This window comes from Macaca thibetana, chromosome 20, assembly GCF_024542745.1.
Source record: "Macaca thibetana thibetana isolate TM-01 chromosome 20, ASM2454274v1, whole genome shotgun sequence".
NCBI lineage: Eukaryota > Metazoa > Chordata > Mammalia > Primates > Cercopithecidae > Macaca > Macaca thibetana.
In genome coordinates, this window is record NC_065597.1 from 43,442,107 (window position 1) to 44,018,822 (window position 576,716).

At 44.1% G+C, this 576,716-nt stretch overlaps 5 protein-coding genes, 1 long non-coding RNA gene, 1 other non-coding gene and 4 pseudogenes across 21 annotated transcripts; 7 read left to right on the forward strand and 4 right to left on the reverse strand.

Moving 5' to 3' along the window:
- The first annotated feature begins 6,622 nt into the window (after positions 1-6,622).
- N4BP1 (NEDD4 binding protein 1) lies at positions 6,623-81,193 on the forward strand. Of its 2 annotated transcripts, none has more exons than XM_050774813.1 (7): positions 6,623-7,060; positions 57,547-59,237; positions 66,245-66,375; positions 68,435-68,531; positions 71,805-71,912; positions 73,671-73,778; positions 76,669-81,193. In XM_050774813.1, the coding sequence occupies exons 1-7, from the start codon at positions 6,863-6,865 to the stop codon at positions 77,024-77,026; spliced, it is 2,691 nt and encodes an 896-aa protein (XP_050630770.1). In that variant the 5' UTR covers positions 6,623-6,862; the 3' UTR covers positions 77,027-81,193. The 2 variants fall into 2 exon arrangements, 1 of the variants encoding a protein (XP_050630770.1); XR_007722226.1 differs by having other exon boundaries at positions 6,848-7,060; positions 73,671-75,794; positions 76,669-76,739.
- Positions 16,367-16,854, reverse strand: LOC126944931 (probable ribosome biogenesis protein RLP24; annotated as a pseudogene).
- On the forward strand, positions 37,399-40,953 carry LOC126944932 (40S ribosomal protein S2-like; annotated as a pseudogene).
- Positions 81,194-120,505: 39,312 nt separating the features above from the next.
- Positions 120,506-122,402, reverse strand: LOC126944923 (molybdenum cofactor biosynthesis protein 1-like; annotated as a pseudogene).
- A 4,447-nt stretch (positions 122,403-126,849) lies between these two features.
- On the forward strand, positions 126,850-126,953 carry LOC126945147 (small nucleolar RNA U13). The gene has a single exon (XR_007722319.1). It is a non-coding gene; the product is annotated as a small nucleolar RNA U13 (small nucleolar RNA).
- A 62,088-nt stretch (positions 126,954-189,041) lies between these two features.
- SIAH1 (siah E3 ubiquitin protein ligase 1) lies at positions 189,042-264,077 on the forward strand. Of its 7 annotated transcripts, none has more exons than XM_050774825.1 (2): positions 189,042-189,255; positions 262,158-264,077. In XM_050774825.1, exon 2 carries the CDS (start codon positions 262,160-262,162, stop codon positions 263,006-263,008), a length of 849 nt encoding a protein of 282 aa, XP_050630782.1. In that variant the 5' UTR covers positions 189,042-189,255; positions 262,158-262,159; the 3' UTR covers positions 263,009-264,077. The 7 variants fall into 7 exon arrangements, with proteins under 7 accessions (XP_050630782.1, XP_050630781.1, XP_050630783.1 ...); XM_050774824.1 differs by lacking the exon at positions 189,042-189,255 and adding an exon at positions 239,539-239,748; XM_050774826.1 differs by lacking the exon at positions 189,042-189,255 and adding an exon at positions 240,155-240,176.
- LONP2 (lon peptidase 2, peroxisomal) lies at positions 262,992-382,061 on the reverse strand. Of its 3 annotated transcripts, XM_050774816.1 has the most exons (17): positions 381,607-382,061; positions 372,472-372,706; positions 368,129-368,260; positions 366,474-366,596; positions 363,633-363,796; positions 362,319-362,413; positions 356,005-356,263; positions 348,842-348,983; positions 331,940-332,090; positions 328,329-328,455; positions 324,834-324,967; positions 290,144-290,286; positions 277,034-277,241; positions 276,458-276,648; positions 272,859-273,076; positions 268,006-268,051; positions 262,992-263,111 (listed from the first exon to the last, which is right to left on the reverse strand). In XM_050774816.1, exons 1-17 carry the CDS (start codon positions 381,837-381,839, stop codon positions 262,992-262,994), a joined length of 2,721 nt encoding a protein of 906 aa, XP_050630773.1. In that variant the 5' UTR covers positions 381,840-382,061. The 3 variants fall into 3 exon arrangements, with proteins under 3 accessions (XP_050630773.1, XP_050630771.1, XP_050630772.1); XM_050774814.1 differs by lacking the exon at positions 262,992-263,111 and having other exon boundaries at positions 268,042-273,076; XM_050774815.1 differs by lacking the exons at positions 262,992-263,111; positions 368,129-368,260 and having other exon boundaries at positions 268,042-273,076; positions 381,607-381,959.
- Positions 289,636-290,023, forward strand: LOC126944937 (ubiquitin-like; annotated as a pseudogene).
- ABCC11 (ATP binding cassette subfamily C member 11) lies at positions 378,854-457,799 on the forward strand. Of its 4 annotated transcripts, none has more exons than XM_050774805.1 (30): positions 378,854-378,934; positions 394,223-394,339; positions 395,591-395,727; positions 398,912-399,070; positions 402,464-402,611; positions 404,066-404,299; positions 410,788-410,961; positions 411,731-411,878; positions 412,048-412,196; positions 413,529-413,636; positions 415,900-416,151; positions 418,603-418,674; positions 421,266-421,390; positions 423,461-423,533; positions 426,428-426,631; positions 428,664-428,798; positions 428,872-428,968; positions 430,634-430,723; positions 433,024-433,127; positions 434,289-434,486; positions 439,182-439,408; positions 439,519-439,656; positions 441,992-442,178; positions 446,053-446,142; positions 447,568-447,757; positions 449,295-449,454; positions 453,715-453,793; positions 454,466-454,579; positions 457,054-457,218; positions 457,348-457,799. In XM_050774805.1, exons 2-30 carry the CDS (start codon positions 394,241-394,243, stop codon positions 457,438-457,440), a joined length of 4,149 nt encoding a protein of 1,382 aa, XP_050630762.1. In that variant the 5' UTR covers positions 378,854-378,934; positions 394,223-394,240; the 3' UTR covers positions 457,441-457,799. The 4 variants fall into 4 exon arrangements, with proteins under 4 accessions (XP_050630762.1, XP_050630763.1, XP_050630765.1 ...); XM_050774806.1 differs by lacking the exon at positions 378,854-378,934 and adding an exon at positions 391,002-391,047; XM_050774808.1 differs by lacking the exons at positions 378,854-378,934; positions 454,466-454,579 and adding an exon at positions 391,002-391,047.
- On the reverse strand, positions 451,127-454,558 carry LOC126944941 (uncharacterized). The gene is made up of 3 exons (XR_007722239.1): positions 454,419-454,558; positions 452,573-452,633; positions 451,127-452,236 (listed from the first exon to the last, which is right to left on the reverse strand). It is a non-coding gene; the product is annotated as an uncharacterized LOC126944941 (long non-coding RNA).
- Positions 457,800-468,889: 11,090 nt separating the features above from the next.
- ABCC12 (ATP binding cassette subfamily C member 12) lies at positions 468,890-540,791 on the forward strand. Of its 3 annotated transcripts, XM_050773185.1 has the most exons (30): positions 468,890-469,073; positions 478,434-478,602; positions 480,875-481,030; positions 483,609-483,756; positions 484,042-484,275; positions 485,629-485,802; positions 486,581-486,728; positions 490,743-490,891; positions 493,681-493,788; positions 495,840-496,118; positions 500,280-500,351; positions 502,735-502,859; positions 506,932-507,004; positions 508,648-508,851; positions 512,403-512,537; positions 512,651-512,726; positions 512,806-512,877; positions 515,798-515,887; positions 516,830-516,933; positions 518,920-519,117; positions 519,887-520,113; positions 523,116-523,253; positions 527,175-527,361; positions 532,894-532,983; positions 535,383-535,572; positions 536,032-536,191; positions 537,305-537,383; positions 538,421-538,534; positions 540,054-540,218; positions 540,326-540,791. In XM_050773185.1, the coding sequence occupies exons 2-30, from the start codon at positions 478,484-478,486 to the stop codon at positions 540,410-540,412; spliced, it is 4,101 nt and encodes a 1,366-aa protein (XP_050629142.1). In that variant the 5' UTR covers positions 468,890-469,073; positions 478,434-478,483; the 3' UTR covers positions 540,413-540,791. The 3 variants fall into 3 exon arrangements, 2 of the variants coding, with proteins under 2 accessions (XP_050629142.1, XP_050629143.1); XR_007721912.1 differs by lacking the exons at positions 540,054-540,218; positions 540,326-540,791 and having other exon boundaries at positions 468,916-469,073; positions 536,032-536,177; positions 538,421-538,500; XM_050773186.1 differs by lacking the exons at positions 540,054-540,218; positions 540,326-540,791 and having other exon boundaries at positions 468,916-469,073; positions 536,032-536,181; positions 538,421-538,500.
- The last annotated feature ends 35,925 nt before the right edge of the window (positions 540,792-576,716 follow it).

Here is a 576,716-nt window from a genome sequence, read left to right on the forward strand (position 1 = left end):
TAACAGGCCCACCACATACATTCTGGAGAGTCTGGTCTCATCCTGTCTCTGCGTGTTTCTGGAGGGGTGCATCCTGCCCTGTCCTCTGTTCCTGGAATACGTCAAGCTCAGTTCAGCCTCAGATCACTGCCCCCATAGAGTTGACAGTCTGATGGTGGAGGTGGACCTGAGTCAATCCCATCACTCAAGCACACATAAAACTGGCCCTAGTGCCACGAGTGACAGGGCCACAGTGCCAGGAGCCTGCAGCAGGAGACTTGGCTCATCAGAGAGACCAGTGAATGAATTCTTGACAAGATAACTCTTCAATGGAGCTTTGGAGGGTGAGGAGTTAACTAAATGAAAATAGGGCTCGGTCAGGCACGGTGGCTCATGCCTGTAATCCCAGCTACTTGGGAGGCTGAGGCAGGAGAATTGTTGAATCCAGGAGGCAGAGGTAGTGAGCCAAGATCACACCACTGCACTCCAGCCTGGGTGACAGAGCAAGACTCTGTCTCAGAAAAAAAAAAAAAAAAAAAAAAGAAAATAGGAGGAAGTGGTCGGGTGCAGTGGCTCACACCTGTAATTCCAGCACTTTGGGAGGCCGAGGCAGGTGGATCTCCTGCAGTCAGGAGGTTGAGACCAGCCTGGCCAACATGGTGAAACCCCATTTCTACTAAAAATTAGCTGGGAGTGGTGGCGCACGCCTGTGCTCCCACCTACTCAGGAGGTTGAGACCCAAGAACTGCTTGAAGCCAAGAGGCAGAGGTTAGAGTGAGCCAAGATCACACCACTGCACTTCAGCCTTGGGGGACAGAATGAGACTCCATTTCAATAAATAAATAAATAAATAAAACAGGAGGAAGGGACAGTGAGTGCAAATGCCCTGCCATGGTGTGAGCTGGGCCCAGTGCAGAGAGGAGCAGAGGTAGGGCAGGCAGGAGGCAGGTCTGGCAAGGGCTGTCACTCAAGGCAAGGGCTTTGGATTTTATTCTGACCCTGAGGGAAAGCTCTTGGACCCTTACCCTAAGTAAGGGTCTGACAGATGAGATTTGCAATTTGAGGCCGGGCGTGGTGGCTCAAGCCTGTAATCCCAGCACTTTGGGAGGCCGAGACGGGCAGATCACGAGGTCAGGAGATCGAGACCAACCTGGCTAACATGGTGAAACCCTGTCTCTACTAAAAAATACAAAAAATTAGCCGGGCGTGGTGGCGGGCACCTGTAGTCCCAGTCACTTAGGAGGCTGAGGCAGGAGAATGGTGTAAACCCGGGAGGCAGAGGTTGCAGTGAGCTGAGATCCGGCCATTGCACTCCAGCCCGGGCGACAGAGCAAGACTCCGTCTCAAAAAAAAAAAAAAGGCCGGGCGCGGTGGCTCAAGCCTGTAATCCCAGCACTTTGGGAGGCCGAGACGGGCAGATCACGAGGTCAGGAGATCGAGACCATCCTGGCTAACATGGTGAAACCCCGTCTCTACTAAAAATACAAAAAAATTAGCCGGGCGAGGTGGCGGGCGCCTGTAGTCCCAGCTACTCGGGAGGCTGAGACAGGAGAATGGCGTAAACCCGGGAGGCGGAGCTTGCAGTGAGCCGAGATAGCGCCACTGCACTCCAGCCTGGGCGACAGAGCGAGACTCCGTCTCAAAAAAAAAAAAAAAAAAAAAAAAAGAGATTTGCAATTTGAGAAGATCACTCTGGCTGCAGCATCAATATTTGTAAATAATTTATCTGAATCTCATACTTGTTGTAGCTCTTGACATTTACAGAGAGGCCAAAAAGACTATGGGGAGACCTCATGGTTGTCAGAGAGATGATGGTGGCTTGGACTGTTGACAGGGGATGAGAGAGGTTGAACAGTTTGCAAATTTATTAAAACCTTGTGTGTGTAGTTGAAGAATGATCATATTACCGTTTCTTGCTCAAAGGCCCTACATGTGACTGTACCAAAAACACAGAACGCAGGAAGACACACCAACGTAGACACTGCTAGCCAGGAAGCATCTTCGTCTGCTGATCTGATTGGTTGGGCGTGCCGAGCAACATTCCCTGTGCAGGTCTGTTTGGTTTTGACAGCATCCCACGGTAAGGAGGGTCCAAGACTAAGGGGTTGGTCATGAGACCATGTGATCTCCTCTTGCTTACCTTTGCATGAGGGCAGAAGAAGGGGCTGGCTGCATATCCAAGCTTGCTGCTCCTGTCATTATGGCATAGCACATAAGGTCACTCAGCAGACTCATGTAACCAGCAAAGGGTCTACTCACCACTGGTACAAAAATGCCAGAATAACAAGAGCAAAGTGTGATAAGGAGATTTTATCATCCATGCTAATAAGAGAAGGAGTGGGCAAGATTCTTTCCAAAAATTTCCACCCTTCAATTTATGGAGGGAATGCAGGGGTTTTTAAAGAGAGAGGGGTTTGGAATGGAGAGGAAGGGGGCTAGGAGGGGTCAGTGGTGCGATCCACTCCAACAGCTTATCTTGAATTATTGTTCCCTTTGGTGAAGGGGCCAGTGCCATCCTGGGCCTGACCAGGTTGCAAATGAACTGCAGCCAGTCTTGCAGTTAATTTCTAGTGCGTGAGCATGAGTAAACGTGAGTGAGTGTAGCCAGGAGTAAATTTCAGCCTTGACTGGGGAGAGAATTCTGGAGGTATAAGGTCCATGTCAAGATCCAGCCCCTGGATGGGCACAATGGCTCACGCCTGTAATCCCAGCACTTTGAGAGGCCGAGGTGGGCAGATCGCTTAAGGTCAGGAGTTTGAGACCAGACTGGCCAATATGGCGAAACCCCATCTATACTAAAAATACAAAAATTAGCTGGGTGTGGTGGTGTGCGCCTGTAATCCCAGCTACTCGGGAGGTTGAGATAGGAGAATTGCTTGAACCCAGGAGGCAGAGGTTGCAATGAGCCAAGATCACGCCACTGCACTCCAGCCTGGGAGACAGAGCAAGACTCCATCACACACACACACAAAAGATCCAGCCCCGAAGCTTCTAAGGAAATTCATGACCAGATAAGTGAGCATGGTGTGTGCTTGACAAGTGTTTGGGTAAATAAATGTGCATACGGCATGGGAGCATGGAATGGGGAAGAATAGGGAGTGGAGGTTCACAGTCCATTCTGAGGCTGTATGTCAACATGACAGGAAACACATATACAGCTTGTCTCAAAGTTGTATCTTGAGACTAGGGAGAAAGAAGGAAAGAAAACAAGGTTTTAAAATGCATTTTGAAGCCAAGCTGCTTGGATACAGTCAGATTGCCTGGATTCAAATGGCTATTTCTACCACTTCACTGACTAGCTCTGTGGAACATTCCAGAACTTCTCTATCCTTCTGTTTCCTCTTTTTTTCCCCTTAATTTACATTTTTTGTGGGGGGGCCAGGTAAGAGACAGGATATCCCTATGTTGCCTAGGCACACCCTGAACTCCCAGGCTTAAACAATCCTCCCACCCCAGCCTTCCAAGTAACTGAGACTATAGGCACCTGCCACCACCCCCGGCTGGTTTCCTCATCTTTGAAACAGGAAGAAAAACAATAGCAACCACTGTTGGAGTTTTAGGAGACCAATAAACACTCTTTCTGCCCCTTCTGAGTTCAGAACTAAGGAAGAAAAGCAGATGTCAGCCAGGTAGAGATCAAAATGTCATCTTCATTGCTGACAACAGCCAGACTGGAGGATGTGGTTGAGGTGAAAATACTTTACCCCCAGTCACTAACACAGCAACTGCAGACAGCCCATTACCAGGGCATAGGATGGTCCAACCCAGCACCGCACCTTCTCAGAAAGTTACCAGTCAGAGAAATCCTCCTCCTGCTTTGGGGAAAAGGGGGATGAAAGCTAGATAGACATGTTCCTCCACACCTGGCCCCACTGGGAAATAGAATAGGAATCTCCTCCTGTCCTTGAAAATATGAGAAGCAAGAATAAGTGATTCTCTCCACACCATTTTATGGGCTCATGAGGTTGTTATGAGATTGTTAAGGAAAAACAAAGCTAAAGTATCTAGAATACAGAATCCATAAGGTTTCATCTCTGGCATCAACTATCCTGGCTGGTCAGGCCAGCCAGATAGGCAAGGCTGGTTAACCGAGGGAAGTTGTGGTTGAGTGAGAAACAGCATGAAGTAAGGGAGTTATTGAAAGGGGATTTCTCTCTCTCTCTTTCTCCTTGTTCCTTACACTCAGGAAACCTTGAGAGTTCCCTAAAGGGAAATGCTGACCAAATATGAACTGGCAAGTCTTTTTTTTTTTTTTTTTTTTTTTTTTTTTCTGAGATGGAGTCTTGCTCTGTCACCCAGGCTGGAGTACAGTGGTGTTATCTCAGCTCACTGCAAACTCTGCCTCCTGGGTCCAAGCAATTCTCCTGCCTCAGCCTCCCAAGTAGCTAGGATTACAGGCATGTGCCACCACACCCGGCTAACTTTTTATATTTTGAATAGGGACAGAGTTTCACCATGTTGGCCAGGCTGGTCTCAAACTCCTGGGCTCAAGTGATACACCCCTCCTTGGCCTCCCAAAGTGCTGGGATTATGGGTGTGAGCCATCACACCTAGCCTGGCAAGTCTTAAATTAAAACTGGGGGAAATCCTCCCAAAACTATGTATCTTCAATTATACACCAACCCAGTGACTTATGAGCACAGCTTCATGGCCCAGCATTTTTTAAGGGTGTGTGTTTGCACTGCTTCTGTTGTTTTTGGGTAGGATTTTTTTGGAGGGAAGTGGGGAGAGGAAGGCACTGTGGTGTGTTTTTCAAGGCAGCCTCCCTCCTCACCTCTTACAATTAAGCAATTAAGAATCGCAAGCAGGGAAGTCACTGGGAGCAAACAGGAACCAGCCCTAGGGAAAGCCCTGTCCAATCACTGAACAATAGCAATTCCGTTTAAGGTGAGTGCAATAAGGCAGGAAATAACATGCTGTGTTGACAACATGCCTTACTGATAGATTGCGGTTCTGCAAGCAATACATCAGCAATGCCACACTTGCCACCTGACCTGCCTCAGCCAATCCCAGTTCATCTACCTGATGGAGCAAGGCTGCCGGTTGTGTGGACATCAAGGGAAAAGCCCAGGGGAGCAGGAAGCTGTTGATCTGTGAGCCTAGTGGTTCTCTTCCCTGTGCTGAATCACCTCTTGGTGGGGCACTGGGAGACCACACCTGAGTTTCTGAGACATATGGAAACCCCCATCAGGCTGGATCTCTCACAGGTTTTACCTTGGGTAAATCCTGCTACAGAGACCATTCCCCCTTGGTATTTCCAACTAAGGCATCGTTAGCTCCTCCTCCTTCTCCTCTAGTGGGGATGTACACAGATGGCACAGGCTCCTGGGCCCACAAGTTCACTGTGGTTGCATAATCCACAAAAAGATTTTTCCTGAAAATTGAGCCGTAAATATATTGCTAAGTTAGCAATAATAATAATGTTCAGTGAGCACTTACAGTGTTGGGTACTATATTAATATTCACCATAGGAAGTACTATTGCTATCTACATTTTATAGATGAAGAATTAAAAAGTAGAGAGGTAATATTCCCAGAGCCCCTATCTGCTATAGCCACAATATTTAGCTGAAGGAAAGGAATTCAACACTTTATCTTCCACAATCTGTTTTCATGGATTCAAGAGAATATAAAACCTGGAAAAGGCCTTAGAAATAATTGAGTGTAGCCTTTTATTTTACAGATCAGAAAACAGACCTGGAGAGGGGTTAGGGTTTATTTGCCCCAGTCCCAGGTAAGATCATGAGTGAGCCCCCAAACTCCCACTTTTGGGGCTACTCCCATAACATATCCCCTTTCTTCCCTCACAGAAATCACTCTCCTGAATTTATCTTTTTTTTTTTTTTTGAGACGGAATTTCGCTCTCGTCGCCCAGGCTGGAGTGCAATGGCGCGATCTTTGCTCACCACACGCAACCTCTGCCTCCAGGGTTCAAGTGATTCTCCTGCCTCAGCCTCCCTAGTAGCTGGGATACCATGCCTTGCTAATTTTTTTTTTTTTTTAAGCAGAGACAGGGTTTCTCCATCTTGGTCAGGCTGGTCTTGAACTCCCGACCTCAGGTGATCCGCCCGCCTCTGCCCCCCAAAGTGCTGGGATTACAGGTGTAAGCCACCACTCCCGGCCTTCTTGAATGTATCTTAATCATTTTTTTGCTTTTCAATTCTCCGTAAGTATGCCCATTTTCTTCTCTTCTTGCTACCATTTTTACTGAAAGAGGGAAAGAGAAAAAAGTGAGAAGGGCAGCTAAGAAGGTAACAGCGTAGGGAGGAAGGGAAGAAACAGAGAGAAAGGTCCCATCTGCTTGTGGATTAATGTGAAACTGAATAACTCAACTGCTAGAATCCTGGTTTGAGCGTCAAGATGTCTAAGGTCAAGTCCAATCCCTGTGTGACACTCTCAGTCTCGCCTCCTGGCAATTAAGTTTCCCCAGCTATAAACCCATACATTTACATCCACCAGATTCCCCGAAAGCACTTTGCCCTCATCAAAGAAGTCCGCCCAGGCCTCCAGAACCATCCCTTTACTCTCAACCAACATGGCGACTGTGGGTGACGTCAACTTCCGTCGCCCACACCCACCTCCCTTCCCCTAGGGGGCGGCGAACCTCAATGACGGCTTCGACTGGGGCGCATGCGCGGCGGTGGGGCTCGGCCCGCGGCGGCGGCGGCAAAGGGGCGGAGGGGTTCTCTGCCAGCAGTTGCCAAGCTGCTGCGGTCGTGGCGGGATGGTATAGCTGGGCCTGAGGGCGGGCGGCGGGGTGCGGGCGGGGGCGAGGCGGCCGGGAACGGCCGACGCCGCCTGACTGGCTTGGGAGCAGCGGTAGCAAGCTGAGGGGGCGTCGCCGCCGCCGGCCCCCGGCGCCGCCGCGGGAGGCCGCGCCCGCCATGGCGGCCCGGGCGGTACTGGACGAGTTCACGGCGCCAGCCGAGAAGGCGGAGCTGCTGGAGCAGAGCCGCGGCCGTATCGAGGGCCTATTCGGCGTAAACCTGGCCGTGCTCGGCGCGCTAGGGGCTGAGGAGCCGCTGCCCGCGCGCATCTGGCTGCAGCTCTGCGGGGCGCAGGAGGCGGTGCACAGCGCCAAGGTGAGTCTGGCCGCCGCCCCCGCGCGCCCGCGGCCTGGATCGGTCTGGGTCTCCGGGCGCCCGCTCCTCCCCGCCCCCGTCGTCCGCGGCGATGCGCCGGGGTTGGGAACGCAGTCTCGGGAGTCCGCGAACCTGCCTTCTCGGCTCGCGAGCCATGTGACCTTGGATAGCGGCTTGATCCCCGGAGCCTTAGTTTCCCCATTTGTAAAGTGGCGCTGACGAAAGTACCTACCTCAGAGGGCTGTTGCAAGGATGAAAGTGGGGGATGTGCATGAAGCGCGGGCATAGCTTGTGGCAACGGACCGGGCGCGCTGCGCATGTCGCCTGTTATCTGTTCCCCGGCCACCAGGATGGTACGCAAGGCCTGGTGCTGGGCCCGCAGCCTCGTTATCCACCACCTAAGCCTTTATCCCCCAGCCCCGGGCCTCCACTACTGCAGTTCTGAGCCTTTTTGGGATCTCAGTTCCCCTTGAGAATCGGCAAAAAAACATTAATAGTAATAAAACGCTCGGAGAATGTCAGAAAGAAAGGATGTATGTTTATTTACCTATTTTTTTCTATTTGAGACAGGGTCTCACTCTGTCACCCACACTGGAGTGCAGTGTGGCGCGATCTCAGTTCACTGCAGCCTCGACTTTCCGGGCTCAAGTGATCCTCCCACCTGAGCCTCCCGAGGAGCTAAGACCGCAGGAGCGCGCCACCACGCCCAGCTCATTTTTGTTGTTGTTGTTTGTTTGTTTGTTTGTTTTGTAGTGACGAGATTTCACTATGTTGCCCGGGCAGGTCTCAAACTCCTGGACTCAAGTCATCCTCCCACCTCGGTCGCCCAAAGTGCTGGGACTACACGCGGGAGCCACCGCGCCTGGCCTGATATTTAATATGTAAAAAAACAGCATTATTCCTTGTGTCGATATTACGTACAACTAACATTTACATAACGCTTATAGAACATCAGAGGTTACTTCAGAAGGAATTTGCAGCCCTTAATGGCTTCTAATAAGGTAGATTTTATCCTCCCCACCACCACCCCGCTGTCTTTTTTTTTTTTTTTAATTAACAGCTGGGGAAACTGAAACTCAAAGGGGTGACTCACCTTCTGCCTAAATCAGCATTTCAGACCTCTTCAGCACCTCTATCTACTTCCCTCCCTTTGCAAACCAAAAAGCAACACAGTATGTTCCTCCTCCTAGGTAACCAAGTTTTTCTAGGTTTTTCCATCTCCTAAGTAGGGCAGCAGGATTCAGACCTAAGGAGTTTGTTTCCAGAGCCTTCGTTCTCGATACTTGCCTTTCATACGATGAGCCCTGTCTGCGGGGTGGGCAGGAAGGGCCCTCTTTTTGCATCCTACTTGACAAATGTCAGTGTCCTTGAATCTGAGTAGTCGTATCTCCTGATGTTCTTAGATTTAACAAAAAATCGTGAGTGTTTGCTTTAAACATGCTTAGAGGAGACAGGGCATTCAGCTGTATAGTTCTTCACAGCTTAACTTAAAACATTTTAGGCTGGGCGCGGTAGTTTACGCCTGTAATCCTAGCACTTTGGGAGGCCGAGGCGGGTGGATCAGGAGATCGAGACCGTCCTGGGTAACACGGTAAAAACCGTGTTCCTCTTGAGATTCGGAAAAAAACCATTAATAGTAATAAAACACTTGGAGAATGTCAGAAAGAAAGGATGTATGTTTACCTGTTTTTTTCTATTTGAGACAGGGTCTCACTCTGTCATCAACACTGGAGTGCAGTGGCGTCTCTACTAAAAATACAAAAAATTAGCCTGGCATGGTGGCACGCGCCTGTAGTCCCAGCTACTCAGGAGGCTGAGACAGGAGAATCGCTTGAACCCGGAAGGCAGAGGTTGCTGTGAGCCGAGATCGCGCCACTGCACTCCAGTCTGGGCGACAGCGCCAGACTCCCTCTCAAAACAAAACAAAACAAAAAGCCAACATTGTAGATGTAGAACCAAGTTTGCTTTCCTGGGCTTAACTTTTTTTTTTTTTTTTTTTTTTTTTTTTTTGAGACGGAGTCTCACTCTGTAGCCCAGGCTGGAGTGCAGTGGCCAGATCTCAGCTCACTGCAAGCTCCGCCTCCCGGGTTCACGCCATTCTCCGGCCTCAGCCTCCCAAGTAGCTGGGACTACAGGCGCCTGCCACCTTGCCCGGCTAGTTTTTTGTATTTCTTAGTAGAGACGGGGTTTCACCGTGTTAGCCAGGATGGTCTCGATCTCCTGACTTCGTGATCCGCCCGTCTCGGCCTCCCAAAGTGCTGGGATTACAGGCTTGAGCCACCGCGCCCGGCCGGGCTTAACTTTTTTAGTCAGTTGGATTGCAGACAGCTGGTCTAAGGCGCATTCCCCTTTGTCCATTCTTCCCAGGTATCCAATCTTCTGCACTTCTCAGGGCTTAAACGCTTGACATGATTAAGTCCTGCTTTTTCTTCTGAAAATCTCTTACTTGCATTCGTTCCTTTCCTTTCTATTGCGTTTGCTGCAGTTAAGACTTTCATTACTGTGTGTCCCTTCCCTTGCTCCATTGCCTTTATTCATTCATTGCTCCCTCCCTCCCTGGTTCAACTTGTATTAGAGTAATCCTCATGCAAAAAGTCATTCTCCTGCCCTGGAACCTACTAGAGCCTCCTGTCACCTGTCTCATTCAGCCTAAACTCCTCCTCTGACTTACAGAACGATTAATCCAACCCCACTTTATTTTTCCAATGTTCTGGTTTAGCACCTTTCAGCTTAAACCTCCACTGTAGTAGTCTCTGCCTTTGCTGTGCATTCTGCCTGCTCTGGGTTCTGCTTTTGCTCAAGATTCATCGCAAGCACGGAGAATGACTCCTTTGCTCTACAGAAGAGCCCTGCTGGTCCTGCCAGACCTTCCCAGTGCCAGTTTTCTTGGCTGTCCTTGCCACACAGTTCAGCCAAGCTGTCTGGGAAAGGTGTGTCTTACAGTTTCTTGCTAGTATGTGCTCCTGCTTGTTGATCTTTGTGATATGTATTACTCATAAGTCAACCCTCCCACTTGTAAGAAATTTTTTTTTTCTCCCCTTGAGACTCATGGGTAAGAGTTGAACGCCACAATCAGGGCTTTTTTGTTCTGAATTTGTTTTGGAGTTTGTTTTACTTTCTTGAAGGAAGAGAAAACCATTATCTTGATTTTAAAAACTAAGAACAGGAAAGCAAATTTAATTCAATGTCTGTAATATTTTAAGTTAGGCTATGGAAGAGCAGCAGATTTAGAGGAAGGAAGATTTAGTGTAAAAAAGAGTTTTTCAATTATAGTGTCTCTGCTCAAAATAAGATGAGGTGAAGTGTCTTGTGTCCCACCACGTGGTTTACTTGTGTTTTGCCTTTAAAATGTTAATTCACTGCTTTTTGCAAATGATAGAGTAGTGCAGAATGTAGAGCTTAGTTAGGTGGGCCGCCATTGACTGCAGAGGGATGAAATGGAAACTGCTAGTTGACAGTGATAGTGCCCATGCAGGTTGAAAAACAGGCACTGACTCTGTACCAGTGGCCACTTTTGTTAAAGGGAAGATTTGTTGTAGGAAGCAGTACTTCAGCTGGCCTTTGAAGAGCCAGATATTCCCAGGTGCCTGAACTTCCAGAGGTGGTTGTGGAGCAAAGGCCCAGAAAACATGGAGTGTCATGGTAAACGGTATCCAGGTGCTCCTGTGAAAGATGAAGCCTGAGGTACCAAAATGTCAGGCTAAGGTCATTGGACCTTATTTAATAGAGAATTGGTGAGGATTTTGAGAAGCATGGAATCTTCCTGAAACAGAAGACCAACAGTGGAAGGAACATTGTTGCAAGTTAGCCTTGGGCATAAGGGGGGCAGGGGTGGCAAGGTTTTCACAGGGACAGGGCAGCTGTGTGGATGTGGGGATTTAGGGGTTGGTTTTAAGCCAGGTGGCAGGAGGGATGGTTAAGTTGTTTGACCTGTTGACTGGTGGGGCTACCAGCTTGTCAACATTTAAGGAAAACTCTGGTGCCAGGGAGTGTACTGACGGTTACCCCTTGACCTCAAGGATCCCGTTGCCTCTTAGGGGAGACAGACATGGGGAAGATACAGTAAAGTGTGATACATATAACAACTGCAATGTGTGCAAGGTGTTTCTGTAACACAGGAATGGAAGGGTTGCTCTGCCAGCTGGTTTCCTAGGGAGCAGGGAGCTCCTGGCAGAGGGAAGAAGCTGTGTGCAATCACAGGGGCATGAAAGAGGGCAGTTGCGTCACACATCAAAGTGCTTGGGGCCTGCTGCAGAACATGGATTTTACCCTGCAGGTAGTCAGTGAAGAGTCATGGAAGAGTTAGGAGGACATGAGAGATTTACATTTCCACAAATGTCTCAGTGTTTACACCTCTGGCCTGGGGCTGCTCAGTGTGGTCTGTTGCTGGTTTTCAATAGTATGAGTACAGAAATTGAGAATAAGGGTTGAGCAACTTTTGTGCAATTTGGCATTAATACAGGGGCTAGAGAGGCAATGTCTAAGAGTGAGAAGAAGTCCTTATAAGAGGGCAGTGTCCATAGGGGGCCCAAAGAGAGGGGACTGATGTCAGTGCTGGAAGACATCTTGGAAACAAAGGAGTGTGAGGATTGAATTTCAGAGACGAAAGGGAGGTACTAGCCAGCTGTTGCCTCATTGGCAAATAGAGATTAAAGTGAAGAAACAGAGGTGGGACCCTCCCTGTGAAGCAGTGGTGGAAAGGGATGAGGTTGAGGAGACGAGTTAGAATTCTCCTTTTAGGCCGGGCGCAGTGGCTCATGCCTGTAATCCCAGCACTCTGGGAGGCTGAGGTGGTCTGATCACCTGAGGTCGGGAGTTCAAGACCAGCCTGACCAACATGGAGAAACCCTGTCTCTACTAACATTATAAAATTAGCTGGGTGGGGTGGCGCATGCCTGTAATCCCAGCTACTCAGGAGGCTGAGGCAGGAGAATTGCTTGAACCAGGGAGGTGGAGGTTGCGGTGAGCCAAGATCGCGCCATTGTACACCAGCCTGGGTAACAAGAGCAAACCATCTCAAGAGAAAAAAAAGAACCCTTCTTTTAGATCAAAGAGCCACAAACTCAGAGTGCTTCCTGAGAACCAGGCAGGGAACCTGTGTAGGGAAGTGAGATGGTTGGGAGGAGGGACTGTGATGAACGAAGGCACAGGGCCCTGTTGGAGAGGGCGGATTCCCATGTGTATCGCATTAGTCAGTTACACAGTGGGGCTCAGTGATGTCCAGTGTTCTGATTAAGAGAAGCAAGGAGTCCGGATTTAATTATATATAACATTGTATTTCTTTAAGTGGCCACTAATTTACATTTTTAAAATCATACACATCGAATTATATGAGTAAAATATTTTTAAACTACATATTCGAAAAAACAGTTATATATGCCAAACAAAACATGTCAGGGAACCTGAGCTTTGTTTTTATTTGTTTGTTTATTTATTTTTTTGACCTGAGCTTTGGACTGCCTTTTTGAGACAGGGTCTCCAGGCTAGAGTGCAGTGGTGTGATCTCAGCTCACTGAAACCTCTGCCTCCCAGGCTCAAGCGATCCTCTTAGCCTCCTGAGCAGCTGGGACTACAGGCATGTGCCACCATGCCCATGGTGTATTTTTGTATTTTTGGTAGAGATGGCATCTCACTACGCTGCCCTGGCTAATCTTGAATTCCCGGGCTCAAATGATCCTCCCACCTCAGGATCCCAAAGTGCTAGGATTACAGGCATGAGCCACCATGCCTAGCCCATATGTTTCTAATACTTGAAGAGGGCAGTTGAAGGCTCCAGTGGCGTACAGTACAGTCTCAGTGCTAGTTCATCCCCAGAGAGGGAGCGCAAGAGCTCCGAAACAGTGGGATGTGTTAGGTGCAGTGGAACTGCTGCAGACTGAAAACATAAAAAGGACTGGGATGAAGTAAAGACCAAGGAAGGTTAGATAGTATGAACTTACAGTATCACTTGAGCCAGAAACTCTCAAGTAGGTAATTTTTTCCCCGACTCAAGAGGTTTGTGATGCCAGTACACAAGGATTGGAGGTAAGGGGGTCTGAAGTACAATAGAGCAAGGCACACTGGGGCCCAGGAAATATTTTTGAAGAGGTCAGTCTTGTTCAAGCTAGGACAGGGAAACAGATGAAAGCAGAAAGGGCGGAATGAGCCGCGAGGATTAAGGGAGGGACAAGACCTTTGACCCTGTGTCCTCTGAAACCCAGAGGGTCATGCACACAGGGAAATTAAGTATTGGAGAATTCTGGAGGTTGTAATCAGTAATTTCAGAGCTTGGAATCTTGGATGTAAAGGAATTCTGAGGATGACTCTGAGGGCCAGGGGGTGCCTCGGTAGTTGTGGGTGAGCTGCAAGTGTTCCATACATCTTAGAGAAGTGAGAAAATAGAGGAGATGGCAATGTGAAGTATCTGGAGCTAGTGCTATGCTGGGGTCACCGAAGTCCATAGCAAGAAACTGGGTGCTAACAGTCAGTGAAGCCTGGCTGGTTAACAGATAAAAGAAGTAATTGGAAGTAAATGGCACAGCTACTTGTTTGGGGTCTCCATGAACTTTTAAGGTGTGGAGTTTGCTGACCACAGCTGCCCATCAGTTGATGCTTAGCTTCAGGCATTACTTGATGGCAGTGAGTAGCCACCCAGAGGCCTAGCCAGTGCCCTAAACAGTACGAGCCTGGAGGACTTCAAGCAGAGTCCTGGGGAGGACTACTCAGTCTTAAAACGTTGAAGTTACAGTACACCCGTGAAACTCAGGCAGGCTACCACCCAGTCCATTTTTAATTTGTGAGAAAAAGAGAGGGTGTTTAAGAACAGCTAGTAATTGACCTTTTCCCAGTTTTACTTACGTTTTTATGGAGTAAGGTAAGAATGAAAAAAAAAAAGTAATTAAAGTAGAAGTGGCCTAATGCAGTACTGACTTCAGAAGGTTCAAGTTGACCAGGTACTGTTTTACTACCCTTTCGGTTAGAAGAGCCTGGTACCTGGTTTCATCTGTGCGTGTGTGAGATAGGATTTGGTTCTGTCACCCGGCTGGAGAGCAATGGTGTAATTTCAGCTCCCTGCAGCCTTGCCCTCCCAGGCTCAAGTGATCCTCCCACATCAGCCTTCTGAGTAGCTGGGACTGTAGGCACGTGCCACCATGCTGGGCTTTTTTTTTTTTTTTTTTTTTTTTTTTTTTAAAGAGATGGGGTTTCCTCATGTTGCCCAGGTGGGTTTCATGAATTCTTGAGCAGTTGATTTGTTCATGAAGGAAATAATTCATAGATGTAATACAAGGTAGTGACATGGAGTTTCTGTTTTGATTTTACTAGGAAGAAGGTTGGTGGCCTTTTTGCACTTCCCAGAATACTTTTTACTCACCGTGGTTGTGAAGATCATCTTCTTAAGAAAGAGTGGTTTGTTCAGTCTCTTCTTAGGGCTAACATTTTGGGGTTATACCAGAATGTCGAAATAAGGGATACTGGTATTGCTTATGCTCGGGTCAGAAGTGATTGTAGCTTCCTCTTTCTTGTCCATTTCCCAGCCAGTATTGTAGGATTGTAATTAAATCAAGGACCACATCTTGTTCTGTGTTGGCTTTTTATGAAATTGATGTAATCATAGAAGGCTGGCAGTCTTGAGTTTCAAGAACAAAATTGTAGGGGGGATATCCTTACAGTAATTAATTTAAAAACTTTTTGTAAAATCAGTTTTTTGTTGTTGTGTTATTTTTGTTGTTGTAGTTGTTTGTTTTTTGTTTTTTGAGACAGGGTCTCACTCTGTCGCCCAGGCTGGAGTGCAGTGGCATGATCTCGGCTCACTGCAACCTCTGCCTTTTGGGTTCCAGTGATTCTCCCACCTCAGCCTCCTGGTTAGCTGGGAGTTCAGGCGTGCGCCACCATGCCCAGCTAATTTTTGTGTTTTTTGTTAGAGACAGGGTTTCACTATGTTGGCCAGGCTGATCTTGAACTTCTGACCTCAAGTGATCTGCTTGCCTTGGCCTCCCAGAGTGGTAGGATTACAGGCATGAGCCACTGCACCTGGCCAAAAATCAGTTTTTCATATGAAAACAACATAAAGGAATTTTTTTGGCTTAAAGAAACTGAATTTAGCTGGGCTGGTGGCATGTGCTTATAGTCCTAGCTACTTAGGAGGCTGAGGCAGTAGGATTGCTTGAGTCCAGTAGTTCCAAGTCTGTAGTGAGCCATGATTGTACCATTGTACTCCAGCCTGGGTAACAGCAAGATCTTGTCTCTTAAAGACAAAAAAAAAACACAAAACAACAACTACAAAAAAACACCTTTTTTTAGAAAGATTCCGGTTTCGTTCGGTCTTAGTGCTGACAGAATTAGTAATTTACATTACTTGATGAATAAGAGCTGTAGGAATAAATTCACGTCTGAAAGTATGAAAGTAATTTGTGATTATAGCATCTTTTGATTGAATTACCTACCAGTCTTCTGGGATCTTTATCCATTCTTGAATCAGCACTTTTTTTTTTTTTTAACTTTTTAAATGGTATTATTTTATGTGCAAATAATGAACAGATGTTGTACCCGTAAATTCTACTTTCCAAAAACAGGGGCGTTTAAAAGGAAAACTACATAATAACTTTTAAAAGGCACTGGGATTCCTCTGCTTCTAGATCATTGCTAGGCTAGAAAAATAAAGTTTGTTCTACCAGGAATAACAAGTTAGAACTGAGTATTCTCCAAAGTGGAAATTGAAGCATGTGGTGCCATTCCAGCCAAAGATTATTCAGTTCTAATTCCCAGCATCCACAACTACCTATCAGAACGGTTAAACCAGGTCAGAACAGTCCAGCATAATTCAGCTTCATCAAACAATGCCATTATGCTCTTCTAAGATGCAAATAAACCAAAACAGGAAATACTAAAATCAAAATAATATTTGACACTGTCATACAAACTGTTAGTTCCTTGTTGTATCTGCCTTTCCATAGGATGAATAAAGGGAATATTTGGCTGCAAATAATATTTTATTTTATATATCTCTAGCCATGATTTTTTTCATTAGTTATTATACAAATGCTGCCTAGTGCCATTATCCAATTGGCATAACCATTTATGTCCACAATTCACTTCTGTAGTTATAAGTAGAATTTTCATGATTTACATATCTATCAGTGAAGATTTAACGCTGAGATGCAAGCTAACATCTGTAATATCTGATGTTTTGTAGATGGCAGTGTAGGAAAGATATATTTTAATCACTTCTCATTTAAGTGACCTTATGTAAAAAATAAATAATTTAGCAGTTCCAAGTATCCAAAGGGCATTTTCAAATGTACATAAAAGAAATGATTACAGAGATTTTTAAGAAGCATCTTTGATATCCGCATCCTCTTGTAACTGCTGTACTGTTTTCTCTTCCAACTGCTTCCCTTTGCCTGCAAGAGGGGCTCGGATAAGATGTATGTTTTGCTTGACTTCTTTGATATCCTGAACTTTCTGTAGCTCTTTGTTTTTCTTCAATCTGTTCATTATAAATTTAGCTTGGCGTTTCTGTTTGATCTCTTCAACTCTCTTCATTGCTTCAATAGTTTTATTCCATAGCTTTCACTGGTATTTGATGGTTTCATTTCTATGTTTTTCATATCCAAATTAATTATCCGCTGTAAGCTCTTCGCCACCTGCTTTCCGGAATGCTTTGGTCCATCTAACTTTGCGAGGATTGTGCTTTTTAAAGTTTTTATGAGATTTAGATTTACAGAATCCGAACACCTTGCAATTGTTGCAGATGAACATCATGCCATGGCCAGGGTAGATGGGCCTGAACAGAAATAACACTTCTCGATACACATGTTGGACCTGCATGGGTCCCCACCAACTAAATGCCAAGCTTGAGAAGAATCAGCATATTTAATTCACAGTATGTTTCATTCTTGACCCTGATATTTTTTAAATTAAGAAAATGAAATTGTTACTTTGTTATAATAGGTAGGTTAATGAAAATCGATATATCTCTATTAGGTAATGAATTTGCCTGCAATAATAGAAACCTATACAAAATAAGGGTTTTCTTTCATTTAAAAAGTCTAAAGCAGCAGTCCAAGAGTGAGTAATGATTACAAACTTTACCCTTATGGTCACAAAATGACCGCTGCAGCTCCAGCCATCAGGTCTCTCAAGAAGGAAGGATGGAAGAGGAGGTAACAGTTTTCTAGAAAACCCTAGCGGGTTTCTGCTTACTTCTAGTTGGCTGGAACTATATCATGTGACCACTAGTAGTAAAGCAAGCTATGAAATGTTCAGTTTTACCTAGGCACATCGCTACCCTGAACAAAATATGATTACATTATTTTCCATGTGTTTTAAAAATTTTAATTCCTAAAAAGTGAGCATACGCCTGTAATCCTAACACTTTGGGAGGCTGAGGTGGGCGGATCATGAGGTCAGGAGATCAAGACCATCGTGGTTAACACAGTGAAATCCCATCTCTACTAAAAATACCAAAAAAAAAAAAAAAAAAAAAGTGAGCATATAGCAAGCATTCATTTAACTCATTTGTGAAGGAACCAGCTGGATTTGAAAACTGGTTCAAGGAGCATTAGAGGAAATGAGTATAGGTGCTGAAAAAACGGTATTAGAATAAGATTGCTAGATTTGGGTGCAAAACTGGTGAATGTCCTTGTGAGAATGTAGGAATAACTGACTCAGTTTCTCCTGCTCACGCAGACTCTAACATGCTTCTGACACGAGATGTGTGGGAGTTTTCCTCTTAGCCTCTATTTTGCCAAAATTTGTGAAGAAACAACCATACCCCCATTAGCTCCTTAGGAATTCTGACATAGGTTTTAGAAACAGTTGCAGTTACTTGCTTAGGAGTCATCCCTGCTTAGTGCAACTGTAGTTGCAGCCCTGGTCCTGTGACCCCGGTATCAGATGGGGATGAGGGGTGGGGGCAGTGGGAATTGAAGTGATATTAGAAAGAAAGAAAAAATTATAGTTGTTAATCCAGTATGCCACTCAGATATACCAGTTCTCCAAGCTTGTACCCTAATTCCATCAACTTTACTTTCCTAACTTTAGCCTCTATTAGGACTTCATGAACAGGTTTTGGTTTTACAATACTAAGTAGGGGAAGTGTTTCCCCACCAGACGTAACATCCGTTTCCATAAAGCATTCAAGTAAAGGAGATACAACTTTTTAACTTAAAGCCTGTTTATTACCATTCCAGTTTATATAATCCTGTCAACGCTTACCTTTTCATATTCTCCCAATCTAGTATCCCTAGTTGGGGCTTTCTTCGCCATTGGATCATAGGACTCCTTATATCAAGGAGTTTCAGGGATTTATCTTCACCACCCCCGAAGGTTTTAACCACTTGTGTGCAGAGGCTCTGAGTCCCCGGCCAGAGGGTAAGCAAAGGGACCCTTGTGCTTTATCAATTTTGCCTTGATTAATCTCCCTAGGCAATTTCAGGTCAGATTTCTCATTGTAATCTTTGCCTTCTGACTTTAAATTTCTCCAACGTGGGACAAATTGAGGGACCAAGAGGGGCTCCCTTAGACCTACCTTATTTTTCAGTAATGTTGTATTAAATCTTTTAGTCTCATTAATTTCATTTTATTCATGCCATTTCTTAATAACCACCCTGCTGAGAGGAGTCCTGTGACTCTCCACCTTCTTTTCCTTTTTTGTATCACCCCTATCAATGATTTTTTACTCACCTTGTTAATGATCCCGTAAAAATTTTCCTGGAAGGAGTCTTTTGACTCTCCTCCCTGCCTTTTGCCATTCTTTTGTTAATTAATGTTTTTATTCATGTCTGTAAGACCTAATGAAGCTAAGGAAGCAACCTGATATGGCTTCCTCAATTTTCTGGTTTTGCAGCAGTAAGGTTATGTGAGTGGTTCCACCCTAAAGGACACCCTTAAGCACAGCACTTACCAATTTCCTGAGAAAAACATCTTAAGCAATTCTTAAAAGACCTGGGAAGCAGGCATATTTGCTGAACGAGTGTCCCAGTCACTTTAAAGCCAGTCCCATAAGGCATGCACATCAGTTGCTTTGTCTGGGATGTTCCACTTGGCATTTATAGAGGGAGTTGGGTAGTCCCCCTTCTCAGGGGGAGCCTTTTATCTAGTCCACCAGCCTGGCTGTTTGCTCAGGAATAACCATGTTTGTCTGGATCATGTATAGCCATGTAATTGTTCCATTGTGAGCCATGCATTCTGCATCCACCAAAACTTTTCTCCACTTTGCAGCGTTATACAGAAGCTTATGCATGCATAGATTTGTTGCCTCATGTCCACAGCAAGTCAATATGCACAGACACTGGGTTGCAGTAGAAAAAGAGGTTTATTTGTAGGGCCACTAAATGACGAGACATGAGGAAACCTCAACTCTGACTCCCTAAGGAGTTTGGGGCGTTAGGGTGTTTTAAAGGTTTTGAAGTGGGCCAAAGTGGAGAGATCATTCATTGGTTAGAGTGCAGGGTGAAGTCATGGGACAGGTTGAAGAAGAAGCTGTATTCTCATGCTGATTCTATTCCTCTCTGGGGATGGTCAAACCAGTTAGCATTAGCTGTTCTGCTGGAATTTGACATCTGAAAAACATCCTAAGCAATTCTTAAAAGCCTTATGATTCTAAGGTCAGAAATTTTATCTATAGGAAAATAGGGATGCAAATTTTCAGTGTCTACTGCTACATGACTTTCGGTTACAAGGAAGTAGGTCTGAGTTCAGCTTCATTAACGCTTAATTATAACTATCTTTCTGCCCAGAATTCTTGTTAATCCTGTGAGGACAGCTTCATATACCCTAAATTCAGAATCTGTCTTAGTAATGGCTTTTCAGGAGGTTGATACCAATGTATCTGCCCAGCGGGTTCACCTTGCCCTCTGCCTAAACAGAGCTGGTTTATCAAGATGGGAATTGCAATGGAGAAAGAGTAATTCACGCAGAGCTGGAGACTGGAGTTCTATTACTACTCAAATCAGTTTCTCCACATTTGGGGATCAGAGTTTTTAAAGATAATTTGGCGGGTAGGGGCTTGGGAAGTGGGGAGTGCTGATTGGTCAGGCTGAAGATGGGGTTGAGTCAGATTGTGGGACTGGGTGGTGTCAGCTGATCCATTGATAGCAGAGTCTGCAAAATATCTCAACCACTGATCTTAGTAATGTTGTCCCCAGGAGCAATTTGGTGAAGGTCAGACTCTTGGAGCCAGAAGCTGTATGACCCCTAAACCATCATTTCTAATCTTGTAGCTAATTTGTTAGTCCTGCAAAGGCAGACTGGTCCCCAGACAAGAAGGGGGTCTTTTCGGGAAAGGGCTATTACCAGTTTTGTTTCAGAGTCAAACCATAAACTGAATTCCTTGCCAAGGTTAGTTCCAGCCTACGTCCAGGAGTGAGCAAGGACAGCTCAAATGTTAGAAGCAAGATGGAGTCGGTCAAGTCTGATCTCTTTCACTGTCATAATTTCCTCAGTTACAGTTTTTGCAAAGGCGGTTTCAATCCTTCCCTTTGGGTTTAACAGCACCTTATTCTTAAGGTGTGGGCTATGAAGTTGGGAAAGGGCCGTCAGTCACTCTGCCTTCTTTCTCCTAACCGGGAGTAGTGGGGGAAGGTGTTGACCCCAAAGTGAGAGGAGTGGAACTGCTTTGCATCTGTCTTGAGTGTACTCACACAGGCCAGGCTGAGATTCCAAGGCTTCATGACAAAGGTGTTAGTATTCTCATCTATGGTTTTAGTACAGCATTTAAGCGGACAGTGTACTGTAAATACTGAGTTCTAGGGTAAAGAGTGCAAATTCCAGTTTTAAAAGTAAAGATTTGAAAGCATTAGCTTGGGGCATTGTGGCTCACCAAAATCTAAATTGCAAAGGAAAAAAAGTAAAATAAAAACTCAAAAACAATAACAGGCATACTATAGTTTTTGAAACACAATTTTTCTCTCCCAGTCCTTATTTTTATTAGCAACAAATCATGATAGGACTGATTTGTTTGCAAAATAAACTTTAGTTATTATACTTGGCCTGATTTATTCCATAGAACACAGCAAGAATAATTATTTCTCACATAGGCCTTTTAATTGGCTTTGATGGAATTCAGTTCCATAAGGAACCTCAGTTAAGACTTTTTTAAAGCCAAGCCCATCCATGGGTTTATACCCTCAGATAGCTATGAGTTGGGTAAATTCCTCTCCTCTTGAGGTCCCAAGATAACTTGGGGCTCCTGGGCCTGTCAGAAAGTGACATTCTTTACTTACCACAGGTCAGAAACCCCGTACAGGTACTGTGTCAACAAGGTGTGAGGTCAGTTTTCCCAAGTGACCTCAGTGGGGCTTTTATTGGCTCTACAAGTCAAGTTTGATTCCTTAAAGGAAAGCACGCCATTCCAGTCAAAGCCTTGGTAAAATAACCAGTTTCTCCAATTGTGTCCTGTTAGAAAAGAAAACATTCTTATTGCACTTATGTAAGTAACTGTATCGCCATAAGTTAAAAATACAAATAGTTTCCAAATTCTGGAGAAACTTTTGAGACAGAGTCTCACTGTGTTGCCCAGGCTGGAGTGCAGCGGCACGATCTCGACTCACTACAACCTCTGCCCCCTGGGTTCAAGAAATTCTCCTGCCTCCCTAATAGCTGGAATTATAGTCCTGCACTACAATGCCTGGCTAATTTTTGTACCTTTAGTAGAGATGGGGTTTTTGCCATGTTGGCCAGGCTGGTCTCGAACTCCTGGCCTTAAGTGATCTGCCCGCCTCAGCCTCCCAAAGTGCTGGGATTACAGGCGTGAGCCACCACGCTTGGCTCTGAAAAAACAAAAAGGATCAACTTTTTAAGCAAAAAAAGTGAAGAAAAAGATTACTTCAGTTTTCTGTTCGGTCCATTCAGTTAACTCCTGTTCTGCTTGATATTCATGAATATTTTAGCTATCCCTGAGAGTCCTGAAAGTTTTTTTTAATTTTAATGTCACAGTCTCCAGCATTATTAGAAACTTGCATTCAAGGGCACCTGTCGAAGTTTTATAGCTAATTATAAAACCGTTTTCTAAAGAGGATCAAAACAAGACAATTGTCTGTGGATGAAAAAACATTTTAGGGCAGCCACAGTCAACGACACAATTGACAAGGAAATTTGTTACCTCTGTGGCACACAATAATTAACATAACAATTGTAATATTATTGATAACATATAGTGAGGCATATCAGAATTATAGGAATCTCATACAGTTTTACAACACATATTAATAACATATTTATATGAATATAACCCAAAGAGAATTAAATACCATTTTATATTTGACAGTGTTTCCTTTGTTGAAAACACTGGATATCAGAAGGGCACAGTGGCTCATACTTACAATCCCAGCACTTTGGGAGGTCGAGGCGGGCAGTTCACTTGAGGCCAGGAGTTGGAGACCAGACTGGCCAACATGGTGAAACCCCGTCTGTACCAAAAAATACAAAAATTAGCTGAGTGTGGTGGTGTACGCCTATAATCCCAACTACTTGGGAAGCTGAGGCATGAGAATTGCTTGAACCCAGGAGGCAGAGGTTGCAGTGAGCCAAGATTGTGCCACTGCACTCCAGCCTGGGCAACAGAGCAAGACCTTGTCTCAAAAAAACAGCACTGGATATTCACAAAGTAGAATCCCAGGTCACCATAAGTCATTCGTTTAACCAAAATGATAACTCACAAATTTTAAAACAGGAAAAACCTTTACTCTGGTAGAGAGGAGACTCAGCTTTCCAAATAATAAGATCCAGTGAAGATGGCATGATGCCAACTGAATTTGTCTTTTCTCTCTACACTGCCCCCTGCCTTTTTTGTAGTTTACTTAAAAGGCAAACAAAAACCTTTTGTTATCTTTTAATGTTACATAAAAATTCTTTTCAAAAGAGAAAACCAGATTTAATGTTTGCATTAGTGCATCTTTAAAATGCTAACGCTAGGTGATTTTGTTGTTGTTTGTTTGTTTGTTTGTTTTTTTGAGACAGAGTCTTGCTCTGTTGCCTAGGCTGGAGGGCAGTGGCACAATCTCAGCTCACTGCAACCTCCGCCTACCGGGTTCAAGCAACTCTTTTGTCTCAGCCTCCTGAATAGCTGGCACTACAGGTGCTGCCACCACACCCGGCTAATTTTTAGTAGAGATGGTGTTTCACCATATTGGTCAGGCTAGTCTCAAACTCCTGACCTCAGGTGCTATCTGCCTGCCACAGCCTCCCAAAGTGCTGGGATTACAGGCGTGAGCCACCATGCCTAGCCTAAATTTAGTTTAATAGCATTTTACAAATCTATTCAGTTTTAATTAGTTTGACCATAAGGTAAGATTCTTATAAACCTTTTATAACCCTTTACAATATTTTTTTTGTTAAAGAGCAGAACAGTGTTTTAGGAAAACTCCGTTGCACTTTTATTCCAATGTTCAATTTATGGAAAAACAGAGTAACACCTCTTTAGCCAATATGTTTACACACATTAATTTTTTATAAACCTTTCACAACTCGTTTAAACCTTTAGATTTTTCCTTCCTCACTTAACACAATCCTTTAACCCTCTAAACTTAGGCAAGAAATTCATATGCCCATGCCTTCTTAATATCTTTTACCAGAAGTACATTCTACTTTCCTTACACACCTTGTACGTGGAACTGTTTCTTCAGTAGTCTCAAATACATGTTATGCTGTTAACTGTTAGCAACTTTTACTTTCAGTGAAAAACGTGGTTAGTAAACAATTGTAATTATGTACCAGGTGTGGAGCCTAGGACAGACACCAGTCAGAAGTGCAGATAAGATCTGACTTTCCAGCATAGCCAGGGGACTTGGCTAACTCCACATGTCCCCAGACATTACCTAGCTGTAAAGTAGGCAGGTTGTAAAGTCATAGTGGCAGTTCATGAAGTATTTAGGAGACCTAATAACCTTTAAATTGTACAACATTTCTTGCATAAATTCCCTTTCATGAATCCTTTCATGACTTAGACCATCTATGACATACTTGGACTTTCTGACTTGTCCTAACCATCCCATCTTTAAACAACCAGTCTTTTAACTTTAGGACAAAAATTTACCATACAGGATTCTTTTATATAAAATACTTTCTTTATGGGGGCTACTTTCACATGTCCCCAGGCCTTACCTAGAATGTAATGGCTCCGAGGTAGGTATATTGAACAATTTTCAAAAGTTAAAGAAGCAGTTTATGACCTTAGAGCATTTAGCAAACCTAATATTTGATCTAATTTAGACGAAACGTCCAAATTTGGAAGATACTTTTATTTACCAGTAATCTTTAAAACTGTTTATTACCAAAAGATTACTAAAGTTATATGAACTAAAGGGCATTAGTTTTAGTTTTTCTGACAAAATGTCTGATTTAAGTGCTTATTTTTCTCTAAGCTAGTTAATGAGAGCTCTTTTATATAAACATCACATACAACACATACACAGACAGAATATCCAGTAGTTGTAACATTTTTCATTTGCCAGTTTCTTAAGTTGGATTACTGGCTTCAGGGCAGAACCCTTCAAGAAACAAGGCTAGGAAAGCATGCAGTTCCTAGGGCCTAAAAAGCAGGCACAGCTGGAAAGCAAAAACATTCTCAAAATTAAGGGTCCCATTTTTATATTGCATCCTGGATTTTCAAAAGGGAAATGCTGTTGGAGAAGATGGTGCAATGTTTTTACCATGCATTTAATTGCCTGACAACCCAAACCCAGTCAGCCCATTTTATTTTGTTTTTGTTTTTATTTTTGTTTTTTTGTGATGGAATCTTGCCCTGTCACCCAGGCTAGAGTGCAGTGGTGTGACCTTGGCTCATTGCAACCTTCACCTCCCGGCAATCAGCCCATTTTGTAATTAGACCATGCCCCATGGGAGTCTCATCTCTCATTAGAGGGTGGGGATTTTTCCTCCTTACCTTCCATGTGGCCAAGAGCATGCTTTTTTGATTAAAGCATACAGTGAGCCAAGTATCCCTCCATAACTGTTATTAGCCATCCCTTAAAGTATATTTTGTACCTAGTTATTACACACCAAGACTAAAACCTCTCTCATAATGCAGAGTAATTTCTGATACCCCCAAAACTTGGGGAAAAAAAAAAAAGAATGTCAGGTAACATAATGTAAAGCTGAACAGAGCCTTAGATTTTGAGAGCAATCTATCCATTTTCAATTCATGGGGTTCCGTGAGGAAAACAGATTTTGTTTTTTTTTTTTCCAAAATGGAAGCTGTTAGAAATTATAGAAATTATCTTAAGTTCTCTCATGTGGGTATCAGGAGGGCAAAGTAGAGAAATAATTCAGTTGACTGAGAAGAAAAAAACTTTTTCTCAAAAACAACCAATATCCAAGAAGAAAAGAAAAAATCAAGGCATTTTAAAATATATATAGCTTGGATATCCATTTTTAATTAAGTTGATTTTAACCATAGAGCTCTTTTTAAAATTTTTTTTAAAAAATCTCTTATTGTCAGACTCTAGCCAGGACAGTCAATATTTCTGGCTTTTGAACTTTGCCACAGCTAACTTCCCATGTGAAATTAATAAATTTTAGCTAAGGTTATAACTTAACCATGGACCCATAAGGTGTTTCAAAGAGATGGTAAGCAGCTTCCTTTTACAAGATTTAGAATCTTCCCAAGGGTAGCTTGGAGAAAGAAAAATTTAAGATAGGAAATCAGAAGCTAGCCATTGGAGTGGGGGTAGGACCCTCAAAAAGTGGCAAAGTTACTGCAAATAACCAGAAAGGAATCATTTCCGAAGCCAAGAATTCAACCGGGGCTGCCCCTGTCAAAAGACAAAAGCCTTGTCTACTGAGTTACAACATTCAGTAGATTCTATTGCTCTTCCCAGAAGGTGCCTAGAGGAGCCGATTTCAAGCTCACAAAGGCTTTTAACTGCTCAAGATAAGTTTTGACTTCTGTCAGTAGTTCCTTCAGAGATCGCCACCATATACAGAAACATACACAAAGACAAAACAAACAGAAGGGCTTCCAAATCAAGATCCCTAACCAAGAATTCCAGAGTACCCCTTCCAAACTATCCTCCTATTCTCTGTCTGAGAAATCTCCCCTAAATCTTCTGGATTGAGGAGAAGTCTCCCTAACTAAGACTCTTCCTACTAATTAGGGAGAGCCAACTGAGACCCCAAAGGAGCCGAACCAAGACAGACACTCCATGGTGGAGCTGCAGACACATACCACACCATGGGGCTACAGAACCATTTGGGAGAAGGAAGGAACTGTGGCAGCACCTAGGATACTCACTGAACCAGACACCCCATAATGGGGCTACAGACAGGCAGTCTGTGATAGGGCTACAGTTGTTGGACATCTCCCCAGGATTGTTTATCCATTGCGATTAAATTCATGCACATTGGGTTGGCAGTGCCCCGTCAGTAGAGATGGTGTCAGAGTCAGCTGCCAGTCTGAAAGAACTAGGCAGCCACTTGGGCTGGCCTCTGGATCCATTGCCAGAGGGGTGCTACCAAACCACAGGCAGGTAGCCACAAGAGCAATCCCGGACAAGCCTCCAAATTCGTAACCGCCTAACAGGTTCACCTTGCCCTCTGCCCAGACAGAGCCAATGTATCAAGACGGTAATTGCAGTGGAGAAAGAGTAATTTACACACAGCTGGCTGTGTGAAAGACTGGAGTTTTATTATTACTCAAATCCCTCTCCCCCAGCATTCAGGGATCGGTTTTTAAAGATAATTTGGCAGATAAGGGCTTCGGAAGTGGGGAGTGCTGATTGGTCAGGTTGGAGATGGAATCATGGGGGTAAAAGTGAGGTTTTCTTGCTGTCTTCTGTTCCTGGGTGGTATGGCAGAATTGGTTGAGCCAGATTATGGGTTTGGGTGGTATCAGCTGATCCATTGAGTGCAGAGTCTGCGAAATATCTCAATCACTGATCTTAGGTTTTACAATAGTGATGTTATCCCCAGGAGCAATTTGGGGAGGTTCAGACTCTTGGAGCCGGAAGCTATATGGCTCCTAAACCGTCATATCTAATCTTGTAGCTAATTTGTTAGTCCTGCAAAGGCAGACAGGTCCCCAGGCAAGAAGGGGATCTTTCCAAGAAAGGGCTGCTATCAGTTTTGTTTCACAGTCAAACCGTAAACTGAATTCCTTCCCAAGGTTATTTCGACCTACACCCAGGAATGAACAAGGACAGCTCAAAGGTTAGAATCAAGATGGAGTCGATTAGGTCTGATCTCTTTCACTGTCATAATTTCCTCAGTTATAATTTTTGCAAAAGTGGTTTCACCAGTCTACAAAGCAAATTCCTTTGGCAGGTTCTATACCCTTGTAGGGATCGAGGGAAGAGTTCCCCAGGTTGTTTTGTGATTATGACTGATGGGCTATAAATCGATTTTCTCACAACTCACTCCATGGGTTTTATTAATTAGCTAAGCAGCTCAAAGAACCCCAGGGAAGACATTTACTGGTTAATTGTAATTAACAAAGGTTACAGATGAAGCGATGCATAGGGGAAGGTATGAGGGAAAGGGCTTAGAGCTTCCATACCCTCTCCAGGAATGGCACCCTCCAGGATAGGTATTAGCTATCCTGAAACTCTCCAAAGCCAGTCCATTTGGGTTTTTAATGGAAACCTCATTACATAGGCGTGATTGATTAAATCGTTGGCACTGATGATCAAACTAACCTTCAGCCCCTCTCCCCTCCTGGGAGGTTGGAAGTAGAGCAGAAATCTCAACCCTGTCATCCTACTTTGGACTCTCTGCCGACCAACCCCATCCTGAAGCTACCTGTGGATGCCAGTCATAGTTGAACTCATTAGCATATAAAAAAACTATCACTTTGAAATTCTAAGAATTTTAAAAGTTGTATGCCAGGAAATATATATTTCACAGTATCACAGTCTTACAAGATAATGAAACCATGATATTTGGGATTGTCTTTTATGCCAGACAGAAATCATCTGTATCTATACTGGACAAAAATCTACAAGTTATAATGTAATTTCACAGATTCTGGATATTATTTAATATAAATATGTCAAGCAAAAAAATACATTCTCCTAGGATGTACATTGGCAAACTTTTTCTGTGAAGAGCCAAATGATAAATATAGACTTTGTGGACCTCAAAGTCTTTGTTTTATATTCTTTTTTGTTTTGTTTTTTACAGCCCTTTAAAAATGTAAAAACTATTTTGACCTCAGGGGTTGTATATACAAAATAGTCCAAGAGCTGGATTTGCACAAACCAGTATGGTAGCCACTACCCCATGTGGCTGTCTAAATTACTTCAGTGAAATTAAATACTCAGTTCCTTGGTTGCATTTCAAGTGCTAGTGGTCCCATGTAACTAGTGGCCACCAATTTGGATTGTACAGCTATAGGACATTTCCATCATTGCAGAAGTTATTTTGGACAGTGCTGCCCTAAAGTATGAAGTAATCCTTGATTGGGCCTGCTAGAGAATAGTGTGATATTGAAGCTGGGCACGGTGGCTAACACCTGTAATCCCACCACTTTGGGAGGTCGAGGCAGTTGGATCACTTGAGGTCAGGAGTTCGAGACCAGCCTGGCCAATATGGTGAAAGCACGTCTCTACTAAAAATACAAAAATTAGCCAGGCATGGTGGCGGGTGCCTGTAATCCCAGCCACTTGGGAGGCTGAGGCAGGAGAATTGCTTGAACCCGAGAGGCGGAGGTTGCTGTGAGCCAAGATCCTGCCATTGCACTCCAGCCTGGGTGACAAGAACGAAACTTCATCTCCAAAAAAAAGAAAAAGAAAACATAGTATGACATTGAAAGAACATGCTGCCATTTTTTTTTTTACCTTATTTTCAGGGTTTCAGGGTTTTTGTAATTTTTGTTTATTGCTTCCCCTTCTATATAGTATCTGGAGATTATTCTTGATATCACACACACACAGTAATCTCTTTGTATTTGGGTGATGGTAAGATGTATTAGTAGCTAGTCTAGAAGGTAGAGAATAGTCCTCAGGAAATTTCATAGGAAATCTTACATTGCATTTTAAATAGCCAGATGAGATTTTTGTTTATTTTTTGTTTTTATCTGTTCTTATTGACTCTTCTAAAACTAGGAAAGCAACCTAAAAAAAAATCAAGAAAATTATCTCTACATATTTCACCTGTAGTATCTGTACATCTAGATGAAATCCTCTCTCTTCAGAATTCCCAAAATCTGCCAAAATTTCTGGCTTTCCAGAAACTGACCTTAATACAGAACAGAAGGCTGAGATCCTGCACCATAGCATAGGCACCAGGCCAGTTTCCTGAGCGTGAGTTCAACACATGAACTACAGTTCTTATTCTTTAATAGTGACTATTCTATACCTTATTAAATAAAATTCTTATGTAATTCCAGATATGGCCTGGGTTGCACAATCAGTTTGTCTGATTCTGGTAAAAAGGGGGCCAGATTCTTAATGATCTTATGCAAGCAGCTGCATATCATGAAAAGTGAAGAGAGCCAGTGAAAGTATTTTTAATTCCTGAATTTTGAGAATCAGGGAAAACAAGATAACATTTTGAAAGTGTTTTCTTTCCATTTGTAAAAGCATAGCTTGCTAAGTGGAGGGTTAAAAATTAATGAAAAGGGGCTTCTTCATATACCTGAGAGAAAATAGAACATTATAAAAAAATCAACTATATTTCATACAACTAGAGTTAGATTTCTTTCATTAATTCGTTCAGTCATTACATTGTGTTCCACTAGATCTTGGGTTGTCTGCTTCATAGAGGGTCCCAGAAATCTCAGCTGAGTCCGTTGGTGTAGTCCATTCCAGCCCGTTGCTTAAGCGATGTCGCTTATACTCCAAACTTTGTATCCATGAGTCAGTTTCTTGAAGTATCAGTGGTCAAGAGTGTCTGGCATAGTCTCTTCTGCAAGACTCCGGGACTGTCATCCTTTGTCGTAGACCCACTTTCTATGCTGTAGTCAGTAGCAGAGGTGTATCACAAGGAAGAGAGGAAAGAAGAAACCACTTGTTAATGATGAGACTGGATAACCATGGTATTTATACAGTAACCAACAACATCAGGATGGAGGAGAGTTTAAATCTATTGAGGTATAGTACATAACTGTTTCTTAAGATTGGAGCAGTACGGCCGGGCGCGGTGGCTCAAGCCTGTAATCCCAGCACTTTGGGAGGCCGAGACGAGTGGATCACGAGGTCAGGAGATCGAGACCATCCTGGCTAACATGGTGAAACCCCATCTCTACTAAAAAATACAAAAAACTAGCCGGGCGAGGTGGCGGGCGCCTGTAGTCCCAGCTACTCGGGAGGCTGAGGCAGGAGAATGGCGTAAACCCGGGAGGTGGAGCTTGCAGTGAGCTGAGATCCGGCCACTGCACCCCAGCCTGGGTGACAGAGCAAGACTCCGTCTCAAAAAAAAAAAAAAAAAAAAAGATTGGAGTAGTGTTTATCTGAAAGCTAAGAACATACTGTGGGCATTGCCAAGGCCCTAAGGCCTTCCAATCTGTCTTGTAAAGTGTGTAGTCTCTAAAAAAAAAAGTTAAAAGTTTTTTCTGTACAAAAGTATCTGGAGAAGACCATGCTTCCTCTTTGATTTGACAGAAACTAATCATGTTGAGCTATTTAAGAAATTTAGAATACTCCAAAGAAATTAGTTTTAACATCCTTCTTGTTATAAGGTGAAAAAAATAAATCTTTGTGATTTCCCAGGGACCTTTAGGAACCTCCAGAGATAGTTTAGATGTAAAAGAGTTGCATACTACTCAGCAATAGAAAAAGATAAATTACTGACTGATACATCCAACAATGTGGATTAATCTCAAAACTGTTATGCTGCATGGAAGAGCCTTACCAAAAGAGTATATATACTGTTGTAATTCTGCTCTTGTCACATTATAGACAAGGGTAAACTAATTGTGTAGTTATGGTGAAAAAAAAAATCAGAATGATTAGAACAAAACAACTGGAAAAAGACATTAAACCCAGACTGAGTATTAGATTAAGAGACTGTTTTGCTGGGTGCAGTAATGACATTGTGGTTATATTAAAAAGAGCATGTGTATGTATGTGGTAAAATTATATACTTGGTGGTTAAGCATGGTGGTGTGCACCTGAGGTGCCAGCTACTGGGAAGGCTGTGGTGGGAAGATGGTTTGAGGCCAGCATTTTGAGGCTGCAGTGCACTGTGTTCACACCTATGAATGCACACCACCTGGACAACATAGTGAGACCCGTCTCTAAACAAAAGTGAAAAATTCTTTATCTGTCTCACTTGGAAATTAATCACATATTCCAAAGAGTAACCATTAATTAATATCAGTTTAACTAAAGTCTTGAAGTTAATTAATGATCTTGGAAGTTGTGCTTATACTGACAACTGAGCAACTTCCAACTTCTGGTATCAAAAAGTTTGGCTGGGCGCAGTGGCTCACACCTGTAATCCCAGCACTTTGGGAGGCCGAGGTGGGTGGATCACTTGAGATCAGGAGTTCGACACCAGCCTGGCCAACATGGTGAAACCTCATTTCTACTAAAAATACAAAAATTAACCGGGCATGGTGGCATCTACCTGTAGTCCCAGCTACTCGGGAGGCTGAGTCAGGATAATTGCTTGAACCCAGGAGTTGGAGGTTGCAGTGAGCCAAGATCGTGCCACTGCACTCCAGCTTGGGCAACAGAGTGAGACTTTGTCTCAAAAAAAAAAAAAAAAAAAAAAAAAAAAAACAGGCATGGTGGCACATGCCTGTAATCCCAGCTACTTGGGATTAGAGAATCACTTGAACCCAGGACATGGAGGTTACAGTGAGTCGGGATCACGCCAGGGCACTCCAGCCTGGGCGACAGAGTGAGACTCCATTTCAAAAGAAAAAAAAAGTTTGTCAATATTATAATTTTATTTAGTTGAACATATAATTTTATATGATCTTTTTTTTTTTTTTTAAATAGAGACAGGGTCTCACCATGTTGCCCAGGCTGGTCTTGAACTCCTGAGCTCAAGCAATCCTTCTGCCTTAGCCTCCCAAAGTGCTGGGATTACAGATGTGAGCCACCACACTGGGCCAAATTTTATATTTTTCATAATCATAAATATATATGAGTAATATTAGCTTACCTCATCAGTAAGCCAGTAAAGCTTAGGAAGTTTAATCTGTGAGAAAAGCTGTGTAGGCCGAGTGACGTGACTCACACCTGTAATCCTAGCACTTTGGGAGGCCAACTGGGTGGATCATTTGAGGTCGGGAGTTCAAGACTAGCCTGACCAACATGGTGAAACCCCATCTCTACTGAAAGTACAAAAAATTAGGCATGGTGGCAGGTGCCTGTAATCTCAGCTACTTGGGAGGCTGACCAGGAGAATCACTTGAACCCAGGAGGCAGAGGTTGCAGTGAGCCGAGATCACGCTACTTCACTCTAGCCTAAGTGACAAAGCGAGACTCTATCTCAAAAAAAAAAAAAAAAAAAGTATAGATTTATTATATTCTACACTGGTAAAATCAGGGAAAGGACATCTATTTTTAAATTAGTATTAAAATAATCAAATAATACTGATTTGCCTAAGAATTATTTTGATTACACAAATTTGGATTCTTAAATAACAATGATTTTGACCTGTTGGTTTTTGTGAGTTTTGGAGTCTTTCTATTTGTTGTTGTTTTTTTAAGAGATGGTGATCTCTCAGTGTGTTGTTAGCTGGACTCAGAACTCCTGGGCTCAAATGATCCTCCTGCCTCACCCTCCCAAGTAGCTGGGAATACAGGCATGTATCACTACACCCAGCCTGGGTTTGGTTTTGTGTCCTTAAAAGGCTAACGTGTTTAAAGTATTAGATGTTTAGTTTCATTCTGTTTTAGGAATTCTAGAAATATAGAGTTAAGGAAGTTCTTGTAATTCTCTGTCAACCAACTAGAATAGAGATTGAGAAACTTTATAATCTAATGTATTAATAGCCCTAGAGATACTTCTTATTCATACCATGAAAAATAAGGCTTTTCTTATATCACAGATGCACAGAGAACTTTCAGCTTCAACAGTCTTAATCACAGGTAAAAATTGAGAAACACATAACTGGTCCACATTTCAAAAAGACAGTTCTTTCAATGGTCCTGAGACGTGATCTTGCACTAACAAAAACACAGATAAGACTAAAACCAGATTTTCTTGAGGTGTCTCGTCTGACAGAAAATAGATCCCTATTGTCTACCTGACAGATCACAATATGGTCAGACCATGAAATCAGATTCCTAGCCAAGATCAGTTATCAGCCATGCATAGAACAGATTCATGTATACAGAGGGTGCAGTTGAAACTGGCCTAGGGATTCGTATCCACTGGTCTCTGGGCCAATGTGGACAGGGACATGTGGCTAAGAATCATCAAACGAAAACACATTATCAGAAGAAAAGGAGACAACAGAGAAACAGCAGAAGTAAAATTCTCTGGCTGTTTCTTATTCTCTTGGTACTCTGGGAGCCAAAATGAGACATGCTTAGGTTTAAGGAGCTGATGAAGTGCCCTTCTGGGACGACTCAGTTTAGTAGCTCCAGCAGATGGGAGTCCCTTTGGGCATCTGAGTGGGTGCTACTCTACTGCCAAAGTGTAAACATTTTTTTGAAGTTATATAGGCATGGCTTTCAGACAGGTTAACTCATGAATGAGGGACTAGCAGGAAGGTAGAAGTAGTTCAGAGAGCACTTGAAGTTTTTAAATTTATTTTTTAAATTGACCGATGAAATTGTGTTTATTTTGTATCCATGATGTTTTGAAGTACATAAGCAATGTGGAATGGTTAAAGCTAGCTAATTAACATGCCTCACATAGATGTCATTTTTGTGGTGAGGACACATATCCTGTTGGCATTTTTCATGACTACAATATATTGTCATTAACTATAGTCACCATGCTGTACAATAGTTCTCTTGAATTTATTCCTACTATCTAACTGTAATCTTGTGTCCTTTGACCAGCATCTCCAGAATCCCTTCCCCAAACTGTGCTAGCCTTGGATAACCACCATTCTTCTCTTTTTTTCTAGGAGACCAGCTTTTTTAGATTCCACTTACATCATTTGTCTTTCCATGCCTGGCTTATTTCACTTAACCTCATGTTTTCAGGTTTATCCATGATGTTGCAAATACTAGGATTTCCTTTTTTTTTTTTTTTTTTTTTTTTAATGGCTGATAAGTATTCCATTGTTTATATTTACCGTATTTTGGTATTTGCAAGAGGGTCCTGGAATCAATCCCCCGTGGACACCAAAGGATGACTGTATATAACATTTTCTCTTTTATTATTTTATTTATCTATTTACTGAGACAGGGCCTCACTTTGTCGCCCAGGCTGGAGTACAGTGATGTGGTCACAGTTAACTGAAGCCTCAAATCCCTGGGCTCAAGCATTTCCCCCACCTCAGCTTCCTGAGTAGATGGGACCACAGGCGAGTTCACCATCATGCCCGCCTACTTTTTAAATTTGTTGTAGAGATGGGGTTTCCCTATGTTGCTCAGGCTGTTCTCAAACTCTTGAGCTCAAGTGATCCTCCCACCTTGGCCTCCCAAAGTGCTAGGATTACAGGCATGAGCCACTGCACCCAGCCAATAATTTTTTTCATGTACAGTGGTCCCCCTTATCCACTGGGGATATGTTCCAAGGCCCCCAGTAGATACCTAAAACCTTGGATGGTACTGAGTCCTATGTATACAATGGTTTTTTTTTTCTATACATAGATACCCATGATACCATAGATACCATTTTAAAGATTAAATTATACACTAGGCACAATAAAGGATTAACAACAATTACTAATAGGAAAATATAGCAATATACTCTAATAAAAGTTATTTTATTATTAAGTGGAGAACCTTCATCTCTGCATTTAAAGTAAGCAAGCAATTTATTGCTTCTCTTTGGCATGTCCAAATTGCCAACATTACTACTCTTGTATTTTGGGATCATTATTAAGTAAAATAAGGGCTACTTGAAGACAGCCACCTAGATACTGCTACAGTCGATCTGATAACCAAGGCAGCTACTATCTGTTGGGCAAGTAGTATATACTGCATGGATACACCAGACAGAGGAATGATTCCAATACTGGATGGCGGAAGATTTCACTGCACTGCTTAGAAGAGGGCACAATTTAGAATTTATGAATTGCTTATTTCTGGAGTTTTCTATTTAATATTTTCATAACATGCTTGACCAAGGGTAACTGAAACCACACATAATGGGTAACTGACTACTGTACCTGTTGGCCATTTGTATATGTTCTTTTAATAAATGTGTCTATTCAAATCTTTGCTCACTTTTTACTTGTTTTCTTGCTATTGTTGTTTTGAGTTCCTTTTATATTTTTGGATATTAACCTCTTATGTTTATAGTTTGCAAATACTTTCTCTCATTCTGTAGGTAATCTCTGTTCATTGGTTTCTTTCTTGTCCAGAAGCTTTTATTTGATGTAATTCTTTTAGTCTATTTTTGTTTTTGTAGCCTCTGCTTTTGAGGTTATATTTTAAAAAATCATTGTCCAGACCAATGTCACCAGGCTTTTCCTCTATATTTTCATCTAGTAGTTTTCATAGTTTGGGGTTTAATCCATCTTTAGTTGATTATTGTACATGATGTGAGATAAGGATCTAATATTCTTTTGCATGTGGTTGTGTACTTTTCCCAATATATTTATTGAAGAGATTGTCCTGAGATATCATTCCATTTATTTGTGTCTTCAGTTTGTTTTGTCAGTGTTTTCGTTTTCTGTGTAAAGATTTTTGAACTCCTTGGTTAAATTTATTCCTAAGTAGTTCACTGTTAGTATAGAAACACTACTGATTTTTGTGTTGATTTTGTATTCTGCCACTTTATTGAATTTATTAATTAGTTCTGTTTTTTTGGTGGACTCTTAGGGGTTTCCTATATAGTAAGATAATTTCATCTGGAAACAGTTTAACTTTTCTCTTTCTAGTATGGATGTCTTATATTTCTCTTGCCTAATTGCTCTAAAACTTTGAATACTATGTTGAAAGAGTGAGCTTCTTTGTCTTGTTCTAGATCTTACAGCAAGAGCCTTAAATATTTCCTCACTGAGTATGTTATGAGCTGCAGATTTGTCATATGTGGCATTTATTGTGTTGAAGTGTTGAGATTTTTTTTTTTTAATCATGAAAAGGCATGAGATTTTATCAAATGCTTTTTTGGCGTCCATTGAAATGATCATATGACTTTTGTTTTTCATTTGCATTTGTATCTGTTCAGCCATCCTTGCATTCCTTGGATGAATCCTACTTGATTTTAGTGAATAATCTTTTTAATGTGTTATTGAATCCTTTTTGCTATAACAGTAGTCTCTTGTCATTTGTGGGTGATCCGTTCCAGGATCTCTCACAGATACGAAAATCTGCAGCTGCTCAAGTCCCTGGTATAAAATGGTGTGGTATTTGCATATAATCTATGTATATTTTCCTATATACTTAAATCATCTTCTTGACCTACTTATAATGCCTTATACAATGTAAATGTGATGTGAATAGTTATATTCTTTAGGGGATAATGACAGGAGAAATGTATGTGTCCAGGACAAATGTAATTTTTTTCTGAGTATTTTCAATCTGTGGTTGATTGAATCCATGGATGCAGAAACCACAGATAGAGAAGGCCGACTATATTTTGTTGAGGGTTTTTGTATCTGTGTTCATCAGGGATATTGGCCTGTGTTTTCTTTTTTTGTTTTATCCTCATCTGGTTTTGGTACCAGGGTAATGCTGGCCTCAAAAATGAATTTGGAAGTATTTCCTCCTCTTCAGTTTTTTGGAAGAGTTTGAGAAGAATTCATATTAGTTCTTCTTTAAATGTTTGGTAGAATTCAGCAGTGAAGCAAGCCATCAGTTCCCGGGCTTTTCTTTGATAGGAGACTTCTTATTATTGATTTAGTGTCACTTATTATTAGTCTCTTCAGGTTTTCTAGTCATAATTCAATCTTGGTAGGTTGTATGTGTCAAGGAATTTATCCATTTCTTCTGAGTTATCCAATTTGTTCAAGTGTAATTGTTCATAATAGTTTTTTATGATCTTCTGTATATCTGCATTATCAGTTGTCATCTACTTTTTCATTTCTGATTTTGTCTCTTTTCTTAGTCTAGCTAAAGGGTTATGAATTCTTAAAACCTTTTAAAAAACAACTCTTCATTTTATTAATATTTTCTATTTTTATAGTCTCTTTCATTTATTTCTGCTCTAATCTTTCATTTATTTCTAATCTAATCTTAATTTCCATCTGAGTTTCACCATGTTGCCCAGGCTGGTCTTGAACTGAAAGTGGGGTGTTGATGTTCCCTACAATTACTGTATTATAGTCTGTCCCTTCAAATCTGTTAATATTTGCCTTACGTACTTGAGTGTGTGCATAAATATATATATATATATACACACACACATACACACACACACACACATATATGGTTGTTATACTGTCATGCTGAATTGACCCCTTCATTATTTCATAATGACTTTGTTTCTTCTAATAGTTTTTGACTTAGAGTTTATTTTATCTGATATAAGTGTAGCTTACGCCTGCTTTCTTTTGGTTTTCCATTCACATGAAATACCTTTTTCCATCCCTTCACCTTCAGTCTGTGTGTGACCCTATTGGTGAAATGAGCCTCTTGCAGGCAGCATATACTTGGATCTTTTTTTTTTTTCAGTCACTTTTCTGATCTATTTACATTCAAGGTTATTATTGGAATACAGTTGCTTGGTTAGATATAGATTGGCTAATATCTTACAGAGCAATGACATTGTAACCTTTTGGGTTATTTTTCTAGCAGACTGAGACAGTTGACATCTCTACTGGACAAAAATCTACATTTTAATGCATAACTTCACAGTCTAGACCCTAACCAATAATGAATAATGTGTTAGGAAAAGGTATATTTCCTAGAGAATTAAATAATCTTTGAGTAGGCCTAAGAGAGTACTCTCTTATGTTTGAAAGGCCATTCTTTCCCCTTATTTAGACGTATTTGATCATTTTATTTAACTTTATTCAAACTACTAAAATGAAGCTCCCTTTCCCCCTTTTTGGCCATTCTTTCCCTCTTAAACAATGTTAACCATATCATTGATAACTAGGCTGGATGTCAGCCTGTGTTCCTAAACCTCCTAATTCCTGTTCAGACATGTTCTTGTTAGACATTTATTGATTAGCTCAGGGTTTCTCAGCAGTGGCACTGTTGACATTTTGGGCAGATAGTTGTTGTGGGGGTTGTAGGATATTTAGTAGCTTTTCTGGCCTCTACCCTCTAGTTGCCAGGAGCATCCTCTTGGTTGTGACAACAATAATGTCTCTTGGCATTGTCAAATGCCCCCAGGAAGGGCAAAATCTCACCTAGTTGAGTACCGTAGTTAAATGACCAAACCCAGTTCCCACTCTTAATATAATACATTTACAATCTAATAGAGCTGTGATAAATGCTATAGTTTAAATAATAAGATACTGTTATGTATAGAAAGCAGAGATTAATACACTTTGGATTTCTTAGAAGGTACTTTTGGGTTAGAGTGGAAGGAAGAAAAGTTTAAACTAGGTTACAGAAATAAGCACGTTAAAGTCTAGACTACAGGGACTTTGAATATTGTTCTCAGAGTCTTGAACATTACTCCTACACATTGAAGAGCTTTAGAAAGTTTTTGAGCAAGGAAGTGAAATTGGTATGTTTTCAGAACTTTGGTACTGTAACAAAGGAGTGGAATGTGATAAGACTGAGTGGTAGGAAGAAGAGTTTAGAATTAGTTGCCGTGTTCACAAGACTCAGCACCTATGTCACTGAAAGGGAACTTGGGCTAAGGATTGAGTGGAAGAGAACTGTGAGCTCTGATTCAGAACTGTTAAGTTTGAGGCATGTGTGGGATAACCAGGAGGAAGTACTGAGGGGGTAGTCTTGCAGCCTAAAAAAATGTTAATGGTTGCTTCTTCTTTGAGAAAACATCAAATGACAGATGACGCCAGTGTAGCTAGGGCTGGTGAGGGGGTGGGGGTTGCAGTAGTGTGACCCAGAGCCCCTGGGGGTCCTGGGATAAGGAACTGCAGAGGCTTCAGCAGGGGCATCCAGGGCTAGGGCCCCAGCCAAGGACAAGAAGTGTATGCCCATTACCAAGCTGGGCCACCTGGTCAAGAACGTGAAGATCAAGTCCCTGGAAGAAATATGTCTCTTCTCCCTGCCCATCAAGGAGTCTGAGATCATTGACTTTTTCCTGGAGGCTCTCTCAAGGATGAGGTTTTGAAGATTATGCCAGTGCAGAAGCAGACCTGCACCGGCCAGAGCACCAGGTTCAAGGCATTTGTAGTCTTCAGGGACTAGAACGGCCAAGTCTAGTGTGGGTGTTAAGTGTTCCAAGGAGATGCCATCCGAGGGGCCATAATCCTGGCCAAGCTTTCCATTGTACCCATGCACAGAGGTTACTGGGGGAACAAGATCGGCAAGCCCCACACCATCCCTTGCAAGGTGACAGGCCACAGCAGTTCTGTGCTGGTGCGCCTCATCCCTGTGCCCAGGGGCACTGGTGTCACTTCAGCCCCGGTGCCCAAGAAGCTGCTGCTGATGGCCGGTATTGATGATTGCTACACCTCAGCCAGGAGCTACACGGCTACCTTGGGCAACTTTGCCAAGACCACCTTTGATGCCATCTCCAAGACCTACAGCTGCCTGACCCCCGACCTCTGGAAGAAGACTGTGTTCACCAAGTCTCCCTATCTTGACCACCTCGTCAAGACCCACACCAGAGTCTCCATGTAAAGGACCCAGGCTGCAGCTGTGGCTGCAACACAGGGGTTTCATACAAGAAAAATAAAGTGAATTATGCCTGTTAAGAAATGTTAGAGGTTAGAGGTGGAGATTTGGAGTTATCACCAGAACAGTCAAATTTACAATTACAGCTTGAAGAGTCTGTGAAAGTATAGTTGAGGGAGAGGACCGGGAGAGAATTTTGGGAAATTTAAGCAACAATAGACAAAGAAAGTAAAAAAACGGGGGACTAGTCAAAGGTAGGAAGTATCTCAGAAGAGTGGAGAGGAAAGAACTTGTCATGGGGAAGTTGGTCATGCTACATACAGCCCAAGCAGAATGAATACAAAGGAGGAGACTTTGGGCTTGGCATTAGGCATCATTGTTGGCATTCAAGAAAGTGGTTTTGGTTTGAATGGGAGTAGATCCAGAAGGCAAGAGATTGCCAGTGAAATGGGGCTTGGGCTACTTTTTTCAAAAAGCGTGAAGCCAGGCCTAGTGGCTTACACCTATAATCATAGCACTTTGGGAGGCTGAGGCAGGACGATTGCTTGAGGCCAGGAGTTTGAGGCTGCAGTGAGCTATGATCACACCTCTGCACTCTAACCCGGGCAGTAGAACAAAACCCTGTCTCTGAAATAAAAATGTGAAGATGAAAGGACAGAAATGGAGTAGTTCCGCATATCAGCAGTGGATTTGAAGGAAGCTTTCTGTAGGATGTGGGAAACCCAAGATGTTTATAGGCAGAGGGGCAGCAGTGAAGTAAACAGAGAAGTGATGAAGCAGTAAACAGAGAAGTGATGAAGCCTGAGATAAGGCAGAATGCAAAGACATGACTTTGAAAAAGCAGGAGGGAGAAGGAAGTCGTGAAAGGTAGAATTTTTAGATGAAATGGAGGAGAAGTCAAAGGGATTCACACATTGACTTCTGGGCTCTGATCAAATGCACTTTTTACTAAGAATGAGAAGAATGACAACAGAGATGAGATTTGGGAACTTGAAGAGGTTCTGTGGGTAAGAGTGAAGAAAAAATCAGGAGAGCTGAAAGTTTTTGAAGCTGTCAAATTATGGTGATTTGCAGATGTAGTGGGGATAGAGCCTAGAGTAGACACAGCTGGTCCTGTCTCTAAGAGTACACTCAGAGTGACCATGCAGGGAAGTCCTTTCCTATGGGGCAGATAAGCACCCTTCCAGGAATGAACTTCTTTTTTTTTTTTTTTTTTTTTTTTTTTTGAGACGGAGTCTCGCTCTGTCGCCCAGGCGGGAGTGCAGTGGCCGGATCTCAGCTCACTGCAAGCTCCGCCTCCCGGGTTTACGCCATTCTCCTGCCTCAGCCTCCCGAGTAGCTGGGACTACAGGCGCCCGCCACCTCGCCCGGCTAGTTTTTTGTATTTTTTAGTAGAGACGGGGTTTCACCGTGCTAGCCAGGATGGTCTCGATCTCCTGACCTCGTGATCCACCCGTCTCGGCCTCCCAAAGTGCTGGGATTACAGGCTTGAGCCACCGCGCCCGGCCAGGAATGAACTTCATAGACATTTTAGAGATGAGGTTAAAGAAAAAGATGGAACAGACAGCAAATGTTGAAATTATATTGGGGAAAAATGGCTAATAAAGGCATTATTAATTTGATAGCAATCTTACTAATATAGATGGCTAGATAGAGACCTAAAATGAACCTGTTACAGACTTACAGATGAATGATTAAAAGTCTTTTTTTCTGAGGCTTATGTGGTACTTCTAATTCATGTTTATGCTGTGGGACTCGTGTTAATGTCTGAAAGTTATATTCTCCTTTTCTCTTAGAGATAATATAGAACACTTCTTATGAAAGAGTCTCCGGAAAAAAAAAAAAAAAAAAAGCATACTAAAGTGTGCATCCTGTGTTGAGAACTACTGGTCTGAACCATTTTAGAAATCCCTCCTTAATATTTTAACAGCTTACTTGCCTGTGTAGTTTCTTTCTCCCCAGTGACTTGTGGTTGACTTGACCATCTTATATTGTGCCATGGTGGGGTGATGCTCCTCAGTAAGTATGTCATATCTACCCCCATGGTAGCTGGTCTTGGGCTGCTGTGGTTTTTAACCATTGTGTCTGCCTTGAGTTTGTTTTTTGCTCTGTTTGTTTATTGTCATTTGCTCTTGTATGCTCTTCAGGTAGCACCCAGTGCTACTCCTTCTACACTTACAGTCAGCTGCTTCTGAGAATATGCAGCCTGGGTGAAGCTGGCAGAGCCTCTTTAGTGTATGCCCATACTAAAAAGTAGAAGATGCTGAGTAGTGGTAGTGGTGTGAAGAAACATTTCCCCAGGTCAAACCTGCACACTCTTGAGCCCCTGCTTTGGTCGTTTCTGGTTTTAGCTGTGTTTTGAATGGTAGAAGTTGCTGGGAACTCCTCCTCTCTGGATTTGTGAAATGTTATGATAGAGTTGAGAAAAACTGAATTTATAAAAGGTAGAATAATACAAATTCTATGTACCACGTAAAAGAAAGTTACTTACATATCATGCCCCTCCCCCTTTTTTCTTGAAAGCCTGAGTAAAGTAAAACTGAATAAGAACATTGTAGGATGCGGGAGATATTTTTAACTAACACTAAAAATATGCAGATACCAAGTACAGCCAATTCAAATGATGGATATTTGGATTGCATTATCTTCCTTACGAGTGTAAGTAGTGACCAAACATCTCAAATTTAATAATGCTGTATACTTTATTGTTCACTTCTGAACTCGAATGTAATGATCAGTTGTTCAGAAGAATAATCAGTACTTCAGAAGAATAAGTTGTTAATGAAATCTGAATCTTAGGGGATAATTGTTTTGGGGGCACCAAAAAAAAATGGGGTTGAGCATGTGAAGCAGTCATAAGCATTTTGCACAGCTGTTTCCCAAAACTATGCAGTTCATCTTGTGATACTGGTTTTAGTTATATGAGGAATACTGTCAGACAGCTCTGTCTGTGCTGAGCATTTCTCTGCCGGTCTTGCCAGTGCTTCCTCACTTGCAGCACAGGAGACCCAGGAGCTCTCCTCTGGCCCTCTGTGATGCTTTCAGAGGATCTGACTCTTACTTAATTTTGTAACCCAAACAATGTCTGAACATATTCCCCTCTGAACATACCACTTTCTGTGAAAGGATTGTTGTATATGCTATGAAAAGTCAATGAATTTGTTGGTAAATAATACTTCAGATTGAGAATTTTATAGTACAAAATTTCTGTAAGTGCAAATATATAATATTGACTTAAGTGGATTAAAATGTTGGGAGTTTTGTGATTGTCATTTAAAAAATGACAAAAAATTAAGGTAGTTCACTGGTCTTTTTGCAGTTACTTCTCTGTCTCAACATCCAATTTAATTTTATGTTTTATTTTGATTGTATAGTATGGAGAACATTTGAAGTCATACAGTTAGTTATAGATTTAACGTTTTCAAGCAGCTATTCTTGCATAATAACATTCAATTAAACTAATCCAGAAAAGTAACAGAGAAGTAATAGAAAATGTTTGTTTCGTGGATGAATTACTCAATATTTCATAACTGCTGACATTCCTTATCTCAAATGTCAGATACGAAACAAGCAAAACTTAAAATTAGGGCCAAAACTATCAGTGACACATCATAGCATGTTATGCATCCACTTCAATAGCATGTTATGCATCCACTTCAACATTTTTTTTATTAAAAGTAGAAGGTGGGAAGTATACCAAAATAATACATACACATGGTTTAAAACAGAAAATCAAGTAGTACTAAAAGATTTATGTGTACAGCAGCAGTTCCTTGCTTCCAACCCTCCCTAACTTCCTAGAGGCAACTATTTTTTTTACTGTTTTTAGCTGTTTGTTCTGATGGTTACCTAAAGAATTATAAATAATAAGCAGTTGACCCTTGAACAAACAACGTGGGTTTGAACTGCACTGGTCTGCTTATATGCAGATTTTTTTCCACCTCAGAAATAGTGAGACCAATCCCCCTTTCTCCTCAACCTATTCAAAGTGAAGGTAAGGATGAAGGCCTTCATGTAGATCCACTTCCACTTAATGAATAGTAAACACATTTTCTCTTCCTTATGATTTTCTTAATGACATTTTCTTTTCTCTAGCTTACTTTATTATGAATACAGTATATAATACATTCAACATACAAAATTATATTAATTGACTGTTTCTGTTATTGGTAAGGCCTCTAATCAACAGTAGGCTATTCGTAGTTAATTTTGAGGGAGTCAAAAAGTTATACATGAATTTTCAATTGTGTTGGAGTGTCGGTACTCCTTATCTGTATTGTTCGGGGGTCAACTATACTACTGGTTTTGTTTGTTTGTTTGTTTGTTTTTTGTTTTGAGACAAAGTCTCACTCTGTCACCCCGGACTGGAGTTCAGTGGCATGATCTCAGCTCACTGCAACCTCCACCTCCCAGGTTCAAATGATTCTCCTGCCTCAGCCTCCAGAGTAGCTGGGACTACAGTGTGTGCCATCATGCCTGACTAATTTTTGTATTTTTAGTAGAGATAGGGTTTCACCATGTTGGCCAGGCTGGTCTTGAACTCCTGACCTCAAACAGCCTGCCTCGGCCTCCCAAAGTGCTGGGATTATAGGTGTGAGCCACTGCGCCCAGCCTATACTGCCATTTCTTACCAATTATGGGCATTATTCACTTTCTTTAAGATAAATGAGACAAAAACTATCTCAGTTTTTCCAATATAGTTATGTTTTTTAGTTACCCAGTGCAGAGCCAAGTACTGTACTACATTTATGGGGTTTTTTTGGAACAACTTTTAATTTTTTCCTGAATTTTTTTTCTTTTTTTGAGACAGGGTCTTGCTCTGTTGCCCAGGCTAGAGTGCAGCTCACTGCAGCCTCCACACGGGCTCAGGCAGTCCTCCCACCTCAGCTTCCTGAGTAGCTGCTACTACAGACATGCACCACAATGTTCAGCTAATTTTTTAACTTTTTGTATTGCCCAGGCTGGCCTCAAACTCCTGACCTCAAGGCCCAAGCCTTTCCTGGAATTTGTATCTGCCCTGTTTTCATCCACTTGTGAAATGTGTTTTATATATACCCTTACTACTTTATAAGTATTTATTTATATCTCTATTTTAGCATCCTTTTTGGGAGAACGCCTCTAAAATCCTCTTCCCTCCTCTAATCCACTGGTTCCTCAGTTTGTCTGCTGCATAGCTATGACGTTTGGACTTCTAGTTGCCACTCTTGGATTGTATAACTAATTATTTCATCTCCCTTATTTTGGTGAATTTCATTGTCAGATATCTGTTTGCTAAGAAAAGAATCCATAGAAGTAATTTTCTGGGTCTTTATTCTATATTGTATTCGATATGTAATGTGGATAGGTATAGAATTATAGATTGAAAATCATCTTCCCTTAGAACTTTGGATACATTACTGCCTGCCCGTTCCCCCTCCCCCGTCATCCAGAATTGCTTTTGAGAATTTGTGACATTCTTATTGTCATTCTTTTGTATGTCCTGTTCCCACCCTGCTCCCAGGATTTTTCTTACGGGACTTTTGAAAGTAATCATGCCTAGGTATTTTGTTTTTCCTTTCAAGATGTTTCTGGCCTTTAGTTCCAAGAAAGTTGTAATTGTTTCACTAATTATGCTTGGGTTCTTATGTATTTTATTTATTTTTTTATTTAGAGACAGGGTCTCACCCTGTCACCTTGGCTGGAGTGCAGTGGTGCAAACATGGCTCACTGCAGCCTCAACTTCCTGGGCTCAAGTGATCCACTCACCTCAGTCTCCCAGGTGGCTGGGACTACAGGCACATGCCACCATGCCTGGCTGATTTTTGTGTTTTTTTATAGAGATGGGGTTTCTCCATGTTGCCCAGGCTGGTCTCAAACTCCTGGCCTCAAATGATCCGCCCACCTCAGCATCCAAAAGTGTTGGGATTAGAGACTCATGACCTCACCCAGCCTTCTTGTGTATTCTAGTTCTGGGAAATGATTTTATGTTACTTTTGTATTAATTGCCATTCTCCCTTTTTGACATGCTAGTTATTTGGATTTGGGATATCCTAGGTGGACCTTTAAGGCCTCTTTTCTTATTTTTCCCATTTCTTTGTTTTCATACTTTTAGAAAGGTTTCTTCACCTTTGTCTTTCAGTTTTTCTATTGATTCTTATCTTGGCCATCATATTCTTAATTTGCCCACATTTCTATTCTGATTTCTTTCCTTTTCCTCTTCTTTTTCTTCCTTCCTTTCCCTTCTTTTAGCATCTTGATTCCTGTTCTGTGGGTTCAGTATCATCTTGTATCTGTTTGAAACCACTAATTAAAATTTCATGAAGATTTTCTTTTGTGCCCTGCATTACCTAGTTTCCTGCAGTTCTCCGTGTGATCTGTTTAATTGGTTTCCATCTTTTGTATTTAGGCCTTTGTTCCAGTATGGGTGTTTTTGATGTTTGACACTAGATCTGAAATGGAAGCTCTGTATCTGGGCAGAATCTGTCAATAGGTGGGCTTTACCTTGGGTCGGATACAGCAATAGCCCCTTTTGAGGGAGTATTTGTTTTGAGGGTCTTTCGTCTGGAGAGTAAATCTCTCCTCTTCAGCTTGGCTAGTTGTTGCTGGTGGCCCACTGAGGAGATATGATCAAATTTTCCGTATCCAAGTGGCTGCACAGTAATCTCAATAGTATTTGACCAATGTGAATTCATCTATTCACTTACTCATGTTGGATGGGCAGCATCACCTACATTAACAGGCAAGAAGTTTCCAGTTCTTGGTAAGATAGAGTAAGCTGGCCAGGCACAGTGGCTCACACCTTTAATCCTGCACTTTGAGAGGCCAAGGCAGAAGGATCCCTTGAAACCAGGAGTTCTAGACCAGCCTGGCCAGTATGGTGAAACCCTGTCTCTACTAAAAATACAAAAATTATCCAGGTGAGGTGGCACACGCCTGTAATCCCAGCTACTTGGGAGGCCAAGACAGGAGAAGCGCTTGAACCCAGTGCCACACTGTACTCCAGGCTGGGTGACAGAGCGAGACTCTGTCTCAAAAATAAAATAAAAATAAAAATAAAAAAAAGAGTAAGCACACTCCACCCTGTCAGTCCTACTGAATACAGCGATAAAACCTAGGCAGAATGCATATAGCAACTATTTGAGGACCCTGAAAAATAAATAATAGGCAGATTTAGAACAAAGACCAGAATTTAAAGTACCACCAGCTGGGCACAGTGGCTTATGCCTGTAGTGCCAGCACTTTGGGAGGCCAAAATGGGTGTATCAACTGAGCCCAGAAGTTCCAGACCACCCTGGGTAACATCTCTACTAAACCCCATCTCTACTAAAATACAAAAAAATTAGCTGGGCATGGTGGCATGTGCCTGTAGTCCCAGCTACTCGGGAGGCTGTGGCATGAGAATTGACTTGAGTCCCAGAGGCAAAGTTTGCAGTGAGCCAAGATCATGCCACTGCACTCCAGCTTGGGCTGCAGAGTGAGACTCCATCTCAAAAAAGAAAAGAAAAAGTATCACCAAACCAGCAGTGAGTTTACCATTTGTTCCCCCTCGTTAATCCTCCAGCATGAACATAACATAGTTCCACCTGGAAGTGGAAATGGGCACCAGGACACACCAGGAAAAGCCTTCTGGTTTCAGCCCAAGTGACAGAAAAGGAAACATCCAGAACTTAGAGTGAGCCCCCCCCCTTTTTTTCTTCTTTATTCTCATGTAACCCAGCCCCAAATAATCATGTAGTGGCAATCGAAGCTTGTAGAAGCCAAAATTCCAACATAGGAGAACCTTTCTCTCTAATTGTAGTTGTGGGCTCCATTGATTTTTCTCTCTGTGTGTCCTGGCTGGATCCAAGCACAGTTGCAGAGGTACAAGGCAGTGGGTTAATCAAAAGCCCCATCTTTCTGGGTGGAGGACCAAGGGGAGAGAGCCCCAGGAAACCAGAAAGCACCAGGTAGATGGCAGAGGGAAGAGTTCAGGAAAGTGAGCCATGAAGTTGTTCATAATCCCCTTGGCTGATCCCCAAGGTACATGTGCATGGATCTGTTCCTAATCAGCATAAGAAAGGCTTTTGAGAACTGAATTAACAAAAAGACCACCGTCCAAGTCCCAGAATGGCTACACAGTGGCATACATGTGGGATAGATACATAGCATTGCAGGCCAGGCATGGTGGCTCATGTCTATATTCCCGGCACTTTGGGAGGCCAAGGCAGGTGGATCGCTTGAGCCCAGGAGTGAGTTCAAGGCCAGCCTGGGCTACATGGAGAAACCCTGTCTCTACAAAAAATAGAAAAATTAGCCAGGCATGGTGGCATGCACCTGTGTTCTCAGCTACTTGGGAGGCTGAGGTGGGTGGATCACTTGAACCCAGGAGATTGAGGCTGCAGTGAGCTATGATGGCACCGCTGCACTCCAGCCTAGGTGACAGAGCAAGACCCTGTCTCAAAAATAAAAATTAAAAAATAGTATTGCAGGGCTTTGAAAACTGAACTGATATTGGAACCACAGCTCAGAAGACAGGTTGCAGCTTGCAGCCTGAATCTAATTACATCAACTATCTGCTAAAACAAAAGTTTCAGTATTTATAAGATTTAAACAAGATTGAAGGTTTTATAACATAATTTTGCATTGTTCAAAATGGATATAATTCAAAATTGGCATATAAAGGGGTAGGAAAATCTCAACTCATATAGGAAAAGACAGCAGTGCTGAGATGACACAGATGTTGCAGTTATTTGATGAAAGACTAAAATATTCAACCAGCAACTGAAAACACTCCACAGGCAATCTTAAATACTCTTAAAAACCATTAGAAAAAGTAAGTTTCAGCAAAGAAATAGAAGATAGAGGAACCAAATGGCAAAAGTATGTGATGCTGAAAAAGTATTTGAAGAAATAATTGCTGAAGACATTTCAAGTTTGGCAAAAGATATAAACATGATGGTTCAAGCAGTTCACGGAACACAACCAGAATAAACCCAAAGATTTCCATACCCAGAAACATCGAAAGCACACTGTTGAAAATTGAGGACGTAAAAATCATGAAAGCATCCAGGGAAAATCATACCACATGTGGGGGAACAAAAATTCAAATGACTGTGACTTATCAGAAACTGCAAAGGACAGAAGAAAGTGACACAATATTTTTTAAGTGATGAAAGACAAGAAATGTTAACCCATTTTCTTGTATTCTGTTTGCTGGGGAGAAAAAAATGTTAACCCAGAATTCTCTATCCAGTGAAATTATCCTTCAAGAATGAAAGTGAAATAAAGCATTCTCAGTTGAAGAAAAACTAAAGAGAAATTATTGCCCACAGTCTACACCAAAGAGTCTATTCCTTAGGAATTCTCCTAAGGAAAGTTCTTCAAATATAAATGGTAAATATCTGGGTAAATGTAATAGGTTACTTTCTCCTCTTGATTTCTTTAAAATGAGTTTCATACATTGAAAGCAAAAATTAAAATGTTGTCTGACGGGATTTCAAATGCATGTAAATACAATGTGTGAAATCACTGTAACCTAACATTGGGAGAGAGGAAAGGAACCAGGAATAAAGAAACCGGTATGCTGATGTCCTAAAATTTTTACCAATGGGATTTGAATTTATGGAGGTGACAACACAGGTCAGTGCCAGTGAAAGAATTTACTATTTACATTTGCTGAGAGAAGGGGACATGCCATGCCATGCAGGACCACAGGGAAGCATCAGGGTTTGGTCAGGAGGCAGAAGCAGGCCAGAGGAAAGCCTAAGCCAGAGACTTTACTGGGGCTTCTGTGAGAAAGGGAAGGTGGGGCGAGGTAAACAGTTTAGGATTAGATAGTTTGAATAATTCTCACAGGCTTTATAGGGACTGTCTCTGGTTGTCTGGTACCTGGCCTTAGGTTGATTTAGTGCAGGGGAAATATTGGCTTCGTATGTGAGACTCAAAGAGATGGGAGGGAGCATAGCACTGGGTCAGGCAGTCTGCACCTAAAAGGCATTCCCCAGACAAGCTGGGGACCACCCCTAGGAATTAGCTGGCTCTGGAAGGGGCAGCCTCTCTCATGGTCTGAAAGGTCCCCCAAGATGTCAAAACATCATATGATATAGAAAATAAGAAACATTTATATAAGTGGTATAGTTTTATGAAATGATAGAATAGTGATGATAAGTAGGCTGTGAAAAGAATATTGTAATCAGCATCACCACTTAAAAACTATATGAAGAGATACAGATAAAAATGCAGTAGGGGCCAGGCGTGGTGGCTCTCACCTGTAATCCCAGCACTTTGGGAGGCCGAGGTAGGTGGATCAGTTGAGCCCAGAAGTTCAAGACCAGCCTAGCAAACATAGCAAAACCCCGTCTCTACTAAAAATACAAAAAATTAGCCAGGCGTGGTGGTGTGCACCTGTAATCCCAGCTACTTGGGAGGCTGAGGTACAAGAATCGCTTGAACCTGAGAGATGGAGGTTGCAGTGAGCCGAGATCCATGCCACTGCACTGAAGCCTGGGCGACAGAGCAAGACTGTGTCTCACGAAGAAAAAAAAGTGTGATAGGTAAATTATTATACTAAGTGTTTGTATAATGCAAAAGAAGGCAAGATAGAACAGGAATCAAATATAGGAAGCAAGCAGAAAACAAGTGAAATGGTAGGCAGATTTGCCAATAGTTACATTAAATGTAAATCAACACTCCAATTAAAAGACAGGCACTGTCATAGTGGATTAAGAACATATAATCAAATTATCTGGTGTCTTCAAGAAGCTGAATTCAAGTATTACAGGTAAGTAAAAAGTGAAAGAAGGAAAGACATGTGCCATGCAAACATTTAAAAGAAAGGTGGAGTGTCAATATTACTATCAGTAGCCTTCAGAGCAAAGAAAGTTACCAGATATTAAGAGAGACACTACATAATAGTAAGAGGGTTAATTCAAGAAGACATTATGTAACAGTGCTAAATGTTTATATTCCTAACAATAGAGTTGCAAAATATGTGAACCAAAAACTGGCAGAACTGAAAGGAGAACTTGATAAATCCACAGTTATAGTTGGAGACCTCAACACTCTTCTCTCAATAGTTGATGGAACCATTAAACAGAAAATAAATGAGGATGTAGAAGAACTCAGCACCACCATCAACCAGCCAGGTTCTAATACACATCTATAAAACATCCCAGTCAGCAACAGCAGAATATACATTCTTTATGAGCACCCATAGAAATGTCAAGATAGACCTTATCCTGGGCTACAAAACAATTCTCAATAAATTTAAAATAATTGAAATCATACAGTGTTTTGACTACAAAGAGATCCAACTAAAAATCACCAACAGAAGGATAGCAGGAAATCTTCAAAAACTTGAAAACTAAATAACACTTCTAAATTTATGAGTCAAAGGGAAATTTTGAAAAATATATGAACGAAATGAAAATGCAGCATATCATAGTTTCAGGATGCCACTAAAGCCATGCTGAAAGGGAAACTTCTGCCACTTAAATGCTTACATTAGAAAAGAACAGGCCGGGCCCAGTGACTCACGCCTGAAATCCCAACACCCTGGGAGGCCAAGGTGGGAGGATTGCTGGAGCCCAAGAGTTTGAGACTAACCTTGACAACATAGCAAGACCTCTCCTGTATAATAATAATGAAAGAAAAGTCTTGATAATTTAAGGTTCAAGGAACTAGAAAAAGCAGAGCAAAATAAACCCAAAGCAAGCAGAAGGAAAATATAATAAAGAGCAGAAATTAATGAAGCTGAAAACACAATAGAGAAAATCAGTGAAATGAAAGCTTGTTCTTTGAAAAGATTAGTAAAATCGACAAGTCTCTTAGCAACACTAACAAAGATGAGAGAAGCTGCAAACTACTAATATCAGGAATGAAACCAAGGTGTCTTTGCAGACATCAGAAAGATAAGAAAACTACAAACAACTCTACATACATAAATTTGGTGACTTAGTTGAAATGGACCAGTTCCTCAAAAGGCACAAACTACCATGACTCACTTCATATGAAATAGCTATAAGGCTATTGAAAATTATCTATTAAGGAAATTGAATTGATAATTTTTGAACTCCTATGAAAGAAATCTCCAGGCCCAGGTTGTTTCACTGGAGGATTCTACAAAATGTCTAAAAAAGAATGAACATCAGTTCTATAGAATCTCTTCCAAGAACTGCAAGAGGAGAGAACACTTTCTAACTCATGTATAGCCTGTATTACCCTGATGGTAAACCCAGACAAAAACAGTACCAAAAAGGAAAAAGTCCTTATAGATTCTTAACAAAATATTTACAAATATAATTCAGCAATATGTAAAATAATTATACACCATAATCATGTAGGGGTTATTCCAGGGATGTAAGGCTGGTTCAGTATTCAGAAGTCAATGTAACCAACCATATTAACAGGCTGAGGAAGAAAAATAATCACAGGATTATATCAGTTGATGCAGTAAAGCATTTGACAAATTTCAACACCCATCCATATTCATGATCCTAGAGAATAGGTAACTTCCTCAATGTGATAAAGAGCATCATTAAAAACTTTCCAGGTTTCGTCATTCTTAATGGTGGGAAAGACTGAGTGCTTTTCTCTGTAGATCTTTAACAAGGCAAGCATATTTGCTCACACCACTGCTCCCCAACATAGTGCTGTACTTTCTAGCCACTGCAGTAAGGCAAGAAAATAAACGGCATATAAGTCAGAAAAGAAGAAATATTTGTAGATGACATAATTGTCTGTGTAGGAATTCCCCAGGAAACTACACATACACACAGATCCTTGAACTTCTAATAGGAATAAGTGAGTTCAGGAAGGTTTCATGATTAACATACAGAAATCAATTACATTTTTATATACTAACAATGGACACATAGAAACCAAAATTTTAAATACAACACCATACACAATCGCTCAGAAAAATAAAATTCTTAAAATATGAAATCTTAGAAAACGTACAGGATTTGTATTCTGAAACTCAAAAGGCTAATGAAAGAAAGCAAATGAGATATAAATAAATGTATAGAAATACCAGGTTCCTGGATCAGGAGACTCAGCAGATGTCAGTTATGCTCAGATTCATGTCTGTTGCTGACACGTAATTGTCAGCACAATTGCTGATAAAATTCCAGCAAGATATTTTGTAGACACAGACAAAATTATTCTAAAAGTATATATAGGAAGACAAAGGAACTGGAATAATTAAAGCAATTAAAAATTATAAAGAGTGAGCAAGTCATTACCCAATTTTAAGAAATTATACAGTTACAGTAATCAAAACGGTGTGGTCTTGATGAAGGGATAGACACATAGATTGGAACAGAATAGGGAACTCACAAGTAGCTCCACACAAGTATGGCCACGTGATTTTTTGACAAAAGTGCAATTCAGTGGTGAAAGAATAGCCTTTTCAAGAAATGATGCTACAGCAGTATTATACCTATAGGCAAAAACATGAAGCTCAAGGTAACCCTCACACCTTATTTTAAAATGTACTAAAAATGGATCATAGGTTTAAATGTAAAACTTAGAAGGTAACATTGGAGAGGTCTTCAGTACCTCAGGCTTGGTGAAGAATAAAATCGATAAACTGAACTTCCTTAAAATTAAAAACTTGCTGTCACAAAACACCCTGTTAAGAGGATGGGAAGACAAACTACAGACCAGGAGAAAATATCTACAAGCCACATATTTGACAAAAGACTCTTAGAATATATAAAGAGCTCTCAAAACTCAACAGTAATAAAACAACCCAGTTAGAAAATGGGCAGAAGGATACTACAGACTAGGAAGGAAAGGGAGAGATTTGTTAATAGATACAAAATTACAACTCCCTGGGGAGAATAAATTCTAGTGTTTCATATCACTGTAGAATGACTATAGTTAACAATAATACATAGTTTCAAATAGCTAGAAGGATGATGGAGGATATAGAGTGCTCACAACACAGAGAAATGCTAAATGTTTGAGATGGATATGCTGATTAACCTGTTCTGATCACTATACATTGTATGTATTAAGACTTCCCTTTGTGACCCATGAATATATACAATCAGCTGGGCACAGTGGCTCAGGCCAGCATCCCCTTGTTCTATTAGATCTGCATTTAATTTAACAGTCTGGTTTTCTTTAGAAAACAGACAAAAAATCATAGGATATAGACTGCTTCAATCAGTAGCAACTAATTGTAATCCCAGAATTTGGGAGGCGGAGGCTGAGGCAGAGGGATCACCTGAGGTCAGGAGTTCAAGACCAGCTTGGCCAATACGGTGAAACCCCATCTCTACTAAAAATACAAAATTAGCCAGGTGTGGTGGCACATGCCTGTAATCCCATCCACTTGGCAGGCTGAGGCAGGAGAATCGCTTGAACCCGGGAGATTGCACCATTCCACTCCAGCCTGGGTGACTAGAACAAAACTCCGTCTCAAAAAAAAATATATATATATAGATATACAATCATTTGTCAATTAAAAATTTTTAAAAAAATTCTAGAGACAGGGTCTCGCTCTTTTGCCCAGGCTGGAATGCAGTGACATGATCTCAGCTTACTGCAGCCTCAGTCTCCTGGACTGAAGCGATCCTCCCATCTCAGCCTCCCAAGTAGCTGGAACTACAGGCACACACCAACATTCCCGGCTTATTTTTGGTAGAAATGGGGTTTCACCATGTTGCCCAGGCTAAATTAAAAGAAAACCTTTTTTTTTTTTTAATTTTTTGTTTTGAGATGGAGTCTCGCTCTGTTGCTAGGCTGGAGTGCAGTAGTATGATCTTGGATCACTGCAACCTCCATCTCCCAGGTTCAAGTGCTCTTACCTCAGCCTCCCGAGTAGCTGGGACTGTAGGCGTGCGCCTCCATGTCCAGCTAATTTTTATATTTTTAGTAGAGACGGGGTTTCAGTATGTTTGCCATGATGGTCTCAATCTCTTGACCTCGTGATTGCCTTCCTCGGTCTCCCAAAGTGCTGGGATTACAGGCATGAACCACCGCACCTGGCCTAAAAGAAAACTCTTTCAAGGAAGAAAGTGGACAAAAGGATTAAGTATTTTACCAAAGAGAATATGTAGATGGTTATTAGCACATGGAAAGATATTTAACACCACTGTATTAGGGAGATGTAAACTAAGACCAAATACTACACTCCTATTAGAACAAGTAAAATAAAAAAGAGTGACTGGCAAATCTGGCAAAGTTGTGGAGAAACTGGATCTCTCAAACATGGGTGGGGAAATGTAAAATAGTATAACTATTCTGGAAAGTAGTTTGGCGGTCCCTTGTAAAACTAAACACACACATACCATATGACCCAACAGCAGTTGCCCTCCTGAGCATAGCCCAGAGAAATGAAACTTGAGTTCACATAAAAACTAGCACATGAGTGTTCATAGCAGCTTTATTTGTAGTAGTTCCAAATAGGAACAACTAAAATGTAGGGAGATGGATTAAAAAAACTGGTTCATCCATCCCATGGAATACAACTGAGCAGTAACAAGGAATGAACTCGATATATGCAGCAGCTTGAATGGATTTCAACAGCAGTATGTTGAATGAAAAAAGCGAACCCCAAAAGTCATATATAATTCTATTTTTATAGCATTCTTGAAGTCACAAAATTATAGACATGAAAAATTGCCGGGGGTTAGGGATGGAAGGTAGGAGTAGGTGGACATGACTGTAAAGGGGTAATGAGGGAAATCTTTGTGGTGATATAATAGTTCCATATCTTGACTGAGGTGGTGGTTTCAGGAAGCTGCACATATGATAAAATGACTGCACATATAATAGAACTATATAGACAGAAATGTGTCAGTGTAAATCTCCTGACTGTGAAATTGTACTGTAATTACATAAGATGCAGTGATTAGGGGAAACCGAAGAGTACACAGGACTTTATGTAGTACCTTTGGAACTTCTTGAGAACCTATAATTATTTCAAAATAAATTTTAAAACGTTAAAGCCACAACCTAAATACAGCATAATTTCAAACAAGTGATAGCTAAATGTTGCCTCTTTGGAGATCTTCAGGGATGCTGACTTCAGTCTTTAACACTGCTGCACATTCAGGAAAAGTGGATAGGTTATAGTACTTTATGTTTAACTCAGTTGACATGTTCACAGAAATAGCAAGCTGCCCCATTAAAAAGACAGAGCTTGGCCAGATGCAGTGGTTCACAGCTGTAACCCCAGCATTTCAGAGACCAAGGCAGGCAGATTGTTTGAGCTCATCAGGGGATTTGAGATCAGCCTGGGCCACATGATGCAATCTTATTTCTACAAAATATACAAAAATTAGCCAGGTGTGGCGGTGCATGCCCGTAGTCATAGCTACTCAGGAGGCTGATATGGGAGGATCGCTTGAGCCTGGGAGGTAGAGGTTGCAGTGAGCCGAGATCACACCACTGCACTCGAGCCTGGGCAACAGACCCTGTCTCTAAAAAAATAACAGAACTCCTCTATCCAGCACCAGTTACCTCCATGCTTTACCACCAAGACCACAAATACTTCAGGTGCTTTTAGAAGGAGGTAAGGGAGCTCATATATCTGCTGTTTCATCTACTTATAAAGATGTTGTAGTTCTAAATTTCAGATGCACAAGGAATATTTACACACGTTTGAATATTCTCACTGAAGTTGTGTAACTATCACAGCAAGTATATAGTAAGTACAGGCTTACCATGCCTCTTCTTGACTAGTGCTGCACAGGTTTAACTTTTTGGTAACACCATTCTAATTTTAGTTTAAAGTATAGATCAGATATCTCCAGACTCATTTCCTACAAATTTCTGTCCAGAATTTTGACTGATCATTTAAGTAACAGCGTTGTTACTACTTAGTAAGCACTTACTATGTGCAAGGCACTGTTGTCGAGACTTTACCTTCCATTATCTTTTTGAATTCCCTCAAAACCCCTGCGGTTACACTCCTTTTATAGTTGAGGAAACTGGGCTTAGAGGGATTAGGTAACTTGAGCAAGATAGTACCTGTCATATGGCTGGAATTTTAGACCAAGACACTGACCCCAGAGCCAAAGTTATTAACAGATATGTTCCTGTGTGTGTGTTTGCTTGTCTGCTTGATTCATACTTCTGACTCCAGTAGCAACTAATTGCTAAGAGAACTCAGTTCCCTTTCTTGCCTCATTTCAGCCTCCTTTCAATACCAGCATCTGAGAACAGCAATACTGTCCAGCATTCACTTGTTCTATTAGATCTGCATTTAATTTAACAGTCTGGTTTTCTTTAGAAAACAGACAAAAAATCATACAGGAGATAGATTGTTTCAAACAACTGGAAAAAAAAATTTTGTTAATGTTATTCTTGCTTCTTAATAAGCTTGCTTTTGCTTTGAAAAAAAAAAAATTAATGTGATTCTTTATACCTTCAAGAAATCTGGAAACCAAGGGTAATAGTATCAAAAGTCAAGATTTGTTCTCTAGTCAGTCACTTGATTTGATTATTTATCTCTTGATTATGTCATGGAAGTAATACATTACTGGTAGCAAGCAAAGATGTCTTTTCATTAGAGATGTAAATAAATCCATCCTTGGGATTATTCACTGTGTAGCTCAGCAAATCCATAAGATCACATTGCATAAAATGTTACAAAATACCCACCTTTTAGATTTGGATGAAAATTTTTCGGTTCCTCTAAAGATGATTTAAGCAAGTTATATCTGTTACTTTCAATGTTTTATTTAAAACATGACGTTTTGTTCAAAATTACAAACATGCTTGTGATTTTTATAAAATTGACCTGACATTTGTAGTTGCATGTGTAATTTATTATGTGCTATAAGGAACTTTTGTAAATTGACCTAATTTCTTATTTTCTCTTTACAGGAATATATTAAAGGAATCTGTGAACCTGAACTAGAAGAAAGAGAATGTTACCCCAAAGACATGCACTGCATTTTTGTTGGGGCAGAGAGCCTGTTTCTGAAAAGCTTGATTCAGGATACTTGTGCTGACCTCTGCATTCTGGACATTGGCCTTCTTGGCATCAGAGGAAGTGCTGAGGCCGTGGTCATGGCTAGGAGTCACATTCAACAGTTTGTAAAGCTCTTTGAAAATAAAGAGAACCTACCCAGTAGTCAGAAAGAATCAGAGGTGAAAAGGGAATTCAAACAATTTGTTGAAGCCCATGCAGACAATTATACAATGGATTTGTTGATTTTGCCCACTTCCTTGAAAAAAGAACTTTTGACACTCACACAAGGTGAGGAGAATCTCTTTGAAACAGGAGATAATGATGTTATTGAAATTAGAGATTCTCAACAAACAGAGTTTACACAGAATGCTGCCACAGGGCTGAATATTTCCAGAGATGAAAGTGTTTTGCAGGAAGAGGCAAGAAATAAAGCTGGGACTCCTGTTTCTGAGCTTACAAAACAAATGGACACAGTCCTTTCTAGCTCACCAGATGTGCTTTTTGATCCAATAAATGGTCTAACCCCAGATGAAGAGGCACTTTCCAATGAGAGAATTTGTCAGAAAAGGAGATTTTCTGATTCTGAAGACAGGCATACCAAGAAGCAGTTTTCTTTGGAAAATGTTCAGGAGGGGGAGATTTTACATGATGCTAAGACATTGGCTGGAAATGTAATAGCTGACCTATCTGATTCTTCTACTGATTCTGAAAATTTAAGTCCAGATATAAAAGAAACTACTGAGGAAATGGAATACAACATCCTCGTAAACTTTTTTAAAACCATGGGCTATTCCCAAGAAATTGTTGAAAAAGTCATTAAGGTGTATGGACCATCTACTGAACCATTATTGCTCTTAGAGGAAATTGAAAAAGAAAATAAAAGATTCCAAGAAGACAGAGAATTTTCAGCTGGTACAATGTATCCAGAGACCAACAAAACCAAAAATAAGGGTGTTTATAGCAGCACAAATGAGCTTACAACTGATTCCACTCCAAAGAAAACACAGACTCACGCACAGCAAAATATGGCAGAAAAATTTTCTCAGTTACCATTCAAAGTGGAAGCTAAACCATGTACCTCAAATTGCAGAATTAATACTTTCAGAACAGTGCCAATAGAACAGAAACATGAAGTCTGGGGTTCAAACCAGAACTATGTTTGTAACATAGACCCTGAAACTGATGGCCTTTCACCTTCTGTTGCCTCTTCAAGTCCCAAAGAAGTCAATTTTGTTTCAAGGGGAGCTTCAAGTCACCAGCCCAGAGTTCCAGTTTTTCCTGAAAATGGTTTACACCAGCAGCCAGAACCCTTGCTTCCAAATAATATGAAATCTGCCTGTGAAAAACGTTTAGGATGTTGTAGTTCTCCTCATTCTAAGCCAAATTGTTCAACCCTTTCTCCACCAATGCCACTGCCCCAGCTGTTACCTTCAGTTACTGATGCAAGGTCGGCAGGACCTTCTGATCATATTGATTCCTCAGTTACTGGAGTTCAAAGATTTCGAGATACTCTAAAAGTACCCTACAAGCTGGAATTAAAAAATGAACCAGGGAGAACAGATTTGAAGCACATTGTTATAGATGGGAGCAATGTTGCAATTACGTAAGTCCATTCTCTGCAGATTGTTTTATTTTAAATAGGGCTCTAAATGGTGTCTGAGAATCACATGTATATAGGAACTATACATACATGTTGTATATAGTTGATCTGTAGCCTTAGGGTCGGATGGTGGAGGGGAATGGGAACCAACTGGTTGGAAAGGTTTTGTCAGTCCATCTTCTGGATTCATGAACTTTACTTCACCCTGCTGAACTTAATTTCTAAGGGCAAGAGAGGACAGAATATTATCTTTTCATATTGCATTGCTCAGTGATAGATAGTATAGTGACTTTTAAGTCATTACATTCTTAATACTGTGAGTACCATTATGTTCTAATCTAAATAAGAAAACAAAGCTTAAAGCACAAGGATTTTTTTTATCTTATGTTAGAGTATGCCTGATCTCTAGCCTAGAGTATGCAGTGGTAATAGGTGTGGTGTACTTCTCTGGATAGAGCAATGGCAATTTCCTTTCAAAGGAAGTTAGTTTGAGCTTCATTGTGGGCCTCTGCTCTTATTAAAAGTTTATAATGTTTTTAATAAAAGACATCATTTAATGAACCTGTTGTTTCTAGTTAGCCTGTCTTGGAACTCCTCTTAGTTGAAAATCCTCTGATTTGAAACCCGTACACTTGGATTTCTTTTCTAAGGGGCAGTTTAAGATCGTGGCTAAGAAGTGTGTGAGGGTCAAGAGCCTCCCCGCACTGTGGACCAGCTGTTTGATTTGGGGCAGGTCACTTAACTGTTTGGAGTTTCAGTTGCTGCAATCTGTTGCCTTCTGACCTGTCCTTAAGGACATCTTTACCATATCATTTCAACAACTGTGTAAAGTCTGCCTTCTGTTTTCAAAACCAGTCACCCCATTGTTAAAAGAAAAACTTCGGGCAAATTAAATTTAGCAGAGTTGATCTGCACAAACAATGATTTATGAATCTGGCAGCACCCTAAACCAGGAGAGGTTCATAGAGCTTCACTCAGCAATGAGGGCCAGTGGTATTTATCGGCAGAAGAGGGAAGTGCCCTGCAGAAACAACTTGATTGCCTACAGGTTGGCATTTGCCTTATCCAGGCATCCTGTGATGAGGCATTTGCCTTATGTAGACGTGGTCTGAACAGTTGCCAGCCTGTGATTAGCTGAAGCTTAGCTGCTGTGATTGGCTGAGACTCAGCTTTTTTTTTTTTTCCCACAAGAATACTCTTAGGTTGCAATTTGTTCACATACTAAGGTTGCAGGTCACTATGTATGGAGGCAACTTTAGGCCAAATTTAATTTAACACCATTGATTTTTGAAGAAATATTCAAGGTCTGGCATTTTAAGTAGCTACAATTCAATAAACAGGGCACCTGGACATGGAATGAGGAAGAAGTTGCCAAATCTTAAAAATACTTTTCTGAGTTGCCAAATGTTTGTATAACTTCTTTTTTGGGAGTTCTGAGAGATCAGTTAATGCCCTGAGTTTTTAAGAATACCTATTAGGATTGAAAAATAAATGTTATTTTTGAAATATATGTTTATAGTATATTTGTAATTTTTGGTTTGCAAATTTTTTATTAGGATTTTCAGATACACAAGATAAAATAATGAATTCCCATGGGTTCCTCACCCACCTTCAATAATTACCAGCTCATGATCAGTCTTGTTTCATCCTAGCCCTTACCTCTTCCTTCCACCCCTATTATTTTGAAGGAAATCTCAGCTATATGTTCATAAATATTTTAATATGTATTTTTTAAAATATAAGGATTATTCTGGTTTTTATTATTTGAATGAATTATTGATGCTGTGTTTTGCTGTCAAAAAGAAAATGCCATCATTTCAGATGTTAAAATTTGAAGACAGGCAGCAAAAATATGCAGTATGTTTATCGTCATTTCCAAATCATGTTTATTGTCATTTCACTTTGGTTTTTTTGGCAGCCCTATTAGGGGAAACCCAGCAAATGACCCGCAGCTGCATAGCGATATCTAAGCAAAAATGTCAACTTCAGTCACCCACACCCCAAGCCCGGAACAAGTTCTTCATTGTTATGATTTCTTGAGCCAACTAGTGACACAAAATTTAGGTCACAGTTGTGAGCAGTTCTCATCCTCTTTCACTTTTCTGTATGTGGAAGGATTTTCCAAATAGGAAATGCAAGTTAACATAGAATGAGCAGTGATCCTGATGCTTTTTAAAAACCTTTTGGGGTAGTTAACAGGCATATTTCTCAGCAGGGTCACTGTTGGAATTTAGAGTGGTGTTACCTATCTGACAGGATGTTTTGCAAATCTAGTCCCTCCCACTTTGCTTATAATATCCTTCCCCAGTCATTGTGACACCCCAAACATACTCCCACATATTTCCTAATGCCCTGAGTACAGTATCATCTCTTTTGAAAACTACCAATTATTACACTAAGAGAAAGCTGCAAGCTTTCTTTTTTTTTTTTTTTTTTTTTTGGAAAACTGATTGTTTTGGGCGGATTTACATTTTCTTTGGATTCACAGATGTCTGTGTTTAAAGGCAATACTTTTACAAGTGAGTGTGTTACTTTAAGGAGACAGACTTGTACTTAATTTGATGTATTGTTCTGAAAATGTCAGTAATTAAGATTTACCCATATTCTAGGAAGAAACTGCATAATGGGTATAGAGTTTTATTTTGGAGTGACAAACATTTTGGAACTAGGTGGTTGCATGGCATTGTGAATGTAGTAAATGCCATTGAATTTTAGTCATGTGAATTTTACCTCAATTTTTTTTGGAAGTTGGAAAAAAAATCAGCCCTTATTTTAAATCAGTTGCTTCAATGTTAAGTGTGAATTAACTTTGACTAGATTCCATGAAGAAACTGATTTGTGTTTCTTCTGTTCAGTGAACTACCTCTAATACCCATAGTCCCTGACATATAGTAGGAACTCATTAAAAACTTGTTGATGAATTAAAGGCAAATTAGAATTTTTCTTTTTTTGAGAGGTGAAGTCTGACTATTTTGCCCAGGCTGGACTCGAACTCCTGGACTCGACCTATCTTTCCTAGTAGCTGAAGCTATAGGCATGCCTTACCATGCCCAGTTTAGGATTTTTTTTAGTGGCTTTCTACTACCCGTTCGTAACTTCATGGTTACTATTCCAGTGGCCAGTTGAGATTTTTAACTGAGACCATATATTTAATGCAACAAATATTTGGGATTTTAAAGCCGAAACACCCATTATTATGTGTCAGGCACTGTATTTTTAAAAATGCAGCCTTCACACCAATTGTGAGGCAAAAGTTATAATTTATACAACATGAAGTGGCTTAGAAATGTTTTCCAGGGTTACATAGATAGAGATTTGGACCCATAATGTCTTTCCCCAGAGCTGCCGTATACCGTCTCTCCTCCAGCAGAAGTTAAGGTTGGAATTTTCAGGCCAAGGCATCATTGGATACTTAAGTCTTGGGTTGCACAGCACTGTAACTAAAGCTTACGGATTTGACCCAAGTAGTTGGGGAAGTACTTATTTGATTCCTTAAGCAATAGGATCTGTTGGTGTGGGCCCCACCCTAAAGCAGCCTAGGCCAACCCTTCAATGTATTTTTGTAAAGCCTTTGTTCATTCATTTTCCTATCCAGAATGAGGTCTGCAGCCCATACCACCTGTGAAAACCTCCACAGTACCCTGTTTAATGCTGCCAATTTTGTATATCTTGTTCTTGCCCCCTCGTCACCATGAATGAGTCAAATGATGAGTAAGTGGAAATTGTTTTGTGATGTATGGCTAGACAGCACAGTAGTGGCCAAGAAACATTTGGGCTCTGTCAGCCTGAAACTTCAGCCTGAGAGCCCCTGACATATGGGGTGATAGTTTTCCATGTAGATGAGGTTTGCCCCTTCCCTTGCCAGAATTATGTATTTTAACCTTTTTTTCTCATACTAGTCTTTTCCATATTAGGGTTCCATAAAAAGAAATTTTTCCTGGGTAACTCAGAAAGGACTTTCCGCTGTCTCCACACTGCCCTGTCTGGTGCTATGGCTGCCATGAGTTTTTATCAGCTGTGTGTCACCCATCTCTCCTCTGCTTTGGACACTTTCTTTTAGTTGCCAGCATTCTATAATATGGCAAACAACCAGATAATATAATCTTTAACCAATTATATGGAAACAGGCATTTAAATCTCTTGAGGGCCTGCACACCTGTCCTCCCAGACTTAATAACTGTTCATTCTGTATTTGGAGCTGGGAGCCCCAGATCTTTGGCCTTTCCGTAAGTAGCAAGGTGTTATTATATATATACTTTGCCTCTGGGTCAAGATAGACCTTTGGTCTGGGTTTACCTGTCAACATGCTACTCTGGTTTGATTGCAGAAAGGCTAGGAGACAGTGATGAGTAAGCACATGCCTACTCAGGGTATAGGACTTGAAGTAGGAAGAACGGTCCTTAATGGACCCTCTGTATTATTTTGAGGACAATAATTTGGCTCCACTTAATTTTTTGTTATTGTAGTTTTATTTTTTGGGTAAATCTGTATGTTCTCCACCAGAATTTTGAACCTCTGTTTTAATTCCATTCCTGAGATTTTTTTAGAGTATCAAAAGTGATATGATCTTATCACTGAGAATAACATTTTGGAATTTAGTTGAGAGCTGATGTTTCTAGAAACTCCATTTGTTCCCCCTCTAGACTTGTAAGGAGTCCAGGGCAGCGGAATTCATCAGTCTGTATTTCCACCCTTGTTACGTAGTGACCCAGTGGAATTGAACTGGGTACTCCTCCTCTATCCAATTCCTCCTCTTGCCATCACCAGAAGCTGTTAAGGAAAAGAGGGAGAGTAGGTAGCACACATTTGTAGGTAGCACACATTTGTATCTGTCAAATAATCAGGGAGCCACCTTAAAAACCTTTTCAGTGCAGTTCTCTCAAGGATTATCCTTTTGCGGACTAAATATACATATTTCTTGGTTTTTCTAAGAACCAGCAGGTTGTTCTGTTGTGGATTTTCAAATTAGGACTGTGGTTGACATTAACTCTAGGTATGTCCCTGCTGTTAAGCAATTAGAGTGATGGATGATTTATTATTTTTGAAAGATTAAAAAAGGCCCCCTCTAAAGAACCACCCCCAGTCTTTTTTCTAGTTAAAAATGTCACTTTGCTACCTTCTTGTCATATTTGAATGCCTTTAGATAAACAAAGCACTCCTGAATTATCAAGATTGGGTTTGTTTATTTACATATAATTTCTGGGATAAGAGCCTCTGAAATATTTGTGGTTCACTGAAAAAGAAATAGCCTTTAAAAAGAGGAGTCTGTGAGTAGCTCTTCTGAATCTCACAGAGCATTAGATGTTCGTGAAGTGTCCAGCCTCTTCCTGCTCTCAAGGAACGCACATGCAGGTGGGGTCGTGGAAAGGGCAGGTGTGAGGAAGCCAGAGTCTAATCCAGCTCATCCCCCTGGCTGTGCAACCCAGGCAGGCTGCTCCTCCCCTAGTGACTCCTTTTTCTAACAGGCATCTAAATGCCATTCTATCTCTGTGATTCTGGTGCACCATACAGGATTGGAACTCAGAAGAGGGAGGAGGCTGAGAGAGGCCCTGTGTCTAGAAATAGCTTCATAGAAGAAGAGGGGCCAGAATTCAGCGCATTCAGTCCTGAGGGCATTTGAAGAAGGAGCAAGGAAAGGTGCAAGAGCATCGCACATATAGAAAGCAACACAAGGAAAGGCTCAGAGACCAGGAGGGGTGAGATGGCAAGACCTGGTCAAAACCAAGAGGGTTTTTGCATGGTAGTGGGAGGGTCACTTGGCCAGATCCTTTCTGACGAGTCAGACGAGGAGGGGTCCTGGAAGCCAGGCAGGATTAGTGTAGGACAGTGCCTTTGAAGGCCCTGAGCAGAATCAAAGGCCTCGGGCTGCATTTAAAAGTTAGTTTCACTGGAATTTTCAGGGTAGGTTGGAATTAGGAGAGCCAGGGTTTAACTCGGGACACATATGCCCATCATGGCAGGACTTGCAAGTGAAGTATTTCTACAAAGCAATTTTGGCATGCAGCATTAGACGTGGAGAGAAGACAGGACTGAAGATGCAAGGAGTATTGTCGCTGGAATCTAAGTGACCATTGAAGCAGTGAACATAGATTATGCTAATTTCATCAATTACAGCATCACTGTTTAAGATTTTAGTCTTTTTTTCTTTGTAATACCCATGAGTAGACACATTACCACCTGCAGAATTTTAAACTTTTAACTTTTTTATCTCCACTTTTAACTAACTGCTGGAGCGTAAATTTTAAGTACTTTCTTCCTTTCCGTTGAAATGTGTTATGGATGGAGGGGTTGGCATTTTTTAATCCTCTATACTAAGGATTGTAAACTATGGGCCAAATTAGGCCCGCCACCTGTTTTTGTAAATGTGGAACACAGCCACACACATTCATTTACAGCTGTCTGTGACTGTTTTCACACACAGAGTTGGGTGGTATGACAGAGACTGTGTGGCTCTTAACAGAAAAAGTGTTCTGACCTGTGTTCTCTACTGTTCATTGTTGTTTTTTATTTATTTATTTTTACCTTTTTTCCCTGTTTTCTGCTTTCTTAAAATAGCCTTTCACAGCCCCTCCATAAATTTCATTTGAGTCTTGCCCTCGACATGTTTCTCGTAAACTGTAAACTGAGTAAATATAGCCATTCCCTGAAAAGAGTGGGGCCCTCCTGGGACAGGACACAGCAGCATCTTTGGAGGTTGCAGGGGTTATGACTGTGTCACATCTTTGTCCCTTTCTTCTGTCACAGCGAACAAGTATTACCATGGAGCTCACTGCCTTCTATCACAACAACACACCCAGTTAGATTAACAAAATGTGAGAAAAATCCTAAGACACTATTAAGAGTTCTGTCCCTAAAGTTCCATCCTAACTTTATGAAATAAATGCTAAAAATGTAAGAGTATTAAAGGAAACTTTGTTATTGTTTGTTGTATGTGTATGTTAACTTTTCATGGTGAAACTGTGCTTTAAACAGAAATAAATTTTATTTATTTTCTTTACTCTTATTTCTAGCCATGGTCTGAAAAAGTTCTTTTCTTGTCGCGGAATTGCAATTGCGGTTGAATATTTTTGGAAGCTTGGCAACAGAAACATCACTGTATTTGTCCCTCAGTGGAGAACAAGGCGTGATCCTAATGTCACAGGTGAGGCAAACTGATTTTTTCAGATTTCTAGTGAAATGTTTAATGAGTCAGCTTATAATTGCAACACATGCTGTTTCGAATAGAGCTGTGTGCCATCGGCAGCAGCTTTAAAAATAAAATTGTAAATCTACCACACCTAGCAAAACATCAATTGAAGAGAGTGCCACAGCATCAGAAATACTAGGGGGTAGGATGGAAAGTTAACATAGTTATTTATACAGGAAGTTATGTTAAGAGTTCATTATATATCACATGTTTTCTTTTTACTTTCTAAAAAATGTCTTTTTATTAGGCTGGGTTTCTGACTGTTTAGATAGTATTTTTGAAGTCACTTCATAAATTTGGCCCCTTCAAGTTATGTCTTTTTAACAGTCTATTTAATGGCTTAATATAAATCATTTCTGTTAACCGTAAAGTACTCTGGCTGACCTGCAGGCCACACACGAAAGATTTGAACTTACTATGAATCGTGGAATGTTCCAGAGAAACTTCAGGTTGTTTGTGTCATAGGTCATGATAGGAAGATAGGTGAAAGGGCTGTGTCAGGCAACTTAACACATCAGGGTGCCTGGAAAAATAAAGTAGATTGTGGGGAGGGAGGGTGAGTGAGTACAGGACTTGCCCAGCACATTAAACAGGAAGTGAAATTTAGTCACTTAGTGGGGCAGAAATGGTCAAACCACACAGTTCCCAAGTATTCCCAACTTCCCCCATTTTGAAGAGTATATTCATCTTAACAGAGGGTACATAAGGAATGAAGCAGATCTACTCATTTTGTTATTTTTGCAATTGGGTCCCTGAAGGAGTCTCTCTTTTTTTTTTTTTTTTTTTTCCTGAGATGGAGTCTCGCTCTGTCACCTAGGCTGGAGTGCAGTGGCATGATCTCGGCTCACTGCAACCTGCACCTCTTGGGTTCAAGCGATTCTTCTGCTTCAGCCTCCCAAGTAGCTGGGACTACAGGCACGCACCACCACGCCCGGCTAATTTTTTTATTTTTAGTAGAGATGGGGTTTCATCATATTGGCCAGGCTGGTCTCGAACTGCTGACCTTGTGATCCACCCACCTCGGCCTCCCAAAGTGCTGGGATTACAGGCATGAGCCACCACACCCTGCCAAAGGAGTCTCTTAATGCTTACATGCTCTGCATTGCTTAAGTCAGTGGTGAGTACCATTGTAGGGAATGCAGGTGTGGGAACCTCAGACCTGAGTTTTTAGCTGCTTTCTGCCCATTACTGGTTTTCTGAAATGTAGCTTTGACCCTCCATTCTCCACTGTCACCACCCATCCCCCATGAAAACTGGCAAATATTTGTATGGACACCTTTGAGAAGTTGGATAGGAGGCCAGTAGGAGGAGGCTTCAACAGACTCTTGGCATAAGGATCTTTCTTGGGATTGGGGTAGAACCATTTGTCCCTCCTATCCCTAGATCTGCCCTAGTCCCACCCCTACCCTCTCTCAGGGTCTCTTATCATCCCTCTCTTTGTCCTCCATTTCTTGTAGTATAGCTCTGAAAGAGTTTCTGATGGTAGGCTTCATTAAATACCCAGGCTGGAGTGCAGCAGTGCAGTCTCAGCTCACTGCAACATCTGCCTCCCAGGTTCAAGCGATTCTCCTGCCTCAGCCCCCTGAGTAACTGGGATTACAGGCACGTGCCACCATGCCTGGCTAATTTTATATTTTTAGTAGAGATGGGGTTTCATCATGTTGGCCAGTCTGGTCTTGAACTCCTGAGCTCAAGTAATCCACCTGCCTCAGCCTCCCAAAGTGTTGGAATTACAGGCGTGAGCCACCGTGCCTGGCCTACTATTCTTAAGAAGCAAATGAGGTTAATCTTTTTATGTTTAAAAAATAACTGAAGTTCATATGTTGTTTTTGCCTTAGTATGGGTCTTGCTTGTTTTGTTTTTTTTTTCCCTCCTAGTGAGTTAGTAAAATTGAGTCAGTAGAAAAAAGGTTTTCTACAGCTCTCCAAGTGAAACATTTGAGTACTTTCATTTCTTGATACATTTGGGAAGATAGCCCTTTTCTGAATGTGTATTCAACTTATTCCACGAACAGAACAGCACTTCTTAACCCAGCTCCAGGAGCTCGGAATATTATCTTTAACTCCTGCCCGGATGGTCTTTGGAGAAAGAATTGCTTCTCATGATGACAGGTATGAAAGGCCATTCTCCTTCCTACGGTTGGAGTGGGGTGGTGAGGAGCCAGCCACCTGCTCTGCTGAACAGGTCCACACTTTCAGAGGACCTGCTTGATGCGGGGGGTTTAATATTTGTGGTCATTAAGGTGATATGCTCAATGATATTTGCTACATAGTTTTTAGAAACATCACAAAAGAAACTGTTTTTGTGTTTTAGTAAAACATGGCTGAAACTCTGTAAGTAAAAGCAGATATTGTAGTCTCTGGTTGGTAGGTGCTTAAAGTAATATTTGTCTTGTCTTAGTGTGGCAGGCTTGAAAATGGTTTCAAATAGTAACTCCTCCCAGTCTACTTTTGATCAGTGACTTAGCCTATTATCATAATGCCTGGGTCCTCAGGGTTTCTTCTACGTCATAGAAGTGTCTCAACTGACCCTACTGTGATAGGAGTAAGCTGCATTTTTTTTTTTTTTTTTTTTTTTTCTTGAGATGGAGTCTCACTCTGTCGTGCAGGCTGGAGTGCGGTGGCACAATCTCAGCTCACTGCAACCTCTGCCTCCTGGGTTCAAGCGATTCTCCTGCCTCAGCTTCCCAAGTAACTGGGATTACAGGCATGCACTACCATGCCCAGCTAATGTTTATATTTTTAGTTTAGCAGGTTGCAGTGAGACAGGGTTTTTCCATGTTGGCCAGGGTGGTCTTGAACTCCTGAACCTCAGGTGATCTGCCCACCTTGGCCTCCCAAAGTGCTGGGATCACAGGTGTGAGCCACCACACCCAGCCCATAAGCCTGCATTTCTTAGCTTGGCATATAACTCAGGCAGCAGGTACTAGTGCATCTGAGTCACCAAGTCACCAAGATTTCGTCTGTGCCTTTTAAATATTTTGTTTTGTTTTTGAGATAGAGTTTTACTGTGTCACCCAGGCTGGTGTGCAATGGCACAATCTCAGCTCATTGCAACCTCCACCTCCCAGGTTCAGGCCATTCTCCTGCCTCAGCCTCCAAGTAGCTGGGATTACAGGCATGCACCACCATGCCTGGCTAATTTTTGTATTTTTAGTAGAGATAGGGTTTCACTATGTTGGTAAGGCTGGTCTCAAACTCCTGACGTCAGATGATCCACCCATCTCGGCCTCCCAAAGTGCTGGGATTATAGGCATGAGCCACTGCGCCTGGCCCTTTTTAAATTTTTTCTAAAAACTTTATTGAGCACTAACCAAATCTGATACACTGAGGTAGGTTCTGGGGACATACATGATTCAGATGCACCTCCTGCCCTCAAGAATTTTGAGAAGACATGTGCATAAGTAACAGAAGGGAGTTTTGCTGTGGTTGAGTAAGAGAAGGTTCCAAACTTAACCAATGGAAATAGGACCAGTTTTTAAAATCCTCCTCATGGTATGAAATTAGTAGCATGTCTACTAGTATTTGGGAACCTAGTGGTAGCTGTTTATTCTTTTCTCTCCTGCATTTGCCCTGTTTATTTTCATCTGGCTTATAGCACTGACAGCACCCCTGGTGTTTTTGCCTGTGTTCCACCAAAACACCACTCTGTTGAAGATAGTGTTTAGCTTGTGACCCAAGCTAGTGAATGATAGTCAAATGGGTAAGAGATGAAAAGAGGGCCTGGGGAGAGGGATGAGGGGCTTGGGACCACAGCAGACATATATTCATTCACCAGAAGGGCCTTCTCATTGACAGTCCCTTGCCCTGCACCAGGCTGGTATGCAAGACCAGATCTGATGGGTGAGAATCAGGTGGCATGGAAGAGCCGAAAGAGGATACCATATGTGGGTGCCTGGGGGATAGGTGAGAAGTACTAGAAGGTGGAATGGAAGGACACTTCCTGCCCAGCCCTGTGACACAGGCAGGGACCCTGCAGGGCTCAGGTCCTCTAACACAGCAGCTTCATTCTCACACCAGCAGGGTTGGAACACACACACAAGTATGCAGACTAAGCTCTTGTTTGGCTGATATGGCTCTTTGGGTTTTCAGAGGACATGTATATATGTTCTCATTCATGAACTCAGAAGCCTTACTGCCTGTTTTTGTTAGTGGCAAACATTACCACTTACAACTCATGCCAGTTAGAAGTCATTTGTAAAATGTTATTTAATAAAGCCAAAGAACTAAATCATATTTAATTTCCAAGGTTTTCTAAGATCTCTGAAACTAATGAGGTTTTTAAAATCCCCGTTAAGTACTCATCACTGCTAGTAAAAGCAGTTGTCTGTACCTTTAATTCCAGTGAGTCCCTTAATTTATTTTTTATTATCTTGGTCTACATATCCTTAGACAAATGTGGTCACCCTAACTTATGAGATAAAATTCACATTATCCTCACAGATTTCTTATTAAGAGGGTCTGAGCATGAATAATCAGCAGTGAAATGGAAGTCTTCTTTACTGCTTCATCCTTTCCCTTTTTTATCACCAGGTATCCTGTCATATCTTCCATTTGAGTGAATCTATAACTTAGTCTAAACAAAATGGCAATTCTAGATACCTCTTTTTAAATCAGAGCAGTGTGAACCTGTGAATTTTTTTTTTTTTTTTTTGGAAACACTCTCGTTTTGTTGCCCAGGCTGGAGCATAGTGGCACGATCTTGGCTCACTGCAACCTCCACCTGCTTGGGCCCAGATGATCCTCCACCTCAGCCTCCTGAGTAGCTGGGACTACAGGGAACACCTGGCTAATTTTTTTGTATTTTTTTGTAGAGACGGGGTTTCACCATGTTGCCCAGACTGGTCTCAAACTCCTGGGCTTGAATGATCCGGCCACCTCAACCTCCCAAAGTGTTGGGATTATAAGCATGAGCCACCACACTCGGCTTGAACTTATGAATTTTTAAAAAGAAAAGAGAATTGTAAGGCTGATTGTACTAAGCAGCTAATCTTAGAACCAGAATACTGTTGCTCAGTAACTTAAATCTGAATAATGATTTCACAGGGTTGTCAGCTCTCATTCTCTGCTCTGGTCTTCATGTATTCTTATTAACACTGTTTACTGATTAATACAACTTTTGAATAAATTATAGTTTAGATCACTTAACAAAAGAAATTGTATGAAAGACAATCTATTTTATAATCACACTAATAATTTTAGAGATATTCACCATTCTGATTGATCTTCAGTTGATAGGGGCTAAACTTTTCTGTGGCCTAGCCTTGGTTAAATTCTTTGATGGTTTTCCTATGAAGAGGAACCCTTCTCTTATTTTCTTATAACATGGCTTCTCTGAGCCAAGGATGCCTGTTGCTCATTTTAAACTCTGTTATATTACCATAGGTTTCTACTACACTTAGCGGACAAAACTGGTGGTATAATTGTGACAAATGATAATTTCAGAGAATTTGTGAATGAGTCAGTCTCTTGGAGAGAAATTATTACAAAAAGGTAATATTTTCTTCTTTGTCTTTGGTCAGAAAAGTTTTGTTTTGTTTTGTTTTTAATTGTTTCTGTGTGCATTTTGTTTGTTTTGTTTTCTATATTCCTTGGCCCCACAGAAGGCAATATAAGGGACCAAAGTATCATAAGACTGTGCTGTACTCCCACTTCATAGGTGACTGGCCCCTCCAGGTAAGCAGGGGCCCGGCGCAGAGCAGCAGAGCTGGCAGTGATGAGTGTGGACATGCTCTGCTCTCACTACCGCCTTCTAGGGCATCAGAGTTTTCCTGCATGCAGCAGGAGGCACAGTTAAGTGTGATGGAGCACAAACGGCTTCCTAGTTTACTCAGCTGTGAAGTGAAAGGGTGAACTTCATGGCAGCTGGGATTCCAGCAAGAGGAAAGGCCCAAAAGCAATGTGTGCTGACTGGGCTTTCACTTCTTCATGGTCTGGAGAGAGTATTTCCACTTTTTAATATCTGATGCTTTTCTGGAGGTTTTTATGGTCAGTTTAATCATCTATATTGAAAACATCTTTAGATATCCAAAATAAAACAAAGTTACGTCAAGAGTTTAGCATTCACTGCTGTTTTTCATTTGTAATAAAACTATGAAGGTGTCCACTGCTGAAAAATGCCCTAAGATGAGTGGGCACTGGCTGCTAGGACTTTTTGTTAACAACTATCACCTGACCAGTTATTTAAAATAGAAAGCAAGGGGCTGTGATAGTGCCAGGGATAAGTCACATAGGCCAGAAATCTTAAAACATAAAGTGAACATACCTCACGCTAAGTATAACTAATATATAGTAAAACTCGCAATATAGCTAGGATAACTAGTATTTATCCCTGTTGGGGTTTCACACTTGTACCTTGCCTGGTATTTATATTTTCCTAAATTATTAGAAGATTTTAGAAAAAGAGTCTGTTACGAAAGCCTAGGTGAGAGTTAATTACTGTATGCATTTTGACACCTGTGCTGTTAAAAAGCTGTTGTTGATAGCTGAACCGAGAATGAGAATCAGTCTTTGACCTTCTGGGCACAGTTAATGAGCCACTAATCTTGTAGGGCATGTTTCTGTTGGACCTCTGCCTGGGCTCATTGTCAGTATTTACTGACACTCATCCATGTATGCATGGAGGGTTTAAATGCAGTCAAGACTGGTGTTCTCCAGCCAAGCTGTTGCTTTCAGCATTCACAAAAACAAGGCAGAAAGGAGACCTGGACAACAAGCACAGGCACTTGGACTTTTAAGATTATTTTATTTTCTGTTTTCTCCGATATGGTAAATAGTGATCTAAAGACCTCAGATTTCCTTTATTCATGTATGTTTTCCTTTTTAAAAATATTCTTTTCAGTGGGTTTGCTTATGGACACATTTATTACCAGTTTTATTAAAAAAATTAAACCTTCATTCAGCATTTGTGTCCTAAGCTGACAGTCTTTAAATCTTATTTTTCAAAGTTATATTGAAAGTTATATTAGAAGAAGAAGCGGCTTCCTAAGCCCAGTACAAATCTGCAAGTGTTGATGAGAAATTTGAGGGCCGACTGATAAAATGTTCTGACTCTATTGTATTTATGTCCAAAACAGACATTAAAAGGGTTTGACTTGGTTGTTTTCCCCGCTTTTAGGCAGTTGAGCAGTCTTAGGATTTGTAGGCTGACCTGACCGTTGCTTTGGCATCGGGTGGCTGCTTTGGGATCCTTATGTAGGCCCTGGGCAGTGAGGAGCCTGTTTCTCAGCCTCATGGTGTTCTGTGTTGTAGGCTGCTGCAGTACACGTTCGTGGGGGACATATTTATGGTTCCTGATGATCCTCTGGGAAGAAGTGGACCTCGATTAGAGGAGTTTCTTCAGAAGGAAGTCTGTCTTAGGTATTTCCTTTTTCAGATTGTCTTATATTAAAACGTCTGTTTCAACTCTTTGTGCTTTAGTGCAAGTGCTGTCTTTTATCAACTAAAAATGGCATTTAAAAATTATTATTATTATTATTTTGAGACAAGGCCTTGCTCTGTCACCCAGGCTGGAACGCAGTGGCATGATTTTGGCTCACTGCAACCTTTGCCCCGCCAGGCTTCAGCAATCCTCCCACCTTAGCCTCGCGAGTAGCTGGGACCACAGGCGCGTATCACCACGCCCAGCTCTTTTTTTGTATTTTTAGTAGAGACAGGGTCTTACCATGTTGTCCAGGCTGGTCTGAAACTCCTGAGCTCAAAGAATCCGCCTTCCTCAGCCTCTAAAAGTGTTGGGATTGTAGGCATGAGCCACCATACCTGGCCAAAAAAATTTTTTTAAGCCTTAAATTTAGTGCTGGTTTCATATATGTGGAAGCTAATGTAGCAAGCATCCCAGATTTTCAACTGTAGTCCTTTCAGTTTTCATCCTAGGAAAAGACAGAAGCCAAACTTTTTTTGTGGGTTTATTTTTATTGATTTTTTTTTTTTTTTTTTTTTTTTTTTTGAGATGGAATTTCACTGCTAGGCTGGAGTGCAATAGCGCAATCTTGGCTCATTGCAACCTCCGCCTCCCAGGTTCAAGTAATTCTGCCTCAGCCTCCCGAGTAGCTGAGATTACAGGTGCACACCACCACGCCTGGCTAATTTTTTGTATTTTTAGCAGAAACGGGGTTTCGCCATGTTAGCCAGGCTGGTCTCAAACTCCTGACCTCAGGTGATCCACTCACCTCAGCCTCCTAAAGTGATGGGATTACAGGCGTGAGCCACCTCGTCCAGCCTTTTTGTGGGTTTAAAAAGACAGCCGGGGCCGGGTGTTGTGGCTCATGCCTGTAATCCCATCACTTTGTGAGGCCAAGGGAGGTAGATCACTTCAGGTCAGGAGTTCAAGACCATCCTGGCCAATATGGTAAAACCATGGCTTTACTAAAAATGCAAAAACTAGCTGGGTGTGGTGGTGCGTGCCTGTAATCCCAGCTACTCGGGAGGCTGAGGCAGGAGAATCACTTGAACCCAGGAGGCGGAGGTTGCAGTGAGCCGAGATCACGCCACTATAGTCCAGCCTTGATTACAGAGCAAGACTCTATCTCAAAAACAAACAAACAAAAAACAAAGCTGTTTTTCCAAGCTGGTGGTCACTTACTGGCGAACACTACTTAGGTTCATCATGTATGTGTGAGAGCTCTCCCTCTGAACCATGAGTGCCTAATGGGCTCATTTTGTATGTGTGAGTGTCTTTTTACATTCATTTTCTAAAGTCATTTGCTTTGAACATGTTATGCTTATATTAATTACTTACTGCTCAGGAATCACTGCCTGGGGGAACTGACCATTACTTTCTACCTTTACTGAATGGAAAAGCCAGTATTCCATATTTATCTGAAAATGATTTGGTAGTTTAGGTTTTCTTTGTTGTAGTTTGGGTTTGTTTTGTTTTTAGGACACCTTATTAGTGGTTCTTTCTGTTTTCAGAATTCTTAGGTAACAGACATTAACCAAAGATGCCTGTGAACCTAACAGGCAGATCATAGGACCCCATGACTGATGTTTACTCTTTTTAAAAACTAAACCAGACTGCACTTCTGTGCATTCCCAGCTGGTATTTGCATGGGGGTGTGATGGGGGGGTCTAAGCTGAGAGGAAGACACACAGCTCTCTCAGCAATTTTAGGCAGTCACACTTTCCAGCCGATCTTTTCCATTTGTAACAGGAACCATTGGGAGTTGTAGGTTTGGATTCAGTGGTAGGTGGTGATGGGTTTTTTTTTTTACATGGTGGTCTGTTCTACCTAGGAGACCACTACAATTTCAGCTCCCTGGTCTTGTGAATCATTTCTCTTTTGAGCCTTTGGGTTTTATGACACAGATGAGGACTTAATTGCCAAACGCCACGCTTCTCTACCCACATGAAGAGAATGGCAGCCATTTTCCACACCTGGTACGCTCATCAGTCCATCTCGTTTTCCTTCCCCACATCTGAACTTTGGAAATCCCCTGCTGGGCTTCAGGCCCAAGGCCCGTGTGTGAGCATCAGTCACATCTGTGGGTCACAGTTACCAGAAGGAGAGTCCTCTGCTTCCTCCCACTCCCTGAGCAACCTGGTACGGGGTCTGTCCTGCCTGCCTTTTCACTCTCACCTGGTGGCTTTTTGTAGAGCTGCTCACAAATTGGTTAAGAAGTTGGGAATCACTTCCATCACAGAGGGGCTGTTGAAGTTGAGCTTTTGAAGTTGGGGAAACTTCAGCTAGCCTCATTTCTCACCTGCAGGTCGAGTCCAGTGGGAGGCTTTTGAGTGATACAGATGCCCTCCCTGTACACACATACTCGTACACACCCATGTGCATACAAGTGTGGGCACCCACCCACACCTCATCTAGACTGAGTCGGTGGGGACTGCCACTCTCCCCAAAAGGAGTCTCTTCTAATTTCTGTTAACCAGGGTCCTGCACAAAATCAAAATCTTGAGAAGAGTAAGACCCTGTTAAACCTTTTGAAAGCTCCCAGGGGCACCCTGGTTAGAGCCAAACAGCTGGATGGGGTCAGTCCTCACAGCAGAAGACCTGGGAGGGCAGTGCTCCCTCACAGAGTGCACTCATTCCCTGCCACACCTTGAGATGGCGTCAGTGGAATCCCCGCAGGCTCCTCTGTGGGCAGCTACTGTCACCACCTCCACCTCAGTCTTGCATCCTGCCTTTGGAAGCCAGGGAGTGGCATCCTGAGCCTCAAGGCCTGCCGCAGCTACCTTCTAAAATATCTCCGTGATTTTTTATTTACTTATAACCCAACTCACCAGGACTTGCTTCCATTCACAGAGATATGCAGCCCCTACTCAGTGCCCTGCCAAATGTGGGCATGTTTGACCCCAGCTTCAGAGTCCCTGGCACCCAGGCAGCCAGCACCAGCCACCAGCCTCCGACCCGGATTCAGGGAGCCCCTTCAAGTCACTGGCTCCCTCAGCAGCCCCACTTCCCACTGCTGCCAGCCCTCCCCAATCTCCAGCAGAACCTGCCCATGCCAGCTCAGCGATCTTCTGCAGAAACCAACGAGCTGAGGGAAGCCCTTCTGAAGATCTTCCCTGACTCAGAGCAAAGACTGAAAATAGACCAGATCTTGGTGGCCCACCCATACATGAAAGATCTAAACGCGCTCTCTGCCATGGTGTTGGATTGAAGATTGTGCTGAGAAGCTTGCGCTCAGGGCTGGCTGATCAAACTCAAGCTCACACCTGTACCTGATGGGAATGTGAAGAAACTTATTTCCCAGTGTAAACGCAGTTGTATAGAAAAAAAAAATGTTTTGTGTATAAATCTGGGTTTTCAAAACCAGCTTTTTTCTATATATAAATTATGCTGCTATTACAGATTTAACATTTTCTGTTAAAGGAAAGTCTACATTTTCTGCCTGTTCAGAACTGTTTAATAGCAGTTACTCTTGAGTGTATTTACCTTTTTATGTTTTTTAAACTATTTTCCTTAAAGCCGAAAATATTGACAAATGGATATGGTTAGCCTTTATAAATAAATAAATAAAAAAAAAAAAGAGCTGCTTTCTTAAGGAAAGCAAGACCTCTTAAAGTATATTTTCTTGAGATGAATATGTCCCGTCACTACCATGAAGTGTGCTCACCCTTCCAGCCTCCTCTGCCCTCACCCCCGGAGTTAGAGTGGGTAAGAGTTGGTTTGTCCTGCAGAGTCTTTGGTTGGAGCATTGTGAAAGTGGACCCGCGGTGCCACTAGATGGCACTTGGTGCCTAGCCGTGGTGAATGACCAGGGCGAAGTTAGACTCACAGGATACCAGGGCTAGAAGATATTGTGGAGCCCATGGAGTCCCACCCTTCCCCTTCCACCCTGCGTAAAAGGGGACGGCCCAGTGTGCACGCCGTCCGGCCATACCCATAACCACAGCCACAGCTGAGGAGTGGCTGGGCAGGCAGCAGGCTCCCCAGCCAGGGCTTGACACGCTCACAGGCTAAGGCCTCCACACACCTGGCCTGGCTCTGGAAGTCACTTCTTAGCTTCTGAACACCATAGCGGGTCGTGAGGAAGTTTAATAAAGAGCCTGGTCACTGGCCATCTTGTGTCCGCAACTGCAGAAGACGCCCCGATGTGGCGTTTGTACAGCTTTGCCAAAAAATGATTTTCTACTCTCAAAAATGACCCAAGCCAATAAATAGCATTAGTAGCTTCTGTTGGGGGGAGGGAGTGGGGGGGCCAGAGCCCTTGTATTTATTTTCCCTGTGTTTGTCTCTCTGGTGTCCTCCTAAACAGCCTTTCTTGTGAGTCTTTCTCAGAATTGATATCTTAATATTGTCTGTTCTAGGTGTTGCCCAAATTCAGTGTCAGTGAAGTTCTTTTCCTGGGCAATCTTAACATCTTTACTCTTACTGTCTGGATCTTCAAAGGGCTTTGTATTTTACACCTGCGCCCCCAGGCTGCTCATAGTCGGCTTCCTGCCTGTCCGTAGATCATGTCTCTCTTGGGCCTAAGGAGTGGAGGCTGAGGACTCAGTGCTGGTTTGTTCATGGTGAGGGGACTGGGGGGCATCCCAGAGTGCTACCTCCAGGCCTGCTTCTTGGTTTTGTTTGATCGCTGCATCCTTCAAGGGATGAATCCAGAACTCTCCATGAGGCCAGGCTTGTCCTTCAATCATGTTTCCTCTCAGATGCGTCCATGATGCCTCCTAATGTAGAACTGGTTGTTCATTGTTTGGGCCGGTGGCCAAGTCACCCAGCTGTGGAAGCAGAGGTAGAAGACAAGGCCAGCCAGGAGGGCAACTTCAGTCACAGCTCCCATGCCTCAGCTTTGCACCTGTTTTCAAAAGCACAACTGAGGTGTGCGGACTGGGGCTGTCTTGCAGTGACTCTGGCCTTCTGGCTCACGTTTCGGTCCAGCAGCCTGGCTGACCCACTATTTCTCCTCTGCTTCAGAGAGGAAACCCAGGAGACGCCCTGACCGCCAGACTGAGTCTCCGCCCATGCTGGCTGGTGCTGGCTAGGCTGAGGGGGTCACCACTTCTCCCAGCTCTAGAAGCTATTTGACCCTTGACGTTTGAGTTCTGTAAGTCTTTCTGTTCTGACTATTGCTTCGGAGAGATTGGCCTGTCCCCTTTCCCTTTCTTGGCTGTGGGAAGGAAGGAAGAGCAAAGTGCTCATTGGTTCCCTTCATCAGTGACAGCATGAGACGGAATTCATCATTCCTTCTGAAACCCCTCAGGTTTAGTTAAATTTAATATTTAAAAACCCAAATTATCAAACCATTAAAAACTCATTACTGGTTCTCAGCCTCCCCCAGTACTAGCCTCAGTGTGGCTGCTGCGTAAGTATCTGTAGCCTGTCTACCTCCTGCAGCGGGGCCGCCCGCCGCTTCCCTGTCTACTGCTCAGGCTCTCCCACTTCATGGCATCCATGTAAAGTAGCTGGCAGAAGAGCGATGTCACCCTCATTCAACAGACAGGATGTGTGTTGCTCAGAGAGGTTATCCTGAGGGGCTAGGTGATTCCCTGGCCTACATTCTTCCCAAGGCTCCAGGCCACTGTCTTCGGGAGTAAAAGAGCCTTGTCTGACCTTAATGCAGGCAGTCTGTTTGAACCCCTGTAGGCTGCATTCAGGAGACAGAAGGTGTCTGGGCCATCCTGGATGGCCGGTCAGCATTGCTAGGCAGGCTCGGCTATGTGGCTGGGACTCAGGCCTGGGTGGCTTTTGAGACCAGTGAAGGGAGAGCCGGCCTCCTGCCCATGCAGGCTTGTGACACGGCTGGGATATGAGGGAGGACTCAGATCTACACACAGAAATGCCTCTTTTCCCTGCCCTCCCCCAGCTCCCACCTGCCTCCCACACCTCAGGTGTGGCTGCCCGTGGGACCGTCCCTCAACCCCTTTCCTCGCACCTCCTCGTCTTCACCCAGTTCCTGCAGTGTCTCTGACCCACACCTCCCACCTCCTGGCCGACTTGCCCAGGCAGTGGCTCTGGCTCACCTCCATCTGTTCATCACCTTCCTCCCCAGTGTTGCCATTTATCTCAGATGTTTTAGATTGAAACAGCCTGATTCCCAGAAGAATCCTCTTCATTCATTGCTAGTGCTTCCCCTCACCTCCCACTCTCCACTTCCCAGTTTGCAAATGTGGCTTTCGCCCACCAAGTGAAAGTGGACTGAGAGCAGCCCTTGGGGACAGCCTGGTGCCTGGCTGCAAGGCCGCGCTGGGGCTGTCTTGCTGGCGCACGTGGCTTGACTGGACTTTCCCTGCTTCCCACCACTTCCCTCACTCCCAGACCTCCCTCATTCTTTTTGTCTCTTCTTTTTGCCTAAAGCCAGCCCTTAACACCCTATTCTTCCTCAGCAAATGGTTTGCAGACTAGCTGGAAAGGGCAGCTGGTGTTAAGAATGCAGGTTACCGGGCATGACCCAGAAGATGCTTGCCCAGTAGTTCTAGAGAAGGCCCAGGAATCTGCAAATGAGCACATTCCCCAGGCAGTTCCCATGCAGGTGATCAACGGACCACATGTTGAGAAACCGCAGTCACCCTTAGGGCCACACTGTCCCTGTCCCCACTGTCCCTTCTCTGTAGTGACCTCCAGCCCTGCCCTTCAGGAGTGCACTTCCCACTCTACTAGGAAGCCCTATGGCATCCTCAGGCTCCCAAGACCCGCAGCCTGCTCTGGGTCCCTCCCTCCTTCCACACCCACCCTCCGTATGATCCCCTGCTCTGCCCTTGTGCTTGGCTGCCCCCTGCCCGCTACTCTCAAGACACCCAGGGGTGGTGGGCCCTCACTGGCCAGCCCCTCCCAGCACTGTCCTCTGCCATCGAGACACCGCAATGCAGCCAGATTTACCTTCCAGTAACATACTTCTAGTCACCCCTCCTCCTGCGAAGTGCTCTGCAATGGCTGTTTGACCAGAGCACCAAGTTCACACCTCCTGAGCTTGGTGTCCGTGGCTGTCCACCTCCCAGCCATACTTGGCTGTCCCCAAACGCTCCCTGTGGCCACACGTTTCCCATGACCTGTGGGCTCCGCAGATGGACCTCTCTCCGCTAGAGATGCCCTTCTCCCAAATGACTTCCCTCCTGGAAGGCCCAGCCTGAGTCTCGTCCCCTTTCCAGTGCTTCTGCCAGAAGCAGCCCCATGATGTTCTGTGACTGCACAGCACTTTGTGTCTTGCTCTGGGCACTTGCCGCTCTGGCTGGTGCTGCCGCCGCTGATTGTGTACTGTGTCTTGCTGCCCTTTCTAGACTGTGAGCTCCTCGCGGGCAGGGACCGCCTGTGTTCTCTGTATTTCCCACGGCGCCTAGCACAGTGCCTTGCACTTGATAGGTGCTCAATAAATGTCTGCTCAACTGAACTGGAGAACAGTGCCTTCTTGACTGCGGCATCTGGCAGCAGGACTAGTAAGAGGCCGGGAATCCACCGCCCTGTGGTGGGACATTGGGGTGGGACTGGGGTCACTCCACTCCCTTCTCCCTCCCCTGCCAGGCTCCAGCACACAGCATCCTGGGCACATGGATCCAGTGAGAGGTACCTGGTGCAGGCTGCGTACCAGATGCACTCAGGCTTCCAGGCCAGGGTCGACACCTGGCCCAAGCTACGCCAGTCCGAGTCACTCCTGGCTGGAGAGTTCGTCTGTGGTGGTGGGAATCGTGGGATACCAGGCCCAGATCTGTCAGAAGCCATTGTCCACCCTGGGGGAAGCCGACCTGTGGCAGGAAAGAAGCGGCGATGTGAGAGAGGTTCCTGGCAGCATGAGCCTCAGGTTCCCATTGTCAGGAAAGCCCTTCCTCAGATGTCGCCACACCCCAGTATTCTCACACACTTCCCTTTTTGCTTAAGCTGGTCATTCCAGTTGGATTTACATCCCTTGAAATTGAGAGTCTTGAGTGACGTGTGTTACTGTCTTTAGCAAGGACTTACAGATTGTTTAGAAAGGTCCAAAGACATGTGCAAACGTGGCTTCAGGAGTGTCCACCCCAGTCAGAAAATGCTGGAAGAGGCCGACCATTTCAGAGTTGGGTAACTTGAAACTCAGGCCTGGGGCCCCTCAGCAGAGAACTCGGCCTGGCCTCCGAGCTGTTCCCTGCTGCCGTGGCTCTGTGCCCATCCCACTGCCTCTTCAGTCCCCTGACGGCAGTTCTTTTCCCCAGTTCCCTAGTTGGGCAGATGCCAGCACTGTTCATTTGGAGTTTGACTTTCTGTACACTTCAGAAGTGTAAGCATTATTTTATTATGCCTATTTTACAGATGAGGAGACTCAGTAATAATGCTTTCTACTTCAAGGGTGACTTGAGGAATAAACGTGGTGCTTAGAACTGTGCCCAACCCAGAGCCCTGCTCGGTGGCTGCTACTGGGGCTCTGATCAGCAGCCCTGTGGACACCTACCTAACTATTCCCCACCCTTCCAGGTCATCCCACACCCCCACCAGCCAGGTCTTATCTCCAAGTGCTGAGCCGCCGTCCTCCAGGTTCTTAACACACTCCTTTATCCCTGTGGGCCAACAATGAGGGTGCTTAGGTTAGGGCCTACATTTCTTTCAGTGCCTCAGCAGGGCTGTGGGAAGTCCGGCTGTGGGAAGTCCAGCTGTGGTCTAGAGAGGACACTGTTCCTTGAACAAGGCAGGCACTCAGGAGAGTCCCTTGGGTGCCATCACCAGAGACAGCACCCGCAGGAAGTGGGCACAGCCACTGCCTGCCCGCAGGGTGCTGAGAAAGCTGAGGCCGGCAACCAGTGCTATGTCCTCACCACCCATGTGTCCAGCAAGCTTCTGTCTCCTTTAATCCTCACCTCACTCCTGAAGTGCTACTATTATCTCCATTTTGCAGAGGAGGAAACTGAGATACAGAGATGCTCAGGAACTTCCATTTCTTCCAGCTAAGATGTCCGGGATTTAGGATTTGAATTCCAATGGGCCATCCCACCTCCCTGAAAGGCAAAGCTGCCCCAGAGGTGACTCAGCAGCCGGTATGGCGCCTAAGATCCCTCCACCCTTCAAGGAAAAGAATTGAGGGCCCACGACAGACCTGGGTCAAGGCTGTCAGTCTTCAGGGCACAGGAAGGCTGCGGAAGGAAGCTGCCTCTCCACTTCCTGCGTCATGGGCCTGTATCCAGCCCTGTTCCTGCAGGAGGATGCCAAGAGTATATTTTTTTAGAGAAGTTGACTAGTTCTGCAGAAGCTCTGTCAGGAGTGAGGCCATGCATGCATCAGAGCTGCCTTGTGCTTCATTTCGGGAAACACAGATGAGTTGATGTTGATTGGAAACTGAACGTGGCCCTTTTCCCGGTTCAGGTTCCAATCCCCTCCACACCGAGGGTGCCAGGGCTGGGGACATTCACTGGGGAAATGGCTAGGCAGGCAGGGATTTGCCCAGAAACAGAGCAGAAGTACCCACAGCCAGTGCTGGAGCCAAAAGCCCAGAGGCTTAGGGCTTCTTGAACCAGCCCCCTTCCACCCCCTCCTGCCTGGTGGCTTCAGCTCCCAGAGTCCCAGGACTCCAAACCGCAGACTCCAGCCTTTGGGGCTTTCCTTCCCCAGCCCCGAGTCCCCAGGGAGCCCTGCTTGGCCCCACAGCCCGAAACCCAGTCTGGGGTCAGGCCTGGGCAGGCCCTGTCCTCCCCTCCTCCCTGCTTCTAGTGAGAAGAGGAGGAGGCGGCCTCCCCCAAAAAGAATGCGCTTGTCTGCCCGCCTGTCTGGCTCCTGGATCCATCTAAAGTTTCAGCCACCAAAACAGGCAGCAGGAAGGAGAGGGCCTCCCGCAGCCTGCCCCCAGCAGCTGCGCACACAGACTTGCTCAGGGGACTTCCCCCAAACCAGGGGGTGTCTCGATGCCAGTAGGACCCTCTCCCCTTGCCAGCCCCTCAGGATCCCTGGCACGTCACACCTCCACTCTGAGAAGGTCTGGGAACCCTTACTACTTCCTGCTGTGTGGCAAAGGGACATGAGGCCCGGCTGGTGAGGGGTGGGGCCCAAACCCCTCATCCCCTGCGGATGCTGCACGTTCCCAGCCCCTCCAGGGTTCCTCCATCCCTGATCTTGAGCAGCCACTGCATGCAGGGGACAGTGCCCGGGAAGGGAGAGAACAACCAGAATGGCCCTTTTTCTGAAGGCCTCATGCCCAGTCAGCCTGTGGGGTGAGGGCATCACCTGCTCCTGCACTTACTCTCCGTGATCTTGAGGAAGTTAGGCAGCCTCTCAAGGCCTCAGGCCCTCATCTGTCATGGGCTAGAGCTGCTGCCCTCAGAGCTGGTGGTCTGTGACCCGGTCTGTGCATTGGGATCCCCAGGGGCAGCGCTGCCCAGGCCACACCCCAGACCCGGGAGATCAGAATCTGACATCCATGTTTTCTGGTAATCCCAGGTGACCCGGCGTGCCCTCACGATTGAGAACCACCTCCCTACTAAAGAGTAGTTGCAATGGTTGCAACCAGTACTGAATCCTAAGAAATGGGCCTGGCTCCTGGGAGAGTCCTTCCATCCTGAGTCCCATGGTGAGGAAGGCATCCAGGCTGGTGAGTGTTCCCTAGAATACATGTGGCTCTAGCCAGGATCCCTCAGGGCCTCATCTGACCTTTGGTGGTTTTCAAATCCAAGGCCCTGCAGAGGCAGGATGCAGAGTGGGGCACGGAGCAGGGGAGGCCGGGACCCCTCCGGCTCCCTCCTCATTCCTGAGTGCCAGTGGGGCTGGCCTTGGCATCGGGTGTTTCTCCCGACCTGGCCCCGCTGTGTGTCCTCACCTCCTGACAGAAGCTGGCTTAATTACATGTGGGGACAATTTCTGCACGAGAGGGAGGAGAGCAGCTAGTATGCACTGAGCTTGCAAGCTTCTTTCCACAAAGCAGCACCTTCATCCTCCCCACCGCACACTCCCTGCAAACCCTGGTCACCATCCCACAGGCACCAGGGGCCTGAGAGCCCAGCAGGGCCAGCCACACTGCTGAGAAGGGAAGGAGGAGGCCACCCAGTGGAGAGCCCTCGTTTCAGTTGCAGTGTGGACAGAGGCCCGGCTGGCTTCGGTTGCCCATGGCCATCAGCTGTTCGGTAAGGCAGGACTGAGTCCTGGTCTTATTCCCACATTTGTTCTTTCCACTGCCTCCCCTGAAGATAAGGGTTTCTTTTCCCTGTAAGCCTTTTTCAGTTGTCTGACACTCCCAGCTTTACCCCCGCCACCTCCCCAGCCCAGGAACTCTGGCTTTGAGGACCACCCAGAGCATCTCACATCTGTAGAGGTGGGGACAGTGAAGCGGGACTGCCGGTCACCCGGTCCCTCCCTCGGAGAACTCTGGCTCTAAGAAGGCACAAGGCATGACCGGAAGAGGCCCTCGTCCACCATTTGGCCTCTGCGGAGGTGGCGTCCATCCCAGACCTTCCAGCACTCCAGCTTATCAGAATTACTATCCCCAGCCCAAACCACCCCTTTGGGGCTTGGAATCCCAGTATCACAGGGACGACCAGGAAAATCTGTGTCAGGGGCTAGGTCTGGGACCTGAGAACCCACCCTAATGTGAAATGACACACACGGGCCTGGACCCCATCCTTCTCCACAGCCCCTTGCCAGACTGAAGACCCAGGCCACACCGCTTTGTTCTCAGGCATCTCTTGCAGGGACCCCTGGTCCCAGCCAGAGCTGCTCAGCATCTTCTCAGTTGAATCTATCGCTACAGCAGCCCAGCAGGGTAGGCAAACATGGTTATCCCACCTCCCAGACGAAGAAACTGAGGCACGGCCGTTCTGTGATTAGCAGAGCTAAGACTTGAACCCAGGTCTCCACGCTCCGAGAGCAGCACTCTGTCCCTCCACAGAATGGCTCAGGAATCCACAGCTAGGTGGCCATTCATTCATGCCTTGATGTCTACCACCCTCTGTTTATAGCTTCTGCATACTAGATGTCTGCTGGGATGGGCCACTGTGGAGGCCTCATAGGGCAGGGAAATCAGAGCCTGGAAGTGCAGATGGGGTGGAAGGGAGCTAACTGGGCTGGGGAGGGGTGCTGCGGATAGGAGAGCGCTCAAACAAGGAAACAGCAAATGGAAAGGAAGTTTCCGTGGGGGAGCTTTAGAAGAACTCGTAAGTATCTTGGGGCCGGAGAAGTCAGGGAAGAGGGTCTGGCTATATCCTAAGGCATGTGTTCTGCCTCCTCTCCCCAGTGTGGAAGGCCAGCTGGGTGCACACTCTCCTCTGGAAAACCCTTCCCAAGCCTGTGTTTCTGCACCTTGGAGATGACTCTGGCTCCAGCCCTCACTGACTCTTGGAACAAGATGGCAACCTGAGTTTCCAGTTAACCTAGCTCTATTCCTGGGGCGTATTAAGGGCATGGTAGGGTCGAGATGGGGGCCTTCGATGCACGGACAACTCACTGTTCAGCTGCTCCCAATGTCTGTTCTGGGGGGCTCAGCCTGTCAGTAGCATGAGGTGGCCCAAAGGTCCTGGTACCAGATGATGGGGCTCAGTCTTCCCAAGACTGCTGAGATGAGCCAGCTCCTCTGCAGGACCCACCGTCTGTCTGCACCTCTGGCCTCCATGTGCACCCTCCTTGAAGGGCCAGGACCCAGGGGAAAGTTAGCCCTGCTACCTAAGACTGCATAGTTCACAGCCTTCTCTGGGAGCAGGAAAATGCATCTGGTTCCTCTTTGGGGAAAAAAAATCAAGTGTTTTTTTTTTTTTTTTTTGGGAGAGCATTTAATGGAGCACAGTCATTCCTAATCATGACTTAATGTATGTAACTTCTACTCAAGAGGTTCCCTTAACTGCCTGGAGTCTCAGTGTCCCCTGTCTGTACACTTGGTCACCCTGGTTTGCAAGCGAATACCATTCTCCATTTACATCCAGCAAGCCCTACATAACCAGGGTTGGGCTAGTTCTTTTTCCTTTAGTCATCCTTTTTTTTGAGGCGGAGTTTTGCTGTGTCATCCAGGCTGGAGTGCAATGGCACAATCTCAGCTCACTGCAACCTCCGCCTCCCAGGTTCAAGCAATTCTCCCACGTCAGCTTCCCAAGTAGCTGGGATTACAGGTGACTGCCACCACACCCAGCTAATTTTTGTACTTTTTAGTAGAGACAGGGTTTCGCCATGTTGGCCAGGCTGGTCTTGAACTCCCAACCTCAGGTGACCCGCCCACCTGTGAGCCACCACACCCGGCCACAACCTCAACTTTGTATAAATTTTTAAAAGGCTTCACTCTGGAATACTGTGCAGCCACAAAAAAGAATGAGATCATGTATTTTGTAGAAACAGAGATGTAGCTGGAGGCCATTATCCTTAGCAAACTAACACAGGAATAGAATACCAAATACCGCATGTTCTCATTTACAGGTGGGACCTATTAATAAATGATGAGAACTCATGGACACAAAGAAGGGAACAACAGACACTGGCGCCTATTGGAGGGTGGAGGATGGGAGAAAGGAGATTAGGAAAAATAATGCACAACAAACCCCCATGACACAAGTTCCCTTATATAACAAACCTGTACAGGTACCCCTGAACTTAAAAGTTAAATTTGGGGGGGAAAAAAAAGGCTGGCCAGGCATGGTGGCTCATGCCTGTAATCCTAGCACTTGGGAGGCCGAGGCGGGCGGATCATCTGAGGTCAGGAGTTCAAGACCAGCATGACCAACATGGTGAAAACCCGTCTCTACTAAAAATAGAAAAAAATTAGCTGGGCGTGGTGGCGCATGCCTGTAATCCCAGCTACTCAGGAGGCTGAGGCAGAAGAATTACTTGAACCTGAGAGGCGGAGGTTGAAGTGAGCCGCGATCGTGCCACTGCACTCCAGCCTGGACAACAGAGTGAGACTCCATCTCAAAGCAAAAAAAAACACGGCTTCACTCATCTTCCTCCTGTACAGGACAGAACAGGACCCTTTTCATTGTATTTTGTTATTTTTAGTTATGTATTTATCTTTAGAGATGGGATTGAGCTACCTACACTGGTCTCCAACTCCTGGCCTCAAGCGATCCTCCTGCTTCAGCTTCCTAAAGCACTGGGATTACAGGCATGAGCAACTGGGCCAGTCAAGGACCCTTTTTAAAGAGTGGGGAGAGAGAGAGAGACAGAGACAGGGGTGGGGGGCATGGAGTGGAGAGAGAGTGTGGAAAGGCAGGGCCAGGGCTCCTGTGCATTGGAACACCTGATTTCCATGGCCGAGGAGAAATCATCGCCCACAGCCTTTGTCGTGTTCAGAACTGGCCAAGCCTGAGAGCTAGGGGGGGCCCCCGCCTCCCCTAAGGCTTTGACATCCTGCCAAGGGGAACTTCCAGAGAGCAAATCTATAGAAAACCAACTGGGCACAGCTTTCCAAGGAAAAGAGAACTTTTTTCTTGTCTTTAAAAATTGTATGAAATTGTCAGAACCATATGTCCAGGTGGTGGAGAGAAGTAGCAAAAAGAAGGCAGTTTCATGTTTGAAGTTGCAGTGCTGGAGGAGTCACGGTCCAGCTGGCCTGTGCTCGGGATGTTTCTGCAGCACTCTGCTCCCCTCCCTCTATGGGAGTGTGCTCCTCGCCTGCCCGTCCTGCACTTGGTAATTGCAACCATCTGTTCAGAGTGGAAACTCACACTTCCAGGCCCAGGCACCGCTGCTCTCTGAAGGGTCGTTGTAGGGCAGCGAGGGCGGAAGTCCCTCCCCGTGTCACTCACAGCCATCTCCTCTCAGTCAAACACAGCCCAGTTCTGGTTCCAGCTCTTCTGTGGACTCCCTTGGGCTTGCCTCTTCCCTTCTCCGGGTATCAGTGTCCAAGCGCGCGAACATATGTGAGAGTCCCCACCCGGCTGCTGGGTGGGGCGGCTGTGAACCCACGGAGGACTAGGAGAGCACTGTGAGATTTGGGAGAGGTGGTGCTTCAGCATCAGCTCCAGGCCCCCTCTTCCAGGAAGTCTCCCGTGGAGCCCCACCTGAGTACATCAGCCTGTGGCAGCTTGTACCGTCCTTCCGTGCAGCTGTCATTTTTTTGGGCAGCTTCTGTGTTCAGTCAGGCACAGGAAGCACATGGCTGTTAGCAACTCGGCATGGCTTCTGCCCTTGTGCAGCTGTGGCTTCAATCACTCAGCTGGCCAGCATCTCCCATTACTCCCACTAGGTTGGGGTACAGGGCAGTGAGCAGGGTCTGCACCTTGCACTTCTACATGTTTCCATCAAGAAACTTTTACTTGCAAGAACAGACACCCTCCCAACCTGGCTGATGCCAGAAGCAAATGTATCAGGAACACCGACAACATCAGCAGAAGCCAGGCCTGGCACCACTGCCATCACTGCCATCCAGACCCCTCTCTATCTCTGCTGGGCCGGAGTCTAGGCCCAGTTGCCATTCTGGCCCTGTCAGGTCTGGCTCTGTGCATCGTGGATGAGCCATGCCCTCATAAGCTTAGATCCCCATATCAGGATGAGAGCTGGGGGCTGACCTCTGAAGGCTCTTATAGCTCCAACCGGCCCTGATTCTTGGAATCTCCTCTTCCCATCCAGAGCAGAGGAGGTCAACAGCAGGAAGAACAAGCCAAAGCTGCCTTCGAAAACAAAATGGCATACGTATCTACCCTATGACCCAGGAGTGCCATTCCTAGGTATTTACCTAAGAGCATGAACCATATGTCCACACCCACACACACACACACAAGACTTGCCCAAGAATGTGAATAGCAGCCTTCTTGTTCCTAAAAGCCAAAGCTGGAAACAACCCAAGTGTGCAACAGGTAAGTGAATGCATCATGTAACTGTGGAACACCCTTATGATGGAATACTATGCAACAGATATGCAGACTAGTACATACAGTGTATGCAGACTGCATGGGCAGATGCAGCAAGGTGGATGAATCTCCCAGGTGTTATGTTGAGTTTAAGAAGCCAGGCACAGAGTACACACTGGATGACTCCATTTATATAAATTTCAAGAACAGGCAAAACTACATGGGAACAGCAGCCAGAGAGTGGTGGGGAGGGGAAGCACATGAAGGGACTTTCTGGGATGGTGGAAGTGTCCTGTATCTTGTTTTGCATGGTGGTTATGTGGGTGTATACAACTGTCAAAACATCGAACAATTAGGGTCTGTGCATTTTAATGTATGCAAATAATGCTTTAATTTCTTAAAATGACTGCGACCAGAAAATAAGCCAGAGCCCTCAGAGCAATGCACGGGACCGTGTCCTGCGTGTCCAGCCAGGGCCTGCCCTAGGCTCTGAAGAGCTTATCGATCTTGGTAGAAGTTAGCAGTTTCCAGGCCAGGAACATGAGAGTCCTACTTGCACATTTTTCACAGGAACATTACCAAACAAGAGGACCAAGGGAATGAGGTGGGGAGGCTGGAGGACGGAAGGAGCTCTTCTAGGGTATCAGCTGCAGCCTGGGAGAAGGGCTCATTTATTCTGTGAACATTTATTGAGCATGTACTATGAGCCAGACATTATGGTGGGCACTGGAGATACAGCAGTGACCGAAAGACATGGTTCCTGGCCTCAGGGAGCTCTCTGGGAGAGACAGACATTGAGTAACTGATCACCCCAACGAACACCTCACTCCCGGGGCAATGACTGAGGATAAGCACAGGGAGCTCCGAGATCACAAGCCTGGAGTCCTCACCTCACTTGGGTATGGGAAGATCTCCTGGAGCCCTGAGTTCTGAAGGATGAGAACATGTTAGCAAGGCCAAGAGTGACAGGGAGAGCATCCTGCCCCACAAAAGTCAGAGCCAAGAGAAGCTAACACAGGAGCCACCAACTCCAGTGTCTAAGAGGGCCAGGCCAGCAACAAAGTGTGAAGAGAAGAGTGTGAGTCCCTGTGGTCGGGGGAAGGGGGAAACGCAGGTGCACTGAGTGTGTGGCCATCTAGGAAGGAGGGAAGTTGTCTGTCGCCCTATAGGATTGCAGGCCTGGTGGTGCCCCCTTTTCCCATTTTCCAAGAAAACTGAGAAATCTGAAGTTGTTAACATGTCCACTCATATCGATTTTTAAATCTTGACTCAAATTTTTTGATTACTTCTATAGATTCAAAGCAATCCCAATAAAAATTCCAGCAGGCTTCTTTGGGTGAAAATTTGCAAACTGATTGTAAAGTGTATATGGAAGGGCAAAGGACCTAAAATATCCAAAAATAATTTTGAAAAAGAACAACCAAATTGGAGAACTCACACTACCTGATTTCTAGATTCACTATAAAGCTACAGTATGTTATGGGCTTGTTTGTTTTTGTAGAGATGGAGTTTCATTATGTTGCCCAGGCTGGTCTTGAGCTCCTGGCTTCAAGCAGTCCTCTAGCTTTGGCCTCCCAAAGTGCTGGGATTATAGGCAAGAGCCACTGCACTCCGCCTAGGACATTATGTTATTGGCAAAAGGATGGACACAAAGATCAATGGAATAGATGGCAGTGTTCAGAAATAGGCTCACACAAATATGATTGATTGGTTCTTTTAAAACACTGTGGGCCAGGCGCAGTGGCTCACGCCTGTAATCCTAGCACTTTGGAAGGCCGAGGTGGGCAGATCACTTCAGGCCAGAGTTGCAGACCAGCCTGGCCAATATGGTGAAACCCTGTCTCTGCTAAAAAATACAAAATAATTAGCTGGGCATGGTGGCTTACACCTGTAATCCTAGCTACTCGGGAGGTTGAGGCATGAGAATTGCTTGAGCCTGGGAGGTGGGGGTTGCAGTGACCTGAGATCACGCCACTGCACTCCAACCTGGGCAACACAGAGCAAGACTATGTCTCAAAAAGCAAAATCAAAGAAACCCCACTGTGATGACAATTCAATGGAGAATGGATATTTTTTTTTCGCAAATAATGTGTCCACATGGTGGGCAGACTCACTTTTAGATGGCTCCCAGGATCCCTTGCCTTTTGGTGTTCACACCTTAGTGGAACCCCTCTCCTTGAGTATGGGTGGGACCTGTGATTTGCTTCTAATCAATAGAGCATGACAAGCTACAGGAGGTCATTTTCATGATTATGTTACATTATATAAGATTCCATTTTGCTAGCTGACTGCTCCAGACTCTCCTTGCTGTCTTGATTAAGTAAGCAGTCATGTTTGGGAAGTCCATGTGACAGGGACTTGTAGGAGACCTCTAGGAGCTGTGAGTGACCAGCAGGGAGCTGGACCCCTTAGTACTCCAGCCACAAGGAAATGAATTCCACCAACAATCTGAATGAACTTAGAACAGATTCTCCCCAGTCAAGCCTCCAGATGAGAACACAGCCCAGTGACACCCTGATTGCAGCCTGGGGAGATTCTAAGAAGAGGATGCAGCCAAACTGTGCAGAGACTGCTGGCCCCACAGAAGCTGTGATAAAATAAATGTGTATTGCTTTAAGCTGCTAAGTTTGTGGTCTTTATGCAGCACAGAAAACTAATATAATCAATAAACCAAAAATGAACCTCCAGCCATATTCATATCATATACAAAAATTAAATAGAAATGGATTATGTGGCTCATGCCTGTAATCCCAACACTTCAGGAGGCCAAGGTGGCAGATTACATGAGGCCAGGAATTTAAGGCCAGCCTGGACAACATGGCAAAACCCCATCTCTACTAAAAATACAAAAATTAGCTGGGCATGGTGGTACAGCCACCAGCTGTCTGTAATCCCAGCTACTCAGGAGGCTGAGGCACAAGAATCACTTGAACCCAGGAGGTGGAGGTTGCAGTGAGCAAAGATCCACTCCAGCCTAGGTGACAGAGCAAGACTCTGTCTCAAACAAACAAAAAAAGTGGATCATGTCTAAATGTAAAACTATAAAGCTTACAGAAATCCACCTTATCCACCTTACTGAATGCAGGTGGATATATTTGGACAGGTGGTAGCCAACACAGGAGCCTGATGAGGGTGAGAGTAATGCAGGGAGAGCCTCGTTGAGGCCCATCAGGACTTGGGGTCCACAGTGCCTGAAGTGGTTGGGGGGCCCAACAGGACTTGGGGTCCACAGTGCCTGAGGTGGCTTGGGGCCATCAGGACTTGGGGTCCACAGTGCCTGAGGTGGTTTGGGGGCAGCAACAGCCTTGGCTCCGGGCTCTCTGGTCCCCTCTTGTCCCCTCTCACTTCTATCCCCCAATCCCTATATATTCTTTAGTCTGGTCGTAGTCTGGCTGGCTTAGTTGATGCCACCCCATGGGCATCCTTCATAGGTGGCTTACCAGCATTTGGACGCATGGTCCCTGGTTCAGTGCATACCCTGGTTCTAATCCATTTTCATCCTTGTGCACAGCCAGCCAATTGCCGCCTCTGGGTGTGGGCCATGGAAGGGAAGCTGGATAAGAAAGGTCCAGTGAGGAGGAGCACATCAGAAAGGTTTCTTCTCTTTGCCTCAGTCTCCTCTGTTGCCCAACAAGAGGATGATCCTCTTCCATGCGTGCATTCTGAGGTTACCTAGAGACAGACCCAGGCTGGGGATCCTGTGGCCCTCTGGTGCCTCCCATGACACCCCTGTGGCCATCAGCCCCTGCCATGCTGCTGGGTTGCAAGCCCCGGCAAGGTGCAGTTGCCAGGAAGCCCCAGCTGAGAAGGCTGGCAAGGCCGGTGGGAGAGGTGGTGGGGGTTGCTGAAAGCTACCTGGGAAGTGGCAGGGCCTATCCCTTTCTAAGAAGCGCCTCCCAGGAAATAGGCAGCTCAGCCTTGAGTCATCACTGACAACCTGGGCCAAGGAGCCGCCAGGTGGAGTCAACTCACCATCATCTGTGTGTGCCAGAGATGCAGGGACCAGGAGAAGGGCGCACTGTCAGGTGAATGAACAGAATGGTGGCCTGTGACCCAAGTGGCACTTGTGAAGGGAAGTGCAAGGGGGTTCCACCAAGCCAGAGTTAAATGGAGGGTGCTAGGCACCCAGATTATGGGAGGTGGTGCCAGGTTTTATGCTCCCTTGGCTGATTCCCAGATCAGTGCCTACACGGCCCTCAAAAACAACCCCCACCTGCAATTTTTCACCTGCATTTTTTCACCTGCAGACAGAGCCACCAGGGACCATCTGTACTCCCTTGCTTCCTGGAACACTTTGCCTTTCTCTGCGCAGCTTGGCATGTAGGGTTTCAGTGATGTCAGTGTAAGCATAGCCTTAGTACAGCACAGTGGAAGGATCAGCTAGCCAGTGGGTGGGGGCAGCGTGGGGTGGGAACTGTGACTCCTGGAATGTCCAAAGGTCAAGGAAGCTTGTTTCAGGAAACAGGCTGACTGTTTCAGGGAATGCAAAAGGTAAATCTCACTGCATTTTGTTCGTGGTCCTATAAACATGCCAACATTTTCATCAAGCTAGAAAATTAGAACAAAGGAAACCTGGAACTAGGGACGGCTGGAGGGCACAGGGCACTCCCTTACCCCAAGCAAGGTCCATGCCACAGCATCCAACCAAGTTATGCTGGGTAGAGGGGAGGACGCCCCCTCCCCCGACCTCAGAAAAAGCCTCAGAGACAAGAAGACAAGGGGATTGGGTGGGAGCCTCCTGGGAGGGTGCCACCTCCAAGGAGAGATGGCGGCAAAGGCGCCTCCTGGGTCACCTAAGGTGTCTCTGCTACTTGTCAGATGATGGTGCTATGATATGGGTAGAGGGAAGGAGTTTGGGGTGGGGGTTGTTTGCGTATTTTGTTGTTTTGAGTCTTAGTCAACTTGTGTTCACTTCAAGTGACCTGAAGACGTCACACTGCCCGTTTCCCTCGTGCTGATGAGGGACCCTGGGGCAGTAACAGGAACCAACAGGTGCCTGAGCCTCAGGGTAACCTGGGAGTCTCCTTGGAGGAGAAACATGTGGGCCCTGTGGGAGTGGGCATGAAAGATGCAAGAGCCCGGCCTGTGGGAGGGTGCCGAGTAACAGCACAGCCTATCCTCCAGGTGTGCGACAGGAAGCAGCTGGTATGTCCAAAACAATAAGAAGAGGCCAAAGGAGACAAAGAGGAGGAAGCGCTGCCAGTGGATCAGAGTCTGAAATCCTCCCTGCGCTGGTGACTGGGGATCTACCCTTGGCTGCCACCTACTCTCTCCTCCTCCAGCCCCCATACCACCTCACTCACTGTCACCTGCTGGTTCCCAGAAGGAGGAGACAGGAGGTTCTAGGAAGGATTCAAATTCCACCTCCAGGTCACTGAGATAGGCTCCTGCCTCTTACCACCTTCATTCATTCATTCATTCATTCATTCATTCATTCAAGGTTCATGTTTTGAACACAGAGCCAGGCACCATGCTGTGCTCACTGCTAGGGACAAAACAGTGGGCACAGCAGCCAAGGTTCCTGCCCTCATGGAGCTAATGAGGCGTCACTCAAATACACATGCAAACAGTCATGATGACAATGTGGTCAGTGTAAAGAAGAAACCAGTAAGGTGCTGTGAGGGGCAGGAATGCACCCTACTCAGCACCCTCACAGCACCCTACTCAGAGGGAGGGGCAGGAATGGGGAGTCAGCCTTCACATCTACTGCTGTGTAACAAATTATGTCCAAGAGCAGTGGCTTCAACAATAGTTACTTATTATCTTCCACGTTACTGTGGGTCGGAAATGGAAAAAGGACACTGAGTCTGGCGTGTCTCTATTTCATGATGTCTGAGGACTCAGCTAGAGACTTGAAGGCTGGGTGCTGGGATGACCCGAAAGATCATTCACTCCCTAGGGGCCTGGCTGGGGCCATCGGAGCTGGCGTTAACCAGTTCTGAGAAGGCGCATTCCAGGCAGAAGGAATTGCCAGTGGGACAGCTCTGAGGTGTGGAGGGTACTTTGGATGGGGCAAGAGTGGAGGTTTCCTCTTTGCAGTGATCACATTGACATCATGCTCTTTACATGTGCATTTGAGTGATGTCTCATAAGTTCCACAAGGGCAGAGGGAATTGCCTGTGGGACAGCCCTGAGGTGTGAAGGGTACTTTAGAGGAATGAAGACAGATGCATCAGTTCTGCCTGCATCTGAGAACCCGCATACCTGGGAAGAGACAAGAGAGGACCCATCCCATCTTAGGATGCAAGGAAGGCTCCCAGAGGCAGCTAGGTGGGACTGGCAGGGTGGGGCTGGGAGCAGAGGGAGAGGCATTCGGGGGACATGAGCCAATGTGAGCCAAGGCCTGGCCTAGAGAAACCACCTGACCTGGAGAAGAAATCTTATCAAATACCTACAACAGGCACAAGTCCACCCGAGGCACCCCAGTTGAAAATGGGTTTTCTTGGTGTTTCTAAATCACATTTCTTGCTCTTCTAAATCAAATTAAATCTGTTTGGAACCCCCATTTGCCTAGGTTGCAGAGACACCAATGCCAGTCACATTTTGCCCCCTTCGCCATGCTGAGCCTTGCAAGGGCTCCAGGACTTTTTCATGCAGGCTCTCCAGGGCCAGGTCCCTCTGGACTGTCCCCCTCTGGGGACTCCTGGTTAGACTAATGGGTTCATTTGAAGACAAATGTCTCTGTGCTTAGGACTGCCACAGGGGTGTTGTTGAGGTTGACATGGGATGTCACACCACTGCCACCCTGGCCCAGCCACTCTCAGGTGCTGGGTGTGAGGGGGTCCTGGGTCTCCGCCAAGGGGAGAATTGCCACCTTCCTGGAGTTCAGCTCCTTGGGTGGGGCCCATCCTCTCCCCACCTCATAAGCCAAAGCCTCTCCAAAGAGTTCTGCCTGGAAAACATGAAGCCCCTCATTTTATCCCATGCTCCTAAGGAAGGTCACAGGCCTGACCTCCGCATCCCGTGGGGACGCACTGACCTCTGTACAGTGTTGGTAGTAGTGGAAAGCAGGCCCTGGTCACATGTCTAAGCAACTCTTCCCATTGCAACCCCTTGGTGACAGTGTGGTGGAACCTCAGTTTCCCCAACAGTGGAGAGAAGGGCTGGCCTAGTTGTGCTGAAGTGCCGAGTGAATGGAGTCCTGGGCAGCACGAGCAGGGAGGGCAGAGCTCGCCCCAGGCCTGGTGGGCAGGGCCTGCAGACAGTCCATCAGCTGCTCCCAAAAAGGCAGACAGCCACCGCCCAGTGAGAGCGCGCCTCACCAGCCAGGGCCAGCCTCCCAAACAAAGGCGGCCTTTTCTTGTCTTCCCATACATGCTTCCAAAACAAAACCCAACACGCTCTTTCCAGCGGCCTGGTTGCCCCTGCAAGTTGCCTGTCTGGATGCCAGATGAGGACAACTTCCCTGGAGCCCTCAGGGATCCTGGCAGACCTGAATCTGGGAGCCAAGGCCTGCTCTGGAGAATGGAGGCAGGGGCAGATTATTTGAATATTTTAAAAATATTATTGTATAAAATAAATATTCTATAAAATAATAATTATTTTATTATTTTTTTTCAGAGACAGGGTCTTATGCTGTCGCCCAGGCTGGAGTACAGTGGCAAGGTCATGGCTCACTGGTGCCTCAAAATCCGGGGCTCAGGAGGGTGAGCAATCCTCCCACCTCAGCCTCCTGAGTAGCAGGGACTACAGGCGTGGGCCACTCTGCCTGGATAATTTTTTTTTTCTTTTTAAATTTTTCTAGAGATAGGAGTCTTACTTTCTTGACCAGGCTGGTCTCAAACTCCTGGCCTCAAGGGATCATCCAGGCTTGACCTCCTGCAGTGTTTGGGATTAAAGGTGTGAGCCACCACACCCAGCCACGGAGTGGATTTTAAGACCTTTGGTGGTTCCATCTTGGGTGAAGCTTGGTGGCAGGGCCACCTCGCTCTTCCCTTGCCCAAGATAGGGGAGGCTCAGCCTAGAGCTGGGAGCCCGGGCAGCCCAGCTCCTGGTAAGCCTGTCTTTAGCACTCTGGGCCCTGAGTTAGAATTCAGCTCTAGACTTCCAGCCAAGCCTCACCAGTGGGAAAGGTTCTGGCCTACCCCTGAGTGCCCTCTACATTTGGAGCCCCAGACTCCTCTCTCCTCCTGACCTTTCCACTGTCCCTTTCCCCGCTTTCTAGTGGATTACTTTTTCCTGTCTGCGTCTGCCACTCCACCCTCAGCCGAAAATCATCATCTCCCCTCAGTGCTGTGCCTGGAGTCAGGGCATCTTCTCACTGAGATCCTGGGCATGCTCTGTTTTTCCAGGGCAATGTCAACAAACTCAGACTCTGTCTTGGGGCCAAATAATAGCTCCCCACTTATCAATGGCTCCACCATCTGCCACGTGCCTGTTGATGAACAAGGTGACATCCACGTAAGTCCTGCTGAGTCCCCATCTCACCAAGGAGTCAGTCCAGGCCCAGGATTCAACGCAGGCCCACGCACCTTCTCTCCACACATCTTTCCCTGGCCCACCATGCCCCACCCCAGCCTGCACTGCTTCACTCCCCAGCCCACCCCTTGGTCTATTTGGGTTGCCAGGCACCTTCTTCTGGGAAAACAGCACATCCTGTGGGTCAGGACAGGCCTCCCTCAAGAGCTGTCTCAGCCAGATGGCCCCCAACCCCAAGGCCTGGGCTGGGGCCTTCCAGGTGGATTTCCATAGAGCAGCCAGGTTCCCTCTGAACGCTGCACCCCACCCATCTGCCCCTTGGTAAAGCAGTGGTGGGGAAACTGGGCCCCACTTCACCCGCTGTGGATGGAGAAATTCCCAGCAACCCTCTGCTCCTGACTTCCCTTCTGCAGGTCTGGAAATTGAGGCCCCCTCTAGGTGAGTCTCCCACCCCAGCCCCCAGAAAACTGTCCATTCCTGAGAATGAGCCAGCCCCACAGTAGGTGGGGTTGGCTCCTAGGAGTACAGATTTCCACGTAGGATCCCTGTACCTCACCACTCTGTCCTCTCCGAATTCCATCTCCCAATCTCGGGAAGATGGTCTCAGAGTCACCCACGGTGGCTCCACAGGGCCTGACTGGTATGTGAAGACAGGAAGAATCAGGCACTGAGTCCCATCCTCTCTAGTACTCCCTTCCCTGTTTCCACTGGGACATTTGTATGCATTGCATTGACTTGGTTGACAAATAACATCAACGATGAAATGGTTACTGAGCACTTACTTTTTGCCAAGGGACACCGATGGTCCTGCCTGCAACATTTCAGTTAGGTTTGGAAACAAGCAATCAATGGAGGAATGAGCTAGTTCCAAGCTCCAAGTTTGAGGAGCTGGTTCCAAGCCTAAGGTTCAAGGTTCCCAGCCTGGCCTCTGCAAGCCAGTCTCCAACACGCTCCCTAGTGGGCCACATTCCTCCTCTACTGAAAGCCCCTCAATGGGCCGGGCACGGTGGCTCACGCCTGTAATCCCAGCACTTTGGGGGGCTAAGGCAGGTGGATCACCCGAGGTCAGGAGTTTGAGACCAGCCTGACCAACATGGTGAAACCCCGTCTCTATTTGAAATACAAAATTAGCCAGGCATGGTGGTGGTGCATGCCTGTAATCCCAACTACTCAGAAGGCTGAGGCGGAGAATTGCTTGAACCCGGGAGGCAGAGGTTGCAGTGAGCAGAGATCGTGCCATTGCGGTACAGCCTGGGCAACAAGAGTGAAACTCCATCTCGAAGGAAAATAAATAAATAAAAGCCCTTCAATGGCTCCCCACTTACCTGGGGTACAGTTCAAATTCCTGTTCCTCCTGGCCTAGGTACCTGTGGTCTCCTCTGCAGGGACATCTCTCCACTCCACCTGCTTTTCCTGACATGCGCCGACTCCTCCTTTAAATCACTTTATCCAGAACAGCTTCTCCGTAGCTCCCAGGCCACGGTACCAGCCCTCAGCAATGTCACCTGAGGAACCTTTCCGTGGGTTGTATCTGCTTGTTCATAGCTCTGTTGCTCCTGCAGTCAGTCTTCCTCACTGGAGGAACTTTAAATCAGATTATTATTATTTTTTTTGAAATGGAGTCTCACGCTGTCGCTCAGGTTGCAGTGCAGTGGTGCAATCTTGGCTCACTGAAACCTCTGCCCACTGGGCTCAAGCAATCCTTCCACCTCAGCCTCTCAAGGAGCTGGGACTACCAGTGTGCACCACCACACCCAGCTAATTTCTGTATTTTTAATAGAGACGGAGTTTCACCATGTTGGCCAGGCTGATCTCGAACTCCTGAGCTCAAGTGATCTGGCTGCCTCGGCCTCCCAAAGTGCTGGGATTACAGACGTGAGCCACTGTGCCCAGCTACCACCCCCAGAGATTCTGATTCAGCTGTCTGGAGTATGGCCTGGGCAGGGACAGTTTTATATCTCCTCCTGTGACTGTGACGTACAGCCAGGCTGAGAACAGCTGCACTAGACTGTGAGCGCGCTGAGAGCGATTGAGCCTATTCATCGATGTTCCCAAGGTCTGTGCTTAGCAGGTCTCCCTCTGCATTGGTGGGATGAACAACATGACCCTAGGTAGTCTAGGGAGCCAGGATGGGTGACTGATGAGTGCTGGGAGGCAAGAAGGAAAACTGCCTGGCCTTCCTCTGCCTTATTTTTTAAACTTTGTTTTGTCTTTAGAGACAGGGGTCTCACTATGCTGCCCAGGCTGAACCCAAAGTCCTGGGATCAAGCAATCCTCCTTCCTCAGCCTCCCTAGTAGTTGGGACTACTGGCATGCACTACCATGCCCAGCATTTAAAACTTTTTTAAATTAATAAATGTTAGAACAGTTTTGGGTTCACAGAAAAATTGAATGGAAAGTACAGAGAGTTCCCATATACACCCTGTTCCCACACATGCCCAGCAGCCTCCCTCACCATCAACATCCCCCACCAGAGTGGTACATTCGTTAAAAGTGATGAACCTGCCCCCACACACCATCACCCAAAGTTCATAGTTTGCATGAGAATTCATTCTGGGTATTCTGCATTCTATGGATTTTGACAAATGTATAATGCCACGTGTCCACCACTGTAGTACCATACATTAGAGGAGTTGCCCTGCCCCAAACATCCTCTGTGCTCCCCTTGTTTATCCTTCCCTCCCCTTAACTTCTGGCAACCACTGAGCTTTTGTTTTTCTTTTTTTCTTTTTTTTTTTTGAGACGGAGTCTCGATCTGTCGTACAGGCTGGAATGCAGTGATGTGATCTCAGCTCATTGCTAACTCCGCCTCCTGGGTTCAATCGATTCTCCTGCCTCAGCCTCCCGAGTAGCTGGGATTACAGGCACGTGCCACTACACCTGGCTAGTTTTTGTATTTTAGTAGAGATGGGGTTTCACCATGTTGCCCAGGCTGGTCTTGAACTCCTGAGCTCAGGCAATCTCCTGAGCTCAGGCAATCTGCCAGCCTCAGTCTCCCGAAGTGCTAGGATTACAGGCATGAGCCGCCACACCCGGCTGCAACCACTGATCTTTTTAGTGCTCCCATAGGTTTGCCTTTTCTAGAATGTCATATAGTTGGAATCATACAGTATGTAGCCTTTTCAGAGTGGCTTCTTTCACCTACTAATGTTCATTTAAATTTCTTCCATGTCTCTTTGTGGGTTCATAGCTAATTTCCTTTTAATGCTGAGTGATACTCCATTGTTTGAATATACCAAAGTTCATTTATCCATTCACTACTGAAGGACATCTTGGTTGCTTCCTAATTTTGACAGTTAAAAATAAAGCTGCTACAAACATCTGTGTGCAGCTTTTTTTTTTTTTTTTTTTCTTTTCTGAGACAGGGTCTCACTCTGTCACCCAGGCTGGAGTGCAGTGGTGCAATCATGGCTCACTGCAGTCTTGACCTCTCACGCTCAGGCAATCTTCCCACCTCAGCCTCCTGAGTACTTGGAACCACAGGTCCACACCACCACACCCAGCTAATTTTTTAACTTTTTTGTAGAGATGGGGTTGAGCTGTTTTACCCAGGCTGGTCTCGAACTCCTGGGCTCAAGCAATCCTTCCACCTTGGCCTCCCAAAGTGCTGGGATTACAGGGCTGAGCCACTGAACCTGGCCTATTGCAGCATTTCATGTGGGCATAAGTTTTCAGCTCCTTTGGGTAAATACCCAGCAGTGCAATTGCTAGATCAAATGGTTAGATGATGTTTAGTGTTGTAAAACCCTGCCAAAATGTCTTCCAAAATGGCTGTACCATTTTACATTCCCACCAGGAGTGAATGAGAGTCTCTGTTGTTCCACATCCTCATCAGCATTTAGTGTTGTCTGTGCTCTGGATTTTGGCCATTCTAATAGGTTCATAGTGGTATATCATTGTTTTAATTTGCATTTCCCTGATGACATATGATGTGCAGCATCTTTTCTTATGCTAGTTGCCATCTGTATGTCTCCTTTTGTGAAGTGTCTGATAAGGCCATTGGCCCATTCTTAAATAGCATTATTCATTGTCTTATTGTTGGATTTCGAGAGTTCTTTGTATATTTGGATAATAGTCCTTCATCAGATATGTCTTTTGACAATATTTTCTCCCAGTCTCTGGCTTGTCTTGTCATTGTCTTGACATTGTCATGGAGCAGAAGTTTTAAAATTTAAATCAAGTCCAGCTTATCAATTATTTATTTCATGGATCAGGTCTTTGGTGTTGCATCTAAAAATTCATTGCCATACTCAAGGCCATCAAGGTTCTCTCCTATGTCATCTTCTAGAAGTTTTATAGTTTTGCATTTCTACATTTAGGTCTATGATCCATTTTGAGTTAATTTTTATGAAGAGTATAAGTTCTGTGTCTAGATTCTTTTTTGAGACAGGGTCTCAACTCTGTCACCCGGATGGGAGTAGTAGAGTGGCACAATCACAGCACACTGCAGCCTTGACCTCCTGGGCTCAACCGATCCTCCTGCCTCAGCCTCCCGAGTAGCTGGGACCACAGGTGTGCACCACCACAACTGGTTAATTTTTCTTTTTTTTTTTGTACAGACACGATCTCACTATATTTCCCAAGCTTGTCTTGAACTCCTGGGCTCAAGGGATCCTCTTGCCTCAGCATCCCAAAGTGCTGGGATTACAGGTATGAGTCACTGCACCCAGCCTAGATTCATTATTTGACATGTGGATGTTCTGTTATTCCAGTACCATTTGTTGAAAAGACTATCTTTGCTCCATTGTGGATTGGCAGATTATATCTTTCAAGGAATGGGTGTATTTTATCTAGATCATAAAATTGGTGGGCATAGAATTGTTCATAATATTATTTTTTATTCTTTCAACTCATGAATTTATTCTTTTAATTCATCTGTAGTGAATTACAGTTCTGATATTAGTCATTTGTCTCTGCTCTCTTTTTTCCTAGTCTGGCTAGAGGCTTATCAATTTCATCGGTCTTGCAAAGACTCATCCTTTCGTTTCATTGATTTTCTCTATTGATTTCCTGTTTTCAATTTCATTGAGTTTTACTTTGGTTTTTATTATTTCTTTTATTCTGCTTTGTGTAAATTTAATTTGTTCTTTTGTTTCTAGTTTCCTAAAGGGGAAGATTAAATTGTTGATTTTAGACCTTTATTTTTTTTGATACATACATTCAATATTATCAATTTCTCCTAAACACTATTTTCACTACATCACACAATTTTGATAAGTTGTGTTCTCATTTTCACTTAGTTCAGAATATTTTTAAATTTTTCTTTAGAGTTCCTTTTTGACCTATATGTTATGCAGAAGTGTGTTGTTTAATCCCCAAGTATTTGGGGATTTTCCAGCTATCTTTCTCTTACTGATTTCTAGTTGAATTCCACTGTGGTCTGAGGCCAGACACTGGATGGTTTCTATTCTTTTAAATGTATTAAGATTTTTTTTGTTTTTTTGGTTTTTTGGGTTTTTTTTGAGACAGAGTCTTGCTCTGTCACCCAGGCTGGAGTGCAGTGGCGCAATCTTGGCTCACCACAACCTCTGCCTCCCGGGTTCAAGTGATTCTCCTGCCTCAGCCTCCCAAGTAGCTGGGACCATAGGTGCATGCTACCATGCCTGGCTAATTTTTGCATTTTTAGGAGAGACAGGGTTTCATTATGTTGGCCAAGCTGGTCTCAAACTCCTGACCTTGTGATCCATCTGCCTCAGCCTCCCAAAGTGCGGGATTACAGGTGTGAGCCACCACACCCGGCCTTACAGTGTTTTTTACGGCCCTGAATATGGTCTGTCTTGGTGAATATTCCATGTGAGCTTCAGAAGAATGTGTAATCTGCTGCTGTTGGGTGAGGCCATTTATAGATCAATATATCTGGCTGTTAATGGTACTATGGAGTTCCGCCTGCTGGATCTGTCCATTTCTGTTAAAGGGGTGTTAAAATCTCCAACTTATTGGTTTATTTATTTATTTATTTATTTATTTATTTTATTTAGACGGAGTCTTGCTCTATCACCCAGGCTGGAGTGCAGTGCTGTGATCTTGGCTCACTGCAACCTCTGCCTCCCGGGTTCAAATGATTCTCCAGCCTCAGCCTCCTGAGTAGCTGGGATTACAGGCGCACACCACCACGCCCAGCTAATTTTTGTACTTTTAGTAGAGACAGGGTTTCACCATGTTGGCCAGGCTGATCTCAAACTCTTGACCTCAGGTGAACTGCCCTCCTCAGCTTCCCAAAGTGCTGGGTTTACAAAGGTGTGAGCCACCGCACCCAGCCAAAATCTCCAACTTTAAAAGTGGGTTCATTATTTCTTCTTGTAGATCTGTCGGTTTTTGCCTCTCAGACACCCATGCTCTGTTTTTAGGTACACACATACTAAGTATTGTTGCCTTGGAGAACTGAGCCCTCCCTCATTCTGTAATGCCCTCTTTATTCCTGATCACTTTCCTTGCTGAAGTCTGCTGTGTCTGAAATTAATATAACTACTTCTGCTTTCTTATGATGCGCATTGGCATGGAATATCTTTATCTCTTTACTTTTAATGTATATGTGTTTTTATATTTAAAGTGGATTTTTTTATAGACAACTTAAAGTTGAATCTTATTTTTTGATATACTGTGACAACCTCTGTCCTTAATTGGTACATATAGACCATTGGCTTTCAATGTAATTGTTGATATAATTGGATTATTATCTACCATATTTTAAAATATGCTGCCCTTATTCTTTGTTCCTATTTTTGTCTTTTACTCTGTCTCTGCCTTTTGTGGTTTTAATTAGGCATTTTGTAGGATTCCATTTTCTCTCCTTTCTTAGTATATCACTTACACTTTAAAAAATTATTTTAGTGGGTGCCTTAAAGCTTGCAATAGACATTTTTAAAAAATTTTCTTTATAAACAGACACACACAAATCAATATACAATTGAAACTAAATCATGCCTGATTTCAAATAACACTACACCTTTTCCAGGGTAATGCAAGTGCCTTATAATAAAAAAAATTTCTAATTTCTCTCTCCTGTTCCTTGTTTCATTGTTGTCATTCATTTCACTTATACATAAGCATCCATAAGCATGTGTTTAAGCATATATAATTATTATTAATATTACTATTTTTTGATATGGAGTCTCGCTGTCACCCAGGCGGAGTGCAGTGGTGCCATCTTGGCTCATTGCAACCTCCACCTCCTGGTTCAATCGATTCAAGCAGCCTCCCAAGTAGCTAGGATTACACGTGCCCGCCACCACACCTGGCTAATTTTTGTATTTTTAGTAGATACGGGGTTTCACCATGTTGGCCAGGATGGTCTTGACCTCCTCACCTCAGGTGATCTGCCGGCCTCAGCATCCTAAAGTGCTGAGATTACAGGTGTGAGCCATCACACCCTGCCAGCATACATAATTGAATACATTGTTCCTATTTTGAGCAAACTGTTATGTGATAGCTGGATTAAGAAAAATGAAAGCTTTTATTGTGCCTCTACTTATTCATTCTCTGATACTCTTTTTTTCTTTATGTAGATTTGAGTTTCTGACCTATACTATTTTCATTCTCTCCGAAGAACTTATTTAAACATTTTTTGCAAAACAAATCTTTTGGCAACAAATTCCCTCTATTTATTTATTTATTTATTTGAGACAGGGTGTCTCACTCTATTACTCAGGCTGGACTGCAGTGGCACGATCTCAGCTCACTGCAACCTCCGCCTCCTGGGTTCAAGCAATTCTCTGACCTCAGCAATCCCCAACCCAAGTAGCTGGGATTATAGACACGTGCCACCACTGTATTATTAGTAGAGCTGGGGTTTCACCATGTTGGCCAGGTTGGTCTCAATTTTTGTTTGTTTGAGAAAGTCTTTATTTCTTCTTCATTTCTAGAGGATAAATGTGTACAATACAGAATTCTAGGTTGGTGGATTTTTTCTTAAGACTTTAAATGTTTACTCTCGTCTTGCCTAAGTGGTTTCTAAGAATAAATTAGATGCAGTTTTTATCTTTGTTTCTCTTTAGCTAAGATGGTTTTTGTTGTGGCTTCTTTCAGGATTTTTTACTTTTGATCCTTCTATTTCTTTCATTAAATTTTTTTTTCGGACATTGTATACTTTAATCTTTCCATTTCTTTATTTTATTTTTTTGAGACGGAGTCTTGCTCTGTCGCCCAAGCTGGAGTGCAGTGGCACGATCTTGGCTCACTGCAGCCTCCACTGAGTCTTGTTCTGATGCCTGCTCAGTCTCTTCAAATTGTGTTTTTTTTCTTTCTAAGGCATCTTATAATTTTGTTGAAAGGTGGACATAATGTCCTGGGTAAAAGGAACTGCAGGAAATAGGCCTTTAGTGGCGTGGTAGTTGGGGGAAGGGAAGCTTTCCATAGTCCTGTGATTAGGTCTCAGTCTTTTTTTTTTCTTGAGATAGGGTCTCACTCTGTCACCCAGGCCGGAGTGCCACGGCACAATCATAGCTCACTGCAGCCTTGAGCTCCTGGGTTCAAGTGATCCTTCCATCTCAGTTTCTTGAGTAGCTGGGGATGCAGGCACATGCCACAACATCTGGCTTTATTTATTTATTTATTTAAGACACAGATTCACTCTGTTGCCCAGGCTGGAGTGCAGTGGTGCGATCTTGGCTCACTGCAACCTCCACCTCCCAGGTTCAAGCAATTCTCCTGCCTCAGCCTCCCAAGTAGCTGGGATTATAGGCGTGGGCAACCATGCCCAGCTAATTTTTGGATTTTTAGTAGAGACGGGGTTTCGCCATGTTGATGACCAGGCTGATCTCTGGTGATCTCTGGTGATCTCTGGTCGTCTCTCCTGACCTCAAATGATCCGCCCGCCTCGGCCTCCCAAAGTGCTAGGATTACAGGGATGAGCCACCATAACTGGCCAACTTTTAAAATTTTTCATAGCGATGAAGTCTCACTCTGTTGCCCAGGCTAGTCTTGAATTCTTGGCCTCAAATGATCCTCCGCCCTCAACCTCCCAAAGTGCTGAGATTACAGGTGTGACCCACCACACCCAGCAGTTCTCAGTCTTTTGGTGAGTCCGTCCCTGGACTGAACACCTGTGCTTTTCAGTGTTTCCCCCATACATCGGACAGAATTGCTACAAATGGGGCTGGAGTTGAGTGTTTTCCTTTCCCCGGGTTAATAAGGCTCTGATAAAACTTCAGAAGTTTAGGAGCTGGTAAAATAGTTTCTCCTGAAGGCAGATCTTGTTGAGAGGAGCAGAATGCTCTGATATTTTTCAAAATTTCAAAAATGTTTCTCTTTACCTTGCTGGAAGCATAAGGGGATTTTTCTCCTATAATCACCACGTGGTCCTGGTAGAGCTCCCGGGGGTAAAATTCACAACAGCATGGAAGCTCCTCATGACTGGGTGGCACTGGAGCTTTGTCGCTCAGGCTTGTCCACACTGAGCCTCCAGCAATGTGTCAATTACAATTCCGGTTTCCATAGCCCTGCACTGATTCCTCCAGAGGTTTCAGCTCATAGGCAGGTTTCTGCTTCAGTAAGGTGTGGTTCTCTGTGTTCGCCTGTCTGTCTCTCCAATGGAGGGGGCAGTGGTGTGCCTGGTGACCTCACCTCGCGGATGATTCTAAGAAGGGTTGTTGATTGTTCTGTTTCCTCTGTTGATTACTTGTTGTGTGGACAGCATGGCTGCTCCTAAGCTCCTTACTTGCCAGGCTGGAACCTAGATGTCTCTTCCTCTGCCTTTTTCTTTTTTTTTTTGAGATGGAGTCTTGCTCTGTTGCCCAGTCTGCAGTGCAGTGGCTTGATCTTGGCTCACTGCAGCCTCTGCCTCCCGGGTTCAAGAGATCCTCGTGCCTCAGCCTCCTGGGTACCTGGGACTACAGGCACGTACCACCACTCTCGGCTAATTTTTGTATTTTTAGTAGAGACGGTTTCAGCATGTTGACCAGCCTGGTTTTGAACTTCTGACCTCAAGTGATCAGCCCACCTCAGCCTCCCAAAGTGCTGGGATTACAGGCATGAGCCACTGCGCCTGGCCTCTTCCTCTGCCTTCAAATGCCTGCCCTCCAGAGACCCCTCCCTATGCAGGGACAGGCCCATGCAGGTGACACTGGGAATCTAAAGGCAGGAAGTGATCAATATATACTGAGGAGGTGAGATTTGACCAGTGAGATGGACCAGAAGGAGACACAGGGACCCAATGTCATCCCCTCCCCAACTCCCTGCTCTCCATCCTTCAGCCACACTGCCTTCCTCCTGGAGGGACAGACTAAGCCAGGTCCACACATGCTCTCCCTCAGTCAAGAGCACTTCCGTACCCACCCCTCCACCCCAGGCTCCCTTCTCACCTTTTCCAGGTAGCTCTGACTCATCCTTCAGAATAACTCAGGTAGCCTCAGCTCCAGCCTAGGCTGGAATTTTCTGATACACTGTCATGGAACAGAGCCTGCGACACAGAAGGTCTTCAATAAATCTTTGTGGCATAAATGAGCACATAGAAATGTGTTCCCTTCCTTTAGCACACGTGGCTCATGCTGTCATCAAATGTTCATGGAGAGATTGCATATAATGCCCATCTCTCTCTTTAGGCCATGGGGACTCACTTTTTCAGCACTGTATTTCCTATGCTTGGCACAATGTGGGGTAGAGTAGGGGCTCAATAAATATGTAGCGAGCAGATGAAGAGATGGGAGAGGTGAGTCCCCCCACCCGGCAGAAGGGATTAAATGTATTAGGAAGCCTACGTCATGAGATAGGAAGGCTGTGGAGGGTGAGCCTCACAGGCGTCCAGGAGATAGTCAGCAAGACAATCTTGCAGCCAGAGGCCAAATTCCTTGTGGATTATGCAAAGGTTGGGATTTCATTGGTGGAAGCATCAGGTTGGCAGGAAAGGAAAGCAATTTCACTCTAGTCTGCAGCTCCTGTCAAAGGCAGGCAGGAGACAGCGGGCAGGTCTGGGATGGGAGGAGAGCTTGTTGGGACCAGACACCCAGAAACCAGACAGCGTTCCCAGCAGCTCCTGACTCGTGTGCAGCGTGTGGGCAGAGGGCAGCCCCACCTGTGCCCACCGCCAGCAGTTGCAGCCTGAGATGGCTCCTCTGGCCCAACGCCAGGGGCCCTGCATCGGCTGGGAGGCGGGATCTGGATTGGTGGGGTGCGGGAAACAAAGTACGATGGTGGAGGCGTGTGGGGCCTGAGGCACAGCGAGGACGGGGGCCTGCTGGTCAGCTGGGGTCAAGAGTAGGTCCTCCCTGGGTGGTCAGAGCCCTCAGTGGGAGGAATGGAGGCCAGCCCTCACGGAGCTAGTCTTAGACTTCCACCATCCCCCAATATAGCCCCATGTGGGGAACTAGAAGGTTCTGGCTCTTCTGAGCAGAGGGACTACAGGCTTGTCATGGAAATCCAGAAGGTCAGAGCTGGAAAGACCCACAGGCTTAAAGGACAGGCAGAAAAATGGGCCTGGAGTGGGGAGGACAATGTCCAGGTTGCTGCAGGAAGCCAACAGCTGGGCAAACCTGGGGTGAGATGCCCCAGGGCTGCAGGGCCACCCATTTACTATCTTTGGCAGGCTGTTTTAACCTCTCTGATCCTCAGTGTATTCACCTATAAAATGGGAATAACAACACCTATCTCAGAGGGTTGTTGTGCAGACTAAGATCATTCCTCCAGTCAATACATATTTACTGAAGGCTGTGGCAGGCACTGCTGGTGACTCTCCCCTTCTTGGAAATTGAGTCCTAACTTCTATTTAGGAACCCTTGCATATGTGGTGATGTGATGTGACTTGCGGATATAGGAAGAAGTAGTGTATATACAACTTCATAAAACATTCTTTTTTTTTTTTTTTTGAGACGGAGTCTTGCTCTGTCGCCCAGGCTGGAGTGCAGTGGCGCGATCTCGGCTCACTGCAAGCTCCGCTTCCCGGGTTCACGCCATTCTCCTGCCTCAGCCTCCTGAGCAGCTGGGACTACAGGCGTCCGCCATCTTGCTCGGCTAATTTTTTGTATTTTCAGTAGAGACGGGGTTTCACCATGTTAGCCAGGATGGTCTCGATTTCCTGACCTCGTGATCTGCCCGCCTCGGCCTCCCAAAGTGCTGGGATTACAGGCTAGAGCCACCACGCTCGGCCTCATAAAACATTCTTAAAAACGGAAGCATCATCCTCATCTCCTCCCGCTGTGCTGGCTGGAATTCGGAACTGATGGCTTGAGTCATCACAGACCACGATGTGGAAGCCTAGAGTGGTGAACAGCAGAGCCACCAAAGAGAGCAAGCCTGAATTCCCAACAATCACAGGTCACCACACCATAAGCACGAGTTCAGCGACTGGACTCCTTACTTCTGGACTTATTTAACTTAGATCAAAATAAATGTATATTTTTAAAAAAATGTCTTTTCCTGAGGCACAGTCTCAAGAGGTACTGAGAACACGTGTCCCTATATACATATTTGTCACTACTTTAAGAGATCACTCACCGTTACCCGAAATCCTAGTTGCCTGGAGGGCTGTTTATGTGGCAGGCTCTGGACTCTACACTGGGAATGAAATGGAGAAAATAAGCAGATGCAGTCGTTTCCCTCCAAAGCTTCCAGTGTAGTGGAGACAAGAGACGGTCAGAAGAGCACATGCAGAAGTGAACAACTGTAAATGCCACACGTGCTGTAACGGCAGACAGTATAGGAACTCAAGCTTGTCAGGGCATGGCAGGTTCCTATGGTAGCACCAACAAAAGTGTGGTTTAGCTGTTTAAAACCACAGCTATCCCCAACAAAAAGGCTAAAACAAATGAGACAGAAAATATAAAATGTTGAAGAGGATGTGGAGCAACTGGAACTCCCTGGAACTCTCTGCCATCCACTGATGGCAGGAGGGTAAACTGTTACAACCACTTTGGAAAACCAGGAACAGAGTGGCCCAACATTACTGACAGAACCTGACCCACAAAGTCTGGGTATCCTGATCAGCCCAGAGTCAACTTGGGGAGCAACTCTGGGGACCCTGAGGGACACTTTGTAACTGGCCTGGCCAGGGGGCATTCCACAGGGAGGAGTGTGGGGGCAGAGCCTTCTCCAGCCCTCAGCTTCCTCCTGGACTGCCCATGTGTGGCTAGTGCTCCCAGCCAGGCCTCAGCAGGAGGACAGACACGAGATCACACCTCACAGTTCACTGGACGACCTGCGAGCTTCAGGCCCCAGCTGTGTCCTCAGCCCCAAGCCCGCAGGGACACTCACCTCCCACTCTCAGAGCACCTTCCTTCTTTCTGCGCTTAGATTGGCATTCCTCTTAACATACAGGCTTTCCTTCAGTGGAACCAAAACATCCTCCCTTTGGGTTTAGTCCAGCTCTCCAGGGCCACACAGAGCAGGAGGACCTTTTTTACTTATTTTTTAACACTCAACTGAGTGCTCTCAACCCCATCCCAGTCTCCAGTCTTAGGGTCATGGTCAGCCTGCCCCTGGCATCCAGCCTAGACCGATTCCAGCCTTCGCCCCTCCCCTCCAAACCCAGATGCACTCCTACCCCTGCCTCCCCCATTATCAGTTAAATTGTGTCCCTCGAAAATTCATGTGTTGAAGTTCTAACCCTAAGCACTTCAAAAACGTGACTTTATTTGGAAATAGCATCATTGCAGATGTAATTAATTAAGACGAGTGCAGTAGGATGGGTACTAATCCAATATGACTGGTGTCCTTAGAAAACTGAGAAATGTGGACATAGAGACAGACATTCACAGAGGAAGATATTGTAAAGACACAGGGAGAACAGGCAGGCACAGTGGCTCACGCCTGTAATCCTAGCACTTTGGGAGGCTGAGATGGGAGAACTGCTTGAGGCTAGGAGTTTAAGAGTTTAAGACCAGCCTGGACAACACAGCACAACCCCTGTCTCAGGAAAAATTTTAAGGCTGGGCTCAGTGGCTCATGCCTGTAGTCTCAGCACTTTGGGAGGCCGAGGTGGACGGATCACCTGAGGTCAGGAGTTCGAGACCAGCTTGGCCAACATGGTGAAACCCCGTCTCTATTAGAAATACAAAAAAAATTAACCAGGCGTGGTGGTATGCACCTGTAGTCCCAGCTACTTGGGAGGCTGAGGCAGGAGAATCACTTGAACCCAGGAGGTGGGGGTTGCAGTGAGCTGAGATTGTACCACTGCACTCCAGCCTGGATGACAAGAATGAGAATCCATCTCAAAAAAAAAATTAAAAACAAATTAAAAATTAGCCAGGCATGGTGGGGCACACCTGTAGTCCCAGCTACTTGGGAGGCTGAGGTGGGAGGATCACTCGAGTCCAGGAGGTCCAGGCTGCAATGATCTATGATCGTGCCACTGCACTCCATCCTGGGGACAGAATGGGACCCTGTCTCAAAAACAAAAAGGCACAGGGAGAAGGGGGCTGTCTATCAGCCAAAGAGAGGGCCTGGAACAGATCCTTCCCTCACAGCCCTCAGAAGGAGCCAGCACCTACACTTTGACTCCAGCCTCTCAGGCTCCAAAGTTGTGAGACAACACATTCCTGTTTTGAAGCCGCCCAGTCCATGGTCCTCTACTACGGCCACCTCAGAAAACTAAGACACACCTTGTCACTCATTAATTCAAAATTACTTACAGAGCCCTGCCATATGCTGGGGACAAAGCCATGAAGATAAAGAAAAGGAGTGAAGAATTACTGCCTTCACAGAGCTCACATTGCCATGAAGGAGAAAGCCAGGCAGATGATGCCACACTGGGTCAAGAGCTAAGAAAATAGGGAAATAAAACACGGGCTCTCTCAATTTTTTTTTTTTTTTTTTTTTTTTTTTTTTTTTGAGATGGAGTCTTGCTCTCCATCTGCAGGCTGGAGCGCCGTCGTGCAATCTCAGCTCTCTGCAACCTCCACCTCCCGGGTTCAAGCGATTCTCCTGCTTCAGCCTCCCAAGTAGCTGGGGTTACAGGCATGTGCCACCACGCTTGGCTAATTTTTGTATTTTTAGTAGAGACAGGGTTTCACCGTGTTGGCCAGGCTGGTTTTGAACTCCTGACCTCATGATCCACCTGCTTTGGCCTCCCAAAGTGCTGGGATTACAGGCGTGAGCCACCGCACCCAGTGTCCCTAATTCTTTATCAACTCTCTCTCTCTGTCAGCCCTTTCTGTTCTTCCTAGAAAAGGGCTCAGGATGCTCCCATCCTAAGGAGGCCTTTGCTCACCCCTACTGTGCCCCCTAGCCTCCATCACATTACTGGAGAAATCTTTAAACAATGGTTCCCTCCTCCTCCTGCCTTCCCTGGGCTTTCCTGCACTCCAAGGCTGGCAGCGGCCTTCCCACTGTTCTGCACCCTCTCTCTCCACCCCTGCCTTCCACAGCCTGTGCTGAGTTCCTGGACTCACCCACCCTCTCTGGGCTGCCAGGACCCTGCCCTTCTGCCCTCTCCCACTTCTCCTTCACTGACGTCTTTTTCTGCTCCTATTTCTTTTTTCTTTTCTTTTCCGTATCTGTATAAGATACCCTTATATCTTTCATCTAAGTTCATCAGTTGTTGATATGTTACCACTTGGCTATATGTCAATGCATAGGCTCTTTTTGTTGTTGTCTTGAGACAGAGTCTCACTCTGTTCCCCAGGCTGCAGTGCAGTGGTACAATCTTGGCTCACTGCAACCCTCGCTTCCCGGGTTCAAGCATTCTCATGCCTCGGCCTCCCAAGTAGCTGGGACTACAGATATGTACCACCATGCTCGGATACTTTTTGTATTTTTAGTATTTTTGTATTTTAATTTTGTAATTTTAACCACAATTTAAATATAATTAAGGAGATTTTATATTGACACTCTATTATTATCTAAAATAGACTACATATTTAAATTTTATCAATCACCTTAGTAAGGCCTTTCGTAACTTTTTTTTCTTTTTTTTTGAGACAGTCTCACTCTTGTTGCCCAGACTGGAGTGCTATGGTGTGATCTCAGCTCACTGCAACCTCCACCTACTGAGCTCAAGCGATCCTTTCCCTCAGCCTCCCAGGTAGCTGGGACCACAGATGTGCGCCACCACACCCGGCTAAGTTTTTGGACTGTGGGTAGAGCCAGGGTTTCACCATGTTGCCCGGTCTGGTCTCAAACCCCTGAGCTCAGGCAATCTACTAGTCTCAGCCTCCCAAAGTGCTGGGATTACAGGCGTGAGCCACTGCACCCTACCTGTAGCTTTTTAAAAAATTATTATTATTTTTAATCCAAGAGTCAACCTGGGATCCCGCATTGCATTTAGTCACCATGTCCTGCTCCTTTAGAGAGCCACCATCCCCGAGGGTTGTCCTCCTCCGTAACAGCCTCTCCCTGACTCAGTCAGCACCCCTCTGCAGCTGTGTCTCTCCCTCCCCTGCACTCCACGGAAGTCATTTCCAGCCCTGCTTCAGCCCACCCTTCGCTCGACTCTGTCTCAGTTGTTATTGACTCCTCGCTGCCCCACCAGCTTCCCCAGGGCAGGGTTTCTGGTTCATCTGTGTCCCCTGGTGTCAGGACCAGTGCTTGATGAATACACCATGGAAGAGGGAGAAAACACTCCCTCAATGTCAGTCAGACCTCAACTTCAATTGTGGCTCCACCAGCCTCTGCTGTTGTAACCTCCATGGAGTTATTTACAGTTACTCTGAGCAGAGGCTAAAACCTACTTTGAGGGCTGCTATGAAGATCTCCCAAGTGCTGTCTTTGAATGCCTGGTGCACAGTACCCCTGGAAGGAAGAGAAGGAAGACTGTCTGTGACATTCAGTAGATTTCCAAACATAGGAGGGCGATAGAGCATCCATGCTCAGCTCCTGGACTCCCTTGACATGTCCCACCACTGGCTCCATGCAGCCGGACCCTTCCAAGCCTGATGAAAGGACAAGCTCAAGTTAAGGAAAGCACACAAGAAATCAAGCTGGTCTGGAGGCAGCTCCCAAGATGGAGAGGTGGGATTCATGTACCTTTGAAAGAGGCCCAGCCCATCATTTGACCAGATATTTCATGAACATGATAATCTGGCCATAAGTTAGGCCAGCTAGGGAACACCCTACCACCCCACAGAAGAAACAACCGGAGATCCCATCAGCCTCGGGCCCCTCCAACACCTTTGCCCAGGCTCAGGGGTCTGAGGCTTCCTGCCCTTCTGCAGTAGAAATGACGGCTGCCCAGGGAATGCGTTTGTTTAACATCAGATTCCTCAGCAACATCTGGATCCAATTTAGCTGTGAACATTGAAAATGAGGCCTGGCCACCAGCCAGCACACTGCAGGAGGAGCTGAGCCTGCAGTGCACAGATACAGAGTTGCGGAGGAGCCAGGCCAAACCCACTCAGCCCCCTTATTTGTTTCAAGCATCCTGGGGGAAGGAGTGGAGGTGACTCCCTAGCAACCCAACTTTGGTCGCCTACAGATCCATCTCCCTGCCACCCTCTCAGGTTTTCCAAAACTTTCAAGTGATTGCCACCCTGACATGGTGGCAGGAAGCTGGAAAGCTCTCTGCCTCCATGGGGTTTGGGGTTCCAAGGGTAACATCTTCACCTAGTGCCAAGGGACACACATATATTCATGCTCCCACACAAAACACAGGCATACAGGTGCATGCATGCACACACACCATGCCTCTCTGGACTTCCAACACATCCTGCACTCAGAAATCCCAGGCTCTCAGAACAGGCGGAACATCTCATTCAACCCTCATTGTCCGGAGACACGGGGATTTGGCAAAGGTCAAACAGCAAAGCAAGTCACAGTGCAACAATACATTTACCGGGTGCTGACTTTAAACCAGATCGTTTGATGGGTATTTAAAATATAGTAGTACTTTCAAGTTTATCCTCAAAATAACTGGAAGATCTGTTCAGTATTTTGCCCAAAGCTACATACTTAATAAGTGGTAAGGCTGGAGATGAAACCCAAGTCAGCCTGACATCAAATTACAGGATTTCCTCCACTGTGGGTCCTGATGCCTGAAATTCCACCAGTAAGTCTTCCCAAGCTCTGTTATTAAAAACCTTAAATGGTCCTGAACAGTTCTTGCTTTAAGTTATCTCTGGCCAACACCTGAAGGGGAACAGGAGAGAAGGACATCAGAGGGGGCACAGGGCCTCCAATAAGGGGGTGAAAGGGTCTAAGATGGACATTTTCCAGCCTTTTCAATTTTTAAGCCTCAGAGACTCGAATTGGAGGTTGAGGCCTCCTGAAAAGGCCTTCCCAGAAAGAGATTTCTGAGCGTTGTCTTCTGTGGGAGGATGGTTCCATGGCTGTGCTAACTGAGGCCGGTGGGTAGGGAAGTCTAGGCACAGTGAGTAGGTATACAAAGATGAAATCCCTCTGGGTACAGTTTGGTCATTTATATTAAAAGCTTAAAAAATGTGTTTAGTTTTTTTTTTTTTTAAAGACTCACAGTCTCGCTCTGTCATGATCATAGCTCACTGCAGCATGGAACTCCTGGGCTCAAGTGATCCTCCCGCCTCACCTTCCTGAGTAACTGGAACTATAGTCATGTGCCACCACACTGGCTAGTTTATTTTATTTTAGTGTTTTAGAGACAGGCATCTTCTTATGTTGCCCAGGCCGGCCTTGAACTCATGGCCTCAAGCGATCCTCCTGCCTCACCCTCCCAAAGTGCTGGGATTATAGGTGTGAACTACCACACCTAGCTGCACTTACCTTTTTTCCCAGTCTTTCTGTGCATCCTCTGTGCTGAACTTTATTAGAGCACTGCATATACTAAGTCCTCAACAAATAAGTAAAAATAGCAAGTTACAAAATGGTATGTAGAGGTCGATCCTAAGGACGCATCTGTCTAGACAGTAGGAGAGACTTTTATGCTCCTAGTGTTTGTCTTCAACCTTCCTTCTAATTTTTTGTTTGCTGTTGCTGTTTTTGAGTAGATATACATAGAGAAAGCACAGTTCTTGTTTCTTGGAGACTCACTCCCCTTCTTTTGGTAACTACAATCCTGACTTCCTGCCCCCACAATCAGGCAGGTGATCATGTGACTTGGGCCTGGCTTATTAGAATCTGCCCACCAGGTCACAGTGATTGGTCCAGAGATGAGCACATGACTCAACATGATCATGTGACTTGGATGTGGCCTATCAGAATCCTTCCATCAGGCAACAGTGATTGGCCCAGGGATGAACACATGACTCAAACCAGGCCAAATAGGATCCAGTTAGTGGGAAGGAGAAACTTTTTCACGAATGTGAACCCTCAGGAGGTGAACCTGGTGCTTTCGGCAGCCAGCCCACCTCCCAGCTCCCATATGGGAGCTGCTTCCTTCCTCATGATGAGGATGGTATGTGAAATCCAGGCTGAAATCCTCCGGACTCTCAACCACAGCTCTGAAGCCCACCGTCATTGCCCCTTTGGGCCGTGTAAGCCTTCCAGACCCATCGGGCCTCACTTGCTGTGTTGCTTGGAGAAAATAACACTGAGGCAGGAACTAAGAATCCAGTGAGGATTGGCAAGAGGAGGCCGCAGGGAAGAAGCCTTGTCCTTCTTGCTCTTGGTGGGAAATTAGGCACTGAAGGCTTTGGACAGATGCCAGGTTCTTCTGTCCAGCCCCTGTCGCTCTTGAGTGTGTGAAGTTCCCTTGAGTGGGTGGCTGGCAGCGAGGGCACGGAAGGGTTAGAATGCTTGAGGAAAGTAGAGTCAAAATGTGGGATTGTTATAAAATGCAGATAGAATGAGATAAGACTTTGCTGCGCCTAAAAATTTAAAAAAGTGCAGATTGACTTCAAGTAGGTCTTTGGCAGAGTTAAAAGCCAGAGGTTTTGCTCCTCACTCTTAAGCAGGAAATCCTTTGTGCAAAATAACAGGACGTTAAAAAAGAACATTTTTCTGGATTCGGTGAGCACCAGAAGTAGCCAAAGAGGCTAAAGTTACTTCTAAACCCATTTGTTTTAGGTTCTGCTTATGACTCTGGTGGAAACTGCAGGGAAACCCAAGCGGGGTGGGGCAGGGGTGAGACACACAAGTTCCCACCCCACTCTGCGCGCGCTCTACACCATTAAACCTTCAACCAGCTGCTGACATCAGAGGGCACCTAATGAAAACGTGTGCGAGACCGGGTGCAGTGGCTCACGCCTGTAACCCCAACACTTGGGGAGATCGGGGTGGGTGGATTGCTTGAACTCAGGAGTTCGAGGCTATCCTGAGCAACATGAGAAAATCCCCGCCTCTACAAAAAATATACATATAAATAAATAAATAAATCAGCCGGGTGTTGTGGCACACACCTGTAGTCCCAGCTACCTGGAAGGATCGCTGGAGCCTGGGAGGCAGAGGTTAAAGTGAGCCGAGGTCGCACCACTGCACTCCAGCCTGGGTGACAGAGTGAGATCCTGTCAAAAAAAAAAAAAGGAAGAAGACAGAGAGGAGAGAAAGAAAGAAAAAGAGAAAGAAAAGAAAATAGAGAAAGAAAAGAAAATAGAGAAAGGGCCAGGTGCGGTGGCTCATGCTTGTAATCCCAGCACTTTGGGAGGCCAAGGCGGGTGGATCACGAGGTCAGGAGTTTGAGACCAGCCTGACCAACATGGTGAAACCCCATCACTACTAAAAATACAGAAATTATCTGGGTGTGGTGGCGGGTGCCTGTAACCCCAGCTACTTGGGAGGCTAAGGCAGAAGAATCACTTGAACCTGGGAGGTAGAGGTTGCAGTGAGCCGAGATCATGTCACTGCACTCCAGCAGCCTGGGCGACAGAGCGAGACTCTGTCTCAAAAAAAAAAAAAAGAAAGAAAAAAGAAAATATGTCTGCATTTTGTTTCTAAGTTGCAGTTGCATTTTGTAGGAGTTGAAACTGGATTCTTCAGGAGCAGTTGCTCAGAAATCTTGGATTTGAGGCCTTTCATACTCACTTGCAGGAAGAAAGTGTTCTCTCCAGGAAAATGGATTGCTCAGTTGAAAGCATAAACTTCTATTTTGATATCTGCAGAGTTCATGTACACGTGGCTGTGTACATTTGTCCTACTGGTTTGGAATTTAGATCTGGATTGAAGTGACAGGTTATTGCTGTTTAACACTCTCCTTTCTCTTGCTGAAAAGCTCTTAAATGGTTTCAGAGGTTATTTGTGAGTTATGGCATGCTTCTCACTTTTCCAGGGTTATGAAAAACATTGTGTTAGTCATGAGCTTGAAGAATTATAAATGTGTGACTTTAGTTAAGAATGTGCTTTTTATTTTTCTTTTTTCCTATTTACTTAGAAGCTAGTTTTCAGTCTCTGACACCACGTTGGCAGACATCAGCAGGAAAAGAAAGGGATTTAATTTGGCAGCTTGCCTGGAAATAAGAGAGAAAATTTATTGCTTACACCAGTTGCTAGCTTATCCAAGGCTACAAAGAAAGAAAGATTCTTTTATCACTTTTTTCCTTTAAATTTTCTTTAAAATTTTTACCAAAGTAATACAGACACATTTAAAATTATATATATATATATCAAAGGATCCAGAAGGACTAATAATGAAAAGCAATTGCCCTCCCAAGCCCTCTTCCTGCTCCTAAGAAGGAGTGTCTTTCAACTTTGCCTTTTGGTGGATCCTTCCATACTTCTAATACTCAGCTTATAGAGCTGTTTCTGTAGGTGTTTTTTTTTTTTAATTTTTAGTTAATGAGGTATAATTCACATACCATTAAATTCATCATTTTAAAGAGTGCAATTCAGTGGGGTTTTGTATATTCATAAAGTTGTGCAACTATCACCACTATCTGATTTTAGGATGTTTTCACCATGCCAAAAGGAAACCCCATATCCATTAGGCAATCATTCCCCATTGCCCCTCCCCCAACCCTAGGCAACTAGTCATCTACTTTATTTATTTATTTATTGCATTTGCAAAGTTGGCATCGTAGCTTTATTTGTGCGCCGAGGGTGAAGGCAATCTGTCGTCAACTCTTCTTTCCCTGATATGCTCCAGAATAAAGAGAGGTGGGTGGAACAGCCGTGAGCACGGCCAGGTGTGGGCTATGTGGTCCGCCAGGAGTCCTTAGGGCTGTGGCCCACGTGTGCACATCCTGTTTCAGAGGAGGGGGCCTGAGGAAAGGGAGCCAACAGGACCAGGCAACTGTTAAGCTGAAAGGCTGCAAGTTTGATGGGACATAGACTTGGGCAGAGGGAGAGATGAAGTCAGGACAGGGCAGGGGTGTGGCTTTACAGACTTAGGGAGGCAGAGCTGCTGGGGAGATGCATTCTTCAGGCAAGCTTGTGCTTTGCTGTCCTCAAAGTGGGTTCCTCTGCTTAATGAGCCCTTAATCTCTCCCCAGGAAAGTAGGAGAAGAGAAAACCCAAAATGAGAAGGAAAATTTCTGGGCTGGACTGTCTGAGACTGGTTGTCTGAAATAGTCCAGAAAGAACATGATTTCTCAGTTATCTAGCATTGCTTGTTGCAGTCCAGCTCCCATGACCTTAGTGTCCTAGAAGGCTTAAGGGCCTGCTGGTATCCTCCCTATAGAAAGGAAGCCCCATCAGTCATTAAAGATCATCTAGCAGCAGGCCTAGTAGTAGAGCAGGCTGACTTCAGGTTTAGTGCTCAAGGTAAACAGTGACTGTGATTAAAGGAAACTGATATTTTTCCCTCAGCTTAAATTGCATCCCATCTCCAGACCTGGCTGGGCCATGGGTGAGAAGGGCAGGAACTAAGCCCGATGGAAGTCCCCCTGCTGGCCGCCGGTCTTGCTAATGAGCTTGATCTCCTCCAATATGATGTCCCTGCTGATAGCCTTGCACATGTCATACAGAGTGAGGGCGACCACTGCACCAGAGGTCAGGGCCTCCGTTTCCACTCTGGTGGGGGCCCCGAGTCTGGCAAGATGCCCAGATCTCCATGGCATGGCACGTGCTGTCCAGCTCCAGCTGCACCTGGAACGTGGCTCAGGACCACATGGTGGCACAGAGGGATCAGCTGGCTGGTCAGCTTGGCTGCCTGGACTCCAGCCAGCTGGGCCACCACCAGGGCATCTCCTTTCTAGAGCTGGTTCTGCTGGACAAGCTTGAAGGCTACAGGCCCCAGGAGGACCATGGCTGAGGCCACAGCCACCCGCTCTTCCTGCTCACATCTACCATAGCTTCCCGTCCTTCCAAGTCCACATGCGTTAGTTGTTCTGAGGTTAACTGGGGTCCTGAGGGGGCAGCAGGAGCCCAGGAACCTGGGCTAAGGCACTTTCAGTTGGCATCTGAGTCTGCATGGGAAGTGTAGTGTCTCTGAAAAGAGCCACACCCTAGCTGCTGCTGGGCTAGAAGAGGGGTCTGGGGAACCCTGTATCCTTTCCATAAAGTGGCCATCTGGCTAGAGAAACTCATTCTGGATCTTAGACCCTGACCATGGAGGGGGTCCCAGGAGGAAATGCTTGGATTAGCTGGTGGGGAATCGTGGAACATCAAAAATGACTTGATGGGTCACCGGTTATTCATCTGGGAAATACTGAACATGCCTGCATGCTACCGCTTCTTCCTGCCCACGGCAGCCCGGATGATTCTCAGCAGCTCCTGCTTGGAGGCCCCAGCTTGCAGTGATCCCGTAGAGATACCTCAGAGTTTCCAAAAGAGGCAGACCTTGAGGTTCCCATCAGCTGTGATTCACAGGCGGTTGCAGGTCCCACAGAAATGTTCAGACATGGACATGATGAAGCTGATCTGGCCTTGGAATCCAGGGATTTTTAAAGACCTTGGCTGTCCTGGATTCCTCCTCTGGCAGCTTCTCCAGCTCTGGCCATTGCTGCCAGACAGTTTCTAGCATCTTCTTATAGCTGACCATCTTCTTGAAGTTCCACTAGTTACCATCAAAGGGCATGTACTCTATGAAGCGCACATCCAGGGGGAGGCCCTCGGTCAAGGCCACAAAGTCCAGGAGTTCATCCTGGTTAAGGCCTGGCATCACCACACAGTTCACCTTCACAGGGTTGTACAGCCCGTGGCCTTGTGGATGCCCTCCATGACCTTGTGGAAGCCTTTCCTGCGGACGATGAACTCAAACTTGGCAGGCACCAGTGTGTCCAGGCTGATGTTGATGGCGCTGAGACCAGCCTTGTGAAGCTGGGGCAGCAGCCGGGCCAGGTTGATGCCATTGGTGGTGACACCGATGGTCTTCAGCCCTTCCAGCCGCTGGAGCGGGGCCACAATGTCCACCATGTCCGGCTGAATGAGCGGCTCTCCGCCCATGAGCCGGAACTTTTTCCACGCCTTCCTTCACAAAGAGCCAGGCAAGGGTCAGGATCTCCTCTGTGGTCAGCAGGTTGACCTTGGGGGTCAGCGGGACCCCTCCTCGGGCATGCAGTACTGACACATGAGGCTGCTCTTCTCCATGAGGGAGATCCGCAGGTAGCTGTGCTGCCAGCCGAAGCTGTCTGTGAGGAAGGCGGAAAAGGGGGCCTTGTGCTAAAAGGGGGCCTTGTGCTCCCGCAGGAACTGCCTCCGCCTGGACACCTCCTCTCAGGCAGCTTGCGCGGACTCGCCGGGGCGGGGCGGCATCACCGGAAACCCTGAGCTGCAGCTCGGGGCGTTGGACCTCAGGAGCCGCCTCAGCATCCGGGACATCCAGGACAAGCTGTGTCTGTCACCTTTCATCAATAAAGTACAATCTTTCTTAGACTTCCTCTCACAAACCCTCTAGCAAAGCAAACTTCCACTTAAATCTCACTGGCCAGAACTAAGTCATATGACCACACATAGATGCAAGGGAACCTGAAAAAACCTACAGGAAACTGGATTGACTAATTGGCTTATATCAATAGTTCTCAACCCTGGTTACATATTAGAATCTCCTAGGGATATTTTAAGTGTACATCTCTGAACATGGTCTTATCCTAGGTTCAGTGGTTCTCAACCAAGGGCAAGTTGGCAATGCCTGTGTACAGTCTTGATTCTTGTAACTGGGGGGAGGTGCTCTCGGCCCGCAGCCGGCTTCGGGAGCACACTGGCCGAGCAAAAGCGATTCTCCTACCTCAGCCTCCTGAGTAGCTGGGATTACAGGCATGCACCACCACGCCCGGTTACTGTTTTTTATTTTGAGTAGACGTGGTGGTTCCCCATGTTGGCCAGTCTGGTCTCGAACTCCTGACCTCAAATGCTCTGCCTGCCTCGGTATCCCAAAGTGCTGAAATTACAGGCGTGAGCCACCGCGCCAGGCCCATCTACTTTATGTTTCTATAGATTTACCTTTTCTGGATGTTTCATATAGATGGAATCACACAATATGTGACCTTGTATGATTGGCTTCTGTCACTTAGTGTAGTGATTTCAGGGTTCATCCATGTCGTAGGGTGTGTCAGTGCCCCATTACTTTATGATGGCTAGTCATAAAGTAATGTATGTATAGACTACATTTTATGTATAGACTACATTTTGCTTATCCATTCGTCAGTTGATGGACATTTAGACTGTTTCCACCTTGGGCTGTTATGAATAACGCTGCTGTGAGCGTTCATATATAAGTGTTTGTGTGCACTTGTGTTTTCAATTCTTTTGGATATATGTATATGCAACTGTTTTTATTTATCCCTTTATACTTCCTGTTATGAGAGATGAAGATTTAGCTTGTTTACAGTATTCTCTCTCCTTCCCATTTCCATCCTACCAGTTGAGTATCTGTTTTTACTTCTTCCTTTTATTAACATTTGTAACTGTAGTAATTGTGATTGATTTTCACTCAGATGACAAAAAACTGCCTACGGCAGCTTAAACACAAAGAAATTTGTACTCACTTAACAAGTCCTGCTTATTGTTGGTTCAGCTGCCAAAAACTGCCAGCAGGGACTCAGTTTAAAATAAAATAAAAATTTAAATAAAATTTTTATTTTATGCCTTTTCTGTCTTTCCTCTCTGCCATCCTTAACAGGCTAGTTTTTATATTCATGCTTGTCTTCATTTGATTACAAGATGATGGCCACAACTCCAAACATTCACAGCTTCATACAAACAGGAAAAAGAGAATAGGCAAGAAACAGAAGCTGTGTCTGTCACCTTTCATCAATAAAGTACAAGCTTTCTTAGACTTCCTCTCACAAACCCTCTAGCAAAGCAAACTTCCACTTAAATCTCACTGGCCAGAACTAAGTCATATGACCACACATAGATGCAAGGGAACCTGAAAAAACCTACAGGAAACTGGATTGACTAATTGGCTTATATCAATAGTTCTCAACCCTGGTTACATAGTAGAATCTCCTAGGGATATTTTAAGTGTACATCTCTGAACATGGTCTTATCCTAGGTTCAGTGGTTCTCAACCAAGGGCAAGTTGGCAATGCCTGTGTACAGTCTTGATTCTTGTAACTGGGGCGAGGTGCTCCCACCACTAAGTGGATAGAGGCCAGGGTGGTGTAAAACACCCTACAACACACAGAACGGCCCCCAACGACACAGAATTATTCTGTTCAAAATGTCAGTAGTGTCAAGTTTGAGAAAACTTGCCCTAGACCAATTAAATTATAATCTCTTCTGGGTGGTTGCAATGTGCGGCCAGGGTTAAGATTCACTGGTTTCTGAATGATCCATTACATATCATCATTACACCATATTGATGTCCTGAACAAAACTAGGGTCCTGTTACAAGGAAGTAAAGGGGAATAAATATTGGTTACGTAGTGTGTCTGCTCCAGTAACTTTGGTCATATGCTAACAGTTTTACTTCTAATTCTATTAATTATGTAGTGTCTCTTGGTTCCTGTTTCGTGAGACGGGAATATCAGCCTGTCGCGCACTTTGAGTTCTTCTCCCTTTTACTTTTCAACTTCTGTAATTTGAAATTTAATTTTAGATTGACAAAGTGAATAGCACTTATTTTCTGTCCTATAATCAAAATTACATCTATATGTTGTCTAACTATAGATTTTTTTCTTTCTCTTTTTTTTTTGAGACAGGGTCTCACTCTGTCACCCAGGCTAGAGTGTGGTGGCATGATATTGGCTCACTAAACCTCCAAATTCAAGCGATTCTCCTGCCTCAGCCTCCCAAGTAACTGGGATTACAAGCACATGCCCCCATGCTTGGCTAATTTTTGTATTTTTAGTAGAGACGGGGTTTCACCATGTTGGCCAGGCTGGTCTTGAAATCCTGTCTTCAGGTGATCCGCCTGCCTCGGCCTCCCAAAGTGCTGGGATTACAGGTGTGAGCCACTGCGCCCAGCCTAACTATAGATTATTAAAATTAAAATTTAATAAACAGGGTTTATATTATGACAATATAAACATTGTTCACTGCAGAGCTCAGAAATGCTTTTAAGTTTCATTATCAGCTTTTGTTTTACCTAGAGTTTGTAATTTTATTTATTTTATGTATTTTTATTTATTTATTTTTTGAGACAGGGTCTCACTCTGTCACCCAGGCTGGAGTGCAGTGGCGTGGTCACAGCTCACTGCAGCCTGGACCTCCTAGGCTCAAGTGATTCCTTCACATCAGCCTCCCAAGTAGTTGGGACCACAGGCACACACCACCACACCTGGCTAATTTTTGTACTTTTTGTAGAAATGGTGTCTTGGCCAGGCTGGTATCAAACTCCCAGGCTCAAGTGACCTTTGCCCCCTCAACCTTCCAAAGTGCTGGGATTACACATGAGCCAGCCCTCCCAGCCCCTATTTTTTTTCCTTTTTTGGGGGACTGTTAGACTTAGGCCATTTTATTTTTATGTCATGTTATTTATTTATTTATTGAGGCAGAGTCTTGCTCTGTCACCCAGGCTGGAGTACAGTGGCATGATCTCGGCTTACTGCAACCTCCACCTCTCAGATCAAGCCATTCTTCTGCCTCAGCCTCCTGAGTAGCTGGGATTACAGGCGTGCGCCATCACGCCTGGCAACTTTTTGTGTTTTTAGTAGAGACGGGTTTCACTATGTTGACCAGTCTGGTCTCAAACTTGTGACCTCAGGTGATCCACCTGCCTTGGCCTCCCAAAGTGCTAGGATTACAGGTGTGAGCCACCGTGCCTGGCCGACTTATGCTATTTTAAAAGGTATTCATATAACCCTATTTCTATCTGGTATCAGCAAGGAACAAACAAAGACTAAAACTAGACGAAGTTTCTTTGGAACTAAAAGATTTCACAATCACCCTCTAATTTCAGTGAGATTTTTAAGAACTGTGGAATCTAATTCATGTGAAACTGGGCTTACAGAATAGAGTTATGATACTGTAATTCTATGTGTCGAGATTTCAGTAAATAAAGACATATTTGGTGAAGTTGTTAAATATTGGTTAAATGTTAAATTTTTGTTTGGGAATGGTTTTACTGGATGCTTCTAATGTAAATAGGAGAAAATCTTTTGTTGATTCATTTGTCAGATACAATGTGATTTTACATATTATGCACTGGTGAAGTAGGGATATAGTGATGGATGAGCTAGCCCCATGTGACAACTGTAAATAATTTTATTTGCAGTGGATACTTCTCATTATTGACTGCTCTATAGCCAAAGAACATTAAGTGAAATTACATTCAGACTTGGTGTTACTGGGAAGCAAGGTCTCCACCACTGTGAACATCTGGGTGCAGCTGCAACAGGAACATGCCATGACCTCTGGGACACTGAACGTCTACCCTGATTGCAACTCCACGTTGCAATTCCTTCTAGAATTCAGTGGTAATTTAAATAACTTTACGATAGGCTTCCCAGAGCTCCACAAAGCATTGTCTATGACTACCTGGATTCCCAGAAGCTATATAATTCAATATTGTAGGTAACATAATATCACCTCTTCATAGATTATTTTTGCACGTAGTATAGTTGCATTTTCTGTTACTTTTGATTGGCCAAATTTTTAGTGAGGTAAAAATATACATAGAGTGAAAGACAGATCTTAAGTACAATTCAAGGAGTTCTGACAAATACATACTCCTATGTAACCAATGTCTTCATTGGTTAATTTTCTGTTTTGGGAATTTCAGGTAACTATTAATTTGAGTTAATGCCCAAAGATCTCTGAAAACATTTTTTTTCTCTTTTTTACTCGGAAAGTTTTTTAAGTGTGATAAGATCCATATAACATGATCCTTTTGGAGTTTATAAGCATGATCGTTGGGTTTGCACGTGCATGTGTGAGATGTGACTCCCTCAAGCCTTGTTACAACATCAACACATTACCAGTCTGACACACACAGAAAATACACATAACAAAATTTACCATCAGTGACAGTACATTTATAATATTGTGCAACCACTACTACCATCTAGTTCTAGAACATTTTCACTACCTCAGAAGGAAACCCCGTACACATTAAGCAGTCACTCCCCATTCCACCTTCCCTAAGCTCTGGCAACCATTCATCTGCTTTCTGTCTCTATGGATTTGCCTAGTCTGGATATTTTACATAGAATCATACTATATTGGCCTTTTGTGTCTGGCCCATTTTTCTTTTTCACTTAGCATAATGTTTTCAAGGTTCACAAATTTTGTAGCCTGTATCAGTACATCATTTCTTTTTATGACAGGATAATATCCCATTGTGTGTATATACCACAATTTATCTGCTTATGTGTTAATGGACATTTGAGTTGTTTTCACCTTTTGGCCACTGTGAATAGTGCTGCTACGACTATTCATGTAAAAGTTCTGTTTGAACACTTGTTTTCAACTCTGAAAAAGATATTATTTTGTCACCCCTATTGGGACCTGCTATTTTGCTCCTTTACTGCCTGTTACTTGTTCTAAACAAAGCAAAACAAAAAGAGCGAGTCAGTGCTGAAACTGCCAAGGAGAAAAAGGTAAACAATGGTCATGCTGTTTGACATGATTTTGGACAACCCCCTTGGCCAGTGCTCAGGAATGTGAAAATCATAGACACGGAGAACAGAAAACAGTGCATTCTTAGTTAACAAAATCACAGACTTTCCCAGCATTTGGTATGAAAGGCTTTGATTCCTATGTCTGTGTCCAAAGAGGATTGTTGTTTAAACCACAATGGCTGCTTAGTGGCCAGTTGCAAACTAGGTTGAAATGTGTAAAAATGGTAAACATGATAATTGCCCAGTGAGCATTCCTGGCAGTGGCTGACCTTGCAGTGCAGTGGGCAGATTTTTAGGAAGGAAGGGATGGAATGAGCTAGAGAGCATTTGAGCTACCTGGTAATGGTGTTACCCAAGGCACACACACCTGACTGGATGCAAATCCAACTAAGTTTCCAGTGTCCTCTAAACTACTAACCCAAAGTGATTACCCAACCCTGGGAGTCTAAGAAGTTCAAGAACTCTGAAAAAGAAAGGGGTAATCCCCAGTGCCTACTCAAAACGAAATGCCAATTTGGTCAGTACAGAAAAGCAAATGGAACCTGGAGACTGCAGTTGTAGAGCAGCAGCATCTTCCATCACTGGGGCTAGAATTATCACTGGGTTCCTGATGTTGAGATGCGAATGTGGGAACAGACCCTCCCCAGCACACTTTCCTCCCTTTCTGTCCACTCAGATCATGAGAAATAGTTTGGCTTCACCAGTCAGTGACAGCCTCGGGATAGACTAAGTCCTTTACAATCTGCTACTTAGCTGTGTGATCTTGGACAAGTTACTTAACACATCTCAGCCTCCGTTTCCTCAACTGAAAAATGGTGTTAATAAAAGGGCCTATCACTGCCAGGCACGGTGGCTCACACCTGTGATCCCAGCACTTTGGAAGGCCAAGGCAGATGGCTCACTTGAAGTCAGGAGTTTGAGACCAGCCTGGCCAACAGGGTGAAACCTTGTCTCTACTAAAAATACAAAAGTAGAGTCCTGTCTCTATTAAAAATACAAAAATTAGCCGAGCATGGTGGCTTATGCCTGTAATCCTAGCTGAGGCTGAGGCATGAGAATCCCTTGAACCCAGGAGGTGGAGGTTGCAGTGAGCTGAGATTATGCCACTGCGCTCCATACTGTGGTATATGTCACATCAAACTAAGGTGTATGTTCAGGTACAAGGCTCTGCAATGATTCTGTAACATCAACTATTAAACACCAATGGCCTAACTTTTTGGGCCCTTGAATTAATTTCCCTACTTCACTCAATATATTTAAAATGGCTTCCAAACTCATGCAATGGTGTGACCTAGAACATGACATTTTCTACTAGAGCTCTATACTTTTCCATGATAAAACTACCTTGTTTAAATGTCCCATAAAGGAACACTTCAAATACATGTGCATATCACTACAAATATTGTGAAATAAAGCCCATCTTACAGAAGTGAAAATAAATAAGAAAACTTCCTTGACCTCATATTCCTTTCTACCTCTCATTTCTTTGTTTTCCTTTACATCTCAAAAGAGATGTCTATACTATGCTCATCAAGTCCTCCCATTCTCTCTTAAATATTCTCCAGCACAGCGTTTGCCTCTACCTGTTCACCAGAACTGCTCCAAGGTTACCAGTGACCCTCCTGTGGCCACACCGAATGACCACTCTCATCTCTTGTCTCACTTTGCCTTCAGGAGCATTTGACAGTTGACTCCCCTCTTTCTTGCAAAGCTTTTCTTCACTCAGCTTCCAGAACCCCGTACTCTTGAGGTTTTCCTCCTGTCTTTCTCACTGCCTCTTCTCAGTCTCCTTTGCTTATTCCTCCTCAAAGCCCCAAGTCTTAAACTTTGGGGTGCCCCAGGTCTCAGTCTTTGGGATGTTTCTCTTCTCTGTCTCCACTCCCTTGGTGATCTCAATTAACTTGCTTTAAAAAAAAAATAAGGTCTTGCTTTGTTGCTCATGCTGGAGTGTAGCGTCATAATCATAGCTCATTGCAGCCTCAAACTCCTGGGCTCGGGCAGGCACAGTGGCTCACGCCTGTAATCCCAGGGCTTTGGGAGGCCAAGGTGGGCAGATCACCTGAGGTCAGGAGTTCGAGACCAGCTTGGCTAACATGGTGAAACCCTGTCTCTACTGAAAATACAACACTTAAGACGGGTGTGGTGGTACATGCCTGTAATCCCAGCTACTTGGGAGGCTGAGGCAGGAGTATCACTTGAACCTGGGAGGTGGACGTTTCAGTGAGCCGAGATCACGCCACTGCACTCCAGCCCGGGAGAAAGAGGGAGAGTTTGTCTAAACAAAAACAAAAACAAAAACAAAAAAACAAAACACTCGCACACAAAACAAAAAACAAAAAACCTCCTGTGCTCAAGCAATTCTCTTGCTTCAGCCTCCCAGGTAGCTGGGACTACAAATGCACACCACTGTGCCTGGCTGATTTTTCTTAAAGTTTTTCTTTGTAGAGGTGGGGTCTTGCTATGTTGCCCAGGCTGCTCTCAAATTCCTGGCCTGAAGCAATCCTCCCATCTTGGCCTCCCAAATGCTGGGATTACAGGTGTGATCCCTGAGCCTGTTCTCAATTAATTTCAGGACTTTAAATACCAACAATATGCCAATTACCCTTAGATTTATACCTCCAACTCAGACCTGTCCCTTGATCTCCAGACACATCTGAACTCCTGATCAATAATCCTAAGTTGGATATTCAGCTGATACCTCAGCATTAACAAGCACCCAAAGGAGACTCTTGATCTTCGCCAAACCTGTTTCTCATTCAGCCTTCCTCTGAATAATGACAGTCAGCATTTACACAGTGCTACCCCATGCTTTGCACTGTTCTAAGTGCTTTATGATAGTAACACATTCAAAACTCATGACAACTTTCTGAGGTGGCTGTTATTACTATCTCCATGTTGTAGGTTAGGAAACTGAGGCATCAAAAGGTTAAATGACAAGAAATTAAGGATACAGGCATCATGTGACAAAACCCCTTTAGAATATAAGCTCCATGAGGGTGGGAATGCTGTGGCGACTTTTTTTTTTAGATGGTCTCTCTCTGTTGTTCAGGCTGGGTGCAGTGGCACCATCTCAGCTCACTGCAGCCTCAACCTCCCCGGCTCAAGGCATCTTCCCACCTCAGCTTCCCAAGTAGTTGGAACTACAGGTGTGCACCACCACGCCCGGGTAATTTTTGTATTTTTTTGTAGAGATGGGGTTTCACTATGTTGCCCAGGTTGGTCTCAAAGTCCTGGGCTCAACTGATCCACCTACCTTGACTTCCCAAAGTGCTGGGATTACAGGCGTGAGCCACTGCGCCCAGCCACTGTGTGTCTTATTTGTTGCTATAACCCCAGGTTCTAGTGGCTGGCACACAGTAGGTGATTAGTAAGTGGTTACTGATCAATAAATGAATGAATCATTGTATACATTTAAAGTTACATAGGAATTATTACAATCATAAGGCATCCAGTATGCTGGAACACTTTGGCCCAGGGTGAACCACGTGGCTTTCCAGGGCAGGCCATGGGTATACAGCCAGCAGTAAATGAAGAGGCTGGCTTCTCTTGATAGTGACCCATGATCACTGGGGATCTGGATACACTGTTCCTTCCCACCCCTCTCCCTGTTTTGGGCCCTTAGGGATGGCTCAGGTTGCCCAGGCAGTTACTATCACATCTGTAGTGCTGCTGTGCCCACCCCACTTTTTCAGCAGCACAATAATAACTGGTTTTTTGTGTGTTTTTTTTTTCTTTTTTTTTGGTCACCGACAGTATGCCTGAAACTCCGCTAAGTGCTCCATATGGCTTAACTGAATTCTCTTATTAACCCTAAGCGATAGACTCCCGCCCACCACCCTTTTTTTTGAAACAGAGTCTCTTACTTGAAGGATGATGGGAAAGGGCTTTATGAAACTCTTGGCCTCTCAATGATATAAAACAGAGTGGTCTCTCTGGGGTCATCCTACAAAGGTGGTAAACCTAACATAACATGCACCCCCATGTGCAAAATTTAGAGCTTCCCTGATGAGGTGGGGTGGGATTCTCACAAGTAAGACAAGCAACAAAAGCCTGAAACTACTTGTGGTGAGGAAGCAAGGATGTTCTCAAAGATCTGGAATTTCCGTAGGAACAGAGAAGGAGGCCAGCATGTGAGGAAAACTCCCACCTAAAAGGGTGACCATGAAACGAGGAGCTGAGAAGGAAAATCCAGCTGGGCACAATGACTCACAGCTGTCATCCTAGCACTTTAGGAGGCCAGGAAAGGAAGATCAGTTGAGCCCAGGAATTTGGAACCAGCCCTGGCAACAGAGCGAGACCCCATCTCTACTAAATAAATAAATACATTTAAAAAATATAACTTAGCCAGGGATGGTGGTGCATGCCTGTAGTCCCAGCTACTCAGGAGGCTGAGGTAGGAGGATCGCTTAAGCCTGAGAGGTCAAGGCTGCAGTGAGCTGTGGTTGTGCCACTGTGCTCCAGCGTGGGTGACAGAGTGAGACCCAGTATCCACAAAAAAAAAAAAAAAAAAAAAAAAAAAAAATATTTAGCCGGTGTGGTGGTGTGCACCTATAGCCTCAACTACTCAGGAGGCTGAGGTGGGAGGACAGCTTGAGCCCAGGAGTTCAAGACCACCCTGGGCAACATAGTGAGACCCTGTCTCTACAAAAAGTAAAAAACTAGCCAGGTATGATGGTGCACACCTGTTTAAAAAAAAAAAAAAAAAAAAAAAAAAGAAGAAGAAGAAGAAGAAGAAGAAGAAGAAGAAGAAGAAGAAGAAGAAGAAGAAGAAGAAGAAGAAGAAGAAGAAGAAGAAAAAGGAAAACCCATAATCTAATCTCAGCCTTTTATTGAAGAAGCTGAGTCTTTAAAAATTATCAAGTCCTAAAAAGGGAATGTTAACACAGTATGTTCTATAGGATGGTTATAAGCCCACGTGAATGTCCAGTATTATTTACTAGAGAAAATGCTATCTAGTGATTGAACTGAAGTAGTGGGAGAGTTTTCTGCTAAGATTTTGCCCAATAAGCAAAGTTCCAAACTGATTCATTTTGCCCTGCAAGCCAGTCAGTCTGCTCACACTGGTTCATTAGACACTCAGAATTCCTTCAGTTTCTGCCTATTCAGATAGTTTTGTTTGGAAAGTAGTGCTTGATCTATGTGTTAAGCAAGAGATGTCTGTAATAGAACTAAACTCCTCGTGTATACACCAACTTACTATCTGTCAGCATGAATACCCAAGATGACACATCCACTTGCCTTTATTATGAGGAAAGTAGGTCTTGCTCTTAGACTAAAGAAATATTGGGGAAAGATTCATGCCTGTAATCCCAGCGCTTTGGGAGGCCAAGATGGAAGGATCGCTTGAGCCCAGGAGTTCAAGACCAGCGTTGGCAACATGGTGAGACCCCATCTCTATCAAAAATACAAAAATTAGCTGGATGTGGGGGTGTGTGACTGTAGTCCCAGCTACCTGGGAGGCTGAGGTGGGAGAATAGTTTGAGCTGAGGAGGCAGAGGCTGCAGTGGGCTATGATCACACCACTGCTTCAGCCTGGATGACAGAGCAAGGCCTTACCTCAAAAGAAAACCAAAAAATCCCTTAAGAAATATTGGGAAAAGGCTGGGCACAGTGGCTCACACCTGTAATCCCAACAGTTTGGGAGGCCAAGATGGGTGGATCACCTGAGGTCAGGAGTTCGAGACCAGCCTGACCAATATGATGAAACCCCATCTCTACTGAAAATACAAAAATCAGCCAGGTGTGGTGGTGGGCGCCTGTAATCCCAGCTACTTGGAAGGCTGAGACAGGATAATCGCTTGAAACTGGGAGGCGGAGGTTGCAGTGAACTGAGATCGTGTCACTGCACTCCAGCCTGGGCGACAGAGAAAGACTCCATCTCAAAAATAATAATCAATAAAAATAAGTAATAAAATAAGAAATACTGGGGCAATATTTTAACTAAAGATAAAGGACAGAAGTACCTGTTCCCCTAGCCCATTTGTATCTTGTATTTCAATCACCTACTCCCTGTGCCTGCTTCTGGTCCCAACCCAAGTTACAGAAGCCAAGCTCTAGTCCTAGAATCTTCCTGCTGCCTGATTCCCACCAAAATGGAATCCTCCTACCCCCAGTTTGTGCTTGCTGCAATTGGAGAAATAACCTCTCAAATTTGTGCTGACCAATAGGCAGGGGACATTTCTGAGACACTAAAAGCCTGACACAAATAAAAAAACATCAGCTAGGCGCAGTGGCTCACGTCTGTAATCCCAACACTTTCGAGGCTGAGGCAGGAGGATTACCTAAGGCCAGGAGTTTGAGACCTGCCTGGGCAACATAAGGAGTCGTTATTCATTAAAAAGAAAAAGTTAACAGAAGACAAAGCAGCTGGGATCAAGGACCTAAGCTGCCCACGGCACCTCATCCTCAGAGCCTCTGCTGCCTTTCCTGACTGACTGGAGGAACTTAACTGCGATAAAATAAAGAATAAAGATTTGGCCTTTGTCCCTGGTTCTTGGCACACAGCTCCTAAAACCCTTGGAATCTTTGGAGTGATAAGTGTCTTTTTTTTGTTTTGAAATGGGGTCTCCCTATGTTGCCCAGGCTGGCCTCAAACTTCTGGGCTCAAGGCATCCTCCCATCTCAGCCTCCCCAGTAGCCAGGACCACAGTAGCAAGTGTCTTTTGTATGCTAGTGAGGTGACTGGTGGTGGGGGCTCTTAGATAGCTTTGGATTGAGGGCTCGTCTCCAGAAAGACCTAAGCATGGTTAGAGTTGTGGCACTTTCAGCCCCACTTCCTGAACTCCAGAGAGGAGACAGGGGCTAGAGATACAGTTTTATCACCAGCGACCAACAATTTAATCAATCTTGCCTGTGTAATGGAATCTCCATAAGAAACACCTAAACAACGGGGTTCAGAGAGCTTTGGGAGTGGTGGACACATCCAGGTGTTGGAGGGCAGTGCCACCTGAGAGCACAGAGGCTCCACACCCAATTCCCCTATATCTTGCCCTATTCATCTCTTCCATCTGGTTGTTGCTGAGTTGTATCCTTTATAACAAATCAGTAATTGTAAATAAAGGGCTCTCCTGAGCTGCTGAACCATCAAACCTGAGAAGGGGGTCATGGGAACTTTCAGGAGTATAGGACTTGTGATTGGCTTCTGAAGTGAGGATAGCCTTGTGGTACTGAGCCCATAACTTGTGGAATCTGATGCTAACTCCAGGTAGATAGTGTCAGAATTGAATTGAATTGTTGGACACCGAACTGGTGCCCTTATAAACTTTATAAAATTAATCAGGCAGCTGGGCACAGTGGTTCTTGCCTGTAATCCCAGAACTTTGGGAGGCCAAGGCGGGTGGATCATCTGAGGTCGGGAGTTCGAGAACAGCCTGGCCAACATGGTGAAACCCCATCCCTACTAAAAATACAAAAAACTGGCTGGGCATGGTGGTGGGCACCCGTAATCCCAGCTACTCAGGAGGCTGAGGCAGAAGAACTGCTTGAACTCAGGAGGCAGAGGTTGCAGTGAGCCGAGATCATGCCATTGCACTCCAGCCTGGGCAACAAGAGTGAAACTCCATCTCAAAAAAAAAAAAAAAAAAAAAAAAAAATCAGAGAAGACAGCATGAAGAGAAAGGAAAACAAACCCAGTTTGCTGCACACTCAGCGTTCATCACCAGGTCAACTGCTCTCTGAGCTGCTTCCTCAGGGTCGTTTGGTGCCTATTGTCCTAAAATCCCATAGACCCTGTCACAGGATTATTGATCACCTTAACTGCTCTATAGGTAACAACTTGAACATTATGGAATGTTAAGTTTTCCTTTCGAGAGATCCCTTCAGGTCCTGCACGCTGGTGAAACTGACTCAGGGGTCTGAAGGATCCCACAAGAAGCTGACTCACCAAAGAATGCTATTTCCACATTCTGATGATTTCATCCACCTTACCTCGGCCAGTCAATGACCCCAGTATTCCAATCCCTCACCTCTGTGATCCCCTTAGGAAAAACCCAGCACAGAAATTCTCAGGAGATGGATTTGAGGGTCTCCTCCTCTCTCCTGATTCAGTGCCCTATGATCATTAAACTCTTTCTCTGCTGCAAACCCTGTTGTCTCAGCGTAATGGGTCTATTACTGCACAGCAGGCATACAAACCTATTGATCTATAACACAGTGTTAGAAAGGTGAATAAAAACAACTGAGGGCAGGAGCAAGCAGAAATGCAGTCAGGAGCCATGTGTGGGCTAACATATTGCTCATGTCCAAAAAGCAGTCTTTTGGTTCAAAAGCAACTCTCCTATGTAAGAGACAGATGTTGATGATTTTTGCTTCTACTTTAAGCACATAATAGGGAAGCCAAACTTATATGTTCTGGAGGGGACAGCAATTAGGCAAATAAATTTTAAGGCAAGATATAATCACTGAGCAAGCAGGCCAAGGACTAGTGCAAAATAATGATGGCCTTGCAGATTTTTTTCTTTTTCTTTTCTGAGATAGGGTCTCACTCTGTCACCCAGACTGGAGTGCAAATCATGGCTCACTGCAGCTTCTGCCTCCCAGGTTTAAGGGATTCTTCTGCCTCGGCCTCCCAAGTAGCTGGGATTACAGGCACCTGCCACCACACCCGGCTAATTTTTGTATTTTTAGTAGAGACAGGGTTTCACAATGTTGGTTAGGCTGGTCTCAAACTCCTGACCTCAGGTGATCTACACGCCTCAGCCTCCCAAAGTGCTGGGTGAGCCACCATCACTGGCCAGATCTGAGGGGAGGAGGAAATGAGGTCATGTGTCTAAAACTCAACACAGGTCAGGTGTGGTGGCTCATGCCTGTAATCCCAGCACTTTGGGAGGCTGAGGTGGGTAGATCACCTGAGGTCAGGAGTTTGAGACCAGCCTGGCCAACAGGGTAAAACCCTGTCTCTACTAAAAATACAAAAATTAGCCAGGCATGGTGGTGCATGCCTGTAATCCCAGCTACTCAGGAGGCTAAGGCAGGAGAATCACTTGAACCCAGCAGGCAAAGGCTGCAGTGAGCCAAGATCACACCACTGCACTCCAGCCTGGGTGACAAGAGCGAAACTCCATCTCAAAAAAAATAAAAAAAGAAAAAGAAAACTCAACACAATGCCTGGAATACAACCAATTTGTCCACAGTCATTACAGATTGAGGCCATGAAAGCCCAGGTTTGTTGACAACATTCAGTCTTTTCATTTTGCAGCCTGAAAATTTGTTCTTTTGGATGAAACCCTGTGTCTAGAATCTAGCAAACAGGGCAGGAGATGCTTCAGGATAATGAGATGCTGCTGGGGAAATAGAAAATTATAAAATTCCAACCCACTACTTAGAAATGCAAATACATTTTATTTATTCATGGTCACTCATGTCTTTATTGGAGCTGGAACATCTAACACATTCAAACAACACATGATTAGTCTCCATAATAGGAACAAAACAAGCTCCCAGTGAACTAATCAGCTAATCACGTTGCAGAGGCCGTTCAGTGCTTTTCCACCACAAATGTAGTGTTCAATGGGTCCCCTGATGCCTTATGTTCATCCACACATGGGCCTCACCTGTCCCAGCACCTGCTGGTGTCAGATCCTCCGTCACCACAGCCTGACACCCTCCAGGTACTGGGCTCAGCTCCCTTGGGGGACCAGACCTTATTCTAGACTGTGAGAGATCATGGTGAGACTGAAGAGTGTTGGCTGGCTTGTTTATTTGATTTTAAAAAGAAAAAAAAAATCACTGTTAAAGAACAAAGGGTGAAAAGCAAACCCCCAGGGCTTGGACTTGTTCCTAACTCCGTGATTTTACATACATATTTTTAAATGCTTAGTCAATATGGAAAATTGCACTCTTTCTTAGCAAACAAATTTATAGAGAAAATCAGATCTGAACAACCCATGAAAACAAGCAGGGCTCCAAAGGGGGGATTCAGTCCAGAGAAGGGTCTAGGACCATCAAGCTCAGGACTGACTCCCCTCTAAGCCTACATTTGATTCCTAATGATAATCATCGTTAACATGAAATGAGCACTTTGTGGCAGAGGTACTATGCAAAATGTTTTACATTCATTATCTCATTTATTCCTCACAATAACCCCAGAAGCAGATAAACAGAGGCAAAAAAAGGTAAGTACATTGGTCAAGGTTACTCAGCCAGTTGTAAGTGATAGATGCAGAATCCGAACTCCAGACCCCAGGGTTTTGGGTACTAGGGTACTATGCACACTGACCCGAGAGCACAGTTCCTTGTGCCCCAACCATCCAAATAGCGGAGTTTATGGGAAAAATATGTAACTCTGAGCTAAGTAATCTGAACAGTGAACTTCATTTTTTCCCTTCACTGAGAGACACAGTCCTAGATCATGGGAGCTGAAGGGTAGCAGAATATGTCACCCTAAAATATGCCACTTCATCATAAAGATGATTTTGAGCTCAAGACGACTGAGAAGAAGCAGATAAAAGAAAAGCTCTCTGGCTGGGCATGATGACTCACACCTGTAATCCCAGCACTTTGGGAGACCGAGGCAGGCTGATCACTTGAGGTCAGGAGTTCAAGACGAGCCTGGCCAACATGGCGAAACCTGGTATCTACTGAAAAAAAAAAAAAAATTACAAAACTTAGCCGGCCGTGGTGGTGCATGCATGTAGTCCCAGATGCTGGGGAGGCTGAGGCATGAGAATCACGTAACCCCAGCAGCAGAGGTTGCAGTGAGCAGAGATCACACCACTGCACACCAGCCTGGGTGACAGAGTAAGATTCTGCCTCAAAAAAAAAGAAAAAGATCAAAAAAGCTCTCTGCCCTCCCTCTATTTGCCTAAAAGCAGGATAAAAGTTTGTTAAGATATCCTCCCTCTCCTCTCTACTGCAAAGGATAGAAATTAATCACTGGAAACAATGCTAGACCCTCAGCCCGCAGGGCACCAGAGGAATCAACATAGTAAACCTCACTAACTAGCCCTTATCCTGCAATAGTTTTTCCCATGTATTTGCCTGTGCACATTTTACTAGAAGCTCAAAATCCTTTTCCTTTGTCTTGTCACTTTCCAAAACTTTATTTTCTTTTTGTTAAGATGCTCTATAACCCCACATTGTAACCACCCCTTGGAGTTACTCATCACTGGGTTCTCCTGCAGGTATGTGCAATGCCTGAATTAATAAACTTCTGTTTGTTTCTGTCTTGTTCATCTGCCTTTTGTCAGTCTAATTTACAGGGCCCCAGCTGGAAAACCTAAGATGGGTAGAGGAAAGAGATTTTTTTCCTCTTCCCTAAGAAGTAAAGTAAAGACCCCTGTTTTGTTCTGTTATTTTTACAAAATTGATGAACCATCATTGTTTTACTGATTGTAAAATAAAATATGTGCTTGTTATAAAATATGCAAATATATACAACTACAGAAAGTGAAAATCCACCACACACACACAGACACATATAATCTCATTTTCCACAGATGCCAGAGATAATTGCTTTTACCAGCTTTCTCTAAACATATGTATGTCTTAAGAATAAATGCGATGGGCACAGTGGCTCACGCCTGTAATTCCAGCACTTTGGGAGGCCGAGGCGGGTGGATCACGAGGTCAGGAGATCGAGACCATCCTGGCTAACACGGTGAGACCCCGTCTCTACTAAAAATACAGAAAATTAGCCGGGTGTGTTGGCGGGCACCTGTAGTCCCAGCTACTCGGGAGGCTGAGGCAGGAGAATGGTGTGAACCCAGGAGGCGGAGCTTTCAGCGAGCTGAGATGGCATCACTGCACTCCAGCCTGGACTCCGTCTCAAAAAAAAAAAAAAAAAAAAAAAAAGGAACAAATGCAGCAGACTTCTATTTCTATAGTCACAGCATACTAGCTTGTATTAGACCAACGCTTGCACTGAACAACTAGAAATACTGATTTCATGAAAACAAAAGTAAAAAACTATTTGAGCAACAAATTGTCTATACAGAAAAAATTCCAAATTAGATAAATAGCTATTTGTCTTTACAGTGGGTGAAGCTTAAATCTCCTTGTATTGTGGCTGTTCTCAGAGACCCACTTCCAAAGTATACAGTGCAGAAAGGAGAAAACATAACTTTACTGGAGAAATCTGGCAGACACTGCTTTAACTATGTCAAAGTCAAAATAAAATGTAGAGACAAATCTCTAAAATTAACTTTTTATTTTGGGAAGCAAGAATTGCAGTTCAGGGCATACACATAGACTGGGTGGTTTCTGGTTTGCCTGCAGAACAAAGAAAAGATTGGGGGCTTTATTAAAAAGATAAATGTTGGCCGGGCATGGTGGCTCACGCTTGTAATCCCAGCACTTTGGGATTACCTGAGGTCAGGAGTGTGAGACCAGCCTGGCCAACATGGTGAAACCCCGTCTCTAATAAAAATACAAAAATTAGCCAGGTGTAGTGGCAGGTGCCTGTAATCCCAGCTACTTGGGAGGTTGAGGTGGGAGAATCGCTTGAACCCGGGAGGTGGAGGTTCTAGTGAGCTGAGAACATGCCATTGCACTCCAGCCTGGGCAACAAGAATGAAACTCCATCTCAAAAAAAAAAAAAAAAAATATATATATATATATATATATATATATAAATGTTATGGACTGTTTTGAAAGAAAGCTCACTGGCATTAGAGAAGCTCTGGGTAGCTGGCAAGCACTAGAGAGTGACATCGTGGTAAAACTAGTCTTATAGTCACAGCAGGTCATTTCAGCAGCTGCTAGGTAAAATTGGTCTTCAGGTTACAGGCAGTTTTAGCAGCTGGGCTTTCAGATAATTCAATTCTTGGAGCAATGCTATGTGCCTCCAGTGCTTTTTCCCACAGCCCCTCAACTCTGATTTAGTTGTGTACGACAAGAATGACCCAACTTGTGTAATCAGCTTTCACAACTAAGTGATCAAAGTTGAAACCATTAGTAAAAACTCATGTTTACATCATGTACTCCCTGATATGATGCAATCCGTAGAGCACTTAGCATCTCTGTCATTTCTCTCCCAAACTCATGATCCTGTCTAATCTTGAGAAAACATCGGGCAAGCCCAAACTGAGGGACATTCTACAAAATACCTAACCAGTACTTCTCAAAACTCTCAAGGTCATAAACAGCAAAACAAAACAAAAAGACTGATAACAACTGTTACAGACCATAAGATACTAAGGAGATATGGCAGATAAACATAACGTGATACCCTGGATTCTACATTGGAACAGAAAAAGGACATCATGAAAAACCTGGTGAAATCTGAAAGAAGTCTACAGTTCAGCTAATAGCACCGTATCAATGTTAACTTCAGTTTCCTAAATGTAACACAGCTAGCGAGGCAAGATGTTAACCATCTGGGACAACTGGTTGAAGGATGTATGGGAACTCTATCCTATTTTGCAACTTTTATTTCAAAATAAAAAGTTTATTTACTTGTGTTTTTTGCTTGTTTGCAGATAACAGGTATCTAAAAAACCAAAATCTCTGAGAAAAACGAGGTGCATTGAAGTGAGGCTGGCATGATGCCTGGCTCCCCATTGAATCATTAGCCAATTCATAAGCACCGTGGGGCTAAGCTAAGAGGCTCAGAAGCACTCCCCTTGGGGTCTTAGCTGATGCATATGTAGCTTTGAGCCTGGCAGCTTGAAAGCTGCGCAGTATTCTCAGCAGTCTCGCGCATCACTAACAAGACAAAACTTGAAGTTCAGTTTTTACTGTAGAGGAATAAAGACCCCAGAGCTCCAATTAGGATCCCAGAAGACCTACACCCTAGGAATAAAGGTAAAATGAAAATAACCTGATCCTTCTAAAGACTAAAATTTGATTTCAAACCAAATCAGGCTCAGACTGGATTAGGGTAATCTGTATTTATTCAAACTGCTTGCCAGAATCAAAAATAATCTTCTCTGGAAAAAAGTAACATCGTAAGAGCCTCAAATTATCTCCATAATTTTGTAGACACAATGCCCAGCATTCAGTAAAAAACTTAGGTAACACATGGGACGTGGTGAAAAGGTCAGACATACATGTAATTGGGATTTCAGAAGGAGAGAAAAAGAATGGGAAAGGGGCAATGTTTGAAGAGCCAACTGCCAAGTGATAGAAGATATCAAGTCACAGACCCAAGAAACCCCATGAATGTCAACCAGAATGCATACTAAAAAATCTGATACAACTAGCCATACTAAAACTGCAGAAACGGAAAGACAAAGCCTCATAAAAGTGACCACAGAATAAAAGGACACATCATTTTCAAAAGAAGAATAATTAACTAACAGTTATTCAGCAGAAAGTTTGGAAGCCTAGAGAATAATCCAATGGAATATTTGTGGAGCTTGTGGTGGCTCAGAAAACGATTCCCCAAAATATGGGAAAATTGAAAAGCCTCAGAAATAAGCCTCAGAAACCAGGACTGTTTTTGACCTCCCCCTCACCCCCCTGCCCCGACATTCCTGTCTCTCCCATCCTCTTCCCCAAAGCACTGTCTCTGGAATGTCCTTATCCAACTAAGAAAGCTCCTTTCCAAATGAAATACAATTAAGGCCCCCTCCCTAGGAATCTCATTAAATAATCAGGAAAGATTAACCACAGGCAAAGAGAAGAGGCTGGAAGTCAACACCATGGCCAGACAAACTTTTCATCAATTCTTTTTTTGTTTGTTTGTTTATTTGAGACAGTTTCACTCTTGTTGCCCAGGCTGGAGTGCAATGGTATGACCTCGGCTCACTGCAACCTCTACCTCCCAGGCTCAAGGGATTCTCAGGCCTCAGCCTCCTGAGTAGCTGGGATTACAGGTGCTTGCCACCACTCCTGGCTGATTTTTGTAGTTTTTAGTAGAGACAGGGTTTCACCACGTTGGCCAGGCTGGTCTCAAACTCCTGACTCAGGTAATTCACATGCCTCGGCCTCCCAAAGTGTTGGAATTCCAGGTGCGAGCCACTGTGCCCACCCAGCCTTCATCAATTCTTCTCATAGCAACTCTAAGACATTAGTTAGGAGACTTTATTTGCATAGTAGGACAACCTGTGTTCCTGTGCAGTCTGCCCTTCACTTTCCAGTCATGTCCCAACCAGCTTCCAAAGAGAATCACTTACAAAATAATATCTGCCTCCCTGCTCCATATGTCTCTCCCCTAAGAAGAGAGTATTTAGGCCTGTCCCCTCTTCACTTCTTACATTTTGTGTATGGCTTCCATGTTTGTACATGCTACAAAAATTTTGTACACCTTCTTTCCCTATTAACCTGCTAGTTCATTTTCAGTGAACCTCTGGAGGACACAGAAGTTTTCCTTGGCTCCTACAAGCTCAAGCAAAACAACAGCCTACCTAGAATTCTATTCTCAATTAAAAGCTCTTTCAGAAATGAAAGTGAAATGAGGCCAGGCATGGTAGCTCACACCTGTAATTTCAGCACTTTGGGAGGCTGAGGCAGGTGGATCACTTGAGGCCAGGAGTTTGAGACAAGCCTGGCCAACATGGTGAAAGCCTATCTCTACTAAAAATACAAAAATTAGCCGGGCATGGTGGTGCGTGCCTGTAATCCCAGCTACTCGGGAGGCTGAGGCATAAGAATTGCTTGAGCCTGACAGATAGAGGTTGTGGTGAGCCAAGATCACACCACTGCACTCCAACCTGGGCAACAGAGCTAGACTCTGTCTCAAAAAAAAAAAGAAATGCAGATATTTCAGACAAATAAAAATTGACAGAACTTATTTCTAGTAGATGGGAATAAAAGAAATACTGAGCTGGGTGCAGTGGCTTATTATGCCTGTAATCCCAGCACTTTGGGAGGCCAGGTGGGTGAATCACTTGAGGTCAGGAGTTTGAGACCAGCCTGGCCAACATGTTGAAACCCTAGCTCTACTAAACATACGAAAAAAAAAAAAATAGCTGGGTGTGGTGGTTCATGCCTGTAATCCCAGCTACTCGGGAGGCTGAGGCACGAGAATTCCTTGAACCTGGGAGGCAGAGGTTGCAGTGAGCCAAGATTGCACCACTGTACTCCAGCTTGGGCAAAAGGGTGAGACCCTGTCTCAAATAAAGATAATAATAAAATAATTAAAGAAATACTAAAGGAGGCTCTTCAACAGAAGATAAATTATTGAACACAAAGGCACAAGAATGCACGAAAGAATGACAAACAGCAGAAAGGTAAGTATATGATTAAATGTAAATGGACACTGACTGTATAAAATAATAATAATGTTTCTTGGTGTTTAAATTATATGTAGAATTAAAATGCAGGATAGAGAGAAGTAATTCTAGAATGGTGCAGTAAGGACTTCCAAAAATTCAGTTTTCCATGAAAGCCGTAAGGACATTGGCAACAAAGGACAAAAAAAAAATCAACTTTAGTAGGCTTCGGAAATTAACCACCAGATTTCAACAACAAAGGAGCTTCTAGTCAAGAAGCAAAGTTGCGTCTCAAAAAGAAGAGTGAGTTTTGTGCATTTTAGCCTTTTCTGTTTCCATACCCTCTCCCAGATCCACGGTAGCCTTGAAAACTAGAAGCCTCTCAGAGAATCACAACGTACTGGAGCAGAAACCCACAGGCTGAAACCTCGGTGGGAGCCAGAGCTGACGTAGGGAAACCTAACCTGTAACTGATGAATTGCTGGAAGCTCAGTGTGGACAAGTCTGATAAATAAAATACCAGGAGGCCCTAGGCATCAGAAGACCTCCACTTTTTTTTTTTTTTTTTGAGTGTCTGAAATCATTTATTTATGTACTGTGTGATATATTTTTTAATTTTTTAAACTTTCAGGTTCAAGGGTACATGTGCAGGTTTGTTATATTGGTAAACTCATGTCACAGGAGTTTGTTGTGCAGATTATTTCATCACCCAGGTACTAAGCCTAGTACCCAATAATTCTTTTCTCTGATTCTCTCCCTCCTCCCGTCCTACACCCTCAGGTAGGCCCAAGTGTCTGCCGTTCCCTTCTTTACGTCCATGTGTTCTCATCATTCAGCTTCCACTTCTAAGTGAGAACATTCAGTATTTGGTTTTTTGTTCCCGTGTTAGTTTGCTAAGGCTAATGGCTTCCAGCTCTACCCATGTTCCCCCAAAGACACCATCTCATTCTTTTTTTATGGCTGTATAATATTCCATGGTGTATCTGTACCACATTTTCTTTATCCAATCTGTCATTGATGGAGCCCCCGTGTTTTTGTGAGATTTACCTTGCAGTTCTCACAGTGAATTTCTGGGAAAAATCTCCTTGTGCTTTGGGAGGGGGAGGAGGAAAGAAATTTGGAAGAAAATTTGTTGCCATTAGAACTGTCTTGCAAGAAATATTAACATAACTTCTTCAAAGAGAACAAAAATAATGTAGGTCAGAAACTCAGATTCATATAAAGAAAAGAAGAGGACCAGAGAATGAATAAGTGGAGGTAAAAGAAGAATTTTCATTTTTCTTAATCTTAATTGATCTAACAGATAACCGTTTGTTCAAAATAACAACAATGTATTCAGTTATGTATGATTACGATTGTGTGTGTGTGTGTGTGTGTGTGTGTGCGCGTATGCTTATGTATACAATGAAATGAATAAGAACAATGACACAAGGAACAGGAAAGACAAATTAGGAATGTTTTATTATGAGGTATTTGCACAACCCTTGAAAAACTGCAGTGTTTTTTGAAAGAGGACTATATTTAATTGTAAATGTATATTGCAAACTCTAGGGCAACCATTTTAAAAAAGTTTAAAAAGTGACCAGCTGATTGGATAAGGAAAATGTGGTACAGATATCCTGTGGAATATTACGTAGCCATAAAAAAAAGAATGAGATGGTGTCTTTTTGGTAGAGATGGGGCTTCATCATGTTGGCCAGACTGGTCTTGAACCCCTGAGCTCAGGCCGTTCACGCCTGTAATCCCAGCACTTCAGGAGGCCGAGGTAGGCAGATCACTTGAGGTCAGGAGTTTGAGACCACTCTGGCCAACATGGTGAAACCCCGTCTCTACTAAAAATTCAAAATTAGCTAGGTGTGATGGTGCGCACCTGTAATCCCAGCCACTCAGGAAGCTGAGGCAAGAGAATCCCTTGAGCCCAGGAGGCAGAGGTTGCAGTGAGCTGAGATCACACCACTGCACTCCAGCCTGGGTGACAGAGTGAGACCGTCTCAAAAAAAAAAAAAAAAAAGTAAAAAAGAAGTATAAGTGATATACGAAGAAAGGACAGAAAACAGAATCATACAAAATGCCTATTTAAAACCACAAAAGGCAGAAAAAGAGTGAAAGGCAAAATTAGGAATGAAGAACAACAAATAGAAAACAGCAATGAATATAGTAGATAATAATCAATTATACAAATAATCAGTTTGAAAGTCAATGGTCACAGTGGTACATGAGGCAAAAACTGATAGAACCACAAGGAGAAATACATAAATCCACTATTATAGTTAGGGACTCCAACCTCCCTTTTCATAATGGGGCAGATCCAGCAGCCAAAGAAGCAGTAAGGACTTAGGTAAACTCAACACCACCAGCAATCAACGGGATATGATGGCTACTTATAGACAACTTCATTCAGCAACAGTAGAATACACATTCTTCTCTTCTCAAGTTCATGTGGAACATTCACCAAGATAGACAAATTCTGGGGCATTAAAAAAAAAAAACCACCTTCCAGTCCCTCTAAGTGAACAGGAAAAAAAATTTAAAAATAGCGAAATAGTAATAATTTTTTAAACCACCTTAACTTTTCTTTTTTCTTTTTTTTTTTTTTTTTTTTTTTTTTTTTTTGAGACAGGATCTTACTCTGTCACTCAGGCTGGAGTGCAGTGGTGTCATCTCAGTTCACTGCAGCCTCCACCTCCCAGGCTCAAGCAATCCTCCCACCTCAGTCTCCTGAGTAGCTGAAACCACAGGTATACACCACCATGCCCAGCTAATTTTTTGTATTTTTGGTAGAGATGGGGTTTCACCATTTTGGCCAGGCTGGTCTTGAACTCCTGAGCTGAGGCAATCCTCCCACCTTAGCTTCCCAAAGTGCTGGGATTACAGGCATGAGCCACTGTGCCTGGCCAATATTTAAAACAATGGAAATCATATCTCCGTCCTCAGACTACAGTAAATTAGGAATTAAACTAAAACTCAGTAACAGAAAAATAGCTGGAAAATCTGAAAATACTTGAAGATTAAACAATACGTTTACAAAATAACACATGGGGCCAGGCGAGATAGCTCACGCCTATAATCCCAGCACTTTGGGAGGCCGAGGTGGGCAGATCACTTGAGGTCAGGAGTTCAAGATCAGCCTGGCCAGCATGGAGAAACCCTATCTCTACTAAAAATACAAAAATTAGCCTGTATGGTGGCCTGTGCCTGTAATCTCAGCTACTTGAGAGGCTGAGGCATGAGAATCACTTGAACCCGGGAGGCAAAGGCTGCAGTGAACTGAGATCGTGCCCCTGCACTCCAGCCTGGGTGACAGAGCAAGGCTCCACCTCAAAAACAAAAAACAAAAAACCATATGGGGTGGTTGTGGGTGAGTGGGGCTGGGGTGGCCCCCGCAGGCAGCCGGGATTTGGGCTGGGGATGGGCTCTAGGCTTCATGCTGCCAGGGTTATTTCAGTGCTTCCAAGCCTCCTGGCAGGCTCCAGTCCACTGCCTCATGGAGCCCTAGCCCCATGCAGTTTTCCTTTTTGCTCTCCTGGGCTCCTGCCAGCCCACGTGTGCTCTGAGGGTATACATCCCATCTCATGGTTGGGACCTCAGGCCTGGGAAAATGATGTACATTCCTTGTGTCTTCATTCCAATTGTGGTCTGAATCTGCAAAAACTTCTGGCCGGACACAGTGGCTCACGTCTGTAATTCCAGCACTTTAGGAGGCCAAGAAGGGCAGATCACCTGAGGTCAGACGTTCAAGAGCAGCCTGGCAACATGGTGAAACCTCCTCTTTACTAAAAATACAAAATTAGCTGAGTGTGGAGGTGTGGCACCTGTAATCCCCCAACTACTCAGGAGGCCAAGGCAGGAGAATTACTTGAACCCAGGAGGCAGAGGTGGCAGTGAGCCGGGATGGTGCCACTGCACTCCAGTCTGGGTGACAAAGTGAAACTCTGTCTCAGAAAAACAAAACAACACAAAAAGTTCCTGGGTCACACATATACCCTCTGATTTCCCTTTTGGTTGGTCATATATGTCCTAGAAAAACTATACAATAATCCAATGATAAAAATAAAGGCCAAAGACACTACAATAATGCAGACATAAATGGATTACCAACAAAAGGACCAACAGAAATCTCTGATAAAAAGAGAGACTAAAGCAATTTTCCCAAAGGATCTCATTGTTTTAAAAATGAACCTGATAATATGAAACACCTTCTTTGTAATTGTCTCTGACCTTTTTCTCTGAGACCAGAATTTGGGATAGAACATTTTGATATTTACCTGATACTAATCAGGAAATGCATGGTATTTATATTTTCAGTGTATTCAGTTATATTTAATGACCTCCTTCCTGAGTTCCTTTTTCATTAAAATAGCTTTCATTTCTATTCTTACAATTTTAATAAGACAAATAAATGGAAGGTTTATGCCGGTAGACACCCTGCTACTAAGTCAATATTTAAAAATCGTTGGTAGTCCAGCATTTATTCACATGAATTTCACTGCCGCTTGCTCTAATTGCTTTGGGCTCTTCTAATTTGAGTGGAGAACACTTTTACTGTATAACAGCGCCATGAGACTGTGCCGTGAAATGAAGGATAGAATTTTTGGAGATGATAATGATATGAAACGTAAACATATAATTACTCTCCAACACAATGGAACAGCTTATCCATGAGAGCAGTAATTATTATTTACCGTCTGAGGAAGATAGGAAAGACAGGAACATAGGGGAAACCTATTTGGAAAATAGCTTTTACGTAAATGTCTAATGTATATTATGAAATTCTGATATTAGTTGCATTCCTTCTATTTCTACCTACGTATTACACATTCAGTTCAAAACAATATGTGGGTCAAAGAAGGTATCTCGGATAAATTTAAAAATACTGTGAACACAGTGAAAATAAAAAGACAACTTATCAAAATTTATGGGATGCAACAAAAGCTGTGCTTAGAGGGAAATGTATAGCATCAGATGCATATATTAGAAAATAGGCCAGGCACAGTGGCTCATGCCTGGAATCCCAGCACTTTGGGAGGCTAAGACAAGAGGATTGCTTAGCCCATACGTTCGGGACCAGCCTGGAAAATATAGTGAGACTTTAGCTCTACAAAAAAAAAAAAAAAAAAATTAGCCTGGTGTGATGGCACACATCTGTAATCCTAGCTACTTGGGAGGCTGAGGCAGAAGAATCACTTGAGTCTGGGAGGTTGAGGCAACAGTGAGCCGTGATCTCACCACTGCACTCCAGTCTAGGTGACAGAGAAAGATCCTGTCAAAAAAAAAAAAAAGAAAAGAAAAGAAGAAAGAGCTAAAATCAATAATCTAAACTTCTACCTTCAGAAACTAGAAATATAAGAGCAAATTAAATTCACACAAAGCAGGAAAAAAAAGAAATAACAAAAACTGAAGCAGAAACCAATGACATTGCAAATAGGAACTCAATAGAGAAGATCAATGAAACCAACAGGTGGTTTTTTGCAAGATTAATAAAACATAAAACAGACTAGGAAATAAAGAGGATACAAATCACTAATATCGGAAATGTAAGGGGGATATCACTACAGCTCCTGTGAATTTTTAAAAGATAATAAAGAAATACTATGAACAACCCTATTCCCACAAATTTTATAACCTAGATCAATTGGATCAATTCATTGAAGGACACAACCTGCCTAAATTCACATAGGAAGAAACAGACAATCTGCATAGGCCTATACCTATTGAACAAGTTGAATTAATAATTAATAAATTCCAAAACAGAACACCAGGCCCACATGTATTTACTGGTGAATTCTACCAAACATTTAAGGAAGAAATTCGACCAATCTCTACAATCTCCTTTAGAAGACAGAAGCAGAGGGAATAATTTCTAACTCATTCTATGAGGCTAGCATTGCCCTAAAACCAAAATTAGATAATGACATCACAAAAAAAGATAACTACAGGCAGGACACGGTGCCTCACATCTGTAATCCCAGCACTTTGGGAGGCTGAGGCGGGTAGATCACTTGAGATCAGAAGTTCAAGACCAGCCTGGCCAACATGGCAAAGCCCTGTCTCTACTGAAACTACAAAAATTAGCCGGGCACGGTGGTGCACACCTGTAATCCCAGCTACTCAGGAAGTTGAGGCAGGAGAATTGCTTGAACCTAGGAGGTGGATGTTGCAGTGAGCCAAGATCGTACCACTGCACTCCAGCTTGGGTGACAAGTGAGACTGTCTCAAAAAAAAAAAAAAAAAAAAAATACAAAAACAGCACCAATTAAAGTGACTACATAAGTAAAAATAAAAGAGAGTATACATGCATTTTTGTTTGTAACTCTTTTTTTTTCCTATCCAATTTAGAAGACAACCACATAAGCCAATAATTATAAAACTATGCTAATGGGCTTGTAACGTATAAAGATGTAACATGTGTAACATGTACGTACGACGACAATACTAGCACAAAGGAGTGGGGAGGAAATGAAGCCATATTGAAGCAATGTTTTCATGGAAGATTGATATAAAGTTGTTAGCGATCTAAACTAGACTGTTTTTAAATGAAGATGCTAATTGTAATCCTCAGGGCTACCACTAAGAAATAAGTTAAAAACAAAACAAAATAGTAAAGAAAAGAACAAAGGAATTAAAATGGTACACTATAAAATATCTTTTCAGTGCAAAGCCAGCAGTAACTGCAAAATACTGGAGCAAAAAGACATAAAATATATTGAAAATAAATAGCAAAATAGTCGGTGTCAATCCTACCTTATTAGTAATTACATTAAATATAAATAGATTAAACACTGATTAAAAGGCAGAACTGGCATAATGGATTTTTTTTTTTAAATGAGCCAACACTATGCTGTATACAAGAGTACTCTTTAGATTCAAAGATGCAATAAATTAAAAGTGAAGGGATAGGCTGGGTGCAGTGGCTCACGCCTATAATCCCAGCACTTTGGGAGGCAGAGGTGGGTGGATCACTTGACGTCAAGAGTTTGAGATCAGTCTGGCCAACATTGTGAATCCCCATCTCTACTAAAAATACGAAACTTAGCTGGGCATCGTGGCACACAACTGTAATTCCAGCTACTCAGGAGGCTGAGGCACAAGAATCGCTTGAACCTGGGAAGTGGAGGTTGCAGTGAGCCAAGATGGTGCCACTGCACTCCAGCCTGGGTGACAGAGTGAGACTCTGTCTCTAAAATAACTAACTAACTAAATAAATAGAAAAAGGTATACCATGCAAACATTAGCCAAAGCACAGCTAGTACGGCTATACTAATATCAAACGAAATAAGCTTTAAGGCAAAAATTGGTACTAGAGACAAAGAACAGCATTTTATAATGATGCAAAAGTTTAATCCATCAGGAAAATATAACAATTACAAGCATACATCCACCTAACAACAGAACCCCAAACATAAACTATAGGACAACAGTAGCATAAAGAGAAGAATGAAGTAAATGGAGTTAAAATGTTCTAAGGACCTTGCATTATCTAGAAAATGTAAAAGTACTAATCTATATCAGATTCCAATAAGTCAAGGATACACATTACAATCTTTCAGGCAACCTGTTAAAGAAGAACAAAATAAGGTATAACTACTAGGCTAAAAATGGAGGAAAATTTATTGAAAATATTGATTAATCCAAGATAAAATAAGAAAAATATAAAAATCAGCATTAACTCATTTAGCTATAGAGAAAAGAGAGTAAAATCTCAATATATCATAGCTATGTGTAAATGGACAAAATATGTAAATTAGAAGATGAACATTGTCAATCTAGATTTTGAAAACTATCTGGTTATAAAAGATGATCTTGGCGAGGTGTGGTGGCTCATGCCTGTAATCCCAGCACTTTGGGAGGCCGAGGTAGGCGGGTCACTTGAGGCCAGGAGTTTCAGACCAGCCTGACCCACATGGCAAAATCTCATCTCTACTAAAAATACAAAAAATAGCCAGGCATGGTGGTGCGCACCTGTAACCCTAGCTACTCAGGAGGCTGAGGCAGGAGAATCGCTTGAAGCCAGGAGGCAGAGGTTGCAGTGAGCTGAGATCATGCCACTGCACTGCAGCCTGGCTGACAGGGCAAGATTCTGTCTCAAAAAATAAAAAAAATAAAAAATAAAAAGAATGCTGAACTCAACTAAATGATATATATTATTTTCAAATGCACATGGAAAAAATTTAAAAGTGAATGTATGCTTGGCCATAAAGCAAGTCTCAACAAATTTCGGAGGATTAAAATCACATAGAGCGTGTATCTCTGACTACAATAGAAATAAGCTAAATATGAATTAGTGAAAGAAAACTAGAAAAACTCACCAAAAGTTTACAAATTAGGCAATACACTTCACAATGACCCATGGGTCAAAAAAATTACACTAAAAATTAGAAAACATGTTGAAGAGAAGTATAATATAAAAATGGCATTTCAATACTGCTGGGCTGCTGCTTAGGCATGTATAAAGAAAATTTTATAGCTTCAAATACATATGTAAGAAGAAAAGTACCAAAAATCAGTTATCTGTATTTCCAGATAATAGTTAGAAAATAGCAAATTAAGGCCAGGCATGGTGGCTCACGCCTGTAATCCCAGCACTTTGGGAGGTCGAGGAGGGTAGATCACAAGGTCAGGAGTTCGAGACCAGCCTAACCAACGTAGTGAAACCCCATCTCTACTAAAATTACAAAAAATTAGCCGGGCATGGTGGCGGGCACCTGTAATTCCAACTACTCAGGAGACTGAGGCAGGAAAATCGCTTGAACCCAGGAGGCAGAGGTTGCAGTGAACCGAGATCACACCATTGCACTCCAGCCTGGGTGACAAGAGTGAAACTCTGTCTCAAAAAAAAAGGAAAAGAAAATAGTAAATTAAATACAAAGAAAGTGGGAGAAAAAAATAATAATGATAACAACAGGTAATAATAAAGTTGAAAACAAATACACAATAAAGAGCATCAAAAATTTAAATGTATAAGATCCTAGCAGGAATGATCAAGAATAAAAATAGAGAAGACACAAATTACCAATAGCAGGAACAAATGGGAGCATCATTACAGATCCCACATATTAGAAAGATAATAATATTATGAATAACACTATGACAGTGAACTTGAAATTTTAAGTGAAATAGACACATTTCTAGAAAAACACAAACAAAATTGACACAAGGAAAAAACAAGATACGAAAAGTACCGTATTTACTGAAAATAATGGAATCTATATTTGGAAAATCTTCTTTCAATCAAAATTCTGAGACCAGATAGCTCTCTTGGTGAATATGGCAAGTATTTAAAGAATACACCAATTGTGCATAGGTTCCCTAGGAAAATAGATGAAGAAACATTTCCCGATGTATATTATAGGTGATCATATAACCTTAATCCCCATATCTGACAAGGACATTATAACAAGGGAAAACTATCCACCAATCTTTCTCAGAAACATAGATGGACAAAAAAAATCCTAAAGAAAAAATAGCAATCACAATAACTCAGTGTATTACTAGAATAAAGGAGAAAATTGCCTAATAATATCAATAGACACGGAAAAAGCATTTACCAAAATTTAATCTCATTCACAACAAATACATAGCAACTAGTAATAGACGGGAACTTTTTTTTACTTTAAAATATTATTTAAGACTTATAAAAAAGTTGCAAAAATAGTGCAAAGTTTCTGTATATTCTTCACCCAACTTCCCCTGATCTTACCCTTTTATGTAACTGTAGTACAATTCTTGAAACTGGGAAATTAACATTGATGCAATATGATTAACTAACAGACCTTCTTAAATTTTGTATATAAAAAGATATGATATCTATATATCTATAAATATAATATATACCTACATTATAATTATATACTGATATATTTATATACTATATTTTTATATTTATATATTTGTAAATTTATAAATTTATAAATATATTTATGATTTTATTTTATATATTTAAAATTATATATAATATCTAATTATTATATATATAAATATTTTATACATATATATATTTTTGAGACAGAGTCTCACTCTGTCAGCCAGGCTGGAGTGCAGTGGCACAATCTCAGCTCACTGCAACCTCTGCCTTTTGGGTTTAAGTGATTCTCCTGCCTCAGCTTCCCAAGTAGCTGGGACTACAGGCATGTGCCACCATGCCCAGCTAATTTTTGTATTTTTGGCAGAGATGGGTTTCACTATGTTGGCCAGGCTGGTCTCAAACTCCAGACCTCAGGTAATCTGCCTGGCTTGGCCTCCCAAAGTTCTGGCATTACAGGCATGAGTCACCGCACCCAGCCACCTTCTTAAAAGCTTGCTAGATTTCCCATTAATGTCCCTTTCTGACCCAGGATCCAGTCCAAGATCTCATCTAGCATTTAATTGTCATGTCTACTTACTTTCCTCCAATCTGGAACAGTTCCTCAGTCTTTCTTTGTCTTTATGACCTTAACACTTTTTGAAGAATACTTTGTTTTGTGAAATGTCTCCAAGTGCAAATTTCTCTGATGTTTTCCCATAACTAGATTGAGATTATGCAGTTTTGTCAAGAATATTACAAAGTCATGCTGTCCCAGAAGAAAACTTTCCTAATTTGATAATGAATATGTTCAAGAGGATGGCTAAAATTTTTTAAAATGGAAGATAACAAGCATTGGTGAGAATGTGGAGAAATTCAAACCCTCATACATTTCTGGAAGGAATGTAAAATGGTTCAGGTTGTTGTTTAACAGTTTGGTGGTTCCTCAAAAAGTTAAACATAGAATTATCATATGACCCAGCAAGTCCACTTCTAGGTACATACCTAAAAGAATTTAAAACTGGCTAAAAAAAAATCCTCATACATTAGTTTACCCTTATCTGCAGGAGATACTTTCCAAGGTTTCCGGTGGATGCCTCAAACCTCAGATTGTACCAAATTCCATATACACTACCGGTTTTTTTTACTTCTCCCTCCACCCCCATAATATCTTACTGTGTCGTGCTCACCCTTCTACTTCTTCTAATGCGAAAGGCTAAAATGCCTATGGGATGAGATGAGAGGTGACTGACGGGCATTGCGATGTAGCATTAGGCTGCTATTGACCTTCTGACTGTGTGTGAGGAGAATTGTCTGCTTTGGGCAATGCCGGATAATCAAGCTGTGATGATGTTGCTAGTTGAATGTCAGGAACAAACAAGATGATGTTGATAACTAATGGGCAGGTAGTAAATACAGCATGGATAAGCTGAACAAAGGAATGATTCATATCCCGGTTGGGACAGAGCCAGACAGCAAAAGATTTCATTATACTACTCAGAAGAGCACACAATTTAAAACTTATGAATTGTTGGCTGGGCCTGGTGGCTCATGCCTGTAATCCCAGCACGTTGGGAGGCTGAGGCGGGCGGATGACCTGAGGTCGAGAGTTCGAGACCAACCTGACCAACATGGTAAAATCCCCGTCTCTACTAAAAATAAAAAATAAATTAAAAAAATAAAAATTAGCTGGGCATGGTGGCAGGCACCTGTAATCCCAGCTACTCTGGAGGCTGAGGCACAAGAATCACTTGAACCCAGGAGGCAGAGGTTGCAGTCAGCTCTCACGCCACTGCACTCCAGCCTGGATGACAAAGTAAGACTCTCTCTCAAAAACAAAACAAAACAAAACAAAACACTTGGCTGGGTGCGGTGGCTCACGCCTATAATCCCAGCACTTTGGAAGGCCAAGGCGGGCATATCATGAGGTCAGGAGATCGAGACCACCCTGGCTAACATGGTGAAACCCCGTCTCTACTAAAAATACAAAAAGATTAGCCGGGCGAGGTGGCAGGCGCCTGTAGTCCCAGCTACTCTGGTGGGGGGCTGAGGCAGGAGAATGGCGTGAACCCGGGAGGCAGCACTTGCAGTGAGCCGAGATCACACCACTGTACCCACACTGCACTGGGCGACAGAGCAAGACATCGTCTCAAAAAACAAACAAACAAAAAACTTATGAATGGTTTATTTCTGGAATTTTTCATTTAATATTTTTGGACAGTGGGTGATTGAAACAATGGAAAACAAAACCCTAGATGGTGGGAGGGAGAAACTGCTGTACATGAGTGTTCATAGCGACACTATTTGCAGCACCAAAAGACAAAACCAATCCAATGTCCAGCAACATCTGAATGGATAAACAAATGTGGTACACACACACAGTGGAATATTATTCTGCCATAAAAAGGAATGAAGTACTGATTTGTGCTACAGCATGAATGAATCTTGAAAACAGTATACTAAGTAAGAGAAGTCAGACACAAAAGACCAGAGATGTTGTATGATTTTACTTATATGAAATATCCAGAACACGTAAATCCATAGAAACAGAATGCAGATTGGTGGTGGCCAGAGGTGGGAGGTTTGGGGGAATGGGGAGTAATTGCTGAATAGGAACAGAGTTTATTTTGGAATGACAGAAATATTTTGGATCAGACAGAGGTAGTGATTGCACAGTGTTATGAATAACCAAGTGCCCTAATTGTTATGTTAGGTGAATTTCACTTGAAATTCTAAAATTCTACAGCAAACATCATACTTAATGATGAAATGTTAAAAGCATTCCACTGAATTTAGAACAATGATACCCATTATCACCACTTCTTTTTAACATGGTAGTAGAGATCTTAACCAATGAAACAATTACAGTCAAGAAAGAGAGGAAGAAAAAGAAAAGAGGAGGAGGAAAAAGAGAAGATGTACAGGGGGAAGGAGAGGATAAATAAAATGTCTAAGAATCAGTAAGTTAGCCGGGCGTGGTGGCATGCCTCTGTAGTCTCAGTTACTTGGGGGGCTGAGGCAGGAGGATCTCTTGAACCTGGGAGGTCAAGGCTGCAGTGAGCCAAGATGGCACCACTACACTCCAGCCTGGGTGACAAACTGAGACTCTGCCTCAAAAATATTTTAAATAAATAAAATAATGAACAAATAAATAAAATAAAAATTTCTTAAAAGAATCAGTAAGGAAGAAATTAAAATTGCTATAATACACAGATGACATTATCATAGACCTAGAAAATCTAAACAAATCTACATGGCCGGGTACAGTGGCCCATGCCTATAATCCCAGCACTTTAGGAGGCTGAGGTGGGAGAATCATTTGAGGTCAGGAGTTCAAGACCAGCCTGGAAAAACATGGTGAAACCCCATCACTACTAAAAATACAAAAATTAGTCAGGCGTGGTGGTGTGTGCCTGTAATCCCAGCTACTCAGGAGGCTGAGACACAAGAATCGTTTGAACTCAGGAGGCAGAGGTTGCAGTGAGCAGAGATCGCACCACTGCACTCCAGCCTGGGTGACAGAGTGAGACCCCATCTCCAAAAAAAACTGCTACCATTAATAAATGAATTTAACAAGGTCACTAGATACGAGGTCAAAATTTTTAAAAATTCATTGCATTTCTAGCTAATTAGAAATTGAGAAAAATTAAATATCATACACAGTAGCATCAAGGACATAAATATACAGGGATGAACACAACAAAACTGTACAGAGCCTCTACACAAAAAAATTATACAACTTTATGGAGGATTATAAAAGAAGATCCTCAAAAATGAAAGGATATCATTTCAGAATATGTTTAGGATCGAAATACTCAGTATTGGCTAGGGGCAGTGGCTCACACCTGTAATCCCAGCAGTTTGGGAAACTGAGGCGGGTAGATCACTTGAGGCCAGAAGTTTGATACCAGCCTGGCCAACATGGTGAAGCCCCATCTCTACCAAAAATACAAAAATTAGTTGGGCATAGTGGCGGGCACCTGTAATCCCGGCTACTCAGGAGGCTGAGGCAGGAGAATCGCTTGAAACCAGGAGGTGGAGGTTGCAGTGAGCCAGGGTTGTACCACTGTACTCCAGCCTGGGCAACAGAATGAGACTCTGTCTCAGAAAAAAGAAAAAAAAAAAGAAACAAAAGAAATAGTATTGTTAAGATATCACTTCTCCCTAACTCGATCTATAGATTCAAAGCAATCACAATTAAAATGCCGGTGGGTTTTTGGGGTGGCAGGGGTATGGGGGAAAGGGAATGAGGGAGGCTGAAATGGACAAACCAATTCTAGAATTTATACAAAAATAGAAAGGGCCAAGATTGAAGGATTTGGACCATAGTAGTTTCTTCTTATCTGTGAGGGATATGTTTCAAGACCCCTGGTGGATGCCTGAAATCACAGATAACAGCAAAACCTATATATACTATGGTTTTTTTTTTCCTGTTACATACCTATAACAAAATTTGACTTACAAATTAGTCCTATTAAAAGATTAACAACAAAAACTAATAATAAAATAGAACAATTATAACAATATATTGGAATGAAAGTCATGCGATTGGAATGAAAGTCATGCGAATGTGATCTCTCCTTCTCAAAATATATCATTGTTCTGTACCTTAAGTAACATAAACCATGGAAAGAGAAACTGTAGACAAGGGGGTACTACTGTGCAATAACTAAAAAAGCCCAGTATTAATACAAAGACAGGCAAAGAGGCCAATGTGAAACAACAGTGTCCAGAAACAGCACACACATATTAAGACAAAAAATGACACGTTAGCACAGTGGGGAAGAGATGGGTCTTTTCAATTAGTGGTGCTGGGTTAGCTGAATAACCATATAGGAAAAAAAGTGAATCTTGACTCTTACCTCATACCACACACAAAAATCTAATCCAGATAGGCTCTGAATATGAAAGGTGAAACAATAAAGCTTTTAGAAACTGGCATAGAAAAATATATTTATGTCCTTATTTTAGGCAAAATGTATTAAGCAGGACACAAAGAAGCACAAATCGTAAAAGAAAAGTAGATAAACTGGACTATATTGAAGAGCATCTGTTTATCAAACAAACTATTAAGAGAGTAAAAAGGAAAGCTATTGGAATGGGAAAAGATTTATTGCAACTGGGTATGGTAGCTCAGGCCTATAATCCCAACACTTTCAGAGGCCGAGGCAGAGGGATGGCTTGAGCCCAGGAGTTCAAGACCAGCTTGGACAACATAGCAAGACACTTTCTTTACAAATAGATAAATAAATATTTTTTAAACTATTTTTGCAATACATGTAACTGACAAAGATCTAATATCCAAAATGCATAAAGAACTGCAAATTCATAAGAAAAAGATTAACAACTCAACAGAATAAAAGCAAATGTCTAGAACACAAAGGGTGTCCAAATGGCCAAGAAACTTGTTTAAAAAAGTGTTAATCCTCATTAGTCATCAGTGAATCACAAGTTAAAACCACAGTGAGATATCCACCCACCAGTATACTCAAAATTGACATGACACGTCACTTGCTGGCAAATATGTGGTAGAACTGAAACTCCCAAACACCATTGGTAGAAATGTAATCTGGTACAACTTTGGAAAATGGTTTGGCACTATCTATTAAAGCTAAATGTAAGTGGCCAGGCACAAAGGCTCACGCCTGTAATCCTAGCACTTTGGGAGGCCAAGATGGGCAGATCACTTGAGGTCAGGAGTTTGAGATCATCCTGGTCAACATGGTGAAACCCCGTCTCTACTAAAAATACAAAAATTAGCTGGGCGTGGTGGCCGGTGCCTGTAGTCCCAGCTACTCTGCAGGCTGAGGCAGGAGAATCACTTGAACCCTTGAGGCAGAGGTTGCAGTGAGCCAGGATCGTGCCACTGCACTCCAACCTGGGCCACAGAGTGAGATTCTGTCTCAAAAAAGAAAGAAAGAAAAAAAAAGGCTAAATGTAAATAAACCCTTTACCCAGCTTGGTATATAACTAATAAAATAGGCACATTTACACACAAAAAGTCATGTGTGAGAACATCTACAGTGACATCGTTTGTCATAGACAAAGATGAAAACAATCCAAATATTCATAAACAGAAAAATGGATAAATAATGCGTGTATATTCATACAGTAAAATACTATGCAGAAAGGAATATAAGTGACAGTACATTCAGCTGCATTTCATAATATTGAGGGAAAGAAGCTAAACATAAAAGAGGCCATGCTTTATGGTTTCACCGATGTAAAGTTCAAATACAATCAAACTTATTTCTGGTGTGGAAGTCAAAAGAGTGGTCGCCTGAGAAGGAAAGTGACTGGGGATGCAAGAGATCAGCTTCAGGGCTCCCACAGATTTTTTTTTTTTTTTTGAGATGGAGTCTCGCTCTGTCACCCAGGATGGAGCGCAGTGGCGCAATCTCGGCTCACTGCAACAACCTCTGCCTCCGCGGTTCAAGCGATTCTCCTGCCTCATCCTCCCGAGTAGCTGGAACTACAGGCGCATGCCACCACGCCGGGCTCATTTTTTTATTTTTAGTAGAGACAGGGTTTCACCATGTTGACCAGAATGGTCTCGAACTCCAGATCTCCTGATCCGCCCGCCTCGGCCTCCCAAAGCGCTGGGATTACAGGCGTGAGCCACCACGCCCAGCCCGGGGCTCCCACAAATTTTTACATCTGACTGGTGGTCACATTCGGGTGCTCACTTTGAGAAAACTCATCAAGTTATGCCTTCTCTATGTTTATGTTCAATAAATAAGTGTGGGGTTTTTTGTTGCTTGTTTTTGTTTTTGTTTTTTTTTGTAGAGAGAATCTCACTAAATTGCCCAGGCTGCTTTTCTTACCCGTGGACTCAAGTGATCCTCTCACCTTTGCCTTCCAAAGTGCTGGGATTACAGGTGTGAGCCACTGCACCTGGCCTAAGTAAGTTTTTTATTTTATTTTATTTTATTTATTTATTTATTTTTATTTTATTATTTTTTTAATTTTTTTATTTATTTTTGAGACGGAGTCAACTCTTTCGCCCAGGCTGGAGTGCAGCCGCGCCATCTTGGCTCACTGCAAGCTCCGCCTCCCGGGTTCAGGCCATTCTCCTGCCTCAGCCTCCTGAGGAGCTGGGACTGCAGGCGACCGCCACCACGCCCGGCTAGTTTTTTGTATTTTTAGTAGAGACGGGGTTTCACCGTGTTAGCCAGGATGGTCTCGATCTCCTGACCTCGTGATCCGCCTGCCTCAGCCTCCCAAAGTGCTGGGATTACAGGCGTGAGCCCTCGCGCCTGGTCAGTAAGTTTTTTTTTAATGAATGTTGCTTATACACACCAGTCTTTGATAAATCTACAAATACAATTATCGATGCACAAATAACCAAAGGAAAAAAAATCTTGCCGTTGTCCCTTTCTTTTCTTTTTTTTTTTTTGAGAGGGAGTCTCACGCTGTCGCCCAGGCTGGAGTGCAGTGGCTGGATCTCAGCTCACTGCAAGCTCCGCCTCCCGGGTTCACGCCATTCTCCTGCCTCAGCCTCCCGAGTAGCTGGGACTACAGGCGCCCGCCACCTCGCCGGGCTAGTTTTTTGTATTTTTTAGTAGAGACGGGGTTTCACTGGGTTAGCCAGGACGGTCTCGATCTCCTGACCTCGTGATCCGCCCGTCTCGGCGGTTGTCCCTTTCTTACACATGCTGTGGTCCTAGCCCTGCTTGCAAATCTCCACCATCTTCTCAGCACTGTGCTCGAGTCTTCAAGAGAAACCTCATGCATATTTACAAAATAGTCTGTCAAACATTTCAAACATTTCAACTCCTACAAATTCCAGAAAACCAGTTGTATCAAAAATCAAAATCCAAGTTAGGGCTTAGCCAGAAGACTCTGTTACTCAAAAGTAAGATCACATACCCCAACTTGTTTTTTGAATTTTTTTGGACTTTTTCCCTTATCATCAGCATGTTTAAATCTGCTGTATCCCCTTTAACAGCTACGTAATAATCTATTTTATAACTTTACAGTATTTTACTTAACAATCTCCTTTTAAAGGACATTTAGGTTGTTTCCAGTTTTTGCTTTTACAAAAATGTTCCAGTGACTATTCGAGCATATACGTCATTCTCATTTGATGATTTATCCTTTCATTCAAATAAGCTATTTGGGGCCAGGCGCAATGGCTCACACCTGTAATCCCAGCACTTTGAGAGGGCGAGGCAGGCGATCACCTGAGGTCAGGAGTTCGAGACCAGCCTGACCAACATGGTGAAACACCATCTCTACTAAAAATACAAAACTTAGGTGAGCATGGTGGCGGGGGCCTGTGGTCCCAGCTACACAGGAGGCTGAGGCAGGAGAATCGCTTGAACATGGAAAACAGAGGTTATAGTTTGCCGAGATTGAACCACTGCACTCCAGCCTAGGCAACAGAGGGAGACTCCACCAAAAAAAAAAAAAAAAAGAATAAGTTATTTGAGGTTGAAATATTAGGCCAAGTGGTGGGCACATGGAAAAGGATTTAGATACATTACCAACATGTCTCCTGAAAAGCTGTATTTATCACACCCACCCCACCACCCACCACCCACAGTCTAGGAGAGCATCTGCATCCTTGCCAGCACTGGTTATTGTCAGTCTTTGGTTTGGTTTGGTTTTGGTTTTGGTGAGACGGTGTTTCACTCTGTTACTCAGGCTGACCTCAAACTCATGGGCTCATGAGATCCTCCCACCTTGGCCTCCCTAGCAACTGGGACTGCATGTGCACACCATCACTCCCAGCTATTGTCAGTCATTTTAATCCCTGCATCAATACATAAATCTGATGTATGAAAATCACATCTCATCATTTTAATTACTCTTTTGGTTATTCATAAGGTTGAATGTATGTTTACTGGCCATTTGTAGTTCTTTGGGAGAATCTCTCATTTTTAGTGAGGTCTACTTCTTACTGATTTTTAAATAGTCCTTCACATATGTGTTTCTATTACATATAAAGCAAATATTTTTTCTCAGTTTGCTATTTGACTTTACATTTTGTTTTGTTCTCTGTCATGACATTCAGAAGTTCTTAATCGTCGTATGTAACATCCGTCCATTTTTTTCACTGTTTTCTGTCTTTGGTATCATTGTCAAGAAAGATCTTCCCTCCTCCAAGATTACAGAAGTATTTTTATCTGTTTTCTACGCCAAGGTCACACTGCCCAAAACAGTGAAGCCAGAATTCAAACATAAGTTTGTCTTGCTTTAAATGTTATGTGTGTAACTTCTCATTACACTGTTAGCAACAACAATTATCTTTGGATGTTAAGATTGTAGATTATCTTTAACTTATTTTTACTTTCCTGTATTTTTACATATATGTACCATAAGAAATATATAAGGCCAGGCACGGTAGCTCCCACCTGTAATCTTAGCACTTTGGGAGGCCGAGGCAGGGAGTTTGAGACCAGCCTGGGCAACATGGTGAAACCCCGTCTCTACAAAAAAAAAAAAAAAAAAAAAAAATTTAAAAATTAGACGAGCATGGCAGTGCATGCCTGTGGTCCCAGCTACTCGGGAAGCTGAGGTGGGCAGTCACCTGAGCTCGGGAGGTTGAAGCTGAAATGAGCTGCGGCTGTGCCACTGTACTCCAGCCTGGGCCAAAGAGTGAGACCTGGTCTCCAAAATTTTTTTTAAAAAAGAAAGAAAGCGGCCGGGCGCGGTGGCTCAAGCCTGTAATCCCAGCACTTTGGGAGGCCGAGACGGGCGGATCACGAGGTCAGGAGATCGAGACCATCCTGGCTAACACGGTGAAACCCCGTCTCTACTAAAAAATACAAAAAACTAGCCGGGCGCGGTGGCGGGCGCCTGTAGTCCCAACTACTCGGGAGGCTGAGGCAGGAGAATGGCGTGAACCCGGGAGGCGGAGCTTGCAGTGAGCTGAGATCCGGCCACTGCACTCCAGCCTGGGCGGCAGAGCGAGACTCCGTCTCAAAAAAAAAAAAAAAAAAAAAGAAAGAAAGCCAGGCATGGTGGCACGTGTCTGTGGTCCCAGTTATTTGCAAGACTGAGATGGGAGGATCACCTGAGCCCAGGAGGTCGAGGCTTCAGTGACCCATGATCATACCGCTGCACTCCAGCAAAGGCAACAGAGTGAGCGCCTTGCTCTGGAGTCATTAAAAAAAGACATATACAGACAATAAGACATGATCATCGAGTGATTAAGAGTGGGAGTCTAGAGCCAGATTGCCAGGGCTCATGTCCCCGCTCTGTTACTTCTCAGCTGGTTGACTCTGGGCAAGTTATTTAAACTCTCTGTGCCTCAGTTTACTTATCCATAAAAGGTGGAAAATGATAGTACCTATGTTGTAAAATTATCATGCAGATGAACAAATCAAGACATGTTAGGTTGGGCGTGGTGTACCTGCCAGCACTTTGGGAGGACAAGGTGGGCAGATCACTTGAGGCCAGGAATTTGAGATCAGCCTGGCCAACATGGTGAAATCCTGTCTCTACTAAAAAATACAAAAATTAGCAGGGCATGGTGGCACACACCTGTAATTCAAGCTTCGCAGGAGGCTGAGGCAAGAGAATCGCTTGAACCTGGGAAGTGGAGGTTACAGTGAGGCCAGATCATGCCACTGCCCTCCAGCCTGGCTGATGAAGTGAGATTTGTCTCAAAAAACAAACAAAAACAAAAACAATACTGAGTATTTCAATCCCGAACATAGTATATTCTTTTGTTTTTGAAGGTCTTCTTTTATAGAGCAAGACTCGGTCTCAAAAAAAAAGAGACACATTAGAAGAGCACTTGGTATGTCATATGCTCCTGCTATAAGCCCTTGTTTTAATGAACATTTATCACTTTTAAGGTATTTTTAAATGAGAATGTACTGGAATTAGAAAGGGCAAGTAACTGAAAAGCCCATTAACCCAGTCCCCCGGAGAGGTGTCCTGGGGGTTCCAGGTGAGCTGCTCACTGTCCAGGCTTCACACTCAGCTCCGACAAATCAACCCCGCAAAGGACACAGCAGTCACACCCCCGCTTCCAGCCCAGGGTGGCTTGTTTTCAAGCATTGTCGCTTTCTGATCTCAACTAGCTTTCTAGGTAAAGAACAAATATTGGCAGACAAAAAGAAAAAGGAAAAGTGTTTGATTCATTCTTCAGACATTTCCTGAGTGCTGGATATGTGTGATCTACCTGGCTAGGCAACTGCTGCCTTCTGAGGGCCTACTGTGTGCTGGTCACTTAATAGACATCATCTCATGACACATTTGCTGGCTGGGTGTGGTGGTTCACACCTCTAATCCCAAACCTTTTGGAGGCCGAGGCAGGAAGATCACTTGAGGCTAGGAGTTTGAGGGCAGCCTGGGCAATATAGCAAGATCCTGTATGTACAAAAGATTTTTAAAAATTAGCCAGGTGTGGTGGTGAACACCTGTAATCCCAGCCCTTTGGGAGGCTGAGAGAGGAGGATTTCTTGAGCCCAGAAATTTCAGGGTACAGTGAGCCATAACGGCACCACCATCCTCCGGCCTGAGTGATGGAGCAAGACCCCACCTAAAAAATTTTAAAAAGAAAGATTTAAAAAAGAAAAACTCACAACCACCCTATAAGGCAGACACAACTGTATTTTACAGAGGAGAAACTGAAATTCAGAGCATTAAGTGATTTGCCCCAAATCCCCAAAGCTGGTAAGTGGCAGGGCCAGCCTGGTCCACAGGGGGCTTAACCCTGCTGCACTCTGTGACCTGACTTCACTCTTGTCGAGGGTCCGCTGATCCCTGAGCCCTGCTGTGTTAGTAGTTACCATGGGATAACTTTCTCCAAAGAGAGAGGTGGTTCTACCCCAACTTTTGGGAAAAGCACCCACATGTACCTGCAGGGACGGAAAGGGCTTTTAAAGGGCTGTCCCTCCCCGGGGGTCTTGGCTGGGGCCCTGAACGGGGGACCTACTGTGCTCTGCTCTTCAGAGTTGAGCCAGGGATGCCCGGGACGGGTTCTCCACTCCACCAAGCAGGGGATGTGTGCACTGCAGCTTCCTCCAGGCTCTGTCTCCACACACCTTCTGGGCACCAGGGGACTCTGAGCATAGCCCCAGCCCCAGCCTGCACCTCTGCCAACTAGGAGCTGGGGGCTTTTGGCTGTTGCATCCATCAAGACTCTCAAGGGTCATCACAGCTTCCAAACAGAGCCCCTTTTTCCCCCAGTCCTCCTCCAGGAAGCCCTCCGGGGCCCCAGCCCACAGACAGTGCCCGTGGGATGTGCTGGCCATCCCCTCCTCCATCCCATCAATCTCCCTGCAGGTCTGTCTTCAGGACCTGTCTTCCCTTTCTCCTTAATCCACATCTCCTTCTTCTCAAGCAGGAACTAGACCGTTTTCACCTTGGAGTTGCCCACAGTCTCCAGCCAAGAGCTGGGCTCACAGAATGTGCTTAATAAACTGGGCACCGTGGCTCACGCCTGTAATCCCAGCACTTTGGGAGGCTGAGGCAGAGGATTGCTTGAGCCCAGGAGTTCAACAACAGCCTGGGCAACTTAGTGAGACCCTGTCTCAACAAAACATTTACAAAACAAAATGAGCTGTGCATGGTGGTGTGCATCTGTGGTCCCAGCCACTTTGGGAGCCTGAGAACTGTAACAGGAGGATCACTTGAGCCCAGAAAGTCAAGATTGCAGTAAGCTGTGACCACACCACTGCACTTCCACCTGGGCAACAAAGCAAGATCCTATCTCTCAAAGCACACACACCCACATACCCACATCATTTTGTAAAGGTCAAAATAGAAAAATAAAAAAAGAAAATGCTTAATAAATACTGATGATGGGCTGGGCCTGGTGGCTCATGCCTGTAATCCCAGCACTTTGGGAGGCCGAGGCGGGCAGATCACTTGAGGTCAGGAGTTCGAGCCCAGCCTGGCCAATATGGTGAAACCCCATCTCTACTAAAAAACACAAAAATGAGCCAGGTATGGTGGAAGGCACCTGTAATCCCAGCTACTCAGGAGGCTGAGGCAAGAGAATCACTTGAATCAGGGAGGTGGAGGTTGTGTTGAGCTGAGATCACACGACTGCACTCCAGCCTGGGTGTCACAGCAAGACTCTGTCTCAAAAAATAATAATAATTAATTAAAAATATATATATAGGTGATGAATGGTCACATAAATAGCTCCAGCAAAGAATGTCCACATGAACACACTTACGTGCATGTGACTCCTATTATGAAAGGAGCACGGCTGGAGAATGGTTGAGTGCTTTGGGTTATGGTGGAAAAGGAAAACCTGCCTTTGGGATTGAGCTCTGCCCTGACCAGTTTTGGTCCCTGGCTTGGGATGAATCACAAATAACCTTTCCGAACCTGGGATTCCTCATGTGTGAAAATGGACGTGATGGAGCAGTTCCACACTCCTCACGGGTTCAGCGGAAGGGAAGGAGGTGAAGGCCACGGCGAGCGGCAGCATGAAGAGTGGTCCTAATTTCACTCTCCATCCACTGTGCGGTGCAGTCATAAATACCTGGGAGCAAGAGAGGGTCTTCCTCAGGGCCCCCAAGCTCACGCAGTACGCGGCAGGTTCGCTTCTCCTCCACTGGCCCAAAAGGAAAGCTAGGTTTTCAGATTTTATTATATACATCTCTATATAGATAGATAGATACAGATATAGATATATTTTTTGAGACAGGGTCTCTCACTCTGTTGCCCAAGTTGGAGTGAAGTGACGTGATCTCAGCTCACTGCAGCCTCTACCTCCCAGGTTCAAGCGATTCTCCTGCTTCACTCTCCTGAGTAGCTGGGATTACAGGTGCCGGCCACCATGCCTGGCTAATTTTTGTGTTTTTTGTGGAGACAGGATTTCACCATGTTGGCCAAGCTGGTCTCAAACTCCTGACCTCAAGCGATCTGCCCACCTTGGCCTCCTCCCAAAGTGCTAGGATGACAGGCATGAGCCACTGTGCCCAGCCTAGACTTTAGAGAATTCATAAAAGGGGATTTGAAATTCCAAGGTCTCGTCTTGTCCTGAAAGTCCACTTTCTCTCCCAGAAGCCTCAGCTGTCTTCTGGAAGGTCTGAGGCAGGAGAGGGATGAGAGACCTCCCAGCTCAGGTGACAGGTGCCTGCTGGGAGACCTTTAAGTCTGGACAGTAGCCTGCCAGCCACATCCAAAGTTCTGAGGTCATTTCCCCTGATACCAGAGACTTGGCACCTGCTGGAATCCTGGGAGGATTAGAATGTCAGGAGTGCCCCAGATCTGACACCTCACACCCTGACACCCTAGGAGGAGGCCTGGGAGGAGCAGATTGCCCTCTGGGTACCCTGAGCTCAGGGGTGGGCCCACCAAGGCCAGGGGAGTAGGGAGGACACTGAATGGTCCAGCCCTTGCCTGTGCCCTACAAGTTGGTATTGGCCTCAGGGGTACATAATTGGCATTAGAAAGAGCAAACACCTTTGGAAGACCTCAGAGGCTCTGAAACAGGATCACAGCCCTTTACTGTTGACGCCACCAGCAGTTGCTAAGCGACGAACCAGCCATTTCAGGCACTGGCAAGAGGGGATCCCCAGGGCGCTGGGCAGAGTCTGGCTCCTGGCAGCTGCCTGGGGCTCTGCCCACATCCCTGGCCCCGCACAGGGGCCAGAGGTCTCAGCCAGGGGCCAGCGGCTGCGCTGAGTAGTCACTTGCCTGGAGCACGCAAGCTGCACCCAACAAACCATAAAGAGGAGGCGATGGCTGGTTGGGAGGACACGGGATCAAGCTGGCAAGTCAAGGAGCCTCTTTGAACTTGAATTTCCTTCTCAATAAAATGAGGATAATTAGGCAACATAGACTGACCTCCCAGAGTGAGTGTTAGAATCAAAAGAGAGAATGGGGCCGGCATGGTGGTTCACGCCTGTAATCCCAGCACTTTGGGAGGCCGAGGTTGGTGGATCACCTGAGGTCAGGAGTTCGAGACCAGCCTGGCCAACATGGTGAAACCCCATCTCCATTAAAAATACAATAATTAGCTGGGCGTAGTGGCACGTGCCTGTAATCCCAGCTACTCAGGAGGCTGAATCAGGAGAATCACTTGAACCTGGGAGGCAGAGGTTGTAGTGAGCCGAGATTGTGCCACTGCACTCCAACCTGAGCCACAGAGCAAGACTCCGTCTCAAAAAAAAAATAAAAGAGAGAATAGCCGGAGAAGACTTAGCGAGTGGTAAGGTGGAGTTCAACATCAGTCATTGTCATTATAAATAAAAGAACTGGGGTTTTGGCACCTGGTAAAGGAGGAGACACACCCATCCTCCACTTGGCCAAATAAGGTTCACCAAATTGTATCTAGAGTGGGCTCTTATCCCCCATATTGATAACAAGCAATATGTAAATATACATTATCAAGTTACATAAAATTATAAAATAGAATGTTTTCCATGATATAGATTTTATTAAATGTAATCTCCATAAATAGATAAATGAACTATATGAATAAATTCATTGTTCATATATAGTCTGGAAAGTTAGTCACTGTCTGTTAATAACCACCTCATCAAGAGGGGAGATTATGGTTGGTTTTGATCTCATTCTTTTTTTTTTTTTTTTTTCTTTTTTTTTTTTTGAGACAGACTCGCTCTGTCACCCAGGCTGGAGTGCAATGGCAAAATCTGGGCTCATTGCAACCTCCACCTCCCGGGTTCAAGTGATTCTCCTGCCTCAGCCTCCCAAGTAGCTGGGATTACAGGCACGTGCCACCATGCCCGGCTAATTTTTGTATTTTTAGTAGAGATGGGGTTTCACCATGTTGGCCAGGCTGGTCTCAAACTCCTGACCTCAAGTGATCCACCAACCTTGGCCTCCCAAAGTGCTGGGATTTCAGGCGTGAGCCACTGCTCCTGGCCTGATCTCATTCTTTTTGCTATCTTTTCTGCAACGACTGATTGGTTGAGTGCTTTTTATAAACAAACAAAGTGGGTTCTGGCCTGCAGCTCTATAGAGGGGACTGCTTCAACACCGGCCTCTCCTAGGAGATTGGGAAGACCACGTGCGTCCAAACACCCCCAACTGAATGACCCAGGGCCTGCTGAAGTGGCCTCCATGGGGCTGCTGTTTCACAGCAAAACCTTTTTTTGTTTGTTTTTTGAGACAGGTCTTCTGTTGCCTGGGCTAGAGTGCAGTGGTGTGGTCTTAGCTCACTGCAACCTCCACCTTGGGCTCAAGTGATCCTCCATCTCAGCCTCCCAAGTAGCTGGGACTACAGGAGCATGTCAACACACCCAGCTTTTTTGTTGCTGTTGCAGAGATGAGGTTTCACCATGTTGCCCAGGCTAGTCTCAAACTTCTGAGTTCAAGTGATCCTCCCGCCTCCGCCTCCCAAAGTGCTGAAATTATAGGCGTGAGCCACCACGTCCAGTCACAAACATCTTTACATCTTTTCCTGTTCCAATAGCTTTTTTTTTTTTTTTTCCAAATAAAACTGACAAGGAAGCCCAACCTCTGAACAGGGTGTGGAGAGACAGCCTGCAGAATGGAAGAGGCTCAGACTCAGATCAGAGACACCTGGGGCTATGTGGCCTTAGGCCCCTCAGCCTCCATTCATTTCCTTATCTGTAAAATGGGCTCCTAATGCTTGCCCCACAGGGTGGTTGTGGAAACTCAGTGTCTTATCTCCAGAGGTGTCTGGCACATGGCAAATGCCCCCAAATTATTAGCAATTATTTTACACATTTTTTAAACAAAATGTATAAATGTGGTTTAAAAGGGTATGGTGTTTCTCTGGGCCTCTGGTTAAAAGGGTATGGTGCTTCCCTGGGCCTCTGTGGTCACCCTAAAGGGACCTCCAGGGAGCCTTGAGCTCCCAACAGCAGCGTCTGAAATGTCCTGGTGCCGGTGGGAGCACTGAGTTGGGGTCGGAGGTCACAGGCCCAGGCCAGACGTGGGTGCTGGCAAGTTGCGTGGCCTTGGGTGGATCACTTTCTTTCTGTGCCTCAGTTTCTTTCTGTGCCTCTGCAGCCCACGTCAGTGGTTCTCACTGGGAGGTTTGGTTGGGGGAGGGGCCGATTTGGGTTTGTCACGTGGAATGGTTGGTTTCTCCCAACCAGGCTTTCTACTGCTTCTCCAAACAGCCTTGTAGTTTAAACCCATGAATAATTCTCTGTTTAATGATCCATTTTACATACAGTGTATATGTGTACATATAAACACCAAGTATTTTTGCAGTTTTAACCTATACTGCATTTTCTAGTATTGCGATTCCTATGTAAATCAACAAAAGACATGTTCTGTTTGGCTCAGTACTTTACCAAGAGATTTCGGAATATCAAACCACCAGTGGCAACACAGCTCATGGTATTTGACTCACCAAAACATCACATTACAAAAAAATGAAAAGCATGTGAGGTTAATATGTTAATTAGCTAGATTAGTGATTATATTTGAAATATGTAATGTATACATATTTCAAAACAACATGTACAAAATCAATATATATAATTGTCAATTAAAAATGAAAAACTAAAACATCACATTACCAAATAACACATATGTTTATGATGATTCTATACAGAACCGCAAGCACCTATTTTATTAATTCTACTAGTGTAGTTGGGCTAGGGCATTTACACATTTACATATTTAAAAGCATATATATCTATTTTTAAATTTTTATTTCAATAGTTTCTGGGGTACAGGTGGTTTTTGGTTACATAAATAAGTTCTTTAGTGGTGATTTCTGAGATTTTGGTGCACCCATCACCTGAGTGGTGTACATAGTACCCAATATGTAGTCTTTTAAAAGTATATTATTTTATGTTATTTTATTATTATTATTATTATTATTTTTGAGACGGAGTCTCACTCTGTCGCCCAGGCTGGAGTGCAGTGGCGTGATCTTGACTCACTGCAACATCCACCTCCCGGGTTCAAGCAATTCTCGTGCCCCAGCCTCCCAAGTAGCTGGGACTATGAGTGCGTGCTACCATGCTCAGCTAATGTTTGCATTTTTAGTAGAGACAGGGTTTCACCATGTTGGCCATGGTGGCTGGTCTTGAACTCTTGACCTCAAGTGATCCGCCCGCCTTGGCCTCCCAAAGTGCCAGGATTACACACGTGAGCCACTGGGCCTGGCCTAAGTTATGTTATTATAAATTGCTTTTCATTCATATACATAATACATGTAGGTCAGTTATGTTATGCATATAGTAACAGTAAGGGAGGTTTTAAAGTAATTGTTATAAAAAGGGAACATTGACAATGACATAAAATTGTGGGAGGGGCTAAAAAGGGAGGGTGGTGTTGGGATTGTGGGTTGAGCATTTTGCCTCATTGTCACATACTAGTTTTCTTTATTTCTTTCTTTCTTTTTCAGAGATATGGCCTTGCTCTGTTGCCCAGGCTGGAGTACAGTGGTGTGACCATAGCTCACTGCCACCTTGACCTCCTAAGCTTAAGCAATCCTCTCAGCCTCCCAAGTTGCTGGGTTTACAGGCACACACCACCATGCCTGGCTAATTTTATTATATTTTTTGTAGAGATGAGTCCTCACTGTGTTTCCCAGGCTGGTCTGGAACTCCTGGGCTCAGGAGATCCTCCTGCCTGGGCCTCAGGAATTGCTGGGGTTACAGGTGCACGCCACCCAGAGGCTCCTCCCTGGTTGTGGAGTGGGGTTCAGGAGTGCTCCTCCTACACAGACCTTGTGTTGGGCTGTGGAAGCTGTGTCAAATCCAGTAAGCCCTGCCTAGGGACCTCTTTAGTCTGAGGCTTCTCAACCAAATGGGATTCACCAGCCGAGAACCACCCTTGTTAAGCTTAAATTGACACACACGGGGAGTTTCCCGGTGACATCACCGGCACCCATGGCCTCCGGTCTCACGCACCATCCCAAACTGAGAGCAGATGGGGAGGGCCTCAGGCAGCATCGGAGGGGCATCCCTCGGGTTCTGGTTGCCAGGGATCCCCAGTGGCCAGAGCTGTGATCTCACAGGCTCCCAGGCACCCCGCGGAGCTTACATTCTAGGACCACTCTGCGACTTGAGGGCAAGTGAGAAACCTGGGCCAACGCGTGTGTGTACAAATGTGGAAGTTGTAAAGACTTCTTTCTGTGAAGAAGCATCCTTCATTCTAAGGTCATGATTTTCCTATTATTTTTTGTGTTAATATGACCTTGCTTTTATGAAATAATGGTGATGGTAGGTAGAGGAGCGGGGGTATTGTTTCACAAACACCCTTTTACATAGCAAAGTAGTTAGCAACCCTACATCAAAGTAGTTGATGCCCCCTGTTCTCTCTCTCTTATCCTGAACCCCAAAAGTTTTGCAGTGGAAGAAAAAGACATGAAAACCTGTCTCATTCCTTGCCGGGCGCGGTGGCTCAAGCCTGTAATCCCAGCACTTTGGGAGGCCGAGGCGGGCGGATCACAAGGTCAGGAGACCGAGACCACAGTGAAACCCCGTCTCTACTAAAAATACAAAAAAATTAGCCGGGCGCGGTGGCGGGCGCCTGTAGTCCCAGCTACTCGGGAGGCTGAGGCAGGAGAATGGCAGGAACCCGGGAGGCGGAGCTTGCAGTGAGCCGAGATCGCGCCACTGCACTCCAGCCTGGGCGACAGAGCGAGACTCCGTCTCAAAAAAAAAAAAAAAAAAAAGAAAACAGACTCATTCCTAAGGCAGTGCCAGGGCAGCAGTAGCCATCTGTATTTGTCACGGTGAGGTCACAGAAGAAGGGTTGATTAGCACTGACTGGGAAAAGTTCACAAAGGAGGTGGTGTTTGAGCGAAGTCTTGAGCTCCCCAGGGCTGCTTACTGGGCAGTGTGGATGGTGTGGAGTGGGATGGTGAAGGATGGGGTCAGAGGAAGGAAGGGCATGCCCGCCCAGCTGTATGTGGGTTGCTGCCTCCCTGGAGAGGGGTCATGAAGCCTAGCAGGCAGTGGAGCCCAGGTAATGGCGGACCTTGAGGGGAACGCCGGCGGGAAGCTTAGACCTATGAACTCCAGACTGTACACTGAGGCCGTCAGTTGCAAATGTTTACTTTTTGGTATTTGAAATTCCAAGCTGAACACAGGGAGGTGAGTGAGTTGGAAGCTTGTTTGTGCTAGATGTACTTTAGTCGACCTTCCCCGGACTGCAGGGGGCTTCTGAGCCACTGGGCTCCCTGGAGTGACGAGACACCTGCTGTGTAGACCACTCCTGAAAGACTTTCATGAAGCCACAAAAGCAACAGGTTTGCTGAGTGGCGCTGCCCATGCCCCATGAGGAGAACGGTGTATACCATCTCCACACCATGCAGCAAGCCAAGCTCCAGGCTGCACACTTGGGGGCTTTAGAGGATGCCTCATTAGAGTAAAATGGGACTTACTTTTATTTTTTTATAACTCAATTTTATTCTGAGCCCCTGTTACGCTAGGTGGCAGAAATGTCATCTCAGATAATGTGGGGGTCCTGCCCCTTTCCTCAGGGCTTGCCATTGAGGAAGTCATCAAGGGCTTGCTATCATGGGCTGGGGTCCCACCCATCCTCACAGCTTGCTGCTGGGACACCTTCTCCTCTGTGTCCCAGGTCTAGGGCCTCTGCTGGTGTCGGGCGCCTGGCAGTGTTTCACTGGGGAGGCCTCCTTGGCTCCAGCTCATTCCTCTTTCTCTGTGTCTGGTGCCTGCCCAGGGCCTTTCGCAGTAAATGGTACTGGGTGCTCTCTGGTCATCGGCTCCACCATCTGGATGGATGTTTTGCCTCCCAGTCTGAGGCTCAGACAAGGCACAAGGGTCAAGGATCCCCTCTCGGGACCCATCAACATCTGTATTCCCCCACCTGGGGAAGGGTGCTGGTTTTCTTCATTATGCACCCCCCATCTTTAGGCGAGTTCATTAGTCCGTTATTATTATTATTATTATTATTATTATTATTATTACTGAGACAGGATCTCCCTCTCTCATCCAAGCTGGAATGTAGTGGAACAATCATAGCTCACTGCAGCCTCCACCTCCTAGGCTCAAGTGATCCTCCCACCCTGGCCTCCCAAGTAGCTGGGATTACAGGCACGGGCCAGCACACCCAGCACATTTTTAAATTTCTTGTAAAGACTGGGTCTCACTATGCCCAGGTTGGTCTCAAGTGATCCTCCTGGCTTCAAGTGATCCTACCACCTCAACCTGCCAAAATGCTGGGATTATAAGTGTGAGCCACTATGCCCAGCCTAGATTAGTCCTTTCTATTTGCCTAAAGGCATAGGCATTTGAAACTCAAAAGCCAGGAAAATATTTTCTCTTCCACTTTAATCACCTCCCTTGAGGCATCAAGTGACTCTGGGCTTCGCTGCCTAAAGAGGGTAAGAAGAACCATGGTTGGGTCTGGATACCACCCTAATTATTAAAGCAAAATAAAACAAGTAAGCAAACCAAAGCACCTCTAATCCTCTGCTGCAGTCCCTCCCTAGCATGGTCTCTGGCACAAGGCCAGTGCTCTCTGCAGGTGGCCTTTTTGGCCCCAGGCTGATCCTCCATGGGATGGGAAGCTGACGAATGGGTTGGGGAAGCTGAAAACCAGGAAAGGGTCACGGGTCAGTTGCTGTCAGCCACTATTCCTTCAGCTCTCACTGCAGTGCTCAGAGACTACATTTCCTTGGCCACTATCTGGCTTCTGTACCCTAGGATGATGGAAGACTCAAACAAACAAAAAAAAAACTGTCTTGCTTGTAACTGGAGCTAAAAATGGAGCAGTGTTTAAGGTCTAGTTTTTTTGTTGGTTTTTTTTTGGGGTTTTTTTTTTTGCTTGTTTGTTTGTTTGTTTGTTTGAGACAGGGTCTTACTCTGTCGCCCAGACTGTAGTGCAGTGGTGCGATCAACTGCTCACTGCAGCCTTGACCTCCCAGGCTCAAGTGATCCTCCCACCTCAGCCTCCCGAGTAGCTGGGACCCCAGGCACGCACCACCATGCCTGGCTAATTTAATTCTATATTTTGTAGAGACAGGGTCTCCCTATGTTGCCCAGGCTGGTCTTGAATCCCTGTGTTCAAGCGATCCTCCCACCTTGGCCTCCCAAAATGTTGGGATTACAGGCATGTGCCACGGTGTCAGACTGGTCTTTACTTTTCTTCCAATCCAAGTTCCAGAAACAGGAGCTGCCTTTCTTTGAGATGTAGGTGTTTGTGGTTAAGAGATTGGAGTCTGTTTTTCCTGCTTATCACCTGACAACTTTGGAGAGGTAATTTACAAACCCCGTGCCTCAGTTTTCTCCTCTGTAAAGTGGGGATGATAGTGGCATCTGCCTCAAAGCGTTGCTGTGAGGATTGGATGAATCCATGTAAAGTGCTTAGACCCGTGCCTGGCACACAGTCAGGCTTCAATAGAGTTGGCTGGAATCATTAGGTGACTGTGGCTCTTGGGAATTTTTGAGAGTCCTGGCATCACAGGGTTCAATATTTTATTTTTTGTTTAAATTAAATTTAATTTATTGAGACAAAGTCTTGCTCTGTGGCCCAGGCTGGAGTCCAGGGGCACAATCTGGGATCACTGCAACCTCTACCTCCCAGGCTTGAGCCATCCTCCCAGGCTCGAGCCATCCTCCCACCTCATCCTCCCAAATAGCTGGCCTGGCTCCCATCATACCCAGCTAATTTTTGTATTTTAGTAGAGATGGGGTTTCACCATCTTGCCCAGGCTGGTCTCAAACTCCTGAGCTCAAGCAATCTACCCTCCTCAGCCTCCCAAAGTGCTGGGATTACAGGCGTGAGCCACCACGCCCAGCCCCAAGATTTTAAACCAAAGGGATTTTAAACTATGCAAAGGGAGAGGACTGTTAGACAGGAAGCGCTGGGGACTTCAGGCCACGAAAACAAGGCAAAATGATAACATTTCAACTATAAATAGCAGAGCGAGCAATTCCTCTGTCATCCTGCAAAACAATGAGCCTCTTCCTTCATGTCGGTTGAAGGATAAGTAGAGTCCCCTTCACCCCCCCAGCACACACACAGGGAAGTAACTTGAGAGCCGCGTCCAACAGCAGAGGAGGAAATGGGAGTGTGCTGGTGGGGGCTGGTTCTGCAGCTCTGGTCCCCTGGAGTCTGACTGGGAGGACTGCTGTGCATAGCCCGGCGAAGTCCCACCCAAGCAAGCTCCTGGACAAGGCTGCAGTGTGGGCTTCCAGGAGGGGGTATGAGGACCCTGCCAGCTGCTGGGCCCCCAGCTTCTCTGACAAGGGAAAGGCAGAGAAACATCTTTATCCGTGGATTTCAAAAACATTCCTTAGGGAGCTGGAGGCGGCAATGAGCTGTGATTGTGCCACTGCACTCCAGCCTGAGTGACCCTGTCTTAAAAAAAGAAAAAAAAAAAAGAAAGAAAAAAGAAACATTTCCAAGGATTCCAGAGCTGGACGCATCTGCAGGAACTGGCTCCAGCCTCCGCCTTTGGCTTCTTGGTCACTCATGACTAATCACCTCGCCATCACCAACGTCACTTCTAATGTTTCTTTGGAGCATTTATTACATACGTGGCACATTTTATTTTATTTTATTTTATTTTATTTTATTTTATTTTATTTTATTTTTAAGAGACAGGATCTTGCTCTGTCCTGCAGGCTGGAGTGCAGAGGCACAATCGTAGCTCACTACAGCCTTGACCTCCTGGGCCCAAACGATCCTGGGCCCAAACCTCAGCCTCCTACGTGGCTGGAACTACAGGTGCACACCACCACATTTGGCTAATTCTTTTTTGTAATTTTTTTTTTTTTTTTGAGATGGAGTCTCACTCTGTCACCCAGGCCGGAATGCAATGGCGTGATCTTGGCTCACTGCAACCTCCACCTCCCAGGTTCAAGCTGTTCTCCCTGCCTCAGCCTCCTGAGTAGCTGGGATTACAGGTGACTGCCACCACACCTGGCTAATTTTTGTATTTTTCGTAGAGACGGGGTTTTGCTGTGTTAGCCAATCTGGTCTTGAACTCCTGATCTCAAGTGATCCATCCTCCTGCGCTTCCCAAAGTGCTGGGATTACAGGCCTGAGCCACTGTGCCTGGCCCTAATTTTTGTAGAGACAGGATCTCACAACGTTACCCTGGCTGGTCTTGAACTCCTGGCCTCAAGCGATCCTCCCACCTCAGCCTCCTAAAGTGCTCAGATTACAGGCATACACCATGGTATCCAGCCTATGTGGGTGACACTTTTCTAAATACTGGTGCCTCTGCATGCCAGCACACCAAGGTCCCCCAGACTTCCCCCAAAACCCTGCCCCAAAGGCCTCCTCCTCCAGAAACTCAGTTGCTCTGGGAAGCTGGCTGAAGTCAGGCCACAAATATTTCTGGGCACCTACTATGTGCCAGACACTGATCTGAGTAAGACACACTGCCACTGTGCTAAATGACATTGCAAGTACGATGAAGGTGAGCAAAGGGGAAGTACTGGCTGCCACCAAGAAGGGTGCTGGCCTTCCCCAAGGTCCCCTGGGCCAGAGCCTGGGCCAGCTACTGACACCTCGCTGGTCAGCTGGCCATTGTTTCACATTTATGTGTGCCCCTCATTCTGTCTAGCGGATGACTGGTTGAGTGACTTAATGGCAACAGAGTTGGGAAGGGATTCTGGGGTGGGTCCAGCCTTGAACTCTGAAAGGACAGGGCTACACTCAACCCACATCTTAGTGCCCAGTAGTGGATGTGCAGGAGTAAACCTGGAGTCAATTAATACAGGAAGGAGCAATTGAATAGACGAATCCTTCATTGCCTCCTGTAAGGCAAAATTGTAAGGGAACTTAACCTATTTCACACTCCTTCCTGTCCTTTGAAGGCTCACTCAGTGCTTGGCTCACAGAAAGAACTCAATAATATTTGTTGAAAAACAAATGGATGCAAATATGAATTAGTACAACCCTGGTGTCTATCATAGTGCAGGGAATGCAGTGCATAGTACTCTATAAATGTTTGGCAAATTAGTGAATCACATTATTAACAATATGCATTTCACTAAGGAAATGACCAAAAAAAAGCCAGGCATAGTGGCTAACGCCTGTAATCCCGGGACTTTGGGAGGCCAAGGCAGGAGGATTGCTTGAGATCAGGAGTTCCAGACCAGCCTGGACAACAGAGTGAGACTCCCATTTCTATGAAAAATTTTAAAAATTAGCTGGGCATGGTGGTACCTGCATGTAGTCTCAGCCACTTGGGAGCTGAAGTTCAAAGATCGCTTGAGCCCGGGAGTTTGAGGGTTACAGTGAGCTATGAGACCCACCACTGTAGTCCAGCCTGGGCAACAGAACAAGACCCTGTGTCTAAAAAAAAAAAAAAAGAAAGAAAGAAAGAAAGAAAAAAGAAAACAGAAAAAGAAAAGAAAAACGAATTTTTTTCATTCATATTTACTGGTGATAGATTTTTTTACAACCATACAAGTGTTTACTGCCTTTCCTTGAATTTCTTAGCAAATTTTTAAACAACAACAAAACCAACAGACCCCTGACTCACCAAGGGAAAGGTGGTTTGAGTCTAAATTTAAAAAACTCTCCATGTGAGTCTAAATTTATTCAACTCCAGAGCCTGATGGTCACCTTTGGCTGAGGCTGGGGCTGCTCAGAGTGAGAGGCTGGGGACAGGGGAGGAGGGGCTGCTGGGAAAAGTACAGCTATCTCAACCACACTCTCTCTGGGAATTCACTCTTTTTCTATTTTCGACATCATTATCCTATTTCCATATGATTTTAGAAGATGCAAAGCAAATATCAGTACAGGCTCTTCTCTGCAAAACGAAGCCATTTAATCTAATGAAGTACTGTCCGTGGTGATGTTTGGACAAGCTGACTTCATACTAAGTCAACATTGAGGGGACTCTCAGAGCAGGCTCCCATGTAAGCTTTATGTCAGCATCCCACCTTGGCTCAGCGTGATCCTCCATCAGAAAGAGTCAGAGACAAAGATGGGAGACTGAGAGAGACCTGGTGGCCGAAAGCCCAAGGCTGAGAGGAAAGGCTCCTGGCTGAGTACCCTTGGGGACTTCAGGGCCCATTTTGTCCTCTGAAGTGGTCTCTTGGAGCTCACCTCTGTCACCAAGCACTCTTCTTGCTCCCCACCTTGCCTCAAAGGTCAGGGGTGGGGAAAGATCTTTCTTTGCCAGCTTCCTCAATACCCTCTTTTTTCTTCATTCTTCCTCTTTTCCAGGGATATTTGCTTAAAAAAAAAAAAAAGACTTGGCTAGGTGTGGTGGCTCCTTGTGCCTATAATCCCAGCACTTTGGGAGGTCAAGGCAGGAAGATCCCTTGAGCCCAGGAGGTTGAGGCTACAGTGAGCTATAAGTGTACCACTGCACTCCAGCCTGGGTGAGAGAGGGAGCCCCTGTCTCTTGGGAAAAAAACAAAAAGAAGGACCCAAAGACCAGAAAAGGTGTTGCTATGTAGAGGCAGGGGTTGCTTGCTTTCTCTTCAACCTGTCCCTAGGAGAAGGAGAGAGAGGCATGCTGGGCTTCTGCCCACCACTCTCCCTAGAGGTCTGCATCTGTCATAAGCATCAGGCCTGAGGCTGTGTCAGGGAGTCACATTCCACTTCCTCCCCACTCACCCCAACCAGCTCAGAGCCACCAAACTTGCCCAATTCCTAGAGTGGACTCCAGGAGTCCACTTTACCTACTCGGTAAAGGCTTGGCACCTCCCTCTGAAACATTCTTCCCACTTGGTCTCTTCCCCCTGCCATCATCATAATTTCCCCTATACCCACATGCAACAGTACTATTATTTCATTTTTTTATTTATTTATTTATTTATTTATTTATTTATTTATTTATTTATTTTTGAAGATAGGGTCTCCCTCCATCACCTAGGCTGGAGTGCAGTGGCGTGACAATGGCTCACAGCAGCCTCAAATTCCTGAGTTCAAGCAATCCTCCTACCTTAGTCTTCTAAGTAGCTGGGGCTACAGGTGTGAGCCACCAGGCTCTGCCTCTATTTTTTAAAAACCAGCTTTATGGCCAGGTGCGGTGGCTCATGCCTGTAATCCCAGCACTATGGGAGGCCAAGGCAGGCAGATCACAAGGTCAGGAGTTCAAGACAAGCCTGGCCAACATAGTGAATCCCTGTCTCTACTAAAAATACAAAATTTAGCCGGGCGTGGTGGTGTGTGCCTGTAGTCCCAGCTACTCAGGAGGCTGAGGCAGGAGAATCACATGAACCCAGGAGGCAGAGGTTGCAGTGAGCCAAGATTGTGCCACTGCACTTTAGCTTGGGCAACAGAGCAAAACTCCATCTCAAAAAAAAAAAAAAAAAAAAATCAGCTTTATAAGATACAATTTATGTACATTAAAATTTACCATTTCAAGTGTATAGTTTGATACATTTTGATAAATGTATGTAGTCTATAGCCTCTACTACAATTACAATATATAGAATATTTCCGTTACCCAAAAAGGTCCTCCATGCCCTTTGGCAGTCACTCCCCTCCCATCTCAGCCTCTGGCAATGCTGATCTTCCTTCTGTCCTTGTAAGTTTGCCTTTTAAAGTTTCATAGAAGAAGAATCACACAGCACCTAGTTTTGTGGATTTCTCAGCATAATGCTTTTGAGGTCCATCCAAGTTTTTGAATGTATTAGTAGTCTATTTCTGCCGGGTGCACTCGCCTGTAATCCCAGCACTTTGGGAGGCCGAGACAAGTGAATCACTTGAAGCTAGGAGTTTGAGACCAACCTGGCCAACATGGTGAAACTCCGTCTCTACTAAAAATACAAAAATTAGCCAGGTGTGGTGTGTGCCTGCAATCCCAGCTACTCAGAAGGCTGAGGCACAAGAATCGCTTGAACTCGGGAGGCGGAGGTTGCAGTGAGCAACATTGGGAGGCGACGGTTTCCGTGAGATCGTGACACTGCACTCCAGCCTGAGCAACAGAGAGAGATTCCATCTCAAAAAAAAAGTTATTTATTTTTATTTTATTTGATTATATATATATATAAAAGATTATATATATATAAGATTATGTATATATTAAATTAAATATCATAAAAATACATATTATAAATAGCATAAAAATAGAATAAAAATAAATATTAAAATATAAAAAATAAATATTATAAAAATTATAAAGTTTTTTTATATATATATATTTTTTAGACAGAGTCTCACTCTGTCGCCTAGGCTGAAGTGCAGTGGTGAGATCTTGGCTCACTGCAACCTCCGCCTCCTGGGTTCAAGTGATTCTCCTGCCTCAGCCTCCCAAGTAGCTGGGATTACAGGCATGCACCACCATGCCCAGCTAATTTTTGTATTTTTAGTAGAGACAGGGTTTCACCATGTTGGCCAGGTTGGTCTTGAACTCCTGACCTAGGTGATCTGCCTGCCTCGGCCTCCCAAAGTGCTGGGATTACAGGCGTGAGCCACAGAGCTCAACCTATATATGTATATATAAATTAAAATATAAAAATAAAAATAATATATATATATTATTAGAGAAAGGGACTTGCTCTGTTTCCCAGGCTGGAGTGCAGTGGTGCAATCATAACTCATTTCAGCCTCAAATTCCTGAGGCTCAAGGGATCCTCCCACCTCAGCCTCCTGAGTAGTATAGGATAGGAATAGGCATGTGCCACCATGCCGAGGTAATTATTTTTTATTTTTTCTACCAACCCCTGCCCTTTTTTTTTTTTTTTTTTTTTTTTTTTTTTTTTTTTTTTTTTTTTTTTTGGAGACAGAGTCTTACTTTGTTGCCTAGGCTGGAGTGCAGTGGTGTAGTCCTAGCTCACTGCAGCCTTGACCTCCCAGGTTCAAGTGATCCTCCTGCCTTAGCCTCTCAAGTAGCTAGGACTACAGGCACATGCCACCATGCCCTGCTAATTTTTGTAGAGATGGGGTCTCACTATGTTGCCCATGCTGGTCTTTATAATTTAATTATATATAGAGAGAGATATAAATTAAAAATAATATTACACTTACACAAAACTTAGTAGCATTACTATAAATGGAAAAGCTTTATATCTTATGATAAATCAACACAGGCAAAAATATTAAAAAGGATTATTTTTAAGGTTACACAATTCCAGCTAGCTCCTGTTGCCTGCTATCTTAGATTCTCTAGAAGTCAAGCCAGGGCTTGAGTATAAGGTGGGGATTCTTGTGCAAGAGATTTACGGGGGGACTCCTGGGGAAGGAGGGAGGGAAACAGAAAGAGGTTAAGCAAAGGCGTGGGGCCAGCTGAAGCTCTGAAACAGGAATGGGACCAGAGTTGAACCACCTCAAGGCATGAGAGCTGGGCCTTTGTGCCTTGCATCCATCAGTCATTGCCCCATACTTACCCTCGGGATGATGGTATAATCTCCCACCTATTTCCAGGTGAGGCAATTTCCAAAATAAGGGTGTGGCTGTTAAGTGCTAGCTGCCAACATTCACAGCAGCTGGGAGGTGAATGTATCAACTAGGTGAAGGGGATTAGACAGGACCAGCAGCATCTATTATACCAGTACCAGCCAAAGGCTTTAACCTACGGTTTCCTCTTTTTTTTTTTTTTTTGACAGGGTGTCACTCTGTTGCCCAGGCTGGAACGTGCAGTGGTACAGTCATGGCTCACTGCAACCTCAAACTCCCAGGCTCAAGGGATCCTTCTGCCTCAGCCTCCCAAGTAGATGAGACTACAAGCACACACCACTATGCCCAGCTAATTTTTTGTTCTTTGTAGAGAAAGGGTCATCACTATGATGCTCAGGCTGGTCTTGAACTCCTGGACTCAAGCAATCCTCCTGCATAGGCCTCCCAAAGTGCTGAGATTACAGGCGTGAACCACCACACCTGTCTGGTTTGCTATGTTTTGGAGTTAAAAAGAAACAAGAAAATGTGGCCAGGCACAGTGGGTCATGCCTGTAATCCCAGCATTTTGGGAGGCTGAGGTTGACGGATCACTTGAGGTCAGGAGTTTGAGACCAGCCTGTCTAACACGGTGAAACCCCGTCTCTACTAAAAATACAAAAATTAGCCAGGAGTGGTGGTGCTTGCCTGTAGTCCCAGCTACTTAGGAAGCTGAGGCAGGAGAATTGCTTGAACCCAGGAGGTAGAGGTTGCAGATTGCACTGAGCCTAGATCATACCACTGCACTCCAGCCTGGGCAACAGAGCTCTGTCTCAAAAAAAAAAAAAAGAAATTAGGAAATGTTAGAGTGATGTTAAAGACAGGTTAGCACCAAATAGAGACTTTCTCCTTAATGTCATCAGATGATGGGAAAGAGAATTGAAAATGGACTAGCTTTCTTATTGATACACTGTTCTTTCATGCTCTGCCTGGTCTTTTTGCCAGCTTGGGTGGCCCAGTGTGTCCCACACTTTGGGAAACACTGCTGTAAGGCTTTCAACAGGATCCAGCCTGCCATGCCCCACTCAGCTCCTCTCTGCAGTGCTTTCTTACTTCCCAGCCGTTTCATCCAGCAGCGTTGTGTTACACAGATGGCCCACTGTTTGCTCCCAGCTTATTCCCTGCCTTTCCGTTCTTCTGTATATTGCAGGAAGCTGTGTTTCCCAGGCTCCCTTGCCAAGTGGCTTTCACATAGTTTTGTGTGTTGGGAGAAACTGCTACAAGATCAGAGTACGGTGGGGTGAGAGGTGGGGGTCAACCATTTCCCCCTTCTTGCTCTGCACCTTCCACAGTGGCTGTGTGTCTTCTACAGTTCCAAGCCCTTCTGTGGCTCTGACTCCTGCCAGACAACCCTAACCTCCTTGGGGCCAGCCCTACCATGGTTCTAGCTGCTGCCACTAACAATGGCTTCTAGGCCTCACCTCCTCAGCCTTGGAATAAGAGGCTTCCTGCTGGTGCTAAGCTGTGTTCCTCACTCTCCCCTGTTCAGGTTTTCATCCTTCCATTATCTATGTAAGCAATTCCTTGTGTTAAACTCCCTCTGTTGAAAGACCTAGAGTGGTTTCTTAATTCTGACACAGAGAAGGAGCAAGACAGCAGTGAGCTAACCAAGGGTTTACAAAGTCATCAATGAGAAGTTCTGCATCAACCAACCCACTGCTAAGGTCCTTTGGCTATGAAAGTCACCCAAAGCCAAGACCTCAGCTTTTCCCACTTGAAAATCCTTGAATATAGAAGGAGTTGGAGGAGGAGTAATAAACTATTCCTCCAAAAATCCAGATGTGTGTTAATAGTCCCAGCCTTGACGGCCGGGCGCGGTGGCTCAAGCCTGTAATCCCAGCACTTTGGGAGGCCGAGGCGGGCGGATCACGAGGTCAGGAGATCGAGACCATCCTGGCTAACACAATGAAACCCCGTCTCCACTAAAAATACAAAAAAAAAAAAAAAATTAGCCGGGCGTGGTGGCGGCGCCTGTAGTCCCAGCTACTCGGGAGGCTGAGGCAGGAGAATGGCGGGAACCCGGGAGGTGGAGCTTGCAGTGAGCCAAGATCGCGCCACTGCACTCCAGCCTGGGCGACAGAACGAGACCCTGCCTCAAAAAAAAAAAAAAAAAAGTCCCAGCCTTGGCCCTGCACCTCCCCTTCTCCCTCCTCTCGGCAATTCCTGACTTGATTAGTTACCAGGACTAATGCCTTTCTGCTGGTTCATCAGGAAAAAAAAAAAAAAAGGTTCCTAATACAAAAACTAGCCAGGTGTAGTGGCACATACCTATAATCCCAGCTACTCTGGAGGCTGAGGCATGAGAACTGCTTGAACCTGGAAGGTGGAGGTTGCAGTGAGTCGAGATTGTGCCATTGCACTCCAGTCTGGGCGACAGAGCAAGACTGTCTCAAAAAAAAAAAAAAAAAAAGAGTTTCTCACATGTCCTGTGGGGACTGTCATGAACAATCAGGATATAAAGAACCAGAGAAAGACAGAGAGAGAGATATGACAATGGGTTAATTTGGAGCCACTTAAATAGATGGTTTTATGAAACCTAATTCCCTCTGTTATTCTAAGTGTGCCACTGAGAATTTTAAGGCTTGCACACAGCTACTGCTTTCCACTGCAGGCGGGAATTGCCCTCCAGGTGGGAGAGCCAGAGAGGGATGCAATCAGTCCTCGGAGGTTAAGGCCGAGGCCAGGACTCCAGTGCTTTGCCTGGGACTTTGTTGTCATTTTCTCCTTGGAAATGGGCCATGATTAGAGAGGGCCGGAAAGGAGCTCTGCTCTGGGGAGGTGAGCCAAGTAGCAGATCCGCCTCGTGCTGGTGCAGCCACAAGTGCCAGGGGGTACCACTTTGTGTTAGATGTCCTGAGACTTTTCATCAATCTCCTTGCTGGATGGGACTGATCCCGGGCCAGCACACATGAGGGCCTCCCAGAAGGCAGGAGTGTTTTCCATTTGTGACATTAGATCTTTAAAAAGTAAAAAAGCCAGACGCTAGTGCCTGTAATCCCAGCACTTTGGGAGGCCGAGGCAGGCGGATCACTTGAGGTCAGGAGTTTGAGACCAGCCTGGCCAACATAGTGAAACTGCGTCTCTACTAAAAATACAAAAATTAGCCTGGCGTGGTGGCGTGTGCCTGTAATCTCAGCTACTCAGGAGGCTGAAGCAGGAGAATCACTTAAACCTGGGAGGTGGAGGTTGCAGTGAGCAGAGATCACACCACTGCATTCCAGCCTGGGCGACAGAGTGAGACTCCGTCTCAAAAAACAAACAAATGAAAAATTAATACTTCGTAGATCTGTTATTTATGTAGGTGTTACCCACAGTCTGGGCAAGGACAACTTGGTGACGGTTGATTCACAGTCCTGCCAGCACCTCCTCCTTCCTGGGTCCTAGGTTTCCATCAGGGGTGCTCCTGGCAGGGGGTAGCTGGGAAATTGCCCCAAGCAAGACTCACCAAAAAGTGAGATGGGTGGCAAGGGTCCAGGAATAGGTTTTGGCAATACAGAGGGAAATACATACTGAGTGAGTTTATTTTGGGTTTTTCCATCTTTGAGTATTTACTTTGTGTCAGGCACTGGGCTAGGTACCTCCCGTGCCTTGGCTCACCTAATCGACACAGCAACCCAGGAGTCAGGTGCTATTTTCAATTGCTCTTTTGCAGAGGAGGTGCACCAAGGCTCACAGATGTAAAGTAACATGCCAAGGTCACACAGCTGCCTGGGGCCCATATTGCAAGAGCAGGGTCTAAACTCCTCAGCCTGGGAGGCAAAACAAACATCTGGTGAGGCAAGGGTCAGCCACTGAGAGGCAGAGGGAAGCTCCAGCTTGGGGATAGTGGAAACGTGCTGATGTGCAAGTTGGGCCAAAATAGGCACACAAAGGAACCAGCTGGGGGTTTGCTCTGCAAAACCGATGATCAGTGTTCTTGGAAGCTGTGTTCCTGCTTCACCTGAAGGCTCTGGCTGGTGTTATCTTTCTTCACACTGCCTCTGTCCCAGGAAGCCTTTACTTCTTGCTTACCACAGACAGGATGGAGCAACTGCTCTGTACTAGGGCTTCCTAAGGGCTGCAGGAAACACAGATATTGACAGCACAGGATCTCTGCTCTCAAGAAACCCACAGAGTAAAGGGAAGAGGGACATTTATCCAAACAGAAACGACCAAGCCATGCCTAAGAAGAAGAGTGAGCAAACCATCAGAGACACAGAAAGGAGGGCTATCAGGGAAGACTTCTCAGAGGAGGTGGTCTTTGAGCGGGACCCAGACATGGACCGGGGATACAATGGTTGGATTGAGAGGAAAGGCTAGTCCAGGCTGAGGAAATAGATACAGAGGAAAGGAAGGAAATGGTTGGGACAGGGGAGGAGCCAGATGTGACTGGAGTGCGAGCTGTTGGGCTAGAATAGGATGAGTCTGGAAAGGTAATTTGGGCCAGATTATAAAAGGTCTTGACTGAAGAGGCGATATTCCCCCAGCAAGAGAAACATGTGATATAAGCTCTTCATGAATGAGAACCTCGGCTCTTACATCAACACATATCCTCAGAACACCGCTGCAGGACAGGGGTCAGGCTCCCAATTTTACACAGGAAGAAACCAAAGTTTGTAGCAATTCTTACTCTACACTTCCTTCCTCCTCCACCATTAAAGAGGTCTGTCTTGGAGGCCCCCTCTGTTTTCCTGAGGACAACCTAATCCAACCACAGGGTCCTTGTGGCTAAGTAAAATCATCATTTCCCCAAGAGAAAGGCTACTGCGAGAAGCATGAGGAAGGGAAGAGGGCACAAGACAGGGAGGAAAGAAACCTGGGTTCAGTCTGGGCTCTGTCAACAGCCTGTGAGCTTAGGGAAGTCACTTCCTCTCTCTGGGTCTTGGTTTCCTCATCCGTAAAGTGAGAAATTGAACTGAGTACTTGCCAACTCCCAGAGTCTGTGAGCAGTGAAATGGGGCCTGGGCATAGAGGGAGAGAAGGGAAGGAGCGTGCCTTCATTTTTCGGTATTTTTGAGTGTGTCCTGGACACTATGCCTCATGCAAAGGACAGGGACAGAGGAAAGAATACGGCTGCCTAAGAAGGAGAAAGACAAGTGAAATGACAGAAACAGAGGCATTGAAAACAGCAGGGCTCAAAGTTAGGCTGGAGGTCAGGGAGGGCCTCACAGAACTGGAGCCTGAGCAGCCTGTGAAGGAAGGACAGGAACTCATTGCCCAGCAATCAGGACGGCCAGGGCCTTCCAGGCAGGGGAGCTGTGTGGACAATGCAAGGAAGGAGGCAACTGCATGTGTGTTCAGGCAGGTGCAAATGTGGATTGGTAGTGGGGTGAGGAGGACCCTGGAGAAACAGATCGGTCTGGAGAGATCAACCAGGTCTTATGGCCAGGGAGAAGTTCTGACCCAGGGGTCTGATCAATGACTGATGGCGGGCTGATTAGAGGACCTCCCACCCCCGAAGAGGCTCCCTGTCCCCCTGCGCAGTTCTCACCTCCCCACCAAGGCAGAAACACTCAGCACAGCTGCCTCTTACGTGCAGGCTGGAGGAGGAGAGCAGGGCTCCAGGTGGGAGTCACAGAGGCCCTTGGTTGATGCAAAACTGAGGAAACTAGGACACCTGCTCTCTGCCTGACAGTTCTACAAACTGCAGCCTGAGTGTGCACAGCATTAAAACTGTGATTTCAGGCCGGGCACGGTGGCGCATGCCTGTAATCCCAGCACTTTGGGAGGCCGAGGTGGGTGGATCACTTGAGGCCAGGAGTTCGAGACCAGCCTGGGCAACATGGCAAAACCCTGTCTCTACTAAAAATGCAAAAATTAGCCGGGCGTGGTGGCACACGCCTGTAATCCCAGCTACTCGGGAGTCTGAGGCATGACAAGCACTTGAACCTGGGAGGTGGAGGTTGCAGTGAACCGAGATGGTACCACTGCACTCCAGCCTGGGCAACAGAGTGAGACTCTGTCTCAAAAAAACAAAAACAACTATCATCTGAGCCAGAGAATGCAAAATCAGGCAGCATGGATTCAGGACTCAGGGCTCTATCCCAGGGTGCATGTCTCCAGGTCAGGTGTAAGCATTCAATAAATATGTTAACTTTTTATTTATTCTTTATTTTATTTATTTATTTGTTTGTTTATTTTTGTAGGGAACAGGGCCTCGCTATGTTGCCCAGACTGGTCTTGAACTCCTGGCTCAAGTGATCCTCCTGTTTCGGCCTCTCAAAGCTCTGGGATTACAGGGATCAGCCACTGCCCCTATGCCAAAATGTTAACTTCTTTACATATTAATGCCCCATCCCCAGAGCCAATAAGATTACCTAATGCCCCATCCCCAGAGCCAATAAGATTACCTGCTTTGTGAGGGCAAAGACAGTGTCTCTGCCACTTTTATAGCCCTCTTAACTGTTGGCCTCTTGCTTTGAAGTTCCACAGAACTGAGTTGTCTGCCAAGCTGGGCTACTTCCTGCTATGTGACCTGACAAGCCACTCGTCCTGACTCTGGAGAATGGGGATGATCAAGCCCAGGCCAGAGTGTTGGAAGGATCTTTGAGAGACTCCCACTCCCCTGCACTTCACTGAGGCAGCAATTGTGACTATCGTTATTGTGATCTCTAAGTGGATGAGGAAGTAGACCTTGGGTAAGACTTCCCCTTTCTGGGTTTCCAGTTTCTTCAGCTGTAAACAAAGGTGCTTGACTTGTCTTTGGTTCCACTTGGAACATCTCTGTGACCAGAAGAGATGTTCCAAGATCTTCTTGCAAGAGCAGTCTCCTGGCTGCTGGCTTCCCAAGAAGCACCCTTGCCCTGGGATCCATGGAAGTGGTAGAAACATGGTGGTCCTAAGTTCTTAGACTCTCAGAGCAAAAAGTTCATGAATCCTTCCATGGATAGGCCTTACGGGTGGCCCAGGAGCCTCCTAAATTGAGTGCAAAATGTTATGAGTACATTTAATGGGGAGAAGGCCCTATTAATTGCCATTTTAATTCACAAAATCTGTCTACATCCTAAAGGGTCCTTGAAGGTATGTGCTGAATCTCCAGGACTCAGCCCAGTGTATATTTTTGTGGAGTGAAATAAATGAACATTTGTGTGCTGACATCCTGCTTCAGCTATGTGTTTTGTCCAAGGTGTGAAAAAGACCTGAATTTAAGGTGACTTCTGTTAATTCCATGGCAAACCTCTTTCAACAGACAAAATTACAACAAATTTGGTTTAAAGATCTTAATTGGCTTTTATTTGCTATTCCAGAATCAGGCAACACTTATTTCATAAGACAGATGCGTGCTCTGATAAGCTGAGCAGAGGAGCTTGATTTTATTTTATTTATTTTTTCAATTTTTTTTTTTTTTGAGATGGAGTCTTGCTCTGTCGCTTAGGCTGGAGTGCAATGGCGCCATCTTAGCTCTCTGTAACCTCCACCTCCCGGGTTCAAGCGATTCTCCTGCCTCAGACTCCCAAGTAGCTGGAATTAGAGGCATGCACCACCACGCCCGGCTAATTTTTGTATTTTTAGTAGAGACGGGGTTTCGCCACATTGCCCAGGATGATCTTGAACATCTGACCTCAGGTAATCCGGCCACCTTGGCCTCCCAAAGTGCTGGGATTACAGGCCTGAGACACGGCGCCAAGCCTGGAACTTGGTTTTATAAACAGAGGGGTTGAGGGAAGCAGAAAGAGAAAACAGAAAATGAATAGGTCATTTCAAAGCTACTTTTCTTGTAAAGGTTAAAGCAGAGGGGACTTTTTTTCATCATGCCAGCTAAAACCAGTGTGTTTGGGGATTTGGCTATTATCATTCTCTCTGTTCTGATTTCTTGGAAGGTCAGATAAACAACTTACTTTCAGTTTGGTGGTGTGGAACTTCACATGAGTGACTCCATTCTGGTTTGGTCTGTTGAGCCTGGTGCAGGAGCTCGGTCCAAACCAATGGCCTCCTAAAAATCTTATTTCATACCCCAGTAATTTTTAGATTCCGACACCCTACTGTTTACCAATTTTATGCAGGTTCCTATACTCCTCCATATTCCCCTTGCCTCATAGTGCCTACAAATGCTGATGAACATAAACTGCTTAAAGCATAAAATATATTAAAAATAATTTTGTCGGGCCATCTTTAAGACTCTCCTAGCACCATTGAAAGTTGTTGGTACTTCCACCACGGTACTGAAAAACCGAGATTTAGAAATACCATTGCCTACTTTAGGAAATATAGTTTAAAGGAAAATGCGGGTTATAGCCTGTGTCCTAGAAACATTTCAAAGCCAGAAGGTCTTTTAGACTTTCTGTAGGTCTTGATGACATGGTTTGGTAGCCAGGGCAAAGAGGTGCTCTGGCCTCAAAACATCAGAAGGCCTTTATTAGCACTGCTTGACTATATCATACAATGTAGTGCTGGTTTATTGTCTTGTATTATTTTTATTTTTATTTTTTTTAGCTTCCTTCCATCCTGGTCAATTGTATTGTTTTTAAGGTCTGTATTATTAAAATAGTGGATGCACAAGGTAACAAATTATTATTATTATTATCTTGAGACAGAGTCTTGCTCTGTTGCTCAGGCTGGATGGAGTGCAGTGGTGCGATCTTGGCTCACTGCAACCTCTGCCTCCTGGGTTCAAGCAATTCTTCTGCCTCAGCCACCCAACTACAGGTACTCGCCACCATGTCCAGCTACACTTTTATATTTTTAGTAGAGATGGGGTTTTGCCATGTTGCCCAGGCTGGTCTCAAACTCCTGAGCTCAGGCAATCAGCCCACCTTGGCCTCCCAAAGTGCTAGGATTACAGATGTGAGCCACTGCACCTGGCCTACATGGTACTAAATTAAATAGTTCAGCATTACTGATGACACAATCTTCCATCCCATGCCTCCCAACCTCAGAAGTCGTCTCTTTCACCACTAGAAATCTGAGAATCTGAGTCTTTTTTTTTTTTTTTTTTTTTTTTGAGATGAGGTCTCTCTATGTTGGCCAGGCTGGTCTTGAACTCCTGGGCTCAAGTGATCCTCCCGCCTCAGCCTCCCAAAGTGCTGAGATTGCAGGCGTGAGCCACTGCACCCAGCTTAGGATCTGAATTCTTTTTTTTTTTTGAGATGGAGTCTCACTCTATTGCCCAGGCTGAAGTGCAGTGGCACCATCTCGGCTCACTGCAACCTCTGCCTCCCAGGTTCAAGTGATTCTTCTGCCTGAGCCTCCCAAGTAGCTGGGATTACATGCCCAGCTAATTTTTGTATTTTTAGTAGAGACGGGGTTTTGCCATGTTGGCCAGGCTGGTCTTGAACTCCTAACCTCAGGTGATCCTCCTGCCTCAGCCTCCCAAAGTGCTGGGATTACAGGTGTGAGCCACTGTGCCTGGCCTGGATTTGAATTCTTTAGGTGGCTAATTCCACCTTGGAAGACATCTATTGACTCACACAATGAAACATGAGAATTTAACTCTCACTTTACCTCCCTTCCACTAGTTTCCTCCACTTCCACTAGTATTACTTTTACTTCACCTATTGGTTACTATTGTTCATTTACATATTCAGGACTTTATATTTTCTCCATCAACCTGACATACTCTCTTCACTCCTCACTTTGTAAGACAGAACCCATTAGCATTTTCTCCACACTTTTTCCTCCACTTCCCATACTTCTTTTCTCAGCTACACTTAAAAAGAGAGGAAAAAACCACTTTTCTTATAGTACAACATAAAGAAAAGTGCACATATCATGAGTACAGCTTGATGAATTTTCATAAATGGAACTGGTTTCATAAATAGAACTGTTGCAATAGGTAGCTAGACATGAGCGGACAGGGGAGGCCATCTCCCACCATGACTGGCAGGCATCTGTCAGGTGACGGTCAGGCAGTTGTTACACTGTCTCTCAGAGATCATTATTGGTCACAGCCAGCACCAGGCAAAGGTAGTCTCCCAGTGGATAGAAAAACCCTGAAGCTGGTGATTAGCTTCCTAATAAGATCTCAGAAGCTGGGTAAGTGGGCTCACACAGGCACACTAAGAGGCAAAAAGTTTAACTCGTTCCTTAAAGGAACACTCAACTGGTAAGGGAAGAAGCCTCAAGTGAGCATGCACACAACTCCAGGAAACACACTGTGCATGCTCCCCTCCCAAGTGCTGGCAGGCCACTGCACCTGCGGACAGCCCACCCCAAGGGAAGGATTAGGGAGAAGGGACCCAACACCCCCAGAAACATGCCAACATATAAAACCCCAAGTCAAAGGTCAAAACAGTGCATTTGATCTTGCAAGACACCCACGTGGCCCTCTTCCAAGTGTACTTTACTTCCTTTCGTTCCTGCTCTAAAACTTTTTAATAGGCTGAGCATGGTGGCTCGCGCCTGTAATCCCAGCACTTTGGGAGGCCGAGGCAGGCAGTTCACTGAGGCCAGGAGTTCAAGACCAGCCTGGCTAACATGGTGAAACCCTACTCTACTAAAAATACAAAAATTGGCTAGGCGCAGTGTTACACCTGTAATCCCAGCACTTTGAGAGGCTGAGGCAGATGGATCACCTGAGGTCAGGAGTTTGAGACCAGCCTTGTCAACATGGTGAAACCCTGTCTCTACTAAAAATACAAAAAATTAGTTGGACATGGTGACAGGCCCCTGTAATACCAGCTACTCAGGAGGCTGAGGCAGGAGAATTGTTTGAACCCAGGGGGCAGAGGTTGCAGTGAGCTGAGATGGTGCCACTGCACTCCAGCCTGGGCAAGAGAGTGAGACTCCATCTCAAAAAAAAAAAAAAAAACCAAAGAAAATCTGAATCATGAGGCATGGCTACAAGGGAAGGGGGCCTGGAAACAGAGTCTGCAATGGAAACAGAATCATTCATGCATCAGCCCTTAGGATGACACACAGGCAGCCTCAAACAAAATCTGGTTCCATTAGGAAAAAAGAAGGGAGAGAATCGTTTAGGGGTAGGTAACTGTTTGCATCTACCACAGACACCCACATCTATACCAGAGGTACACACATTCCTGTGAAACTCATACGCTTGCCCTCACATCTGCCCAAGCAGAGAGAAGAGGCTCTCCTCTCTGCTCCCAGAGCCCCCGTAGACATCTCAGTGTTGGTGTTAATTACCCGGCTTGGAGCTGCTTGGTCTCTATCTTCTCTCAGGACTGTGAACTCCACGCAGGAGGGATTGTGTGGTCATCTTGGAATCTCCAGAGCCTGACCTCCAATAGGGCATTTGAGACCTACTGAGGAATGAGGGAAAGACGGGAGAGAGGGAGAGGTGGAGGGGGGCAGGATAGGCAGGAGAAACAAGGGAGTCATTGGTATCTTTTGGATTAACTTTTCTGGCCCCTGAGAACAATGTCTGTTGATTTGGGATTCTGGAGCTTTTAGTATAGTCTGGTCTAAATAGGAATTCACAGAACACCCAGAATGCAAAGCGAACATGACTTCTTTAGTTTTTCAGTGTCCAATGAGCTCTTTACATTGTAGAGAGACGAGGGTGAGAAAGGAGAGCTGTGTCCGCTCCAGCTGTGTGTGTGTCTGGCAAACAGGAGCCCAGGGCAATGATTTCTCAGCTCCTTTAAGGCCCACCCCTTCTCCTCCCCAGGATGGTTCCTTGGTACAGAGGGTCACTGAGTCCTGGAGATGACAGGAGGGTCACTCCCATCTAGGTAGAGTCCTATGGATGTGCATTGGTCTCTGAAGCTGAGCATCTCCTCTGCCCTGCCCCTGGGACTGGCGATGCTGAAGTGTGAGTGTACATCTGGCACCATCCGTGCTCTGGGCCATAGAGGCCTCAGCACCCAGCTAGGCCTCTGAGGGTCCGCAGGCTCTCTCTGGCTCTCTGCGTCTCCTTGCTGGGACTTGGTGAAACCTCCAGGTCCCCGAACGCCACACCTTGAAGAGTCAAGGGGTTCTGCCCTAGACTCATTTTTGTAGCTGCGTTTGACACCACCTTCTCGCCATCTCTTCAGTCTCTTGTTAAAAATGTTGCCATGCCACAGGATAGGCCTCCCAGGGCTGGCAGCCTCCCCCAGACAGTGTCCAGGGAAGCTGATCATGAGCCTTTGTGTCTTCAGGCTCCACTGCTCCCAGCTGGGTGAACCTGAAGCCCCTTCTCACCTAGGCAGAGTCCCAAAGAGCAATGAACAGGAAGGGCCCAACCATCTCACCTGCCTCAAGATCCCTGCTTCTCACAATCCTGTGAGGAGGAAAGAACAGGCTTTTCATGTTTTCCTTTGTATGACTGAGACTTTCACATTTCCACTAATCCATACCCTTCTCTCTGACTCCAGTTCCACAGCTCCACTCTGGTTGCAGATGGGGTACTTGCAAGGAGAGAAGCCAGCCCACCAGTATGGGAACATAAACATTATTTCAAAATATCAGGCTGGGCACAGTGGCTCACACTGGTAATCCGAGCACTTAGGGAGGCCAAAGAAGGAGGAGCACTTGAGCTCAGGAGTTTGAGATCAGCCTGGGCAACATGATAAAACCCCATCTCTATAAATAATACAAAAATTAGCCGGGTGTAGTGGCACACGGCTGTAGTCCCAGCTGCTCAGGAGGCTGAGGTGGGGTGGGAGGATGGCTTGAGTCTGGGAGGTCAAGGCTACAGTGACAGACCTGCACTTCAGCCTGGGTGACAGAGTGATACCATGTCTTAAAAAAAAAAAAAAAAGGCCGGGCGCGGTGGCTCAAGCCTGTAATCCCAGCACTTTGGGAGGCCGAGACGGGCGGATCACGAGGTCAGAAGATCGAGACCATCCTGGCTAACACGGTGAAACCCCGTCTCTACTAAAAAATACAAAAAACTAGCCGGGCGAGGTGGCGGGCGCCTGTAGTCCCAGCTACTCGGGAGGCTGAGGCAGGAGAATGGCGTGAACCCGGGAGGCGGAGCTTGCAGTGAGCTGAGATCCGGCCACTGCACTCCAGCCTGGGCGACAGAGCAAGACTCCGTCTCAAAAAAAAAAAAAAAAAAAAAAAAAAGAAAAAAAAATCATACTGATACAAAATGAACCCAGATACACTTGAAAATGAGAACTTTTTACTAAAAAATATAGGGTAGCCAGGCATGGTGGTGCATGCTGGTAATCCCAGCTACTCAGAAGGGCAAGGCAGGAGGATCACTTGTTCCCAGAAGGCAGAAGTTGCAGGGAGCCGAGATTGCACCACTGTGCTCCAGCTTGGGTGACAGAGCAAGACCCCGTTTCAAAAAAAATAGATAAATACAGGGATCTCTCACGTGGATCTCAAGGCAGGGAATGAAGTCTACTTAATTCAAATCAAATGGCAGGATGAGGCAGTCCCACGGTCCCCTGCAGTAACAAACACATCATTTCTGAATCTCAAAGACAGATTCTCAGGACGGGATCAGGTTGGCCAGGCTGGGTCCTGACCAGGGGGTGGGATCATGAGGTACAAGTGTAGCTTCCAGGGAGCCACCAAGGTGGGAGAGGACATTGTAGGGGCAGTTCCCTTAGGAGGAACAATGGTTTCCGGGCTAGGCAGACACCTTTCATATTGTCCACTTTGACAGAGACCCAGACAAATAGTTGATGAAAATGAACTTAGGTTCTCAGAGCAACATAAACACACTTCATTAAATATGAGCTTTGTCAAAGAAAATACAAATGCTGTTTTAGACCACATTCAGTGTAAATATGTGGCTTTCTAAATGTTTTCTGTATTAGATAGCTGACTTGCCACTTCCACCACTGTTAATTATTTTGTAGGACATTTACACGTCCTGCCTCTCCTGCATAGGAGTCATGAGGTCCAGAAGCTTTGTAGGTGTTAAAGGAAAAAAAGAGTGATGAGGTGACCATGGACTCTAAGATCTGACACCAAAAGTAAAAGCAACAAAACCATTGGACTTCATGAAAATTTAAAGCTTTTTAAAAATTACTTTTATTCTTTAATTTTAATTTTTTTTTTTTTTTTTTGAGACAGGCTTTCACTCTGTCACGCAGGCAGTGGCGCGATCTCGGCTCACTGAAACCTCTGCCTCCTAGATTCAAGCAATTCTCCTGCCTCAGCCTCCGTAGTAGCTGGGATTATAGGCACTACCACACCCAGCTAATTTTTGTATTTTTGTAGAGACCAGGTTTCGTCATGTTGGCCAGGCTGATCTCGAACTCCTGACCTCAAGTGATCCACCCACCTTGGCTTCCCAAAGTGCTGGGATTACAGGTGTGAGCCACTGTGATTGTGTCACTCCAGCTCGGGTGACAGGGTGAGACCCTGTCTCAAACTGGTACGAAATGAACCCAGGTACACTTGAAAGTAAGAACTTTTTGTTAAAAAGATGTGGGGTAGCTAGGCATGGTGGTGTGTGCCTGTAATCCCAGCTACTCAGAAGGCCAAGGCAGGAGGATCACTTGAGCCGAGGTTCTTCTTAAGAGGTGCAGAGTTTCTGTTCTTGGTAATAGAAAAATTTTAAACATTGTGGTGATGGCTCTGCAATATTGTGAATGTCATTAATGCCACTAAATGGTACACTTAAAAAGAGTCAAAATCACATATTTTATATTGTATATATTTTACCATAATTAAGAGAAAAAAAATCAATGAGAATGCTGAGTGAAAATTCTCAGTATTCCTGGTGCAGGGTTGCACCAAATTCCCCAAACATGGGAGCCAGGCCTGTTGAAATTACTACATCATTAGTTGTGTTCGTTTCCTTTGTCAAAAACAAACAAGCATGTAAGAAGAAAGAAAAAAGGGACATGGTTATCTGTACCCTCTCTCATCTTGATTTGGAAGGGGGAATACCACATTGTAATTGTCATGAGTTGTAATTAAAAGGTACAGGGAGGTGACTGCATGGCAAGGTTCCCCTTTAAGACATCATAATACTATTAGGTGTTTATCTTTGGTTAAAAATGAGAGCTGCATTCGTGCATTGTGTAGTTAAGCAGTCTTTCGCCATGTGTGTATCCATATCTAAAGGCGTGGTTATTTGCGTGGCTGAGTACCCTGGCCTGAAAGAAATTCACCATATGACAACTGGAGTCAACAGACTCTGAAATCTATTTCTGTCAAATATCTAAAGTAATTACTATGCTGTTATAAAACAATTATGTTTGATCCAGCAATTTCCATCCTGGTTATGTACCTCCCAAAATGAAAATGTACATCCATAGAAAAATTTTTACATGTTCATAGAAGCTTTATTCTTAATAACCAAAAAGTAGAAACAACCAAATGTCCATCAACTAATAAATGAATAAATAACATGCAAGATAACCATACAATGGATTATTATTCACCAATAAAAAGGAATGAAGAACTAATACATGCTACATTTATGAACTTTGAAAACATCTTAGGGCCGGGTGCGGTGGCCCACGCCTGTCATTCCAGCACTCGGGAGGCCAAGGTGGGCAGATCACCTGAGGTCAGGAGTTCAAGACCAGCGTAGCCAACATGGTGAAACCCTATCTCTACTAAAAATACAAAAATTAGGCTGGGCATGGTGGCTCACACCTGTAATCCCAGCACTTTGAGAAGCTGAGGTGGGCAGATCACCTGAGTTCGTGAGTTTGAGACCAGACTGACCAACATGGAGAGACCCCGTCTCTACTAAAAATATAGAATTAGCCAGGTGTGGTGGTACATGCCTATAATCCCAGCTACTTGGGAGGCTGAGGCAGGAGAATCGCTTGAACTCAGGAGGCAGAGGTTGCAGTGAGCCAAGATTGTGCTATTGCACTCCAGCCTGGGCAACAGAGCAAGACTCTATCTCAAAAAAAAGAAAAAGAAAAAAGAAAACATGTTAAGTAAAAGAAGCCAGTCATGAAAGGCTATGTATTATATTGACTCCGGTTATTTGAAATGTCCAGAATGGGCAAATCTATATAGACAGAAAGTAGATTAGTGGTTGCCTAGGGGTGGGGGGCTGGGGATGAGGGAATAAAGGGTGATAGCTAATGGATATGGGGTTTCTTTTTAGCATGACGAAATGTTTTAAAAATAATTTGTGATGACCATTGCACAATTCTATGAATATACTAAAAGAAATTGAATTGTACACTTTATTGTTGTTAGAGGCAAGGATCACACTCTGTCACTCAGGCTGGAGAGCAGTGGCACGATCACGGCTCATTGCAGCCGCAACCCCCCAGACCCAAGCGATGGTCCCACCTCTCAGCCTCCCGAATAGCTGTGACTGTAAGCACGTGCCAGTATGCCTGGCTAATTTTTGTATTATTTGTAGATGTAGGGTTTCACCATGTTGCCAGGCTGGTCTCGAACTCCTGGGCTCAGGCAAGCTGCCTGCCTTGGCCTCCCAAGGTGCTGGGATTACCCATGAGCATCCGTGTCCAGCCTGAATTTTACACTTAAAAAGAGTGAATTGTATGGTATGTGTATTATGTATCAATAAAGCTGTTATTGTATAATGCCCACCCCCATTCCCGCCCCCCCCCAACCAAAACCTCCACACACAGAATAAAATGAAAAGGTCTGCATGGCTGGCTGACTAGATGTGAGGACTAAGTTAGAGCAAGGTCCACACAGTCTGAATCTGATCTGCCGTGTGTGTAATTCCCTATGGGCTACAATGTTCTAGTTTTTTTATGAGTGATTTTTGGAATATCATTCCTAAGATGAGCACATATGCATTGCATTAAATTAAACAAAATGCAGAAATCTAAATTACAAAAGCTGTATGTATTTTAAAACCAACGATGAGTGGTTTAAATTGCATTTGACAGATCATTTATTTAGAGAGGCAGAGAGATAATTATGCTTCTTGAGTTACATTCATGTAATTTTTTTTTTTTTTTTTTTTTTTTTTTGGAGATGGAGTCTTGCTCTGTCATACAGGCTGGAGTGCAGTGGCATGATCTCAGCTCACTGTAACCTCCCCCTCCCGGGTTCAAGTGATTCTCCTGCCTCAGCCTCCTGAGTAGCTGGGATTATAGGCATGTACCACCACGCCAGGCTAATTTTTGTAATTTTAGTAGAGAAGGGGTTTCACCATGTTGGTCAGGCTGGTCTCGAACTCCTGACCTCGTGATCCACCCCCCCCCTCGGCCTCCCAAAGTGATGGGATTACAGGCGTGGGCCACCACACCCGGCCTCATGTAATCTTTTAAAATAGCTTTATTGAGATATAATTTACATATTATACATTTCACACATTTAAAATGTATAATTTAATCATTTTTCGTTTCTTCCACAGGTGTGCAACCATCACCACAACCAATTTTAGGACATTTTTTGTAACCCCAAAAGAAACTGTATAACCTTTGGCAATCATCCTTTATTACCCCACCCATTTCCCCAGCCCTAGGAAACCACTTATCTTTATATAGATTTGTTTATTCTGGACATTTCCCATAAATGGAATCATACCTTTGGTCTTTTGTGACTGGCTTCTTTCGTTAGCATAATGGGGTTCTGTTTGTTTGTTTTGCTTTGTTTTTTATAGAGACAGGGTCCCCCTGTGTTGCCCAGGCTGGTCTCCATCCTCCTACCTAGGCCCCCCAAAGTGCTGAGATTACAGCTGTGAGCCACTGTACCTGGCCTATCATGTTTTCAAGGTTCATTTATGTTGCAGGATATATTCTTGTTTTTTTGTTTTTTGTTTTTCTTCTTTGAGATGGAATCTCGATCTGTAACCCAGTCTGGAGTGCAGTGGCGTGATCGCAGCTCACTGCAACCTCTGCCTGTAAGGGTTCAGGTGCTCCCTAGTAGCTGGGACTGCAGACACACGCCACCAGGCCCTGCTAATTTTTGTATATTTAGTAGAGACGGGGTTTCGCTATGTCGGCCAGGCTGGTCACAAACTCCTGACCTTAAGTGATCAACCAGCCTCAGCCTCCCAAAGTGCTGGGATTACAGGCATGAGCCACCATGCCCAGCTATTCTTTTTTGTTGATGAGTAATATTCCACTGTATAAATAGACCACATTTTATTTCTCCATGCATCAGCTGGTGGACATTTAGGTCATTTCTACTTCATGGCTATTATGAATAGCCATATGAATGTTTCCATGAATATTCGCGCTCAAGTTTTCACGTGAACATATGTTTTCAATTTTCTTAATATATGCTCAGGAGTGGGATTGCTGGGTCATATGGTAGCTTTCTTTGAGGAACTGTCAGACTGTTTCCCAAAGCGGTTACACCGTTTCACATTCTCACCAGCAGTGGTGAAGGTTCCAATTTCTCCACATCCTTGCCGACACTTTTTATTATCTGTCTTTTTCATTATAGCCATTGCAGTGGATGTCAAGTGTTATCTTATGTGGTTATAATTCCTAATGGCTAAGGATGTTGACCTTTTTTTCCAGTTTACTCTAACTCCCCTGTGCCTGCTTGTTTAGGTCCTAGCCATCTCCTTTCTTTTTTTTTTTTTTTTTTTTTTCAAGAGACAAGGTCTTGCTCTGTGGCCCAGGCTGGAGTGCAGTGGCACAATCACAGCTCACTGCAGCCTCAAACTCTTGGACTGAAGCCATCCTCCTCTTTCAGCCTCCTGAGTAGCTGGCACGATGGCACTATTTTTTGTGAAGAGAGGGTCTTGCTATGTTGGCCAGGCTGGTCTCAAACTCCTGGGCTCAAGCCATCCTCCCACCTCAACCTCCTGAGTAGTTGCAATTACAGGCTCCAGCCACTGCACCCGGCCCTCACTGCACCTGGCACTCACCATCTCCTCTCTGACTGATTTGCATGCCTCCTAACTGGGCTTTGCATTTTCCATTTCACTCCCTAAGATGCAATCCTGGACCATGCCACTTTCTGTTTAAAACCTTGAATGGCTCCCTGTTGCCCACAGGACAGAGCCTGCACTTTGAAGTATGGCATTCAAGACCCTTCACAGTCAGTCTCCACTCTATCTTTCTGGGTCCCATTTCCCTCTGGCCCCTCTAGTGCAGCCATCCTATGCCTTTGCCCATGCTGTTCTCTCTTATAATCCCTTCCCTGAAGTGTCCCTAGTCAGTACCTACTTATCCTTTAAAACCTAGCTCAGGCAGGATGCAGTGGCTCACGCCTTTAATCCCAGCACTTTGGGAGGACAAGGTGGGAAGATGGCTTGAGCTCAGGAGTTCGAGACCAGCCTGGGCAACATGGTAAAACCCCATCTGTACAAAAAATACAAAAAATTAGCCAGGCATAGTGCTGTGTGCCTGTAATCCCAGCTACTTGGGAGGCTGAAGTGGGAGGATCACTTGAGGCTGAGGCTGCAGTGAGCTGTGATTGTACCATTGCATTTTAGACTGGGCAGCAGAGTGAGACTCTATCTCAAAAAAAAAAAAAAAAACCTAGCTTAAACAGAAACTTCGAGTGAAGCCTGTCTAAGATCACCTCCAGAGAGGGCCTCCTGATGTATGACTCCAGTGGAGGTGATTCTCATGGTCATCTATGTCAGGATCAGCAAAGTCCGGCCCATAGGCCAAATCCACAAATCCAGCCCACCACCTGTTTTTGTGTGTTGCATGAACTAAATGATTTTCATGTTTGAATGGACGTAAATAATTAAAAAGTAAAATGAAAAGTGGAATACAGCCATGCTTATTTGTTTACATATTGTCTATCGCTACTTTCGAGCTACAAGAGCAGAGATGGTGTGGCCCACAAAGCATAAAATATTTACTATTGGCTGGGCACAGTGGCTCATGCCTATAATCCCAGCATTTTGGGAGGCCAAGGCAGGAGGATCGCGAGGTCAGAAGTTCAAGACCAGCCTGGGCAACGTGGTGAAACCCTGTATCTACTGAAAATACAAAAATTAGCCAAACATGATGGCACATGCCTGTAATCCCAGCTACTCCAGAGGCTGAGGCAGGAGAATTGCTTGAACCCAGGAGGCAGAGGTTGCAGTGAGCCAAGATGGCACCACTGCACTCCAGCCTGGGCAAGAGACCAAGACTCTGTCTGGAAAAAAAATAAAATAAAATTATATATATATATATTCTGACCATTTATACAACAAGTTTGCCAAACCCTGGTCTATGTTAATGGTGCCCTGGAGTTGTGCAGTGTGCAGCCTATACAGATGTATGCCAGCAGCTTTGCCTGCAGGATCTCCTGGAACTGTTCATAACCTCTCCTCTACAATTTAGTATATAATATAATAATTTGTCTTCTTCGCCTACAGACCTTATACTCCAATAACTGAGACTGACTCTCTGAGTCCTGCTTATCTTTGTATCCTCAATGGATAGACCAGGATCTGGCACAGAGAAGGACCTCAATAAATGTCTGTGTTACTCTACTCAATTAACTATTTCCTGGACACTGAAGATGAACTAATAAAACATGATTACTATTTCAGAATTACTTAACTCATAAGTAAAAATGGCAGTACTATTTATGACTAGCAAAAATCATAGATCTATTGTTTCTGACTTTATTTTTATTTATTTATTCATTTTATGAGACAGAGTTTTGCTCTTTTGCCCAGGCTGGAGTGAAGTGGCACGATCTCGGCTCACTGCAACCTTTGCCTCCCGGGTTCAAGCGATTGTCCTGCCTCAGCCTCCCAAGTAGCTGAGATTATAGGCACCCACCACCACTCCTGGCTAATTTTTGTATTTTTAGTGGAGACAGGATTTCAACATGTTGGCCAGGCTGGTCTCAAAATCCTGACCTAAGGTGATCCACCCACCTCGGCCTCCCAAACTGTGGGGATTACAGGCGTGAGCCGCCGCACCCGGCCTATTTTATTTTATTTATTTATTTTTGAGACAGGGATCTCACTTGAACTGACTCAAACTAGATTCTTTTTTAGCTCACTGTAGCCTCTAACTCCTGCAGCACAAGTGATCCTTTCAACTAAGCCTCCCAAATAGCTGGGAGTACAGCTGTGCAACACCACACCTTGCTAAGTTTTTCTACTATTTTGTAGAGACGGGGTCTTGCAGCATTGCCCAGACTGGTCTCACACTCCAGCATAACTTGTTTGATTTGAATCTCTTTTCTCCCAGACAAGTGCTAATTGTCATATTTCATTGAATCAAGTTAGAATCACTATGGTTGGGGTAAGATGCTGGAGATGCACAGACCACTCACCGACCGGACACAGCTCAGGCTGCACGGAGTTGCAGCCAGAGTCCAGCCTCCAGAACATGGTTCTAACTAGGGTAGGTGAATGTGGAGAGGTTCATCCTGCATAATCACAAGATCTCAGTAAAAAAGAGGGCTGAGAAGGCAGTAGAATAAGAATTCTGAAGCTGTTAAACTCAAGATGTATCTATGGACTGAAGGCACAGACACCAGCCAACATGGAACCCATGCTTTCTGCTGGGTACCGCAGAAAGGAGGCATCTGGCTTTCCTCCTCTCATTCAGTCCCCGAAAAAATCCATTTCAGTTGAGAGCACAGGCCCAGAGAATTGACACCACTTGTCCCCACCTGCCTTGGCAGAGCAGTTATTCAAGCTCAGGTCTCCCAGCTTGTACCTGTCTGTCTACCACAGGCACGTGGTGAACACTAACCACCAAGAGTTTGCTTTTTCCACAAAGACTGTCACGGGCCTTTCCTCGCTCCTAGTTTCTCTTTGGTTCCCTGAAATTGATTTATTCCCTTGCAGGAGAAAAGTACCAACCTCTTACCATGAAGTAGAAGGCCCTTCAAGAACCGCCCTGTGCTTCCCTCTTCAGCTTTGCCTTCCGATTTCCCCTCATGCCCCCAACCCTAGACTTTCACGTCAGTTCAAGTTTAATAAAACTTGAAGAAAAACCAACAAAGACTTATTTTGTACTTACCATGCGCCAGGCACTGTTCTAAGCAGTTTCACCTATACTATCTCATTTACAATTCTATGAAAATGGTCGGGTGCAGTGGCTCGCTCCTATAATCCCAACACTTTGAGAGGCCGAGGTGGGCGGGTCACCTGAGGTCAGGAGTTCTACACCAGCCTGGTCAATATGGTGAAACTCTGTCTCTACTAAAAATACAAAAATTAGCTGGGCATGGCAGCGCACACCTGTAATCTCAGCTACTTGAGACGCTGAAGCAGAAGGATCACATGAACCCAGGAGGTGGAGGCTTCGATAAGCCAAGATTGTGCCACTGCACTCCAGGCTAGGTGACAGAGCGAGACTCTGTCTCAAAAAATATATATATTATATATATTATATATTATATATAAAATGTGTGTGTGTGTGTGTGTGTGTATATATATATATATCTTCTGTGAAAGAGGTTAAATAACCCAGCCCATTTTATAGATGAGGGAGCTGAGCCCAGAGAAGTTATGAAATTTGCCTGAGGTCATATAGTCAGTGAGTAGCAAAGTTAGAATTTGCACCCAGGCAGTCTGACCTGAGAAAGTATAAAAAGGCTTAGCTGATATGTCCTTCAACTCTTGCAAATACTATTTCTTTCCATTTTTTCAGTGGGCCATCCTCTATCTGCCTTCCGGTCTTTGCACTTTGTAGTTTCCTGTTCCTAATACACTCTCCGTCTTGCCTGATTAACCCTACTCGTTGTTCAGATTTCAGCTAAGATAGCACCTCTTGGCTGGGCACGGTGGCTTATGCCTGTAATCCCAACACTTTGGGAGACCAAGGTGGGCAGATCACCTGAGGTCAGGAGTTCAAGACTAGCCTGGCCAACATAGTGAAACCCTGTCTCTACAAAAATATGAAGATTAGCCGGGCATGATGCGGGTGCCTGTAATCCCAGCTACTCAGCAGGCTGAGGCAGGAGAATCGCTTGAACCCAGGAGGCAGAGGTTGCAGTGAGCCAAGATCATGACAATGCACTCCAGCCTGGGCGACAGAACCCAAAATATACAATACACTATGAGCATGTATTTTGTGTGTGTGTGTGTGTGTGTGTGTGTGTGTGTGTATTAGATGGAGTTTCACTCTTGTTGACCAGGCTAGAGTACAGTGGTGCGATCTTGGCTCATTGCAACCTCCACCTCCCCGGTTCAAGCGATTCTCCCGCTTCAGCCTCCCAAGTAGCTGGGATTACAGGCATGCACCACCATGCCCGGCTAGTTTTTTTTTTTTTTTTTTTTTTTTTTGGTACTTTTAGTAGAGATAGGGTCTCTCCATGTTGGCCAGGTTGGTCTTGAACTCCCGACCTCAGGTGATCCACCTACCTCGACCTCCCAGAGTGCTGGGATTATAGGCGTGAGCCACAGCACCCGGCCATTGTATATTTTAAAATAATTGACAACTGGACACACTGACTCATGTCTGTTATCCCAGAGCTTTGGAAGGCCAAGGCAGGAGGATCACTTGAGCCCAGGAGTTTGAGACCAGCCTGGGCAACATAGCCAGACTCCATCTCTACTAAAAAATTTAAAAGTTTAAAAAATTAGCCGGGCATGGTGGCATGTGAATGTAATTCCAGCTACTCAGGAGGCTCAGGTAGGAGGCTTGCTTGAGCCCAAGAGTTTGAGGCTGCAGTAAACTATGATCACACCACTGCATTCGCCTGGACAGCAGAGCAAGATTTTGTGTCTAAAAAACAAATTACATATATAAAAATAATTGAAGTGTTGACTTTTAAAAACGAAAGTAAGTAGCCAGGCGCGGTGGCTCATGCCTATAATCCCAGCACTTTGGGAGGCCAAGGCTAGAGAACATGGAGAAACCCCGTCTCTACTAAAAAATACAAAATTAGTTGGGTGTGGTGGCACATGCCTGTATTCCCAGCTACTGGGAAGGCTGAGGCAGGAGAATCACTTGAACCTGGGAGGCAGAGGTGGCACTGAGCAGAGGTCGCGCCATTGCACTCCAGCCTGGGCAACAAGAACAAAACTCTGTCTCAAAAAAAAAAAAAAAATGAAAGTAAGTAGAATAGTTGCAGACTTCCTAACTAGCTCAGGGGTACTGAGGGGGTTGTCCTGGCAGCTGGCCCTGTGCACATTTCAGCGAGTTGGCAGGCTTGCAGTCTTCCCCTCCTGACACTACAGTTCCTGCACCTTCTTAGAATTTCAGGCCATCTCAGCTTTCCCCCAAGTGACTCAGGAAGGGGAGTTTCCCATGCAAGGCTGTTTGCTGGCAATCCACAAGCATTATTCGGGAAGGATGCATCACTTTCAGATCCCAAATCTGGCCAATTACACCATCATGTTAAGAACAAATCTTAGGCTGGGTGCGGTGGCTCATGCCTGTAATCCCAGCAATTTGGGAGGCTGAGGCAGGCTGATCACCTGAGGTCAGGGGTTTGAGACTAGCCTGGCCAACATGACAAAACCCCGTCTCTACTAAAAAATACAAAAATTAGCTGGGTGTGGGGGTACATGCCTATAATCCCAGCTACTGGGGAGTCTGAGTCAGGAGAATTGCTTGAACCTGGGAAGCAGAAGTTGCAGTGAGCCGAGATCACACCACTGCACTCCAGCCTGGGCAACAGAACAAATCTTGATGGGAGATGTGGGGGCAGGCGAGTGAGGTTTAGGGACTCCTAGTTTCTGTTTTGTTGTTCTTTGTTTTTTGGAGTGTGTGTGTGTGTTTACATTTCTACATGATTTGAATTTTTATAATGTGTATACATTGCTTTTGCAAACAGAAAATTTTAAATATATAAATAGTACTTGAAAAACTGCTACCCAGGGCCGATTCTGTGTCCTGTAGAAGAGGGCCCAGCCCTTTAGATAAGAGGTGTGGCCAGACACAGTGGCCCATATCTATAATCCCAGTGCTTTGGAGGCCGAGGCAGGAGGACTACTTGAGCCCAGGAGTTAAAAGACCAGCGTGGCAACAGAGGGACCCCATCTCTAGGAAACAAAAATTTTTTAATTGGCCGGGTACAGTGGCTCACGCCTATAATCCCAGAACTTTCGGAGACCAAAGCAGGCAGACCACTTGAAGGCAGAAGTTCGAGACCAGCCTGGCCAACATGGTAAAACCCCGCCTCTACTAAAAATACAAAAATTAGCTGGGCATACTGGTGCACAGCTATAATTCCAGTTACTCGGGGAGCTGAGGCAGAAGAACCACTTGAACCCAGGAGGCAGAGGTTGCAGTGAGCCAAGATTGCGCCACCGCACTCTAGCCTGGCCATGATAGCGCCTCGGCACTCCAGCCTGGGTGACAGAGCAAGACCTTGTATCAAAAAAAAAAAAAAGATAAGAAGTGATGTGCATCCAGAGAGGTCAAATGTGATTCAGGGGCACATCCAGGTTAAAACCCATGCTTAGGCAAAAGGGAACCACAAAGGATTTTGGGGGGTTTTGGTTTTGTTTTCTATCTGAAAGGAAAACACAGGACACAGAGTTTTGAGGTGGAGAACACAGTGTCTGGTCCCAGGCAAGCAGGAGTGTTTTCCAATTGTTCTCTAGACTCGCCCCCAGGCATATTTTAAGTTTCCTGTAAGCATTCCAGGTTTAACGGTGGATTTTTTCCTAATTCATCCTGAGCACACCCTCCACCCTTCTCCCCAGTCTTTATACCTGTCTTAGTTTGGGCTACTATGACTAAGAACCATAGACTGGGTGGCTTATAAACAGCAGCAATGTATTTCTCACAGTTTTGTGGGCTAGAAGTCTGAGATCAGGGTCCAAGCATGTAGGATTCTGGTGAGGGCCTTCATCCAGGTTGCAGACTGCTGACTTCTCCTTGTGTCCTCACAAGGTGGAAAGAGGGCTGAAGGGAGCTCTCTGGAGTCTCTTTTATGACACTAATCTCATTCTTGGGGGCTCCACCCTCATGACCTAATTACCTCTCAAAGGCCCCACCTGCTAATGCCATCATATTGGGAATTTTGGGGGGGTGGATGCAAACGTGCAGTCCATTGCACCATGTCCATAAATGGCATCTACCTAGTGCCCAAGCAAGACACTTCAGTGGTTTTTTTTTTTTTTTTTGGTTTTTGGTTTTTTGGTCTGTTTTTGAGATGGAGTCTTGCTCTGTCACCCAGGCTGAAGTGTAGTGGCATGATCTCAGCTCACTGCAACTTCTGCCTTCTGGGTTCAAGCAGTTCTCCTGCCTCAGTCTCCCGAAAAGGTGGGATTACAGGCATGCGCCACCGAGCCCAGCTAATTTTTGTATTTTTAATAGAGATGGGGTTTCACCATGTTGGCCAGGCTGGTCTCGAACTCCTGACCTCAAGCAATCCACCCAACTCGGCCTCCCAATGTGCTAGGATTACAGGTGTAAGCCGCTGCACCTGGCCCACTTAAGTATTTTAATTCTTCCTTTTCGCTCACCTCCTATACCCAATCCATAGCTAGTCCTATGGATTTTATCCCCAGAATGTATCTCTAGGTTACCTTCTTCTGTCTACACCCAAGCTACAACCAAAGCCCAGATCATCCCTCACCTGGTCACTGTGACAGCCTGTCTTGTCTCCCTGACGCTGATGGTGCCTATCTCCAACCCCTTGTGGATTTAGTATCCAGAATGCTCTTGTCCAGACACAAACCTGCTTGTCTGCTTACACTCTTGGATGGCTCCCCACCCATAAGATAAAACAGGAGCTCTGTAGCGTGGTCTGCAGGACTGTCCCTGAACTCACCTCTTATTATTCCCCATATGCATCCATGGGCACTCTCCACAGGGATTCGTATTGGCACTGTCACGCTTTCACATCTGCACGTGCTTGTACTTCTGGGATCTGAATTTCATCTCCCTTTTTGTCCCCTCACCTTCTCTCAGAATTTTTATTGTTGTTGTTGTTTTTACACAGAGTTTCACTCTGTTGCCCAGACTGGCGTACAGTGCTGCAATCTTGGCTCACTGCAGCCTCTGCCTCCCGGGTTCAACCTCCCTGTAGCTGGGATTACAGGTGTGCACCACCATGCCCAGCTAATTTTTGTATTCTTAGTAGAGGTGGGGTTTCTTATAAATAATAATAAGAAGAAGGTGGGGCATGGTGGCGCATGCGTGTAATCCATCCACTTTCGGAGGCTGAGGCTGGTGGGTCACTTCGAAGTCAGGAGTTCAAGACCAGCCTGGCTAACATGGTGAAACCCCATCTCTACCAAAAATACAAAAATTAGCCAGGCATAGTGGTACATGCCTGCAGTCCCAGCTACTTGGGAGGCTGAGGCATAAGAATCGCTTCAACCCAGGAGGCAGAGGTTGCAGTGAGCCAAGATCGTGCCACTGCACTCCAGCCTGGGTGGCAGAGGGAGACTTCCGTCTCCAAAAAAAAAAAAAAAAGAAGAGTGTAGGGCTAGAAAACTAGTAATGCTAATTAACTAACTCTGAGAACGTCACAGCTATCACCCATCTTTCTCTGACCATCTGATTTTGTTAGCCGTAAATACATTTTTGAGCTGCTTATTCCCGAATCCAACTCTTGCATAAATTGTTGTGAACAAATTCATGCATTGCTCAGTTCTGTGGAACCACATGTGAAGACGGTGGGGAAGGCTGGTGGTCCCAGACTGTTTTGGTGCTCTATTCGGGGGTAGATAATTTCCTGAGCTGGGCCTGATTGCTTTGGCTGCCAAGTAACAATTTGTTTTTAGTGGAAAACTTGGCCAAGGCAAGGCTTGTGCAATTGTGCCCTCGCCCTTACCTAAGGAATTCTGTGCACAGAGGCTGTCCTGCAGCTTCTGCGGTAGTCATGTGTGTAGACACACACCTGTAATTAGTGTTCAGGAGGTGCAGAGGGAGGTCACAAAATCCTTGTGTGAGTGCCGAGGAAGGGGTAGGACTAGAGAGGGGAGGCTCCTGGCCTGCACTGGGAGCTCAAGGGCAGAGTCCACTTCCTGGATGTCACCCACACTTGAGCTCTGAAAGACCCCAAGGAAGCCACCTCGCTGACGAGGAAGGGCGGATGAGAGGAACGCGGGGGAGTAGAACGCGTGTGGCTTCTGGCAGCCTCTCTCTGAGGATTGCTCAAGTGTGTATGCCATGAACCTCGGCCTACTTCTGATTTGTTGCTGCACATTGGATAGTTAGTATGTGCAGCAGCCTGGGTGACTCATGAAAATGACTGATAAGCCCTCTCTCTTTGCAGTAAGGGCAGATTCTAGCGTTTGAGTCCACTTTGGGAAGGATGGTGTGTGAGGTCAACGTAGAATATTCCAGGCTGGCCAGGCATGGTTGGCCCATGCCTATAATCCCAGCATGTAGGGAGGCCGAGGCTGGTGGATGGCTTGAGCTCAGAAGTTCAAAACCAGCCGAGGCAACATGGCGAAACCCCTTCTTTACAAAAAAAATAGCTTGGTGTGGTGGCTCCTGTCTGTAGACCCAGTTATTTGGGAGGCTGAGGTGGGAGGATCGCTTGAGCCCGGGAGGAGGAGGTTACAGTGAGCTAAGATCAAGCCACTGCACTCCAGCCTGGGCAACAGAAGGAGATCCTGTCTCAGGGAAAAAAAAAAGATATTCCAGGTCATCTTGAAGTCCTCTCTTGACAAAGTTCTCCTAAGTTCCATCTAACAAACAGTTTTGCCTATTTGTTTTTATTAAAAGGAGAAAGAAAACAAAGAGAAAAGAAAGCTCTTATTTTTCCCTCCTAGGATTATAAGAAACATTACCCAATTTTAAAGGACTTCAAATTCAAGTGTTGAAAGTCAGATATTAAATAAGGGTTTGTAGGCTGGGCTTGGTGGCTCAAGCCTATAATCTCAGCATTTGGGAGACCAAGGTGGGCAGATCACCTGAGGTCAGGAGTTCGAGACCAGCCTGGCCAACATGGTGAAACCCTATCACTACTAAAAACACAAAAATCAGTCAGACATGGTGGCACACACCTGAAGTCTCAGCTACTCAGGAGGCTGAGGCAGGAGAATCGCTTGAACCCGGGAGGTGGAGGTTGCAGTGAGCAGAGATCACACCGCTGCATTCCAGCCTGCGCGGCAGAGTAAGGCTCTGTCCCAAAGAAATAAAATAAAAAATAAATAAGGGTTTGTAGAGATATCCTCTAAACATAAAAGTTTCTCCAGCTCTAACATTTTAAAATTCTATGAATCTCAGATTTGTGTCACTCCAATATATCCAGTAAAGTAGAATGAAATATGACTTTGAAATTCACTAAAATGAAAAGATGGAAGCTATATCTTTGCTGAATCCATGTCCTGAAATAGCTTTACAGGACAGGTAAAGCATTTCTGTTCATCTCTCCAGTAAATACCCACATCTTGCAGCTGCCTCTCCTTGACCAGGGAAAGGAGAACAGGCTTCCCGAGGAGTGAGGTGGAGTCATTTCACAGGCACCCCACCTCCCCTCAACCTGTTCTGTTTCTTCCTCTACAGTTGCCTTTCCCTGCAGTGGGACTGGCAGCCATCTAACACTTCCACATTCTTTCAGCTGTCTCCCTTGTGTGGCCTTTCTTAGCTGCTTAGCACACACCCACACACCCGCACACCCACAAACACCCAGCAACCATCAGTTTAGTCCACATTTCTTAGGCATTCAAGAACCAGTCTGGGCTGGGTATGGTGGCTCATGCCTGTAATCCCAGCACTTTGGAAGGCCGAGGTTGGCGGATCACCTTAGGCTAGGAGTTTGAGACCAGACTGGCCAATATGGTGAAATCCCATCTCTTCTAAAAATGAAAAAGTTATCCAGGCATGGTGGCGCATGCCTGTAATCCCAACTACTCAGGAGGCTGAGGCAGGTGAATTGTTTGAACCGGGGAAGCCAAGGTTGCAGTGAGCCAAGATGGTGCCATTGCACTCCAGCCTGGGTGACAGAGCGAGACTCTGTCTCAAAAAAAAAGACCCAATCTGACTCCAGTTGATGTGTCCAGATTTACCTTCCCAACACAATCCCCTTGTCCAGCCTCCATTTCCCTATGCCCCTCCAGCATGCATGCCCCCCTCCTCCCCTCTCCACACTCCCCTTCTCCTCCATCTCCTGCATCCAACTGAAGCACTGCCTTCTCTTTCTGATGTGCCCCTACACCAAGTCTCACTTTTTCCACGCATGCTTTTTTTTTTTTTTTTTTTTTTTTTTTTTTTTTTTGGGGGGGGACAGGATCTCACAGTGGTGTTATCACAGCTCACTGCAGCCTCAACCTCCTGGGCTCAGATGATCCTCCCACCTCAGCCTCCCGAGTAGCTGGGACTCTAGGCGTGCACCACCAAGTCCGCTAATTTTTTTTTTTTTTTTTTTTTTTTTGGAGAGATAGTGGTCTCACTGTTTTGCTCAGGCTGGTCTTGAACTCTTAAACTCAAACCATTCTTCAGCCTCAGCCTCCCAAACTGCTGGGATTACAGGTGTGAGCCACTGTGCCTAGCCTTACTTCTGCATTTATTCAAATGATGGTGCTCTAGTCACCTCTCTGGTGAGATGGTAGATTCCTTGAGGGTAGGGATGAAAGCTCATGCAGTTTTCTATTCTCCACTGAACTTAGTACAGGAAGGAAAACAATATTTGTTTAATGGGTGGATAAATTTGTAAAAAACTTTTTCTTTGGTCCAATTACTGGTTTTCCCTCTCTCACAAAACAAACTATTTTTTTATAACACAGGAGGAAGAGGAAGGACTAATATCTGAAATGTTTACCTGGCCCTGAAATTTTCTTTCCTTTTATTTGATATGAGAACTTATCTTTGTCTTTATAATGAATTACATCTTGTTTTCAGTATTTAAAAATCTTCTTGGCTGGGCTCTGTGGCTCATGCCTGTAATCCCAGCACTTTGGGAGGCTGAGGCGGGCGGATCACCTGAAGTCAGGAGTTTAAGACCAACCTGGCCAACGTGGTGAAACCTCGTCTCTACAAAAATACAAAAATTAGCCAGGCATGATGGCGGATACCTGTAATCCCAGCTATTCGGCAGGCTGAGGCGGGAGAATCACTTGAACCCCGGGAGGCAGAGGTTGCAGTGAGCCGAGATCATGCCATTTCATTCCACCCTTGGTGACACAGTGAGACTCCGTCTCAAAAATAAAAATAAAAATAAAAATAAAACCTTCTCATTATAGGCTGTGCGTGGTGCTGACACCTGTAATCCCAGCACTTTGGGAGACTGAGGTGGGTGGATGGCTTGAGCCCAGGAGTTCTAGACCAGCCTGGGCAACACAGTGAGACCCCCATCTGTACAAAAAAATTTAAAAATTAGCTGGGTGTGGTGGTGCATGCCTATAGTCCTAGCTACTTGGGATGCTGAGGAGGGAAGATTGCTCGAGTCCAGGAGTTTGAGGCTACAGTGAGCTAAGATCACAGCACTGCACTGCAGCCTTAGCAACAGAGTGAGACCCTGTCTCAAGTAAATAAATAACTTTTTATTATAAAGTCATACAACAGGCCGGGCGCAGTGGCTCACGCCTGTAATCCCAGCACTTTGGGAGGCCGAGGCGGGCGGATCACAAGGTCAGGAGATCGAGACCATGGTGAAACCCCGTTTCTACTAAAAATACAAAAAAAATTAGCCGGGCGCGGTGGTGGGCGCCTGTAGTCCCAGCTACTCGGGAGGCTGAGGCAGGAGAATGGCGTGAACCCGGGAGGCGGAGCTTGCAGTGAGCCGAGATTGCGCCACTGCACTCCAGCCTGGGCGACAGAGCGAGACTCTGTCTCAAAAAAAATAAATAAATAAAAAAAATAAAGTCATACAACAAATTATTTAATAAATTATAACAATACACAAGCATGTTGTGTGGGAGCAAAATTCCTCCACCCCAGGTTGCTCTTTCAGGATTATGAAAGAGAAACTCCATGATGCTGCCCAGACCCATGGAGTAGGGGGGACGGCAGTCTACATGAACGTACGAAATGTGCCACCCACTGTGAGTGCATATGGCAAGACCTTCACTGCCCAGATGGAAGTTCCCTGAGCCTAAGGAACCCATCTGACTTGTGCAGCTTCTGACCTCGCTGGATCTGTTCTATTCTCTGTGCAGTGGGGGTGACCATGGTGACTATCTCATAGCGTGGTAATGACGCTGCAGGAGCATGGGAGTTGCTCAGCATAGCATCTGGCCCAAAGCAAAGGTTTAACCCATGTTGGCAGTCAAAATACAGCATGGCCCAGAGAACAAGGTTGTTTGGACACCTGTAATCCCAGCACTGTGGGAGGCCGGGGCAGGTGGATCACCTGAGGTCAGGAGTTCAAGACCAGCCTGGCCAACACGGTGAAACTCCATCTCTACTAAAAACACAAAAATTAGCCAGGTGTGGTGGCTCATGCCTATAGTTACAGCAACTCCGGAGGCTGAGGCAGGAGAATCACTTGAATCCAGGAGGCAGAGGTCACAGAGAGCCGAGATCACGCCACTGCACTCCAGCCTGGGCGAGATAGCGAGGAAAAAAAAAAAAAGAGGTTGGAGAGCAGAGACTGAAGGCTCGGCGAGTGCAGCATGGCTTCAACTGTCCTTCCTAGCATGTTTGACAGAGTCAGTGACTTGTAATTGAAAGTGGTAAAGAAATAAAGGAGATAGGGAGGCTGAGTGGTGGAAAGAAATGAACTTTGGACCCAGACAGACCTCAGTGTGAAGGCCAACTACATGACTGCCTATTCATAATGACATTGGTTGCATTTCCTGAACCTTATTTCCTCATTTATAAAATGGGCAAACAGTATACCTGTATACCAGTATACCTAGGTTGTGAGGATTCAATGAGTTAGTGTAAAGTGGCTGGCACATGGTAGATCCCTAATAAATGCTAACAGTTTTCCTACAGCTAAGTTTTTGGTTTTTTGCTTTGTTTTGTAAACTTTGTGTAAACACACAGAATTACAGCTGGAAAGGAGTTTCTAGGCCAAGACCTACAGTTTCCAGATGGGGAAACTCAGAAAGAAGGTTCCTGACTTGCCCGAGCTGTTTTCCAGCTCCCAGGCCGTGGTTTGGCCCCCATCCCCAGGGGCCACTGTGACCCGGCTCCCCTGAGCCAGAAGGAGGCCATCTGAGATCCTCCTCTAGGGAAAGTTGGAGAAACCTAACCCTGCTGGGAGTTTTGTCACCAATTAGTTCAATGGACTCTTTTGTGTGGACCTGGCCAGGGAGCAGGAGGGGATAGGATTTATTTGCCTTTTCCTTTCACTACCTGGGCTTCCCAAATGTGCACTCTTACGTTGACTTTGAGGCCCTCAGTATCAGGACATCTATGCTTGCCCACCGCTGTTGCCATAACAACAAGGTTTTGAAGGATGCCAGGTGCATAACGTCCTGCTTTGTGTCTTTCTCTCTCTCTCTCTTGTTCTCTCTCTCTCTTTTTTAGGCGGAGTCTCACTCTGTCACCCAGGCTAAAGGGCAAGGGTGCAATCATGACTCACTGCAGTCTCCAGCTGCTGGGTCCAAATGATCCTCCCACCTCAGCCTCCTAAGTAGCTGGGACTGCAAGCATGTACCTCCACACCTGCCTAATTTTTGTATTTTTCTGTAGAGATGGGGTCTTGCCATGTTGCTTAGGCTGGGCTCAAGTTGGTTGATCCCTGATCAAGTTGGTTGATCCCTGGGCTCAAGGGATCCGCCTATCTTGGCCTCCTAAAGTGCTGGGATTATAGGCATGAACCACCGTACCTGGCCTGCCTTGTTTATTAATACCCAGAGGAAAAAAAAAAATGTGCCACTCAGATCTTGCACGCATTTTTTTTTCTTCCTTTTCCTCCAAATTCAACCAAGGCAAGATTTTATACTCTCTCCAAGAAAAACAACAACAACAGCAGCATCAGCAGCAGCACTGTAATTCTCTAACAAAGTTTTTTTTTTTTAAATCACACAAAAAATGATGTGAAAGATGCTAAATTAGACTTGCCTAATGAGATGCCTACTTACCCTGGGTTTTGCTTCATGTCTCAGCCCTGAGCACTCTCAGTCATGGCCTTTGGGTCTTGCAACACTTGTCAAGCTCAAGCTCCCAAAGGAATTCTAGAAATCTGTCAGATCTTCCTCGCACCCCGACTCCCCTTAGTACCCAATGTTCAGGATTAGTGGCAAGGGCTTAGTTCTTTTTTTTTTTTTTTTTTGAGATGGAGTCTCACTCTGTTTCCCAGGCTAGAGTGCAGTGGTGCCATCTTGGCTCACTGCAACCTCCGCCTCCCAGGCTCAAGCAATTCTCCTGCCTCAGCCTCATGAGTAGCTTGGATTACAGGCGTGTACCACCACGCCCGGCTAATTTTTGTCATTTTAGTCTAATTTTTGTATTTTTAGTAGAGATGGGGTTTCCCTACGTTGGCCAGGCTGGTCTCGAACTCCTGACCTCAGGTAATCCACCTGCCTTGACCTCCCAAAGTGCTGGGATTACAGGTGTGAGCCACTGTGCCCAGCCTGCTTAGTTATTTACTACGTGAATATCTCATTCTCTTGGACCAAGCATCTTGCAGGGGACTGAACACCCCAAATCTATTTTCATGTAATATCCTGTGTTTTTCCACTACATTGTATTCTATCAGATGAGGATGAACAGAAGCTTGCACCATTAATAACTATAGAAAGAAACAGGTGACTTGGGCAGGGGAACCCAGATTTTTTCTCTTTGCGTTTAGAAAATCACCTTGGTTGGCATATTCAGCCAGCAAGAAAGAGAGGATCACCAGGCGTGGTGGCTCACGCCTGTAATCCCAGCACTTTGGGAGGCCGAGGAGGGCAGATCATGAGGTCAAGAGACCAAGACCATCCTGGCCAAGCCTCCTACTCGGGAGGCTGAGGCAGGAGAATTGCTTGAACCCGGGAGGCAGAGGTTGCTGTGAGCCAAGATTGTGCCACTGCACCCCAGCCTGGTGACAGAGAGAGACTCCATTGCAAAAAAAAAAAAAAAAAAAGAGGGTCAAGGAAGTATCTACAAAATTAGAACCTTTTAAAACTCTAGAATCTCTTAAAGATATCCCCAACACAATGATCCCTCGTGCTCTATTTCTAATCTGTTTTCATCCTATAATTTTCCTTCAAGGGGTCTATAAAACATCAACTCAAAGTGACAAGAAGTGAACACATATTCTAAGGGAGCTCCCTAAGACAAAAAGAAGATGGAGGAAATGGTCTCTGAAGATTTGTGTGAAGGTGCTAGACAGGAAGTTGTCCCTGCCCAGCCCTGGTCCCATAATGGCCCCCAAACAAACCTCTTTCATCCCAGCCACATCACAAACAAAACAGACATTTTGCACATCACCAATCAGTCTGGAATGACCTTAATGACTTTGAAATTGTCCTATCTCCTTCTATTCTCCACCATGCCTACTTTCTACCTTTCTTCAGTAAAAACTTCTCAATAACCTTTGCCATCTGCTGTGGGGAAACCAAACACAGAGAAGTCCCAGTTGCTGTGCAATTTAGTTATGGAGACAAGACAGGGAGAACTTTAACAAAGAATAAAAATGAGGGGATGCTGGCCCAACTGTATCCCTTGTGCATATCTAAAAATAAAGGGGATCAGTATGCAGATGAGTGGATTAAAACAAAAAGAAAGTAAGAAAATAAAAGTAAAGGGGAAATTAGCATAAGGGCTCTTGCAAAAATCAAACAAACAAACCTGAGATTTTTCTGAAAGTGTACTCTTTAGATTGGCTCTTGAAAGAAATGAGGACTGGCCATTGTGGCTCACGCCTGTAATCCCAGCACTTTGGGAAGCCAAGATAGGCAGATCACTTGAGGTCAGGAGTTCGAGACTAGCCTGGCCAACATGACGAAACCCTGTCTCTACTAAAAAAAAAATACAAAAAAATTAGCTGAGCTTGGTGGCAGTAGTCCCAGCTACTCAGGAGGCTAAGGCAGGCGAATCGCCTGAACCTGGGAGGCAGGGGCTGCAGTGAGCCGAGATTGAGCCACTGCACTTCAGCCTGAGTGACAGAGCGAGACTCCATCTCAAAAAAAAAAACAAAAAAGAAAGCGGCCGGGCGCTGGTGGCTCACACCTGTAATACCAGCACTTTGGGAGGCCAAGGTGGGTGGATCACCTGAGGTCAGGAGTTTGAGATCAGCCTGACTAACAGGGAAAAACCACTTCTCTAATGAAAACACAAAATTAGCTGGGTTTGGTGGCACGCGTCTGTAATCCCAGCTACTCGGGAGGCTGAGGCAGTGAGAATCACTTGAACCCAGAGCCAGAGGTTGCAGTGAGCCAAGATCATGCCATTGCATTCCAGCCTGGGCAACAAGAGTGAAACTCTGTCTGAAAAAAAAAAAAGAAGAAGAAGAAAGCAATGAGGAGGTAGACTGGGGGAAAGACTGCCTTCCTAGTAGGGAAAGCAGCAGGGTATAAAGGAAGGAATAATGAACCGAGAGTTAGGAGAGCTTGGGGTGCATCCAAGCTATCTCGAACTGGGGTCTGCATCTGTGGGGTGGGCCAGGGTCTGCGAGGTCATTTTCTGATGCTAATAGTCGATGGTGAACTTATGATTCTGTGATGGGTTTGGAATACAGATCTGCCAGGCCTGTGCTCCTGGTGTGTGTTATGTCCTTCTACACCCTAGCAGGACAGTGTCAATGGGATCAAACCTTTGCGTGTGCCCCCTCCTCTGCCTGGAACTCATCTCCTCTAAATCAAACACATTCCAGTAGAACCTTCTGGGATGATGGAACTGTTCTATTAACCTGCATTGTCCAGTACAGTAACCACTAGTTAAATGTGGGGATTGAACCTTTGAAATGTGGCTAGTGTGACTGAGGAATGGAATGAATTTTTAATTGTATTTGCTTATTCATTTTTGCTTTTGAGTTTTTTGTTGTTGTTCTTGTTGTTTTGAGACAGAGTCTTGTTATATTGCCCAGGCTGGTCTAGAACTCCTGGGCTCAAGCAATCTTCCTGCCTCAACCTTCCAAAGTGCTGGGATTATGGGCACAAGCCACTGCGGCCCACTGCATTTAAGTCTTATTTATTTGTTTATTTTTGAGATGGAGTTTCACTCTTGTTGCCCAAGCTGGAGTGCAATGGCGAGATCTCAGCTCACCGCAACCTCTGCCTCCCAGGTTCAAGTGATTCTCCTGCCTCAGCCTCCCGAGTAGCTGGGATTACAGGCATGTGCCACCATGCCCAGCTAATTTTGTAATTTAAGTAGCGACAGGGTTTCTCCATGTTGGACAGGCTGGCCTCGAACTCCTGACCTCAGGTGATCCGCCTGCCTCAGCCTCCCAAAGTGCTGGGATTACAGGCGTGAGCCACCATGCCCTGCCAAGTCTAATTTATTTAAATAGTCACGGGGGCTAGCGGCACCCATACTGGGCGGCACAGCTTATGGTTTGCTCCTTTGCAAAATTCAGCTATCAATCATCTTCTTGGAGAGGCTGTTCCTCAGGATTGCCACCTGTGGAAGGCAGAATGCCCCCCCAACCCCCACCAAAAACATCCACATCTAAATCCCTGGAACCTGTTACCTTACCTGCCAAAGGGGAATTAAGGTTGCAGATGACATCAAGTTGCTGCTGAGCTGACCCTGAAATGGGAAAGTTCTCCTGAATTTTCCGGATGAGCCTATCTAATCTTATGAGTTCTTAAAAGGGAAAAAGAAGTAGGTAGAGAAGCAGATGAGCTGTAGAGATGAGAGAGATGAAAAAGAAGAAAGATTAGAAGTGTGTGGGGGGCCAGGCATGGCAGCTCACGCCTGTAATCCCAATATTTTGGGAGGCCTAGGTGGGCGGGTCACCTGAGGTCAGGAGTTCGAGACCAGCTTGGCCAACATGGTGTAACCGTGTCTCTACTAAAAATACAAAAATTAGCCAGGCGTGATGGTGAGTGCCTGTAGTCCCAGCTACTCAGGAGGCTGAGGCAAGAGAATCACTTGGTCACTTGAACCCGGGAGGCGGAGGTTGCAGTGAGCAGATTGTACCACTGCACTCTAGCCCGGGTGACAGAATGGGACTCTGTCTCAAAAAAAAAGCAAGAAGTATGAGGCGGAATCACCCTCCATGGTTGGTTTTGAAGATGGAGACAGGCAGGCTCCGGGCAATGAAGTGCAGTGGCCTCTAGGAGCTCAGAACAGGCCCTCCATGGACAGCCAGCAGGCAAATTGGGCCTCAGTCCTACAACTGCGAAAACCTGAATTTTGCCAAAAACTTGAATGAGTACAGAAACAGATTTCCCCGAGAACCTCCAGAAAGGAGTATGGTCTGCCAACACCTTGATCTTAGTCCCATGAGACCGACACCAGACTTCTGACCTACACAGGTGTAAGACAATACATTTGTGTTGTTTAAAGCCACTAAATCTGTGATCATTTGGGCCGGGTGTGGCGGCTCACGTCTGTAATCCCAGTGCTTTGGGAGGCTGAGGTGGGAGAATAGCTTGAGGCTAGGAGTTCAAGACCAGCCTGGGCAACACAGCAGGACCCCATCTCTACAAACAAATACAAAAAATAGGGCCAGGAGTGGTGGCTCATGCCTGTAATCCCAGCACTTTGGGACGTCAAGGTGGGTGGATCACCTGAGGTCAGGAGTTCGAGACTAGCCTGACTGACATGGAGAAACCCCATCTCCACTAAAAATAAAGAATTAGCTGGGCGTGGTGGCACATGCCTGTAATCCCAGCTACTCAGGAGGCTGAGGCAGGAGAATCGCGTAAACCCAGGAGGCGGAGGTTGCAGTGAGCCAAGATCATGCCATTGAACTCCAGCCTAGGCAACAGGAGTGAAACTCCGTCTCAAAAAAAAAAAAAAATTAGCCAGGTGTGGTAGTGTGAGCCTATAATTCCAGCTACTTAGGAGGCTGAGACAGGAGAATCACTTGAACCCAGGAGACGGAGGTTGCAGTGAGCTGAGATCACGCCATTGAACTGCAGCCTGGGCAACAAGAGTAAAACTCCATCTCAAAACAAAAACAAAAACAAAAATACAAAACTTAGCTGTGTGTGGCTGTCACGCCTATAGTCCCAACCACTTGGGAGGCTGAGGTGGGAGGATCATTTGAGCCTAGGAGGTCGAGGCTGCAGTGAGCTGAGATCACGCCACTGGGCTCCAGCCTGGGTGGCGGAGTGAGACCCTATCTCTAAATAAATAAAAATTTGTGGTCATTTGTTTCAGCAGCAATGGGAAACTAATACTCCACCCTAGACTGGCTCTGGGCCTGCCCTGGTGGGGCTCCTAAGGAGTGAGGGGTCTAAGGTCCCAAGGAGAGGTGCCCCCCTGGAACCCCTTCTAACATCAGTGAGCTCAATGGCCCTGGCCCTGCACTCATGGCCCACATGTGCCTCCTCTCTTGTTCTGTCCTCCAGAGGGTGAACAGGCCTCAGATGAGCACCCCCAGGCCTGAGGGGAAACACATCAACGGGTGTCTGTGTGGGAGCAAGTGAGGCCTGAGCTGGGACACTGGGCTTCAGTGTCCACATGGGCACATGGAAGTCCCTTTGATATATGGGACACGGCAGGGTAGAGGAGGGCTGGGAAGAAAAGCAGCTCAGGAGAGGGGCTCAGGGTCGGCCTCTGACCCTCTCTGTGCTGCCAGGTGGAACTCTGGGAAGGCTGTGGATGTTATTTTTTACAAATTTAATTTATAATTTATTTTTAAAATAGAGATGGGGTCTCACTATGTTGCCCATGTTGGTCTAGAACTCCCAGGCTCATGTGATCCTCCTGCCTTGGCCTCCCAAAGCGCTGGGATCACAGGTGTGAGCCTCCTCACCAGGCCAGTCTGTGGATTTTAAATTCAAGCCAGATCTCCCAGGTGTTTGTGAGGGTATATGAAGGAGAATAAAATATATATTTCTCTCTTTTTTTAGAGACAGGATCTAGCTCTGTTGTCCAGGCTGGAGTGCAGTGGCATGATCTCAGCTCATTGCAGCGTTCACCTCTCAGGCTCATGATTCTCCCACCTCAGCCTCCCAAGTATCTGGGACTACAGGTGTGAGCCATCACACCAAGTCAATTTTCATATTTTTTTTATAGAGATGGGGTCTTGCTACGTTGCTCAGGCTAGTCTCGAACTTCTGGCCTCAAGCAATCCTCCCATCCCAGCATCCCAAAGTGCTGGGATTACAGGAGTGAACCACTGCGCCCACTCCTGCCCTTCCCTTTCCTTTCACTACACAGCCTTGTCCTTGAAAATCTCATTGGCTCCTGTGATTTTAACCATCCCCTGCAGGAACATGATACCCCAAAGCATAGTATTTTCTCAAATTCCATTTCCCAATTTTCTCTTGTCTGCTGCACTTCTCCATCTAGATATCCCAGAGACCACTCAGCATTCCATCCCTAAACTTAACCCCCTCCCCAATCCACCCACCATTTCTTACCATTTCTGAGATTCAGAACCATGGGCACTCTGATCCCTCCCTCTTCCTCACCTCACATAACCATTCCACCAACAAGCCCTCTGGATTTCACTACCACCACAGCTTCACTAATCCAAGTGTGTCCTAGGGGCCGGGCATAGTGGCTCATCCCTATAATTCCAGCACTTTAGGAGGCTGAAGCACAAGGATCGCTTGGGCTCAGGAGTTTGAGACCAGCCTGGAAAATATAGCGAGACCCTCCCTGTATCTACGAAACAATTTTAAAAATTAGCCGGGCATGGTGGCACATGTCTGTAGTCTCAGTCACTTGGGAGGCTAGGTGGGAGGACCACTTGATCCCAAGAGGTTGAGGCTGCAGTGAGCCATAATCACACCACTGTACTCCAGCCTGGGTGATGGAGAGAGAACTCTGTCTCAAAAAAAAAAAAAAAAAAAAGAGCCTCTCAGAGTTCCCAGTCCAGTTCTTCCTGCTTTGCATACCTGATTAATCCAGTACAGCCGGGGCTCTGATTATGTTACCCTTCCTGCTCAAAAACTTTCAATGACTCTTCCTGGGAACAGAGGAATGAACTTTCCCATCTTGGCACTCCAGATCTCACAGTATGTGAGATTACGGTAGTTTAATATTGAACCTGCAAGAGGGTTGAAATCCCAAGAGCTGAGACAAAATCCTGGATGTGCCCAGGTTGGTTTCAAACTCCGGGCCTCAGGTGATCCTCCTGTCTGGTGTGACTCTGGGCAAGTTGTGCCAACTCTGTGAACCTCTGTCAGGGAGAATTCTCCAATCAAGTGTCTTGAGGATGGAATTAGATAATGCATACAAAATACTTATCCTTGTTCACATTAAGCCATGACTATATTGTAGCTGCTGTCATTATTAGCTCATATAAAGGTGCTTAGCAAAAAGTGCCTGTCACGAAGGCATTCAAGCAATTGGTGCTTTCCCAAGATGTTATTTGAGTCTGTACCTCTGGTGTTACTTGTATTTCAAAACTGTTTTTTCCAGTTAAATTTTATTTATTTTTTGAGACAGAGTCTTGTTCCGTCACCCAGGCTGGAGTGCAGTGAGGTGATCTTGGCTCACTGCAATCTACACCTCCCAGGTTCAAGCAATCCTCCTGCCTCAGCTTCCTGAGTAGCTGGGATTACAGACATTCACCACCACGCTCAGCTAATTTTTGTATTTTCAGTAGAGACAGGGTTTCTCCATGTTGGCCAGGCTGGTCTCACACTCCTGACCTCAAGTGATTCACCCACTTTGGCCTCCCAATATGATGGGATTACAGGCTTAAACCACCACTCCCGGCCATTACTTTTCTTTTATGAAAGATGACATGACATCCAAATGCATATGCTAATATATTTACTCTATATCAGAGGTTGGCAAACTTTTTCTGTAAAGGGCCAAGATAATAAGTATTTCGGCTAAGGCAGGCCATACTCTGATGTAACTTTTCAACTCTGCTGTTAGCAGCCATAGACAAAATGTAACTGAAGGGATATGGCTGTGTCTCAATAAAACTTTATTAATGTTACTAGATAATTCAGGGAATGAGAGTGAAAAAAACTTTATTAATGGATGCTAAAATTTGAATTTCATATCATTTTCTTTCGTTCTCTCTCCTCTTTCTTTTATTTTTTTCTCTCTTCCCCGTCCCCTTCCGCTTCCCCTTCCCCTTCCTCTTCTTTTTCTTTCAAGACAGTATCTCACTCTGTCGCCCAGGCTGGAGTGCAGTGGCACAATCATGGCTCACTGCAGCCTTGACCTCCTGGGCTCAAGCAATCTTCCGGCCTCAGATTCCCAAGTAGCACGCCACCACGGCCAGATCATTTTTTACTTTTGTATTAATTAATTTATTTTTTGAGATGGAATGTCACTCTGTCACCCAGCTGGAATGCAGTGGCCCGAACTCAACTCACTGCAACCTCCACCTCCCAGACTCAAGCGATTCTCCTGCCTCAGCCTCTGAAGTAGCTGGGACTACAGGTGCTCACCACCATGCCCAGCTAATTTTTGTATTTTTAGTAGAGACGGGGTTTCACCATGTTGGCCAGGCTGGCTTTGAACTCCTGACTTCAGGTGATCCGCCCACCTCAGCCTCCCAAAGTACTGGGATTACAGGCATAAGCCACTGTGCCGACCTCCATAATTTTCATGTGTCATGAAATATTCTTCTTTTGATTTTTTCCAACCACTTAAACGTGTAAGGCTGGGCGCTATAGAGTGTTCTCTTAGTTTAAACAGAACAGTAGTTAAGAATAATAGGAAGTAGGCCGGGCGCAGCAGCTCATGCCTGTAATCTCAGAACTTTGGGAGGCCGAGGCAGGCGGATCACAAGGTCAGGAGATCAAGACCATCCTGGCTAACTTGGTGAAACCCCGTCTCTACTAAAAATACAAAAAATAGCCAGGCGTGGTGGCCGGCGCCTGTAGTCCCAGCTACTGGGGAGGCTGAGGCAGGAGAATGGCGCGAACCCGGGAGGCAGAGTTTGCAGTGAGCCGAGATTGCACCACTGCACTCCAGCCTGGGCAACAGAGCGAGACTCTGTCTCAAAAAAAAAAAAAAAAAAAAAGAATAATATGAAGTAAAGGAAGAATACAAATGATTTGTGGGTCAATAGAATAGTCTAACAGTGGCTCAAGAATAACCAAGTTGGGCAATGCAGTCATAAATGTTTACTGTGCATAAAACTCTACAATCTGGTTCAACCTAGTTGTCCAGCTGTGTCTCCTCCAGGCCCCAGTTAAAGCGGGCTTCCACTTCCCCAAATACAGACCCCGCACATTCTCTAGTTCCTCTATCTAGAATATACCTTCCCGTTGTGCTCATTAAAAGCATATCCTGGCTGGGCACAGTGGCTCATTCCTTTGGGAGGCTGAGGCACGAGGATCGCTTGAGGTCAGGAGTTCTAGACCAGCCTGAGTAACATGGCAAAACCCTGTCTCCACCAAAAACAAAAAAATTAGCCACGTGTGGTGGCGCATGCCTGTAATCTCAGCTACTCGGCGGCTGAGGTGAGAGAATCTCTTGAGCCCGGGAGGCAGAGGTTACAATGGGCTGATACAGTGCCACTGCACTCTAGCCTAGATGTCAGAGTGAGATCCTGTTTCAAAAAAAGAATTTAAAATTTGAAAAATAATAAAAAGAAACAAAAGCACATCCTTGAAGGACCATATCAAATGCCACCTCTTAAAAATTATAAGGCCGGGCACAGTGGCTCGTGCCTGTAATCCCAGCACTTTGGGAGACCGATGCAGGCAGAACACTTGAGGTCTGAGTTCGAGACCAGCCTGGCCAACATAGCGAAACCCCATCTCTATAAAAAATACAAAAATCAGCCGGGCATCACAGCGCATGCCTGTAATTCCAGCTACTTGGGAAGCTGAGGCCCGAGAAGCAATTGAACCCGGAAGGTGGAGGTTGCAGTGGGCCAAGATTATGCCATTATACTCCAGCCTGGGCGACAGAGCAAGACTTTGTCTCAAAAAAAAAAAAAAAAAAAAATTATTCAATGATCTTCCCTACCCCTCATAAATGGTATTTTCCCTTCTCTCTCCCTTCTCCCTGTGCCCTGTTCTCTCAGTAATAGCTTGTTTGTGCCTCCATCATTTTACTTGTATTCTAGTTATTTTTTGCTATTTATCTTACTTAAAACCAAGCTTCTTGAGGTGTGGCACCTTCACTCAGGATACCTCAGTGCCTGGCATATAGCAAGCACTCAGGAAGCATCTCTCGAGGTTGTTTCTTGGAATTGAACACAGGGTATGACGTCATCCAGCCACTGTGTAACTGACACAATGGAGTGGGAAGAGATTGGCTTGTTGAATTGCAGTAAATGGAATGGGTCTGGTGTGTTACTCGTTCTAGTTAACGGAATGAAGTATTGCCCCCCACCCCCCACCAAAATAAAAAATAAATGGAGTAGGTCTGAATGGGGGTGTCAGGAGGCTGTGAAGGGAAATGCTGTGCCTCTGGGGCACAGCTGGAGGAGAATCCTGTTTGGTGATCGAGGTGGCATGACTAGTCTTAGTTATGCCTTCCGCAGGAAGCAGGTCTGAAAAGAGAGAAAAGTAGGGCTTCCTAGAGCTTCCCACACACAGGAGAGGCTCAGCAAAGAACACAGTGAAATTCAACTGCTGATTCTCTCCGGTCCTCAGGAGAGCAGGGTTCTGAGAAGGGCCTCGCGATACACATCATGCCCCAGTTACACCGAGTGAATCAGGCTCTGATGCAATTGGCAATAGGCCTTAATCACAAGCTTCATCTCACAGGCTCCGCACAGATGAGCTTTGTCATTTCTCTGAGGGAATCACTGTCATTTCTCTTCCAGGCTCAAAGTAGCTCCCTCTGCCCCATGTAAAGTGCTGATGGGATGGCAATTTAAACTGCTTTGATGACCAGGTTTCGTTAGGTAAGAAGGCCCGATTAAGCAATGGTGGCCCAAATAACCTCAGTGGTTCAGACGCTGTTTTCAAAGCCAGCAGAAGTCTTGCCAAATTAAAGGATGTCAGGATGAGATGCTACGAATATCAGTTTCCTTCTCTCTGGCAATGGAGAGGATTAATTAAATGCCTGTGAAGTACTTTGAAAATTTAAGCTGTTGAGAATTATTGTTCTGTGTAATAGGGAAAAAATAGAGTTCTTGGCTCATTAAAGCTGTAATGTTGTAAGCCTGAGCACTATTTTCAGGATATCTTTGAGAGCTACATTTTTATTAAGAGGAAGAAAAGAGAAATATGTCTATGAATACAGATACACAGTATACATGCTGGAAAGTCAATTGGGTTAATCAATATTTCTCTTGATTAAGAAATGAACTGGGGGCTGGGTGCGGTGGCTCATGCCTATAATCCCAGCATTTAGGGAGGCTGAGACAGGAGTATCACTTGAACCACTGAGTTTGAGTCCATCCCGAGCAATAGAGTGAGACTTTGTCTCTAAATTAAAAAAATGCTGGGTGCAGTGGCTCACCCACGTAATCCCAACACTTTGGGAGGCCAAGGCAGGTGAATCACCTGAGGTCAGGAGTTGGAGACTGGCCTGGCCAACATGGCAAAACCCTGTCCCTACTAAAAATACAAAAATTAGCTGGGTGTGGCAATGGGCCCCTATAGTCCCAGCTACTCAGGAAGCTGAGGCAGGAGAATCACTAGAACCTGGGAGGCCAAGGTTGCAGTGAGCCGAGATCGGGTCACTGCACTCCAGCCTGGGTGACAGAGTGAGACTCCATCTCAAAAAAAAAAAAAAAAAAAAAAAAAAGGAATGAATGAACTGGGAGAAGCTGTTTCTCACTGATTACCACAGTCAGTGGAGACAGTTATTAAGAATCAGTTGCTTAACTGTGTAGGGACAGTTTCACCATAACTAGCAGACAGGTATTTGCTTTCTTTCAATAGGATCAAGGGATGAAGACTGAGATTGTATACATGTAAATACCAAGTTCAGTGAGTTTCCATGGCCTCTTCGGTCTTAATACAACTTAACAAACAATCCAGACAGATTTCTGCCTCCACTTTGTTGATTTACCCAGGGATATTTTGGCTTTGTTTGCAGATATTCGGTGATATTGGAAGGGTGCTGTCCACAGCTGCCCCTCACTTCTCTTTCACTCTACATTGACTGAGGATTTACACTTTGTTTTGTGTTTGTACTAGTTTCCTATCGCTGCTATAACAAATTACCACAAACTTAGTGGGTTAACACAACACAGATGTATTATATTACAGTTCCAGAGGTCAGAAGTCTAAAATTAGTCTTATGGGGCTAACATCAAGGTGTTGGCTGGGCTGGCCCCATCTGGATGCTCCAGGGAAAGAATCTGTTTCCTTGCCTTTTCAGTTTTCTAGTGGCCTCCTGCATTCCATGGCTCATGGCCCCTTTCTGGGTCTCTCTGACCTCTGCTTTTGTTGTTGTTTGTTGAGATAAGAGTCTTGCTATGTTGCCCAGGCTGGTGTCAAACTCCTGGGCTCAAGTGCTTCTCCTGCCTTGGCCTCCAAAGGGATTATAGGTGTGAGCCACTGAGCCTGGCTCAGACCTCTTGTTATCACATCTTCTATCTCTTGGCCCATGGGATAGTCCAGGATAATGTCTTCATCTCAAAATCCTTAACTCAATCACATATGCTAAGTCCTTTTTGCCACGTAAAGTAACTTATTCACAGGTTCTGGGGGTTAGGTTGTAGACTTTTTTTTTTTTTTTTTTTGAGACCGAGTTTCACCCATGTTGCTCAGGCTGGAGTGCAGTGGCAAGATCTTGGCTCACTGCAACCTCTGCCTCCCAGGTTCAAGTGATTCTCCTGCCTCAGCCTCCCAAGTAGCTGGGATTACAGGCATGCGCCACCACGCCCAGCTAATTCTGTATTTTTAGTAGAGACGGGGTTTCCCCTTGTTGGTCAGGCTTGTCTCGAACTCTCGACCTTAGGTGATCCGCCCGCCTCAGTCTCCCAAAGTGCTGGGATTATACGCATGAGTCACCATGCCCAGGCAGACATTTTTTTTTTCTTTTTAAGACCAAGTCTTGCTTTGTCAACCAGTCTGGAGTGCAGTGGTGCGATCTCAGGTCAGCAACCTCTCTACCTCCCAGGTTCAAGTGATTCTCCTGCCTCAGCCTTCTGAATAACTGGGACTACAGAAGTGTGCCATCACGCCCAGCTAATTTTTTTGTTGTTGTATTTTTAGTAGAGACAGGATTTCTCCTGACCTCAAGTGATCCGCCCACCTAGGCCTCCCAAAGTCCTGGGATTACAGGCGTGAGCCACCTCGCCCAGCCTCGAGCCTGCTTTCTTATTCAAATATCACACATACTTTAGACTGGCCGCGGTGGCTCACGCCTGTAATCCCAGCATTTAGGGAGGCGTAGGTGGGTGGATTGCTTGAGCCTAGGAGTTCGAGACCAGCCTGGGCAACATGGTGAAACCCCATCTCTACAAAAAATGCAAAAATTACCTGGATGTGGTGGCTATTTTGAAAGCTGAGGCAGTAGGATCGCTTGAGCCCAGGAGGTTGATGCTGCAGTAAGCTCTGATCGCACCACCGCACTCTAGCCTGGGTGATGAGGCAAGACCCTATCTCAAAAAAAAAAAAAAAAAAAAAAAACAACTTTCTCCCTTTTCTCTACCCCAACTCCACTTAGTTTCCCTTTCCTAGTACTTTTTTTTTTTTTTTTTTTTTTTTTTTTTTTTTGCCAGAAATAACCCCTTTAACCATTACAGCTTTAATGCTTCTAGTGGTCACCACTGTACTCTAAGCGTTATAACTTTGTGTGTGTGTGTGTGTTTTTTTTTTTTTTTTTGAGATAGAGTTTTGCTCTTTCACCCAGGCTGGAGTAAAGTGGCACGATCTCGGCTCACTGCAACCTCTGCCCCCTGGATTCAAGCGATTCTCCTGCCTTAGCCTCCCAAGTAGCTGGGTTTACAGGTGCCTGCCACCACCACACCTGGCTAATTTTTGTATTTTTAGTAGAGACGGGGTTTCGCCATGTTGGCCAGGTTGTTCTCAAACTCCTGACCTCAGGTGATCCACCTGCCTCGGCCTCCCAAAGTGCTGGGATTACAGGCATGAGCCACCGCACCTGGCCATTTTTTCATTAACAGTGCGTTGTAGGTAGTTGTTTAGATAACTTAAAATATACTTTAATTCATCCTTCTAAAATTCATTAAAATGAAAACCCTGAATTGACAAATTCTCATAAAGGACTCAAGGACCCTGCAGATTCATGTGTAAGCCCACCTGGATAAATATGAATCACAGATCATGTTTCTCCTTAGCTGTAAGACACAATGAATGAGCAAGGAGCAAAGGCTCTGGAGCCAGACGGACCTGGATGTTAACTTCCACACCTCCACTTATTAGTACGTGCCATGGGAGAGTTCTTTATCCTTTGAGTTTCCATTTCCTCATCTGTAAAATGGGATACCAGTGCTCACTTCATATATTTATTAGTATTAAATTAAGTAATTCATAAACTTGTGCGTGTGTTAAGCATTTCTTGAATGCTAAATGTTTCTAAATGCTAGTTTCTCCAAGATAATTTGGAAAGAAAGTCAAGTATCTACTAACAATGAATGAAAGGATGTAAAAGAGAAACTGGAAACAGATTCCATAGACGGTGATAGTTAAGGTCATGGTCCTTGTTTAATATTTCTTCATTTGCTCAACAAAAATGTTGAGGGCTCTTTATGTGTCAGCCACTGTACTAGGCATAGATGGAAATACAGACACGCACCCTGCCCTCCAGGGGCTTATTCTACTTATTGCTATGTCATAGGAGTCCAACAAATACTTAATTTTTAAAACCGGCTAAGGCCGGGCACAGTAGTTCACGCCTATAATCCCGGCACTTGGGGAGGCCGAGGTGGGCAGATGACTTGAGCTCAGGAGTTTGAGACCAGCCTGGGCAACATAGTGAAACCCTGTCTCCACCAAAAATACAAAAAAATTAGCTGGGCACAGTGGCATGCACCTGTGTTTCCAGCTACTCAGGAGGCTGAGGTGGGAGGATTGCTTGAGCCTGGGAGGCAGAGGTTGCATTGAGCCAAGATCGCACCAATGCACTCCAACCTGGGTGACAGAGTAAGACTCTCTCTCAGGAAAAAAAAAAAAAAAAGGCTAAATTCTGACAAGTGTAAAGAAAAGATTTGGATCCATGGAAATGAGCATCTGTGGGTTGGGCATGAGGCAGGGGTTGTACTTAATGCACTGTACAGTTATTACTGCATTCCAATGAACTCAAGAACAACAATTACTGTAAAGTAATTGTCAGTATCACCTACTTCCACCAGCTACATAAAAACCTGAATGGTTTTCTAATTTTTTTTTTTTTGAGACAAGGGTTTTGCTCTGTCACCCAGGCTGGAGTGCAGTGGTGTGATCTCTGCTCACTGCAACCTCCACCTCCGGGGTTCAAGTGATTCTCCTGCCTCAGCCTCCCGAATAGCTGAGATTACAGGCACCCACCACCACACCTGGCTAATTTTTGTAGTTTTAATAGAGACGGAGTTCCACCATATTGGCCAGACTGGTCTTGAACTCCTTACCTCAGGTGATCTGAAGACATTGGCCTCCTAAAGTGCTGGGATTACAGACATGAGCCACCGTGCCCAGCTCTAACTTCTTGAAAAATGTGATGCCTAGCACATAACCTTTTTCCTGAAGAAACTTGATTATATTGAAGGAAAACTACAGTATGGGCGAATGCATTTCCCAACCACTTGGACTTCTGGGAACTTGCTTCAGCTACTTCCAGTTTCATTCTTTGATGCTCATGTTGTATCTCTACCTTCTCCACCATGTCCAGGAGAATTTGTTTGGGATACTGTTTAACACATTCACCAACCTCAGACAGTGACTGGCAACAGGTGTGTCTGATAAAGAAAACATTGCTTCTGCTCTGCTTTAGGCATATCGGACAAGTTGGGGACCTGCTTTCCTTTGCAAAGCTTATAGGAATCTATGTGGGAGGCAGGAACCGCCTTCTAGTTTCCAGGCTGAAAAAGGCTCTCTGTTTGGCTACCAGCAGAGCAATGCTAATGTGTTTCGAGACCTATCCACCTAAGCTGAATGACAAATGGGTATCAGTGGTTTAATGTAAGAGGAGATAGCTGTAGTTTCCTGGGCAAGAGACATCTATGATTGCCTGGAAACAAACACAGCCCATCAGTGATTCAATAGATAGGTTTGGTCTTGTGAATTGGTCTATTGTAAAATAACTGTATTGACATGAAGATACTTGGAAAACATCTTAACTAGTTCAGCCAACTTTGACAGCGTTATCTGAGAGGCTGAGGTATAAGAATCACTCAAACCCAGGAGGTGGAGGTTGCAGTGAGCTGAGATTGCAAAATAAAGAAATAAATATCAATTTAATATAAATTCATACCAAAACCCCCAAATAAAGGTACTCTCATCAGTGCCTGTTTCATTTATTTTTATGTTTTTAGAGATGGAGTCTCCCTCTGTCACCCAGTTGGGAGTGCAGGGGCACAATCACGGCTCACCATAGCCTCAAATTCCCAGGCTCAAGCAATCCTCTCATCTTGGCCTCCTGATTAGCTAGGATTACAGGTGCACACCACCACGCCAGGCTAATTTTTAAACTTTTTATAGGGACGGGGTCTTGCTATGTTCTTAGGTTGGTCTGGAACTTCTGGGCCTCAAGCAATCCTCTTGCCTTGGCCTCCCAAAGTGCTGGGATTACAGGTGTGAGCCACCGTGCCTGGCCAGTGCCTGTTTTATTCATAAGAGGAAAGTAATTTACATCACTGGTACCTTAACTACGGGCCAGACACAGGACCAGAGTGTTATGTTCCATTGGAGTACGTGGAATTGCCATTTGATGTGATTTGAGGGGACCAGGAAGGCTCCCTATCCAGATGTGGCCTGAAAATATTTGTCACTGTTCCTGAAATCCCATCAATTAGAGGATTATTTGGATTGGCTTTACAGTTTACAAAACGCTTTTCTATAGATAAACTGTCAAGGAAGCAGAGTCACCTCCCTGTTCAGAAAAGGTGTTTAGTAACCCCCATGGTGGGGCTATTTTCTTTCAAATGGTAGGTACATTTTTTTTGAGAGGGGGGTAAATCAAATTTATAATGGTGATGTTCATGTCCCACCCATAGCTACCACCCAGAATTAACTAAATCAGATTGAGCCCCACCCAAATCTAGGTAGGAATTCTCAGAGATGAAATTAACCCGATTAGATTTGTTTTGTATAAAAGGGAAGTGGGGAAAGCAAGAAGTAATTGGGACTCTTCTAGAGGAGAGCAGGCACAAACTAAGCCAAGAAAAGCAAGTTTGAGAATTCCAGAGGCAGAATTTGCTTCTGGGTGCCTGACGTCAACAATCCAGCACTTCAAGACCGGTGTGCGGCATCCTCAGGGGACACTGTGTCCTGGGCATCCCTGCAGTTTAAGAGAATCCACTAGATTATAAGGTAACTCCTCGACCGTCAGCAGTGGGCCAGAGAGAGACTGTTATTTTCAGATGGACAAATACTGTTGGGTAGAGGAAGGGATGGGGGATAAGGAGGACAAAATCTGACTTTGGCAAAGCCGGGTATTTAGAACTTTAATAACCATGTTGGCAAGTTCTCTCTTAGACCATGTCCATTTCACTGCTTGCAGAGAGGCCCAGGGGTTCTGGGGGCGAGAAACACATCTCACCCCAGAGCTGCTCCTCCCCAGGAGCCTTTGAGGGCCAGGACAGAACTCCTCTGCCCTTCGCAACCAGGTCAAGGCCACATGGCTATGTCCAGCATATAGCCTGTGAAAATGTAAAATTTACCTCCAAATTGAAGTGAACCAAACTCTGTTGACCTTCCCATGTATTGAGGAGCTATAACTTCTCTCCAAAAACATGAAAGTAAAATTGCAGTTTAAATCGTGTAATTACGAATACTGTAAACTAGTGTTTTGCACATATAAACTTTATCATACACTGGGAATTTGTACATATGTGCCCAGTATGGGATTTTTCTATTTTTATTTTTATTTGTTTGAGACAGAGTCTCGCTCTGTTGCCCAGGCTGGAGTGCAATGGCATGATCTCTGCCTCACTGCAACCTCCACCTCCCGGGTTCAAGTGATTCTCCTGCCTCAGCCTCCGAGGTAGCTGGGATTACAGGTATGTGCCACTATGCTCGGCTAATTTTTGTATTCTTAGTAGAGACGGGGTTTCACCACATTGGCCAGGCTGCTCTCGAACTCCTGAACTCAGGTGATCCACCCTCTTGGCCTTCCAAAGCGCTGGGATTACAGGCTTGAGCCACCATACCCAGTCCAGTATGGGATTTTATAAACAAAATTAGGTATACTATAATTTATGGGCAATTGAAAAGATTTTCAAAGGGGATTTTTTTTTTTCTTTTTTTGAGACGGAGTTTCACTCTTGTCGCCCAGACTGGAGTATAATGGCACCATCTCGGCTCACTGTAACCCCTGCCTCCCGAGTTCAAGTGATTCTCCTGCCTCAGCTTTCTGAGTAGCTGGGATTACAGGCGCCTGCCAACATGCCCGGCTACTTTTTGTATTTTTAGAAGAGACAGGGTTTCACTATGTTGGTCAGGCTAGTCTTGAACTCCTGACCTCAGGTGATCCACCCGCCTTGGCCTCCCACAGTGCTGGGATTATAGGCGTGAGCCACCGCGCCCAGCCTATTTTTTCATTCTTTGGGTAAAGTTTAGAACTTAACTGGTAAGAGGAGATGCCACTAAATGTTAAGTTTATCTACACTTTTGTATGTGTCACATGTTTGCTTCATGCCTATTTATTTATTTATTTGGAGACAGAGTCTCGCTCTGTTGCCTAGGCTGAAGTCCAATAGCTCGATCTTGGCTCTTTGCAACCTCTGCCTCCGGGGTTCAGGTGATTCTCTTGCTTCAGTCTCCCAAGTAGTCTCCCAAGGATTACAAGTGTGCACCACCACGCCCGGCTAATTTTTTGTATTTTTAGTAGAGATGGGGTTTCCCTATGATGGTCAGGCTGGTCTCAAACTCCTGGCCTCAAGTGATCTGCCTGCCTTGGCCTCCCAAAGTGCTGGGATTACAGGCATGAGCCACCTCACTCAGCCTATTTATTTAAGAGACAAGGTCTCATTCTGTTGCCTAGGCTGGAGTGTAGTGATGTGATCATAGTTCACTGCAGCCTCAAACTCCTGGGCTCAAGTGATCCTCTTGCCGCAGCCTCCAGGGTGGCTAGGACAACAGGCATGCACCACCACACGTGGCTAAATTTCTAAATTTGCCTAGCAGTTTGTTCAGATCAGAGTCTATCTTATTGCTTAAAAAGTATATCACATAATTCCATCTTGTAAAGTCTAGTTATGCCTTAATTGAAATTGACAAAGCTCAAAATGCCAGCTCTAAAATGAACCCTGGAGACCAGGCATGTTGGCTCACACCTATAATCCCATCACTTTGACTTTGGGAGGCCGAGGCAGGAGGATTACTTGAAGTCAGGAATTTGAGACCAGCCTGGGCAATACAGCAAGAACCCCCATCTCTACAAAAAGTTGAAAGTTATCCTGGTGTCATGGCACATGCCTGCAGTCCCAGCTACTTGGAAGGCTGAGGTGGGAGAATCGCTTCAATCCAGGAGTTCAAGGCTGCAGTAAGCTTTTTTTTTTTTTTTTTTTTTTTTTTTTTTTGAGACAGAGTCTCGCTCTGTCACCCGGGCTGGAGTGCAGTGGCCGGATCTCAGCTCACTGCAAGCTCCGCCACCCGGGTTCACGCCATTCTCCTGCCTCAGCCTCCTGAGTAGCTGGGACTACAGGCGCCCGCCACCTCGCCCGGCTAATTTTTTTGTAGTTTTTAGTAGAGACGGGGTTTCACCGTGTTAGCCAGGATGGTCTCGATCTCCTGACCTCGTGATCCGCCCATCTCGGCCTCCCAAAGTGCTGGGATTACAGGCTTGAGCCACCGCGCCCGGCCTGCAGTAAGCTTTTAAAAAACTTTTTTTTTTTTTTTTTTTTTTTTTTTTTTTTTTTTGAGACAGATTTTGCTTTGTCGCCCAGGCTGGAGTGCAGTGGCACAGTTTTGGCTCACTGCAACCTCTGCCTCCTGGGCTCAAGCAATTCTCATGCCTCAGCCTCCCGAGTAGCTGGGATTACAGGCATGCACCACCATGCCCGGCTAATTTTTGTATTTTTAGGAGAGATGGGGTTTGGCCATGTTGGCCAGGCTGGTCCTGAACTCCTGACCTCAAGTAATCAGCCCACCTTGGTCTCCCAAAGTGCTGGGATTGTGGGTGTGAGCCACTGCTCCCAGCCTTGTAGTGAGCTTTGATTGTGTCACGGCACTCCAGCTTGGGTAACAGAGCAAAATCCTGTCTCTAAGACAAAAATAAAATAACTTCGTTTTTTCTCAAGGCATTTATTTACATTAGGCACTCTATGCTCCATATGACTCCACAAAACCTGCCTGCATGGAGCACATAACCAGCTCCCAAAGGGCAGTGACCTGTAACCTCCTTCCTGAGTTGGGGGATCCTGCTCCAGCTGCGGCCAGTCTTTCCTCCCTCCCATGTCCATTCAGTCTTGGACACACCATTCTCTTTAGTGACTATCCCTTCTGCTTGGAAAGCCTTTCCATCTTCATCTGGAAAACTCCTACTCCTTAGCCAAGACCCAGTTCAAACTTTATTGCTTCAACAAATCCTTTCTTGGCTTTACCAGCCAGATACAGATGCTCCCTTCCGTAACTTGGCCCACAGAGCCTAACACTCTGCACCCCACTGGCTTCTTCAGCACTATGGTCTACACCACATCCCAGTGCCTTAGCCCTCTCAGTCCCTTCCCCAACCCTTCTCCCCAAGAAAAAACTCTGCAAGAGGGTGATTTTTTTGTTTCTAGAATTGAGTAGTCTTCTTACCACACCAAGTTTTCTTCTGAAATGTTTTTTGCCTTATTCAGGTACTCCACTTTCTACTACCCCCTCAAAAGGAAAGTTATTTTCCTTCCTTTCTTTTTTAGAGATAGAATCTGGCTCTGTTGCCCAGGCTGGAGTGCAGTGATGTAATCACAGTTCATAGCAACCTCCAACTCCTAGGCTCAAGTGACCCTCCCACTTCAGCCTCCTGAGTGCTGGGACTACAGGTGTGTACCACCGTGCCTGGTGTATATATATATATATATTTTTTTTTTTTTTTTTTTTTTTTTTTTTGAGATGGAGTTTTGTTCTTGTTGCCCAGGCTGGAGTGCAGTGGTGCAGTCTCAGCTCACTGCAACCAAGTAGCTGGGAGGTTCAGGTGATTCTCCTGCCTCAGCCTCCCAAGCAGCTGGGATTACAGGCACCTGCCACCACACCCAGCTAATATTTTGTATTTTTAGTACAGATGGGGATTCACCGTGTTGGTCAGGCTGGCCTTAAACTCCTGAACTTAGGTGATTTGCCCACCTTGGCCTCCAAAGTGCTGGGATTACAGGTGTGAGTCACCATGCCCAGCTCCCTAATATTTTAATTTTTTGTAGAAATTGGGTCTTGCTGTGTTGCCCAGGTTGTTCTCAAACTCTTGGTGTCAATCGACTCCTTGGCCTCCCAAAGTGCTGGGATTATGGGCATGAACTACCATGCCTTGCCTGAACCAGTTCATTCCTTATAATCCCTAATCCTTCACGTCCTTACTCAGTCACTTATCCTATTATATACTTGTCCTATTATACACCTTCGTAGTACCAGACACCTTTTTTTCTTTTGCAATTTTTTCACACTGTAGTGGTACATTTACTTAGGAGATTGTTTGTGTCCACCACTGAGTTGTACTGTATGTGTTTTGAGTTCAGAACTAGCAGCTCCGTATTTCCAGAACCTAGCATTGTGTCTGCCTGAATAAACGAACGAATACATAAATGTCTTCCTCACTTTTGGTAAGCTCCATGACGGGCACAGTGTATACAGAACATCTTAGGCTCCCTCTGAAAATATTGGTTGTTGCAAAAATGAATGATAGCGCGATCGAAAACTATATGGACCTATATAACTCACCCAAGTTCTTTAACTGACTTTTGGACTTTGGGGACCAGCATATTAGTAGTGTATGACGCTTGCGGCTAAGAGCGTTTCTTTACTTTCCCAACTTCAAGAAACATTGTTTGGATCTGCTAATGGTCCCAGAGGAAAAGAGCAGCCACAATAAGCAAAGTATTATTAGACTGAGAAGAGAGTCAGAAGTATCAACAGTTGCAGACTACCAATTTGCTGAGGGAAGCCGGAACTTAACAGCTTGTGTTAGTACCTAGGATAATTTTTTTCTGCTGAAACTTATGTTCTCAGTGGAGCACTTGCTTAAAAACTTCCTACCGAAAGAGATTTGCTGATGGTGGGGAGCTTGGAGGTGATGAGGAGGAGACGAGTCCCTCGTTTCTAAAATCCCATATAAAGAGTAACTGTTTTTTAGTTTTCACACACAACACCATATTATTGTTATCTTTGAGACGGAGTCTTGCTCTGTAGCTAGGCTGGAGTGCAGTGGCGCCATCTTGGCTCACTGCAACCTCTCCCTCCCGGGTTCAAGCGATTCTCCTGACTCTGCCTCCCGAGTAGCTGGGACTACAGGCGCGTACCACCACACCCCGCTAAGAGTTCACCATGTTGGCCAGGCCGGTCTCGAACTCCTGACCTCAGGTAATCCACCAGCCTCGGCGTCCTAAGTGCTGGGATTACAGGCGTGAGCCACCGCGCCCGGCCAGAATACCATTTTAATGCCTCTTACATGGAAATCCAATCAGGCCTTGTAAATGTCTCAGATGCTTGCTTCTGCTCATAGCACCCATCAAAGAATTGCAAGTGACGTTTTCCTTTTATTATTTCAAGAAGTGGAACGCAGAGTCCCTAATCAGGGACTTTCTAGATGAGGATGGACACAGAGGAAAAGGCGTGCTTCTCCCATTACCCACTTTTTGGCTGAAACAAGCTTTTGAAGCTCGTCCCGCTGTTGCTGAAGAGCGGCTCAACCACGGGAGAGGCTGGGAATTTCCCTAGGGGTGGGGTCCCGGTTGGTGGCCAGGGCAGCCGCTTTCTCTTTGGGACTGAGTGGAGCTGGGAAGGATCCGTGCAGGCGCGGGCGAAATCAGCAGACAAAACAGGGCGGGGGTGCACGAGGCCGCAGCGGCGGCCAGCCTGGGGGTCTCATCCCTCTGGGCGACCCCTCCGGCCGGAGCCAGGGGTCACGCGGCCCCGGAACAAAGCGCCGCGGGAGAAGCCGCCCTGATCCGGCGGGCAAGAGCTAGCTTCTCGCGGGCCAGAGTGCCACGGGCCAGGATCTGTTGAACGCGCGGTGCACGGGCGCAGCAACGGTAGCCGAGTAGCCCCGCACCTACCGCTGCCCTTGCAGACCCACACAGCGACACCCGCGGAGACCGCCGCCGGCCGCGCCAACGCCTGTGCGCCTGCGCGCCCGCGCGTTCGCGGAAGCCCCGCCCCCAGGCTCCCAACGCGCGGGGCCGCGCCTCCTCATGGTCGCCGCCGCAGTGTGTGGTATTTAGCGGGGACGCGCGGCGGGCTCGAGGACGCGCGAAACGGCGGCGGCGGCGGCGGCCAGGGGGGAGCCGGGGCGGCCGTTGCGGGGCGCGCTCTCGAGAGGCGGCGGCGGCCCAGAGTGTCCCGTCGGTCTCGGCGCCGGGAAGAGGCGGTGGCGCTGCCCGCGGTGGCGGGGGTTGGCGACGGAGCGCGTTGGTGCCAGGACCGGGGTCCGAGGCGCGCTCTCCGCCCACAGGTAAGTGGGGCCCGGCCTGAGGGAGGAGCCGGCGGCGAGGGGCTCTCCGGGAGGCGGGCGCCCAGGCCCGGTAATGGCGGAGGGCGGGAAGGGCGGCCCGGCCAGGGCGCGGGCAGTAGTCGGCACGGCGGCGCCTTTGTCTCGGCCGAAGCCGGGCCGCCCGGTCGAGCGCCGCCCCCCGCCCCTCCCCTGCCCGCAGCCTCCGCGAGCCGGCTCGCCCCCGCCCCCGGAGCCCCGGGCCCGGCGGGGTGGCGGTGAGGGTCGGCCCCGCGCGGCCGGGCCGAGGGCGGGGGAAGGGCCTCGGCGGCGGCCCGGCCCCCGCGCGCCCGGGAGGCGGGCCCGGCCGGGGGTGGCGCCCGGCGCGCCCCGCGCCCTCGTGCCGGCCTTTGTTGTGGAGGGTCCCGGGGTGTGCGGCCAACATGGCGGAGGTCAGCTGAGTGCGGGCAGCTGCCGGGGCCCTGCCCTCCCTCCCCACGGCGCCCGGAGGCCCGGGCCGCACCGCGCCGCTCGGCCGGCCTCGGTCTCGTTTCTCTGCCCCCGACACCCGGCTGGAGCCGTCCCGGACGGGGCTGCGCTCTTCCTGCCGCTTCGGCCGGAGGCTTCATTGTGCAGTGGGAAGAATGCAGCCTCCTCCCTTGTTTATGTCGTTAGAGAAGAGAGCGCGTGAACGGCGTGCCAGGGAAGCTCTGGCTTATTATAAACCTGGCATTTCCTAGGCTTCATTTGCCGGGTAGTTTGGGGTCCTTTCTTAACTCTCCCAAATTTATAACTTAAGAAAGTGAATAAGCTGGGCCTCACCAATGCGTAGGTATTTTTTCGCCTTCGGCCCTTTCCTGGAAAGATACATAATTTGTTCGCTCGGACATTCAGAAAAGTCTAGCTTGGGTGTTCGGAAAATCAGATCTGTGTAGCTCCTTTGCCAAAGTCATAGAGGCCATGAACAAACAGAGAGACCGTGGATACTGGATATAGGACAGTGCTCTGACTGCCCCTTCCTAGCAGTTGAGCATTTACCTTTGCTTATAGCGGGTGTCAAGGGTAAATTGTTAACTCTTCAGCACTTGGATGTTGAGAGCACGGGCTGTGAAGTCCGACTGTCTGCTTTGGGTCAAATCCTGTTCCACCGGTTTGTGACCTTGGGCAGATACTTAACATCTCTGTGCTTTGCTTTCCTTATCTGCAAAATGGGTTTGTAAAGACAGTGTCTGCCTGAAGCCCTGTTGAGAATTGATGAGATGACAATAGGTGGACTGAAAGCAGTGGCAGGCCCATGCTAAGTTCTCAACAAATGTTTACTGTTAAGGCTGTTGTTAAAGAGCTAAACTTACGAGGTTATCTTGGCATGATGTGTTGGTATGATGAAAGTGCATAGGCCAGAATTTGTGAAATCAGGTCACAGATCTTTAGTGCTGGGTTTTTTCTTTCAGTGCATTTTGTTGTTAAAAAGGACAATATTTGTATGATAAATTAACAAACTTGCTGAGATGGTGGCATTTTGGAAATTGCTACGGCCAGGGATTTGAATGGCTATATCTTTGTGATTAAAAAAAATCAAATTGATTAAAATGAGGTCTCCTTTTAGCTAGTTTAGATTTATTGATCAGTTCACTTTCAAGGACTTGAGTTAACTAACTTGGAAAAATGGGACAGTGAATACTTGAGTGTATCTATGGTGGTATGTATGGTGTTACCATCACTTTTAGAAGTTACTGAAGAGCAGAATGTAGTGTGGTGGCAAATGTAATGGTCTGGTAATTTTATCTGGGAAATGTTGGCTCAAATTATGGTGGAGAGGATTTTAGTTAGTTGTTAGGACTTCAGACTGGTAGATCGTGAGACTCAAAGTGGATTACACAAATTGGTTGTGTAGTGTTTCATTCTGAAAATTTAAATGAAGATACAGAGTTCTGTAATCTTGGATGGGTAGTTGCAATTATATCCAGAATTTGTTCCCCAAAGTTTACTATGCCAAACAGTTTTTTTTGTTATTGGCATCTTTCCAACATTATTTAGTAACATTTAATATTTTAAACTGAAATACGTATAATAGATATGAAACGGATGACTTTTCAGGGTAAGTATTCCACAGAGTACAAATTCAGAAACAATTTTAATGTACTTTACATCTGTTAAATATTAATCTGTTCCCTCTAAGCTTTGGGAAGTTCTTACAAAATTGCTGTAGAGAAATATTCTTTCTTAATATCTGTAATTAAAAAGCATAATTAGGTTAAATTGGAGTTATAAAGAAATTATCTAGCTATGTCAGTAATGACATAGCATAACAAGTAGGATTTTCAGTAGGTATCGTGTTTTGAAAACAGATCTTACATAACTGGGGTAACAAAGTTTAGTAATTTGCAAAGTTTTAGGAGACTGCTGAAATTGTATTTTTAACCAGTTGATTTACACAATTTTTAAAGATTGGAGGTTCTTTGTTTAAAGAGATTTATTACAGAATTTTGTGGAATTCCCATATGCACCTTGTAAAATGTTAAAATCTGGATATTTTTGGTACAGCCCTCTCTTTCAACAAAATCTATATGAAATCCGCAGTCTTCCATCACCCCCAAAAAAATGGAGATGAAATTTTCCTTTTTACAATAAGTATCCTTAATAGTATTCTTCAAAATAGCAGTATTTCTAATGCACTTTAAATGATTTAGTTCCCATAGCTATAGTTACTAGAACATCTGCTGCGTAAGGGCAAGAATTGTGTTTTTAATATATATCCTCAGTACCTAGTGCTTAGTACATATTTGTTTACTCACCTACTACTGTCCATATTCTAATGACACTCAGGTCTTTTAATTTTTTTTGAGATGAGTCTCGCTCTGTTGCCCAGGCTGGAGTGCCGTGGTGATGTCATAGCTTATTGCGGCCTCCAACTCTTGGGCTCAAAGGATCCTCCCACCTTAGCCTCACAAGTGGCTGGGACTAGGGGCATGTGCCACCACACTGGGCTAATTTTTAAAAAAATTATTTTGTAGAGACCAGGTCAGGTCTTGCCATCTTGCCCAGGCTGCTCACAAACTCCTGGGCTCAAGTAATCCGCCCACCTCGGCCTCCCAAAGTGCTGGAATTACAGGTGTGAACTGCTGTGCCTGGCCTCCAGTCTTTTTGCGTACTGAGATGTAGACCCATATATCCCCTTATGCAGATTTTTAAAATTGACTTTATTTTTTAGAGCGGCATTAAGTTAATAGCAAATTGAGGGGAAGAGACAAGAGATTTGGCGTGTAGCACCTGTCCCCACGCGTGTAACCGCCTCCATTATCAACATTCCCTGTCAAAGTGGTACATTTGTTACAATTGAGGAACCTACATTGACACACCATTATAACCCAGAGATTATAGTGACGTACATTTTATGGGTTTAGACAAATATATAATGACATACATGAATGCTTTCACCACCCTAGAAATCCTCTGCTCCACCTGTTTATCCCCACACCCCCAACCACTTATCTTTTTACTTTTACTGTCTCCATAGTTTTGCCTTTTCCAGACTGTCATATGTGTAGCTGGGCTCTTACAATATGTAGCCTTTTCACAGTGGTTTCTTTCACTTAGTAATATGCATTTAGGTTTCCTCCACGTCTTTATGGCTTGGTAACTCATTTCTTTAGGGCTGCATAATATTCTGTTGTCTAGATGTACCACAGTTGGTTTATCCATTCACCTACTGAAGGATGTCTTGGTTGGCTTCCAAGTTTTGGCAATTCTGAATAAAGCTGTTATAAACATCCATTTGCAGGTTTTTGTGTGGCCATGGGTTTTTAACTCCTTTGGGTAAATGCCAAGGAATGTGATTGTTGGATCAGATAGTAAGAGTATGTTTAGTTGTTCTGTTGTTTTTTTGAGATGGAGTCTCAGTCTGTCCCCCAGGCTGGAGTACAGTGGCACAGTCGCAGCTCACTACAACTTCTGCCTCCTGGGTTGAAGTGATTCTTGTGCCTCAGCCTCCCGAGTAGCTGGGATTACAGGCGCCTGCCATCATGCCCAGCTAATTTTTGGATTTTTAGTAGAGACAGGGTTTCAACATGTCAGCGAGGCTGGCCTCAATCTCCTGACCTCAAGTGATCTGTCTTAGCCTCCCAAAGTGAAGAGTATCTTTAGTTTTGTAAGAAATTGACAAACTGTCTTTCAGATTGGCTGTACCATTTTGCATTCCTACAAGCTATGAATGAGAGTTCCTGTTGCTTTGTATCCTTGGCCGGATTTGGAGGTACCACTGTTCTGGATTTCAGCAGTTCTTTTCTTATAGGTGTGTAGTGGTATTTTCTTTTTCTTTTCTTTTCTTTTTTTTTTTTTTGGGACAGAGTCTCACTCTGTCGCCCAGGCTGGAGTGCAATGGTGTGATCTCGGCTCATTGCAACCTCCACATCCCAGGTTCAAGTGATTCTCCTGCCTCAGCCTCCTGAGTAGCTGGGATTACAGGCGTACACCATGCCTGGCTAACTTTTTTTTTTTATTTTTAAGCAGAGAAGGGGTTTTGCCATGCTGGCCAGGTCAGTCTCGCACTCCTGACCTCAAGTGATTCAAGATTCTCCTACCTCGGCCTCCCAAAGTGGGGAATGACAGGCCTGAGCCACCGCGCCTGGCCTGTGGTGGTATCTTACTGTTTTAAATTTGCATTTCTGTGATGACATGTGATGTGGAGCATCATTTCATATGCTTGTTGTTATCTGTATATCTTTTTTTTGGTGGGGAGTTAGTTAAGGTCTTTTTGACTGTCTTTTTTTAAGTTGGGTTGTTTTTTCATTGGTGAGTTTTTGTTTGTTTTTTGTTGTTTTTTTTTTTTTGGAGACAGAATCTTACTCTTCTTGCCCAGACTGGAGTGCAGTGGTGCCATCTCAGCTAACTACAACCTCCACCTCCCAGGCTCAAGCAGTTGTTCTCATGCTAGCCTCCTGAGTAGCTCCTGAGTAGCTGAGATTAGAGGAATGAGCCACCATGCCCAGCTAATTTTTATATTTTTAGTAGAGACAGGGTTTTGCCATGTTGGCCAGCCTGGCGAACTCCTGGCCTCAAGTGATCTGCCTGCCTCAGCCTCCCAAAGTGCTGGGAATACAGGCCTGAGCCACTGTGTTCAGACACGTTTGCATATTTTGGATAACAGTTCTTTTTCAGATACAGATACCTTTTGCAGATATTTTTTGTGTTCTCTATCTCAAAGCTGGCATTGCCTCTCTTCTTCACATTTGCATTCATTCCTTCTACCTTTAAGAGGTCTCCTTTTGGTCTCTAGCCTTACAGTCAGTTTTCCTACTGCAGTTTAAGTGAGCTTTCTAATAGGTGAACCTGACTTAAAAGGCTTTAGTGTAAAGTCCTCTAAGTTCTTGATATGGTTCGTAAGTACATAGCCTCTCCTCGGCCTCTCTTGTTACTCCCCTGCCATTTTGGACTTTACTTGCAAGCCCCTCTGATCCTATTAAGCTCTGTTATCTCAGCCTGGACATCACTAGCTGAGAAGCTCTTTGTGAACTCTGCACATTGAATTGGGTGTCATCTCTGTGTTCCCATAGCACTCTGCTCGGCCCCACTGTAACGTATCCTCCTGAATTATAATTTTTCTTTAGTTGTATGCCTCCCCAAATAGACTGTAATCTCTATGAGGACTTGATCATCCTTGTGTCTCAAGAGTTTAGGACTCTGTTTCTGGAACATGGGTGGTGCTCAGTAAACAGTTATTGAGTGACTGACTTTACACTGTTCTTACACTCTTCTAGCCTTTTAGTTTTGTTTTTACCAAGGCATACTGTTTCTTATAAACTTTGCCAGCCTTATTACCTGTGTTTCCTCTTTGCCCTATGTCAACTGGGTTCTTCTGTTCCTTGAACACTGCTTTAGCATCTATGTGCCTTTGCTCATAATTGTATTTAGCCTCTGAAATGTCTATTTGTGCTACTTTGGGTAGATTACTGAACCTCTCTAACCCGTAGTTCTATTAGTACATGAACATTTATTAAGTATATTGCTGTTTCTTGCCCCCGGCCCCCAGCCCCCATGTCGTAATGCTAGAGTGTCAGTAAAATTAAGTGGCTAAGAGGACAAGCCCTTAAGAGTCAGACCTGGATGTGTCTCTTGGCACTATCACTTATTAGTTGTGTTTGTGACTTTAAGTTCCATGAGAGCAGGGACACTGCCTACTTTGCATCCCAAAGCACATTGCCTAACACAGCAAGTGTTTATTGTAAAAAAATTAGTTGAGTAAGTTACTTCTCTAAATATTACCACTTACCTTCTAGTGAAGAAAGAAAGAAACAGAATTACAAATTGTAAAGTGTACTATAAAGGAGTCAAAGTGTTGAAGTGACCAGTGGGGTGGAAGGGAGATCTGGTGTCCAAGGATAAGGAGCTAGCCCTTTGAAGCGGGAAGGAGTACATCTTACATGGAAGGTGCAGCCAGATAAAAGCCCCATGAAGTAGGGATGAATTTGGACTGCTCTAGGACCTGAGGAGTGTTGCTGGAGCAAATGGGTAGTAGAGAGAGACAGGTTGAAGAGCTGTGCAGAGGGAAAGAGAGGAGAGAGGCTGTGAAGTGTTAGCTTATGTTAGCATCTGGCTGTTCAAGGAGATTCTAGGAGAATACCTACAGCAATATTAGGACTTTTATTTTCTAACTGTAAACTATTTTGTTGACATTTAGCCTAAATACATATGGAAAAGTGCTGAAATCGTGTACAGTTTGACAAATTTTCACAAAGGGAACGCTATTGTAACCACCTCTCAGTTCGAAGAAACAAGGAGCCGCCACCTTCAAAAAAAAAAACCACCTCTTGACTTTTTACACCATAGATTGACTTTGCCTAATTTTGTGCCCTATATGAATGGAACAGTACATACAGTTTGTATTCTTTCATTTCTGTTGTTGTTGTTTTTATTTTTTTGAGACAAAGTTTCACTCTTGTTGCCCAGGCTGGAGTGCAGTGGCACAATCTTGGCTCACCACAACCTCCACCTCCCGGGTTCAAGCGATTCTCCTGCCTCATCCTCCCGAGCAGCTAGGATTATAGGCATGCACCACCACACCCAGCTGATTTTTTGTGTTTTTAGTAGAGACGGGGTTTCTCCATGTTGGTCAGGCTGGTCTCGAACTCCCGACCTCAGGTGATCCGCCTGCCTTGGCCTCTCAAAGTGCTAGGATTACAGGCATGAGCCACTGCACCTGGCCTGTACTCTTTCATTTCTGTTTGGCTTCTTTCACTCAACGTTTTGTTTTTTGTGTGATTAAGGAGTATTACTTGCTTGTCCATGACAAAGTTACCAGCTGAATAGCCTTGTGTCCCAGTACTTCTTATTTTATTATTATTTTTATTTTTATTAGAGACAAGGTCTCACTATATTGCCCAGGCTAGTCTCAAACTCAAAGGCTTTAGCAGTCCTCTCGCCTCGGCCTCCCAAAATGTTGGGATTACAGGCGTGAGCCACCATGCCTGGCCTTTCTTTTGTTTTTTAAGTCGTATTCTTTTCGCTGACAATCTCAAATACTTTCTGACCAGTATTTCTAGAATGATTTTGTTTTCCTTAAATCTTCAGGAGGCTCAGCATGGTGGCTCACGCCTGTAATCCCAGCACTTTGGGAGGCCAAAGCTGGCAGATCTCTTGAGGTCAGGAGTTCAAGACTAGTCTGGCCAACATGGTGAAGCCCTGTCCTTGTCTCTACTAAAAATACAAAAATTAGCTGGGCGCGGTGGCATCCCCCTGTAATTCCAGCTACTCAGAGGCTGAGGCAGGAGAATCACTTGAGCCCAGGAGGCTTAGGTTGCAGTGAGCTGAGATGGTGCCACTGCACTCCAGCCTGGGCAACAGAGCAAGACTCCATCTCAAAACAAACAAACAAAAAAAACCTTTCAGAACTTTAGGTTTAATGTTATAGACAAGGTATGACCAGAATAATGCTGGCAGAAACCTTTCATTAGATTTGTGGTTGCCCAGTCATGTTTGAACTTACTTGTTTTTTTTTTTGCTTATTCATTTTTGTTTTGAACAGGGAGTCTGGGCACATATGGAATGAACTAGAAAGAGAAAAACCTTTGGAGAACTAATTATATTTATAAAACAGATCTTGCAGTGAGAAATATTTTCTTAAGGAATTCAGTGCCAGTCCTGAATTTTGTAGAAAATATTTAACTGTACTTGGTATAGTTATTAGTGTCACATCGACCACCTTGGTCTAGTGATGGTTGGTACAGTAAATGTAAGTGTATACTAGCTTCTCTGCGAAGACTCTACCTTGGAAAGACTACTTCAATAATTTGTTTAACAAAATGAAGTAATCCTCTCCTTGTTAAAAACTTCTCCTGGTTTCCTTCCTTTGTATTTCGCATTGAATTTTGCTCTTTTGAATTTGGCCAGCGCTCAGGCTTGTTGAGTAAGGTAGCTTTACTTTTAAAAATTTATCAAGGCCCTGATTTAGCTTTTTTAGAACAACTTCGGATAACTTGTCTATACAGATGTTAATTTTTGCAGGCTGTATTCTTTTGAGTTTGTGAGGAGAGGGGGCTATCATAAATTTTGTTAACTTTTAAAATGTTAAATTTAAGATATTTTTAGCCAGGTGTAGTGCCGGGCGCTTGTAATCCCAGCTACTCAGGAGGCTGAGACGGGAGAATTGCTTGAACCTGGGAGGTGGAGGTTTCAGTGCACTGAGATTGCACCACTGCACTCCAGCCTGGGCAACAGAGCGAGACTCTGTCTCAAGAAAAAAAAAAAAAAATTAAGATTTTTTTTATAGTATAAAATAAAACGTCTACAAAATATGTAGCTTTTTGTGAATAGGCTGGTTTTAAGTTTCCTGTAAGTATCCATCTATTTGAGGAATTTTAAGGAAAAAAGTGAAAGCAAGGAGAAAATCGGCTCTTGAATTCTGTATTTTATATTTTGTAGAAGTACTAGTAATTCATTAACAGAAAATGTGGAAACATAAAATGTGCACTAAAATTTTTAAGTGTAATATTTTTTATTGCCAATCATTTTATGAAACATTTGAGAAATACAGAAATCCCCCCTCACCCCCAAATGATTATTTATAATCTGATTACTAAAAAGTAACCGTTGTAGACATTTTAGTGTAGTCTGTGTGTGCTTCACATTTTTTTTGTTCTACTCAGCCAAAGATATTTTAGTTTGTTTGATCTGACCTAAATTCTTATAGTATTTCTCATGATTATCACCTCTAAGAACTATAATGTTTGAACTGTGTACTGTAATTTCAAACGATGAAATTTGTGCTTACAGTCTCTGTTTCTTACAGTTCTTGATGCTTCGTGTGACTCTAGTTCAGTGGTCCCATCTCTCTCTGGTGTCTGATTCCAGACTTGCTCTCCCTTTGATCCTGCATCTTAAACCATTAAACTACATTCTGCAGTTTGGATGTCCTTCCAGTTTCTTTTCTGTTTCATTACATGCTACATACCTGCGTACATACATGAAAATAGATACATCAATATGCATATCTATTATACTTACCTTTTTTTTCTTTAAACCTAAATGAAATTGTAATTTGTATATTCTGTGGCTTTTTTTCTGCCCCCCCATTTGAGACAGTCTCGCTCTGTCGCCCAGGCTGGATTGCAGTGGCCTGATCTCAGCTCATGGCACCCTCCACCTCCTCCTGCGTTCAAGCAGTTCTCCTGCCTCAGCCTCTCTAGTATCTGGGATTACAGGTGCCTGCCACCATGCCTGGATAATTTTTGTGTTTTTAGTAGAAATGGAATTTCACCATGTTGGCCAGACTGGTCTCCCAACTCCTGACCTCAAGTGATCTTCCTGCCTCAGCCTCCTAAAGTTGTTGGGATTACAGGCGTGAGCCACTGCGCCCGGCCTTTCCCCCCAGTTTAAACAGTTGATTCTTACATGTTAATAGGTCTGATATATGAGTCCATTTTATTTAAAAAAGGCAGCACAGTATTCTGTTTTATGGACTGTAATTTAACTGCTTTCTTAGGATAGGACTGTTTTCAGTTTACTGTTACAAACAGGCATCCATACATACCCACTCCTTTGCCAACATGTGTGGATTAGAGGATAGACTTCTTATTTAGAGTCTCACTGTGTCACCCTAGCTGGAGTTCAGTGGCACCATCTTGGCTCACTGCAACCTCCATGCCCGGGTTCAAGTGATTCTCATGCCTCAGTCATCACTTTGACCTCTTTTAGCTTATTATTTTTGCATTTATCTTTGTCTTTAAATAACACGCTTCTATTGTTTTTAGATTTCAGTTTTTGGCTTTCTTTGTTGATTTCCTTTTGTGACTTTAACTCTTCTTGCCCCCATCACATGTGCATACCCTTCTCATTCCTACATTCCTAATTTAGTTAGTAACACTGCAGTTTTTTATTTGCATTATCCTGACTGTCAAAGTTATTCACAGTTTGAGCCATGTAATAAACTGATTACTTCTTTCTCTGCATTCTTTAGTTTGTATTTTTTGTTGGTAATACCTTTTTTTTTTCTTCCTATTTTGGCTTTGTTTTCTTTTGTGCTTACTGTTAATGCTACCTCACATTCCTTGCCGCTTGTCTAAATGTTCCATCAGGTTGTTTGGATGCCTTCAGTTGCCCTCTTTTAGCATAAAGGTGTCATTATCTTCAGTAGTTTCTTTACCTTTCTCCTAGATGCAGCCTTCTGTTTATTGTAACCCTGTTCTCTTTCTTGGTTGCTTCCCTTGTATTTGAAGAGCTTATCTTCCGGGAGCTTCCTAAGAACATATCCAGGGTAGGTAGTATTTTGAAACCTTGCGTCATCATTCTGCCCTCAACACTTTCAGGATAATTGGGTATAGAATTCTAGGATATAATTTTCTTTGAGAATTGTAAAAGCATTGTTCTGTTGCTTTCTGACCCTGGATGTTGCTGACCAAAAGTTCAAAGTTCTTGTTTTCTGATTTATTTATTCACCCAAAAAATATTTATTAGAGCCTGTACTATGTGCCAGGCACTGTATTAAGTTTTTGGGATACATAATTGAGCCAGACAAAAATCCTACCTTCCAGTTGAGGACAGGGGGCTCCTATAACAACAAATAAAAAATAGTAAGTTAATTATGTAGTCTGTTAGAAGATGATACATTCTTTGCGGGGAAAAGAATAGCAGGCGTGAGATGGGCAAAGATTTAGGAGTACACAGAGGGGCAGTGGACAGGGTGCTGCTTGCTATTTTAAGTAGAGGGTCTGAGAGAGTGTCATTGAATGTAACAAGTAAAGATTTGAAAGTTAGGGAGTTAGCCACGTGGATATTCAGGAGAAAAGTATTTTAAGGCACAGACCCAAAGGAGCAGCCTAGCATTGCCATTGAACAAGGAAGTCAGTGCAATGAGTAAAGGGGAACAAAGTAGGAGATGAAGTCAGAGAGTAATGGGAACACAGCACCATATTGTATCCTTACACATATTGGCCCCTTATGGGCTATTTTTAGGATTTCAGCTTTTACTCTAACATGGGTGGCCAGTGGAGGGTATAGAGCAGAGATTTATGTCATCTGATATAAAATGGAACTGGATTAATTAATTGCTGTTCTTAGAACATACTAGGTGGTGAGGGTGAGAGGCATTGCTGGAAACTAAGACTGGTTGGGAGGATATTGCAGTAATCCAGATGAGAGATACTGGTGGCTTGGACTAGATGGTAGTGGTAGAGGTAGGGAGGAATGGTTGGATTCTGAATATATTTTGAAGGGAGGTACAATAAGATTTCCTGACTGTTTTAGATGTATGTTGTGAAAGAGAAGAATCAAGGCTGACTTGAAGGCTTTTGACCTGAGTAACTGGAAGGATGGAGTCTCTATCAGTTGAAATAAGGAAGACTCTGAGTGGAGAGAGAGACTTTGGGAGGTGATAAGGAGTTTCTCTTTGGCCATCCCCCTGAAGGGGCAATTGGATGTACAAATCTGGGGTTTCAGGCAAATCTGGAGGGTTGTGTTTATTTTTAAAATCTGGGCTGGAGATAAAAAATTTGAAATCCTTAGCATGTTGATGGAATTTACTAGGAGACTGAATGAGATCATTAAAGTACCAGTGTACATAAAAGAACATCTTAGGGTGTAAGGGTGGGAGACAAGGATGGAAACAGGGAGACTGGTTTGGAAGAGATTGCAGTAATCTATAGGCAGCTACAATTTCAATAACTTGGGGAGAAGAGCAGGAATAAAAGGAAGCTGAGGAGTGACTGGTGAGATAGGAAAACCAAGAGTATGTGAAGTCGGCGAACAGAGTATTAGCAGGAGTCCAGTGATCCTTCAACTCTGTCAGGTGTTGCTGACAGTTCAAAACTTGCAATTTAAATACAAACAAAACCACAGAACCATTGAAATTCAAATTACTGATTCAGTAAAATATTGGATACTGTTGGCTGAATTTTAGTCTTGAAACTGCACTTATGGGGTTGACTTACGGTTGCAAAATTGACTGTTATCAGGAAGGTTCTTTTTGAGTTAAGCATACCTTAATTGCCCTGTATCATGTGGTCGTATGAAATCTTAATTTTTTCACTGACATATAAGTGCTTTAGTGGAAACCATGATGACATTTTGCGTCACACAAATGAATTATTTATGTGTTAGATCTACCTCAGTTTTTCTCTTTAGCTTGTGTAATTAGAGTACTATAGGACCAACTTAGAGCCTGTGTGGCCATAAATATGAATAGAGGCATTTAATTACATGGCTAGTAGGTGTATTCAGATGATTCAGAATGTGCTGATATGTTTTTTAGACTATTAAAAACACAAAAGTAAAATATTAAATTTTTAGAGAAATGTGAACTCCTTGTGAAACTCCTTAGTTTGAGGGAAATTAGTACAGGTTGTTAATTCTTGTGTTACATCCTTAGTTGAAGTAACTAAAATGGTTTGGCTAGAGTTTCAGGTGGTACTGCTTTTATCAACACAGATTGTAACTATTTCAACTGAATATAATTGAATTTTAATAAGGCTCCATGATTTTTTAAAAGATGGCATTTCTTTCCTATAAATTCCATTACTTTTTTTCTATTTCACTAGTAAAGAGTCATCAGTCAAAATGTATCGGACTCGCTAATGTGACTTTTTACCCTGTTTCTTTAATTTCTTTAGTCTTCCTAGCAATATGCTCTTTTATGCTTAGTGTAGTATCACAAACTCTATAGATTACTGCTAATTTTGATCTGCTGTAAAAATTTTTTTCTTTGTGTGTGTGTGTGTGTGTGTACATGCTTACCTGCCAGATTTGTCAGATGGAATGTGAAGTTGAATGTGTTGTATAGTAGAGTGTAGAACTAGGTACCATGAATTTTATAAGTAAGGTTTTAAAAAGCACAGCTTAAATGCCAAGATGGAGTATAAGAGCAAGTGTGCACTGGAATATTTGAGAATTTTGTATCCTGAGAGAATATAAAACATAAGGTAGTAAATGGTTGTATTCAGATAACTAAGTAAGTAGTATTTGAATGCTTTTATCTAGACACTGAGACTTGGTTATATTGCAGATTAGTTCGTAATCAAGACTGACATAGTTTCAATAATTTTAATTTCAGGTGTGTTGCTAAGAAGTTTTAAGGTTATTTAAATTTTTTTAGTAATGTGTGGTATGAAATAAAAAGTTGAAAAAGCCTGTTTGACCCTCTGCCTGGTTCTGTTGCTCTTCTCTGCTCTTTCGTCTCCATGGTACTCACTTTGCTTTGATTTCATATCTAATAATTTAATGGCAGACTTAGAATATGTGATTCTATCACTTTGATGGAAAGTAAAGGTTTAATTTAAAGACTTTAGGAAGTTTATTTTCTTGACAACTTTTTGTAAATATGGACAAGATGTTTTGAATGGTAAATTAAATATTTCATACCAGGGTAAGTAAGGAGAACATACATACTGTCTTTTAGGGTTATTCAAAAGAAGATGAGATTAGAGACAGCAAAACATCTGGCTGTGCTCGTATTTATTTCAAGGCGCTGTATTGCCCAGGCTGGAGTGCAGTAGCTGTTCACAGACACAATCATGGTGCAGTACAGCCTTGAACTCTTGGGCTCACATGATCCTCCCTCTTCAGCCTCTTGAGTAGCTGAGACTACAGGCATGTGCCAGCTTGCTCTTACTCGTTTTTTGTTTTTTGTTTTTTTGAGATGGAGTTTCACTCATGTTGCCCAGACTGGAGTGCAATGGTGCAATTTTGCTCACTGCAACCTCCCCTTCCCGGGTTCAAGCGATTCTTGTGCCTCAGCCTCCTGAGTAGCTGGGATTACAGGCACCTGCCACCACACCTGGCTGATTTTGGTATTTTTAGTAGAGACAAGTTTTCACCACGTTGGCCAGGCGGATCTCAAACTCCTGACCTCAAGTGATCCCACCAGCCTTGACCTTCCAAAGTTGTTGGGATTACAGGTGGGAGCCACCACACCTGGCCTTGAAATCTATTTTCTTAAGTAAGGTGGGGATAAATGTCTAACTTTGGTCTTTGGAAAGGTTAAATGAGAACATATGTAAACCATAGAGGAGTATACCTGGCACTTAGTAGGTGCTTAATATGTGTTTGGGGCAGTTCTTCATTAATGAGAATAAAGGGAAGTCTCCACTTTGCCTCTGTGTTTAGACAACCAACAATCAAGGTCCAAGGAAAGATGTGAAAATTAAGCATGAAAACTTATATAGAGGGAGTTAAGAAGTTACAAGAGTAATGTAATCAGAATTTATGTGGCTCTTCCTACTTAAGGGAAAGGGAAGGGAGTGGCCATTCTTGCCATCAGTCTCTGTTCACTTGCTGGAGATTGAGGATACCTGTATATTTTGGAAAATGCTTTAGCATATCAGAAAGTTATCTGCAAAGGGTTGAGAATGAAAATGGCATTAGGCTTTTCACCTACATCACTGAATAGCAGAAGACAGTGGGCATAGTTTACTTAGTTCTTAGGGAAGAGGGGTTGTGACCAGGATTCAAAGCTGCGGAATTTATGCGAGAGCTTCAGACTTAGACTAAGATGGAGAGTTAATCACTTTCGTAATCCTTTCAGAAACTTTCTTTGAAGTATTGTGATTACACCACAAAATTAAGGATTCAAGGGTAGTTAGGTTTGATTAATTGCTTTGACAAAGTTAGGAGTTTAGTACAATCTATTGTGCCTGGTGGGAAAGGGAAAGTTTTCCTATTGGCATGCTGAAGGGCTTGCATTGTTTTGGGGGGGGATGTTACACTTTATTTTATTGTTTCCCAGACAGAGTCTCACTCTGTTGCACAGACATAGCTCATTGCAGCCTTTACGTCCCAGACTCAGATGAGCCTCCCACCTCAGCCTCCCAAGTAGCTGGCTCTACAGCAGATGCCACCACACCCAGCTAATTTTTTTGTATTTTTTTTTGTAGAGATGAGGTCTCAGTATATTGCCTAGGCTGGTCTCAAATTCCTGGGCTCAAGTGATCCTCCCAAAGTGCTGGGATTACAGGTATGAGCCACCAAACCCCATGTATATGCTAATGTTTAGCTTGGTTGGAAGCCTCAAAATAAAATGATTTAGCAAGGGGTTGTATTTTGCTTTGAACGCATTTAAGTCGGGATTTGCCTTTCCTCTGTCTTCTGTTGACAGCAGTTTTCCTGGGTTTCCCTCATCTCCAATAATCAATCTGTCTAGACCTATTAGTAACTTCTTCTGTAGCTGAAAAGTTTTCAGAATTATCTTCAGGAAAAATGGAGGTTTTAGGAAAAACATACAGTTTTTAAGAAATCATTTTATTGCTTTGCTACAGTTCTGGAAACTATAGATTGTTTATTGTCCTCATTATCTTATAACAGTGTTTGAGTTTTTAACTTTTGGCATTTTTAACTCGTTGAATTTTTAAGAGACTTGCCTTAATATTGTCATTGTGTGAGAAGCAAATCTTAAAATAGAAGCAGTGTTTAATTAACGTAAATTTAACATAAAACATTTTCTACATAATACCTGCCACAATGTCAGATGAGTTTGGAAAGCACCCTTTTAACCAAAAGGCATTCTGGGAACAAGAAAAACCTTAGTGTTTTGAATGGAGGAGTTTTATTTAATTAAGATTTCTAATGGAAAGAGCAAATTTGTAATCTGATACATGTACTTTATATTTTATTGTTTCTAAGAATAATTTTTTTGTTACTAGAGGTAGGGTAGTGATAATCGCATCCTATCCTTATTTATTTATTTTTTTTGAGACAGAGTCTTGCTCTGTCGCCCATGCTGGAGTACAGTGGCACGATCTTGGCTCACTGCAGCCTCCACTTCCCAGGTTCAAGTGATTCTTCCGCCTCAGCCTCCCTTAGCTGGGATTACAGGTACACGCCACCATGCCCAGCTAATTTTTGTATTTACTTTGTAGAGACAAAGTATCACCGTGTTGGCCAGGATGGTCTTGAACTGCTGACCTCAGGTGATCCACCCGCCTCAGCCTCCTAAAGTGCTGGGATTACAGGCATGAGCCACCGTGCCCGGCTCTTTTTTGTTGTTGTTATTTTTACTAAATTAAGAATAAACATGTTTTATTTTTTGCTCATTTTGACTGTTTTCATAGTTGTTAATCAGACTTTATAAAGCAGTTTATTGTCCCCTTTGGAAAAAGATAGCTAAAAATCACCAGTATCCTCATACAGATAACTGATTCATTGGTCTGATGTTGTAGTCCTCTTGATTTCTCACCCCATCCCTCCTATGTTCTATTTGTAACTTCATTTACAATATATTATGCTTTTTTTTTCCATATCTGACTACATTTCTCCATTTTAAACTTTTATAAGTAATTTATAAAAGGAAACAAAGATTGCCACGTGGAATTGAGAATAAAAGTTTATCTTTCTACTGTTAAGTATGCATGGTAAATCAATGGCTGAATGCTCTGAAATTACTAAGACAACATTAAAGGCTGATTCTAAAATGTTTTTATTTAGATTGACATCTACTTAAACTATATACCAAACTGGGCTTGGGACGTAGGCTTTAGAAAGTATCGGTAATAGTGCATTCTTGTTAAGTTTGGGATTTTTGCCAGTTTTTGGATTCTGTGGGCTTGTCTTAAGGTACTTCTGTGAACTTTTCAGCGGTTTGTAAAACTAGTGTAAATAAATATTCTACCCAGTTGAGAATTAAGGTTTATTGTGCTAAAAATTAAATGGTGGTTGATTCTTGGCAGACATGTTTGATCACCTTTGCAAGCTTAAGGCATCTTTTGGAGTGTGTGTCTTGGAATCTACAAATTCTAAGTTTCTAATTGATGACTTGGCAATTAAATCCGGTCTCAGCTCTAAACTTAAATATTCTGGAATATGTACCACCTGTGATACACATAAATTACCCATCTCAATCTAGACAAAAGCCATTTGAGTCTGGAAACAGTCCAGTTTTACAGCTGAATAACTAGGGGAGCCTGGGTTTGAATCCAAGTGTAGATGACTCTAGAATGCTTCCACTTTTCTAACTTAATTAAGTAGAGGGGCCTGTCTATAGATGAGTGGTTTTCAGAGTGTGCTGTAAGGCTCTGTACAGATCTTTTGGAGTTTGATAAACAGTGAAATATCTTTTGCTTGAGAAATAATCAGTCATCTTTTTGTTGTATACATTTTGGTTCTCTCATAGTTCTGTGGAAGTTTCTCTAAAATATATGAAATTTTCTTCTCTAGGGAAATTTAAGACCTGTTGAATGAATAAATATTAGAAAATAAAAATACAGACCGGGCACAGTGGCTCAGTACTTTGGGAGGCCAAGCAGGCAGATTGCTTCAGTCCAGGAATTCGAGACCAACCTGGGCAACATGGGGACTCCCTGTCTCTACAAAAAATACAAAGAAAATTAGCGAGAGTGGTGGTGCCAGCCTGTGGTCTTAGCTACTGGGGAGATTGAGGTGGGAGGATTGCTGGAGCCCAGAAGACCCAGGCTGCAGTGAGTGTAGATTGTGCCACTGCACTCAGACCTGGGCAACAGTGAGACCCCGTCTCAAGAAAAAAGAAAAAAAAATAGTTCTGGCACGACTGTGTCTATTTTCAATTATATTTCTTTTCCTAATGTTGTTTTGTGTAGCCTGTATTGTAAAATGAGGTTGAGGTGATTGGACACACTGTTAATAGAGTGAGGAAGTGGGTAGAGTTAAAATTTCTTGCTGAAAGTGGGTAATCTGCAGTTCCTTGCATTGGGTTCACTCCTCACTGCCAGCTCTTGCTGCATTTGGAGGCTGCCCTAAGCATGATGTAATGACAGGTTAAACCTCTGCACGCACTAGCTGATGCAATGCAAATCTGAGGCCCAGGACTTTATTGGGGCAAGGGTAATGCTTGTTTAAAAACAAAACAAGCTACTCTGTGTTTAATGAGGCCATTTAAGATGGCTTTCCCAGAGTGGGAAGAGTATAATCTCTTAGGAGGTTTAAGTAGGAGTTTAATGTGGCAGAAGTGTGCTTACAACTTTTCCTGCGAAGTCTTTTCACAGCGGGGAAGGAGAGTTTAAAATATAGTGCCCATAGGAGTAGAAATGAAGTGAGCTAGAATTGAGTAAATATGGTAGTTGATGCCCGGTAAATAGCTGTTGAATGAATTAAGGAGAATGTTTTCACTCTAAAAATTTAGAGTTTGCACGATGAACCGGGAATGTAGCGCCGGTGTGGGCACGCATTTCCCAGATACGCCAGATACGCTGTAGCTCTTAGATCGAACCGTGAGAAACTGCCGATATTCGACTGTTGTGACCTACCGAAAACAGCATGGTTCTACCTAATTTTAAACTGGTGGAAATGCTGAGGAAGGCTCGATGTCGCTGGGGTGGGATGGGGTCAACAGCGGGGTGGCGGGGCCCCGCCCTGGGCTGCGGGGCGGGGCTTGCGGGCACAGCCCCACCCCTGCGCGAGCAAGACGGGCACCGCCCTGCGCGCTGCGCGCCCTGAGCTGGCCCTGGCGCCCCGGGTTGGAGTGGGCGTTCCCAACGCAGGCCCAGCCCCGGCCGAGGCTCCAAATGGCTCTCCAGCAGGCAGGCTTCTGCAGTAGCCCCTGAGCTGGCTCAGGGAGCGCACTTCCTTCGCAGTGAGCGCGTCGCCCCCTGCATCCCCGGCCTCCACCGGAGCTGGGCAGTAGCCTACGGAGTGAATCTGGAGAAGACAAACTTGGGAGACAGACGAAAGCTTAGGGCACACTGGAGGACAGCTGTGGCTCCCATTTTTGGAGATGCAGCCGAATTTGAGCTCACAGGGAGGTGTGGTTGCCTCCTGGGGATGGGAAGGCTTCCTTTCTCCACCTCTGTAACTCGTGCTTCTGAGAAGTAAATGGATATTTGGATCCTGACCTCAGACGCGAATTTGGGTCTTCTGTGCTTAGGAGCAGAAAGTGCCCAGGAGGGGCCTGTTCCTTTACTTCTTGGGGGAAACGCAATGCGCGGCCTGACTTCTCATGACGGGAAAGGCTACTCCACCTTCTCTGTACTCCTGGAGGGGAGTCTTGTTCACATGTTTACCAGCGGCCAGGACAAGGAAGAGAAAAGGTATTGACATTAAGAGGATAGGTTGCTGAGGCTATGAAGCTTGAACGCTATTAGTCAGTGGAACCTGTCTGGCTTAGGGAATGGCTGCAGCAGAATCCAGCCGTTTCCGAGGTTCTCAGTCATGTTTCATTTGGGTTGCTGTGCTTTTTTATGTTTAAATCAAACTTCAGGTTACGTCATGACTTCTGCAGGGCTGTCCTTAGTTCCTACTGCAGGGCGGCTGTGTGGTTGGGATTCCTTTTCTGTTTCAAGATGGAGCTGGGTTCCACCCTTGGAGCTTTGAGAGGCTTTAGCAGTTGCTGTCCTGTAATACCTCCATTCACAAGAAATACCGTTCACATTTCAGTTCTTTTTCACACTTTGAATAGGAGTTAAAATGTGCTTTCTATAGTGTTTGGAAAATGGTAAAGATGTATTGTGAGCCTGAACTGTTGATGATAAATGTATAACTATTGCTAGGTCAAGAAATTGTGAACAACAGTGTTTTTCTCGGTCTCTAGCTATGTTGTGTTAAATATAAACTGAGTTTACTGCCCTTGGATGTGATTCCTTGGTTTGGTTTAGTAATCTGAAAGGCATTGGTTGACTAGACTGTTTTGTGCCCAAGGAACCACTTTGTAATTGTTATGCTGCTTACTGAAGTAAACTGGACCATGCAGTAGGCATACAGCATACAGCCAGGGTGTTTTGGCAATACTGAGCCCACTGTTTTACAAGTGACATAAAATGGATGTCATATGTACAAAGAATCTACTCAGAGGGAAACTGGATTACAGGAGAGCTCCTTTATAGTCCTTTGTCAGGGGACAGAACACCTGGGTCACACTGGGCTTCAGATGAGAGTTGATTCATGTTCTGAGTCCGTATGATGAGACACATTATGATGGAATTCTGTCACTTTTGTTGCCTCTTGAACTTTAAAATATCCTTTTAGTGATGTGGAATTAATCTTTATTTTTCCTTCACCCTAAGCCCTCATTTAAGCTATCAGTTGGTAACCACTTGGGTAATCTAGAAACCAAGTTGCATTTACTTGGTCACATTGGTAACCAACATTGTTTCTTAAAAGTTCCCTGCAACAGAATAATGACTATAATTGAATTAAAACATTAATTTTGAAGCTTTAATTTTGTAATATGGCTTAGTGGCCGGGCGCAGTGGCCAATTCCTGTAATCCCAGCACTTTGGGACGCCGAGGCCGGGGAATCACGAGGTCAGGAGTTTGAGACCAGCCATGGTGAAACCCCGTCTCTACTAAAAATACAAAAATTAGTCGGGCATGGTAGTAGGCACTTGTAATCGCAGCTGCTTTTGAGGCTGAGGCAGGAGAATTGCTTGAACCTGGGAGGCAGAGGTTGCAGTGAGCAGGCACCATTGTACTCCGGCCTGGGCAACAAGAGCAAAACTCCATCTCAAAAAAAAAAAAAAAAAAAAAAAAAAGAATATGGCTTAGTAGAGTTACTAGGAGTGCACTCTTAGGACATCGACTGATCTTTTTTTCTACCCCCAAGACAAATAGTGGCCTGCAATATCCCAGCCCAGGTAGCTTCCTGGGAAAAGTTGCTTGTTTTATGTTTGACTCAGCTTGACTAGTTACATTGTCGATTATTTCTTCCAGATGACATTTACTTGTTAAATAACGTTGATTACTCTGCTGATGAATGTTTCAGCAACGCTGGAGAACCCTAGGCTGCAAGGGGTTCTTCACCTGTTGACTTCATCCCCCACCCCCAGTATGGTATATTATCTCTGCCGTGCTATCATCTTTATTCTTTCCTTTTTCACTGTCTCTTCCTGACTCTCCTCCTTTGTTCATTATGTCTGATACATATTGTGGATTGAAAGTGGAACAGAAAGATGTACTTTCTCTACCAGACTAAAAAGTTTTGAGATGGCCCTCCATTTCTCCTATGTCTCCCTTCACCTTTGTTGTGTGTTTATTTTTATATTTTTGCTACCTTCACTAGCGAGTACATCCCCTCACTCTTGAGGTGGGCACTAATCAGTAAGAAATAAGATTAATACCTGGCTGATGATAATTTGGGGGGAAGACTTAATTAGGTAAAGATGGATAATGGGATGGCAGCAGACCTTTCCCCTTGTGACCCCTCCCCTCATTCCCAAAGTACACCTCTAGAGTAGATAATGGCTTACCATTAAGAAGAGTTAATGGAAGGTTCTCTGATTCTTTGGCATTGGAACTACACTTGTCCCGCGGTATCCTCGGAAGATTAGTTCTAGGACCCCCTTCCCCATACCAAAACCTGAGGATGCTCAAGTCCCTGATAGAAAATGGTGTCGTATATGTATGTGCATATTCTCCTGTATAATTTAAATTATCTCTGGATTACTTAATACAATGTAAATAATACGTAAATAGTTGTTATAGACTGTATTTTAAAAATTTTGTATTATTTGTAAATTTTTCTGAATATTTTCAATCCATGGCTGTGGTGAAGTCCTTGGATGCAGACCGTGTGAATACAGAGTGCCGATTTTATCCAGGACTTCACCTGTAACTCCCTATACCTATCAATAGCTGACTCCAAATTAGAAAGAAATAAGAGTAAGGGAGTCTCAGGGAGAGAGTCCTAGCAAAACGGATTCGATTAAACTTCAGTTCCTTGTATAGTTTCTCTAGTTGTTTATGGTCCATCTTCTATTTTAGCATTTATTATTCCATGTAGTCTATCCAAAGACGATTAAGGGAGTTCCAAATGTTTTCCGGAATATTTTGAAAAGAGAGCTTATCCAGTGTACAGATCCTAATAAAGTGCACATTCAGTGTAATTTTATTTTTTAGTATGTTACTTTTTAAATTCTATTTATTTTTCTTTCTCTTTTGCTCAGTAAATTTTGCATGAAACTTTAAAAGTACTTCTGGCATGTAAACATTATTTGTAAAATAAGTCATGGTTATAATTATTTTTCTCCTGCCTCCTTATGTATTTATTTCAGAAATGAGCCGTCAGACTGCTACAGCATTACCTACCGGTACCTCGAAGTGTCCACCATCCCAGAGGGTACCTGCCCTGACTGGCACAACTGCATCCAACAATGACTTGGCGAGTCTTTTTGAGTGTCCAGTCTGCTTTGACTATGTGTTACCACCCATTCTTCAATGTCAGAGTGGCCATCTTGTTTGTAGCAACTGTCGCCCAAAGCTCACATGTTGTCCAACTTGCCGGGGCCCTTTGGGATCCATTCGCAACTTGGCTATGGAGAAAGTGGCTAATTCAGTACTTTTCCCCTGTAAATATGCCTCTTCTGGATGTGAAATAACTCTGCCACACACAGAAAAAGCAGACCACGAAGAGCTCTGTGAGTTTAGGCCTTATTCCTGTCCGTGCCCTGGTGCTTCCTGTAAATGGCAAGGCTCTTTGGATGCTGTAATGCCCCATCTGATGCATCAGCATAAGTCCATTACAACCCTACAGGGAGAGGATATAGTTTTCCTTGCTACAGACATTAATCTTCCTGGTGCTGTTGACTGGGTGATGATGCAGTCCTGTTTTGGCTTTCACTTCATGTTAGTCTTGGAGAAACAGGAAAAATACGATGGTCACCAGCAGTTCTTTGCAATTGTACAGCTGATAGGAACACGCAAGCAAGCTGAAAATTTTGCTTACCGACTTGAGCTAAATGGTCACAGGCGACGATTGACTTGGGAAGCGACTCCTCGATCTATTCATGAAGGAATTGCAACAGCCATTATGAATAGCGACTGCCTAGTCTTTGACACCAGCATTGCACAGCTTTTTGCAGAAAATGGCAATTTAGGCATCAATGTAACTATTTCCATGTGTTGAAATGGCAATCAAACATTTTCTGGCCAGTGTTTAAAACTTCAGTTTCACAGAAAATAAGGCACCCATCTGCCTGCCAACCTAAAATTCTTTTGGTAGGTGGAAGCTAGACACATGAAGGTAAATGAAAGGAAAGGCTGTTAAATACAGGAAACAGTTGCATGTAGTAACACTAATATATTTAAAAATAAGTCAACAGTAAACCACTGAAAAAATATATGTATATACACCCAAGATGGGCATCTTTTGTATTAAGAAAGGAAGCATTGTAAAATAATTCTGAGTTTTGTGTTTGTTGTAGATTGATTGTATTGTTGAAAAATAGTTTTTTTGTTTTGTTTTTGCGTGGGAGTGTGTGCGTGCGTGGGTGTGTGCGTGTTTGGGTTTTTCTCCTTTAACTGACAAGCCATCTTGAGTGGTCATGGGCCACTGCTTTTCCCCTTTGTGAGTCAATACATAGTGCTGCTGTGTGCTTTTTTGTGTGTGTATTTGCTAATTTTTATTAATTTTAGTTTTTCATTAAATAAATTTGACTTTCTGTAATTCAGGTTTTTCTTCACTTTTTTTGTACCATTTTAAAGTTAGTGTCTTTTGATATGCATACTTGTTATGGTAAAAGTTTATAACATGTGTTCAATATTTTCTTTTCCCCCATTAATCAGTTCATTAGAAATATTTTAAAATCAGCTACTTTGTGAAGCTATGAGTTCCAGAAAGTAAAGGTGACATCGGAAAAATGATCAAAAGCTATTTAAAGCATCTGTAAGATGGTCTCTCTCTTTCTCTCTTCTACGGATGAGTCACACCTTTGAGCTTAATCTTTGAAAGGTTAGAGAATAAATTGATTTTTATAAGTACTGCAAATCAGGCTTTTGTTTCCTTTTTCAAATATCTTGGATAAATCACATGTTTAAAATTTGTTCTTGTATTTATTGGTTTTGCAAAAGAAGGCATCGTCATGCACAGTATTTGTAATTAAAAGCAAATCATTTGTTTAAAAAGGCAGTTTGCAAAAAAATGTTTTTGGTCTTTTATAATTCTCATTAAAAGAATTTCTGGCAAATTAAAAAAATCTTACTGTGTCTGCTTTAGCTCTAAGTTTGATAAAATCCAAAGTTATTTTCCTGTTTCATTCCGTACTTTAATTATATAGCAGAAAGCTGTGTGTTGTCATTTTTAAGTGTGGTAGAGTTATACTCTAAATCACAGCAAATAACTGGGTATATGGCTTCTGGATTACAGTCTTTCCCATGCTCTGCCCCTCTTGCCCACATTTTGATTCTTACAACTGTCAGGAGAATGACTAAAATGCTGACCACTTTTCACCTCTTTAAAAAAGCACAATGAAATAATAAATTTACTATTTCATAGCCTAGTGGTTAAGAGCCTTGGTTCTGCAGCCAGACTTCAGGCACCTAAGTGCCAGTCTCGGCTCTACCCCACTAACCAGCTGTGTGACCTTGGGCCCCAGTTTCCTAATGTGTAAAGTGGGGTTAAATTATGGTAGCTACTTAAAAAGTTTTAATGGGGTACAGGTATGTTACCTGAAACAGTGCTTTGTTCATATCAGCATCCAGTGAATGTTAGCTACCATTATGCCTTTAGTACCATGTAGTTAACTGTTGCTAATTACTTTGAGGCACATGGCAAGATTCTGAAATTGCCTTCTGAATAGTGAAAGATAATTTTGTGTGGTTTGTATTGGTACTGTAAGCCTAGAAAGTTAATGAAAATTTGGACTTCACCCTTATCCCACCACTGATTCTGGATAATTTTGGATAAGAGTTTATTTCTATTATCCATTTTCAGAAAAGATGATTGTGTAGTCTCATCCTTATGTCAATATTATCTTTTGAACTGGTTATAATGTGCTTGTGGAGCCTTTGTTCTTTTTTTTTTTTTGAGACGGAGTTTAACTCGTTGCCCAGGCTGGAGTGCAGTGGTGTGATCTTGGCTCACTGCAACCTCGGCCTCCCGGGTTTAAGTGGTTCTCCTTCCTCAGCCTCCAGAGTAGCTGGGACTATAGGTGCGTGCCACCATGCCCAGCCAATTTTTGTATTTTTAGTAGAGACGGTTTCACCATGTTGGCCAAGATGTTCTGGATATCCTGACCTTGTGATCTGCCTGCCTCCCAAGTGCTGGGATTATAGGCGTTAGCCACTGCGCCTGGCCTTGCGTAGCCATTTTTATGGTGAAAGAGAATAACAGTTCAACCACAGATTTATATTCAGGTCTGTTCATTAGCATATGTGCTTGGAAAAAGCGACTTTTATTCCATATTTAATGTTGTATGGTAAAAGGATTACTTAACAATATGTAAAAGGGCTCCCAATATCTTTCAGAATAAAAGTGGCTGGGCACTGTGGCTCATACCTGTAATCCCAGCACTTTGGGAGGCCACGGTGGGCAGATCACTCAAGGTCAGGAGTTCGAGACCAGCCTGGCCAACATGATGAAACCCTGTCTCTACTAAAAGTACGAAAAAGCCAGGCATGATGGCACACCCTATTAGGGAGGCCGAGGCAGAATCCCTTGAATCCAGGAAGCGGAGGCTGCAGTGAGCCAAGATCGTATCACTACACTCCAACCTGGGTGACAGACTGAGACTCTTGGCTCAAAAAACAAAACATTGGGTATATTCGTGGAGGTATATCATTTTGTAGTTTTAGTATTTTAAAGTATGTTGATTATAAAGTATGTGTCCATCATGTAGACTTTGGAAATTATAAAACTGCACATACAATTGAGATCTATAGTCTTGCTATTCACTCAGAGGTTGTTTTTCCAGTTTTTTATGTGTATGTGCATGTGCTCATCCTCTGTCACCCAGGCTGGAGTATAATGGTGCAGTCAGCTCACTGCAGCCTCAAACTCCTGGGCTCAAGTGATCTTCCCACCTCAGCCTCTTGAGAGCTGAGAGTACAGGTGTATAGCATCATGCTTGGCTAATTAAATTTTTTTGTAGAGATGGGGTCTCGCTATGTTGCCCAGGCTGGTCTCAAACCCCTTGGGCTCAAGTGATTCTCCTGCCTTGGCCTCTTACAGTGCTGGAATTACAGGCATGAGCCCCTGACTCCAGCCACATGTTTATTTTCAAAGGTACTGGGAGCCCTTTTATGTATTACTGTGTAGCCCTTTCATCACACAACATGCTCATCTGAGTGTTTCACCACTTTAATAATCTTGGAAGAACAATTTTTGTTTATGAGGATTCACTAATTTTAGGTTCTTGTTGGATATTTACTTGGTAATTTATTGGTTATTTATAAATAAACCATGAACATATCTGTATGTTTTCTGTGTATAGTCTTGGGATTATTTTTTACATACTTCATCATTGCTTTCTGGAGAGGTTCCAGAGGACACCAGTAGCAGTGTGAAGTTTTCCATTTTCATTTTCACCTCATGGTTTGCTAATTTAAGCAAATTAAGGTAGTACATTTTGTGTTTGACAGTTAATAAGCTTGACATTTTAGTATTAACAATTCGCATTTAGGTCTTCATATTCTTAGTCTATAGAGGTAAAATCTATAGCCATATTTCGTGGTCCATTACACATTTGATTTATGAGGCATAACTCTTGTCCTGAAGTTGCTTGTTACAATGAAGACTTCTTCCATTTCTTTTGATGTCTTCTCTCAGGCTGTATATGGGGTAGGTATGGGAGATACTCATTAACTTTGTTCTGTTGCTTTTACACCCTTAAACTTGAAATTGTCCTATTTAATCATGGGCCAGTTTGGTATGTTCATTGTTGGGGAACAGTTTTTCCTTTGTGAGCAATTTTTTATTATAATATGTATGATTTTAAGACCCACATTTCTGCAAACTTCAAACTTACATAAGTGGCTGTAGATAGCTTAGCTCACGAAAATAATAGTGTGCCGCCTCCAACCCCCAAAAGCTCTTCATATTCAGGAACATCTGCAGTGATTCTACTAATGGTAGAATTCTATTTCACACTCCTGATTGGAAGAATTGGTAAGTAATCCAAATTAAGAAAACAGTGGATCAAATTCAGCATACCTGGGGGGTCAGTCTGTGACTGCTGCATTAGAATGGACATAAAAGTAATGTCGGAATTCGACAGGGTGAATAGTGCGTATGAACTACCATGCGGGACTGTGGTCATTTGTATAGATTAAACATGAAAGGTACAGATAGATTGTTACAGAGACTCGGATTTTGAAGCTTGGTCATTCCCCTCCCCACTCATCCAGTGTGCGTGTTCAAAACACAAAGGATTATTAGGTATTTTACTGCTTATGATCCTAACCTGAATTTACCAAAAGAAATGTACATTTATCTAAAAATGGCACCATCCAAACAAAATTCCTTATCAAGCATCTACTAAGATTTGGTGGCAAACAGTATAGGCTGTAGATTCTAACTGCCTGGGTTGACTTCTGACCCTATATCTACCGGTTTTTATTTAAATACCATCTCTGCCTGGTCCCTCCTCCATAAACAGGTATGGTGTCCACTGCGTAAGGGAATGAGGAAGGCTAGATGTGCTATAAAGTGCTTATTATGCCTAGCACGATACCCCAATGTCTTGCTGAACCAAATATTTTCGCTATCCTTACATAGCTCTAGAAATTTGACAAAGAAAATATACTTTATTATCATAGAAGTACTTTTCTTAGGTCTTTCTAAATTCTGAAAAGCATAACAGGTTTACAGATATAATGGAGTGAAAGGACACCTGGTTTTGGGGTCACATTTTGACAGGCTTGCACTGTCATGTCAGGATGAGAATTTAGCCTCAAGAGTTTGTACTGCCTAGAAATGTGCTGACAATGTTACAGTTGAACTTAATACAAAAGATTTTATTAGATCCCAAAATGTTAAACATATTGAGTAACTATTCTTTAGTTCATTAAGTACAAACTATAGTATGTTCCAAAGAAATGAATTTTTATGGCAAATAAAGCTTTTCCTAAAATTGTTTTAGAAGTCCTTTTGTTGGTAACATTTAAAACATCTCAATGACCGCTCACCAGATTTGCCTGTTGTCTATTCAGACTCTCTTGATATTTCCTTCCTCTTTCAGCGTTTTTTTTTTTTTTTTTTTTTTTTTTTTTTTTTTTTTAAGTGCAATTTTCATTGTGGGATCCACCAAATGTTAGTAAAACAAAAAATGAGCATTAATGTTGCACTATAAATCATCAAATTGGATAATGACTAACTAGTCTGTTTTAAGCTGCTGGATACAATTTTCATGGGGATAGGAACTGAAGTACTTCAAATAATGTGAGCTTAAACATGTTACTTCTTTGAAACAACCAAAACTACTTGATGTTTAACATCTAAAATCCTGGTTAAAATAAATTCTAGATTTGGAAAGGGAATTGGCAAAACTAACATTCTTTGTAGCAAAATGTCCCTTAGTAATAGTCAAGTTGACCTCATTTCAGTAGTTCATAAAGGAAAATCCAAAGCCCTCAGCAGTGAATTACCTGACCACATAGTTGATTGTGGTCACTGTAAATCCAGACAAATCACCTAGTACTGGAAGCTCACGGTGGTAGACTTCACTATCACATTACTTTAACTACGGTCACGGATTTCTCAACTGACGTGAAATATTTTAGGAACAATCACAAAGATGACATTCTTCACTGTATTTGCATTTGTAACCACCAAGCAAGTAGGGATCTACCCCTGACGCAAGGTTTGAGGTAAGGTTCAGAGGGACCACTAAAGGGGCAGAGCCGAGTAAAAACATGGATGCCTCCAGTGGACAGTGTAGAATTTCTTGATAAAGCACCTAAAGCTTTAGTTTTAATACTTGAAAAGTTTTAAAAACCCATGCATAAAATGTGGAATACTGGTAAAATACACATATCCCTAGGTCTAGTGAACTAAAATTCCTAGAGTTAATAATTTTCAATAAAAAATCCAGCATAATTATTGTGATACAGGGGTCTTTGGGTAACATCTTAAAAATGAATGCTAGAAAAAGATGCTCAACATCACTAGTTATTAGGGACATAGAATCAAAATACGTCACAGCCATTTGGAGGGCTATTATAAAAAACCTAGAAAATTAGTGTTGGCAAGGATGTGGAGAAACTGGAACATTTGTGCATTGCTGGCGGGAATGTCAAATGGTGCAGCTGCAGTGGAAAAGTTTGGCAGTTCTCAAAAAGTTAAACAATTATCCTGTTGTCTTAGTCATCTGTGTTAACCATAACAGAATACCTGAGACTGGGTAATTTAAAAGAACAAATTTATTTCTCATAGTTCTGAAGACTGAGAAGTCCACGATCAACGTGCTGGCAGACTGGTATCTGTTGAGGACCCAGTCTCAGCTTCTAGGATGGGGCCTGTTGCTGTGTCATCGTATGGTGGAAGGGAATCGAAGGGCAAAAAGGAGGTAATTGGTTCTCTTGAGCCCCTTTATAAAGGCACTAAATCCATTAATGAGGGTGGAGCTCTCATGACATAATCACCCCCTAAAGCCTCACCTCTTAGTAACACATTGGTGGTTGCTTCAACATATGAATTTGGTGGAGAGACATTCAGACCTTAGCATATGTGATCTAGCAATTCCGCTCCTGTATATGTATCCCTAAAGGACCAAAGGGACTTCGAGAGAGATGTGTACACCCATGTTCACAGCATTATTCATAACAGCCAAGAGGAGGAAACAATCAGCAGATGAGTGGTAAACCAAATGCGGTCTATGGATATAATGGCGTATTATTTGGCCATAAAAAGTTTTGGTATTTGCTACCACATGGCTTTTTTCCAGGGAAAGTATTATTTTTTGACAAAACACCTTGATAGGTCATGGTTCTACAAGGCAGAGATGTGCAACAGAAAGCTAACTTGCAAATAATAAAAAGATGGGAGTTCCTTTGAGCTAAAGTGGCAGAGGAGGAAGAGGTTCATCCCTACCCATCTGCCCCCTCATTATTCTGAAGAAAAACAGTAGCCTGACCCTCCAGATCTTTCTTTTCTGGAGGACACTGGGCGAAAATTAGTTGCCCCAGTGACTATTCAAGCAGCTGATGGCTTGCTAAGTAAGAATGCCAGTCACAAAAGGGCAACTCTTGTTTAATCCCATTCATATGAAGGCAAATTCAGAGAGAAAGTGAAGTAGTGGTTACCAGGGTCTGGGGTGAGGGTGGAATTTGGAACTCTTTTTAGGTACAGAGTTTCAGTTTGTGGTGATAAAAAATGCACGTAAGCCGGGTGCGGTGGCTCGCACCTGTAATCCCAGCACTTTGGGAGGCCGAGGTGGGCAGATCACTTGAGGTCGGGAGTTTGAGACCAGCCTGGCCAACATGGTGAAACCCTGTCTCTACTAAAAAATACGAAAATTAGCCGGGCATGGTGGCACACACCTGTAGTCCCAGCTACTTGGAAGGCTAAGGCACGAGAATCGCTTGAACTGGAGAGGCAGAGGTTGTAGCGAGCCGAAATCATGCCACTGCACTCCAGCCTGGGTGACAGAATGAGACTCCGTCTCAAAAAAAAAAAAAAATCATGTAGACAGTGGACACACCCAGTAACTGATACCCCTGAATTATATGCTTAAAAATGGTTAAAATAGTAGATTTTATATTTTGGCTATCCGCCCTCCCCCCCCCAAATAAAACAGGTGAAAAAGGAAGAGCTTAGACGTCAAACAACTAACCTCCCACCTCGGAAGAAAAAAAAAAAAAAAAGCTAGCATGTTCCATGTCATATACAGCAAGGGGAAAATGCATTATTCTCTCAATGGGCGCCTTTCGAAAGACATGCTTAAAGCAAGTGCCCTCCTGCTGCTACAGACAAGTGCAAGGCTGCCTGTGTCAGGACTAAAGGAAGAATACTGAGAACCCCAAGTGATACTAAAAACGTCCTTTGTTGTCCCTGCTGGGTGGAACAGGGCAGAGTGATGTGAATGTGGATTAGCTCCCTCTGGTTGCTGAAAGTGAATTCACAGTTTGTTCTAGTTCCCTTTTAGATGACATTGGAAATGATAAAATTACAGTAGTTGATAAGAGTCAATGGCATATTTTCAAACGTCCTGATGTTCTTTCTCTTCAACTGCCGTAACTAGTCCTAGGTCTGGACTTTTCCTCTCAGAATGCATTCAGATAAACTTTATCAGCAGGTCTGCTATTTTATCACAGTATTTTGGCCAAATCTTTTTTTTTTTTTTTTTTTTTTTGAGACAGGGTCTCGTTCTGTCGCCCAGGCTGCTGGAGTACAGCGGCGTGATCTTGGCTCACTGCAGCCTCGACCTCCCTGATCCTCCCACCTCAGTCTCAAGTAGCTAGACTACAGGCGGGTGCCACCATGCCCAGCTAATTTTTGTATTTTTTGTAGAAATGGGGTTTTGCCATGTTGCCCAGGCTGGTCCGGAACTCCTGAGCTTAAGTGATCCACTCACCTCGATTTCCCAAAGTGCTGGGGTTACAGGTGTGGGCCACCATGCCCAGCCCAGACTTCCTTCTCATCCAGGAAATTCCAAAATGTCTTTACATATATATTCTTATATTGTGTAATATAAGATGCTGAAGTCCATTACTGGCTAGAATAACTAGAAATTGCTTAATATTATTTCACATTGCATTTGAACTTAATCTTCACAGTAACAATTAGGTAGCATTACTTGGAATTCATAGATGAGGAAAACCAAGATACAAAAAGTTCACACAGCCAGTAAGCAGGTGATCCTGACTTCATAGTCATACACAGCCTGGATTGAGTCCCAGCAGGAGCACATGGGCATGGACATCTATCAGATTTGGAAACTGGTGTAGCCAAGCAAGAAATAGGAGACGGTATCAGGAGTTACGATTCCATGCTTAGGACCATCCCAGATGGATGGCTGCCTCCCTCCGGGAGCTGCACTCTTCTGAGGTTGCAGGCATCCAGGGCCAGGGTGCTTCTGTGAGGTGTGCCAGCATGTGCCACTCTGCTGGATACAAGCTATCATGTTCTGAGGGCTGCTTCCCTCAGCATAAGAAGGGGCTTCTGTTGGGATGTGTAGGCTTCTTCGTAGGGTCCACTTGAGTTTTTTCTTTTTTAGAGACAGAGTCTCGCTCCGTCAGCCAGGATGAAGTGCAGTGGCATGATCCCAGCTCAATGCAATCTCCACCTCCTGGGTTCAGGCAATTCTTGTGCCTCAGCTTCCCGAGTAGCTGGGATTACAGGCACATGCCACCACGCCTGTATAATTTATTTTTTGTAGAGACAGAGTTTTCGCCGTTGGCCAGGATGGTCTTGAACTCTTGGGCTCAGTGATCTGCCTGCCTCGACCTCCCACAGTGCTGGAATTACAGGTGTTAGCCATCACACCCAGTCCACTTGAATATATGTGTTAGTCAAGAATAGTTGGCTATACTTTCATCTTTTCCCAGTTCTAAGTGATTGGTTTCAGGATCCAATAAACTCTACAGGTAAATCCATTAAGTAATGGTCTATACCAGTGGTTCCTTGACTGTGCAGAATTACCTGGAAGGCTTCTTAAAACAGATTTCTGCCCCTACCTCCCAGGATTTGATTCAGGCAGCCTGCTGTGGAGCCTGAGAATGTACATTTCTAACAAGTTATCAGGTACTACAGATGCTTCTGTTCTGGAGACTGTGCTGAGAACCACTATGGTGTATCTTTCCAGGGACAGTAAGGATCCCACTAAAAACAAGACAAGAATTCGATTTTTATCAGTTTACTAAATGAACATCTTATGTTTCTATACTAAACACTAGCCACTACTTGGTTTATTACTGTTGTGATTATGTTTATGAAACAGGGACATCTTGCATACCCCTAATGGTGTGAATAAAATCAACCGTGTCAGTACCTTTGAGCACTTCATAACTTAAAATTCTAAAAAGTTGAGATTTGGGCCTACAGTTTGCTATTTAACAGACCAGGTCTGGTCTTGACAGTAAAGCCACCATCAAAAGCTGCATTAAGAACCTCATCCAGGCAGCTTGCTGTGACAAAACTTAAATCCTGTCGTACATTGCCTGGGATTCCCTCAAGGTCTTTTTCATTTCTCCTAGGAATAATGACTTGCTTCAGTCCCGCTCTGTGTGCCGCCAGCACTTTGTCTTTAATTCCACCCACCTGTAAGGAGAGAAAAACGTTTTTAGGGTTAATGATCACCCTCAAGCTGAAAGAAATCCTGACCCAGCTTGCTTTCACTGAATTTACTACTATTTTAAAACATCCAAATCATCTTCCATTTTGTTACCGTATGAGCTAGGAAAGCCAGGAAAAAGGTTGGCAAGTAGTAACCTTTTTAAAATGTTTCAATTGGTGTTGTATTAAAGACTCTGATCGGGGGGCGGATTTTAAATTGTTCATAGGTATGAGTTCCCCTTCGGTCAATGATTCTTTTTATAAATACTGTCAAAGTAAACATTGGCATTCCAGGTGTAATCACAACCATCTTGTCTTTAGGTTGATCTGAAAAAGCAGCACGTGATTCTGACCATGCATGAGCGCCGCTCCTGCAGAGCTTAGCTGTGTGCTGGAGTTACTTCCCTCTCTACAGGTTTAAAGCCAGGACTTCCGTGCTGGTAAAACATATCCCCAAACGAGGCTCCTATGGTGGCTTTCAAACATGTCTACAATGGTCCCCCGGCTTGAATGTGGGCCAGGCTTTGTGACTTGGTAAGAAACAGAGTGTGGTGGGAGTGATGCTGTATGAGCTCCACAGCTGAGTCACACAAAATGAGAGCTGCTGCCTGGATCTCTCTTGATCACCTGCCCTGGAGGTGGCCAGTCATCATGTCTGAGGTCACTCAAGCAGCCTATGGGCAGGCCCATCAGGTGAGGAACTGGGGCCTCCTGCCACCAAACAAGACCAATTTGCCAGTTACATGAGTCAACCACCGTGGAAGCAACTTCTCCAGCCTGTCAGCCCTCACGTGACTGTGGCCTGGCTGGAACCTAAACTGTAAGCCCAGAGACCCTGGGCCACAGGAACCCAGCTCAGCCTCTCCTTAATTCCTAGCCCACAGAAACATGGAGAGTATGAAGTATTCTTGCTTTGGGGTAATGTGTTGCGCAGCAATTGCTCACAAATACTGCTCTCAGTCACAGCACCCAGCATATGCACGCCCTGGAGACAGCCCTCTGGGAGCCCTCTGAGCATCTGTTCCAATTAAGACTGGTTGCTCCAGGCCTTCCTGCCCCACTGGCATCTTCTTTCAAGGTTTTCTTCATGCTGCTGAAGTACTCCTTCAAAATACCCTCTTCAAAAGAGAGTAAGATGAACTGATGCCTTACATATTTGAAAATATTTTACTTTCACACTTGATTGATAGTAAGGCCATGTATATAAGACTAGATTTAAAACATTTTCCCTCACAGCTTTCGTTACTTTTTTTTTTTTTTTTTGAGACAGTCTCACTCTGTCACCCAAGCTAGAGTGCAGTGGCATGATCTTGGCTCACTGCAACTTCTGCCTCCCAGGTCCAAGCGATTCTCCTGCCTCAGCCTCCCGAGTAGCTGGGATTACAGGCATGTGCCAACACATCTGGATAATTTTTTGTATTTTTAGTAGAGACAGGGTTTCACTATGTTGGCCAGACTGGTCTCAAACTCCTGACCTCAAGTGATCCGCCCACCCTGGCCTCCCAAAGTGTTGGAGTTACAGGCGTGAGCCACCACACCCAGCCTCATTACTATTTTTAAAACAATTTTTTGTAGAGATGAAGTCTCACTATATTTCCCAGGCCGGTCTTGAACTCCTGGACTTAAGCTATCCTCCTGTTTAGCCTCCCAAAGTGCTGGGATTACAGACATCATTCGCCGCACCCGGCCCATTTTCCCTCATAATTTTGAAGGTACTGCACATCCAGTGTCAGTGCTGAGGCCACTTTACCCTCAGTGATCTGAAAAGTCAAGAGGATGAAATGTTTTTCCTGGTTAGTAATGGTCCTTTCGATCTGAAGATGTCTAACTTTTAGGAAATGTTCAATTATTTCTTGGATAATTTGTTCCATTTCATCTTCCTGTTGGAACTCCTTTTAGATGCTGGAGTTCTAACAATTGTTAGAACAAATTGTTTTTCACTATAGTTTTTTCCTGAATAATTCTCTGACCACTTTTAAATCTCAAAGCCCCGTCTTGTCCTCTGTTCTCGAAAGAGGTTTTCTCCAGCCTTCACAGGCCTTTCCTTCAAGTGCTCCTGCTTTCCGTCCTGCCTCTTGTAATAGTCTGGAGCTGAAGGTGTACTCCAGGCCGCTGTGGCTGTCCTCTCCTGAGGCTGTGGAAGCCTTTACTTGGGCTACGATTTGCTCTGAGAGGGGACCAAGTAGAAAACCCATTTGTTCTACAGAGGTTCTAAAAATAGAAAAAAGTATCCGGGCGTGGTGGTGCACACTTGTAATCCCAGCTAGTTGAGAGACTGAGGCAGAAGAATCACTTCAACTTGGGAGGCAGAGGTTGCAGTGAGCCAAGATTGTGCCACTGTACTCCAGCCTGGGCAACAGAGCCAGACTCCATCTCAATAGGAAAAAAAAAAGACTATTTCCTTTTTTTTCCTCATCTTGCTATGAACCTGCCAAAATCTTGTTGTAGACTAAATTGTTGTCTAGTCTGGTGTAGACTAATACTGGCAACTAATAACTTAAAATCTAAATACTCTTAAGTTCTGTACATTTTATCACAATATTTTTATAAGCAGTTTAGGATCTGGAGCCTCAAGACCCCACATGTATAGAACCTTTTCAAAATGTAGTCATTAGATACGGTTAATGTTTATTAGAGTTTCCATTCTATACTAGCAAAGTTTTCTGCAGGGGGAGAGGAGGTCTCAAATAAACTTCAAATTTAAGAAATGGGCTTAAAATTTAAAAAAAGCTACTATCCTATTTTGCACACGTGCTATATCTTTAACAATTTGTCAAGTAGAACAAGGCCTCAAATTTTCATGTGAACTGCCGGTATTTCTGATGACCACACTAATATTTTCTCCCTTAGCAAATCTTCTTAGAATGGAAAACGGGCTGAATGCGGGGGCTCACGCCTGTAATCCCAGCACTTTGGGAGGTGGAGATGAGAGAACTGCATGAGGCCTGGAGTTTGAGACAAGCCTGGACAACACAGAGAGACCCTGTCTCTACACAAAATAAAATAAATTAGCTGAGCATGGTGGCGTGCTCCTATAGTCCCAACTATTTGGGAGACAGACAGGAGGATCGCTTGAGCCCAGGAGCTGGAGGCTACAGTGAGCTACAATCACACCACTGCACTCCAGCCTGGGCAACAGAATGAAACCTATTTCAAAAAAAAAAAAAAAGAAGGGAAAATGTGAAAAATTGTCAGTTTTTATTTGATCAAAAATTTAAAATATGAATTAGTTACAGGTATAAAAATTTAATATATACTTAAAACCAAGGTTTTCATAGAAGGCAAAACCCCTATTTAAAAATAATATTAATTTAAAAAAATTAAATAAAAAATAAAAACCATATAAATTGGTTTTTTCATACTTACTGGAAGAACAAGACCTCTCAGTGTAATTTCTCCAGTCATGGCTACATCTGAACGTACCAGCCGCCCACTAAAAAGTGAGGCGAGACAGGTTACTATGGTAACTCCAGCAGATGGTCCATCTTTTGTGACAGCTCCAGCTGGGAAGTGCAGATGGATGTCTGTGTTGTCAAGAAGATCAAAACTTCCAAAAGCTTTAAAAAGGAAAAAAGGACTTTAATGTAGAAAAATTAAACCTGTTTTCTTTTTCTCCTAAAAAAAAAGTCACAAACAAAAATGAATGTTTAGGGTAAATGAATTCTTCAAAATATTAGTGGAGAGTACAATTTGAGTGAGGGTCTAGAAGAATAGTTCCACTCTAAGTCGGATTAAAACAAAATAAACCTTTTGAATTAGTTTCTAGTTCAGGCACTAGTCAAATAGTCCTGAAATGGGAACTAGAATTTCCACAGGGGTTCAAAAGCAACAGTGTGTACTTCGCTAGAGGCGTAACTAGCAGTCTCGAGCTCATGCCAGTCTCCGCCATGGAATGGTGTCACCTCCTGGGTCATGCCTGCCTGGCCGGGTGCAGGCTCCTACCGTTAGTCAGCTGGTACTTCTTTGCGTTGCTGCGCAGCCAGCTGATAGCGAGGTGGGCGGACTCCTTCATCACGTCCCCGAGCTGGCCGGTCAGAGTTAACTGGCCCTCGCCATCCATTCGACTCGCCTCCACGAACATGATTTCTCCACCTAAGGGAGTCCAAGCCAAACCTATTGCTACTCCTGGCTGACTCAAACGCTGAGATACCTTGAAAGAAGAAGAATGATCAGAGTTGGGCTGGCAAATGCCGAAGTGTTTGCAGGTGACTGATACCACACAATCCTGCAAGAGTTGGCTGATTTCACAGAGGACTTCAGCCACTTACCTCAAAGTCCTTGTTATCTAACATCATTCTGAGTCACATTCAGCACTTACTCTCTGGCTTTCTGCCAGGAGAAAGACCTAAACTTCCTCTTTGACATTTATCAGAAGCAATTTTACCTTAAAACATATGTAAATAACTTTGCTTTTTATAAGCCAGATCTAGTTACACATGCCCTAGTTTTCAAGGAATAAACCCAATAGTTTTATCTAAGTGTCTTTATTGGGCTGCAAATATGTGTATATATTTTGAGACAGTCTCACTCCACTGCCCAGGCTGAAGTGCAGTGACATAATTTCAGCTCACTGAAACCTCTGCCTCCTGGCTTCAAGTGATTCTCCTGCCTCTGCCTCCCAAGTAGCTGGTACTATGGGTGCATACAGGCCACCACACCCAGCTAATTTTTGTATTTTTTGTAGAGATGTGTCACCGTGTTGGCCAGGCTGGTCTGAAACTCCTGACCTCAAGTGATCTGCCCACCTCAACCTCCCAAAGTGCTGAGATTACAGGTGTGAGCCACCGCACCCAGCCTATTGGGCTGCATATTTATATATACTTCATAACCTAGCTTCATTTTAGGTAATCATGAATTTGTTTCAAAAAGTGGAAACCCTCTTATTAGCAGACCTTTAAGAAGAGTGAACTTGGACAGGCACAGTGGCTCATGCCTATAATCCCAGTACTTTGGGAGGCTGAGGCGAGGACCGCTTGGTCCCAGGAGTTCGATAGAGACCAGCCTGGGCAACATGGTGAGACCCTGTCTCTTATTATTATTTTTTTTTTAGAAAGAAAAGTGAGAAGGATTATATTAGAAACTCTAGATTTTACTTCTCCACCGCTTACCTTTAACTTTCTCTGTTACTGCTGCAGAGACTATACAATACTACATAATAAACATCCTGGGTTCTTTCCCATGGGATGAGAGGTCCACTGTACTGCCTGCCATCTTAAATTGAACATGTTGTCACCTGAGATTAGGAGCATAGGTGATGGGCCATAGGTTAACACATCCAAGTTATGAAACACTAAAAAGTAACAGTGGAAAATCAGTAATGTTAATTCTCAATGCACCCTTTGAGCTTTAAAATTTCCTACCCATTAGAAGTTACTCATGTTAGAGGAACTGAACACAATAGGTCAACTAAACATGAATCCAAACAGGAGATGTTTCTACTGAGAGCTGACCTCACTAAGGAACAGCAGTATACAGCCTGACTTTCTGGGTAAGGGGCTGGGTTGCTTCTTTTTCTAAGGGGCTTGGACAATGAAAATCCTGATTGTAAAAATTACTCCAGAATTGTGTGGCATCCACTGAAGCTACTGGGCACTTCTTTTCCTTTTTTTTTTTTTTTTTTTTTTTTTTTTGAGATACGAGTGTCTGTCATCCGGGCTGGAGTGCAATGGCGCAATCTCGGCTCAATGAAACCTCCGCCTCCTGGGTTCAAGCGATTCTCCTGCCTCAGGCTCCGAGTAGCTGGGATTACAGGCATGTGCCACCACACCCAGCTAATTTTTGTATTTTTAGTAGAGATGGTGATTTGCCATGTTGGCCAGTCTGGTCTCAAACTCCTGACTTCAGGTGATCTGCCAGCCTCGGCCTCCCAAAGTGCTGGGATTACAGGCGTGAGCACTGTGCCTGGCTGAGCACTTATTTTCAGTAGTAAACATACATTAAAAAAAATTAATCCTAATTAACTTCATTTGACAGGTTAGAGATTTGACAGGCCAAACTCCAGCATCATTGAGCTGACAGCATGAACCTCAGGTCACGCTTTCCTCGAGCTTTGCCACTTGCCCTGTTGTATACTAACTTGAGGAGAAAGACACAAAAGATCTGTATGTAAGAGATCAGTACTACTTACAGAAAATCATGAAACAGTTATTTAAAAAACTGTTCACAAGGTTTGTTTTTTCTAATATAAAATCAATTCTCTATACCTGAACGACATACATCTAATTTGGGTGGGAATTTGTCACCCAAATTAGACTTCATTCAGGCTCCTTTCTGGGGTTGGGTGACTGAATCGTGTTTAACACAAAAGGTCATTTGGTACAATTTTGTTACCTCTACCAAGAATAATCCCTTTCTTATATTTGAATCCTCAAAATTCACTTGTCAAAATAATACCAAAAGTATCTCCAAAGAAGCAGTAGTAAGATTTTTTTTTTTTTTTTTTTGAGACAGAGTTCTTGCTCTGTAGCCCAGGCTAGAAGTGCAGAGGCATGATCTCAGCTCACTGCAACCTCTGCCTCCCAGTTCAAGCAATTCTGTTGCCTCAGCTTCCCAAGTAGCTGGGATTACAGGCGTGTGCCACCATGCCCGGCTAATTTTTGTATTTTTAGTAAGACGGCTTTCACCACGTTGGCCAGGCTGGTCTTGAACTCCTGACCTCAAGTGATCTGCCTCCTTGGCCTCCCAAAGTGTTGGGATTACAAGCATTAGTGACCACGCCCAGCCACATTGTTGTTTTGTTTTGAGACAGAGTCTCACTCTGTCACCCAGGCTGGAGTGCAGTGGTGCAATCTTGGCTCACTGCAACTGCCTCCCGGGCTCAGGTGATCTCCCACCTCAGCTCCCGAGTAGATGGGACTACAGGCACCCACGACCATGCCCAGCTAATTTTTGTATTTCTTTGTAGAGGTGGGGTTTCACAATGTTGCCCAGGCTGGTCTTGAACTCCTGGGCTTGAGCAATCTTCCCATCTTGGCCTCCTAAATTGCTGGGATTGCAGGCATGAGCCACCATGCCCGGCCAAGATCTTACTGATTACTGTTGCTTCAAGAAGCCAAGCCAGTTTCCAGTATTCCCCATTTGCGGGAGAGTCTTGGTACTTTGGATAGAAGCAACTGGTAAATTGTTAATTGGAAGGGTAGGTGGTGTAGAGAACTACGTATAGCCAAACCTAGAGCATCTAGGCTTACAATTACTATCCTGACTTGATAACAAGTGTTCTGATATTAACCTGAAAAGAGAGTAATGCCAAATTTGTGTAACTTAACGTCTACATATACAGGGGGGAGAACTGAAGTTATTATCAAACCTGGAATCTCTATGATCAAGGCTAACAGTAGTTATCTAAGAAGCAAAGGACCTACAATTCTTAGACTTGGAGTCATATTCTTTAAGGACGTGTTCTGAAACTGTAACAATCAAGCATCTGGTTTCCATGTATTTCTCCCTCAGAAATGATAAAGTACAAGTAAATATGGAGGTACGGGATAAGACACATGCTGCTTTCTTGCTCTTGAATGGAGACAGTTTTCCAGCCATCTTAACCCCTTTACACAAAACAATTTGTGTTTTATAGCAAATAAGCGACTCAACATAATTTCAACATGGTGTTTATCCACCAGTATTTTCCTTTCAGCTTCTAGTCCCATGACAGGTTTGTGAAGTCATCAGTTACATTAGCCAAGACAGGCCTAGACTTGAAGTCTAGAATGTTTTTCCCACTATATGCCAAAGTAGAATGTGGGTATCTCAGGGTCATTTTTGTTGTTCAATTTCCCACCTGTACAATTGTTATGATTCAGTTTTCTTTTGTGTCTAATAAATCTTGTTCCATGAAATGATCAATTTCTTCTGAAATAATTCTGTCAATAAGGTAAATATGCAGATTAAGGAAGAATTTAAACTAAGTAAAAATCTAAAAATAGAATGTGTCTTCTAATGTATGATTGCATTCTTAATACATCAATGCTATTAGTTTTTAAAGAACATTTGGAGTATCTAATCATTGATAATTTCACACTACTCTTTCCTCTTAACTAAAAATAGTGATATTTGATTGAAATCTTAAGTATGCACAACTCTTTGTGACCCTTTCAAGCCTAGACCAACATGTATAGACCCATCAGAGGGACCCATATTTGACATTCATTCAACAGTCCTTTCCAAGCATCCTGATGCAGGCTCTGTTACAGGCCATGGGGACATAAGCAGGAATACCTCCCGGCACTGAGAGACTGAAGGCATCAGACACAGGAGCAGTTATACTCCAGTGTGGGGAGCCCTGAAGAGGCAAGAGTCCCTCCCTGTCTGGAGAGAAGACACACGTGTCACAGGAGAGGCTGAGTCTTAAAATGCGAGTAGGAGTTTGCCAGCAGATGCCAAGGAATGGAGATGTGAAGAATTTTGTAGGCCTTCTTTCCAAGGACAAGCCTGGCGTCACGTGAGACACAACCTGAGCTGCCAAATTGCTGTGGTGTGCAGGTTGCCCTGTAGTGGTGTTCACACCATCAACTGGTTTCTTTTGTAGCTCACAGAGCACTTTGAATGCTCCTGCCAGGGCTGTCACCACAGAAGCGATCCATCTGGCAACCTCTTTAAAGTCTTAGTACTGAGATCCCAAGTCTTGAATTCATGAATATTTGATTTTTCTAGTTGTAGATTTGTTTCAGTAGCATTCAGAAATGGGAAGAGCAGATTCTACATCCCTCGGAGAGGTGCTGGGGTCCACCACTGTCATCTCTTAAGCAGCATTATGCAGCCCCAGGCTGGCCTGACACTTGCATTGCTGAGAACCAGCTGCTCTCCAATCCTTCCAGTAAGGCTGGCACAATGGCGGGTTCCTGCCGGGGCCTGGGACCAGACTGAACATGCAGCATCAGTGCTGCCCTCAACAGGTGGCACAGCAGGTTTATATGGAGCAGCACGGAGAAGTAATTTACTACCATGATTCTTTGGGGCATTTAGTTGGTGTTTAGACTCTTTCTCAGTTCTAGCAGCTGAGTTTGTTTGCTTGAAAGGCAAGCATGATGATAGAATCTCCTGGAATTCGCTTCTGGATGCATTCTATTCAGGAGGCTTTAAAGTGTCTTCGTGTCTATCCTCTTCTTCATTATTTTCTCAGAGCAAGTAACTTTTAGACAAGGGCTTTTCATACACCATGGTCAGAAGCCAACACTGAGGCTTTTATATGAGGTGGGGGACACTTGAAAACATGAGAATCAGGAATAATGAAATGACAGGTATACTGATCCTTTGTCCCTTTGGAGGTGCCTAATTTCCATTCCTTTTCCTAAAACCAGCCTGATTTCCTGCAGTGACCTACTCTTTCCACGCAGGCTCCCTGAGGCAGAAAACTCAGGATTCTGTCTCCCAGTGAGAGAGTGAAAGGGCACAGCCAGGGACTGAGGAGGTGCCCAGGCCCACCTACTCGCGTGGCCCCTCCTCGGACTCGGGGCAGTTCTGAGTCTTGCCGCGATAGCACATGCAGTGTGAGCGATGCCTAGGCTTCCTGGGGACACCTGCACCCACTCCTGCTCCTCCCCACTTTTTTTTGTAGTAACGTTTGTTTTTATTTTATTTTTAAAACATGCACTTAATTGATCTTGTTTCTGTAGGAAACTTCATGTATTTTGAAAAGGTGACCTATGACACTGTTCCTAAATTTGAAATCTAGGCTAACTTCCTGGAACCCATTTGATATGGTTTGGATCTGTGTCTCCACCAAATCTCATGTTGAACTATAATCCTCAGTGTTGGAGGTGGGGCCTGGTGGGAGGTGACTGGATCACGGAGGCAAATTTCTCATGAATGGTTTAGCCCCATCCCCTTGGTACTGTCCTCGCAATAGTGAGTGAGTTCTCTCGGGAGGCGGTTGTTTAAAAGTGTGTGGCCACCTCTCCTCCTGTACTCTTGCTCCTGCTCTGGCCACATGATATGCCTGCTCCCCCTTCACTTTCCGCCAAGAACTGTAAGTTTCTCGAGGTCTCCCCAGAAGCTGATGCTGGAGCTATTTATTTATTTATTTATTTATTTATTTTTGAGATGGAGTCTCACTCTGTGCCTCAAGCTGGAGTGCAGTGGCATGATCTTGGCTCATTGCAACCTCCGCCTCTTGGGTTCAAGTGATTCTTCTGCCTTGGCCTCCCAAGTACTGAGACTACAGGTGTGCGCCACCACGCCCGGCTAATTTTTGTATTTTTAGTAGAGATAGGGTTTCACCGTATTGGCGAGGCTGGTCTCGAACTCCTGACCTCGTGATCCGCCTGCCTTGGCCTCCTGAAGTGCCGGGATTATAGGCGTGAGGCACCGCACCTGGCCTGATGCTGGAGCTGTGGCTCTGATTCCTGTAGAGCCTTCAGAACCGTTAGCCAATTAAACCTCTTTTCTTTATAAATTACTCAATCTCAGGTAGTTCTTTTTTTTTTTTTTTTTTTTTGTGAGACAGTTTTCATTCTGTCACCCAGGCTGCAGTGCAATGCTGTGATCACAGCTCACTGCAGCCTCAACCTTCTGGGCTCAGGTGATCCTCCCACCTCAGCCTCCCAGGTAATATTTTGTATTTTTTGTAGAGACTGGGTCTCACTTTGCTGCCCAGGTTGGTCTCGAACTCAAGCAATCTGCCCGCCTTGGCCTCCCAAAGTGCTGGGATTTATAGGCATGAGCCACTGTGCCTGGTCTCAGGTATTTTTTTTATAGGAATGCAAGAATGAACTAATCCACCATTTTTCGATCTGTTTAGGGAATACTAAAGGATATTATTAATTAATAAAAGTGTGCCTTCTTACCTTACTTCCGAACTGTCAGTTTGCTAGGTCAGTAACACTTTTTGACATTAATATATTTTTGTAGATTCATCTTTGATGAAAGTAAAAAATAGTAAGTGGTGGTATAAGGTTATTAACTATGTACAAAAGTTGGAGTAGAAAAACAGTGGGGATTTTTTGGTGATTGGGGATAGGTGTCTTTTTATGGAGTATGGTAGTTGCAGAAATTAGTATTTGTTTATTCTTTTTTAGTATTATTGGGCAATATGGTGGGTACGCTGACTCCCCAAATTCGAACTCTGTGATAATGTGCACATGCTTACCACCATTTATCAGAGGAAGACATCAAGCTCAAGGAGACTGAGTTTATGATTTAGTGAGTAAGAGGCCGCCTTGCTACTTTCAGGCCTTATTCTTCTACCCTTCTGAGCCCCTGCTTATGGCAGTTGGCTTTACCATCCTGACTTTCTCCTCACTGTCTTTAACATTCAGGAAGAGTCTAAACACTGCTCCTTCCTTTCTACCCCAGCCCCTGCTATCACCCTGGGTATCTTCAGTGAAGGCATGATGCTCACCCAAAACCTGGCTTCTCAGTTCTTTAAATGCCTCCTGAACTCAGCCACCCTCTTCCAAGTACTTATCACCAACAGAAACCATACTACCTCTGAAACCCCTGACCATCATTTCTTATCCTTCTAGCTCGCCTGTACTCAAGCCATGAACTCCAGCACATTCCCATCATACAGCAGCTCTGCCCTAGCTTCACTCCTCTCTTGTGCAGCCCACATACGTTAGCCCCATCATTGTAATCTTTTCCTTATAGATAACTCAATATTTTTGTCCCTTTCTACATAATACCTTGCAAAAAGTATCCCTTCTCCCATCAAAAGCCATTTCCTCACTGGTGCTTTGCATCCCACCCCCTCTCACTTTCCTGGAGACTGTTTCTATCGTACCACTGCTCTGTCCTGCAACATCAGTCCTGTGCTCTCTCCTGGATTACTCTTAGCAGCAGCTACTATTTTGAAAACATTCTCCCTTTGACATCCATATTCTCTTCTAGCTGCCTCATTTCTCTGCAATTGTTTACAGCCAAACTTCTAAAGAGCTGCCTACACATTAATTCTACTTCCTCGCCTCCCATTCTTCAACATACTCCAACTTCTACCATCCCCACCACTCCTTCCTTGTGAAATCTCTTTCAAGGTCACCAACAACCTGCATGCCATCAAATCCAACACACATTTGTTCTGACCTTGATCTTCTTTGATCTCTCAAACAGTAAACACATTCTGATGTCCCTTCTTTCTTGAAATATTCTCCTCTTCTGTCTCTATGGCAGCACAACATCCTGGTTTTCCTCTTCCCTGAAGGCTTGTTCCTTCCCAGTCCCTTTCTGTTTTTCCTGACTTCTTTGTTGGCTCCTCTTCTCTCTATATGATCCCTAAATAATGCTGTACTTCAGGGCTTGCTTCTAGGCTACCTGCTTTTTTATGTCTCCTTTTTTCTTAGGTGATGTCAAAGCCTCAATTTCTGGGGCTCTAAATATCCTCTACTTTCTGATCACCCTATAATCTATATCTCCATCTTGGGTTTTTCCTCGGAGCCATAGATCTGAATGTCCAAATATCTCTACTTCTATGCCTCGCCAATATTTCAAACTTTTATTTTATTTTTTTTGAGACAGGGTCTTGTTCTGTCGCTCAGGCTGGAGTGCAGTGGCGTGATCTTGGCTCACTGCATCCTCTGTCTCCCAGGCTCAAGTGATCCTCCCATCTCAGCCTCCCAAGTAGTTGTGACTACAGGCGTGAGCCACCACACCCAGCTAATTTTTGTATTTTTTGTAGAGAAGGGATTTTGCCATGTTGCCCAGGCTGGTCTTGAACTCCAGGACTCAAGCAATCCACCTGCCTCAGCCTCCCAAAGTGCTGGGATTACAGGCATGAGCCACCACGCCTGGCCTGGATATTTCAACCTTAATGTGTTCAAAAGAGCCCCCAGTTTTCTTTGCAACACTCCCTCCCCATCTCCCTCCCCCAGTCTTCCCCATCTCAGTAAACGGCACTACTACACACATACCCTGTCACTCTGGCCAGAAACCGGTAAGTCCCTTTTGATAACTTTCCTTCATTCCCCAATTGTTTCCCATCAGCATGTCTACCTCTACCTCTAAAACAGACCTCAGATACAGCTAGAGTAGTTACTGTCTATCTCAGTACCACCGTTTGTTTTCTCTATAGCATCAACTTCAATTTGTGATTATTTGTTTACCTGTCGATTTTTTTTCCTGCACTAAAGTGGGATCCATGAAGGCAGACATCATACTTTGCTTATTTACTACTGTATTGCCAGAAGCACATGTTAGGTCCTTAATAGGTATTTATTAAATGAATGAAACTCTTTCTAGAAGAAACCACAGACCCTAGACTGTAATTTACCCTAAGGGAGAATATAGGCATTTAGACAAAAAAAGGTATCGGCTGGGTTTAGTGGCTCATGCCTGTAATTCCAGCACTTTGGGAGGCTGAGGCAGGTGGATGGCTTGAGCTCAGGAGTTTGACACCAGTATAGGACAACATGGTGAAACCCCATCTCTACAAAAAAATACAGAAAAAATTAGCTGGGTATGGTAGCACACGCCTGTGGTCCCAGCTACTCAGGAGGCTGAGGTGGGAGAATAGCTTGAGCCCAGGAGTTGGAGGTTGCAGTGAGCTATGATCATGCCACTGCACTCCAGCCTAGGTGACAGAGTGAGACCTCATCTCAAAAAATAAAAAGTAAAAACAAACAAACGAAAGGTATCTTGTAACATCTTGCGAACACCTCAACATGTATTCCAATATTCCTAGTGTAACCTCTCTCTTCAGATTCTTTGCCTAGGAAAGCACAAAGAAATAGAGAAATAAGACTGGCCACTTGTGAAGCGCAAATAACAGAGGCCCTGCTCAGGTCCACCTGTGAGCTCTCTGCAACGAACAGAGGCCCTGCTCAGGTCCACCTGTGAGCTCTCTGCAAAGAACAGAGGCCCTGCTCAGGTTGCCTGTGACGTTTTCTAGAGTAATAGAGCACTAGGTTTGGAGTTGGTCAGGCCTAGAACCAAATCTCATTTCTGGCATAAGTTGTGTCTTCTCTCGAGTTATTTAAATACTCTAAGCCTGTTTCCTCAACTGTTACTGGAAAGACAACCATGACCGAGGATTAAATGATCACTTGTGGAGGGCCTTGCACAGTGCCTGACAGCCAAGAGATACAAAAATGGTAGTGGTCAACAAGTTGAGCCCAGCCTCTCCCATTCCAAAGCAGAGCACTAGAGTTGGTAAGAATATGAATGAGAATCTGATGTAGAGCAGATGCCTTTTTAAAAAACTCTAATATATCACTGCCACTCTCTTCTAGCAGCCAAGGGCAGGAATTATCTTGACCTGACAGGGTGCTGTAGAAGGGGAGAAAGAATAATGGACTTGGAATAAGCTGATCTGAGTCTGAATTCCAACTCTACCAACTGCACTTTATGTGAATTTGTACAACTCATTTAATCTCTTTAAACTTTTCCCTTGTATGTAAAATGGAATTATACTCCTAGCACAGTGACAGCCCTCATGGGCAAGAAAGAAATGTTCTATAAGTCTTAATTTTATAGACACAAAAGCAGAGGTAGACTGTGTGGTTAAGTAATTTGGGGCTGGTGGTCATAAGACCCCGGGTAGAGACAGACCCCAGGCTACAGGGTGAGTTCTCACTTTCAAGCATGAAAAAAATGAACACAATGTTCCCAACACTCAAACACCATGTCAGGCCTCTGAGCCCAAGTTAAGCCATCATATCCCCTGTGATCTGCACGTATACATCCAGATGGCCTGGAGCAAGTGAAGAATCACAAAAGAAGTGAAAATGGTTGGTTCCTGCCTTAACTGATGACATTCCACCATTGTGATCTGTTCCTGCCCCACCTTAACTGAGCGATTAACCTTGTGAAATTCCTTCTCCTGGCTCAGAAGCTCCCCAGCTGAGTAACTTGTGACCCCTGCCCCTGCCAGCAAGAGAACAACCCCCTTTGAATATAATTTTCCACTACTCACCCAAATCCTATAAAACAACCCCACCCCTATCTCCCTTCGTTGCCTCTTTTCGGACTCAGCCCGCCTGCACCCAGGTGAAATAAACAGCCTTGTTGCTCACACAAAGCCTGGTTGGTGGGCTCTTCACATGGACGCATGTGACACACCACATCTTCCATTCTAAGATGCTATTAATAAAAGACAAAATGGCTACTGGAGTCTTTCTGCAGACTCTCATTGGTAAAAGTGTTACTACGTAAAGCTCACATGCTACAAGGAAAATAAGGTTCTCTGATGCTAACAATGAGAGCTGGTAAGCAATGTTTATAAAATTTCTCATTTCTGTTCTCTTGGCTCTTTCTTTGCTAATGCTCCAGGAATGTCAGCAATGCTCCCAAACTTAACATCAGCAGAGATGGCTGGGCGAGAGGGGTATATGCAACAGAGACATGCATTAATCTTTTGTCTTTATTTGCTGCTCTAGTTTAAATCCTCAAAGAACTGTTGGAATGTAGTTTTCTGGAAGCCTAGAGAAAAAGGCCATCGGCCATGCAGGAGTCAAAACCTGTTTATGTCTTCACTCTCAAAGTCACTGGATCCTCCCAGAACGAGAAAGCGGGTTTTGTTCACTTTCTCAATCAACAATGTTTTGCTCAAGTTCTTTCAACACTTCAAAATTCAAATCCATGATATCTTAAGAATTCAAATAATCAAAACAATGCTTCTGATTCTATTGTTCGAGTCCAGATTTACTGTCAAGAGTAAACAAGTTCTATTCTTGTAACTGAGAGCTCTGAGACAGGCTCATTAGCTTTAATGACCAGCTTAGAGTTTAAATGGATAAACAAGACAGGCTTGGGGGCTATTTCTCATCAACTCAGTTGTAAGAACTTAAGGAAAACCTGTCTACTGGTAATGATTTCAAATGTTAGATGGAGAGATTACCTTCTGCATAATTTATCAGATTTATTTTCTGAAAATATTTTTTCCTTAAACTGATAAGGAGGTGATGATAAAGCCAAATTCAGTAGTATAATACAAACATTTTTATAGTAACCAACCTATGAAGGCTCATCTAAGCACCCTATAAATTATTTCACAACACCCTTCGCAGTTATATTCTAACATCTATTTCCATCAGTTGCCTAACTCAGTCTTGGCGCTCAGGCCTTCTGCTGTGAGGTATAGTTAGGAGAGAAAGATGAAAACAGGGCTAGACCTGCATGTGGGTTTAACCCTAAAGGAACTATTAACAATGGGACAATAGGTTCCTGAAAGATGTCATCTGGGTCTGCACTAGCACAGTCTGAAGCTAAGCTATGCTCATGTTTCCACACCTGTATCAGGTTGATTCTATGCCTCTTCCCTCAAGCCCTTGATAGCAGCACAAAGAAATCCCTCATTAAAGTACACATAAGAATATGGAATTTTTCTAAGGAGAAGAGTCAGAGGCATTGTTCTTAAAAAGGAACTGAATGGTAGAGAATAAAATGAGACTGGGGTTCTAAAAGAGGATATGGCTGGGATCTCTGGCTCCTGGCAACAGTCATATTATCACATTAAGCACTAAAACGCAATACCATACAGAAATAAAGTTTCTATCATAAGGCAAAATTCAGCCTCTGGAAACACCCAATTCTACTTCTCTGTTAAGCAACCACCTGAGAGAATCAGTGAGTACCAATGAAAAAAAGGAGAATGGAGCGAGACTCGCCGAGCCGCAGATGCTGAGATGTGGATCTTTGTGAAGACCCTCACAGGCAAGACCATCGCCCTTGAGGTCGAGCCGAGTGACACCACTGAGAATGCCAAAGCCAAAATTCAAGACAAGTAGGGCATCCTACCTGACCAGCAGTGTCTGATAATTTGAGAGCAAATAGCTGGAGGATGGCCGCACTCTCTCAGACTACAACATCCAGAAAGAGTCCACCCTGCACCTGATGCTGCGCCTGCGAGGTGGCATTACGGAGCCTTCCCTCTGCCACCTTGCCAAGAAATACAACTGTGACAAGATGATCTGCCACAAGAGCTGTGCTTGCCTGCGCCCCCATGCTGTCAACTACTGCAAGAAGTGTGGCCACAGCAACAACCTACGTCCCAAAAAGATCAAATAAGGCTCTTCCTTCCCCAAAGGGCAGCCTCCTGCCCAGGCCCTATGGCCCTGGGGCCTCAATAAAGTGTTCTTTTCATTGACTGGAGCAAAAAGCAAAGAAAAAAAAAAAGAAATTGATCACCTCCATTTCATACATCGGGGGCCCAAGGATGTCTTTCAGAGCATGGAAATCAATCAAAATCGGCATTTCAGGTGGTAGAGCCAAGTCAGTAGTGTCACTGATAGATTCAGGTTTTTCATCTTCTAAGATGTGTTCTCTGCAACCTAAACAAAAAAAAAAATGTATTTAGAAGTTCTAAGACATTTGCAGGCTGGAAAATTCACTAGCAGTAAATATCAAACAAAAGCCCAGTCAGTGGACCTCAAAAGTTCAGTCACTTTTATGCATTTCTCAAGGCACAGACATTCACCTGTGCATTTGTGGCATGCAGGTGAAATAATTTGTCTTTCAAGAGCTCACTGAGGGTGGCATTTGCAATTGCCTTGTTCAATTACTTTTACTTGCTTATCATCTATCTCCCCCATTAAAGTGTAAGTTCCAGAAGGGAAACAACTTTGCCTGTCCTTTTTGACCATTATATTCTTAATGATTCCCAGCACTATTCAACTTAATGGCCTACAGCTAGGCCAAAGACTGAAGGGCTAAATGCAGTAGGTTACTTTGCATTCTGTGATCTAACAATTCTCTGTTCCATCAGAATAACTCAGGGCTTGTGACAAACTTTTCAAGTCCCTCTTCAGAGGAGTCTGATCAGGTGTCCTCTCCCCTCCCCTCCTCTCTCTCGCCACACCTGCCCCACTTTTTTTTTTTTTTTTTTTGAGACAGGGTCTAGTGCAGTGGTGTTAACACAGCTCATGCTGCCTTGACCTCCTGGGCTCAAGCGATCCTCCCTCCTTGGCCTCCCAAAGTGCTGGGATTACAGACATGAGTTGCTGCACCAGGTCAGGTGCTCTGTTTTCTAATGGGCAATGTAAGCCTGGACATGACAGAACTCATATAAGCAGTGCCTCTTTTGGAAGCATATAGCTTAACTCTAAGGTTATCATTTTCAAATAAATAAATATAATTGGCAGTGCCAGGGTAAGAGAATACTAAGCCTGGTTTGAAATCCCTGTAATAATGGGCCATCTCCTTTACCTGCCTATAAGCCCTGCATGGCTGATATCTTGTCCAAATATTGACTCATTTTGGTTTGGACCTAAGACATACAAGGAGCAGGACCCAGTCGACTTACCAGACCACCTTCTGTATCAATCTTTGTAATTCCAGTTCAAGTAATGAAAAATATTACATAATCTGTGGCCAGAAACCAAAAATGGGGAGTAGAGGTTTTAAAACTGCAGGAAATACTTGGCTGTATTCGATCTCATTCCCAGCTTTTTCTTTTAGTTTGTCGTAATTGTTCTAACTTCTTGTCTCATGAAGTGTTTTGTTTTAAAATCTTTCATTACCTTTTTTTTTTAACATACTATTCCTTCTGAAAGTGATTGCTTTATATATTAATACATACATATAATAATTATGCAGTTATCTAACATTGTCTGTCTATCTATATTGTTTGAGATGGAATCTTGCTCTGTCACCCAGGCTGCAGTGCAGTACCTCCGCCTCCTGGGTTCAAGCGATTCTCCTGCCTCAGCCTCCCAAGTAGCTGGGATTACTGGCACATGACACCATGCCCGGTTAATGTTGGTGTGTATATGTATGTGTGTGTGTGTGTATATATATATATATATTTTTTTTTTTTTGAGACGGAGTCTTGCTGTGTCACCCAGGCTGGCGTGTAGTGGCACAACCATGGATCACTGCAACCTCCGTCTTCTGGGTTCAAGTGATTCTCCTGCCTCAACCTCCCTGTAGCTGGGACTACAGGCATGGGCCACCATGCCCGGCTAAATTTTGTATTTTTAGTAGAGATGGGGTTTCACCATGTTGGCCAAGCTGTTCTCGAACTCCTGATCTCAGGTCATCTGCCCACCTCGGCCTCCTAAACTGCTGGCATTACAGGCATGAGCCACTGCACCCAGCCTAATGTTGGTAGTTTTAGTAGAGATGGGGTTTCACTATGTTGGCCAGGCTGGTCTCGAACTCCTGACCTCAGGTGATCTGCCCACCTCAGCCTCCCAAACTGCTGGGATTATAGATGTGAGCCACGGCACCCAGCCTAATGTTTGTATTTTTAGTAGAGACGGGGTTTTACCATGTTGGCCAGGTTGGTCTTGAACTCCTGACCTCAAGTGATCCGGCTGCCTCAGCTTCCCAAAGTGCTGAGATTACAGGTGTGAGCCACCGTGTCTGGCAATATATCTCTATATACTTATTTTAGTTTTGCTGTGGTTCTTCCATTTTTTCCACTAACTCTTTTCCTTTCAAAAGTGATTACTGAGTATGTTTAATACTGGTAGACCCTTATTTTATTTTTGTATTTTCTTGGACCTCACAGGGATGAACCTAACTTTAAATTCTAACAATAACTGGAGACATCCTGAGTGTCACTAAATGATGCCAATGAGAACTTTTGGGTGAGGGATTCTCCCACTCTCCTCTCCTGCTGGGCTCTCGTGGGCTTCTCTTCAGGACTGAAACCATGAATGACACAGGAAAGAAAACACAACAGTTCAAATTTTCTGCCAATGGATGGCTATTTAACAGCAAATTATGTCGAACAAAGCATTAAACCTCTCACTACCTCTCTCTGCAGGATTGTTGTGAGAATTAAAAAGAAAATCCTTTGTAGACTGCAAAGAGCAATGCACTGTTTAACACATATGTAAGTCTTGAGTGATATATATTCTTATAATTGTACCTCTGTAACATCACTTGATCTTTCAAGGTTTGGCCTGACCATGTCCTAGGGACATCTTCCCCGATTTTTTTGACTTCTTTTATAGCATTCATTTGCTTCACAAAATCTAGCAATTCTGGGTTAGTCAGCAGCTTGTGGAAACGGGAGATTTTCTGCTTGCTGCTCTTTTTCCAGTATATTCCAAGCAGTATCAATGATCAAAGGTGGGAAAGCACTCACCTGATCAGTTTAGCTACATGCAGATCTCAGAGTGGAAAAGAAAGTAGGTGTCATTGCTTAATTAAAATTAATGCACAGAAGAAAAGCACTACCTGTCTAAGGTTACTACACTCTACAGATGGAAGGTAGTGGTACTCAAAAACTTCAGCCAGTGCAAAAAGAGCTTACAAGTTTCTCCAGTCTGTGGTGCTTTGTGACAAGCTTTTCTGAGATCTAATTACTGTTGCCAGCTTGTATTTCACTATCACAGGAGGACGTAAAGCTCAGTGGGTGAAAGCCAACCCACAATTACATAACCAATGCTTTAGGACATCCAATCCTTTTCCAAGTGTAGTACGGGGTTCAGTGTTCTGAGCACTGGGGGAGTGGGGTTGGGAGAGCTACTTCTAATGCAACTAGACCTTGTAATATAAAAGATGACAATTTAGGGGCAGCAGATGTGTTATTAAAAAAATTCAATAAACTCAAAAATAAACTGCATTTCAAAATGTTCCATCATTAGAATATATGCCTAGAAAACTAAGGCTCTAGTCAAGAGAATGGTGTCAGCTAACTGGGAGAGGCAGGACAGCCCTGGATTCTGAGTCACCCCCCGGATTGTGTGTAATGCAGAGTGAGAGTAGGGAAACACTGGATCTTCCTAGAATACCCACTTTGATTCCTCATTATAAAACACACAAACAACAAGCAAAATGTCATCTCACAAAGATACCACTCAAGGAAAGAACCCCCGGTTATATCTGCACCGTCTGGGTCGTATGTGCAAGCATTCAAGCACTCAGCCCTAACACCATGTTCTCTCTTGTCAGAAACGACCAGCACCAGGAGAAGAAAGTGGCATCGTCCCTGAGATTAATTGCTGGCCTTGCCCAAGACTGCAACATTCAAGCAATATGACTTTTTAAGGCAAGGGGAAACACCACCAACAAAAAGTTCAACCTTCCAACACACCAGGGACCCTGACTCCAAGTCCTTCCTACTGGAATTGTGCAGTTTTCTTCTTATACACCTTTCTTTCGGACTCAAATAGTGGTTCTTAACAAATGGTTAATCCTCATAGAAAAGAAACTATTATTTCACTGAGAAGCAAAGAAATTCAAATTATAAAAACAAGCTGGTTACCAAAATAACCAGTCAAGTTTAAGAAATGACAAAGGCCAATGTTAAGGAAAGTAAAGAGATCTTCTCACACACCGTTGCTTACAAAGTATAAACTGGTTCAATCTTTCAGGAAAGCAATATGGAAACAGACTGAAAGCCTTCCAAATATTTAGAGTCTCACACTCAGTGGGTCTTTTTTTGCAGCAATCTATCCTCAGAGAAATACACAAAAGTACAGGCAAGGGTTTGTGCACAGAGTCACCCATTGGAGCACTACAAATAACAGCAAAACCTAGATCCAATATAAGCACCCATCATTAGGAACATAGTTAAGTAAACCATGGCGTATCTATCTGGTAAAACACTACAGTCACTAAAAATGGTTTCCTAAGTGTTTTCAAGTAATGTGAGAAAATTCTTTCAAAACGTTAAACTGAGGAAAGGGGAGGATATAACATTTCACACAGTGTGATTTTTACATACACAGTAGTCATCCCTTCTCCACAGGGGATACATTTCCAGACCCACGGTGGATACCTGAAACACGGGATAGTTCAGAACCCTATATATACCATCTTTTCCCTGCAGATACGTACTTATGATCATGTTTAATTTATAAATTAAGCAAAGTAAGAGACTTACAACAATACTAATAAAATAAACCCAGAATGCCAGCATCACTGCTCTTGGCTTTGGGTCCATTATTAAGCAAGGGAAGGGTTACCTGAACACAAACACCCTGATACCGAGACAGCTGATCTGGTAAGTGAGATGGCTGCTGCGTGGCTAAACGGGTGGGAGTCATACCGCGTGGATATGCTGGACAAAGGGAGGCTTCCCGTCCGGGGTCACACAGAGCAGGACGGCTCGACATTTCAGCACACTGCCCAGAATAGTGCACAATTTAAAACTTATGAGTGGATTATTTCTAGAATTTTCCATTTAATATTTTTGGATGATGGTTGACCGCAGGTAACTAAAACGGCAGAAAGTGAAGCTGCAGGTGAGGGGGGAGCTACAGTGTCATTATCATATGAATGAAATGATACAGTCCAAAATGGTAAAAGAGTTATGCCCTGAGCAATCATTAAAAAGTCAGGAAACAACAGGTGCTGGAGAGGATGTGGAGAAATAGGAACACTTTTCCACTGTTGGTGGGATTGTAAACTAGTTCAACCATTATGGAAAACAGTATGGCGATTCCTCAAAGATCTAGAACTAGATGTACCATATGACCCAGCCATCCCATTACTGGGGATATACCCAAAGGATTATAAATCATGCTGCTATAAAGACACACGCACATGTATGTTTACTGCGGCACTATTCACAATAGCAAAGACTTGGAATTAACCCAAATGTCCATCAGTGACAGACTGGATTAAGAAAATGTGGCACATATACACCATGGAATACTATGCAGCCATAAAAAAGGATGAGTTTGTGTCCTTTGTAGGGACATGGATGCAGCTGGAAACCATCATTCTCAGCAAACTACGGCAAGAACAGAAAACCAAACACCGCATGTTCTCACTCATAGGTGGGAACTGAACAATGAGATCACTTGGACTTGGGAAGGGGAACATCACACACCGGGGCCTATCATGGGGAGGGGGGAGGGGGAAGGAATTGCATTGGGAGTTATACCTGATGTAAATGACGAGTTGATGGGTGGTGACGAGTTGGTGGGTGCAGCACACCAACATGGCACAAGTATACATACGTAACAAACCTGCACGTTATGCACATGTACCCTAGAACTTAAAGTATAATAATAATAAAAGAAAAAAAGGAGAAAAAAAAAGAAAAAAAAATGTCCTTTAAAAACATCTAGTTGGTGTAAAAATAAATCCAGAATACCTATGTATTTAATTCAAAAAAAAAAAAGAGTTATGCCCTGAGTTATGAGATTAACATTACATGAGATATTAAAAATAAATCATTGCCTCCAGTCCTGACTCTGAATTCCCACCTATGTGGCCTAGAACAAGGTGACTTTACCTCTTTGTATCTGGTTTTCTAATCAGCAAAACCAGAATTACAGTATTCTCAGAGAGTTGCTGGGAGAATTTAGTAATGGTCAAAAGCCTTAATATGTATAGATGAGAGATACTCAATTATATACTAGCTCCCACTCCCCCCATCCCCCCCTTTTTTTTTGAGACAGAGGCTGGAGTGTAGTGGTGAGATCTCAGCTCACTGCAACCTCTGCCTCCTGTGTTCATGCGATTCTCATGCCTCAGCGTCCTGAGTAGCTGGGATTACAGGTGTGTACCACCACACCTGGCCAATTTTTTTTTTTTTTTTTTTGAGATGGAGTCTCCCTGTGTCACCCAGGCTGAAGTGCAATGGTGCAATCTTGGCTCACTACAACCTCCGCCTCCCGGGTTCAAGCGATTCTCCTGCCTCAGCCTCCTGAGAAGCTGAGATTACAGGCGCTCGCCACCACACCCGGCTAATTTTTGTATTTTTAGTAGACACGGGGTTTCACCATGTTGGTCAGGCTAGTCTCGAACTCCTGACATCGTGATCCACCTGCCAAGGCCTCCCAAAGTGCTGGGATTACAGGCGTGAGCCACTGCGCCCAGCCCAATTTTTGTATTTTTAGTAGAGACGGGGTTTCACCATGTTGGCCAGGTTGGTCTCGAACTCCTGGCCTCAGGTCCTCCTGCCTTGGCCTCTCAAAGTGTTGGGATTATAGGCATGAGCCACTGCAACTGGCCTTTTTTTCTTTCTTAGTTTTCCTTTAGCAAATTCTCCCAGATCCTGATGGCTCCCTTTTTAGAGTAATACTTACTATACAGATTTCTATGACTCACATATTCTTACCCCAAACCCTTCTATTACAAGAAAACAAAGTGCTCTCTACAATCTCATTCTACCCAGCATCCCACAGACAGGACTCTGACCACAATCACACAACTGTTGGGAATCACATAAATTAAAAATACATAAAAGCCCTGTTAAACAGAGGTTGAAAAGAAAGGACATGGAAATATAAAATGAGTAGAGTAAGTTAGCTCTACTTCATCCCACTTCAACTATTTTTCCACTTAAATAAAATCAGTCTGAAAATCGGAGGGGGCTAGTGTTTTCTAGTTGATTTAATCTACTCAGGGGTATCTCCCAGCTCTTCTTTACTAGGTATTATCGGCCTATTAATACCTATTAATACCATTATCTATGTCTGATTCAGAACATCGCCAAGATAGTCGGGGCATAACCATGGAGTTTCCCAGCATTAAAGCAGCAGAGATGCACATAGCACAGGGGCAGAACCAGCAATGTACTCATGGCATGGACTGTGGTGATGGCAGTGAACAAAGTGAGAGTGAAATGCGGTGTACCCCCAAAGGGGGCTAAGCCATCCTCTAGAGCTGATGGAAGCACAGCTATTACGGAGGGAAGTCCTATAGGGACAGCCTCCTCTGGGGAAGGACTGGGCTTTTCCTAAGCAGCTATCACTCGGACACAGTCAACTGTTTTCCACTCATTTTCCCTCTGCCACAGGAACATGATTTCAATGAAAACAGGACCCACAGCCAAAGAATTGCTGTGGGAAGAGGGAGGAAAGGGAATTATTGAAAGGGGAAGTAAGGAGGAAGGATAAGGGGGTTGTAATACCTCAGGATAGTAGCTCTCTGTTAAAAAATAAAAAAGTTCCTTGCTGTTTGAAAAAATCTTGACGCAAAATGGGAGGTCTCGGTAGCTCTTGGCCAGTGATCCAACCAATGGCAAGTAGCAGGGAGGCCAGAAACACAAAAAGCGCAACACCCACAATTCCTCAGCATGTGGTAGAAATGGAGACTATCTAACCACAGAGGGCCCTAGGATATCTATCATCATCTTTATTCAAGGCAGAATTTTAGTGATCACTCCTTATTCTCTATACCCTGCTTAATCTGAAGCATATATAGTACCAAGCTTTCAACCCCAGTCCCATGAGTTCAAAAGCTAAATTTTGTGGTAACAGGAACCCCTTCTTCTAAATGATCAAAGAAGTGTTCATTTCCACAAACAGCAGGTTTTTAATGCCTGTGGGGTGGGAATGGAGGAGGGAAGGATGGGACATACCAGAGCCTGTTAATTGCAGCCAGCAATAAAACAAGCTCCAGAAATGGGGATAATTTTCCAAGAAAGGACTACTACTGTTTCTGTCATACTAATATCATGTCTTTGGGAAACTGTTGGGAATGTGTAAGCTGCATTCTGATGCTTAGCAGAATTCAGGAAGAATCAGGAATTCATGAAGCACAGGATACAACCACAATAAACAGAACTTTAAATGCTGGGCAGAAGCTTAAAGATCCAGTGTAACCCTCCATTTTATATCTAAGGAGACACAGACCCAGTTTAAACAAGCTTAAACAAACTGCCTAAGTCCACAGCGTTTACAGACAGTATTAGGACTACTGACTCTCAAAGACACTTTTTGTCCCAACCTAAAGTCCAGTCTAGAAAAGCCACCTGTAGTTGGTGTGGATGTGGAGAAAGGAGAACTCTAACACACTGGTGGCTGGAATGTAAATTAGTACAGCCATTATGGAAAACAGTATGGCGATTTCTCAAATTTTAAAAGTAGAACTATCATATGATCCAGCAACCCCACAAATGGGCATTTATCCAAAGGAAATGAGTATGTCAAAGGGGTATCTGCACTTCCATGTTTGCTGCAGCACTATTCACAATAGCTAATATATGGAATCAACCTAAGTGTCCAACAATGGATGAATGGATAAAGAAAATGTGACATATATAAACAATGGAATATTATTCAGCCACAAAAAGAATGAAATCCTGTCACATGTGGCAACATGGTTGAACCTGGAGGACATTATATTAAGTGAAATTAGCCAGGCACCAAAAGACAAATACTGTATGATCTCATTTATATGTGGAATCTAAAGAAGTTAGAGTTAAGTGGAATCTTATAGAAGCAGAGAGTAGAATAGTGGTTACAAGAGGCTGGCAAGGGGAGAGACAGTGGGGATGGGGAGAGATTGGTCAATGGGTACAAAATTGCAGATAAATAGGAGGAATAAGTTCTGGTGTTCTACTGCAGGGGTCCCCAAACCCTAGGCTGTGGACCAGTCAGTACCAGTCCATGGCCTGTCAGGAATCGGGCCACACAGCAGGAGGTGAGCAGTGGGTGGGTGAGCATTAGGGCCTGAGCACCGCCTCCTGTCAGATCAGCGGTGGCATTAGATTCTCCTAGGAGCTTGAACTCTGTTGTGAATTATGAACTGTGCATGTGAGGGATGTAGGGTGGATGCTCCTTATGAGAATCTAATGCTGATGATTCGAGGTAGAAGAGTTTTATCCTGAAACCATTCCCCCACAGGTCCGTGGAAAAACTGTCTCCCATGAAATTGGTCCCTGGTGCCAAAAAGGTTGGGGACCACTGTTCTACTGCACAGTGACTATGGTTAACAATATTGTATATTTCAAAATAGCTAGAATAATTTTAAATATACTTACCACAAAGAAATGATAAATATATGAGGTGACAGATATGCTAAACAGCCTGATTTGATTTTTACACAATGTATACATGTACTGAAACATCACACTATACCCCATAAATATGTATATTATGTAGCAATTTAAAAAAGAACAAATGAGGCCCCAGTTTCCTTATCAATAAAATGAAAGTCAGATTGGATGAACTCTACTCTCCCATACCATTCGTCATAGGGCCTTATCAAAATAGTCAATTGTGGTTTGTCGAATTAGACCAAATTTCGGCTATGTAATTCTTAAATTTTATCAACATCTGTGAAAAATGATAAATCATCAAAATACTTATTACTTTAATTTGCCAAAGAATTACTGTTTCTAATGCTAATTTTGTCAAGTAAACAAATATTTTTATAAGCGAAAATTAATTATGTAACAATTATTTCTGAATGATTAAAATTTTTTCTTGCAAGTTGAATTCCATCACACTGGCTTCCTGAGTTGTGGAGTAGGAGCAAAATGGAAAGTGGGGATGGTTGTACTTGTGTCAGGGGCAAGAAACGCGTTACTGGGGATATAAAAAACAAGATGGCAGAGGGGTTATGTGTGAGGAGGAGATGTTTATATCTCAACTCTCTGGCACACACGATTTCAGACCATGTTTAAGCATGGAGAGAAAGACACATATGGTTGCGGTTATACAAACAACCAAGTTGTTTTGTTTTAACCAAGCCTACTTTAAAAAGTGACATAAAATGCTGAGATTTCGAGTGGCTTTCTTATTGCACAAAATAGCAGAAATACATGTCACAAGGCTAAACTGACAAGGATATAATGCATCTAAGGACCTACCAATGGTAAGGCAGAAAAGGGAAAACAAAGTGTCTTTTGAAAAAATCAGAAAAACCTGAGTATTTCCAACTGTATAATTTGTGCTGTCATTTCAGGTTAATCTTTTCCAAAACAACATCTTCCCAGCCAGAGGAAGTGTGCTAAGTACAACTGAGATCCAAGTTACTGGCCAGGGCTGCCAAGGCATTTGGGTCTACGTATTTTCAAACTTTTTAATTTTTTTAAAGGAACTAGCTATAATGGAGAAATCTGTAGATCAAATGCCCAGAAGAACCTTCAGGCCTGCAATAAATCCTTTTTCTTTCTGTTGGTATTTTCTTCATTATTTTGGGGGTGGCAATACAACCTTACCATTACCAAATACATTTTCTTTCAAGTTTACCTACTGAACATTTCTACATAGTAACCACTGAGATACACATGGAAGTTATGACTGTGACTTCCATCATTAAAAAAAAAAAAAAAAAAAAAAAATTAGGTTTTTTTTTTTTTTGGAGACAGAGTCTCATCTGTTCCCCAGGCTGGAGTGCAGTGGCACAATCTCAGCTCACTACAACCTCCACCTCCCGGGCTCATATGATTCTTATGCCTCAGTCACCAGAGTAGCTGGGACAACAGGCGTATGCACCACCACATCTGGCTAATTTTTTGTATTTTTAGTTAAGATGGGGTTTTGCCATGTTGGCCAGGCTAATCTTGAATTCCTGAGCTCAAGTAATCCACCCGACTTGGCCTCCCGAAGTGCTGGGATTACAGGCGTGAGCCAACGGACCTGGCCATTTTTCAATTTTAGTGGCAATTATCTATTATGAAACAAACAAACAAAAGGGTATCTGCAAACATTTTTTCCACTATTTTTCCATTGAAATGAATTTAGAGACATAAGCAAATGACCTTTTCATGTCCATTTACTATAAGTAATTTTTATAAGCTACCATACCTTCAATAAGTAAAATAGAGCTTTCAATGATCAATTCAGTGCCTCCATAGAGGTTAAAAATCAGCATTTATTTCACTTAAAAAATTGTTTCTCTATCTGCCTCTTCCAATAGACTACACATTTAGTTCTCTTTAATCAGCTTCCCAGAATCCAATTATAATTTGGCATATAGTAGGTACAGTCATGCACTGCATAACAACATTTTGGTCGAAGGCAGACCACATATATGACAGAAGTACCAGAAGACAACAATAGAGCTGCAAGAGTCCTAATGCCTAGTGATGCCCCCTTAGGGCAATGGAATGCATTACCCAAATGTTTGTGGTGATGCTGGTGTACACAAACCTACTGTGCTGCCAGCTGTACAAATGCACAGCACGTACAATTACATACAGTACATAATACTTCATAGTGATAGTGAGTGACTATGTTATTGGTTTATGAATTTGCTATGCTTCATTTAAAATTTTTTTTATTCTTATATATATTTTTAGAGGTGGGGGTCTCACTATGTTGCCCAGACTGGTCTTGAACTCGTGAGTTCAAGCAATCCTCCTGCCTCAGCCTCCCGAATAGTTGGGACTACAGGCACACACTATCATGCCTAGACTATACAATGCTTTTTCTTATTATTTTAGAGTGTACTCCCTTCTGTAAAAAAGAAGTTAACTGTAAAACAGCCTCAAGCAGATGCTTCAGTAGGTAGAAGAAGGCATTGTTATCCATGCATGTTACTGCCCCTGAAGACCTTCCAGTGGGCCAAGATGTGGAGGTGGAAGACAGTGACACTGAAGATCCTGATCCAGTTCAGGACTGGGCTAATGTGTGTCTGTGTCTTCGCTTTTAATAAAGAAGTTTAAAAAGTAAAACAATTTTTTAAAAAGCTTATATACAGTAAGGATATTAACCCATTTATGCCAGAAGTTGTGAATTTTTTTGTGTGAAAAATCAGACCTTGGCAATGACCTTGAGCAGTAGGATATAAATAACTCCCACAAACTTAGCATTCCAATAATGAAGCACTAGGCATAAATGGGTTAAAAATGTATTTTTGTATAGCTATACAGTGTGTTTGTGTTTTAAGCTGAGTGTTATAAAAGATTTGAAAAGTTTTAAAAAGCTGGATGTGGTGGCACACACCTGTAATCCCAGCTACTTAGGAGGTTGAGGTAGAAGGATCACTTGAGCCCAGGAGTTCAAGACCAGCCTGAGCAACACAGCCTGTCTCAAAAAAAAAGTAAAAAAAAAAAAGAGAAAAATTAAAAAAATATAGCTAAGTGTACAGTGTTAATAAGTTAGTAAGTCTATGGTAGTATATATACAGTAATGTCCTGGGCTTTCACATTCACTCACCATTCACTTGCTGACTCACCCAGAGCTACTTCCAGTCCTGCAAGCTCCATTCATGGTAGGTGCCTTATACAGAAGTACCAGCTTTTATTTGTTGTTTATCTGTTGTTCAGATACACAAATACCGCTCTGTTACAATTGCCTACAGTGTCCAGTATAGTAACATGCTGTAGAAGTTTATAGCCTAGGAGTAACAGGCTATACCATATAGCCTAGGTGTATAGAAAGCTATACCATCTAGGTTTGTGTAAGTACACTCTATGATGTTTCCACAATGACAAAATTTCCCAGAGATGCATTTCTCAGAATATATCCCCATCATTAAACAACGCATATGACTGTATTCAGTAAATGCTAGCTGACTCACTGATTGAATAAACTGGGTATAAACATGGACCCAAAACATAAGATTCCATCTTTAGTACCAGACAAGAAAGTTTGCACCCGTTTTCAGTGGGTTGTATGTATTAATAAATCTCATTTCCTGTATTAGAGATTCAGAAAATATTCCTGGACAATGATTTAGATGAGTAGTTAAAATGCAGAGACCAGGCCGGGCGCGGTGGCTCAAGCCTGTAATCCCAGCACTTTGGGAGGCCGAGACGGGCGGATCACGAGGTCAGGAGATCGAGACCATCCTGGCTAACACGGTGAAACCCCGTCTCTACTAAAAAATACAAAAAACTAGCCGGGCGCGGTGGCGGGCGCCTGTAGTCCCAACTACTCGGGAGGCTGAGGCAGGAGAATGGCGTGAACCCGGGAGGCGGAGCTTGCAGTGAGCCGAGATCGCGCCACTGCACTCCAGCCTGGGCTGGGCGACAGAGCGAGACTCCGTCTCAAAAAAAAAAAAAAAAAAAAAAAAAAAAAAAAAAAAAAAAAAAATGCAGAGACCATTTGTAATATTTTTTAAAAAACCGTAAGTATTGCTTTAATACTCTTGTAACTTGGGCTTGTTTTGATAATGTATAACAATGACAACCAAAGGTCACTGCAGGCTGGGCATGGTGGCTCACGCCTGTAATCCCAGCACTTCAAGAGGCTGAGACACGTGGATTGCTTGAGCTCAGGAGTTTGAGAACAGCCTGGGCAACATGGCAAAACCTGTGGTCCCAGCCACTCTAGGGACTGAGGTGGGAGGATAGCTTAAGCCCGTGAGGTGGAGGCTGCAGCGAGCTGAAATCAGGCCACTCCAGTCCAGGTGACAGAGCCAGACTCCGTTTCAAAATATATACATATATATTCAAAGGTCACTGCATTTTCCTATATGATTCATTTAACAGAATGATGACTTTATAATTATTTGATAATACTTTATTTTCCTGTCCCCAAATGGAATTTACATAACAAATGTTTGGCTCCTATTATAGATTTTTGCCTTCACTGAAGCTTCCTTCCGGTCTGTACAGGCAAACAAGTGTCTCTTAAACTAGGCCAATATTGATGAGGGATAAATCAGCAAATCAGTGTAAATGTCAGACTTAGAAAATAATATTTCGTACCTCTTCATGATATTGGCAGTATATACCAATATGATATTTTCACCTCAATGTTAGACCACCACCTGATTTTAGAAGTCTGGACATAGCATACTGCCTCGTATCCCTACCAAATGCAAAGGATTTAGCACAGAAAGTGTTACTCTCTAGATCTATTTTTTTTTTTTTTTAATAATCTTGGCTTATTTGTAAAATCCAATTAGCTCTAACAACACAACAAACCCCTAAAGCTTAGTACCAATGAGCCAGTGCCTTCAGGACTAAACTCTTGTCTCTGAAACCCATATTCCTCAACAGTAACCTTAGTTCCCTGGAAAATTATAAATTCTCATTTGTCCTGAGCTGCTAATACAATCAAAGGAAAGATAAGAATGAACAGGATGAAAAAGACTTTAAATAATGAAAATGTAAAACTGAATCCAAACTTCTAACCCCTATCTGGGTCTTTAATAAGAAATCAGCACTCTCCCAAGACTAAACCAGGAAGAAGTTGAATCCCTGAATAGATCAATAACAGGCTCTGAAATTGAGGCAATAATTAATAGCCTACCAACCAAAAAAAGTCCAGGACCAGATGAATTCTACCAGAGGTACAAGAAGGAGCTGGTACCATTCCTTCTGAAATTATTCCAATCAATAGAAAAAGAGGGAATCCTCCCTAACTCATTTTATGAGGGCAGCATCATCCTGATACCAAAGCCTGGCAGAGACACAACAAAAAAAGAGAATTTTAGACCAATATCCCTGATGAACATCGATGCAAAAATCCTCAAGAAAATACTGGCAAACCAAATCCAGCAGCACATCAAAAAGCTTATCCACCACGATCAAATGGGCTTCATCCCTGGGATGCAAGGCTGGTTCAACATACACAAATCAATAAACGTAATCCAGAATATAAACAGAACCAAATACAAAAACCACATGATTATCTCAATAGATGCAGAAAAGGCCTTTGACAAAATTCAACAGCCCTTCATGATAAAAACTCTCAATAAATTCGGTATTGATGGAACATATCTCAAAATAATAAGAGCTATTTATGACAAACCCACAGCCAATATCATACTGTATGGGCAAAAACTGGAAGCATGCCCCTTGAAAGCTGGCACAAGACGGATGCCCTCTCTCACCACTCCTATTCAACATAGTATTGGAAGTTCTGGCCAGGGCAATCAGGCAAGAGAAAGAAATAAAGGGTATTCAGTTAGGAAAAGAGGAAGTCAAATTGTCCCTGTTTGCAGATGACATGATTGTATATTTAGAAAACCCCACCGTCTCAGCCCAAAATCTCCTTAAGCTGATAAGCAACTTCGGCAAAGTCTCAGGATACAAAATCAATGTGCAAAAGTCAATAGCATTCTTATACACCAGTAACAGACCAACAGAGAGCCAAATCACAAGTGAACTCCCATTCACAATTGTTTCAAAGAGAATAAAATACCTAGGAATCCAATTTACAAGGGATGCGAAGGACCTCTTCAAGGAAAACTACAAACCACTGCTCAATGAAATGAAAGAGGACACAAACAAATGGAAGAACATTCCATGCTCATGGATAGGAAGAATCAGTATCGTGAAAATGGCCATACTGCCCAATTATAGATTTAATGCCATCCCCATTAAGCTACCAATGACTTTCTTCACAGAATTGGAAAAAACTACTTTAAAGTTCATATGGAACCAAAAAAGAGCCTGCATTGCCAAGACAGTCTTAAGTCAAAAGAACAAAGCTGGAGGCATCACGCTACCTGACTTCAAACTACACTACAAGGCTACAGTAACCAAAACAGCATGGTACTGGTACCAAAAGAGAGAAATAGACCAATGGAACAGAACAGAGCCCTCAGCAATAATACCACACATCTACAACCATCTGATCTTTGACAAACCTGACAAAAACAAGAAATGGGGAAAGGATTCCCTGTTTAATAAATGGTGCTGGGAAAACTGGCTAGCCATACATAGAAAACTGAAACTGGATCCCTTCCTTACACTTTATACAAAAATTAATTCAAGATGGATTAGAGACTTAAACGTTAGACCTAAAACCATAAAAACCCTAAAAGAAAACCTAGGCAATACCAGTCAGGATACAGGCATGGGCAAGGACTTCATGTCTAAAACACCAAAAGCAATGGCAGCAAAAGCCAAAATTGACAAATGGGATCTAATTAAACGAAAGAGCTTCTGCACAGCAAAACAAACTACCATCAGAATGAACAGGCAACCTACAGAATGGGAGAAAAATTTTGCAATCTACCCATCTGACAAAGGGCTAATATCCAGAATCTACAAAGAACTGAAGCAAATTTACAAGAAAAAAACAACCCCATCAAAAAGTGGGCAAAGGATATGAACAGACACTTCTCAAAAGAAGACATTTATACAGCCAATGAAAAAATGCAGACACATGAAAAAATGTTCATCCTCACTGGTTATCAGAGAAATGCAGATCAAAACCACAACGAGATACCATCTCACACCAGTTAGAATGGCGATCATTAAAAAGTGAGGAAACAACAGGTGCTGGAGAGGATGTGGAGAAACAGGAACACTTTTACACTGTTGGTGGGACTGTAAACTAGTTCAACCATTGTGGAAGACAGTGTGGCGATTCCTCAAGGATCTAGAACTAGAAATACCATTTGACCCAGCCATCCCATTACTGGGTATATACCCAAAGGATTATAAATCACGCTACTATAAAGACACTTGCACACGTATGTTTACTGCGGCACTATTCACAATAGCAAAGATTTGGAACCAACCCAAATGTCCATAAATGACAGTCTGGATAAAGAAAATGTGGCACATATACACCATGGAATACTATGCAGACATAAAAAAGGATGAGTTCAAGTCCTCTGTAGGGACATGGATATAGCTGGAAACCATCATTCTCAGCAAACTACGGCAAGAACAGAAAACCAAACACTGCATGTTCTCACCCATAGGTGGGAAATGAACAATGAGATCACTTGGACCCAGAAAGGGGAGTATCACACACCGGGGCCTGTTTTGGGGTGGGGGGAGTGGGGGAGGGATAGCATTAGGAGACATACGTAATGTAAATGACGAGTTAATGGGTGCAGCACACCAACATGGCACATGTATACATATGTAACAAACCTGCACGTTGTGCACATGTACCCTAGAACTTAAAGTATAAAAACAAACAAACAAAAAATCAACTCAAAAAAAAAAAAAGTTTGATGGATATTCTACAGCATAAACTTCAATGCTGGCTTAGAAAAATTTTTTTTTTTTTTTTTAAGACAGAGTCTTACTCTGCTGCCCAGGCTGGAGTGCAGTGAGGGGCCTGATCTCGGCTCACTGCAACCTCTGCCCCTCAAGTTCAAGCAATTCTCCTGCCTCCGGAGTAGTTGGGATTACAGGCACCCGCCACCGTGCCTGGCTAATTTTTGTATTTTAGTAGAGACGGGGTTTCACCATCTTGGCCAGGCTGGTCTTAAACTCCTGACCTTGTGATCCACCCGCCTCGGCCTCCCAGTGTTGGGATTACAGGCGCGAGCCACTGCGCCCGGCCAAAAAATTCTTGTAGGCACACGCACAAAAAATATTCTGTCCCAGCTAGCCTTCAAGATGGCGCCCAGGGCCTGGCGCAGTGGCTCAAGCCTGTAATCCCAGGACTTTGGGAAGCCGAGACGGGTGGATCACGAGGTCAGGAGATCGAGACCATCCTGGCTAACACGGTGAAACCCCGTCTCTACTAAAAAAAAAAAAATACAAAAAACTAGCTGCGCGAGGTGGCGGGCGCCTGTAGTCCCAACTACTCGGGAGGCTGAGGCAGGAAAATGGTGTAAACCCGGGAGGCGGAGCTTGCAGTGAGCTGAGATCAGGCCAGTGCACTCCAGCCTGGGCAACAGAGCGAGACTCTGTCTCAAAAAAAAAAAAAGATGGCGCCCAGATATCCCATCCCCATGGAGTCAGTGCCTCCCATATCATACCAGGGTTGGGCTGTGTGACCAACAGAATACGGCAATAGTGATGGGTATATAAGACTGCAGTTTTGTCTGACTCTTACTCTCCCTGCTTCTCTCACACATCATTCCCTCTGGGAGAAGCCAGCTGCCACAGCCTCAGTCTAGGGAAAGGCACATTATCTCTTACTAGAGGTTAGAAACTGAAGGCTCTGGCCAAGTCAGCAAGGAACTGAGGTCAGCTAACAGCCATGTCAATGGGCCATATAATATAAAACTACGTTAGTTTTATATTAAAACTAATATAAAACCCAAAAGATAGGGAGATCCCGTAACAAGTAGAAGACTGTTCAAGAGAAAGACAGGAATTTAGCAAAAAGTTACACAAAGCACACAGGTTGCTTTTCATTTTTTTTGAGAGAGTCTCGCTCTGTTATCCAGGATAGAGTGCGGTGTCTTGATTTTGGCTCACTGCGACCTCCACCTCTTGGGCTCAAGTGATTCTCCTGCCTCACCCTCCTAAGTAGCTGAGATTACAGGCGCCCACCACCATGCCCAACTAATTTTTTCTATTTTTAGTAGAGACGGGGTTTCACTGTGTTGGCCAGGCTGGTCTCGAACTGCTGGCCTCAAGTGATCCATCTGCCTCCGCCTCCCAAAGTGCCAGGATTACAGCCATTAGCCACCATGTCCGACCACAGAGGTTACTTTCTAGAAACATTAAATTTAGCATTTTCTGTTAACATAAATGCACTCATGACAGTAGACAAGAGAATGGATATGCTTCAGATTTGGAGAAGAATAGTTAAAAAAAAAAAAAAAGCTGAAAGGATCAAAAGCACTTGATTCTCTTGCAGGGACAGCTTCCTGTTTGGTTGAGGAAGGAGCGGCACTTAAAATAACTAGCATAAAGCATGCTTAGGGCTTGCAAAGTCAATGGCAGGAAGCCCCAACAAAGAGCTCTGAAAGGAGCCCAACAGAAGACTGATTCCTCCTGGAGAACTGGATCCTGAGAAAGGCTAAGGGAAGAGGCGCTTGCACAGTGAGTGAGTGAGAACAAACGCAAGCCCGTCTGCACATGGCTCTCCTCTGTGACACTCTGACCCCCTGGGTCTAGGTATACTTGCTTACATGGTGGGATACCTTTCTCCCACTCACCACATTCCTGCCAACAGTTAAAGGTGTGGTAAACTGGGAGAATGAAAGTCAGTGAAAAAACAGAACTAGTGCTGTAAAATTCAAATATTTTATTTTGATGCATTTTGTTTCTTTCTTTTTTTTGAGACAGAGTCTTGCTCTGTTGCCCAGGATAGAGTGCAGTGGTGTGATCTCGGCTCACTGTAATCTCCGCCTCCCAGGTTCAAATGATCCTCCCATCTCAGCCTCCCAAATAGCTGGGACTACAGGTGTGCACCACCACACCCAGCTAATTTTTGTATTTTTAGAAGAGATGGGGTTTCACCATGTTGGCCAGGCTGGTCTCGAACTCCTGACCTCAAGTGATCCGCCCACTTCAGCCTCCCAAAGTGTTGAGATTACCGATGTGAGCCACCACACCTGGCTTTTGATGCATTTTAAATTGAGGTTGCCTGGAAAGTAAGCCCTAAGCATGCTTTATGCTAGTTATTTTAAGTGCAGCTCCTTCCTCAACCAAAACAGGAAGCTGTCCCTGCAAGAGAATGGAGTGCTTTTGATCCTTTCAGCTTTTTTTTTTTTTTTTAAACTATTCTTCTCCAAATCTGAAAAACCACATCCCGGGAGTACCACATAATAAAAGGATGTATATCAAGGAATTAAGGATGTAATATCTACTTTATTCCACTACATTAGGTTGATTTCACTGTCCCACGTAAGGCAAATATAGCAGATAAACAACACATCTCCAAATGCAACTCACATAAAATAGGATCCATACTGAGCTACAAAAATTGTCATTGAGGGAGACAGATTTGTGGTCTACCCAGCCAATGCTTTGTGGTCAGCAGGGGGCTCAAGGAATCTACCATAAGAGGACAGGCCTGTCATCACTGACATCAAATCTTATTGCTTATGACTCACCACCCAACCACCAGCCCTTTCTCCAACTTACAGCTTCTCTTTTCCTACTGACTGGAAAATGTATAGCCAAGTTTATAAAGACATGTCTGTTAACCAAGTCAAACAGGCAAAGCATAGTGTTTACTGAGGAATGTTGTGAAGGGATTTATAAATCAAATCAGAGTCAAAGTAGGTGGCTACTAAAGAACCTACTCAAATGAGATTTTATAATAGTCAATTATATAGGTAGAAGCCTAAAGCTGTAAAACAAAAGCAATGTTTCTTCTTAGTGTTTTTGTTTTGTTTTTTTTTTCCCCGTCTTTTCTGTGGGATCTGGGGTAGAACTGAGTATCACCATAATTCAGAATTGACAGAGTAGATGCTATTTTTAGAATCATAAAATATTTAGTCAAAAGTAATTCTGAAAATTAGAGGTTGTCAAAGCAACTGGGACTTCACTGGCACAATCCCAATAAAGGAAGAAACCAAAAAGAAGGATCTCAAAAATCTGCACTTAAATCCCCCTCAAGCTGTTGACTAACTCCTAAGTTGAGTATATTCAGGGTGAGTCTTTTAGAAACCCAGGAGAAAGGAGAAGCCAGGATGCTAAAGAGCTGATTGGATTTTCAAGTGAGAAGTCAGAAAGATCATGCCCTAGAAGTAAGGGTCACCCACCAAGGAATAAGAACCACATCCTGGGAGTACCACATAATAAAAATAAAGACTGTATCCCAGTAATAAGACCTAAACTGAAATCGACCAGTCCTGACAAAGCCTAGAACTCAGCCTTGACAGGACAGAGTGACCTGTTTGTACTGCGACTACCAATTAGAAGAAAATGTAACTCTTTTCAGAGGATAATAGTTACAGGCCTTATATTTTTCATCCACAATGTCTGGCATCCAGTAAAAAAATACAAGAAATGCTAAAAAACAAAACAAATAACTAGAAACCAAGGGGGGGGGGAAAAAAACAATAGAAACAAAACAAACACAACTGAATCACATAATGGAGTGTTAAAGTGGAGATTTTAAAAATAATGACTAGTATGTCCAAGAAAATAGAGAAAAGGAGGGATTAAATAGATAAAAAGATAGAAAATTTAAATGGAGAACCTATTGGAGTCTATATATATATATACATATATATATGTATGTATGTACAGGTTCTTGTCAGAAGCTGGCACCTTGACACTGGACTCTTCAGCCTCCAGAATTGTGAACCAATACATTTCTGCTCATTTAAAATAACCCAGTCTGTGGTATTCTGTTATAGCAACACAAAACAAACTAACACTGTCTGCATATCTCAGGCTGAATAAACAAGTAAAATCACACTTCACCACATGATTGTCTGACACGTCTGTTAACAAAGTCAAACAGGCAAGGCATAGTGTTTACTGCAGAATGTTGAGAATTAAATCAGGGTCAAACTGGACAGTTTCTGAGAATCCTACTGAATTGCAATTTTATAATATTGGGTGATGAGGGGTGACCTAAAGCTACAAAGCAAAGACTATGTCAGTTGGTAATTTCTTCATAGGCTTTTATCCTGCTTACTTTGTCTATTATCATTATTTTTATTCAGCATTTTCCAGGAGGTCTTAGACAGCATATTAGGGAAGAAATGAAATAAAAGTCATAATGACTGGAGAGGAAGAAGTAAAAACTGACATCTGCATTTGTGATTACAGGATGGTGGATGCAGAAAATCCAAAAGATTCCACAAACAATTATAATTAATAAGTGTATGTGGCAAGTGTTGAACAGGAGGCCAATATTGCATTGTCATACACTAGCAACAAAAAATTAGAAAACGAAATTTTAAAAACATTATTTACAATAATATACACATAAAGATCAAATACCTAGGAACATATCTAAAGAAAAATTATGTAAAACTGTGCCACTGAAAATAATCAGAACTCTTAAAAAACATATTTAAGAAGATCAGATGGTTGTAGATGTGTGGTCCTATTTCTGAGTTCTCCATTCTGTTCCATTGGTCTATGTGTCTGTTTTTGTACTAGTAACCAATGAGGAAAGGATTCTCTATTTAATAAATGGCACTGGGAAAACTGGTCAGCCATATGCAGAAAACAGAAACTGAACCCCTTCCTTACACCTTATACAAAAATTATTTAATATCTCAAGATGAATTAAAGACTTAAATGTAAAACCTAAAACTATAAAAACCTTAGAAGAAAATCTAGGCAATATCATTCAGGACATAGGCATGGGCAAAGATTTCATGAAGAAAACGACAAAAGCAATAGCAACAAAAGCAAAAATTGACAAATGGGATCTAATTAAACTAAACAGCTTCTGCACAGCAAAAGAACTATCATCAGAGTGAATAGACAACGACTGGGAAAAGAATTTTGCAATCTATCCACCTGACAAAGGTCTAATATCTAGAGTTTACAAGGAACATAAATTCACAAGAAAAAAAAAACCATTAAAAAGTGGGCAAGGGATATGAACAGACACTTCTCAAAAGAAGACATTATGTCGCCAACAAACAATTGACAAAGAGCTCAACATCACTGATCATTAGAGAAATGCAAATCAAAACCACAATGAGATACCATCTCACGCCAGTCAGAATGACAATTACTAAAAAGCCAAGAAACAACAGATGCTGGCGAGGTTGTGGAGAATAAGGAATGTTTTTACACTGTTGGTGGGAGTTTAATTAGTTCAGCCATTGTGGAAGACAATGTGGTGATTCCTCAAAGATCTAGAAGCAGAAATACCATTTGATCCAGCAATCCCATTACTGGATTTATATCCAAAGGAACAGAATGATTTATATATATTCATTGCAGCACTATTCACAATAGCAACGACATGGAATCAACCCAAATGCCCATCAATGACAGACTGGATAAAGAAAATGTACACATACACCATGAAATACTATGCAGCCATAAAAAGGAATGAGAACATGTCCTCTGCAGGGACATGGATGAAACTAGAAGCCATTATCCTCAGCAAACTAATGTAGGATCAGAAAACTAAATACTGCATGTTCTTACTTATAAGTGGGAGTTGAACGATGACAACACATGGACACATGGCGGGGCACAATACACACTGGGGCCTGTCGTGGGTGGGAGTGAGGGGAGTGACAGCATCAGGAAGAATAGCCAATGGATGCTGGGCTTAATACCTGGGTGATGGATTATCTGTGCAGCAAACCACCATGGCACATGTTTACCTATGTAATAAACTTGTACATCCTGCACGTGTATCCTGGAACTTAAAATAAAAGCTGAAGAAAAAACTTATTTAAGAAGACTTAAATAAATGAAGCTAGTCATGAATTAGAAGACTTGATAATATCAAATTGTCAACTCTCCCCAACTTGATTTACAGATTCAATGGAATCATAATAAAAATACCCCAGGAGGTTTTATTTATTTACTTACTTGTTGGCAGAAAATGACAAACTGACTTTAAAATTTGCACCAGTATCTGAAGGACCTACAATAGCCAACCCAATTCTGAAGAAGAACAAAGCTGGAAGACTTACACTACCAGACACCAAGATTATCTAAGATAAAGTAATTCTTGAAACAATGTATGAGGCAGCCACTGGAAATTTTATCCCAGGCCCAAAGCACCCATTCAGGGGACTCAAACATGAGCTTGGCTAGTCCATCCAGCCTGCCTGGTTTTACCCCACAATCTACCCTGGAAGCAGAGCACAAGACCAGAACCCCTGAAAGTTTCACGGCCCAGCTCGGTAACTGAGATACCTGAATAATTCTTGAATTACAAAGGTTAATCACCCTACTGCCACTATTGCAGCTGATGCTCATCTGCAAGTACCACCTCCTAGTAAGTCAATCTGCACCACCCATCACAATATCTATTAATACAACTGCATAGTGCCTTGGAAGAAAACAAGCTTTGTATGACCTCTGCTGCCACCATTGCCCACCCCAGCTAGGCAGGAGGCCTTGAGCCCAATCACCCACCCAGTACATTACTACTATCACTGGCATTTGAGAAAGTCACCATACTAAGACTACTTTATAACCAACACTATGATACAATGTCTGTGTCACTGAATGCACCCTGAAGCAAAGCCAAATGACCCTACTCAACATACATCATAGATACATGCTCAAGGGAAAAAAAGTCCTGCCCCAACAAAAGCAAACTAAAAAATAATAAGAAGCAACTGTTATCCCAGATGCAAGTGAATCAGCACAGTAATATTGGAAATATGAAAAAAAAAGGTGCTATGACACCCCCAGAGAAACACACAGTAATTCTCTAGCAATGGATCCTAACTAAAAAACAAATCTTCAAAATGCCAGATAAAGAGTTCAAAACACTGATTTAAAGAAGCTGTCAGGGGCTGGATACAGTGGCTCACACATGTAATCCTAGCACTTTAGGAAGCCAAGGTGGGCAGATCATTTGAGGCCAGGAGTTCAAGACCCGCCTGGCCAACAGGGTGAAACCCCATCTCTACTAAAAAAAATACAAAAATTAGCCAGGCATGGTAATGCACCCTTGTAATTCCAGCTACTCAGGAGGCCGAGGCACAAGAATCACTTGAACCCAGGAGGTGGAGGTTGCAGTGAGCCGAGATTGTGCCACAGCACTCTAGGCTGGGTGACAGGGTAAAACTCTGTCTCAGAAAAAAAAAAAAGAAGAAGAAGAAGAAAGAAGAAGGAAGAAGGAAGAAGGAGGAGAAGCAGCAGCAGCAGCAGCAGCAGAAGCAGCAGCAGAAGCAGCAGCAGCAGCAGCAGCAGCAGCAGCTGTCAGGGGCAGGGTACAGTGACTCATGCCTGCAATCTCAATACTTTAGGAGGCCAAGGCAAGAGGAAGGAGGATCACTTAAGGCCAGGAATTCAAGACTAGCCTGGGCAACATAGTAAGACTCTCCATCTCTACAAAAAATAAAAAAATAAGCTAGGTGTGGTGGTATGTGCCTGAATTTGTAGCTACTTGGGACAGTGAGGTAAGAGGAGTGCTTGAGTTTACAGTGAGCTATGACTGCATCACTGCACTCCAGACAAGGCAACAGAAGGAGGCACTGTTTCAAAATAAAATTAAATTAAAAGAAAAAAGTGGCTCAACGAGATACAAGAGAAATCTGAAAACTAATACAAAGAAGTCAGAAAATCAATTCAGGATATGAATGAGAAATTTACCAAAGAGATAGATATTTTAAAAAGGAAACCAAACAGAACTTCTGGAAATAAAAAATTCATTGAAGGAATTATAAAATACATTTGAAAGCTTCAACAACAGACTAGACCAAGCAGAAGAAAGAACCTCAGAACTTTAAGGTAGGTTTTTTTAATTAATCCAGTCAGACAAAAAAAAAAGAAGAGAAAAGAATTTTAAAAAATGAGTAGAACCTCTGAGAAGTAAGGAATTACATAAGACATTGGAACCTATGAATCATAGGTATTCCTAGGGGAGAAGAAAAAGCAAAAATTTCAGAAAACCTATTTGAGAACAAAATTGAGAAAACCTTCCCTAGTCTAGCAAAGGATCTAGAAATCCAGATACAAGAGGCTCAACGAACTCCAGCCAAATACATTGCGAGAAGGATCCCACCATGGCAGCTAGTCATCAGGCTAAGTTCAATGAGAAGGAAAAATCCCTAAATACAATAAAAGTGTCTAGTCACTTATACAGGAAACTTCATCAAACTAACAGTGGACTTCTCAGCAGAAACTTTAGAAGCTAGAAAAGACCGGGATTCCATTTTCAAAGTGCTTAAAGAAAATGGTCAAACTCAAATTTTGTATCCTGCTAGTGTAACCTTCACAAATGAAGGAGAAATAAAGTGTTTCCCAGACAAGCAAATTAGGGAATGCATCACCACTAGATTGGTCCTATGAGAAATGCTTAAAGAAGTTCTAAACATGGGAACAAAAGGTTGATACTCTATCATAAAAACACATGAAACTCACAAGTTTTATGAAACAATTATACAAATAAGGAAAAGAAAGAAATCAAAGGGCAACATGACAGAACTCCAGAAGACCACAAAGCAAGAATAAAAAACAAAGAATCTACAAAGCTGGCTCGTCATGCTGGCTCATGCCTGTAATCCCAGCACTTCAGGGCCAAGGCGGGAGGATCACCTGAGGTCAGGAGTTCGAGACCAGCCTGGCCAACATGGCAAAATCCCACCTGTACTAAAAATACAAAAATTAGTCAGGCATGGTGGCATGCGCCTGTAATTCCAGCTACTTGGGAGGCTGAGGCACAGGAATCACTTGAACTCGGAAGGTGGAGGTTGTAGTGAGCCAAGATCGTGCCATTGCACCCCAGCCTGGGTGAGAGAGTAAGACTCAAGACTCCTCCTTAAAAAAAAAAAAAAAAAAAAAAAAAAATCTACAAAGCAACTAGATAGCAATTAACATTATGACTGGAATAAAACCTCATGCATCAGTATTAACCTTGAATGCACCACTTCAAAGATATAAATTGGTGCAATGGATTAAAAAACAACAATAAAGTATATAATAATAATCACCTGCCTTTGTGGTGATGAGGAGTGAATCTCTGCACATTGACTTTCAAGAAATCTCCTGTTTTGAGTTCCACACGATATCATCCCCTCTTCCTGAGTTTCAGCTGCCTTAAATACATGAAACTTTCTGACTTAGCAGAATTGCATGGTTTCTTGTTCACTTCTTCCTCTGTAATCAGTTGGGTTCTATATCTCTTTGCTTTGCAAAATCAGTTGTCATACACATCCATGTGCTTCCCATTTTCATTTTTTGAAAATTTCTCACCCACTTTTGCTTTCTCACACATTATACTATTCACCATGAGTTAATAGTTGTATTAATATTAATACATAAATACATGTGTTCAGTTTACCTGCTTTACATATTTTTTTTTTATTTAGCCTTTTTATTTTTATTTTTATTTTTTTATTATACTTTAAGTTCTAGGGTACATGTGGATAACGTGCAGGTTTGTTACATATGTATACCTGTGCCATGTTGGCGTGCTGCCCCCATCAACTAAGTGTCCATCTTATAAGTGTATAGCTCAAAAATTATTGCAAAATGAATACATCCTGTTCCCTCAATACAGATCAGGAAATATGCCCCACAGTAATGTCAGTTTTGGTAGGTGTTCCACATGCAGTTAAAAAATGGGTAGTACATAATTGTTATTTTCTTGTTTTTTAATTATTAATAAGATCGATACTTTTAATGATGTTTTTCAAATATTTTAAATCATTAATTTTGTGGTTTTGGCCTAGTTGTGTTATTTCCTAGAAAAGGTGTAACAAAATTTTTCATTGTCATTAAAAAAAAAAAAAAACAAACAACAACAACAACAACAACTATATGCTGCTTACAAGACATTTGCCTTACTGTTAAAGACACACAGACTGAAGGTAAAGGGGTGGAAAAATGTTCCATGCAAAAAGAAGCCAAAAGCAAGCAGGAGTAACAATACTTACATTAGATAAAACAGACTTTAAATAAACAATAGTTTAAAAAATATATATATATATATATATATAATGACATAGGGATCAATTCAACAAGAAGACATAATAATCCTAAGTATATACTGCCAAAACTGGAGTACCAGATTAATAAAACAAATACTACTAGGCCTAAGAAAAGAGACAGATAGCAATATAATAATAATGCGGGACTTCCAACACCCCACTGAGAGCAGTAATAGATCACTGAGACAGACAGAAAGTCAACAAAGAAACGCTGAACTTAAAACCAAATGGACCTAACAGACATTTACAGAACATCCTACCCAACAACCACAAAAGATACATTTTTCTCATTAGCACATGGGACATTCTCCAAGACAGGCCAAACGTCAGGTCACAAACAAGTCTCAACAAATTAAAAAAAAATCAAAATCATATCAAGTATCTTCACACAATAGAATAAAACTAAAAATCAATCTGAAGAGAAACTCTCAAAAATATACAAACACATGTAAATTAAACAACATGCTCCTGGACAACCTTTGGGTCAATGACAAAAGTAAGAGGGAAATTAAATTTTCTGAGGCTGGGCACGGTAGCTCATGCTTGTATCTATTATTCCACACTCTATGTTCACATGTCCACATTATTTGGCTTCCACTTATAAATGAGAATATTCAGTATTTGAATTTCTGAGTTATTGTCATGGCTTTCAATTTCATCCATATTGCTGCAAAAGGCATGATTCCATTCTTTTTATACCAGATAAAACAGACTTTTTATATCGGATAAAACAAACATATGTGCGCAGGTTATCTTTTTGACATAATGAATTCTTTTCCTCTGGGTATATGCCCAGTAGTGGGATTGCTGGATCAAATGACGGTTCTATTTTTTGTTCTTTGAGAACTCTCCATATGTTTTCCATAGAGGTGGTACTAATTTACATTTCTCCCAACACTATACAAGCACTCCCTTTTCTCCACATCCTCACCAACATCATATTTTTTGACTTTCTAAAAATAGCTGTTTTGACTGGTATAAGATGATATCTTGTAGATTTTTCGTTTTTCTGATGATTAGTGATATTGAGCATTTTTTCAAATGCTTGTTGGCCACTTGTATGTCTTCTTTTGAAAAATGTCTTTCATGTCCTTTGCCTACTTTTAAATAGGGTTATTTGGGTGGTGGTGGTTGTTGTTGCTGCTGTTGAGTTGCCTGAGTTGCTTGTAGATTCTGGGTATTGGTCTTTTGGATATGCAGTTTGCAAACATTTTTGCTTATTCTGCAAGTTGTCTGTTTACTCTGTTGATTATTTCTTTTGCTGTACAAAAAGCTTTTTAGTTTAATTAAGTCTCATTTGTCTACTTTTGGTTTCATTGCTTTTGCTTCTGAGGTCTTAGTCATGAATTCTTTGTCTAGGGCAATGTCCAGAAGAATTTTTTCTAGATTTTCTTCTAGTATGTTTTAGTTTTGGATTTTACATTTAAGTCTTTAATCTGTCTTGAGTTTTTTTTTTTTTTTTTTTTTTTTTTTTTTTTGAGACAGAGTCTTGCTGGGATGCCCAGGCTGGAGTGCAATGGTGCAATCTTGGCTCACTGCAACCTCCACCTCCTGGGTTCAAGTGATTCTCCTGTCTCAGCCTCCTGAGTATCTGGGACTATAGGCGTGTGCCACCATGCCCGGCTAATTTTTGTATTTTCAGTAGAGATGGGGTTTCACCATTTTGGCCAGGCTGGTCTCGAACTCCTGACCTCAAGTGATCTGCCCACCTAAGCCTCCCAAAGTTCTGGGATTACAGGTGAGCCACTGCACCCAGCCTCTTAAGTTGATTTTTATATAAAATAAGAGAGACAGTGGTTCAGTTTCATTCTTTCTGCCTATGGCTATCCAATTTTCTCAGCACCATTTACTGAATAGGTTGTCCTTTCCCAGTGTACGTTTTTGTCTACTTTGCCAAAGATCAGTCGGCTGTAGATTTGTGGCTTTATTTCTAGTTTCTGCATTCTGTTCCATGGATCTATGTGTCTATTTTTATACCAGTACCATGCTGTTTTGATTACTATAGCTTTGTTTCCCATTGTTGGAGGGGGACTACTGGGAGGTGTTTGGGTCACAGGGGCACATCCTTGATAAACGGCTTGGTGCCTTCCCCATAGTAATGAGTTCACATGACAGCTGGTTGTTAAAAGGTCCCTGGCTCTTTCACCTTTTTCTCTTGCTCCCTCTCTCACCATGTGACATGCCTGCTCTCCCTTTGTCTTCCATCATAAGCTACCTAAGGCCTCACCTTATAAGCTGGCACTGTGCCTCTTATAGAGGCGGCAGAACTCTGACCCAAACAAACCTCTTTTCTTTATAAATTACCCAGCCTTAAGTATTCGTGTATAGCACAGCAAAATGGAATAACACAACATTTACACACTTCATGAATAACTGTTAAATTTGTATCAATTTTGTCTTTTTTTTCTAACCAAGTTTTCAGGTGACTTCTATGAGAATAATCAGAAACTGGTATCTACCAAGGTTCTTTCTGTTTAATGTAACTTCCTCAAATACTATGTTCTTCAAAAATTAAGTAATTGAGAATGCAGTGTATTATGAGAAACTTTATAAGGACTGATTATAATATAAATCCTTCTTTGCTTAGGATAGTTTTTGAGGAAAAATCTTGCTAGATATAAATTGAATATATATGATACATGGGTACTTAAATGAACATTTACCCTGTTTAGAAACACCCAAGTGTGCAAAATTAAGTACATGGAAGATTTGTGTCTTTCTTGGCAAAAGGCAGGCAAAAAGCAGAATAAAACTGTAGTCATGTAATCCAATTAATCCCTCAATCCAACAAATACCCTAGAAAGGAAAAGGGCAATTCAGAAAATACTAACAACATGCAGAAAAACAGAGGCAGCATTCTTTCAAAGAAATAATTCTCATACTTTATAGGTAAGTGACTGAAACCAAAAATGTTCCTCCTCTAACACAGATTGGTCAACTCTAAATCTCACCTGCTTTTTAAACTCCCTGCTATTATTTAGTCTCTTTAACTGCCAGTTAAGACCCCACAGATACAAAGACAACTGTTCACAGATTAGTGCTCCTGGGCCTATTCCAGAAAGTTTGATACACTGGAGGTTTCTGCCTGTTTTGAAGCTTGTGGCCTAAAATTACTTTTCTTCCTGGCAGTAACTCCAAGTTCGCCTTATTATTATTTTTTTTTTTTCAGCCTCTCGTGCTTGAATTAGGAAAGCTTTATTTTTAACATTAAAAATAATTCCCACACTGTATTACTTGAAGTTTCTAAAACAACTGTCTTGTTTTATACTCTAATTTTAAATAATTCATTTCTTAATGAGAATCTTTTCATTACTAAGCTCCATTTGAACTTGGTGCTATGAAAACCTAACACAGACTCTTTTGTAGAAATTATTCTTTTGGTTTGGTTGAGGTCATAAACACCAATTCAGGACACCTAATAATCATTCTACTAAGGTCTAGAGAATGGCTGTTATTTACTCAAGGGTATCTCATAATATTAGAGCCAACTTGGAGTTCATACCTGTGCCTCTAGTAAAGACTACACCCAAAATCATCTCCAAGAGACAAGTATTTATTCTGTTCATCTGGATGCTCTTGGTGATATCTTAACTAAGCAAATCTGCTTAACTGTCTTATCATTTAGAAGATGTTCTGTGATCACCTATTTTAAAAACCACACAAATAAATGTTACTATGAAAAACTGTAGTTCTCACACAGTTCACAAACTGAACAATTCCTTGAGTATTTGTGGGTTATTTTAAAATAGCTAGTATAATTAAAGATATTATTAGAAATATGCTAATGGATGTATGTATAAACATCAAGCAATATATAACTATACAAAAGTTTCCCTTGACAATGAATTCCTCTGAATGTATTAATTCTAAAATACATCGTCTAAATCTTAAACACAATTTTCAAAATGTGTTACCTAATAAACTCATTTATTTCATCCTCTACCTTCTGTTATATCAGACAAAAACCAAAAGACATAGGCTCAGCTGCTTGAGATCACAGCACAAAGGAAGTGTTGTTAAGAATAAAAAGGAGAAATTCAGGAGCATCTAGATCTAGGTCTTAACTTTTATAGACCTCAGTTCTCCACTGTCACTGTCATCTATACCAGTGATTTCCACCCTTGATAGGTACTCCCTCCATCGAGGACATTTTTTTTTTTAATTCAAATTTCTATAAATGGTAGTCTGGGCATGCATTTATACTTCCTGTCCAAATCGTATTAAAATGACAATTAAGAAATAAAAATATATAAACTCACAAGAAAAAAAAATGAGAAAGAAGACAACAGCTGACAGATACTGACAAAATTTTGGAAAACAAAAAGTACATGGACAAAAAGTAACAAACACTGAACAGGCTAGACAAAGCAGAAACTTCAATGTCTGTGGGGCTAGAGGTAGAGAACAAGAAGTTGATGTGGGTCTTAAAAGTCTCCAAAAGCTAAGAAATTCAAGGTAGCCCTGAAAGCATGGGTGAAGAGTGGGACAAAAGGCAAAAGTTTTCTAGATTCTCCCAAGGCAGAGTCAAAATAAAAAATAAAAATAAACCTAGGCACAGTGGCTCACACCTGTAATCCCAGCACTTTGGGAGGCTGAGGTGGGCAGATCACCTGAGGTCAGCAGTTCAAGACCAGCCTGGCCAACATGGTGAAACCCTGTCTCTACTAAAAATACAAAAATTAGCCGGGCATGGTGGCATACGTCTATAGTCCCAGCTACCGGGGAGGCTGAGGCAGGAGAATCGCTTGAACCTGGGAGGTGGAGGTTGCAGTGAGCCAAGATTATGCCACTGCACTCCAGCCTGGACGACAGAGCGAGACTCTCTCTCGAAAAATAAAATAAAATAAAAATAATAAAAATAAAGCAAAAGTTTTAAAGTCTGGATAAAAAACAATTAGAACTCACTACCTCTATTCCTACTCCACATAATGAAGGCACTGCCTCCCTCCAATCCAACAGAAGATAGGAGCTTTACTCTCTGGAGAAAATGAGCCAGTGAGGTTCCAGGCACGGGGGTGCAGGGGTGAAGCACTGGACTGGCCACAGGAGGATTCTGTGAAAGCTGACTCATGCTACTGCTGTAAAATGCACTGTGTTCAGCAACTGATAGAAAAACAAGAAAGACGTTTGGCTGTGTCTGTTCAACTGGGCCCACCATAAATTAGGGTTCTTTAATCATAGTCATCCAACTTCTTTCTTGAAAGAGCTATGAAAATGGTAGAAAAATCTAATAAATCTCTTTACTATGAAAGGAACTGTCAATTCCCTACAACTTTTTTTTTTTTTTTTTTTTTTTTGAGACGGAGTCTTGCTCTGTCACCCAGGCTGGAGTGCAGTGGCGCGATTTCGGCTCACTGCAAGCTCCGCCTCCCGGGTTCACGCCATTCTCCCGCCTCAGCCTCCGAGTAGCTGGGACTACAGGCGCCCGCCACCACGCCCGGCTAGTTTTTTGTATTTTTAGTAGAGACGGGGTTTCACCGTGTTAGCCAGGATGGTCTCGATCTCTTGACCTCGTGATCCACCCGCCTCGGCCTCCCAAAGTGCTGGGATTACAGGCTTGAGCCACCACGCCTGGCCAACTCATGTTTGTTAAAGCAAATTTTGGCAAACTGCATAACAGCATGATATGATGAACTGAGACCCCTTACAGTTCTGGGGCAAGAAATTAAAACATTTTATTTTATTTACCTATTTATTTTTTTGAGATGGAGTCTCACTCTGTTGCCTAGATGGAGTGCAGTTGCATGATCTTTGCTCACTGCAACCTCTTGACTTTTGGGCTCAAGCGATTCTCCTGCCTCAACCTCCGGAGTAGCTGGGACTACAGATGCCTGCCACTACGGCCGGCTAATTTTTGTATTTTTAGTAGAGATGGGGTTTCACCATGTTGGCTAGGCTGGTTTCAAACTCCTGACCTCAAGTGATCTGCCCACTTCAACCTTCCAAAGTGCTGGGATCAAAGGCATGAGCCACTGTGCCCAGCCAGTTAAAATATTTTAAGTGGGTACCAAAGGAACGTCCACATTTGATTGATTACAGTAATAGAACACCTCCACAATAATTTTTTAAATAATAATTACATTTATTTGTTTATCTGTAAAAGAAAATGTGTGAAAAATTATTACACATGGAGCTATTCCAGAGTACAAAGGTCTGCCCTTGCAGTACTTGAACAGCATGGATTTTCTAACGTTGTAAAAACTTTTTATGTTATGAATTATTTAAAGACTTAACTATCTGGGTCAGAAAGAAATAAGATAACACCAGAACCCATACATAATATACACCATCATTATACATCTGGAGAAAGTTACTGTGATGGTTAATATTGAGTGTCAACTTGTTTGGACTGAAGGATGCAAAGTATTGTTCCAGTGTGTCTGTGAGGATATTGTCAAAGGAGATTAACATTTGAGTCAGTGGACTGAGAGAGGCAGACCCACCCTCAATCTGAGTGGGCATCATCTAATCAGCTTCCAGCATGGCTACAATAAAGCAGACAAAAGAAGTTGGAAGGATCAGACTTGCTGATTCTTCTGGCCTTCAGCTTCCTCCCGTGCTGGATGCTTCTTGCCCTCGAATATCGGACTCGAAGTTCTTCAACTTTTGGACTCTAGAATGTACCAGTGGTTTGCCAGGGGCTCTTGGGGCTTCAGCCACAGACTGAAGGCTGCACTGTCAGCTTCCCTACTTTTGAGGTTTTGGAACTCGGAATGACTTCCTTGCTCCTCAGTCTGCAGATGGCCTACTGTGGGACTTCACCATGTGATTGTGTGAGTCAATACTGCTTAAACTCTTCTTCATATACACATCTATCCTATTAGTCTTATCCCTCTAGTGAACCCTAATACAGTTCCTATATCCTCAAAGCATTCATATTGAGTATTACTCCAGTTAAAACTGTGCTATTTGTAAAAGACAATCCTCTTGATGAAACATGTTGAAACATTAAGGTATTACTTACTGGATGCATTTAACAGTGGAGTCATGTGTGTCACTGCTCCAAGGACTACCCAACACCTTCCCCTCCATACCCAACCTTCTTCTGTCACTCATTCCTAGCCACTAGGCCTGAGAATGCCAGAACAAGGTCACCAACCTTCTCTCTCAGTCACATCAGAACGATCCAACTTGGCTTCCTTATGCTGTCCTTCTGCCACCTTCACGGCCACAGCTCGGCAAATGGCCCCAAGTTTTCTATCCAGAGAACGAACCCCTGCCTCTCTGGTATACCTGTCATCAAAGAAAAATATATTATTTTTGACTATACACCACCTAAAAAAATAGAAGTAATGTGATTAACATTTTTAGTAAGGAAACGGTGTACATTTACAAGTTCATTACCCTTTCTTGAATACTAGCTTTTCCACACTTAAAACTCCTCATTATTGTTATTTCTTCAGTACTCTGATGTATTTTCAGCTACAACAATGTCCTTTATACAGATTATTTTGAATTATAATCCTACACTTAAAAATGAACCCTAGTTCTAGTTCAATTTACATTGCCAAAGTAAACTTGGCACCATATAAAAAAACCATTTACTCCTCGGTAATTTGTTGAAGAGTTTTCTTAAACAAAATTTGTCAATTTAGGAAAATTCTAGATAAATTTATTGTATTTGAAATATTGCTGAAAGAGTAAGAAAAATTGTGCTCTTTGTGGAACTAAAACAAAAACAAATCTGAGACAGAAATCTGGTTTTCACTAGGCACTTTGCTAACCACCTTTCTTCAGTGTATTTTCATTGTGAAGATTTCTAAAGGAAGAAGGTATGCTAAGTGATGAAAGCACTGTGACACTGTGAAAAAGACTCTACGTGTAGTTAAGCAGAGCTGCTTTAAACACATGTACATTAGAATCAAACTCCATTAAGACATTCCACAGACCATTATACAGTGAAACCACTTTTGGCCATTTAGTTTTGAATGGACCTGAATGGACAGGATCAGGTGGAGAATGCAGTTTTATCTGAAGAATTGGATTTGACTAAGCCATACATTTGATTAAGTCAGACATACACTGTAGACCTTACGAAAGCAGATTTTAAAAGTTCTGAGAAAAGACAGATAAAAAGCTCTTAGCTAAACACTAAAACTCATTTCAGTCAAAGGTACAGAAAGATATAAAGTCTATATTATGCAACTACACATAATTTCAATAAGGGAGGAAACAGGGAGGCATCTTAACAACTTCTACATTTGGGCTTTAAAAAATTCAGCTCTATAAATACAAAATAGGATATGCCAAGCTTAGTGAAATTCACTGAAAAAGGGAAGAGAATAATCTTTAAAAAGCTAAGAATCTAGAGATACAGTCATAAAATAATATAGTCAGAATAAGAAAAGCATGATCTTCCTATACCATGAACTGTTTAGACTCTATCTGAAACACTGTGTTCAACTCTGGGTGTTTAATTTTAAGACACATTGATATACAGGATTCTTTCAGAAGAAGACTAATTAGGAAGTCTTGAAACTACATCAAGAGGAACGGTACAGAGGAGAGGAATGGTTAGCTTGAAGAAGAGAACGCTTAGCCTGCACACCTGATAGTATTTTATTTTAATGTCAGAAGGGCTGTACAAGGAGGAATTACACTTAGAGTCCAGGTGCTCATATAAGGCAGAAGAAGAAAATTATAGAAAAGTGAACAGAAAGAATATCTTTGTAACAATTATCACTTGAGCTCAGGAGTTCCAGGCCAGCCTCGCCAAGATGGTGAGACCCCATCTCTAATTTTTTTTTTTTTTTTTTAAGACGGAGTCTCACTCTGTTGCCCAGGCTGAAGTGCAGCAGCACGATCTCGACTCACTGCAACCTCCACCTCCCTGGTTCCAGCAATTCCCCTTCCTCAGACTCCTGAGTAGCTGGGATTACAGGTGCACACCATCATGCCCGGCATGCGCCTGTGGTCCCAGCTACTTGGGGGATTAGGCGGGAAGATGGCTTGAGCCTGGGAGGCAGAGGCTGCCGTGAGCCAAGATCACGCCACTGCACTCCAGCCTGAGTAACAGCATGAGAACCTGTCTTAAAAAAATAATAAAAATAATTATCTTTGTTACAATTAGAATTACCCATGAAGAGGTAGTGATTAGCTAGCATTAAGCATACTGGGACTGGAAGTATTCAAGTAGGTGAGTTATACTAGGAGACAAGAAAGACTAGAACATTAGGGTCTATGACTGTGACATATCTCAAAAGATGAAAAACTCAAATATTGATACGCTATGTCCTAAGTTTGGTAACTCACTAAATACCCAAAACGTGCCTGGAGTAGTACATACTTGTGCTGTTTTTAAAAACAATATCAAAACTAACAAAACTGCTCAGTATTTCCTTATGTCCATAGCTTTTAAGATCTGATATTTTGAGTTAACAAGTATATATAAAAAAAGAAATAGTTCTCCAGGCAACAATTGGGAAATATAAATAATGATCACTCTTCAGAATCATTATTATTCAGATAAACTCTGGGTTTTTCTCCATCCCTCATATTTTACAGATGGGGAAGCTATCAAAAAGCTTAATGACTTATTGAAAGTTACCCAAAGGCATCATGAGTGTTATCTGGAATAATGATATTGTTGGAAGACTCAGGCATATAAGTCACTTAATTTATTTCTCCTGGCATTATCCACACCATAAATCACAAAACAAATTAAGAAAAGGAATCCCCAGGTAAGATTTAGTCTTACTGTTTTGTATATAAATCTATATAGACCCATAAGAACGCACAGATCAAAAGACAGTCTGGCCAAACTCTAAGTCAAAGTTCAAAATAGAGAAATACTTTACATCTCTTAAAAACAGTAGTTACTAGAAAAGGGCCGCATGACTAGAGCTTGGCAGCCTGACATGACTTGCTGGATGATGCAATGGATCTGTAATACTGAGCCAGGAAAACTGTAAGAGGCTGTGGTGGATATAAATTCTCAACAGGGCATATTTTCCATTCAAACAGGGAATCTGTACATTAGACTAAGCAATACTCTATTCAGATAATTTACACACTGCTTGCTACAGGCTTAAGCATTTGGTAGTAAACTGGGGAAGGCACCTTCTCTATTGTTCCAGTGTTAATTCTGAAGATCAAAATTCCAAGGATTTAAAAAATCTCTCAGCCAAACAGAAGAAAAGAAAACTGAGTAACTTATATCAGATTATCTGAAAGTAGCATATCACCTCTTAGAATTCAAAAACTTTCAAGATCCTGGGCATAAAAAGTGTCTCTATATTTGCCACGTATTTGGTTTTTAAATGATCAGATTAACCCCTTATATTGCTATTGTGGCAAAGCATAAATTTCAGCTTTAGCTATAACAATATTCCAAATGGTTTCTCTGTAAACTTCTGCCTAGTACAGAGAATGGTGTAAATCAATAGTTATGATAACACTTGCTGGAAGTTGTTGAAGAAAGATAAATGGATGCTATGGGATGCCAATAAAATAATCTCCTTTTCAGGAGACTGTGGCTTATCTCAAAAGATGAAAAACTCAAATATTGATACTCTGTGTCCTAAGTTTGGTAACTCAGTAAATACCCAAAACGTGCCTGGAGTTCATTAATGAAGCCTCAGGATGGCTAACTAACCTGGTGATGATGTCAAGAGTGGTGACCTGGGGGATTTGAATCTGCTGAGGAGTCAGCCCATGTTGTTCCAGCTGCTTGGGGATCAAGTGCCTATGGGCAATCTCTATCTTCTCCTCCTGTGTATACCCTGGAAAAGAAGGGATCTTGTTTCGTAATTATTTACATGGCTCCCATAATGCCATGCGTTTTTTTTTTTTTTAGAGACAGAGTCTCCCTCTGTCGCCCAGGCTGGAGTGCAGTGGCGTGATCTCAGCTCACTACAACCTCCACCTCTCGGGCTCAAGCGATTCTCCAGCCTTAGCCTACCAAGTAGTTGGGATTACAGGCATGCGTAACCATGCCTAGTTGATTTCTGTATTTTCACTAGAGACGGGGCTTTGCCATGTTGGCCAGGCTGGTCTCAAACTCCCCGCCTTAAGTGATCCACCAGCCTCAGCCTCCCAAAGTGCTGAGATTACAGGCATGAGCCACTGCTCCCAGCCAGTGCCATGCTTTTTTAATGAATCAAATATAGATTAAATGGATCTTAGATTTAGAACACATTTAAGTATTATTTCAAATGAGACTATAATTACAATAAACAAATTTATTCTGGCCAGGCACGTTGGCTCACATCTGTAATCCTAGCACTTTGGGAAGCTGAGGCAGGCAGATCACTTGAGCTTAGGAGTTTGAGACCAGCCTGGGCAACATGGCGAAACCCTGTCTCTACTAAAAATACAAAAAATTAGCTGCGCGTGGTTGCGCGTGTCTGTAGTCCCAGTTACTCTGGAGGCTGAGGCACGAGAATTGCTTCAGCTGGGGAGAGGGAGGTTGCAATGAGCTGAGATTGTGCCACTGCACTCTAGCCAGGTCAGCAGAGACTCGAGACTCTGTCTCCAAAAAGAAAAGGAAAAAGAAAAAAGAAATTTGATCTAAATCAATAATTGTTAAAATTTCCAATGTTTTCACAAACAAAACAAGCATTTACTAAGCACAGTGTCTGAAAGTCTTCTGATTAAATGATGTATCTCCCAAAGAGGAAAAAACCTCAAATCTTAGAGACAATTATCTCTTTATCCTCAAATCCTCTGAAATTTCAAATAGAAAAATAAATGCTTCTTTTTAGCCTAATTTGATCTATACTTGAAACACACACACACCCGCCAATTAACTAAGCAATGGGTTCCAAAAGGGCTCTAAAGATACTGTTTCCAGAACTATGACTATAAAATAAATGGTAGCAGCAAAAGAAAACCTAAGATGTCCCTACAAAAGGTTTTTCCCTCCACATGATCGTACATATAAACGTGTGTGTATATGTAATTATATATGTGTGCATATGTATTTATATATGTATATATGTATTTTATATATACAGTATATTTAAAATACTTTACGTTCTTATTTAATAGCCTGAATAAATATAGATTTTCTTTGTCTCTAAATCCTGTAAGACAAAATTCCATCTAACGTCCCTTTCCATTTAACAAGCAAAACTTAAAAATATGAATTGATAAGGCACCTTTTGAATGGAAAGAGGTTAGTAAACACCAGGAAAGCTAGAAGATCGGACAGCTAAATCTGCCAAAGGAAGAAGGTGGCATCATATGTTCCCCTCTGCAGCAGCTGTCCTGATTCTTTCACTTTAATTTAGTGTATCTAATGGGTTTTCTGCCGTAACTTGGAGTTTCCAGGGAATTGAGTCTCATTACTTATTTACTTTAGACTTTAAATACACAATTAACTTTTTACTCTACCATATTTTAAAATTAAATATAGGAACCTGCAATGCTCACAGATAATGAAGAAATCCAATTATATTGGGAGGCCAAGGCGGGTAGATCATGAGGTCAAGACATCGAGACCATCCTGGCCAACATGGTGAAACCCTGTCTCTACTAAAAATACAAAAATTAGCTGGGCGTGGTAGCGCACGCCTGTAGTTTCAGCTACTCAGGAGGCTGAGGCAAGAGAATTGTTTGAACCTGGGATGTAGAGGTTGTAGTGAGCCAAGATCGCACCACTGCACTCCAGCCTGGCAATAGAGCGAGACTCCATCTCAAAAAAAAAAAAAAAAAAATAGAAATCCAATTATAACTCACTTAGTAGTAAAAATATATTTCAGATTAATTAGAAAAATATATTTAGATTACATTTAGAATCTAAAGACATTTAGGGCCGGGTGTGGCAGTTCATGCCTGTAATCCCGGCACATTGGGAAGCTGAGGCAGGTGAATCACCTAAGGTCAGGAGTTCAAGACCAGCCTGGCCAATTTGGAGAAACCCCATCCCTACTAAAAATGCAAAAATTAGCCAGGTGTGATGGTGCGCACCCGTAGTCCCAACAACTTGGGAGGCTGAGGCACGAGAATCGCCTGAACCAGGAAGCAGAGGTTGCAGTGAGCCGAGATTGTGCCCCTGCATTCCAGCCTGGGTGACAAAGTGAGACTCCGTCTCAAAAAAAGAAAAAATAAATAAAAGACATTTAGGTTGGACATAGTGGCTCACGTCTGTAATCCCAACAATTTTGGAGGCCAAGGCAGGCAGATCACTTGAGGCCAGGAGTTCGAAGCCAGACTAGCCAACATGGCGAAATCCTGTCTCTACTAAAAATACAAAAATTACCTGGGTGTGGTCACGAGTGCCTGTAATCCCAGCTACTTGGGAGGCTGACACACGAGACTCACTTGAACTTCGGCAGCAGAGGCTGCAGTGAGCCAAAATTGTGCCACTGCACTTGCCTGGGCAACAGAGCTAGACTCTGTCTCTAAATAATTAAATAAATAAAGACATTTAGATTCTACTTTACATTAAAAAAAACCTCACTGATATTTGATCTCTTCCAGGGAAAAACAATTCTGAGCAATCAAAATAAGGTGAAAGTGCTATAATTTATCTAGTGTTAGTAAGCGAAGGAATACATTTTGCACACTCCAGTGAAGAAGACAGTTAAAAAATTTAACTATTTGATAGATTCAAGAGGAATTTAAAAGCGGCATGCATTTTAATATAAAAGTGAGGCCAGATTTTATGAAAACATTGTTTTTTTTTTTTTTTTTTTTTTTTTTGAGATGGAGTTTCACTCTGTCACCCAGGTTGGAGTGCAGTGGCGTGAGGCTCACTGCAACCTTCCCCTCTCAGGTTCAAGGGATTCTCCTGCCTCAGCCTCCTGAGTAGGTGGGACTACAGGCGCCCACCACCATGCCAGGCTAATTTTTGTATTTTTAGTAGAGACGAGGTTTCACCACATTGGCCAGGCTGGTCTCGAATTCCTGACCTCAAGTGATCCACCCACCTCGGCCTCCCAGAGTGCTGGGATTACAGGCGTGAGCCACCACACACGGCCTGCAATTTTAGAAATTATGTTAAAGAAAGAATGTCTTATTTTTCACAAAATTATCACTCATGCTAAATTAAATCTGAAATTGTTGTTGTCAACATTTGCTGTTTTGCTCTTCCAGACTTTGAAGCTACATAGAAACTGATTTATATACATTCCTCAGAACTTCTGACGATTGTATGCTGGCAAATGAACCTCTTTCAGTCACAACTCCACAGCATAACTAATTTTAAAGTGACGGTCAGAAAGGCAAGATGTATCACAATGATTTCATTTAAGAGTCAGGTACCTGGAACCTGAATGATCTCCATTCTGTCCAACAAGGCAGCTGGAATGGTGGCAGTGGTGTTGGCGGTAGCTATAAAAAGAACTTGAGAAAGGTCAAAGGCCACATTTAGATAATGATCTGTGAAGTTATGGTTTTGTTCAGGATCCAACACCTAGGGGAGAACAAAAAACATTTTAAAAACTTTAGTAGTTCCAACAGAAGGCTGTATATAAGTGAAAACACATAATGTACTGGGAAGGTTGGTATTTCTGCTCAGAATAGTTTAAGAAACAGATAAAACTAACATCTAAGCATTATTCTTTGCATTCTCTACACTCTACATACTTTTTAAAAAATAAAATATGTTCAGTGTTAAAATTTCTGAAAATGTAATAACACAAAGCAGCAGAAATTACACTTTTAAGATTCGTTCAAAAATCTATTTATTGATGACTCATTGTTTGGCCATCGTAAGTTACTAGTCCTGCAGAACCAGTTTCCATCTTGGTAACACACCCTATCTAAACTGCTATGGGAATATAAAGCAAATATGTAAAGTATTTTGAAATTCTCAAATAACCGGTAAATAAGAACCCATATAATCCTCCTAGAACATTTTCAGAAAGTCTGGTATAAACTATTTAACAGAAAGGAGAATTCCAAATAAGAGAAACCTTTACTATGAGTTAAATAAGAGTAAAAATTACTATGCTACTATATTCTGATACAGCAAAAAAATCACTATTTAAAAATGGCTTACTGCAAAAACACTGCTGCCTATGATAAGCAAAATATCAATAGCTCTTTTTTTTTTTTTTGGAGACAGAGTCTCACTCTGTTGCTCAGGCTGGAATGCAGTGGTACAACCTCGGCTCACTGCAACCTCCACCTCCCGAGTTCCAGCGATTCTCCTGCCTCAGCCTCCTGCGTAGCTGGGACTACAGGTGTGAGCCACCATGTCCAGCTAACTTTTGTATTTTTAGTAGAGATGGGGTTTCACCATGTTGGCCAGGCTGGTCTCGAATTCTTGACCTCAAGTGATCCGCCTGCCTTGGCCTCCCAAAGTACTGGGATTACAAGCTTGAGCCACTGCACCCAGCAATAGCTCTCACAAATATTTGAATTAGATACATCAGATAATTTATCAGTCAACTTGGATTCTTAAAATGTGTAACTGTACATTAACGAGCTTCAAGTTACAGGCATTTGTTGCTAAGGGGCTGGTGTAGGACTTTAATAAGGCACTAACAGCTTCTACATGTTCCAAACCTTAAACATATTAACACTTTCACTTAGACACCCAATTACTATAAATAGGGTTGCCATACATATTCAAAAAGGCAATAAAATGACTAACATATTCACCAATTACAATTTAACTATGTAAGCAGGTTTTCCTACCTTCTGATTGTTTCTGAAGTTTTACTTATTTTCAAAACTATCCAAAGTTAGTTTTTTTGGTTTTTTTTTTTGAGACAGAGTCTCATTTTGTCACCCAGGTTGAGGTGCAGTGGCACGATCTCAGCTCACTGCAATCTTTGCCTCCTGAGTAGCTGGGATTACAGGTGCGCACTACCACACCTGGCTAATTTTTGTATTTTTGGTAGAGATGGGGTTTCACCATGTTGGCCAGATTGGTCTCAAACTTCTGACCTCGAGCGATCCACCTGCCTTGGCCTCCCAAAGTGCAGGGATTACAGGCGTGAGCCACCACGCCCAGCCCCAAGCTAGTCTTAATTCTAGGCCTCACACATAATTTTGAATTTTGTTAAACATTAATTATTACTGGAAACTCTTTATCTAGAGTTCCCAGAAAGCTCTAATTTCACATTTTCACAAGACTTAATAATGTTTAATATCATTAAAAAACAAGTACTTTCAAGTAATCAAGGAAAACTAATTATGTTCAGTATCGAATTGGTTAAGAGTGGTCTTACTATCTAATTACCTAAAAACTGTTTACAGGCCAGGCACGGTGGCTCACGCCTGTAATCCCAGCTTTTTGGGAGGCCAAGGCAGGCAGATCAGTTGAGGTCAGGCGTTTGAGACCAGCCTAGCCAACATGGTGAAATGCTGTCTCTACTTAAAAAATACAAAAATTAGCCTGGTATGGTGACACATGCCTGTAGTTCCAGCTACTCAGAAGGCTGAGGCACAAGAATTGCTTGAACCTTGGAGGCGGAAGTTGCCGTGGGCTCAGGTCATGCCGCTCCACTGCACTCCAGCTTGGGCGACGAGCAAAAATCCATCTCAAACAAACAAACTGTTTAGGTATGGAAAATGTTTATGTATGGAAAATAGTTAAAACTATTACCTAGTGACAAAAATGCTCTTTTTTTGACCCAAACTTGAGTCAGGCTCCTCTGAGTCCTCTGCTCAACTAGGCCAATGTCAGCCTTCCCTCTGTCTTTGTATAGTCCAATTTAAGCAAGAATCTTGCTAAGTCAGGTTAGCGAAAATGACCCATACCCATATGTATCTGTTCTCACTTCCAACCCCCAGTGTCTTTTCACCCTGGCCTCCCTTCAGCAAGAGTTCTGTTGTGTCCTTCTAGTGAGAATCCCTCATAACACCAATGTTTCCTCTTAGAATCTTTCCCTCTACTGATTCCCCATTCATTCTCCCACCACTGCAAAACCCCATTGCAGTGTTTCTTATACCTAGTCTCCCACCTTGAAAAAAGTAATCCTTACCACCTTTAATAAGCATCATGAATAATTTTTTAACACTAGCTAAAGAAAAAATTCTTTTTTTTTTTTTTTTTAAGACAGAGTCTCGCTCTTTTGCCCAGGCTGGAGTGCGGTGGCGCGATCTCGGCCCACTGCAAGCTCTGCTCCTGGGTCCACGCCATTCTCCTGCCTCAGCCTCCCAAGTAGCTGGGACTACAGACACCCGCCACCACGCCCGGCTAATTTTTTGTATTTTTAGTAGAGACGGGGTTTCACCATATCAGCCAGGATGGTCTCAATCTCCTGACCTCGTGATCCACCCGCCTCGGCCTCCCAAAGTGCTGGGATTACAGGTGTGAGCCACCGCGCCTGGCCAGAAAAAATCTATTCTTTAATGGCTCTAATCCTATGTAATTCATATATGTTAGATATGTTTTAGAAATGGCTGTCAGACCTGAACAAGTAATTTTTTTCTCTTCAAATTTTAAGACACTAGAGTTTTTAAAAAGTAGGAAAATTAATAAAGCAATGTTTCTAATTATGGAGGTTTTAAAAACAGCATGACAGAATACCTAGATGATAAAGAAAAAAAATTAGTGATGCCTGTTAAAAGAAAGACTCTAGATAAATTAAATTTAACAGTTTAATTGAACAAAGAACGAGTCTCAAATTGGGCAGCTCCCAGAACCAGAATAGGTTCAGAGAAACTCTGGCATATGGTTTGATAATATTTATGGACAGAAAAAGGAAAGTGGTATGCAGAAAACAGAGTGAGGTACAGAAACAGCGGGATTGCTTACAGCTTGATGTTTGCTTTATTTAAACACAGTTTGTTAACAGCTGACTTCCTGTGACTTGCTGAAAATCTGTGATTGGTGTAAGAATAGTGTATTTACACATCTAGTTAGGCTGCAGTTTACCTTGTAAGGGGAAACTTTTAGGCCAAACTTAAAATATTAATATGTAAGGAGGCAGACTTAGGCTAAATTTGTGCCCAATTTGCCTGCCTTCCTCTTTTACTGAGGAAAGTGTGAAAGGAAAGTAAATCTCAGGACCCCCAAATCACTAAGCAAAAGGGAAAAGACAAGCTGGGAACTGCGTCACACAAACCTGCCTCCCATTTTGCTCCCGAATAAGATAGCTACAAAGACAAAAAAAGCTACATACCTCCCTCACAATTCCCCACTTAGAAATTCCTTATGAGCCCCAAGATCTTTACCCTGGAACAGTTCTGTTGAATTTCACCCCAACAATGTAAATTGACAGCTTATTCTTTACACATACAGGACAAAGGACAGAACTCAAAGTCATCCCTCTGCTCCCCTGAGACAACTGCACATCTGATGGCTTCCTGTACACTGTTTATTTTATCTTATGTAGAAATGCAGATTCACTAAGCTAGATGAATGCATAACTGACTATTCCTCTGCCCCCCCTCACAGGCGAATGGCTGATCAAAGACTCACAAGAATGCAACCGTTTGTCTCTTGTCTACCCATACCTTTTAAAATTTCCTCCTCTTTCCCCAGTATCCGCCCATTCCCCCTTAAATATTGAAGCCATCAAAATCATCTTTGGAGAACGTTGGCAAAATAAACTTCTAAATTGGTTGAGACCTGTCTCAGATACTTTCTGGTTTTCAAAAGCATAAAAGGACATATAGAATTTAAACAGCATCAGAAATACCGATCAATATTCTGGCAGAAAATAATTTCTGGTAATCACTACTCAGATGAAGCTCCAAGGCGAACTGGTGAGTCCATGGAAGGACGAAAATTATAATTAAGAGCTTTGTAGCTATCAAACCTCGTCTTCTTACCCTAACTTCAGAGCAGGGATTCTACTGCCCATATCCAGGGCTGCTTTCAAACATAATTAGGGCTGTTTCTCCTTTATTTTCCCCAACTAAAAGATTTTCTGTATCAATCCTAGGACTATAATTCCTACCCAAAAGGTATGACTGTGAAAGTACTTGAAATAGCTGTGATATGACACATTATTCCTAGGAATGTAAAGTCACAATGGGGTGAACCGTGGGAGCAATGTACACCGAGAACTGTTCTTCAATAATAATTTCTGACAAGAGAAGAAATACAGATGTCTGTAGGCAATCCAGGAACAGATGACATAGAGTTCATTAAACATGACTAGGTAACTGTCATCTTTAGGTGTGATATAGTATGATTATGCTTTTTAAAAGTTATATCTTTTGTAGATAGATACTGAAACATTTGTGAAAAGATGATGATGTCTGGAATCTGCTTCAAAATAATCAGAGGTTGGGTAGGGGTGAATGGGAAACAATAGATGAAACAAGCTATGAAAGCTGGGTGATGAGTCCATAGAATTCATTATACTATCTGCTCTGCTTTTGCTATGGCTGAAATTTTCCACAACAGAAAATAAAGATAAAATAACATAATTAAAATCAGCTCTGAAAGCTGCACACAATTAATACTACTATGATACTGTGAAATATATATTTGGCCTTCATCCCTTTGTTTCCTGACATGCGACTCCTAAAATCCTTGGAATCACCAAAGTGAAAAGTATCATTTTGTATGTTAGCGATTGACTGGTGGCTGGCAGTCCCTCCACAGCTTCAGGATGGGGGCTGGTCACAGGAAAGACCAAGGCATGATTAGAGGGCTGAGGACTTGTCAGTTCCCCACCCCAATCTCTGGGGAGGGGAGAAGGGCTAAGAGTTGAGCTGATCACCAATGGCCAATGATTTAATCCATCGCGCCTACGTGACGAGGCCTCCATTAAAAACCCGAAAGGACTGAGGTCAGGAGGCTTCCAGGAAGGTGACTATGAGCACACCCAGGTGCAAGAAGGCTGGTGGACCCTGACTCCACTGGGATGGAAGCTCCTGTGCTGTGTGTTTGCACTCTTTAAAATATTCTTTTAATAAACCAGTAAATGTAAGTAAATTGTTTCTCTGAGTTCTGTGAGCTACTCTAGCAAATTAAGTAAACCTGAGGAGGGACTTGTGGGAACTCCAATTTATAACTGGTTGGTTACATGTTCTGGAAGCCAAGTCACAACTGACATCTGAAGTGGGAGGTAGTCTTGTGGGACTGAGTGCTCAACCCGTAGGATCTCATAGACAGCGTCAGAATTGAATTAGAGGACACCAGCATTGTCCGCTGCGGAAGAACTGCTTGCTTGGCGTGTGGAGAAAAACCCCATGCATTTGGTCAGAGGTGTTCTGTGTTGTGAGAGTGCAGTAGGAGAAACTGAGTTTACTTTTCCTCTATATCCTCAACTATGGAAATTAAATCTGTGAAAGACAAACTTGAGAAAAGTGTTCAGGACATAGAAGAAAAAGGGCTTTACAGACATGTAGGGGATAAATACGGGAAAAATTAAGAGATGCAATTCATATCTAGTTAATATAACTAAAGAAGAGGTCTCAGTAAATTAAAATAGGGAATAACTAAAGAAACAAAAATATTCTAGAAGATCCTGACACTATAGATTGAAAAGATTTAGATTCCTCCTCCTGTGCAATAAAAATGAGAATGTCATTAGAATAACACCTATAGAATTTTCAAGCAAAATTATCACTAGTTTAAAATATTCTACAATCTTGAATACATCAAATATATGTAACATATATAAGATATGATGCATAATAACCAAATGAACACCTGTGAACCTACTACCCATTTGTGAAGACATTTGTTTATCTATTTAGACCAGTGGTCACAAAAGTGGAAAATGACCCACCAAAGTGCAAGTAAAAAATATTAGTATTTGTATTTATCTTTTTTATTTATAAATACCAGAAAAAATAGCTTGTAAATATTTAACATCCAAAATGGAATTGATGTCTTCACTTGGAAGAAGTTCCATAACGTCAAAGGCTGCCTGTGGTGCCCTCACTTATTTGCCTTAACTATAATTACAGCACATTGCTGTCCATGTGTGCTGTGAAAGGAAAATATGTTTGGCCCCCCAAATCACTAGACTAAAGGGAAAAGTCAAGCTGGGAACTGCTTAGGGCAAACCTGCCTCCCATTGTATTCCAAGTCACCCCTCTGCTCACTGAGGTAAATCTGATTGCCTCCTTTGGAAAGGCTAATCAGAAACTCAAAAGAACACAAGGGTTTGTCTCTTATCTACCTGTGACCTGGAAGCCCTCTCCAGAGAGCTGTCCCGCCTTTCCAGACCAAACCAATGTTCACCTTACATGTGCTGACTGACGTCTCATGTTTCCCTAAAATGTATAAAATCAAGCGGTGCTCTGACCACCTTGGGCACATGTCGTCAGGATCTCCTGAGGCTGTGTCATGGGCACGCATCCTCAACCTTGGCAAAATAAACTTCCTAAATTAACTGAGACCTGTCTCAAATTTTCTGGGTTCACAGAGCCTAATATTACAAATGAGTGGAGTGGTTTAAAAAGACTCCTGCAAAACATCATTAAAAAGTGTATAGGCAAAAGTATGAACCACAAGAAAATAACAAGAGTTGACACTTGTATTTATGTAATAAGCTGTGATAGACATATTATGAAGTAAAAACAATTATCTAATTAGAACACAATGCGTTCATCGAAAATATAATTACCTTTTAAAACTGATTTCGTTTTACATAAAGTACATGATATGAGCACACTGGTACATATATATTATGTATCTATTATATAGATCCTTTGTTATGGACTGAATTGTGCCCCCTCAAAATGGACAGAATCCTTAACCCCCTTCGCTTTGTCTCAAAGGCAGTCAGGGTGAAGACTGCATTTGGAGACAGGGCATTTAAGAAGGTAATTAAGGTTAAATGAAGGTAAGAGTGGGCCCCTAGTCTAATACAACTGGTACCCTTAAGAGGAAGGAGGAGACCCAGGGATGCATGCACACAGAAGGTCTCCCGAGGACACAGCCATAAGTCGGTTGTCTGTAAGCCAAGGAGAGAGGCCTTAGGAGAAACCAAACCTATAGACACCTTGATCTTGCACTGCTAGCCTCCAAAACCATGAAGAAATAAATTTCTGTTTGGTCCTCAAAGCTACGCAGTCTGTGGTATTTTGTTATCGCAGCCTTAAGAAATACATTCTAATACATTCTGACCAGGTGCGGTGGCTCACGCCTGTAACACCAGCACTTTGGGAGGCCGAGGCAGGTGGATCACAAGGTCAGGAGTTCAAGACCAGCCTGGCCAACATGGTGAAAGTCCATCTCTACTAAAGATACAAAAAATTAGCCAGGCGTGGTGGCACACGCCTGTAATCCCAGCTACTCAGGAGACTGAGGCAGGAGAATCGCTAGAACCCGGGAGGCAGAGGTTGCAGTGAGCCAAGATTGAGCCAATGCACTCCAGCCTGGGTGACAGAGCGAGACCCTGCCTCAAAAAAGAAAAAGAGAAGTCAATGGAAACCATCCCTAAGGAAGACCATGTTGGATTTATTAGATAAAGATTACAAATCAGCGGCTGGGCGCGGTGGTTCACGACTGTAATCCCAGCACTTTGGGAGGCCGAAGCAGGTGGATCACAAGGTCAGGAAACTGAGACCATCCTGGCTAACATGGTGAAACCCCATCTCTACTAAAAATACAAAAAATTAGCCAGACGTGGTAGCAGGCACCTGTAGTCCCAGCTACTCGGGAGGCTGAGGCAGGAGAATGGTGTGAACACAGGAGGCGGAGCTTTCAGTGAGCCAAGATCATGCCACTGCACTCCAGCCTGGGCAACAAAGCAAGACTCCGTCTCAAAAAAAAAAAAAAAAAAAAAGATTACAAATCAGCTATTATAAATATGCTTAAAAAACTAATGCCACAACATGGATGAACTTCAAGGACACTAAGTGGAGTCAGTCAATTATAAAAAGATAAGTACTGTACAATCCACTTATATGAGGTATATAGAGCAGTCACTCATAGAAACACAAAAGAGAATGGTAGCTGGAGGGACTGAGGGAGGGAGAAAGAAACGGAATTGCTGTGTAATGGGTATACACCTTCACTTAAACAAGATGAAAAAGTTCTAGAGTTTGGCTGCACAACAATGCAAATGTGCTTAACATTACTGAACTGTACACATAAAAGTGGTAAAAACGGCACTTTTTCTGTTGTATATATTTATTAACATTTTTAAAAACTAAAGGAAATCGTGTCTAAAGAATTACAGGAAAGTATGAGAATGATGTCTTGACAAATAGAGAATATAAACAAAGATAAATAATAAAAATTTTAAAATAGAAATTTTGGAGTTGAAAACTACAGTAATTTGAATGAAAAATTCAGTAGAGGGGCTGAACGACAATTTCAACTGGCAGAAGAAAGAATCAATGCACTTGAAGACAGGTCAACTGAGATGATCCTGTCTGAAGAATCGAAAGACAAAAGGTTTTTTAAAAAGTGAATAGCACTTTAGAGACCTAAGGGACTCTGCAAAGATTACCAACACACCATAATATGAGTTTCAGAAGGAGAGGAAAAAGAAAGGGGCATAAAGAATATTTGAAGAAATACTGGCCACATATGTCTCAAATTTGATGAAAAACATTTACCTACACATCCAAGAAGCTCAAAAAGATCTAAGTAAACTCAGACGATCACACATAAACACAGTCAATCTGTCTGAAATGAAAGACAAAGAGAGAATCCTGAAAACTATGAGAGAAAAATGCTGCCCTCATTAGGCATAAGAGATCCGCCACAAGTTAACAGCTGGCTTCACAGCAGAAACCACAGAGACCAGAAAGTGGTGAGAGGACATATGAAAGGGCTCAAAGCAAACAACTGTCAACCCAAATTCTATACCAACAAAATGACTTCAAAAATGAAGGAGAAATTAAGACATTCCCAGAAAAATAAAAACTGAGAATATATCACCAGGAGATGAGACAAGAAATACGAAAGACTGAAGTTAAAGGACACTAGATGGTATCCACACAAAGAAATAGAGAGCATTGGCAGAAGCGATTACATTGCAAACATAAAAGACAGTGTAAATATATTGTTGACGTAACTTTTTCTTATCTGATTTAAAAGATAATGGCATAAAGCAGTAATTATAGTTGATCCTTATTATTCCATATTTGCAAATTTGCCTACTCGCTAAAATTTATTTGCAACCCCTAATCAATACAGGCATACCTAAGAGACATTGTGGGTTCAATTCCAGACTACTGCAATAAAGCAAATTTCGCAACAAAGTGAGACATATGTATTGTTTTTTCGTTTCCCAGTGCATATAAAAGTTATGTTTACACTATATACTATAGTCTGTTAAGTGTGCAATAGCATTATGTCTAAAAAAAAGTAGATGCCTTAATCAACAAATACTTTATTGCTATAAAATGCTAATCACCTGAGTCTTCAGTGTTAGTTGTTACCATTTTGCTGGTGGAGTGTCTTGTCTCAATATTGATGGCTGATGACTGATCAGGGTAGTGGCTGCTGAAAGTTAGGGTGGCTGTGGGTGATTTCTTAAAATAAGGCAAGAGTAAAATTTGCTTCATCTATTGACTCTTCCTTTCATGAAAGAATTCCTTATAGCCTGCATTGCTGTTTTATAGCATTTTACCCACAGTAGAATTTCTTTCAAAATTGAAGTCAATCCTCTCAAACCCTGTTGCTGCCTTTATCAACTATGTTTACATAATATTCTAAATTGTTTAGAATTTCAACAAGGTTCACAGCATCAAGGTTGTCATTTCAATGAGGTTCATAGCATCTTCACCAGGAGTAGATTCCATTACAAAAAACCCACTTTCTTTGCTCATAAGAAAGAAGCAACTCCTCATCTGTTCAAGTTTTACCACGAGATTGCAGTATTTCAGTCACATCTTTGGGTTCTAATTCTAGTTCTCTTGCTATTTCTACCACATCTGCAGTAACTTCCTCCGCTGAAGTCCTGAACCCCTCAAAGTCATCCATGAGGGCTGGAATCAACTCTTCCTGAACTCCTGTTCATGTTGATATTTTGACCTCCTCCCATGAATCATGAATGTTCTTAATGGCATCTAGAATGGTGAATCTTTTCTAGTGGTTTTCAATGTACTTCACCCTGATGCATGAGAGGAATGATAATCTATAGGAGCAATAGCCTTAAAAAATGTGTTTCTTAAATAATAAGACTTGAAAGTTAAAATAACTCCTTGATCCATGGGCTGCAGAATGGATGTTGTTTTATAAGGCATGAAAACAATATTAATCTCCTTGTACATCTCCATCACAGCTCTTGGGTGACCAGAAGCATTGACAATGAGCAGTAATATTTTCAAAAGAATTTTTTTTTTTTAACAGTAGGTTTCAACAGTGGGCTTAAGTATTCAGTAAAACCATGCTATAAACAGATGCACTGTCACCTAGACTTTCTTGTTCCATTTACAGAACAAAGGCAGAGTAGATTCTGGATCATTCTTAAGGGCCTTAGGGTTTTCAGAATGGTCAATGAGCACTGGCTTCATCTTAAAGTCACCAGTTGCATTAGCCCCTAACAAGAGAGTTAGCCTGCCCTTTGAAGCTTTGAAGCCAGGTACTGACTTCTCTAGCCATGAAAGTCCTAGATGACACTTCTTCCACTACAAGACAAGGCTGTTTCATCTACACAGGAAATCTGTTGTTTAGTGTAGCCACCTTTATCAATGATGTTAGCTAGATATTCTGGATAACATGATGCAGCTTCTACAATACATCAGTACTTGCTGCTTCCCTTTGCACTTTATGTTGTGGAAATGGCTTCTTTCCTTAAATCTCCTGAACCAACTTCTGTTAGCTTCAAATTTTTCTTCTGCAGCTTTCTCACCCCTCTGAGCTTTCACAGAACTGAAGAGCCTTAGGGCCTTGCTCTGGACTAGGCTTTGGCTTAAGGGAATGCTGTGGTTGGCTTGATCTTTTATCCAGACCCCTAAAACTTTCTTCATATCAGCAATAAGGCCGTTTCACTTTCTTATCATCGGTGTGTTCACTGGAATAGCATATCTAATTTCCTTCGAGAATTTTTCCTCTGAACTCACAACTTCGCTATCTGGTACAAGAGGCCTAGCTTTCAACATGCCTTCCTCACTAAGCTTAATTATTTTTAGCTTTCGATTTACAATGAAAGATGTGTGACTTTTCCTTTCACTTCAACACTTAGAAGTCACTGCAGGGCTATAACTTGGCCTAATTTCAATATTGTTGTGTCTCAGGGAACAGGAGCCAGAGGAGAGGGAGACAGAAGGGGGAATGCCTGACCAGTTGAATAGTTAATATATACTCAACATTTATTGATTAAGTTTGCTGTCTTATATGGGTGCAGTGTGTGGTGCCCCAAAACAATTACAATTGCAATATCAAAGATCACTGATAACAGATCATCATAATAGATATAATAATGAAAAAGTTAAAATATTGCAATAACTACCAAAAGGTGACATACAGACATGAAAGTAAGCTGTTGGAAAAATGGTGCCAACAGACTTGCTCGACACGAGGTTGCCATAAACGGAGTCTTGCTCTGTCACTCAGGCTGAAGTGCAGTGGTGTGATCTCGGCTCACTGCAACCTGACTCCCGGGTTCAAGTGATTCTCATGCCTCAGCCTCCTGAGTGGCTGGGATTACGGGCATGTACCACCACGCTGAGTTAATTTTTTTGTGTTTTCAGTAGAGACAGGGTTTCACCATGTTAGCAAGGCTGGTCTTGAACTCCTAGGCTCAGGCAATCCACCCACCTTGGCCTCCCAAAGTGTTAGGATTACAGGCGTGAGTCACTGCGCCTGGGCTGCCATAAACATTTAATTTGTTAAAAAACACAGTCTGTGAAGTACAATGAAGCACAACACAACAAAACAAGATATGCCTTATTTAAGGCATTTTTTTACTCCATTTGATTTTTGGAAATTATATCATTAATATAGCATGTAGTGAAATAAAAAATTAAAATAGTATCTTAGGCCTCAAGCTTTTTATCCTTAAGAAGATGAAGCTGGATTAGATGATGTCTAAGTCCCTCTCTTCCGACATTCTTTGACAATAATTATATAGCACAAATCAGAAGATCATATGTCTACTGTATCTAAGTAGTAAATATACTATTGATCTAATTACCAACTGTATCTAATTCCAATTAAGTAAGAACTTCAGTTTTAAAGCAAGTTTACTATATCTAGACTAGTGACTTCTCTATTTTGGGGAATATATGTTTTAGAACTGTAAATATTATTGCCTATACAGACAATTAATTATAGTATCCATGCATTTTTTTTTTTGCCTATTCACACAAAACATGTATTTGAGAAATGCATTCATATTTAACAATAAAGTCTGGACATGTGCCAGTTATAAATATAACATATATCTGGTAAGAAAATAATTCTGTAATTTTCTTTCAAGTTTGTTAACTACATACAAGCCCTTACTTTCCTTATGGCTAATATTTTAGTGCTACTCAGTTACAGACTTGCCCAAATTCTACTGTCTACCACCATTTATTAAGCAGTTGGACCTATTTTCATATTCTTCCAATAAATTTTCAAAAGATAATATCTAAATTTTGAATAGTCCTTTTTTGGACAATATTAAGTAATAACTTGAAATACACTGTTATACATAAGCAACAATTACATGCTAGATCAAGGAAATGGGCATATCCTTCATAAATAAAAAGAAGAATATACAGCAGAAAAAGTTTATTCTTTATTCAGAGTAAGTACTCTAGTGTAAATATACACTACTATTACATTCTTCACATCTGGCCTATATTACCTTAATAATATAAATTAGCTTAAACATAAAATAATCTTATACATTTTACAAATAATATCTAGATATCATTTTTTTAAAGTAGGTTTTCTATGTGGAAAGATAATAAAACTATACCTGGGTCTTCAAACTCTCAGGAATATTCACTTTAAATGTAAAGTGTTGTGTAATTGAATTTGTTCTTTTTTTAAATTTAAGTGAACCTACTGGCAATGGAAACAGCAAGTGGCTTTCAAAATGGACACATATCAGTGGATAGTAAAGTAACATCTGTAGAGTACTTTACCACTTATAGAGTGCTTTAACATGTATTGTTATTTAACTGTTTCAACAATCTGTGAGGTCTGAGGTTTTTACCCAGGACTTGGGCAAGCAGGGAGGAAGAGGATGTCAGGTACCAAGATACTCAGTTCCTCCATAAGTATGTCTTGCTTCATTTTATAGCATTTATAGTCTGTAAGGAATTGATGCTATTCATAACTAAACTACAGTGATTAGTACGTGGGCCCAGGGGCATTTACTTTGAGATACCATTTGAAGTTTTCATACTTTTTTTTTTGAATGCTAATAAATCGACTTCCAAAAAAGTGAGTACCAAGGTCTACGTCAGACAAGAAAATATCATTATGCTAGCTGCTTGTTATCAATGATTAATTTAACAAATATTATTGAATCATTACAAAGTATATATAGGTACTTAATCATCTACTACTTGTAAAGCTGTCTTTGGTGAACTTGCTTCAAAACAGTTGTTGAAAAAATTTAAGTGTTAGGGGAGTACTCTAAAATTCTTTTCAACAGGATAACTATAAGTGTCTAATGGGACAATCTGTCAGATAACCTGAAAAAATGTCCCAATATAAATTAAACTGAAAGTCTAAAGATACTATATAAGAAACTACTAAAATCTTAAATAATGTTCACTATTTTACTCTTCATAGTAAAATGAACCAGAGTAAACCAGTTATGGAGCCAGAAGGTAATGATCTTACAATAAAAAATAGCAAAACTAAACCAAATCAAACCCTTACCTCCAAACACCGGGGCTTTTAAGTAAGGTAACTGTACTTTTTTATCATCCAAACAAAACCCACTTCCGAGACTTAAAAAGAGTGCAATTAATATTAGGCATAAACTGGGAATGTGCCAGACAAACCAGAATGTATGGTCTCCTGCTTAATAAGACACATGTCCCAGGCCATCCTGTTCTAAGATCATAAAAACAAAAAAAAACAGAAAGCATGAGGGAGCTCAAAGCACAGAAATAAACAAGAAAAAAATAAAAACTTTCACAAAGTAAGGTTTCCTCAAGGTTGCAAATCAATTTGCATTAATAATATTTTAAGCAACGGTAAAAGGGAGGAGGGGCTGATGTGCTAAAATAAGGAGGACTGGCTGAAATAAATTTATGAAGCAGTCAGATCCCAGATCCTCTCCCCGACCCCAGCAAAACACTGGAAGTTTATTTTCTTAAGAACATAAAACAGTGGTTCTCTGCACAGTGGACTCTGGGCACAGCTGAGAAGAACATATACTATGCTGAAAACAAGAGCTTGGGTGAATGCATATATACAGATGCCGAATGCAGTGATACCCCTGACCTCAATCATTCTTCCCCTGCTGGGTTCCCAGAATGATGGCCTTCATTCTCAAGGCAAGAGACATGAAGAGTCTTCTCTGAGGAATCTGACCATCCTAAGAAGGAAGACTTAAAACTTATTGAGTAGAAGATTCCTCAACCAAACAGCCCAGCCAGGCCACTCTATTGTGGAACTCACTGTTGATAAGCCCCACTCCTATGCTCATAGCCTCCAATCAGCCTTTTTGTTCCTTACTATTAAATATAAACACACAAACAAAAATGTCCAGATGTCTAATGAAAGACTCTTATATAAAAGACAGAGATTAAAAGAAATACATAATAAACAGATTAAAGCAGCTTAAAGAGAAGTAATTTTTTTCTTTTTCTTTTTAATATACTGAGTGGTAAGAGAAGTAAAATTTTAAAAAATATCTATAAGTATCTTTCTCACGCAGATAGATACACGCAGAGAAAAAAAGTTTTTAAAATAATAAACTCAGAGGGTTTTTAAAAGATAAATCTGAGAAAGTCCGCACAGAAAGCAGAGCAAAACACAACAGTGGCGACTAACAGGAAAGGAAAGGTAAGTCAGAAACGTAATATCCAAGTCATGGGAGTTTCAAAAAATAAAGGGGAAAAATCATCAATAAAAGAATTTAAGAAAACATTTTAGAACCAAAGAAAAGGAAGAATTCAAAGAAAGAATGAGAAAAATGCATGAAAAGAAACCCATGCCAAGGCAGATTATTATGAAATTTCAAAATTCCAGGATAAAGGGAAGAACCTGAAAGTTTTCAGGGTAAAGCAGGTCTGAAAGGATAGGAATTGAATGGAATCAGTCTTACCAACAGCAACACTGAAACGGGAAAGTGAAGTAAAATGGAGGCAAAGTACAATTCTGTAGAAAAATTATTTTCAACCAGAATTCTATACTCAAATTACCAATCAAGTATGAGGGAAACATAAAGACATTTTCAGATATGCAAAGTCTAAAACATTTACCACTCATGCAAGCTTTCTTGGGAAACTAGCAGGGAGTTAACACCACAAAAATGAGGGAATGGACCAAGAAAGAGCAAGAAATGGAATACGGGAGACAGGAAATCCAACACGGTGAGAGGTGAAGGGAGAACCTAGGAAGGCAGCCATAAAACCAGATGTCAAAAACAACCGGTTCAGACTGGACACTTAAGAAGATAAAATGGATAGAACACCCAAAGTGTCTGAATGTCTTGACAGAATTAGATAACTGATGAAAAAGCAAACAAAAGAAACAAGACAACTCTGAAAAGATTTTTAAAACAGAGAGAAAAACAAAAACGGGAACAGGAAAACTGATCATAGTTTACCACATGGCTCCTGCTGTGAAAAGCATTTACATAATCAGAATAATGTAAATACTAATATGGATGTAACAGAAACAAGGAAAACGTCTTATTGTGAGATCTAGGGTATAAAAATGATACAGCGGGGACAAGGGAAGAAAAAAGGTAAAATCTTCACCTCCTGTTGGGGGGAGTCTATAGAAAATGACAAAAACTAAAAAAACAAACAAACAAACAAACAAAAACCAAGAAGTGCAAGATAGCCATGCTATTTTGAAAGTAGGGTTAATCAACTAAAAGTTAGAGGTCACAGTGCAGAAGAGGGCATGGAGGACCCCAGGGAGGAGACCTGCTTGCTGTTTTTTTTTGCCATAACTGTGTAGAATTGTTGGTCTCTAGATAACAAGTGTGCACAAAATTTTGTTAAACTATTTGATTAAAATAGGAAAAGAAAAAAAGAGGGGACTTAGTGAAAGAAATCTCAAAAACATTTTAATTGAAGTGCCAAATTGCTCAGACCTCAGCCGGTATCAAACTGTTTTTCCCGTAACTAAAGCTACACCACTGTGTATATCATTTGAGTATGATTATCAACCTTCCTCCATATTCTTCTAGTATGAAGACAGACAGGGAATTTTCCAAATCTTACCTCGAGCAGAGCTGCTGCGGGATCACCCTGTAGACTTTTTCCCAGTTTGTCAACCTCATCTAATAGGAACACTGGGTTGTTCACTCCCACAGTCTTCAAGCCGTTGATGATGCGACCAGGCATGCTGCCAACATAGGTGCGCCTAGAGAAAGCAGGCAGCACATTCACAGTGTGAGATGTCAGGAGGCAGGAGCGACGCCATACAGAAATCGAAACTTACGAATGTGAAAAGATCATTTAGCTATCACCATAATATAGCAAAGAGGTACTATGTATTTAAAAGGCACTATGATAAAATCAAAAGTTATTATATTCAATTCCAAGCTTATCTTCTACTTAATTCTGGTTACAAGTTGCCCATGATATTGGAAGAACTGTATCACATTTGCCATTTGGTGAAATGAAGAAACATGACACTTAAGTCACCAGTTACGGTTCTTACTCTTCAAGATTCCAAAATGTCCAAAGTACCCTATGAATTCCCAAGCTTTCCATGATTTTCCAGAGCATCTCCCTACCCAACGCAACCACCTTTATATACACTGAAATGGCTGCCCCAGGGCCAGCTAAAACATCATCATGTTCATGAAGGAGATTAAAATCGGTTCAAAGGGCCACTCAGAATGTAGACCAAAAACAACAACAAAAAAGAAAAACTCCAATCTCTTTTATTTTCAGAGGCAATAATCTGTTAACTATAGTACGAGGATCTGGGGTCAACAGTATTTATATCAGAATTCCATTATTCTTATTCTGTCATTTTGAACAAAACTGTATTCATCCCATATGCACTAATTGGCAATAATCACGTTCAGCCAGCCAGGTATTTTGTTGAATGTTAAAATGTGAGAGCATGCTTTATCGTATTTGGACCAGAATCACCCATACAATTATGACAGATGTAGACTGTGGCATGAAATAAAAACACATATGTTTATCAAACCAAAAAAGGTGCATTTTTTACAAAGCCAGCAAAACTGAAAGCAGCAATTTACTAATTTTAATTATAACCTTGCTGTCTACGTTGTGCAAAGCAAATGCTATCTCTGAAGAGGCATAAAAGCCTGACTGCCGAGAAGAAAATGATCAACGAGAAGTGGAACAGCCGCAGTTACCTCATGATCTGCACAAAGCCGATTCACAGAGCAGGCCTGAATTCTGCCACATGACTGGTATAAAGTAGGACAGAACAAACAGAGTGACCTTTGAAAAGACAAGCAAGCCTTAAAAACATCGTGGGAATGCCTTTCATCTGGGAAAGGTGACCACGGGAAGCAAATGCAATAAACATTGTCCTGTTAATATAAGGAATTAGCACATTCAAGATTTCAGAATCAGATACAGGAAAGATAAGACTCAGAATTAATAAATTCTTTCAAATTATTTTTCTAGAGAACCTACAGATTTGCCATTACTCTGATTTTTAAGAGTGGTAGGGAAGGGAATTTTTTAAGAGAATCTCAAAGCCTCTAACAGGTCATTTTTTGCTGCAGTTATTTATTTGCCTTTCCTTTTTTGATGAGTAAACTTTAAAAACAGGTACTGACAATTCTACACCTAAAGTTATGGAGAGAAAATAATATTCTAGGTAGGCACCCTTTCTAAAAAAAGTGGAATCCTAGATTCTACTCACACTGTATATAAGCAATTCCTCTTACATTTTCCATTGCTTCCCAGAGCATACGTAATAAGGTTCAAACTCCTTTGTCTGGAGTTCGAGGCTCTTCACAATCCAGCTCCCATTCATCTTCCCCAACTTGCTGCCATTACTTTCTTGCTTCATCCACAATCAAGATCCTATTATGCTCCTTAAACTTTTTACCTTTGTTAAAAATATGGTGCCTTCCTGCCCTTAATACTCCTCTTCCTGCTTATGTAAATCCCAACAATTCTAAGAAACTTTTTCTGACTACCTCTCACAAAGTGACTGCTCCAATAATGCAACGTCTACTGCATTTACTGCCCCCATAACTCATCTGATGGTTACTTATGACCTAGTTTTTATTCATGGGTATAATAACCTCCTCTAAAGAGCCAGTGAGCACTTTTATGACAGAGACGGGGTCTCGCCACAGAGTAGTGGCTAGATATAGAGCTGTAAGACTGTTCCCCACCAGATCCACCATGCCAGCACTCAAAGCATCTTTCCATCAACACTCTAAAGGTAACATAGTACAAGCCTCTGAATACTATTTTGGGCAAATTACTTGACCTAAGCCTCAGTTTCCTCACCTATAAGATGGGGATAATAGTGTCAACTTGGTGGGTTATATTAATATAAAGATCACGAGAGAACACAGGTAAAGCACACAGCACGGTGCCTGGCATACAGTGAGCTTTCCAAAGATGCTCATCGTTATTAGCAACAGCTACTTAAAGTTTACTTCTGGTTTCCTGGAAAAAGCACAAGAGCAGAAATCTGTACACCTGAGTCCCAGTTCAATTTCCGCCTCATGGAAGCAACTTTTGCAAATGTCTTTTATAGCAGACAAGAGAGAAAAACATAGGCATTTCACCATCCACTCTTCCTACCTATTCAATTAAAGGGCTCCCTCAGGCTATAATGCAAACCATTAAAATAAAATTTACAAAGAATTTGGAATATAAAAGAGTTTAAGTGTTACAATGTTAAGTGAAAACGACAGGATTACAATTCTGTTACTTAAAATCCAATGGTAAGTTTGGCAGTACAAAACAAATGTTAACAGTGATTATCTTTGTATGATAGAAAAACACGATAATTTTTTTCATTTTTCCTTTTTCATATTTTCTACCAAGGGTGTGTGGATGTGTAGGTGTGGGTGTGGGTGTATGCGTGGGTGGGTGTGTGGGGGTGTGTGTGTGTATCTCAAACTCGAAAAAGTAATCAGTTTAAAAAAGATCCTAATGATCTCAAAAAGAAAGATAGTCTTTAAGAAACTGGGATTTTAATGTTTAATAGCATGTCTAAACAAACGCAATTCTTCTTCTGGTAGTCATTACTAAATCTTTTTATAGACTAACTTGTATGAGTGTACTCATCTAAAGGGTTGCATAACTTCCAAAATACTATGTTTTAATTTTATATGAATTCACAAACACCTAGAGAGCACTCACCACATTTAGCACTATGTTAAATAAGCATCATGGGGTACACAAAGAAGATATATAATAAATCCCCTGCCTGAGAAAGCTTGTACTTTTTATAAACGTATTCATGTATCATCTCCACAGCTGTATGGTAGAAATGCCAGAGGCCCGTATTCTATAAAGGAGCACAACAGGTGGTCAGTTTAGAGAAGAGTAAAATCATAACTGACTGCACTTACATTAATGGAGGAAGCCTTGGGTTGAGTCTTTAAAATAAACCTAAGTTTTGGAGAGGCAAAGAAGAGCTGCATGCAAATACAAGTTGAAAGGATAGTGGGCAAACCATAATATATCTGGTACACTATGCTAAAAAATATATTAGAAGCTTGCTGCTTCAGTTATTTTTCCCTTGTAGAAACTAATAATGAAACAGTTTATTTATAACTTTACCATTTCAGGTTACATATGAAAATGTATCAATGTGGAAATCACAAGGTCATTTTTCTTCTCATCTTGTTTGCAAGTTAAGCCAAGGATTTCTCACAATAATATAATTTTATTATCTAAACAAACAGCTGGTAAATTATTTCTAGGAGTGAATATCAACAGTGATTTAAGATATATCATAACAGTAATATATTATTTTTTACCAAAGAACAAATGAAAAACAATTATGCAAACATGATTCATAAAACTTCATGTTAAAAGAAGTTACTTTATATTTAATTTGTGTGAATTGATTTACATTACTTAAATGTAATATTTAAATATAAAAATTTAAGTTGTTAAAACTGATAGAAGAGAATGGGTATTTTGTGGCTTATAAAGTGGACAGAAAAATCACAGTGGAGATAAACCCAAATGAGAAATGTCGAAAAGACTGAAAAACTGAATGAGTTAATACATAGTATAAACATTATTCTCCCTTTAAGCTACTCAAAACAATATAGACAAAAATGAGCCAATGTTTAGTCAGATCACTATTATTTTCCAAGTGTAGGATTAAATGTTAAGGCAAGCCTTTCTTTTTCTTCCCCATCTCCCACCTCATTATCGTTTAACCCTAAAAAATATATCTTTGCTCGTTTTTAAAATAAATCCCCAACTTATCAGCATCCTCCTTCTCATACGCAGATACTTTCAGCAAGAGGCCAGGGTTCTACACATGGAAAAACAGGGAGAGTGAGTGGCAAAATCGAAAGGATAAGCAAGTGCAGTAACAAAGCAGCTTTCTTTTTCCTTGGCGATTCTAAGACTGCGGAACAGTGGTGCCTACTCAGAGGCTAAGGAAAAACAAAACTTTTCATGAACTCTAACTGTGAGCACGTGACCGGTACTCAAATGCCAAGACCTGGGTTGTCTCCCAAATGCCTCAACTGTCACATGGAACCACATGTTCCCCCAGGCACACCCACGGTTGTGCTGGAATCGTCAACTGTTCTTTCTCTTCTCCTCCTATTCACCTTCAATTCATAACTGACCTAAGTGCATGCTCTGCCCTCACCCTTTCCTCAACAACTGAACCCCACTACTCTCCACGTGCTTCCAAACAGGGTCTGAAATAAAATTTTTCTACAGGCTTTAATAATTTACGGGGTAGATGGGTAATACGTCCCCAACAGCACAAGGGCAGGTTGCTGTAGTAGTTAATCAAACATCTGGTACACTGATAGCTAAGTAACACTTACCAGCAAGGTGAATCTAAAATCAGGCTGAATAAAATGATTCACAAAACAAATCGTGATACTTTTTACTTGGCAACCATCATAGCCTCCATATATACGTTTCTAAAAAGGTTATATTTACAAATATTTTAGGCAATGGTGATTGTAACATGACCTCCTGTTACAAGACTCATAAAGTCAAGTCTTATTTTCTTTAGGCTCAATTTTCTTAATACAGTCACACACACAAAAGCATATTCACTTGAAAAAAAAAACAAATTTTATATGTCAGTAAGGATTTAAAACAGAGATTTATTTTAATCCAATGATGTTCATAAGTGGTGAGAACCATGACACTATACATTGTCCATTAATAGGCAATAGAAAAATGCATTTTCCCATAATTCTGCCATATAAATTAAGCAATAATGCTGAGAATAGGATAAATATTTTAGAAGGCAATTTAAAAAATCAGATTGAAATTTATAAAAACTCATACTGAAGCTTGTAAATCTAAATTTGTCCTCCTGAGAATTTATTAATAGAATTTAAATGGTTAAAGCTAATTTTTAGTGAATGCTGTGTGTCAGACATTGAATAAGTGCTTTCCAAGCCTTATCAAATAATCAATACCAATGTGAAAAGAAACAGAACAAATTACCTACATGTCATGCGCTTATGATGTCAATTTCATATAATTCCACAAACTCACTGTCTAAATGCCATCAAATACTTACTCTGTAGCTAAAATGAGAAGATTTAGGCCCTAGACGCAGCTTCTTTAAGTTTGGTCCAAGAGAAATGCCAATTCCTTTACAAAAGCAAACTACAGCCTCTAGTGGTACATGCAAGAATAAGAAGTCTAGACAGGCAACAAAAATATCTTTTGAAATTGCCAGAAGAAATCACCCAAATCAATTCTCTACTCTGATCTGCACCCCTCATTGTTTATTTACTAAAATCTTGTGATGATTCTTTTTTAAAATTTATTATTATTATTTTTTTTAGAGATGGGGTCTCACCATGTTGCCCAGGCTGGTCTTGAACTCCTGAGCTCAAGTAATCTGCCTGCCTCAGCCTCCTAAAGTGCTGGGATTATAGGTGTGAGCTACCACACAAGGCCAGTAATGATTTTTTAAAAATGCATAAGAATTTTAAGTGAGCAAATAAAAGAGAATAAAAATAACCATTTCTCATAGAAAAGTTTCTGAAACAGTTTCCCATCCCTGTCTATGGATAGGGATCCCTTTAAATAAGGCAAATAGAGAACAAGATATTTAAAAAGCATCATATTCTTTTATAAGCAGTTTATGGTTTCTACATTTAAACATGTTCTTTAACACATACACTATAGGTATGTTTTCTCACAACTTACAATTGCTATGAATCCCTTAAACCATGAAATGTAAATTCATGCCTTCCCAAGGCATCTTCCATCAGATCAACAGAGAGATCAGGGAGAACAATGAATGCAACATGCAAATCTGATTCTAATAATGTCAGATGAATCAGAAACAATTTCCTCGTTGTTGTTTGTTTGTTTTTTGAGATAATGTCTCTGTCTCCAGGCTGGCGAGCAGTGGTACAATCATGGTTCACTGCAGCCTGGACCTTCCCAGGCCTAAATGATTGTCCCACCTCAGCCTCCTGAGTCGCTGAGACCACAGGTGCATGCCATTGTGCCTGCCTAATTTTTTAATTTTTGTAGAGACAAAAATTAAAATTTAAAATTTAAATATAAATTTTGTAGAGACAAAAGTGTTTGCCTATGTTGCCCAAGCTGGTCTCAAACTGTTGGGCTCAAACAATCCACCCATCTCTGCCTCCCAAAGTGTTAGGATTACAGGCATGGGCCTCTGCACCCAGCCTAGAGAGACAGTTCTTACAGTTTATTGTTTTTTTGATAGAAAGTGAGTCCAAAATGCAAGAATAAGCCTTAATAATTATGCTAACATTTATCCTTATTACTCATATTCATAATACAAACCGACCTTCATAAAAGGAAGCTTAGATTGCAATCAGAACAAGCTTGTTATCAAAGACTTCCTACCTCCTCCTATTGGTCCTCCCTATTGCAGTTACTTTGTTTAACTCTTAAGAGTTAGAGGTTATTTAAGGACCGCTACTGGGTTGAAAAGAGTGTAAAGACATAATAATATCCAATCATAAATAACTTATAATTACATTCAAATGAGATTCCAGGAAAGCTGAGGCACAGAGTAGGTATCCACTGCCAAACAAAATCAAGGTCAGTTTGGGTGCTTAGAGGCTCTAGGCTAGCTGGTAAGTCTTGTAAATGTCCTTTCCATTGAAGGTACCACAAATAGCCCTTTAAAGAAAACAGACGTATGCTATGCCTAAGCTTTTAGGGAGCTCTAGTCAATTAAAAAGAAAGAGGAATCAGAGATTAAACTGAGAGAAGTGTTCTACCTGTGTCCTCGAATGTCAGACTGATCACATACTCCTCCAAGTGCAATCCTATGGAACTCTCGACCTAGAGTCTTGGCCACTGATCTTCCCACACTTGTTTTACCAACCCCAGGAGGGCCAACAAAGCATAGGATTGGGCCCTTCAGGTTATTTTTCAGCTGTCTGACAGCCAAGTATTCCAGCACTCTTTTCTTCAATTTTTCCATGGCATAATGGTCATTATCCAGAAGAATCCGGGCTGCCCTAATGTCCAGGCGGTCTGTCAAATAACCCAACAGAAATAATTAGAACACATAAAATTTTTAAGTTAAAGAACTCCTTTCAAGCATAACGAGAGCAAAATATTTTTTTCCGAAAACAGATGTGATAAGAACAGACTTGGATCCTTCTAAATGAGGCTTCTAGGAGATCTGCACTTGGTTTGGCTTTTCTGCTTAAGACTTAGTGTCTCCAAAGATAGCAGGGACTACACAATTAAAAATTAAATGTTCATATCATTTTATTTGGAATGATTTTCTAGTTATGCATTACTTCTTATGAAGATATAATTTCTACATAGTCTATGTGTGCTGGCATTTGTTCCCTTTAAAAAAGGGTGATTTTTTTCCTTATTTCAGCAGTAATATATGTTCGTTCCAGAAAAGCTGATACACTAATAGAAAAGAAGAAAACAGTTACCCATAATCTCATGCCTCCAAGAGATCACCACTACCTTTACTTCAGTATGTGTTATTCCAGGCTGTGTGCGTGCATTTACAAACCTACTTTTCAAAATGGGATTTTACGGGGCCTTTAAGTTTTGTAAAATGTTTTTTTCACTTAATATATTACAGACAACTTTCACTGTCACACATATATTTATCAGTAACATTCTATGGCTACTTAATACTCCATTACTTAATTATCTATATTCATTTAACTACTTCCCTACTGCTGAGCATTCAAGTTGTTTATACATCTTTACATTTATAAAAGATGCTTCAACTGTGCATCACTGTAACTAAATCATCCCATATATCTGCAATGATTTCTTTCAGATTATCTTCTATGAACAGAAGTGCTGGGTCAAAAAAAAAGAGATGATGTAAAGAATTGCCTAACTGCCACACAGAAAGTTGTATCAAAGTCTCACCAGAAGTGTGTGAGTTAGGCTTTGTTTCTAAAGCCAGGCTTTCAACAGGTTTACTAATATGTTTCAGCACTTAAAATACTCAGATTAAACACCAGGTAACAGAAGCCAAAATAAATTCACTAGATGGGTGGCTGCCAGAGGATAATACACAGCCACATGATCACGCTGGCAGTGAAAGAAGAAGATGGGAGAGAGAAATACACACAAATCTTTTAATTAATTAGTACACACTCTTTTAATTATCTAGAATTTGCTACGGATTTTTCATAAAGGAAAAAAATGGCCTGAGATGGTAATTTGGTTCCCAAGCTAGTTCCCCCAAAAACCTAGCTAAGCAGTAAACTATATAATTTAATTATAGTACTATTGATTTTAGTCAGAGTCCTAGGTGAGTGATGCAAGAGGAGAAAAACTAAAATTTCTTCCCCCTTTCCTGGCTCCAGAACCCAACCAATGAATATATGAAGAAGTGAAAGATAGAAAGTTTCTCAATTGTTTCACAATGCTAGCCCTGACACTAAAACCTACCACAGTAAACATAAAAGAAAACCTCAGACATCCCTTTTTATATAGCTGTAAATATTAAAATGCTAGTAAATCAAATCTATAAAGAATAATCTACTAAATCCCAGTGGGATTTATTTTAGTTATGCAAAGATGGTTCAATGTTAGGTCATCAATATCATCATGTCCAAGAAGAGTAAGTTTCCATCAAAATATCATCTTGTACCTAAAAAGGTACTTGTTATAATGCATTATCCATTCATGATTAACACATTCAGTAAGGTAAGAATAAAAGTCAAGATAATTTAGAAAAGACACAACACTGTGAAGAAATTTCTTCCAAGAAATATGCCAAGTAAAGATAATTTTAAAAGTTCTTTCAATCTTTTAAGTAAAGGTGATTTCCATGCTGTATACATTATTTTCTATCTTTTCCATACAGGACATATTTTTCTAGTTATTCTCTTTAATGATTCAGAAAGCAGGCTTCCTGTTTTGAATAACATGTGGTTACATGAAAAAAATTTCAAATTTCAATATAAATTTCCCTATTTATAATTGGAAGATTGAAATGGTATCTACTGACTCCTCTGAGACGGGAAAATCTGCAAAGATATTTCCTACAGCTCTTTCCTCTCTGCTTTCCTTTCTGCTTTCAGTTACTATCTGAGATCTCCACTTGGTAGGTAAACTTCTCTTTCAGAAATTACGAATGGGGGGCTGGGCTTGGTGGCTCACACTTGTAATCCCAGCACTTTGGGAGGCCGAGGTGGGAGGATCACTTGAGGTCAGGAGTTTGAGACCAGCCTGGCCAACGTGGTGAAACCCCATCTCTACTAAAAATACAAAAATTAGCTGGGCATGGTGGCAGGCGCCTGTAATCCCTGATATGCAGGAGAATCACTTGAACCCAGGAAGCAGAGGTTGCAGTAAGCCGAGATCGCACCACTGCATTCCAGCCTGAGTGACAGGGCAAGACACCATCTCAAAAAACAAACAAACAAATGAAGATATTTAGGCTGGACACAGTGGCTCAGTGGCTCAGTGGCTCAGGTCTGTAATCCCAGCACTTTTGGAGGACAAGGCAGGCAGATCACTTGAGGGCAGATCACTTGAGGCCAGGAGTTCTAGACCAGCCTGGCCAACATGGTGAAACCTTGTCTCTACTAAAAATACAAAAATGAGCCGGGTGTGGTTGCAAGCGTCTATAATCCCAGCTACTTGGGAGGCTGAGGCAGGAGAATTGCTTGAACCCAGGAGGCGGAGGTTGCAGTGAGTCAAGATCACACCACTGCACTCCAGATTGGGCGAGAGAGTGAGACTCCGTCTCAAAAATATATATATGAATGGCATTTTCATGGTTTTATAACCACACTCACAATTATCTAGACATAATCCTATGTAGCAAAGGTTTAGGAGCTTAACATGACTCCTTTTATACCATAATTTACTCATCTTCAGTTCTTCGTTGAAATGCTAAACAATGGAATTATTTTCATGATGGATACATGGCTGCTATACATCTCTAGTGCTGACACATATGGCATCTCAGAGTACCAAGAAATGTTTCCTTTCAACTAAAAGGCAGTATTTTGTTATGACATGCAAACTTTAAATAAATTAAAAAATAAATTTACTACCACAGCTCACCATAGCTTTATTTTTTGATATTTTATTTTATTAAATATTTTTATTTTATTTATTATTTTATTTTTTAAAACAGAGTCAAGGTCTTCCTATGTTACCCATGCTGGTCTCAAACTCCTGGGTTCAAATGATCTGTCCACTTTGGTCTCTCAAAGTGCTAGGATTACACGTGTGAGTCACTGTGCCCAGCCAGCTTTATTTTTAATAGCCAAAAAAACTGAAAACAACCCAAATGTCTATCAACAGATGAAGTGATAAACAAATGATGGTATATCCATACAACAGAATACAACTCCAGCAATAAAAAGAAACAAATTACTGTTATATACAGCAACATGGATGAACCTCAAAATAATCATGCTGAATTGAAGAAGCCAGAAAAAAGGGCTCATACTCTATGATTCCATTTATATGAAATTTTAGAAAATACAGATTAATCTTTAGTGGTTGCTTGGGGATTAGGAGGCAAGGAGGAAAGGGGCAGGGAAGAAGGAAGGGATTATTAAAGAGCATGAAGAAACTTCCGGAGGTGATGGTTGTACTCATTATCTTAATTATGGTGATAACATTACAGATGTATACATAAGTCAAAACTCATCAAAATGTACATATTACATTTGTGAAGTTTACTCTATGTCAATTACACTTCAATAAAGCTCAAAAAAGAAAAAAAAACCTTTCTCTAAAGAGAAATTAAGGGCCAGGCGCAGTGGGTCACATTTGTAATCCCAGCACTTTGGGAGGCCGAGACGGGTGGATCACTTGAGGTCAGGAGTTCAAGACTAGCCTGTCCAACATGGTGAAACCCCGTCTCTGCTAAAAATACAAAAAGTTAGCCAGGTATCATGGCAGGTGCCTGTAATTAAGGCTACTTGCGAGGCTGAAGCAGGAGAATCACTTGAACTTGGGAGGCGGAGGTTGCAGTGAGCCAAGATCACGCCACTGCACTCCAGCCTGGGTGAGAAGAGTGAAACTCCATGTCAAAAAAATTAATAAATAAATAGAAATTAAGGAAACAATCTCATTTACAATAGTTTCAGAAAGAATGAAATACTTAACTACAAACTTAACCAAGGAGGTCAAAGGTCTGTACACTAAACATCATAAAACACTGATGAAAGAAGTTAGACACAAACAAATGGAAAGATATTACATGTTCATAGACTAGAAAAATGTTGTTAAAATATCTATACCACTCAAAGCAATCTACTAGTTCAATGTAATCCCTATTAAAATTCCAATGACATTTTTCACAAAAATAGATTTTTAAAAATCCTAAAATTAATAAGAAATTACAAAAGACCCTGAATAGCCAAACCAATCTGGAGGAAGAACAAACGTGGAGACACCAGACTTTCTGACTTCAAGTTATATTATGAAGCTACAGTAATCAGAGACTATGATTCTGGCACAAAAACAGACACACGGACCAATGGACTAGAATGGAGAGCCCAGAAATAAACCCTATCAGGTTAGCTAGAAGGTCAACTAATTTTCAAAAAGGGCACCAAGAATATACAACAGGGAAAGGCCAGTCTCTTCAAAAAAATGCTGTTGGGAAAACAGATACCCACATGCAGAAGAACGCACTTGAACCCTTATATTATACCGTGTACAAACATTAATTCAAAATGGACTCAAGATTTAAATGTAAGGCCTGAAACTGTAAAAGTCCTAGAAGAAAATATATTTTAAAAGCTCCTTGACATTGGTCTGGGCATGGTATTTTTGATATGACACCAAAGTCAAGTCAACAGAAGCAAAAATGAACAAGTGAAATTATATCAAACTAAAAAGCTTCTGTACAGAAAAAAAAGTTCAGCAAAATGAGAAGGCAACCTATGTAACGGGAGAAAATATGTGCAAACCATATATCTGATAAGGGGTTAATATCCAAAATATATAAGGAACTCATGAAACTTAACACCAAAAAATCAAATAAGTGCTTATCATGACTAATAATCAGGGAAATGCAAATCAAAACCACAATGAGAAAGCACTTTATGCCTGTTAGGATGGCCATTATTAAAAAAAACAAACCAACCATAACCAGTGAAGGTGAGGATATGGAGAAAAGGGCACCGTTGTACACTGTTGTTCGGAATGTAAATTGGTATAGCCATTATGGACACAGTATGGAAGTTACTAAAAAAGTTAAAAAACAACTTCCATATGATCCAGCAATCTCACCTTTGGGTAAATAGCCAAAGGAACTGAAATCAGGATCTCAAAGAGATAGCTGCACTTCCGTATTCACTGCAGTATTACTTACAACAGCCAAGATACGGAAACAACTGAAATGTCTACTGATACATAAGTGAATAAAGAAAATGTGGTATAGACATACAATGGAACATTATGCACCTTAAAAAAGAAGGAAATCTTGCCATCTGTGACAACATGGATGGAACTAGAAGGCATCATGCTAAGTGAAATAAGCCAGACACGGAAAGACAAGTACTGTATGATTTCACCTATTTAATGCATGTGGAATCTAAAATAGTCAAACTCATAGAAATGGAGAGTAGACTCGTAGTTGCCAGGGGATGAGAGGAGAAGAAAATGGGAGGTGATGGTTAAAGGGAACAAAGTTTCAGTTACGCGAGATAAATAAGTTCTAGAGATCTACTACAAAGAAAAGTGCCTATCACTAACAATATTGTTAATTTAACATTAGACCTTATGTTCAACGTTCTCACCACCAGCACCAAAACAAAAAAGCCAATAATAATGATGATAATAATAATCACAAAAGACATAGGAGGAAACTTTGGAGGTGATGGATATGTTTATGGCTATGAGGATTGTGATGGTTTCATGGGTGTATACTTATTCCGAAACTCACTGAGATGTATTCACTAAATATATACAGCTTTTTGTATGCCAATCACACTTCAATAAAATGGTTTCAAAAAAATTGAAAACAAAAATAACAGTAAGACAATCAGTGGAGTAAATCTGAAATGAAAAACTGCATGAGCTTTCTGAGTGACAATTAGACTGCAAAAAAAGGTGTAATTTTTTGGCTTACCAGTTGTGCTTTTGTTCCAAGGAAGTTCTACCATAAGTTCCAAATAATTTCTAGTCAGAGCATATTCTGGCATTGACTGAGGCATTTTTTTGAGTCTGTGGAGAAAGAATACACAGCAAACTTGTTCAAGAACACAGAAAAATTCTGTAACAGAAAAATCAAACAGCTCTCTTTCTTGGTTAGATATATCATGCATGTTTAGTTGAACAAATCTGAAAAAGTTTGAAAGTATCCAGATAATAAAACGTTTATTTTGTTTTGTAATGTAATGATCACCACTCCTCTCTCTCTCCCCAGCCTACTTTACTGCCCCTTCTGTAGTCCCACCAGGGAGGGGTTCTTCCCTTCTGCTCTGCTTTCTCTACAATGTATTCTCATATTTTGTAAGTACTTAATGTACTTACAAAACAAAATAAGGCAGATACCTGCAAACTGCAGGAGAAAACAGTATATCTAATTCTATCCTGGAAATATGGCCTCACTAGTGTGTGTCCCTTTTGAGCTCACAGGGATAGTCAAGTGACACATATCCATCGGTTTACTTATCACAGTAAGATATAAGTGCCTAACTATGCGTAATACAATAATTTTATTCTTTTGTATCAGAGATGAGTGAGGTGTCGCCTCATAAAAGCAAGCTAATATCATATACTCATTTGAATGTAATTATAAGTTATTTATGATTGGATATTATTATGTCTTTACACTCTTTTCAACCCAGTAGCGGTCCATAAGTGTTCTATATATATTAACTAATGTCAGAGGCAATATAAAATACCCATCAACTACAATTACCAATGTTCTTAACTGTGAGCCTCAGAAAGTCAAATATGAAGTCACTAAGCATTCAAGCAGGCTCATTACTATTCACTAATAAAAGAAAATGGAATAAGAGTTATAAAGTTAAAAGTATGTAAAGGAAAAATGGCTTTCAGTTTAACACTGGGGATATCCAGAAAATGTAATCAACCCACATATCCTATTCTGTTATCAAGGTTTCCCTGTACTTTGTCTTGTACGAAGAGAAATGGACAGTCCTTGCCCTTGAGAGTTTATAATCTAGAGAAGAAAAGTCACGTGAAGAATACGATGCTAACTGAACAAACATTACGTATAAACAAAGAAGCATGGTCTGTTCTTTCAGACAAAAAGGCAGCTGCAAGAGTTATAATGCTTGACAGCACACTGCAGGTGGAAGACTTGCACCATGTATCCTCAGTATTTGAGAAAAGAGTAGTGAAAGTGGTGTTAATCAGGAGTACTAAGAATGTTAATCAGGAGTACAATAATGAACAAATGCCTTTTATAATTTACCTCTTTATCTCTTTGACACAGACTTTATGGGCCTGCTCTGGCATACTAGATGTTTGTATTTTTTTCTCTAGCATGACAATGTCATCATTATCTTCATCTTCATCTTCATCTTCTAAAGTACCTGAGATATGTGTAATTCTCCTAATAGGGCGTATTGCTATAACCTAATGTAGAAAGCAGAAGAGTAAAACCGTATGTCAAAATAAATTGGAAATAGTACCCAGGTACACATAAGATTATGACTGGTGCTGAATAAACATTTTTATGACTATAGTCTATAGCTTTAGGAAGTGAAGCTCAGAATGATAATCTGAACTTCAGGCGGTTGTATACAGAGAGGCAGTAGAATTGCGAAAGCAGACCAGCATAAGGTAGACATGATTCTTTGGTATATGCTTACAATAATATGTGCATGAGAAAACAAATTTCAAGGAACTGGATACCAGAAATGATTAAACCAACTAGGAACTATCTTTCTTTCAGCTACTATTGCAGCCACTATTTTCTTGAAATACATTACTTCTTACCATTTGGTGACTGAAAAAAATTCCATTTTATTTCTCACATTACAAAATTTCTTCCTAGCATCTTCAACCTTTCCACCACTGGCTCTATTTTGTCTTCAAAGCTTTCCTGCTTTCAAAATATTTTTTCTTACCTCTAGTTCCTTCTAGTTAACTACCACACTATTTACTTCCCTTCTTGTGAGGTTCTGTGACAAGTGGCTATAACCACCAGATCCCCTACCTCATCAATCACTTCAGTGAGCCTTTGGCATCTGTTCCCATCCTGCCAAAATTGTTCTTTCAAATCTAAAAAACATATTCTGTGCAAAGTCAAATGGCCTTTGTGTTCTCCGCTATGACCTCTCTATCATATGTTAAAACTACCTTATGTGCTCCTTGAAATTCATGAATAAACAACCATTACTGGAGCAAAATGATATACTAGCATTTAATTTAAAAGCCCCCAGAACATTTTATTTTTTGAGACAGGGTTAAGCTTTGTCATCCAGGCTGAAGTGCAATGGCATCAACACTGCTTACTGCAGCCTCAACCTCCCTGGCTCAAGCAATCCTTCCACCTCAGCTTCCTAAGTAGCTGGGACTACAGCCACACACCACCATGTTGGCTAATTTTTAAATTTTTTTTTTGTAGAGGTCTCACTATGTTGCCCAGCCTGGTCCTGAACTCCTGGCCTCAAGCAATTCTCCTTCCTTAGCCCCCAAAGTGCTGGGATTACAGGTGTGAGCCACCACATTCAGCCCAGAACTTATTTTTTAACCTGGAAAATTTATCTATTTAATATATTCAAATATAAAAATGTTTAAAATATAAAGCAGTAAATAAAAATTTAATTTTATAAAAACATAAGTACTAAATATATGCTTTTATTCTTATATAAGTCATCAGCAGATAAAATATTATAAATAAAAAACTGAACATATTATATATATTTTTAAAAGTGAGAGTTCTATAAGCATATCAGTGATTTCACTGTTAAGACAAAAGCACTTTTTAATGCATTTTTCCTTCCTGACTGCTAAAACAGTGTTTTTCAACTCTTAGGGGAATGAAAAGGACAGAATTTTAGGCTAACTCCAAATATTATCCTCATTCCTACTTTTTAAATAACTATCTCTTGTTTGATCATTTTCTGGAGCACTTTTGAAATACTTTCATTTTAAGTGATGGCAACCTTTATTGAGAGTAAGTTGAAGTTTTCTGCAACTCCCAGTGGATTTGTCTTTCTACACAAAATGAGTAATTGAATCCCTAATCTGATCTCAAGCCAGAAATAATCCAGTTTTCTGCATGTTTTAAACAGCATGGTGTCCTGGAGTACTAAACCCCAGCATGATGATCACTGTTCCTCCCTCTCTCTCCTCGGCCTACTTTACTGCCCCTTCTCCAGTACCACCAGGGAGGAGTTCTTCCCTTCTGCTCTGCTTCCTCTACAATGTATTCTCTTTGATGACAAGACTTCTGTACTGATGAACATCAAATTGCTAACATAATTCTCAACACCTCACTTAAGTCAGAGTTCTGCATCTCCAACAGCCTTCAAAGAACTGCCATTTTCACATCCTGTCCATACCAAATATATTTTCCTAATCTAAACTCTGTCCAGACATAAAAATTGAAAAATCAACAGATCAAGGTAGACTTCAAACAGATCCCATCATACATATAAATGTAATGGATGATAATGGGGATGGGAAGGATTATTTAATTAGTGGTGTTGAGTCAAATAAAAAGCTATTTGAAGGAAAAATACAACTGCTGTCTTCAAAATAATATATGGGTTAAAGAATTAAATACTTTTTAAAAAATCAACTGAAGTCAAACTGAAAGGAAAGTGAATATTTATCAAGCCACTGGAGGTTAGAGGACTTAAACTTAGAAAACAAAAAAGATCAAGAGTTTGACCAAATAAAAATGGAAACTCTTGTAAGTTGAAAACAGCCCAATTTCGGACACAACATACAGTCCCTTTAAGAAACAGTTTTGTGTTACTTCCTTAATACTACATGCAGTAAAAAAATGTTACACTCAAAGACACCCATCACAGTTATTTGTTAGTGTTTACAATATGCAAAACACTGGAAACAAAAGGGGAAATGGCTCAGTAAATTATCCTTTTGGACGATAACCAAAACAAAGTGAGAAAAATGCTTACATGTTTTAAAAAATAAATCCAGGCAAAGACAAGGATGAGAAGGAAACATCTAAATTTTATCAGTAATGCGAGTGGTAGGAGACAATAAACTTTTCTTTTTTGTTCCTCTCTTTATTCTCCTCTTTTTTTCAAACCTTAAATGGATTAAAATAAATATTTACCCTCTTATCATCATCTTGCTTGGGTTTTCTGGTTTTTTGAAGCAATTTTAGGCCTTCAATTTGTCTGACAAGCAGTGGTATAGTCATCTTGAACCGCTCCTCTAGGCTCACAGCATCCAAAATCTAAGGAAATGTGAGTCAATTAATAGGATCTCTCTCAGAAACACACAATCCAAAAACAGGCAGTCAGAGCCATGGTTTGAATTGCCAAGTTAAAAAAAAAAAAATTCTTACCAGTATTCACAGCTACACTACGGCTAAGACAACCCAAATGAACTATATTAATCAGCAAGGTTGTTTGAGATGAGTATCAGAATCCTCAAAAAAGAAAGAAAAAACAGAATCTTGATTTTTCACTTTAAAATGAAGCTGTGTGTTTTTAAGATTAAAAAAACCAGATACACAGTTGACGTCAACTCTCTCTGGGAATTATTCTCTTAAAGCCCAGCATGTGTTTTCATATTAGATCTAAACAAATTATAAGTTCAAAATATTAAATGTTTACATACACAAGACAACAGAAGCACTGAACCAACTCTCACTAGTGATTTGTCGGAGCACGGGCCGCTCTCCGTTCCTGCAGTAAAACACACTGCTGCCGCCCACAGCCAGGGGGCTCTCTGGCAGTCCCGTAACTCCTCTACTCCCACCGGTTTAATTGAATTCCTGTGTATAACCAACCTGTTTGTGTTAGTTGCATTTGCTATTATAACAGTTGGATTTAAGTATTAAATAAACTAATAACATATGAAAGAGCTGTTTCACTGAAAACAAACAATTGTTCTAGGATGATTCAGTAAAAAAGATTGCTTTAAAAATAAGTGTGCAAGAAAACTTAAAGTATTACAGTTTGGAGATTAAGTCATGTAAATGTAGGATTCTACACTTGGATTACTTTTTAAGTGTCTTTAAAATTCATTTCACTTTAAATAAATATAAATTTAAAATTATAAGTAATGTATCATAGGTGTGATTTATATAAAAAACATCATGAAGATTCTAAGAAAGCAGGTCCACACATAAGGGAAGGGCCATGGCTCCACATTTAAAAATAGTGAATCAAAGAATGTCTACATATTTAAGTTAAATTAAATATTCACCCCCTTTTTTTTTTTTTTTTTTTGAGACAGAGTCTCTGTTGCCCAGCCTGGAGTGCAGTGGCACAATCTTGGCTCACTGCAGCCTCCGCCTCCCAGGTTCAAGCGATTCTCCTGCCTCAGCCTCCCAAGTAGCTAGGATTATAGGCGTGCACCACCACGCCCAGCTAATTTTGTATTTTTAGTAGAGATAGGGTTTTGCCATGTTGGCCAGGCTGGTCTTGAACTCCTGATCTCAACTGATCCACCCATCTCGGCCTCCCAAAGTGCTGGGACTACAGGCGTGAGCACGCAGCCAAATACTGACCTTTTTATGATTCTTTGCTTTAACTTTTTCTGTAAATTGACTATTAGTACTGATTATACAAATAAAAGAGATGCTTGTGTAAACAAAAATATAAAACGATCACATTTGAAAGTCAGCTTAAATGTAAAAGCATTTCAACTACTTTGGGTCTCCAATATCTTTTTCTTGAAGGTCAAAACTTAACTACTCACTATCTAGATCTCAATAAAAAGTGACAAAGCAACCTGGCATTCAAGAAGGGAACACTGTACCTGGAGTTTCTCTTTGTTGCTCGTTCGGATAATTGATGTCAAGATGTCTGGTAAAGCTTCCCTTGGAAGACTATCTAAAAGACGTCTCAATTTAGCAACTGCAGGGACAGACATATCCAACATTTCAACCAACTAGAAGGGGGAAAAAAAGTCTCTTAAATGAAATCTGGCATTATTTGTGAATTTTTAAAAATCAGATTTCCATCTAGGTTTAATGTTTGGGCCTCAGTCTTTGTTTTTGAAAGATCACTGATTAATATAGTCCACGTATTTTACAGGCCTCAGAGGAAAAGAAAAGTACTTTCAAAACGTCAGTCAGAATGAAAAGCAATAATGGCTCAAAAGTAGTTAATACTAATGTTTACAAAGGCTTTGTAAACTTGTGCCATGATTATTTTTAACTTTCTATTGAAAAAAATTCAAACGTACAAAAAAGTTGCAAGAATCATACAGTAACTCCTGTATATCCTTATTCCAGATTCACGAATTGAATTCACCAACTGAAAAGTGGCATTTTGCCACGTTTGCTTTCTCTCTCCACACTCACACATAATTAATAAACATTTGAGGATAAGCTGCAGAATCGAAATCCTTATTCTTTAAATCTCTAATCCTGTGACAGATTAAAGACCCTTGTTCTTAAGAACAAGAATATTCTCTTACATAATCACAATATAACCCCTATTAGATGCATATTATTAGAAATATGTGTATTATTAGAAATTTAGCATAGTTGATGATATTATCACGGCCAATCAGAAGCTGAAATATTAATATTTAGTATAACATGTATGTATTAGTCTGTTCTCACACTGCTAATAAAGACATACCAGAGACTGGGTAATTTATAAAAGACAGAGGTTTAACGGACTTACAGTTCCACATGGCTGAGGAGGCCTCACAATCATGCAGGAAGGCAAAGGAAAAGCAAAGGCCTGTCTTACATGGCGGCAGGCAAGACAGCGGGTGCAGGGGAGCTATCATTTATATAACCATCAGATCTTGTGAGACTTATTCACTACCAAGAGAACAGTAAGGGGGAAACCGCCCCCATAATTCAATTATCTACACCTAGCACTGCCCCTGACACACAGGAATTATTACAACTCAAAGTGAGATTTGGGTGGGGACACAGCCAAACCATATCAATTTGGACTAACTAGAATCTGAGCACTGACTGTGAATGATTTTTAGAAAGCCAACTGTCAGGGTGTATCTGGGAGTTAAGACAGATTATGCCCAAGACACACTTTCAGTAACTATGATAGTCATTAGGGCTACTGACAAACTCCCCTTTTCTTCCGGGCACTGCTCTTTCTAACTTCCTTCAAATATATTAATAGGTGTGTCTAAGAGTTTTAAATTGACCCATGAAACATAGTAGAAGTGACAGTTCCTTCCGGGCAGAAGCATTACAAGCCAATGAGAAATACGTCCCATTTCCTTTTCCTGCCTCAGAGATAAGGGAAGTATGTCTTGAGATGAATCTCCAATCCACCTGGGTCCAAGTGACTCTAATAGGCAGACACAACCCCCACTAATCTCAGGCATGAAGCATGAGCCAGAAAGACACTCATGTCATGTGACTGAGATTTCAGAGAAGTTAACACAGCAAAACTTAGTTCACACTAATTCATAAATGACGTACCAAATCCTCATTTAGTCAATTCAAATAAGATTTCATGTGCTAATAATAATCAAACCCCTCCAACAACATTGTAATTTTGGAACCTATCCATTACCTGCCTAGAATGAAGGGAGTTAAAGTATAATTACGATGCTCTTCAGGTGGAAGAAGTAGATAATAAAATTTGAATACCCTTACTACTAGGAATTCACCCTATGAAAATAAATAAAACAGTTAAAACTCATTCTCCAAACATTTACTGAGTACAAACTATCTGCCAGACCCAATACACTGCTCAGTACAGGATGGCTAAAGGAGAAAAACAAATTCAAATTTGGTAGAGAAAAAATACCTATAAGATACATTTCAATACAATGGGATAAGCATTATGTTAAATTACATGTATGACAGACTGTGAAGGCACAGAGAGAGGAGTGGTAACAGCCTACAGCCGTTGGAAAAGCATAGATTCAATTTTAAAATTCAGAGATGGAGGCCAGGCGTGGTGGTGGTTGGATCATGAAGTCAGGAGTTCGAGACCAGCCTGGCCAACATGGGTAAACCTTGTCTCTATTAAAGATACAAAAAATTAGCCGGGCATGGTAGCACATGCCTGTAATACCAGCTACTCAGGAGGCTGACGCAGGAAAATCACTTGAACCCGGAAGGCGGAGGCTGCAGCGAGCCGAAATTGCACCACTGCACTCCAGCCTGGGCGACAGGGCAAGACACCGTTTCAAAAAAAAAAAAAAAAAAAAAAATCAGAGATGGAAGAGCACTCCCAGCAGAGAACCAAAGGCAGAATCATAGAGACATGAAATAACTCAATGTGAAGCTGTTTTACATTCAGTGGAGCTAGAACTAGGGTGTCAATGAGGTGAGTTGAGGCAAGACAGATAGGCCCAAGACAAGTTGCAAACGGTCTTAATGTTATACTAAGAAATTTCGTGTTCATTCTATAGCCATTAAAGTCTTTTATTCAAGGGAAAGGGATGCCCCAAACTTCTTTTAGAAAGGCTCAGTGAAGAGAAAAGGTTCAAGACGAAGAACTAGGAGACAAGAGGCTATTGAAGAAGTCCACTGAAGAGGGCTGTAGAAGTTGATGCAGAAGGGGATGAAAGAGAATAATTAATTGGAAATAAACTTAATGTCTAAAAAGGGAAATTACAAAATTAGTATACATTAACTCAATGAAATTAATAAAAGTACTTAATATGAACCTTAGACATGGATAAAAAAACAAAACATAATTGAATATGAAATTTAACAAAAATTAAATTTGATGCATGATGATAGTAACATGTGTGGTGATCTATTTATCTCTAAAAATTCCTTTAATGTCACTGTAAAATCTTTAAAAGTTTAAAAGGTTTTTCTAGATTCAAAGTGCAAAGAAGTAAAGGCAATGCGAAAGAGGCTATGTCTAACAGAAGCACAAAGACCCAGCGAACATCACTGCCGAAAAGAAAAAGAAATTCTATTTCTCTCAATCTCCTTTATTCCAAAGCAGTATATTCACTATTCCAGCTTTCAAACTGAAGTTTCTTTCCTCAAAGTCCTTTTTTTCAGCTCTCATAGAAATTACAGATTCAAATTTTCAATTTTTTTTTTTTTTTTTTTTGAGTCAGGGTCTCACTCTGTTGCCCAGGCTGGAGTGCAGTGATGCAATCTTGGCTCACTGCAACCTCCACCTCCTAGGTTCAAGTAATTCTCCCACCTCAGCCTCCCCAGCAGCTGGGACTATAGGCACGCACCATCACACCCGGCTAATTTTTGTACATCTTGTAGAGACGGGATCTCACCATGCTGCCCAAGCTGATCTCAAACTCCTGGGCTCAAGCAATCCGCCTACTTCAGCCTCGCAAAGTGCTGGGATTACAGGCGCGTACCACTGCAGCCGGCCCTCAAATTTTCTATTTTTCTATTATTGTTCATTACACTCTAAGTATGGCTCTTCAAATGCCATATCAGATACAAGTACCACAGGCTATGAACACTTGCCCTACACATATTTCAATGATCAGTAGTATTTATAATAGAAACTTTTAAACATCTGATCCTCATAGATCTAGTTATAGTCACTGGATTATATTAATAGAAAAGTAGACTATACTTTATAATTTTATATGTTTCATTAAGGTTTGAAACAAAATGGGGTGGGAAGAGGAGCCTTCTGTTCTATCTAGAGTTAACCAAAAAAACTAGAATTAAGGAGTCAAATATTTAATGCATATCTAAAATGTGCTTCCCTCCCAGCATTCTAGTTAATGAAGGTTTTAACCATACTTGAAACCAGCCTACCACAGGCTTGATCTGCCATAGTTACTGCTAGACAATGTGATCCTGACTTCTGAAGTAATATAACTTATATAAATGGTGCCTAGATATTTTAGTGACAAATAGCTTCTGTGCGTATTTTATTTTTTAGCTTTAAATATTTAGGTTTAATAATTATCTAGTTTAGAGACAGTAGAAGTTAGAAGGAAAACTGTAGAAATAACATTTGGAAAAACTTTAGAAAGGGTAGGCCAATATGTCCTGGAATGATTTAGGCAGAACCCCAGACAAGAGTAAATCAGAATTAATATATTATGTTACTAAGTCATTTAAATGTATACTGTCCTAAAACTTCACCACCCAACAGATTCATCGTATCTTAGGAAAGCAAAGGAACCAAAAACAAATGGGTTTAGAGAAAAAAACAAAAGCAACTTACTTGTACTGCATATTTGTAAAACTGCTCTGATAGTTCTCCTAGTTCCTCCCTCATTTTACAGGTGCTGGGAAACTCCTCAAGTCGGTCCAATTGCTCTACTTCAGCAATGGGATATGGCTTCTCTTTTAAGACCTGTACAATCTGGAAACGGCACAGGCCTGTAATCAACAGAGTATAGTGGGGCTTGGGCCAGTTACTGCCCACAACCTGAACGGCCAGTGCAGCTGTGCCAATCCTGAAAAACACACAAAACAGTGGTATTACAAACATTCAACATGGTAGAACAGAAACTCACTTCCAAAAGTGTTGGCTTTTCTAATAAATTCATTAAGCAAAAAAAAAAACTGAAGTGTAAATAAATTATTTCTCTATTTAACTTAGCATCCAGCATGTGGCCTCTTCCGCCACTACCCTCAGCTATACGGCAAAGCGGGCCATGTCACTATAATCCACACCTCTTTTAAAAAATTAGGTAGGAATTTGTAAACACTTGGATTATCAGGCATAAAAATGTAAGAGGAAAGTAGTTCAGAATTACATATCTTAAATTAACGTTGCCAACTAAGAATAAGGCAATCTTACACCAGGATAAATATCAATTTAAATACATTTAAATATAAATAGCATTAACCAATCTAAGAAATCTCTGTTCCAACACCAGTTGTTCTACTAACATCGAGTCAGTTTTCTTACATAATCTATGAAACTTCCATATACCCACCTTATCACGAACTGGGAACTTACATATTATGCCCTTAACACTGAATTTCTAAGTGTGAGGGCTAAATATTACAGTCCACACACTGCCAGAGACTGAGGAGAGCTAAAGAAAGACCCACATCTCAAAAGGTCTCAACCTAGTTCTAAGTGGTAATCACTTTTCCTAACAATAGGTGAAAAGGCTTTAAGTCGCAGCTCCTCACCAGCAAATACAACTCTGATCAAGTCACATATAAATTTAATTCACAGAAAGGAAGCCTCATCCAAACTAAGCCAGTTATATAAAATATAAAAATCAACATTGAGAAGATACTTCCAGATCCCAAAATAAATAGTATTTTCTCCCTTCAGCCATAGGAAAACTGGTAATTCCAGAAAAGAAAATAGAAGGACTAGAACTCTCAACACCCTGGGAAAGCGGTAATAGGAGAACACCACACCTGCCCATCTCAAAGATAATAAATCATATAATACAGTATGTGAATATGAGTGAACTTGCTTACTTCTATACACAGTGAATTCTTGATTACTTCCTTATAAATTACTCATTCCATGGATTACACATAGCCTTTGGCTTCTTTCTGCCACTCAGCTTATTCTGAACTACGTCTATCCTTTCTTACCTTTCAGTCATTATCATATTTACAATAAAAACTGATTTAACTAATAACTTAAGCCAAACAACTGAGGAGATAAATTGGTGAGGGAAAAAAAATCACGTACATAAAAACTTGAAATTATTTAGCAATTGGCTATTATTTTGACTTATTCGTGTTGTGGTTGCTTTTCTTCAATCAATAGTAGATCTTATTTCCCACTTCCTGAAAGCCCACTCAGATTGCCTGAGAAAGTGAGCCACATCTAAACTGATTAGAGAATAACTTAAACCATAATTCATTGCAGATGATATTCATCAATGTTTGCACAAGGCTGAAAGAGTTCACAGTCCTGTTTGTATATAAAACATCCACAGACAAGAAACTGGATCCCCAGCCTAAAGGGTTTACAAAGTAGAAACCAAGGAGGAACCAGAAAGAGAGATGAGACAAATCCAAACCTCCAGATCAGGAGACAAATTTAATTATTTGGGCTAACGTCACTGCTAAAAGGTGATGCTAAAGAGGTTTTTTTTGGTGTTTTTTTTTTTTGTTTTTTTTTTTTTTAGAGAGTCTCGCTTTGTCACCAGGCTGGAGTGCCGTAGCGTAATCTTGGCTCACTGCAACCTCCGTCTCCCAGGTTCAAGTGATTCTCCTGCCTCAGCCTCCCAAGTAGCTGGGACTACAGGTGCCCACCACCATGTGCAGCTAATTTTTTGTAGAGATAAGGTTTCACCACGTTGGCCAGGATGGTCTCGATCTCTTGACCTCGTGATCCGCCCACATCGGCCTCCCAAAGTGCTGGTAGTACAGGTGTGAGTCACTGCAGCTTTTCTGTTTGTTTGTTTTAGAGGAAGTCTTGTCCTGTCGCCCAGGCTGAAGCGCAATGGCGTGATCTTGGCTTACTGCACCCTCCCTCCTGCGTTCAAGGGATTCTCGTGCCTCAGCCTCCCAAGTAGCTGGGATCACAGGCACATACCACCACACCCAACTAATTTTTGTATTTTTAATAGAGACGGGGTTTCACCATGTCGGCCAGGCTGGTCTCACACTCCTGACCTCAGGTGATCCACCCACCTCAGCCTCCCAAAGTGCTAGGATTACAGGCATGAGCCACCAACCTGGCCAAAAGGGGTTTTCCTATAAAGCAAATACAATATTTTTGCTGTGAAAGGAAGATGTTCCAAACTGAAGAGATTAAGCTGAATTTATACTATGTCTACAAAAGGTATAGATGTATACATGTCTTAACTGCTTTTTACTTAAAATCACTTATAGTTGACTAGAAATTATCCCTTTTTAAAAAATCTTTTTTTTTTTTTTAAACAGAGATGGGGTCTCATTATGTTGACCAGGCTGAACTCAAACTACTGGCCTCAAGCAATCCTCCCATCTCGGCCTCCCCAAGTGCTAGGATTACAGACATGAGCTACCGCACCCAGCCTAGAATATATCCCTTTTACAGAAAAACATCTGTGAAATTATAGATGGCTAGAAACAGAGTACCTGGTGAGACATTTTGGGTGAAAAGCATAGTGAAAAAGAATCTATTGTATATTGGGCCCCAGGTTTTATATATACAAACAGGTAAACAAACAAAATATTCAACTAATATTTTCCTTCTATGATATACAAAAGGTTGTACATCAAGTCAGTCTTTTTTTTTTTTTTTTTTTTTGAGACAGAGTCTCGCTCTATCGCCCAGGCTGAAGTGCAGTGGTGTGATCTCGGCTCACTGCAAGCTCCGCCTCCCAGGTTCACGCCATTCTCCTGCCTCAGCCTCCCGAGTAGCTGGGACTACAGGCGCCTGCCACGCCTGGCTAATTTTTTTTTTTTTTTTTTTGTATTTTTTAGTGGAGACGGGGTTTCACCGTGTTAGCCAGGATGGTCTTGATCTCCTGACCTTGTGATCCGCCCGCCTCAGCCTCCCAAAGTGCTGGGATTACAGGCAAGAGCCACTGTGCCCAGCCTCAAGTCAGTCATTTTTCTAAAAATTCTGGCTCTTCCATTGTATGTGCATTATTAGGTATGCTCAAAAGGCAGCATTTTAATTTTGCAACAGATCCAAACTTACACATCCCAACGACTGGTGTCCTTCCCTTTAGCTAGTAGCTCCGTAAATCTACATCCTAACTATGATATTGTTCAAAGAAGTTTTGAAACTCCTAACTCAAATCTACCCTCAGAGTTTGTAAGATAATGTTTTAATCCAAATCCTAACTCAAATCTACCCTCAGAGTTTGTAAAATATTGTTTTAATTCAAATGAGGTCTGACTACAACGGTTAATAATTTGTATAATTTGGAAACTGACCTAAATAATATAAGAGGTCCAAACATTTAAGAACCATCAACTGCAGTAGTAGGAAAATCTAAAAGCAGCACTACTGGAAAAAGCAGTTTTCCAAGATGAGGATATTATGTAAATATTTAATTCTGGCCTATATGCCCAGCACTTGCTTTTTTTTTTTCCTATAGACAGAATCTTGCTCTGTCACCCAAGCTGGAGTGCAGTGATGTGATTATAGCTCACTGCAGCTTCAATCACCTGGGCTCAAGTAATCCTCCCGCCTCAGCATCATGAGTAGGTGGGACTACAGGCACATGCCACCAGGCCCAGCCACTTAAAAAAATTTTTTTTACTCAAAGCCCTTCATTTTTCTTGGAATCTTTAATCTTCCAAGACCTTCCGGCAATGATGCTAGTTCAGTTCAGCCCATGTTGGAATAATATGGGGCCTCCCCACTACTCTCTTTAATCCCCTTTTGTGAAAATCTACATTTAAAACTACCCATTTGGATATAGGTTTAGAATGCTTTGCAGTTTTAAAAGGCTTTCATATGTATACTTCATTTTATACCTCCTTTCACCCCATGAAGAAGGTAGTATTATTTCCTTATTACAAGTGAGTAAATGAGATTCAAAAAGGTAGAACATGTCCTGGTGGCTCATGCCTATAATCCCAGCACTTTGGGAGGCCACGGCAAGTGGATTGCTTGGGCTCAGGAGTTCAAAACCAGCTTGAGCAACATGGCAAAACCCCATTTCTACCAAAAAAAAATAGCTGGACATGGTGGCACATGCCTGTAGTCCCAGACACTCAGGAGGCTGAGGTGGGAGGATCACTTGAACCTGGCAGGCAGAGGTTGCAGTGAGCCGAGATGGCACCACTGCACCAGCATGGGTAACAGAATGAGACCCTGTCTCAAAAAAATAAAAGTGGAACAACTTAGTTATACATGGTTACAAGAAAATTTAATAGAAATAAATTTAAGAAATCAATTTAAACTTAAAATTTAAAAGATAAATTTAATAAATTAAGAGTTCCTTAATTATATTTTAAGACAAATTTTACTTTTTTCCCATCACAATGGACAATAGGTTCCACTTGTACCTACAAGAATTATAAACATAGACCAGGCATGGTGGCTCATGCCTGTAATCCTAACACTTTGGGAGACTGAGGCAGGAGGATCACTTGAGCCCACAAGTTTGACACCAGTCTGGTCAACACAGGGAGACTACATCTGTACTTCATTTTTTGTTTTTTGAAACAGGGTCTCATTCTGTCACCCAGGCTGGAGTGTAGTGGCACAATCACGGCTCACTGCAGCCTAGACCTCTCCAGCTCAGGCAATCCTCCCACCTCAGCATCCCCAAATAGCTAGGATTACAGGCGTGTGCCACCATGCCTGGCTAATTTTTTCTTTTTTTTTTTGTTAGAGACAGGGTCTTCCTATGTTGCCAGGCTGTCTTGAACTCCCGGCCTCAAGTGATCTTCCTGCCTCGACCTTCCAAAGTGCTGAGATTACAGGCATGAGCCACTGTAGCCAGCCTCTCACTCTTTCTTAAAACTTCATTTCTAAATTCAAGAAATACCACTAGTGTATCATATATCTTCCTTAAGAAGAGTCAATGAAGATTTAGGAAAATCTAATATAAGAGATTAAATTTTAAAATTTTACCATTACCAGGTAATATTTCTTGAATGTCTAAGAATTCTAAGAATACAAATAGGTATAATGTATAGATGAAGAACTGATCCAACTTATGAAATTGTGCACCTGTTATAAATAAGGCATTAATAGCTTGTTAGATAAATGCCAATGAAACTTAGCTGGGTTCTTACTGATAAGAAGCAAGCCAACAAAGAGGGGGACTGAGAAGTCGGCACTATGAGGAAATGAAGCCATGTACCCTGAAGAGTGTAAATTTGGAAGAAGGCTGGATGACTACCTTGAAATGCTTGAAAGGATATTGTATAGGCAGTGCTAAATTATGACCCTTTTCACTAAGAAAACAATGGGTCACTCAGGAGGCACTAAAAATGCAGTTAAACTAAGCAGAAAAACGCAGGGTGCCCTAGGTCAGCATGCCAGCCAAGTTCTATACTGCAGGACAAGTTCAAAGCTCCTCCTTTAAAAAGGCTCCTACAGGTAACATGCCTGCACACTAATGTGCAGAAAGGGACTGTGCTACTCAAAACCATCAAGGAAGCGGCAGAGGTGAGTCAACATCTAACCCTGCCACTCTGTGTGGCAAAGAACGCTGGGAGCAAATTACCTCCGCTGCTCCTTGAAGGCTGCATCCAGTGTCACCTGGATGGTGTAAAGGAAACAAGAGATAGGAACAGAGCCCCTCATCTCGCCTCTGGGCTACCATACCGAAAAGCAGGTAACTGGGGAAGGACAGATTTGTGCATGGAAACAGACTAACGCTATGGATAACTCAGTATTGGTATTATTAAAGCCTTTTTTTTTCTTTTTTCTTTTTTTTTTTAAGTAGAGTGTTTTAAAGGCCATATTGGAGAAAAAAAAGACATTGGAAACTATTACCAAGGAATATGGTACAATCTTTCCACATAGGCTTTTTAAGTAGCAAACAATACTTCTAGGATAACTAGATGGTCTGATGAGTTCTTATAATGCCGGAATTCTATGAAGACTTTTCAATTTATGCTTTCTAATTTAAATGATTAAATTTTAAATCATCTAACCCTGCCACTCTGTGTAGCAAAGAACGCTGGGAGCAAATCACTTCTGCTGTTCCTTGAAGGTTGTGGCCAGTGTCACCTGGATGGTGTAAAGGAAACAAGAGACAGGAACAGAGCCCCTCTTCTCGCCTCTGGGCTACCATACGGAAAAGCAGGTAACTGGGGAAGGACAGATCTGTGCATGGAAACAGACTAATGCTATGGATAACTCAGTATTGGTATTATTAAAGCTTTTTCTTTTTTTTTTTTTTTTTAAAGTAGAGTGTTTTAAAGGCCATATTAGAGAAAAAAAGACATTGGAAATTATTACCAAGGAATATGGTACAATCTTTCCACATAGGCTTTTTAAGTAGCAAACAATACTTCTAGGATAACTAGATGGTCTGATGAGTTCTTACAATGCTGGACTTCTATGAATACTTTTCAATGTATGTTTTCTAATTTAAATGATTAAATTTTAACATTGCTACTCAGTTAAAGGCAATAATATGAATATCAAGGATCAGATCACACAGTATCTGATTATTAGTGATTACTTTCAAGCAGGAGAATTGAAGATTGTTGTTTTGGAGGGATTTTCATAAAATAAATTAAAAACCTGAAGGGTATGGTGGCGCTTGCCTATAGTGCCCAGCTACTCCAGAGGCCAAAGCAGGGGATAGCTTGAGTCCAGGAGTTCAAGACCAGCCTAGGCAACATAGTGAGACCTCATCGCTACAAAAAATTTAAAATTTAGCTGGGTGTAGTGGTGCACACCTGTAGTCCCAGCCACTCCAGAAGCTGAGGCAGGAGGATCACTTGAGCCCAGGAGTTCAAGGTTGCAGTGGGCTATGATCACGCCATTGCACTTCAGCCGAGGAGACAGAATGAGACTCTGTCTCAAAAAATAAATAAATGAATAAATAATAAAAATCCTCCAAAATCTTGCCAGAATAATACCAACAAATAGTGAAATTTAAAATGTGACTAAATCGACTTTTCAAGTTCACAGTGTGCCCGTGGTTAATCAATACATATGTACAGTAGAAAGAAAATGCAAAGTCTAATCATGACCACGCTTGCCTAGACAGGGAACTAAGTGCCTGGGCACAGAAGGCAAAAAAAATTGGGAAAAGTAAGCAGAAGGAGCAGGGTCACATGTTGGGAAACTGGAATCCAATACAATTTATCAAAGAGTACTGAAACTTGGAATGTGACCAGTTCCACTCAGGCAATAACCAAAGCAGGTCAGATGGGAGCCAAAATATTTTCCATGCTTGAGAAAATCAAGGCTTTTACAATATAAATGAATACTGGGCTGTTATGGAAGGTTTGTTGGTCTTTGTTGCTTTGTTTTGCTTTCTTTTAATGGGGGTGTGGGGGAGGTACCCGTCTCCTTCGAGAACTGAAGCAAAGGATTTGCCTAAAAAAAAAAAATGTACATAGTCACAAGATTTTGAGGGAAAATAAGGCATGTCTAACCGTCTGGAAATCCATTCAGAGTCAGGAACCCCTAATTTAAAAATGAGTGATAACTGCCAGGAAAAGAGAAGCTCTAAACTGAAAACACAACACCTCCAGTAGAGTTAGGAATAGGAGGCGGGTGCTTGGGAGGTGAGTTTAAAGATACTCGTTGAGAGTATACTACATACCAGCATTGTCCAATAAAAATATAATGTGGGCCACATATAAAATTTTAGTGGCCACATTATAAAGGAAAAACAGCACAAATCTTAACATTTTATTAACCCCAAGTACTCAAAACATTACCATTCCAACATTTAATCTATATAAAATGTATTAATCAAAAAGATTTTTCAAAATTTGGTGTGTACTGTACACTTACAGCACACTTAGGGTGACCAACCTCTTGGTTTCCCTGGGACGGAGGGGCTGAAACATAGGACTTTCAATGCTAAAACAATCCCAGCAAACCAGGACAAATTGCAAATCTAGCAACTCAATTTGACAAGCCACATGCACTACACAGTACTGGACAGCACAGTCATCCATCAAGCATGTTGCAAAGCGGAATATACACATTATTCAATTTATTCTTCATAACATGCCTAAAAGATGGATGCTGTCAGTTTCCAAACTACAGACTAAAAGAAACAGAGGTTAAGGCTCTCACCCAAAGTCACACTAATAAGGCGACGGTACTGGGCAATACAGTAGCAAGCCTGGGGCCTAAGAAATGTTATGAGTGAAGGAGCAGAGGTGAGAAGCTAGGAAAGTTCCAGAAAGGGGGAACCAGCGAAAACGTGAGCACGAAAGGCCCTTTACAAAAGGAAACAGAAGTATTAGGGGGAGAAAGAAAAGGGTGACAAGGAGTATAGAAGGCACCCACAAATAGTGCAGTTTAGGAATGAAACAAGAAAAAGTTAAAACTTACGGAGCAGAGAATGTCTCAGCGGACAAAAATAATGGGTGACAGAAAAGGGGAGGCGGATAGGAGGAAACGGCAGTGGGGAGAAAGGCGGAAAGTGAAGGCAGAGATCACCGGGGAGAAAGGGCCTAAAGAGTTAAAAGCACTGGCCTAGGAGGCTGAAGACCGAGGGCGAGGAATTGCAGGGCGGAAAGAGGATTCAAATTAAATCATTCAGAGTGGCAGGGAACCGAGTAGTTTCACCAGGTATCAGGCACTACTTCATGAACAATCTCATTCATGGTCATGGGGCAGGTATCTGTCATCCCCATTTTGCATTTGATAGCACCGGAGAGGCGGAATCGAGCCGCGAAGGCCGCCCCGAACCGAGACTCGCGCTCAAGACAGGCTGTGGCCTGGGCCCGGGTCCCCGGAGGAGGCCGCGCCGCCCGCCGCCGCCGCGGGGGCAGCCAGGCCTACCTGTGCAGCGGCGGCAGGTCCTGCGCGTCGCTGGCGGGGTCAGGCGTGTTGGGGATGACGCCCAGGATGGTGCTCTGCAGCGACGTGCCCTTCAGCAGGCGGTTCCGCACCAGCTGCAGGTTGCGGGCCGAGTCCACGCTGGTGCGCATGGTGGAGCCGGGCAGCAGGACGCCCTCGTGGGTGAGCAGCAGCGGGAGGCGGCTGGGGATCTGGATGGGGCTCACTGATGACATGGTGGCAGCCGTTCGCACAGGGGGCTGTCAAAAGGAGCAAGACAGACAGCTGCCCGCGACCCGCTCCGCAGCGACCAAACCTCAGACCCGCCTCCGCGCCCCCGCTTCCGGCTACGCGATACGGTCCGCCCCCGGGCCCAGAAGCCATCGCTTCGCGCTGCTCTCTTGCAGAGCCTCCCGATAAGACTTGCGCGTGGTACCTCTACGAAAAGAGGTGCACTCAAGCGTGCGGCGACCTTCGCCTCACTTACAGAGTATATTTGGAAGGATGATCTTATTTGAATTGTGTATACTTGAAGTGTGTTTAACTTTTTTCAATTTTTTTTTTTTTTTTTTTTTTTTTTTTTTTTTTTGAGACGGAGTCTCGCTCTGCCGCCCAGGCTGGAGTGCAGTGGCCGGATCTCAGCTCACTGCAAGCTCCGCCTCCCGGGTTCACGCCATTCTCCTGCCTCAGCCTCCCGAGTAGTTGGGACTACAGGCGCCCGCCACCGCGCCCGGCTAGTTTTTTGTATTTTTTAGTAGAGACAGGGTTTCACCGTGTTAGCCAGGATGGTCTCGATCTCCTGACCTCGTGATCCGCCCGTCTCGGCCTCCCAAAGTGCTGGGATTACAGGCTTGAGCCACCGCGCCCGGCCCAATTTTTTTATATATACTTGAAGAGTTTTTAAGTTTTGATTTGAGTTATTTATTTATTTATTTATTTAGAGACAGTTTCTCGCTCTGTCGCCGAGGCTTGAGTGCAATGGCGCGATATCCGCCCCTTGCAGCCTCCGCCTCCCGGGTTCCAGCGTTTCTCCTGCCTCAGCCTCCTGAGTAGCTGGGATTACAGATGCCGGCCAACACACCCACCTAATTGTTGTGTTTTTAGTAGGGAGGGGATTTCACCATGTTGGCCAGGCTGGTCTCTAATTCCTGACCTCGAGTGATCCGTCCACCTCGGCCTCCCAAAGTGCTGGGATTACAGGCGTGAGCCAACGTGCCCGGCCCGAATTGATTTTAGATGTACAAAACTACAGCAAAGAGTTCCTATATACCTTTCACCCAGTTTCGTCTGTTATCATCTTACATAATCATAGTTCAATTATCAAAACCAGAAAATTAACATTACTATCTTTTAACCGGTAGATCTTAACCAAATTTTGCCAGTTTTCCCACTAATGTATTTCATTGGATCTGGTCCAGGATCCAATATTCAGGATCCCACTCTTTATTTTGTTGTAAAATCTCCTGGGTGTTCTCTAATCTGTGGCAATTCCTCAATTTTTTTTTTTCTTTAAAACCTTGATACTTTCATTGTATTTTTTTTCTGTTTTTTTATTTTATTTTATTTTTATTATACTTTAAGTTCTAGGGTACATGTGCACAACATGCAGCTTTGTTACATATGTATACATGTGCAGCACCCATTAACTGGTCATTTACATTAGGTATATCTCCTAATGCTATCCCTCCCCCCTCCCCCCACCCTGTGTCCAAGTGTTCTCATTGTTCATTTCCCACCTGTGAGTGAGAACATGCGATGTTTGGTTTTTTTGTCCTTGCGATAGTTTGCTCAGAATGATGGTTTCCAGCTTCATCCATGTCCCTACAAAGGACGTGAGCTCATGCTTTTTTATGGCTGCATAGTATTCCATGGTGTATATGTGCCACATTTTCTTAATCTAGTCTGTCATTTATGGACATTTGGGTTGATTCCAAGTCTTTGCTATTGCGAATAGTGCCACAATAAACATATGTGTGCTTGTGTCTTTATAGCAGCGTGATTTATAATCCTTTGGGTATATACCCAGTAGTGGGATGGCTGGGTCAAATGATATTTCTAGTTCTAGTCACTTGAAGAATCACCACACTGTCTTCCACAATGGTTGAACTGGTTTACAGTCCCACCAACAGTGTAAAAGTGTTCCTATTTCTCCACAGCCTCTCCAGCACCTGTTGTTTCCTGACTTTTTAATGATTGCCATTCTCACTGGTGTGAGATGGTATCTCATTGTGGTTTTGATTTGCTTTTCTCTGATGGCCAGTGATAATGAGCAGTTTTTCATGTGTCTATTGGCTGTATAAATGTCTTCTTTTGAAAAGTGTCTTTTCATGTCTTTTGCCCACTTTTTGATGGGGTTGTTTGATTTTTTTCTTGTAAATTTGTTTAAGTTCTTTGTAGATTCTGGATATTAGCCCTTTGTCAGATGGGTAGATTGCAAAAATTTTCTCCCATTCTGTAGGTTGCCTGTTCACTCTGATGGTAGTTTCTTTTGCTGTGCTCTTTAGTTTAATTAGATCCCATTTGTCAATTTTGGCTTTTGTTGCCATTGCTTTTGGTGTTTTAGTCATGAAGTCCTTACCCATGCCTATGTACTGACTGGTATTGCCTAGGTTTTCTTCTAGGGTTTTTATAGTTTTAGGTCAAACATTTCAGTCTTTAATCCATCTTGAATTAATTTTTGTATAAGGTGTAAGGGAGGGATCCAGTTTTAGTTTTCTACATATGGCTAGCCAGTTTTCCCAGCACCATTTATTAAATAGGGAGTCCTTTCCCCATTTCTTGTTTCTGTCAGGTTTGTCAGAGATCAGATGCTTGTAGATGTGTGGTATTATTTCTGAGGGCTCTGTTCTGTTCCATTGGTCTTTATCTCTGTTTTGGTACCCATACCATGCTGTTTTGGTTACCGTAGCCTTGTAGTATAGTTTGAAGTCAGGTAGTGTGATGCCTCCAGCTTTGTTCTTTTGGCTTAGGATTGTCTTGGCAATGCAGGCTCTTTTTTGGTTCCATATGAACTTTAAAGTACATTTTTCCAATTCTATGAAGAAAGCCATTGGTAGCTTGATGGGGATGGCACTGAATCTATAAATTACCTTGGGCAGTATGGCCATTTTCACGATATTGATTCTTCCTATCCATGAGCATGGAATGTTCTTCCATTTGTGTCCTCTTTTATTTCATTGAGCAGTGGCAAAACCTTGATACTTTTAAAGGATACCAGTCAGTTATTTTGTAGAAGTTCATTCAATTCGAGTTTATCTACTGTTTCTCATGATTAGATCAATGGTATGCATTTTGGGACCAAATACCATGAAAGAGATGTTGTGGGCCGGGCGCAGTGGCTCAAGCCTGTAATCCCAGCACTTTGGGAGGCCAAGCTGGGCAGATCATCTGAGGTCAGGAGTTTGAGACCAGCCTGGCTAACATGGTGAAGTCCCATTTCTACTAAAAATACAAAAAATTAGCTAGGCGTGGTGGTGCGTGCCTGTAATCCCAGCTACTTGGGAGGCTGAGGCAGGAGAATTGCTTGAACCCAGGAGGCAGAGGTTGCAGTGAGCCGAGATCAGGCCATTGCACTCTGGCTTGGGCATCAAGAGCGAAACTCTGTCTCAAAAAACAAAAAAAAAGTGATGTTGTGGCCATGTGATATATGATGGTGAAATGTCTTATTAATGATGGTTTGAATCTTGACTACTTGGTGAAGGTGGTATATGCCAGATTTGCTCACCGTAAGTTACTATTTTTCTCTTTGTATTAGTAAGTATTGCGTAAGGAGATAATTTTACATTTATTTATTTATTTTTCCTTCAACTTTTATTAGGCTGGTGCAAAAGTAATGGCAAGAAACCGCAATTACTTTTGCACCAACCTAATCTTTTAAGTTCTGGGGTACATGTGCAGATGTGCAGGTTTGTTACATAGGCAAACATGTGCCATGGTGGTGTGCTGCACAGATCAATCCATAACCTAGGTATTAAGCCCAACATCCGTTAGCTATTCTTCCCAATGCTCTGTCTTCCCCTACCCCTGCCCCAATCAGACTCCATTATGTTGTTCCCCCACCGTGTGACCATGTGTTCTCATCCTTCAGCTTCCACTTCTAAATGAGAACATACAGTGTTTGGGTTTCTGATCCTGTGTTAGTTTGCTGAGGGTAACAGCTTCCAGCTCCATCCATGTCCCTGCAAAGGACATAATCTCATTCCTTTTCATGGCTGCATAGTATTCCATGGTGTGTATGTACCATATTTTCTTTATCTAGTCTATTGTTGATGGGCATTTAGGTTGATTCCATGTCTTCACTATTGTGAATAGTGCTGCAGTGAACTTACATGTGCATGTATCTTTAAAATAAAGTGATTTATATTCCTTTGGGTATATACCCAGTAATGGGATTGCTGGGTCAAATGGTATTTCTGCTTCTAGATCTTTGAGGAATTGCCATACTGTCTTCTGCAATGGTTGAACTAATTTACATTGTCACTAACAGTGTAAAAGCATTCCTTTTTCTCTGCAATTTTGCCAGCATCTGTTGTTTCTTGACTTTTTAATAATTGCCATTCTGACTGGTGTGAGATGGCATCTCACTGTGGTTTTGACTTGCATTTCTCTAATGATCAGTGATGTTGAGCTTTTTTTCATGTTTGTTGGCCACGTGAATATCTTCTTTTGAGAAGTGTCTATTCATGTCCTTTGCCCAATGGGGTTGTTTTTTTTTTTTTTTCTTGTAAATTTGTTTAAGTTCCTTGTAGACTCTGGATATTAGACCTTTGTCAGATGGATAGATTGCAAAATTTTTCTTCCATTCTGTAGGTTGTCTGTTCACTCTGCTAGTAGTTTCTTTTGCTGTGCAGAAGCTCTTTAGTTTAATTAGATCCCATTTGTCAATTTTTGCTTTTGTTGCAATTGCTTTTGTGGTTTTCATCGTGAAATGGTTGCCCGTGCCTATGTCCTGAATGGTATTACCTAGATTTTCTTCTAGAGGGGTGTGTGTGTGTGTGTGTGTGTGTGTGTGTGAGACAGAGTCTCACTGTGTCGCCCAGGCTGGAGTGCAGTGGCGTGATCTCGGCTCACTGCAAGCTCCGCCTCCTGGGTTCACGCTGTTCTCCTGCCTCAGCCTCCCGAGTAGCTGGGACTACACGCACCTGCCACCACGCCCAGGTAATTTTTTGTATTTTTGGTAGAAATGGGGGTTTCACCATGTTAGCCAGGATGGTCTCAATCTCCTGACCTTGTGATCCGCCCACCTCAGCCTCCCAAAGTCCTGGGAATTACAGGCGTGAGCCGCCTCGCCTGGACCTTCTAGAGTTTTTATAGTTTTGGGTTTTACATTTAAGTCTTTAATCCATCTTGAGTTAATTTTTGTGTAAGGTGTAAGGAAGGGGTCCAGTTTCAATTTTCTGCATATGGCTAGCCAGTTCTCCCAGCACCATTTATTAAATTGGGAATCCTTTCCCCATTGCTTGTTTTTATCAAGTTTGTTGAAGATCAGGTGATTGTAGGTGTAATTTTACATTTATTATTTAGAATTCTCCTGTAAGAAAGCACTGTTCCATTTACCCCATTTATTTACTTACTCAATTACTTTTTAATGTTAGTATGGTCTCATAGATATTTAGTTCTTATGGATTTTTTTTTTTTTTTTTTTTTTTTTGAGATGGAGTCTCACTCTGTCGCCCAGGATGGAGTGCAGTGGTGCGATCTCGGCTCACTGCAAGCTCTGCCTCCCGGGTTCGTGCCATTCTTCTGCCTCAGCTTCCTGAGTAGCTGAGACTACAGACTCCTGCCACCACGCCTGGCTGATTTTTTGTAGTTTTAGTAGAGATGGGGTTTCACCATGTTAGCCAGGATGGTCTCAATCTCCTGAACTTGTGATCCACCCGCCTCGGCCTCCCAAAGTGCTGGGATTATAGGCGTGAGCCACGGCGCCTGGCCTAGTTTTTATGGATTCTAATTCAATAATTTTATGGGTTTTTTTTTTTTTTTGGCTTGAATTGTTTTGGATTTGACCATTTCTGCATGTTGAAATTTGACTTGGGTTTGGCCATAGGTTGCAGATGGAATATTTTCTCCAATAAGAAATAAGAAGTCCAGCAGTGCTTTCAGAATTCCAGAAGGAATTGAAAGTCCATTCATATCAAGAGTTATTTGTTGAGGGACTTCTCGGTGCCAGGCCCTGAGCTAACTGCCGAGGGGTAGACAGGTCCCAAAACAAGGTCCTACTCTTAAGCATCTCTCAGCCAGGGGAACAGACCCATAGAAATCTGAGTGTGAGGTAGGGCAGACAGAACTGTGTGTTTATATGTGTGCAACAGATAAGGGAAAGAGAAATCAGGTTGCTAGGTGCTGTGGGAGAGACACACATACACAAACTTGGAAGCTCCTACCTAAAGCTCTTTGTCTGACAGGATCCCACCTTCTTTCATTCATTCACTGAACATCATTTTCATATTGCTTAATGTTCATTTCAATAAACATTCACTGAAAATGTTTTCTGAACACCTATGATATGCTGGACACTATTCTAGGTAATGGGGTATAGATCAGGGAATAAGACAAACCAGATTTCTGCTTTCAGGAAGCTGACATTCTAGTGGGAAAAACAAACAATAAGCAAGGAAAGAAATAAGGAAAATATTTCTGGATAGTAATAAGCCTTTTAGATGGTCAGAGAAGGCCTCTGAAAAGATGACATTTGAACTGAGGCCTGCACTATGAGAAAGCATAGATCAATGCAAAGATTAGGGGGTAGGGGTCAAGGGCACAGTTAAAAAGCAGCACTTGCAAAGACCCTGTGGCTAGAATGAATTTATGGTGTTTGAGGAACCTGTTCTTGGAATGTCTGAGCTTGGGACCTAGTGGCTCCAGTTGCAATAAGGTGGGCAGAGTCCGATTATAGAGGGCTATGTAGGCTCTGGTAAAGAGTTTGGGTCTTAATCTAAACCTGATAGAAGCCATGGGAGAGATTAAGCTGAGGAATAACATTATCTAGCTTATGTTTTCAAAAGTTCATTTTGGCTGCGATGTGGAGAATGGAATATAAGGATTTAAGATCAAAAGCAGGGAGGCCAGTCAGGAGGTGGATGCAGCTGTCCAGGCGACAAGTGATGACTTAGAATAGGAGCAGGCGCTGTCAAGCTATGTTTGATTGTAGCTTCAAGAGAATATGCTGATGGATTGGACATGAAGATTTAAGGCAAAACAGTTGACAAGGATTATCCTAGGTTGGGGCCTAAGCCACCAGGGCCTGGAGAGAGGTTGAGCCAGTAGCTGAAGATCCTAGCTATAATGAGGGTCTCGATCACTTCTCTGGATATATACAATGTACCCACCCTGTGACAGACTCTGGGGGTGATACAGAGATAAAACATATGTGGCCCAGATTCGCAAGCACTTACCTTTTCATCAAGGGTCTCTCCAAGGGTAAGAGGGGAGGGGCTGCATTCATTCAGACTTCCAGAGTTTTAACAAAGAACTTCTAAAACCAGCTTACAAACTTTATGGTATATTTTTGAAACACTAATGTTTAATACTTTTAACCCACTTATGCCGGAGGTTGCCATTTTTTTTGGGATTTTTGCAATCAGACCTTGGTGATGACCTTGAGTAGTAAGATAGAAATAACTTTCACATGTTTAGCATTCCCATAATGGAACACTAGGCATAAATGGCCTAACACATACATGTGCCCCAACAACCACAATAAACGAAACTGTATAAATGTTCTGTTCACATAATAATGGCTGGATTTAGTTTTTAAAATACAAATTCATGCTGCTCTATAGAAGATGTGGTGTGGTGCGGGAACAGGCCCAAGTTTAACCTGCCTGCTTGATGAAAATCCTCTTTCAATCCTGTCACTATATCTCCGGATTGGGATGTGTCAGCCCACTTGGGAGAACACCAAGAATTTAAATGTGAAATCTTTTGTGACTGTGCGACTTTCCTAGCTCCTTTTTTGACAGACTCTGCATGTACTTCATTCATTTATCCATCGAATATTTGCTACGCATGTACTATGTGCTGGGCACTCTTCTAGATCTCAGGACACATCTGTGAACAAGACAGACAAGGTCCCTGGTTTCAAAGAGCTTACATTCTAATGAGGTATGCAGAAAACAAATAAGCCAACAAGGAAAGAAATGGCAATTTCAGAATGTGATGAGTAAAGGAAGTAGATTAGGAGAATATGCAGAAGGTGATGTGGAGAGAGGGGATCTGGGAAGGTTACTCTGAGGAGGTGGCATTTGAGTAGAGTCCTGAATGTCAAGAATGAACCAGCTCTGCAAGGAGGTGGGAGGAGAATATTCTTGGCAGATATTAGGACTTGTGCAAAGATCAAGGTGAGAGGATCATCCTTGCTTCTGAAATTGAGGAGAAGGCCAGGTACTGAGATGTGGGGATTCTTCAGTCAACAAGATGCCCTCCTGAAGCTATTGGAACTAACAGAAGGATATAAACCTAAGAGCAGAGAAAGTTAAATAGCACAGGGTGAGGTACAGGAGGAGTAAGACCTAATCACTTAAACTTCTTTAGGGCCCATCTGGCAGGTGCTTCTGGCTCCTTGCCCTGGACACTACCTTAGCCACTGATGTGCCTTCTGGTCTTGGACACTAGACCCTGCTGCATAAGAATAAGGAAATAAATCAGCTCCTCCAGAAAGCCCTTGATACAGGTTACCCTGCTCCATTGGCTCCCCTCCTGTTCACAGTCTGTTTCACCATATGCAAGCAACCCACGTCCAAATCAAATTTGTCATCCTGACCTTTGCCTCTGGGGATTGGGAAAACATAGGGCTGGAAGCATCTGTTGTTTCCTCTCTATTTTATTCCCAGTCATGTCCTGGTTTCCATCCTTACTACAATGATGGTCTTACACTAATTAGAGTGAATAAACTCCAGCTCCATTTTCTTCCAGAAAGAGAATTGGGAGGCCAGGGAACTTTTCCGGGACTGCCAAAGAAAGTTCTAGAGGGAATTCCCCGGTCAGTCCAGGAAGTGGAGATGGGCCTCATGGAACTGGAAGGAGGCCCAAGCTAATGTGTGGCTGAGCTCAAGCTCGTTTGCTTGGGACGAGCGACTGATGTTCTGCAAGCATAACTATTACATGTTTGCATTTTCTTAATTTTCATTGGGTTTCATTTTCCATGTTGTTAGTTTCCTGGATGAATCTTGAATAGGAAAGAGTCACATTATGTGCTGGGCACTCTTCTAGATCCAAAGACACATCTGTGAACAAGACAGACAAGGTCCCTGGTTTCAAAGAGCTTACATTTTAATGAGGTATGCAGAAAACAAATAAGCCATAGAGGAAAAAAATGGCAATTTAAGAATGTGACGAGTAACACTCGTTGCATCTCTTTGCATCTCTAGTTGTGAAACTTTCATTACCTCTCTTTGCAGGTGTATTTGAATAAACCAGGTTGGCAAATCATACTATAGCTGAGAGGTGAGAGAAAATCTAATTTCTTTACTTGGTCTTTACAAATCTGGTCTTCCTCATGATCCCCCACTTGCTGGTTAATGAGGAAAAAATTAATGTTTTGGCTTATCAGTTTAAGATCTTGTTTGAGCCAATAATTTAAATAATTTTATTAAGTAATTCTCACTAAAGGCTCTGTCTCAGAGTTGTCACCTGGCAGAGAAAGAATCAGGGACCTGGGCATAGTGACCTCTGCTCCTAGGCTTTCCCAGGGGAGGTCTTTTGTCTGCTTGGTCACTGACTGTCCTGCTGTCTTTGCAAGCCAACTGGATCTTGGGTAGGCCTTCAAGTAAAGCTTTTTTGGCTCACTCACCTGGGGGTGTTCTCTGAGTTGCTAGGACTCCCCTGTCCTACTTCCGTTGGCACCATAATCCCCTCCAGGATCTCTCCATGACTCTCAGCTGTTTGCAGCCTGGGTTGTCCAGTATGCCACTTCTGGAAAGTCCTTCACCCAGACTTTTAGCGACTTCTTCTTCCCATCGATACCACAGGGAAGCCAAGAAAGCTTACCACCAGCACAGCCAGCCACAGCCCATAGAGCACTTAGAAGTGAATTGGAAAATGATGTGCCCAGCAAGACGAGGATTTAAGAAAAGGCAGCACTCTTGCAAGATGGATTCCACAGTGGTCTGCTGGCGCCTGTTCTTACTGCTTCATGAGAATCAGCGGTCAAATTTTCATGAACTTTGAGAGCCTAGTTGCTAAACACAAACATTATTAAAAATCAAGTTATACAACCTTACAATTAAATAAATTATATCAAAAACAAAGATAATACTCAAAATGTATCATTTCCTACTTATTTTGCTACCTTTTGCTGTTATTTATACTTCTGAGGTTACTTACATCTATTATATATCTGTGGTAGAAACACTATATGGTGATGTCGTGCTGTGCATCTCTTCCCAGCTCTGCATTCGGTGGAGTTATGTTGGTATCACATCATGAAATCAGCTATGATGGGTGTGTTTACACCACAGAAATAGGCAAAGGCTACATATCAGGGCTGGATTTATCGTTTTGTTGATTGTCTAGTCTTAAGAAAGAAATGTAGGAAATGTTAATAATGTAGATTAAATCTACAACTGTGTGGGACCTGTAGCCATTATATTGTGAGTAGTAAAATAAAATAAGGGAATATTCTTTCAGCATTTGAAAACTATTCAGCAAAGTTACTCAGGTCATTGACAAATGAGTGAAGATTCAACCAACATACATCTCTGGTATTGCACTTTCCTCTTGTTAACATACAGCAAAATGGCAAGTAGCATTGGAACTATACTTAATCACCAATTGCAACCACAGGTTTGTTACAGATACAGACATTTATCAGCACAGCACTGAGGAAGCCCTTTGCAAGGATATAAGACTTGCACTCTGAAATTTGCTGTCTCCACCTATTCCCTTTACTGGGGATGTTCGTGTGTGAATAAATCATACAGCAATACACCATGGCCCCATCCACAGGGCCTCATTCTAGGGAATCATGCCAGTTTTACTTTAATGCAGCTATATTCTAGGCTGGTTCATGGCAGCCAGTCTTCTTCCCAGAGCTGTAAAGAGTGTGTGTCACTCTCTCTTATCTAATACACCTTCTTCTCTCTCTTTTCTCTTTTCTGTCATCCCTGAAGTGTCCACATTCTACCACTACATGGCAAGTAAGCCTATGGCCTGGTGCCCTGGCTGGGAAGTCTATCTTATATGGTCTGCAAGAAAATTCCAGCAACTGACTCTACCAGATCTGGTTGTGATTTGGTAAAAGGAAGTGGGATGGGAGGGAATGGGACAAAGAAATCCAGAGTAACTTCTCACAAAGTAATGGGTTAGCTTGCAGTCTATTTGCTTGAAGTACAATCCTGTATTTGAATGTTTGTTTTGTTTTGTTTTTTGAGATGGGGTCTTGCTCTTTTGCCCAGGCTGGAGTACAGTGGCACAATGTCAGTTCATTGCAACTTCCACCTTCCAGGATCAAGTTATTCTTCTGCCTCAGCCTCTCAAGTAGCTGAGACCACAAGTGTGCACCACCACACCTAGCTAATTTTTTATATTTCTGGTAGAGACAGGGTTTTACCATGTTTCCCAGGCTGGTCTCAAACTCCTGAGCTCAAGCAGTCCTCCTGCCTTGGCCTCCCAAAGTGCTGGAATTATAGATGCATGCCACCATGCCCAGCCTCAGTATTTGAATGGTAAAAGCTATATCTGAACACCAGGACCAACTACATAATTTGTGGGTCCCAGTGCAAAATGTAAATGAAAATGAAAATGTGGGTCTTCTTGTTCAAATGTATTAAAAATTTCAAGATGGCAACAGAAAAGCATTAAACTAAGCCTGGGGCTCTCGGGGACACAGGCTGTACCCCCATGGCCCTGGCTCTGCTGCATGCTTTCTCTTTCCATCTCTTCAGAATATTCCTAATTACTTACCTTCTCTCCTGCCCCAGGCACATGAATGTTCTGAGTCAAGCAGGGAGTGAGTCACATACTCAGGAAAACAAATATGAAAGGCGCATCAAAAAAAAAAAAAACAACAACAACAACCCTGATTATTTAAGTTTCCTAACTTGTGCCCAGATTCCCTCTGGGGTCTGTGAAAACCAAGAGTGAAAGAAGGGCAAAATGATGTTTCTTTCATTCATGTATGCGTCCATTCCTTCTTCATTTGTTGAGCACCTGCTGTCCTCCCAGCACGTTCCAGGCCCCGGAAATTCAACAGCGAGGAAAGCAGACACATCCCTGTGCTCATGAGGCTGTCTGTGTAGTGCATAAACGAAGTCTGAACAAATAATGATTCAAACAAATACACAGTTACAGACTGGGATAAAGCAAGAAGACTGATTTTACGAGCAGGGCTTTGATAGACCAAAGGAGATTGCCCAGGATCAAGGGTATGGTGTTAGGGGTGGGTTAGGGAGGGTGGTTAGAGAAAGTTTCGCTAATGATTTGGACCTGAGGTCTGAGAAGATATTTAAAAAGAGGGATCAAGCACATGCTAAGGAGAGAAAAGAACAGGCACCCAAACCTCTGCATGACCCCAAAATGCTCCCGGCAGGGTAGTGCCCCCTCTCCTGGCTGCTCAAGATGGGATCTAAGCTGCCTCTAACTCCTGCTGTCTTTTCATGTTCTCTGATTCTGGGAAACGAAGAATTGGCAGGAACTGAAAATGACTAGGAAGAGGACACACTGGGTGCCCAACTCTTCTGGTGGCCTTGTGAATCTTGGCATCGACATAGGCGATGACATGGTTTCAGGACTTAGTTATGTAAGTAGATCTCTTAGCATCAGCACCCCAGGAAACTGAGTTGGCAGATTATTTTCCATAGTCATAAATTACGTCGAACAATTTCTTCCTATACTTATTTACCCTTGAATTTGTAAATTTTTTTCTTTTCTTTTTTTGTTTTCTCTCTCTCTTTTTTTTTTTTTTTTTGACTCAGGGTCTTGCTTTGTCACCCAGGCTAGAGTACAGTGGCACAATCATAGCTCACTGAAGCCTCCTGGGTTCAAATGATCCTTCCACCTCAGCCTCCTGAGTAGCTGGGACTATGGGCACATACCACCACACTGAACTAATTTTTAAATTTTTCACAGAAACGGGGGTCTCCCTATGTTGCCCAGACTTGTCTTGAATTTCTGGCCTCAATCCTCCTGTCTTGGCCTCCCAAAGCACTGGGATTACAAGCATGAGCCACCCCACCCAGCTACTCTTGACTTTTTTCAAATGGACCTCAGGCTTCCACAATTAGATCAATTATAATCCGTCATCATGGCACACCTTCATGGTTTATGCATATCTCTATGCATAAGATTGTATAGAGATTAGATTGTATCTATATCTATCTGTCACCTATTACCTACTTATCTATGCATTTACTCGTAATAATAATCATCATCATCATCTGCAAACCCATCACCAACATATCAGCTTGGACCTTGACAATCAGACGCAGCAATTGGTCTTCCCCCATCTCATTCCCCAACCCTTCCTACCTGATGTAACCACTATTCTGAACCTCTTTCTGTCAATCCTTGCTGTGCTTTTAAAATAGTATTATTTTATATAGAATATATTATGTATTCTATATGAAGTCCTAAAAATTACCTGTCCTTTTATTTTAGTTGTCAAAAGGGAAACATATAATATTTTAGGATTTGCTTTTCTACTTGTTGGTTTCTTTTTAGTAGATTTACCCTCAAAGAGTGACTTGGTCCCTCATTCTGCGGGTAACTAACTATGACACCCTTTATTCCTGTCTAAATTGTTTAGTCTCAGATAAAAATCCAAAGAGGTAGAGTGACTTGGCCAGACTTACTCAGCAAATGTGGGGCAGAGCGAGTGCTGGGACCTACTTGTTCTGACTCTAGGCCCCCTGCTTACTCCCAGTGTGGAAGCCTTTCTTTAGGAAGCAGGATATAGAAAAATCCATTTCTCCATGGGCATCTGGTCCAACATTCCCTCAGGACAGAATTTATGAGTTTTGAAACTGATGCTCTTTTGTTTTTCTTTTCCAAGAAAACCTACACTCTCCAAGATGGCCCCTGGAGTCAGCAAGAGAGAAATCTGGAGGCTCCGGGGAGGGCAACTGTCCCACCGTGGGGGAAGTATGATGCTGCCTTGAGAACCATGATTCCCTTCCGCCCCAAGCCAAGGTGAGTCCTGATGGGGGTGGTGGGGGAGAGCTGTATCCACCAGGTCAATGATCCCTAACCCTGCCAAATAGACCTCTCGTGAAGGTTGTATAACTACGTCCCTACACAGCCAAAACCCTTCAGAGCAGCCTGAGGCACACCAGGGAGGCACATTGTCATAGCCATTCATTCATTATTTATTCATTCAGAAAGGATCATTGAGCACCTACATGTGCCAGGCACTGCGCTACACCACACGGGAAGAACAGTGAGCAAACAGACGTGATCTTTGCCATCAGGGACCTCACATGGGAGACAAAGACAATGAGCAAATAGACTTGTGCATGACGTGATTACAAGCTGTTTAAGGAAGGTGCTGTGAAGAAATATGCGAGTGTTGAGGGACAGGAGAACCATGACAACTTGATAGGTTCTGAGTGGCTTAAGCTGAGTGACACCTAAAGGGAGAACAAGAATTTCCTAAGCAAGAGTAGCAGAAGAATGTTCAGGGAACAGCCTCTGGGACAGCCTTGCCTGGAGGGGCAAGGAACACAGCATGATGTGTCCAGGAACTGAGAAAGAAGGAGGCCAGTGTCACTGGAGAGTCTTGTGCGATGTGGGCGTGGCATGAGGTGAGGCTGCAGAGGAAGGCGGATCAGACAGGTTCTCAAAGGTCACATTAAGGATACTGGCCTTGGTTATAGGAGTAACCAGGAGCCACAGGAAGGCCCTAGGCTGTTAACCTTACATTTAAGGATGAAAGAAATTCAATGTATACCCCCTGAATCAATCATAGTTTAATGTAATCATCCCCAAATTGCTTTCTTTTTTCAACAGAAAACAGTCACAAGAAAATTTTGTTTGTTTGTTTTTTATTTTTATTTTTTGAGATGGAGTCTCATTCTTTTGCCCAGGCTGGATTGTAGTGGCATGATCTGGGCTCACTACAACCTCCATCTCCCAGGTTCAAGTGATTCTCTGCCTCAGCCTCCCAAGTAGCTGAGATTACAGGTGCCTACCACCATGCCCGGCTAATTTTTATATTTTTAGTAGAGACAGTTTTCACCATGTTGGCCAGGCTGGTCTTGAACCCCTGACCTCAGGTGATTCACCTGCCTCAGCCTCTCAAAGTGCTGGGATTACAGATGTGAGCTGCCGCACCTGGCCAATTTTAATAGACTTTAAAACTATGTGCAAGTATAAAACATTAGTTTTTATTTCAAAAGTTGGTGGAACATATCCAGTCATTAAACAGTCAACAAAACGTATGCTAGTAGATTACATAAAGACTATGTACAATATAAAAATAGCTGAAAACAGTCTTCCCTGTAAAAATAATTTAAAGTGAACTTTTCAATTTAAAATATCATCCATTGCAGAAACAGCCATTTAATATGAGTTGTTTTTTTTCTTTTCCTAGCAGTAATGGTTCTAGCAGGGTATTTTATGCATAAAGAATATATTTCAAACCCTTTTTATTGTAGTAAATACTAAAGCAACATAGGAATACTTCATAATTTAGGACCAAGTTGCTTTCTAACTTAATACAGCCTTGCTTTCAGGGGCCCCTACAGAATCATACTCGTAAGCATGCACACGCTCATCTATTTTTTATTTATTGACAAGATCTTAACGCTCTGTTAGTCTGACTCTTCAGTGTTTAATCACCAAAAGTTAATTTTGTGTTTACGATTTCTCCTTCTCTTCAACATGTTTTCTAAGATTTTTATCTATCAACAAACTGCATTTGTTTTCCCATTTTTAAACTCTGAGCTTCTGTCCATACTGGTTGCATTGTTACCATACTGAATTATGTTATCTCCACCAAGAAAAAAGAACCTTGGTACTTTTGTTCACCTGGGTAACCTCATCTTAGATAAATATATTGTTTCTGTTGGGGCTTTGAGATATTAGCACTAGTTCATAGGTCTTGTCCTGTCTTTTGTGATCATAAATAGTACAATCTCTTGCCCTCCCCTCACCCACTCCTTGCTCCAATATCCCTGGCAAGGGCATGTGGCCAGCCTTGTGGAGAACACAGGATATAAAAGGGTGGAGAAAAGATGTCATAGCCCCTCTCCCCTACCCTCAAAAGAAATCTTGTAAGTTCGGCATTTTCATCTTCCCATCTTTCTCCTCAAGTCTCTTTTCAAATTGCATTTTCTTCCCACTGAAACACATAACCTTAAAGGCAATTTTGGAAAAAAAAAAAAAAGTGGAAAAATGACACATAATCCCAACACCCTAATTTAATCATTTTTGGTATTTGTAAATCGTTCTTAAAGATAATACCTTATCATCTTTAACTATGTATGCATTCAATTTTATTGTTTGTAAAAGTTTCACAGAAGAATTAAAGCCATGAGAACCTCTCTTCCTATTTCTTTGCCAACTCCAACTCCTTTTTCAATGTCAACCACTATCAGCAATGTGATATAAATGTATATACTGTTTTGTCTGCTTTCCCTCCTTTCTTCCTTTTTTATATAAGTAAAAAAATATATATACTTTTTTTTGGTTTTTGTTTTTTTCCTTTTGAGACGGAGTCGTGCTCGGTCTCCCAGGCCGGAGTGGCAGTGGCGTGATCTCGGCTCACTGCAACCTCCGCCTCCCTGGTTCAAGCGATTCTCGCAACTCAGCCTCCCAAGTAGCTGGGATTACAGGCATGCACACCACCACACCAAGCTAATTTTTGTATTTTTAGTAGAAACAGGGTTTCACGATGTTGGCCTGGCTGGCCTGAAACTCCTGACCTCAGGTGATCCACCCTCCTCAGCCTCCAGAAGTGCTGGGATTATAGGCGTGAGCCACTGCGCCCTGGGATTACAGGCGTGAGCCACTGCGCCCGGCCGATACTGAGTTTTTAATCTGCAAGTGGTCTTTTTTTGGCTCTTGCTTGGAACTCTTCCTGTGTTCTACATATAAACAAACCTTATTGAAAAAAAAAAAAAATCCAAACATCTACACTGAATTTGCATTTGCATTTTATAGTATGGGTAGATCATAATTTCTCTCTTTTTGTTTAAATAATTCCCCAGTTAATGGGTACTTTTGTTGTTTATGGTTTTTATCTTACAAATAAGAGTCATGAAAACATGTTTGTGTGTAGATCTGGGTGACCTCGTTGTGTTTCTCTATGGTTATCATTCATCCTTGCAAAATCTTGATCCTGACTTCATTCTTATCCCTGTGGCCCCTCTACTAGGTTTCCTGCCCCCCAGCCCCTGGATGATGCTGGTCTGTTCTCCTACCTCACCATGTCATGGCTCACCCCGCTCATGATCCAAAGCTTTCGGAATCGCTTAGATGAGAACACCATCCCTCCACTGTCAGTCCATGATGCCTCAGACAAAAATGTCCAAAGGTGAAGCTGGGCTGGGCAAACCAGTGGAATAGTTAAAGACTATCTCTTGGTGGGATGATGACCAGAGATGCCTAAGGGTGGTAGGGAGGGTCCACCCCAGACCACTTGGCTCTTCCTGTAGGAAGAGGCCTCATACTAGGTGACGGTTTTTAACCTGGGGTTCATGAATCTCCTACAATGGTATGGATATTTTGTACATACGGGCTGGAGATCTTTCTCTGGAGCAAGAATTCACATCTCTTATTAGATTTACCAAAAGGTTTGTGGACCCAAGAAAGTTATTTATTTATCATTTTTTACTTTATTTTTATCACTATTTTTATTTTTGAGATGGAGTCTTTCTCTGTCACCCAGGCTGGAGTGCAGTGATGCAATCTCGGCTCACTGCAACCTGCGCCTCCTGGGTTCAAGTGATTCTCCTGCCTCAGCCTCCCAAGTAGCTGGAATTACAGGCACTTGCCACCATGTCTGGCTAATTTTTGTATTTTTAGTAGGGACAGGGTTTCACCATATTGGCCAGGCTGGTCTTGAACTCCTGACCTCAGGTGATCCACCTGCCTTGGCCTCCCAAAGATCTGGAATTACAGGCGTGAGCCACCACGCCTGTCCCAAGAAACTTAGAAATGACCACTTCTAGTTCGTTTTGATTTTCTCTTCTGGATCAGGCATTCGACAGTGACACTGAGTATTACTTTGGGTAAGTGGCCCAGTCTCCCAATGCTCAAGCCACCGCTAACTAGTTGTATGATTTAATTTCTTGTACCAGCTGTCACACACGGTAATATGAGGACAAAAAGTGGGAGAATATGAATATGTGATTTTAAAGGTCCTGTATTCATGTTCCTACCTCTAGCTGCTTCATGAGAGATACCAGGTGGAAAATGAGTTCCCAAATGTGTTCTGGAAATTATAGTCTCATAAGAGCCTCCCCATAAAGAGCATTCAGTAGTCAGAGGAGTTTGTGAAATGTTGTATTATAGCCAGATGTTGGAGGCTTACAAAGCAACTTAACATATTGAAGGCACATGTTTTCACATGGAGTACAGAAACTGGGTAAACTTTGACCCATTCCTTCTCAGACTTACTTGGTAAGAAAAAAAGAAATGGTTCCAGGAAATACTTTTTGGATAATGCCAGATATTGGTCAGAATCTCACCTCTTACTGACTATGATATCAGACAAGTTTCCCTTTCTGGGCCCTGTGTCTTTATGTATAAAATAGTGGATTGGCCGGCCGCAGTGGCTCACGCCTGTAATCCCAGCACTTTGGGAGGCGGAGGCGGGCAGATCACGAGGTCAGGAGATCGAGACCATCCTGGCTAACACAGTGAAACCCCGTCTCTACTAAAAATACAAAAAAATTAGCCGGGCGTGGTGGCGGGCACCTGTAGTCCCAGCTACTCAGGAGGCTGAGGCAAGAGAATGGCGTGAACCCAGGAGGCGGAGCTTACAGTGAGCCGAGATCACGTCACTGCACTCCAGCCTGGGCAACAGAGCGAGACTCCGTCTCAAAAAAAATTTAATAAATAATGGATCATAAATTTATTTCATGGTCCTTCATAGGATTGTTGCAAGAAACGAAAGAGGTGATAAATTCATTTTTTAAAGGACACAGAGAATTGCTTGAACCCGGAAGGTGGAGGTTGCAGTGAGCCAAGATTGCGCCACTGCACTCCAGCCTGGGTGACAGAGTGAGACTCCATCTCAAATAACAATAATAATAATGTACCTGGAAAAACACTTGATGCTTAATAGGTAACCAGCTAAGTCAATGTGAGTTTGCTTGTTCTTCTCTAACCATTGTGAGTACAAGATCTCCTGACTTCCTTCCATTCTCTTCCAGTTCACTGATTCTCTTTTTAATTTCATTACTCACAATGTCTGTCCACAAACACTTTTGCAATCACTCCATTTTTGTTTTTTGTTTAAAGATGAGGTCTCACTACATACGCAAACTACTAAATACAGAAGGAATGGAAGAATTAGAAAACTCATCATTTTTCCAGCACTAGTGGAGGTGGCGCTAGGCAGTGGTCATCAGTGTTGGAGATCTTGAAAATGAAGGAGGCAGGCTGACACACCCTAACCCACTGACCCCCTCAACATTCCTAAAAGTGGGACACCAGACATCATGTGGTTTCTGATGTGAGGCAACAGGAAGTACACTACATCACCTCTTAAATTTTTTTTCCAAATGACTTGAATTCTGGATTTCATTAAGCCTTAGGTCTAATGACCAGTTTATTAGGAAGCACAGGGGAACAACGATTATGTTAGACAACACCATGGAGATGCAATCAGTCCAGTTCAGAGTGTGTAAGATCCTACAGAATGAATAAAAATCAGTTTCTTCAACAAATAAATGGCGTAGAAATGCAGACCAGGGGAAATGCTTACAGATTAAAATGCAACTCAAGAGTTCTATCAGATTTCTCCTTTAGATGCAATGTGTGGACCTTGTTTGGATCTTGATTCAGAGAAACGAACTTTATAAAGACATGTTTAAATAATTAGAGAAATTTCAATACAGACTGGGCATTAAATGCCATTAAGTAATTATTGTTACTCTGCTGTTACGTTATTTTATTTTTTTGAGACGGAGTCTCGCTCTGTCACCCAGGCTGGAGTGCAGTGGCGCCACCTCGGCTCACTGGTTCAACTCGCCTCCCAGGTTCAAGCCATTCTCCTGCCTCAGCCTCCCAAGTAGCTGGGACTATAGGCGCCTGACTGTAGTGTTATTTTTATTGTTACTATGTTTTTTTTGTTGTTGTTGTTGGTTTGTTTTTTGTATTTTTTGAGATGGAGTCTCACTCTGTCACCCAGGCTGGAGTGCAGAGGCATGATCTTAGCTTACTGCAACTTCTGCCTCCTGGGTTCAAGCAATTCTCCTGCCTCAGCCTCCCGAGTACCTGGGATTACAGGCTCATGCCACCATACCCAACTAATTGTTGCATTTTTGGCGGAGGTGGGCTTTTCACCATGTTGACCAGACTGGTCTTGAACTCCTGACCTCAGGTGATCCACACACCTTGGCCTCCCAAAGTGCTGGGATTACAGGCATGAGCCACTGCACCTGGCCCTGTTGCTATGGTTTTTTAAGGGACTTTATCTGAAAGAGATACATACTGAAGCATTTACAGATAAAATGATATGATGACTGAGATTTGCTTCACATCCTCCAGGAAACAAAAGTCAAAGGGAGGAGACATGAAACAAAAATGTCAAATATTTTTAATTCTGGAAGAAGGGGGATGAGTACTCAGAAGATTACTACATTGTTCTATTCTGTTATGTTTGAAAATTTCTGCAACAAAACTCCTGGCTAGCAAGAACTAGGATGTTTGGATGTCACATGCAAAGAGATTCCACTAGTTCCATTATCCTCTTTTCAAGGCTTCACCGCCTTTGGGAAGAAGAAGTCTCAAGGCGAGGGATTGAAAAAGCTTCAGTGTTTCTGGTGATGCTGAGGTTCCAGAGAACAAGGATGATTTTCGATGCACTTCTGGGTGTCTGCTTCTGCATTGCCAGTGTACTCGGGCCAGTAAGTGGCAGAGTTGGTGAGGTTTGGGGGACTCTAGGCTTCAGAGGTTTAGAAATGGAACTGGTGGCATGTTCAAGTCCATGCTGTGAGTTAGAGATGCATTTGTCTTTCAGTTGCTGTCTAGAAAGTGAAGACCTTTTGAGGACGGTAGAGCATGGTGGTTAGGAGTAGCTAACTACCAAGGAGTGGCCCTGTAGCCACTGCTTGGGTTCAAACCATGTCCCTGCCACTTAGCTGGTGGGTGACTTCGGGCAATATAGTCATGCTCTCTGTGCCTTGGTTTCCTCATGGAATCCCATGGAATCCCATGCACCCTCAAGTGTAGACCTTATGGAAACCCTTGCATGTAAAATGGAGAACTGCCTCATAGGGTAACATCAAATGAGATAAGTATATAAAGCACTTAGAATATGGCCTGGCTCAGAACATATTAGCTCCTCTGAGAAATGGCTGAGCAACTCTGGGAATATAGGTAGCAGGAAATAATGGTCTTCTCCAGGTACCATGGTTGGGATGAATGGGCTTTATCTCCCATCATTCTCCAGTTCCTCAGCCTAAGAGGCTCATATGAGAGAAAGAGTCTGATTGGCCAACTGGGGTCACATGATCACTGGTTGGCCAGAAGAAGTGGGGCACTTTGATTTACAGTCCAGCCTAGACTGCACCAACGGGGGAGATGGGAATCTTCCCAGAAGAAAACTGAGGCACTGGTACCAGCTCAGGGGAGGTGAATGTAGGTCAGGAAGAAACAGCAGTCTATGACAGAATGGAGATAACTGAGTCGGGTGACAGGTGCCGGGTCTTTTAGATCCACTCTCCGTCATTTTCCATCCTGCCCTGTGCCCCTAGTGTGGATCACATTAATGAGCCCCCACTGCCCTCTGGCTTCTGGTTAGGGTTGACCAGTGGGAGATTCCAAAAGGAGACTGGAAGGAGGGAGAAGATGAGGTCAGGATACGTATTCCCTGGGCGGCCTCCCTCCTTGTCCTTGGAGGCTGGTGATCAGAGCTCCTGTCCAGACCCTCTCTGCGCGCCTCACCCCTTTTGGGCCCTGGAACCTCTTCCTGCTCTTGCCCCTTAGGTCAAAGGAGGCCACTGTTCCCTGCTGTCACCAGCTCCATGGTGCTCCACCAGGCCTTGTTGGATTTCCTATATTCTGCCCACACCTTTGTAAAGCCACTTCGTTAACTCCTAAATCACTCTTTTGTGTGTGCCCCTTGTCTCCTGTCAGGATGAGGACAACCACCTAAGATTTCAGAACTGGGTCAGTTGAACTCCTAAGTCTCCTCCAACTGGACCTTAAGCTTCTTGAGGGCAGGATTGTGCTTAGTCAGTTTTGATCCTTCAACAAATCCGCAGCATGAATCAGACCTCCCAACCCTTCTTCCAGCAACAAAGCATCAAACGTGTTTGGCGGGGCAGTCTGAATGATCCAAACTCCCATTTCCTTGTAGACATTGATTATACCAAAAATCCTGGAATATTCAGAAGAGCAGTCGGGGAATGTTGTCCTTGGAGTGGGACTCTGCTTTGCCCTTTTTCTCTCCGAATGTTTGAAGTCTGTGAGTCTCTCCTGCAGTTGGATCATCAACCAGCGCACAGCCATCAGGTTCCGAGCAGCTGTTTCCTCCTTTGCCTTTGAGAAGCTCATCCAGTTTAAATCTCTAATACACATCACCTCAGGAGAGGTAAGCGGCTGGGACTGCCTATTCCAGGCCATGCTTCCCTATGCTTCCTCCAGACATCACTGCCCTGGAGGCCAAGAGAGGGAGAAAAGGGGGTTAGGAGAGGAAGGAGAAAGAGAAAGAAAAGAATTCCTAGGTTGAGTGTAGATAACCATCAACAATTGCCTCTGTGTCATGAAAGCAGGTCAACAATAATGCAGGAAATGCCACTTACATTCAGAGACTAGAGAGGATTTATCCATTCATTCAACAAGTAGGAGCTTTGGGAGGCCAAGGCAGGAGGGTTGTTTAAGTCAGGAGTTCAAGACTAGCCTGGGCAACATGGAAAGACTCTGTCTCTACCAAAAAACAAAACAAAACAAAAACAAAAATCAACCATCTGTGGTGGCTCATGTCTTGTAATCCCAGTTGTGGAAGGCCAAGGCGGGAAGATTACTTGAATCCAGGAGTTTGAGACTAGCCTGAGCAAAATGGCAAGACCCTATCTCTACTTCCAACCCTGCAAAAAAATAAAAAAATTAGCTGGGCATGGTGGTGCATGTCTGTAGACCCAGCTACTCAGGAGGCTGAGGTGGGAGGATCATCTGAGCCCAGGGAGGTTGAGGCTTCAGTGAGCCATGATCACACCACTGCACTCCAGCCTGGGCAACAGAGTGACAGCCTGTCTCAAAAAAAAAAAAAAAAAAAGACAAAATGTAGCCAGGCATGGTGGTGTGTACCTGTTGTCCCATCTACTTGAGAGGCTAATGCAGGAGGATCACTTGAGCCCAAGAGTTCAAGGCTGCAGTGAGCTATGATCACACCACTGTACTCCAGCCTAGGTGACAGAGCGAGACCCTGTCTCAAACACACACACACACATACACACACACCAGATAGTTACTGAGGCCTCTTCTGAGCCAGATTATGTTCTAGACCCTGGGAATAGGCCCCTTAACAAAAAGACACAAATCCCAAGTAGAAGCATGTTGGAAAGTGCATCCCCTAAGCCAACCTGAGGGTGAGGGTATGGGAAGACTTGATGGCTTAGGGAAATCTTTTGGGAAAAGCAATTTTTGGTAACATCTCAGAGTTTTAATTTCCTTATCTGCAAAAAAGGAATCCTTTCACCTGCCTGGTTATTGTTACTGTCCATTGTTACTCTTGCTTTTCTTTTACAGCATAACACGCACAAGCATTGACAGAAATGGAGGAAGATACTCCAACTTATGACCTATAGTTATGGAGGATACTGGGATTTCATCTATTTCATTTTGATATCTCTATTTTTCTGTGGTTTACCAATTGCCTCAAGGGTTGTGGGTTACTTTGATATTGAAACAGATACCTTAATTTTTGGAAAAGGCAACACTGCTTTGGCTCCTTTCCTTTAAGCCAAACCCCTTTGTGATCTGGCATTAGCCCCTTTCCAGCCTCATCTCTTCCCATGTCCTCTCCTCTAGCCCTAGCTTGACTTCCTCCTGTCATCTAGGCTTGGCTAACCTTCAGTGCTCAAATACACTGGACACGTCCACCTCCTGGTGACTTTGCTCATGTCACTCCTACTCCCAGCCCTTTAAAAATCCTACTCATCCTTCAAGACCCAGTTTAGTTTTCCTCTCCTCCATGACAGGATCTCCAAACCCAGCCCTCTACTGGCATTCCCTGCTAAGCATTTGCAGTTCTTTTTGCACAAATCTGGCTGCCCTACTAATATGAGCCCCCTTCAAAGACACAAACCATTTCAGATTCACCACTCTGTCTCTCAGAAGGCTCAACACTTGAATTACACAGAACAGATGTTCCAAAAACATCTGCTGAATTTTTCATTGTCATCAAGTAGAGGGGCTCCATAAATGCAAGCACTGACAAACATTATGTATTTATTGGAATCATCATGGTTATTATTGTTCACCATTTTATTGGTTCTGTGGCCTTAGGTAACTTGTTCGGCCTCTCTGAAGCTGTGGAATAATAATAGAACCAACCTCATAGGATTGTTGTCTCATAGGATTCAGTGAATTTGTACATATAAAGCATGTAGACAAGGGGTAGTGGTTGACACGTGTAAGCTGTACAATTAGTATTAGTTTCTATTAGGCCTTGAGCTCCACTGTCCTCCTGCACTTGACCGACAGCTTAAAGATCTCCCTGTTTATCTCAGGAAAGTCATTGTAACAACCGCTAACTCACTCTTAGCCATACATTGCTCCAAGTCATTACTTACATTGGCTTGATCAGTTCTCTACCATCCCTCTTGTGTGGCAGGTTCTGTTATTGTCCCCATTGTCACAAAGGAGGAAACTGAGGCAAGGAAAGAGTAGGTAACTTGTACAAGGTCATGTGATTGCTAAGTGCTGGGGTCTGAATTTGGACATGGTGCCTGGCTGCAGAGTCCAGGTCTTCAACCCTTGCCATCACCTGCCTCACTAAGGAACCCTGTGCTAAGGCCTAGCTTGGTTCCTTTCTGGGTATTCTGAGCACCTGCTGTATGCAAAATCCAGTTTCCTCAAACATCTTCATAGAAGCGTAAAACAAAGTGATCTATTTGAGAGTGGAGATGGAAGTAATTTCTGAAGTAAGGATTTCTAGGCAATTGCTTATACATTTTAATTAAATTAAATTTATTTATTTATTTTTGAGCTGGAGTTTCCCTATTGTTGCCTAGGCTGGAATGCAATAGTGCAATCTTGGCTCACTGCAACCTCTGCCTTCTGGGTTTCCTGCCTCAGCCTCCCAAGTAGCTGGGACTACAGGTGTATGCCACCATGCCTGGCTAATTTTTGTATTTTTAGTAGAGATGGGGTTTCACCATGTTGGCCAGGCTGGTCTCAAACTCCTGACCTTAGGTGACCTGCCTACTTTGGCCTCCCAAAGTGCTGGGATTATAGGCATGAGCCACAGCTTCCCAGCCTATGTTTTATTTTTAAATTAATTTAAAAAAATTTTTTTTACTTAAAAACATTTCTTTGTCTTTTCTCTTGCACTAAAATTAATTTTTTAAAAAGATCTGAATACATTCTCCTTGGAAACAAAATAAAATAGTATAGAAGTTGCCTTAGGCCTAGTTTCTTCCCCTATGCCAGAGGTTAGCACCATTAGCAACTTCGTTTTTGTCCTTCAGACCTTTTAAAGCACATTTGACTGGACGCGGTGGCTCTCACCTGTAATCTCAGCACTTTGGGAGGCCAAGTTGGATGAATCGCTTGAGTTCAGTAGTTCATGACCAGCTTTGGCAATAGAGCGAAACCCCATCTCTACCAAAAATGCAAAATGTTAGCTGGGCGTGGTGGCATGCGCCTGTGGTCCCAGCTACTTGGGAGGCTGAGGAAGGAAGATGGCTTAAGCCCAGAAGGCATAGGTTGCAGTGAGCCGAGATTGTACCACTGCACTCCAACCTGGACAACATAGTGAGACCCAATCTCAAAAACAAAAACAAAAGTCCATTTAGGTACACATGCAAGTTACCCATGAAAAGCATTGGATTTTGTGTTTGTGTATTTTTATGTAAATGGTACCATGTTTTACATAGTGTCCTCCTGTTGGTTTTGCAATAGAAAATGTAGAACATAGCTTTTGGGGGATTTTTTTTTTTTTTTTTTTTTTGAGACAGAGTCTCGCTCTGTCGCCCAGGCTGGAGTGCAGTGTTGCAATCTCGGCTCACCGCAAGCTCCGCCTCCCGGGTTCACGCCATTCTCCTGCCTCAGCCTCCCGAGTAGCTGGGACTACAGGTGCCTGCCAACACGCCCGACTAATTTTTTGTATTTTTAGTAGAGACGGGGTTTCACCATATTAGCCAGGATGGTCTCTATCTCCTGATCTCATGAACCACCTGTCTTGGCCTCCCAAAGTGCTGGGATTACAGCCGTGAGCCACCATGCCTGGCCAAGACTGAGTAATTTATAAAGGAAAAGAGGCTTAGTGAACTCACAGTTCCACGTGGCTGGGGAGGCCTCACAATTGTGGCAGAAGGTGAAAGGCACATCTTACATGGCAGCAGACAAGGGAGAATGAGAGAGTTTGTGAAGGGAAACTCCCCGCTATAAAACCGTCAGATCTTGTGAGACTTAATCAATGTCACGAGAATAGTATGGGAAAGACCTGCCCCCATGACTTACCTCCCACTGGGTTCCTCCCTCAACATATGGTAATTGTGGGAGCTGCAATTCAAGATGAGATTTGGGTGGGAACCCAGCGAAACCATATCATTATTTTTTTCAGTGATGCTGAATCATAATTACAGTACTTTCGATGTACCCGAATAAAGTGTTATATATGCGTTATCTAGCACCGTTCTCAAATCAATATGAGAAAGTAGCTTGTAGTATTATTTCCATTTCACTGATGAGGTGACAGAGGCACAGAGACGTGGAGTAACTTGTCTATGGTTGCACAGCTAGTAAATGACAAGACTGGGGCATGAGCTCTGACAATTTAGCTCTAGGACCCAAGATTACCTACTACTTCTGGGGTGACTTTGTTGTTGTCTCAGACAGGTTCTCACTCTATCACCCAGGCTGGAGTGCAGTGGTGCCATCATAGCTCACTGCAGTCTTGACCTCCCGGGCTCCAGCAATCATCCTCTCTCAGCCTCCTGAGTAGCTAGGACTACAGGCACACATCACCATGCTTGGCTAATTTTTAATTTTGTTTAGAGATGGGGTCTTGCTATGCTGCCAGGCTGATCTTGAACTCCTGGCCTCAAACAATCTTCCTGCCTCAGCCTCCCAGAGTGTTGGGATCATGGATGTGAGCCACTTAGCACAGCCTGGGGTGGACTTTTTAAATCCATTTCCACCAACTTGTAGGATGTTTCCAGCATTTGGCTGGTGTAAGCAGTGCTGTAATGAACATCCTTGTATGTGCTTCATCTAACATGTGTGAATGTTTCTCAACAGAAAAATGAAATTGCCAGATCATAGAGTTTTGTGCAATTTTTAATTTTAAAAGATACTTTAAAATTGCCCTTCAGAGTGGCTATACCAATTTTTCCTCCCTAAAGTACTTTTAAAAGTTTTAAAGACTCCCACTAGGGCACGTCCTAGAAACTAGAAGGAGTTTAGGTGAAAGTTAAAAGCAAATCACTTTATAAGGGATTCAGACTTGTAATTCTAGAAAACATTAGTGAATTGTTCTTTAAAGATTTCCTGATTTGGAATGTAAGTTTTTGTGTTTTTGTTTTTGTTTTGAGACTGGGTCTCATTCTCTTGCTCAGGCTGGAGTGCAGTGGCATGATTACAGCTCATTGCAGCCTTGATCTCCTGGGCTCAAGTGATCCTCCCACCTCAGCCTCCTGAGAAGCTGGGACTACAGGCATGTGCCTCCATGCCCGGCTAATTTTCCTACTTTTTGTAGAGACGGGGTTTCACCATGTTGCTCAGGCTGGTGTCAAACTCCTGGGCCCAAGCAATCCACTCACCTTGGCCTCCCTGTGCCCGGCCAAATGTTACTTTTTATATAGCGTTGAGCCATAACAGTACCTCCCACACAGTACGTGTGGGAGGAGGGAAGTAGGCAGAAGAATCTATAACAAAAAAGAAAAAAAAGGAGAACATTTAATTAATATTATTATTAGTAGTAGAATGAATAGAATCAAGTGAAGAATGGAAGCAATTCTCTGGAATATAGATATTAGTGGTGTTATTAAGCAAAGGGGCTCACTGCCTAATGTTCTAGAAGCCAATACTTTGACACTGGGTTTTTGAGAAAAGAAAAGCTTTTTATTGCAAGTTGGCTCACAAGGAGACAGGAGTCCAGCCCAGATCTGTCTCCTTGTGCTTGCTTTAAGACAGCGATTTTATTAGGAAAGATTTAAGGAGTGGATTCTGAGATTAGTAAGTGATTGGTGGAATGAGACGGGAGGTCTGAAAAGCCCTTGTATATATGCAGTGATCTCTTCATGTCTCTTCCTGGGTCCCATTTGCAAATTCATGGGGAATTAGTATGAAACATGTGGTGGAAATTTTTAGGCTGTGACGTTAGCAAACTGGTTCTGCACAGACTCTAGTTAGCCATACTGGTTCTACCAATTTTAGCCAGATCTGTTATCTTACAAGCCGAGGGACTTTCAGCAAGTTGTTTCTTTCTGTAACTGCTGTCCTAAAAACTCAAGAATATCTGTTAGTCACTGGTTTCTTTAACTCTTTGGGGCATGGTTTCAGTAGCAGTAGTAATAGTGGTAGTATTAATCGTAGTAAAATATCCCTTTTATTGATCACATTCTATGTGTGCAGACACTTTCTATGTCATTGAAATCTCACAAAACCCATATAAAGTATGTATAATTATTCCAGCTTTACAGTTAGAGAAGCTGAGGCTCAGAGTGGTGAAGTAACTTGTTGAGGGTCACACAAACAGAGAGAAGAAAGATGTGAACCTGGGGTGTCTGCCTCTACTCTTCCACCCTGCCTTTCAAGCCTTCCTGCTAGGAGAGGGCATGGGAAGGCCACCTGCCACCACTTCTGGGTACCCAGGGAGGTGACACCTGTGCCCGTGGACTTGCTGTCTTGCAGGCCATCGGCTTCTTCACCAGTGACATAAACTACCTGTTTGAAGGGGTGTGTTATGGACCCCTATTACTGGTCAGCTGCGCATCACTGGTCATCTGCAGCATTTCTTCCTACTTCATTATTGGATACACTGCATTTGTTGCCATTTTATGCTTTCTCCTGGTTTTCCCACTGGAGGTAATGTCTCTCTTTGTCACCTATTTGATGCTGGGCCCCAGAAGTCCCAGGGCTCTGGAATCTGGGATAGCTCTGAGTGAGAACGTTGATTCTTGTTGACCTTTCAATCCATTGTGGATAAGATTCAGCTCCACTCCCTACCTCAAACTATTCTCTGGTCACAACATTTGGTTAATAAGTAAATAAGAGCTGAATGTGATGTGCAAAGTCTACCTCATAGCTTTCTATGGGAGATTATCTGCTTTGACAGCTTTCCTTTGTAGATAATCTCTGTGCAAGATTTTTGTTCCATCTCTTCTACCCAGAATGTGCTGTTGTAATAACACAGCCACCATTTAACATTTGTCTGAGCACAGTATAATGGGGAAAGGGAAGCACATTTGTTGCCAAAGATTCAGGTGAAATAAAATTGAGAAAGCAGAAATGACTCTTGGATTGTGTGTGCTCTGAATTATTGAAATTGAGTGTTTTCCTGAGTGCAGGCACTCTGATTGAAAGGTGATTTTAATTGTTAGAGGATTTATGGTTCCAGAAGACAGAGGAACCATTTCAGTTTAGTTTCTGTCTCAGTAGCCACAGCCTGGCTTGGGACTCAGGAAAGAAAGGCCCCTGGGATGCCCTAAGGCATGGTGGCCTGGAGAGCTTCGACTGGAAAACCTCTCTTTGGAAATACACCCAGTTGCCCTACTTACGCCAGACTGAACCCTCCTGCCTTTGTCAAAGGAAGCCCTTGCAGATCAACTCCAAACTTGCTGTATCCTGACTCCAGGTATTCGTGACAAGAATGGCTGTGAAGGCTCAGCATGACACATCTGAGGTCAGCGACCAGCGCATTCGTGTGACCAGTGAAGTTCTCACTTGCATTAAGCTGATTAAAATGTACACATGGGAGAAACCATTTACAAAAATCATTGAAGGTATGGAAAGTCTGGCTTTCTGCTCCAAACCTGATGATGGCATGGTGATCCAAGTCCCTCTCACCTCTTGGGGAATTTTTTTTTTTTTTTGATGCTTTGGGGATGGTGCTGTGCTCTTTGGAGAATGTTCTTGTGGTTATCTTTGGTGTATTTCTTTTTTATTTCCCAGACCTAAGAAGGAAGGAAAGGAAACTATTGGAGAAGTGCGGGCTTGTCCAGAGCCTGACCACTGTAGCCTTGTTCGTCATCCCCACAGTGGCCACAGCAGTCTGGATTCTCGTCCACACATCCTTGAAGTTGAAACTCACAACGTCAACGGTAAGGGTTTGGGGGGCTTTGTTTTCTCCCCATCATGATCGGGAGTTTTCTCATGTGTCCTTTTTTAGCCATACCCCTCAAAGGTCTGAAGGCTTTGTAAATGAACACTATATGTTCATTTTGATTTTCCAGACAAAAGTACAGCGCTGTCTTCCATCTCAACCCATCTTAAAAAGTGACATCTTGGACAGCCCTGTGGGCGGACTGGACAGCAGACCCATCAGGGGTTGGGGGGAGGTCGTCCCTGTAGTTAAAATTCTGACAATTTGAATTACACCTTGAGGTTGAGCAGTTCCTCTAATCCCTAAATAAGGGCCCCGGAAGTGCACTTCAAATACAAAGGTATAGCTTCTTTGGTCTTTCCCTTCATGGTCAGAACCCGGCCCTGAGAAGTGGCAGCTGCCTTACAGGGTTAGGAATCCCAGCTCTTTGAGCAGAATAAGACAGGGTGCCACTCTTGGAGGGGTGGTAATCCAACCGGGGAAGCCAGGAGGCAGCACCCAGAGCAAGAAGGGAAACATTTGATAGTCTGCGGTCAAGGGATTGTGTGTGCCCCAGATGGCTGGCCCCTCTGCTTGGCTCAGGCATGCACCAGGGAAACAACCCCGAGAACTCTGAGGGTGTTGGGGGCGCTATAGAAGGAATACTTTCAGAGGCACTTGAGGCTGACACTGAGATGACACAAGGCAGGTCTAGACCAAGGCATTCCTGCTCCACTGGAGTTCATTTTTGGATGGAGCCAGGAGAAGAAAGGAGGAGAGAGAGGCATGGATTGGAAGGTTCTTTCAGCACCTCCAGGAGGGCACCTTCTGGGGTCCTGAGAGCCTAAGGTGTTTTGCTATAGTCACAGTGCAGCAGGGGTTAGGCATGAAGGGTAAGGAGATGTTGAATGTTAGAAAGAAAACAAACATCTAAGGCAAAGAAGAAGAAATAGGACCTTGACAGCAAGAATAGCAGCAAGCTCCATTGAAAGGAAGCAATGCTCACTCACATGAATTTTTTTGGTGTTTCCCAACTTTATTCCTGTATGTACTTCATGATTTTTCTCACTATGCCAGTGGGGAAACTGGAATGCGGTAGGGGCAACCTGCCCAAAGCTAGAGATGTCAGTGGCTAAGCTGCAACAGGGACTAGACCTTTAACTCTAAGACTCCAAGACGAGTGCTCTTTCCCCAGCTTTTTCCAGTCTCCCCCTAAACACTAACTCAGCCTCTGTTGGAGGAACCAACTGCTTGTTGGATGCTGAGGATACGGCTCAGGGATGCGGGTGCCAGGGAATGGTGGAAGCAGGAAGGGCCACGACCCTTACTGCCTCCTCCCCTTCTTATCCAGGCCTTCAGCATGCTGGGCTCCTTGACTCTCCTTCGGCTGTCAGTGTTCTTTGTGCCCTTAGCAGTCAAAGGCCTCACGAATTCCAAGTCTGCGGTGATGAGGTTCAAGGTAGGTGGTCAGGGGACTGGCTGTAGGCCCCCTGCTTGGACGCTCCTCTGCCTTCAGCCCCTGTGATGTTCCTCCCGAACATGTCACCTGGCCAAGGCCTAGGTTGAGAGAGGGATGAGCTAACTCAGTGACCTCCTGTGCCAAGGCTGGTGTGGGGCCTGGGAAGACAGATGAATTGGGTCAGGTCTCAGTCTCCAAGGAGATCTTAGGATAGTGTGTCTAAACCAGGTCTCAGACAGATGCTCTGCAGACTTTATCCAGGTTTGCATAGAGTTACCCTGATAGATAGTTTTGTTTTAGAAAAACACCATAGATGTTGCTTGCATTGAAACACTTGGACATTTTATGTGAAAACCCAGATTTTTGAATTCTCTTGAATGATTAGAAGATCTAGTGACCCTGGACCACAATCTACCATGGCCACAAGCAGCTGGAGTTGAGGTGATAGCTGCCCTGTTTAGATGGAGGCATTTAGCTGCAGTTTGCTGCAGTCTCTACCATACCCTATTACACCTCCAGGCCTGGAGCTGCATTTTAATGATCATGTATCATCTTAGAAATGGTCCACTTCACTTATTTATATAGTTGGCATCTAAGTTTGAAAACCCTAATCTAAACCAATTTTTAAAAGTCATTTTGTAGTCACCCGACTTTTATGTACATGCAGTCCACAACCTATTATCACTCATTCACTCATTCATTCATTAATGCAAAAAAATATATATATATATTTATTGAGCTCCTACCACAAGCTAGGCACTGAGAATACTGCATTGAACAGGGGTCCCTGCTGTCAGGGAGTTCCTATTTGGTATTGGAAACAGACAATTAATAAGTAAATTAATGATCAAAGAGGATTTGATCAGATCACATGAAGAACCATGATGCCAATAAAACAATGTGATGTCCTAGAGCAAGCGTGTCCAACCTGCAGCTCACGGGTCGCATGTGGCCCAGGATGGCTTTGAATGTGGCCCAACACAAATTTGTAAACTTTCTTAAAACAGGAGATTTTTTTTTTGCGATTTTTTTTTTTTTTTTTTTTTTTTTTTGGTTAATTAGCTGTCGCTGGTGTTGGTGTATTTTCTGTGTGGCCCAAGACAATTCTTCTTCCAATGTGCCCTAGGGAAGCCAAGGGATTGGACATGCCTGTTCTAGGGAGTATGCTGGGGAGGGCTGGGGGCTCCTGGGAAGAGCCTGGTTAGGAAAGGCCCCTGCCAAGGTGACTGAGTGATGATGACCAGGCAGAGGAAACAGCAAGTGTGAAAGCCCTGAGGCTGGAACGAACTTGGCTGCTCTGAGTAACACAAACAGTGCTTTGCTTATCACCAGCCCAGCGCGCTTCCCTGACTTCTCAGCAGCTGTGAGAAGGCTCCTGCCGCTGCCTTCCTTCCCATGGGACACTGGGTTTGTCCATTCATTCTCCCCTTCTGTGCCTGTTTTCACCTGTGGTGGGGGCAGAGATGAGGAGGCCGCAATCAGAGCTCAGAAGGATGGGTAAGAGAGTCCAAAATGTCAGGAAGCATCCTTCTAAATCTCTTAAGCATATCTCCGGGTAGGCCTATTTGAATGTAATCCTGACTTCTGTAGGGTCATACTCCCCTCCCATTCTTTTGATTGCTAGAATTTATGTAGTTCAACCCTTGTGCTTTATAGACAGGGAGCTGGAGATGCAGAGAGAAGTGACATGCTGATGGTCACCTTTTGAAATGTATGACCCCAAATGACCTTTCCCCAGTGTGGGACACAGACAGAGTTTTTAGTCTCAATAGCTACAAGTAGAATTTTTTTTTAAAGAGATGGAGGTCTCACTATGTTCCCCAGGTTGGTCTTAAACTCCTGAGCTTAAGCAATCCCCCAACTTGGCCTCCCAAAGTGCTAGGATTATAGACATGAGCGATTATGTCCAGCCCAATATTGAAAGAATTTAATTAGAAAAACATCAGTCTTATGAGTCAATGGCTATCATCACTTGGGATGAGGCTAATGTAGGTTAGTCCTTAGTCAACCTCCTGCCGTTGATAGCGCAGTGTTTGCAAATATGGAAGAGCAGCCCTGTGCTCTGAAATTTGGAAAACGCTGACCTAGAATTGTCACCCACAGAAACTGGCCTTTCCTAACTGGTGGTACTTCTGCAAACTTTTACTGCTTATTTGAAATTCAGAAAACCATACCAACTGGCAGGCTTGTAAAACTGGGAACACATTCCTGCTGAACTAAAGAACTGCATTCCTCCTCCCTCTATTTCCTTTTGTCTTTTCAGAAGTTTTTCCTCCAGGAGAGCCCTGTTTTCTATGTCCAGACATTACAAGACCCCAGCAAAGCTCTGGTCTTGGAAGAGGCCACCTTGTCTTGGCGACAGACCTGTCCTGGGATCGTCAATGGGGCATTGGAGCTGGAGAGGAATGGACACGCTTCTGAGGGGGTGACCAGGCCTAGAGATGCCCTCGAGCCAGAGGAAGAAGGGAAGAGCCTGGGCCCAGAGTTGCACAAGATCAACCTGGTGGTGTCCAAGGTAGCCTTGTTCAGGCCATGCAGGCAGGCTGCCTGCCAGGCGCTCAGGACCTGAGACCGGGGGCTTGGCCAGGTGCCCCACCATATCCTTGGTTAAAAACTGCCCTTTCCAAGATCTCTCCCTTTAAAATTCAAATTTTTCATGGAGGGCAAATACAAGGTATCTTTCATTTTTTAGTGTGAATTAATCTATCATGTAAAATTTTTTTGGCTTAGGTAAGACCCAAAATAATATGAGAGCACTGTGTGCTGGTCCTTGGAAGGACCAAGGACACAGACCGGAGAAGGGAAAGGAGACTCAGCTAACATTTATTACATTCCTCGTATGTGCCAAGCACTATCCTGTGTTTGAATTCTGTTATTCTGTGAACTCGCCTTATCTGGCTCTTTCTCTGCCTGATGTTTACAAAGATTAGCTTCCTGCTGTCTCCTCTTCGCCCCTCCTCTTTTCTTCTCTGTTATCTATTAACGTAGATATTGATATCTAATAATAATTGACATAGAATAGATATAGATATTGATGTTCATATGTAGTGATAAATGTCTAAAAACTAGATAATACCTAATAGTAATAGGTGTTAATATCTAATATCTACTGTCTGTTATCTATTTATACTTCTTTCCTTGGTGATCATCTCTAGCCCTATGGTTTTAAATTCTATCTCTGTGCTATTATCGCTAACTTTGAAGTCTCTTCTGGACTCCAGACTCGATTGCATATATAATATCTCTCTTAAATGTCCATCAAGCATTTAAAATGAAATAAGGTTTTGATATTCACCCCCTTTAATGAGTTCCCTAAATCTTCCTTCTGGGAGATGGCACCATCATCCTTCCAGTGGTCAAGGACCTGGAAGTCACACTTGATTCCTTTCCTTCCCTCCCTCGAATCCAATCCACCAGCAAGGCCATCAGCTTGACTTCCACATCTGCCCCGAACCTGCCGCCCTCACCATAGCCCCTCCACTGCCCTATCCCTGCCACTGTCATGCCGCTCCCAGAACCTCCTTATCCCCCTCTCTGCTCCCACTTTTGCCTTCTTATGAGCCTTTTACCATGCAGCAGACAGAGGGATTTTCCTTTTTTAAATAATTAATATGTATTTTTTATTTCAATAGCTTTTGGGGTACAAGTGGGTCTTGGTTAGACGGAGGAGTTGTATAGTGGTGAAGTTGAGATTTTAGTGCACCTGGGACTCGATAGTGTGCATTGTACCCAATAGGTAGTTTGTGTCTCTCACCCCACTCCCACTCTCTGTCTCTCTGAGCCTCAAAATCCATTATACCAGGGGTTCCTGACACCTGGGTGGTAGACCTGCACTGGTCCACAGCCTGTTAGAAACCAGGCCGCACAGCAGGAGGTGAGCGGCAGGCCAGTGAGCATCACCGCCTGAGCTCTACCTCGTGTCAGATCAGCGGCAGCATTAGATTCTCATAGCAGCGCGAACCTTATTGTGAAGTATGCATGCGAGGAATCCAGATTGCTCCTTATGAGAATCTTGCCTGATGATCTGAGGTGGAACAGTTTCATCCTGAAATCAATCCTCCACCAACCCTCAGTTTGTGGAAAAATTGTCTTCCGTGAAACTGGTCCCGGGTGCCAAAAAGGTTGGGGACTACTGTATTATACTATGACAGAAGGATCTTTCTGAAATGTAAACCAATTCAAGTCACTCTCCTTAAACCCTTCAGTGACTTTTCACTGCCCTTAGAGCCCGGGTTCCTCCAAATCGGTACCTGTACCTCTGACCTCTTCCCCACTAGAGTTCTCACCGCTCTGGGGCAGCAATGACGCCTGCTCTGTAGAAGCCTTCCCTGGCTGAGTCGTCTAAAATTGACTCAACCCCAACTCTCTGTCTGTCATAAGAGCCGACTTCATTTTACTCATATCACTTATCTCTATCTGATATTTATTTATTTATTTATTTATTTATGTAGTCTGTCTGTCTTCCCATCCCCTCAGCTTACGTTCTAAGCTCAATGTGAGGTCTTCTCTTCATTACTGGGTCCATAGAGGAAACTCAGATCACTATTTGATGGATGAATGAATGTTTGAATAAATGCATGTATGCATGCATGAAATTCTGTGAGACTGGCTTCTTTATTCCCATTTCACAGATGGAGAAACTGAGGCCCAGAGAAGCTAAGTGGCTTTCCCAGGATTGCTGCATAGAATAGACACCAATCTGGAATTCAGGGTTCTTGCCACCTACCCCTGAGTTCCCCTCTGCCTTTTCCTTGTGATCTGCTTCCTCTCGGGCCACCCCTCCTGCCTCCAGGGACTAAACGCAAAGCTCCTCTTGAGCTTTGCTTGTCTGAGGAGTCTTGGGCTCTGTGTGGTTGTTTTGTTTTCTGTGTGTTGTTTTGGGTTCTAAACAGTTGAGCCGCCCTGAGCAGGTGGATATGCCAGGGCTGTGCTGTCCCAACACTTGTGTGTCCTCCTTGGCTTGCAGGGGATGATGTTAGGGGTCTGCGGCAACACGGGGAGTGGTAAGAGCAGCCTGTTGTCAGCCATCCTTGGGGAGGTAAGTGATCTGTGGCCACATGCGTGCCTGTCCGCAAGCAGTCCAGGCGCTCCCAAGCTCCAGTGCCCCAGGCAGGGTCCCTCACTGCTTTCTTCCTCACAGGGGTCTGAGCAAGTGGGGTTTTTATAAATGAAAAATGGTTGTGCTTGCACTGTGTGGGAGGTGTGTGATCAAGGTGGCCCTTTCTCTTCACCTTGTGGCAGCACTCCTGGTGCGGGCTGCCTCTTACATCACCTGGAGATCTGTCCTCACCTGTGCTCTGTGAGGATACAGGATATTAACTCAAAGTTAATATGATCATACAAATTATTTAACAGGGAATTGAGTCCGATCTCTCTTCCACACTGCAATACCCTGTTGCAATGGTTCCTTTAAAAAAAGAGCATAAAATCATTTTATAAAGCCAAACTCATAACATTGAGAGTGGGATGTTTGTGCCTTTTAGGACGGGATCGGAAGAGAAATGTTGGGGGAGAAACAGGGAGAAAGAAGGAAGGAAGGCTGGGGAGAGGAGGCCTGCTGGATGGGATGGGGCAGTCTTACTCGTATTCTGGCAGTGGGGTACATATGCCTGCTAGGTGCACTTGCCCTTGAGATTTGAACCCCTCATTCCATCCCCTGTGGACAAGTTTGAGGTCTGCTGCCATGTGGACATGTGGTTCACACACCCTTTCTCCAGTTTCTTTTTTCTTTCTTTTCTTTCCGTTTTCTATTCCCTTCCTTTCCCTTCCCTTTCCTTCTGTCTTTCTTTCTTTCTTCATTTTTTTCACACAAAGTCTTGCTTTGTCATCCAGTTGGGAGTGCAATGGCGTGATCTTGGCTCACTGCAACCTCTGCCTCCAGGGTTCAAGAGTTTCTCATGCCTCAGCCTCCTGAGTAGCTGGGACTACAGGCATGCGCCAGCAACCCGAGCTAATTTTTGTATTTTTTGGTAGAGACGGGTTTCACCACATTGACCGGGCTGGTCTTGAACTCCTGGCCTCAAGTTCCACCCGCCTCGGCCTTCCAAAATGCTGGGATTATAGATGTGAGCCACCATGCCCGGCCATTTCTCCGGTTTGAAAAAACCCCAAGCCCATTCCCCAGATCCTTTGGGGTCACACTGCACACCTTATAATGAACACTAAAAGCACCTATGACACCTGCTACGCATTTTTGTTCACCTTCCTGCAGGAGTCTTACACCAGCCCTTCCCCACAGAGCCCCAACCTCACCCCCTCCTGGGCTGCCATCTCTTCCCCCTTCTTCTTCTGCCCATTGTCCCTTGTTCCCCTATCACTGGGAGAAGTTTTCCTTCCTTTCTTCAGCTTTTCCCTCAGCTCCTTCTCCCAAATGAACATTGCCAAACTCATCCCTTCCTTGGAATGCGGTTATGTTACCAAAGCCAGCTCTCTCTTAACGCATCAGCCATGTGCTGCATGTGGGATGGCCTTTCCCCAGTTTCTTCGCAACTGCAAGGAAGAAAGACTCCATTAAGAAAAAAAACAGTAAAACTAGCTTCAGTACTTACATGCCAAGTCCTGTGCAAAGAGCTTTCCATTTTCCCCTTTAACGCTGGTAACCTCCCACGACAAAGGCACACTCATGATGACCCATTTACAGATGAGTATGTGAGATTCTGAGAGGTGACTCATCCAAGGTCATGCAGCAGGTAAGGGGTGAGCCAGGGCTGAGTCCCAGGTCCACCTGAGGTCAGAGCTGTGTTCTACATCACAGGAGCATCACCCGGCAGCCTCCAGGCAAGGCCACCTCCCTACGCGCCCAGTGGTTTGTCAGTTTCCTATGCAAATAAGCCTGTCACTTTCCTTCTAATAAAGGAAGACACAGAGATGCCATTTTAAAGTTCTTATTTGTTAAAGTCTCATGTAAAGTAAACATGTCAGGGTATAAAAGAGAAAGGATTAAGAATGATGAGGTCCCATGTCAGGGTGCTGGGGATGAATGTCTATCTCTATTTGTTTTTAACGTGTTGTTTTGAACTTATACAGAAAAGCTGGAGGACACTACAGCAGGAATCCATATACCCACCATCTAGATGCAGCCGTTGATAGTTTTTGCATATTTACCTTACTATACAGACATATATTTTGTAGAATGCTTTAAATTACACAGGTTATAACACTTTCCCTTCTAAATACTTCATCATGATGTCCAAAAGTAAGAACGTTTTTCTACCTAACCATGATAACATTATCCTACCTAACAATAATAATTCCATAATACCCAGGCATGCTCAGAGATAGCCTGGAAATTTTGGTGTGCACGGTGAAGACCATGGAGGCACTGGCTACCAGGGAATGGCGCTGGGACAAATAAGAGGAAAAAACGTTTGGGGTATCTTTAGTGCAGACCTTGGATTCAGTCCAAGCAGGACCTGGCTGGGCTTATCTCCAGCTGCTTCCACATGTTCTCATGGCCAGTCCCTGCAACTCGCTGGTGGGCCTGGCAGGGCCACATTAAAAGTCCCTTTTACCTAGGAGAGCCCCCAAGATCCTGGAGGGCAATGGGGCCGTGGGCACTGTGCCTGCTGAGCCAGGCAGGCTCTGTCCCTTTGCCCACTTGGTCCTAAGGCTGGACTCATTCTGCCACAGATGAACTTGCTTGAGGGCTCAGTGGGGGTGCAGGGAAGCCTGGCCTATGTCCCCCAGCAGGCCTGGATCGTCAGCGGGAGCATCAGGGAGAACATCCTCATGGGAGATCCATATGACAAGGCCCGGTAAGCTCCTGGAGGGGAAGGGGAGAGCACAGGGCATGTGGCTGGTCTGGGGGCACTTCCAGCTTTGAATGGTAACCTGACAACTGCTAACACTTGTGTGCTCCACTTTCACTCATTATCATATTCACCCCTCATTGTGAAAGAAATACCATCGTATCAATTTTCCAGATGAATCAGCTGAGGCCCCAAGAGGTTAAATAATTTGCCCAAAGTCACCCAGGTGGTGGGATGTGATAGAGCCCGAATTTGAACCCAGTTGCTTTCAGAAACTTCATGCTTAACTATTATGCTGTATTGGCTTAAAATAGTCAATACATTCTCCCCCCTCCAAAATTGCTACAGTAGAACTTCATTTGTATTCGTTAAATCTTGGCCTCTAAGTGAAAAGGAAAACAAATGAGAGCGATGAGGTTCTGTGACATAGAGGAAACCGGTTTGAATCTGTGGCCCCGTGGATCTCCCAAGTCTTGTCCATATCCCTCCTTTCCCTCTGTGGCCTCTCCCTGCCCTAGAATTATCGGGTTCACCTGCCCAAGACATGAGATTGGATATCATGAGTGAAGCCTGTTCAGTGAAGGGTCCAGGAAAACTGCTCTGAATGCTACAGCTACGCTTCCAACTATGGTGGACTCTGACCTGTGACTGTTTGCTTGGTTTTGCAATTGGCCCCGGTAACAACATAGATATGGAGGTGTAGGAACTGGCTGTCTCTGTCTGGTTGTCCTGTGTACACCTCACAATCATGTCCAATGCCAACTCATGAGCACCCTGCCTGCTCAGCCCCATACGCCTGGCTTCTTTTCCCAAATTGTGCAACTCAGTTTAATGGCATCACCCAAACCTTGCACCCCGGGAAGCCAGATGTCTCCTCCTCTGAGTGCTTCCACATCTAATTGGTCACCAATTGTGAATAAGCCTGTCTCCTACATATCTCTTGTATTTCTGTCTTCTCCATCTCTGCTTCTAGTTCGTTCAGCCTGTGATCTCTTGTTTGAACAGTTCCCACTGCCCCTGCCCTTGGGTCCCTGTCTCTAATCTCCTGCTCTGTTCCACCCCGCGTAAGATTGTCTCCAGGGCAATCAGCCTAAGTCCCGGCTCTCATCCTGTCATTGCTCTTCTTTATGGTCTTCTGCGAGACTGATAGAACTCATACAGAAGTTTTGAAATATCTGTTAAAATAAAAACGCACCAACCCTTTGACTCAGCAAATCCACTGTTAGGTATTTAATGTGCAGATATTTTCACCCATGAAGCAAAGACCCATATACAAGGATGTTCACACTGCACTGCTCACAGGAGCAAAAGAGTAGAAACAATTCCAATCTCCATCACTAGGGCTCTGGTTAGATAATTTATAGTGCAACCGTATAATGGAATACTACAGTGCCGTTAAAGCAATAATAGCCTATACCTGCAGTACCATGCAGTACACATCCATATACGAATAGATTACTTCTGAATAAATACATAAGACACTGTAATAGTGGATGCTTTTTTTTTTTAAGATGAGTGTCACTTTGTCTCCCAGGCTGGAGTACAATGACATGATCTTGGCTTACTACAGCCTCCACCTCCCCAGTTCAAGCGATTCTCTTGCCTCTGCCTTTCGAGCAGCTGGAACTATAGGCACGCACCACCACGCCCAGCTAATTTTTGTATTTTTAGTAGAGATGGGGTTTTGTCATGTTGGCCAAGCTGATTTCGAACTCCTGACTTCAGGTGATCCGCCCTCCTCGGCCTACCAATGTGCTGGGATTACAGGTGTGAGCCACCACACCCAGCCAAGAGTGGCCGCTTTTGAGAAAAGCAAATGAAGGTCAAAGATGGGAAGGAGAACTGCTTTTCATTGCGTCTTTTTGTTCCGGTCAAATATTTACTAAGAGTGTGTATTAATTTAAAAGAAATGAAAGAGGGAAGGAAATGAAAAAAGCCTTCGGTGGTATACCATTAAACACAAGATCAAGTCTAAATTTCTTAGCATGAAAATCAAGACTACTCCTTTTGACACTGGAAAGGGTGATGGGCAGGAGGGCTGGTCTCCTGTGCCTTACGGCTCCCTGTCCTTCACAGATACCTCCAGGTGCTCCACTGCTGCTCCCTGAATCGGGACCTGGAACTTCTGCCCTTTGGAGACATGACAGAGGTAAGAGGGAGGCAAGCCTGCTTGCTCTGTGAAACGTTGGTGCTCTTATGTTCACGTTGCCTCCCCAGGCAGGGAGGGGAAGGATCCCAGCTCTTCCTCCCAAAGCAGCTGGAGTTTTTCCTGCAGCAGGTGCAGGAGAAGCAAAGCTTCCCTCACTGAGGGAGGTTGGGGCTCAGCTTATAGAGGCACCTGGAAAGGAAAGGGGGTACCTTACCCCACAGAGGTGGAGAGCTGACCTCAAGCTCCTTCTTCTGAAGCAAGAGCAGAGACCCTGTGAAGATGAGAACCCCACCCCCATCACCCTTGCCCCACTCCAGCCAGTGCAACATCAGCCATGACCCGCAGGGGCAATTTCTGGCTGTAACATTTCCCTGATAATTCACAATCTTTCACATCTGCAGTCACCTTAATACACATACGACCCTCACCCACGATAAAAGTGGCATTGCCTTCTTGATTTTAATGGTCTAATAATAGCTCAGTCTGTTGAACACTTACTACATGCAAGGTGCTATTCTAGTGACTTGAATATAGTGTCTTAGGTGAGAGTCACAATAATCTCAATAACCTCAGGAGGGTAGTTTTTAAATAAAAATTCTTCTTCTTCTTCTTCTTCTTCTTCTCTTCTTCTTCTTCTTCTTCTTCTTCTTCTTCTTCTTCTTCTTCTTCCTTCTTCTTCTTCTTCTTCTTCTTCTTCTTCTTCTTCTTCTTCTTCTTCTTCTTCTTCTTCTTCCCCTTCTTCTTCTTCCTTCTTCTTTTTTTGAAGGGGAATCTCGTTCTCTGTCACCCAGACAGGAGTGCAGTGGGGTGATCTCAACTCACTGCAACCTCCACCTCCCAGATTCAAGAGATTCTCCTACCTCAGCCTCCTGAGTAGCTGGGATTACAGTCATGTGCCTCCAGGCCCGGCTAACTTTTGCATTTTTAGTAGAGACAGTGTTTCACCATGTTAGCCAAGCTAGTCTCAAACTCCTGACCTCATGTGATCCACCCAGCTCGGCCTCCCAAAGTGCTGGGATTATAGGCATGAACTACTGTGCTTGGCCTATTCTTCTTCTTTTAAAGCTGGGACTATACATCTTTGATGGCAGAGAGCTAAATGATCATATTCAAGGTTGTTTCTTCAATAGGAAGAACAAGATCTCATCTGTAAAATGGCATAAATAAGAGTACTGACCTGATCGGATTGCTTTGAGGTTTAAATGAGTTAATACAAAGTGCTTTGACTAGTGCCCGGCCTAGAGTAAGTGATAACTACTATTGTAAGAGCACAGTAGGCATTGAATAGTATTTGATGTATAAGTAAATGAGTGAATGGGGAAACTGGGCTTTGGCCAGATCAAGCAGGTTGTCCAAGGTCACACAGTGGTGACCTGGAAGCACGGCAGGGACAGGAGGTTTCTCTGCCACCATTTCAACTCTGATTCTTCTCTACAGAGACTTCAAGCAGTCAGGATAGAACAGGAACTAGGACTTACACTCCAGCTCCCACTTCCTCAGAGCCTGAAGGAGGGATGGGCCAGCTGGCGGCTGCCTGGAGCGCTAATCTGCAAAACATGCTCAGTAACTTGGGTTTTCACCCTCAACTCCTATCACAGCAGGTGCCCTGTGAGATGGTCCTTCCAGCGTCAGTAAAGCTCCTTGCAGCCATTCCAGCTCTGGTCTGTTGAGTGGGTGCACACAGTGCAAATAGTCTCTGATGACACCCCTAATCCAGGCCAATGGTCCCACAAGTTGACAGGTGCTGTCAATGGAGATTAAAAACCTGAATAAGGCCAGGTCCAGTGTAACCTCAGCACCTTGGAAGGCTAAGGTGGGAGAATTGCTTGAGCCCAGGAGTTTGAGACCAACCTAGGCAATATAGTGAGACCTCATCTCTACAAAAAAAAAAAAAAAAGAGAAAAGTTTAAAAACATTAGCTGAGTGTGGTGGCACCACCTGTAGTCCCAGCTACTCAGGAGGCTGAGATGGGAGAATCGCTTGAGACTGAGAGGCGGAGGTCGCAGTAAGCCATGATTGCTGGTGCCACTGCACTCCAGCCTGGGCAACAGAGGAGACCCTGCCTCAAAAAACCAAATACATAAAACCAGAATAATATGTGACACAGTGCTCTTACTTGGGAATGAGTGATTTATTTTATTATCTGAATTTTTAGTAGTTTAATGTTTGCCTCCTAGAAGTTGATAGGCTTAGAAAAATTGTATCTAAGTAAGAGTTACAAGTTTTTAAAAGTTATGTATCTTTAAATTTAGATTCAGGGGATACATGGAGAGTTACAAGATTTTTAATTAATTGAGAAGCAATTTATTCATCTCAACCACGTTTTGAAAAATATTTTTATTGATGCATAATATTTGTGCATTTTTTTGGGTACCTGTGCTATTTTGTTATATCTGTAGAATATGTAATGATCAGGTCAGGGCATTTAGGGTACCCAGCACCTTGAGTATTTATCACTTCTGTTGTGCTGAGAACTTTTCGACTCCTGTCTACTAGCTCTGCTGAAATATACAATACCTTGTTGTTGGCTATAGTCACCCTATTCTGCTATCAAACATTAGAACTTATTCCTTCTATCTAACTTGATGTTTGTGTCCATCAGCCAACCTCTCTTCATTCTCACCCCCCTTCCCCACCCCCAAAAATCCTTTCCAGCCTCTGGTGTCCGTCATTCTACTCTCTACCTCCATGAGATCAGCTTTTAAGCTCCCACATATGAGTGAGATACATTATGTATTTTTAAGTCCGGAATGCCAAATTATCAGGTATCCTGGAGTGTGTGCATATCTTGGTCTGTATTGAGGGAGTTCTGCCTGCTACATCTGCCCACCCATTTGAGCGCACCTGGCTGTGCTTGCTCTCTGGACATGGTGCTTTTTACTGCCTGTCTGCAGATCGGGGAGCGGGGCCTCAACCTCTCTGGGGGGCAGAAACAGAGGATCAGCCTGGCCCGCGCCGTCTACTCCGACCGTCAACTCTACCTGCTGGACGACCCCCTGTCTGCTGTGGACGCCCACGTGGGGAAGCACATTTTTGAGGAGTGCATTAAGAAGACACTTAGGGGGAAGACGGTCGTCCTGGTGACCCACCAGCTACAGGTGAGAACCCCTCCAGGGCTCTGACTGTGATTGATGGATAATGTAGATCCTCAAGCCTCTGCCATTTCAGAGTGTGATTCAGTGACAGCCTCCCAGCACCTGTCCTCATCTCAGGCTAGACTCCATATATGGGGAGGGCTGTAAAAAACTTGGATTTCCTCTGCTTTCCACATAGAGCAAACAGACTGGTAGGAGATTTTTGTCCTGATAAAAATTAAGAACAAATTTTTTGGTCTCCTTTATCTTTAAAATTTTATGAGTGGACCCCTGCTTTTCAAGTTACAAAAAATGAAAACAGGCCCGGCACGATGGCTCATGCCTGTAATCCCAGCACTTTGGAAGGCCAAGGCAGGAGGACTGCTTGAGGCCAGGAGTTCAAGACCAGCCTGGGCAACTTAGAGAGAACGCCCATCTCTATAAAAATTTAAAAAATTAGCCGGGTGTTGTGGTGCATCTGTGGTCCCAGCTACTGGGGAGGCCAAGGCGAGAGGATAGAGCCCTGGAGGTCAAGGCTGCAGTGAGCTGTGATAGTGCCACTGCACTCCAGTCTGGGCAACAGAACAAGACCCTGTCTCAAAGAAAATCAATCAATCAATAAAAAAGAAAAGAAAAGAAAAAGAAGCCAATCTGTCAGAAAAGAATCCCGCAAGTCTCCCGTTCTTAGATTGAGAGCCACCTCAGTGTGTTTTCTTACCGACGATGAGCGCAGTGCAATGACTGCTTCTGCTGCTGCTTCTCCTGGGTCATTTTCCCTTGAGTATTTTCACATATGGCATTGGCCACAGTGCCTTATTATTTTCTCTCCCCCTTCTTCTTCTGTTTCTTTTTCTCTCGCTCCTTATTTTTGCTTTACTATTTTTTTTTTGGTATAAAATATTTAAAACCTAAACAAGGTTTAGAAAATAATTAATAAAACCCATGTATCTACCGCCCAGATTAAACAATAAAACATTGATTCCACTCTCCAATTCTGTTGCAGTTCCTCCTTTCTGCTCTCCTGACTTTATTGTTTATTGTTTCCATGCATGTCTTCATACTTTTACAGCATATGCATGAATCTCTAGACAAGAAGAAATTCCTTTTGCATATTTTTTAACTTTATAGAATTTTATAGAATTTATTTTTTACTTTCTGTGCCCTTTGGTAGTTTCCTTTTCTCCCCTCAACATTATGTTTTTTGAGATCTTCCATGTTGATACTTGTAACTTTATATATATATATATAAATATTATATAAAGATATATATGTATATATTTTGAGACAGAGTCTCACTCCAGCCCAGGCTGGAGTGCAGCGGTACAGTCTCAGCTCACTGCAGCCTCTACTTCCCAGGTTCAAGCAATTCTCCTGCCTCAGCCTCCGGAGTAGCTGGGACTACAGGCACACGCCACCATACCTGGCTGATTTTTGTATTGTAGTAGAAACAGGGTTTCACCATGTTGGCCAGAGTGGTCTCGAACTCCTGACCTTGTGATCTGCCCACCTCGGCCTCCGAAAGTGCTGGAATTACAGGCGTAAGCCACTCCACCCAGCTTCATAACTTTATTTAATTCTCATTGGTATAGCATTCCAATATCTGAATATACCAGAATTTATTTCTCCAGTATGAACAATTGTTTCTTATTTTTCACTTTTACAAAAAAAAAAAAAAAAAATTCTTCCGTGTACATCCTTCTACATGTATCTTTGTACACATGTTTGAGAGTATTTTCAGGTAGAGTTTTAGGAGTCAAATCATTGGTTCATAAACTTCAAAAATCTTCCATGTTACTGAATAGGTCAAATTGTTCTCCAAAGTAGTTCTCCGAGGAACTCTCCTTAACTTAACTACAATCCTCCTGATAGTTAAGGAGAGTTCCTTTTACCTCAGATCACCACCAACACTTGAGTTGTCCAACTTTTAAATGTTTGCTCATCTGTTGGTATGAAATAATATTTTATCGTGATTTAAATTTACATTTTCCTGGTGAATAGTAAAATCAAACATCTTTCCCTGTGCTCACTGAAGGCTTTCTTTCTTCTGACTGTCCAGTACTTAGAATTTTGTGACCAGATCATTTTGTTGGAAAACGGAAAAATCTGTGAAAACGGAACTCACAGTGAGTTAATGCAGAAAAAGGGGAAATATGCCCAACTTATCCAGAAGATGCACAAAGAAGCCATATCGGTGAGTCCTGCCCCGCCGCCCTCACTCCCCATCGTGGACGCACGTGCACTCAGGGCCTGTGCTCTCTCCCCAGGTCACGTTGCAGGACACAGCAAAGATAGCAGAGGAGCCACAGGTAGAAAGTCAGGCTCTGGCCACCTCCTTGGAAGAGTCTCTCAATGGAAATGCTGGTAATGGTGCGGGAGACAGGACAAGAATGCCTGCCTGGGTCCTCCAGATGGCCCAGTGTTTCCTCCTAGACCCCAGATTGGGCCATGACCCTCAGTGTCTGAGACCCTAAGCATTTACATACACAGGGTTCAGATCCAAGTAGTTGAGGGCCATGGGGTGTAGACTGCTGGGCAGGAGGCCTGAAGGATCCAGGAAGTGAGTGTTGCGGGGGGCACAGCTGAGGGTGCACAGCAGAGGCAGGATAGGAGGTAGCTTTGGCTCTGAATGGCACAGATTTAAGGCTCGGCCAGGCATGTAGACATTCATTCACTACACACTGGAAGACAGTAAATATTGAGAGCAAAGGTATTAGGGATCAGAAATGAATTGGGTTTAGTCCCTGATGTCTGGAAGCTCATGGCCTTGCTCTTGTCTGGGGCAGAGTAGCAGAAGGGAGCGACTTCCATTTTTTGAGTAAGACAGTTCTGGATTTGAATCCCAGCTCTGCTGCTTACTAAGCTGTGTGACCTTGGCCATCTAACTTAACCTCTCTGAACTCTCGGCAAAAGTGGAGATGATGGTACTTAACTCCACAGGGTTGTAGTGGAGATTAGATGAGGTCAGATATAGGGAAGAACCCCACGCAGGGCCTGTTACATTGTAGGCTCCCGTCTCCCACTGAGTCTTTTTTTTTTTAGACAGAGTGTTGCTCTGTTGCCCAGGCAGGAATACAGTGGCACGATCTTGGCTCACTTCAACCTCTGCCTCCCAGGTTCAAGCAATTCTCGTACCTCAGCCTCCCAAGTAGCTGGGACTACAGGCACACACCACCACACCGGCTAATTTTTGTATTTTTAGTAGAGACCGGGTTTCACCATGTTGCCTAGGTTGGTCTCGAACTCCTGACCTCAAGTGATCCACCCACCTAGGCCTCCCAAAGTGCTGGGATTATAGGCATGAGCCACCGTGCCCAGCCACCAATTGAGTCTTTTTGAAGAAAACCTACTCCAAAAATTTCCATCCTGGTGTAATTTCCCTCAGGATTAAAATTCCAGAGAAAGAGCGCTCTTCCCCAGGAAATAATGGGCTGTTGTTACTAGAAGGGAGAATAGCAGGCAGCAGCAGCAGTCACTGTCGTGATGGCTATGATTATCATCAGAAACATCTATGGGCATCTCCAGGTACTGGTTTTCAGGCCAAGCTCAAGGTCAAGAGTCCACCTGGGCTGGTCAGGGCTGTTTTATGAAGTATTATCTCAGAAGTGTATGGCTGCAGGGCAACTTAGCAACCCTCTCAGCTTTCCATTTTTTTGGACGAGTGAACAGAAGGGTTAAGTGATTTGCCTGATGTTGCACAGTGTCATAGTGACAGTTCTGAAACCCAGGTTTTCTGGTCCCAGGTGGTTTTCTTCATTCTTTCCTGCATTTCTCTCAGTCCATCATACACAGGAGACCCTGCAGTCCCTCCAGAGTTGATTGAATGGTTAGGGATGGATCCCTTTCCAGGCTCTGGAGCCCAGGTCAAAGGTTTCTTTCAGCTGGGTCTTCCATGAAAAACCTTAGACGCAGGTGGGGCACTGAAGCTAGAAGGTGAAAAGCTGGCCCAGGATCGAAGCCAGAGACAGAAGGAAGGAGATCATGTGATTGGCAGGCATACCATTTTTCTCTTCTTCTACTCTGACCCAGTGCCGGAGCATCAGCTCACACAGGAGGAGGAGATGAAAGAAGGCTCCTTGAGTTGGAGGGTCTACCACCACTACATCCAGGCAGCTGGAGGTATGGTTCCCATGCCAGCCCAGGGCTGTCTCTTGGAGCAGCCCTATCCCTGAAACTGGGTCAGATTAGAACATGTGAGGTCATGTGAAGTAGAGAGGTCCAGAGGAGCCATGGTGTTTATTGGCCTAACTTGCAAAACCAAACTCTACTCAGTTATAGCAACTCTACCATCAAAGCCAAGGTTGGAAGTTATATTTTCATGTATACTCATTATTTCAGTGTTTTTCTATTTTTTTAGTTTAAAAAAATTTTTTAAAAAGAATAGAGATGGGGTCTTGCTATGTTGACCAGGCTGGTCTTGAACTTCTGGCCTCAAGTAATCCTCCCATCTCAGCCTCCCAAAGGGCTGGGATTACAGGCATGAGCCACCGCATCCTGCCTCATTATTTCAGTGTTTTTCAAACTCTGAGCTCTGCTCCCTTAGTGGGTTTTGCAATCAGCTGAGTTTATCATGAGCAGCACTGAAAGACATGAAATAGAATCGGATAGAAAATAGCAGCCACATCGCTTAAGGTCACAGTGGTGGGACTTTTATTTTGGTGTGATTTAGAATTTCTTAATTTTTATTTCTTAAGGCAGGTAGAAGGCAATTAGAAGTTCAAAGCTACTGCCTTCTTAAATGGTGTATATCATCATGTATATTTACTGTACAATCTTGTAAACACAAAACTCAATATATGGTGCTGTACTTATCAAGTAATTTAAGAGATTTTTGAGAGTTATTTTTACTCCATGAAACGTTTTACGCATCGTTGACATTGGAAGCTGACCGTTGTGTAAGATGTCTGCTGTCTGCATGCCTGGGGGAGGAAGAGGTAGGCTGCGTACACAGGACACTGTTCCCGCCCTGTCCACCATGGGTATCCTGCAAGGAGTAACCCAGGGCCTGCCCAGACAGAGCAGGGAACAGCAAATGCTTGTGAAATGCATGAATGGATCTAGCAGCATACATTGATCTGTATTTACAAAGTGCCTACTATGTTCCAGGCCCTGTGCCAAGCTCTAGAGGGGAGGGGGCATAAAGTCATCTAAGAACCATCGCTGAAATCTAGCTGGAGAATTAAGACATTGCTTCCATCAGATGGTGAGAGAGATCTCTGTGGCCAGGGAATCTCAAATCTCATCAAAGAAGAGACAACCCTTGAAGGAAGGATAGAATTTGGGAAAAGACTGTAGGCACGGGACATGTGAGCATAAATAGGTGAGAGGAGTGCTAGAGCAGGAAGCAGTGCCCCAAGAAGGAGTGTACCCTGCCTTTTCCCACCCTTAACTGCTTCAAATCCCAGCTCTGCCACTCACCAACTCTGCGAGTTTGGACAAGGTAGTTCCCCTCTCAGATTCAGTTTTCTCATTTTATTAGCCTATTTGTGCTGCTGTAACAACATATATTAACTGGGTAGTTTACAAAGAACGGAAATTTATTTCTCACTGTTCTGGAGGCTGGGAAGTCCAAGATCAAGGTGCTGGCAAGTTTGGTGTCTGGTGAGGGCCCAGTATCTACTTCCAAGATGGCGCCTTGAATGCTGCGTCCTCCATCGTCCCTGGAGGGGATAAATGTTGTATCCTCACATGGTAAAAGGAACAAAAAACCAGGGAGGCAGCTCTCTGAAGCCTCTTAAGGGCATTAATGCCATTCATGAGGGCTCCATCCTCATGGTTGTCACCTCCTAGAGGCCTCACTTTCTAATACCATCACCTTGGGAATTTGGTTTCAACATTTTGGAGACACATACATTCACATAATAGCACTCTTGAAAATGGGGATAGGAATTACTAATTCAGAAATACTGCATACATTTAGTACTATTCCTGGCATGTAGCACATGATAGTACATGGTGCGTACCACATAACAGGTAGCTGTTATTGTTACTTATAAAACTGAACCTGCAGGACCTGCATAAGGTGAACGAACTTCTCTAGAACACTGCCCTGTGCCAGACACTGGGCTGAGTGCTTGACACACATTATCTCATATCATCTTCAGCATGGCTCTGAAGCTGGTAAGGTTATCACTATTTCATAGGTAAAGAAGTGGCATGTTGCTGACATTTGGTACCTTGTCCAAGGTCACACGGTTTGGAAGTGGTGGAGCCAGGATTTGAACCCAGGGCTCCCTGACTTTGGAACCCAGCTCTTCCCATTCCTCCAAGGTGTCCACAGTGGGTGGGGCTCAAGGGTTTCCAAGCACTCAAAGACAGGGATGGCTGAGCAGCTGAGTCAGCAGTTGCCTCGCACCTGAGTCAGCAGTTGCCTCGCACCTGTTTGTGGCACTTGTACATCACCACTGTCTCCCTCCCAGGTTACGTGGTCTCTTGCATAGTTTTCTTCTTCATGGTGCTGATCATCTTCTTCACAATCTTCAGCTTCTGGTGGCTGAGCTACTGGTTGGAGCAGGGCTCAGGGGTGAGTGCCATGAGGTGGGTGGGCTGTGTTTCTATGGGCTTGAGTGAGGTGTGGTGACTTCTTGCTCCTTGAGACCACAAGAGCCAGAGCATGGCTTGGGACCCACATGACAAGCCCAGAGCTGGTGTTCCAGAGAGAACCATGGGGAGCCAGGACTCTGGGGTTCTCCCGCACAGGCCTCCTGATTTTGTAGAATGAGTGGTCACCTGATCAGTCTTACTGGAAAACCAAGAGATTTATATGCCCAGACAGTGCCCCAAGAATCTTTCCATTCCACTGCAGTAACTGTCTCCTTTAGCTCCAGGCTGGCCTCCACACTATGGTTTATTTAAAATATACTTCTGGTCTTGTGAGCTGGGAGCCACAACCGGCCACACTGTGTCAAGTTATTTCACTAATCTCCCCACCCACATTCTGAGGCAAGTTCCACTGTCTCCATTTTCCCAAGGGGACCCTGTGCCTAGAGAGGATGAAGAACCTGCCCTAGGACAGGACAGGGCTGGGACTTGAACTTGGTGCCCTTAATCAAAGCCATGCTTTCCCCACAGTGCTTCATGTGGTTTATTTCTGGATCATGTACCAGGAGGTTTGGGTCAGGAGAGCAGAAGCCACTCTAAGTATTTAGAGCTTCAGAGGATTTAATATAGGGAATTAGAGGCTCAGTCAACCATTGGAGGGGAAGCAGCCATCAGGGATCTCAGCTGAACTGAAGTGGGTGATTCCCAGGATGCCTTCCAGCCTCTGGAAAAACCCCACACCCCACGCTCCTGCCCACAGTTGCCACTGAGCGTGCTGACTTCTCCTCTTCCACCTTTCTGTTTCCCTGTGGGTGCCTCTCCTTGGCAGAATCTAGCCTGAAACCATGCCAGGAGGGGTTTCGGGAAATCACGTCCCCAAGCTTCTCGCTGCATCGCAGCAGAGCGTGTGCAAGGGCCCGGCTGCTGCAGTGTCCACAGGGCAGACTCTGAGGGCCTAGTGCAGGGCAGGGCGGTGGGAATGAAGGGCAAAAGAGAGTAGCCAAGCGCTGAGCAGGGAGGTTTGGGCAAACAACTTCACCTTCTACCATCCACGGGGTCTCACGTGGCCCCAGGGAGAAGGCTTTCCCTGCCACTGAATTTCCCCCTGGACACCTGCAGTCTGACCCCCTGTTCTTTCTTGAAGACCAATAGCAGCCGAGAGAGCAATGGAACCACGGCAGACCCAGGCAACGTGGCAGACAATCCTCAACTGTCCTTCTACCAGCTGGTGTATGCGCTCAACACCCTGCTCCTCATCTGTGTGGGGGTCTGCTCCTCAGGGATTTTCACCAAGGTCACGAGGAAGGCATCCACGGCTCTGCACAACAAGCTCTTCAACAAGGTATGGGCCTGGGTGCTGGGCGGGGCTGAAGGCTAAGCTCCGAACTTGCCCAGCTTCATTTTTATTTTTTTATTTTTTAGAGCTCTGTAGCCCAGGCTGGAGTGCAGTGAGTGGCACAATCTCCACTCACGGCAACCTCCGCGATCCTCCTGCCTCAGCCTCCCAAGCAGCTGGGAGTACGGGCGCATGCCACCAGATCTGACTAATTTTTGTATTTTTTGTAGAAACTGGGTTTCACCACATTGCCCAAGGTGGTCTCAAACTCCTGGGTTCCAGTGATCCATCCACCTCAGCCCCCCAAAGTGCTGGGATTACAGGCATGAGCGACCATACTCGGCCTATTTTTTTTAAATTAGTAGACTTTAATTATTTATTTATCTGTAGAGATGGGGTCTTGCTATGTTGCCCAGGCTGGTCTCAAAATCCTGGGCTAAACCAATCCTCCCACGTTGGCCTTCTAAGTAGCTGGGATTAAAGTGTGAGCCACCATGCCCAGACAACTTTGTTTTTTGAGCACTTTTGGTTTACAGAAAAATTGAGATGACGGTACAGAGAGTTCTCATATACCTGCCTATCACCCAGGCTGGAGTGCAGTGGTGTGATCACAGCTTACTGCAGCCTCAACCTCTTGGGCTGAGGAAGTCCTCCCTACCTTAACCTCCGAGTAGCTGGAACCACAGGCGCACACCACCTCGCCTGGCTAATTTTTGTATTTTTTGTATTTTTGTAGAGACAGGTCTTGCCATGTTGCGCAGGCTGGTCTTGAACTCCTGGGCTCAAGTCATCTGCCCATCTCAGCCTCCTAAAGTGCTGGGATTACAGTTGTGAGTCACTGCACCTGGCCCACTTCTCCTATTCTTAACATCTTGCATTAACATGGGACGTTTGTTACAATTGATGAGTCAATATTGATACATTATTAATTATTATTATTAACGAATGTCCACGGTTCACCTTATGGTGCATTCTTTGTGCTGTGCATTCTATGGGTTTTGATGAATGTATAATGACATGTATCCACGGTACAGAATAGTTCCCCTGCCATAAACAAAACCCTGTGCCCCACCTATTCATTCTCCCTCCCTACCCTCAAACTCCTGGCAACCACTGATCCTTTTTACTCTCTTCATAGCTTTGCCTTTTCTAAAATGTCGTCGTTGCAGCTGGGTGAACCGGGCTGCTTGATGAGGAGGGAGTGACGAAGGTGTGGCGGAGTTCTCCCGCTGCTGGAAGTCTGGTTATAAGAGCTCAGTGTCCCTTGATGGAGGGCCACAGCAACGCTGGCCTCCACTGGCTGAGCATGGTCACGTAGAGTGGCTTATGATTGCCCTGAGTTCTCTTTGAAGTGGATATTATCCTCATTTTACATATGAGGATACTGAAATCTCACATATGTTAAAGTTGGAATATGTGTTTGGTTAGAATACTCAATTGTCAGCTGGGTACGGTGGCTCACGCCTGGAATCCCAGCATTTTGGGAGGCCCGAGGTGAGTGGATTGCTTGAGCTCAAGAATTCAAGACCAGCCTGGGCAACGTGGCAAAATCTTGTCTCTACCAAAAATATAAAAAGTAGCCGGACATGGGGGCTTGTGTCTGTAGTCCCAGGTACTCGGGGGACTGAGGATCAAGGAGGATCGCTTGAGTCAGGGAGGTGGAGGTTGCAGTGAGCCAAGATCATGCCACTGCACTCCAGCCTGGGAGACAGTGAGACCCTATCTCATAAAAAAAAAAAAAATATATATATATATATACACACACACACACACACACACACACACACACACACACACACATACCAAATTGTCTGTGGTATCACACTGCTTCTTGGAAATGTCATTCCTCTCCCTCACTTACTAAGTGTTACTATGTGCCAGTTTCTGCAGTGGCCATGGGGCTCACATCAGAGAATGCACAGTGCAGGTAGGATTTGGGCCATCATGGGTGTATAGTCTAATGGAGAAGATGGACAAGAAAATGGGATGGGGCACACAGGGCCATGAGAATGTAAGAGGCACCTTGTCTTAGCTTGAGGGCAGGGGAAGAAAGTGGGGAGAGTCCAGAAAGCCTTCTTGGGAGCTTCCCTCCTTGAAGGAGGAATCAGATTTAGCCAGCTCAAGACCAGGAGACTGAAGGTGAACAAAAGCAGAGCGCTTCTGGGAGGCGAATGGAGTTCTAGAAGGCTGATCTCAGAGGTGGGAGTGGGGGTTTTGACTTGGAGACACGGGAGGTGAGGGGTGGCCCATCGTTCCTTGTAGACTGAATGCAAATTGTGTTGCCATCAAGTGTTTCAACTTTGGCAGGGTGAGACGAAGCTTTTCCCTACCTCTCAGGTAAAGCTTGGCAGAATCAGAAAGCAGGAGGGGGACATTCTACCTGAGGCCTGACACTTTCCCACCTGGCCTCTGGGGGTGGCCCTCAGCCCTCCAGGTGGTCTCTGAGTTTCTTTTGATGGCACATTCCAAGATTCTAGAAATATCCAGTGCCCATGCCTCTACATGACACTTTGTATTTTAATTTTGAGAAATGTTCAAGTTTCTTTCCATGAAAATGTGTTTCGTATTTAAGATATTTTCGTTTTTCCAGTCCTTTCGTGGCTTTTTAAACTTTAAATTTGTCTTTGTAGTTTTAAAGAATCACAAGTAAAGGATAAATCTGAAAAAATTCGCTCAACTGCAAGCACAACAGAAAAAAATGAAGCAAAAATGAACAAACAAGAACAACCCCAGATCATTTTGATACTTAGAAGACAATCAGAAACCAAAACCCTTTTCCCTTTGTTACCACCATTGGTCCCTAATCCAGAGTAATGCTGGGCTTCCACAGATGCACTTCCTCACCCACAGTGGAAATGAGGTCCGTTCCTGTGTCTCCTCCACAACCCCGCCATGCCCCGCACCCGCAAGGCGTGCTCAGAGTCCTTGAAGGGGTGACCCTTTTGCTCTTTGATTCCTCTGAGTGATCATGACAATTCTGGTTACTTTAGCTCAAGTATTTAACAAAACATTCTGGAAATAAAATTGAAGGCATTTTAGAGGCAGAAAAAGCAAGGTGGCCCTAAATCTGCCCCTCCGACCCTCACTACCCCACCAGCTAGAAAGCAAACATACATGAGAACTACACTTGGTCAGCAGTATCCATGCATTTGCAATGAGAGCAGCTATAGGGAACAGTTCATGGCTCAAATAATTACATTTAGTAGTCAAAATGTCCTTCCCTGCTCTTTCCGTGAGTTTGACTTTAATAGATGCCATTGACTTCTCTTCATTTCTACTTCTTGCATTATAGCTTGAGAAGTACATGGGGAAATGTAGGTGGTCATTTTGTCAGTGCCATGAATCTTTAAGAAATTGCCTTCTGTGAAGAGTGACTGTGCCAGGCTTGGGAAAGCCTCAGAAGGCCTTAATTGGATCATGGTTTTGCCATTAACCACTTGGGTAACGAATAAGTTACAGAGCCACTTCCTCTTCTGCAATCTTCAGTTTCCTCATCTGCAAAACAAGGACACCAAACGAAATGCTTTTGTTAGAGCCTACCTTGTGGTTTGAAATGTCCTTTGATCTCTGAAAGGCCTCATGCCCACTGGCTGTTAGAGATCAACTTGGAGGTACCACCTTCAAGAAGGGGGCAGTTATGGCTAAATTTGATCCAAGGGTCCAAATCGTGTGCAACCACAGTGGGATTGCTGCTGCTAATCTTTGGCAGTCCTGAGTGAAAATGGTGCCATCTGTAGAAAATCATAAGAGCTGGTATGGATAGAATGCCTACTGAGGGTGATGCAGGGCAGGCAAACCCCAGAATGGGGCTTAGTCCATGAGAGTTCTTGGCTTTGCCCGGGGAAGAATTCAAGGGCGAGCCAGTGGTAGGGTAGAAGAAAACAGTTTTACTGAAGTGTCAGTGTTGCAGTTCTGGCAGTGTTGCAGCTCTATGACTGACCCTGCAGAGCAGGGCTACCCCGTAGGCAGTGTGCTGACAGCTGCAGCTCAGGGCAGGTTTGCAGTCATATTATACCTACTTTTCATTACATGTAGATTAAGGGACAGTTTATACAGAAGTTTCTAGGAAAAGGGTGGCAACTTCCAAGTCATCAAGTCATTGATGACCCAGAAAGGGGCGGTAACTCCTGGATGTTGCCATGGCAGTGGTAAACTGACATGACACACTGGTAGGCCTGTCTTATGGAAAGTGGCTTCCACCCTGCCCCTGTTTTAGCTAGTCCTCAATTTGGTCTGGCGTTCAAACCCCGCCTTCAGAGTCAAGTCTCACCTCCTACCTCGGGGGAGGCACTGCTTTGAGCATTTTCAATGTATTCTCTCTAATAGCTTTACAGGATATAATTCATATACCGTACATTCACCCTTTTAAATTATACACTTCAGTGTTTAGTATATTTGAGGAGTTGTGTGATCCTCACTACAACTCTATGAAGCATCGTTTTCATCACCATTTCATTAACAAGGACCTTGAGACTCAGAGGAGCTCAGTACTTGCCCGAGGTCAGACAGCAGTAGGTGGAGGAGTCAGGTAGCCATGGAGCCCATCTGTGCTTTTAAACCATTGCTCTACATTGCCTGCCCTGGAGACCCCTGGGATCACATCCCATGGCTCTTTAGAGTCAAGGGTAATAGACATCTTCATCCAATCTTGAGGAGGGCCTGCAGCTTCTCTCACGGTCCACACTGATTTTGTCCCTGCAGGTTTTCCGCTGCCCCATGAGTTTCTTTGACACCATCCCAATAGGCCGGCTCTTGAACTGCTTCGCAGGGGACTTGGAAGAGCTGGACCAGCTCTTGCCCATCTTTTCAGAGCAGTTCATGGTCCTGTCCTTGCTGGTGATCGCCATCCTGTTGGTTATCAGTATGCTGTCTCCATATATCCTGTTAATGGGAGCCACAATCATGGTTATTTGCTTCGTTTATTATATGTGAGTAGGTTCTTTTTGCTTGTGACTTGGGGAGCAAGGCTGGGACCAACCCAGACTAGATGGTCCCAGAGGTGGACGGTCCAGGTCCCTTACTTCCACTGTCTATTCAGGATGTTCAAGAAGGCCATCGGTGTGTTCAAGAGATTGGAGAACTATAGCCGGTCCCCTTTATTCTCCCACATCCTCAATTCTCTGCAAGGCCTGAGCTCCATCCATGTCTATGGAAAAACTGAAGACTTCATCAGCCAGTGAGTCCTTCTGCTGCCATTTGAGAATGATGGAACCACAGGGGTGGTGGGGATCAGGGAAAGAATGGAGCATCTGGGAATGGCATCATCCTCAAAAGCACCAGAGCACATTGTTCGATGGACTTATTTCTCTGAGCCTCCAGAACCTGCTGAGCCATTCTTTCATTTATAATAATGAAAAATGTAAATAATAGGAAAAATGTTTGTAAACTTTAAAGGCCTTGGATATATTGTGTGTGTATATATATGGACATATGTATACATACATTTAATGATAGGGTGCATTACTGTGCAAACACATCTTGCATTATGTTATTTCTTTCACTTCCAAACAAATATCTAACTTTAACAAAACAATAAGGAACAATAGCTTTCTAAATAACAGAACTTCCTTCACTACTCATGCCATAGATTTGCCTCCTAAATGTTGAAACAAACAAGCAAACAAGTCCTATGATTGTTGTTGAGGTTTAATGGTGTAACATGAACTTATCTGTTTGTAGAGGATAATCAAGCACGGTCTTCACCTACAAGAAGTTCATAGTCTGGTGGAAAAGGGAGAAACAGGCACATGTTTTTGTAATTATACATGATTGAAGAAGATAGATGGCATCAAAGAGGGGCAGATAAACTACTTGGGAATTCAGAGGGGAAGGAGGTGGCCTGGGGGGATCAGAGAAGGCTTTCAGGAGGAGGTGGCATCTGAGCTGGCCTTGAAGCCTGGGTAAGACTTGGGCACACATTTGGGAGATGGTACGTGCTCAGTTAGCTGGAATATTAGATGAACTGTGCACCTGCTCTCTCAGTGGCATTATAGACCACTCAAGGTCTGTGCAGACTCTAGGACTGAAGGGATCCTGGAGCGATGCATTCGCTCAGCCCACACTGAGAACCCTGCCCCAAGGTATATACCAAGACACGCAGACGAAGAGAGACTGGAGGGATTGGAGCTGTTGTTGGGGAAGGTCTCAGAGAAAAGGACCTGAGCAGAGATCTAAATCAAGTGTGGGTTGAGCTATGGAGTTATGTGGGCAGGACCTCTGCAGGCAGAGGGGACAGTAAACGCAAAGACCGTGAGATTGGGGAGTAGGTTTGAAGGATAGCAAGGTGGCTTGAGCACAGGGGCCACAGAGTGACCAGGGTCTGTTTTGTTTAATCTGGGAAGGCCTCAAGGTGGAGGTGACTCAATCAGTATAGAAAGGTAAGGTGGACGGAATTTGGAATATCTTATGCAAAGGTTCAGAGGGTATGGACAGAGTGAGTCAGAAGGGCCACTGTGCTGGGGTGATAGCCCACTCAGATGGTAAGATGGTTTTAGTTGATGTGTAAATGAATATTTAATTTCAATAATCAAAGTTTTATTTGAATGTACTTTAGAAAAAATGCAACTAACGTATCAAAGCCATTATTTATATAATTTAAGGTTGTGAGTAAAGTTTCTTTTAATATACATTCTCAAATAAATCATGTAAAATAAGAATACTAATCAATTAACAGTATAGGTTGTGATTGATATGGAAAACTGTGATGGTGGTATGTGAAAATTGGAAATTGGTAGGTCTCTATTGGTTGGAAGTGACAGAAAAAACTAATTCAAACTAGCTTAAAAGTATGACTTAAATATGGCAAAATAGTAACAATTGCTAAATTAGGTAGAGGGTATACAGATATTCTTGGAACCAACTTTTTAATTTCTTGGTACTTCAAAAATTTTTCATTAGTGGGTATACAGATGTTCATTAAATCAAGCTTTTAATCTCTCGGTACTTATAACAATTTTCATAACAAAAGGCTGGGGAGGAGGACTTGCTTAAAGTGAGGCTTAATCCAGAGACTCAGCTAATGTTCCCCGGGTGTCTTGGCTTTGCTGCTCTGCCTTCCACTGTGTTATTTTACCTTTAAGCTTCCAGAGACCCTCTGGTGGCTCCAGGCTCCCCTCCTAGTAGCAGAATGGTAGTTTCGGATCTCCCATCATCCCACTGAAAGGAACCACTCCCACACTCACTCACACGTCCTGGCATTTATTCACTCTCTGTGGCCAGTTTAGGGTAACTCACCCATCTCTGAGTGAGTCGCAGAGGTTAGGCGAGGAGTGCGTGCTAAGGACGGGCCTTACTGGCAGAGCCTACTCCTCAATCTGGGTTAGGAGTCAGGTCAACTGCACCGAAATTCATGGCTGAGAAAGTGGTAGGGAGGAACTCCCCGAAGAAAAATCAGGCCCTGCTGCTGGGAGTGGGGACCTGGATGCTGGAGGAAGCAGCCGGTATCTACCCAGACCCGGGGAGACCCTGGGTCGGACAAACATGTGGTTCTTAGTCTGTGCTTTCCTTCTCAGGTTTAAGAGGCTGACTGATGCGCAGAATAACTACCTGTGGTTGTTTCTGTCTTCCACGCGATGGGTGGCATTGAGGCTGGAGATCTTGACCAACCTTGTGACCTTGGCTGTTGCCCTGTTCGTGGCTTTTGGCATTTCCTCCACCTCCTACTCCTTTAAAGCCATGGCTCTCAGCATCGTGCTGCAGGTGAGGAGGTGACCCTGTGTGGGCCCTGTCTGAGCTTTGCTCATCCTCTGCCTGCGGCTTCTGGGCAGACTCAGGGGGTCCTCAGGTATTCAGTGACACCTTAAGTTCTGGCCACATGTGATCTTAGGAGTTACGTGCTTGGCCTTCTGAAATTGGCTACTTTGCTCTGTTTCCTCGTGGTCAGCTCTGAATTGGGAAGTCTGTATTCAAAGGTATTTAATAGAATCACAGGACGCTGGGAATGAAGGGGGAGCCCACAGGCAACAGAGTCCAATGCTCATATTGTGCAGTTGGGGAAACTGAGGCCCAGACAAGGGAAGGACTTGTCCAAACAGATGCATGTTAGCAGAGCTGGTAAGAGAACCCTGGCCTCTTGGCTTCCTGGCTGCTGTCTTTGTACCTAACCGTTCCTATCCTGATTGAGCTGTCAGACCTTTCTGAATCACCTGGAAGGGTCGTTTAAAAGGTGGGTTTCGCAGCCCGGCCCCTAGAACAGGGCTTCTCAAACTTAAATGTGCCTAAGACTTGAAACAGACTTCCACTGAGCTGGTGCAATGGCAGGCACTGGCTGTGCTCTCTTCCAGGCATTCAATGCTCACCCCACTGCATGAGATGAGCAAAGTGGTTAAGAACATGTGGTTTGGGGCCGGGCGCCGTGGCTCACGCCTATAATCCCAGCACTTTGGGAGGCCGAGGTGGGTGGATCACGAGGTCAGGAGATCGAGACCATCCTGGCTAACACGGTGAAACCCCATCTCTAGTAAAAAAATACAAAAAAAAAAATTAGTCAGGCATGGTGGCAGGTGCCTGTAGTCCCAGCTACTCGGGAGGCTGAGGCAGAAGAATGGCGTGAACCCGGGAGACGGAGCTTGCGGTGAGCCAAGATCGCGCCACTGCACTCCAGCCTGGGTGACAGAGCGAGACTCCATCTCAAAAAAAAAAAAAAGAACATGTGGTTTGGAATATCCAGGTTCAAAGAGGCTCTGCCCATTATTAGCTGTGTGGCTTTGGGTAAATTGGTTAACTTCTCTGTGTCTGGGATTCTTCATCTGTAAAAGGGAGATAATAAAGGTTTCAAAAATAATAGCCTTGTGAGGATTGTATGTAAATGTGAGACTTAATGCTTGTAAAAACCTAGAGTAGTGCCTGGCCTGCAATAAACGCTCAATGAATGTTAGCTATTATTGTTCTGGTCTTACAAATAGAAAACTTAGGGCTTAGAGAGTTTAAGTAACTTGGCCATGTTCCCATAGCCAGTAAGACGCAGGTGTGTGCACAGGCTCACATTCTCTCTCTCTCTCTCTGATATACACACATGCACCAGTGCAGAGTGACCCCCAGACCTCCAGCACTCTCAGGGAGAGGCACCACACCAGGGTCTTAGGGGATTCGGAACCACTAAGGCCCAGAAATCCCTCCTGCTGCTGCTTCAGGACATAGATCAGGAGGGCAACGCTCAGGGCGAAGCTTGCCCAGTGCTGGCGCTGCCTTAAGCGCAGACCCTGTAAGGAGCGAGGCAGAGGCTCGTCTCTCCCAGGGTGCCCCGTTCACAGCAGGCAGTTGCTCCAAGGTTGTTGCACCACCGGAGACACAAATGGGAAACCCTGCCTGGGGGACTGACTGCTTCAAAAGGGCCCTTGAGGGTCATTTTTTCTTTTCAAGGTCTGCTGTATTATTTAAGCATCTTATCTTCATCCTGGTCATAACTTCTCAATCCCCAGCCCTGCAGCACTTTCCAAGTCACCTTCCACACTCTCACCAGAGTAATCTTTAATTATAGTTTTCATCATGTCACTGCTTTGTTCAGAAGCCTTCGAAAACTCCGTCTCCTGTCTACCAAACTTCAGCTATGGGATCCTGACCTCAATGTGCTCCCTCTGCTGCAGTCAAGCCAGAACCTCACTGACTTCTGCATGCACTTTTGAGAAAATTGCATTCGAGCATTGGGAGGCAGGAATCACACATCACATTGCTTTGTAGCCTTAAGAGGCTTCTCAGGAAGTGCCAGAGATGCATCTGGCTGTGAGGCAAAGAATCAACCCAAAATGGCCTCGACCATCTGGGAACTTATTCTCTCATGTAACCAGAAGGCTGGGGTAGGGCTATGCTCAGTTGGCTCATGTAGTGGCCTAGCAAGAACCCTTGATCATTCTACCTTTTAGTGCTGGCATCCACAGTCTAGCTTTGTCTGCAAGTCTGTCTGTATTCATGGTCACAAAATGGCTGCTGCAGCCCCAAGTGACACATCCTCCCACAATAACAGTCAAAGGCTGGAGAGGAGATAACTTTTTCCATGTGTTTGTTCCTTTTTAAAAGCAAAGAGAAGTTTTCAAGGACACACCCATCTGATGCCTTCTCATCCTTCAATGGCCGCAATGGCATCATGAGCCCATACATAAACCAATCTCTGGCAAGAGGAGTTGAATTAATGTGATTAGTTTGGATTAACCAAGCTTCCCTGAAGCATAAGGCCATCAGACACCTGAACATGATGCTGGCAAGGCAGCCCACAGGGTGTGATACACTGGGGGATGGGAGGAAATGTGGTCTTCCAACCCACCCCTGGCCTCCTTTCCAGACTAAGCACCATTTCATCATGGTGCCCACCTTCTCTGACTTACAGAGGGCTTCCCCTCCTTCCCACACCCTTTTGTTTCAGCCATAGCCAAACAGCTTGTGGGTGCCTGGGTGTAATCTGTGAATTTGCTGCTTTCAGCGCTTACATAGGCTGTTCTGTTTGGAACACTCTTCTCCACACATCTTTAGCCCACTGCATCTTACTTCACCTTAAAAATGTCGCTCTAGGACTGACTCTTCCTGGAATCCTTCCCTGTGCCCTCATCCAGGACCCCTCCTGTGCATCCCAGTGGCTCTCCAGGGCTTCTCCGTTGTGGAGTGCACCCCTCTGCACTTTATTCTTTGTTGCCTTGTCTGCCTTTCCATCCGGCTGGGAGCTCCTTGAGGGCAGGCTTACATCTGCCACACTTTGGGACATGGAGCCTGGTCCAGCTTCTGGCACAGAGCCATCCACCAGTTTGTTGAATGAATGTAGATGAATGTGTTACCCAGCACCCCCTGCACGTCCTTTTTGCCCGTTTCTTGGGCCAGGGTAATGGAGGTTATAGACCGGGGCCCTAACCCCAGCTCTGCCTCCAGCTTCTAGATGTTTCTATGAATGTAATTTCTTCTTTTGGAGCCTCAGTTTCCTTATCTTTGGTACCCCCAATTCCCAAGAGTCCCTCACTCCTCTAGCCTGGGTTTCCCTGAAGGCAGGACCTGAGACAGGTACTTGGGTGCGGGCAGCTTATTTGGGAGGTGCTACCAGGAACCAGGATTGAGGGAGCAGAAAAGTGAGACCGGGAAGGAGGAAGTCATCATGGAAGTCTGACATTGGGGTCCCTGTTCTATGTCACTAGGGCTCAACTGTCCTGGGATCTCCTGAGGAGCGTATGGGATATTCCCAGGACCATGCCCTCAAAGGCTGGGAGATGGGAGCATTTATCTCTGCTAGCTCTTGTTCCCCATCAGTCAAAGTTCATTCTCAGTAGCCTTAAGTCTCCTGGGTTTCTGGGATGCCCTCATGCACAGGCTAGGTGGTTGCTGTGATGTGGGCAGAGGTCTTGAGCAGAAAGACATACAGAGGGCACTTGAGGTGGAACAGTGTCTGGGGAGAGAATTGTCCATCGCAGCTGCAGCTAAACTCAGAAGAGGGCTGAGGGGGCACCAGCGGCCTCTGCTCCATTCTTCCTAGGAAAATTATCTTCGTTTCAGGGGTCACTCAGGGGCAATGGCAATCAGTGGTTGTCAGGAGCGTTGAAGAGCCTGAGCACACCCCAGCAGCCTCTTGACCCCCAACACTTCTCCTTCCTTCCAGCTGGCGTCCACCTTCCAGGCCGCTGCCCGGACTGGCGCAGAGACAGAGGCACACTTCGTGGCTGCAGAGAGGATGCTGCAGTACATGAAGGTGTGATTCAGGTCTGGGTCTGGTGTGGGGAGCTATGCAAGTTGGGGCGTGACTTCTGTGACCTCTACAAGCCCCAGTGACCTCAGAGCCCTGAGACCGTCCCAGGAAACAGCAGGCTCCTGGCCCTTCCTCCCCATCCTCCCCAGACTTTTGTTGACCATCTTGCTGAAGCTCTTCCACACCTGTCTGCTCACTTTGTCCACATCCCTCACAGCATTCCTAGGGGGAAGAGGAGATCATCTGCTCCTCTTAGAAATGAGAGGTTTGCCTGGTGCAATAATAATGATGACAATAATCTTTGTTCCTATTGTTGCTTCCATTTATGTCATGGTGGTTAAGAACACAGATTCTGTAGCCAGATTTCCTGGGTTCAAGTCTAAGCTTTATCATTTGAATCATTGGAATAACCTGGGAAACTTATTCAAACTCTTTTCCTCATCTCTGAAATGAGAAAGACAATAGCATTGCTTTGCCAGATTATCACAAAGTTGAAATGATATAACACATAAAGCGCGTAGCACACTGCCTGACCCATAGTGAGGCTCCATCATGTTCTTTATTATTGTGATTGAGACCTTTCTACGGGGCAGGCATGGCACTAAGATTTTTACCTAGATTATCTCATGGGATCATGGAACAATTTTATCAGGTTGATTGAATGATTATCCACATTTTTCAAACAAGGAAACCGAGGTTGGCCCAGGCAGAACATTTGCTTAAGATCATACAGGCTGGGGCTGGCAGAGCCCTCTGCAAATCAGGTCTCCTGCCCCCTTGCATGAGTGGAATTTAAGAATTGTAGGGCCCTGATTTCCTGCCCAGGATGCTGCCGTGACATGGCACCAGCGTGGAGAGCTGTGGCTTGCAGCCAGGTGGTCAGACCCAACTTCTCCAGTGTTCTTTCCTCTCAACACACACAACTGCACTTGCAGATCTGGGTTTGAGTTCCAACCTGAAACTGTGTGATCTTAAGTAAGTTGTTGATCTTAAGTTGTTGGATCCTCTATCTCCTCACCTGGTAAATGCCTCTAAAAAGGCCTGTCTCATAGGATGAGGATAGAGAGACATTAAGTCTCCACAAGGGCTCTGAGCTATGAAACCCCCCGAAGGCATGAGTCTCTGCTGCCTTTACTGTCTTTATCTTGGATTCTATTTCTTTCGAGTCACACAATCAGGAACATTGCTATATGTTAATAACAAGGGAATTAGCTATGCAGGTTTCTCACTCTTCTGGGGAAAATTTTGTGTGTTTTAGGGCATGGGGGGTGGGAGGTGTTCCTCTGATTACACAGCGGGGGGCTTGACCTTGGCGCAGGGCAGGCTGGGGTGGGTCATACCCCCTACAGTGGGAGGCTGACAGGCCTGCAGGGGATGGGCTGAGATGGATGATAACTATTGATTTCCTTTTCTTTCTTCAAAAACAAGATGTGTGTCTCTGAAGCTCCTTTACATATGGAAGGCACAAGTTGTCCACGGGGGTGGCCACAGCATGGGGAAATCACATTTCAGGATTATCACATGAAATACAGAGACAACACACCCACTGTGCTTCACGGCATCAACCTGACCATCCGTAGCAACGAAGTGGTGGGCATCGTGGGAAGGACGGGCTCTGGTGAGCTGAGCTTCCTGGGGGAGCATCCCCGGCTCCTCCTTTGCCCTTTCGGCACTAGACTTATTTGGGGGCATGTGTTTGCTCAGTTATCCCCCAAATGTGTATTAGGTCCTCACATTGTGCTGGTCCCTGTGCTAGACAAACACTGGCGAGCAAAACCCAAGGTCCCTGTGATCATGGGATTCCAGTGGAGGAGAGAGATGTTAAATAGAACAGCAAATAAAGACAGAAATATGACAGCTGCAGGCTGTGGTGGCTGCCAGGGAGAAAATGAACAGAGTGGTGAATGCAGAATAATGGGACCAGTGGTACCAGGCTGTGGATACCTGGGCTCTGAGCCCAGTGCTTAAGCTGAGGTATGTAGGGTCCGGGCAGGAGCACTTTTGGAGGGGCAGTGCAGGGCACTGCCAGGATGAAGAGCAGGACAGGAGTTAAATCCAGACTCCCCTTTTCCTCCCTCCCCACCCGCTTCCTGGACTGCTCTCATCAGCCTCTGTCTCCTCCTCTTTCCTCTCCCAGTTTCCTTTCTCCTCCTCAGTTTCTCTCCCTGTCTTCCTCTCTTGTCACTTCTGGGAGATCTGGCCCAAGTCCCCCTCCCTCTGCCTCTTTGCATTGTTCGAAAGCTACTGTTCAGACTTGGTTCTTGTCCCCTGTCCCCCACCCCTGGACACCCCAGAGCTGCCTCCTCCAGGCAGTCCCATGGATGATGAGAGCCTTCCTGGTCTCTGTCTCCCTAGCACTCGCGCACTGCAGGGTGAAGAGCTTCCACATATGTACTTTTGGGTGTTTTTCTCTTGCTATTTTCCACCTGCCGATTGGTGGAAACCCTGAGAGGGCCACGGTCTGGCAGAGAGAAGCTCTCAGTAGATTCTGACCCTACTGACTATATTCATTCAATAGGTATTTATGAGCACCTACTATGTGCCTGGGAACCTACAGGTAAAGAAGACACACAGCTTCTACCCTCACAGAGCTTATCTTTGAGAACAGGGTTGAAACCTCCAATGCTATGTCACCTGGCAGGTGACATAGCTGAGTGCCATGGGTCTCGGTGTGACATACGGGGGCTGGGGAGGGCAGGTGGTGACTGGAGAACGCCACTGTGTCTCAACCAAGTGGCCATGCTCAGCTCCAGCTGAGCTGTTGCCTGGGGGGGTATATGGGTCCAGTGTTGCCAGTTCTACTAAGTTTCAAGAGAAACATGCAATTTGAATTTTTATATCTAGGATTTTTAAAAATGCTGACAAGGAATTACAAACTAACCCTAACATTGTGTGTACGAAACAAAACATGTCTGTGGGCTGGCTTTGATCCAGGGGCCCCACGCGTGCCCTCTGACCTAGGCTGTAAGAAGCTGCTCATGGCATTAGGTATGCCTGGAGCAGAGACACCAGCCCTCTCCTACCCTTTCAGGGCTCACAACGATGAAGAATGGGCCATGGAGGGCAGTGGGTCAGGTGCGATCGCCAGGTGTGACCTGTGCTTCCACTAGTGCAGATGCAGGAAACTGAGGCCCTGCTCGTTTCTTGCCCCACAGGGAAGTCCTCCTTGGGCATGGCTCTCTTCCGCCTGGTGGAGCCCATGGCAGGCCGGATTCTCATTGACGGCGTGGACATTTGCAGCATCGGCCTGGAGGACTTGCGGTCCAAGCTCTCAGTGATCCCTCAAGATCCGGTGCTGCTCTCGGGAACCATCAAGTGAGTGCTCGGCCAGCAGGCAGCCTGCGGGAGGGAGGTCACAGGACCAGGATTCCAGCACTGGGCTGCCTATAGTGAGCTGGTGACCAATGCCCCGATTTCCAGGCCTCCTTGGCCTGCTGGGCCACTCATGCCTACCAGGCTTACCTCACTGAAGTACTGTTGAGGATTAAATGAGGCCTCAATATATATAAGAGCACTTTGTAAACCATAATGTTCTATGCAAAAACAAAGCTTATTTTTATTTTTTAGAAACTGGATGGGCATGGTGGTGCACAGCTGTAGTCCCAGCTATTTGGGAGGCTGAGGCAGGAGGATCGCTTGAGCCCAGGAGCTCAGGGCTGTAGTACACTATGACTATGCCTGTGAATAGCCACTGTGCTCCAACCTGGGCAACACAGCAAGACCCTGACTCTATTAAAAAACAAACAAACAAACAAGCAACAGAAACAAAATGCTGATGGGATTGGTCAGATTTCACTACACCATTAAGCATTTGGACTCAGGCTACCATGTTCTTTCTTGTCCAGACGTGGCTTATTCTCTCCGTGCACTGGGCAAAGCCCCTGGGGACGTTTTTAGGAAGTGATTCTTCAATGGTACACATTCTGGACAGGGGTGAAGTGAGAAAAATCCAGGCAACCCAGTCAGTGAAGCAGACAGAACCAGATCTTCCAGCCTCTTCACTACACTTTCTGTGTCCTCAGAAGTCAACTCAGGGATGAAGCTTTATCCAGATTAGGCTCCTACTGACAATGCACTTTATCTGGGAGGAAACATAAAGGCATGGGGACTGAGGAAGACAGATGCACTAAAAAGCAGGCTAGGTCCCCCATGTTTTGTGATATTTAAGGAGAATTCTTAGAGCCAGGAGGATAAACTGGGCCCCAGAGCTTCATTCATTCATTCCTTCATGCATCCTTCCACCCATTTAACTTGCCTTTTCTGAGCTTCTGCCTGGTCCAGACACTGTGCTAGGGACTGGAGCCAGTTTAGTGAATGTGCATTTCCCCTGCTCCCCCAGCAGGAGCTCACAGTGTGGGTGGGGAAGATGGTTTTCTACAGGGGTAAGACCCAATAAATCACTGTAGGAAGAGGTAATTGCTAAGTCAGAGATATGTACAAAATGCTAAGGGAGTTACAAGTGGGATGAGTCACTGCCTGAGTGAATCCAGAAAGGCTTCCCAGAGGAGGGGACATTTGATCAGGGTCTTGAAAGCTAAGTAGGAGCTTGCCGGGCAGAAATAGGAGAGAAACTCTTTTCAAGGAGAGGGAACAATATGTGCACAGACACAGAGTTTCAAAATGACTGGGTCGTGAGGCAGGGCATAGTAGCTCATGCCTGTAATCCCAGAACTTTGGGAGGCCAAGGCAGGCGGATCACTTGAGGTCTGGAGTTTGAGACCAGCCTGGCCAACATGGCAAAACCCCGTCTCTACTAAAAATACAAAACTTAGCCAGATGTGGTGGTGCACGTCTGTAATCCCAGCTACTCGGGAGGCTGAGACACGAGAATCGCATGAGCCCAGGAGGTGGAGGTTACAGTGAGCCGAGATCATGCTACTGCACTCCAGCCTGGGCAACTGAAGGAAACTCTGTCTCAAACCCACCCCCACTAAAAAACAGCAGCAGCAGCAACAACAACAACAACAAAATGGTCATGTTAGGGGAATGATAAGACATTTAGTGATGGATTTCTATGTTACAGTAGAATGTGGCCGAATCTCCTGTGCATTGGCACGAAGAGTAGTAAAAATCTGAACTTAACATTTATGATTTATGTGTGCCAACCAAATGCTTTAGTATACTGTCTAATTTAACTCTCCCAGCAACCCTGTGAGGCCCTTTCATTATCCCCATTTTACAGATGAAGGCACAGAACTTAGAGAGGAAGGGGACTTGTTTAAGGACACACAGAGAAATGGTGAAGAGATATAACCCTAGGTATTCTAAACCCATAACTTGCAATATTCCGCGCACCCCTTACTGCAGAAAGAAATGTGGACTTGAAATCGTACCTTAGAACTTAAGGCTCTACCCTTAAGCGTCTCTCTGAGTGTCTTTGATGTCAGCCTGGCTCTCATAGTGGCTTGTGGCACGGCCTTGAACAAGCCATTTAAAACCGATAAGAAAGGGGTATACTCATCTCATGGAGGAGAAAATGTCAAATAACCCATCTATGAAAGTGCTTTGGAGACATCAAATGTCATGCAAATAAGACCTGCCACTTCTTCAGTACACATTAGCCCTACACACAAGATATGTGTGGCTGGCACAACTGGGGAAGGATAAAGCAGAGGTTGACAGGTTTCACTCAGGGCTGCGCGGCTGAATAGTGTCTATAGTGCCGCCTGTTCCAGATGCAAGTGTAAAGCTTGCTGGCTGTAAAGTCCAGATAGATTCCCTCTCTCCTGTCAGTTACCTGGATGTTAGGATTCTTTTCACTGCAAGAAACAGAAACTCCAGCCCCACCACAATGAGCTACCACTTCACACCCACTAGAATGGCTATAACAATAATAAAAGGTAAATAGCAAGTGTTAACAAGGATGTGGACAAATGGAAACTCTCGTGCATTGCCAGTGGGGATGTAAAATTGTGCAGAGACCATGGAAAACAATTTGGCAGTTCCTCAAAAAGGTAAACAAAAATTAGCTGGGCATGGTGGTCTGTGCTTGCGATTCCAGCTACTCAGGAGACTGAGGCAGGGGACTTGCTTGAGTCCAAGAGGTCAAGGCTGTAGTGAGCTGTGTTTTCACCACTGCACTCCAGCGTCGTCGAGGCTGTCTCAAAAACAAAGAAACAAAAAACGTTAAACATAGAATTACTAAGTTATCCAGGAATTTTACTTCCAGTTATATATCCCAAAGTGTTGAAAGCAGAGACTTCAACCCATATGTATACACTAGTGTTTAGGGCAGCCCTACTCACAGTAACCAAAAGGTGGAAACCAGCCATACGTCTACAAGCAGATGAATGGAAAAACAAAATGTGGTATAGCCATACAATGGAATATTATGCAGCTGTAAAAAGGAGGGAAACGATACATGCTACAACATGGATGGACACGAAGTGAAAGATGCCGGACAGAAGGACACATACTACGTGATTCCACTTACATGAGGTAGCTGGAATAGGCAAATCCATATCGATGGAAAGTAGAATAGAAGTTACCAGGGGCTGGTGGGGAGGGGAGAGAAGAGATTGTTTAATGGGTATGGAGTTTTTGTTGGGGATAATGAAAAAGTTTTGTTTTGTTTTGTTTTGAGACCGAGTCTCATTCTGTCACCCAGGCTAGAGAGCAGTGACACCATCTCAGCTCACTGCAACCTCCACCTCCTGGGTTTAAGTGATTCTTCTGTCTCAGCCTCCTAAGTAACTGGGACTACAGGCTCGCATCACCATGCCTGGCTAATTTTTGTATTTTTAGTGGAGTGGGGTTTCACCATGTTGGCCAGGCTGGTCTCAAACTCCTGACCTCAAGTGATCCGCCCACCTCAGCCTCCCAAAGTGCTGTGATTACAGGTGTGAACCACCGTGCCCAGCATGATGATGAAAAAGGTTTTGATATAAATAGTGGTAATGGTTACATGGCATTATTAATGTATTTAATGCTGCTGAATCATACACTTATAAATGGTTAAAATGAGAAATATTATGTACTTTCTATCACAAAACAAAACCCAAATGGCTTAAGCAAAAGTGGCCTCTAATGACTCATGCATGATAATGGGGAGGCCAAGGCTGAGTTCCAGGGCCCGGTTTTCCCCTAGCATTGTCTTGCTTCATTCTTAACTCCACATGAGGGCCCTGGGGAGCTCCATGTGTCCCGCTCCTGTGGGAGGATGGTTGCAATCTCTCCTCACCTCTCTTCTCTCATGGTAGCCTGCAAAGTCCTGAGATACACTCTGATTGGTTACTTTCCCACCCCGAGCTAAGCACTGTGGCCAGCGATTGCTGTATGTCGATTGGCTTATCCTTGAGCCCTTCACTCCATCTGGAGTGGATGGTGGAGCCCGCCTTGGAACACATGGGCTGGGGGATTGGGGAGGAGGTGTCCCCTAAACAAAACCCGGGGCTGCTGCCTGCAGAAGGAACAGGTGCTGGGAGGCACAGGAAATTTCCATTCGTGGTGGTTCCATGCATTTTCCTAAACCCCATAATCTAGTTCTAAATATTCTTGGTCATTCACTGGGCATATAAATGAGTGTTCAAAGGCTGGGTGATGTTGTTGAACACTTCTCTTTCTCTCATATGGCAGATTCAACCTAGATCCCTTTGACCGTCACACCGACCAGCAGATCTGGGATGCCTTGGAGAGGACATTACTGACCAAGGCTGTAAGTAGCTCCAAGGCCCAAGTCTTGATCTAAGTCTGCATCGCCCATGGGGGCCTGCTCCTTTGGGCTCCCCTCATGTGATGTGCCAGCTGCTGCTGCTTCGGGTCATGGATGCATCCTCTCATGGAGATGAGATGACTTGGCATTCCTAAGTCAAGGCTGATGGCACTCAGACACCAACCGTGTGCCAAACACTGTTCTAGGCTCAGGGGCACAGCAAAGACAAGGCGGATGAGGTCTTTGTCCTCCTGGTACATACATTCAATGAGAGATAAAGGCAACAAGTAAATGCAGGAGATACTTTCAGATACTGGTGAGGGCTGTATAGGTAGTAATGAGACGCATAGAAACTTCAGTGCAGGAGCAGTTCCTTTCAACTGGGTGACCAGGCAAGGTCTCTTTGAACAGGTGACAGCTGAGCTGAGACCAAGAACTGGGGGGCAGCTGGTGAAAGATCTTCTGAGAGGACATTCTGGGCACAGGAGATAGTGTATGCAAAGGCCCAGAGATGAGAGCGAGCAAGGCACAGTTAAGGAGCAAGAAGACGGAGGCTGGAGCATAGAGAGAGGAGGGGAGTGTTGCCAATACAGTGGGAGACTCTCACCCCAGTCAGGTTGGCTCTCACCCCACAGTGGCTTCCAGGTTATGTTGTCTCTTCTTCCCATATCACAGATCTCAAAGCTCCCCAAAAAGCTGCATACGGCTGTGGTAGACAATGGTGGAAACTTCTCTGTGGGGGAGAGGCAGCTGCTCTGCATTGCTCGGGCTGTGCTTCGCAACTCCAAGGTGAGGCCACCACTGCTGCATGGCCAGGGGAAGCCACAGACTACACATGATGAGGGAAGCCACACAGGTTCCTTCTCCCTTCACGACCATGGGACACTGGGCTCTGTACTCTATGTCTTAACAACAACAACAACAACAACAACAACGGAATCCAAAGGGCTTATTCATTTCTTTTTTGCTCTTTTTTTTTTTTTTTTAATTATACTTTCAGTTCTAGGGTACACGTGCATAGTGTGCAGGTTTGTTACATATGTATACATGTGCCATGTCGGTGTGCTGCACCCATTAACTCGTCATTTACGTTAAGTATATCTCCTAATGCTATCCCTCCCCCCTCCCCCCACCTCATGACAGGCCCCAGTGTGTGGTGTTCCCCACCCTGTGTCCAAATGTTCTCATTGTTCAATTCCCACCTATGAGTGAGAACATGCGGTGTTTGGTTTCCTGTCCTTGTGATAGTTTGCTGAGAATGATGGTTTCCAGCTTCATCCGTGTCCCTACAAAGGACATGAACTCATCCTTTCTTATGGCTGCATGGTATTCCATGGTGTATATGTGTCACATTTTCTTAATTATTTCCACGCATCTACAACCATCTGATCTTTGACAAATCTGACAAAAACAAGAAATGGGGAAAGGATTCCCTGTTTAATAAATGGTGCTGGGAAAACTGGCTAGCCATATGTAGAAAGCTGAAACTGGATCCCTTCCTTACACCTTATATAAAAGTTAATTCAAGATGGGCTTATTCATTTCACTGAGTGCCATTCCACACATATTTGTGGTGTGGGTGAGGCATGGTAGATGAGATTCACAGCCTGGGCTGCCTGATAGCCGGATTCCTTACATCTGAGCTGAAATGGTCTCCAACTAGACCGAGTGATGATTCTCTTTTCTCAGAAAAACACAACACATTAGAACTTGTTGATTTTAAAATTGCCTACTGTGTCCTCTTTAAAAACTTGGATGCAGGGCATCCCTTTTATCTTTATTAGAATTGGGAATTGGATGACAGATGCTGATCCAGGGCAAAATTGCATTTTTAAAAAAATTTACTTTAAGTTCTGGGATACACGTGGAGAACGTTCAGGTTTGTTACATAGGTATACATGTGCCATGGTGGTTTGCTGCACCTATGAACCCATCATTTAGGTTTTAAGACCCACATGCATTAGGTATTTGTCCTAATGCTCTCCCTTTCCTTGTCCCCAACCACCCGACAGGCCCTGTTGTGTGATGTTCCTCTCCCTGTGTCCATGTGTTCTCATTGTTCAACTCCCACTTGTGAGTGAGAACATGCGGTGTTTGGTTTTCTGTTCCTGTGTTAGTCTGCTGAGAATGACGACGTCCAGCTTCATCCATGTCCCTGCAAAGACATGAACTCATTCTTTTTTATGGCTGCAAAATTGCATATTTTTAAAAATTTGGTGGAACTTCTAGAAGCTTTCTGGATATTTTGTCCATAATTTCAGGTGTTTGAGTATGTGGGATAGCCTGGGGCAACCCTTCTCTTACATAGGTGAGGCAACACACACATGTACACACATACTTATGCATGCATATGTACACACCTCCTCCATACTCACACACGTATGCACGCACACACACACATATTAATGATAAATAAATTAATTAATTAACACACATGTTAATTAATGATAAATGCAAAAAATGTTGGTGCAAACTGTCAGAGCTGTGGGAAAGAGCTCAGTGGGACCCAAAGCTTGTGAAAATTTCAGAGGAGGTAGGACTTTCCCCCCTCTTCTTCTGAGAGATGAACAACAAATTTGCAGTGTGCATGTAGTACTTTCTTCACTTCACACTTCCTTATTTCAATTACATAACCATTTGGTGCAGCAATGGCTTCCTCTGTATTGCTTCCCAAATTTGAGTCATTACTCTATGATTTTTATCATCTCTGGGTACCACCTACCCTGTGATTTACTAATGATATTCCCTTTTCAAAAACAGCCTCATCCCAAGCAGTGCCATTTGTGAAATCACACTTTCAGTGCGAGTTACAGTTTCCTCATGCATATCGTTAATGAAATAAATACAAAAATGTTAAACTAAAAAGAGTGTTGATCCATATGCTGGAGAAATCATCTCATGTGCCTCCTGGGGTGTGTGCCTGCCCCTTCTTGGCGAACACTGCTCTACTTTAATTTAGGTAAATGGGAAAGCAGTTAATAAAACAAGAAGTTGCCACTGGGCCATTTTCATTTCCAAGAACTTAATTCTCTGGCTACCAAAATGCAGTTCGCTCCTGGTTGAGACCTAACGTTCTCTTCATAAGGTAATGGATAATCAGCAGTCAGAGTGGACTTTGCACTCAGCACAATTCTCGCATTTCCCAGCTAAAGAAATGGAGACCTGGAGAGGAAGGGCCCTGGTGAATTAGTGGTAAACCAGGACAAGACCCAGGTCTCTAGGGTCTGAAGTAGATGCCTTCACCCCTGTTTTGTATTCATCAGATCATCCTTATCGATGAAGCCACAGCCTCCATTGACATGGAGACGGACACCCTGATCCAGCGCACAATCCGTGAAGCCTTCCAGGGCTGCACCGTGCTGATCATTGCCCACCGTGTCACCACCGTGCTCAACTGTGACCGCATCCTGGTTATGGCCAATGGGAAGGTGAAGCCTGCGTCCCTGGGCTGGTGGGAGGATGAGGGCTCAGGCTGCTACCCCGGATGCCTTTGAGTCCTCCAAGGACACAAGCTCAGCTGTGCCCTGATCCTCCCCTCACTTTTCTCTACCCTCCAGGTGGTAGAGTTTGATCGGCCGGAGGTCCTGCGGAAGAAGCCTGGGTCGTTGTTCGCAGCCCTCGTGGCCACAGCCACTTCTTCACCGAGATAAGGAGATGTGGAGACTTCATGGAGGCTGGTGGCTGAGCTCAGAGGTGCACACAGGTGCAGCTTCGGGGCCCACAGTCTGCGACCTTCTTGTTCGGAGATGATGACTTCTCCTGGAAGCAGGGGTAAATGTAGGTGGGGCAGGGATTGCTGGATGGAAACGCTGGAACAGGCTACTTGATGGCTCTCAAAGCCTTAGGACCCCAGCACCATTGGAGACATGGGATTCAGTGATCGTGTGGTTCTCCTTTTAACTTATATGCTGAATAATTTTATAATAAGGTAAAAGCTTATCGTTTTCTGATCTGTGTTAGAAGTGTTGCAAATGCTGTACTGACTTTGTAAAAAATAAAACTAAGGAAAAGTCACTTTCTTTGTTCTTTCTTTCTTTCTTTTTTTTTTTTTTTTTTTTTTTTTTTTTGACAGGGTGTTGCTCTGTTGCCCCGGCTGGAGTGTAGTGGCACAATCTCAGCTCATTGCAGCCTCTGCCTCCTGGGTTCAAGCAATTCTCCTGCTTCAGCCTCCTGAATAGCTAGGACTACAGGCATGTGCCACTATGCCTGGCTAATTTTGGTATTTTTAGTAGAGGCAGGGTTTCACCATGTTGGCCAGGCTGGTCTCGAACTCCTGACCTCAAGTGATCGGCCTGCCTTGGCCTCCCAAAGTGCTGAGGTTATGGGCATGAACCACTGTGCCCGCCCATCTTCATTCTGCTTTTTATGTTAGCTAGTACTTGTTCAGTTGCAAGGAACAGAGACTCCTTCAAACTAACTTTGGCAAAAAAAAAAAAAAAAAAAAAAAAAAAAAAGAATTTGTTGGTCTTGTAACAGAAAGGTACAGAAAAAGTTCAGGGTTGGGTGCCAGAATGAAAGGATGCTTATCTTGAGGTCTCCGTTTCTCTTCCCCTAGCTCTGCTTTCCTTTGTTTGGCTTCACTTTCTGACCTTCTCTTGCCTCATGGTGGCAATATGGTTGCCTGCAGCTCCAGGTTCACGTCCTACACACTCGGCACCCCCAGGTCTTCTTGCCTCAATGATTCCAGGGTGAAATCTCACTGGGCCAACTTGGGTCATGTGCTTGTTCCTGACCAGTCATGTGCTAGGCTGTTGGCATATCGTGATTTGCCAGGCCTGAGCCACGTGCCCATACTTGGGTCTGGGGATGGGATTTGCTGCCCTGGATCATATAGATGGAGAATAGAAGAGGTTATTTTGCCAAAGTAAAATTGAGATGCTCTTACTACCTGAAGGAAGAATGGCTGTGGATGCTGGCCAGACCCCAAATAGCAGCTGTCTACTATGATTGTTTTTTTTTTTTTTTTTTTTTTTTTTTTTTTTGAGACGGAGTCTCGCTGTGTCGCCCAGGCTGGAGTACAGTGGCCGGATCTCAGCTCACCGCAAGCCCCACCTCCCGGGTTTACGCCATTCTCCTGCCTCAGCCTCCCGAGTAGCTGGGACTACAGGCGCCCGCCACCTCGCCCGGCTAGTTTTTTGTATTTTTTTAGTAGAGACAGGGTTTCACCGGGTTAGCCAGGATGGTCTCCATCTCCTGACCTCGTGATCCGCCCGTCTCGGCCTCCCAAAGTGCTGGGATTACAGGCTTGAGCCACCGCGCCCGGCCTACTATGATTGTTTACTGAAGGACAGCATAACTTATAACGTATGACAACTGAAAATAAAATAATTTGTTTTCTCTCTTTCTTGTTCTCACGCCCCCACCCTCCACATGTGGTTATAGATAAATAGAAAAGGCAATCATTTCCACCTTACTTTTGGGGAGACCTTGTTGTTGGGGAAAATATGTTTCAAAGTACTTTCCTTTTTATTCCAGATTATGATGTCTGATTTTCCAAAAATGCCATAAAAAATCAATTTAGTAAACCAATGTTTCTCACTCTCTTGCTTGCACTGGTGCTGGGGATGAAATGTCGTCCCTGCCCTCAGGGAATTTGGAATCTCCTGAGGGTAAGTAAACAGTAAAACTGTAAACAAGTAAGCAGGCCGATCCAGAACAGGGCTACCTGAGGTTATAGGCAGGAACAGGGTGTGGAGGAAAAGGCAGCCCCTGGGGACTTCCTGGAGGCAGTGTGGGCATAGTTTACTGAGACCCGAGCACTGATCAAACATTTACTCCGAGGAAGGAGACTGGGGCAAGAAAGAATGTTCAAGGCAGAGAGAACAGCCGACAAATCCCTGTGGGAATGAGCTACTACAGGGGCTGATGTTCTGGACGGAACAAAGTCCAGTGCCCTGGAGCTTGAACCTTCTGTTCCCCATTCTGGACTCTCTAGTGGCACCTGCTTCTCATTCTAGGGGGTTTATCTTTCTTAAAAAATCTTTTGTCTGTTATTCCCTTCTCCCCAGTCCTGGCTTTTTTCTTTTTTGGGTCCTAAAGTGTCCCTGGAAACCCCATGTGCTACCATCCCGTCACAGCTCAGCTGGTCATCTGCCCGTTGAGGGTGACTCTCTTCCCCAGCTTGCCTCTTCCCAGAGCTGCTGTGGGACACTGCCCACGTCACGGGTGAGGGAACTCTCTACACGCTGGGATGTCACCATCACACTCCAGGCAAGGTGCCTCCTCAGGCCACGTGCAGCTGCCGCCTTTTCCTTGAGCGGCCAGCAGATGGCAGCCTCGTCCCAAAAATGCGGTGAAGGCCCCACTGGGCTTCAGAGTTGGGCGGATCCAAGGATAGAATTAGCCAGAAAAGTGTTGACCCCTGGAGTCAGAGGACAGGAAATAGAGCCCATTTCCACTCAGTGTGCAGGGCCCCATCCCATCTGCCCCCGTCCCCACCTCCAGCAGCAAAATGGGAGAACCATTGGCTCCGAGCAGCAATAAAGCAGAATTTTTTGAAAAATACCGTTAGTTTTTTTAATCAAATTGGTTTTACATATATATACACACACACATATATGCATATATATGTGTATATGTGCATATATACGTATACATATACACATGTGTGTGTGTGTGTGTGTGTGTGTATAGAGAGAGAGACGGAGTTTCACTCTTGTTGCGAAGGCTGGAGTGCAGTGGCGCGCTCTCTGCTCACTGCCTCCTGGTTCCAGCGATTCACCTGCCTCAGCCTCCTGAGTAGCTGGAATTACAGGTGCCTGCCACCACACCCGGCTAATTTTTGTATTTTTAGTAGAGATGGGGTTTTGCCAAGTTGGCCAGGCTGGTCTTCAACTCCTAACCTCAGGTGATCTGCCTGCCTCGGTCTCCCAAAGTGCTGGGATTATAGGTGTGAGCCACCGCACCCAGCCAATATTGTAATATTTTATTCTTTAAGCTGAGTGGTGAGTGTATGAGGCTTTGGTTTTTAATAATTCTTTTCACCTTTTCAGGTTTCAGAAATGTTTTAAGATAAACATTTAAAAATTGGTATTTGGTCTTTCAAAAATAATACTAAAATAATTATAATGAGAGAATGCAGGGCTTTGTTGTGCTTTGTTGTATTTGTTTGATGGTTTGTTATTATTTTTATTTTCAATTCCATACTGGTGGAGAGGAGGTCATGGTTTCTTTAGTACTTAGAGGTTCTAGAGGCCTTAATCTGTGCATGAGTTGGGGTGATGTTGTCAGAGGCATTTGAACCAGAGGAACTCCATCTTGAATAGGGGCTGGGTAGAATAAGGCTGGGACCTACTGGGCTGCATTCCCAGATGGTAAGGCATTCTAAGCCACAGGATGAGATAGGAGATTGGCACAAGATACAGGTCATAAAGACCTTGCTGATAAAACAGGATGCAGTAAAGAAGCCGGCCAAAACCCACCAAAACCAAGATGGTGACGAGAGTGACCTCGGTTGTCTTCACTGCTCCACTCCCACCAGCGCCATGACAGTTTACAAATGCCATGGCAATGTCAGGAAGTTATCCTATATGGTCTAAAAAGGGGAGGCATGAATAATCCACCCCTTGTTTAGCATATCATCAAGAAATAACCATAAAAGTAGACAACCAGCAGCTCTCGGGACTGCTCTGTCTATGGAATAGCTGCTCTATCTATGGAGTAGCCATTCTTTTATTTCTTTACTTGTTTTTTTTGGTTTTGTTTTGAGATGGAGTCTTGCTCTGTTGCCAGGCTGGAGTGCAGTGGCGTGGTCTCAGCTCATTGCAACCTCTGCGCCACCCCTGACCCCCTCCTCCCCACCCCCCGGGTTTAAGTGATTCCCCTGCCCAGCCTCCTGAGCAGCTGGGACTACAGGCGCCCGCCACCACGCCCAGCTAATTTTTTGTATTATAGTAGAGACGTGGTTTCACCGTGCTGGCCAGGATGGCCTTGCTCTCCTGACCTCGTGATCCCCCCATTTCGACCTCCTAAAGTGCTGGAATTACAGGCGTGAGCCACCGTGCCCAGCCCCTTTACTTGCTTAATAAACTTCCTTTCACTTTACTTTATGGATTCACCCTGAATTCATTCTTGTGTGAGATCCGAGAGCCCTCCCTTGGGGTCTGGATTGGGGCTCCTTTCCTGTAACAGTGTGGTCCACAGTGACAGCAGCCGATGTGCAGGGCAAAGGAGGCCACAGTCACGCTGGCCCTGCCTGCCCTGCCCTCCGTCTGCAGCCCTGGACGATTTTCTAAGAGAAACTGGTAAATAAGCAGTCTTCAGAGACCGACTTCCATGGTGGCCAGAGCACTATGCTGTGCAAGTCACCAACAGGAAGAGGGGAAGACTCAGACTTCAGTCTTTCCGGTCCGGAAGGGCTTCTTTCAGAAAAGTGACTCCAGAGGGCACCCCCAGCCTAGAAGGCATGGACGTTTGGGTCACTGGAAAGGTCCCAGGAGGGAGTGGCTGCCTGGAGGGGCAGGGAGCTCCCCATGGCTGGGAGCTTTTTCTGGCACTGAAAGCTTCCTCCAGTGCAAAGTGAGGGGCAGTGTTCTTATCCCCAGGCTGGGAGCAGGCTGAGTGCTGGGAGAAACTCTGCATACACCTCTCTGGGGACTGGGACACTGGAATGCAATGATGGAAATAATAACGCCTGACAGCAGAAGGTCTCAAACTTGAACTTGAGTATCCAAATTGCCTGGAGGGCAAGACACAGATTGCTGGATCCCAACCTCATATGGTTCCATCCAGTAGGTCTGGGGTTGGGCTTAGGAATTTGCCCTTCTAACAAGGCTCAGATGTTGCTGATATTGCTGGTCTCTGGCCCGCACTCTGAGAACACAGAGGTTAGCTGAGAGCACATGTCCCGTGTGATCTAGACAGGAAAGGTCCAGGCCCCCATGCGAATGTGCTTCCCAAAGTTTCTGTGCATCCGGGCACCTTGATTTGCATGCCCTCTTTTAACTCTGCCTTCCTGAGCATCCCCACTAGGCCATCCATCCTCTCCTTTGCTCCACTGCATTGACCTAGCAGGAGAATTCAGCACTTTTCCTTATTTCCTTTGTATGTGTAGACCACAGCAAGTCAACAACTTCCAACTGAATATCAACCATGTGCTTTCTTAAGGAGTCCCTCACCATTCTGCCTGCTCTGGCTCTGGTTTCCTCTCTGGTTCTCTGATTACCCTCTGTGTTCTCCCTGCCCCCACCTCCCAATTCTTGAACACGTTTTACGCAGAGCAATTTAGTTCTTCCTTCTGATGCCCTTTCCTGCCAAGCAAGTCATTGGGGTGTCTCTGACTGCCCCAAGAGACAGATCAAGGCAGTTGCTAAACAGAAACGGTTCCCACCCTCTGATTCACTCTGGTGCCAGCTGTTAAGATTGTAAAATGTCACCCCATTATCCTAAATGTCCCCTAATCTGTCCCCTGGTATCACTTAGAAAATTCTATGGAATGCAACTGCTTCAGAGTCAAAAGCAATTTTAGAAGTCCAGCTGCTCTTAGCCTGTAGTCCATGGACCTCTTAGCGAGATTCAGGGCACCTATGAATTTGGATGGGGAAAAAATGACATCTTTATTTTTGCAAATTGAAATTTGGTATTTTCCTTGATGGGGCAACAAATAGATACTATTAGCAATATCTGTGACCTTGTTACCAATAGAAATCAGCAATATTCTCAAATCTCATTTCAATTGTTTCAGATGTCTCAGAATATCACTTATATGCATCAATGCTTTGAAATTATAATAGTCATTAGGACTTCTGCTAGATCACATTACTTAGTGCATCAATATAGAAGCATATATCTTACAATATTCAGCTGTGTTTTATACATATTATGGTAAGTGCATTCTGTATAATTGGTTATCTTTGCAATCCTATGTACTTCATCTCATGCATAGAAATACTTTTTCTGAGAATATACTAGAATGCCAAAGAGGTCCATGGCACACAAACAATTTAAGAACCTACATTTAACTCAGCTCTTTGATTTTCTAGAGGAAACTCGTGTCCCAGGCAGAGGAGATACCTTGCCCACAACCACACCACTGGCTTTTAATAGGCTGGTTTAGAACTCGAATCTAAAACAGGAGATGGGGCTGGGCCTGGTGGCTCATGCCTGTAATCCCAGCACTTTGGGAGGCCAAGGCGGGTGGATCACCTGAGGTCAGGAGTTCGAGACCAGCCTGGCCAACATGGTGAAACCCCGTCCCCACTAAAAATACAAAAATCAGCCAGGTATGGTGGCATGTGCCTGTAATCACAGCTACTAGGGAGGCTGAGGCAGGAGAATTGCTTGAACCTGGGAGGTGGAGGTTGCAGTGAGGCAAGATTGAGCCACTGCACTCCAGCCTAGGCAATGAGAAAAACTCCATCTCAAAAATAAAATAAAATAATAAAATAAAACAGGAGAGGGAAGAAAACGAGAAGGACAAAGCAAGTAGTAGGGGCTGGGGATACAGGCCTCACCCCCAAACCAGCCAGCATGGCCTGCTTAGAGCAGGGGGACAGAGAGGCTGCCCCTTCACGAAAGTTCTATTTCTAGTGCCTGATGGCCCCTCATGCAGAGCTTGCCATCCAGTGCAGCATCTTTGAGTAGCATTAGTGCCAAACTACGTTTCATCAGAGCAAAGAGGAGTACACTTTGCTGACTCGATAACCGTGTTCCTTGCCAATCCTTGGTTCCCAGATACTTCATGGTTGGCATTGTACTCTAGAGAGAACCGTACTGATTTGGAAACTTCTGTTCTGATATGAGGGTCTCCGTTCCTCTCGGTGGCATTCACTGAAGTGCTCCCCACCTCCTTCTCCCCTCACACATCAGTATCCTTCACTGATCTGGGGTGTGTTCATGATTTAGACTTAACAGAGCACTTCCTGGCATATAATTGCATATAAATGCATGCCATAGGATTGTGTACAGTTACTACAGATGGCTGAGTTTTTGCTCTAAGCTCCTTAACAGCCCATGCAAAGAAAGAAATAGGTGTATTACAAGATTGTTGTGACCCAGCCATTTAAATGGAAAATTTAGTTGTTTGCAATTAGCATAGTTTTCCTGATTCTGAGAATGGATTCTTTGAGAATTCTTTCTCGTGTTGGGGGCAGGTTTTAATTCCTAGGCTTAGCTCTCTGAGCCAAGGGGCTTGCTCAGGTCTTTAAGCTGTAAGTGGTGGAGCTGAGGCCAGCACCCACATTTTCTGGCTGTGAAATATTTTTGTTCTTTATTAGAGGGCTTGTTCTCTGACTGTTGCATGCATGTATTTCTGGCTCATGAATCCTATTATTGCTTTACTTACATTTTTTTCTTCCACTTACTGTTTTAAAAGTCCATGCAAATTCCAAATTGCTTTCCAGAATCACTTGACATCAGCTTTGTTTCATAGTCCTTTTATCTCTCTCTCCTTAGTTCATTAGGCAAATAAAGCGAAAAACGCAAACCCCTTCTTTTAGCAGAGACTTCAGTGTATTTCTACTAGACAGATTCTGACAGCAACCCAGGAGGTAGAATTCTTACTTCTAGAGAGATCCTGCTCGTTTTAAAATTATTATTCACAAACAATAGCTACCATTTATTGAGTGTTTACTCTGTTTAAGGCACTGTGTTTAAGCGCTTCACTTCCATGATCCACTTTAATCCTCGGTTAGTTTACAATGCTTTTAGGATAGTGTTTTCATTTTGCAGTTGATGACGTTGAAATTTAGAGATTTTGAGGACAGATCTGATTCCAGAGTTTCTACTCTTAGCCACTATAAGCTATTGATTCTATGTAACTGCACACACTGATTTCTGAGCACTTCTTGGGGCCTTTGGGCCAAGTCTTTCTGCTCTCTCTCTCTTATCTGTCTCTTTCTGTCTTTGTCTCCCCACTCCTCTCTAATTTTTTCTTTTTTCAGACAGAACCTCACTTTTTTGTTGTTGTTGTTAAGACGGAGTCCTGCTCTGTCGCCCAGGCTGGAATGCAGTGACGCAATCTCGGTTCACTGCAACTTCTGCCTCCAGGGTTCAAGCGATTTTCCTGCCTCAGCCTCCCGAGTAGCTGGGAACTACATGTGTGCATCACCATGCCTGGCTAATTTTTGTATTTTTAGTAGAGATGCAATTTCAACCATGTTGGCCAGGTTGGTCTTGAACTCCTGGCGTTAGGTGGACTGCCTGCCCAAGCCTCCCAAAGTGCAGGGATTACAGGCGTAAGGCACCATGCCCGGCCAGAACTTCACTTGGAATAGAGACCCCGCAGAACCTCAGAGCTGGGAAAATTCCCTTCCCATTGAACACCAGTTTTCCCTTGCCACAGAGCACCACTGCAGGTGTTTGAGCACACAGACTCCTGATTTATGCATGCATAGTTATTTACAAGGGATGTGCAGGGTGGACATGTGTTGGGGCTCGGACAACAATACCCCAAAGTATGGCACTTTGGCAGGCTGAGTACTTTGAACTGATGGAGTTTGGATGACCTCAGAAGCAAGTTCTCTCTGACCTTCTCCTGCCCTCCTGTACCCCTTGTGCCCCTCTTTCTCCCCTGAGATGAGTCATAGAAACCAGAGTTCCCCTTCCCCAAGGTGAGTCATAGAAATTCTTCCCCCAAAGCCACCCATAAAACCTAAAAATATGACTCAGGCCTTCCCCCACCCTTCTGCACAGGAACTGGCCGTAAAGAAATTCTCTGACCAACTTTGTCTGAGAGTAGGTCCTAAGACCCTCATTCCAGAGGGGTCGTGCCCCATACCTAGAAAGAAGGAATGCTGCACAGGGAGGCCAGGACGAATCTGCACAGACAGGCCCTGCTGGGTCCCCATCCTACCACCTCGGTCCATTAGAGTCGATCGGAACTTTCTGTCCAATCACATTTCTATACCACTGTCAATTCCTCATTGAGTCTAAGCATAAAAATGGACGGTTCTCCCTGAGCCTTTCGGTATTCATTTCTGAAGACTCACATGTCACGGTAAACTTTGATGAAATAAAATGGTTATGCTTTCCTTTTGTTAGTCTGCCTTTTGTTACAAGAGTGTCAGCCATGACCCATATGACTGGTGAGGAAGAGTATCCCACTTTTTCTCCCCTACACATGTATATCACTGTACACAATTTTATGTACACTATTTTGTATACAAAAGAGGGTTTTTTTGTTTTTTTGTTTTTTTTTTTTTTTTTTTTTTTTTTTTTTTTTTTTTAGACAGGGTCTCACTCTCATCGTCCAGGCCTGAATGCAGTGGCATGATCATAGCTCACTGCAGCCTTGACTTCCTAGGCTCAGGTGATACTCCCACCTTAGCCTCCCAAGTAGCTAGGACTACAGACACATGCCACCACCCCCAGCTAATTTTTGTACTTTCAGTAGAGATGGGGTTTCGCCATGTTGCCGAGACTTGTCTTGAATGCCTGGGCTCAAGTGATCCGCCTGCCTCGGCCCCCCAGCGTTGGGATGATAGGCCTGAGCCACTGCACCCAGCCAAAATAGAACTTTTAAAGGAAGAGGAAAAATACGAAAAGGATTTCTATTTTTTTTCTTTTTGTATTCCAGTGCATTATCTTGCCCCACCCCCAGGCGTGTGCACACCCAGACTGGGCCTCAGGTCCCTGACCGCGGGTGAGTCCACGCTCTGCCTGGAACAGGAGCTTGTCTGGTCTCTTCCTAAGGACTTCCTTGGATACAGACCGTTCAGTCCCTCTCCATCATTCTCCACTCTGTTTCCTGCTAGGCCAACCAATCTTCTTGCGTAGCGTCCAATACCGTTTGTCTGGGTGGAAATCCGTCTCCGCCCGGCCTTTCATGGAGATGGAGGAAAACTGATCAGCATTCCTCTTGCATAAACTTGATAGCACTTGACTCCGTTTGGAAGATTGTGGAAGCGAGTCTTTGCTGTGTTTATGAGACCCCCAGGGTTGTTGCGAAGATCAGGTGATAAAGAGGATAAAGAATTTTGCGATACACAAAGGGCTTCCAGAAATGTCAAGTGATATTATTAGCAGTGATTTGCATTAATGAAGGGAAGAACGGAGGGAAATTAAATGGGACACTTTGGACACGTGTAAGGAAACTGTTGTCGGTCTAGCTCACTTCCCAGGCCGGGGAGCCTTCCTTCCTGGGAGGACCCATTTTCCTACACAGCTGCCCACAGCCCCCCTCCATCTCCACCTCCCTCTAGATAGGAAGAGAACTCAGGTCCCGCAAAGGCGGCGAATTCGCATGTCCAGGAAGCGGCGGAGCCCGAAGGTAGCCAGCAGGGGGCGGCATTGCGCAGGACAGGAGAAGGCAGCGGCCGAGTTCCTCATAAAATCCACGTGCCTGAGGCTAGGGAGGGTCCTCTAAGGTGTCTAAATAACCCTTAAAGCGGAATCAAGATTTGTTTTTTCTGCACTTAGAGAGTTTGCTTCCTCCCAGCCGGCTCGCTGAGCGCTGTGGAACCCTTCGGCTAGGCTTACCTGAAATCGGGCGCTTGTTCTGGGCCAGGCGCTGAAGAGGCTCCAGGAATCATACCTGCGCTGGGGGTGTGCAGGGTTCCAAGACTGACACAAGGGGAATTTTTCTATGCAAGGGCTAGCTGCTAGTGCCGGTATCAGACTTACTTTCCATTCATTTCAAGACAAATTGAGCTCAGATTACCGTTTTCTTTTTCGTTAAATGAATGGGGAATGAATGAATGAGATTTTCTGTTTTGAAGATTACGTTCCCCTCCCCTCCCCTCCCCTACCCCTACCCCATCCTCCCCTCCCCCTGCCCTCCCCTCCCCCGCCTTCTCTTCCCCTGATCCCAAAGTTGCTTCTTCGTTGCAGGAACACAGCGTAGGAAATTCGATGCATTCTCCCAGGAAGGAGCCTGGAGTGGGACTCAGAGGACCTGGGTGCTCGTCTCAGCCCCACGCCAGTCGTGGACAGGCCTCTGTTCCTTGGGCTTCTCGTCTGTAGAATCAGGGTTGGAGAGAGGATTTTTCTCCTTCTCTTCTACAAGGATGTGCTGCGACAGCCAGGGAAGGGCTGACCATGCACAGTGCTTTCATGCACAGGCTCTGTCACCAAAGAACCAGACCGGGCCACAGGCCATCCTGGGAGAGGGAAGAGCCCTTTAATGTGGGCAGAGGGAATGTTGGTCCGCCAGAGTTCCCTCTCAGGTGTGGTGGGAGTGGCAGTTGAATGGGGCAGTTGGAGAGGAGGACTTCAGGCAGGTGGGACAAGAGAAGCTGAATCTGAGGTCCTTGGGGAGAAGGAGGCCCAGGAGTCCTGGGCAGTAGGTGCCAGGCTCTGAGCCTCATGACTGCTGACCCTCCTCCCCTCCCTCTCATCCTCAGCCCAGGTAAAGCTTTTCCCTATAGCAATTAGCGGCCTCCATTTATTCCCATGGGCCCTTGTCTCTCATCCCCAGGACAGGCTGTGGGGAGGGGGGCGGTGACACCACTGAATGGGGCTGCCCAAGCGGGAGGCAGCAGGATCGAGGCTCCGAGAAGAAAGGCAGCCCCTTTTCCACTTTTGGAGCCCCCGTTATCATAAAAGAAAAGGCAGATATGCCAAGACACGATTTCAAAATCTCTGAAATACAAAAGCCTACATTGAATAATTTAAGTCTTTTTCCACGCATGCACAAACACATATACAGGCTAGTGTTCACAATTTAATTATGGGATTTATACCCCCCACCCACCCAAAAAAAAGACCTGGAATTCATGAAGCATCACTGTGGTTCTCATAGGAAGCTTTCCCCTTCCTTCCTTCCTTCCTTCCTTCCTTCCTTCCTTCCTTCCTTCCTTCCTTCCTTCCTTCCTTCCTTCCTTCCTCTCTCTCTCTCTCTCTCTCTCTCTTTCTTTCTTTCTTTCTCTTTTCTTTCTTTCTTTCTTTTCTTTTTTACTTAAAAATATATTATTTTCCTGTGAGTGTAGATTTCAGTTGCCCTGAATCCAGGCTCTTGCATCCTTCTCTGATCGTGTCGGAATGTGTCTGTAACTGGATGGATGACCTCGTTTGGAGATGCCATCACTGGCCACTGTTTTAGGACCTCTTGGGGATGAGGGGACTTGAGCAAAAGCACCCCACTTCCCTTCCCGCACTCCCAGCTTGGTGCTGTCCCCTGCATTCACTTCCCTCTGCCGCCTCTCTGCCTCCCCCTCCCTCCCAACGCCAGTCCCTCATCACTCACAGGGCTTTCTGGTCTGGCTGCTGCAGGTGTGGGGTACCTGGGGACAGACAGGAGAGCTGCAGTGTGGGCAGGGCCTGGGAGAGCTCCCAGTGTCTCCTCTGTGCTGGAGGCCTGTCAGGCCCTGGAGGAAGGGGCTGTGGGGGTTGGCGGAGACCATCAGATATTGATAACTTTGGTGGCTTTAAATTAAGAATGGATTTATTAAGAAAGAAGTAGGGCTGTAGTCTCGTACCTGGGAAAAATGTTATGACTAAAGGTGTGCCTGCTTTTGGTTGATGGAGGGACTCCCATCATGAGCACCAAGGAAGACCCAGAGTCCAATTCTCGAACATGAAGTTGTTAATTTTCTGGGCTAGACAGGGGCAGAAATGAAATATAACAGAACAAAGTGGGCAGGTGTGGAAAATGGTTCTTCTTGAGATGACTTCTAGACATCTTTTGTTCTCTCTTGGGGCAGAGACAAGGATAGAGAAAAAGGCCTCAGGAAACACTATAAGGAAGACAGTAGTGCTAATGCAATCATAAATGTTATGTGACCCCGAATCTCAGAGTCACAGAGACAGTAAGGAGTGGTGGGGATTGTGGCAAACTAAAGCATGTATGCCCTGCCCAGGAGGGGTTGCTGTGCTCAACGTGAGTGGATTGTCATCATGCGAGCATACAGAGCTCCTGATATTTGATGAAAGCCAGAAGCCAGTCTTATTTTTTTTTAATGTGGTATCTCCTCATTTTTAAATGTTTTCCACAAATTGGAAAAAAATGTTTAAACTACGCAGGCCATATAAAATGGAACTGCAAGTTGCACATGGTCCACAGTTTGTGTCCTGTGCTGTAAACAGAGCCCTTCTTGCTTCTGCCTGTCCAGTCTGTTGAGGTTAGGTTAAGAACCCCCTGCCTGCCAGCAGAGGGGTGCACCAACGACTTTTTGGCACCTCCTGCCAATCCTCAGATGCTCTGCATGGAAAATACAATGCCAAGAACAGAGACACGATGGCTGCAGGGACCCTGGCCGAGTCGGCACTGCCTCCTCCCAGCTCTCATTAGCTGTGCGCCCCTCAGACCCCATCCTGTGATTGCCAGCAAGCAGATTTCTCACCCCAGGCAGCTCCTCACTCCTGGCAGAGGATGGTGTGACAGACGGGGATAGAAACGTTAGCCAAAGCAGGCTTCCTGATTTAAAAAAAAGTCTCATTTTCCCCCCAGGGCTGCCAAATTTAGCAAAGTGCCATTCCAGCTGCAATGCTTCCAAGCCACCTCAGATCATCATAACTTCCCATGCCCTGGGGAGCACTCAAGGAAATTACCTTCTAGCACCAATTTCCTATGCACGCTGATTACTCAGACCTGGCCAGGGAGTCCTGGCCTCCAGTGTTTGGTATCTGGGACTCAGGAGCCCTAAAGACAAACTGATGACATCTTGCTGCCAGGGTCCCTTACCATTAGAAAAGGGAACCAAAAAATAGAAATTATAGGTAAGAGTTCTCCACTAACAATGAGTTCCACCCTCTCACAGGGGCTGGGAAAGATTAGCCTGGATGAGAGAAGCTAGCAACTGGGTGGTTGGGAGTGAGTTGTAGGAAATGACAATGGTCCTCAAATATCACAAGGCACATGAAGAGGACATCAGTGGAGGCTGCATGGCTCCTGAGAGCAGAGAAGTGTGCAGAAAAATTGCATTTAGTTCCACAGAAGGAAAAAAAATCGTCCTCTTTAGGGGTGTTTCCTTAGAAAATGCTTAACTTTTTATTTTGCGATGATTTCAGACTTAGAAAAGTAACAGAAATAATGCTAAGAGATCCCAACTACCCTCCACTGAAATTTGCAGTGACATTTTTGCCACATTTACTTTAGCATTAATATCAAAATCAGGAAATTCATCTTTGATAAAATATTATTGCAGAATCTATAGTCCATATTTAAATTTCTCCAATGTTCCAATACTATTCTTTTAAAAATTTCATTTACTTATTTTTGTTTTTTTAGAGCAGGAGTGAAAATTTATTAAAAAGTTTTAGAGCAGGAATGGAAGAAAGTAAAGTACACTTGGAAGAGAGTCAGGTGGGTGACATGAGAGTCAAGTGCACAGTTTGACCTTTGACTTGGGCCAATAATGTTCTTTATAGCAAATTTATTTTCCTCTATTCAAGCATCCAATCCAGGCTGTGTGTTGCTTTTAGCTGTCACATCTCTTCTGTATCCTTTAATCTGAGATGTTTCCTCACCTTTGTTTGTCTTTCGTACTATTGATGTTTTTGAAGAGCACAGGCCACTTGGGTTCGTCTGGTATTTTCTCAAGACTAGATGCAGGGTATGCATTTCCTACAGGAATACTACATGCGGGCTGTCTTGAGAAGAAGTGACTGGGGTCTGTCACCAAAGCGTGTTGAGGCCCGATCTGGTGGGCCAGAGGGAAATTCTCCATGAGAGGCTAGTTTGCCATGTCTTGGATTCTGTGATTCTCCCCCAAATAATTTCAGCTGGGTTTCAGAACTTGCCGTGAGCTCTTTCTTCTTCATCAGCGAATCTGCTTTCCTACCGCTGCTTTGCTCAGGTTACCAAGGGCAGGGCAGTGCCCCAGCGGCCATTGGGAGGTCATGGGTGGTTGATCAGGGACCACAGCTTGACTCTCCACTCTGCCCGGCAGTTGCAGAGTGAGGGAGCATGCGGTAGAAAGACCGTGCCCAAAGGCTGCACTTGGGTTCAGGCTTCTTTTCTTGCTTCTGATCCAGACCAGGGCTGGGTTCTGTTGATGCAGGGAGCCAAGGACTATGCAAGAATGAGAGGCCAATTTTTAAGCTCTTCAGCCCCAGCATCTCTGCAGTGGATAGCTTCCCTTTGTCTCCGGAAGTAAACGCAGAGAGGTCAGCAGGAGGCTTCTCTGAGTGGGGGGTGCCTTGGGTAGAGAAAATTCTGAAGGGCTTTCTGGTAAACAAACAAATGGAAGTCTTGTGGAAAAGGATCCAAGGAAAGTTTTGAATCTGAAGCCTTTCACAGTCATGCCCAGCCTTGTCTCGACTCTTACCTAAGTCTGGTGCATAGAGCCTCACGACACAGGCACCACACACAAACCGAGGCTCAGCCTAAACTCTCTGTTTGGGCTTTTTCTCAAATCCTTCTAGTCTTACCTCCCACAAAAGTCCTTCCTAACCCCATCCTCCTCCCAGACCGTACTGACCTCTACTTTCTCAGAACTTCTGTAGCACGGGTCTGCATTACTCAGTGACACTGAGCACAGCCAGCCTGCTTTCAGGCTTTAGATTCTTAAAATTATGATCAGATATAACAGCAATGTGGGAGGAAACCAGAGTAACTTCCAGATCTTATTTCCCCACCCCTAGAAGTAACCATCATCTTGAATTTGGTGTAGAGTGTTCCCATTCACTTTGTAAAAATAAACTTTATTTTTTAAAACTGGTTTTGGTTTACAAAAATATTGCAAAGTTAGTACAGAGTCTTCCAGTACCCTATATCCAGCTACCCTTGCTAATAACATTAATAACATCTCATGTTAGTATGGTATATGTGTTATAATTAATGCATTATATTGATACATTGTTAACTAATATTTATACTTTACTAGATTTCCTTTGTTTTTATCTAATATCCTTTTTCAATTCCAGGATCTCAACCAAGAAGCCTCTTCACAAGTAGTTGTCAGGTCTCCTTAGGTGCCCCTTAGCTGTGTCACTGTCTCAGGTTCTCCTTGTCTTTGATGACCTTGACAATTTTGAGGAGTACCAGCCAGGTATTTTGTAGACTGTCCCTCAACTGGGATTTGTCTGATGTTTTTCTCATGATTAGACTGGCGTTATGGGCTTTTGGGCGGAGGACCTCAGAGGTAAAGTGCCCTTCTTGCCACATCATATTAAGGGTACACATTATCAACAGGACTTATCACTGCTGATGTTGACCTTGATTACCTGGCAGAGGTCATGTGTGCCAGGCTTCTTCACTGTAAAGTGGCTATTCTTTTTTCCTTCTTCATATGGTACTATACTCTTGGAAGCATCGGATTCTAGTTGATTAAGTTGTTTCTCACAGGGCTATGGGATGACAATTCTGATACTGCTATACGTGTACACTTAATTGAACAGTTAAGTAAACACATGGTAGATGGTGAGAGCCAGGCTTCTCACTTTTAGAATTGGAGCTTACAAATAAGCAAGGGGAGGAGGCTAGACTTGTGATAGTTATGGTAATGGATTCAAGTTGGAGAGTCAGCATGAATCAGTATGAACTCACTGTTAGCTTAAAATAGATGTGGATGGTTACATATAGAAATATTTATAGATATGTGTTTATGCACTAGTTAATATGCATACATGTATTTCCTTACGTTGTCAGCTGAGAGGGCCTAGAAGCAGCAACGCCCTAATAACAAAGAATTTACCTAGTGTCCAGATCTTGGTTCTAATATGATTCTCCAATATAATGAATTTCAAGTACTTGGAGAAATGAAATTTTACTACAAATATAGTCATTATTAAATAAAATATATTATTATATATTGCAAGTACATGAATTTGTATATTGTATATTTTGCAAGTTTGTGAACTTTATATAAATGGCATCAGAATGTATGTATTTTTCTGCAGCTTTCTTCCCCCCTTTCAACTTGTCACATGAGCTATACACAAAGTTTGATATGTGGACTTAGTTTATTCATTTTTACCGTTGAATAGTAATATGCCAAACTCATATGATACAATTTATTCATCCATTTTCCTATTCATGGATGTTTAAGATATTGTAAAGAGAGCCACTCTAAATATTGCTGTAGAGGAGCCACAAAAATATTTTTTGCATGAGAGTCCATCCTCTGTGGATTGCTTCCTTGTGTTTTCCTAGATTGAACTTCAGTGTTGACACCAGTATGAGAGGAGAAAGGCTAGCAGGGGCAGGGAGGAAATTCAGAGGAGAATGGAAGACAGCCTGCAAAATTAGTGGCCACTCTGTATCTGACTGCTTGAACAGGCAGGCTTTCTCCAAGGCATATATATAATTAAGAAGGATAATTGCTGCCTATGTTAGTAAGACAATCTTTAACTTGACCAGATAATGCCAAATTGCTTTACAAATTAGTTATACAATTTATATTCCCACAAGGGGGGCTTAAGAGCTGCAGTGCTCCATACATATGCCAAGACTTGCAATTTTTAGACTTTTAAATAATGTCTATTTGAAGAATGAGAAATGGCTGTTATTGTGATTGTGGTTTTAATTCATATTTTCCTGACACTCAGAGATTGAGCATATTTTTGTGTTTATTTGGATCATCTGTCAATTGTCTTTTGCTGGCTCCTCTAATTAATTGTTTGTCCTTCTGTTATTAATATATTGATAATTCTTTATAAATCGCATACTGATTCTTTACAGTTAAATGGGTCACATCTATACCAGTATGTTGCTTCTCTTACAAATAATGTCTTCTGATTAATGGACATCTATAATTTCAATGTACTAGAATTTATCAAGATTTTGCTTTAGGACTTTTAAAAAAAATTGCTTTAAGAAATTCTTCCTTATCCTAAGATCATAAATACATATCTCTGTATATACTTTGCACTGTTAACATGGTATTCCTTTTTCACCTTGTTACTTTTAGCTTATTTGTGTCTTTATATTTAAAATAAACTTCTCATAGGAAGCATATCATTGGATCTTGTTTTTATATTCAGTCCGATAATCTTTGCTTTTTAATTGAAATGTTTAGTTCATTTATGTTTAATGTAATTATTGATATGGTTGGGTTTAAGCCTACTGGCTTGCTATTAATATTTGTCTTCTATTTATTCCTTTTGTTTTTTATTCTTCTGTCCCTCCTTGCTTACTTTTTTTTTTTTTTAGTTAATCTACTATTTAGTGTTTCTTTTTATTTCCTTGACTGACTTCTTAGCTTTAATCCTTTTTAAAAAGTATTTTTTCCAAGGTTAACACAATGTTATGATTTATACTTTATTTATTATTTTTGTATCATCCCATACTTAATTTCAAAATAATTTATATTTTACTGTATGTTATTGTGTGCTTATTTTTCACTTTCTGGGGAGAGGATTTGCATCTTAGATGTTTTTCATACTTATTATTACTCATTCATTCAACAAATATGTATTAAACATCTACTATGTACCAGGGACTGTTCCAGGTATTGGAAATATAGCTGTGAACAAGACAAACATGAAGCCCACAGTTTGGGGAAATAAAAAAGTATGTAAGAAAGTTTTCTTAGAAAAGGAAATGTTTGAACTGAGCCTTGAAGGCTGAGCAGAAATTGGTCAAGTGAAGAAAGGGATCCTAGATGGTTCCAGGTTGTGGCAGTAGTGAATACAAAAACTAAAAAGCAGGAGGAATAAACAGTTTGTCCAGGGAGTAGTAAGATATTCCACATGGCTGGAGTGCAGCATCCAATAATACAAATAGAGGGTGGAGAGTAGAGTATGCAGCTTGTCCAGAGGTTTAGGGAGTCTCTGGTAGCTGCTAATATTCTCATTGAATAAGGAATCTACAGCTGGGTCTATGGTATTTGTGTCATTAGTATTCATTAACTGCAGCTGGGCACAGTGGCTCATGCCTGTAATCCCAGCACTTTGGGAGGCTGAAGCAGGAAGATTGCTTGAGCCCAGGAGTTTGAGACTAACCTAGGCAACATGGCAAGACTTCATCTCTACTAGAAATACAAAAATTAGCTGGGCATGGTGGTGCACGCCTGTAGTCCCCGCTACTTGGGGACCTGAGGAGGGAGGATTGCTTGAGCCCAGGAGGCAGAGGTTATGATGAGCTGAGATCGTGCCACTGCACTCCAGCCTGGGCGACAGAGTGAGACCCTGTCTCAATTTTTTTTTTTTTTGGTGGCTCATGGCTGTAATTCCAGCACTTTGGGAGGCTGAGGCAGGTGGATCACCTGAGGTCAGGAGTTTGAGATCAGCCTGGCCAATATGGTGAAACCCCATCTCTACTAAAAATACAAAAATTAGCTAGATGCAGTGGCATGTGCCTCTAGTCCCAGCTACTCAGGAGGCTGAGGCTGGAGAATCGCTTGAACCCGGGAGGCAGATGTTGCAGGTAGCCAAGATCGCACCACTGCACCCCCGCCTGGGCGACAGAATGAAACTCCGTCTCAACAACAACTTTAAATTCATTAACAATGATTAAAGAGCTTTTCAGCAACTACTAGCTCTAAAACATGTGGGCTTCTCCATCTGACTACAAGTCTTCAGTTTCCACGTTTGGGGACTTATCTTTTTGAGATGAAGACATTATGATTTTCAAATTCTGTTGTAAGAAATACATATATTATTCCAGAGGAGTTGCTTCTTGTAATATAATACAAGCAAGGGTTATTGTAGGTTATTGGAGGAGGGAAGGAACATCAGTTTCCTGTATCCAGAGTGCCTCAGATGAGATAGATGCTACTCATTCTCTATATACTCTTGAGTAAGTCCTTCCTCTCTCTGGGCCTCTGTTTCCTCTTCTGTATAATGAGAAATGTGTAAAAGATTGCATCTGAGGACACTTCCAGCTCTGCCATGCCATGGTTTTATCAGCCACTAGCAACTTGATGGGAATCAGTTTATTCACTACTTCTAGCTATGGAAACTTCCAGAAAGAACTCATGGGAATGTGACCCCTGTTTATATATAATAATAAGGCCCTTGTTTGCAAGTGGCAGAGAACAACTCAACATACCTTAGGTAAAAAAGGAGAATTTGTCTATAGAGTATGAGGAAGGGGCTGTCATGGGACCCTAGGGCAGGAATAGAGGGAGGCCTCAGGAAAGGACTAGGACTAGGCATGGGAAACCCTCAGGGATGATGCTCTATGGATTGGATTTAGGTGGCTGGAGAATGGGGTGGCTGGCTTGGGGACTGAACAGACATCGCAAAAAGTGTCCTCTCCATCTGGGTTGTTGGTTTTCATTTGGGGCAGCAGTCACAGAAGTGTGGGGAATGTGGGCCTGTCCAGATGTGGCTGGTCCTGGGGGATGGCTTTGTTGGAGTTCTCTGACCAGTGGGTATCAGGATGGAGGGGATGTGGATGCATAGACTCCTGGGGATCTGAGAGAATCTGAAAGAAGAAGGGGTGTGCGCGTCTGTGTGCACAGGCGTGTGTGGGTGTATGTGCACGCGTGTGTGTGTGTGCATGTGTGTATGTCAGTCAAACTTCACTCTGAGTAATACTAAGAAAGAAAACCCATTTTCTTGGGGCTCTTTCCCTGGGCTGGGACTCAGCCTTGGTCACCGGGCTGGCTCCCAACCGAAACCACACCATAGGGTTTTCTGCTCTTGGCCAACCCAACATGAGAAAAGAGGAACCAAATGGTCCTACGAATAAGAAAGCCTCAGCGTAGTGTTAAGGGACGTAGCAGGTCTTCTGGCTACACTCCCCTACAAATGTGGAAAGCTCATTGGTGAAAACAGTTCTCAGGGGTCAAAGCAAAGGAACTGATCTGGGTAGAGTAGGGGCTGCCTGATCCCAATTAGACATCTTCACCTCTCAATAACCTTTGCCATTTCTCTGCCATAGAGTGAAAGTGTCCCCAGGCCAAAACCCCAGGGCTCCAGGCTGCCATCAGGATGGTGGGTGAAGGACCCTACCTTATCTCAGATCTGGACCAGCGAGGCCGGCGGAGATCCTTTGCAGACAGATATGACCCCAGCCTGAAGACCATGATCCCAGTGCGACCCTGTGCAAGGTAAGTCAGAAGAAAGATGGAAGGGAGGGCTAGGGCAGGACCTCCAGGAATGTCCATCAGGAGAGTGGGCATTGCTACTGCAACCCATCTGCTGCTCTATCTGCTGGTCCTTTTGTCCATCCACCCATGCACGCATTCATTCATTTATCAACCACTCACTTCCTTGCCTCCTCCTGCCCTTTGGTGAAAAGGAGGCAGTAGCTCAGGTTTAAGGAGAGCTTTTCATGATCTAGGACCTGTCCAAGTGCTTTACAAATATCTTCTCGTTTACTCTTCACAACCACCCTGGAGGTACTGTTACTATCTTTATCTGATAGGTGAGGAAACAGGTACAGAGAGGTTAAGTAACTTGCCTAAGGTTTGCCAGGTAGTTTTTGCTTTGTAACAAACTGTCTCAACACTTAGCAGCTTAAAACAATTGCCACTTATTTAGCTTACAGCTTGATGGGTGACCCATAAAATAAAGCAATGTGGGCTGAGCTCAGCTGGGTGGTTCATTTGGTCTTGAGCAGACTTACTCCTGTACAGCAAGGTGGCTGTGCTGCTGGGGGTGGGCTGGCTGTTGGCTGGGGCATTGGGGCAACTGGACCCCATGTGTGCTCAACCTCCAGCAGGCTAGCCCAGGTTCAGTCACGCAGTAATGCGGCGGGCTTCCAAGGGAATGAGTGGCAGCACGCAGGGCTTCTTGAGATTCAGGTTTGCAACTGGCACACCACTTTTTTCACTGCATTCTATTGGCCAAAGCAGATCACAAGCCAGCTCAGATTCAAAGTGTGAGGAAACAGACTCGACTAATTGATGGAATGAGCTGCCAGGTCACATTCCAAGGGATTGGGAACAGATGGGGAGAGAAAATGGGGTCATTTTTGTAATCCAGGATAGAAAGTCAGGTAGTCTGATTTCTGAGCTCCCATGCTCAACCTTGCAGCATATTGTATTATTGTATATATTATTAGCATTATGCTAACAATAACTTTATGAAATGCTGCCTTTTCTACATGGAATGAGGCCCTGTGGTTTGTTCTCTGAGCAACAGAAAGCCAAGTGGCATCTCTATAATAAGTGGACACTGTGCTACCTTCTCCCAGCATCTCTGTCTGGGCCAAGGACACACACATTTGAACCCTCCAAGGTGACAAGTGGAGGTTGGAAGGGGAGGACATGGGCTATTATTCCTAGCCCCAGGAGATCTCTAACTGTCCACTTTTTCAACCAGTTTATAATCGCTTTGTGGAGAGGCAATGTGGGGAGGTGCTGAAGGGAATGATAGGACTCTGGAGTCAATAAGCAGCGGGTTTGAACTCCTGTCCCACCACTTTCCAGCAGTAAGACCTTGGGCAAATACTCTAAACTCTCTGTGCCTCAATGTTTTTGTCTATGAAATGGGCATATAATACTACCCTGCCACCCATCTTACTGAGTTGTTGTGAGGAATATATGAAGTAATGCATGACTGTATCATGAAAGTCACCTTTCAGGGAATTTTTACTATGTGCTGAGTACATAGTACCTTATTCACATGATTTTAGCTTGAATTCTCCCAAAAGCAGGGCCTCAGTCAAGAACTTGGAGGCAAATAGCTTATTTGAGAAGTGATTCCAAGGAGCAAGGAGAAAGATTTAGGGAGAGTGATGCACGGAAGGAGGAAAAGGTAACATGAGGTGTGGCCTCAGTGTCACTGCTGTGAGCAGAGGGGCCTGGATACTACTAGGTCCTTCTAGAAAGTGTCCAGTTTTCCACCCAGAGGACGTGAGGTGGACTCACATCACTAGTGAGTCCTAGTGAAGTTTTCACTACTCCCCTAGTGAAGTTTTGCCCCTGGGAGTATTAATGCCCCGAAAATCTGGGCAGGAGGAGGAGGAAGAGGAGGAGGAAAAAAAGGAAGAGAAGAAGGAAGGGGAGGGGAAAAAAGAAGGAAGAGGAGGAAGGGAAGAAGAAATGAAGAAGGAAGAGGAACAAAAAAAAAGGAAGCAATGAGTTTTGAGTATTATTACCTTTGTCTTTAAGACAATTTATTAAAACTTATGTAACTTAATTTTGAATATTGACTGTGTTTAACAACTAACTTGAAAAATTCCTGAAAATTTAACAATTGGCTCTCACCAGCTGGCCCCAGCATATCACGGCTAAAAGGGCTAATGAACATAATGAATGCAAGTCACAGCTTCTTCGTGCAGCTGTGGCTGTTACTGTAGTTACAAGTTCAATCCAGAGAGAGAGCTGGGGCAATGACCCCAATGCCCAGAACACTGAGCATCTCGTTTGTCTGCAGGTTGGCACCCAACCCGGTGGATGATGCGGGGCTGCTCTCCTTCGCCACATTTTCCTGGCTCACACCGGTGATGGTGAAAGGCTACCGGCAAAGGCTGACCGTGGACACCCTGCCCCCATTGTCGCCATATGACTCATCCGACACCAATGCGAAAAGGTAGCAGGATTTGCTTGGGTCACTGTATCAGTCCATTTTCATATTGCTATGAAGAAATACCCAAGAGTGGGTAATTTATAAAGAAAAAGAGGTTTAAAGGACTCAAAGTTCCATGTAACTGGGGAAGCCTGACAACCATGGTGGAAGGCGAAGGAGGAGTAAAAGGCATGTCTTACATGGTGGCAGGCAAGAGAGTGTGTGCAGAGGAATTGTCCTTTGTAAAACCATCAGATCTCATGAGACTTACTACCACACGAACAGCACAGGAAAATCTGCCCCCATGATTCAGTTACCTCCCACCGGGTCCCTCCCATGACAGGTGGAGATTATGGGAGCTACAATTCAAGATGAGATTTGGGTGGGGACACAGCCAAACTGTATCAGTCACCTCAGGACAGAAGCCCACTCTAAGGAAAGGGTCTCATAAACTCTTTTGTGTACTCCCTAGTTGTGTGCTTCATAATTTCCCCAACATGGAAAATGACACCCATGAGTGAGGGTAACCATTCTCTGAGATTCAGGCTGGACTGCATGAACTTCTTGGCCCAAGCTGTGGGGAGGTGGGAATTAGGCAGCATTCGCAGGGAGAGAGGACTCACTGGAGAGCTATGGCCTGAGGCTCAGGACCCTTCTGGCTGAGCTCCAGCTGGTTTGCAGGGGCACTGTATCAAGACAGAGGTGGCTGGAATCTCACTTTGCCCTGTGCTGGTCAGACCCCACCTGACCAGCATGCAGCTTAAGGTGTCAGGTTTTGTTTTACTTTAAACATCATTACTGGACTTTTATATTACAAAATATATTTAGGTTGATCCTAATGAAACTGCCAATACTTGACAATTTTAACTTGTACAAATGTAAATGTCATTTGTCCAACCTAATTCATATTCATTATAAAAATGTGAAAGCAGCAGAAGTTTAAGCCGTGAAAGGATCTCTCCCATGCTCCTGCTCTACTCCCTGGAGGCAAAGCACTGTGAAAATGTCAGTGTGACTCTGTCCAGAATTTTCCTACTCTGATTAAACACACCCTGGGCTACCGTCTTCTTCAGATCAGTACCTCTTCTTACCTCACAGGTCATGTTTTATTTTAATCTAAACAAAAAATGAAGCATGCTACATAACTGTTGATCATGTTGCTCTTTTCAGTTAAGAATTTACAAAGGCTTTTCCATGTTAGGACAAAGATATCAACTTCATTTTTTCCAGCAGCTGCATTGAACTCTGTGGTTCTGATTACATATATAATATGAAGAATGGGGAAGGCCTGGGAGTGTTAGTCATGGCCTCCTAATTGCTTCTAGAATTGTGCTTCTCCTCATTTGTGCCCCGAAGAAATCTCAGCTAGTGGTACATTCAAAAATCTACCTCCTGGAGAAAGTTGCCAGGGAGCTCTGAGGGCAAGGGACTGGACCAGCATCTGTGGAGCGCTGGCTCTCCTCCGTCCTCTCTGGCTAGTACTTCTCCATCTGTTCTTAATGTTTCCTCCCATCTACCTAGTGTCCACTTAGATCCTTGTCTCTCCCATGCCATGTTATGCTCCTAGGTGATCCCCTCCACTCCAAAGGCTTAAACACCAAACACACACTGACTCCCCCAATAACGTGTCCATGTCTATCTCCAGGCCACACCCCACTTCCAGATTCTGAAACTGTGTGGCCAGCATCTAATTGGACGGCTGCATTTGGATGCCTCATGAGCATCTTCTATCTAAAGCTGGACTTATTCTTGATCCAGGGCCCCAAACTGACACTATTCCTCTCCTCTTCTGCTTTTCCCCATCTCTGTCTCTATAAATATTCACACAGTTGGCCAAGCCCGAAAACTGGGGTCCATCCTTGAACCTCTTTCTCCTTTCCTCCCACATCTCATTCATCAGTAAGACCTGTTGTCGCTCTCTGTCCACTTTTCTTTAATTCCACTGCCACCTCTCACCTGGAGGCTGACAGTCTCCTGCTGCGGTCTCACACCATCATCCATCGCTTTCATAGCAGCCAATTGATCTTTTAGATGTGCAAAATGATCTTGTCACATCAGCTTAAAAATCTGTAATGGCTTCCTTTGCACTTGGAGTGAAACCTAAACTCCTGAAGGCCCTTGAGGTTTTCCCTAGGTCTTGTGAAGTCCCCCAAGGTCCCAAAAGTTCCTGCCTTGCTTCCCACTGTCCCATCAGCCCCTCCCCTTTGCGCACCACACTCCTGTCTCTCTGGCCTTCTTCCAGATCTTTGAAATTAACAACGTCCTCGCTGCACTGAGAAGATTTTTCTCTTGGCCTGTCTGTTGCCTCTGCCTTCTTATAAGAGCTGACACTGTGGCAGAGATGGGTGGTAGGCAGAGGAAAAGAAGGCCTGGCAAGGACCCAGATGCCACAGACATACCAGCTTGTGTCTAGGCATTGGCCCCTGCCCTTCCCAAATCCCACCTGCTCAGGAAAAGCAGAAAGCTGAGCCGGTGCTGGAAGGTACCATCGCCAGGGAGGTGGGCTGTGCTGAGCACCCTTGCAAGAACGTGCCCAACAGCATAGCTTCAAACAGCACATAGAAGTGCCAATCCATTTTAAGCTTCCGTTTTTTTATCACAGATTTCGAGTCCTTTGGGATGAAGAGGTAGAAAGGGTGGGTCCTGAGAAGGCCTCTCTGAGCCGCGTGGTCTGGAAATTCCAGAGGACGCGCGTGTTGATGGACATCGTGGCCAACATACTGTGCATCATCATGGCAGCCATAGGGCCGGTGAGTGGGGCAGCCCTTCCTCCTCATCTGCTAGGTCCCCAGCCTAGCAAAGAATGCCATTAGTTACTTCCTCTACGAGCTGGTGGGTTTAGTGCATTGTCATTATCTGTGTGCTCCTTGGGGGCGAATTTTCATAAAGTGAATCCTTGTCAAGCACAGCAGCAGCCACCAAAATTAATTAAAAAGTTTGCCTCCTAAAGTCAGCTTGCTGGCATGATCTGAGGCCTCGTATGCCAGCCTCAGTCCTCAGTGGCCCTCTCTTCTCCCCACCATGCTGTTTTACAGACAGTTCTCATTCACCAAATCCTCCAGCAGACCGAGAGCACCTCTGGGAATGTCTGGGTTGGCATCGGCCTTTGCATAGCCCTTTTTGTCACCGAGTTTACCAAAGTCTTCTTCTGGGCCCTTGCCTGGGCCATCAACTACCGCACGGCCATCCGGTTGAAGGTGGCGCTCTCCACCTTGGTTTTTGAAAACCTGTTGTCCTTCAAGACATTGACGCACATCTCTGTTGGCGAGGTAAGCTGGCTCAGAGGAGTTTAATGTTGGAAAATGAGTCCCGAGTAGTTTGAGTGCATGTGAGATGTGGGTCCTGGATGGAGCACCTGCCTTCGTTTTGCTTGTCTGTGACCTCCCCTTCATGTCCCATCTCCTGGCTAAGTGAGGGGTGGAGATGCAAAACACCAGAGGAGTTCCGACACAGGAGGGCTCGGTTCAGGCTGGAGAATTTGGAGAGACTTCCTAGTTCCAGTGGGAACAGGGCTCAGGGAGACTTAATCCAGTTGCTTTGATGGTCTATGGGGACAGTGGAGCAGTACTGAGCACACTATAGGCGTTTAATACAATGGATTGACTGATGGCTTCAATAATCCCAATTGTGTAGCACAGGGAGTGCCAAAGCCACAATGAAGACCATGCCTGTTGGACTTCAGAGCTGACATTTTCTTAAGCTCTTAATCCTTGGCAATAAAATCCTTAACACTTATCAAAAACAACAAACAAACAAAACACACACAAACAACAACAACAAAAACTCCCTAATCAAGGGAACCCCAGGTGGTGTGGGGTAAGATAAGAGACTTGCTTCTTTCTTACAGTTGCTCTTTTAGCAAGCTCAAAGCATCTAATTATGATTAGATTCAGTTGCATACAGCAAAACGAAAATAACAGTGGATTAAACAAAAGGAATTAATTTCACTCTATGTTAAAGGAATCTAGAAGGGAATAACGCAGGGTTGCCACAGGAGCTTCCAGATCCTTCTGCCTTTATCACTATCTTTGCACCTGGCTCTCACCATGGTTCAAAAGTAGATGCTAGAGACCCAGCCATCCCAGCCACGCTTCAGACAGGTGGTAGGAGAAAGAGGAACAGAAGAAGGGGTGCCTTTCAGGTTGAGGTGACTCCCTTTAAGATTTCATCACAAATGTCTCATTCTACACTTTGACTTACATCTCATTGCCCTCAACATGGACACATGGCCACACTCATTCCACAAAGAAGGCTGGGAAATGTAGTCTTTTCTGGGCCCATCTCTTCCCCGAAGAAGTGGAATTGTCTTCACAAGGAAGGCGGAAGTAGAAGGAGGTGGGGGAGATTGTGTAGACAGCTAGCAGTCCCTCCAGCATGCTCCCAGATGGTAACATTACACTTTGTCTTTCTGCATTGAGATCATCAGTCCTACAAGACCGGCCTCTCCAAAGTGGTACCAGAACCCATAAAACTCATCATATTGGTCCCCAGTGACCCCTTCCTGCTTTAGAGCAGTTTTTCTCCTTTCTCCCTAGATCCCCTCGGCCAGTCTGAAAGCCTTCATTTAAAGACATGTTTGACTGATTCTTCCAAAGCCTGAACCCTTGCACTTTTCTTTCCAGGTGCTCAATATACTGTCAAGTGATAGCTATTCCTTGTTTGAAGCTGCCTTGTTTTGTCCCTTGCCAGCCACCATCCCGATCCTAATGGTCTTTTGTGCGACATACGCCTTTTTCATTCTGGGGCCCACAGCTCTCATCGGGATATCGGTGTATGTCATATTCATCCCCGTCCAGGTAATGGCAGGCTTTTGCGCTTCTAACTGCTTTATATTTGCATTTCACACACTTTCACTGAATCGGGTGGAAGGCTGCATTTCTGGCTCATGAAGCCTGTGCCCCATTTTGTACTCACAGATTTACTTCCTTTGGCACAGGGTAGTTTTTGTTTGTTTGTTTTTTGTTTTGTTTTTATTTAGTGACAAGGCCTCGCTCTGTCACCCAGGCTGGAGTGCAGTGGTGCAATCGTAGCTCACTGCAGCCTCAACCTTCTGGGCTCAAGCAATCTTCCTGTCTCAATCCTGCCAACTAGCTGGGACTACAGGTGCATGCCACTGTACCTGGCTAGTTAAAAAAAAAAAAAAATTTGTAGAGATAGCATCTCGCTATGTTGTCCAGGCTGGTCTTGAACTCCTGGGCTCAGCCCATCCTCCTGCCTCAGCCTCCTGAGCAGCTGGGATTACAGGTGCAAGCCACTGCACCTGGCCACAGTGAAGGCTTTAAAAAAAATTGAATTTGAATGCTCTGGGAAGTGGAATGCCTCTTCAATTTGTCAAAGCCCCCAGCACTCCCCTTGCGTCCTGGCAATTCATGCCTTTCTATCACCTGCCTGACCCCCGCGTGGTGTCCCTTAGACAGCATGAACAGCCATAACTCAAGGGAAGAACTTGGCTGAGACTCTCAAGCCAACTTCCTTTAGAACTTTTCCTGGCACCTACACTCCCATCTCTGGATTTTTAGGCCAGCTGCAACTCAGCAGTTCTCTCTGAAAACAGTGTTTGTACCTTGATTTCAGATGTTTATGGCCAAGCTCAATTCAGCTTTCCGAGGGTCAGCCATTTTGGTGACAGACAAGCGAGTTCAGACAATGAATGAGTTTCTGACCTGCATCAAGCTGATCAAAATGTATGCCTGGGAGAAATCTTTTACCAACACTATCCAAGGTAGGACAAGAGTAGCTGCTTAAAGAACCACTTACCTTGTAGAATATGCTCTTCTAAGGGGTTCTTAAGGTTCCCAGGGCCAGGCATTCCAGAAGGAGGCTGAGGGGACCCTCTGAGCTGCTCTGCAGGTCAAGGGATTTTTCAAAGGATTATGGAGATTTAATAATAGAGCCAGGCATCTGGGTTCTGGTGAACCCAAGGGTGAGTGACATATGGTTTCTCTTTCCTGGGGCATGTGGATCCTGGTCCTGGCGAGTTATCTTTTATAAAAATAATTCACTAAAATATTGTGAGCAGGAAAAAAGCTGTCTCCAGCTATTTCCTTGACTTAGAAGACATCTACACACACATACGCTCACACACATCCAGGGTTACACAGACCTCTTTGCCTGCAGCAGCATCCCTGTGTTTGGATGGTCCACTGACTCAACGCTCCTTGGGCAGATACGAGGAGATGCATATGTTTTACTTTTTTTAAAGCTGATATAGAAACTATTTCGATCAAATATAAATGCAAATATAATTGCAGGGACATTTACATAATTGCTGACATAGACTCAGGTGGTTCACCAGTTAATGATCTGAACCACTGTTACAATTGACTCTCTGGATGGACAATTACACTTTTGCACCAGCATGGAACCAGGCCAAAGCTGTGTATCTGCACTCTAGGGAGTGGCTGTAGAGCACCTGCTTCTGAGCTGGCCAAAGGAAGTGCGCCAGGTTGGGACCCCAGCAGCACTAGGGGACCCCCTTTGAAGACCCTGAAACACATCCTCACACTCTGAGTTCACGTCAGTGCAATTTAATTTGATTTGATTAAATTTGTTTCCATATGATTTCAATTTAATTTAACTTGTCAATTTAGTTCAATAAATATATATCAAGTTCCTACTGTGTGCAAGGCCATGGGAGCTACACAAATGAAATGGAAAAGGATTCCTGCTTTTACGAGTAAGGGAGGATGAGATAACTTAGCTCAAAAATAGCCACGAGTTTGTTGGCTCTACCTTCAAAGTATATCCGGAAGCCATCTGCTGCTCTCCATTTCACTCCTACCCGGTCCAAGCCAATATCCTCTCCCTCCTGGACTATGACATCTAGGCCCTGCTCCTGCCTTCTCCCTCCCTCCTGCAATCCACTGTGCACTCAGCAGTCAGAGTGACCTTTAAAAAATGTCAATCAGATCCTCCTGTTCCTCCTCTGCTGGAAAATCGTGGCTTCTTATCACACTTAAGATTATTCAAAGTTAGGTCTTTGGAAGGAAATCCAAATTCTTTCATATGGCCTGTTTGGTCGGACATGATCTGAACCTTGGTGACCTCTCTGACATTATCACATTCTACCTTAACCTTAGGAAACTCAGCTCTAGCGGTGTCTGCCTTAGTTTGTTTCTAGAACCACACGCCACACTCATTCCTTGCACTTGCTGTCTCCTTTGCCTGGAGTGCGCTTCCGCTGGATGTTTACAGTGACTTTGTCTTGACTTTAGGTCTCTTCCCAACATCCGGAGAGGACTTCTGGGCTGCAGTTCCAAGCATCTCCATGCCCTACCTCTCAATCACTTCATCCTGCTCATTTCTTTCAGGTCACACAACACAATTTGTAATTACTTAATTGTTTGTTTCTTTATTGTCTATCTGCCCCACTGGAAGAGGGCCGAGACCCTGCTCACTCCTCTATTCTCCAACTACAAGTGCAGCACCTGGCATATAGTAGACATCAGGTTTAAATGTCTTGAGTGAGTGAACACAGGAATTCACGTTATTCTATGGGGGAAGATGGGGAAAGTGCCACAGGAGAAACAGAGATGCTCCATGGAGGAGCATGCTGGGTTGGGGAGACTGGGAAAGGCTTCCTGGCAGAAGTAGCTTTCAGGTAGGCCAAAGGGATAGGACAGATTGGGACGTACAGAGAACTGGGGAGGAGGAGAGGCCTGGAGGTGGAGATAAGAGGGTGCTCTTGGGGACAAGGGGGTGCTAGGTGTTCTTTAGGGGAAGGGCACCTGGATAGCAGAGCTTGGATCCCAGGAGAAGTGGGCTGCAATTCTGCCCCGATCACTGAAAAGGCAAGTTACTAAACCTGCGAAGACAGTTTTCTCTCCTGTCAAAAAGGCATAAAATAGCAGCCTCTCTCTCATCACGCAGTGGTGAGGATGCTCTAATGAGAAAGTGCCTGTGAAGTGTTGAGCAGAGCACCTGGCATGTAGTGATCACTCCATTAGAACATCTAGGGCTGTCCTGTGCGGATGTGAAAGAGCTTTTGCAGAGGAGGCTGGAATTGGGGTTGAGGACAAGAAACAGCAGGTGAAGGAGGCTTGAATGTAGTTTGTGAGCTCTGCAGTGCCATGGGCATATTCTGGACTTAGGTAAGGGAGAATACTCTTGAGTTTTTGTGTCTATTCTTGGGACACCAGGCAGGTGCCTTCAGGCCAGCACATGTGTTTTGTTTCTCCCCTGATGTATAGTATTTAAAAACGTTTTTTCAATTAGTTTCCAACATTTTAAAGTAGGGAGATGTCTCCCAAAAATCCAGACCTCTTGGGAGGATTGCTTGAACCCAAATATTTGAGACCAGCCTGGGCAACATAGGGAGATCCCATCTCTGCAAAAAAAGTTTTTAGAAATTATCTGGGTGTGGTGGTCTCAGGTGTTCAGGAGGCTGAGGTGGGAGAATCACTTGAGCCTGGGAGGTCGAGGCTGCAGTGAGCTCTATCATGTCATTGCACTCCAGCCTGGGTGACAAAGCAATACCCTGTCTCAAATATAAATAAATAAATAAAAATCTGGACCTCCGACTTTGAAATGGTGGATGATCTGGTTGTTATTGGACCGAACTGGGGCCTGCTCATCTGGCACAGTAAGGCCAAATATCCACGCTGAGGCTTTGCTACAGGGGAAAGGAGGGCCTTTATTTGCTGTGTGCCAAGCAAGGAGAATCAGGCAGTTCATGGTTAAGACCTGACCTCCCCAGTGGCTTGCAAGCAAGGGTTTTTAAAGGCAGGGGTCAACTTCAGGAAAGCAAAGTTACAGGCAAAATCGTAACTCATACATGGAGATTATATGTTGGTTTGGCCTGAAAGGGTGGGATATCTTAAAGCAGGCAGCTTGTAAGTCATGGGTAGATTCAAAGATTTTCTGATTTGCACCTGGTTAAGGAAGGGAAGCTTTGTCTGAAGATTTGGAGTTAGCAGAAAAGAGTGTTGGATCTGGCCGGTGGGCATGACCTCCTCCAGGCCCCTCAGGAAGAAATTTAGAACAAAAACTGCAGTCAGAGTTCTGTCCTCAGCTCCCCCTTCTCTGAGGTCTGTGTGCCAGTGGATCAATTGGATGGGGGTCCGGGTTTTCTGAAATACAACTCAGGGACATATGTTAAGATATAATCCTTAGTTTCCATAGGGAGCCAAACATTCCTGTGACTCTAACTTCCTTGGCTGTTGTTTCAGGCTATTGTTACCTTCTTGCTTATCAAGTTGCTCATTTACTTCTCAGGGTTAGCTGGGTGCCTAGAATTTCCCTTGAAGGAACTCGAGATTTTCCTTTGTTTCTATACTTGCAGTTGGTGGGGAACAGGCTCCTAGGAGAGGTCCCTGCTGCATTTCATGGTAGCACCAGCCTCCCCTGCACTGAGAAGGGGCTGCCCCTTTGATTCTCCTCTCCATTCCGCTGCACTGTAGAGCCCCGCTCTGGTCTTCCCTCCCCTCTGGCCCTACTCCCTTCATTGATGACACTTGCCTGGCCCTTGTAGGCATCTGAGCTTATGAGTCGTGACACACAGAGTGTCAGGGCTGGAAGGGACTTTGGACACCATCCAGTTATGGCAGCTGACAGGTACCGAGCTGCGAGTACCTGCTGGGTTTATGCCCAGGGCTTTCTGTGGTTCCTTTCATTTAAACTTCACAACAGGACTCATGAGGACTCATCTGGAAGAGGATCAAGTAGGGCTAATACATTTCATAATGCTAGCATTCAACATGCAATATGAGACCACCTTGGACTGTGTTCTATTTTGCAGATATAAGAAGGAGGGAAAGAAAATTACTGGAAAAAGCTGGATTTGTCCAAAGTGGAAACTCTGCCCTGGCCCCCATTGTGTCCACCATAGCCATCGTGCTGACATTCTCCTGCCACATCCTCCTGAGACGCAAACTCACTGCACCCGTGGTAAGAGCTGGCTTCAGATTGGGCCTTTTTTGCACCCTGACCCCGGGAAGTCCCAGATGGGAAGCCCTGCCTACCGTTGCTCAATACTGGCATTGGGAGCATCCAATCACAGCAGGCCACAGGATGCAACTTCAACTCCAACTTTTTTTTTTTTTTTTTCCTGAGACAGGTTCTTACTCTGTGGCCCAGGCTGGAGTGCAGTGGCATGATGTCGACTCACTGCAATCTCTGCCCCCTGGGTTCAAGCAATTCTCCTGCCACAGCCTCCTGAGTAGCTGGGATTACAGGTGCCTGCCACCACCACACCTGGCTAATTTTTGTATTTTTAGTAGAGACGGAGTTTCACCATGTTGACCAGGCTGATCTTGAACTCCCAACCTCGGGTTGCCCACCTGCCTTGGCCTCCTAAAATGCTGGGATTACAGCGTGAGTCACAGCGCCGGGCCAACTCCAACTTTTAGAAACAAGTGCTTTGGCTGACAAGGGGCCCAGGAGAGCCTGGCAGCGATTCTTATCATGTCCATGGCTGGGCAGGGGTCATAGTTAATGTGGGAATACAATTTTAAGTGTGGGGAAAAAGATGGAAACCAAACAAGCAGTTGGCTGTTTTATTTATTTACACTACAAGAAGGAGAGTTTGAGAAAATTTTCTTGGAGGGAGGAGGTGTAGGTATTGGGAGAGGCAGTGGTGTTGGGGTCAGAGTCTGGGCTTAGGAGCCCGGTCGGCCTCGTTTAAATCCAGACTCTGCTACTTAGTAGCTATGACTTATAGTAAATCATTGAGCCTCTCTGGTCTCTGTTTTGTTATCTGTAAATGGGACGATAATAACCACAATCAGTGCTGTTGTGAGGACTGAATCAGTTATTTCGTGTAAAGCATGTAGAACCATCTCAGGCTCTTAGGTCCTATATAAGTGTTAGCTATTCTTCTTAACCTTGATTCTCATCTGGGCCAGGCAAATGAGGATTGAAAGCCTTAGAGGGAGAGCTGGGATGAATGTGAGATGTTCAAGTTCTTTACAAGGGGCCTGGACATCCAAAGATAAAGAAATGCTGAGCTACAGGGAAACTGATTCCTGGCTTAAATAAAGAAAAAACTAGCTAAGTATTAAACTAAGTAGTTGGAGGAAAGTCAACAAAGACAAGAAAAAAATGAGAGAGAGAGAGAGAAGGAAATAAGTAAGTTCGTAGAGGAAGAATTGCACCTAAAATCAGGGACCTCACGGGGGAGGAAAGAGGTGACGTTTGCAAAGCCAGAATGTGCTTGCTGAGCCATCCTTTGTGGGACCCATGACTGCCCTGTGTTTAATCCCATTATTGCCCTGTGTTTCTTGGTGAGTTGCTTTTATTTTCTCTGGTTCTTCAGCAGGCAATCACTCATGCACAGTTTACTTTGACACACTTTCGGGCCTTCAACCCAGCTGTGAGCCCAAAGCCAGATTGAATGGCAAGGATACACCAGGGCTGCTCAATTATTGTGACTTTCTCTGATCCCAGACCAAAAGGAATACTATTTTTTTTTCTCCAGGAGCATATCAAGCAAATCAAATTGAGTGCACGTAGTTCATATTTTCTAACATGATAGTTTAGAGGGAATCTATACCAAAACCAAATTTGCAAAGCTCTGGGTCTTTTGGATTCAGAACTGATTGCAGTCACTTCCTCTGCTAAGGTCATGTCAGGAGTCCGTCACCTCCAGGGTATTCAGTCACATCAGGCCACTCATGTGCTCTGTCAGCCAGGCCTGGGCTTCCTGAGCCAAGGTGGAGCTTTGGGACCTGGAAGAACTGAATTCCCTTTGAGGATGTATTTAGGACCAGATGTGATAGAAGCATCTTTCATTATCCTCTTAATGAAGGGACTAGGATTAGTTGAAGCCTGGGGCCCTGTCCGTGGGGCCCATTTAACAGCAGGCAGGATCACTCAGGATTAGATGAAGAAAGTTGTATTATCAATTTCTTAAATGGGTAGCTAGGGAGAGGCTGCTAATTACAATTCGGACAGATGAGAAGATGAAATTGGAGAGATGAAATCATGCACCCCTGGGGCACCAACCAAAGGGAGAAGGCTTGTTTTCATTGAGGCTATAGAATATCAACCACCCACTATGCAGGGCACAGCAAGGAAGGCCGCGTGAACAGAGGTGATTTTTTTGTGGGGGAGGATGGGGGGAACCAGAGTTGACCAAAGGCTCTCAAATCTGGCCTCGTGTGGTGCATGGGGAGGCAGGGCATGGAGGCCAGGTCCTGGGAACAGGAGAGTGAGGTCACCCTCCAGCTTCCCCCAGGTGCAAGCAGGTCTCTCTGGGGAGCTTCCAGCCCCAACCCTGAGGCTGTGGTGTGGTGTGGTGTGTAGCGTGAAGATAATGCTCTAGCTCCAAAGGGTCAGATGCCTCTGAAGAACTGAGAGCAGGGGGTGCTTTAGGACAGTCTGCATGGGCTTTGAGTGAATAGTCTAGATTCAAATGAGGATGCAGTGTGGATGGAGATTGCCAAATGTATTCTGTTAGTGGCCTGCCTCAGACCTCTTCCCTTCTGAATCAACAGAGACAAGGGGATATACTTGCCATCGTTTTGGTGAAAATCCCAAAGCAAAATAGATTAAGATGCTGCTATCCCCAACTGGCCAACCCATGGTTTCTGAGCCACGAAGTGAAAAGATTGTTCCTCTGTGCATTCCAACGATGCCGCCATTTCTCATCTGAGCAAGTTTAATCCCCATGTGTATAACACTTTAGAGCCAAGGTGACTTCTCCTTCTAAACCCTCATACTTCTCTTTTGTTCTTCAGGCATTTAGTGTGATTGCCATGTTTAATGTAATGAAGTTTTCCATTGCAATCTTGCCCTTCTCCATCAAAGCAATGGCTGAAGCGAATGTCTCTCTAAGGAGAATGAAGGTATAACTAACCCTGGGTGAGTAGGGAAGAGAGATCTCATTTTGGGGTGGGAAAATGCTCAGATATGTGGAGTCTATACCAACCTGCTGGAGAGCTGGGTCGCTTGTTGAGTTGACACTGGGAGGAGGGCATCCATTCAGAGTTAGATGAATAAATGTGTATGAAGGACAGAGCAGGCAGAGTTTTATAGGTTGTCTGTAGGAATGATGAGATAGAGTCTCTGTACGTGAAGAAGATGTTCCTGACCCTATTTTCCTTAAACAATCTATCCATCCTAAGTGTTCCACAAGTGAGGTTGGTTTTGTACTGAGTCATCCCCACTTTACCTAGTTTGTCCTTTGATGGGCATGGTGATGGACGTGATGAAGAGGATGTTGGGATCCCTACATTTATGCACTCATTTAGTCCCTTTATTCCTTCATTTATTCACTCATCAAAGATTTACTTTGTGCCTCCTATGTATAAGACATGGGAAATGCAAATATAAGGAATAGAGAGGCTTTGTCGTCAAAAGCCTCTGTTCCAATGTGGGACCAGGCACTCTAAAAATCTCTATACATGATAAGGATATAAGCGACATTTGAGAAGGGCAAATAAAGTGGTTTGAAAGTTCAACTGAGGAGAGGAAAGGGAAGAAGGGCATTTTTATCAACACAGAAGCTTGTTCAAACGTCTATGAATTGATTGAATGATCTTACTCACCCAAGTCGGAAATCCGGAAGTCATTGTAAGCATCCTGGTTCATGCACTCCTCTTTTCCCTTACCATACACATCCAACCAGTCAAGAACCCTGTTAAGTCAACCCCTGATTATGGTATTCTCTCCATTTTAAGGGGCGCCATTGTAAGATTGGATTGGAAGGTACACTGTTGAGTTATTACTCTTTGAACAAAACATAAGAACACCATCACATTAATTGAATGTATTATGATATCAGAAAAAAAATAAAGGTGCTTCTTAGACTAGATAAAGGGTGGCATTTCTTGACTCCTCAACCTTCACTCTGTCCCTACTGCCACTGCCTTCAATCGAGGCCTCCCTCATCTCTCATCTGATTAGTGCAGTGATTTATGACCTAACCCTTCTTTTTCTAACATTCTTCTCAAGTCCATATAGTTCTCAACCCAAAGAGAGCTGTTAAAATACTGGTCTGATTACCAATACTCATTCGCACCTGCTCAAAATCCTTGAACCCTTGTCCCCTCCAGGCTGTCCATCTGTGCGTTCTCAGTTTTGTGTCCCCCTCCCTTCCCAATTTGAACTCTGTGCCTCAGTAATCCTGAATTGCTTGTTTCATGCCGCCACCCCAACAAAACCATGCCTTTGCATGCTCCTTGCCTTTGCCCATGCTGGGCCCTCAGGTAGAATGCTGTCATCCTCTTTCCCTTTCTCATCTCTGCCTATACAACACCTGTACAGACCCAGCTCAAGCACCAAGTGCGTGGACCTCGAGAATGAGAAGCCAAGTGTCCCTTCTCTGGCAGTCGCAGTGCTTTGTCCTCATCACATTTTACAGAAACAATCCGTGCATGCTCTCATCTCCCTCCAGACTGTAATCTCTTCAAGGACAGGAACTGTGCCTTATTTATATTTGCATTTCTGCTTTTACCCCAAAGTCTGGCACATGGTTAGGGCTTAGCAAATGCTTTGTCGAACTGGACTGAGTGGCCTAGGAAGAGGACACAGCAGAGATTGAGCATATGACCTTGGTTTCATAAGCATTTAGTGCCAAGCAGTGAAGTCCACTGCCCAAAGACTGGTAAGACTGACTGTCTTGGGCACAAGGGTGAAATGTGGTTGGGATCAGTATTCTCCAATGTGGGTGACCCACATAGGCCTTGTGGTTAAAGAGGCAACTGTCCCAGATAGCATGAGCTAGTGGACTATTTCTGCTGCAGCTTCTCCTGGGGGAATAATTTCAGAACCTCTTTCCTGGATGTGCTGGGTTAGAATGGCCAAAACTGTGATTCGGGGTCATTAGGAGATATATTGGGATGATTCTTGCAAATGGATGACATCTGCTCAGTTAATTTTGTCTCTTTAATCTTAGAAAATTCTCATAGATAAAAGCCCCCCATCTTACATCACCCAACCAGAAGACCCAGATACTGTCTTGCTTTTAGCAAATGCCACCTTGACATGGGAGCATGAAGCCAGCAGGAAAAGTGACCCAAAGAAAGTGCAGAACCAGAAAAGGCATTTATTCAAGAAACAGAGGTCAGAGGCATACAGTGAGTGGAGTCCACCAGCCAAGGGAGCCACTGGCCCAGAGGAGCAAAGTGGCAGCCTCAAATCGGTTCTGCACAGCATAAGCTTTGTGGTGAGAAAGGTAGGTGTGTGTTGCACAGGTGTGGCCTACAGCCCTCCTCCTTGCATTGCATAGCTACAGCCTTCTCCAGGTCTGATACAGTTCAGTTAGAGCTGAAGGTGGTGATGGGATGTCTCTAACCAGAGTCCCTGTATTTTTCCCCCAATTTTAAAACTATGTACATGAACATTGGAGGCCCTGTCTCCAAGTGTGGAGAAGACGGTGGTTATATTCATTCTGATCTGTAGTACTTGCCTTAGAGTCAGTTGCAATTTTGAATGAACAGTCCACTCCAGGTGGCTAGGCTTGAACTGACTAGCTTTCATAAATCCTTTTAGATTTGTTCTCTTTTTGTGTGTGTGAGACAGGGTCTTACTGTTTTGCCCAGGCTGGAGTGCAGTGGTGAAATCAAAGCTCAGTGCAGCCTCAAACTCCTGGGCTCAAGCGATCCTCCTGCCTCAGCCTCCCAAGTAGCTGGGACTACAAGCATGCATCACCACGCCTGGATAATTTAAAATTTTTTTTTATTTACCAGGAGAAAGAGGGATAATTTTTAAATTAATTTTTTTTTTTTGATAGAGATGGAGTTTTGCTATATTTCCCAGGCCGGGCTCGAACTCCTGGCCTCAAGTGATTCTCTGTCTTGGCCTCCTGGGTCAAGTGCTGGGATTACAGGCATGAACCACTGCTCCTGCCCTAGATATGTTCTTAATTTCACATTGGAATATTACGATAGATGATAATGACTGATAATTTTGAACACTACTGTTTACCAGGTACATAATAAACTCAACCACCCCAATAACTAGGCATCATAACTGCCCCCACTTGATGGTTGAGGAGCCTAAGGAACAAGAGGGTTAAATAGCTTGCCCAAGGTCACATAGCTAGCAAGTGGCAGGGGAGGGTTTCATATCCAGGGCACCTGGCCTCAGAGTCTGGGCTCTTAACCACCAGGAAATACTCCTCTTGTAAAAAGCAAACTGAGATAACAAGCAACCCAGCTAAGGGCTAAGCCAGCCAAGCCAGCCAGAGTCTGTTTGTTGTTCTCTCCCCTCAAGATTGGGGGATGGAGATTTCAGGCAACGCTGTGGATTTAGGGAATGTTTGGCCTCCTCCTGCATCTCCTGCATGCATCTCTTTCTTGCTCTGGGAACTCAGCAGCACACTCCCAGGGTGACAGTGTTGATTTTGCTGCAGAGGCCTCAACATTAATCTTGTGCCTAGTATTTTAATCTCTCATCCTGTTGACTCACTCTTTCCCTGTGCCAGAGGTTCTCATTTATTATGCAATGTCAACCTCAATAGCTGGTGTGAGAATGGTACCTCTTGTAGCTAACAAGGCTATCTGCCACGGATTCATCGGAAACGATATTTGGTTGGCTGAGTGCAACTGAGCTCAGATTTCAGCGAAGTCCCACTGAGTGCCACCTATTTGCCTTCTCGCCACTCTCCCCGTGGAGCACCTGACTTCCCCCACCCTGCCTTCCCATTTGCCTCTAAGAGGCCTCCGTGAACTTTCCGTGTTCTAAGGACGCTGCTTTCTGGCCACGCAATGGCTTTGCTAATGTGCTATTCCATATGTCAGTGACTCTGGAATTCCTGCCTCAAGATGCGGTCAGTGTTTTGTGGAATAAATTGAAGATACATTGGGGGCAATGCAGTATTGCCTCTGGAGCCTGGGGGACCGCAGTTCCAGGCACAGCCACTTCTTAGCTGCTTGACTTTGGACATCTTGCTGAAGCTCCCTGAGCCTCCGTTTCTTTACCTGCACCATGCATTTCATAGAAGTACCCATTTCACAAGGTGGCAGGGGGAACTCAGATACCACAGAAAAATGCTAAGCCCATAGTAAGTCTCAGCTGATGTTAAGTATGATTGTTGCCTTTTTCTTTAACAATTATGCCCAGCTTAAGTGCTGCCTTCAACTGTTCTACATTGAGGACATCCAAGTTTTTCCAAGTTTAGCTCCTCCTCAATTCCATCAGACCGGATCCTCCATGGGGTCAGGGTTTTTTGTTCACAGTTATGTGCTTATCCCCAAGCCCAGCCCCTGGCTTGAAGGTGGCCAGCAATGTTTGTTGGGAGAATCATCAGAGGATACAGGCCTCATGGATTTTCTGCTAAAGACAAGGATGAATCTAGAAGGCTTCTTATTTGGCCCCAAGAAGTGGACAGGACTCAGAGGGCAACCAAATACCTGGTGAGGCTGCATCACATCTGCGGTCTCTTTAATGCCCCAGTTCCTTGAAGTCCTTTTAGGAAAACTAAATAGATCCAGCTTCATTTCATGACGCAGGAATTCCAGAGTCATCAGCATATGGAATAGCACATTAGCAAAGCCACTGCGTGGCCAGGAAGTCCTTAGAACACGGGAAGTTCATGGAGGCCTCTTGGAGGCAAATGGGAAGGCAGGGTGGGGGAAGTCAGGTGCTTCATGGGGAGAGTGGCGAGAAGGCAAAGTAGGTGGCACTCAGTGGGACTTAACTGAAATCTGAGCTCAATTGCACTCAGCCAACCAGATTTATATCCATGTGGGCTCTGCAAGGGCAGGGAGGCATCTGTGTGGATCACTATTTTATCCCAAGGTGCCTGGGATTCAACAAAGACCTTGTGTAAGGAGTTATTGATGACAGGCAGCAACTCTCATGTGCTGAGAGTGGCAGACAGGGGATGTGCCTTTCTGGTCTAGCTTGGGGTGGGAAAAAAGCCATATTTGGCCCCATGTTGGGCATGTTTGCCCTAAGGGGATTGCAGGGAGCAGGCCTACATGAGAATGTTCTCGGATGCTGCAAGTGCAGTATTGCAATATCTGCTTGAACACAAGAGTGGGCATGCTTCCACATCAGTCTCCACGTGGGCTGTTTGCCTGCAGTGATTCTCCCCAGATACCCTATGGCACCCTTCCTTACCTCCTTCAGGTCTTACCCAACTGTCACCTGTGGCAGATGCTGTCCCTGCCCATGTGCCCTGGACCTCTAAGTGTTTCCTGGCCATCTTCCAACTGCCTTATCCACATCTGTGCCCAAGGGCTCTGCACACCTCTATAAAGACCTTCACAGAGTAGAGAGCAGCCCTCAAACAATGACTGCTGGGGCATCAATACCCCATCTCCTCTGCCATTGGGTGGGACAAAGCTATAGTCAGTTCCCCAGAGTTTCCTCCAGTTTCCCTGCAGGGTTGAGTTCCGTTTGCCTTCTGTGTAGGATATTCTGTTAGGGAGCTGACCCTATAGGCTGCCCTTGATGGGCCACCTTCCCTTTCCTGTATCACTTCTCCTCTTCCCTACTGGAATTTCCTGCACCTTCCAAATGACAGTGTGACTTTCATTCAAATCCTTGATTCAAGATGTGTTTCTGGGAAAACTCAAGCTAAAACATCTACCTTTCCAGTAAGGCTTTCCTTGTATCCCCGAGCCTCCAGCCCACTCCCTGTCTCTTTCCTGCTTTATTTTTCTCCATGGCAAGCAAATATGTGCCTGCCCCACATTTAATTTGTCTTGCTTCCTGTCCATCTCCCCCTGACTACAAGGTAAGTTTCATGAGGGCAGACGCAGGCCATTGCCTGTTGTGTTCATTGCTGTTCTTGCTGGTGGTTGGAACAGTGCTTGGCACATAGCAGGCTCTAATAATGATTTGTTGGTTGAATTAATAAATCTAGAGCTATAGAATGTTAGAATAGTGTAACTTCTCAGTAGTTCCAGATTGAGTTGTTATGGTGGAGGATTCCATTAAAAAAAGATTTTTGAAAAGCCCCTAGATCTTCATACTTCAAAAGGTACCCTGGTCCCCCCTGGGTTGTACAGCCTTTTGCATCCCATTAGATTTGCTTTTCTGGAGTCTGAGCACAGAGTAGCCTTCATGTTCAAGGCCTGTGGCTCCCAGACCAGCACAAGGCTGTTTCACACCAGTGATCTTACATGATTTCTAGAAGCCCTCTGGGTGCTTGGTTATGCCACAAAAGGGAAAGCAGTTAATTAAGACTTACATTCCTGCATCCTCCTCCCAGGCTGTGTATATGCGGGGCTGGGGTGGTGTGGCTGCAGCTGCCATGCCCCAAGCCAGCAGTGACCCATTGTTCTCCGCCTGGCCTGACCAGCATAGTTTGAGAGCAGCACCTTTGGGCCAGACCCTCTAAGAAGTGGGAGAGAGTGACTGTGTCCTATCTCTGTTTCTCTGGCAGGGGAAGATCTTGGGAATATGTGGGAATGTGGGAAGTGGAAAGAGCTCCCTCCTTGCAGCTCTCCTAGGACAGGTAAGCTGTGTGATGAGTGCTGTGAGGATGGAACATTAACATGACAATGAAGTGGCTCCCTTCTGGTCAGGTGTGGTGCCATGAGAACAGTGGACCTAGCAGATGGCCTCGGTTGCACTGGACACTGTGCATGTGGTTCACGATCATTTCTGGGAGGTTAGTGCGCTCAGCAGCTCCAGGCCCCTGGGCCAGATGAGGCTGAGTTTTTCACAAACTCTTAAGTTTGCCATTGAGGAGGTCTATTGAATGGTGATTGCCTCTTTGCCTAAAGCTCCATCTTGGTCAAAGGAAAGTCGGGTCCTTAAACCCATGGTTTTCTCCATGACTTGGGCTGCCCTGATTTAGAAATGCCAGCGAGGCAGCTTGGTGTGGAAGGACTTTGGAGTCAGGAGCTCACAGTGACTATAGATGTATTTTATGCCTGAACTAAAGCAGCTCGTGCCCCCAGCTTCTCTGCAAACCTTGGGGTAGGAAGAGGGAGGGGACTTGGGTCCTTGTCCCTTCTCTGCTCCTTCTAGTTGGGTGACCCCAGGGAAAATGGCCAAGCCATTTGTAGTTTTTACAAACCTCTATGTCACCATGGTTTCCACGTCGCGTGCCACATGAATAAGCTTTGTGGGAAAAAAAATGCTAAGTCCTCTTTCTCCCCACTCTGCTGTTGCTAAAGGGAAGTTTGTGAAGCTGGGATTGCCTCTTTCAGGAAGAGGTCAGAGTACTTCTGAAGAAGTGGAGATTCCAGAATAGGGTGGTGGTGGGATGTGTCTTATGAGTTTTAATATGAGTGACTTCTTTTGGCCTCAGTTGACTCATCTGTAGAAAGAATGACAACTCCTTCCCTGCCTGCAGGCGGAGGTGGGGGCTGAATCAGATGAGTTCCTGAGGTCACCCACGCTCTTAGAGTGTGTGCCTCCATGATGAGTCAGCGGGAGCCATAGAGGTGACTCAGATCAATTCCCCACATAATCATGTGAATACTCTTAATAGCATCCTACTGCATAAGAGATGACCCAACTTCTGCTCGGATAGCTCCAGTGATGGGAAACTCAACATGTCACAGCCAGTTCCCTTTTTGGAGAATTTTGATGTATACTGGAGTGAAATTTGCCTCCTTTTAATTTTTATCCTTCGGAAATTTTGAGATAACATTGCATCTATCTCCCACGCAACAGTGGTGGGATCAGGCCCCTTGCTGTGGTCACTGGGGAGGCAGGGGGGCACTCTGGATAGCCTGGCTTTTTTCTGCCACATGCTCACTGCTTAGCTTTGGGCAGGTAACTTAACCTCTCTGAGCCTCATAAAACCTCTTGGTTTCCTTGTCTGTAAAATGGGGCTAAGGAGAGTTGTGGTGAGGATCGAATGAGATTATGTAAGCAATAGTTGACTATAGGATAATTTGCAAGGCCAGTCATGGTGATAAACATTGAACATACTCTTAACTCAGTGCACGGAATATACCCTACACATTAAAAATACTATGATTATTATTGTTATCATCATGGTCTCTTCTCCAAATTGAATTCTTTGTCCATTGCACAACTCCTGAGGTGAAATGGCATCACATCCTTTGGCTGCCTTGGTGACTCTCCTCCTCTGCCCCTGGACCCACTGCCACTGCCCCGTGAGCATCAGCCCTGAGCACTGCGGCCTGCCCCACATGTCCCTTCTGTTGATAGCTTTGAACATTGCATCCCCACTGTCTACCGTTGTGTATTGGTTGCCCCCATGAGGGGTCATCTTAAATGAGCGTATGTACTCAGGGTCACAAACTGGAGACCGTGCATAGTTTTAATTGGATTGCCGCATGCTTTAAAAGTCCAAAGATTTCATGGAAAACTGGATCTTTGACTCCTCTTGACAAATTAGAAAATCCTGCCCCATCAGGCCTGCATCCTTTCATGGCACCAACGATGCAACTGAGTCAAGGCTGCTTCCCGAAGATGGGGTGTGCGAAGGCTAGCACCCACAGCCATGCAGGCGGTGCCCTGCTCCCAGGGCCTGGCTGAGCAGGGTTGGGTCCAGCCAGTGCACCTGGAGGAAGGGGAGCCTCTTGTGAAGAGTCTGTTGAGAGAACACCCTGTTGTAGTTGGGGCCAGGTGCCATGTGCACTGGGAGCAGCCCTGGAGTCCAAGCTCTCCCATTTGCAGCAGAGCTTACCACTGACTCTTTTCAAACATTCCCTGCCTGGCCCTGTGCAGGTGTCTGACTCTGAGATTCTCCATCTACATGGTTGGGCTTTCCGGTGCATGGACAAGACATCCTGTCGATGCTTTTGCACCTTTGTAACCAATACTTGTGGAATAGGTGGGTGGCAGGGTGCAACGGGCACTCGAGGAAACGTCCTCAAGGCTTGGCTCCTGAAGCTTCTCTGGTTTTGTTGTTCCAGATGCAGTTGCAGAAAGGGGTGGTGGCGGTCAATGGAACTTTGGCCTACGTTTCACAGCAGGCGTGGATCTTTCACGGAAATGTGAGAGAAAACATACTCTTTGGAGAAAAGTATGATCACCAAAGGTAATATTAACTTTTAAAGCAGGAGGCACATTTGTGTTTGGTACACACTCTCCTACAGATGCTGATGCTGTTGCTAATGACTGCTAAGTGGATTCTGAGTTTAATGAATTCCCATTAAACATTCATCAGATCCACACAGGCACTGGTTTTCCTCTTCCTGAGCCAAGCGTTAAGGAGAGGCAACTTCTGCAGACCTGTGACTGCACACTGGGAAGAGGATAGAATCGGTACTTCATTCCCAGGGCAGAGGAACATGTGTTCCGAGGTTCTCTGCAACAGGGCATATGTAGTCTGACTAGAGAAAAATGAATCCAGCAATTTTACTTTAGGCTGAGTACCCAAAACTGCTTGAAATCATGAGCAAGTATGTAGTGAGTCAGCCCTGACATTATTAATTGACATCAGAGCTATCAGGATATATTATCGCTGTCAGTGTCCTCAGAATGATCTAACTACACAAAAACAAAGCTCAACTTATAATTACTCGATTTACTTTGAGCCATCAACTTTTTAATATTATTTTATTTTTTAAATGGACATAATTACATCTATCTATGGGGTACACTTTTGTGTTTTGATATATGATGCTGGGGGAGGGGGAGTGAGGGGAAAGGAGAGATGTTGACCAAAGGGTACAAAGTTTCAATTAGACAGAAGAAATAGTCATTAGTGATCTATTGCACAGAATAGTGACAATGATAAATTTTAACATATTGCATGTTTCAAAAGTACTAAAAGAGTATATTGTAAATGTTTTCAACAGGAAAATTATGAGTATGTATTTGTAATAACTGTAGTATGTAATGAACAGACAGCAATTTGGGGAGAAATATTTTCTCTAAGAACATTTCATAACTCATTAATACCGTGATCACCTTGGACATTTCTATAGTTATTCTCTCCCTACTTCTGAAATGTTCGATTTCTTCTAAATTTTAATTTTAGATTCAGGGAGTGCAGCTTTGTTACAGGAGTATATTGTGTGATGCTGAGGTTTGGGTTTCTACTGATCCTGTTCACTCTCTAGTGGACATAGTACCCAATAGGAAGCTGTTCATCCCTGTGCCCTCTCACCCTCCCTCCTTTTGGAATCCCCCCACCTCTTGTTGCCATCTTTATGTCTGTGCATACCCGAGGTTTAGCTCCCACTTATAAATGAGAACATGTGATATTTGGTTTTCTGTTTCTGTGTGAATTTACTTAAGATAATGAAGTCCAGCTGCCTCATGTTGCTACGTGATTTTGTTCTTTTTTATGGCCGCATAGTATTCCATGGTGTGTGTATACCACATTTTCTTTATCCAATTCACCATTGATTGGACCATCATCTTCAAGCTCTGGAAAGTAATGGGTTCCTATGGTTCTTTGCTTAGCTTGGTGTATTGCCATGTACATTCTCTCATTTGAGTCCCATAACCACCCATTTAGGGAGATCATGGCATTATATCCCCATTTTACAGATAAAGAAAAAGGCCCAGAGAGGCGAGTTGACCCTCCCAAGGTATTAAATGCTATTAAATGTCAGAGTTGAGTCTTGGACTTAGACCTTGAGCTCCAGATCAACATCATTTGTCTGGAGCTGGAGCTGCCTGACAGCTGGGTCACTCAGAAACCTTCCCAGGCATCACAATGCTGAATTAAGAGAATTAGAGTTGGTTTTAGGAATCTGGCTGTCAGCTCTCCAGTGGTAGTTTGGCCTTTCTCATCTTACCAACTCTGTCCCTGCTGGCTGGCATGGCCAGCATATATATTCTCATCAAGAGGCTTGTCAATTCATCTCCTCTTCCCTGGCCATGCCGTCCTGTGGCCAGGAGGCTCAGGTGTGGCAGGAAGGTGATCAGTGCAGGAGTCAGTGATCAGTGCAGCCAAATTACTCTGCTCAGCATCTCTTGGCCTGTGCCACCCACCTGGAACACCTTCTCTGTCTGTGGAAGCGGACTGGACAGAGGGTTGCCTTATTCATCAAAATGACGTTCAGAGGACAAATATGTGCCAAATGCCTTCAGCATGCAGGGCACATGGGGACAGAGATGGCTCAGGTGTATCTTTGCCCTTAAGATGCTTAAGCCTGGAAGGGGCTATAAGAAATGCACAGAAATGACAGTGCATCAGGGAGGAATGAGCCAGGTGGCGGGAGACTGTGCTCGGATTGTTCCAAGGCAGCAGAGATCATGAGAGGATGGTGGATCAGGGAAGAGAAGATGGCACTTGAATTGGGCTTTGAAAGATGGATCTAGCATCCTTCATACGTGGCATATTTAGCAGAGATTTTGCTCCTAGGGCAGAAACTGTGGCTCTCAGGGCCATAGGAAGCAGGAGGGTGGGAGGCAATTGAAGGTGGGAGGTGTTGAGGGGAGGAAGATGTGCTGCGCTGTCTGAGTCTTGTAGTCGCAGATTGGCAAATGTAGTAATAGCAATTATGGCCCCCACTGATGGAGAATTTGCCATGTAGCAGACACTGTGCTAATGGCTTCACATGTTTTTCTGCTCCATTCTCACAACAACCCAATGAGAGTTTGTTGTTTGCACAGTTTTATAGAGCAGAGAGGGAGGATCAGGGAGGTACAGTCACTTGTCCAAGGTCGCCCAGCTGGAGTCAAACCCATTCTCTGATTCCAAGGCCCCTCATCATAACTGCTGTGTACGCCAACCCTAAAGTTTGTGTGTGGGCACGATGCTCGGGCCGTGCCCAGGTTCTATTTTGGGGCCTGTGTGCAACCGGAAGGGCAGCTGCTCACGCCTATCTGCTCTCTTTCTTGCCTCTTTATTGGGAAGGTTTGTCTTTCGATGTCTGAGTTGTGAGACCTGCCCATTGTCACTCACTGAAGGAAAGAGGGTCCTGATGATGATAATGCCAATGATATCAATCAGTCAATCTGTCATCCACCAACCAATCAGCCGTTGTGGAGGCAGGCAACCCGCCGAGCAGGACAGAAACCTAAAGGCCCAGTGGTGCTGCTCAGCAGCTGCTGGGAGGGGGCACACACCTGAGCCAGGCACTACAGGCATCCCGAGCAGGAGTTGGGTCCCCAAGGCGCTGTGCAGGGGCTCTGGAATGCCTGGGGAAGGTTCTGCTTATGGTGGGGCTGTCTGAGTGAGGTTGAGTTGCAGAGAAAACCGAGGAAGGAGGGTGTGGGCATCTGTCGTAGCATGGGGACGACATCCTAGTGACCACTGATGGTCTTAGGTTCCTCGGTGCCAGAAGTCCCCAAAGGCCTCCCCTGGGGCAGAGCGGGGTCATGCCCCTGGGGACCACTGTGGGGCCAACCCCACAGCTTTGCTGCTTTTTGCAGGACAGGGTGCTAGTCCTGGCGGCTTGGCTGCTGCAGAGCTGGCTAGGGCCTCAGCTGTCAAACTCCCCAAAGCCTGGGCTGCAGGGCTAGGCAGAGGGTGACGCTGAGGGGGCACAATGGAGAGGCCAAGAGGCCCAAAGAGCAGGAGTCCCACTCTCTCTCCCATTCCACCCCCTCACCTCAGGTGCCATTCCCTTCGGTTCAGTGTCCTGAGTTGTCGCAGGGGAGAAAACTGTTTTCTCCAACCGAGTAGCAGTGAGGGGTGGATGGAGTAGCTTTGTGAAGGGGCTGGGCAAATGTCAAGGTCGTCATCTGTGATCACCCAGCCGCCTGCTGTTAGCCTCCTTCACACACACCCTCTCTTCCACCCACGGTCCTGCTTCAGCCCTGCGCCCCCCAGGACGCGGTCCCCAGTGACTGCAGCCCCCATGGGTGACCCCCTCCTCTGACTCCCACAAGCGTCCAGCAGGTGGCGCCGTCAGTGTTCCCTGCAGTGCTTTCCTGTTCACTGTTGTCTTCTTCCCTGTCTAGCAAGAACCCTGCCAGGGGAGGAGCCATTCCTGAATCAACTCTGCATCAGGTCAGGGGAGGGGCCAGTGGTCAATGGGACGCCACCCTTGGGTCATTGAAGGCAGAGCGACTGGTCAGGGAGCCTTGGACGTAGCACTCGCCACCCCTGGCCTTGTCCCAGCGACACCAGCAGTGCCTGTGGAAACAGCCCAGGGCAGCGGTGCTTGTGGTCTTTCTCACCCAGCTACTTCTGAGCTTTGCACCAACAGGTATCAGCACACAGTCCGCGTCTGTGGCCTGCAGAAGGACCTGAGCAACCTCCCCTATGGAGACCTGACTGAGGTGAGCAGGGCTGGGAGCGCAAGCCCACTGTTGCTGCACACAGTACATTTGCTCAGGTCCAAAGGGCTGAGGCCAGCAAGCCCCGGTTCCACATCCAGATGCCCCAAGAACGTGTGGGCAAAGCTCAGGTTCCACCCGTTCTGAATTCTCCCTCTGGATCTATACTTGCTGGATGTCACAGTGGACGTGACACCAAGCTTACTGGTGTTTGGCGCAGTGTAGTCACTTCTTGGGGCTACTCCCAATCTGCCTGTCATCTCAGGAAGGGTTTCTGGTGAAAACTGCTTCCTCATCCCGAGGGCCGGCTCTGTCCTCCAAACCAGGGCCCCTTCTTGTCTCACTGGCTCTGCCCAGGGCAGGAGTATGGGGGTCACCTCTAAACATTGCCCCCTGGGGTGCTTGTCCAAAGTGCTAGCTCCATCCTGGGCTGAGCCTGCCACCCCAAGAGACCCAGGGAGTCACCTTGCCATCTCGGGTCCACAACCTTCTTATGCCCTCTGCACAATCTTCCTCACCTTGCCCAGGAGCCCCAGAGGAGACCAGAAGGCTAAGGCTTTCTGAGGAAAGGCCAGTTTGGGGTGTCTTTCTCTATTGGTGCCCTCAGTCTGCCTCCCCAAGGGAATGGCCGTGAAGCCTTCCTGGCCTGCATCTGAGACCTCCCACACTGCAGCCCTGGTTCACCCTTCCAGGCCGTGCTCCTACCTGCCTGCCAAAGTGTCCACTCACCTCCTAGCCTCTAAGTCTCTGCTCCTGTGGCATCACTACCCTTTGAGTTTCAACCCCAGATCTACCTCCTTAAGGAAGGCTTTCCCAAGTCCCACCACCTGAATAATTTGCTCCAAAGAACTCTGTTGATGCTTCTCAGCAGGCACTTGTGAAATTCTGCTTGCTGCTGCTATTATGTACATAACTAACCTGCCCACCGTGGAGCTCCCCAGGGAGAGGGGACTTCTCTTGTCCAGCTTGTGTGTCCCACCCCGTGCCTAGCTCAATGCCTGGCTGAACACGTGGGGTTCACTTTGGGTTCCATTGGATAGAATCACCTACAGTAAGCAATCATCCTTTCCGTAAATATTTGCTGAGCACCTATTCTGTGCCCAGCGTGGTGCCAGGCCTTAGGGTAGTGATGATGAACTAGGAAGTCAAGGCTTATCTCTCCACAGTGCGTAGAGTTGCCTAGGGATGGGATAGTTGCTCTCCAAGTAAATAAAATAGGGAACTCCCTTTTCCATCTGCACCCAACCACGTTTCCCTCTGGTTCACTGCTGCATTCTCCCCAGCTCTCTGCTCACCCAATTCCCTTTGGTGGTAATAATGACGTAGCCCCTCCCCGTGGGATCTGCATTGGGCTGGGGTCTTGTGAGATGAGCACCCCTCACTCCTCATGGGAAAGAGCTTTGTCCTAGTTGCCGCTGCCCACCAGGCTTCACCAGGCTTCCTGGAGAGGTAGACAAGTGGAGCACTTCCACTCACCACAGAGTCTCGTGTGACTGGGGGCCCCGTAAGGGGAGGAGGAACTTGGACGAGGTGAGGATCAGTGTGTACATCTTTTCCCTGAGTCCCGAAAAGCTTCAGGAAGCTTCCATTGCCCAAGAACTTCAGGGTGGCCTGACAATAGGCAGTAGCATTGTCGCTGTCCACAGATTGGGGAGCGGGGCCTCAACCTCTCCGGGGGGCAGAGGCAGAGGATCAGCCTGGCCCGCGCCGTCTACTCTGACCGTCAACTCTACCTGCTGGACGACCCCCTGTCGGCCGTGGACGCCCATGTGGGGAAGCATGTCTTTGAGGAGTGCATTAAGAAGACGCTCAGGGGGAAGACAGTCGTCCTGGTGACCCACCAGCTACAGGTGACGGGACATGCAGGATCCAGGAGGTCACGGGATGGGTGTGGCTGGTGTCTGAGGCTCACAGAGCCTCCTATTCTGCCTATATCTGCCTGTCTTCAGCTGGGAATGTGGGGAGGGAGCCAGGGATGCAAGAGACACTCATGATTCCCCAGCCTTCCTGGGTCCCAGGAGGTCCACCTGTTCCACTGTGCATGGCCTCAGTGGGGTCAAGACCTTTCCTGCCCCAGAGGGTAGATTCTCTAGAGGCAATTGAGTCCTGCCTGTGGGTGGACTGGGGCACCCTTCCCCCAGTTCTGGGAGCCTGGTAAAAGGATGATTGCTTCCCCCAGTTCTGGGAGCCAGGGAAAGCAATGACGGCCCCACCCTTAATCCAGCAATTCTGGGCAAGCCTGAGGCCAGGGACACCTTGACTGGGGGTGTCAGGGGGTGGCAGACCTCTTAGATGAGGGGCCCAGATGCCCCAGGCATCACACCCCAGGGGAAAGAGGCTGGAAGCCAGGACTTTGGGACTAAGGCTGAGGCTTTGGGGAAGCTCTCTCTGCTCAGGGCCACTGTCGCAGGCTAAGGAGCATGAATCTCACTGAAGAAAGTGACTGGGCTTGACCTGAGTGAATTTGAGAATTTGGCAGGGTGGGAATAGTCCTCGCTGCATTGGTCCCACATAAGGGGTCCTGAATGCCTGGTGGGAATCCAAGAACCTCCTCCTCCCAGGCCAGGTTTCCCTGCTTCCAGACCATCTCCCTCTCTCCTCTTTGAAGGGAATCCCCAGAGATGTGCGAGAGAAGGGGGGCACTGCATGTGTGTGCACATGTGTGTTCATGCGTGCACGTGTGTGTCTCCTTGCCTGATGAGAGATTCCTCGGGATTGACTTATGTTGAAAGGCTTATTGGGGCAGGAGAGCAAGAGTCCCATCTTCTTTACTCTCCTGCTACCTGCAGAGAACATGTTACATAAGGGCCTGGTCTGGAGACAGGAAGCAGGTCTTTGCAAGGGTAAGTCAAGCTGGGGTGGAGAGGGAGGGGCAAATAAGGTTGCCATGGCTATAGGATGCTGCAGCCAGCATTTTAGAACCCTCCAGTAGTGGCCAGGAGGACCAGCCTAAAGAGGGGGTTCCTCGAAGACCCTATAAAACCAGGCTTTCCCATTGCTGTGATGCTGCCCCTAGCCTGAGCCGACCTTTGCCCGGGGCTAGAGTTCTGGCCCCGGAATAAGCTCCAGGCATCCGAATTTTGCACATGGGGATTGTCTGGATTTCCTCTGCGTGGGCCTGAGCACCTCCAGGAAGCATCACACTGGGCTGGTGTGGACAAGAGCTCCTAGTTCTTCTTCTGGCCTAGTTCTTCTTCTGAGTTAGGATGGAGGACAAGGTTGGATTTCTTCAAGACCCCCATGAGGTGACTGAGAATGGGCTCTGGCCAAGTCCAGGTGCTAAACCTGGCAGCCCCCCCTCTGCACCTGGAATCTCCCTGGAGACACCCTGCAGCAGGGAGGGCTGTCCTCTGAGGGCTCTGGGGATCCGGAGGGGATACGTCATCCCTGACAGGTGTGGGTCACAGCTGTCCCTCCAGGAGTCCTCATGAGGGGAATCACAACGTTGGTCCTGGTTCAGTCTTTGAAACTGACTGAGCCATAGTATGACCTCAGGCAGGAGCCATCTTCACACCAGGCCCGTCTGCTCAGATTCCACCTTCCCCTGTCATTTTATCTCACTTTTTGCAAGTTGGAAGAGGCAGGTAGCCACCAGGTGGCACAAGATCTTAGTCCCGCTGTCCCTTGTCAGGGAGGATGGAACTCAGAGCCCCCAAACTGGGGCCTGGGGCTTTTCCAGAGCCTATCCCCTCTTCTCTTACTCTCAGGCCCATAGGCAAGCATCTGAGTGGTTGGGATGAGTGATCGCTTTTCTAAGGAAACCAGTGAAAAGAGGCTGGGAGCAGCCACTGAAATCCAACTCAGGGGCAGAGTCGGTGACAGTTTGCAGAACAAAGCTGCTCAAATCGGCCTCATATCTCTGGAGTGAATTGGGGACTTGCTGGCCAGAGGGGGCTCCCTGGGAGCGCCTGGAGCTGGAGTGTGTGCTGTGGCACAGGCAGAAAAGGCCATGGGACTGGAGCAGGCTTATAGTGTCTCCGTTTCCCCATCTGAAATATCAGCCAATAAGACAGAGAGCTGGGCAGTTAGTGGGAGGGAGGCATGAGGGCTGGAACTGTCCAAGCTGTTAGAACTGTTATCATTCAGCCTTTGGGCACCCTCCCAACTCGCCCAATCAAGTATACAATGACCGAACACAGCTACTTCTTTCAGGCTTGTAATCAAGAGCAGCAGAGATTGATTTGACCTTGGATGAACCGTGCAGTATCAGGGAAGACCTCTGGCCCATACTGCAAAGGCTTCTTTTGGTCAAACCATCTTTAGTCTCAGCATCTTGCCTGCCTCTAGGAGCAGACTTCCTTGATCCTGGTGGGGAGAGCTCTGTGTCTCATTCCAAAATGAAAGGAAAACCCTCTTAGCAGAACTCTTTGATCTCACGAATGATATGGAAGTGAAGGGAATTCAAATTAAAAAAACAGAAGTGCTTTGGGCAAAATATGGGATGCCAGCATTAAATGTAGCTGTGTTTTTATCTCATAGATAAAGCTGGCATAAATTCCTCAGGCCAGGGAATGTGGCCTGTTGCCTGGGGACCACACCATGGTCTGCTTCTCCTGGGCTAAATGGGGATGACGAGGGAGGCTTATAATGTTAGAACAGAGAAGGGCCTTCGTGAAGATCATATTTCCCCTCGCTACCAAGTCCTGGCTGTAGTGACTGTCAGTTTTACTTTCCCCAAATCTCCATGATCAGATTTCTATTTATTTATTTATTTATTTATTTGAGATGGAGTCTTGCTCTGTTACCCAGGCTGGAGTGCAGTGGCACCTTGGCTCATTGCAACCTCCGCCTGCCAGGTTCTAGTTATTCTCCTGCCTCAACCTCTTGAGTAGCTGGATTATAGGTGCACACCACCACACCTGGCTAATTTTTGTATTTTTAGTAGAGATTAGGTTTCACCATGTTGGCCAAGTGGGTCTCGAACTCCTGACCTCAGGTGATCCATTGGCCTCAGCCTCCCAAAGTGCCGGGATTACAGGCATGAGCCATTGCATGCAGCCATGATCAGATTTCTTAGGAAGGCAGCTCATTTAAGGAGCAGTAGCAAAGGAAGATTCAGTGTGCTTCACTGTGACAGCCAAAGGCTGGCGTTTTTTGGACTCATGAGACCTGTGGGTACTAGATGAATGGTTCTCTGCTAGGGGCCAACCTGCCCCCAGGAGGCACTTGGCAATGTCCGGAGACATCATTGCTGGTCACACCTCTGGGATGGGGTGCTACCGACATCTAGTGGGTAGAGGCCAGGGAGGTTGGTAAATATCCTACAACACACAGGACAGCCCCCTCAAACAAAGAATGATCTGGCACCTAAAGTCAACCGTGCTAACTAAGGTTGGAGAGGAGTTTGGCATGGGCTCTCCTTTCCAGGCAGAAGTTCATTGTCGATCACTTACCTCTGCAGTTCTTAGAGTCTTGTGATGAAGTTATTTTATTAGAAGATGGAGAGATTTGTGAAAAGGGAACCCACAAGGAGCTAATGGAGGAGAGAGGGCACTATGCAAAACTGATTCACAACCTGCGAGGATTGCAGTTCAAGGTAACTCACACCTGGGCAGGTGTGGGAGCAACTGGGGAGGAATCCCTCGGGATTTCCTGCCTGGGAGACGTCCTGTCACTTAGCTTTCAGAAGGAATTCCATTTTGTCTCCAGGATCCTGAACACCTTTACAATGCAGCAATGGTGGAAGCCTTCAAGGAGAGCCCCGCTGAGAGGCAGGAAGATGCTGGTATAATCGGTTAGAATCCCATCCCTCTTATTGTCCTTGGCTTGAATGGACACAGATCTCTCTTTATTTCTCACCCTAGTTTTGGCTCCAGGAAATGAGAAAGATGAAGGAAAAGAATCCGAAACAGGCTCAGAATTTGTAGACACAAAAGGTATTTACCACTCATCCCCTTGGTCACATACACTTAAGGATGTATTGGGCATCTACCGTTTGGGATACACACAGTGTAGACACTGTGCATGTCATTTTGCGCAGCCAGAATTGGATGGTCTAGGGTACTGTGTGCCTTGGGGTTCCACTGCCTAAGTCCAAATTTTGGTTCCACCACTTACTAGTTTTGTGACCTTGAGCAAGATACTTGGCCACTCTGAACCTTAGCTTCCTAATCCATAAAATGAGGAAGTAGTACCAACCACAATTTCTGGTAAAGATTAAATGAGAAAATGAACATAAGTGATTCGCATAGTGCTTGACACACAGTGATGCTTAATAGTTATTATGAGCTGGAGAGATCAAAGTAATGCACGGGGATTCATCAGAGGCAAAGGCAGACACAAGAGCTGTTTCCCACTCTTTATGGGGAGCATTGAGAATGGATTATGAAGCAATGAAGAGATTGAGGTGGGATAAGGTTATTCATTCTTTCAACAAATAAAGGTTAAGCATTGACGGTGTGCCCAGTACTAAGCTGGGCTGGGGAGAGCAAGAAGAGATGCCCGTGTTCTCAGGATCTTGTGGTCTGGCGGGGACACAGGCAGATGGGTATCTATGGGAAACCAGTAAGAGTAATGGGGAATTTGGGTGAGAGAAACCAACACGTCAAGGAGGGCTTCACAGAGGGGTGGCCTTTGGACTGGTCCTTCAAGGTTGTATAGGAGTTTGCTGGGGAAACTGCAGTGAGAAGGTGGGAGAGGGTAGAGGGCTTGAGGTTGAGGGCAAGAGGTGATTCCAGGGAGGTGGGGAGACAAGATGTGGAAGATGAGCCTGGTGGGGGCCAGCTGGTCAGGCCACCTCTTCTCCTCCGTAGACACCCTGCCTTCATTCACTCCACATCCCTAGAGCACCTACTCTGTCCCTTGCCCCATGCTGGACACAGAGAGGGCTGGGGTCAATAGTCCTCAAAGTATACACAGCAAGGTGGCTTTCCAAGTTAGAGTTCTGTTTCTCAAGGATGCATAGCCGAAAAAACAAAGAAACAAAAAAACTTAGCACATTTCATCAAATTTAAGATGCTATCCATTTTTTAAGGCTACCACCATTTTACCTACCACTTGGAAAGAAAAAAAAAATCTCTGCTAATTAAATGATATGACATACTAGCAAATGGAAGGCACATCCAGATTCCAGAGATGTTACAATGTGGGGGAAAGAAGTGAGCCTTGGAATCGATGAGATCTGGCATCCTCAATGGTGCTTGTGACAAATGCATGCACGTTTGGAAAGGCAACATAGTTTTGCAGTTCCAGAGGCTTCCAGGGCTGAAGTACCCAGATATCTCTTCTGTGATTTTTGGAGAAACCTCCAGGCTGCCCGGGATTTGGGGTCCCGTGGAGAGAGTAATCTCTGTTCCTCACTTCCTCATCACTCACCCCTCTCTGGAAAGGAAAGTGTAATCGTGAAATTTCATGCTGGAGAGAGACGCAGTCCTCAAGGATAAACAACTGGGTTGTCAAGGGCTGTGAAAGGTGGAGGAAGGGAAGACTCGTGAACTGGTTAAAGACAACACTGCCCACCTGCCTGGCATCACAGCGTCTTCTAAGGCACAGCTGAGGCAAACAGAGCATCAGCGGCACTCCTGCCCTGGCCTGCAGGCTACGAGGTGATGTGACCAGTCCCTTTTGTGCTTCCGGATGCCGTTCATTAGACTCTGCCCACACGCTGAGGCGTCTCCCTCATTTTGCAGTTTCGAGGGAGACACAATAGGCTAAAGTCAGGCTGAACATTTTCAAAGGCGCTCCAGGTTCCCAGGCAGCGAGTGTAATGGTGGCTCTATTCAGCAAGGTGCCTTTGAGGCGTGAAAGCTTTTCCTGTTGGGCCAGGGTGCACAGAATCTGTACGTGGGGTGCCCCCTCTTCTAACTCTATTTATCTCTGTTTATAAAAGCCAAGTATGGTGTATAATTCTGCTTTGGAGTTGACGTTTTCACGCTTCTCTGTGGAGGAGCGGAAGAGACATGCATTCAGTACTGGCTGCTGGGAGCTGCTTTGTCCAGCATCCCTTTTCCTCCAAAATCTCGTTTCCATGAGAACTTGACAGTCATTTTCCCTTCCCCTTGGGGAATGGAAGAACGTGGGACAGACATTGAGGGAATCAGGTGTCCGTGCAGCAGCCAACCTAGGAGTATACGCTGGTTTTCTTCTGCATGGCGTGAGCTCTGAGAACACAGGACCTGCCTCTTTCTTGCTTACTCTGTAGCAGATGACAAGGGTGCCCTTACCACTTCAGCACCCCTAGCCCCCTCCCAAATGCCACCTCTGCATTCCTTTGCCTGGGGGCTCTTTCTAGGAGTTGCCAGCTACATGTCAAGCTGGAAGCGCAGGAATTAACACCCCCACCCAGGGAGTGGCCTTCACCCTATGGCCAATAGGAATCGGTATAGAAAAATCCCAGATCCCTCTCGTCACGTGGAAAAGCCCTGAGTGTGTGTCTACACTGGTTCTGAGATTTCTTCACATGGGATGAAGCCCCAGTGGCCCATAGTGGTTGCCAGCTTGGTGACATGCCTTATTCCCTTTAGCTCCCAAATAAACCTCGTATTCATAGGCTCTTCTTGGGTGCCACTTCTAGGAGAAATAGACCAAGACAACCCTTGCATCCCCCGGACTGAGCATATAGTAGGTGCTTAATAAATATTTCTCAAGAGAATAGAAGCTTACTTCACAGGGCTGTACTGAGGACCAGGTAGCACAAAATGAGCAAAAGTGTGTTGGAAATTTGAGAGCATGGGACGAGTGGAAGGATGTGTCACAGCCCCCTTAGCCGTGCTGTGGAGTCCACGGAGGGGCTGTGCCTGGCTCGCTGGGCCCCCGCCCCAGTGGTGAGAGACGTGGCACTTGTGTTTGTCTCCACAGTTCCTGAGCACCAGCTCATCCAGACTGAGTCCCCCCAGGAAGGAACCGTGACCTGGAAAACATATCACACGTACATTAAGGCTTCTGGAGGTTCAGTATAAAACAACGAGTTTCTTGATTTAATTTGCATTTAAAAAAAAATCCTGTCTTAAACTGTTGGGTTCACATTTTATGATTTCTTTAACAATTACTCTCTTTATGGGAGGGCCATTTATCAATGCTTTTATTTTTTCCCCTCCTAAAAACTAACATGTGATAATATAGCCTTTTAAATGGAATCATTCTTCATCTCCACTAAAGCTGCCAGACTCTCTTTTATTGGAGTAGAGTGAGCAGCAGCATGACCCGTACCTTGCACTCCAGTTGCTCTGTACAACAGTGGCCAGTCCATTGCCAGCCTTCCATACAAGGTTTTCCTTGGTTTCTTTTTCTTTCTTTCCTTTTTTTTTTTTTTGAAGTGGAGTCTCGCTTTGTCATCCAGGCTGGAGTGCAATGGTGCAATCTTGGCTGACTGCAACCTCCAACCTCCGCCTCCCAGGTTCAAGCAATTCTCCTGCCTCAGCCTCCCAAGTAGCTGGGATTACAGGTGCCCGCCACCATGCCTGGCTAATTTTTGTATTTTTAGTAGAGACAAGGTTTCACCATGTTGGCCAGGCTAGTCTCGAACTCCTGACCTCAGGTGATCCACCTGCCTCAGCTTCCCAAAGTGCTGAGATACAGACGTGAGCCACCATGCCCGGCCTTGGCTTGTTTTTAAAGAATACTGAGTCACTGTTATTGAAGTGCACATTGGTGGTTTTTCCAATATGTTCACTGTTTGGACCCATTTTCCAACCAGGTAGAACAGATGTCCCCATGGCTCAGGGCCCCAACACTCAGATATGCCACATCAGTCTAGCAGGTGGTTTCCAGGTGTGCGGATCCTTTTCCTGCAGGTTTTGAATTTCCCATCAGGGTTGGGACCTGAGGAAGGTCAGCCCCTGCCACATGCTCACGTCTGCAGCCCCTTGGGCCTCTCCCCTCCTCTTGCAGGGTACCTCCTTTCTCTCTTCACTGTGTTCCTCTTCCTCCTGATGATTGGCAGCTCTGCCTTCAGCAACTGGTGGCTGGGTCTCTGGTTGGACAAGGGCTCACGGGTGAGTTTCCCTTTGGCATTGGAAGATACCGAGTCTGTGTCTTGGAGTAAAACACTGCTGCCAGAGCATCTGACTGTCCCTGCCACCATGCCATGAGCCCACATGCATCCCCCTGCCCTTTTCAAGAAGTGGAGGTCAGATGCTTACACCACAGGACCCAAGCCCCTGGAATCCCCTTTGGTTTTTCAAGACAAGCAGGGCATAGACACCACTTTCAGATTTTAAAGGGTTGACTAAAGAAGACGTGTGCCCCAGCTTGTCTGGAATCAGGCATGTACAAGATTGGGTCAGTTTCACAGTCTCTCTTGTAAGTTTCCCCCAGGAAAGCCTAACACGGATTTGTGTCTTCCTAAAGAGAAATTGGCATCTTGTTACGGACACTGCCCAGTGCCAGAAGGTCCCACATGTCTCTGCTCCCCAAAGTCGTCTCTGCATGAACAGGACGGGCAAGCATCAGATTCAGGCTCTGCAAATGCCATGGAGCCATGGGGGACCCTTCTCTGCAGGGCCCTTCCTGGGAAGAACTGATGTGTTGACTCTCTCTCGAGCTTGCTGGGAGCTCTCCCAGCTTTTGGCCAATGGTCTCAAAGCTTTCCTGGAGCCCTGGGGAGTGCTGTGGGGTCACTGGCCCATCCTCCAAGATTACATTTGGTACAGCTCTGTTGCTATGACAACCAAAGGGAGGTGGCACTGGGGAGACAGGGGCAGGGGAGAGGCTGCCGGGCACAGCTTTCCAAAGCTAGTCCCAAGGGGAGAGGCTGATGGGTGGCCTGCTCTGTGCAGAAATAGAGAGCCATCTCCGGAATAGACAGATTCTCCCAGATGCCCTCTCACTCACGAAGAGCTGTGTCCTTGGAGGGCCCGAGGTTTAGGATCAGGGTGTAGCTTTCTCACAGGCTTGGTGCTTCCCCAGGAGTCCCACTGCCGTTGGCTGATTAAGCATGCAGCCATGGTGGCTGAACCATGTGTTTGCCCCTGGTGCCCCGGACACTGTGCGTTTGCCCCTGCCCCTACCCTCCCAGACATGCAGCCATGGTGGTTGAACCATGTGTTTGGCCCTTGTGCCTTGGCACAATCAAAGGCATAGGAGTGTCTCCTCTTCAGGCTGGGCCGTCTATCCCTCAACTCCCCAGAGATACTTTTGCTTTCAACGATGTTCATCCATCAGCCACCTCTGGTTTACATTTCCACTGTGACTGTAATCAGCAAAATGGCATTTAGAAGAAAGATACTTGTTTGCTCCCCAAGGGCAGTCTTGACTTTTAGCACACAGCCCAGAGAAAAATGAAACTGCCAATTTCTCAGGGCGAGGAGATGCCGTCTCCCCATAAGTGCTGGCAAAATTGTGTGTTTTCGCTGGGCAGGACAGAGCCACAGATTCTTTGAATCCTCTGAGAGCCACTTGTATTCACTGGGCACCCTCCTCCCCACCAAAGATCCCAGGGCAGTACCCTAGCACCCTCTCAGTTACCCCTTGGGAAAAAGAAAGGGAAGGGACTGTGGAGCTGGCCCGTCATACAGAGAAGCCCCTGAGTCACCCCTGGTGGCTGCTGCCACACAGCTCAGCATGCTGGAGGTCAGTTCCTGATCCTCTGCCTGAGGGTTACTCCTCCAGCCTTGTAGAATTCTGATTCCCCATTTGCCTCTCTGATCTTCCCAGCCCAGCATTGCTTCTGGTGTCCCGAGGTGCTGTGAGCTTCGGGGATGGCTGCCCGGTGCCCACCTCGTTTCTCTGCTTTGTTTTTCCCACTGACTGTGCTGAGCTCACAGTCAGGTGCCCCTTGGGGTCATGAGTGCCAGCAGGAGGAACCCCGCAAAGCTCAGAGGCCCCAGAAGGGAACAGATTAGATTGTACCCACCTGATTCATTCAAAACACTCATGTCCTTGTTCTTAGTTTCTTCTCTCTGGAAAGATTATCCAGAAAATTCCTGTTCTCCTGGCAGGAATTTATCAATTCTTGGTGCTTCTCTTGTTTTTCTCTGAAGATGACCTGTGGGCCCCAGGGCAACAGGACCACGTGTGAGGTCGGCGCGGTGCTGGCAGACATCGGTCAGCATGTGTACCAGTGGGTGTACGCTGCAAGCATGGTGTCCGTGCTGGTGTTTGGTGTCACCAAAGGCTTCGTCTTCACCAAGACCACACTGATGGCATCCTCCTGTCTGCATGACATGGTGTTTAATAAGGTATGGCCACAAGCATTGCAGGTGTACCCAGTTATTCAGTCAACAAGGTATATGGAGCACCTGCTGTGTGCCAGGCATGGTGCTGGGCTCTGGGGACAGCCAGAGCCCTCATAGAGCTTGCAGTCTAGTCTGGGAAGAGTCTCCCAAATAGCTGATTACCAACTAAAGGTAGATTCCAGGGAGCTGTGGGGGTGGATCATCAGCCCTGAGGCTGGGCGGGGGGGTGGAGGCAGGGGAGGCCACTCCACGGCAGAGAAGTGCAGGCCAAGAAAGCAGCTCCTGCTCCAAAGAGCCCTGAGTGCGACACGGGCCTCAAGAGATCCTTCCAGCCCCCTCCGCATTCCACTGCCATGGTAGGCAGCAGCCAGGGGCTGGGAGGGCCCTGGCTGGAGCATATGGGTGGGGCCCACACTTCGGAGGTAAAGAGACAAAGTGAAACTTGGCTTTTTATTGCCATGGGGCACAAAATTCCTTCCTCTGACAAAGGCATCAGACTCTCCTGTCTCAAGCTGCATCCCAGATTTGGAGGGGAAGCCTGACCTATAGGGGGTCTCTCGGGGCCTCCGCACAGAGACTGAATCCCCACATTCACATTCATTCACGGTGGCCGCAAGAAGGGGGTGCATCCTCCCTTTCCCAAGATCACCTGACACACTGTGCTGTGCCCTGGAAAAAAGGTCAGGCCCTGTGCTCACAATTTCACCCCCAGCAGAGCGGCAGGGTTTACTGAGCACCCACCTCGACTCTGACTCTCTACTGTTCTCCACAGATCTTAAAGAGCCCAATGAGCTTCTTTGACACGACTCCCACTGGCAGGCTAATGAACCGTTTTTCCAAGGATATGGATGAGCTGGATGTGAGGCTGCCGTTTCACGCAGAGAACTTTCTGCAGCAGTTCTTTATGGTGGTATTTATTCTCGTGATCTTGGCTGCTGTGTTTCCTGCTGTCCTTTTAGTCGTGGCCGGCCTTGCTGTAGGCTTCTTCATTCTCTTACGGTAGGCCCATGTGCTATTTACACAAGAAAACAACACACACGCACACTGACTGGGTATCACGTGATATTGAACATTGAGTGCTTGCTGTCTTCACTGATGGTCTACCATTGATTTTTTGTACTTAGTAAATGCCAGGTGCTAAGTGCTTTGCATACATCTGGCATTTTAGCCTCGGAGCAACCCTGAGAGGTGGAAGTTATTGAAAGATTAAGGCATTGGTCCTAGGCCAAGAAACTAGTAACCATGATTGCCACCTCTCTGCTGATATGTTCCTAACCATGGGGCTCTACTGTTGCTGCTCTGAGCTTTGAGAAATAACCCCCACCCTAACCATGGGTGTGTTTAGAGAAAGGCCTTAGGCAACTTTGCACGTTGTGGGGGCAGGGGTTCCCACTGCAGCTGTGCACACCCACCCTGGGGGAAAGCAGGAGGACAGCCATGATCCCAGCCTCCTAGGACACCCGCCCTGCTCCCTGCTCTTCCTGGGGTGAGCTGGGGTTCCCAGCAGGTAGCATGGTGGGTATTGGGTGAGGGCAAAGGGTTGCAAATCAGAGAAATTCGCATTAGAGCCCCAGCTCTGCCACAACCAGCTGAAGGACCTTGGAGAAGTCAGAGAGATGCTGCACACCTCAGTTTCCTCTCTCCCTAAAGGTAATCATTGAAATATATGCCTCACCTGTTTCAGAGGGCTTGCGAGGATCAGGGAAACTACACAACCAATGACTTGTTGGTTAAAAAGGGAATAAGCTGTTAGGCAAGAGTTTCCATAAAAATCAATAACTAAAAATAATCATTTATCATGATCCTAGACCTGCCCAGCCAGTGGGATAGTTATTGCAGATCTGAAAGAGAATTCCCCAAATTATAAAATATTCAGCCCACAAACCCTGGACTTGCTTTCACCTGTGCACAGGGTTGTTGGTTTTCACACTCAGATCCTGGTTTTAGAAATAATTGCTGTGGCCACAGTGTGGAGGATGAATGGAGCTACAGAAAGGTCAGGGCAGACTATAGGGCGGGAGTCCCTTGAAATCTACAGTCTGTGTGAGAGAATTAATGAGGACCAGAGGTAGGCAGCAGCAGTGGGAACAGAAGAGAGGTGTGGATTTGAGAGTCATTTCCATGGTAGTGTCATTAGGGTTTCACTTCCCACGTCTGGTGGAATTTTGGGTGTCGGGGGATGGGAGAAGCAATGAATGATTTCAAGGTGAAGAGCAACGTGAAGAGAGATACGGGTGATGCAGGAGGAGAAGCAGTTTGGGTAATAAGAATACGAATTTAGTTTCGGATGCTTCAGTTCTGTTCAACAAGTCTGCTGATGGTGTCCATGGACAGTGGCAAATGCGGGTGTGGGGATGTTCTGGCGCAGGAGAGCTGGACTCTGTGCAGGGGCAGGTGTGGCTCTGGGAGCTGACACCGTGCCCTAGGGAGCTGGGAGAGCTGGACTCTTGCTGCTGTCTTCACTGTTCCCGCGGTGACCCTGAGGAAGTGAAATTGTCACCGGTGGAGGGTGTTCAGGTTCTTGACGTCCTGAGCAAAGAATTGGACAAAACGCACAAAGCAAGGAAAGAAGGAAGCAACAAAAACAAAAATGAAAGTACACTCCCACAGGGTGGGAGCAAGCCGAGCATACGGGCTCAAAGGTCAGTTACAGCATTTTCTGGGGTTTAAATACCCTCTAGAGGTTTCCCATTGGCCACTTGGTGTACGCCCCATGCAAATGAAGTAGTGGCCCATGATCAGTATGATTGGTTGCAGAAAGCGACCAATCAGAGGCTGAAGTGAAGTTACAAAGTTACTCCTATACAAATGAAGACTTGGTCTGCCACCAGCCTGATTGGTTGTGGGAGGGGACTAATCAAAGGTACATCTGTCACCCAGAAAAAGGCAGGGGCAGGTGTGCAAGGGGAGTAGCCTTTGAGCCTTTTGTTATGTAGGCGGAGAAAGTTGGGGTTTTCCTTTCGATTTAGTTCTTGGAAATCAGTGTGAATTGGCCTTAGATTCCCTGCCTCCAGACCCCATTCTGCCTCCAAATGAAATGGTCCGAGCCTCCAAACTCAAGGGTTTATTGTGATGACCAAATACAAATAATTTCTGAGAGTCATTTACAGGATAAAAGCAACTCCTGAATGTCATTCTTACAGTGGATTCTTTGGGCTCATGTTCCTTTTTGTCATTCCTGTGTTTGATCATTGCTCCTCTCTGTCCTCCTGTTTATGCAGTTGATTTACTTAGTAAAAGCTCTTTCTCTGCTCTGTACTCACCCTTCTAGCTATAAAGACTGGACAGACCAGAGCTCATCCTGCTTGAATTATCCAAGTGTTTCCAACCAACTCACTTTAGCTCTGCACTAATGAGGCTTCCCTCCTCGCTGCCCTGGGTTTGTTTTAGCTGAGAGTCTGGAGGTTTGATTGTCTTCTCTCTTGGGGGCCAGCCAGCTACTGTACACACCCGAGGTCCCTGGTCTCCTGCTCACCAGGGCTCCTGGAGCTTCCACACAAAGGGGAGCTGCATCCCGTGGGGTTTGGTTTTAAAGTCAACTATAATGATGTTCATTCAAAATTACCTTTGAAAATGCCTTTAGAAGGCCACATGTTGGCAGTTGACACACTGGGTTTTCTTCCAGAGTTAGAACAGATCACTTTTTCTCTGGCTGGGCACTAAAAAGTGGTTGGCTGATACTTAGGGGCTGCGCTGTATGAGAAATTTTGGTTTTTGAAGACTAGAATCATGCCTTGTGGAGCAAGACTTTCCTGATACGAGAAACACTTAGCACCGTGGCCAAACGAGTGCGGCTGACTCATGGTTCTCACGCCCCGCCATTCCCACACCTGGGGCAGGCATCGCTGCAGAGTGGCAGGCCCGCTCTTCATCCCCAGTTAGACGGCACCGTCTCTGACTTAAGCCCTGTGCTGAGTGCCTAGTTGGCTCTGTATGTGTGAGGGCAAGTCTGATGAGACCTCACTTTGTGGCCCACTTGGCCCCTTTCAATTTTCTTCCAGTATTTTCCACAGAGGAGTCCAGGAGCTCAAGAAGGTGGAGAATGTCAGCCGGTCACCCTGGTTCTCCCACATCACCTCTTCCATGCAGGGCCTGGGCATCATTCATGCCTATGGCAAGAAGGAGAACTGCGTCACCCAGTGAGTCCCACGTGGGGCCCTGCCCCAGGCCCCTATGCTTCATGCCTGACTCCGATGGGGAGGGCACAGGAGGAGGGAAGTCTGGGCTGCTGGGGACTGATTGTAGACAAACAGCTGGAAGAATGAGGAGGGGTCCTTGAAGACACTTGGCCTCACGGCCTCTCTTCCAGCATCTGGGGCCCCAGAAAATGTGAATGAGGGGAGCTTGTTCAATGGCAACCTTATTTGTTCTATTTTTCATTCTAAAAGTAAAAATGTGTTTGATTCAGGAAGATAGAGCAAAAAAGGAAAAAGAAGAAAAAAAATCACTTATAGCACCCCACAAACCCAAACATATTAATTTTTTTCACATATTTCCTTCTAGTTTTTTTCTTTTTTTCTCTTCATGGAGTCTTCTTTTTCTTCTTAAGTATTTATAATCATTTCTTAAATTTATTTAACAATTTAAAATAGCCTGTTTCATGTTATTACATGTTTCTTGTAAAAATAATTTCTAAAGGCCACCTTTCATTTCACTTAGCATTTTCTTCTTTTTAAAATATGGGGACTATGTTAGTAAATCTCTCTGGCATCTTCCAGCTTCACACTTCTATAATATGACATAAAATGTATAAATCAGACTGGGCACGGTGGCTCACGCCTGTAATCCCAGCACTTTGGGAGGCCAAGGCAGGTGGATCATGTGAGGTCAGGAGTTTGAGACCAGCCTGGCCAACATGGCGAAACCCCATCTCTACTAAAAATACAAAAATTAGCTGGGTGTGGTGGTGGACACCTGTCATGTCAGCTACTCGGGAGGCTGAGGCAGGAGAATCACTTAAACCTGGGAGCTGGAGGTTACAGTGAGCCGAGATTGCGCTACTGCACTCCAGCCTGAACGACAGAGTGAGACTCCATCTCAAAAAAAAAAAAAAAAAAAAACAAGGTATAAATCACAGTAGGCTCACTGCAGTAACAATAACCCCAAATCTTAGGGAGTTCACGCAATAAATTTTTATTTTTCCTGATGTCACAATTTAGTGACAGTCCATGGGGCAACAGTAGGGGATTGTATTCCACACTCAGGCATAGTCTGTTTCCATCTGGGGCTCTTCCATCCCAAGGGCCCTGGGGTATTCTCTCGGATCATCTGTGTTGAGCCAGAAGACAAGGGGACCAGGAAGGAGGACCCAGGGGGAATTTTATAGTCCAACCCTAGTAAAGCATCCCAAGATTTCTGCACATTCATTGGCCAGATTGGAGTCACATGGGCTCACCTAACTGCAAGGGAGACTGGGAAATGTAGTCCAGCTGTATCCAAAGGAGGAAAAGAAAATGGAGTTTGGTGAATCCATAGCAGCCTTTCCCACATAGATTTTCTATCTTTTCCTTCCTTAAAAAGCTAACACACCCTTCAGAGAGAAAGAATTAGATGTAGTTCTAAAGGGTGCGTTGAATGCATTCTAAGTTTGGAATTGCATTAAATTTATTTATTTATTTATTTTTATTTTTATATTTTGAGACAGAGTCTCACTCTGTCACCCAGGCTGGAGTGCAACGGCACGATCTTGGCTCATTGCAACTTCCGTCTCCCAGGTTCAAGCAATTCTCTTGCCTCAGCCTCCCAAGTAGCTGGGGCCCTGCCAATTTTTGTATTTTTAGTAGAGACAGTGTTTCACTATGTTGGCCAGGCTGGTCTTGAGCTCCTGACCTCAAGTGATCCACCCACATTGGCCTCCGAAAGTGCTGGGATTACAGTGAGCCACTGCAACCGGCCCGGAATTGCATTACATTTAGAATTTCATCGAATTCTCTCTCACGCCCCCTCCATTTTACCACCCAGGATCTCAGAGTACACTTGACATCACATCTTGTCTTTAGTTCAGTCAGCACCTAGTCCTGACCCTAGTTTGACCTGAACATCGTTTTTCAAGAGTGCTGCCTCACACATAGACCCTTCCAAAGTCCTAGCCATGAGGAAAGCCCATGGAGCCGTTCGTCTACTCACCCACAACAAACACACATGCAAGCTTTGTCTTCCCACAGCTTCTCCTCCAAGATTTCTGAGAGAATCCTATAAGGAGCCAAGAATGACTGATGAGGGTTCCCTTCTTTTAATAGTTTCTTTCTAAAGGGCTTGGGTTTCTGACATGTATTGCTTTTGCCACCAGACAAAAATGCTGCAGCTTAAAAAATGTAAAAAGGTTAGAGGTCAAATTCCAATTTGATCCCAGCTAGTGATTTTGTTTCTATGCAATCTAACCAACCACACAGATAAGACCATAGGTGACTTCCAGGTCACAGAGGCTGTCAGTTGAATTTGTATGCTGTATAGCTACATGATAGAAACAGCACTGTGTTTTGAATAATATTTTGATTAAGCTCTGGGGAAAATAAGTTAGAGTTAAAACAGAGAGGAGGAGAGGGTGATGGAGCCCAGGGCGGCTGGTCAGAGGGGCTTCCGGGCAGAACTTTGGGAGGCCTTCCAGGACAGCGTGGAGCAGCAGTGCCTGAGCACATTCACGACTATGCCAGGGGAGGAATTCTACCTCCTTAGGGCTTTAAGCATGGAAAGGATTTCATTTTTTCCCCCAATAGTTTTTACCAGCTGTTCTCATGAAGCCCTTCCCCACTAGATCAGGGAAGCCACAATGGCAGTTGAATCTCATGTCTCTTTTGGTTAATGGTCATCTCAGTGCGGTGAAAATTTCAATCTTGAATGTATTCAAGCCACAGGTCTCTTTCCCCCAGAGGCTTGGTGTGGCAAGGCTATGCTGTGTGTGTGTGTGTGTGTGTGTGTGTGTGTGTGTGTGTGTGTTTAATTGAGAAGCACCTGCTCTGTGCTTTTAAACACCCTCTTCCTTTTCTCCAGGCCTGGCTCTCTGATGCAGGGGAACTGGGGAGGGGACAGCAGGAAGAACACATCCTTGGGTGACTGGCACCTCTGGGCCATTCTCTCCTTTCTGCTACCCTTTCCTGCTGCCGCAGTGCACTGTGCAGATGTGGGACAGCAGCTTGGAGACCCCAGCAGGGCCAGAACCCCAGAAGTTCTGCCGGCATTGCTGGATTGGTAGGAGTCACTGGGTCTTCCTGTGAGTTCTGCCTGGAAGCCCTCACACTGCACTCCTCTGATGCAGAGGCCTCTTTGCTCCATGCCAGGGACTGCAGGCTCCGAGGTCATCTTTCTTCTGCTATCTCAGCCCTAGGAACTGAGGAGCTGATGAGATCCGCCTTCCATACATCTGGGGAATGCGGAACTCCAAGGGTGGGTCTTGCCCCTGTCTCCTGGCTATGTCATCTCCCTGTCACTCCGCTCTGTGCTTCTTCCCCCCTCTCCAAGACCTTTGGCTCCATGGACATGCAGCAGGGATGCAAGGTGTCAGCTTCCTCTCCTTGAAGAGGCTTCCAGCTTTATAAGCAATTGTCTTCCATCTTCTTTCTCTGATTCAGGGAGGGAAACCTGACATGCGCCCTCCCTTCCCTCCTCTACGGTCAGAAACATTGACTTCCCTAAAGGTGACCTGCTCCACAACCCACGCCCACCCTTTCTATATATCAAGGGGGCCAAATGTCAGTTCCACAAAGCCTTTGAGGATGGCTGACTCCACGATAGGGATCCTTTGGAGTCAGAATGTGAAGCACTCAGCACCTCTTATTCTCAGCTGTAGGTTCTAGCTGCCAATTCTGGGAAAGACAGAAAGAGCCACTTAGCACCCTACTCTATTGCCACATGAGATTTCCCAAAATATGTGCCAATCAAAGATGTCTAGAGTGGCAGATTTTTAAGAGCATGAATATATGTTCATTTTTGTAAGAGTTTTCCATGTGAGAGTGCATTCCCTCAATTAAAAATTCCCTGGCCTCATTTCTCCAGTCACCCTAACCCTAAGTCTACAGAAGCACAACCCGATCTCCTGCTTTTTCTGATTTTCTTGACTGTAGGTTTAAGATGCTAAACGACGAAAACTCCAGTCACCTCCTCTACTTTAACTGTGCTCTCAGGTGGTTTGCGCTGAGAATGGATGTCCTCATGAACATCCTTACCTTCATTGTGGCCTTGTTGGTGACCCTGAGTTTCTCCTCCATCAGCACTTCATCCAAAGGCCTGTCATTGTCATACATCATCCAGGTAATGCCTGGTGCAAGGTTGGGCTTAGTCTGGAGGCTCCGGCTTATAATACATCAGGGAGGGTGCTTTTGGATGGACAGAACAAAAACCCCAACCTGAATGGGTTTAAATGAGAAAGGGAGCTTAGTGGCTCACATCTTTAAAAAGTAGGATGGTTGCGTGGACTTCAGGCACAGTGGGATTATGGCTCTGAGCTTTGCGCATGCCCTGTGATCACTTTCCTCACAAGTGACCAGCAGCCTCTGGGGTCTACAGCAAAGAAGAAGCAGAAAGAAAGCATTTCCTGCCCTAGCCATGGAGGCAGGAGTCTGGAGCTTTACTCTTATTGGAGGAAAGCATTTCCTGGCCCAGCCATGGAGGCAAAAGCCTGGAGCTTTACTCTTATTGGATTAATTTAGGCATCCCAGAACTAATTAGTGGTTTGGTGGGATACAGATCATTAGTTAGGCTAGGGATGGAGTTACACCTATTTCCAACTTTAAGTCACATAGCTACTCCACAGTGGAGGGAGTGAAATGAACGCTGGAGAGACGGTCATAATGTCGATGACAATTACTGATTTATCTTTTTGGTTGCTTTTTTATTTCTTTTGAGTAACAATAATAGGTGAACATATGGCATTGATTGTGATTGGCTTCAGGCCCTGTCTTTTAACTAAATTAATTCATTTCCTCCCCACAACAACCTTCCAATACTGCCGTGATCCCCATTTTGCAGATGAAGGAACTGAGCCCCAGAAAGACTTGGCCTGAGATCATACAGCTGTCATGTGTGAGGGCCAGGATTTGAATGCAGGCCACCTGGACCTCATGTTTGTTTGAATCTTGTTATCTTTGGAAACTTTCTGACATAGTCCTTATTCTTAGTGCTGTGAAACTCTGGAATAATGTATCTGAATGTGGGTCTTTATTCATGTGTTCTGTTTGATGCTGTGAGTTCTTTAAGATTAAAGTCAAATTTCTCATCAGCTTGGAAACATGTCTCCTTTTTCTCCTTCATTTTGACAATGTCCTCTTTTTCTTTGTTTTTGTTTTCTTACTGTATTCATGTCAGTTGAATATTGAATTTCTTGCATCAATTCTCTATGTTTCTTTTTCTTTTCTCTCAAAGTTTCCATGTTCTTGTCTTTTTATCTTGGGAATTTTCATTAGTTTTGCCATTCAGCTATTCCTTTGAATTTTAAATTTGGCAATCCTATATTCATATATTTAATTTCCAGAAGCTCTTATTCTCTGAGTTTTTAAAAGAATCACTTTTTACATGGATGCAGTGTATTTTTGAATCTCTCTGAGGATATTAATTAGTGTATTAGTTAGTTCTCACACTGCTGATAAAGACATACCTGAGACTGGGTCATTTATAAAGAAAAAGAGGTTTAATGGACTCACAGTTCCATGTGGCTGGGGAGGCCTCACAATCATGGTGAAAGGTGAAAGGCACGTCTTACATGGTGGCAGACAAGAGAGAATGAGAGCCAAGCACGAGGGGAAACCCCTCGTGAAATCCTCAGCTCTCATGAGACTTATTTACCACCATGAGAACAGTATGGGGGAAACTGCCACCACGATTCAATTATCTCCCAACCCACTGGGTCCCTCCCACAACACGTGGGAATTATGGGAGCTACAGTTCAAGATAATTTGGGTGGGGACAAAGCCAAACCATATCAGTTAGAGTCTTTTTTCCCCTCCTAAACTCTCCTCCCTTCTTTGACTTGCATCTGTTTCTTCCAGAGGTAGTTTTTCTTTTTGTTTCTCTCATTCTTGCTCTTTCGTGCCGTTGGTTTTGTCCATCTGTCTCCTGACCCATTTGTATTTAACCTCGGGGAACTAGGTTCGGTTTTCAGAGTTTCCTCTGCCTTTGTTTCACCTTGCTAGGTGTCTCCTGATGGGAAATTTTATGACTACAGTAGGTGGGTGGGGGGCTTTTCCATAGGCTGGCTTCACTTCAGGAAAGCAGCCAGGGAGCTGACTTTTAGGTACCCAAATGCAAGATTTAAAGAAGTTTTTATATGGGGACTATTCTGAGAGCCCCATTTATCCCCAGGCAGTTAATTCAATTTCTTTAGAGAAAATCATGTGTATGTGTGTGTATCTGTGTGCACGTGTGCTCCCATGCCTAGGGAAAAAGGGTCCAACTAACTCTGGTTAGGAGAAAGAAGAGGGGAAGAGGAGTGAGTGAACCAGATGGGAGTGGTTGTCTATATAGAGAGCCTATCAACCAGCCTCTTTGTGGGCCCCCTTCTCATACCTGGAGCCTCTCTGGGTTCTGCTCTTTAAACTCTAGCATGCTCTGCTTCCATTTTATCAAAAGGCTCTCATCCTCTTTCCATCTTGTAGAAATTTGTAGCTCATTCACTGCTGTCTCTCCTCAATCCCCTTACTGTTAACGGTCTATTCTTTATGGAAAATTTATCTGATATCGTTTAAATGGTATTTTTGGGAAGAAGGAGAAACAAAAACGTATTCTCAGTACTCTCTTTTAAGTGGGGAAAAATGAATTTTCCTTGGGTAACTGGTTTCCTGTATTGATAGATGTTTTCATTTGTCGTTGCCTAGTAAAATATCAAGCAGATGATGTTGAACAGTTTCCCTTAATTGGTCCAAGTAAAACAGCTTTCCCCAACTAAGGTCATGCTTTTGGGCAATATTATCAGCTTTCCATGAGATTGTTTTCAAACATTCCTGAAAGGTCGTGCACAGCATTGAGATCTATGGGAACACTTGTTCTCCAGCTGGCTCTGTGGCTTCATTGAGCATTAGCCCCCTTTGGAGAACACAGAATCAAAATGACAGCACTCCACTTGAGACTAGAGAAGACTCCCTAGATGGATGAGAAATTGGCATGAAATCCCACAGAGCAGAAAGTGAATGCAAAGTGACATCATATCACATCACGTAGAATAAGCACTTCCTGGGGCCAGCACTGTGCCTTTGTGGGCATCCTAAATCTGGGAGGGCTGCCGTGGCCTTGGGAGCTGATACTCTTGCATTTAGCAAAAGATGTATATGCCCTTCTCAAGGGCAGGGTTCATTCATTCACTCACCAGATATCCCCTAAGCACCCACCATTAGCCGGGAATTGTGCTAGTGGCTGTGGATTCAGCAGTCAGCAGTCCGAACAAGTCCTGCCCTCATTCTAATGGGCAGCTGGAATAAATGAGGGGCAAGTAAATAGATGAGAAGCTCAGAAGGTGTTTAAGCGTTGGGAAGACAACAAGTGGAGGAATGTCTCTGTCAGAAGGGGAAGCAACATTTCATACAACAGCCACAGGAGGCCTCTGCTGGGACGTGGCTTCCAACCTGAGACCTGAAGGATAAAGAACCAGCCAAGGAAGACTGGAAGAAAGAGTGCCTCAGGGAAGGGCTCAGCAGTAGGCATGATCCTGGCATGTTTGAGAATCTGAGAAGCCCACGTGGCTTCAGCAAGGTGGTATGAGGTGCCAGCAGAGTAGAATATGTAGAGCTTTGTAAGTCGGGGGCAGGGGTATTATCTGTATTCCAAGACTGGGTTTCTCAACCATGGCACTGCAGGCTTTGGGGCTGGATAATCCTTTTGGTGAGGGGCTGTTCTGTGCATGGTAGGATGTTCAGCAGCCTCCCTGGCTCTGCCCATGAGATGCTGGTATTACGTCCCTCCTGCCAGGTTGTGACAACCCAAACCGTCTCTAGACATTGCCAAATGCCCTCTCTGGGGCAGGTTGAGAACCACTGCTCTAAAGAAGTGGAAACTGCTGACCTGTATTAAGCAGGGAGGCCTGCTGAGGGGCTCTCAGAGGGTCTGCACCGAAAGGTGGACGCTCTCCACGTCACCCACCTGCTCGTGCCCCCTGCCTCTTTGCGGCTAAGGCCTCTTGCTTCTTACTACAGCATTCTTATCCTGAGTTTGACTGGTGGACTTCTTATCATAAATGCCTCAGCTCACACAGTCCTCTGGAACCCCCTATCTAAGCTAACTCCCCAGCTCCAGCCCCTCTCCTACATCATCCTTTCGGGACATTCTTGTCACTCCTGCAATGGCCTTGTGTGCCATCTCCACCAGTCCACTAGAATGGAAGCTGCGTGAGTGCAGGGATCTTGTCTGTAACCTTCAACCCTGGAAACTGGTGCCCCGACCAGTACCTGGCCCATGGCTACTGCTCAGTCAATGAAGTTCGCTAATGCATGAGATGGCCCTGCCTCTAGCCCACTTGGTGACACATGCTGTGGCTGCCCCACCTTTCCAGGGCAGGCTGGAGGTTCCAGGCATTCTCACACCCAGGAGCAGGTGTAGCAATGACTGAGGGAGTCAGTGGCTATGTACCCACGTGCACCTCAGCTTTCTTACCCCAGCATGGGCCAGTTCCGAGGTGTGCTCCATTCAGTGTCCCAGAGCTCCCAGGCCAGCTGGACTCTCAGTTGCCCACAGCAGTAACGTCTCACAAACACACCTGGTATGGGCAGCCTCTTCTTCCCCTGCTCACTCCTCCATCCCCTCCTGGTACAATCTGGGTTCACTGCCTATGTTCGTTTGTGAAGGCTGCTGTGACAAATTACATGCTTGCAGGCTTCAAACAAGAGAATGGTATTCTTTCACTGTTGTGGAGTCAGACGCCCGGACTCAAGGTGTTGGCAGGGCCAGCTTCCCCCCGGAGGCTCGGGAGAATCTGTTTCTTCTCTCTTCCAGCTTCTGTGGCTGCTGGCCATCCCTGGCATCTCTTGTCTTGTAGCTGTATCACTCCAGTCTCTGCCTCTGCCTTCATGTCCCCTTCTCCTCTATGTTTTCTCCTCTGTCTCTTATAACGACACTTATCACTGGACTTAGGACCCACTCAGGTGATCCAGGATGATCTCAAAGTCCTTATTAACACCTGCAGAGATCCTCTCTCCAAATGAGAGAGCATTTGCAGGTTCCAGGGATTAGGAAATGGGCACATCTTTTAGGGGTGGGGGACACCATTCAACCTGCCCTAATATAATCCTTACAGTCAAATCTCAGGGTTGGCCCCTGGGAGATCCAGGCCTAAGGTGGGTGATCTTAGCAAGCCACATGCCCCAGTCTGAGCCTTGACTTTCTCATTACTATAGCAAGAAGACAGGCTTGATGGTTTTCTGTTCTCTTATGGCGATGTGGTTTTCAGTTGCTTTTTGAGCAAGAGGCTGAGGGAGGGCTGCTCTGAGATGCAAGACCCTGCCAGGTGGCAGCAAGGGGCCGATACCTAGCAGTTCTGCAGCTCCCAGAGAGAATTCCCACCACTCAAAGAGGCGTGTGATCAAGTGGTTCTGTGGGGAGATGATTCTCACCATCTGGAGTGCTGAGGAAAAATGTAATTACCATTTGTTTCTAAATACAAAGGAAGTGTTTAAAGGCAAAACACCCCAACAGGAATATCTTTACTTCTGGGCACTTGGCTGGGAAGGCAGGCCTCCTGTCTGTGCCGTCCTGCTTGAGGCAGGGGAGGGGTCATTCACCAGGGCTGCCTCCTGAACCGGGAGCAACAGCACCCGAAGGAGGAAGGGGCTCTAACTGCGGCTGCTTGCTCCTTTTTAACAGCTGAGCGGACTGCTCCAAGTGTGTGTGCGAACGGGAACAGAGACCCAAGCCAAATTCACCTCCGTGGAGCTGCTCAGGGAATACATTTTGGTAAGAAATTAGTGTATCAAAGAGGAGGGACAAGTTCATTTTGGCAGGGCTTGGGCAAATATTGGATCTTTTTAGATGCAAAAGGGGTCTTTTTAAAAAACTGAAATCAGACTGGGCGTGGTGGCTTACGCCTGTAATCCCAGCATTTTGGGAGGCCGAGGTGGGCAGATCACCTGAGGTTAAGAGTTCGAGACCAGCCTGGCCAACATGGTGAAACCATGTCGCCACTAAAAATACAAAAATTAGCCAGGCATGATGGCGAGCAGTGGTAATCCCCGCTACTCGGGAGGCTGAGGTAGAAGAATCACTAGAGCCCAGGAGGTGGAGGTTTCGGTGAGCTGAGATCCTGCCATTACACTCCAGGCCAGGACAACAAGAGTAAAACTCCGTCTCAAAAATCAAAAACAAAACAAAAAAAACCCCCAAATCGGATGAGTCATCCCTCTTATTAAAACCTGTATTTACAATACATTCTAAAGTCCTTGATGTTGAATGTGAGCTTCTTTTTAACAAGGTTTCCTTAAGGGCTGTTTTGATACACAGAAAAATACAATTCAGTGGTTTACTTTGGTTTCTAAAAATTAATATTTGGCCAGGCGCAGTGGCTCACACCTGTAATTTCAACACTTTTGGAGACCGAGGCAGGATGATTGCTTGAAGCCAGGAATTTGAGACCAGCCTGTGCAGTATAGTGAGACGCTATCTCTCCAAAAAAAAAAAAAAAAGTTAAATTTTGCCATGTGTGGTGGCGTGCACCTATAGTCCTAGCTACTGAGGATGTTAAGGAGGGAGGGTCACTTGAGCCCAGGAGTTTGAAGCTGCAGTAAGCTATGATGATGCCATTGCACTCCAGCCTGTGCAACAGAGCTCGACCCTGACTCTAAAATTTTTTTAAGTTAAAAATTATTATTTGATTGATTAAAGTCATAAGTTGAAAAAACAGAAGCCCAGTCTGACGCTTCTTTAAAAGCTTTTATATCCAACTTACAAATCTTGCGATTCTTTTAAAAGAAGTCTAGCCAATTCTAGCAATCACATTTAGGTGTCTTTGAAGAGTGGCTCCATTTACAAACTTAATTAAACACTTTAAAACATTTTAAACTGCATTTTAAAATTTAATACATTCAGTTTCTTTTTTAACTACCTCAATGATCTGATTTAACCACAAACCTTCCTGAGTTTGTATAACTTTAATGAATTAAACTTATAAATATAGTAAGCGCTAAGTTTTCATGACAGAATCAATGCTATAAACAGTAAATTTTTAACGTAAAATCATGTTTAAATCAATTATTCAATTGTACATTTTAAATTAGCATCACCAGCCCAAGTTCTGTTAATATATTGTGAATACTTGAAACACCAAGCATGCAGATTTCTTAAAGTAAAAATATGACTGTTACAGCTTCGTTTCTCTAAAATATTTTTATTCCTAATTCTAAATCTTCTAGGCGTTGAAAAATACTCAGTCCTTAACAATACAGGTATTTTCTCAGCTAAATGACGTTGCTTATTGGCCAGAGATGTGGGCTGGTCAGCCACCCTGATGGGGCACACGGGATTCCTAATTCCAGCTGTTTACACAGAGGTGACTTAAGAGGAGGGGCTGCTCTTGTGATGAAGCCAAGCTGCCCTTCTCCTTAATCAGACCTTGCATTTCTTGGACTCTTAGGGGACTTAAATGATTTTTTTTTTCATGTATCTCTAAAGACCTCTGAACTTGACATCCTGCATTCTTACCATCTTTCTACTTCTAGCATGATGATAATTCTTGCAGATCTTGAAATTATATCTGGTTGAATTCTGCAAATCTCAAGGCTCTCTCTGGCCTTGTCACACAGCTTCAGGGCTACACTTCCGACATTTTCCCAGGCCCACAGGCCCAGTATGAGCTTCCCTTGTGTATTCCTCTAAGTCATCCATCCCTCTATTCGCTAAGCTCCAGCCACATGATTTTTCTTTCCATTCCTCAAATTGCCCAAGCTCATTCTGGCCCTGGGGCCTTTGGACTAGCTGTCCCCCCAACCTGGAGGGCTCCGGACTTGATCCTCTTGTAGCTGGCATCCTCCCAGCACTCCAGCCCTCAGCTCCAATGTCACATAGGCGCCTTCCTCAAACCTCAAGTACTTTTACTCTCCCATCCCCCTTGCCCAACACACAAATCACATTCTGTATCCTATTGCAATACTCTGTTTTGTTGTCTTCATTTTTAATTTTTTTTCTTGTTTATTATCTGACATCCCCACTGGAATGTGAGTTTCTAGAGTTAAGGGTCATTATGGTTTATTTCACCACCATGAATAGCAGTACCTGAAACTGTGTGAATCAATGAATGAATTAGTTAAATAAATGAAAAAACAAATGGCTATTCACTGGTCATTGGTTGTTCTCCTTTACAGACCTGTGTTCCTGAATGCACTCATCCCCTCAAAGTGGGGACCTGTCCCAAAGACTGGCCCAGCCATGGGGAGATCACCTTCAGAGACTATCAGATGAGATACAGAGACAACACCCCCCTTGTTCTCGACAGCCTGAACCTGAACATACAAAGTGGGCAGACAGTCGGGATTGTTGGAAGAACAGGTTCCGGTGAGGACAAGCTGTGCTTTTGTTTCTTTTAGGTTGTTTTCTTTGGATTTCCACTGGATGTCCTAGTTAAGTCACACCAGAGAGTGATGTGTATGTGTGTCAGATTGGCTGTTATTTCTCTCAAATCTCTTTACTGTAAATTAGGATTTCAAGTTGAATGGGTGTGTGGAGATGGAAGCAGACACATCAGTTTTTGAATTAATTAAATGGCAATCATTCTAGTGCAACAGGGCCCCAGAGATGAGTTGTGTGCTAAGGGCCCTTGCAAGGATGAGCAGGTTAACTGTGTCAGGGTAGCCCATCCCTCCACCCCGACCCCAGTGAGGACACTTTCTGTCTACACCATCATCCTTATGGAGCCATTTGCATTGCATTAAAAATCCCACTAATTAAATGCTTCGATATGATGGAAGCACAAACTGATGTTTGATTTGTTGTTCTTGCTTTTATGGCTCCCAGGAAAGTCATCGTTAGGAATGGCCTTGTTTCGTCTGGTGGAGCCAGCCAATGGCACAATCTTCATTGATGAGGTGGATATCTGCACTCTCAGCTTGGAAGACCTCAGAACCAAGCTGACCGTGATCCCACAGGATCCTGTCCTGTTTGTAGGTACAGTAAGGTAGCTGTTTTTAATCATTGTGCATTCCTATTTTTGGAGAGTGAAATCAGACTGACCAAGAACTTTGTGATATCCCCAGGGCATGGCTGGCCTGGAGCTGTTCTGTCTGAGGGAAGCAGCATCCCAGAGGGTTCACAAGCACTGCTGGTCCCTGTTTCTGCCTCCAACCTTGGGAGGAGCCAGGCCCCAGGGGTCTGAGCATTGCTTGTGTTTTATAAACACATTATCAACGAACAGGATGCTTCTATATTCATTCATACACTGAGCAGATATTCCGGTGGCTCTGGACAGCCCTAGTTTATGCCTGTGTCCCAGCATCCCATCAGGTTTAGCAATGGCCACTCTGAAAAGTGTCCCAGTGTGCACAATAAAATAAATAGTTACCTCACATATATAGCTGTCCATTTCGAAGTGCATTCATTTATTTCCACAACTAAGTGAACAGAAGCTATTCCAAGCAAGAACAGTAGGGCTGCAGCTTCTGTGGGGCTCCAGATCTGATATCAAGGCACAAGGGGAAAGGCAGTTTCTCAGTTAGCCAGTGCAGTGGCTCTCTGTAATGAGAGGAACATTTCTCCCATAGCGCACCAGATGAAGTAGGGTAACTGTATTTACTGTATTTAGAGTTCATTGTTTGAAAAATGCATTCTGCCTCTTGAAACAGTAGATTTACATTCTGTGTCTGAACTGCTCAGCACCCTGTGAGGCCCTAGGAGCTGCCGATGCATGGAGTGGCAGATTTGGGTTGCTCACTCTCCCTCTTTCTCTGCCAAGAATTTTATCAGTTCAAACCCACTCTGCTACTCGGGGCTGCTGAGAGGCCCAGGTGTGTCTTTCTGAGCACCTTGCTCAGAGCTGCCTCTCGGCAGGGTTCCACCTGTCATTGCCTGCCTCGGCGGTTTCTGCTCCATCACAGAGTTGTGGACCCTTGGTCTCGTGGCCTGAGGTCCGTATTTTGTGGACCACTGTCCTGGACTGAGGACGATTCTTGGAGCATGAGGTCATCACATGCCACCTCCTACCCTCCTCCACATGCTACAGAAAGCCTGCTCCCCATCCATCCTCTCGTCCTTGGAAATCCGGCTCCCTGTCCTTTCCTCTCCTTCATTGCAGGTACAACTTGGATCCCTTTGAGAGTCACACCGACGAGATGCTCTGGCAGGTTCTGGAGAGAACGTTCATGAGGGACACAGTAGGTCTCTGGGGCTGTTGAGGAGGAGTTTGTTTCCCAGCACCACTGCCCTAGATTCCTGGCCTAGGTTTAAATTTGACAAGCACCTAGGCCAGCACTTAGCCAAGTTTATTTTTGGACACCACATAAGTCAGTAGAACATAATCCTTAGTTACTCTTTCCTATTAAAAGCAACAATAGGGCTCTACAATGACCCAGTCAAGAGCACTACGTGTATCGTCTCACTTGGTCCTTACTACAATGCTCTGAGGTTGGTACTCTTACCCCTAATTTTAGAGATGAAGAAATTAAAGCTCAGGGAAGTAACATGCCCAGGCCAGTGAGTAGCCGGGTGGAGACTTGAACGCAAGCCTATCTGGCTGTAGAGCAGATGGAAGGCCCTGCTACTCTGCCAATGGCCTCATTTGCTTATCAGAACAGACAAGCCACAGAAAACGGGAGGGTGTGGAATGTTCTGGGAATAGCAAGTATGGCTGGTTGGAGAGGACTGAACCATCTGTGAGAGGGGACCCTGTCCTATAAGAACTACAACCCCAGCTGAGGTCAGCAGGTAAGCATGACCACCTCTACAGCCCAACATGATATTTTTCCAGGACTTGGTGTACCAACATGAGCATCTTCCAAGGCCACTTTGGCTTGTCACTCTGGATAAGCCAGACCCTGTCTTACCCTTCCTTAATGTCCAGGAAACTCTCCCATCCCATCTCTATTTTGTCCATGCAAACAGCAATCCAGAAGGCCATTTCCAGTTGCTTGTGTGCTCTCTGGAACTGCATTTGCATCATTTGTTCTTTTGGTGAATTGTCTACAGGGTTCTATGAATCATACTGTGATTTTAAATTATTAATGTCCGCCTACTCCCCGGTCTTTCCCTGGTGCCTGTTTGCAATATTGAAATGATTGTTGTTTTGCACTTTCTTTGCCATAGTAAAATAAAGCAAGCTGATGAATGCAAGAGAAGGGGGCAATCGATACAGACAGCATAGGACAATTTTATAGATCATCAGCACAAATGTGGCATTTTCTGTGTTTTATAGATAATGAAACTCCCAGAAAAATTACAGGCAGAAGTCACAGAAAATGGAGAAAACTTCTCAGTAGGGGAACGTCAGCTGCTTTGTGTGGCCCGAGCTCTTCTCCGTAATTCAAAGGTAAGAAAACACAGAAAATGGATTGGTTAAATTTTGGATATTTCCCGCAGCGCCACTCAATCCAGGAGGTAGTGCCAGGCGTATGTCTTTCAGCAAAGAGAGAGCAATTGAGCCATTTAAAAACCGATCACTTTTTCTTAAGACAAAGTTGTGAGGGATAAAAATTGAAAAGTAACAGCCATTTACAGCAAGAGCACCTTCCTCTCCCAGGCTTCCCCTGGGGAGGTCTCGCTTAGATTTTCACTCTGCTCGCCTAAGTGGTTTGAGTTTGAAAACTCTGTCTCCCAACTTTCTCCCATTGTCTCTGAACAATTCTGAATCTGGGTACACTGTCGCCAGGATGCTCAAGAGGGCCATCAGAATGCTAGGATATGGGAATTGTACAATTTATACTTATTTCTCTTTGTGACTTAGCCACCCTTATTTACTGATTTCCAGGAAGGGATTGCTGTTGCTTTAGTAATGTCAGTGTCTGAAGCCTCATCAAAGGTGTGACCCATTGTGTGTATTCTCCAGATGTGCTAATGTCAGGGGAGAGGGACCGGCATGGATCCAGTGCCTGCCGTGCTAAGTGGTTTAAGTGTCATCTTCATTTCTAGCTCATCAATAAGGCATAGCCCCCTTTCACCTATGAGGGAACAGAGCCTCGAGGAAGTTAAGTAACTTGGCCAGTCAAGCAGAGTCAGGGGTTAAGTTCAAGTGCTCTGATTTGCTAAATCAAATCCGCCCTGTGACCAACAGAATAATACCCCACCTCCCCAAAGATGTTAATGTCCTGATTTTTGGATGTTGTGAACATATTCATCCAAGACTTTTAATATATTAACTTACTTGGCAAAAGGGACTCTGCAGTTGTGATTAAGGATCTTGAGATGGGGAGATCATCCTAGATCTGGGTGGGCCAAACGTATTCACATGGGGCTTTCCAAGGAGGAGGCAGAAGAGTCAAAGAGAGAGAAGGAGCTGTGATGCCAGGAGGGGCTGTGGGCCAAGGAATACAAGTGGCCCAGAAACTGAAGAGGGCAAGGAAACAGAAAGAATGCAGCCCTGACAATACCTTGATTTTAGGATTTCTGACGTCTGGAACTAGAAGATAAATTTTATGTTGAGTCTCTAAGTTTATGATCGTTTGATATGGCAGCAATATAGGGAATGAATGTAAGTGCTGCTGTGCTTCATGCCGACTCAGGTTAGCATAATAGATAAAGCCTGTGCAGCCTGTCTCCCTATGAGTTTGTAGGGTTAGAATAAACCACTTAAAAAGAGGAGTAAAGGATATACAACCTTGTCCCTCTAGCAAGTTCCTTGGGAAAGATGGAGGTGATGTGATGTGAGTTTTACTTCACTCTTTTCTCTTTTTTTTTTTTTTTTTTTTTGAGATGCATGTTTAGCTAATTACTTTTCATCTTGTGGTCTTCTTTTTCTTCTTCTTCTTTTTTTAAAGTAAATAGAGCCAAGGCTATAAATTCCCCTCTCAGTGCACCTTTGGCTTACCTTTACAATGTTCCCTCCTCGACAGATCATTCTCCTTGATGAAGCCACCGCCTCTATGGACTCCAAGACTGACACCCTGGTCCAGAACACCATCAAAGATGCCTTCAAAGGCTGCACTGTGCTGACCATCGCCCACCGCCTCAACACAGTTCTCAACTGCGATCACGTCCTGGTTATGGAAAATGGGAAGGTACAGGAAGCTCTTTTGGCTTCATCTCCCCAGAAATTTCAGTGGTTTGAGCTTTACAGTGGGTAGATATTTTCTGCTGATTTCAGTTTTTCTTCTCTGACTTTCAGGTGATTGAGTTTGACAAGCCTGAAGTCCTTGCAGAGAAGCCAGATTCTGCCTTTGCGATGTTACTAGCAGCAGAAGTCAGATTGTAGAGGTCCTGGCGGCTGATTCTAGAGGAGGAAGAGGCTCTGTGAGATGAGTAGGAGGGGTCTTCAGGAGGGGGAGCTGTCCTCTCTGCAAGTAGCCCTGGTCTCCAGCCCCTCCCATCCATGAGTGGGCTGGCGCTGAAGTTGTCCCCCATGTCATACTCAGTCCATGTCACCCCACTTGGTGGGCTTGTGGTTGGTTCTGGGTGGTGAACCTAGGCAGACAAAGCTAATGGACTAAAAAACTGCCCTTCACCTCCCAAAACCCCAAGGGTTCCTCATGTGTTTTTACCAAAACCACCCCACTGCCTAAGAATGAATATATTGTAACTTTCAGTTGGAAACCAGCCACAATAAAGAAAATGGGAAAATGTCTTAGGATGGAGTTTGCAAGGTTTCCTTGCCCGTTATCAGAAGGCAAAAGAGCAGAATTTTCTTCTCGTTTAGCCCCACTCACTTCCATCTTGACTGGATGACAAGCAGTAACTACACAGATCTGTAGCATGAAAGATTGAATACAGTGTTTGGCCAAAAAAATTGTTTTTTAAATCATATTATATGTTTCAATTGATCTATTAGAATAACCAAGAAAACAAAATGCTGGAGTTTCTCTATAAATGACACTTTTGTATCTTCTTTATTGGTCATTAAAACGCAGTAGGAAATTACCCTGAAATGTTGCCTTGCAATTATTTCACTGACGATATTCCAATTTCTGTACTACTTCCTCTCATAGACCCTTGTTGCCTTCTCCCTTTACTCAGTAATGAACCCTCACAGTCGCTTACCAAATAAAAGGCTTTCTCTCCAACCTTGAGGCTGGTTCTGATGGAAGCAGTAAAGGTGTATTCCCAGCAGCCCCAGGAGTGAGCGCTGCGAATTCATGGTGACATTTGAGAAAAAAAAAATTTATAGAAAATCCGGCAAGCTCTTGTGTAGTAGCCGCCAAGAGGCAGGCCGGCAGTTCTGGCTATTTCTCATTCGTCAGGAATGAAGGCCCTATGAGGTTTCCTGGGCCTGCTTTCCAGGCCCCAGGCTGAACTCTAAACACAGCTCAGGGCAGTGTGGTCAGCAAAGCTTCCAGATGGCAACCCCCCACCCCACTTCCCTTCTAAGTGTTGGTCACGTCCTTGCTTCCCCAGACATGGAGGAAGGAGTGCCTGACACCTGGGAGCACCCGGGGAACACTTGTGGCAGCCATGAATGACAGCATCTAATGAACTCACTCAAACACAGCTGTGGAGCCTGGCGAACATCCCTCCCAGGTGCGTGTGCATGTTAAGAGCTTAATCTGGATTTCTGGCCAACAAGCCAATAGCCAGCAATTCAAGGGCTGGGCATGTGATGTTCACCTCCAACCGATTATTCTCCAGCCCTCCTCCAGCCAGGCCTAGGCAGGGGTCTACCCAACCAGCGGGGAGGCGAGCACACCTGGCCTCAAGTAGAGTTTATAGCCTGGCAAGTGTGTGAAAGCCCTGGCCCAGCAGCTTGGCAGCAGTGGATCCTGCCCTCAGCAGAGGGTGCACCAAGACATGTGGCTGAGAAGGACGTGAGCCAGGGGTTTCCTTCGGTGGACAGCTCCAGGCCAAGTGTGGATCTGTTTGTGAAGGGACACAGTGTATCTTTGCCTGATCTGAGCTTTCCCCCATGGTGCATAACCCTGACCGAAGGTCATTAAACCCACATCCATGGGAATCCATGACAGTTGTGCAATGTCAGGGAGGGATGCTTTATTTTCTACCAACTTGACACCAGCCAGATAATCAGTCTGTGATTTCAAGAGGTGGTGTTTTCATGAGGACAGGGGATAGGCTACAATGATCCCTGCTGCTCCTTCAGATGCACTGAGAGAGGAATCACCTCCTATGACTCCTTTTCTGCCCACACTCGCTTTGGTTTACTCTGGCAGAAGAACACCGACATTGATCCTGATGTCTACTGAGACCTTGCACTGTGCCAGGGACAGTGACAAGCATTTTTTTCATGAGTTATTTCACTGAATCCTCACCTCACCCCATGAGATGGGAATTGAGGCTCACTGAGGTTAGTAACTTATCTACAGATGCCCAGGAAGGAAGGGACAGAGATAGGACTTGAACCCTAACCAGTCTGGCTCCACAGTCCCTGCTCCCAACCCCTTCACAACAAAGCCCCTCCAGTCCTTTCCCCTTGGCCTGTTGCAGGGACAGTGATGGTCATCAGCATCCTCCCTGGGGGAGAGTGACTTCTGAGGGTTTGGCTGTTTGCATGTATAAGCCATGAAACCATCTTAGTAAACCCCTCTCCCACCCCAATCCCTTGCTGTCACTGCCATATCAGCTAAGGGGAGGCTATGTGGAATAATAGTAGCCATTTAGCCAAATTCCTCAAAGCACAGGCTTAGGTTATTAAATCCTCAACATATCCCTGTGGGGTAGGTACCTGCTATGATCTGAACGTTTGTGTCCCCCCAAAATCCTCATGTTGAAACATAATCCTCAATGCGACTGTATAGACGTAGGGCCTTTAGGAGGTGATTAATTAGGTCATGAGGGTGGAGCCCTCATCACTGCAGAAATAAATACAATAAAAATAAAACATGTGCTGTTAAATTCCATGCAACACTGCTGGAAATGTGATCCTCCTGGTGAGAAAGAGCAGTGCCTGTGTTGTAAAGCCTGAGTACTAGTCAAGGTAGACTCAGTTATGCTGCAGTAACAAAAGACCCCAGACCACACTGGCTTATTTCTTGCTTGTGTGATATGCTCATCACAGGTGAGCTGCAGCTGTGCTTATCCTCTTCACTCTGCAACCCAGCGGAGCAGAGCAGTCTCTGCCAGGAACATCATGTTTTGTGGTAGAGCGCAGGCAGACATGGCAATCGGAAGCGATACATGCTACTTTCATCCACACTTCATGGGCAAAACAAATTGCCTGGCTGCTCCTGAGTTCAACAGTGTGGGTAGTGGTGGTGGTATATACCCCATTCCAGAGAGAGGACCACCACAAGGCACAAGGACCAAGCTTATTCCAGCAGGAGTTGTATAAGCTTCCTCTTTGGAGGGGCAGCAAATATTTTGAACAATACGACAACCTACTATAGCCTGGGTTGGGATCTTCGTTCTGCCACTGAGTGGCTGTGTGATATGGGGAAAGTAGCTTGCCTTCTCTGAATCTCCATTCCATCTGTAAAATTTGGACAAAGTGCTAAGGTCTTTTTCATTCTTGACTTTCAATACAGGAGAAACAAAAAAGGAAATATGAAAACAGTTTCTGTAGGAATTTAGGCATTCAGAGGGGATAGAGTACCCTTTAAATGTAATTAAATGTTTTTGTTGTTGTTGTTTTGAGATGTCACCCAGGCTGGAGTACAATGGCGCGATCTCGGCTCACTGCAACCTCCACCTCCCAGGTTCAAGCGATTCTCCTGCCTCAACCTCCTGAGTAGCTGGGATTACAGGTGTGCACCACCATGCCTGGCTAATTTTTGTATTTTTAGTGGAGATGGGGTTTTACCATGTTGGCCAGGCTGGGCTCGAACTCTTGACCTCAAGTGATCCGCCCGCCTCAGCCTCCCAGAGTGCTGGGATTACAGGCATGAGCCACCGCGCCTAGCCTTGAAATTTTTATTCTCATTTATTTCGGTGCCCCAGCTTTGCTGTGCTCTGCTATCATCTGCCTTTTGGGTGATCATATGCTCAATGTTATGAATTAGGACCTTTTGAATAGTCTCTATTAGATGCCAACAGAGAATGGAATAAACCGTTTACAAGCACTGTGGTTATAAATTAGTAACAAATTGCCTGTGACTTGTTTCATCAATGCTTGTATCCTGGAGTTAATTTTGAGGCTACCTGGTCTAGAAAAAGTGTGGACAAATTAGCCCATAGGCCAAATCCAGCAGGCCTACCTGTTTTTATAAATAAAATTTCATCAGAATGCAACCATGCTCATTTGTTAATGCATTACCTATGACAGCTTTCACATTCCAACAGCAGAGTGGAGTGACTGTGACCAAATGTATATCTTCAAAGCCCAAAATATTTACTATCTTGTTCCTTTACAGAGAAGGGTTGCTGTCTCCTGATTTGGGGCATTGGCATGGGATATGATTCACATGAGGGGGAGTTCTGTTGGTTGTCGGGATGGGGTTTGGAAGGCATACCCTCCCATTGCCTGGTCTGTCTGGGGAGTCGGCAGCCTCGTGTGAGCATGAAGGAAGCAAGCAGATGGACAGAGCACAGGGACTTGCTTACTGCACTGAGCTGCTGATATACCAACCCCATAGTCACCCTATCTCTTGTCTTTTCTTTTTTAAATTATAGATTCAGGGGGTACGCATGCAGGTTTGTTACATGGGTATATTGTGTGATGCTGAGATTTGCGCTCCTGGTGTGCCCATTACCCAAGCAGTGAAAACAGTACCCAATAGGCAGTTTTTCAACCCTTGTTCCCTCCCCACGTTTGGAGTCCCCAGTGTCTGTTGTTCCCATCTTTATGTCCATGTGCACCCAATGTTTAGCTCCCACTTACAAGAACATGTGATATTTGCTTTTGTTTCTGCGTTAATTCACTTAGAATGATGGCCTCCAGCTGCATCCATGTTGCTGTAAAGGACATGATCTTATTCTTTTGTATAGCTCCATCCTCTTGTCCTGTTACAGAGGATACATTTTCCTTATTGTTTAATCCAGCTCTAGTTGGTCTTGCTGTTACTTGTAGCCTAAAGTGTTGTAAACAACACAGAAGAATCACATTCTTCTCCTCCCTCGCAAGATGCTGATCCTCACCTGAGGAAGAAAGAACCCCAGTCCCTGCCCTGCGAGTTACACCATCTCCTTCCCACTCAGATGTGGTCCAAGTGAGCCAGTTCACATTCAAGCAGGGAGGAGTTTCCGATTCTCATCTGTTCCCCAAGCTTCACACAAATTATAAATATTCCCCTTGCCTTCCCTCCCTACTGCCTGAGATCAGAAAGACCCAGAGAGAACTCACAGGATTTTATTCCTGCTCTTCAAGTGAACAGATCTGAAATTGGCCCAGAATTTTTGGTAAAATATGAAATGTTCTTTGCTAAGAGCTGGAATCACTTTGGTCAGTACAGCATGGTTTAAAATGAATTGGAAAACGCAGGAGGTCAGTTTGGGGTCAGATGGACGATCAAAGAAATCACTTTTCTTTTGGCCCTGTGTAGAAGGTCACCTCTGGGTGAGGCCAAATCAAGCATTAAAGTCTTCAAATAAATGTCGATTTCCATGGAGAGGCCCTGCCTAACTTCATGACGTGAACATTCCTGGCTTTGGCTGAAAGCTTTCCCTCTGCTGAGACCAGCATTCAAGGACCAGACTGAGTCAGTTTCTATTGTTTTAGCACAAACCTGCCTCCTTCACCTGGCAAGAGCCACACCCAAAGAAACCTCAGCTTGGTTTGTGGCAATTGTTCTGCATTGCTCTAAATAATTTTTTTTTATTATGGTAAAATGTAAATAACAACATTTACCATCTTAACAATTTTAAGTGTATAGTTCAGTGGCATTAAATACATTCACGTTGTTGTGCAGCTATCACCATCATCCATCTCCAGATATTTTTCATTTTTCCAAACTGAAACTCTGTGCCCACTAAACTCCCCATTCCCCTGTCCCCCTAAAACCCTGCAGCCACTATTCTACTTTCTGTCTGCATGAGGTGCCTTATTTAAATGGAATCATATAGTATTTGTCTTTTTGTGTCTGGCTTATTTCAGTTAAGGTTCATCCATGTTGCAGCGTGTATCAGAATTTAATTCCTTTTTAAGGCCATCCTAATAAGTGTGAAGTGGTATCTCATTGTGGTTTTGATTTGCATTTCCCTAATGAGTTGTGTTGTGCATCTTTTCATGTGCTGATTGGCTTTGCATTTTTTAGAAGAGAAATTGTGGTAGCCCATCTTGCAAGGTTTTTTTTTTAAAATGGAGTCTTGCTCTGTCACCTAGGCTGGAGTGCAGTGGCGCAATATGGGCTCACTGCCACCTCTGCCTCCTAGGTTCAAGCTATTCTCCTGCCTCAGCCTCCCAAGTAGCTGGGATTACAGGTGCTCACCACCACACCCAGCTAATTTTTGTATTTTTGGTAGAGACAGGGTTTCACCATGTTGGCTAGGCTGGTCTCAAACTCCTGACCTCAAGTGATCTGCCCTGTTCGGCCTCCCAAAGTCCTGGGATTACAGGCTTGAGCCACTGCGCCTGGCCAGTACAGCATTCTCAAGTGAATATTCTCACTATGTCAATGTGTATAGGAGCTCAGAGACTATAATTGTTAGCTATGGGCTAAGAACCTGGCATGCATCACATCATCAAGGCTTTAAAACAGCTCATGAGGTAGGAACGACTTTTCTTGTTTGCTCAGAGAGGTTGTGTCTTTCCCAAGGTTACTCAGATGGCAGGGAGAGGAAACTGGACTTTTACCCCAGAGCTGGCTTTTCCAATCCCATCTCTTCACTTCACACAATAGGAAAAGAAGGCCCAGAAAACCTAAAACTGGTCCAAGTTCATTCAAAAAGTGGTAGGGGGAGGATTGGGCTCCTGAATTCTAACTTAGTGCTATGTCCATGCAGCCACATGGCATCAGACTGTTCTCCAGAGGGAAGTAAAAATCACAGCTCTTTTCCTCCGGGCAGCTCATCATGTTATTGGGGAAATGACTTAAAAGTACCAAAGAACACACAATAAAATACCAGAGGATGAAGTGTGATGTTAGGTGGTGAGCTCATTCATTCATTCTTTCATTTACTTGTTCACTCATTCAGTATTTCACCTGATTTTTCACTCTTTTGATCCTTTCTTCTATTGAAAAAGGGAGGGGTGAACGAAGGTTGGAAGCAGTGAAAACAATTCTGGACACGACCAACAGTCCTTATAGGGCAAGTATAAGTCATGAAGGTGATGAGGACTGGGGAAGGTGTTGTTTCCGGTTGAGGAAAGCATTCAAAAAAAGATCTGGGAGTGAGGGCGAGCCTGGCTGGGGAGACAGCCAGCCACTGCCTAACTAGGGCTGAGGACTGCTTGGAAAATTTTCAGGTACTTCACTGTCTGCATCTTCAAACAGTTGGTGAACACCAAAGGCTTGGATACAGCTAGTGACAGGAGAACAGTTGTTGTAAAACAATTAGGGCAGGTGCTAGGGAAAAGCCCATGAGCAACAAAGGGAGTTTGGCCAAGGAAAAGTGGGGCCCCAGACAATCCCCCTGCAGCAGAGCCAACTACGTTATGGGGAGAGAAATGGGGTTGGTTCCACCACATCACCCCTCCCAGGACAGGATGGGTGTCCTGAGGGCAGACACTGCCAGTGACACACAAGGGTCATGTGTGCCAGTCTGTAATGATGCATGCTGCCCTTGCCAGGGGAAGCTCTTCTCCAGGCATGTGGTGGAAAAGACAGGAGAGCCAAGTTCCCTCCAGTGCATTCATTTAAATTATTTGCCTCTTTGTTTCTGCAATTGGTAAATCAGAGATCATCTACATAGCAGAATCGTTTAGGAAATGATGAGACCACTCTGTACAGAGAATACATTTGGCTTGGCAACCAAAAGGGTTCTTTGGTAAGTGATCATAACAGTGCCACAACACTAATCACATTCCTCAGTTTTCTCTGATGTGGGGATTTTAGAGCCAAGTGACCTCACTCTAAGCAAAGGCAGCATGTTAATATCTGGACTGACAACTGGAGGATGGGGAAGTGTGACATAGAAAAGCATGAGCTCTGGGGTTCTAGTAAACACCGTCAGTCAATACTCTGCCCAGAGTCCTAGCTGCTGGTGTGTTTCAGGGTGCTTTTGCTACCTGTAGTTGGTACCTTTAACTCTTCTTCCCAGGACTGCCTTGGGCTATAGAGTGAGAGTGCCCACACCCAAGGAAGGGCCAAAGGGGCTAGAAGTGTACCTTCCTCCAGGTGAGTTCTGAGCTGATAGGCCCAGCTCCCTCATTTTGGGAAGATCCTAAAGTGTAACTTACACTCCAAGTTCCCCTGTGGATTCAGGCTGAAGTTAACCTCCATAGTACTTTGCCTGAAATTGTATCTTTCTTCCTCCTTGTGTTACTTAGAAATTTTCCCTGAGAATATATCCTTGATGATATGGTTTGGCTGTGTCTCCACACAAATCTCATCTTGAATTGTAACTCCCATAATTCCCACCTGTTGTGGGAGGAACCCGGCAGCAGGTGATTGAATTATGGGGGCAGGTCTTTCCTGTGCTGTTTTCATGATAGTGAATGAGTCTCATGAGATCTGATGGTTTTAAAAACAGGAGTTTCCCTGCACAAGCTCTCTCTGCCTGCTGCCATCCACGCAAGATGTGACTTGCTCCATCTTGCCTTCTGCCATGATTGTGAGGCCTCCCCAACTATGTGAAACTATAAATTTATTAAACCTCTTTTCTTCCCAGTCTCGGGTATGCCTTTATCAGCAGTGTGAAAACAGACTAATACACTTGATAAGTCAGAAGCATATAAATGCTTGTCCCAGAGTAAATCTTTAGGAAATCTGACCTAGCTCAGGGGGGTCAAAGAAATCTGAGCTCAAATTCAAACCCATCATTTGCAAGTTCCCATCTCCTCTTTGGGGACCACCACCCACTCTATTCTTAGTCTGGAAACTGGGTAGTTCAGATGACGCTGACTCTACCAACTGTCCCCAGGTATGGGCCTGGGATCTAGACCAGGCAAATCAGAGGGTCACATATCAGGGGTGGTGTGACAGGTTTGGGCTGGACACAAACCCAAGACATTAGCTAGAACTCTAGGGGGGAAAACATGAGCTCTTCTTGGATAGTGGGTACCTCAGATGCCATTTTTGACATAATGAGGAGAAATTCTGCCTGTGAATGAAGCCAACATAGAAGAAAGCAGAACAGGGGTGGAGAAGAAGCTACTGTGTGCTCAGTCATCCCTCACCTGTGAGACAGCACAGTCCCTATGGGGGGATTCACTGCTGACTCCTGTTGGTCCCAGAGCTTCCGAACCCCCAGAACACCAAAGTGTTCCCACTGTGCTAAACCCATGCTGTGTTGTGCTCTGAATGGAGTGAAGAACCTTCTCCAGAAGGTCCAGCCCCACCCGTGGGGCCAGGTTGGGAACTACATGCAATTTCACTGAGGATGTTTCCTGAGAAAACATAAAGCCATTTTTCTTTCAGCTGAAATACGATCTAGCTTGTTAGAGGTGACACTGGCTATCTCCAGGTGATGGTGTCAGAATAGAATTGAATTTCAGGACACCCAGCTGGTGTCCACTGCTGCAGAATTGTGTGTGTGGAAAACCACCACATATTTGGTCACGGAAGTCTATGTGTTGATTGTGGTAGTGTGACAGCAGATGAAAAATGGGTTGAGTTTTTCCACACTTAGTGCCCTTATGAAAGAGGCCCAATAGGGTGAATCACCTGAGGTCAGGAGTTTGAGACCAGCCTGGCCAGCATGACAAAACCTCATCTCTACTAAAAATACACACACACACACAAATTAGCTGGGTGTGGCAGCGAGTGCCTATAATCCCAGCTACTCGGGAGGCTGAGGTAGAAGAATCACTTGAACCCCGGGGTAGAGGTTGCAGTGAGCTGAGATAGTGCCACTTCACTCCAGCCTGGGCAAAAGAGTGAAAGTCCGTCTCAAACAAGAAAAAAAAAACAAAAAAAAGAGGCCCCAGGGAACTTGTCTGTCCCTTCTGCCATGTGAGGGTATGTAGAAGGCACCATCTGTGAGGAGTGGGCTCTCAGCAGACACCAAATCTGCTGGTGCCTTGCTGTTGGACTTCCCGGCCTCCAGAACTGTGAAATTACTCTGTAATATATTTCACTGTTATAGCAGCCTGGGTGGACTACAAGACAGCAAGGCATATAGGCAAGTTAAGTAACTAGCATTTTAAAAGTACCACACAATTTTTTCAGTGTGTTTACATCTTTAATCTCCTTTTATGATCACAACAGTTTCTTGAATCGGGATTATCATCCATTTGGAATTTTTAAAAAAAATCTTAAAGCATAAAACGTTGAAATAAATTGCCCATGGTCAAAAAGTGATGCTCTAGTCAGTGCTCATTCATAAAATCATAGACATTCAGAGTTGAAAGGAACTTTGAAACCATGCAGTTCTGACTGCTCAGGTCACTGGAGGAGTGATGGGGTCTCAAAGGCAAGAGTGGTTTGCCTAAGAGCAACTTGAGCAAGTTGGGGTCTGGAGTCTTACTTTTCTCAGTTCTTTCATTCTACCATGCTCCTCATACAGTGTGTTACTCTCTGCCATTCTCTCTCTCTCTCTCTCTCTCTCTCTCACACACACACACACACACACCAGGGACTACTCATCTCCACCTCACCTGTGACTCCCCACCTCAGGATGGTCTCCCTCTAAATTCAGACAGAGCAGCGGGGCCACGCTAGCCTGGTCACCTCTAATGAGCTAGACAGTGTTTCAGCTCAAACCAAAATAGCTTTATTTTCCCTCACATAGGGTCCTCAGTAGGCAGTGTTTCAGATTTCCCTGAAATTATATTAGAAGAAAAGCCAAGGAGGGAGACAAGTACATGATCAAGAGACCAGCATCCCCAGGTGATAGCCAGGGCACCTCTGCCCTCCAGGGCTGCTGAGAGGCCTCCTGGCTACTCCTGCCCCTCATAAATTGGGAAGATCTGCGAGGGGAAAGTGGAGGAGTCAGGGGTGGAGTGCTTGATCAATTCAACAGTCAGCAGGCTCTGTACACTCTCATGAGTACAGAGAAGACAGGGTGCCTGCCTGGAGGGAGACTGCAGCCAAGGGGAGTTCATAAGAGGAGATGAAAAAGAGAAACCCACGTGGATGCAAACTCTCACCTGCACTGAAGGAGTAAGGAGAAAGCCAATCTGCAGAGGCCATTCAAACTCCCACCGCTCAGGCAAACCTCTCCCCTCCCCCTTGCAATAAACTAACACGTGTGGACTGGTGCATATCCCCTGAGTCAAAGTCTACAGCACATGTTGAATTAAGGAAGGCAATGGCATTGACATGCACTGTATTAATAGACCTAGGCAGAAAACAAATTAAAACAGCTTTCATAAATGAGTCCAAAGTGAGAACAGAAAGAGCATGCCTAGGACACTAGTGTGTAGGAGAGGTGTCAGGGAGGGGTGAGAAGACATTGAAAAATGATTACCAAAAGTGGTTTGTATGAAGCCCCTGGTGACAGCAACCCCAGAGATGAGCTATCTGATTAAACCAAAACACGGAAACATGGCAGTAATTCAAGGAACTGGCATCACAGAAGAGAATGAGAATGAGAGTGAAGGAAAATCTGAAATATCAAGAGTGAAGAGTATGCTGCTACGTGATTGTGTTTTGCGACTGGGAGCAAAGTGAACCCCCTGGGGGCAGAGTTCACTGGGAAAAGACCTAGAACATTGATGGATGCCATGTCAGGGGAACACTGCCCTATACTGTCTCCTGATGGTGACAGTACCTGTACTATGAAAAGAAGACCAGGATCAGTCAGATCTAGCAGTGATTATCATTTCCAAGGAAAATGAACCTAACACAATGGTTTCCTAAGGACTCAGGCTTCACAATGTCCCGTGAATGAATTGGAGCTGGGGCAATGGGATCTCAGGCCTGACAGTATGGGTTGGTGTCTCTCCTTCAGTGGTGCCCCTATTCCTCATCCAGTGAAGAAAAGTGGAGGAAATGATATTCCTACCTGTAACAGAGTCAGTGGTCTCACCAAACATTCCATCTACTTCTCCCCTCACCATTTCCAGCCCCTTTGCTGTTAGGGAAGGGATTTTTTGCAGTTATCTTGCAATTTCGGTTAACAGGCTTAAATGGAATTGACACATGTCAGTGAGGATGGATGCATGGAAGAGCCAGTGCAAAACCCTCTAGATGTCTCTTTCCTTGCTTTAGTTACAGATGACATTTCAAATGGAAGAGCCTCCATCCATCACCCTGAGCTCCCAAGTGAGTGTGTGAAGAATCCCCCCTTCTCCTCCTGACTCCTACCACTAGCTGATCTGAATAGAACAGATGGTATGAGCAAGAAGTCAATTTCTGGCACATTAAATGAATGATAAATCATTGTTGGGTTGAGATTTTGTTACAGCTGCAGGGCCTAGCACATTCTGACTAATGTGCTACCTAACTAATACCTATGAAAGCATTATGATATCATTAAGCTGTCTTAAGATTCAATTATTCAAATTAAACAAGTGTTTATTGAGTAGCTACTATTGGCACTCAGAAAACAATACTCCAAAGTGAAGGCCTCAGAAGGAGTCTCAGAAGCAGAAGTTTTTCTCTGACCTTCTCCTGCCGCCCTGTCTCTCTGTCCCATTCTCCCCTAAGGGTAGCCACAGAAACTAGAATCCTTTTTCCCCAAGGTGGATCATAGAAACCAGAACCCTTTTCCCCAAAGCCAGCCATAAAACCTAAAAATATTATTCTAATATTACCCTCTCCTTTTAGTGCAAAAACTGGCCATAAAGAAATTCTCTGACCTACCTTGTTTGACAGTAGGGCATAAGACTCCCCATTCCAGAGAGGGCCCTGCCCCACATCCAGAAGGAAGGAATGCTGCTCAGAGAGGCCAAGAAGAATTCAGACAGATAGGCCTTGCTGGGCTTCCCCAAGCAGTCTATTAGCATTAGACCAAACCCTTTTTGTCCAATCACATTTCTACATGGCTGTCCAGACTTTGTTGAATCTAACCATAAAAACGGATGACTTCCCTTGTATCTTCGGGTCTTCATTCTGAAGGCTCATGTGTACACATTAAACACATTCCTGTACCTTTTTTCCAATTAACATGCCTTTTATCAGTTGAGTTTTCAGTGAATCTTCAGAGGGTTCAGGGAAAAATTCCCCTTGGCCCTAACGGTACAAAGCTCCAGGCATTGTGCTAGGCCCTGGGGCTGCTGAGATGAATAAGAAACAGGGTCTGCCCATCTGTCTAGGAGGCAGGGTCATGGGTCCATGGTAATGATGCAATGGAAGACGTTTATTGTATTGGGTGTTTTATTGTACTCCATTCCCCTCCTCAACCCCCACTTCAAACATAGCCCAGCCTCATCTAGGTTGGTGGTCCACCTCCTTGCCTCTGCAATGCCCCAGCACCCTATAGAACAGCATTTTGCAATTCTCTGCTGGCTTGTCTGTCTTCTCCATCATGCTGGAGCCTCTTGATGTCAGAGACTCACTGTAGTCCCAATGCCTGCCAAAGGGCTTGGCTCATAGTAGTTACAAAACAATTTGTGAAAAAAGTAAAGAAAAATGGGAAATGTGAGCAGTCCAATCAGAAACAACTCAAGATTTAATCACAGACCTAAGGAAACCTGTGTTCTAACTGGCTCCAGCTTCTGGGTGAGATGAGGAGGAAGGTGACAGAGGGGAGAAGCTACGCAGGCAGGAGTCCAGGGGCCTCAAGAAAGTGCAGCCCAGCTGGGGAAAAATCAGCTGGGCCAGAAGAGGACTGACCTCTAAAAGCAAAAGGAGAAATAGCCATTCAGTGTGTTAAGGTCACGAAGGTCCCATGAGCTATTGACTTGGTTAAATCACTAGTGAATTGGCTGTTGACCAGAAAATAACATCTCTCTTCCTCATGATTTCTAATTTATCCAAGAGCCTCTCTAGCTTTCTGGAATTTCTGTTAACACATTGAATCATCTCAATGGCAAATTCCAAGTGTCACAGTTCTTATTAACATTTCCTCCAGGCTGAGACCTACAGCTGATCTTGTGTCTGGGAGTCAACAAATACTCAGTGAACCCTTGTTATGGAATACAGGCAGTGCTAGGAGCAGGGAAGGATGCAGCAATAAGACATAGCTCAGTCTACCAGGGAAATAGACATACACTGCACAGTCTCATGGCCCTGCAAGGTGGGAGTGAGATGCAGAACAAGCCCAGTTAACAGGCATTGGGGTGGTTCAGGAACTGGAGCCAGGCTGGGCTGGTGCTCACCCTGGAGGCTTAGGATAGGGGAGAAACAGAAGGGAGGAAAAGATTTTTCTTAAGGAGAGCAAGAATCAATAGCATGAAAGTCAATTTCTGTATTCAAGTTCAAAGAGCAATTTTGTAGCCAAAAATGGGAGAACTACTGAAAAGTCAGAAGTCAACACAGAAGACTGGAGTAGACAGTGAGGAGCAAAGATAAAAGGAGAGAGAAGATCCAAGACAGTCTCCCCATTTTTATCGGTCTTTAGCTGCACCTATGGTGAGTGGGTAGATTTGTTTAAAGGCTCAGGGTCTGGATGTACATCTCAATAGTACGTTAAGCCATGACTCACAATATCCAGTCCCAAGGTGGATTTGAGGTCAAGAAAGTATAGTCCAGCAATGAAGAGTAATTTCAAAGCAAGCTCTTCTGTCCTTGACTAATATTTTTCAAACACCAAGAAGGACACATATAGACCTCAGCCATTCTATTTTTTAAAGACAGGGTCTTTGCTCAGTTGTCCAGGCTGGAGTGCAATGGCATGATCATAGCTCACTGCAGCCTCAAATTCCTGGGTTCAAGCAATCCTCCCACCTCAGCCTCCCCAGTAGCTGGAACTACAGGCACAACACCACACCTGGCTAATATTTTTTATATTTTGTACAGGTGAGGTCTCACTATGTTGCCCAGGCTGGTCTCAAATTTTTGGCCTCAGGCAATCCTCCTGCCTTGGCCTCCCAAAACACTTGGATTACAGACATGAGTCCCCATGTCCTGCCAATGCCAGCCATTCTGAACACAGTCCCTTATTCTCTCTCATCTATTTCGTTCTTGTGCCACTGTAACTCTGAACTCATTTTTTCCCCCAACTACCTTGAAAAACTTCGTTTTCCAAGCCATACTCCCTAGGCCTCTTACATTTTCCTCCCTCCTTCTTTCTCCAGATTCTGAGTATAAAGGGTCTGCCAAGCAGTGCCCTTCTCAGGGGGTGGAGGGCAGGCCCAGTCAGGATGCTTATTTGTGGGTAGGAGATCAGGAAGGTCTGGGAACATTTATCTCTTAAACACTTTATCCAGTCATGTATAGGACAGACCACCAAATGCCTAACATGTAGCCAATGCCCAGAGGAAACCCATACACCTGTGTGTGCAGGTGCAGACAGCATTCCCTGAGTCCGCTATGAATCCTCACAGAGACTTCCTGAGCCAGTGCTGGGGGGTGTTCCAGAAAGAACATTCCATGTCCTTCCAGGGAAGATAAAGTCTCCTGGTCCATGCAGAAATTTAGAGGACATCTCCCTGTGTCTCTGTGATGTTCCGGACTCCTAATGTGGGTTTGACCCAATGTTTCATGGTTGGTTTCCCTCCTTGCTGCCTCAGCATCCTTAATCAACTTTATTAAATGCCTGTGCTTTGATGAGAGGGCACACCTTAGATTTTCCAGCTACCAGATGATCCTATTTTATATCACTGCAGACACTGAGTCGCTTGAATACTTCTTAGTCCTGGAATCAATCCCGTTCAAGCCAAGTTGTTGAGAAAAAGTCCCTAGTCATTTTCCATTCATCTCGAATGTTGAATTTCCTAACATAATTGCCTAATCCTGGGTGTCTCTGCCTCTCAGTCTTGCAGCTTGAGGAAATTGGTACCATTTCCTTACAGGTAGAAGAGCAGGAGGGTTAATTCTTGCACAGACAGCTACAGTATTATCTTTTTGTGAAGCGTGAATCCACTAGGAACTAGCTTAATCCGCACACTGCACTTGAAGCGTGAGAACCAGAATTTAAATCTGTAGCAGCAGATTAACGTATTCAATGCCCACATCGGCCACTTCCTCTCAGACTGTCTCTGAGAGGACTCCACCCCTGGGGAGTCTCAGCTCCAGGTGTTTCTGGGTGGCCGGATATTCCTACTCAACGTCTTTCTTGCTTCACACCCTGATCATCCATGCTACCACGCTGTCCTTGACTTCTTCCCTCTTAGGAACTCCATGACAGGTCTGCATCCTTCCCAGGGGCCAGAACCGAGCTTCCTTAAACATCTCCTCCAGAACCCTGGTCCCTCCAGATGAACTATGAGAAAAGGGTTTCTCCATCAAATACATTTTGGGAAGGGCTTGGACTATAGCCCTTGCTTGGAAATTTCAAGTTGACTGTGTCTTAGTTTGAGTTCCCCACAGGCATTTATTGAGACAAAGATTCCTGTTGCCTGGAAGGGGTGAGAACGAGATCAGGAAGAAAAGCAGGGGATAAAGGATGTTTTGTGGAGCCAGTTCCCATGGTGAATAGAACTTTGGCAGTCGTCAGAATAAGGGCCTCAGTGTCATCCTTCCCAAAGAGTGGTGTGGGACAGTCGGGGTATTTACACTCTGTTATCAGTCTGTTTTCATGTTGCTGATAAAGGCATACGCGAGACTGGGTGATTTATAAAGAAAAAGAGGTTTAATGGACTTACAGTTCCATGTTGCTGGGGAGGCCTCACAATCTTGGCATTGGGGTGGCAAAAGGCGAAAGCCACATCTTATATGGCAGCAGGCAAGAGAGAGAAGTTGTGCAAGGGAACTTCCCTTTATAAAACCATCAGATCTCATGAGACTTATGCACAATCATGAGAACAGCAGGGGAAAGACCCACCCCCATGATTCAATTACCTCCCACTGGGTCCCTCCCACAACACGTGGGAATTATGGGAGCTACAATTCAAGATGAGATTTGGGTGGGGACATAGCCAAACCATATCACACACCAACTCCAATCTGTCTCCGATTGAGGGCTGCTCCTGGGGAGTTTTGATTCCTTCACACTTCTTGTTGCCTGTGCAGGCAAAGTGGGCTCCGAGGACCAGACAGGGCCCTCAGGTAAAGCAATGCAAGTGCTGACAGTGGCAGTGGGGCTGGTGGGTGCCAAAGTGGGAAAAGCCAGGGATGTGGGTGAACACTTAGCGTGACCACCAAAGCTTATTAACCCAGCATTTTCAAAGCTTATTTGACCACAAAACTTTCTTTGTTCTTTTTCAAAGAATATCAATTCATATACTGTGACAAATTTTGGATAAACCTGGTTCAGATATTTAGCAGGCAGGCATATAAAACCCAAAACTGAATGTGGTGCTTATGTTATAAGCAGGATAGAAGATAAACAAGAGCCTTGAAAGATGGTGGAAAGTCTACAGGGGCTTTGCCAGGCAGGGGCGCAGACCAGGCCTCCTCTTCCTGGAAGCCAGTGGACAGATTCGGCTCAGTGAAAGGAAGAAAATCTGTAATGACTGGGGCAGCCACCGACGGGATGGAGGGTCCTGAGCTTTCCAGTGATGGAAGTGTTCTAGCAGCATCCGGGATTCTCTGTGTGTGCTTGGGGAGGCATTGGAGAGCGGACATTTGATAGGAACCTACACATTCTGGCTCTGAGATTGTGTGGCTTTAAGATCTTTGTTTTGATTTCTCCTCCAGAGTTGAAGGGCAGGAGAGGAGGAAATCCAGGGTTATTTCTCTTGTAATTGCCATGCTTAGTTGGCATTTCCAGAATTCGCTGTCTCTCAGTTCCCCCGGAGAGCTTCTGCCATAATTTAGTTACTGCTTGAAGGCCCCAGCTTCTGAACTTTGGACAAAAGATAAAAGATTCCCTTCAGCTCACAAACTAAATATTTCATTTACCCACCAGCAGAACTGGGCACCCCACTATGCATTTGCCCATTGGCTGAAGGGAAACCTCTTTTTTTCAGAACGGCAAGGGAGAGGAGAGGCCCACGGTCCTGAAGTCTGTCTGATGTGGCAAAGGCCATCCTCTTCCTTCCTTCCTCTACCACAATATGAAAAGTCCCACAAGAAACACAGCCTGTGCTGAGATTCCCCGACTGTCTCAAGGCTCCAAATTGCCAAGGAGGCTTGCAATTCTTCCGGCTTTTAACTCAGAAAGTTGTGCTTTTCTGTTGATAAGAAATAATAGTTGTTCTTTGTTCAAAGAGTCAGAAAAATGAATTAGCCCCTGTGGTAGTGAAGATTTGGCTTAAATTAATCTTCCAAAGATGTGCAGAGAACATAAAAAAAATCCCAGATTAATAATGAAAAGAACTGAAGCAGTTGTCAGGGAATAAAAATGAAAGAAAACAACCCACTGCAATCCCCACAATCTCAGCAGCATTCCCTTCCTGCTCTCTCTGTTATTCCAGACCCCGACAGGACAGTCCTGGGTCTGCACTGTGGTTCCAGCACCCTTCTGCCTTCTGACACTTCCCGGGTGAGAAGTGCCCTTTTGGATTTTAGTTCAGCCAAAGAGACACAATTCTGTGCTGGTTTCAGGAGAGACTAGGAAGTGGGAAAAGAGCTGTGCTTGTTGTCTACCTGTCTTCCCCCAGATCTATTTCCTGCATTCAATCTCTCTCTTTTAGAGTCAGGGTCTTGCTCCATCACCCAGGCTGGAGTGCAGTGGCACAGCCATAGCTTATTGTAGCCTCAAACTCCTGGGCTCAAGCAGTCCGCTCACCCCAGCTTCCTGAGTAGCCAGGACTACAGGTGCATGCTATCATGCTTGGCTATTTTTATTATTTTTATTTTATTTATTTTTTATTTTTGTAAAGACAGGACCTCACTGTGTTGCCCAATTTGTTTCAAACTCCTGACCTCAAGCAATCCTTCTGACTCAGACTTCTAAAGTGCTGGGATTACAGGAATGAGCCACCTACGTGGACTCATTCCCTGTATTCTCTATCTCTTTCGGTGTCATAGAAAACCATATCTTCCAGAGTCCCTTGCTCCTTGGGACCAAGTGGTGTCATAGAAAATCATATCTTCTCGGTGCTGACTGTGTTGTCTCTGGCAGTGGCTGTGTCCCCTCCACAGCCTCTGCTTCCAAATAGCAGCAATTTAATATGGGGAACTGGTGACACTGGTAATGCAAGAGCCAAGAAGTCAAGCAGAGGATAGTGAGGAGAGCCAGTCAGTCCCTCCCTCCATTGCCCCAGGTTCTTTCCAGCAGCCCCTGCCATGGTTTTAGCTTCCCCCTGGAGGCCTGGCTCCTGGACTGCAATCCACTCCTCCCATTGTCTTTGCAGCTCATAGGTGATAGTGACTTGGTGCTCTTGCTAATTTCTGGCTCTCCTCACTATCCTCTGCTTGACTTCTTGGCTCTTGCATTACCAGTGTCTCCAGTTCCCCATATTAAACTGCTGCTGTTTGGAAATCCTGAAATGGTTTCTGCTTTTCTGACTAAAACCCAATGAATATAGCATTAGGATGTGGACAAAAAGTCCCTATTACCTTCCATTGGCCAGTGAAATGAAAAGCTGGTTCCCTTAAGTAAGTGTGCTAAACAGAAGCCAGGCTGTGGGGAACAAGGATACGGGTCCACACCACGACCTGCAATAGCCACAGGGATCCTTAATGCCATGGCTCCCACAAACCCAATCTCTCTCATGCCTGATGAGATTGTTACTATTACTTGCTGCTATTATCCAATTTTACAAATATGGAAACTGAAGCCTCGAGAGGCAAGAGATCTTTAATTTCCAAAGATCAATGTGGGGTTTGGGAATAGGCAGTTCAACTCCAGAGCTTTGCTCCTGAATACTGCACTACTCTGCCTCCTTGATATATTCTGAATGTGGCCCAAAAAATAAGCACCACCCAAGGCCCTCTGTTTCTGATCTGCTCAGTCCTATCTTAATTTTTTCAGGCTTTAAATAAAAGTTAAGCTAAAGATGAAGAAAAAACAGGCTTAATTTTTCCATTCTAAATATCGTTTGATTTCTGTATTAGTCCATTCTCACATTGCTATAAAGAACTACCTGAGACTGGGTAATTTATAAAGAAAGGAGGTTTAATTGACTCACAGTTCCACGGGCTGTGCAGGAAGCATGGCTGGGGAGGCCTCAGGAAACTTACCATCATGGTGGAAGGGGAAGCAAGCACGTCTTCACACGGCAGCAGGAGAGAGAGAGAGTGAAGATGGAGGTGCTACACACTTTCAAACAACCAGATCTCGTGAGAACTTACTCACTATCATGAGAACAGTAAGGGGGAAGTCTGTCCCCGTGATTCAATTACCTCTCACCAGACTCCTCCTCCAACACATAGGGATTACAATTTGACGTGAGATCTCAGTGGAGACACAGAGCCAAACCATATTACCTTCTAGCCAAGATAATTCTAAATCAGACCTGCTATAAAATGAAACAGCCCCATGTCCTAAATGCTTGGGCTATACCTGTGGTGACACTTTATGGATAAAGATGCTCTCTCCAATCCTCCCCCTCTTTCACCATCTATATGAATACTCCAATGGCATTTGCAAGACTGAGTGAGGTTAGGGGTGAACCCCACTCACAGAATGAAGCAAAGCTCCATACTAAATGAGGGGATGCAGCCATGACTCTTGCCTCATTCGCAAATGAGTAAATGTCTCTAAACAGCTGGCAACAACTATTGATGCAAACTTCTGTCCTTCCCAAAACCTTTTAGGCCATAGACTAAAAGGCTGTGTCCCTACCCATTCCCTGAGAGCAAGGCCTCATTAAGAAAAGAACTTAGTTTGTCCGAAACTTTCTCACAATGACAAATTAACTAAGTTTTTTATAAACTGTGGCCTTGGGAATGAGGAGGAACTAGGTTATTCCCAGTGAGTCTGCTCCACTGATCCAGGAAGCCTGTTGTCTTGCAGAGTCTCGTCTAGAGTGACTGGAAAGGCACAAGGCACCTATTAGGGAAGAAAAGAATTTGCAAAAGTCAAACCCGGGCTGATCTGATTTCTTATTGGGGAACTGTTGTCCCATGCTGAAACTAGAAATGCCAGAATTTGTTTCAGATTTTTATCATCATCACCATCATCACTGTCAACATCAAGATTACCATCTTCAGCTCCAAACAATATTTATTAAGTCTACTGGGTTAGCTACCTTGTTCTGGTAGCCAAATATATTTGGGCAGTCAATTAGGAAATTTGGGCCCACATCGGGACTCAGGTCAATCAAACATCCATCAGGCATTTTCTGAGTATCTGTGATGTGATAAATCACTGGCTCTAAGCCTAGCTGCACATTAGAATCATCTGGAAAGATTTAAAATATACCAATGCCTGGCTTCATTTCAGAATGATTAAATCTAAATCTCCGGTCGTGGGGACCAGGCATTTGTATTTTTTATAAAGCTCCATTGGAGACTCTAATGTGCAGCCAGTGTTGAGAAGATCTATAATAAGAAATGTGCTAGCAACTATGGAGGGATTAAAAAAGAGTTCCATCCCCTGACTTCTAGGCACTTACTGCCTAGCTAGGGAAATAAGATGCAGTTAAAGAGCAATGCATTGTATATGTTAAATAATGACATATGACAACAATTCAAGACACCCACAATTGAAATAAGACAACAGTCTTTCAAAGTAGCAGATAACTGACACACACACACACACACACACACACACACACACACAGACACACACACACACAGAGACACACACAGAGAGAGAGAGATCACTGGATGAGTGGGAGAAACAAAAAGATTCAGAAAGTAGGGAGATGAGAGAGGTGAGAGTATTCAGCAGTGCTTTATGGAAGAATTGGAAATTGAGAACGGACCCAAAAGACAGTCAGAGAGCTGTCGGATCACTTCAAGCAGAAACCGTTTCAATCGTTCTAAAAGAGCAAATTAAACTGGCTATTTTCTGGAAGCAGTGGATAGATCAAGAATGTATTAAATGGAGCATTAGGAAGAGAGAAGATAAAAAAGATGGATTGTGGATGTGCTTATTTTCCTGACTGTAGTCAGCATTTAACTATGTATCTGTATATTAAAACACTATGTTGTATACCTTAAATATGGATAACTGTGTTTACAAAGGTAGGCTGTGGGCTGGGTTGAAAAGGTCCCTGACTGCCAGCTAAGCTGCTTGGCTTCTATCTTGTAGGAGGAGCTGTTGGTTTCTGAGGAGAGGAGGAAGAAGAGGCAGAAATTTTTGTTCCTTCATTAGGGGTTTGTATTTACAGTCAGCCCTCGGTATATGTGAGGGATAGGTTCCAGAACCCCCATATATGCCAAAATCCATACATACTCAAGTCCCTGCTGTTGGTCCTATAAAACCTGAGTCTACAAAAAGTACCCCTGCCTCCGTAGCGGGTTTTACATCCTGTGAATACTGTGTTTTGATTGAAAAAAATCTGCTTATAAATGAACTGTGCAGTTCATTCCCGTGTTGTTCAAAGGTCAACCATATAACATAATGAAATATAGTATAGACTGGAGTGGAAGGAAAGGGCCTGGGAGAAGAGAAGGCATCTAGAAGACTATCTTTTACCTTAAGAATGAGAATCTTGAATAAAACAGTGGCTGTATAGAAAGGGGAAGATACAAGTGATGTTCTAGAAGAAGAGTTCCTGGCCTGGGTGACTGAGCGACTGATGCTGCTATTAACCGAACAAGGAAGGGCAGCCAGCCTGGTACAGGGAGGATCGAGGCTCAGGACAGCTGGCCTGAAGTTAAACTACGGCTTAGTCACCTGCTGATCCAATTAGCTTAGTCTCTCAGATGCAGTTTCCTCATCTGTACAGTGGGACTTATAATATCTGCCTTGAATGCTAATTAGGAAGATTTGAAATAATATGATGCCTACCACAAGACCTTGCCCAGAGTAATAATGGCTCAGTTGATATTATTAATTAATTAATTAATTAATTTATTCATTTATTTTTTAGATAGGGTTTCACTCTGTCACCTAGGCTGGAGGGCAGTGGTGTGATTTCGGCTCACTGCAGCCTCCATCTCTCGGGCTCAGTTGATCCTCCCACCTTAGCCTACTGAGTAGCTAGGACTACAGGTGTGTACCACCACACTTGGCTAACTTTTTTTTTTTTGGTAGGGCGGGTTCTCACTGTGTTGCCCAGGCTGGTCTCGAACTGCTGGGCTCACAAGATCCACCAGTTTCAGGCTCCCAAAGTGCTGGGATTACAGGCATGAGTCACAATGCCTCTTGGGTATTATTTTTAGTATTATTATGAAACACAGGAAAAATGTTTGAAGGGACAGAGGTTAGGTAATAAGCTGAATTTTAAAAGGTGAAAGATTTATACCATCTGAAGAGAAACCAGAGTACTGAGTTGAGTTTTAGACATGTTATACTTCCTGGATATCTTAGGCAAAATGTCTAGTAGGCCAGAGAAAATACGGGCTCAGGATTAAAGTTAGAGCCTGAAATAAAGATGTCAGGATTGGGCACAGTGGCTCACATCTATAAAAGCCCAGCTACTCCCAAAGCTAAGGTGGGAGGATTGCTTGAGTCCAGGATTTTGAGACCAGCTTGGGCAACATAGTGAGACCCCAACTCTAAATTTAAAATAAAATAAAATAGAAGGCTGGGCATGGTGGCCCATGCCTGTAATCCCAGCACATTGGGAGGCTGAGGCAGGTGGATTGCTTGAGCTCAGGAGTTCGAGACCAGCATTGGCAACATGGCGAAACCTCATTTTTACTAAAAATACACACACACACACACACAAAAAATCAGCCGGGCATGGTTGCACAGGCCTGAGGTCCCAGCTGCTTGCGAGGCTGAGGTGGGAGGATTACTTGAGCCTAAGAGGCAGAGGTTGCAGTGAGCCAAGAATATACCACGGCACTCCAGCCTGGGTGACAGTGAGACTCCACCTGAAAAAAAAAGAAAAACAACAAAACAAAACAAAACAAAAAAAAGGATTATAAAAATTCTACTCTAAAGATCCTGTTTTATTATTTCAAAAGCAAAATAAAAAATATGCCAGGGTTATCTACATAGAGGTGACAGCAGAAACTCAGGGAGGTGGGTGATACTGCCCAGAAAAAACACACAGAGAAAGGAGAAAAGGAGCTCAAGAATGGGTTTGGGTTTGGTATGGGTCAGGACTCTGGTTATAAGTGACAGAACCCCAAAACAACTGGCTTAAGCCAAAAATTAAAAAAAAAAGCGGCGGGGAGGGAGAAATGTTTATTGATTTAAAATAATCAAAGGCACAGACATGATTACCTGGTTGAATCCAGGGGGGTCAAAAGATGTCATGAGGCCGGGCGCAGTGCTCACGCCTGTAATCTCAGCACTTTGGGAGATCGAGGAGGGAGGATCACGAGGTCAGGAAATCGAGACCATTCCGGCTAACACGGTGAAACCCCGTCTCTACTAAAAATTCAAAAAATTAGCAGGGCGTGGTGGCGGGCCCCTGTAGTCCCAGCTACTGGGAAGGCTGAGGCAGGAGAATGGCGAGAACCTGGGAGGAGGAGCTTGCAGTGAGCCGAGATTGCTCCTCTGCACTCCAGCCTGGGCGACAGAACGAGACTCCGTCTCAAAAAAAAAAAAAAAAAAAAAAAGTCATGAATACCATGAGGACTCTCCACTCTGCCTTCCCAGGATGGCTTAATTCTCAGGCACCTTCTGCCTGTGTTGCAGCAAAGATGGCCCTTGAGTTGCATTCTGTCAGTTTAGAAATCTCAGCAGAGGCCGAGCACGGGTGGCTTACGCCTATAATCTCGGCACTGTGGGAGTCCGAGGCGGGTGGATCGCTTGAGACCAGGAGTTTGAGACCAGCCTGGCCAACATGGTGAAACTCTGTCTCTACTAAAAATACAAAAATTAGCTGGGCGTGGCGGCACACACCTGTAATCCCAGCTATTCGGGAGGCTTCCCTTGAACCTGGGAGGCAGAGGCTGCAGTGAGCCAACATCGTGTCACTGGACTGGAGTCTGGGCAACAGAACAAGACTTAGTCTCAAAATAAATAAATAAATAAATAAATAAATAAATAAATAAATAAATAAAATTAAATAAAAAAAAAAAGAAGAAGGAAAAAAAAAAAGAAAAAGAAAAGAAATCTCACCAGAAACAGAATATGTCTTTCCCAGCAGGCCAAAGCCCTCCTCCTCCCTACAACTTTTTTTTGTAAATAAAGTTTTATTGGAACACAGCCATGCCCATTTGTTTATGTTCTGTCTATGGCTGCTTTAGAGCTGCAGCCACAGAGCTGTAGTTGCCATGGAGACCATATGGCCTGTAAAGCCTGAAATATTTACTATTTGGTCCTTCACAGAAAAGTGTTGCCAACCCTGGCACTAGACTCTAAGGCCGTAAGAGCAGGGACTTTTGTCTGTTAAATTCACGGCTGTATTCCCAGTGCTGGAAGAATGCCTGGTAGATGGTAGGCACTCAGTAGATACTCGTAGGATGAATAAAAGGGAAGTGAACACTGGTTTGGTATAAGGAGTGGTCCTAAACCAGAAAGGGCATCAACACTTTCAGGGGATTGGCTGGAAGGACTTGAGGAAAAGCAGAGGAGGAGAGGAGACTCCAGGAGGAGAGGAGACTTGAGCAGGAGCTCAGCAAGGACCGCAGCTCAGAGAGGGTCCTGATCCCCACAGGACACCTAGAAAGAGGTTGGGGAATCTGGATGTGGAGAGGACTCTAGTGAGCCCCCCAAAAGCCGTTTCAGTGGACACAGGCTGCTGAAAGGTGAGGGGCTGGAAACAGCTAACGTGTGCCTCATTTTGGGACTTGGGTGAAGTAAACATTCAGCAACCCCCATCAGATGGAAGGCGGACAGTCTTTTTTCACATTCAAGATTTTAGAAGGGGTAAGGGCAGGCCATGACTGGAGGAGGCTCTGCTCTTAAAATGCCTGGGTCCCTTGGGGTCTGGGCTTGAGTAAACCCATGAGTGCCAGGACTACTCCTCGTGACATCTGTCCCTCAAACAGCTGAGAGGCACATAGCACAGAGCCCAATATCACACATAAAAACACACACAATAACCAATAAAGCATCTGTGGTGTCTGCATCGACTAACTCACATTTCCCTGTAGAAGCCAGAGCTTTGGGCTTTTCCCAGTGGGTTTAACATCTTCTGAGTCTTTGTAATAAGCCCTGGGGGAATTGCCCTGTATGCTCTATCATAATTTAAAACAAAGTATAAGGGTCGTATTCCCCCCCGCCCCCTTTTTTAAAAATTCCTTGCACTTAACTCAAAGTCCCCCTGCTAACTTCATCGGAATATATTAATTGATGTCAGAATCACCCAACTCCGTTTCAGTTGTATTTGAATCCATTTAAACATTTGCAGAGTCAATTAAAGGCAGGATCAAGAGTTAAACAGTTCTGTTCTTAAGAGTCAATTCCTTCCCAGAGGAATTCTTAACGTGCTATTTTTTTTCTGTGTGAGTCTGAAGTGAGTTCAGGTTGGTGAAGGAAGCACCCAGCAGTCTCAGCACTCACTAGACATTTACATATCCATTTTCCCCTCCCTTCCCAGCCCTTCCAAAATAGGCCTGGTGCTCCACTAGCCTTTGGTTCTGGGAAGGGAGATCGCGGAGGGACTGGACTCCCTGCGGGGGAAAGCAGTCCGGGCATAAATCCATTACCTGGACGTAGGTATACAAGGACTCCCTCTGGATGTTGTTTCAAATAAGCTTTTTTTTTTTGCATTTAGGTTTTTTTTTTGAGAAAAGTTGTTTCAGCTGACATCCAAGCGTGGCATTTGAGGTTTTGTTAAGTCATTCCCTGGGAAGAGAGAAGATATTTAGCTGTTTCATAAAGGGCTCTCTCTCTAGGGTGCCATTATGATTTTCTCACCTTGGCTGGTGGCAGCTGCTCCTGGGGGTGTGATAGGAGCAGAGATGTGAACCCCTGAGTAGGGCGTCCCACCCCTCACTCTTTGACGACTGATTCTTCTCGACAAAAGTCAAGTCAGAGCTGGGCTCTGGTTTCATGGGCACTCTGGACCAGAGGACGTGGGGGTGTGCAGAGAGCTCCCCCAGCTCCTACCAGCCCTCCTGTGCGTTCCCCACCCCAGGGGCCCATTGACCTGCGTGTCTCGCCTCCCCCCACACAGTATCAGTATATGCATACGCTTGTGTGCATTCGTGTGTGTTGAAAAACCAATAGGCTAACCTCAGTCCCTAAGAAATAAAAATCAGATCCATGAAAGTGAGAGGGGAGGGCGGAGGTAGGGGATGCTTTAGGCTCTGGTGAACGGCTGGAGACATTTTCGGAACAGTCCTGCGTGTTCCAGCTTGTTGCCACTAGGGGCTGCTGTGGTTAGGCAGGAGGACCAAGAGCAGCGCTGTTTACAAAGAGGGAAAACGAAAAGATACAAAGCAGTGATTATTTCAGTTCATGAATAATTTTGTTATTTCAGAGAATTTGGGGAGTGCGCTTGGCCCCTACCCTCATTTTGCAAGTACGTGACTTCTTTCTTACACAGTGGCCCTGCCAGGATGGCTCCATCAGAAAGTCCCCTCCGTTTGATCCGTAGACCTTGCGCTGACAGGTGCAGGCTGCTAGGACGGGCATAGGCTGGGCTAGGCTCCCTGCTGCATTTCCTACACAGTTCCCAGGGAGAAGGAGCGCTTGTCTCTGGAGAAGGTTTCCAAGGATAGATGGGTGTTGCATTCTCAGTTCCAAATTTCCGGTAACAAACGTGGAAGAGAACAAACTAGATTGGGGAGGCACGGTATGATAGCACATTTCTCAGATTTTGCAATTCTCCATGAGACTAAGATCCAGATAAAGAACTGTCAGTGTTTCAGTTTAATTCATCTCAGTACTTATTGAGCACCTATTATATGCAGGATATCTTAGTCTGCTTCCACAGTACCTATATATCCTCTGTTTGGAAGAGCTGGGTTAGAAATGGGGAGGGAGTGGTAGGGATAGGGTAGAGAGGCTTTTAGAATCAGGGTCCACAGGAGCTGGGAACATAAGAAAGGCTTGTAAATTGCCCCTACTTAATTTACCAGGAAATAGAAAATGAACGGGGGAAACAGTGAATTAAAGGGTAGGGTGCACTCTTTATTTCTTGTGGCTAAAAAAACAAGAAAACTAGAAAAATGAATCCCTGCTGAAAAGTGATTTCCTCCATGTTGCTAAAAGGTCATGGTGGCATTGTTACTCTTCTTATTATTTTTGTGACCTTATCTTGAACATTTTTTGCTAGTGTGAGCAATTGACTGTGAAGGCCATGCATCATTGCTTATCAGTTTAGCGCTTTTCAATCTGAAAAAACAAAAAACAAAACAAAACCCCATTCCTCCTCGATTGGAAATAGGCCTGAAATCAGCAGCCTTAATAATGGGGTCTTCATGCTGCACCATTTTGGCCTGGACTCTGGCACCCATAGTTTGGCTCTTCAGGCTCCAGGAGAGGATGTGCACTTTTAGGGCGGAGTCCAGGCAGGACTTCCGCATTCACTGTCTGTAGCCTTCCCCCGGGAGCAGACAACACTGGAAGAAAAACGAACAACTTGGATCCATCACCACTAGATTCTCCTCATGTGGCCAGGCAGCCCTGATCTAGGCAAGCTTTGGTGTCCCGCTCCCCAAAGATGGTAGAGGATTTCAGGACACAGAATGAGAGTCAGGACCTGTCTGTGAAGCAATAGGAGAGTAGTCTGGGACATGCTCACTTGTCTCTGAAGTCCATGAATGTGAGGAGACTTCTTTTTCTCTCTTTAACCTCCATAGTTCTCCAGTGATGGTGCAATAAGCATTAGAGGAAATGGGTGGAGTGATTCTGGTTCATTATCTGGCACACAGTAGGTGCTCAACAAATATGATTCCCTACTCCTTGCTTCCCTGTGGACTTGCATTTCCCTAACCAGAAGCTGTCAGTTCAGTGAGCCCAAAACTGCTGCCCCGTGGCTCTGGCTCTCTGGCAAGGCCAGTGTAGTCAGCTCAAGGGGCTGGAGGGCAAATTCCTTGGGCTCTCCAGGGCCAGACTGGGGAGCAGCCTCATGAGGAATGTGAAAATCTGGAAGAAAAGCTGATAACTGGAGAAATAAACTGAATGGAGAGGCTGTGGGAGTATGAAAGACTTCATTTTGCTGACAGTAGCAGCACAGGGCTTTAAGTGTCTTATGGATTCTGCATGAGTTATGTATTTTCTGCCTGTAAAGCATTTGACAGGTTTTAAATGCATCAAACTGAGCAGATTTGTTGTGAAATGCAGTAAACATATGCTGAGTATTTTAGTAGAATCATAGCCACCAGGAATGCTTTTTCTTCTTGTGTGAAAATACAAAGAGAAACACCTCCCCTTCTTTTGATCAGTTCACAGCACAGAGATCTCTGGATTTACATAAATATAAAGACGAATTTGTATGTCTATGAAGGAGTTCAGGAAATGCCACCTCCAAATCTGATGCTTTGGTATTTCTGATTACTTTGAACTGAAGGCACTTGGGGAACAGAAGATCTGGGCTTTTTCTGCGCTCTATTGATGTGCCTAAAGACTGATCCTCCAAAAGGAACTCAACTGTCATGAATCTTCTCCCTGGGAATCTTAGCAACCAGTGAAGATTAACTTGGACTACAGGAGATAAGATTGGAGGTTGGTACCACACCCCAACTCTCATCTGCTCTTCTGAGGGCTGCTCTGAGACAACTTTTACTACCCGAGAGACCTCTTAGCTGCATAAAAACACAACCTTTATTCAACACACATTTCTTCCCTTCACCCTCCCCTGGCTTTTCTCCACCAGTCCTTAGAAATCCCAAACCCCTATTCCTTTCTATAGCTCAGGATATTATATAAGCGTCAATCAGCTGGCCCTTCTTCAAGTCACATATCTCTGTGGGACTCTGTGCATCATATGTAATTGAATATAGTTTTTGTCTTGTTAATCTGTCTTATGTCAATTTAATTAGCAGCCCAGCCAAGGAACCTAGAAGGTTGAAGGGAGCCAGTTTTTACTCTCCTACATCTGGAAATCACACTCGACCAGATTTCTCAACCTTGTCTTTTTTTTATGGAAGGCTCAGCACATAGGGACTCTTAGAAATGGAAGCAACCCGAAATGATTATTGATGTGCAAGGGTCGTCTGTGAACAGCAGCATCCACACTGCCTGCAAGCCCACTGGCAATGCGGAATCTCAGCTTCGCCCCAGACCTACTGAATCAGAATCTGCCTTTCAGCCAGATCTCCAGATAATTCAAGAGCGTAATCAAGAATGAGAAGTGCTCTTGTCCTTCAGCTCTGACCGATCTCTCTTACTTCCCCGAAAGACAGCCAGCTCTCCAAAACTTTCCTTCTCATCAGCTGTCACAGAGCTTTCCGAAGCAGTGTGTATTGTCAGCCCTCTCTTCTCCAAGCAAAGCAATTAACACACTCACTCAACAAATGTGTGTGGGGAGCTCGCTCTGTGTTATGTGTCCATGGGGAGGAGAGACACATGTGTGAGGACCCCTGCACTGTGGCCCATTCTCTCCCTTCTCCCGACTTCAGGTGTCTCAGCCAGTTCTTGGAATGACATGGCTTCCAGACCCCTTAGTCATTGTCCTTCAGCTCATCCATGTTGTCAAAAATAATTCTTTAATATCATTTCATTCAAAAACATATTTGACTGAATAATTTTGAATGAAAATTTGAATAAGTCCTCCTTAAAATCTGGCAATCAAACAGGACCCTATATTTCCAAGGGTCCCTGAAAAAATGAGTAATTGAGGGGGACTTTTGTGGTCTGGATAGAATCACCTGTGTGTCTCAAGTGTGAATACCATCTCTATCTCTAACTAACTATCTATGGTGAGTGGGGTGGGCATCTTCATCATGAAATGAGGCCCTTGGGGTGTATCACTAAGGTCCCTTGTGTTCCACATTTTATTCCTGATGCTGAAAGGAAGGAACAAGAAATGCTGCCACACTGCCCTCCTCGGCCCCTCTGTCTTTCCTTTCCACCAGTTTCCAAGCCCCCCATGTCAGGGACATCCCTTGGCCCTAGAGATGCTGCAGCGACATGAGCAAGCATGCAGATTCCATTCTAAAAAGAAAAGACTTAAAACAGAGGAACCCATAAGCGAGCATCTTAACCTGCAGCATTCTGGCCCACTCAGATGGAAACCACCTTTGCGAAAATTATAACAGTAAGAAAATTATGGCAGTAAAAGAGATATGATCTAACCCACCCCCCATCTTGCCTTTCCCTTAATTATTGCTGGGCTGAGCTAACTTTGGAAGACATTTAAGTTATAGTTTAAATGATAATAGCCCTTCCCCCAAACTCGAGTCTCTCTGTAAAGCTAATGAAAGGCCATGGGGCTATGGGGGTGGAGAGGAGCCTGACTCTGCTAAGGTCCAGACATAGATTGCCAGCCATTCCTGCAGATAATACCACTATTGTCGATTGGCCTTTTGAGGTAGCTTTTCAGGTTTTTTGAATGTCTGACACCTATGGTTCCAACCCAACCCACTGACCCCACTCCTGTGACCCACCCAGAAGCAATTCAGCATGCAGGAGGACAGCGTCCATCCCCCCAGCCCCATGTGATTTCATCTCTGACCCAACCAATCAGCAGAAAGCACTCATTACCTGGCCGCCCTCCCCTCTTCTCCCAGACTGCCTTTGGAAAACCCCTAACTATGGGCCTTCAGGGAGATTGATTTGAGTAATACTCCATCTTCCATGTGGTGTAACTGGCCTCGTGTCAATTAAACTCTTTCTTTACTGCAATGCCATGGTCTTTAATTGTTCAGTGAGCAGGAAGAACCTGTTGGGTGGTTACAAGATGGAGAGTTATTGGAAAGGGAATGAACCAGAGGAAAGTGAAACCACCTTTGGAAAATTATGACTGAGACAGCGAAAGAGATCTAATTTAACTGACTCCGTCTTGCTTCTAACTGTCCTTGTTCATTCCTGGGCATAGGCTGAACTAACTTTGGGAGAAACTTAGTTTAGTTTATAGTTTAAACAAAGATGGTAACAGCCCTTCCCCAAAGCAGACCTCCTTCTTGCCTGGGGACTAGGGTGCATTTGTAGGACTAACATTAGCCACAAGATTAGAAATTATGGTTTAGAAGTCATGCAACTGGAGGCTACAAGATTCTAACTCTCCCTAAACTGCTCCTAAGATCAGTGCTTGAGATATTTCACAGAACCTGCACTTGACGGATCAGCTGGCCCACCCAGATCAACAAACTGGCTCTTTCGATCTTGTGGCCTCCACCCAGGAACCGACTCAGTGCAAGAAGACAGCTTCGACTCCCTATGATTTCATCTCTGACCATTCAGCACTCCCTGCTCACTGGCTTTTCTCCACCCACCAAGTTATCCTTAAAAACTCTACTCCCTGAAAGGTTGGGGAGACTTATTTGAGTAATAATAAAACTCTGGTCTCCTGCACAGCCGGCTCTGTGTGAATTACTCTCTCTCTATTGCAATTCCCCTGTCTTAATGAATTGGCTCTGTCTAGTCAGTGAGCAAGGTGAACCCTCTGGGTGGTTACAAAAGGGCAGGAGGTGACACAGAAAAATAGGGTCTGGAGGCAGGGAGCATGAGGCCAACTCACACTTCACCTACAACAGGAAATATCCTCTCCATAGAGCATACACCAAGTAAATGACTTTGTAACTTTACTTCATCCTCTTCATTTACATAGGGCATACCCCAAGTCAAGGGTAGCTAAATTCTCAAAAACTCTGTAACACAGCCTTTGAGCACCTATGCTCAGGCCCGTGCCCACACTGTGGAGTGTACTTTCATTTTCAATAAATCCCTTCATTCCTTCCTTGCTTTGTACGTTTTGTCCAATTCTTTGTTCCGGACACCAAGAACCTAGACACCTTCCACCAGTAACAGAGGGAAGGGTTTGCTTCTTCTTTTGCTGTGGCCCTACCCATTGTGCTTTCTCATCTCTGTTTTGCAAGCAGCCTTCTTAAGAAGGAGGGAATGAATAAAGTAAAATAAAAGCTTTTTGGTTTCTACTAGACTCTTTCACTTACCACTAACTTCCACAACGAGCAACCGTGTTCCCTTTCTTCTGCTGTAAGAGTGTTAGCAGTAGTGAATACGGATCTGCAGCAACTCGGTCCTTGCCTCCTCAGAGGAAAGAATTTGTCTGAAGGTCATAAGGCAGAGTAAGGGACTGAGGCAAGTTTTAGAGCAGACATAAAAGTGTATTTAAAAAGATTTAGAGCAGGAATGAAAGGAAGTAAAGTACACTTGGAAGAGGGCCAAGCAGGTGACTTGAGAGATCAAATGTGTGGTTTGATCTTTGACTTGGGGTTTCATACGTTGGCATGCTTTGGGGGTCTTGCATCTCTTGTCCTCTGGTTCTTCCCTTGGAGCAGGCTGTCCACATGCACAGTGGCCTACCAGCACTTGGGGGGGACCACGTGCACAGTGTGTTAACTGAAGTTGTGCACATGCTCACTTGAGACATCCTTCCCTTACCAGATGAGTGTTCCTAGAGGAAGGTCATATGCCAGGTAATCTCCACCATTTGCCTCTTAATGCGCATGCTTGAGTCCACTAGCCCAACTCCTGAGATCTTATCAGGAAGCTGCCGATCATCGGCCTCAGGTGTTTTCTATCTATTGAGATACTGCCTTTCCCTGATGCTGGCTGTGACCAATGATTATTTTAGAGAGACAGTTTAATAATTACCCGACCATCGCCTGATGGTCACCTGACATTCCTGGTGGAGGGGCCCCCTCCTGCCCTGCTTATGTCTTCCTAACTACCTACTCCAATAAAAGGAGTAAAAGGAGGAGAGAAGTAGCATCAGGAAGGCAGCCATCCTTCACCTGCAGAGGGAAAGTTTCACTCGGCAGCAGGAAAGAGCCCCTTGGGGCTTACAGAGGCTTGCCTGTGGGGCTGCTCTGGTGCGCACTCTGGTAGCAAAGCTCTGCCATCAAGTGGAAGATGCATGCTGATGGGCAGCCCCAGGAGTGGATGTTCTGCTCCCATACAGAGTCCAAGGGTGAAAGCTTCACACTTAACTCAGACATTTCCCAGGCAGGCGCTTCCAAGCGTCTCTTTGCCACAATAGCAGTGAGAATTGGGGGGTAGCCTTTCTACAGGGAGCCTGGCACTCTGCTGGCAGGAGGAAATGACATCTTGAATGACTTTGTGGTAGAGATGCATCTCTGGAATGTTCCTATACAAAGCCTGTGTCCCTAGGCAACCCCAGCTTAATGCAGCCTTTAGACTCAGGGTCCTCCAGGCTTGGCTTGTCTTAGTCTGTTCCTGCTGCCATAGAAAAATACCACAGATGGAGTAATTCATAAATGATAAAAGTTTATTTCTTCATCCATGTCCAAAAGCTAGGAAGTCTGAAGTCAAGGTGCCAGCAGATTCAGTTGCTTCCTTGTTGCTGTGTCCTCCAGAGAGGATGAATGCTGTGTCCTCACTTGGCAGAAGGGACAGGATGACCAGCCAGCTCTCGGAAGCCTCTTTATAAAGGCATTAATCCCATTCACAAGGATGGAGCCCTCATGCCTAATCATCTCCCACCATCACTTTGGGATTTAAGTTCCAACATGAATTTTGGATGGATATGTACATTAAAATCTTAGCAGCCACCAATCCACCATCCTGGAGGCTCCAAGAGCTTCTCATGTGATTTACTGATGACTGCTGTGCACCTGCCAAATTCAGGATCTGCTCACCTGTAGCTGCACGGCCCAGCGAGGAAGGGAGGATCTATTCCTCTCTGCCCCCATCCTAATTCCTTGGCTATCCATTAGGGCCTTAATGACTAAGTATGGGGCTGGAGCTTTGGAAAGATATTATGAGTCTGCCAAACCCCTTTGCATCAGTTAGGGCTCTGGGCTACGTGTGACAGAAAGCAACTCTAGCCTCTTTATATAAATGAAGATGTAACAGGCAGGAGCTGTTCTACCACAAAGAGGATGTCATGGCCCTTACAACCTCCACCATTGCTATGATGAATGACCTCTAACCATTTGCAGTTTTGCTTTTAGCATTTCCTCAACATTCAAAGTCTGTGGGGAAGACACCTCTCCCAAATGTCCTGGGATGGGTTTGGCTCCCTTCATCTCTGCAGTAAAAGTGAACATCTAAAATTATTTTGCACTAAGATTGCCCACAGTGGGGAGGGAAAGGAAGTAATTCCCCAGTGGGAAAGAGGCAGGCTATTAGGGAAAGGGTGGATGCCAGGTAACCAAAGATGATGGGGCGCCACTACCTAGCTGGCCCCAGCCTCCCCCTTGCAAAAGGCAACCAAAAGAAGCACACCGTGGAAAGTGTGTAAACTCTCCTAGTTTCATCCTGTTTGCCTTTTTTCTTTTATTGTCTTTTGAATGTAATAGGGGCAGCATCGCATAGAAACCGCCCCCACCCCCCGGATTAGCAGGTACCACCAGCCCTGGATCTTCCAGCCTGGTGCCTTCTTCTGTGAAATGGGGTGGGTCCTGTCAACTCTGCAGAGTTGCTGAGAGGCTGAATGAGGAAACAGGTGTGGACGTTCTTGAAGAGCAAAGCACGTCCTGCAATTGAGAGATATGAAGCTAGCTCTGAATGGACCAGCTGTGCCTGTTCACCAGCTTTTCATTTCCTCCCACCCTCACCGCCTTTGCATTTGCTTTGACTCTGATTGATTTGGTTAGTTTCACCCTGCTTTATTCCACAGAGGGTTTGGCTTTCAGGTGGCAGGATTTCCTCATTAGTTCCCTGGCAGGCCTGTTTGAGCTCACTTCCTGGCCTCTGGGATTTCATGGGGGCTTTTGTCCTCCTCCTTTGCATTCTACGTGCAGCTGCTCCAAGAGCTGGGATGAACGTGGGGGTGACCTTCTGGTGGGCAGCCTTTTTCCAGCACCCACAAGTGACCAGTCCAGGGCACCCTTTCCTCCTGCAGAGTCACTGCCCACCCTAACTCATGGTCCCACTCTCTCTCCTCTTTCCTCTCCTTCCCTTCATCCTCCTTTACCTCCCCTTCCTCCTGTTCCTTTTCCTTCTCTTCTTCCTCTTTCTGCCCTTCCTCTCCCTCCTTCCACTTCTCCTCCTTCTTTCCCTGTCCCTCTTCTCCTTTCTCTCTTCCCCCTACTCTTCCTCCATTCCCTCCCTCTCCCCTCCCTCCTCCTGCTTCCCCTCCTCTTCCCTCTCTCTCCCCCTCCTCTGCCTCCTTCTCCTAAATGCAGCTACATTTGGACCCCTGCAATCCAGCAGGCTGAGTAAGATGCTGGCAGCACCTCTATCCTCTCTGGTCACAGGGGCTGGATGTTACACACCTTCCCAATCTATTGCCTTCCAATACCATGTCCTTCTAATGTCACAGTAGCAGAGATTCTCCTTGGGACAGAACCATGGAAGAGCAACACTCCTGAGTCCTTTTGAAAAGATCACCCAACAACAAAATTCAGCCACTTAAGAGAGAAGTCCAGATAAAGAACTAACGGTGGAGAAAAAACAGGAAAGGGGCAGGTTCTGAGCATTGGAGCCACACAAATATCAACCGGGACTAAGTAAGTTGGAAATTATAATCACAGACTAACTTGTGAATGTCATAAATCTTGAAAACTTAAAAAAAACTAACAAAAATAGAGAGAGGTAGTGCTAATTTCCATGTCTTCCATAGAATGAAATGTATAAACATTATTTTAAATTTGTATACATAGCTAAAACATATGATTTCAACCTTTTCCAGTTTTCATTGTCATTATCATATTATTTAT

What these genes read in the sequence shown, in the direction of transcription:
- N4BP1 (XM_050774813.1), top strand. Translation starts at nt 6,863, where the DNA reads ATGGCGGCCCGGGCGGTACTGGACGAGTTCACGGCGCCAGCCGAGAAG. An exon ending in GGGAGCAATGTTGCAATTAC is followed by an intron (nt 59,238 to 66,244) that starts GTAAGTCCATTC and finishes TCTTATTTCTAG; the next exon opens with CCATGGTCTGAAAAAGTTCT. An exon ending in GCGTGATCCTAATGTCACAG is followed by an intron (nt 66,376 to 68,434) that starts GTGAGGCAAACT and finishes TTCCACGAACAG; the next exon opens with AACAGCACTTCTTAACCCAG.
- SIAH1 (XM_050774820.1), top strand. Translation starts at nt 259,109, where the DNA reads ATGACGGGAAAGGCTACTCCACCTTCTCTGTACTCCTGGAGGGGAGTC. An exon ending in CAGGACAAGGAAGAGAAAAG is followed by an intron (nt 259,200 to 262,157) that starts GTATTGACATTA and finishes TATTTATTTCAG; the next exon opens with AAATGAGCCGTCAGACTGCT.
- LONP2 (XM_050774816.1), bottom strand. Translation starts at nt 381,839, where the DNA reads ATGTCATCAGTGAGCCCCATCCAGATCCCCAGCCGCCTCCCGCTGCTG. An exon ending in GACCTGCCGCCGCTGCACAG is followed by an intron (nt 372,707 to 381,606) that starts GTAGGCCTGGCT and finishes TGTGTTTTTCAG; the next exon opens with GATTGGCACAGCTGCACTGG. An exon ending in AGCAAGATGATGATAAGAGG is followed by an intron (nt 363,797 to 366,473) that starts GTAAATATTTAT and finishes TTTCTACATTAG; the next exon opens with GTTATAGCAATACGCCCTAT.
- ABCC11 (XM_050774807.1), top strand. Translation starts at nt 394,241, where the DNA reads ATGACTAGGAAGAGGACACACTGGGTGCCCAACTCTTCTGGTGGCCTT. An exon ending in TGCACAAAGAAGCCATATCG is followed by an intron (nt 428,799 to 428,871) that starts GTGAGTCCTGCC and finishes CTCTCTCCCCAG; the next exon opens with GTCACGTTGCAGGACACAGC. An exon ending in CTGCTCTCGGGAACCATCAA is followed by an intron (nt 449,455 to 453,714) that starts GTGAGTGCTCGG and finishes CTCATATGGCAG; the next exon opens with ATTCAACCTAGATCCCTTTG.
- ABCC12 (XM_050773185.1), top strand. Translation starts at nt 478,484, where the DNA reads ATGGTGGGTGAAGGACCCTACCTTATCTCAGATCTGGACCAGCGAGGC. An exon ending in TTTTACCAACACTATCCAAG is followed by an intron (nt 486,729 to 490,742) that starts GTAGGACAAGAG and finishes TCTATTTTGCAG; the next exon opens with ATATAAGAAGGAGGGAAAGA. An exon ending in ATGACATGGTGTTTAATAAG is followed by an intron (nt 519,118 to 519,886) that starts GTATGGCCACAA and finishes TGTTCTCCACAG; the next exon opens with ATCTTAAAGAGCCCAATGAG.